Below are 576716 nucleotides of genomic sequence, written 5' to 3' on the forward strand. Positions count from 1 at the left end.
CATGTGAGCTGGTGAATGGGTGGCCAATTCTAGGCCACTTTACTTCCCATGGAGGAAGATTCCTATTATGAAGGGACTCCAGGCAGAGTTTCAGCCTTTGCTGCTCCTTCCCCGATTATCCTGTATGTCAGTTTCCCACGGACGCTGAAATGAAGTCCCACACTTGGGGAGGCTTACAACAGCAGGAATGGACCTTCTCACAGTTCTGGGGGCCAGAAGTCTGAGATCCAGGGGTCAGCAGGGCCACGCCCCATCTGGAGGCTCGAGGAGAGCATCTTCCTTGCCTCTTGCGGCTTCCAGTGCCTCCAGGCGCTCCTTGGCTTGTGGCTGCATCACTCCAATCTCTGCCTCAATCTTCACGTGGTCTTCTCCTCTGTGTGTCTCTGTCTCTAAATCTCTCTCTCCTGTAAGGACACCAGTCATTGAATGAAGGGTCCCGAATCTCATAGGACCTTATCTTAACTTGATGACATCTGCAAAGACCCTGTTTCTAAATAAGGTCACGCTCACAGGTACTGAGAGTTAGGACTTCAACATTCTTTTGGGGAGGGGGTCAACATTCCACCCACAACAGCCTGCCTGAGTTACCATATAGAATAACCCACCGGCAGTTGCATCCCTTCCCTGTGCACCAGAGCTGTGTTTGGTCTGGTGTGTCTATTTGGGCTCCTTTGAGTTAGGGGGAATCTCTGCTCAGCTATTTCTGCCCCAATAAAGGGCCAGCTGTTGGAAGTCGGCTTGTCTATAGCTTCCCCGATACACTGTTGATAGCAGGATGGATTCTTACAGAACAGTAATGGTGGGTGATGCCATTCTGCTCACAAATGCTGGATGCATTCAGGGAACGGGGGCTGAGATTCCACCCAAAGCCACTCCTCCACTGCAGGTGACAAGTTTGAACAGCACGTTCTCCGCCCCGGAGTACAAGCAGGCACTCTGCCTTGGAACAGGTTGACAGTGGTCCTACCAATTCTGGGGCTCCCACACGGAGGAATTTTCATGGTACCTGGATCTGTAAGCAAACACAAAAGGGGATTTCTAACTGAAAGCAGGCCAGGCCCACCAGCCTGTCTCATTCTGCTGCTTTGTTTATCTCCGTGACGCTTATCACCATGTTCTGTAGTCACTTGTTTATTTATCATGTTGTGAAGATTTACAATGACTTTACTGCCTATGCACCTGCATCGCTTCCTGTGGTTGCTGTAACAAATCACAGTGCCTGAAAACAGCACTTAATCAGGACCTAAAACAGCACTTTGAAAATTTAAGACATATTATCTGACAGTTCTAGGGCCAAGTCCAAAGCAGGTCTTACTGGGTCTCAGTAAAATCCAGGTGTTAGCCAGGTTGCATCCCTTTTTGGAGGCAGAATCTGTGTTCATCATCTTCTTCTTCTTCTTTTTGTTTAATTGAAGTACAGTCAGTTACAATGTGTCAATTTCTGGCACACAGCACAATGTCTCAGTCATGCATATACATACATACATTCCTTTTTATATTCTTTTTCATTATAGGTCACTACAAGATATTGATATAGTTCCCTGTGCTCTACAGAAGAAATTTGGTTTTTATCTATTTTATATATAGTAGTGAATAATCGCAACTCTCGAGCTCCTTCTCGCCCCCTTCCCCCCAGTAAGAATCTGTGTTCTTGTCTTTTCCAGCTTCAAGGGGCTGCCTGCAGGTCTTGGCTTGTGGCCCCTTTCCATCTTCAAAGCCAGAAATTGCATCGCTCTGACTTTTTTTTTTTCTGCTCTGACTTTTGCTTCCATCATTTTGTCTTTCCCTTTCCGAGTGACACTGCTGCTTCCCTTTTTGACCGTCTTGGCACCCCTGTTACTACCTCGGCCCTCTCTGGATAATACAATGTAGTCTCCTTATTTGAAAGTCAGCTGATCAGCAACTTTCATTTCCTCTGCAACCTTAGTTCCCGGAAGTGGGTATGAGCATCTTCGGGGGGCCAGTATTCCACCTACCACAGCCTCATCCCTCAGGAGTGAACCCAGGACCTCGTGCATGCTAAGCATGTGCTCTATCACTGAGCTCGACCCGCCCCCTTCCCCATTTAACTATTGTGCTGCTTATTCATATCTCATAGGTGTGGAAGGGCCACTCCAGGTGTTCTGTCACTGGAGGCAGAGGTTCCAGGGCTGTGCAACTTCCCGATTCCAGAGCCTGCTGCTGGACTTGAAAGACGCAGCTCTCCTGGTGGGTTAATTCTCTGAGTTGTTCTTCGGGGCCCCATCTACCACCTGCTTCTCTAGCGCTTCTGAAGGTTTTGTAAGCACATAAATCTGATATTACATCTATTTCTGCTCTAAATAACGAGACTGGGTCCTACATCTGTAAGTGGATCCTGCCTGAGACAGGCAGGAACTCCCACACCCACAGTTGGACGTGGGATGATGAACAGCCACCCTGGGCCGTGGAGGTTGTAAGGGCTCCCCCTGGTGTCTGAACCCAGGTATGCCGCAGAGAGGCAGGACGGTGTCAGGGAGCATGTTTACAAAGTGGTTTGGTTCCTGAAGACAGAGTGGACCGGTGGTGAGAGTAGGAGGATGAGTCAATGGAGGGAAGGCAAGAGAGTGGGGTCGAGAAACCTTAAGTGGATGAGTGACCACGGGCGTGCAGGTTAGCAAGCTGACTTAGTAGGAATGGAATGTGAGGCCAGGCAGTGTCATGGGCACCTGGACAAAGCATCCCTCTGGACTAGGCCGACTTGGGTTTTGGCGAGAGGCCTGGTGACATTTGCTCTGGGCTTCATATGGAATATTGATGCAAAGTTGTTTTTGTCTTTCCCAGTTTCCCCAGGAGCTGGCAGGTGGTGGTGGAGTGACCATAGTGGAGTTGGGGGCTGGCAGCCCTCTTTCAGAGACACACAGCTTGGAAATTCCCAGAAGCCCGCAATCATGGGCTGAAGAGCGCCAAGCCCTCCCCAGACCCTGGAAGAATTCGCAGGGCTCTACCTGCGGGTTCAAGGATGCGGAGAATGAATTCCGAAGGAAAATACTCAAACCCACCCACACCAACCAGGAGCTGATGTAACAGGTCAGAACACCCGAGGGCAGGTGGACTTGACTGTTCCCCTGATGGGAAAGCCCAGGAGTTTTGTCACCTTCTGATGGCCCCAGACCAGACACCTCAGTTGTGTTTGCAGCAGAACTCAAATAACCCTAGGTGTGAGAGGGAAGATGCCTCCAGTTAGAGTGTATCAATGATTGGTGAAGGTAACACTCTAGTGAGTTGTTGGGGCCACCGTGAGATTTCCATAGTGTTAATGTTGATGAAACATGTTATGGTGCAAGTTTGAAAAAAAAAAGAAGTTATAGCTTTTGACAAAGCTCACTTTCTCCCCATCAGAAAATTGGTACCTAAGGCAGGATTTATTGAATTAGATGCAATGACCGAATACACCTGATTTACTAGGGATCCATGCTAAACATTCTGATTCCTGGGCTTAACCCAGACTTAATGAGTTGGAGTCGCTGGGGATGCGCATTTATAGGCGTCTCAGATGATTCTGATTCACACTCAAGTCTGGAAGTCACTGGTCTTGGGCGTTCATCAGAATAATATAATTACGGATCTTTTCATACCTGTCTCAAGATGTTTTCCAAGGGATCTGAGGAATGATGGAGTAAGCCTGGGCAGTCATGACAGACTGTTTTCCTCCAGGGTCTCTGCTGGGTCAGCTGTCTGGACAGGAAGCACACCCGTTCCTACACACACCCATCCACAAGCTTGAAAGAGCACTAGCACATCCTACGCCATCACAGATCTTAAAGGAAGTACATACGCTTGTATTTATATCCCACCTTATTCCAATGGGATTGAAGATGTTTGGTTCATCGCAGTAGATTATATAAACTTCACTTAAAAATAAAAACTCTAATCTACTTTTCTTTCTTTCTTTTTTCCCCCTAATACCTTCATTTTGGAGTTCTAGCCTCCAGAATTCTGAGAGAATAAATTTCTATTTTTTTTAACTGCAGTCAAATACACATGACATAATACTTACAATTTTAACCATGGGTAAGTATACCCTCCATTGACATTAAGTGTAACAATGTTGTGTAACCATCACCACGATCTGGACCTAAAACTTTTTCATCATCCCCAACATACACTCTGTATCCATTAGATGTAAATCTCTCTCTGGTTCTTCCCCTAGCTCCTGATAACCTCTATTCTCCTTTCTGTCCTGTTAATTTGACTATTCAATGTATCTTATATAAGTGGAATCCTACAATATTTCCAGATGAAGCAATCAGGTAGGATTCCCTCTTCCTCCGCCTTCCCTTCTATTCAGGTCCTCAGTGGATTGGGTGATGTCCAACCACATTGGGAAGGGCCATCTGCTCAACTGAGTCCACAGATTCAGATGCTAATCTCACTTGAGATACCCACTCACAGACATACCCAGAAATAACATTAATCTGGGCACCCTATGGCCAGTCAACCCACACATAAGATTAACCATCACAAGGACTCAAATTCTCCATCACTTTTGATTCCGCCTTCTTTCTCGGCCTTCTCCTTCAATCCATTGCTCCAACCTGCCAATCCTCCCTTTGTCAGATTCTCTCTTATCCAGGGCATTTATTCTTTAACTCTGTACAAGGTCACAACAGGTGATCCAGATGCTGGAGGACAATGCGCTCTTGGGGGCCGGCGTTCACTCACCACATGACAGAGGAGAGGGGCTGTTTGTAAGCCCTCTGCAGGACAGGATCACTTCCCTCTTGAGATCTGTGTAACCTTGGGGCTTCGGAATTTAAGAGAAAGCAGTGGTTTAATCTGTAATATTTAAAACAGCTGAAAAAAGAAGACCGTGACCTGTATGGAGTCTAGGGGGAAAAAAGGGGGAAGCTGTCAGGAAGGGGCAGGCACAAGCGTCTCGGCACCCCAGGCTGTGCAGTCAGTGCTGTGTCAAACCGTGATAAATGCCTCTCTGTGCTCTGGTCCGTGTTCACCAAGCAACCTGCTGATCCCTAGTCGCCCCCTCACCTTCCGCCAAGCACCTGGATGGCAGAAGAACGGTGCCTTGGATGCTAGCCCAGAGTGTCCCAGGATGCTGCTGAGAAAGTCCATAGCTGAGACGGTTATTAGATGTAAAACGGTACTCCGAGGGCTGGAGAGCAGATGTGATCCCGCCCACCATGGACAAAGCTCGCTGATGTGAACCCAAAGGCATCAGCCACCTGTCTGCTCGGGCACAGTGTTGCCCTCATGGTGATAATGCTCTTGGTGCACAGACTGCATTCGGTCCTGATCCCTCACAATATCCAAGGGTTTCCAAGCCTTGGCCTGAACCAGAGTTGAATCCAAAGAGCTGAGCTTGGTATTAAAGCCACAGAATCAACGATCTGTCTCAGCTGCAAGTCCTGGGAGTCCCAGGTGGTCGCTAGAGCCACTGGCTTTGGGTCTTTGCCTGCCTTCACCCCCTCAGCGTCCTCTTTCCCAGCCTGCTCGCCTTGCCCGTGAGCGCAGCTTCCTCGGCAACCCAGAGGGCTCCTCAAACCCGCTGCCCCCGAGGTTGGTCCTCAGCTGGGAGGGAGCCCATGGGATGGGGCCTGCCTGGCGGCGGGGGCCAGGGCTGCCCATCACCTGTGATGTGAGAGAAGGACATGGTTGGCTGCCTTTGGAAACAAAAAGGTGCAATGACATCCCTACCGTACTTCAGACAGCGCGGGCTCCTCAGACCCATTCTGGGCCGAGATCTGCAGCGTGAGGGCTGAAGGCCATCGTGAGTGGAGGAGTTTCAGAAAAACAGCAGCAATGGAAGATGAAGGCCTGGAAGGGCAGGTGGGGTGGACACAGGAAGCCCGAGGCTGAGGGCTGAGGGTTTTACTCTGCAGGCAGAGAGGAGCCGTAGGTACAGGAGCCCCCGCAGTGTGAGGAACAGGGGTTATCTGACTCAGTGTGTCTTACTGTTTTCCTTAGCTTGTTTTTTTCGTTTAATATGATCTCCTGGAAGTCATTCCCTAGTAGTGTAGGAGTCCTCATTCATTTCTACGTTGTGTGCCTGTGCCTCAGTTTATTCAACCAGTTTCTAACTTACTCAACCAGTCCCCTATTCATGGGCATTTGGGTTGTTTCCAGCCTTTTGCTCTTAAAAACGATGCTTCTGGGAACGGCCTTGTACGTACATCTCCTTTGCATTTTGTCAGCGTGTCTTTGGGAAAGAAAGAAGTGAGATTGCCGGGTGAAAGGGCAAATGCACATATAAATTTGTTTGACGGTGTCAAATCCTCCTCTGCAGAATTAGACTGTCTGAATCCCACGTTTTTGTGTTTATCTTTCTTACGCTGTTAGGCCAGGAGCTCTATGTGTAACTTATTGTAAAATGTCCCCTCCGCCGAGGTAGAAAAACAAAACAGCTCGTCTTCCCTCTTCCCCCTACACTCACCCGCCCCGTGTCTCCCTGACTTTCACACAGAACATTTCACTTCTGACAGTTCCCGTCACCAAATGTACGGGTGACCAGGCCCGCACCAAGCACTTCCACGACACCACCTGAGGGTCCTTCAATTTTACTCAGTCCTGACACTATCTACGGGAGAGTGTCGGATCCCGCAAGTTAAGGGTTCGGTCCCACAAGACTGCCCTCCCCGCCGCCCGTCCCCGCAGCTTCAGATGCTGCCGGCCAGTCTGGGCTGCCACCTGTGCTTCTGACCTGCAGGCTGTGAATCGGAGGTTCCCATGACCCCTTTCCCAGGTTCAATTAGCTTGTTAGAGCAGCTCACAGAACTCAGACCAGTTGACTTACGCACTGGTTTATTATAAAGGACACAGATGAGCATCCAGATGGAAGAGATGCGTGAGGCAAGGAAGTTAAGGAGGGGCACAGAGACTCCGTGTCCTCTCCTGGCTCCTCCACCCGCTCGCCGACCCCGAAGCTCTCTGAGCCCCGTACTACGAGGATTTTATGGAGGCTTCGTCCTGTGGGCATGATTAACCATTAACTCTGTTTTCAGCTTTTCTCCCTTCTGAAGAGAATAGGGAGTGGGGCTGAAAATTCCGAGCTTCTAACCATGGCTTGTTCTGTGTGGTGACCAGCCTCCATCCAGGGGCCCATCCAGAGCTGCCTCATCAGAACAAAAGACACTCCTGTCACCCCGGAAATGACAAGGTTTCAGGAGCTCTGAGGCAGGGACCAGGGGCAGAGACCGGTATGTGTATGTGTATATATATATTTTTTCTATTATCTCACATCCACTTAAGAAAAAATTTACATTGACAGACTAAGCTTTTAGTTCCCATTACAGGTTTTATTCAATGTGTCTGTGAAACAGAGTCTTTATCAGGCATGACAACAAGCCAATTTGGCTACTTACCGATTAGGTACTGATAAAGGTGCCCTCATGCTGTATTTCCAGTATTAATGGCTGGCTGTTTCAGCATCACTAAAACTATCACACTTTGAAATTATTTACATGAAGAAAGTTCATGCTGTCCACAGGAGTAAGGATGCCGGTGCTACCATGTCCCCTGATGGCATCACACGTCCCTCAGGGCCCACAGGGCAGGGAAACCCCGTCCTGCACCGGACGTTGAATTTCCTTCTGCATCCAGTCCCCTCTTTCATCACTCCCACTGGTCCAGCCAGGACTCTGGATCCTCTTTGCCTCATATCACCTCCAAAGAGAGCGGGCCAGGGGCAGCCCCTGGAAACGCAGGAAGGGCTTCAATTTCATTTACCTGGGCATGGTGGACAGATGCCAGCCTGTCTGATACAGGTAAGTGCGTCATAAATTCCGTGGGTTGACCTCCCCAAATGGGGGAGTTGGGGCCCCATGATCTGGGGCTTTTGGTAGCAAGTCAAGGCTTCAAATCTCTCTGGCAGTTGATCACCTGCCAAAAACCCCTTTACAGGTGAATGTGTCCTGAAAGGAGGGCTTACATACCTCAGATACCTGATCTGCCTTTCTAATGAGCCAGCAGCCTCTGTAAAGGGACGGGGCAGCAGTGGAAAGAAACAAGAACCTTGACCTCTCAGAGCTTATGGATACCGCGGAGGGGTCAGGTGACCACTTCATTCAAAAGCTTCCCTGTAGAATAAATGCATTTCACAGGTCAGTTCTGGAACAAAACAAGAGGCACTGAAACCAGACCACTGTTGGCTTCAGGAAAGATTGAAGAGAAGGTCGAGCCCTTTTAAAGAAATAGGATGCACACTGGCTGTGTAAATTTCACAGGAAGGGGATAGCAGCCAGCATGGCATTTGAATAAAGATGCCACCACCGATGTATTAAGAAGAAAGGGCATCAGAAAACTCCAACATTTACAAATAAAGTTCAGACGGGATAGAAATCTGAATTTCTAACATCTTAAACAAATTGCATATTATTTTTGAATTGGTAAAATAAAGTTTAATATCGAACATTTAAAATATAATAAATCGAATGTATAGGAATCAATAGTCAAAGGATAAAAAGTATTCAGAAAAATGACTCACTCCCACCTTCACTCCCTCCCCTAGTAACTATATATTGTTCTTTTTCCTGCGTTGAGATGCCAGCCGGCCCTGATGGGCAGTACCCGCCGCCTTTCTGGGAATGTGGGAAAGGAAAGAAGAGAAGGGCTTGGTGAACAGACACTCCTTCCCATCTCTGCCCTGGAGGTGGCACCTTTAATCTAGACTCTTCCACCTGGGAGGGCAGCGGGGCCCCCTCACCTGCAGTGCAGGGCAGAGCCTCCAGGCAAAGCAGAGGGAGGCCCTAGGACTTGCTGGAGACACACCGTGGCAGATACAGATAAAAATCTACATCTTCTGCCCAACTGCTTCCGGTCCACACTTGCTGAACAAGGTCCTAAGGGAAGAAGTTCAATTTAAGGAAGTTAGAAACCTTTGGTCTAAAAAAAAATTTAAACCATCTGAACAAATAGAGCAATGCCCCAAATCCAACCGTCCCCAAGTCACCCCATTCCAGACAAATAGTTGATGGTCAAAGCCAACAGTTTTTGACTGAGCCCCCCAATTAGCACATAAAAAATTTTTAAGCCTGGACTCTCAATATTTTAATTTATGTAAATATATTCATTAACTATGTTAATCACATATTTACCTATTTGTTTTATGCATAATTTTATTAGTTACAGAACGTTACACTACGAAATATACGTATGAGGCAGGTATTAAGAATGTTAATACTGAAAAATGTGTCCATATGTGCTTGTAAGTTACTTTCTTCATCCCTGGAGTATAGACATCCTACTCCCATGGGGACCCGGGAGGTGGAGGTGCAGGCTCCCAGGCTGACGGCTCACCTGCTCAGACGTGCCTTCATCTTGTGCTCCAGATGTACAGGGAGTGGGGGGAAGGGAGTGACATCTCCTGACGGTCTATAATGGGTCAGTGCTCTGTCAACTCATTTTAACCTAGACCCAGAGATTAGCGTCTCACAGGTCTGGGCACCTGAGGCTCCCAGGTGGGTGCCCTGCCTTGAAGCCACCACAGCCTGGGGCAGGGTGTGACCCTGATGCAGACCTCCTCCAGGGAGTCAGGAAGCTGAGGCCAGGACTTGGAGTCCAGCTCAAGGGCATGCTAATTTATCTCCTTTTGTTTATTTTTCTGCTTGGAATTTCTTGAAAGCCTTGTTTTACTTCTTTTGCTTTTTGAATGTAGCCAGTTGGAGAGCAGTGTTCCTCCTCCTTTGTCCCCAGGGAATTTATTGTGCATTGTTCACAAATTGCTTTGTTTGGGTCATCTGTTCAGCCCGGTCCTTCGTTCTTTGGAATGGTGGGCTGTCTTGTGCCTTGGGGGATGTTAGGCAGCCTCCCTGGTCTCTGCTCATCAGATCCCAGTGGTCCTCCTCCAAGCTGTGACAACCAAAGATGTCTCTGGATTTGGCCAAATGTACCCTTGGTGGGTGGGGGTGGGAACTGCCCTCAGTGGAGAAGTACTGGTGGAAAGTCAGAGCCCACGGTTGGGTGCTCCCTATCGGACACCCCTACCCCATTACTCTTTGATGTGAAGCCCGGTGCAGCTGTCAGAGTCCTACCCTTCAAGGCTGGAGCCACCACTTCCCAGGAAGCAGTTGTATTAAATCTGCAGAGTGATGGCCAGGGCCCTACCCTGGACCACTGCCACGTCCTCCTAACCCGCCTCCTGCCAGTGCTCTCTTCAGATGCACATCAGTTCACATCACCCCTCGGCGGAGCCTCAGTGTTCTTCGGATAAAGCCCGGACTTTCTGATGGGCTCATGGGGTCCTTCTACACTCAGGCTTTGCAGCCCCCCGGGACTCCCCAGCCTGCCTCCCTGTGCCCATCCACACTTTGGTCCAGCCTCTCTGAGATGACTTTTTTTCCTGGCATACTTCTTGCTCTGGAATTTTCTCATGCTCTTTCCTCTGCCTGAACACAATCTTTCACGTTTTTTGTTGTTTATTTATTATTATTACTATTACCAGCTAAACGTTTATTCTTTTTTCGGGTGGACCTTAGACCTGACCACACCTCACTCTATACTTATCCAGCCCCACGTCAGGGTCGAGCATCTCTCCTATGTGTCCCTAGCAGGCAGCTCTCTCCTAAGGGAACAGTCACTGTCCCTGTGTTGTCATTGCTTGGCTGATTGTCTGAGATCTCCCAGGAGTGTGGCTCCATTAGGGCAAAGGTTATGTGGCCTTGTCACCAATGTGTCCCCAGCTCCAGCTCAGTGATTGGCATACCACAGGTCCTAGGGCGTATCTGTTCAATACACGCACACACTGTACGGTGCCTGGCACCAAGTGCATGCTTCCCAAATATTAGGAAGGGTTAAGTTCACAGATTCCGGAGCCAGGCTGTCTAGGTGCATCGCTGGGCTGTGCTGCTTTCCAGCTGGGTGCCCTTGGGTGAATTACTTCCCCTCCCTAGTCCAGTCTCTTTGTCTTTTGCGTAGGATGGTAATAACAGTATTTACCTTAAAATTATAAGCTCCATGTATGAGTTCGTATATGCTATATGCTTAAAACAGTGCCTGGCAGACAGTCAGCACTAAATGAGAGTTTGTTGTTAGTTTCTGAACACTTAGTAGGACTCACCCACATGGAAGAGATAAGCGTTTTGATTTGAGGGAGACGGTAGGTGACTGGGATGACGATGGAGAGAGAGGCAAGGTGGGTTCCAGAGTCCTCGCATCAGTAAAAGAGGAAACCAGGAGCCTGGAATTCTCAGGAATAACATTAGGATCTCAGAGAGGTTCAGAAGGGCTGGGAGGATTCCAGAAACTCACTTACTTTATAAGAATTTATGGTCCATTAATTTTGGGTCCAGGAAAGGAGAATGAAACTGCTTCTCCCTTCTCTTCTCCCCCGGACTCACATGTGGAAGATTCTCTGGACACCTAATCACCATTTATCACAAAAAGCACATCTCAGGTTCCTCCCTTCTGGCTTGTCAACACAGTCATTAGAAAAGAGGGGGCTGCCAGTTATACAAAACCACAGCGGTTTCTTCTAACCAAGCATTTGGTTGAAGTGGAAAATTTAAATCTGTCTCAGGGGGGATTTCTAACTCTCCATATTTGTCTGAACTCTTTTTAAAAAAATTGAAACAGAGTTTAAAGTACAATATTACAAAACCTGAATTCTTCATCTGCGTTTTCAGTTTTGCATTCACCGGTCTGGAGCCATAGAGAAATAACATGGTGTGGTGTCAAGTCTGAGTTTTAGTGTTGAGAGGGGAAATGACTTCAAACTTCTGAACAAGGTTATCATAACTAAAGGAGAAGCCCAGAATAGGAACATTTTCTTGATTCTGGATCCTGTGTGCATCAGCTCACACTGACCTTTACTGATTATTTGAGCTCATGCAGTTGGGAATACAGTGGAAACAGCCAGACTGTTTGGAAGCTGTTGTGTTAATTTGGTTGTTGAAACAATGACATCATGCAGGCCGGTGGGCAGGCAGACAGCAAATATTTGCCTGACACCTGTACTAGGTACCTGGGACAAGGCGAGGGTGACGGTGGCCTTTTGTAGGGTCACCTGAGCTGTCTGAGAGACTCGGATTGGACCACTGGCTCTCTGGAGTTATTTGATACCCTGAATCTCAGTCTGTTCATCTTTAAAATGGGCTTCGTAATTTCAGCTGCCCCATAGAGCTCTGTAAGAGTGGAATGAGAATGCCCATGTGCAGTTTAGCACCTTAATGTATCAGCGATTAAAGTTGCTGCCTCTGTTTTGTTCCTGAGCAGATGGAAGCATGTATCAGGGGAGAGGACTGATTAGCAAAAGCCGCCTAAGGAACGTGTTTGATTTTGGAACAATAGCTCTCTCAGGGTACAGGCAGATTGGGTAGGGAGTGAAACAAAGATGGCTAAATTGCTTTGTATAAGAGATTAACAGGGATTTGGGGGTTGAGCGGGAGTAAGCAAAGAGCGAGAATTCGGGACGAGGTGGAGAGAGAGTGCGGGAGCCCCAGCATAATTCTTTCACTTTCAAAAACGTCCAAGTTTGGGCTATAAATTATGTCCTAATTAGGCCAGCTTCCTCTGTGAAGTGGTATGTTGGAAAAACCAAGCAAAAGACGCTGGGCTCTCCTGGGAGATGAGGAGGAGAGGGGGGAGAAGCAGGTAGAGATGGGGTGGGGGTGGGGCAGGCACAGGCGCTCAGAGCCAAAGGGAACCACGTGAGACAGGGTGGAGGTGGTGGGAGGTGCTGGGCTGCCCTTGTGCTCAGGATGGGGCTTCCGGACCCCAATCTCCTTGGGGAGAGTTGGAAGACAGGGGATACTCATAAAACTAGCATACAAGTTGTATTTACAGCACTTCTAGGTAAATTAACATATACTGAAATACAAAAATTCCATCAGCCCTGGAAAATCTCCTGTGCCCTTTATTGGCAATTCCTGACCCCACTCCCTGCCTCTAGCCAACTACTAATCTATTTTCTGTCTGTTTTTGGCTTGGAAATAGTGTTGTATAAATGAAATCATGTAGCCTTTTTAGTCTGGCTTCTTCCAATTTTCATTCTGCATTTGAGATTCACCCATGTTGTTGCACATTTCAATAGCTTATGCCTTTTTATTACTGGAAAGTGTTGCATTATTCTTCATCCATTCCCCGGTTCAAGGACATTTAGATTGTTTTCATTATCTGTATAATGTTGACAAATCAGTACCCCTGTGTAACTCACACCCCTCTTGCTGAGAAGCCAAGAATAGGAACATTTTAAGACAGACATACAGGTTTCATTTAAAATACAACTGCAAAACAAATTCTAGTTCAAGTGTTCTTAATCGTTTCTGAACTATGGATATCTTTGCTAGTCCAGTGAACTCTTCTTTGAATGTTTTTAATGTGTAAAATAAAATGCAGAGGATTAGAAAAGAAAGCCAATTACACTGAGATACAGTTATCAAATATTAAGAAGAAATGTGTGATTAACAAGAACTATAAGAGGCAATGAAGTAATATATGTATTTCTTTATGAACACATCAAATAAGATCCAGAGGCAGACCTAATAACTACTGAAATTTTGGCGTAGTAAGGAGCACATGTGACACTTTGAGGTAAGTCACGTCTGGAATGAGATATAAAAATATTTGTGATTTTAACTGGGGACATAGTCACAGATATAATTATTACTATTTCCCCCTAATTCATAATCGAAAGAAATTATAAATTTCAATTTGAGTTTCGTGAAATTCATAATTGAAAGAACTGGTAAATTTCAATTTGAGTTTCGTGAATACAAAAATAGGAATTTTCCCAAGGAACCTGCTGAATTCTATGCATGTATCCTTTGAGGACTTTGATTTTGGCGCCTGGTTATAATTAGATCATCCGGCTCATTTTGTTGCTATTACATTTAAAAGAGGGGTGGGTAACGCTTTTTTTGCCGACTCCTATGTCCACACAGAAAACAGAGCCCCGGCTTTTTCTCTGCTGACTCACAGCTGTTGATTAGTGTGTAACCTGCCTATTTCAAGCAGCTATGTGATCCCTGGTCCTTTCTGTGACTTCAGAAACTGCTCAGCTTACTTACCGCAGTCTAACAATGATGCCTTCAAATCCCATGACAGAAACGTGAACAAAGCCGCCGAAGTCCTCGGGGAGGTGAAACATTGAACTTTATCTCAATCTGGAAGAGCTGCCACCTGAATTTATAGCCGTGTGCATACACTTAGAGTAAAAGCAGGGGGGGAAAAGGCAAGAAAATTTAGCCAGGGGTAGAAAAACACAACCCGTATTTTGTGGGCTCTGAGTTTCTATTGAAACATGAGCCAGTCTGACTCTGGGAAAATTCAACTTCCTGGTTTGAAGACAGGCTTATAAAACAGCTTTCAAGTTTTACATATATCAAATGCTTCTGCGCTGCCCTAACAGGATTTCTTTTTCTGATGTAATGAATATAAGTGCACCAGAGACATACAGACCAGTAACGCCTTAAAAACCAATTAGGTTTATAAGGAGAAATAAATATATATATAAGAAAATCTCCAGGGTCGGGGGTCTAGCTCAGCAGCAGAGCATGCGCTTGGTTTGCATGAGGTCCTGGGTTCAATCCGCAGTGCCTCCGCTGAGGGAGGAAAAAAAGATCTCCAGAGAAGTTTGCTTTGAAGTCTATCTTTTTCTCACTGCAAAGAATCTAGGGCTTCCCCTCTTGCTCCCATGTGCCTAAACTTCTTTTTGATCTACCAAGTTCTTCATTCACTCCTTCACTACAAAAACCCATATAGTCCAAATATACCTTATTACATTGTCTGGGCAAAGGTCCCACCTAGGTTAACGTCAGAGAACTGTCAAAGATTCTTTACCTGAAACATAGCTTTCTCACTTGATCTTGAATACCTTCAATATTTTAATCGGTGCAAAGCCTTTATTGCTCAGCTAGAGATAGGACTTACTGGGCAAATACTCCTTTGGGATGGTAACTCACTGGCCCAAGTTCACATACAGGTATACATGTTTGGAAGAGCAGTCTTTTCAAACTTGGAAAAGCATGAGACATTCCTGCACAATCTATGGAACAGACTCCAGGGCCCCAAGTCTGACCCACTGGGAAAATCCCTTCTGGAGACGGGGCCTGGGGGTCTTTCTTCCTGACCTACATCTCCGTCATTCTGATGCATAGCTGGGGTTGGACACCGCTGCCTTAGAGGACTGAAGGGCTGATGAATGTGCCTTATCTTTGTGTGTCCACAGTTCATGGTTCTGTTCACAGAGATGTCTTGTTTAGTCCTGAATAACCTTGCAAGAGCTGGGCAGGGATCACTTCCCAATAGAACAGGTTGGGAAACCAAGGACTGAAGGTGTTAAGAGACACGTCCAAAGGCATCCAGATACCAAGTGCAAGGAAAAGGGGGAAAGAAGGATTGGGTCTGCCCTTGGCTTGTTTTGAAATTTTGTTTAAAGTCCATCCTATATAATAATGAATGTCATGAGTGTCACGTGGGAAATCAAGGACTTAAATATGAAAGCTTAAAAGGCTGGCTTTCATTTTCCAATGTCGTCGGGAGCCTTCCAGAGGGGAGCCACGCTGGATGTTAAGGGTGTGTTTCTTTTATTTTTCTTGGTGAGAGATGCTGTCTATGAATCAGCAGAGGAAGGGCTGGTCAATTATCTTGGATTCACTGAAAAGACAGGTGCAGGCAGGCTGCCCTGGGTTACTGGGGAAGGGTAGAATTGGTTTGCTTTTGTCCTGAGGATTAAAGAAGAAGTTAGCCCACCCTAGGGGAGGCAGGGTGGTGCAGTGGTGCTGAACTGTGCCCCAAGCTCAGGCTCTCCGGGGGCTGGCTCGGGTCCCAGGACAGGGCTGGGAGTGAAACCAGCCACATGGGGACTTGCTGAGAGCTGAGATGTGGGAACTCCCCCTGAGGAATTTGGAGTTTAAGACCAGGGGTGTCTCCCTTCCAAGCTTTAGCCCCTGGGGCTCTGTGGGGACTGAGATCAGGCCTCCCTGCAGAGGGGAGAAGGGCCTCTGGCTTGAGCATCAGGACTGAATGGAGGTGGGAAAAGCCAGAAAAGTTTCTCACCCCTTTGGCATGAGGAAACTTCTGTGGTCCTTGGGCAGATCAAGTGAAGGGGAGAGGCCCAGGAGGAAGCTATCTGACTTCCTTTTAATGAGGCAAAAGGGTCTGTGGAAAGAAAAATGAGGTGGCTGCATTTCAATCTTGACTTTAGAGACAGCTCACAAGTGAGGTTCCTAGCTCACCTCCACCTGGGCCGGAATGACAGAGGAACTTTGCTAGTTAAGACGTATTTGATGGCTGGCTGACTGAGCAGGACATTTGCTCTCTAAGAAAAAGCACTGGCTGTGCAAACAGTCCTAACACATCCAGTCAACTTGGATGGCCAGTCAAGTCCATTCGGTAGAACAGCATCCATTTGCACGACTATCGAGAGCCTCCAGGACGCTGGCGCTGTTCTAGGTGCTGACGAGACACCAGTGAACAAGGGGCAGGCTCCCTGCCCTCCTGGAGCTCCCTGTCTTGGGGGAGGCAGAAAACCAACACACAGAACAGAGCTGAGTAAGAGGATGGAGAAGGCGGAGTGGATGTTTTGCGCAGAACAACCAGGGGAGGTGGCCTTGAGGAGGTGACTTCAGCAAGGACCTAAAAGAAATCAGAATGTGGCCCATGTGGAGACAGGGGTAGAGAGTTTCAGGCTGGGGACTGGGTTTAGATTTGATGTGGAACAGTGATAGGGGACAGTGAGACCGGACACAGAGATCAGAGAGGGAGTGGGAGGTGACCCCAAGTTCCATAGACCTTCAGGGCTGCTAGAAGATCTTGGATTTAGTTCTCAGTATATGGTGAAGTCATTGGAGGGATTTGAGGGGAGTGGGGTTATCCAGCTAATATTTTTAAAGGATGGCCCAAGTTGCCACGGTTGAGAACCCACTTGAGGGACAAGTGTGGAGTCATGGAGAAGGGTTAGGATGCTACTGCAGTGGTCCAGGTGGGAGACGGAGGCAGCCTGGACCACCATGTGATAAAGGTGAATCCAATTCATTCTTTAGCTGACTTACAGACAATACATTTCCATGGGGTTCATAAAACTAACAATCTTTGTTAACCCAAAAACACTGACTGTGAGAACTTTTCAAATAATAATAGTTCAGTGGTAATGTTCAAGGGTCATCACTCTGTGCCAGGCATCCTTCTAAGCACAGTTGATTCTTGTTATTCATGTTGGTGCTATCAAGTTGCTGTGAACACTGAGTTAGCAAATACTGAACCATTGGTCCTAAGAGAAATACAGGGTCTCTGATCACGACTTTTTCATTAACATATAACTTTGTTTTATGTGTGTTTCTGTCTAAAGACATATTATTTAATATATATTGTTGATCCACTTACATTGGTCTCATGACCAACAGCACTGAAACAGCTCCTGCCTGGAGGAAACTTGTTTCACACATGTGTTTTCTCCAGCACATCTGTAGCCTTCTTGCACGTAGGAACACCAGACGGCATTTCAGCACTACACTCGGGGGCCATTTTAAACAGTGAAATCAACAAAAAGCGCAAAACACTTGACATGGGACAGACTGTGAAAAGGAAACTTGTTTGCAGCAGAAGAGCTGAAGGAAGAAGGCAGAGCACAGCCTCATTAAACCTCAGGTGAGAACCTGCGCATTGGGCGACCCAAATTAATTTTTTTTACTGCTCTATGCCTGTCTGCGAATGACCACAAAAGCCCCATTGGAGTATTGATTTGGGGGTTACAAATACAGTGTAAATGGCGTTGCAAATGTATACAAATAAAAAGATTTTTATCAAGTATTTGAATCCTCAAATAGTGAGGATAGACTATACCTTACACCCATGGACTTATAACATCCCTGCTAGGGCGGAAGAGGAGTTCATGGCACAGAGTGGGGGAAGTAATTTGCCCCAAGTTGTATAGCTAGCAAGAAGGAAGTCACATTACACATAGGTATCAGTGCTCCCCAGAACTCCACCTGTTGCTCCTGACACGTTAAGAGTGAGCGTCACCACAGAGACCTCCACATCCCTTGGGGTTTTTCAGATTCCCCTGCTAAGAACACCTCTGGCATTGGGATCTTTCCAGAACCCCTTTTGATTGTTTTTAGGGCTGCCTGAGAAAGGCACCAGTGTTTCCTGTACGAAACAGATATTTAGGAAATTGCATTTTCTAAACCCTTATGTATCAATGGATGCCTAGGGCCATGAATGCTGGCTTTCTGTCAAGTGTTGAGGGATTAATATTTTAGACAAATGTCCTGTGTTATAGCAGAGTGAGGTCAATTCCAGTATTCCAGCAGTACAAAATAGGACCAGCCGTTACCTGAAGCAAATTAATAACATTTCTTGGTCATTGTGCAGCAATTTCATAGCCTACAAAACACTTTACATATTATCTCTTTCAATGTTCAGAAGAATCCAGTGCAGCTGGTGTATCACCCATGGCCAGGAAGCAGCAGAATTAGGACTGAGCCTGGATTTCTAGATACAAATCTCATAATTTCTGCATTATCCTAAAAAGCTTCTCATCTGGACTCTTTAGTAAAATGCAGATGATTTAAGGGGTGACAGTTCTCCCTAACACAACATACCGTCCCCCGCCCCATCTACTGTTCCAAGCTTCTGGAGGAGTCAACATATGGGATTAAGGCATTTTCTATGGAAAAGCCTGTAGTTAGTGAGCTGGAGGGAGGCTGGGCTTCCTCTAACACAATGCTTGACATTGCGGGCTGGTTCACTCTTTATGTGGGGGCTGTCCTGGGCTTTGGAGGAGATTTAGAAGCATCCCTGGCCTCTGCCCACTGGAAGCCAGCAGCTGCTCCAATCATGACAACCAAAAAACGTCGCCAAACGTCCCACGAGGGACAGACCTGTCTTCAGTTGAAAACCACCTTTCAAACACAAGACCACAGATCTGTTCCATCAAGTCAGCATACATCACCTTAGATTTCAGGGTTCTAGAGGAGATCAGAAACTTGAAGTTTCAAACAGCAAAAGAAGGTCAAGTTTCTAAAACATGTAAGAGAGCAAAAACAGGAGATTGTATAGTTTTAGAAAAATACAAAAATGCAAAGAAGAACTTTGCAGATAGAGTTGGAAGATTTTGAACTGGCTTCCGGTCTTTAGTTCTGGTGGGTTGTTACCCTGCTCCTGGTGTCAGAAGTGAAGGTGATGTGAGAATAAGAGCCTTGAAATACAATCTTCAGGACCCAGAAGCCAGCTTGGCATGAGGGTTCCATATCCTTCCCCCCCTGCCCTTCTCCCTGGGCTGACCACGTTCTGGCTGAGGTGGTCACAACGCCTCCCAGATTACGGGCTCTCCAGAAAGGCTTCAGCAAGTGGTTTGTAATAAACATTTGGAGGCTTTCACCCCTGCCTCTCCCCTCCCACCCTCCTTAGTCTCTCCCTCCTTCTCTTCTCTATTTTTAAAATCTCTTCTATCATCCAACAAGTATTTGTTCAAAATCTAGTTTGTTTTGAGGACAGGGCAAAATCATGTGGAAAGAAAACAGAAGAGACTCTCTCCAGCTCGATGAGTTCACCATATAATTCACCGTCTAAACTAGGACACTTTCAAGAGTGACAGGATGCACTTATGATTATGACTGCCATGGGACGAAGTGTCGCCCTGGCTCTCTGTGGATCTCCTTTCTGTCAAGATGTGACAGCTCTGTCCTCCGGGACAATGCAAACAACGAGGTCGTCATGTTAACAATAGCCAGCACTGTGCTGAGTGTGATACACACATTCTCTGATTTAAAACCCACAATGACAATGATTCTGTGATAACGCCCACTGCTCTAGATGGAAAACTTAAAATGATACAGTTAACATGTGATTAAAGTGGGATTTAAATCAGGGAGAGTGACCAGAGGAACCACCCGTTTGACATGGCATTATTCGTGTCAGTTTGTGTAATGTTTTCATTGGCTTCAAGATGCTCTGTCCATGCTGCAATCTGGCCTCCTCGCTGAAGCTATTCTGCAGCAATATTCTTCTTCTAACTGAAATAGACCTTTACAGGTAACTAAGCAAAGCCAGGTTTGGGGCCAGTCTTAGGTGAGGAGGAAGCACTGCTTGAAGAGAAACTGGTGCCAGGAGGACTTCTGTTTGGCCCTAAGTGTAGCCTGTGATCTGAGTGTTCTAGATAAATCATCATCCCAAGGGGTCTTCTGAAAGCAGCAGAGACCTGCTAGAGAAGGAAAGAGTCTCTGTGCAAATGAATCTGTTTGTTCTGGGAAAACAGCAAAGAGAACCAACCTTTCAATCATTTATTTTTAAGCCCTTGAGGTCTTCTTTGTAACCCCCTAGTTACCCTGCTTCATGCTTCCTCATAATATATGGTAGGAAAACCCTAAAATTACTAAAAACTACATAATTTTTGCCTCTTCCCTCCCATCCCTGAATTTGTCACCTCTGATTAACCCTCCTTGGTATTTAAACAGCTAATCTGGTGCTGGCTGACGAGTCAACACTGTGCAAATCTTGAAGTGACTTCACAGCGACTTTCAGATCTCTATTTATTTGATATTTCCTTTGTGTTCTTTATATGAACTGACCAACCTTTGCTAATAATTAAAAGTATTCACCAAAGTCAGTAGATAAGAATTTCTGTGAACAGAGTGTCTTGTGACATTAGCTTGTCCTTCAAAGTATAAAACCAACTGAGAAAAGTATTTTTGGAAGCTGGTTCAGGTTGATACATACGTATGTGAAAGCATGCATGTATTCCTCCATCAGCCTGTATTTATTGAGTGCCTACTATGTGCCTGGTTCTGTTCTAGGCAGCGATAAGCAAAAAATCCTTGCTTCACGGAACCACCATCCTAGCGGATAATAAGTAAGTAATATTTATTGTACGTCAGATGGAGATAACTGATATGGAGAAAAATAAAGCAAAGGATGACTGAGAGTAGAAGCCGTGTTTTACAGCAGAGTGCCTTGGTGGGAATGTAGTTTGGTGCTGCCATTATGGAAAACACTATGGAGTTTCCTTAAAAAACTAAAAAAAGACTTACCATATGATCGAGCAATCCCATCCTGGGCATATATCTGAGGAAACTCTAATTCAAAAGGATTCATGCAACCAATGTTCATAGCAGCACTATTTACAATAGCCAAGACATTAAAAATCTAAATGTTCATCAGCAGATGACTGGATAAAGAAGTTCTGGGTGTGTGTGTGTGTGTGTGTGTGTGTGTGTGTGTATATATAAAATATAAAATATATAAATATATATAATATATATAAAATATATAATATATATAATATATATAATATATATAAATATATACATAATTATATATAATATATAAATATATATATAATATAAATAAAAATAAATATATATATAAAAATACTACTCAGCCATAAAAAAGAATAAAATAAAGCCCTTTGCAACAACATGGATGGTCCTGGAGATCGTCATACTAAGTGAAGTAAGCCAGAAAGAGAAAGAAAAATACCATATGATGTCACTCATATGTGGAATCTAAAAAAATGACTCAAATGAACTTATTTACAAAACAGAAACAAACTCACAGTCGCAGGAAACAAAGTTATGGTAACCAGGAAGGGGATGGAGGTGGAAAGGGATAACTTAGGAGTTTGAGATTTGCAGATACTAACTACTATATATAAAATAGATAAATAACAAGTTTCTACTGTACAGCACAGGGAACTTTATCCAATATCTTGTAGTAACTCATAATGAAAAAGAATATGAAAAGGAATATATGCATGTATGACTGAAGCATTATGCTGTACACTGGAAAGTAACATAACATTGTAAACTGACTATACTCCAATAAAATGAAAAAAAAATTGAGCGGTTATCCATGTTCATTGCAGTCTTATTCACAATGGTCAAGATTTGGTAACAACCTGAATGTTCTTTGATGGATGAGTGGATAAAGCAAATATGGTAGATACATACAACAGAATATTATTCAGTCTTAAAAAAAGAAGGAAATCCTGCCATTTGTGACAACATGGATGAGCCGGGAGGGCGTTATTTTAAGTGAGATAAGCCAGACAAAGAAAGACCAAGACTGCATGATCTCACGAATACATGTAATCTAAAATAGTCAAACTCAGAAACACAGAGCAGAATGGTAGTTATCAGGGGCTGGGGTGGGGGGCAGGGGAAATGGGGAGGTATTGGTCAAGGGTACCAAGTTTCAGTTATGCAAGATGAATAAGTTCTGGAGATCTAACATATAACATGACTATGATTAACAACACTGCTTATCGCTAAGAGGATTAAATTAAAAATAAATAAATTAATAATATTGCTTGAGTTAAAATTTATGGAATATTCCTACTTGCATAAGTCTGTGTCTTAATTTGGTTCTTTGCAAAAGCAGAGTGTTGGAGACAGTTGGTTTTTTATTAAGAACAAACATATATATGTAACTGATCTCAGATGTTTCCGAGCAGCGCAAATAAACCTGTAGCCCTTTGATGAGTCACAGGACCACAATCCCGTGTGTATATTCTGAAAGCCAAAAATCTCTGAACTGCAAGCGTTTTGGGGAACTCATCTGAAAGCAAAACCAGACTGAACAGAACTCATTTGGTGGTGACCTTGAACTGGGATTCTGAAACTATGTTTTTTATATATTCCACCTAAGATGAATGTTCATCTGTGTCTCTGCCGAAATATTAATGTGTTCAGTCACAGGGTGGTGTGCATTGCTCTGTAATTGACACTATAAAGACTCAGTCATCTTTATGAGAATTCTGTTTTCTGAAACATCTGGCCTCACTGGGTTTGCATAAGGGTCTCTAATCCCGTACTGTGCTTGCTGTTTGGAGATGAACGTGCTGGCTTCCCCTTTCCTCAAGAAATAAGGCTGATGGCTGTTTTCTTGCTGTGGGAACACATCAGAATTCCTCTTCTAAGTGACTGGAGATTCTGCAGAGCAAGATTTGTGTCTGACATGGTTTGTCTAGCTCACGTGTGTGAGTGCCGTATTTTGAGTAGATGCTGTTTTGTGGTGACGAAGCTTCTGGTTTGTTCCTTTCCAAATAAGGCACCACCTTGGAGAAAGGTGGTATGAAGCTGAGTGACTCTGGGCTCCTGTCCTTCACTCATCAGTAATGGGCAATGGGAATTAGAAGGAGACATCCTGGTGATTGGCCAAATGTGTGATTCCACGCCTGTTGATCTTTTAGTGATAACAGAAAAATCTGTGGACATGATAGACTAATGAGTCTCAGGGCAGTATTAAAGCCTTTAAGAGCCTAACAAGTTAAATCAGTCTTGGTTTGGGATCCCTGCTTGCATTTAGACTATGCCACCCTGGGCAACCAGTTCCTCACTGTCACCCACATGATCCAGCTTGATTCCACAACACACTTACTACATAAGTTTCACCATAAGTTCTTTCTTTCTTTCTTTTTCTTTTTCTTTTCTTTTCTTTTCTTTTTTCTTTTTTTTTTGAGAGAGAAATGTGTCTGGTCTGTGATCCGGAGAGATTCCTAATCCAGTGAATTCCAGAGCTCTCCTCCTTCAAATTTTTCACTTTCATCTCCCCACCTTCAGCTCCCCAAGCCTCTAAAACACAACTCTAAGGGAAAAAAAAAAAAAAAAGCTTTGAGCATGAGTTTAGAAAATCTAGGAGAACCAGAAAGAGAAACAGATTCTCAGCATCTTCAGGGACCAGGGAGATGATGGATCTAACCTCTGAGTGCAGAACTCCTAGAATTTGTCATGGAGAGAGGAGAGCCAGTCCCTCATGCATAACAAAGCCCTTCTCTGGTCCAAGCAGATCACCTGGCTCCTCTTGGTTCTATGCTGGGGCTTCTGCAACTTCTCAGAAGGGCCCTGCAGAAATTCGAAGGAGAGGTGTGGCCTCCCATTCTTTCTTCCAGGATTTACCATCCCTGCTTTTGCACGTTTAGGCGGTACAGGGGCATCTTGCAGTTGGGCACCTGTTGAGCTTAACGCTTGACTTCTGGGAAAGTAGGGAAATAGGTGTTTGGGTGTCCGGGTATGTGTTTGGGGGTGATTTTAATGGCTCTAAAACTTGAAGTTGTTCCATAAAACACCCAAGCGGCCAGTAGAATCAGGATCTTTTCACTAAAATCCACAAGGGCCACAGGAACGGCCGTCATTGGCTAGGATTTCAGGCCACCCAAATAAGGGGAAAGGCGGGGGATGCAAACCCCGCCCAAGCCCCCAGGGGATGAAGTTGGCACCTGGGACTTCGGGTCAGCTCGTGGATCGTGGAGCAGGCACTTCAGGGAGTGTAGGAGCTAAGTGGCCCTCCCCAGCCACACGCTGCACCTCCGCGGGTGCATTTCCAGGGAACCAAGGTCAGAATTAGGGTCCAGGTGGTAAGCAGACGCGGAACCAGGGAGAAGCACGAGAAGTGGAGGAAGACCTCAGAGAGCTTAAACTCAGGGTAAGGGCGCCGCGTCTTGGGGCGAGAGGACTTCGCCCCGCGCGACCAGCTCACCGCCCCGGCGCCGCCAGAGCCCGGAGCAGCGGTCCTCTCGGAGGGGGCGCAGTGGTCCCCGGCACCGCGCCCTTCGCCCAGCGCCACCTGCCTCCTCAGCAGCGTCAAGGAAGGATCTCTGGTCAAAGACAGGGCTCTGCGGCCATGGCCGAGGCCGGGGAGCCGGAGAGGGGCGCTCCGGGTCCCCAGAGCCCGGCCGAGGAGCCGGCGCTGCAGGATGAGAGACGGGGCGAGCCGGGGGCCGCCGGCCCGGAGGTGCAGGGGGAGGAGGCGAGCGACGGCGCGGCGGAGGCGCCGAGGGGAGAGGGGGCGGATGCAGCCGCGACCGCCGCGGTGACGGAAGGAGAAGGCCCGGGGCCAGACGGAGGGCGCGCGGGCGAGGTGGCGCCGGGCGCGGGCGGTGACCCGGGGGCCGAGCCGCCGGGCGCCAGGGGAGCGCAAGGCGAGGCCGAGGCGGAGGGAGTCGCCCGGGAGGGAGAGCAGCAGGCGAGCGGCGCGGAGCAGGTGGAAGAGGCGAGCTCAGGGCGCGGCGCGCAGGGCGAGGCCCCCGGGGAGGCTCAGGGGGCGCCGGGGGACACTGCGGCCCCCGAGGCGAAGGGAGAGGCGGAGCGCGGGCCCGAGGAGCCCGGGGCGGTGGGGGACAGCACCGACGCCGAGGGGCCGGCGGGGGACAGCATGGAGGTCGGGGGGCGGGCAGAAGGGGCACACGGGGCCGAGGGTGAGCCCCCGGACGGAGGGGACGGCAGCCCCCAACCCCAGGCCGAGGCGTCCGAGGCCACGGCGGCGGAAAGCGCGGAGTGCAGCCCTGGGGAGCTTGCGGGGGAGCCTCGGGGTGCAGCGACGGGCGCCCCGGAGCAGGCGGGGGCCCAGGAGGGAGCGGAGTCGGAGGAAACGGCCCCCGCGGACGCGAGGGCAAACGCCGGTGAGGACGCGGACCAGGGTGGGGCCCGGGAGGAGACGGAGGAGGCCGAGGGAGAGAGGCGGGAGCCGGGTCCAGAGGGGCCAGGCGAGGAGTCCACTGCCGGGGGCGAGGAGGAGCCCGCCGACCGCAGCGCGGATGCGGAGGTGGCCCCGCCGACGGGGGCGGCGGAGCCCGAGGCCGAGCTGAGCAACCACCTGGCGGAGGAGGGGCGCGCCGAGCGCGGCGAGGAGCCGGCGCGGGTGAACGGCCGCCGGGAGGACGGCGAGGCGTCTGACGAGGGGGCCCCGGGGCAGGAGCACGACATCACCCTCTTCGTGAAGGTAAGTCTCGCTTCCCCCAACTCCCGTGCCTAGTCTTGGTCTTCTCAGATCCTGTCCTAAACGGACACGCGGGATCACACTCTAGGCGTCCTGATTGTCACCAAGCGCTTCTGTCCGCGGGAGGGAGGCGGGGCAGCCTGGTTTCAAAAGGAATGTTACGAGGAAGAATTGAGGGTTTGGAAGCAAAAAGGTTGGGGTGGGAAGTGGGGTCCGGCATCCCACTGTCCTTTGTCCTGAAAATCCTAACTGGCTCTTCTAGTCAGGAGGTTGTTAAAGAACTTAAAAAAAGAAAAAAAAAAAAAGCAACAAACTCTATTGATGTTCAAAGCAATTTCTGCCAAAAGAAATGCTAATACTTGAAGTGAAAAAATGCAAACAGGTAGGTTGTAATGTGAGACAGTATCCTGGACTCAAATCTCAGAGGCCCAGAGCTGGCCAACATTTTCAGCTCCAAAGAGGTTTTCCATTTTGGAAGAATCGATAAGGCAGGTTTGGGAGGAAAATGGAAGTTCATTTCACTACCATAATATTTATTGAACATTTGAACCTTTATTTTGGAAGACTACAAGAAGCTGATGACAAACATCACCTGCTTTTATGTCATATGTTCAGCCTTCAAAGATTCAGAGAACAAAGGTTCTGTTAAAGATTCTGTAGAGACACAAGTGAGGAAGTTCTGAGTTGAAACAAGCATTCCTAGGAGGCATCACAAGTAAGGAACAAGGTCCAGGGGCAGCTCACAGGAGAATCTTTGTTGAGAAAGCCCTTCCCAGAGACCTTTGGCCAGATTGGGAGAGCAGCAGATAATAAGGTCAAGAATGTGCATTGTAAGTTGAATCATAATCCATCCAAAATACTTTCAGGCTTATGGAGGCCAGTTATGGCCTAAACCTCCTTGACAGAAATGTAAGCAAATTTTAATAAGAAACAAAACAAAACAAAAAACCCCCTAAAACCCCAAAGTGATTAACATTAGAATTTCAGGAATTCTTTGGGTGGCAAGAAAGTTTGGGAAGAAAGGGTATGTGTTCCCTCACTAGTGAGAAGATGCCCTTCTGAGCACTTTTGAAGATGCTGAGACAATTTAAGATGATGTATTGGGACATAACCTGAGGGCACAACCCCCAGGAGGCTCACCGGGAGCCGAAAGTCTTCAGGAATTTGGAGGAGGGGGAAATCTGAACACTGTGCTGCTGTGTGTGCCCCACATCTGCTCCTTGGTTTAAGAAATTTCCCCTTTCTCCAGTGGCCTGGCTACAGGATTCTAGCCTCTTGTTACAGCTTGGAAACACAGCTACCTAACTAGTCTCTCTGCACCTATCCTCTGCTCTCTCCAATCTAGTCCCTTCGTAATAGCCAGTGAGCTAGGAAATAAAAGATCGTTTGATTTCCTGGTATTAAACCCTTCAGTTGTTTATTGCAGAATTTCAGATAAATCCACACTCCTTAGCCAGGTCACAAGACTCTGCATGATGTGGTTCTTGTCTCCTTGGAATTGCCTGGGTGCCCCCCGCCTTTGTCACCAGTGGTACCGCTTTGCCAGCGGTATTAAACAAATACCAGTCTTTGAGAGAACCACATTCTTTTCTGCCTTGAGATTTTGCATGTTCTGTACTTGAATCGAGTTTCTTCCCCTTCGTCCCTCTCCCTGTCCCCTGTCTAGTTATCTGCTATGTGTCCAAGATCCAGCATGGCTATCGTCTCCTCTGGGGAGATTTTTCTAGCCTGAATTTGGGTTGGGTGCCCCTCTGTTGAAGCTCCACTCACACATGGCACTGCCCTCTGCGTGCTGCCTCTGGTGTGGAGCACAAGTCGGGGACACAATGGTTTGAGTGGGTGGCTGCCTCTAGGAGGCAGTATATCGTAGTGGTCAATAGCACAGATTTTAGAGCCAGTGGGTCTGGGACCAGATCCTGGCTCTGCTGCTTTCTTGCTGTGTGACATGGGGCAAGTTACTTAACCTTTCTTTGCCTTAGCTGCTTATGTATAAAACGGGAACAATAATAGCACCAACTCCACGAGGTGGTTGAGGGGATTCGGGGTGGAGACTGTATAAAGCACTTAGAACAGTAAGTGACTTGAAGCAAGCCTGGTGTAAGTGTAAATTACTGTTACTCCTGCTCAGCTTTGATGAACTTTGATTGATTCTGCACAGGAATAATCCCTTTCCCATTCCATCCCTGCCATTTTAGTTTAATTTTTTTAGGGCAGATCCTCTAGGCACCCAATTGCCTCCATTCTCCAGGGAAAAGGATGCTATCAAAAGTAGAAGCATGTTGTTTTCTCAGATTCTGCTCTGAGGAGTTTGGGAGGCAAAGGCAAGGGCCACACCGCGGACGGCTTGTCCAGACTCTCTGTCTCTGACGATTGGTTGGGTGCTCAGTTGTTCTCTTCCTTTCCTTAAGGAAACAAACGGATCTCCAAACAGTGAGATTGGTTTTCAAACAACTACTTTATACAGCTCCTGAGGGGCACTTAGAATTGCTCAGGCATCCCACTTTCTTCTTAGTTTTCTAATCAAAAGATCCCAAAGCAAAAATCAAGCAAAAGTCCTATAGACTCTTTTATCTTTTGAGTTTGTAATATTTGATTTAAAAATCCTTAAATTAGTTCAGAATAGGATTTCTTTGCCGGACTTAACCTTTTCGAGGCTCCTTCTTTGGGCTCTATTTTGTCTGGCCTCAGCGTTCCACAGTGAGCATCTGACCTCCTGGTTTTGTAAACATGTCAGGTGTGTCATGGTGGGTTTTCCTTTCTTTTTTAAAAAGTGTTTTCTTTCTTTTGTTTTAAACCTTTTTTTTTTATTGAAGCACAGTCAGTTTACAATGTTGTGTCAGTTTCTGGTGTACAGCATAATGCTCCGGTCATGCATGTGCATACATATATTCCTTTTCATATTCTTTTTCATTGTAGGTTACTACAAGTTGTTGAATATAGTTCCCTGTGCTATAGTGAAGAAGCCTGTTGTTTATCTATTTTACATGTAGTAGTTAGTATCTGCAAATCTGGAACTTCCAATTTATCCCTTCCCACCCTCTTTCCCCCGGTAACCATAACTTTGTTTTCTATGTCTGTGAGACTGTTTCTGTTTTGTAAATAAGTTCATTTTCATATTTTTTTTAGAGTCCACATATAAGTGATATCATATGGCATTTTTCTTTCTCTTTCTGGCTTACTTCACTTAGAATGATAATCTCCAGGTCCATCTATGTTGCTGCAAAGGGCATTATTTCATTTTTTATGGCTGAGTAGTATTCCATTATATATATATATATAGTGGGGTTTCGATGCCATGGCTGGAGTGTAGAACTCACGGAACTATTCTTTACAGAGCGTGCTGCGATGCTGCTCTAGACATTCTCCTAGCCTTCAGGACAGCCTGGTAAAAACTGTTTTACACTAATTAGCTCACACTTTATTTGGGAACTTTTAACTTTTACATTTCTTCCTATTTAAAAAAATAAATATCTAGGTTAAAAATATACCAGAAAATAATGACATAGGATCCAGTAAAATGTAACAATAAAATCTGCTTCTAATTTAAGCCACCTGGTGGTTTATATTCCCCACCTTTGTGAGAACTGTCATTTTATTAATTTGTCATTTTGTTTCATTCTGTACCTATGTAAGAATGTATGCTTAGATGTGAAAGAGCCAGGAACATATAGGACAGGCCACAGGAAGGCCTCCCTGAATTCTTGTATGGGAAATTAACTGCCTATCATTGCTAATTTTTAGTTTTGTTTTCTCCAAGTGTTAATTATTTGTCATCAAATTATAGGGTAACCCTGCAATGTATTTAGTAAGAAAGACTTTTTTCTTCTCTACTCATGAAAATGGAGGATAATGACATAATAACACACCATCATAATGCCAACAAACGGCAGATGAGATGCTAATACTGTAAATAAGGGTGTTAGCGACTGTGGGGATTTAGTCGCTAAGGAAATCTGGCTTACAGGTTCGGTTCTGGCACTCGGAGGAACGGCCTAGCAGGCGGGACCGTCTGAGATAGGATTTCCTGGCAAATTTCACACGACTTTAAGAAACCTTAGGTAGGTGGAGGATATAGCTTAGTGGCAGAGCGAATGCTTGGTATGCACGAGGTCCTGGGTTCAATCCCCAGTGCCTCCATTAAGGGTGGGGGTGGGGTAAAATTAAAAAAAAAAAACAAACCTGAAGGTGACCAGTGAATTATCTTGGGCCGGAGCTTAAGAATTTCTTAAATTATGTTTTGGACTCCATACATTTAACCACTGATACACAGCTACCGCTGAGCTCGAAAACTTACATTTGCCATCACATTTAGATTCTCCATGGAGGTAAAACTGAGGATGGAGCAGAACTTGAGAAACACACGGCCTTTGAGTAAGCATTGTCACCCAGAGATACATCCCCCAAATAAGTAAGCCAGCAAATCCAGCCTCCAGAGCTTTGTCACACCCCGTGGGTCACCATGGGGTGGACGTGGGGCGGGGATCTGTCAGGCCCAGGGTCGGATGGGCTCCTGGGGGATCAGCAGGCTGAAGCGCTCCAAGTATCTTCTGTCGGGAGCCAGCAGGCTGAGACCGCTTCTGTGGGGTCTGGTCTCCCAAGAGCTTGAAGGGGAGATGTTATTTGCGTAACTCAGTGTGGACTATGGATTCAGAAGAGAAATAAGCAAAAAGGCACTTATGCAACTTTGATTTTTCACCCCCAGTGACATTTTTTTATACCAAATAACGCTCCCCGACACTAGATGAGTGCTCTTTGCTTTCCCAACTTTGCCCGCTCAGTGCATCCCCTAGCGTCTTGAATCTGGGAGGTGAAAAAGGACGTCCACTGTCAGTAAACTCACATCTCTTTTAGTACACATGAGGCTGAGTTTACTTTTATGTATTTAAAAACCGTTAGTATCGATTTTTCTATGACCTGGCTTATTATGTCCTTTGCTCATTTTTCAAATTGCCCTTTGGTCTTGTTCTTCCTGATTTTTATATTAAAGAAATTAGATGTCTGTCTGTCACAGGAGTTGTATAAATTTGTATGGGACTCTTTTGACTACTTGGAGTCATTTACCCTTTTAGACTTGGTGATTTCTGGTCATGGATGCTTGGGAAAGCAGAGCACAGGCCGTGCTAGCACTCTTAGAAACTTCAGCTTCATTTCCTGGAATCTTTAAATGCTCTGTTTTACTTTTTATTCTCTTAACTTCTTAAGTCCTGAGGGATTAGGTATTTCAAGTCTTGCCTTCCGCCCTTTCTTTTTAATTAGAAGGCTTACATTTTATCAGGCACACATCCTCTCAGGATCAAACTCTTTCTTGCATTGTTAGAATTCCTGTTCAAAACTAAGTTTAAAGTTTATAGACAGCAGCATTATTTCACACCCACACTGCTCCACCTGAAAATGTAAGATGGATCACTCTGATCGTGGCTTGCCATCGACCGAAATGCATTTGATTCCCACAAATAAAAACCACTGTGGAAAGAAATCATCTGTGATGAAGATCGCTTCATCAAAGTGTTGTTTCAGAGGCTGTGTCTCCTGGTTCTTTTTGGGATCCCATCTGCTGAAAGAATTGACTAAAATGTACAGATGTTGATGACAAATCCTATTGGTAGAGGCCCAGTGAATTGCGGAAGCCTACCTGTAGCTCATGTTTAATGGGAGGGAGGATGGAAATACGCAAATATCCAAAGATAGTTTGGAAAGATAATTTTGAAGCTTCGGAGAGGGTAGCTCTATAGAGAAACAGAGACTGTGCTGATTTACACTTACTCAGTCTGGGAGGGAAAGTCTAGTCTTACATGTGCGTGCCAGAAATCATCAGATTAAAAAAGTTCTCCATTTTTACCAGTTTTATGAATTCTACCCCAACTCACTCTTTCCCCTTCCTTCTGTACTTGGTCATCCACCTGAACGCTGCTTCTTGATATGGGGAGAAGTAAAAGCTGCTTTCCAGCCTTTCAATCTACCAGGTGGTGTTTTGGACCCACTTAGACTACTCACTGTGAATGCTTCTGAGAACCCACCACACAATAGACACTGTGTGTGGGGCGGGGGGATCAGCAGTGACAAGCAGCGAGGAACACAGCCCCTGCCTTTCCGGAACCTTCAGCCTTAGAGAATGATCCAGAAGGAAACACTTACAATGCTGCATGAGGAAGGGGAGCTCAGGGGGTGGCTGGGACACGTGGGAAGAGCAGGATGGCAGGCTGGACAGTGACAGCCAGAAGGAGAGACTTGGCCTCTAGGTCTCCGACAGCGAGGGCCCTGCCCTTCTCCTGTGCTCCCCTCTGTGTGGAAGACTGTGCTGCGCACAGTGGGTGGATGAATGAAGGGGGACAATATACAAGCACGGCTACCATCTCGCGTGGAAAGAACTGGGTGGTCAGTTTTAATGGTATATTTTGCAGAGTGTAAATTTTATAATCCCATAAATTATTTCCATCTAAGCCAGCAATGCCTCAACTGTCAGATTGCATTTACAGACATCAACTTTTGACTGAGCCCCATAATTGAACAACTATTAAAGTACAAGGCATGTCAAAAATCATTTTTTAACCTCTTATTTCTATGGTGGGAGACTATGGTAAGGAAAATAGTTGAAGACCAAAATGGAGGAGTGACACAGGCCACTCAGTGGTGTTCAGCTGGTGAATGGGCTGGGCCCAGGGGTCCAAGACAGCTTCACACACTTGTCTAGTGTCTTGGCAGGATGGCTGCGGGGCTGAGCTCAGCTGGGATTGTCAAATGGAGCACCTGCAGGTCATCCTTCCAGCCTGGTGTCCTCAGGGTGGTCAGTCAACAAGGCAGAAGTTACACAGCCTTTTATACTGAAAACCGCACAGCATCGCCCCCGCCATATTCTACTACTTACCAAGTATCACAAAGGTCAGTCCAGGTTCGGAGGGAGGAGTCAGACCCACTTCCCAGTGAGAGGAAGGTCGAAGAGTTTGCAGCCATAACCCACCATACTCTCTGCTTTCAGGGTGCGCTGAAATGCTCAAATCATTCATGTATAGATCTGTGTCTTTACTAACTTGAACTGGTTTAAGAAAATTTTAGCAGTGCCGAAAGCAATGGAGTTATTTTTTTTTATATTCCGTGATAAGTAGATCAATGTATCAGCAGTACTTATACAGCAAACCTCAATTTCATATGATTCCCGTAGAATTCTCCTAACTCTAGTACACCAGCAAAGAGGGTCTCTCCAGACCTGATCTGGGCTGCTTCATATGCCCTTTTTGCAGTCACCTCTTTGTCATCTCTAAGAGGAAACCATTTATTCTTACAAAGGAGAAGCAATATGTGCTGATTAAGTAGATACTAGACTCAGTGCCCCGTTTTCGTTTTGGAATGTGCAAGTTTAGAGTCACCCTGGAGAAAGCAAGAGTTGGGTCCACTTTTTTAAATCTGGGGGATTCTGCCTTCCGGCCAGTGAGACTGTCCCCTGGTCAGAGTGGCCAGCTGCTGGCAGAGGACACCCGCACACATTCTGCCCAAACTTTATGTTCGCGTTTTTCTAACCTTCCTGGGGGCTAGGATGCAGCTGTCTGGTGGGAAGATGCTCATGCACCCAGCCATCCCCCACGAGACCCCCTGCCCACCTCCAGCCACGGTGAGCTGAGGATGAGGAGTCAGGGCAGGGAGGCCACTGTTCTCTTCCCTGCATGGGGGCACACGAGGGGTTCTGCGGGGCCCTCAGGACAATGGCCACAGGCACGTCCAAGACAGCCAGCACATCTCAGCTGTCCTGTGCTTTAAAGGTTGCCCAGAATAAGGGTGTTGTTGGAGATCCAGAGACACCAGGCTTTCCCTGTGAATGAGGAAGATTGACACTTTTTTGTTGCCTTTGGTGTCAGGGCCTTGGACACGGTGAGTTTGAAGAATCTTGCAAAGACTTTCTCTCTCTCCAAGGCTGTTCCTTTTGTTTGAACTCCATCCAGGCGGGATGCCTTCAACTCTGTTCCCATAAGTGGTCAGACAGGATGAAGTTTGGGGTTGCACTCAGTGGCTTTTTTGGGTCATTTAGCTCTCTGAACAGAGAATTCCATGCTTAGGAACACTCGGAGGTATTGACACGTGAGAGAGGGAGGGGGGCGTTTTTTGTTAATTGCCGTTTTAATGTTTACATTATGACTATTTGCATCTTGAAAAGCAGCGATTAGACTGTCTGTCACTCTCCAGAGAGTGAGGGTTGCTGTAATAAGTACGTGCAGATACACAGCTCTGCTCGCCACTGGACAACATTAGAAAAACAGACAAGAACGATCGCTTTCGGCACTGCCAAAATTTTCTTAAACCAGCTCAAGTTAGTAAAGACACAGATTCACTTGTGTGTGGAATCTGAAGAAAAGGAAAAAAAGAACACGAATGAAATTATTTACAGAACAGAGATAGGCTCACAGACATAGAAAACGGACTTACGGTTACCGGGTTGGGGGCAAAGGTGGGCAGAGATAAATCGCAAGTTCTGGATTTGTAGATGCTAACTGCTAGATGTAAAATAGATAAACAACAAGGTCCTACCGTAGAGCACAGGGAACTACATTCAATACCTTGTAATAACCTATCATGAAAAAGAGTTTGAAAAGGAAAATATATACGTATAACTGAATCACTGTGCTGTATACCAGAAATTAACACAACATTGTAAATCAACCATACTTCAATTGAGAAAAATTTAAAAATAAAAGTTAATAAAAATAAAGACACAAATAAATGATTTGAGCATTTTGGCACCCCCTGAAAGCAGAGGGTATGGTGGGTTATGGCTGCAAACTCTTCGACCTTCCTCTCAGTGGGAAGTGGGTCTGACTCCTCCCTCCGAACCTGGACTGACCTTTGTGATACTTGGTAACCAGTAGAATATGGCGGGGGCGATGCTGTGCGGTTTTCAGTATAAAAGGCTGTGTAACTTCTGCCTTGTTGACTGACCACCCTGAGGACACCAGGCTGGAAGGACGGCCTGCAGGTGCTCCATTTGACAATCCCAGCTGAGCTCAGCCCCGCAGCCATCCTGCCAAGACACTACACAAGTGTGTGAAGCTGTCTTGGACCCCTGGGCCCAGCCCATTCACCAGCTGAGCACCACTGAGTGAGCTTGTCAGTGTCACATGGAGCAGAAGGATCATCTAGTGAAGCCTTTTCCAAACTCCTGATTTACAAAGTCATAAGATAGAATGAAACAGACCATTCAGGCTGCTAAATTTGGGGTGACTTGTTCTCGGGAGACAGGTAACCGGGACACGTGGTTTATGGCTCTTCTAAGCTGGTGAAATCTAGGTGGGCGAGAAGATGGCCAAGGGGAGAGGTGCAGAGTGGGTTAAAGCGGTTCCAAGGGGGAGTGGAGGGGTGCAGTGCAGATGAAAAGAGGGCACGCGACCCCTTCTTCCGTTTGGTGGACCTGTTTTTCCCTTTGGAGTCCGTATAAGAAATGGAATCCTCTCAGTCGTTCAAGAACGTAAACCACCGGTATAGAAAAGCAGGCTGCGTTATTAAGCTGGCTTTCCAGAACAAGATGTTCCTTTGTTGTAATAATTCCTTGTGAGAATTTTACACGGAAATAAGCTTTTCGTTTCTATGGAAAAGCTTCAGTTGGTATCAGGCCATATTATTAAATACGGATTAAAAATAGCCCTGGAGTTTTTAAAGCATAATTCCTATAGGAGGCTAAATGGCGAGTTTCCATTTTGTTCATCCACGTACTTCTTCTGACTTGATTCCACCCAGTGAGACAACAGACATCAGCGTAACTAAGCCGTGGGCCAGAATTTAAAGCTAAGAGCAGTTGGGTTCAGTGATGAAGCTACGTGGGTCACGGGCAGTCAGCCACCTAATCCAGCTAATAATACACTGATTGTTACACGACAGTTAAAAAGAATGAATACTGTACATACTTGGGAACGTATTTTGGATTCGTAGGCTTTTTGAAAAGTTCAGATCTATGTTTCAAAGTTGCAAGATCTAAAATGTATTTCTCAGGATCTAAGTGTAGTGATGGATGAAATTGTCCCTAAGCTCTAAGGTTATGGAGGAGGGAGAAGCATATTTCAAGATAGAGCATAATCCCCTCTGCGGCCTGGACCCGGGACCCTAATGAACACATTTTACCGATAAAGTGCAGACAGTGAGCATAGCTTTCCGCCCCACTGGGAGGAAAATGGCCTGAACCACTGGTTGGGTGTGGAGACAAAGTCCATCTAGAAAATTCTATCAACTGTGCGGGCATTTACTTCTTTAAGAAAAAAATACTCAATTTTTCTTTTTTAAAAATAGGCCTTGCTGCCCTTAGGATACCTTTTTCCTTTACAGACTTCCAGGAAGTGCGATGTGTGATGTTTGTGTCATAGGATGCGCTAGTGTAATGACAATAAACAAAACCAACAAAGATATGAAAACGAGGCCCACGCGGGGGTTCGGTTCTTATTCCTCAAGGAGCCTTACTTCTGGCACCAAGTTTTGTTGATTGTGGCGACCTCGTTGGCTCGTTTGCCCCACTAGAGGGCGGAAGAGGGGAGAGAAGGGAACGCAGGCCCAGCTGGGTGGTTTCCTGACCAGTTGGCATTCCCTGTCCTTGCAGAAAAGTTAAAGAAACCAGGAGGATTTACACTGTAGTCGCACAATGGTACGGCTGGAGCCACTGGCCTTTTTACCTGCAAGCAAACTGGTACAGCCTAACCCTTGGCCGTTACCCTGGGACCATAGTGGGTGGGAGTACGGGAGTCCAGCTTTCTGTTCCCCTGCCCATGGACTTTTCCCTCCCAACCACTCCCCTGCACCCCACATGGCTCCATCCTGCCCTAACCAAGGGGTGGGGATAAGACCAGTGTGGATTCCAACTTCGCTGGCACAGACCGTAGAGGAAGAAGGGAGAAGACACTGTTGGCTGAGAAAAGCTTGGGCAGAGGGTGCCCGGAGAAAGATCATCGGACCCCAGTAAGTGGCATCTCATGACCGTGATTCCCTTCAGTCTCTATGGGAGACTCACAAGTAGAATTCAAGAATTCGAGCTGAGATACCAATTTCTGCTGGCGACCATGTCAGAATCTCCCCAGAGAAAGAAACTTCCTTGCATTTCAGAAATTGTGAAATTAGTTAAGAATTGAGCACACGAGGGACTGGGACTCTCGTCACATTTCTACTGGTTTTTCTCTCTGTCACCCGCTTAAAGGGTTCATATATGCTCATGGAACACTGCTCCGCTAATTTTGTGGTTGATCGAACATTTGTACAAAAGTTATTCCTTTTCCTAAGCTCCATACTTATTTTTTTTTAATTCTCTGATTTTCTTGCTTTTGAAGCTTAAGGCCAACTTTTCCGATGTTACACACAATGTGATTTTATGTACTTCTGCCCCTCCTCTCCCATCCACCATGTGTTCTCTCTCCTCTCCTGGTTCTTCAATGAGAGTCCAGAAATAATTTATACATTTTCAATTGTTATTTTTCTATCACGAGCAAAACATGCACAAGTCAGCTGAGCTGCTGATCTCAAACCGAGATGCGTTAGTAAAGGCGTTACTGTTCAGGTCCCAATTATGTTTGGGACCCAGTTGTTGCAGGGCCCAGGACCCAGGAAGACCAGGCTCTCTTTGGATAGTTTTTCCATGGGGTCTAAAGGGAGTCATAGGTATGGAGACCACGGCGTTCTAGTCTTTCCAGGACTTTCCCCATTTTAAAACTCAGAATCCTAGGTAACAGGGAACCTGAGTCCCAGGCAAATTGGGAAGGTTTCGCCTTCTACAGGGCCTGAAAACTAAATGTAACGTTTTCCGCCAGACCCTAATGAGGGATGGGTGTGAAAAGGGAAGGTGATAAGTCGGAAAATGCATCTCAAGACCACTAGGGGGAGCCAACAACCTCTTGAAGCCGTTAAGTGGCTTGCCGCTTTTAAGTCCTTTTGAGAAGAGAGGTTCTGAAAACCCGGTAAGGAACCAAGATTAGAAAGAAAAAAATGTCATGGGTGGACCCCTCATCCTCTTGAGAGGATGGTCTGTGATTGTGCCCTGTTCGATTTCTGGCCAGATGGCTCCTCACATCAGTCTTACCAAATTGAAACACTGAGGGAAAAAATATAGCCCACGAGTCAAGTAGAAAGCTATGTTCCAGACTTGTCTGCCAGAGGCTGTGGCCCCAGAGGTGATGTGGAGGAGCAAGTGGGCCTCCCCATAATTCGAGCCTAAAAGGTTATTGTGGTTCCCAAGTCTGCGTAGAGGAGCAGTGGTCTTGACTTGGCTCTGGTGGGCTCAGTACAGAGCTTCCTCAGGTGACAGCCATGCTTGGTGTCCATGACCAATCCCTGACAAATGAGGAGAGGCTCATGAGGGAAGTTTCTAGGAATAAGCTAAGGCTGCCTGCTCCAGCGTTTGTCCCTCTATGTGACTGATGTGAACCATAAGAAAAGGTCTGGGACTCCTGTATGGAAATCATCAACTGTATTAGCTTCCTGTTGCTGCTGTAACAAATGACCCCACACTTGGTGGTTTAAAACAACTCACATTTAGTATTTTACAGTTCCATCAGTCAGAAGTTGGACACAGGTCTCACTGGGCTAAAATTAAGGCAGCAGCGGGCCTCCATTTCTTTCTGGAGGCTCTGGGGGAGGATCCACGCTGTGGCCTTTTCCAGATTCTACAGGGCACCTGCATTCCTTGGTTCATGGCCCCCTTCCTCCATCTTCAGTCAAGCCTTCCCTGACCACAGAGGGGAAAGGTCCTCGCTCCTCAGGATATCCGCATGTGATCAGACTGGGCCCACCTGGCAATCCGGGATCGTCTCCCCATCTCAAAGCCATCACCTTGATCCCATCTGCAAAGTCCTCTTTTGCCATGGAAGGTAACGTACTCACAGGTGCTGAGTATTAAGATGTGGACATCTTTGAGGCACCGTGGTTCTGCCTACTTACCAGTAAATAGTCTTCACAAAGAGCTTGTTCTTTCACATTCTGCCCTTGTCACCCCAGGCCATGGCTAGAATGAGTTGTGGTCAAGCATCAACCTACTTGGAAAGTTAATTGGTGGTTATTTTCTTGGCTGCTTCTGAGATTGCCCCATGGTCCTTAACCAGTGCCTTCTCAGGCTCTGAAATGAGAAGGGCAAGTCGAAAACATCCTTTTTCTACAGCAGGCAATGGTCTTGCTTCCTCTCAACATTCTTTGGATGCTCTATAAAAAGCTATTTAGGGCCAAGGTCAGGCATTTGGTTCTACCTGCCTTGAAAAAAATCCCTGACCCAAACTCTTTTGGCCCTGTGACATAGAACATGGTACCCGGGCTGTGAGGAAGGAGATGAGAGCAGATTCGACAGGATCTTTCAAGGAGTACTTTGGCCCCGCCTCTCCTGCTGGAAGAAGGGGTGGGCTGTCCTCACAGCGTTGCAGGGCTCACCAGATTTTGCAGGTGATGCCACCCCTGTGTGGCTGTGTGTGTCTGGGGAGGGGGCGCTCCGCTGTTAATCGGGTAGAAGGACCATTTGTACTCCAAGTGTGCGGATGGGAGATGCGATGTCAAACTCATCGTCACCCTGACTTCTGGCAAAAGTTTCCTAGAGAGGGAACAGAATATGGAGCACACAGCCAGAGGCCCCTTCCACCCAGCCCACTTGGCCACCACCGTTGTCCCCCAGGGCTGTAAAATGTCCCAACCACTATACAGGGCACTTTGTGCTTTCACTTGCTTCTGATACGTGTTCTCTTATTATTCTGGATTCTTGCAAGCCGCCTCCAGTCCTTGCTGAAAGGAGGTGGGGGTAAAACAAACAAGCAGACAACCCCGCTAATGCCCTTTACTCTGAGGAAAGGCTCTGCTGGAGCTGGAGCCTCTCCATTTGCACATGGGCCAGTGTCCAGAGTGGGATGAAGACGATGGACTGTAGCTGACTTCTCAGTTCAAAGCCTGCTGTGTGACCTTGGGCAGGTTACTTGACCTCTCTGTCTTAGTTTTCTCACCTGTAAATGGAGATAGTAATAGTATCTACATCTGATAAGGTTGCTGTCAGGATGTATTGATTTAATATAAGTAGAGTGTTTAGAGCTTTGACTGGTAAAGGGTAAATGCTGTGTGTTAATTGCTACCATCGACATCATCATCATTATTTCACAACATAGCCGTTTGGTTCATAAGGATGTTTGTAAAAGACAGATCTGGAATCTGTGAACTTGTTGAGGTCTTGGGTGAACTCTTTGGAAAAGATGCATCTACTTACGTGTCTTCTTTTTAGAATAAGAGGTAGGAGCTGAGTTCTAATGTGACACTTCCTAATCATCCTGCTCTTTCCACCTTTAAATTCCCCAGAGGAGGCCGACACTCAAGCGTGCCAGGATTTCTCCCAGCTGCTGACTTAGAGGACACCTGGAAGATACTCCCATTTCACTAGGACAGAAATTCTTGCTTTTCTTTTTGATCCAAAGGGTAACATGGAGGCTCAAAGATAAATAGTGGCCTTTGTTGAGATCGAGTTAAGATTTTAGGATGAGCAGTTCGTGGTTTCCAGCCCATTCGTGTGGTGCCCTTTGGTCTGGAGTTTCCGTCACACCCAGAGATGAGCTCTTCTGGGATGGGTTTTTTCTCCTGAACTGTACCACCAATTTTTTTTTAAATTTTCATTATTTTATTTCTGAGATCTCAGTGATATTCTACCCCCTCAACGGATGGTTATGACTGTTAATCTTAATAAATCATTATGCAAATATGTCTTTCTGCATTACAGTAAAAAAAATCAGTTCTTTATTGACGGTACTCAAGTAAGGTAGATAATCTTATAAGAAAAACAAAACAAAACAGAAACAATCTCCAAATCAAGCAAGAATAACAAAAAGAATTTAAGGTTTTCATCCTCTACCTTAAGAGGAAGATGAAGGTACTTAGTCCACCTCCCCTTTTGCTGGTGTTCAGCTCTTGGGCCCCCCTTAGTTTTCTGAACCAAGCACCACTAATGGGACATAGGAAGTTGAAACACATCAAAGTGTGGGCAGATGAGTATCAGCTTCCCTATGTGGGTATGTTTTGATTTCATTTCAATTTACTTATTTTCTCATTTGCCTGGAGTTTCAGAGGCTAACCCTGAGAGTGCAAAAGCTCTTGACTGAAATGCTTAATGACTGTCCAATGGCTACGGTTTAACATGGGCTGGTACCCAACCTCCATGGTGTCTGTGATGAAGGACTTTTTATCTATTAATTGCATTTAAATGTTTTTAGTTTTCATTTTTTTTATTTTAAGCATGTTTTATTGAGGCATAATTAACCTACGTTAGCTTCAGGTGTGCAACATACTGATTCGATATTGGTATGTATTTTGAAATGATCACACCAGTAAGTGTCGTTAACATCCATCACTACACACAGTTCCATTTTTTCTTTCTTGTGGTGAGAACTTTTAAGATCTTAGCAACTTTCAAATATGCGATATAGCATTATTAAGTATAGTTGCCATGCTGTATGTTACTTTCCAATGACTTATTTATTTTGTAACTGAAAGTTTGTACCCTCTGACCCCCTTCACCCATTTTGCCTCCCCACCTCTGGCAACCACCAATAATCTGTTCTCTGCATCTATGAGCTTAGTTTTTTGGTTTATTTTTGTTGATTTCACATATAAGTGAGATCATATATTAGTCTTTTTCTGCCCTCAAAGGCCCTGAAAGCCCACCCATTTTATCACTGATGGCACAATTTCAATCTTTTTAAATAAGTGAATAATAGTCTATTGTGTATCTATACACATTTTCTTTATCCACTCATCCATCATTGGACACTTGGTTGTTTCCATATCTTGGCTATTAAAAATAATGCTGCAATGAATGTGGGGGTGCATATATCTTTTCAAGGTGGTGTTTTTGTGTCTGTCACACCCAGAGATGGGCAATTCTGGGGACATTTGCTACCTGAACTGCACCATCGATTTTAACTTCTTCTCTTTTCTGAAGGTGGCCTGAGAGTCAGGAGGGGAAAGGCTGTTCCTGCATGAGCTGGCTCTGAGTAATTTGGGGAGTTTTTTAGGCTTGTCTTAAATTCCCGCCTTACTCTTTGTTCATCTGTTCTGCCTCCTGGGGAGCTGATATTTCCATCTCCTTAGCATTCAAGAGATCGGCTACCTAACCTGATCATTCAGGTAGGTTAATTCACTGATGTTCTGGTTAAGGAGGAGCAAAGTCTCATTTCTAGGTTACCTATGAGGATGTTAATAATGTTTTTGATCCTCTCAAAAAATGAAGCTCTCAGTGGGGCAGACAATAAGGTGACCAGCCGTCCCAGCTTGCCTGAGACTTAGTGGCCTGATGAGGGGTTTCCATCTTTAAAATCAGCACAGACCCAGGCAAACGAGGTCACCCAGTGATTGTCCTTTTGTGTGGGTGGAGGCATGAGTCCCAGAACAGGCAGGCTGGGGAGAGGACGGGAGCAGGTTAGGTGAGGTCCCCGATGCTCTCTGTAGGGATGAGGCAGGGTTTCCCTGTCTTTAAAGGAACTCCCTGTGTTGAGGAGTTTCCTAGAACCTTAGAGGACAGTGGCCATTTGCTCCACTATGTGAGTTTTCCTGGAGTGACTTACGTGGGCCTGGCTGTGGGCAGTGGAAGATGCCAGGGAGAGAGAAGAAGATGAACCTGTCCCCGGCACAGTGAGGGGACAGTTAATCACCAGCTTACAGAACGCTGACAGGGTCTGCCCTGAAGGAATGTGCCAACAGGAGATAATTAGTAAACGATCTAGTGCTAAACAGGCAAAGCCAACTCCATTGTCAGCGGACTTCAGAAACGGTGGAAGACAGTGCTGCCCAGACAGTCACAGAAAAGGATGTAGAGTTGGAGGAACTTGCTGACCAGACCTGAGGAGGAGTGAGAGAGTAGCAGAGTGGACAAGAGGGACTTCAGGAAGGTGACGTGGGATAATTGAGGACCCAGCATTTGGCCTGAGAAAGGACAGCATTTAAGGGGAGTACGTGGCTTGACTGGCTGGCATGTATTAGAAAGTGGAGAGGAAGGGAGGGAGGAGGGGAGAGAGAAGACGGAAGGGAGAGAGGAAGGGAAGGGGGAGGATCCAGGAGGGGGACGAAAGAAGAGGGGGCTGCAACAGATTACTGAATGTTTCTGTGTGTCTGGCATGGTTCTGTGTGTTTTCTGCAGAACAGCTAATTAATGCTCACCCAGCACTACTGACCTTAAGTTGTGAATGAGCAAGAGCTACACTGGAACTTTAGGTACTTTGCCCTGGTCACACTGCTTGTGAGCAATGCAATTAGAATTTGCACCTGAGTAACATTCCAGCAGCATGAGCTAAGGACACTGGCATTTTATCTGGGTTAAGCTTGTCTAGGATATGGGGAAGATCAGAGGGGCTAGAAATCCCAGGCAAAGAGATCAGCAGTAGGCTGCAGCAGGAATCCAGGTGGGAGGCTCTGCGACCCAGGTGAGAGGGGATTACAAAGGCAGAAATCTGTGCTGGAGGTCAGAAGAAGGGTAGGAGAGTCTGGTTTCCATCTCAAGGACCTGGAAGGAAGCTGGGACTGTAGATTGAATCCAGTTTCCAAGAATAGGAGAGATCTTTCTTTGCCTAATTCTGTTTGGGTCTTTGGGCAACTTACGTGGTCTCTCCGAGCCCCAGTTTCCGCATCTGTAAAATGGGAATAGTAATAGGACATCTTACAGGCATTTGAAAAGATTGAATCCAATCATGTCCATAAATAGTTCACAACTATACTTGAAATCAGAGCAGGTCTTCAAGGAGTGTTTGTTTTTAAAAATCACATTCAAAATTGCTGGTCTGGGAGGACATTTTCTTCACAAAACATTCCTGTTTGACAAGGAAGAGGTGGGCTAGCTTGTCCCCCCCCCCCCCCACCTGGCTGTCATAGTGTGGATCCGAGCACTTCCAGCCTGTTGAATGTCAAGTTCTGATGGGAGGAGGGGATTACCTTCTCTCATTGCTCGGAGCTCACTCTCCCCCAGGTGATGGTGGACACAGCAGTGGCCACCTGCTCGGGCCCCCTTGGTGCCGACTCCAAAAGTCAGAAAGGAGATCAGCCTCTCAGCTTGTACAGGCAGAGGGCTTTGGTGTGATTTTCTTAAAAAGTAAGCAGCTCCCCTGGGCTCATCAGCCCTGCCATCGGTCAGGGGTGGTCAGGGGTGCCCAGCCCCCTAGAAGGTGTTTCCTCTGGACGGTTCCCCGCAAGGTTGATGTAACTCCCAGACACGATGCCAGGCCTGGGCCCTGCCGTTTCTGCCTCCTGGCTGGGGATCTGTTTGCTTTTGCAATTAAGCAAACGACTTCAGTTACTAATTTTCACTTGAAATAGATGGAAGAGGCGTTAGGTTGTGGAAAAGTAAAAAAAAATCATCGCTTCTTTAAGGCTGTACAGTTTGGCATGAAAATGATGCTAATTGAACCTTGTTAAGAAGTCCCCTAAGTTCCCTAATTGTCTGTTCTGAGGTGCCTGGGTCTGCAGGGGTAATGATGATGACGCTGATGATGGTAATGCCAGTAATAGCCGCCTTTACGGGGTGCCCGCGAGACTCGAGCTTCTCTCACGGCGATGCTGCGAGGCGTAGGGATTTTTATCTCCGGTTTTTAATGGAGAAACCGAGACTCGGGGAGAACAAATGAACTGCCCAAGGCCGCTTGATTAAGTAAGTGGTGGGGCCCGAGTTTACCCGGGTTCTCCCTGGCTCCTCACGCCTTCCCCCGACCCTGTTGACTCTGAGAGACCTCCTGGCGTTCAAAATGGAAACGTCAGCGTGTCCGGCAAATGGAAGGAATTGTACACTTTTTTTTTTTTACTTATAGATTATTCAAAATCAGGAAGTCTCAGATTGATTTGAATATTGCATTTTAAGTCAAACTGCTGGTCCCAGAGGCTTGGGGGAGACTTAGCTGCCCAGGTCGTGGGCCCTATGTGCTCTCTCCTCCCGCCTCCCCGCTCCCTCCCCTCCCCCCCCTCTCTCCCCCTCCCCACCTCTCCTCCTTCTCCCTACCCCCTCTCCCTCTAGTCCACCTTCTCTCCTCTTCCCACCAGTTAGAGGTGGTCACTCTCCTTGGGTGATCTCTCAGTAGTGACGATTTCGGAGCTTCTCAAAGGGAAAAGTTCATGGGCATTGCCCCAGAAAAGAAAGAGCAGGGAGGGGCAGTGAGGCATGTTCTGAAGTGGACCAGGCCCCCAGGCACCCGGAGCAATTGGAGTCAGGCCCTTAGTCGTTTTCTGAGTGTTTACTGTGTGCCAGGAGGTCTGCCGGGGCCTGCCGGAGCCGCCTGGACAGAGGAAGAGGGGTCCCTGACTCCCGACATGGGCGTGTCCAGGGTTAGGGAGATCCTGGCTCTCCTGCCTGCTTCCACGCAGGAGCAAGAGAAGACCCGGGAGGAGTGCCCCCCACCCCGTCCCACAGGCCTTCTCCCTGGGCTGGGGCAGTGTCCCCGGCACTGATTAAATAGGGCGGACACAGTGGGTTCAGGCTGGGGGGTGCGGTGCACTGTCACTGCACCCACATTTCTCTTTACAAGCACCAGCCATTCCAGTGCCCCGTGTGCACAGTGATAACCCTCTGTCCTCCTGGGGCCAGGTTTATAGCTCCCGTTCCACGAGAGGTGCTCACCACACCTTAGCGTTAGCTATTAAGTGGTGCGTGTGCGGCAGGGGAGCCAGGCCTCCGTGGACCAGTCCAGGGATGACAGCCGGACCGGGAGGGCTGACTACTTGGCCTGAAGGCTGGATCTTTGTGCTTGACGTTCGCTTGCAGGGCCCCAAAGCACACGGTGCCATTCTGCCGTCTGCAAAGGTCGCGGGAGGAATTGCAGGAAATTTGTAAATGGACTTGTGGCAGGGAGTCGGCCCCCATCTGTCTGGCTGCAGTGGTTTCTGTCTGGCTGTGCTGTGTCCAGCCTTTCACTGGGCCACCTGCCTGCAGAGGGAGGTCCTGGCTGGCCTTTGGACCGTGTTGTTCTTCTTGGAGGAGACCTGATCCTAGTGGCTGCCATGGCCTCCCACATCAAAGTCTATCTTCTGACTCTCACCTCTGGTTAGCTACTGTTTTCATTCAGCCTAAAGTCCCTCCAGAACATTGGAAACACAATGGCCTTTCATCCCTCAACTGATTTTCTCCTGATCCCTGTGATGGAGCCAAATTAGCTGTTTGCCCCCAGGTCCCTCCTGATTTTCTACAAGGAATTCCCTGCACATGAGGTCAACCTCCAACTTCCAGTTGGCAGAAAAGGGACAAGGAGAATGTGACCCATTTATTGCCTCTTCCTTCATCTTCCCTCTACACTTCAAATTGTTTTTCACGACATTTGGGCAGAGTAGGAGAAAATGCTTACTTCGCAGGATGTGTTTACCATTTAGGCCCTCATAGAATTTTCTAGAAAGAAGGAAGAGGCAAGAAGGTGAAGAATCAAGGTGGTGGGGACATGCCCTGTTCTGGTGGGAAGGAGAGGGTATGGGGTGCTAAGGAGCCACCATGAATATCTCCAGGGGGTCATCAACCCACTGTCAGGTCTGGCAGGGTGGGGATGTCCCTCAAAGGCAGTAATGAGCAGGAGCCACTTTAGTGGAAGGTGGGGTACCCCTGACATGGAACTCCAGCCCAGCATCAGAAAGGTTGTTCCCCAGAAGCAAAAAGCACCCAAAAGAAATTAAAAAAAAATGTTCCCCACAAATTCTAAATGGAGTAAGTGTGGGAGGAATGGGTGGGAGAGGCTCTGGTTTGAAAGGGCTGTGGGGCAGCGGACCTGCTGACCTTTCAGTGACGTGTGGACCTTTACAGTTCGGCCCCGGGGCCTCTGTGAGGGGGAGGCGGGCCCAGGCCAGGACCCGGCAGAGCCACCACGGTCACAGATGCCACAGCCGGTCTCAGGGGCGAATGGAATTTCTCAGAACTTGTCAGAGACATCAGTGTTTTTCTTTTGAGAATTACCGTCGTAGGTGCTCAGAAAAGTTGAATTTGAAAGGCGGATGTACACATCTGGGTTATCCAAGTGCCCGGGTCTTCGCTGGAAACAGAAGACACTCTCAAACTGCCTAATTTGATTTTATCAGAAATGTGAACGTACAAAAAATTTCCCCCGTAGGCTGAGAGCTCTGCTGAGACGTTTTAACCAGAGTGTAATTAGCTGGAGAGAATTATCAACATCGGAAAATAAAACTGCATACGATAAAACGTCCCAATTATGGCCACGGTGTCAGTTATTCACCGCTAACGTGAGTGTTTATCCCATCATCTCGTCTGGTTAATGAAGGCGCCCAGGACCAGACTCTCCTAGGATTGCCCAATCGTGGGCCGTGGAGATGGCTGGATCCTTGCCTTTATTCTTGCTGGCACATCCGAGCACCGAAGCACATTAAAGTCATAAAATTAGGCAGCAAGGCGTCCCAGTCACTCCCACCATGTTCCCGACACCCCCTCATTTACAACAGACCGAGACAGAAAAAAAAAAATGATTTTCTTTTAGAGCAATTTAAGATGAGGCAACACTGGATATGTAAATCCTGTTTTATTGGCGGTCATAGCAGCTGGCTAATTCTTCTAAAATGCCTCACAGCCTTCAGTCCAGCAGCCGCGCCGGTTTGGAACAATTCTGTTTTAAGGCCATATGGTCGGGGGAGATGTCCAGGCTCAGCTTGCGTCACTGTCTTCTGAGCTGTGGGTGCCGTGGCCGTGCAGACCATTGTCCCCTCATGAAGTCCCAGCCCCACGCGAAGTCCCAGTTGCAGTGCTGACGAGGAGTCTGTTAAGAAAGTTAAGATTTTACAGAGTTGGATGACAAAGGCCATTTTTATATTTTAAAGTATGCATTGCTCTTACCCACTTCCCTCTTTTTATTTCCCCTAAAGAAGTGGCTGCCAGGACTCAGGAAATGGTGAGAACAATTTTAAGGGAAAACACCAGCTTGAGTTTGAGATCATTAAAGAGACAGAGCTATGACACAAATGAACTTATTTACACGACAGAAACAGACTCACAGACATAGAAAACCAACTTATGGTTCCCAGGGGGGAAAGGGGATGGGAAGGGATAAATTGAGAGTTTGAAATTTGCAGGTACTAACTACTGTATACAAAATAGATAAACAACAAGGTCGCACTGTATAGCACAGGAACTGTATTCAGTATCTTGTAGTAACTTATGATGAAAAAGAATATGAAAATGCCTATCTGTATGTATATGTATGACTGAAACATTATGTTGTACACCAGAAATTGACACAACGCTGTAAACTGATTATACTTCAGTTAAAAAAAATGCTAAGGAAAAAAAAAAAAGAGAGAGAGAGAGAGACAGAGACAGAGCAAAGCAGGGAGACTGCAGAGTAACTTCTCCAGATGCCAGGGCAGAAGGCGGCGGGTCCCAGCGCAGGGGGCTAGGTGAGTTTCATCAAGACACCCAGAGATGACGGAGAATGCCCAGGCTTCCTGGGGATCTCACTGGCTTCGGAATGAGTTACAAGAGGATTCCCAGGGATGGAGACAGAAGGGAGAGAGAGAAAGAAACAATTGCCCTACTCTGCGGAACTTTCCTCAGACTTCACTGAGCTTAGCATAACTACTATAAAAATAAGAGGTTTAAAAGCTGTGGAACAAGTCAGGACTGGCCAAAATATGTGCCCTGGTGTCCCTGTGCTTTCATCCACCCCCCCACCACTCCCCCGGCCAATCTGGTATGACTCTGCCCAAACCTGCTGTGGTTAGGAAAGCACCATGATTTAGGAGGGAGCCCCAGCCACCAGCCGCTGGGGGTTTTATGAAGCTCAGCTCTGCCCTGCTTCTTGCTCCAGAATGGAGCCAGGAGGAGACAGGGGAGCCTTCAAAGTGGCCACGAGGCAAGGAGACCCCTGGGTGGTCTCAGGTGGCCAAGATGCCATCTGCAGGGGAGCTGTATGTCTACTTGGATGCTTGGGTCCTATCTGCCCACCTCCCCACCCCTCAGGCTCCAGCAACTCCACAGACGCCAGCTAGGGGGGTTCTCAGCCCCTCCCTCTATGAGGTGGACCTGCATGTAAATGCTGGAGGCGGAAAGGGAGAGCTGGAGGGGCTGGAGTGGGTGAAGCAGGTGCCCAGCGCTTAGGGGACTCTGAAGTCAGTTTCCTGAGTCTTGGTGCCTCTTTCTGTGTATTAAGTCACCCATTATCTTTACACTTATGTGGTTGAATTTATTGACTAGAAGGCCTTGCAAGTCTTCTTATCAGCAGATCATCCAACTGTGGGGTTAGACAGTTCTGTCTGACATATTAATAATAACACAAGTGCCAGCCTTCACTCTTGTCCCAGGTAGGGCTAAGATGGTGCTTCCCCCAGTGAGGTCCAGACCACCAGCATCACATCACCCTGGGGGAGCTTGTTAATAATTCAGATCCCTGGGCCCCCTGTAAGACGCACTGAATCAGACTGTATTTTTTTAATTAATATTTTTTTGGGTTTTTTTGGAGTATTGAAGTAAAACACCCAAGAAAGAGCCTTTATTAAGACTTTGTCAATTGAGTATACCCACCATGCAGCCACCACCCAGATCAAGCTATGGAACATTTCCACCACCCAGAAGTCTCTCTCCCCTCCTTCCCGACAATGCCTGTCTTCCAGCGGTAACTGCTCATCTGACTCCCTGTCTTTGAACTTCACCTACATTGAATTATGCAGGACTCTTTTGAGTCTGGTTTCTTTCTCTCAACCTTATACATGTGAGATTCATTGTGGTAGTAGCTAATTTTTTTCCATTGGGGTGTGGTGTCTGACCATGTGAATAAACTACAATTTATTCATTTCTACTCTTGGTGTCTGAGTTGTTTCCAGGTTTTGGCCATAACACTAAAGCTGCTAAGAACATTCATATAAGTGGCTTTTATGCCTATAAGCACTCATTTCTGTTGGGAGAGGAATTGCTGTGTCATAGTGTCCATGCATCTTTAGCTTGGATAGATAACTACCAAACAGTTTTCCAGAGCAGTTGTAGCAGTTTGCACTCCCACCAGCAATGGATGGGAATTCAGTTGCTCAGTGTTCCTGTCCACACTTGATATTGTCAGATCTTTTCGTTTTAGCCATTCTGGTAGATGTGCAGTGGAATGTATTTTTGGTCTGTAACTTGCGATGCCCTGCTGGCTAATGACCTGAGAACTTTTTCATGTGCATTTTAGTCATTTGGATTTCATATTTTGTGAAGAGGCTGATCAAGTCTTTTTCTTTTTTAATTTTTCTTGAAGTATAGTCAGTTTACAATGTTGTGTCAGTTTCTGGTGTGCAGCATAATGTTTCAGTCATATATATACATACATATATTCCTTTTCATATTCTTTTCCATTATAGGTTTCTATGAGATATTGAATATTGTTCCCTGTGCTGTGCAGTACAGACTTGTTGTTTATCTATTTTATATATAGTACTTAGTATCTGCAAATCTTGAACTCACAATTTATCATTTCCCACCCCCTTTTATCCCCTCGTAACCAAATTTTGTTTTTTGTCTATGGGTCTGTTTCTGTTTGAAATGAAATATGTTCATTTGTATCTTTTTTTGTAAGATCCCATATATGAGTGATATATGATATTTTTCTTTCTGTTTCTGACTTACTTCACTTAGAATGATGACCTTCAGGTACACCCATGTTACTGCAAATGATATTATTTTATTCTTTTTCATAGCCGAGTAGTATTCTATTGTATAAATATACCACAGCTTCTTTATCCAGTCATTTGTCAACGGACATTTAGGTTGTTTCCATGTCTTGGCTATTGTGAATAGTGCCGCTGTGAACACTGGGGTACATGTCAAGTCTTTTTAACGTTGGGTTTCGGGTCTCTTGCTCTTATCCTATTCATTTTGTTATTAACCACCTCTCCAGATGACTTAAGAACACTAGCACCAGAGAATCACCTCTGAAGTTCTCCTTAAATTGTCCAATTTTCTGGAGGCATTTTTTTTCCTTTCTTCAATTCCCAAACCAGCAGCTCACTTCCTGCCTTGTGTCCTCCTGTTACTCAGGTTGTAGATACAGTACTTTCCTCTCCACTTTCTTTGAACAACAAGTGGCAGAAATGGACTTCCTGGATTAAATATTTAGGCTGTGTTTCTGTCATTGGAGTCTGCCTGAGTCTCCTGGTCTTTCCTGCAGCATTTTATTAGCATTGTAACCTTGACAGAGATGTGTCGGGGTAGAGAAGGATGGGAAGAGAAGGAAGAGTTCCAGAACTCCCCAGGAGGGCAAAGCCTCCCCTCCCCTCTCTTCTCCAACACCCGCCTATCTCTCCCCAGAGCCCACAGGAAGAAGGGTGTCTGTTCTGCGTGTTTCTATGCCTGTGTCTGGGGAACGTGCATGTGGATGTCAGCCGCTCGGGTCATCAGGGAGGCATTGTCTCCTATCCTTCCATCCTTGATGTCACCTGTGCAACAATCTACTTCTAAGTACAAGTGCTCCCCATACAATGAGGGGACCTCAAAGGTTCACAGTGTCCAGGGGTCTTAGAACTCATATAATCCAACCCTCATTCTGTAGATGGGAATAGTGGAGAATATTGGGGATGGATGGCGTCTTGATGGGAGAATCTGCTGGTCTGTTTTTATGCATGATCGTCCTAGAGGTGTGTTTCTTCTGAAGTGGATCAAGAGATGGAGGGAGGGAGAGAGCCTGTCTTTCTTTTTCTGCTTTTAGTCACAAAGGGAATTCCCTCCGGCAGTTCTTTCCCTCTGTGAACAGCTATTCAGAGGCCCAGCATGGCAGGAAGTGGTGAGGTGGTGGGAAGGAAGATAGAAGACGCTCAGTGAGTGTGTGTGTGTCCTCCACCCGGTCCTCCACCCACTCCCCTGCCACCTCCCACATGGCGGAGAGGCTGGTGAAAGGGCCTCAGAAGGCCACCTTCTGTACCCTCACCATTAACACAGACTCATGATGATTTTGTGTGCGTGCATGCAAAGTCCAGCATTTATAACTGTGAGACTGGCTCCGATGAAGATTTCTTTTTCTATTTGTAGGCTGGTTATGATGGGGAGAGTATTGGAAATTGCCCATTTTCTCAGCGTCTCTTTATGATTCTCTGGCTAAAGGGTGTCATATTTAATGTGACAACAGTGGACCTGAAAAGGTAAGACAAGGTTTCTGCATTATTGAAATAGTCATACCTGATTCCCTGTGTACACACACACACACAACCAGACACACACAGACACACACAGACACAGATACACAGATGCACACACACACTCCTAGGACCCATGTGTCTTCGGTCAGAACCGTCAGTTGAAGCTGGAGAAGCGTGGGCCACACTGATCCCAGGATGGAGTCAGATGTCATCCAGAAGGAGTAGGAGTTGGGGGCACCATGAGGAGCCTGCTCTCCCAGTTCCCGGTCAGCTGTGAGCCTCTCAGAAGCCCGTCTGAGTGCCACGCCTGGCTGATAACACTGGGGAGAGTTAACTTCTTCACCTTTCTATCCAGAAAAGGGCTACACTCTCACTGCCAGTAGGGCGTTCTGTAGACCCACAATCACCTGTGAAATTCTCAAGGGTGATTTCTGTTCAGCTGGGGAGGACACGGTTAAGCTTTAGAAACCATCCAGACACTGGTGGCCGCCTGCCCACCAACGCCGCCCTTCCCTCCCACCCAGGAAACCCGCAGACCTGCAGAACCTGGCTCCCGGCACCAACCCGCCTTTCGTGACTTTTGATGGTGAAGTCAAGACGGATGTGAATAAGATCGAGGAGTTTTTGGAGGAGAAGCTCGCTCCCCCAAGGTGGGCCTCATTGGAACCCGTGTTCACAGCTGGGTCACCCCTGCTCACGGCCCATTCTAAAGCTCTTGGCTCCGGGGGTTGGGTTTTCTGTGCTCTGCACCTGCAGTTTGGTGATCAGGGTCTGATGGCCGGAAATGAAGAGGAAGTGGGCAGATGTCACGTGGGGGGCCGTTTCTGAAGGAAGGTCAGGAGCGCGATGGCAGGCAGCAGCATCGCGGGGTGCTGGTTCCCTTCCAGGCCATCACCTTCATTTCAGGAGAGAGGGAACCAGGTGAGGCCCTGCATCCCGGGATGAGAATAGTCCACTTGTGCTTTCCCCTGACTGTGCTGCTCCAAACTTTGAAGACGGAAAGATTAGGAAAACACTCAAGGGGAAGTTTCCATTTTTGTGTCCTCTCAGAGGAAGGCACCCCCCCAACCCCCACGGTATTCTCTTAACTCAAACAGTGCTCATCTGTGATACTCTCATTTTGAATTTTTCAAGGTACCCTAAGCTGGGGACCCAATACCCTGAATCCAACTCTGCAGGAAATGATGTATTTGCCAAATTCTCGGCGTTTATAAAAAACACCAAGAAGGATGCAAACGAGAGTGAGTCCCTCCCATCTTCCTGTCTTCTGTTTTCTACGCAGATCTCCACTCTGACTCCGGTGTGGCTTCTTAGAAGATCCTAGGAATTCTGACCCATTCACAGCGGGGAGGGACCTGTGTCTAGAAATAAGCAAAAAGCGCCTCCAACATGGAGTCTGCATGTGGGTTATAAGAGATTGAGTGCTGCTTTTGGAGGTTGGGGGCTCAGAAAGCGACATTTTTGGGGGAAAATAATCACCACCAGGAGTTCCTAGTTGCACCAGGGAACTGTTTGAATGAAGCTTCTGCCAGTGCTTACTTGATTACATGCTTTCCATAAAGATTTTTGAATAAAATTGAATGAGTTCTAGAAGCAGCAGTGTTGTGTAGGCAGCAGAATTACTTTCCGGGAGAAGTGAGTCCTTTATTCAGATCTTGTAACTCTCCCCTCTCCTTCCCAACTCTCCGGCGCTCCCTGGCCCCGTCTCAAGAAAGAAGGGCAAATTCCTTCTTTGATACTGAGAGAAAAATGGCGCTAACTCACGCTTGTCTTAGCCATTTCTTTGTCTTTCTGTTTCAGTTTATGAAAGGAACCTGTTAAAGGCCCTGAAGAAGCTGGATAATTACTTAAATAGCCCTCTGCCCGATGAAATTGATGCTTACAGCACCGAGGAAGTCGCTGTTTCTGGCAGGAAGTTCCTGGACGGGGACGAACTCACGCTGGCCGACTGTAACCTCTTACCCAAGCTCCACATTATTAAGGTCTGTCATTCCTCCTACCTCGGGTGCTGAATATGTGAATGGGGCTTTGTTTCATTTTGTTTGGACTTGTGTTTTGGCCAGACAGCTTAACAATCTAAAATGCGGACTCTCGAATGAAAACTGTCTAGCTGGTTTCTGTTGGAAGCAGCCAAGTCCCAAGTGTCAGATCCAGGCAAGATATTCTCGGGTGTTCTTCAGAGGTTCTCAAGAAGTGTCTACGAACTTGGCTGACATCCCTCCATCCTCCCGCCTTCTCTTTTCAAGTCTTCCCCCGCAGCCTGAAGAAAAGCGGTGTGAAAGCAGCTTGAGGGGGTCCGTGGGTTATACCTGGCAGTTCCCACTCAGGCTTGGAGATGGTGCATGGAATCTGAGAGTATGTGAACCCAGCCACTTGTTGGTGATGGCAGGGTAGGGGTAGCGATGTCTAGGGGCGAGAGGTGTGTCTTCTTGGCTCTTAGCATCGACCCCCTACAGCTGGGGAGCAGCTGACAGCTCCTTGGCTGGCCTTCTGCCAGACGTGGCATCCTGTCTTCCCAGATGGTTGAACATGAACTAGGAGTCCCCAGGGTTAGGGCTGATGAGACTCTCTAGACCAGTGGTTCTCTAACATTAATAGCTGTAAGAATTGCTTGGGGAGATTTTTACAAGTGTGAATCCCTCGATCCAGCCCCTGACCTACTAAATCAGAACTTCTGGAGGTGATCTTGAGATTCTGAGGCATGTGGCCCCACACATGGACTCCTTAGTTTCAGCTGCTCCCAGTTGTGCCCCAGCCCCTTTCTTACTTACAGGTGCTAATTGTCATTATCATGATCGCAAGGACTACTGCCATGTCCTTTGCCTTCAGTAGCCCCAGGAAGAAGCCCAACTCTTGTTCTGGGGCATCTTTTATTTTTAATTCTTAAAAAAATTTAAAAAAATTTTTGAGAGGCTGGGAGGTAATTAGGTGCTTTCATTTATTTAATGGAGGCACTGGGGAGTGAACCCAGGACTTCATGCATGCTAAGCACACACTCTACCAACTGAACTATACCCACCCCCTGGGGGTATCTTTATTTTTCAGATCCTACCAGGTCCAGAGCTAGGTCCTGGATATAAGGATAAGGGAGATGAGAGAGAAGACACAGGGAAATACGAGTCAAGGACCCTGTGTTCTAATAAGACATTTAATTGGTGTTTAGAAATTTACTAGTTAGGTTTGTACAATCTGTGACACTGATGTCGTGGGGGCTGCTAGCCCCCTGGTCACTCTGAGTCTTTCCCTTGCTTTTTTTTTCCTTCCCTACTCCATCCCAATCCTTGCCCCATTTATCTTCTCTCTTCTCTGTTGTACTCAAGGGGTACCAACTTACAATTCAAGCTTTCAACATGTTGCTGATCCTGCAAATGAACATTCTTTTCAATAATTCTGCCCAGACATCTAAAATTTAATGAAAGCGTCTCACCCTCTCGAGCCTTCTACCTTGGTGATTACCAAAATTGGACATTAGGGAGTTGCTTTCCAACAAACATTTATGAAGTTGTGTTTTGTTTAGTCCCTTTACTGAATGTATTCTAAACATTGCTAGGACTAGTGTAGTATCACAGAAGCACATGGAGGTTAGGGAAGGCAAGAAAAATACATACATATATACATACAGCATTAAATGCTACTTGTTTAGCCCCTATAAAAAAGACTATTTAAAATTTCAATAGAACTTCAGAGTAAAATAAAGCAGTTCATGGCTCCAATATAAGGCCTAACAGCAAAATCTTCAAAGCCATTTAGCACTCAAAATACTAAACAGCTTAATAATTTCCAGAAATGGAATACTTCTGAAAGGAAATGAGAATTAAAGGAATTTATGGTAAAAAGATGAGAGAATAGAAGAATTTATGATTTATTTCCCTTCCGGAAACCCAGAAAAAAAATTATGAAAAATAGAGCATTAACTCTACCTTTTATAAAACTATGAAAGGATGGATCATCAACTCAAAGACAAAGAAACATCCAGTGTGAGGATGTCCTCTGTGAGGACACAGCCTACGTGTGTTTCTCTGTATCTTTAGCAAGGTTCAGACGTCTCTAGAAGTAAATAACAAGAGTCCTGAAATGTCCAACTTGCTCGTTTGGGCCATGGGAGAGGTAGATCTCTGTGGAGACAGAGCCGAAGGAGGGACCATTCAGAAGTACCACCTTTACGTTCTGCCATCATCTCCTGACTCAGAGGAAGAGGGAGGGCAGGTGGAGTAGAGGAGAAATGAGTGGCGTTCTGCTTCGTGACTGCTGAGCAGAGAAAAGGAACAAGCCTTGAACCAGTCAAAAGAGAGACTGTAAACTACCTGAGCTTTGTTTCTAGCCATGGTGACCTCCTGTCCAATCTGTGAGCCTCAGAGTGGAGGATGCCCTCACCCTGACCCTCACCCTGGCCCCAGCGCTAACTAGCGTGTCTCTGGGCAGGGTATTGAGCAGGTGTTTGAGAGTAAATATCCAAGTTGGTCGACCAGCTGTCTTGTCTCATTCCCTTGGGCCTCTGTACTGTTTTTAAGTGAATGGTAGGTCCCATAGATCCACCCATTAAATGATCATTAATAACATGAAAGAATCCAGGTGGGGCCTCTATGTGGATAGAAATGATCAAAAAGAAGAGGGGAGAAAGCTTAAAGAGAAGGAACAAAAGAGGAAAAGGCAGTATCTGATATAAATACTGCTCCAGTAAATGAAAGAACATTCCAGACAGACACTTATCTATGGCCTCAAAGAAATGAAAGAGAACATGAATCTTTGGAGAAAAAGCTCAAAGACAAGTCACAAGATGTCAGAAAATATAATGTCACAAGGAAGATGAAAATTAAGATGGCAGAACTAAAAAAACCTTAAAGACAAAATAATTTCGGAAAGAACAGTTACATTAGAAGTAACAAGAAGTGGAAAAAGACATTGCAGAAATTCATCAGGAGTTTGGAGGACGGGCCTGAGAAAATCATCCCAAATCAAATGGAGAAGAAGCAAGAGGCAAAGGTGAGTAGAGGGGTCTCATATGTACATAATCAGGAACAAGAGAACAGGAAAGAAAAAAGAGAAAAAAAGAAGGCTCAGAGGGAAATCATTTTGAGCTAAAGGATGAACTTAAATGCTATGATTGGAAGAATATTGCCCAGCACAATCAATGACATCATTGGTAAATTACTGAACTTTGAGGATTAAAAAAAAAAAAAAGAACCTTTGGGTGACCAGATGATGATGATGATGATTAGTAATAATAATAAAAGGTGAACCACCTACACAAGGAAGAGATTCAGACTGGTTTCATACGTCTCTGACCGCATTAAAAACCAGAAAACAGTGGTTTAATAGTTACAGAGAATTACAGGAAAGGATGGGTGATGGAAGAATTTTACGTCCAAGGAAACTGTTGTTTTCTACCTAGGCTTCTGGTCTCAATGAAATAAACACTCCTGAGCCATTTTTTAAAAATAAAATTGCTATATGATGAAATCATAAAACATGCTAATAAAAGAAGAATCCAGGAACAGAGAAGGTGTGTGGTATAAAAGGACTGGTGGTAAACAGAGAACCCATTTAAATCTATAACCAAAAATAAGAGTAAACAGCCTTGGGAATTATAGCTACAAGACCAAATCAGAATACAGTAAACTCGGATGTTTTATGCCATTGGAAGGGGGATCCGGGAGCAGAAATGGAAAAAAGTGTAGGTGTACTAATTTCTTTATTTGTCAGGGTTTCAGAGGTGAGTAGAGATCATCGAAAGTTGATAAATCAGGAAATAAAGACTTTTTACTACTTAAAAAAGTTACAAGGGAGGAGGGTATAGCTCAGTGGTAGAGCACATACTTAGTATGCACAAGGTCCTGGGTTCAATCCCCAGTACCTCCATTTAAATAAATAAATAAACCTAATTACCCACCCCCCTCCAAAAAAAAAGGAAGAAGAAATTTAAAAGTTACATAGGAAACCGTGGGAAGAGTTAAAAAGGACCATAAACCTAAACTACCAGAAAGGGAAACATACACAAATTCAAAAATAATTCACAGAAAGTTGGAAAGCAAAGTACTACATTCATAAAATGTGACACAAAAACAAATTTAGATCTGTGAGAGGCATATATGTAACAAATTTACTCAGAAATGTTAAAATTAAAAGATGGGCAAAGTTAAACCAGGCAAATGCAAACAAGAGGAAAGCAGAATTCTTTACTTTATTGTTTCATTTTATTTTTTTCCCCTTTTTAAATTGAAGCATAGTTGATTTTCAATGTTGTGCTAGTTTTAGGTGTCCAATAAAGTGATCCAGTTATATATGTATTATTTTTATTCAGATTATTTTTCATTATAGGTTATTACAAGATACTGAATATAGTTCCGTGTGCTACATAGTAAATCCTTGTTGTTTATCTATTTTATGTATAGGAGTCTGTATCAGTTCATCCCATACTCCTAATTTATCCCTTCCTCTTTTTCCCCTTTGGTAACCATAAGTTTGTTTTCTATGCCTGTGAGTCTGTTTCTGTTTTGTACATAGATTCATTTATATTATTTTTTAGATTCCACATAAAAGTGATAGACAATATTTGTAGAAAAGCAGACTTCTTAACATTAGTATTAGTAAGATTGAATTCAAGCAAAAGATGTTAAACAATTTAGGAAGCTTTCTGGAAGGTTTATGGTCCTGTTTGGCTGCATCAATGGCTTCTGGCCTCCAAAAATCAGAGAAATCAGTCACAAAGATCTTCTGTTTGGTGATAAATCCCATGTTCACGTCATTCAGCACCCCAGGAACTGATGTGATGGGAGGTAACAAAGCAGAACTGGCCTTTGTAGCCCTGGGTCCCAGATGTGGGACGAATCATGTCCCCCCAAATTCGTATATTGAAGTCCTGACCGTTGGCACCTCAGAACGTGATCTTGTTTGGAAATAGGATCTTTGCAGATGTAATTAGCTAAGATGAGGTCATGTTGGAGTAGGCTGGGCCCCCTAGTGTAGCATGACTGGTGTCCTTATAAAAGGGAAATTTGGACACAGAGACACCAACCCAGGGAAGACGCCAGGTGAGGACTGGAGTTGCACTCCCACAAGCCAGCAGCCAGGAGAGACCCAGGACAGCTGCTTCCCCAGAGCCCTCCGAGGGAGCATGGCCCTGCTGACACCTTGATCTTGGACTTCTGGCCTCTGGGACTGTGAGAGAATAAATTTCTGTTGTTCTAAGGCACCCAAGGTTGCAGTACTTTGTCAAGGCAACCCCAGGAAACTGACACCATCTCCAACAGTATACGCCCTCTTTTGTGACGGATTCCCCAAGGGACCATCTCACAATGTTGTGTTTTCATGGTGTTCACTCTCAGCTGCCCTGTCCACTGTTTCCATGAGGGTAAGGATATTTTTTGTTTTCCCTGAATCTGTCCTCTGCCCACGCACGGTACATCCACAATAAAATGATCCTCTCCGGGACACAATGGTGGAAATCTGCAGGAATAACATCCACAGATATTTGGGATTCCAGGAGGTGAGGCTCAGCTAATAGGAAAAAGAGAAGGCACTTCGCAATGATCCTGGCACAGCTGAAACCGAAGATCTGTCATGAATCTTTAGGCGCCAGATAGTACAGCAGCAGAACACAGGAGAGAAGACCACCGGAAACCCGAAGAGAAATCCACTGGCGTTCAGGGCAATTTCATGCCAGTGGCTCCTGAGGGTCGTCTGTGATAGATCACTGGGCACGACTGCACAGAGCCACTCTTTCGAGTCCCTTGCTCAGTACGCCTCACGCCAACTCAAAGTGCAATTCGGGGCAGCTGGATGGCTGTCGGAGGACAAGGAAACTTGAGAAATAGAACACAACACATGCCTCAAAAGAATGGATTGTCTGATCTAATTGCCTACGTTAGCGGGTTTTCCCTTTCTGACTATTTCCTCTTCATTTTCAGATCGTGGCCAAGAGATACAGAGATTTTGAATTTCCTTCTGAAATGACTGGCATCTGGAGGTACTTGAACAATGCATATGCCAGGGATGAGTTCACAAACACGTGTCCAGCCGACCAGGAAATTGAACATGCATATTCAGATGTTGCGAAAAGGATGAAGTGAAGCCGGGGTGTTTTCTGTCTTATTCCTCAGTTGTGTGAGCTAGGCTATGAAAAGAGCTTGTCCTTCGTGTTTCCCTTCCAATAACCATCCTATGCAAAATAATGCCCATATTTTAACAACACCTGTATCATAGCATGATCCCCTCAACACCAAGTGACACATAGCCTTAGAACTGTCAACCCACCTGTGTATCTGAATGATACCTGTATCTGCTGTTATACACACCAGTCATCCAGTTTATGTTCGTTTATGTCTTTGACACTCACTGAGCTTGTATCTGTCATATTTAGGGCAGGTGTTTTGCAGGTTTTAAGTTTCAAAGCAAGTAAGGCTTAGGTTCTGTTTCTCCTTTATTTTTAAAACATGTCTCTCTGACAGTTTTCGTAATCAAGTGTAGCCTATTTTTCTGCTCTAAATAGTAGTTGGATTTGTTGCAGAATGAAAATACTGTTTTTGTAATTACAAAATGATACACACTCATTTTAATTCTTTAAAACCATGTCAGAGGGTATGAAAAAGAAAGAAAGCACTCACTTAACAATCTCACGACACTTAGATGACTGCTGACAACTTATGATGAACGTCGTCCAAATCTTCAGACTCTTGGCCTCACACACACAATCACACCACACACAATTTTACACCTCTGGGGTATTGTTTTACTTTATTTTAAAGGACTGGTGAGGGGACCCTTTGGTAATGACTTCGTGATCACAGAGCTGGAGAGGACACTTGTGGTCAGGTTTCACGGGGGTGGAGAACTATAGAGTCCACAGACCCACAGGGACAGGCAGGGACCAGCGGGGATCAGAAGCTGTGGAGGTTTTCCCCACCCCCCACCTTGTTCTGTCTTCATGATGCCACCACCCCTGGTGCCAGGGAAGGCACGGAGGAGAGTGTCCATCTATGTCTCTCCTTCCGGCTTCCTTTTGTGCAATCTTCTCCTGCTCCCCTACCCCTCACGGAGACCATGCCTCAGGAGGACTCTTAAAATCAGTCGAATGTTGGAGGGTCTCCCTGCCCTGTGTTGAAATGTGAATCAAGCACACCTTGATTCCTTCCGACAGCCATGCTCTCTAAGACTTAGCACTGCACCCCTTTGGCCATGATGTCGTGTAGGGCTCACCCAGTTCCTGCTGCTCTATCATGTCATTTCAAGGTCAAGCCAGGAAAATCCAGGGAGATTAAATTCGTGGTGACTACTCTTGGGCAGTTCTGGGAAAAAGTCAAGTTGGGGAGGAAGTGGAAACTATTGACTCAAAAGAGTGTTCTGGTGCGTCTGTGGCTTCCTCTCCACCATCCCTGGAGTCAGCATCTCAGCAGCCGCTGTGTGTGGGCTGGAGCTGGCCTCCAACTCAAGGCACAGAGGGCGGAACGGGAGGATGTTTCCATCTTCATCAGGACCCGCAGGTTTGAGCATCATCTACCAGGCTGTGTCCCTTTGACATGTGCACACCTTCCGGAAAACCCTCCTGTCCAGTTGGCTGCAGCATATGGTCAACGTTACACGCTCGTTAGAAAAAAGAAAAAGTATACATCTGTTCCTTGGGAGATGCGTTTGGAAGAGAGTAAAATGTGTTAACAGTTACTGTTCTGGGACTGAGTGAAAAATGTAAGAGAAACAAGCTCCTTGGTACAACGGCCACTTTCTCTCCCCTCTTACAGGATGCCAGGCTGTGCGCTTTATTAGCATGTATTTTTGGAGGTAGCATATGTCACTATTACTCATGTTTCACATCTGTTTAGGAGTCAGGTTTTTTAGATGAGTTTTCTGATGTCACATTTAAACTTGGTAAATGAATTGGCTACCTGATGGTACTAGCTCAAACTTTGTAGTTTTAGATGTTAAAGTGATCTATGTAAACTCCGTGTGCCTTAATAAAATAAACAAATTATAAAAATGTTTACGTGCAACCAATATCTTTAATTTTTCTTCTTCTTCTTTTTTTTTTTTACTTTGCATTCCCCACTGAGATTTAAAGAAATAAAATGTATGAAAATTGGCTTCCTTTAAAACGGTGAGAGCAACTTTGAGGCGGATATGATTAGTATTTGAATTAGAGATAATCTGTATTTGAATTGTGAACCACAAAGACATTTTAATGGAAACTTAAAGAGGTCTGAAAGAACACATGTGCCCTGACCTTGTTCAGGGGGCTGAAATAGGGGCCCTGCAGACCGTCCCATTTTTAAATGTAGTTGTAGGAAAGTGGGCTGGTTCCTGGCAGCCTTCCCCTCCCAGAGCACCCCCACCACTCTGCACCCTCTTCACTGGCCTCTAAAAAGTTACTTATATGTGAGAAGGTGAGAAATATTCCAGAGCTGTTAAGCTGGCTTTCAGTCTTTATTACAGTGTGGTTTTTGAAACAGAATGCATTTGTTCTTCCAAACATACCGCGCAGAAAGCAAATACGGACAAGCCATAAGAAGCCTTCCTTTGAGGCTGATTGTGGGAAAGTTTTCTGAGTGAGGGAATTCCATTCCGACTTCTGGTTGCCCAAGGGGCCAGACAATTAGGGAAAAATAACTTTACTCCTAAACATAGAATCTCCAAATGTAGGCTGAAAAAGAATATATGAGCGTCGTGAAGTTATACTTTCTGGACATGGTCCAGCAAACAGGGGCGGAATGGTAGAATTCAGCCCAGGAAAGGACTTTCAGAGATCAGATGTCTCCATAGATCATCTGTGATCTCGGAGACCAGCCCCAGGAATTGGATGTTTGCCCCAGCCCTCCGCCTCCAGACAGACACAAATGCACACACTACACACATGCACACATCACACACATTCACACATACACAACACAGTCACAAGCACTCTTTCACACAGGTACACACCCATTCGCATCCACAAAGACATACACATATGCAATACACTCATGCACCCGTGTACCTACATATGTGTGAACGTGCACACACACACACACACACCCCCTGCAGGGTGAGGTCCGGTCTCCCTTTCATCCCTGCTTTAATCACTGACCAGAAACATCCTGCGCCTCAGTCCCCACTTCCATGGCTCATAATTAAGCTTCGGAAAAAGTTTTAAAGAATCGTTTTGTTTTTTTTTTTTAAATAAGAAAAACTCCAATCTTTCTTTTATATTACAGCTGAGAGAACCAAAGTGTGCACCATCCTAAGAACATGAGAGCCACAAACTCTTGGGGACATGAAAGGACTAAGTCAGGGGGTGTTTGTTCACAGTGTAAAATGACTTCCCTTTCCACACAGTGGTTTAATTCTGAATTCTTCAGTATGGCCAGTTTCCTGTCACACGTTTGATTTTGGGTTTAATATGTGACCGCATTTCAGGGTGTCGGAAGACCAGGCGCATGTGGTGTCCCCCTGGCCCCCAGAACAGTAAGAATACATTTCTGTCTGTTGTTCAAGCCACCCCCTTTGTGGTGTTTTGTGACTGCCGCCACAGGAAACTTACCTACGTGGTGAGGTTCGGGTCTCGGAATGGCTGAGTCACCTTGTCATTGCTTAGCAATAAGCCACTCTAGAGCTGACCGCACAGCTCAAGAGAGGCGAGCTGGCTGGCAGGAGAGTCGGTGTCATGCTTCCAGCTGAGCAGGGACCGCCAGGTGCAGACTGCGCCCTGGTCTATTTGAGAGAGCTGACCATTTAACCAACAGGCACCGCCTGTGGTCATTTGCGCTAGAGGAAAGGTGACAAGACAGGAAACAGTTGAAAGCCCTGAGTTTTGGTCCTGCCCCTGTTGCTTCTGGATGGGAGGGGGGCGGTCTTTGGGAAGGACAGCTAACCTCCCAGGGCCTCCGTTCCCTCATCTGCCAAACTCAGGGATTGGATGATATAATCTTCCGTGTCCTTTCCAACTATTAAATTGTAAACCCTGAGCCAATGAGGCAGTTAAGTACCAGTAATAATGCTTGGGAACAGGCTCCCAGGCCAGATCAGCATCATGTTCCCCACAGCCCAAGTCTGGGTTTTGAGTTCAGACCCGTCTAGCTACCTGCTTTAAGGATTTTTGTGGATGTTTTGTATTCTGGTGGAGCCACTCTTCAAATTTAGGATATCGATGCATTCTGACTAAATTAGCCATAGCTAATCATCCCATCCTGTAATACGAAGGAAGGATGAGTCCCCCACAATGGGACCTTTTCTCAGAACACATTCTGCATGGTCAACAGACCTCCACCAACCCAAGCAGCCAGGTGCAGAGGTCGTGGGAGCCTTTCCCGGCACCCCCGCCCCCTCCATGTGGTAGTCTGCTTTGCCCATGTGTCAAACAAGCCCGGACTTTGAACGTTCACCTTGACAGGGAAAAGTGGGAACAGGACACATGGATAAGGAGAAATGAAAACTTGGGCACATTTTCTCTCTGCAGGTCCCAGGATGATGGAGAGTCGTCCTTGATACCCATGGAGGGGTTGGTTCCAGGACCCCTGCAGATACCAAAACCCTGGATGCTCTAGTCCCTTCTGTAAAACTGGCCTCACAGAGCCAGCCTTCCATGTCCAAGGGTTCAACATCTGTGGACTCAGCCAACCAGGAACTGAACCTCCAGATCCAGAGGGCCAACTGTATCAGTTTTCTCTGCTGCTTAACAAATGACCACGATCTTAGGGGCTTAACTCATTTATCATCTCACTGTTTCCTTGGGTCAGGAGTCCAGGCACGGCACAGCTGGGTTCTTTGCTCAGGGTCTCACAGGCTGAACTCAAGATGTCGGTGAGACTGTGATTCTCCTCTGAGGCTCAGGGTTCACTTCTAAGCTGATTGATTGTTGTCAGAATTCAGTTCCTTGCGGTTATAAGACTGAGGCCCGCTGCCACGTGGCTCTCTCTTTAAGGTTTGCTTCTTCAAGGCCAACAGAGGAATGTTCCTGCTGCTTTAAATCTCTGACTTCCATCCCAGTCCCTCTTTTAAGGGACTCATCTGATTAGGGCAGGCCCACCCAGGATACTCTCCTTTGGGATTAAAGTCAAGTGATGAAGTCAGGCCCATGTGGACAGGATAACGTCCCTAATTAAAGTCCATTGACCAAGGACTCTCGTGAGAAATGCAAAATGCCATCACCTTTGCCATATAATGTAACCCAATCACAGGGGTGGTATTCCATCATATCTGAGGTCCTGTCCCCCCTCAAGGTTGGGGGGTTATCTAGGGTGTGTACACCAGAGTCTAGGGATCTTGGGGGCCATCCTCAGATCCTCCTGTCACAGGTGAGTTTGGGGGCCTGTGTTGGCCATTCTGAAGGAGCCCATGGGCTGAGGTCAGCAGAGATGGTGTTACCGCACCCTAGCAGCAAGTGTTTGCTGCCTCTGTTCTTGGCAAACTGCCCTGAGACACTTTTGTTTCTAATCATGAGGCTCCAACACCCGGGGAGCAAAAAGGTATGGCATTTCCGTGAAGTCCTCTGACTTGGTTCCCAGCTTCCCCTGACAAAGCAGGAGTTTGTTGACCTTCAGTCCTGGCACCAAACGTACCTATTTACTGAGGCTTTTGCCAAAGGGTGGGGAGATAGGGTGGAGCAGAAGGAAGGATTCTTTTGCAGCTGGTCAATGCAGTGCTTTGTTGTGACTGCTCCACGTCGCACAGGTGGCCAAGTGTCCCACGTACAAGGCAGGCCGATTCCCACCCCCTCGCCTTCTCTGCCGTCACTCAAAAGCCAGGTGTAAAGATTAAAAATAAGGGGGGAAAAAGGTCACCATTTCTCCTGTGGTAGGAAAAGCTATCTTTAGAAAGAAACAGAGTCTGAGAGAAGCTACAGTTTAGAAAAACGAAAGACATGAATCCTTCTCTGTCCTCTTTGAGTTTCATTCTGTGTTATTTGTCAGTGCTCGCTGGATGGTTTCATGTCTTTATTTTTTTTTTAAATAGCACATTGTTTAGCTGAACCTTTTGTTATTTATATCAAATTTCTGTCTCTACGTCTTGAAAGCTCAGGCAACAGCAACAGTCACAACAGAAAAATCAATAATAACCACCATCACTGAGAACTTATTCTGTGTCTAAGGTGCCTTTAATTCTCCTATAATTCTCACAATGACCAGTTTTAAAAAGAGATGTAAGACCCTGAGTGCTAGTTAACATTGTTGTGGGCGGGGGGTGCACACAGGTGCTTACTTCCCTTACTTTCCACATTTTGGGGGGGTGTGATTATATTTAAGCTAATTCTTTAGCATATCAGACCAAAGAATGTGGGCCTTTGTGGATAAAAGCAAAGCACTTACTATTTTTTTTTAATTTCTTAAGATGTAGCAAGCCAATGCCCACTCAAATTCAGGAGTGCAGGTATGAGAATAGACTAATTATTTTTGTTTTTGATTAATTGTCCTCCAGGACAGGCCGTCTTTCAAGTGGCAAGGGTTGTGGGGGAAATGGATTTGCTGTCTCGCACTTGGGAGTCGTGGGCCCATGGACCTTAAGCCACAGAAAAGTGAGATCTCCATCCAAATAGAAATGCTGACGTGGGGAATGGAGGCAAAAATGAAACTCTGGGCTTGTGCGCACACAGAAGCCGAGCGAGGCCTCCTCGCCCAGTGGAAGGCCACCAGACCAGAGCTAAGGGGCCAGAACCCTGGTCCAGACCTCAGGCTTCTCGTTGCCTAGAGAGGAATTTGGTGTGTAATCACCAGGTGCTTTTAGCAGTAAAATACTCTAGTTCTCTACAACACACAATCCGCAGGTGACCTGGGACGCGACTTTCTCACTTTCATAGGCCGCCACCTCCACATACATCATCACGGTCTCACACTGGGAAGCGCCGGAAGGCAGCAGCTCTCAGGGTTGGGTGGGTTAGTTTGTGCACCCCAGGAGATCAGCTCCTTGTGAGTGACATTAAATAACATAGCATTGCTATTTAAAAAAAAAATTAAATCACATTAAAAATGTGAGGGTGTTGTTATTTTACTATTCTTACTCTCTTGTTTTTATGTTCTGGGAACAAAATAATTCTTTTTAAGAAAGATTAAACTCAATCAAGGCATGCTGATTTGGTTCTCAGCAGCTATCTGACTCAGCAATGTTGAATGAGATAAAAGCAGTTTCCCTGGTAAGAAATGAACATACAGTTTCAACCACAGTGCGTCTTCGCAGATGAAACGATTTCCACCTTTATTAGTAAGCATGTTTTCTGAGGGCTCTGGCTTCCCCAAGAATGTGGTCTTCAGGGGAAGCGTGTGCTGACCTTGCCCTCAGGACCAGAACCCAGAAATGCTCTCCATGAGCCCAGGAGGGATCTGCCCTCACTCTGTAATCACTTCCGGAGACGATCAATCATTAGAAATGGAAGTGGCTGCAATGGAGGGGGTGTGACTCCCCCCCACCGCAGGAGATCTTGACAAAGGAAGCATCTCATCTCTCACAGACATCTTAGGGTGGCTCTGTCTGGCAATGGAGAACAGATTAGATCACTAGTCAAAGTATTTGAAATTTCAGTGATATTACTTTCCTATTAGAGAGGTTCTATTTTGTATTTCTGAGAAATCTAAAGATCCATTTCCATTTTTTTGAGGTTTTTTTTTTTTAATGGTACTGGGGGTTAAACCCAGGACCTTGTGCATGCTGAGCACTCACTCCACCACTGAGCTACTCCCCAACCTCTGTTCATTTTTCAAAGAGGAGACGTTTCTGAAATGTGATGGCACTCACAGGTAAGATTTGGAGTGCGACTTTGTGGGACCACCATTTTAACAAACCAATGCAGGGGTCTTTAGCCCTGGAAATCAGCCACAGAAGCCCTGTGATGTTTGCCTGGTGGTTTGGGGCTGGGTAGCACTGTAGCGATTTGATACCCTGAGAAATTCGGTCCTTACCCCCCAGGATCACAGGAAGCCCTCCCAGTTTGCTCTGAGGAGGCTGGTGGGTCCTGGTCTTCTCGCACACTGTATAACAACTAAGAAAGGAAGTTTGTCTCTAGAACCCAGAACCTGGTTAATGGTTAATACCTGAAGCTCATTTTTGTAGAATCAAGCAGTAACAGGACAAAGGCAACTCCTAACTACCCTGCGTTCCCCTCCCTTCCTTTCTGTCTGAGGCCTTCTGGGCTATGGTTGGTACAGATACGTGCGTGTATGTCAAGATCACACAGATGTGGTTTCAGATCCAGATCTTCAGAAGGGCTGTAGAGGGGGAGGTTGGAGTGGATGAGAGTCAAGGGCCAGGGGGAGACTTTAGAATAGTGGGAACAGTGAGATTACTCAATACTTGGGTTTTTAATCAAGGGATCTTAGGAAAGAACAATATATCCTTTGTTGGGCAGAAAATACAAATGCATAACAGAAGCCAGCAGAGATTTAATAAACGATTAATAGGGCACTTTCAGAAACCTTGTCGCAATGACTGTCTTTGAGGTGGGAAGCCCCATGGAAAAGAGGGCAGGACCCCCAGGCAGGGCCACTACTTTCCTGCCAGCACCATCCAGTTCCCTGGCCCAGCAGCATTATCTCACTTTTTGCCTCTTAAAACGGCTTGCTTCTAGGAAAGCAGAACTTACCCTAAGATTCTATTGTTTCCCTGAGCTAACTCCTGATTGGTCCATTTGTAACACTTCATTTGCTTAAAGCCCACTACCGATTGGTCTATTTCTATCACTTCTGATTGGTTCATTTCTATCACTTCTGATTGGTCCATTTCTATCACATCTGATTGGTCCATTTCTAAAAAGCTCATTCCTGATTAGTCAACTTTGTTAAACCTTACTTGCATATGATGTTGCAAAGTCTAGACTGGAAGCCTATAAAAGCCTGTGTAAACCTACAAACAGGGTCCAGAGCTTGGAGTGTTAATTCCTCTGGGCCTGATGGTGTAATAAACCTGAGTTCTCCAACCCTCCAAGTGTCTCTAGTCAGGATCCAGGTTGCTGTCACAACTGAGCTGTAACACACTTTGCTGCAACATCTTAACCCCGTAGAGATGAACGTCAGTGTTGGGGTCAGTGTCGGTCTCCTCCAGCAGGATGATCTTAAGTTGCCCCAGGAGTCAACACAGGAAGATATGGGTTAATTTGGACAATTAACCATCACAAGCAGTAGGCCCTAGTATTTAATGTTTTCAATGAACTTTTAAGATAATAAAAAGATTATTCAGGGACATAGCATTTCCCCATTTTTTTAAGCCAAATTAACATTTCCCCATTTTTAAAATGCTTTCAGAAGTGACTCAATTAACCTGGGTGAGGAGTATAAGTGTGACCAGTAAGGGTACTGAGACTCCCAAATAGTGGTAGATATTTCTTGAAGACCCTTCCCACGCCTACCTCTTCCACTCCCCATCAGCATATCCTCAGCCTGCTGTTTCTTTCCACACCGGTCCCTCTACCTTCTTTAACTGGTCTTAAGATAACTAGACAAAGAGCTGTTTGGACTTAGGCAAGTCATTTAATTTTGCTGAGTCACGGTTTGCTCCTCTGGGAAAGACCTTTCCTTCCCAGATCCTGGAACTGTTATGAGAAAGTAGAGGAAAATGCACAAAAACAGGAAAAGCGAGGTCAAAGCAGGGATTGATATGCTTTCTTCCTGGTTATTGGGTGAGGCCTCAAGACGCAGAGCAGCCTCAGGCAGGGAGCTGGGACGGAAATCAAGCCACTTCACTGGCGGAGAGGCCTTGAACAAGCCACTTTTCCTCCCCAAGGCCAAAAAAAGGAGCACACTTGTCCTTTTCAGACTATAAGAGGAAATGGAAATAAAATCATTTTGACTTTGTCTAAAACACAGTGTTGAGAGCTACATGACTCCAAAACATTATAAATGTGAACTGCCTACCTCCGATCCAGGTGCTCTTTGTCCCTGAAGAATCTCCTTAAGGAGACCTCTTGACCTGGGATCCTGCGAAAAGTTCCCCTCTGGGTTCAGGTCACTCTGAAGCCCTCACCAAGCCCAGGGCACCCACGTCCAGTCTGATTCACTTCCTTTAGCTGAGAAGGCATGTGAAGAGCCTTGCAAGGCATCAACCCTTTTTCTGCCTTCCCACTTACACATGTTTCCATTTGGTCATCTAGATTGTGAGCCACCGTTCAGCACGACCACACATCCTTAGAGAAGTCAGTCACCACAAAGCAGGTGGGATTACGTGAGATATTTCATAGGACAGCACTTTGAAAACTGCAAGGTGCTGCACAGACGTTCATTATGTTGATAGCTATCTGGTTAACCACTAACTTTTAAAATTACTTTAACCAAGAAATTTTTTAAAGAGCCAGAGGCGAGATGAACAGTGTCTAATAGAAAATGTTAAAGACAGAATATCAACCACCTTACTTTTAACTTGGTCACTTATGGTTGAGAAGCGACACACTGCATTCACCTCCCAGGGCTGGTTTTGCAAAGATGAGCTTTTCAAAAAGTGTGTGTCAGGAGCTCCAGGCCTGAAGGATGTTGACTTTACTTATGAGGCAATAGTGCTGGCTCTTCAATGGCCAGTGTCCCAAGAATGGCTGAGGCTAAGTCTTGGAGACTGGCAGGGTTGGAGGACAGGCAGTTGCTGAAACTCTGGAAATTCTGACTCAACACAAATGTGACAAATAGATCATGCATGAAATGCATTAAGTGTCAGTGTCAATCACGTCAAAGTTTTCTAAATTTTTACACCATCATCTCCTGAAGATAGCCACAGGGAAGACAGCTTTTCATCATTTGAACTACATCTCTGTAGGTCACTATTCCATACTTGCCCTTCCCTTTGAGGATATGAAACCAAACTTGGTAATTCTTCCCCTTTGAAGACACCCAAGGACTGATACCTTTTTACACACTCAGTCATGGGTGGAAATCCCAGTTTTGAGAGAGACCCCCTAATTGGTGATGCCTAAATCCAAATAGATACCACTTATCTGGAAACGTTTTGATCCATCCTAAAGACAGAGAAGAGCCAGTTGGCTATGACATCTGATCATCCTCTCTCAGGTCATTGACCATTGAGTCAACTTTGGGTTCTGTGGAATTTGCCACTCCTGCTTCCTACGAAAAACCCAGCATCCTCCAGGGCCTGGAGCCCACAGAGAGCAACCAAATTGCAGATCAGGCTCTAACGCCATGAAAGAATCTGCGTTGGCTTCAGAGCTTGCTCATGCCTCTGTCAGGTTCATAAGTCTCTGTCCTGCCTAGTTTTAGTTTCCTCCTCTTTTAGCCTTTCAGTGGAACCCAGCATCACTTGGAGTTGAACTCCTGTGGGGCCAAGATTTGATAAGCAATCATTGCTTTCACTAGTGCCTTTACTGACTAAAATTTCATGAGGATTATAGCATTGCAGATGACACAAGGAAAGGTACTTTATACTTTTTGTACTCAGATAACCTTAGAGCTAAAAGTAATATTGGCACTCATACAAGGAACATTTCAAATGAGGAATCCCAGAGTCCCTTGGCTACCTACAGCAGAGCTGGGATCAGTATCCAAACCTCTTGATTTGTAGCTGAGGATCATGAACCAAGGCAGTGTTTCTCAACTGTGGTCCTTCAGATCAGTAGCATCAGCATCACTGGGAACTTGCTGGGAACACACATTCTTGGGTCCCACCCTGGTCCTACTGAGTCAGAAGTTCTGGAGTCTGTATTTTAGCAAGCTCCTTAGGGATTTATGGTGCTTGCTCAAGTTTGAGAAGCACTGTACTATGTATGGTATGTAACTCAAACATTTTTGGGGTCAATTTAATGTTTTTCGTTATTTGTGGACAAGTAGAGTGATGAGCAGTGATTTCCATCACACTTTCTTTTATTCATTTATGCCTTCATTCTTGAGTGTCCACTTCCACATTTGGTGCCATGTGAATCAGAAAGACATAGATCTTTCTTCCTTCATGTAGCAGATGGGAACATGGCATAGATAAAAGGAACATTTATATTGAGATGTAAGGCAGAATATGATTAAATCCTTAAATGTTACAGACATCAAGGGCAGTATAAGTTTGGGAACAATTTGGGCTGCAAAGGTGAGGTTGGGAGTGTCGAAAGGGAGACAGAATTAGCAGTCAGATGAGGGCTTGGTGAGCTCTAGAAACAGCAACAGTGACCTGAGACTGGTCAGGTTAGGGCAAACAGCTCGTGCTGGGAAGTTACAAGACTGAATTTCTCCATTCCTTGAGGACCCTAAGGTGCTGGTCTCAATGACAGAGGGGAATGGATGGTTGGCTGTAGGTCCATTGCTCAGTGATGAACTCTGAAACCTTCTGTCCAGGAGGACAAGATGAAATATTTTCAGACTTCACCACAGTACAAGCCTCAAGCAATCTGGCATGATTCAGGCAACTGGGAAACTGTGCAGCCTCGCATGTCCCTTGAGCAGACTTCCTGGGCTTTTTTTTTTTTTTTCAAAGAGCCTTGGGCTGATTCTGAACTTGGAAAAGCATCCAGCAAACAGCAAATGGACACAAAAGGTTGAAATATGAATTCATGCCTCATCAAGGCTTGTCTTTTCTTCTGTGTGTGAAGTGGGATTAAAATGGGATTGGCTTCTTCGATCATTTGCATTTTCAAATCGCAACTGTAAATTCTCTATAATCCATTTCTATTACCTGGATCACTCTGTATATCTGCATATCTGCATGCAAATAAAATTGCTATTCATAATGATCCCCACTAGATCTCCAAAGACCTGGATTGTCCAAGAAAATTATCTAGTTGAGTATCCAGCTTCAGGGCATTTATTGTGTTTTAATTTTTGAAACATAATTATCCATTTGTGATCTATAGGATAAATCTAGTTGTCAGAATTTTCTTATTAATCAGAAATAATTATTTTGTTATCAACCAAATTTATTTATCACAGTTACAACTACTCTTATTTTTGAAAATAACACTAGTTAACATTAATGTCGTACAGGCTCAGGCATTGTGCTGCTGTTTTAAATTCATTATTTTTTCTCATACACACGATTGTCCCACGAAGTAAGCATTACTGTCTTCATCTTACAAGTGGGCAAACTAAGCCAGAGAGAGGATACATGGTATCTTCAACATCCTGCAACAAGTTGTGAACTTTGCGTCACACACACCTCTGCTTCACACCGCTCAGATCCTTGTGGGAGAGAATACTGCATGTTGGAAAGAGGTCAGGATTTCAAGCTATGATCTGAATTGAGTTTTGACAGGTGGAGAAACTTGGGGAAGCCACTTTTAAACCCTTAGAGTACTGCTTGCCTATTCAATGACACGAAAAGAATCCCTTCCTCATAAGTTGGTTGTAAAGAACAAATGAGATAATAGGTGGGGAAATTCTGGTCTACAAACTATCTCCCCTTTCCCTTGCCAACCATATCCAGAAATTAGGTTTCTTAGTAGGTCATGGATGTCAGTGCAGCCACAGGATCCCCTGATCCAACTCCCTTATCCCAGCTCAAATGGGCTGATTCTGTTCCGAAGTTGTCAGTCTATTTGGTTCATCATAATCGTCTGTCTGGCCAGGTGACCTGGTAAGGAGTCAGTTTACCACCAGCTTGCACATGGAGCTTTTTGGAGAGCCAGGAATGCTGACACAGACTTGGACCCGCTCAGCGCTCTGACAGATGGATGGCATGGGTGGCGGCATCCCTGAAAATAAAGATGTCCTGTCTGTGGGCCTGTGTGTTTAGTTACCTAGGCACTTCTCCACTCTGGGGATGTCACATTTTCCTTTGCTTCTCCCAGGAGCCCCTGCAGCTGGTGGTTTAGGGCCCCGGGTTACACGTAGACCTTTACATCCCTACTTTATCCCGTGCCTGGTAACCTTCTAACTGACCCCCCGACTTTCCTTTCATCCACTGCTGCTCTTCACTCACTGGATTTTAGCTCTTGATGAATTAATGAAACAGGGGTTCTTGTGAGCTTATGTCTCCTAAGTGTTCATGAAAAAGCTTTACACCTGGAGCAGAAGTAAATAGAATGAGTGGAGCTTTGGAAATATTTCTTGAATTAAAAAATGATAAAAAATGATCCCCAAATGAAGGCTTGTGAAACTAGAAAGGTAGCTGTTGTGATAGAGGTTTTTTTTTTTTTTTAAATTGTAGTAAAATAAACATAACATAAAATTTACTGTGACATTTAGTACATTCACAATGTTGTGCAACCATCACCATGATCTATTCTAGAACATTTTCATCACCCCCAAAGGAGACTCGGTACCCACTGAACAGTCATATCTGTCTCTCCCTCCTCCCAGCCCCTGGAAACCACTAGCCTACTTTTTATTTCTAGGAATTTGTCCATTTTGGATATTTTCATACAAGACAAACGAGTCTGTTAATTTAAAATTTTCAACATGCTGTACATTCAAAATATAAAAGTCTAAAATATCTTCCTTTCTTGTATCTCAGGCTCCAGGAGCCCCCATCTCTCCCTGACCTTCTTCTACATCTTTGTAGATTCTTAGGTATTCTTCTAGAATACGTGTATCCCTTACTACACAAAAGGTAACATACTCTGTGCAACATTCTGTACCTTGTTTTTCAGTCACTTAACAAAACGTCCTGGAACTTTGTACATCAGTCCCCAAAGGGCGCTTGTTCCTTTTAAAAGCAGCATAGTTGTTTGTTGTTCAGAGGTTCCACGCTTTATTTAACTAATCTGTTCTTGATGGACTTTTGGATTGATTTTCAATTGTTTGCCATCACCTACGAAGCTGCAATGAATCATCTTGTACACATTGTCGTCTCCAAAGTGTCTCCAAAACACAAATTCTCAGAAGATACATGGCTGGGCTAGAGGGCGTGTGGATTTATAGTTAGCCATCGCCCAATTGCCCTGTGTAGGGGTTATACTGATTTACACTCTCCCTGGCAACACAGGAGAGCCCCATAGGCCTCACCATCATGTGTCACCAAACTTCTATATGCTCTCATTCTCAGTGAAATTTTCATTTGAATGTCTAGTCATATTTATAAGAAATTATAAAAATGCACTTGGTACCTCCCTGTTGCCTATTTGTCATCTCCAGTGAGGCTCCCCCAGGGTAGCATCTTACCCAAACCTGCAAACCCTTCCCCTACCTGGAAAGAACCCCTTGTGTGAGGTCTCTGCTTCCGTGGTCCACTGGTCATATGAGACCGTCTTCATGACAAAGTGATTTGATATTTTCTGTATAGACTTCTTCCATTTCCAGTCTAAGTGTACTGCTCACATGCTCAGCTGTGAGGTCCAGCCCATCCCATCACTGCTCTCTCACTACTGATTGCTCCCTACAAGTCAGCTGCTCTCCTGAGTGCCAAGACAGGGCTCCAGGAGTTTATTTAAAGGCATGATGAGAACACTCATTATGGAGATGGAAGCTGTGTGGGACGCAGAGCAGAGCTCTGTTGAAAGGGCACCTTCTTGGCTCTTGTCCATCCTAGTAGAGTGAGGGAAGGTGGCCAGGGGCCCCAGGTTTAATCCTTGGGGGCCACGTGATGGTGACTGGCAAGAATCACAGCACTCATACCCTTTGATTTTTCCTTAAAAATACTTTAAAGGTATCTAGGAAAAGTGACTTTCAAGTTGTTTCAGTCTCTGAAGAATCTTATTTCTCCTTAATTGGGAGCCAAAAAGTCCACTGAGAACTTGTGGCTTTCACAGTTCATGGCCTCTGAGTGAACACCTCTCTGCTTGGGTGGAGGAAGCAGATGACATTTACTTCCTACTGTCTTTCCCATTTCCTCCTTGATGTGCAGAGCTGTTCTCTGCCTTCCTGAGCACAAGCCGGCAGGGGCTGGAGAGTGTGCAGGTCCTGCTCGGCAGCCATGTTTACATCCCATCACCCAGAGGGACAGCTGAAGGGGCAGTGGCATCTCATCACTTGGAAGATCAGCTGAAAGGGTAGTTTGCCTCCATCTCTCCTTTCAAATGCAGGGAAATAAATTCAGCCCAAGTAAAAGGCTCAGGAGGCTGCATTCCCCGGTGGAGGCTGCCTTCCTTCCCACCACATAAGCCACATGGAATACTTCCTGCCATGTTTCTCAGGATGCTAAATGCGTGAGTGTTGAACCAGGAGCCAGTTAGAGGCTTTATCCCACGTGACTGTGAGGTGTGGATACCTCTGCTCCCTGCGTCTGCTGTCACCTAAGTCCTCTAACCCCCATTCCCCATCGTTTTCTCTCCCTCTTCTCCCCCAAAACCAATACCCCAACCTCACTCTGCCATCCTCCCAAAGGTAACCTCAGTATCTGGTTCTCAGTGCAGGCCTTGGGAGCCGATTACAGAGGGTTAGGTGCTGGCTTAGTCATTGACCGTCCAGGAGCACTTTAACCTTTCTGCAATTAGTGTCTTTATCTGCAAAATGGGTTGACAATATCACCCTCCAACAGCAATGGCTAAAGATTGAAGGAGGCATTTAGAGAGTGCCCGACCCCCTAGAAGGCAAGGTGGTAGCTGTAAAAGTGCATCCCTCATGGCTGATGGTGACTGCAGGGCTGCCCTTGGGGTCCACTGGGGAGTTTTCACGGAGTCACACGCCCTGGGCAGCGATCAAGTGTGACCATGACACTAAGATAGGTGGGTCCTGAGAGATGTGGATTCCTCTGACAGACAGCTTTGGTTTCAGGATTTCCTTGGGTCTGGCTGGAGCTTTCTTAGAACTGCGCTGGAGGGAGAGACATAACCTCCACAGCATCCTTCCTGCCCTCTCCCTTCACAGAGTAAGACCAGCATGCGGTCTCATGGCTCTCCCCCTCATTCTGGCTCCTTCCCCTTCTCCTCTACAGGTGTGCTCTCCACCCGCCCCCCCTCCACCTGCCGAATCTCTTATGTTGTCTAATCCCATCTTAGTGTCTGCTTCTTGGAGACCTCAAACTAACACAGCACTCATTTCCCTCTCCTCCTTGCTAAATATATCTCCCAAAGGCCATGCTTAAGCATTCTAATCTGGAAATCATTCGAAGGGATAATGATATATGTTACTTATTTTAAAATTATTTTATCTCAACGTGGTGAAGATTCCTGTAAGTACCTCTGAGACTGTGAATCATGGGACTTTTTCAAGCATCAACATTTTGGGGGAGCTGTTTCTAATGCAGAAAAAAGTCTCAAGATCTTCCCTTGTTGATCAAGGCTAGGCATTTCAAAATGTGTGCCTTTTTCCTACATGAGGATAAGGGAACGGTGTTACCATCTCTTCAAGTGCTGTGTTCTCCAAAGCCAGTGACTTTCTCCACCGGGAGGGTTAGAGGGGATGGGAACACCTCTGGGTGTATGCACAGAGGGGCCTCCAGTCTCCTTATGGTCTCAGTAGGCAGTATTCCTTTCATCTATTTGATCAGATTCGTCTAGGAACTTTAGATCCTTGGAGCCAGTATTGGTGATGGAGCCTCCAATCCTTATTCCTTTTGCCCCACCAATCAGCCCAGGGATCCAGGGCAGCTCAGAGATATGAGATCATAAAAATATGGAATGATAGAGCATGGAGAGGACTTAGACATCGTTAAATTGACCCACTTCACTTAACGGTGAGGAAGAAGGTCTAGGGTACAACAGGAGTGAATTCACACTTGACTTCAAACCATCCATCCATCCACATGCCAATCCATCCATTCATCCATTAGTCCACTAACCCCTCTACTAATCCATTCATCCACCATCTATCCATCTATCCATCCACCCACTTATCAGGGATAGGCCCTGAGAACACAGAGAAGATTAAAATATGGTCTCTACCTATGTAGGGTTTCCCAGTCCAACAACCCCTAGATTCCATTCCTTAAAAGGGTCCAATTCAACCTTGTCCCTGAAATAGCTCCACCTATCATGCATCATTTAGCTTCTTGCAGTGGAAGCCTTTCAAATTCCATTAGCAACACTTTGGCTGTAGGTATGTAGGTCATGAAGAGCAAGGTCAGCAATACACTTGCTTCCAGAGGAAGGCACCCCTGTGTCCAGGGTCTGGGAGGCAGGTACCCCCAGACTTGGCAGACTCTCCCATTCTTTCAAAAAAATGAGCCTTCTCAAACCTCTGCTTCTCCCCACTTTCCTCCTGTCTTTCCCCCTACATTGTCCTGGTAACCCACCTTTCTCCATCCTGCTCCCTTCAAGTGCATTAGTTTTGGAGCCATCCAGAGATGGAGACCTTTTACAGTCCTGCTTGTCTAATTGCCCTTCACGTTAGAGACCTTTTCCCTCTTTGGGCAAACTCATTACTTCTGTTATCACTGTTTGCATAGAAGGGGCTCTGATGTGGTGGGGCTCAGGAACAGGGGGAGGATGGCAGGCACTTGAGCCTTTACCAAGGGTGCACTGCCTGCCTCCTGGCCAGGGATCCAGAATACCAATTCAAAAGGAACAACTTTTGGGAAGAAGACTTAAATAGACATTTCTCTAAAGAAGACATGTTGATGGCCAACAAGTACATGAAAAGATACTCAACATTGCTAATTATTAGAGAAATGCAAATCAAATTCACAATGAGATATCTCCTCACACCTGTCAGAATGGCCATCATCAAAAGTCTACAAATACTAAATGCTGGAGAAGGTATGGAGAAAAGGGAACTCTCCTACACTGTTAGTGGGGATGTAAATTGGTGAAGCCACTATGGAAAACAGTATAGAAGTTCCTTAAAAAACTAAAAATAAAGCTACCATAGGATCCAGCATTCCCACTCTTGGGCATGTATCTGGAAAGCACAAAAACTCTAATTCGAAAAGATACTTGCACCCCTGTATTCACAATAGCACTATTTACAATAATCAAACATGGAAACAGCCTAAGTGTCCATCAATAGATGATTGGTTTAAGAAGGTGTGCTGTGTATATACAATGGAATATTACTCAGCCATAAAAAGAATGAAATATTGACATTAGCAGCAACACAGATGGACCTAGACAATATCATACTAAGTGAGGTAAATCAGACAGAGAAAAACACATATTATATGATATCACTTATATATGGTATCTAAAAAACACACAAATGAGTCTTCATACAAAACAGAAACAGACTCACAAACATAGAAAGCAAACTTATGGTTACCAAAGGGGAAAGCAGTCAAGGGGAGGGATAAATTAGGAGTATGGGATAAAAGGATACACACTACTATACATAAAATAGATAAGCAATAAGAATTTACTTATAGCACAGGGAACAGGATTCAATATCTTGTAATAACCTGTAATGGAAAATAAGCTGATATGTATATGTATGTATAACTGAATCATTTTGCTGTATACCTGAAATGAACACAATATTGTCAGTTAATTATATTTCAAGAAAAAAGTCAAAAAGAACAAGTTTTAAACAGGCTACTGATGCCAGTATCTGGAATAAGAGAAGGATGAGAAAGGGAGTAAATAGTGAAGCATCAGAGAGAAGCCATGTACTGGTCCAACCGTGGTGGTGGAGGGTGGCTGGAGCATCTTGTCAAGGACGTCCCTCTGCTGCCTCCACCAGCAGAGTGGCGAGTCACACAGCAACCTCCCCCTACCAGGCTCATGGGTCCCAGTGTCATCTGGGGAAAGAGGCCAGACTTTGAGTAACTGGTCACCAGGCCACCAGCTGAGCCATCTTGAAGAGGCCACAAAAGTCTCTGAATGTCAGGACCTTCACCCGCAAAATAGGGATCAATAAAAACTCCTGTCCCGGCCCAGAGCTGGGATGCTGCAGTGCACAGGGAGGTTTGCAGCTGGTGCGTGCGTCACCAGTGAAGGTAGCATGTCGTGATCTCACGGAGCAACGAGCACCACCATCCTCAGGTATCAGAATACAGTCGGCACTCCCCTGGTTGGGTGGTGGTCTCTGGGGGATGAACTGGTTTCAGAACAGTGAGGCTTAACCCTTCTTCAAGCTTAAGCCCCCTTGAAAAGCTCTCCCCCAAAATATGCACACACACTCGAACACCATGAGCCCCCTGAAAGTGTCTCCAAGGACCCTGGGTAAGAAGCTGTTCCTTAGGGGCAGGAGAGAAGGAGCATCCATGGAAACTTCCCAGGGAGGGTCATGTGGGATTCGGCCCCTAAGTCGAGCTGGTGCCTCAGGGTCCTGCCCACCCTAAGCTGCAGGGCCCTGACCTTTCAAGATTTGGGGGTCAGCTCTGATTTCAAGTCTGTAGCAGTCCCAGTCTGCAGTTGAAAGGTGAAAAGAACCTTGGAACCAGGAGCTGATGACTGCACGGAGTTTTGTTTGGAACAGAGAAGAGGGATGAAGGTGAATCCTTTTGTGTTTGCTGATTGTGGTCCAGCGCCCACTGTGTATGGACATGAGGACATGGCTCCACAGTTGAACTGACCATATTTCACCTCTTTCTTTTTCACTCATGCAGTCACACAGCTCCCCGAATCTCCTGCTGAGAGACATCTAGCCCTTCCCCTGGAATCTGAGAACCTGAATGATTATATCTAAGTTGCAGATAATGATGAAAGAAGGCAAGGAGCCCAGGTTGGAACTCTGGGTCCCAGAGGCGGAGCATGCAGTCAGTTTGCTTCTCTTAAAATCATCACCACTCTCCTTTGCCATTCGGTTGGGACAGGATGTTGGCGGGGGGACATGCTGGGGACAGGGTGAGAGCTGGGAAGGCTGGGTCCACCCCTTAGCTTTGTGACCTCAGACAAGAGCTTTCCCCTGCCTGGGGCCCAGCTTGCTCCACTTTAAGGTAGGAGCGAACCTGCTGATCATCGGATAACAGTCATCACATGCTTCGAGGACAACTCCAACAGCATCGGAGCACTGAAGGCTTCCTCTATAGCTGTAAAGCAGCACCACCAGGACAGACAGATGCCAAGATGATGCTGCCTACCCTGCACCTCCCGCCCCTCCCACACAGCCCTCTGGGGAAGAGACGCTGTGCCCTCTGGTACATTTCCAGCAGACGTATGCCAAGCAGGGTCACGGCTCCCACCAATGTTCCTGTGCCAGTGGCCTGTTTCCAGCAGTGGGCATGCCCCACGTGAGCCCACAGACCTGGGGCAGACTCGGGAGTCTGCACTGACTTAGGACTGGGGCTGGGAGCCAGGCAGAGCAGCCGGCTGCAGTCCTGAGAGCCCCGATTCCCCCTTGCAGGACCCTGGAGACGTCTACAGCTGCCCTGCCCCCCCCCCACCGTTTTCCCTCTTAGTCCTCCAGCCTCCAAAAAAATGGCAATTCCTGTTGTCATCCATTGTCTGCTGAGACATCTCAGCAAGTCACTTCCTCTCCAGGAGTTTCAGTTTTCTAATTTGAAAAGTGAAGGCCCCAATCACACGGACTTCACAGAGTAGCTATGTCCACTACAGAAGGCCGTTTTTGAGAAAGTGACTCATTAAGAGCTTTACGGACATTCATTATTTTTATGACTATGGACCATTGTTAAGGCAACTCCCCAGGAAGGGGAGCAAATGGTGAACGTGGATTCCAGAGTGCCACGCTGGGGAAGGAGGCGGACCGCGCTTCCCTGCGGGTTCGTGCCTGGAAGCCAGTCTCAGCCCACTGCCCAGCGTCGCAGCCCGGGACCAGCCCTCGGGACCGACACACAGTCGGCACCTGGTGGACACCAGGGCAGGTCCACCATCTTCCGCAAGCCACGTGTCCTCTCTCGTGTAGTTCTGTCCACGCCCGCGGAGGTGTTCTATGTGAATCTCCACCTTCTGGGGAAGAAACGGGAAAGGAACTTGTGCCAGTGATACAGCTGGTAGTGGTACAGTAAGAACCAGAGCCCCAGCTGCTGGTCCTTGCCCAGCTCTGAGCCACCACCTGTCGGATCTATCGGACACTGGAAGTAGCTCAGGGAAAAGTGCACGGGGCCTGCCCTGCTGGCTTGTTCCCCGGAGAGAACACCCAGTGTCGCCTGCCACCCCCTACATCCCTGTGGCTTCCGGAAGGGACACACTGAGGGCTCCTGCTCACCATCCCCTGCACGCTGTGCCTCAGGCAGCAGGTACATCCACCCTCAGCAATTCCCCCGGGGTCCCGTGGCTGAGCCTTCCACCTGGGAGGTCCTGGGTGGCCTTCTAGTTCGGGGAGTCTGGGACAAGCTAGTCACCAGCTGTCTTAGTGTGCTAGCACGACAGTAACACAGGGCCACAAAGGAGGTGGCTGAGCACAACAGAAGTTCATTCTCTCACAGTTCCGGAGGCTTGAGTCTGAAATCAAGAAGTGGGCAGGCTGGTGAGGGAGAATCTGCTCCAGGTCTCTCTCCCCACTTCCGGTGATGGTCAGTAACCCTTGGTGTTTCTTGGTCACGGTAGCATCACTGTCATCTCTGCCTTCGTCTTCACATGGCCTTCTCCCTGTGTCTCTGACTGTTAACATGGCATTTTTAAAATAAGGGCACAAGACATGTTGGGTTAGGAGCCCTCCCTGCTTGACCTCATCTTAACTAATGATGTCGGCAATAACCCTACTTGCAAATAAGGTCACATCTGAGGTTCTGGGGGTGAGGACTGCAACATAGCTTCTTTTTCGGGGGAGGACACAATTCAACTCACAACATCAGTTTGGAGTAAAAATAGCTGAGTGGGTGAGTAACTTGCATCTTGTCTAAATCTCCCTGGACTGGGCCAGTTTGCAGTGTTGTTGCAAAGTCACTCTGGCCTCAAATATCCAGAAGGGGCTGGAGAAGGAGCAGCAGATGGGGAACTGAGGGGCGTGACCTGTGTCACCTGGGGAGCTGCAACCTGACAGGTGAGGCTTTCTCTGAGGATGGTCATTGGGCCTCTTACATCAGGACCACTTTGGGGAGTCATGGTGGTGGGGGTGGAGCTTTGTTAAAAACATAGGTGAGAATAAGGAATCTGTTTTTCTTAGCAGGTGTCATGGGTTAAATTGTGTTCCTCAAAAAACAAAAACAAAAACGACGAAGACCTATTCCCTGGCACCTCTGAATGTGACCCTATTTGGAAATTGGTTGTTGTAATTGGTTAAGATGAGGTCATGCTAGGGTAAGATGGGCCCTAACCTGGTGTGACTGGGTTCCCTACGAGAAGAGGAGAGGAGACACAAAGACACTCACAGAGACGATGGCTGTGTAGAAGCCAAGAGATGCAGGGAGAAGGCCACGTGACGACAGAGGCAGAGACTGGAGTGATGTAGCTACAAGCCAAGGGGCACCATGGAGTGCCAGCCACTCCCAGAAGACAGGAAGAGGCAAGGACGGATTCTACCCACACAGAGTCTCAGAGGAAACCAGCCCTACTGACACTTTGATCGTGGACCTCTGGCCTCCAGGACGGTAAGAAAACACATTTCTGCTATCGTGAGCCATGAAGTTTGTGTTACTTCCTGACTGCTGTTCCTTAGGGGATGAATGCAGAAGGCACCCACTTCCCAGGTGGCTCCTGTGCCCAAATAAGGGAAAATCATTGAGCCGAAGAATGTCTTGCATCTCCCAGGCCGGACGCTGTGCGGCTGCGATGGGTGCTCTTAGGTCTGTTCCTGACACCAGGGCTCTCCAGAAGAGGGGAAAAGCCAAGGAGAAGCTTCTGAGGAAGGTGTTCATAACCTCGTCCCCACTCTGCAGACGGGAAGTGAGGGAATTTGCCTGAAGGGTCACGGCTGGTGAGCCCCAACTACGGCTTCCTACTTGGGTCTGGGACGCTCAGTTCTCCGCTGTGCCTGTCACTTCCAGGCCTGCTGTCGTCTCTCGGTCTGATCTGGACAATTCAGCAAACGCCACGAGCACTGACCACTGCGGTGGGTCCCCAAGAGGCAGAAGCGGACCTCACCACCACTGGCTCGCGCCGCGGTGCCTCCTGGCCCGCCTTTCGGGCACCTGGCTCTGCTGTCACCTTCAAACGCCCAACAAGTGACACATTCCCCAAACCTCGCTCTCCTTCTGAAGCCCTGAGGAGATGTAAGAAGCGGCCCCGGGAGAGACGCCCGCATCTATCCTGCTGCGGATGCGGACCACTCCAGGCCGGCGGCTCGCCCAGTGCAGCCGGGGAAACGGCCGGTTCTGACGTGCCCGAGTCCTCGAGGAGCTGGAGAGGCTGCGGACTCTGCATATGTCCCCAGAAGTGCTCCAGACTCATCTTCCTGTGGGAGGGGTCAGTGGCTGTGAGTCACACAGGGGGCGCTCGGGGGGCGATCTTGGCATCTATCAGGTCATGCTCCGGCTGACCAGCTGCGGATGACTGACAGCTCCAGGGCCGTGGTCCTCTGCCTGCCGCCCTCCCCTGGTCCATTCAGGGGCTTTAACTATCTGCAGAACTTTGTGTCAACCTCAGGTGTGTTTCTCTTCTCTGCTAGCCAATTTGATTTTTCTCTGGACCTGACCTCCCTCCAGGAAAACTGTGACAATTAGTGCATGTCAGTGAGCACAGGCCAGAGCTCTCCCCAAAAGCACTGCTTCAAAAGCTCTCGGGTTCACTGCTTCCTCTTTTAGGGCTCAGTAAAGCCAGGCCCCTGCTGCAGCCCCCAGTAGCTTCCCTTCCACTTCACAAGAGCTCACAAGCTCCAGGCTTTCAGATCTTTTATATAGATGGGCTAATGCAGTCCTGCAACTATTGAGTTAAGCTTCCCACTTTACAGATGCACAAAACAAAGAGGCACAGAGATGTTAAGTAACTTATTCAAGGTCACACAGCTAGTGATTTTCAAAAACTGGACTCTGAACCAGGTGATATTGTGAGCTCATAATCAAAATTTCACATGGCAGCTTGAATGCCTGAGATGTGTGAGTATAAATGTGGGGAGACAGATGACAGAGAGAGAGAAAACAGACAGCTAACAGAGAGGTAGGTAGGTAGATGACAGATGACATGGGTAAATGACAGATAATACAGACAGACTGATGGAAAGAAAGATAGAAATGTAGATAACTGGATGGATGGATGGACAGATACTCCATAGGCATAAAAGGCTGGTAACTCCCACAGGAGACAGATATAATTTGCTGTTATTACATGTTTTTTTCTAATCAATCTTTGAAAATTCCACCCCACACAGGCACCCAGCCTCATGATGTCCATCTTCCACAGGCCAAAATAAACGCTCAGAAGAATCAAGTTCCTCACGCAGAGGCTGCATGCTGACCTACCCACAAGAGCCCCCATGCTGGGGCTTCCTGTGGCCCTGAGTCTGGGGCTGGCGTGGGCAGCGGGGCCTTGAGCTTCCCCTTAGAAGTGAGCCCGAGGCAGGGAGACAAGAACAGCTCTCAAGATGCTACCTCGAGTCCTCAGGACACTGGACATTGGGGATGAGACCTCCCCCCAGGAGCCTGTGGGCTACAGCCAAACACACTGTCCATCTCTGAAGGGCACGTGGGGACCTGGAGCCTCTCTGGGGCCAAATCCCCACTTGCCCACCCTGGGGCCTTCAGCCCAGGAGGGTGTCCAGGTGGGTGAGGGGCTGGGCAGGGGGGCCTCGTCCTGGGAGGCTGGTCTGGGGCCAGACCCACGGGCTCAGTGGCATCCCCCCCATCTAGGGTGAGAGCTCAGCTAAGTCACCTAACCTTGTGAACCTCAGTTTCCTCACCTGTAAAAGGAGGACCTTACCAGTAACCAGGAGGTCACAGAGTGGTTATGGGGTAAAGGATTTCCTATCTTAAAGGCGCTGGTCGGCATCACTCACCAAGGGGTGGAAGCTGACCTTTGGCCCCGTATGACAATGGCTTGGCCATGGCAGCTGCTGCTGCTACATCAGGCCCTGGATTTGTCTTGGCTTGATTTGTTTCCATTTTCAATTTAAAATTACGTTTGGATAGACTTCAGCCTGCCTGGGTCTGCTCCCTGGGCCATGGCCAGTGGCTCTGAGTAACTGCAGACAGGGTGGGGTCACCGGGATGGGTTACTGGATTTTTCACCCCGCTGTGGTTTCGGGCAGCCTGCTCCGTGACGGGCAGCTATGTTGTCTGAAGCCTGGACTTTCCGGGAGAGCATTTGGGTCACTTGGGGAGTTGGTTGGAAAGGCTTGCTCTTGGACAGCGTCAGACCTGTGCCGGGAGCTGCCTTCTTTTGACCTATAGCCCCTCGGCCAGTCAAAGTCTGGGTGACACTCAGCTCCGACAGCTGTTGCTTCATTGTGACGCCACTGGGATTGCTGTTTCCATCCAGAAGGCTTTGTCTGTTTCCTGGTAATCATCTCTATGCTTCTCTGGCCATAACCCCCTTCTCCAGCCCCTCAACAAGTCACCCACCTGAGCTCTGGGGGATGCAGAGAAGGGGAGCCCCAGCCAGCCATGTCCCTGCCTTAATCACAGGTCCTGTTGACCCCCAACCCCGAGATCCCTTCCACTGGTGGGAATTCAGTCACCTGGCTGCTCTCCAACTGTCCCAGAGGATGCTGACCAGGACCTGTCCCTCCATGGCCTCAGGAACCACTGCAGGTTGTCCCCAGCCCAATACCTAGGACATCAGGCAGACTGAACATGAAAAATTCTCTGAATCTAGCAGCACTATTTACGATAGCCAAGACATGGGAGCAACTTAGATGTCCATTGACAGATGACTGGATAAGGAGGTTGTGGGGTATATATGCCCCACTGCATTGGGGTATATATGCCCCACTGCATATAATATATATATATATATTATACACACACACACAATGGAATACTACTCAGCCATAAAAAGGGTAAATAATGCCATTTACATCAACATGGATGGACCTGGAGACTGTCATACTAACTGAAGTAAGCCAGACGAAGATGTCACTTCTAGGTGGAATCTAGAATTATGACACAAATGAAAATATTTATAAAACAGAAACAGACTCACAGACATAGAAAGCAAACTTATGGTTACCAGTCGGGGAAGGGGTGGGGAAGGATAAATGGGGAGTTTGGGATTTGCAGATACTAATTACTATGTATGAAACAGATAAACAACAAAGTCCCACTGTACAGCACAGTGAACTATATTCAATACCTTGTAATAGCCTAGAATGAAAAGGAATATGAAAAGGAATATATATGTACAACTGAATCACTATTCTGTACACCAAAAATTAACACAACTTTGTAAGTCAACTATACTTCAAAAAAAAAATTAAAAAAAAAACAGAAAAGAAAATTCTGCGAATCTAATACTTGAATGAAGAGAGTTTAGCTTGGGGCACACACTTTGTGCATTCCTCTGTGTGTGTGTGTGTCCAGGGAGGGGGAGCTTTTTATTTATTAAAATAATTTTATCTAGGGCAAGAAGTCCCTAGATATATCAGCCCAGAGCCCTAAATCATGAGAGGCCAGACAGCCTTCAAAACATACAGAGACCAAAGACTGGTCTTCTAGTGGACTGAGCTGCCAGCAACCCTCTGAGATGACTGGGTTATGATCGGGGCCCTTTGCTGAGCACCTTCTGAGGCTTTAAACCATGCTGGGCTGTTGGCATCAGATGCAAACTCTGCAAAAAGTCACCAGACAATTGATCCCATTGGCAGCAAGCCTAGAATTATAATCACTTCTTGACTTCTTCAAAACCTTCTTGCTTTGGGTTTTCCAAATCGAAAATAAGTATCAAGGCAATTACCTTCCCTTAGTCCTCTGATGTGTGGAGCAGGTTCTCAGCCATCAATTCAAGATCCCTCTCGTTTCATTGGGAAGGTGCTGGCCCATGGAACTTGTTAACCCAGTATTAACACAGTCTGTATAGATTTTGAATTAAAAAGGGGAGGAGTTATTGTGCTCTGGGTTAATATTTTCCCATCTTGAAAAAGTCTTGGGCATGCCAGATACGCCTAAGAAGAAAACGGCTGTTTTCTTCCCATTACTGGGTGTACAGTGTTCCATTCGCTTGCTATCCCCAGTGCATCCTCAAGGGGGCAGCAAACCACAACGTCTGGCGGCGTTTCCAGGGCAGCCCCTGATCCCGCAGAGCTGATGAGGAACTTGCAGGGGAGATGGACACTGGATTGCTGGTTGCCTTCTCAGGCGTCTCTCTGGGCTCGACAGAAAAGCACGTCTCCTGGAGGGAAACCCAGAGCTTCCCCTAGTCTCATTTTTCGAGAGCTGCGAACATGACCAGACCTATTAATTACTTAATTGAGGTTCTGGGCTTTGAAGATGAAAAAGCTGTGTAAGTGGCAAGTTCTGCTGTCTTCAGTCTGAGGAGCTCTTTATCAGGGCCCTTCTGAGTGTCTCTGTCAAGTTACCAGAAAAGGTCACTCTGGTGACATTCTCCGGTGACACAGACAACCCACCCCACCCCTGTGGGTCAAGGAAGTGTCTCCTCGGTGAAGCCACTTAACAAATACTTCCTTGAGCTCAAGCCACACCGAACTGCCCACAGAGTCCCAGAAAAGGACTTAGTCACACTTGGCGTGTGTCCCCGTGGTGGCTGAGAAGCTGCAGGGTGGGGGTGGGGGGATGCTGGCTCATGAATGACTCTGCGAGGCTGAGACAAACTGGCACGGGAGCCCTGGTGGCTTTGTGGCCCTGCCCTGGCCATCACCCAGGGGAAGGGGCGGGGGAGGGTGGGTGGTAAGAAGAGGAGGAGGGGGTTGCCTGCACAGGTGGAACAGAGTCACAGGTAAGAGTGGAAACGCTCGAACGTGGAGCTGACGCTTAGTTTACTTTCACAATTGACATTCTCTCACGTGAGTCTCTGGAAGGCTCCGTGAAGTCGAGGATGTTGGAGGAGAGGTGCTGGCACGAAGTGAGCCCCTGGGGGCAGAGCCTCTTCCTTGAACGCCCTGGTGTCCCCCTTCCTCCTGTCCACCCTCCCTCCAATTAGATGGAAATGCTGTTGTGGTTCGAAAGGCAAAATCCTAAAGGCAACTATCCCCAAATTATGACCTCAGCTAAGACGGGAGCCTTTGTGGGGACAGAATTAAAAATTAATTCCTATAAAGCGGAGCGTTTGACACACTCTGCTGCTCTTAGTAATTCTTGTAGAGGTTGTAAGTAGTGCTCCTTTGCGTCTAGATCGAAGGGCAAGAGAAAATGCTGAAGAAACTTAAAAAGTCCAGACTCACTGCGAAGGGGGTCCGGGGAGAGAGCCCCAGCTCCAGTGTGAGGTCCTTCCCTGCGCTGGGCTTCAGGCGTAAACCATCGCACACCTGAACTCACACGTTCAGCCGCGGTGGTCTACCATCTCGTGGATTTTCAGCTGGACCACTAATTGTCAAGGTTACTGGCAGGAGTTGTGGAGACTTCCTTTACAATCATTTTTGGAATGATGATTTCATCCCATGACGTGGCTGATTCTGTCTAAAGGAGGGTTGTGTGCTCATCATATTTCTCATTATGAAGAGAGTGAAGAACAGAGGTGACCAAGCTTGCCGGCGTCATTGGGCAGTGAGCGGCTGAGACCCCCTTGGTGGTCATCTGTGAGTCCTCAGCTCTGTCGGCGACCCGGCACCCTCGCCTCCTCCCTGCCAGCGCCCTCAGCTCCTGCCAGACCGCGCTGCGTGCTGTCCCCTGCCCCTGGCTTGGGTTCGGGGCTCTAGCTCAGCCCTGCGAAGAGTAGGGCTAAATGGCCATTGGAGACAAGGCTGTAATTAATCTTTCCCAAATCATCTTCCTCTCATGCCCAAGACACCTGTTTTCCCGCTTTTGTGAAGTGATTCCCGAACTAACGGTGAAAGACGTCTCTGCTCTGTTCATCCCAAGCAGTTCGTGCCCAACACAGGTAAGTAGGTCATTTGACCCTCACGTTGTTTTTATGAATAACAATCATACCCACCAGAGATGTCATGATGATAAAAGCTGGAAATGTGAATTATTAAAATGTGGTAGTTAAAAGTTAAACATTTTTGAAACTAGAAGTTTAAAAATCCAAAAAAGAAATTAAGATGGAACACAGAACAGTAGGAGTTTTGGAAAAATAAGGTTCTTGGGAGCAAAACACACATATATACACTCGCATAGAATCACACACACACACAGGCGCACGCGTGCGCGCGCACACACACACACACCCCTCCTTGTCCTGGGACCTGCAGGGTCTGGGGTGCTGCCTGGGACTGGTCATCAGACAACCCCAGCTCTGACCAGGGTACCGGCCACTGACTCCTTTGCAGCTGTGGAATCCTCCTCTGTCTCCAGTTTCCTAGACCCTGTGTGGCAGGTTTTCTTCCTCTCAGTGGGGCTGGTGGCCACTCAGCCCATCCCTGCCGTCACCCCTCCAATCACAGCCTCCCCACGGGCCCCTCCTCTATTCTGATCTCCTCCTCCTTTGCCCCTCCCTACCGGACCCTCTCCCCTAAAACCAATCCCCCAAATCACTGCTGGATTCATCTTGAAACACTAGTGTCAACGTGTCATTACTCCAAAGCCCACAGTAAAGAAATGCATTTTAGAGTGTGACCCCCACATATGTAAGTATGTGCACATATACATGCTTGTATGTATCTGTGTACACACACCCACAAGTAAAAAACTCAAGGCAAGATTCATGAAATGTGGATTTCCTATGTGACATCCTCACTGGCATCTTTCATTCCATTCCATTCCATTCTGTTTTATTCTATTACTTTCCATTTTATTTGATTCCATTTCATTAAAACTAGTGCCACTGGAGCCCCAATACCTTTACTTAATGACTCCTCAGTGGGTTGTCTCCACATTTTGACTCAAAGGGAGAGTTTAAAAATTTTAGCCTTGTTTTTAAGGCTTTTCCCAACCCACCAGCTCCAGGCTCCCCACTCCTGCCACCCTGCCCACCCGTCATCCTTCCAGCTCTTTTTTTTTCAGAACTCTGTGTAGGAACTCCCAGTTTTGTTTCCCCAAACTGGCTCACTCTCAGTGGGTCCTGAGTGCTCTTTTCTGCCTGCCCTGGCGCAAGCCCCTCTCTTCTTCATCCTGCTGGTCCTGTGGACCCAGTTCAGTGCCTGCCTCCTTCCCAAAATGCTCCTGACGAGGAAGCCTCTGTCTTGTTTTCTGCCCTGTACATCTGGCAGCTAGATCAAGAGGGGCTCTGTTTTTCCTAATGTTTAATTCAGGAACAACCCACCACATCTAGGTTTGTTCCCCAATTCAAACCATCAACAAATTCTTGGCCAGGAGCAGGATGCTTAGCACTTTAGTGAGTTCCTGGTGGCCCAGAACACCCACCCCTCCTTCCCCAGAGGCCTTACCCTCAGGCTGCCAGTGCTAGTGGTGAGGAAATCAGAATGTTTTGGTAACAAGTTGGAACCAGAAACCAATTTTCCTGCTGAGGTAAACAGCGGTATATAGGCAGGTGCACCTGAAAAGGTGTTTTGAGAGCTGTGCTTATATCTGCTTTTATGAGTGAACCAAACCACCTGCCCTCCACTCAGAGCATCATTTTTACAGGAAAGTAAGTGCATTACATCACGTACATGTTCTAAACCATTGAACTACAAACAGCTTTTGGAATCGTGCCTGTCCTTGGGTGGAGCACCTCCTTTACCTGTCTCACCACCTTGCCATGTGAGTGCGTCTTACTTCCCTAACTCAATGCTAAGCTTAGAGCACAGAGCTGTGTCCCCAGCCTCTCTCCATTTGCTCCCGGGCTGAGCAGGGTGCCGTCTCTCCCAGTAACTACTTGTCAATGACACCTCATCCTCCCGGCCTCCTCGGAGCCACAGTGACCTCAGCTCTGTCTTCATCTTGGTTTGTCCCCGAGTAAGTGGGTCCCCTCTGTCGTTTGGAAAATCTTAAGGTATTCTTAATAGAAAAGCAAGGAAAACAAGAGATGAGGGAAGAAAACACGGGAGGAGAAGAAAGGAAGAGGGATGGAAAAGGGGTGAGAAAAGGGCGAGAGATAAGGAAGACATAGACATGAAGAGAGGAAGAAAGATGACAAAAGGGGGAAGGGGGAGAAGAATGGAAGGAAAATGAAAAGGGTGAAAGAAAGAGAGGAGAACAGAAAAATAAAAAGAGGAGAAAATGGAAAAGTAAAAGGGAAATAAAAAAAAAGTTTTACTCATTTGGCCTGAAATTGTCTCCCTGCAGAAAAGGGCTGAGGACCAGACTAGGCGAAGACAAGGGAGTGAGAACCATGACTCAGGATTCACATCCTGGACAGAAAGAGACCAAGGGGTACAGAGTTTCACTTCTACATGATGGAAAGAATCATGGGGATGGGTGGTGGTGATGGTGGCACAGCATTATGCGTGCATTTACACCTTTGGGCTGTACACCTCCAAGTGGCTAAGATGGTCACTTTTGTGTTATCTGTATTTTACTGCAATAAAAAACAATTAAAAAACCCTATAGACCCCTATTTGATCAAGCTCCCATTCAATGAACAACTAGGAGTTTGCACTGGGTATAGATACTAAATTTCACTGCATACTTTTAAAGTATAAAATAAATCATTTCCAAGCTAGATATCCAATAGAATTATTTAAAATAATTAAGAAAAGTGCTCCAGGGGTGAGGAGTGCCTGAGAAGGGAAATGAGGGAAATTTATGGGGTTTTGGTAAATGTTTGGTGTCTTGAGGAGGGGTTAGGTTACAGCCATGCATGCACAGACACAAGATCACAACTGGACATTTAAGGCTTGTACATTTCCTTGCATGTAAATTTCACATCAAAAGAAAAATACTTTGAATAAATATTTAACTTGAAAAGTTGAGAGCTAGGGCAGGTGTTTCTGATGGGTTAGGAGCTACAGTGACCTAACAGAGTCAACAGCTTTTTACCGACCTAGCTGAGCTGGTGAGGACAGAGCACTCACGCCCCATGGCTTCAGGGTGCAGGGGACCCCTAGGGCCTGGCCCAAGTCCCAGCCTCCTCAGTGTGTGGCAACCGCTTGCAGCTGATGGGGCATCTTCCCCTCAAATTCCCAAGAGCTGTGGCCCCACCCATTTTTGAAAAAGGAGGAGGTAGATGGCAAGGCCATGGAAGGCTCCGGAGGCTCTCAAGTCCCTGAGTGCCGTAGGGTGTGGCCCTGAGCTTCTACACGAGGGACCAGTGCATGCGCCTCATGACACATCAGGCTCTAAAAAGTAAAGTGAAGCATACAAAATCAGATGCAAAGGTCCACTGGAAGGCCTTTGTGCCCACCCCTTAAACTGGCCTGTTTGTGGCATGGACAATGGGATTTTGGAGGATAAGATGAAATTAACCCTCTGTGCTCCAGTTCCAAACAAATGTGTGTGTGTGTGTGTGTGTGTGTGTGTGTATACATGACTAGAATATTATGCTGTACACCAGAAATTGACACATTGTAACTGACTATACTTCAATTAAAAACAACAAATAAAATAAAATAAAATAGAAAAGAGATTATCCTGGATTATTTGGATGACCTGGTATAATCACAGGGTCCTTGACTAGGGAGACGGAAGACTCAGAAGCATCATTGCAAGAAAGATTCCACCTGCCATTGTTAGATTTAGGTTGGAGAAAGGAGCCATGAGCCACGGAATGTGGGGGCCTCTAGAAGCTGGAAAAGGCAAGAAAACAGATTCTCCCTTAGAATCTCCAGAAAGGAATGCAGCCCTACTGGTACCTTGACTTGAGCCCAGTGAGACCCGTTTCAGACTTCTGACCTCCAGAACTGTAAGAGAATACATGTGTGTTGTTTTTAAGCCTCTAAGTCTGTGGTAATTTGTTACAGCAGCCTTAAGAACCAACTAGAGACATAAATCCCTTGAAAATCTATTTAAAAGACTTAAAACTCTTTCATACACGTGTAATAAAGACCTCATTTTCAGGCAACCTCTCTTACAGGTGTGTTTGAAAATACTGACCCTGATAATTCTGTCCAACAAGCTGACCGTTATGGTTTTTTTAAATAGCTATTTGCTATTTAATTCCACTGAAGGGTTCTCATTATTTTACAATTAGCTGGGATTGTGTTTGTGTGTATGTATCACCCCAAAACCCGCATGACCCAGAAAACTTGAAGTGGCCTGAGCTCCGGAGAGTGTGGAAGCCGGTGGTCATCCGGAGAGCTGGACGTGCAGGGACCTCAGTTGTTTAACTGTACTTGCTGCCTTTCTATGTCAATAAAGCCTTAATTTTTCCATATGTAGAACTGGAGCCTCTGGGATTACACATCTTTGGCTCAGAGAAAGCTTTGACTCTAGTAGCACGTTAGCACCACCTGGAAACTTCTAGACATTCTGACAGTCAGGCCACATGTCTGTTGGAATCTGTGGAAGTGCCAATAGGTATGGGTACTCTGCGCAACTCCCCAGGTTAAGCTGGTGCGGTTCTGGTGCAGCCAAGGTTAAGATCAAATTATTTCATGAGACAGAAGAGCAGATCCCAGGACCCCCTGGGGACATCGAGTGGGCCTGCCTCCTGCAGACCGGCTGCACAGCAAAGTGAAGGGTGTGGGCTGATTCAAGTCTCCCTGGAAAAGGGGTACAGATGTGGGTCTTACGTGGTGTACCAAGTAATAATTAAGCCAGTAATAATGTTTGCAATAAAACCAAGATGCCTTGGAAAGCAGTTCCAACAACTGCCTCACCTCTATCAGCATCAAACCATGATGGTCTTCAGTTCTCTATCCTTTGCATAGGGTTTGGAGTTGATGGAACCTGTGCAAAGGCAGGGATCACAGAGGTCCGTAGAGGTTCAAGCTGGGTTGACAACTACCAGGTGGGTCAGCCTCATTTGGCCTTGGTTGCTGCCCCAGCTTCCTTGGTGACAGGGGCCCCACTTGTCTCCTCACTTCTCTGCTTCATAATGTGGTGGGAGACAGGGGATCAAAGTCCTCAATGGAGAACAAGTCTTCAAGCACTCAGACATCTGTGGAATGAATGAACAAATAAATGTGGGAATGGAATTTCTGTCAGGGTTGTTCTCCCAAACCATCCTCTTTGCCCACAGGGGATAAAAGGAAAAATTGAGTCCAGGGGCGGTTCTTCCTTCTAGAGTAATTGTCAAAAGAAAGCTAGCTGTAAAATTCGACTTTGCTTATTTAAATAACCAGGAACCTCATAACCCTGAGCAAATGGAAAGTTGGAAACTTCTCTCTGTAAAGATCTCTAGGGACCAGGAGCTTTAAAAGAACTGTAATTTCTCATGCACCAGTCAAAGATAAAGCAGTAATATCATTAATTTGGATTGTGTAAATTTGGAATCTGCAGTAATTTAGATTTGTCCAACTAAGTCTTCTTGAAAAAAAATGTTCAAAGTAATTTGCTCCCTTATGGAAAAAACCTGTACTCACCAGCCAAACTTTTGACTGAGTCCAAAGTGGAAGCTTAGGGTCAAATCTCAGACTGACACTTTATTAGCTCAGTGATGTCGGAAAAGCAGCAGACTCTGTGGATCACTTCCATAGAATGAATAATAACCCCCAGTCTGTTGTGAGTGTAAATGTGATGAAACAATATGGCAAACTGTGGAGCGCGGTGTAACTTGTTTAGGGTCTTTCTTATCATCCACGCCTAGCTGTTCCTGGGTAGCTTTCTTCAACTCAAGAGATATTAGGTTCCTTCATGTGGCTTCAACTTCTAGGCTTAGCAATTGTTTACAAAAATGTTTATCATTCAATTGTATGAATTTGTAGGTCCCCCTTTCTTTATCGCATAGACACATAGTGTGTCTTTAAAATGTGTTTAATCATCAAAATCGGGGGGGGGGGAGGGTTTAGTTCAGTGGTAGAGCGCATGCTTAGCATGTGTGAGGTCCTGAGTTCAATCCCCAGTTCCTCCATTAAGAAAATAATTAAATAAATAAACCTAACCACACCCCCTTCCCCAAATAAAAAGCAACAACAAAAAATGTGTTTAATCATCAAACTCACCAATGGGACACAGACACACACAGATACATATGTATGTTCATGTATGTATATGTATGTGTAAGTATGTATGTGTGTATCTAGGTTTATGTGTGTATGTATGTGTAAGTGTGTATATGTGCACACACGTATATACATATATTGTCATGATATACAGGAATATATATAAATCTATACAATACATATAAATACATAGTACATGGTATATATGTGTATATGCATATGCATAGATGTAAAGATACATGTATGTGTGCACAATACACATTCATATGTATATATAATATACAAAATGTATATCTATACTGTATACGAATATGGATTGTATATATATGAATGTGTATGTACACATATATGTGTGTATATTGTGTGTATATGTATATGCATGTGTATATGTATATGTGTGTACACACAATCCTACCTCCTGATTTTGTAAATTCTTGGAGGGTAGCTCAGGAATCTGTTTTTTTTTTTTAAGTTCCACATTAATTCTGATTATCAGCAGTTTCAGTAATGACCCCCATCCGTCTGTCAGGTATCTGGGTCACCACGTTGGTCCTCTCTGCCATTTTTCCATGTGGCTCCTTGGGTACCAGGGGGGCTATGCTGCCCGCAGAGGGTCAGGACCCTGCAGTGCCCCCTCTCGCTGGCCCTCCAGGGCCACCCTCTGAGCTTCCTCAAGGTTGGCCTTGTCGCGGGGGGAGATTTCTTTCTCCCAGGAGGCTTGACGTCTGAATCAGACTCAGCATTCCAGGCCAAAATGACCATGGAGGGCGATGGAAGGTCTGACGCGGAGGAGTAGCAATCAAAGTCTTACCAAGGTCTGCCAGTGCCAGGGTAGGGGTGGGAGGAGGGACAGACTGTGGGGGCACGAGAATGGAGGCAGGAGAGGCTGTTTCAGCACCTTGGCAGGATACCTTGGTGGAGAGCAGAGGTCTGCTAACTGCAGCCCGAGGGCCAAATCTGGTCCGCCTCTGTTTTTTTGTGCGTCCCATGAGTAAGCCTGGCAATTGTTCTCACTTGACTTGATGGTACAGGACACGAGAGCTTTGAACCCCAATGAAGGGACATGTTCTACCCTTCAAAAAAAGAATTCCATTCTTCTCACTGGTTGACCTGTACTTTTAGAATTCTGTTCAATTATTAATATAGGTATATTTAAAATTTCATCAATAAAACCATGTGGAACTCTGTTTTCTCTCTTGTTACATGAGTCCCTGCATAATAGCCTCAATTTTGCCTCTTTGTCCACAATATCCAAAATCTTTATTGTCTAGCTTTCTATAGTAAAAGTTTGCTGAGCCCTGGTGCAGGTGTTGGTAGTGAGGTGGAGAAAATTGGTAGATTCAGATACATTTTGGAGGGAGAGCTTTAATGTTGGCAGAACAGAGACTCTGAGGTGGGGGTTGGGTGGGCCATGGGGCTGTCTGATCCCTGAGACCCTTCCGAAGACAGTGAGGAGTCAGTGGGCCACCAGCCTGTGGGATCAAGAGGCCATCATCATGGCCACAAAGCAGCCCTGCCCCCTGACCTCTCTGGGCTGGATCTTTGGGGTTCCTGGGTACCCGGGCTGAGCTCTGGGTCTCAAGTGTGCAGACAGCATTGCTGACCAGGATAAGCAGTGCCTGAATGGGTCCTGAGTGCCTCGAAGAACAGCCCATAAACGACAACCTATCAATCGATCAGTTATTATCACTATCAAGTTATCAGCACCCCTTCCCTTTCCATATGACCAACAGGCTGGTTCACAGTTGGCACTGAGAAGGAGCAGCTTAGAAATTTAATCAAGTTCAGGTAACAGGTAAGGACTGGTTCTCCAGAAAGGGGAAAAACACAACAAATATTTTGGATTCAACTGCGTGTGCCCTATCTTGCTGTAGCTTGCAGGCTCTTTGGAGGCTCTCAGACGGCTCTTAATTAATTGCTGGAGCCAAGTGGGGCAATCTGGTGAGAGCTGTTGCTTTTGCTCATCTGATCCAGCCGGGCTTGGGGAGAGGCGGGGCTGGCCTTGGACTCTGGGGATGAGTGGGGTGTGGGAGGAGCTGGCCCCAGGTGGTTGGGGCAAATCTCCAGTGGCCAACTTGCTGGTCAAGGAAACAAACAGACAGACCATCCCTTCTAGGCTTAGTTCCCTGGCTTGGAAATGAGGGACCTGGAGTCGAGTCCCAGCTCTGCCACTAAGTATCCCTGAGATCAAGAGCCAGTCAACCCCCTTGAGCTTCAGTGCCTCATCCACGGGGTGACAAGCTTGTAGGATGGTTGTGGTAACAACACACCCATGTAACACAGGCCCAGGGTCTGGCCCCGTAAGGCTGCTGGTCAGCTGGGCATGCCCGCAGCTAGAAGCAGTGCTGCCCCTGGGGGCGGGGAGAGGGCAAGAGATCTAGGGTGGGCTCGTCTCCCAGAGGCACCAAGGAGAGGAGTCTGGGGTGGGAGGCTGCAGGTGCCAAAAACCATCTGCAGCCTCACAGGCAGCTCCTGGGGAACCTGGCAGAGCTGGGCCTGGCAAAGTGGGGCCTGGATGTGGAGGTCCCTGCCTACCTGGTCTAGGCTCCCACGAGGTACAAGAGGACATTTCCTTGCCACGGTCCTCAGCGGAGCCCCATTTTGCTTTCACTGCCCCTGACCTGGCCTGTGCCTGCACTGAGGGCAGGGATTCCTTGCATCCGCTCCTGCAGAGGGTCATGGACGCAGCCTCCTGGATACTCAGAGTGGGCGGGGCCTTGGGATGGGCACAGGCACCCTGACAGCTGTCACTCCTTCCTGACCCCAACGCTTAGGAATCCGTGCTGCTCTCGCTCTTCTCTTTGTCTGGGACATCTTCTCCCGTCACCCCTCTCCTGCAGGACGTCCTCCAGGATCACACCAGAGAAGGACAGCCATTCTCTGGGCCCAAGAGCTCCCTGGAGTCATCTCTGGCTTGGTCCCTGCCATGAGCTGTTTGCCCTTGCCCTTGTCTTGCTGCCTCATTCAAGCAGTCTGCAGGGCTCCCCAGGGCACCGTCTGCATCTTGCATGGCTTTGAGTCTCCAGGATGGGAATCACATCCCAATAAATGTTTGCTGAACCAAACTAATTCCTTTCTTTATAGTGTAAGAGTTGAAGTCACAAGAGGGCTGGTGACCTGCCTAAAGTCATGTGTTCATCAGCAAATCAACCCATGCTTCTCAGGCATAGCCTAGCTTCTCACCACATTCTTATTGGATTGGCAAATGTCATATTCATGGCTCAAGAGTTCATCTCAATGAGCATCTCAATGTGGAGGATACAGGTAGAGCAGGTAGCAATTTTGACAAGCCTCAGACTCAGGTGTGCAGAAATGCAACTTAATTTTTTCTTATTTTTCAATAGATCACACGGTCATAGTACATATAAGCAAAAAACATTAAAAAGCTGTAACTTAAGATGTCTTTTTTTCTATTTTATCGGTTTCTTGTGAATCCTTTAAAAATGTGAATAGTCTTATTCCTCCCTTTTTATATAAAATATAGCATATTGTTTGCACCTTGCTTTCTTCATTTCTTTTCCATTTCATTATGGAGAGCACTTCATTATTTCAGAGCTATAGAATATTCTATTATTGATTTAAACTGTCTTTTGTTGATGGACACTTGGCTGTTTTCAATTTTTTCTTCGTTATAAACAAAACTGCAGTGAATGACTGTGTACATATGTCAATTTGCACCAGTGAAGGTTGGTCAATAAGAGAAATTCCTAGAAGTGGAATCACTGGAATAGAGGGGAAATGCTTTCATGAGTTTTATAGATATTTCTAAACTATCCCCCACAGGGTTGTGGCAATTCAGACTCACACCAGCCATGGAGAGAGTGCCTATTGGCCACAACTCCACCAACAAAGCATTAAGTTGGTCTTTGTTGGGAGTCCCCTTTCTACCTAGTGACAGTAAAAGTGCATGGACTGAACTGTGTTCCCCCAAGTTTCTATGTTGAAGTGCTACCCTCCATGTGACTGCACTTAGAGATAGAACTTTAGGAGGTAATTAAGGTTAAGTGAAGTCATAAGGTTGGGGCCCTGATCCAATAGGATTGGTGACCTTATAAGAAGAGAAGGAGAGACCACTCTTTCCTGACATGTGCACAAAGAGGTTATGGGAGGACAAGGTGGCCACCCATGAGTCAGGAAGACAGCCCTCCCCAGAAACTGAACCCTGATGGACCTCGATCTGGGACTTCCAGCCTCCAGGACTATGAGAAATACATGTCTGCTGTTTAAGCCTCCCGGTCTGTGGTATTTCACATTGGCAGCCCACACAGACAAGTGAAGGCAAAAAATCTTAGTTACTTCATGGTTACTTCATTCATTTTGATGTTTTTCTTCATTGCTTTGGGATCATGCTTGTTGCATTTAGGAGTTTCTGCTTTCCCTTTCCTTTCAGGGCAGCATCTGCCTAAAATCACTGCATCTTGTCTCTAACTTTCTCTTTCCTCCTTGGCTTCCACTGTGAGGTCTGCGGTCCCAACATGGTTGCCTCCAGGCAACCAGCACATGATATGTCCTTATCCGCCTCCTTCCTTTTCTTCTTTTGGATCTTAGGTATGCAAGATTGGATTAATCATAACCCTTGGTTCATGCCATACTATCATTATGGCCCACTTTTATTGTTGGTTATTTCTAATAACGATTAAAATAATTAGCCATTTTATGAGATGTTTGTGGTCCCAGCAAAGTCTCTAGTCATCGGACCATGGCTCTGTTTCCTTCTTGTCCTGACTTTGAGGGCTTGTGCACACTGCTCTGATGCTCTCTGAGCATGCTGAGTGCTATCTCAGGCCCTCCATTCTAGCCCTGCTGCCTTTCTTTTCTGCTTTTGAGGGTGGGGGTTGGGGAGTGACTCTGAGGTTCTTGGCTCAGCTGTCTTGGTAAACGTCTAACAAATGGCTCTGATGTGGGAGGAGGGGTGCAGGGGGGACCAAACCTGTAGTGTTTTCTGTTTTCAGGGGGTGTCTAAACTCCCACCTTGATCAACTTCAAGCTACTAACCTCAATCGGTTCACAAATTCCTGAAAATGTAACAATTGGCTGCTGAAATGAGTGGGTTCCAGTCTCACTGCTGGAATAGGGCACAGGGGTGCTCCCTAGACACCCACAACTGTCTCCTTTTCAGTTTTTACGCCCAGGCTTGGGCAGCCCCTCTTGAATCTCCAGGGGAGGGGTCATCCAGCTCTTGCCTGTGCTCTTTTCCGCCCATTATGCTTGACTTAGGCTTGACATTCTTTGGGGATTACCTTAGAAATTTCTACTCTGACCCCGGTACTCTGTGTGACCCCTCTCATTAGTTTCCAAGGGACAGGCAGAGAGAGCTGTGGGGAGAACAAGGCAACAAGGGGGAGAGTGCACCCACCCTGGAAGGGATCTTGATCTATCTGGTCTCAGTTGTCTTTTTGGTTGACATATTGTTGATGTGCAATAAAGATCTGTGGAATTAATACATATCCAAAAATCTTCTATTGCCACTCAAAGAAGTAGAAGACATAGTCTTTGCCACCATGGAACTTACAGCTGGAATAGGATATGGAACAAACAAAGTGGATGAAGATGTGGGATGGAAAGTTTCAAATTATGGTCCAAACCATGGGTTTTGGTGATTGTCTGGAGGACGGAGAAATTGTCCTGGACCACGATGCTCAAAGGGTGCTCCATGGAGAAGGTGGAATTTGTACTGAGCCTTGAAGGATGCTGTTTCTGGAACAAGCCCAATAACTAACTGAAAGCACATAATGCAACTTCGACAGTATGTCATGGTGTCTCACGGGAAGCCAGAAGAACTCTTCCTGCTTGGCCAAGAGACAGGTACACCATCACCAGAAAGTAGATGGGATGGGTGCACTCTCTTGAGCTCCTCCAAGCAATGGCCCAAGTTTGAGAAGAGTTACATTGAGTCAGGACCTGCAAGTATGTGGTGCAAGCTCCTTACTCTCTGAGAGCTCCCAGTCTGATCAGGAAGATCTAACGCACTCAGTTGACAGGTGCACATACAATGCTAGAGAAAACAGCTTTCCTTATTGTCCACTTCAGCATGCGTTGGAGATTTAGGAAGTGGAGGTCAGTGGGGAGACCATTATGCGGAGCCTCCCCAGATGGCCCCCATAGATACCCACTCCCCACAGCCTGGACTCAATCCACCACAGGTGCTCAACTTCTATATTCTTTATCTCAGAGCCTGAGGGCAACGTCTACCTGGCGGTGCAAATGAGAACACTTAGCAGTAGCCCCAGCTTGCTGCAAGGCTTGGAGTAAGCCCTCAGTCCATATTCCATTTCATTCACTCCTTCATTTAATCATTCATTAATTCATTCAGTAAACAAGACCTTACACTGTGGGGAGGCAGTAGAGTGTCTGGACCAACAGCATGGGCTCTGGAGAGAGATTACTTGGATTGGAATCCTGGCTCTGCCACTTACTAGCTGTGTGATTGTCAGTGAACTACTTAGCTTAAGGCTCAGCTGCTTTTATCTGTAATGTGAAAATAACAGTACGCCTCTCATCTGGTCATTTTAAAAGATTAAATGAGATAATCCACGGGGGGTGCTTCTGAAGGGTTAGACATGGAGTTAGTACTCAGTGCATGTTTGCTATTTATTCTAACAATTGCTAGAGGCACACAGTTGTCCTTGTATTGAGGAGTAGGGATGAATATGACGTTGCCCTTGCACCAGAGATGTTCTGTTGCCTCTTCTCTGGAGAGGGCACATCCCCCTTACTGAAATGTGTGTGAGCTCCTTTTAATTAAGTCACCTATGGAAAGTAGTGTCTACTGGGTAGACTTGAGCCTTGAAGGGAAAATGTGAGCCCTGTTTGTCCCTTCACTGTAGATCCCTGCATGGAAGGCTTCTATATGAATCCTTCCCAATGCAGGAAAGGGAGCCTCAATTCCTACCTCAAATGCCCTCAGGACCTTGGGCTACCCCAATCCATGGCAGGGTTCAGATGATTTTGTGCCCCAGCAGGTACCCCCAGCCTCACTCCCAACAGTAGGATGCCAAGAGATGCCGTCTCAAAATATCCACCACTTGCCAAAGGGAAGGGAAGCACACAAAGAGAGAGAAGTCATTGTGAAGCCCAGGACTAGCCAGGAGGGAGTCTATTATTCAACCACAGGCTGTGTGCAGAGGCAGGGAGGACAATGCCGCACAAACCACAGAACAGCCCACATGGAGCAAAGGTGAGCAGCAATGACTGCAGCATCATTCCACACAGACTTACTCAACTGTGAGGTTGGAGATGGCTGCGCCACATGAGTGTTTTTAGCCACAGAATCCAGCTGAGGTGGCTACTAACCCAAAACATACTGATACCTGTGGGGAGAGATGGAGGCATCTGACCAGTCTCCAAGGGGCGGATGGCTTGGTAGGAAACTGAGTGTGAAGAGTAAAGTCTGAGAAGACAAATAGAGAATGATGTCCAAGGGCTTTGAGATTAAGTAAGCACCTCGGGTCTAATTTTCTTCATGACTTATACAAAGGTCAACTTCATGGCTACTGAGAAGGCTCCCTGTCTCCAACCTCACATCTTCCTCACCTGCTTTCTGACCAAGCCTCCTGTGATTCCAAAGGATACTTGAAATGCATATCCCACCATAGCAGGAAAAAATAAAACCATAGTGATTCCTAATCACAGTAGCATGGAAATCACTGGCCAGGGGGCTTTTCCTGAGAGTAGGCTGGGATAAGAAGACATCATTAGAAAGATGAAAAGAATACTGCCCAACCCAGAAGCCTCAGTGGGTGAGGGAGGCAGTGAGAGGAGACAGACAAGAACACAGAGAAAGAGGCTGGAGTGTTTAAAGACAAACCTTGTTTCCTTTGCCCCCAAATTAATTTGATTCCCTCCCTCCCTCCCTCCCTTCCTTTCTCCCTTCCTTCCTTCCTTCCCTGATGTTTTTGAGACTCACTACGTTTTTGTTTTTGTTTTTGTTTTTTTGCACCAGGCATATAAAAATGAACAATACACAGACCCTGTCCTCTCTGAGTTCCCAATAGCAAACTAAGGGTATACTAGCAAATCACAATGAAATGTGACTATGCACTACAGTAAGATTAAATATAAAAACAATGGGAGAAAAGAGGAGGGAGTGATTGCATCTGCCTGGGGTTAGCCCTCTATTTGCACAGGTTGATCCTGAAGGATCTATATGAAGGTGGCATGTCTCACTCTTGCCTTCAGCTGGGATAAAATCTGAAACAGCCTCTCCCTTCAGAGGAAAAGGAAGGTTGGTAGTGGTAGTGGAGGGGGGGTAGATTTGTCTGAATTTGGGGAGCCTAGGTGGGTTTTAGGTTTAGATTTTAAGACTAGCTTGTGCCTGACTAACTAATGACTTTGAATATGTTAGTTTATCTGCAAGGGTCTCTGCTGGATTAGATAAACTCTGGTGTCCCTCTATGCTTTATTCCACAATTGTTTGAAGGGCTTATGGGCTGATCTCCATGGGGCAAATGACTCACTTCCTTTATGATCTGGTGGCTAGGAGGGAAGGGTAGAACCAACCTAAATGAGCATCGGTTGCTTTCCAGTACCGTGCTAGGCAATTTTCCATGTCATCTAACTTACTCTTCCCCTAAATCCCTTTGAGAGGCATATTTTTAGTTCCATTTTGTAGATTAGGAAAGCGATGCTTAGAACAATGAAATACCATGTCCAAGTTTACACAGTCAATTTGTGACAGGATATGGATTGCCCACCTCGCCCTACCCCTGCCCCAGATTCGATCTTTCTTCAAAATCTCTGCACCATCCACCATTCCACACAGGATGATCTGGCTTTTAAAAGCAACGGGAACACGGAATCTACATAGCCATATTTATATATTTCATTAAATAAGTTTTGTCAAATTAGACTCCAAGGGGAAAATGTGGCCAATCCTGGATTGCTCTGTTGTTATTAGATGACTTGGTATCGTGTTAGTAGCTGATAGTATCATCTTGGAGAAATCACTGAACTTCTTGATATTTTAGTTTCTCTACCTGTACTGGGGTTAATAATAATGTCTTACTACATACCTTGTACTACCTCTGATGACGGAGAGGAAGAGCATGTGAGGTAAGGTATAAATGCATGGTTTTTGATTATAAAGTGCTATGTAGTTTTGATTTGGTCGAACTTGGTTTACTAGGTCTTGGGTGCTCGAAATGTCAGCTTTTAGTTCTGATATTCAAATTCATTTAGTTCTTTTTTTTATATTGAAGCATACATAGGTACAGAAAAGTACACAAATCGTAAGTTGTGAATTAGCTTGATAAATAATTACAAAGTGAAACACTGCTATGTAACTACCCACATCAGAGATCAAACATTATCAGTACAAGATGCCCCTCTCCTGCCCTCTCGCAATCACCGTGCCCTTCTTCCTTCCTAGAGCTAGTCACTCTTGACCTAACCCTAGGTTCATTTTGCCTATTTTTGAACTTTATGTAGCTGGAATCATACACCATGTATTTTTTTGTTTGTTTAGCTTCTTAACTCAGTCTTATGTTTGTGAGAAAGATCTTGCCGCTGAAGCATTTGCTTTTTAATTTTCACTACTGCATACTATACTATTGCATAAATAGACCACACTTTATACTAATCTAATAGATTGATTGATTATTGAATTATAAACCAATTTGAATTCTCGCAACAAACCCAACTTGATCTGATGTATTATCCTTTTTAAAATACTGAATTCAATTTGATACTATTTGTTCAACGTTTTCATCTCTGTGCTTATGAGTGAAATTGGCTTTTCCTTTTCCTTTTTTCATAATGTTCCTGTCAGACTTTGGTATCAAGGTTATTCCAAGTTCATAAAATGAGGTGCGAAATGTCTTTTCCTTTTTCCTCTGAAAAAGTTTGTGTACAATATGTGCTATTAATCTTAAACAATTTATAACTCCCTTCTGCACAAACTTTTTACCAATGAAAGATACGGGCTTGGAGTTTTGTTCATGGGAAGGTTTTAAATCATGGATCCAATTAGTTAAATAAGCATGAGATTTATTTAGATTTTCTGTTTCTTCCTGTGTCAGTTTTAGTAGGCTGTATTTTTCCAAGAATTTTTTCATCCATTTACATGTTCACATTTATTGGCATAGACTTGTTCCTAATGTCTTTTACCTACTTAATAACTGTAGTATATTTTCTTATAGGATAAACTCTTTTACTACAAAATGTCATTATCATTATGAAGTGCTCCTCTTTATCTAGCAGTGCCTCTTGGCTTCAAAGCAATGTTGTTTGATGTTAATTTGGCTACAAACATTTCCTTTTGGTTAGTGTTTGCATGGTGGTATATTTATTTCTATCCTTTTATTTTAAATCTTTCTGTACACTTATAACTGATGTGTGCCTCATATAAGTAGCATATTTTTCTATGCAGTCTGTTATTCTTTGTCATTTAATTGAAATATTTAGTCTTTATATTTAGGAGCTTCTGATATATGTAGTTTTAAGTCTGCTTTTTTTTTTTTAAACATTTTGTTTCCTGTTTGTCTCATCTTCTATGACTCTTCTCTCATTTTTTTTTTCATGGTATTAAAATGTGTCCATGGTTTCTTTGATACTTCATCTTTCAAGAGGTGGAATTGGTCACATTTCCTGGAAGGTGACCTAGACTTAACAGTTCACTTTCTACCGAATAAAATAAGGCATAAAGGACAGTGAGTGATTTTGAGAACTAAATAGTAAAAGGGATGAAGCAGCCCCGTTCTGGGGATACTCAACCAACCACTCATATGTGGCAAAGAACCTCCCGCCAGCAGCTTGGGAGTGAGTCATCTAGAAAGTAGGTTCTTCACTCTAAGTCAAGACTTCATACGCCTCAGCTCATGCTGACTTCTTCGTGGTCACCTCATGAGAGGCTCTGAGTTACAGCCACCTGGTTGTGCTGCTTCCAAATTCCTCACCCACAGAAACTGTGGAACATCAAATATTTTATTGTCTTAGGCTGCAATTTCTTTAACTGCAATGTTTCTTTAGCTGCTAAGTTTCTTACTTTATTTGGAGTAATTATTTCTTATTATCCTTTTACTCTGTTAGACGTTTATTGGTTATGCACTCTTTTACTCTTTTTTCTCTGGTTTGTTTTACACCTGTCTCAGCTTAGGGAGAGATGCTATCAGCTGGAAATGCCCGGAGGCACTCACCAGGGCACACACCGAGCCCCCTGCAGACAACTTCCCTTCCAGAGCCAGTGCTGTAGCTGAACCAGCCCTTACTGTGATTACAAGATGCCCTCAACAATAATCATTTGGAAACTGAGAAAAGAGACAAGGCTTATTCCTCACAAGTATTGGAGGGTTTATGGCACGCCTGGGGCCATCTAGTGAGGTGGTTGGTTGCAGGGGAGATGGAGCAAGGAGGCCTGGGGTTCTGCTTTTATTGAGATCTTTGCATGTTCCCTCTTTATTGATGAATTTAAAACCTAAGAGTGAGAATTAAAGCATAGGAAGGGGAAAAAATAGCCTAAATAGTCAGTTATCTAAGTCAACCAGGGATCTCTAAAAACAAAGAGAACTTCGGGGTGGGAAAGCCTGGCTCTTTATCTAGTGCTGTGGCTGGTAGATTATTTTATTGGAGATAACTGTCTTTGAAGTAGATGCCTCAGTAGGCAAAAGCTTAAGTTAGGTCCATGAATTGCGATTAAAAAAACCCCAACTGTCAGGCACTTATATTACATGGTTACTCTAGATCCCAACATGAATCTTGGACATTGAAATCTACTGTAAGTTAGTATTTTTTATCACTCATGGATGATGCAAGGTCCATGGGACACCTTGACTTTCTTTCTGGTTTTAGTGTTATTATCAGAACATATTTTAATTTTCTCTATATTTGTTAAACCTCAAAGACATTATTAGTGCTTTATACCCATGCATTTTACCATTTCCATTGCTCTTCATCCCATTGTATGCTTCCATGTGGACTCATTTTTCTTCTACCCAAAGATCTGTGTTTGTACTTGTTCTGTAATGTAGTCCTATTTGGTGACAAATTTTCTGTTTTTATCTGAAACTGTCTTTATTCTATCACTTAAAAATACATTTTGACTGAGTAAAGAGCTCCAAGCTTGTAGTTATTCTCTTTCATCATGTGGAAGACACTGCTCCATTACTTCCTAGCCTCTACTTTTTCTATTTAAGGTATCTGTCAGTCTTGTGATCGTTTGTTTGAAGGTAATACATCTTTTTTTCTCTCTATGGATGATTTTAAGAGTTTTTTCCCTTTGCTTTCAGTTTTCAATAATTTTACTGTGATGTACCTCCTAGGTGTACTTTTCTTAGTATTTATGCTGCATGTCTTTTTTGTAATATTTTTAAATCTGTGGCTTGATGCCATTTGTCATGGAAATTTCTTAGATGTCATGTCTTTAAATACTGTATTTACCTGTTTTCTTTATCTTCTCCTAGAATTTTGATTACATGTGTATTAGACCTTTCACCATGCACCTTATGTCTCTTATGTTCTGTTTCATACATACTTTTTTTTTTAAACTCTGTATTTCAGTCTGAGAATTGCTTTTGACCTATCTTCCAGTTTACTAATCCTTTCTTCAGGTGTCTCTCATTTGCTATTAAATTCATTGGTTAGGTTCTTAATTCTTAATTTTCATTCAAGTACTTTTCCATTGTAGAATGTTCACTTTTTCTTTTGCTGAGGATCAACACATAGCCATTTACATTTCTTGCATTTAGTAATCACATATATTTTGAGGTCCATATCTGCTAACTCCTGTGGGACTATTTCTTTTATCTGTGGTCTCTCTTGGCTTTCAGTTATTTGTTCATGTCTTTTGGTGCATCAAGTAATTGCCAATTGAACACTAAGCATTGTGTATAAAAACATTTTGAGATAATTTAATGCTGTGTATGCTTTTAGTATAGTGGTTCTTTAAGTCCCTGCTACCTTGGTTTGATATCTTCAAATACACACACACACACACACACACTTTGAAGTTTTTTATTCTTTATCCATGAGAATGTTGATTTCCAACACACTGGTCCACCTTTGCTGGAGGAAGAAATCTTTCAAAATCAGTATTTCACATACTGAATGCATTAATCTTCTAACTTCAGAATAGGTATCCAGGTATACTTCTGAGAACCAGGTCTGTGAAATCCTAAATTACATTTATAATTTCAGGAAATGCATCAATTAAAACTCAAAGTTTCTGGCATTTGTTTATCCACCAGTTTTATGCTTCTGCTTATTCGTCCCACAGTCAATTTAGTCCATGTAAGAAATACTTCAACAGTCCCAAAGTTCAGATTTGAACTCAGTGTTGAATGTCAAGATGTTGCCAAGAAGACACCAGGTAAACATGTAGGGACCATGACTATTGAGCAATGAGACCTGGCTCTCAGGCTCTGCATGACTTTGAAGCCATTCTTTACACTTCAAGTTCTGGCAACACCTATCAAAATGGTGTTTTGTAAGCTCTTATCTTTTTCCTGACATTGTGATGGTTTCTCTTGTCAATGTGACCAGCCAATTTTGAATCAGAGTTATGGCATCTTCAGAATGATACACATGGAGACTCAGACCTGCACCCTTTAAAACTCAGCTCCATTAAAGGGAGGCGCTGGGCCTTTTAACATGTTGGAAATAGCGTTGAATCCTCCATTAAAGTCACTTCTTTACACAAACTGTAGGACTCGGTGTTAAGATGGGAAGAGCCTAATGGACATTCTGAAAGAACTACCCGTTAAATGGTAAAGTATAGAATGTTTTAAAGTGACAAGCCCAAGAGCTGAAAATGACTCTTTGATCTTTAAAAGGCTCATAAACAGGGCAGTGCACTTGCAGGCCTTTATTTATGTATTCAAACACTGGGAGAAAATCCAAGCAGAGTCTTAGGACTGCAGGAGTTTGCAGGTTAGACGAAAAGAGGCCAGGGGAGGGAAATTACATCAAACTTTTTACAGCACCAAGCAAGCTTTCTTCCTTCCTTGTTAACCAATGAATTGAAATCTTGCTAAGGGCTTGTTTTTTTAAGTGGAGCTTGAACCAATCATTACACAGACATGAGGTATTTATGAAGAAAGAAAGAGACAGTTGGAACCAAAAGAAAGAATGTTTTGTTTCCAAATTAAATTTGTGGTTGTTGCCACCTTCTTTTACTTTGATGAAGGGTCTCCAACAATCTCCTACCTCTCAGTGCCACCCACATGTATGTACGCCTTCTTTGGTATTGAAATCATTAATCACATCTGGAGAGTTAATCTGTGGACAACACGCCTATTTCCTCTGCTTCATGGAGCAAATAGAGAGGGCTCATAAGTAACTCCAGGGCCATTGGCAGGGCTTTGAGGATGCTGCTTGTCAGGAGACATTCAAAAGAAGTCAGATAACTATGTAACTTACACTCATGGCTACTTTCAGTCTCAACAGCACATTGGTGTTTTCTCTTCCCCTGACCCAGATGATCCATCCGTGAGAAGAAATAGATTCCCCTCACCTTGCAGAGACGAATCACAGGCACTCCCACAGGAATGGGAGATCTGATTTGTGGTTCCAACAGCAGTCATATACTCTTTTACCTGTTTCCCATGGTGACCACAGGTATGTATTTGTCATATGACAGTTTGGATTTTGGAATCCATTGGGACCTCAGACTGGAGCACACTCTGTTGATCCAAAAGTGAATCTTGATCTCATTTGGTGTCTACTTGAACCAAATTTTATAAAAAATAATAAAACAAATATGCATATTCACCACCTAAGCCAAGAAACAGAACATAACTACATCCCAGAATCTCCTAAGTGTCCCTCCGCTCACTCACCAAATGTAACTAGGTATCTTGAATTTTGTGTTACTCATTCTCCAATTTTCTTATAAGACCTCTGTATGAGTGTCTAAAAAATAATTATTGAGTTTTGCCTGCTTTTGAATCTTTTATAAAAAGACTTATGCCCTATATATTCTTTTGTTTTTCCCCTATAATTTATCCTGTTACATGCAACGGTAGTGCCTGCATTTCCATATCCAAATACTATTCCATTGCAAGAATAAAACACAACTTATTCTTCTGTTCTTTTGCAGTGCACATTTGGGTCGTTTCTAGTTTTTGCTACCAGAGTCAGTGCTGCTGTTAGCATTTGTGCACATCTCCTGGTACACAGGAAGAGAATTTATGGAGTATTTTTCTAGTCGTAGAAATGTTGGAACTTTGGGTAAGTTGGTGTTCAGGTTTTTGAGAGTAAAGAAAAATTAGTTTCCAAAGTGGTTAAACTAATTTATACTCCCGACTGTGAACTGTGAGCATTGTAGTCACTTCTCAGCCCCTTCGATATGTTCTGTTCTCTTCCTTTTTGTTTTTTGGCCAAACATATATCTTGCTCAAAATGGTTAAATGGACATTCTTATCTATACCTTGTCTGAGTGGAAGCTGGGGCTTGAGGGTTTCAAGTCATTTGAGCACAGATTCTGGAAATGTGTTACGTGGAAGAAGGCAATCATATCACCCAAAGTCAGTCCACAGAAAGCCTGCCTAATGATCAATCATCTCATGGCCAGTTCTCTTCAAATTCACCTCTTTGAAAGTTTTGCATCGGTTTGGAAGCTTTTAATGAAACAAAGCAACATAACTGAATAAAACTAAATTAAAAAATAAAAACCAATATTGTTTAACATTTGAGAAAATGATCTTTATAAAAAATGGCTAAAAAGTCCCTCATTTAAAATCCACAGACCTGTGGCCAATTAATCTTTGATAAAGGAGGCAAGAATATACAGTGGAGAAAAGACAGTCTCTTCAGCAAATGGTGTTGGGAAAATTGGACAGCAGCATGTAAATCAATGAAGTTAGAACACTCCCTCACTCCATACACAAAAATAAACTCAAAATGGCTTAAAGGTTTAAATATAAGACAAGACACAATAAATCTCCTAGAAGAAAACATAGGCAAAATATTCTCTGACATAAATCTTAGCAATGTTGTCCTAGGGCAGTCTACCCAGGCAATGGAAATAAGAGCAAAAATTAACAAATGGGACCTAATTAAACTCATAAGCTTCTGCAGAGCAAAGGAAACCAGAAGCAAAACAAAATGACAACCTATGGAATGGGAGAAAATATTTGCAAATGATGTGACCAACAAAGGCTTAATTTCCAGAATATATAAACAGTTCAAACAATCTAATACCAAAAAAACAAACAACCCAATCCAAAAATGGGCAGAAGACCTAAACAAGCATTTCTCCAATGAAGACATAGTAATGGCCAATAGATATATGAATATCACTAATAAAGAAATGCAAATCTCTCTGCACAGAGAAATACAAATCAAAACTACAATGAGGTATCACCTCACACCAGTCAGAATGGCCACCATTCAAAAGTCCACAAACAATAAATGCTGGAGAGGGTGTGGAGAAAAGGGAACCCTCCGACACTGCTGGTGGGAACGTAGTTTGGTGCAACCATTATCAAAAACAGTATGGAGATTCTTCAAAAAACTGAAAATAGACTTACCATATGATCTAGTAGTCCCACTTCTGGGTATGTATCTGGAGGGAACTCTAATGCAAAAAGATACATGCACTCCAATGTTCACAGCAGCATTACATACAATAGCTAAGACATGGAATCAAGCTAAATGTTCATCGACAGATGACTGGATAAAGATGTTGTGGTATATTTATACAATGGAATACTACTCTGCCATAAAAAAGAATAAAATAATACCATTTGCAGCAACATGGATGGACCTAGAGATTGTCATTCTAAGTGAAGTAAGCCAGAAAGAGAAAGAAAAATACCATATGATATCACTCCTATGTGGAACCTATAAAAAAAAAAAGGACACTATGAACTCATCAACAAAACAGAAACAGACTCTCAGACTTAGTAAACAATTTTATGGTTACCAGGGAAAGAGGGTGGGAGGGGATAAATTTGGGAGTTTGAAATTTACAAATGTTAGCAACTATATGTAAAAATAGATTTTTAAAAAGTCCCTCATTTATTCACAAGGAAAAAAAGAACACACATTTTTTAAAATTATGCATAAAATGCTGCAAATTTGATGACTGCTTGCCAAAGATTAAAAAAAAGTTAAAATTGCCCTTAGACAAATTTAACAGTTTAAAAACTAGGATGGCAAGTGATGATGGGAAATGGAAAAGAATGCAAAAACCTTTGAGGCTAGATTGAATTTTAAGGTAAAAACTACCAGGCAAATGGATTACAGGCACAGTGACTTCTGGTGAGCGGACCTGGGCATTCGGAGTGGTCACAAACCTCAGGGCAGAGTTATGGATGGACTGTCTGTGAGGACACCCAGCTGTTCATCATGGTAGGTTCTGAAGCTACCCTGCTACTCCCTCTGACTTCCTCATGACTTTGTGTCCCTGAACACCCTGAAAGGCCCTTAATAACCTGGAAGGAACCAGAGTTTGGGAGAAGAGAAAGCATTTCTTCCTGTGATCAGTGCTTCTGCAGGATGTGACCCTGCAGAAACCACCGTTTGTGTGTCAGTTAGGATTAAGTTTGTCCGCAACGACAGAAAACCCTCTAGATGAGTGGCTTAAATGAGAGATAAATGTTTAGTGTTCTTTCATGTAGATGAATCCAGGCGCAGGCAGCCCAGGGAGGGGATGAGAGCTCCACAAAGGCATTGGACTAGGCTCATTCCAACGCCATCTGCCCTTCTTGGGATGTGGCTCGCTCCCTCTAATCATCACCTCCTCATTCTAGGCAGCAGGGCTGGGGAAGGGATGTAGAGGAAGGGGCGAGGTATGCACACCAGCTTTCCTTTAGGGAGGTTTTCTGGGAGCTGCCACGTCCCACCTCAATTTAGATAACATTGACCAGAAATTTGTCATGTGGGACACCAAGCTGCAAGGGAGGCTGGGAGATGGTGGTTTTTTTCCCAGGCAGTCCCATGTCCAAGGGAATCCATTACTAAGGCAACCATAAAATGCTGTGCAGTGCAATCATTAAAAAAGATGAAGGAGATCTAAGTGGGCTGATGTGGAAGGGGGCTCACTGTATATTAAGTGAAAGAGCCATGCAATATGTACCATATGGTACCTTTTTGCATGGGTGTAGATGAAATGTGGCATAGACTATGGGTATAGAAAAAGTCTGGACTGATGAACACAAAACAGTGAATAGTAATGGAAAAGCATGGATTGGGCGAAGTGGGAGGCATTTTAACTTTTTGGTATTGTTTATATTTTTAATAATGTGCAGTATCACTTTGTGTATGTATTTAACATTTATTGAGCATATGTTGTGTGCCAAGCAGTTTTTAAAGTGTTGGATATGTGTTAACTTATTTAAATTTCATAATTTAAAGCAGTATTATCTCTATTTTATGGGTGAGATACATCAGGCCACTAGTTTGGCTTGTTCCCTCATGCGAGACTGAGCTGGAGCTCAAACCCAGGCAGTCTGGCTTCTGAGTACGTGCTTTTAGAGGCTCCACGAGGCTCCCTTTCTGAACGTATATGACTAATCCTTCCACCCATTTCCTGCCTCTGCTCATTAGCCGTTACTTCCTACATCAGTCATTTCTTTTGATCCCGCTTGCTTTGGTTCCTGACATTCATTGTGGTGATCTTGCAGATCATTTAAGACCATGAGGTGGCAGTGGGGAGAACTGGAAAGGAGATTTAGGTGGGGTCCATGTCTGGGAGGTACTGTGGATAACACCGCCTTGAGACTGAAATACTACTGCTCCTTTGCACAGGGGTGGCGGTCAGGAAAGACCTTATAAACACCTCCCCATCACTACTCAAGGCTGACTCTGTAATTTACAGAAATGGAGGCAGGTAAGGGGGGCTGGCCTCAGGTTGAACGTACCCCCTTTCCACCTTGTGTCTGCAGATCCTAAGCAATTTTGTTTTTCTTTTTTCTTTTTTAAAAAACAGGCATTAAAGATGCTTCAGTGTTCCTCCATACCCAAAGAAGCGACCCCGGGAGCCTGGGCTGGACCGAGGCCACGATGCCGTCAGGAGCAGGAGGCACTGGGAGGCGGAGGCGCAGACTGCAGCTTGCAGGCTGCGAGCCCGAGAGCGGCTGCCTGTTGAAGGCATTTTCCTGTCTGTCGCAGGGGGCTTCACTCGGCTTCCCAGCCCTCCATCTCAGAGAAAGACAAACCAATATGATACTGTGTACGTACTTGCCAAACTGTTTATTTGCCATTCGCTACTTATAATATTGGGTTTACAGAAGAAACTGTGGTACAAAGAAAGTAAGGCTCCAATGGCTCCTGGGCAGCAGCAGTCCAGCTGCCCTGCACAGGCTGGGCGCAGTGGGCGCTCCCTGCAGGTGCTCCCGGCGGGGGGCGGCCACGCCGGCTACGTGCAGTGGACCGTGCACGATGGGTGTCTGCTCTCCTGCGCTAGCTAGAAACACCTTGGAGAGGGGCTTCTTGGGTGTTCTCTCATAATGTATCTGGTTTAAAACTTGACATTGACAGTTCCCTTGCAGAAAGTGTTCACTATGGCTGTCAGTACCAGGGAGAAAGAAACCACACACAAACTTCCAGGGTGCTTTGTGAACAGGTCCAGTAACTGCTACACACACAGACACGAGGTGGGGCCTAGCCAAGCAGGACTGCATTTCCCGTGGTTACTTTTCAATAGATGTGTTATACTGTCATTTCAATTTGGACGTTTATTGGTTTTTTTCCATTGATTTTTATACATCCAGAATAGCACAAATAACCAACAGTTCTTTTTTTTTTTGCATATTCATTTCCCCAGAACAAAAAGTGAACTTCCTTAAAAAAAACTGGAACCATGCTATTAGCTCTTTACAAAAGTGAATAAAAAGTAGCTCATTTTTAAGTCTAAAATAAACAAAGTAGAAAGAAGCATTTTTTGTCTATGATATTTAGCAAACATAAGAACAAGTTCTTAGAAACACACAAAAAAATTGAAAAAAATTATTACAGGTATTAACAATATTTTATAATGAAGCTTAAAATCTATTTACATACATAAATACAATTAACTTTGTTGATGCAACTCTTCTGGAAGGAAAAAAAAATGCCAAATGATCAGCCTCATCAATACTGATCTGGCTAAAAGGGAGGGGAAAACTCCAAACAAACAGACAAACAGAAAACCCCAAAAAACTGTATACTGCAAGTAAACAAAAAGGCATTTTGTTCAGATGTAAAAAATGTTTTCTGAGATTATTGTTAAACCGATAAAAGACCCCAAACATGTCATCCCCCTCAGAAAACAAAAACCTCCAAAAATAAAAATCACCAGGACGGAATGTCCCAAGGAAACAGGTATTTCAAGACAGAAATCTGCAATCCTAAATTGCAGGACATTTGAGCAAAACCATTCATTTCCTTTCTAATCAGAGCATTTCTGTTTATCTGCCTAGAAATCCTAGGTAGCAGAAGGGCTGTCTGTTAACTCACTGATTATAATTTGCCCAGGAAGACTTCTATTGCTGCACTTGGAAAGCAAGCAGATCCAAAATGGCTGGCAAAATTCTGCAGGAAGAAACCCATACGCGGGAGAAAGGCTGACTCACTAAGTTCCTTTATGTAAAGGGAGGAACAGTGCAGCTCCTCCTGTTCCTTGCCTGGTGTTGGGGTGGGGGTGGGGTGTGCTGTCTCCTTACACAAAGCTGAAGAATGGAGGAGGGGAGAGGTGAGCTTTGGAGGAGGAAGGGGAAGAGAGAAAGAGGGAGATATTAGGGGTCAGAGAGGAAGAGAAATGTATTTTTAGAGAAAATAACTGAAATCTGTGTCTATGTTGAAATTATAAATAAGGGCATGAACAAGCAGTAGAGATGGCTTATTTAATCTTTCTTCTTCTGGACCAATGTTCTCATATACATCCAGTTATTCCATTATTGGCTTAAGGATGTACTTGATAAAAGGACCACTTAATTTACCTGAAGGCAATAGAATAGAATTCCTTAGGAAAAAAACACATTAAGTATGAGACCTATCTCCAAAACTACTAGAGTTTGACTTTTTTTTTTTTTTTTGGTAAAGATTAAATACTGTATATGCCGGTAAGGGTCTGCGAAACTCTGGATGGCCAAACCCGTAGGGTCTGCAACAAAATGACAAGCCCTCCTCAGACATGCTTTGAGAGTGAAGATTCAGTGTGAGAGATGATCTGATTTCCCTCGGGCATTTGGCTGAATTTGACTTGGGATAGCCTCAGGTACCAGAATTGAACTCAAAAATACACATTTTTTTCCCCTTCATTTTTTTTTTAACCAACATTTTGTCATGTTAGATAAGGCAACGTGCTGAAAAGAACATTTACGTTCAATTTGCGGTCAATGGGCTAATGGTCCTTTTCAGATGTAAAAAAAATTTAAATTTAGTGCCATTTAAGGGTAATTTTGCTGTAAAAAGGTAATATAGAATAAAATATGAAATTGAATTGTGGAGAGAGAATTATGTCTGAAATGAAAATAAATATATTCTGAGTTTCTCCAAGATCTGCTTTAGCTCTTTTCTAGGTAAGAACAACCTGACTGCCAACACAAATTGCTTTACTCTAACTCTTACCAAAGTGCTACTGCATCTGTGTAAAACAAATAATCAATATATATATATATAAGAAAACTCAAAAACAAGTTGTTTTAAATAAGACCAGCTGTTTTGCTGCCTGCAGCCGAAGATTTTTCTAATTTGAATCCTTAAATTTATAAAATAAAAATCAAACACTGTTCTGAAGTCCTGCTTTCAAATACTCTTTAGAGTTGACCTGAAATCGTTTCAACTAATTTAAGAGGTACATTAAATAACAACCAGATCATTTTGAGCACACATGTCACAATCAGCAGTTAGTATTTATGAGCTATACAACAACTGCATTCAGACCAAATCCTCCAATAAAAATAGTGCCATAAAATTTACAGTGACATTGGATATGTTTGAATTGTAGCCATAGGCAGCACTGACTCGAACCCTTCCCGTCACGCAGAGGCACGGGTAAAAGTGCACACACCCTGTAGGGTAGGGTCTCAGTCTGGTGAGAGTCACGCAAAGTTAGGCGGTGAACGAGCAGCGTGGGATGGGGCCTGCACAGGTGGGACGATGCTCTCCCATGTGACTCGACTGAGGCACACAGAGGGGATTTGGCTTGTTCAGGCCTGCTTCTGGGCCCACCCTATGAAAACTGAGTTGGAGACTTCAGCGGTCAAAGGCATGCAGTCTAGTCGTTTCCGCTCCCAGCCTTGGGGGGCAGCCACAAGTTTTGTTTTGCATCAATGCACAGGTAATGCATCAAAGAGGAGTATTTTCTTGGAAATAAAACGTCTGAACTCTGGATTCAGACGATCTCCTTCCCACCCCAGAACTGAGCAGTTAAGGAACTCCTAAATTCATTCATTTGGTTCCCATGTGGATACTGCTCCTCCACATAGCTAACTTTGGATTCCTTCTGTTACAAAGCATGTCTGACATTATCAACAGGCCATGGAGTGAGCAAACCCCTAGGCAAAAAATAAATCCTCTCCAGAGGTGCAATCATTGGCATTTGCCCGAAACCTCTGGAACCAGATCTGACCTCCTCTGTTTGAAGGCAGGGAGTCAGATATGAGACCCTTTGTTGAGCTTGGCAGAAAATTCCATACTTCAGATCTTTGGAGTGACCCTCAGTATCTAAAAAGCCTACTGAAAACATTGCTGCATTAGCTACCAACTCGTTTGATTAATATTAAAGGGAGTTTAATGTAAACAATATTTAGATAACTGAGTGATCACATTACCCATCCTTTTTTTCCCAACCTTCTTCAATGTGATACAATGAACTTTGGCTACTATCAAAAACAAAACAAAAAATGTAGTACTTGATATTTTTCTTCTTAATATAAGTACATTTAAATAATAAAAAAAGTATCAACACGTTTAAGTGTCTAAACACCAAGATACATAAATATCTAGGGACTCCTTGTGGGAATACAGTAGTTGAAAATGACCCAAAGCTGTAGCTGTTTCTCAAACAAAACAAAACCCTACACAAAAGTCCAAAAGAAAAGTTAAATAAAACTTAGAGAAAAAGGAATCATATTTCTTTCATTTGTCAAAGCAAGAAAGAAGCAAGCTCAAATTTATATATATATATATATATATTATATATATATATATATATATAAATAAAAACCACCCCAAATGCAAATACGCATTTTGCAATTTATAAGGTGCTGGAAAAGAAAATTAAAAATATGAATTAGATGCTAAACAGGATGAGTTGCATTCCTCCCCTCAAAAAAAAAAACCCACAAAAATTCCATACTCTTTGGAATAAACAACTTGGTTAAAAAGTGAAGTCAAGGGTATAAAATCTTTCTTTTATTCACAGCATTGCTAAATCAGAAGCATTCACAGTTTCCCTCTGGGAATCTTCCTGTTTGCCTTACAGCGTGTCCACATGGTGGTGAGGCGGACACTCTCAAGTTGCGCCAGGTTTGACAGATCTGAGATGGGCCCGCAGCGGCTGCGCGAAGCCGCACGACTTGAGAAGCGCAGGCGGCCCGAGGCCGCGGCTCGGAGCCAGAGCGCGGATCACAGTTCGTGGGGGCGCGCGCTCCAGGCCGGCCGGCGGTCGGACCCACGCGGGCCCCTCTGGAGCACCCGCCGGGTCCGGAAGGAGGCGCTTCCGGGTCGACGTCCGGCCAGCGGGCCAGGTGAGCGAGCAGCCGGCGGGCGCATGCGCAGCCTCAGTAGGGCCGCCACACGGCCTCCTCGAGTCGCGCGGCGGGCGCCATGTTGGTGGGGGAGTTGCTGTGGCTGCCCTCGGCCTCCACTACGTCGCTCTGGTTCGGGAGGCTGGGGTTGAGCAGCGCCGAGCCGGTGGAGGCGTTGGTGCAGGGCGGAAGGATGCGCGGCGGCGAGCGCTCGCCGCCCACCATGGAGAACTGGTAGGAGCCGGCCGACGCGCCGTAGTACAGGTGGTAGGACGGCGAGCTGGCCTGGAATGGGCCGCCCTGCGCCTGCGATGAGCCGGGGTAGGGCGGCGGCAGGTACGTGTGGTAGCGCGTGGCCGAGCTCATGGCCGACATGCCGATGCCAATGCCCGACGTGACGGGCGTCGGGGAGTAGGTGAAGGCGCCGGGGTAGTGCATGCGGGGGTCTGAGATGGAGGGCAGCGCGGGGAACTGCCGCGGGTCGCCGAAGGCCGTCAGGTCCGACGCGGCTGCGGGCGGGTGAGAAAATACGGTGAGACGGGGATTGGGGAGGCCACGCCCTCTCCCCCGCCACCCCGCCCACGGCAGGATTGCCCAGAATGCTGCTGCCCGGGAGCTGGCGTGATGACGCGGTAATAGAAGACGGGAGTGAATGACCTCATGTGATGTAATGTGGCATATGAGGCAATGTCCTGTAACGCAGGCTTGACGTAACCTACGATGTAGTTGTAACATTGGTGTAACTCTGAGACTGGCAAACCCACCTGCTACCAATTTTTGTGTGGCCTACAAGCTAAGAATGAGTTTTACTTTAACAAATGGTTGAAAAAAAAAATCGAAAGACTATTTCTTGGTGTGAAAATTATATACGATTTAAATTTCAGTGCCCGTGCATGAAGTTTTGTTGGAAGGAGCCTCACTTGTGTTTCAACGTTATTATCTGTGGCTGCTTTTGAGTCACTGGTGCAGAGTTGAGTGGTCACAGCAAAGACTGTAGGGCCAAGCCATATAATATTTAGTATCTGGCCCTTTGCAGAAAAAAGTTTGTGGACTCTCTATATAATCAATTACTAATATATATATTAATATAAGTCTGATCAACAATGTAATATAATAATAAATAACATAAAATAATATAACCTTAGAAGAATTATTAATATAATGGATGCATCAATAGATTAATGTTAATAGGGTATTATACATAATATTGTCATAACAATATTAATATATAGTAACATTATAATGCATTATACATAATATTTAGGTTGAGTCATACATAGGAAATTGCCGGTTCTATAGGCCTGACAGTTAAAAATTGGCAGTTTCCTGTGACTGAACCTAATGCATGCCGTAGTAGTGATTGTAAGTGGGTGTCATTGAACACCACATCACTTTTTCTCCCCCACATCTACCTTCAGACTAGTTCCACATTTTTAGAAACAGTACAGCTTCAATTCATGTGATATTCTCTGGTACGTGTGGCCCTGGCTTGTTAACAGGAACGGCTGCAGGACTGTGATTTATGTGCTCCATTTCTGCACATGAAGTTTCACCAGGTATGGCAAAGGTGGTCTGCAAAACTCATTTTGTTAGGATTATGCATGTACATTTCACAGCCGGGCTTTGGCTGTCCTTCATTGCATCTTTCTGCATTTTTCTTAACCGCAGGCTGTCCTTGGGTACTATTAGGGGTTGGGGGTGCCAGGAAGGGTTTCTGTGTCTTGTAGATCAGAGTTTCCCAGCAGTGGCACTGTTGACATTTGGGGCCAGGTTTGTTGCGGCGGTGGGGGGCTGTCCTGTGCACTGTAGGACGTTTGGCAGCATCCTTTGTCTCTGCCCATCAGATGTCAGTAGTGCCCCCACTGCCCCCATTGTGACCACCAGCAATGTCTCCAGACCTTCCAAATGTCCTGAGAGTAGGGGTGAGGGGGCCAAAGCGCCCCCTGCTGAGAGCCACCCCTGTGGATGTAGCATGGTATCCGGGGTAGTTTCTGTTCCTCAGAATTATTAAGTGAGCGGGCCAGGACTGTAGGCTGCCAGGACTGTCGGCAAACCCAGAAGACAGCAGCAAAACAGAGCAGAGGCAAGAATTAAATGTTTTAAAATTTATAAGCTCTCAAATCAACATGCAAAATAAAATAACTCCAAGCTCAGGATGGCATGTGGCCTGTGTCCTGTTGTATTTAGGCCCAGAGAGAAACTTGACAGAGCCGAACGCTTCCTCTGAAAGGAAAGCTACCGGGGTGGATTAATCTGTTTTTGGAAGGCATCGGCTGTTGATCAACTTCCTCATATTTCAAGCCTATTATTCCAGCAGGGAGAGCTAGTGTTCTTGTTCTTTCTCTATCCCCCCTCTCTTCTCTCCCTCTCCTTCCCCAGCCCTCCCTCCCTCCATGTGAACTCCTCTGTCAATTTGGGGTGCATGGGATGGGGGGTTATATACTCCTCATCAGAGAGGTAATTAAAGTTTATAGAAACAACCGAAGTCTGTAACAAAGCTCTCCACTAACGAGGAAACCAGGAGTCTGACTTTGAAACAGACACTCCTGTTAATCTTTTCAAAGCAAGTCAGACACGTGGGCAGGGAAAAGCTGTGAGCTGACAGTGGCTCTGGGGCTGCCCTTCCACGGCCACTCTCCAGCTCATCCTGCAGCCGGGCCGCGCCTCATTCCACAGGGTTTGTCTCTGCCCTCTGGGGCCATCTGTGAGCAAGCCCTGTGTCACTTGTTTTTGCTCCCACAGAGGGCTGTGACATGCCTGAGGCTTCACAGGAAGCTTTACTCTATTATCCCAGTTAGGTGTCTGTAGTCCAGGGAGAAGCCGAGGCAGGAGGAAAAGCGTTAGGCAGATACAGTCACTTTGTTGTCCTCTGACGTGATACTCCTGTCACAAATAAGTGACTCCACCCAGTATTCTCTTGCTTCATTTTCCCTAAGACAAAAAGGTGAATGCGCTGGAAAATGAACGAAAGGTCATGTCATTTCATGACGGTGTCTGGACACGCTCTGCCCGTCTGTTCCAGCTACAGCGTGGTAGCCTGGTGATGGCAGCCAGTTACTGGAATCCCGAGTGAGCCTGCCTGTCATGGACGTAAGTAATGGAATGAAGTTACGGTCTCAGCTGGCAGGGGAAATAGTTCTTTGACTTGTGGGCAGAATATCTGCGTGATCGTGGATGCTCCCTGTACTGCTGCTTCTGTCTGCATGGTACCAGGGTCACACCACAGGAGACCAGCCATCTGGTCAAATTATGCTTTCTACACATGTTCTGATAATGAAATAACTTCGCCCCACTAGATAGGCTCAGATTCAAATGACCTAGTCAAATACTTGTTTTCATTTTTACGTCCAGTCGACACCCCTCCCAGGCCCCACCGGTCGTGCACAGTTCAGCCACCGGCCGGAGCTGCTTGGTCCTTCAGCTGGCCTGGTGCCCCCTTATCCAATAGCAGTGAAGGCAGAGGTGGGGACCCCTGATAGTCACAGGGAGCTTTTAAAGAGTAGGAAGTCTGGGGATTAGGTGGTTCAGGTATTTTAGTTGGAAATGGTGCCCCACCGATGGGGCTAAATATTTGCCGTGACAGCTCAGGTCTCCATTCTGCAGCCTGACAGGGATGAAAGCAGCCCCACTCCGGGCCCCTCCCTCTGCCCCCAAAGGATTAAACAGCCTGAGCAGATAATGGCTGCCTTAAAAGGATCTTTTGCATGACTCAGATTAATGCATGCTGTCTGTTGCCCAGGTTGGCAGCTAAACATTATTTAAAAAAAAAAAAAAAGAGGGGGAAGAAAGAAAGAAAAGAAAACCTTCAGATGACAGCTCTTTTCAGACAAGGTGTGGAGTCTGTCTGCAAAGGAAAGGGAGAGAGACTGAGGACAGGTCCCTCCTGCAGAAGGAAGCCCAGGTGGGGAGAGGGCAGGGAGGGGGCAGCACACGGGCTGCGGGGCGGGATTGAAGGAGAAGCAGGCTCAGAGCTCTGGCGGGCTCTCAGAACTGGCGGCTGGTGTCACCACCACTTTTCTTTTAAGTATCCCAACCCCCTCTTGCCCCCAGGCGGCTGACAACACGTTTCAGGCCTGGCTCCAGGCTTGATTTCTCAGGGAGCTCTGCCCAGGTGAAGAGCAGTCTCCCGTGTTCTCTGCCACTGGTGAGAGCTGCTCTGGAATTTCCCCGGGTCCTCCCCCAAGACAGCTCAGGTCGTGCCTGGGTGCTGAAATGGGATGTGGTTTTTATCTCCTTCGCACACTGCTGCTGTAAAACACCCTTCCCTCACTCCTGGGCTAACTGAAGTCCGGGCTGTTCAGAAGCATAACCGTGAGACAGGACTTGGGAGTGCACTCATTCCTCATTCTTTTTGAAAAAGAAGTCACCCTTCCATCTGATTGGTCAGTTGGAGCAGCTGGCCCCTAGGGTGTTTGGACGATAAGGAGCCAATGATCTTGAGTGCTGACACAGTCAAAAGACTTACGTCATAAATTCTAAGGGACAGACCCACAGTAGGGACATTTCCAAGGAAAACAGTAATTGCTTCAGATGCAGACCGTCGCCAGTGGGCAGAGCAGTGCCACCAAGAAGAGGAATCAGTAGATGCTGACAAGTGCCTCTGGAATCAGACCAGTCCTGAGGGAACAGAGCTTCTAAGACCACAAGCTGAACTGACTTCGTAATTCCTATGGTAGTCCCTTAACTCCGCAGCCTAGCACGTGCTGTGAAATTCTTGGCATTAATGGCTGAAAATAATGTGGAAATGGGGCAATTAAGTTGGCTTTCCTATTTGAGTACAGGGCCCAAGAGTATTTGAAGGCAGTTCCCACCTGGGGGGCAGTGATGGCCCTTAGGACGTTTGGCAATGTCTGATGGTGTTTGGTTGTCATGACCAGGTTGGGGGATGCTACTAGCATCTAGAGGCCAGAGACGCTGATGAAGACCCTCCAGTGCACAGGACTGTCTCCCACAACAAAGAATTATCTGGCCCCAAATGTCAGTGGTCCTGTTGTTGAGAAGCTGAGAGGTATTCTGTGAAGAAGCTAGAGCATGTGGTGAAATCTCAGGTAATCACAGTCGTCCGCAAAAACACATCACACAGCACTGAAAATGGCAGACACGACAACTTTGCCCCTTTGCCTGCCCCTGATCTGCTTTGCTATAATCTGATCCCGAGAGCTGAAAAGCAAAAACAGCTGCCCTCCCCCCAACACACAAGAAGTGTGTTCACAGGCTTCCTAATGCTGAAGTTCTCTGAAGTATTTTCACAGTTTGGTCCAGCTCCAATTTCAAAGCCCCAAACAAGGAGTTGCTTCTTTTGCTTTCAACAAAGGAATTTTTCTCTGTAACTCCGATTTCCCTGCCCATGAGCAAAGGTAGGTGCCAATCCCAGAGGTCTCATAGGTTAAATGACTAATATTTAATGAGCTCATATTAACAGCAGTTATGCCAACCACGACACCTGAGCTTTCCACGCTGTTCCTCTGACCTGGGAGAAGCAGCTCGTAGTTGGAAGAGTCCCATTGGGGTAGATGTGCTTTGCGTTCCACGTGTACCCCAGTGCACAGTTCGCGTGACCTGTGAAAGCTCACCAGCCCAGGATGGACCCGCCCCCTCTGAGATCTAGAGGCTGACTGCTTTGGTCTTTATGTTGTTGACCCTTCGGCTGCCACTCTCGCCTGCCAAATATGAGTGTCCCCCAAATGCCCAAGGAATCCACTTTTCCCGAGCCTCTTCTACCTCCACATCCATAATCTCTGCCTCTGAGTATCATGGAAAATCAGCACATGGGACTTAAGAGACAGACAACCTCATCTTTAAACCGTATTGATTCCCCTTAAAAATGACTGCCACCCCCTTCCTGCATCTCTAGTCTTGAGAACCTGCCACTGCAGCTGGACTTCAAAGACGGCGTTTTCAAGCAGCTTACTTGAGAGTCGACTGGAAAGCTCTGCGGAGAGGGTTGTCATGCCGCTGGCGCGTCCAGGCGAGATGGGCGTTGCCGGGTGCACAGAGGGAGAGGCGATCGACCCCAGGTACTGGTAGGACTGATCATAGGACCACGGAGGGGATGGCTGGATCTGCCTGGTATCTGCAGAGAGTCAGGGAGGTCAGTTGTACATAGAATGGGACAGGATTTTTAAAAATAAAGTCCTTTAATAAAAAAACTAGTTACCTTCATTCTGTTTGCCAGTGTGTAATAAGTCTACTTAAGTCGAAGGGTTAGCTTTTGTTTGATGATTTCCCCCCAAATCGATGCTGAAATACAGTTTATGTTTGATTCGTGTACATGTTCCTCTGGTAACTGCTCCTTCCAGAGCTTTTATTTGCTCACGCTCATAGCGATGAGAGGAGCTGACTGCTTTCCCGGTGGACGTGCTAATGTTCAGACTGTTGACCCACAGCCTGTACTGACTGCCCAGTTTCAGCTTTACCAGCGATTACAGTTACTGTTATCAGGTGATCGCCTATCTCTGTGCACGCTAAGTCAAAAAGAACACAGGGGTTTTGGTATTTCTTTTGTACCTTTGGCAAAAATATTCCATGGCTTTTAAATGTTTTCTGTTCAGGTGAACTCTCTCTCAAGGATAACTGAAAAGGTCTGGCTGGGAAACTGGCCATGAGGCCGGATGACTAGTTCACAAACCCGACAGTGCAGGGCTGGCTCTGTCAGCCCAGACTAACAGAAGTGTCTTGCATTTTTTTCAAGACCTCAAGTCTGCAACTTTTAAAGGGCAGAATGTTAGGCCCGTATTTTATAGGTTGCCGTTAAAAGAGGCCTGGGATAGAGAAGAGACAAAAATCGGACTTTAGAAGATTAGGTAAAAAGGATTTTGTAAATTTGACTCCAGTATTCATGAGAATCTTAATTTTTAAAAGCATCATACTGTTTGCCGATGAAAAGGAGGAGGAGAAAAATCCTCTCTATTCTTAGGCAAAATGTGTAAGAAAATTTAAATTGAACACTGTCCCACCACAAGATAGCGTTACATTTATTTCTGTCTTAGGATTAAACATTAGTTTTCTCTTTGTGTCCCACCTTTGGGGACAAAGGTCACAGCAAACTACACTAACTCCCAAGGGTCTTCATAGCTCGGGCTTCATGATGCTCGGAGTAAATACAGAAAGAGCACAGTTCCCTAGGGAAATGCCAGGTTGGAGTTTCGTGTGTGTCTTGACATAAAGAAATGAGTTACTCCTACTCGTTATACAGCGTCCACATCTGCTCCCTCTGAGGGCTTTTCACTTCCAGCAGTTAAGTTCTGCCTCATCTTTCATCCCTTTGGCCACAGCGGATGACGGAATCAGGCATTTGGAACCCAAGTCTTCCTTCCGGCTTCTCTCCTGACAGCCCTCTCCCCCTTTCTCTCATACTTGCCTGTTTCTTTCTTCCCTTTAAAATAACTGACTTTTGAATTTTGAAAAACCTGGAGAATCTCTGAAATCTAATAGTAAAGAAAGGTCTTCATTTCGTTCTGAATTTTAGAGAACTTGAGGGGATAGCAAGGAATAAAGAGCTGGCCATTCTAGAAAATAAGTGTTCAACTACACCTGGAGACCCCCGCCTGATCTCACAGCTAACAGTGTCTCCAGTAACTGAGAGCAAGTCGCAATAGCAGGTTGTTCTGTATTCTCATATTTGCTACAAGTATTTCACTTCCAAGTGAAAATAAAATTATATATTCAGATATTTTCTCTTAAGTCACGCATGTGTCCTGGATAGGCATATTTACTAAGTGAATCTATAGTACTCAAATATTTTAATCATTTAAAAGGCGAACAAAAGAGCTTTTATAATTGTCGTAAAGCCCTCTAGGTGTGAATTGCGGTACAGTAATTCATGCCTTGCTGTGCAGACAGCCCAGCACCCCTAACCCCACGTCTAAAACCACAGTAAGCATAAAGTATTAGGCCGTGATTCATGCTGTGTCATGTTTTACTGGAGTGAAAAAAGTTGTGCTAGTCTTTTCTAAACTCATAATTAAACTGTGCAAACGTTGCATAATGTTTCACAGCCTTTTAAAAATATGCTTTGGTAAAAGGATCTTTATGATTAAAGTCCAGGTTCTGTGATTTTTTTTTTAAAGCAGGGTTTTAAATTCAACATCTTACTTCACACCACAACTCAGCCTTTCAGTGCTCGAGGGGGGACAGCACTAAAAACCCAGCGGCCCTGCTCTGATCAGTTTCCACATCGGTGACCACAGTGAGGTGTGCTTGGCTTCACTGGCAGCGGTGGGCCAGAAGGTGGTGATGGCGAGCTTCTCATGTTGGGGTTTTGGGTGTTTTCTTCTAATACGTGGATTTTTCATTAACAACAAAACATAAAACAAAAAACTAAGGGCCAGCAGTATGGTGTATGCTGAGTTTACTATTAAATTACCATGCTTGCCCTGACGGGGCCAGCGTGAACACATGAAGGCGTGTGTGCCGGGGGCCTCCTGCGCACTGGACTGAGAGGCCAGAGAAGTGGCCTCTGGCCTGTCTGTGTGATGACCCTGGATGACTTGCTTATACTTTCTCATTCTCGTGTCTGAAAGGAGATGATCTCTGAGCCCCTTACATGGGTGACAGTGCAGGGTCCTAATTCAAATATATCCCCAAAGGTATTTCTCTGCTTAACTTTGCTGTTAAACAGAGTTAGTTGGGGGAGAACGAGTGGGAGGCAGGGGCTGGAGAGTGGTAGTAATACATACGTGTAGTCTGGGAAGAGGAAGCAGGGCAGGGGCAAGACGGGGGCTACTGAGAAAGCAAGCCGTGGTCTGAGGCAGAGAACCACTGCCAGTCGTTCTTCAGAGCAGAGCTGCTTGTTCTTGAAGGGGCTGCCTCTGATAGGTCCATCCTCCACGGAGAACTAGTTTACTGAAAATCACCATGTGCCAGGCACGTGCTAGTTTATGAATAAGCCCAATATGGCCCCTGCCCCACTGGAACTTAGAGTCTGATGCTAACAAAGATCTCAGGACTATCTGATGATTGGAAAGGCTTTTTCCTGTCGCAGTCATCATTGTGCTGAGAGTTACCTTCATTCATTCACTCTTAGGCTCAGGAAACTGTTCACTTTCTCATTCATTCATGTTGCCAATGAACACTTGATTTTTGCTTTTGCCACTGTTTTGGAGACTCAGTAGTGAAAGGGTTATGATCCTTGCCTTTGGGGAATTACAGCTGGTGAGGGACATGTGGACTGTATCCAGGTGAATAGTTGGATTACCTGCCTAATCCAGACTTGCAAACAGCTCTTCCTGTGTTAGAGATGAGAACCCTAGTGGTATTTATTGCATGCTGTATTCTGCCTCTGAGAGGAGCAGACTGGGGAAAGCACCTAATTTTAAATGATAGATTTTGGTTTAAATTCTGCCCTCACCATAAATAGCTATATGACGTTGAGCAAGTCAGTTATTGACTCTGATACGTAGTTTTCCTACTGCAAAGGGTAATAATGAGGGGTAAGTGAGATAAGCTACATGTAAAGAAAGTATCACAGTTTTCAACCATATTAAACGCTCAATAAGTATTACTCATTTTTATTATATTACTGAAATGGAAAAGAAGTCCATGGCAAGGTACTTAATCTAGTGTTTATTGGTAGGGCCACACACACCTGCTCCAGGATGAGACTCAGGTAATACTGTGCTGTTCACTGAAAAAAGGCCTGATACCCAGAGTCCTCAGCTCTTGGGAGGAACTGGACTCAGAAGATTAAGTGGTAAAGGGGCAGGAAAACTGGAGATTTGAGGTGCAGGTGGAGAAGGCACGGATCCAGTCTCAACCAGTTCATGTTTCCATTTAAAAAACTCCTGGACTAGAAAATTTAAATTTGAACCTGTTTGCATCCTGTCTTTTCCAGGGTACATAACTTTTTTTTCTTTCTTTTTTTAATGGAAGTAATGGATTGAACCCAGACCTTGTGCATGCTAAGCATGCACTCTACCACTGAACTGTACCCTCCCCGCCAATACAGAGTGTTTTGATGTAGCTGTTCTACTAAGGCCATTTTGTGATGGGTTATTTTTGGCATTTTGATCCATCAAGTAATGGATAAGACAGAGCCCCCCCCCCCATCTTGAGCCCCACTCCTTTCCATTTGAAGTGAAGTCAAAGAGGGGGGTTTAGGGGCAAGGGGGCATTGAGGCTAGTGATGAGCTCAGAGGATTCCATGGCATTTATCACTTGATAAGAGAGTAGAGTGCTTTTACCTTTTGATGCAGCAATATCAAAATGTCTCCAAAGTAAAAACAAAACAAAACAAAACAAAAAAAAAACCTTATCAAATAATTCAAGTCAAAATGTTGTGCTGCTTCCAGTTTCAGCTCCAAAATGTCAAGAGCTTAGGAGTCATCACTCCTCTCTTTACAACAAGGAAAAAAAAAAAAACTGATAATCCACAAGTTTTCTTGGATCTGTTAGAGAATTGAGGTTGCAGGGCAAATTGCCACCCAGAAATCTTGAGAGGCTGGTGAATATGGAAAATTGTGCTGAGGTGCGCTTACTGGGAACAGAAGCCACTGGAGCCGTAAACCGGTAGCAACACTTCAGTGGTAACTTTGGCAAATTGTTGGAGGCTGAGTATAGGCTAGTGTGACAGTAAGAAACTCCTGGGGGCTGAAGCTGTGTCTGTAGGTATGGGGGCGGGGTGGGGCCACTCTCCTTGGGTTTTCATTTAGGAGCTCCTCCAGGTCCTCGTGGGATCCAGTATAAACCCAGTGGGTTACAGCTGAAGGAGCTGCAAGACAGACCATTTAAGGAAGGGGTCTTAGGAAAGCCCGAGACAGAAACGGAGACAAGAACAAGGACGTTAGAGGAATTTGAGGCCTCTGGCACATACAGCTACAGCAAGCACTAAACCCAGCCCACCGCCTAGCTAGACGAATGTAAAATCTCACACCAAAGGCTGATTCACCTCAGTTCCTATTACCTGACGCATCATACCCGGTTTCCAAGTCAGAAACAAGGCATGAGAGAAGGCAAGAAAAAAACAGTCTGAAGAGACAAAACAAGCAACAGGACCAGACTCAGATATGATGTAGATTTTGGAGTTACTAGACAGGGAGTCTAACTGGTTAGCATGTTAAGGGCTGTGATGGAAAAAGAAGACAGTGTGCAAGAACAGATGGGTAATGTCAGTCGGGAGGTAGAGACTCTAAGACTCAAAAGGAAAGTCTAGAAATAAAAACACTAACAGAAATGAGAAATGAGAAATGCCTCTGATGAGCCCACCAACAGACCAGACATGGCTGAGGAAAGAATCGGCAAGCTTGCAAATACGTCAGTAGAAACCTCCAAAACTATCAGGTAAAGAGGAAAAAAAAAAAGGAAAACAAAAATCAGAACATCTACACACTTTGGGACAATTTTAAAAGGTGTAATATATGTGTAGTAGAAATACCAGAAGGAAAAGGAAGGGAAAACAGAGTGGAAGAACTATTTGAAGTATTAATGGCTGAGAACTTGCCAAAATTAATGACGGACATCAAACCACAGATCCAGGAATCTCAGGGCACACCAAGCAAGATAAATACCAAATATTCTACACCAAGGCATATTCATATTGAAACTGCAGAAAACCTGAAGACAAAGGGAACATCTTGGAAGAAACCAGAAAGGAAAGGTAGGAGGAGACACTTTACCCAGAAAGAAACAAGGATAAGAATGACCAGACTACTCTTCAGAAACCATGCAAGGAAAACTTGAGTATGGGAAACATTTAAAGTGTTGAAAGAAAAAAGCTACCAACCTAGGAGTCTGTATTCAGCAAAATTATCCTTCAAAGGTGAAGAAGAAATAAAGCCATTCTTTGACAAACAAAAACTGAACTAATTTATCCAACAGACCTGCCCTGCAGGAAATGTTTAAAAAAAAATTCTTTAGAGGAAAGGAAAATAATATAGGTCAGAAACTTGGATCTGCATAAAGAAAAGAAGAGCATCATAGAAAGAATAAGTGAAGGTGAAATAAAGTCCTACTTTTCCTATTCTTAATTGATCCAAAAGATAACTGTGTTTAGAGTGATAAAAGTAATGTATCGGGTAGTTGTTAAGATATGGATTAAGTGAGATGAGCTGAGAGTAGTGACAAATGGCGGGGGAGAAGTGATCTCGTTATCTGACCATGACTTACATTCCTTACACATGTATTTTGCAAACTCCAGGACAACACAGAAAACATTTTTTTTTAAGTATAGTTGATACGCTAAGAGAGGAGATAAAGTGGAATAGAATTATATAAAATGCTCAGTTAAAACCCGAGAAGGCAGAAAAAAAGGAGAGAAAAAAAGAACAACTACATCAATAATCACTTTAAATTTGAATAATCTAATAAATGCACCAACTAAAAGACAGAGATTGTCAGAGTGAATTAAAAACAAGACTCAACTATATGTTGTCTACAAGGAACCTACTTTAAAGACAAAGACTCAGGTTAAAAGTAAAGGGATAAAGACCGGGCTAACACTAGTCAAAAGAAAGCCAGAGTAGCTGTATTAATTTTATACAAAACGGACTTGAGAAGAAGGAGAAATATCAAAGATAACAAGGGAATTACATGATGAAAAAGGAGTTAGTGCTCTAAGACGTAACAGTCCTTAATATGTGTGCATCTACCAGCAGTGTCAAAAAACCGGCACAGATAGGACTGCAGGGAGAAAGAGAAAAATACTCTGTTACAGCTGAAGACTTCACAGCCCTCTTTCAGTAACTGATACATCAATAAGGCAGAGAATTAGGGCATCACTGATCTGAACTGTACCACCAGCCAACTTGATTTCATGAACATCTTTGGAAAATTGCATCCAACAGCAGCAGAGTACACATTCTCAGGCTCACAGGGAACATTCACCAAGACCATCAAACGCACCATAACAAGTTTAAAAGAGCAGAAATCATACCAAGTATATTCTCAGGCCACAATTGTTTAAATTAAACAATCAATAACAGGAAGATAGCTGGAAAATCCCTAAATATTTGAAGCTTCAACAACACATTTTTAAATAACCCATAGGTCAAATAAGAAGTCCCCGGAGATATTAAAATGTATTCTGAACTGAATGAAAATCCAACATCACAATTTGTGGGATGGGGCAAAAGCAGTGCTCAGAGGGAAATTTATAGCATCTAGTGCGTATGTTAGAAATGAACTATCCAGAATTAATAAGCTTCCACCTTAGGAAACTAGAGAACAAAAGAGCAAAATAAACCTAAAGCAAGCAGAAGAAAAGAAATAATAAAAATTAGAGTAGAAATCAAAGAAATGGAATACAACAGAGTGGCAGAAAATGAACAAAACCAAAAGCTGTTCTTTGAGAAATTTAAAACACCCGACTTTGTCCTCATGTTCCTGCCAGGCTGTGGGAGAGGATGGCCAGAGATGCCTCCTGAGTCTCCTCGGAGCATGTACCTCTCTGGGCTGTTTAACCCCCACCCTTAGAACCTGGGTCCCCAGCAGCACACACGTGCGGGGACACCTTCCCTCCCCCAGGGCCAGGAGAAGGTTGCCGTGGCTGTGTCACTGCTTGTTAGAGTTAGAATGCCCTTTCTTCGGCTGTTTGGCTGACACCTTTAAAGACCTGGCCTTTCATTCACCTTCCAGAGCCATTTAAAAACAAAGACCAGACAGTTCTGTATGCTGTGGGGCCCCAGGGTCTATTTTGAAAAGAGCCAAACCTATGTGGTGAACATATAAACCGTCGGAACCGCTCTGGTTTGTTCCCTAGAGGATTTCCACCCCCCCTTTCAGCTTGGAAGACAGCAGGGCAGTTCCCAGGGTGCCCTCCAAGTTCACCTCAGTCATGGGCAGCTGGTGTAATGCCCTCTTGGATGCCTCAGAACACACAACAGGATGTGACTCAGGACTCAGAGATGTGAGTCAGTCTCCAGGGCGATGTGTCAGGGCGAGCCCCGGGGGTGGCTGCATCTCCCTGTCTGGGACCCCAGAGAAAATGATCTGGGCTCCCCTGTAAACAAAAGGGGTGCCCCCAGATGCTTTGTGCCAACTTCAGAACCTCATGATGGCAGCTTTCACGGCCCCAGGGCCCGGGTGATTCTCTGCGAGGAAAGAGGCACCTCCCTGAAAGTGCCACTGTCCTTCTGAGGTGCCGGTTCCTCCGGCCTGTGCGGTCCAAGCGCAGCGGCACAGCAGACACCGGGTTAGGCTGTGTTGCTCTCAGTGAAATCCCCCAATAACACGAGTCAGCTCCCACCCGCTCCGGCTCCTGGAAAAAGAGCAGTTGGGAAAGAGCTCCAGTAGTTGCCAACCGTTTGTCTCCACTGGCTGCAGACATCTTGGTTATCATGTACAGCTAAGATGCGTTCGCGGTCCCAGCAGTTACTTTGAAGGGAAGCACCCGGCCCCACGCTGGGGACTGTATGTTTTAAAGGCCCTTGAGGTTTTGAGGGATCCCAGCCTCAGAGCTGACTGGTGGGCCTTGCTGGTGGCAGGATGCCTGCAGGAGGGCAGAAGGGAGCTGGCTGTATGGCCATGTCCCTACCACTCACCTGGGGGACCCGTACCCTGGGCCCGGCGTGCGGAGGCCTCCTGCCTTTGCGGTTGGGGCACTGGGGACCTGGAATGCTGGTTCCTAACCTCAGAGCCGCCCCCAACCCTGGTGGCTCGCCACAGCCCTCTCCCTCTCAAACCTCTGTTCCCTCATCTCTAAAAATGGGGGTAACCAGACTCACCTGCCTCACAGGTGTGAGAGTTAATTAATGTTTGTGGAGCAGCTTTGAGAGCCACAGATGAAAGGCGCTCTATAAATGCAAAGAGCCATTCCTCATTAGAGCTGCCAGACAGTTCCCAGGGGAAACTGGCCAACCCTGGCCACGAGGCCTCTCCCTTCAGCCAGATCAGTCTGAGCCGCGTCTGGAAAAAGGCTCTGGACTCAGGCACGGTTGTCTCTAAGGCAGGGTCTGGGGATAAGTTACTGGCTTCTAGAAAAGACGGTGGGGGGGGTTGATAACACCTCTGATTCTCTGCCAGCACTGCCTCCCCCCGAGTCAGAGGGAGGGTGGCCTTCAGTTTATATGGGATGGAAGGATCGTGGCTCCAAGGGAAAGGAAAGCACCCTGGTCTCTGATCTGTCCCCCGTTGCAGACAGGTTCTTTCCATGGACTTTGTTAATCGGTTGCAGACATCTTACCCATAAAGACTTTCTGCACCCACACTTTCTGAACCTCTGCCCTCCGTACACATTTTCCAGGCCTGAACCGACTCTACGGACAGGCTGGATAAATTCCTGTAAGGCCAAGCCCCATGCGGCATGTTCAAGTTATTCCACGACCTTCCTACTTATTTCTGCCCATGCCTCCATTTCTGTCTCCTCCAACAAAAATCTGAAAACATGGAGGGTAAAGGTGGCTCTCTGCCAGCTACTCACTCTCCAGCACCCTTGCCCTCTGCTAGTTCTTGAAAGGATGAGCCAGAGACATCCTGTCGAGGGCTGGGAAGTCTCAGGCAGCTTCTAGCTTGGGACTGAGCCCCCGACATGGAAATAAAGACACTCACAGGAGCCAAATTACTGACACCTCACAGCAGGGACTGTAAGCAGGGGAGGCACAGCATCCCTCAGGCCCGCCTATGGCTGAAGCAGCGGGATTTTATGAAGGGACATTCCACCGAGGGCAGGATGTGCTATAGAGAGGACTGCGGAGTTTGAGCACCTTTGTTCTGTGGCCCAGGGCGTGAGCCTGTCAGAGCCAAGCCAAGGGCCAGACTGGCCATGGAAGGCCATGCGCTGATGCGGGGAGCCCAGCCGTACTTCCCAGAGAGGCGGCAGCCACCCCTCTGACTGAATAGATAGTCACAGCCATCCCCAGGCAGATCATGTTAAGTAACGTGGCCAAGGCTTTGCCAGGGTCCTTGAAACGCCTCAGGGTGGCAGCAGGCAAGAGAAAAAGGATGGTGTCATTGGGACCTCGGGGGCCATAAGATACCGACCCTGCCCTTGAGCTTTCAGAATTGGAGAACACGCTTAAGGCTGGCTCAGAAGGGGATCTGGTCCGCAGCAGGTGCCTGAGGCGCCATTGTGCAGCCTGGCTTCCTCAGAGGTCACCCCATCCAGCTCTGTGCTAAGCTTTTTACTTCAGCACTTCTGTGGTTTTATAAAAAGTTAGAACCATTGGACAAACTGTATTTTATGATGATTATTATTTTGAGATTTTTTTAAACTTGTTTTAAAGTCATATTGCATCTCCATTCGACCATACTTCCTTGCTCCAGGCTCTAGGCTCCACACAGAGTATAGAGCGGCTTGCAGCCCGCCCAGGCAGCCTCTGTTGTCTTGTGCTCCCATGTGACCTGGGCCCTAATGCATCCTTACTGGATTTTATGCCAGACACTCTCATTTTAAGTAGCAAACTCTGAAGCATGGCGTTCTAATAAAACCAGAAGAAGAACTCATATCCATGGGGAAAAGACAGTGTAATACAGGACGGTCTAGGGAGTGCTGGAAGAGGAAGACGCCTGACTACCCTTTGGTTTGTGTTGGCTCCAAACATTTCCAGATTTTGGGAACCTTGTCCCTGAACTGTCCCTTGGGGAGAAAGGGCTTGGACAAGGGCCCAGCCAGGTTGGAGAGTCTGAGAGATTAGGACTGAGTTCCCGGCTCGCCCCTCACTCAGTCCCCTCGGGGACTGAGTTTCCGCACCTCTGAGGTTGGGGGCGGGGGGTTATGGCGAGGATGAAATGGGATCCTGACCCCATCTTTACTAGTGCAGTACCTGGCTCCCAGGAGGCAAGTCTTCTCTCCCCTGTCCCTTCAGACAAAGATCCTGGGTCCAGAGAGGACCCGCTGGGTGCCACCCAGGCCCGACAGCGCTCCACGTGAGGGGGAAGGAGAGGCGCAGCCCTGCTGAGCCTCCAGGACCAGACACGAGACCTTCCTTGGCCAGCCAGAGGTCTGAGGTGCAAGATGCCGCAGCCCCTCACCAGGGAGAACATGTTTCACCACCAGTGTGGCATCATTACAGCCGCACTATTCACAGACCTCGAAAATGAAATATAAGCCCTTCCTCCCACTGAGCACCAGCCTCCCTCAGAGGGAGCGCTACGGCCACACTGCAGAAGCCACCCACTGGACACAGCACAGAAATCCGACAGCTGAGTCCTGCGGATTGGGGACACGTGGTCCTTCACGTTCGGAGCTGGGACGCAGGTTCAATGGCAAGTGCTCTTTCTTTAAGAGCTTCCGTTCTACGCTCCCAGCTTAAAGAACACCCTGACCAGGGAAGTGGAGTAGCTGGGGCGCCTCTCCACACGTGCTCGCTGGCCAAGGCAGCGGCTGCCTCAGCATTCTCCTGTGCTGCCTGTGCTACCTGTCCCCGCTGCCCTGTCCCAGCTTTCCTTTCCTGCCCCCCACACTCACTTTCGTTTCCCACACATCAGGCCAGGCTCCTGGAATCCCCAGCAGCAGGACCAGGCGGACAGTCCCCTTGAGGGATCACCCATCTGCATCCCTCTAGCATCCTTTCAACCGAAGTAGGAAAACCCAGCACGTGCTGTGTGGGAGCAGCCAGCATTGTACGGTTCCTGGCCGTCCCTTTGCCTCCAACACTCTGAATATCCACGAAGCTCTGGGGACCTCTCTGGATGCACAGAACAGTGAATGTCTCCCTCTTAAAGGGCACTGCTGTCCCAGCTGGCCCCTGACCCTCCTCTCCTCCCACTCTGCTATTCTCCAAGTAATGACAGATCAGGGCAGCCTGTTCTCTTCACATCAGGAGGGGCCTTACCCTCCATGCCGGAGACAGAAGACAGTGCGATTCACGGGTTCACCAGCTTTTCTGTTGGTGGCCTTGGGGACAGCAGGACTGGTAGCCTTGAGCTCAACATCGTGCTTCATGCCTAAAACAGGACGCCCCACAGATCCACCATCTCTGCTCCACTTGTGAACGCAAAAGTTTGAAGGAGTAGTGTTTACTATACAACTTAAATGCAAGTCTCCTCCGTACGTAAAGAGCCCCCAAGAAATGGCTCCCTTATGCTTCTCTTTGTTTTTTGAAAATTGCCAACTACTCGGATATTAGCCATCCAAGTGGCAGAGAAGGGGGAGAGGTCAAACTGCCTGTCCCTCGGTGGCAGGTTCCCGTGCTAGAATAAGCAGGTGTCTCTGGCCTGTGAGCTGGGAGGATGGCTGTCAGTTTCCTCTGTGGACGCAGACAGCTCCCTCTTTGCCGCCTGCCTCTCCCGCAGTCTCCCCCGCCTCCCCGTGAGGTCCTCGCAAGAGGAATTTGCTCACCCAAGTCTGCAGCTCACCCCAAAGAACTGACCTTGATGTGAACTAATTGGGGCTGCGCTGGATTAATAGCAGGTTGCTGAGGTGGAGCTTTGCTGCATCAAGGAGGCCTTTGAAGATAAGGGCTGCGTGCGCTTTCATAAGCTCATCCCTGGTGCTCGGAACAAAGGACACAGACTAATAAAGTCAGATTCATCTAGGCGCAATCTCCGCTTGCAGAGGAATATCACCCCAAACTCTGATGCAGAAAGGCAAATGGGAATCTGCCGGAATTCTTTTCAACTCCAACACAGATCTCAATTTAAAAACTGACGCGCGTGCACACACAAAAACTCTTGGTAATAAGCAGACCTCTGATGATCTAAAGATCCACAGCTTCATTTATTGACTTAGAGAAAGTAAATGGCATTTCAAATACAACCTTCATACTTTTAACAGATGAGGTCACCCTGAGAAAGACGATACTGTGAGCCCAGCAGTGGGAAACCTCCCTCCAGAGAACCGCTTTGATTTACAAGGTCAAGGAAGGCTTTAGCAGAGAAGTGATAGGTTTTTAGTGACTTGGACTAAAATGAAGATTTAAAAAAAAATTAAAAGCCAAGTTTGAGGGAGCAGACAACTCGAAACTCTTGCTCAACAAAAGGGATGACCCTTGGCGAACAGGGACCCTCAAGGGCTCCAGAAGTCAGGGGTCAGCAGTGAGTTACTGCTGGGGAGAGAGGCCCAAGCAGGTGCCATCATGCAGAAGGCGACATCCTGTGTGGACCGACTGAACCCTTGTGAATTTCCCAGGTGGGTCTCTACAGGGGCAGAGTCTCCTCCAGGGGACACTGGGCAACACCTGAGATGTGGTGGCTGTCACCCCTCCTACCCTATGGGGTGAGGGGGCCCTACCGGCTTCTTGTGGGTGGAGGCCAGGGGTGCTGTTAAACGTCCCACAGTGCACAGGATGGCCCCCAAATGCCAGTGGTGCCTTAGGAAACCCAGCCCAGGGTAGGCCTGCACCACCACGATTTCAAACCTGGATGACAAAGCCAGATGATGTGACTTCCAGAGGTGCCCCCAGACTCAGAGAAATTTAACGTGGCACTGTCCCCTGGGCCAAGTACAGACGAAACAGCAGTGTGAGGAGATGGGCTGTGGTGGGCACCTTCTGGAGCCTTTCTGGGAACCCAGGGGTGGCTGGAGGCCATCCGTCTGCCGTCAGAACGCTGTCCCCACGCCAGGGCTGGGGACGGCTGCGGTCTCACGGCCTCACGGCCTGGCACCCCGACTTGGAGCTGGCGTACCAAGCCCTGGGTGAGCCGCAGTTGTAAATGGCCAACAAGATCACTCCTGAGCTGACCGTCAGCTTTGCCACCTGGGAAGGGACAGGCTAGCACTTGTCTCCCGAGCCACCCGGCCATGAGTCACCTGTAACTAGATAATGATGCAAATCGCTGTCAACATTTCTAAGGTTTCATTCCAATATCCCGTGGCATGATGGAGCAGAAAGCAGCCTCAGAGCCTCTCTGCACCAGCCCCACCTCGGACAGAGCCCCTCTGTTGCCCGCGGCAGGTCCGTGACAGGGCAGAGACAGGCCTTCTGGTTGTCTGTAGAATGCTGTCTTTACTATATGCCGATTGACATCATTTACTCCCCTCCCCCAACCCAGTTACCATATACTGACAAAACGAAGAAACTGGTCTCAACTTCCAAAAAAAAAAAAGTAATCTCCATGCACAGGGCCCTTTGGATGCTGGGGAGGGGCACCTGTTCCTGTTCACAGCTCTGGGATTCTGAGCTTTGTGGGGCCGGCGGGGAGGTCCTCACTTCACTTATGTCTCCTTTCCATCCTGAAACTGAGCCCCAGCAACCCCAGATAACAAATCAAAGTTGGTAACTGTTGCTGTGAATTCATGAATAACACGAATCGAAATTAGGGAGGGAGGGTACCATTCCCCGCTCCCCGGTCTCTGGCTGTGTTTCGGGGGTGGTCATGGGAGGCAGGCTTCCAGAAAAGAGGCAGCAAGGATCACACTGCCCCTAGCTCTGCCATCTCTTCTAAGAACCTCGAACTGCCGAGTGGCTGCCACCAACGTGCTGATTTTAAACCCTTTTATGGAAAGCACCATTCCCTCTCCTGCTCACATCACTTAAAATAATGAGTTAGCTGCACTTGTATTAGTCTGTCTTTCAAGTGGATTAAATTCATGGGCTCGTTCCCCTGCAGTCTCGCAAGCTTTGGCCTGGCTGTCTGAACCTCCAGATTAGACAGACGAGCACATGCCAGACGGCAGTGAAACGCAATTACCTAGGCAAACTTTTGAAGGATTTGAGCCCTGGGGCACAGGCTGTTTACAACAGACTAAAAGCACCGTTTGTACTGAGCAAGACCAGTTGCCTCTGTCTTTTTGAGTTCTGGATCCTGCCTGCCACTGGACTCCAGGCAGGATTTCTAGGGGCCTGATAACATCAGGCTTCTGTCCGCACCTCGGCACCTCAGGGTCTTTACTGTTTTCCAACAAGAAAATGCAAGTACCAACAAAAGCCTATTATAACATCTCCCTTTGTGCTCACTGACTCGCTCTCATTGGTTTATTTTCTTGTATTGTGTACCACCCCGAGAAAAGGCAGCGAGAAGCCGTCCTACAGCTAGCAGCTTGGCTCTGGACCGTCTTGGAAACAAACAAGCTTTCCAATAAACAGGAACTTCCTGTCATCTTTTAAAAAAAATAGCAAACCAGCCTCAACAACACGTCTGAAGCACTTTCCCCTTGATTGGACCGAGGGACTGAGGGAGAGAAGATGAAGAAAGTGAGGGGGAGGGCTGGTAGGAGGGGCGGCCAATGGCCCTCCCTCTGCTGGTCCACGTTGCGTTCTTTCTTTCAGACAGAGACCAGAGGGGCCCACACAGACAGGGTGGGGCGGTCCTTCATCCAGCAGCTGAAGACGCAAACTGGACGACAAGAAGGGGTCCGGGGGAAAGGGGGTTACCTTGGCTTCCATAGTCCTATCAGGCACGTGGTGACGCTGTCACGGCAGTGGTGAAATGTTTCAGTGTTTGGGGGACCTGAGGCCTGTCAGTGGGTCAGTCTGGGCAAAAGACTGTGACTAGGGCTGGGGAGGCAGATAGGGCTGGCAGGAGAAAGAATGAAACTGAAAGGATGGATGTGAGAAGTGCTGGAACCCAGAGGCAGGCTTGGAAGGAGGCAATCCAGGGACACCTGGGCACGGGAGGAGGGGCAGAACGCAGATACGGAGGAGCGGGTGGGGCAAGTGGTGTCACAAAGAGGTAGTGGACGAACAACATGGTCTTTGGGGTTCAAATCTATAAGTATACGTGTAAACCTGGGTTCAGGTATTTGAATGACAGCCTCAGGTGAGCTGTCTGAGAAGCCAGGCTGATGGGAAGGAAGACACAAGAAAGTCTGGCCTGGGGAGAGGGACAGCAAAGGCGAAGGGGTCGCTGGCTTTTCACAGAGGCTGTAGAAGGTAATGAGGTCAGAAAATCAAGAATCGTAGGGGCTTCTCATTTTCCTCTTTGTCACAAAAGGGGAGGGAAAGGGCCTGGGGAGGGGTAGATGTGTTCTCACCTGGGCAGGCCCATTTGGGCTCCGTCCCCAAGGTTCCCAGCTGGGCTTGGGAAGCAGAGAAAGCGAGAAGCTAAAGCCCCGAGTTGGTGCTCTGGGAGGAAGGAAGTCATTTGGGGCAGGAAATTTTAAACTTGGGATGAAAACCTACAAATCCTGAAAGCAGGGAAAATGCTTCCAATGACTCCCACAGACCCCTAACCCTGAAGATCTGGGCCAGGGTCGTGGGGTCTGGAGATATGGGACAGAGAGTTCCTGCCCGCCTGGAACTTCTAGAACTTGTCATTCTCAGCACCAGGATTCCACACGGGGAGGAAAGGGGCAGGTGGGTGGGGGTTCCATGTTGACTGTCAGAGAACCATCTCACAGGTGGGTTTCAAAGTTTTGATGATCTCCAAGCACAGAGGGAAATCTCATGGCTTCGATCCCAGGAGCCCATGACGGTGAGAGAAGCAGCGAACTTGCATCCCCTCTGGTAACAATGGAAGGTAGCGGATGGGGAGGGGAGAAGGCAAAGTGAGAGATCCTGACAGGTGGGTCTGGAGGAGAGAAGCGGGTCAGTTTGGTTCTTGCTGGGGATGAAGATGTCCTGAAGGAGATGAGGCAGGGTTGGGGAAGTTGGGGGTGAGGGGTAGGGGCTTTCTGGGTGAGCCACCAGCATGGGCAGGGCTGGCCACAGGTGTTTGGAGGCCAGGAGAGGCGGCAGGTAAGACGGCAGCTCCCAGCCCTGGTGCTCCAGCCTCCCTTGAGGCTGCTTGCCTTCTGGTCATTTCAGAGCACAGTTGGGCTCAGGGAGGAATGGAGCGTCTCACAGCCCAGAGAGAGGCAGGGCCTCGGGTAGAGGAGGAGCTATGAGGTCAATGGGGCAGGCATCTTTTGTTTCTGGACCAGGCCCTCTGTGGCCATCAGATGTGGCAGCATCTTTGGCCACGTTCCTCCGCAGGGGACATGTTTAGACAGAATGGGCTTAAGGAGCTGCAGGGATGGGGTGAAGAGCCTGGCAACGCCATCCTGGCCTCCCTGAAGGCCAGACTCTCAGCAGCGATGCCACCTCCCACTGAACAGGGTCTTCACATGTGTTGTCAAGGTCACACTGAAGGTGACAGAGAAGGGAATCAAACCGAGGTTGGAGGGGAGCCAGAAGTCCCCAGGTTTTCTACCACTCGTTGCTGTTTATACACCTCACTGCTGCCTCCAAAAAGTTGTGCTTTTGTCCTGCCGGGGATGTTGGCTGATATTTACATAGAGATACCAGGGAGGCTGAGTTAAAAGGGATTTACACTAAGAAAACACTGTGGCTTACGTAGTTGTTTGTAGGTGAGAAGAATGAGGGCTGCCCCTTTCTTGTCGGAGAACAGGCAGAACGGAGTGACCACTGGTGCCCAGACGCCTCCCAGCTCAGCTAAGAGCCTTGCCTGTTGAGAAGGGGGCTGGGAGGGGTTGGGCTACCTGAGCCCCCAAGATGTGACAGCTTCACTGGCACCTGATCACCAGGTGCTCCTATGTGGGCTCCCCGCTAGGAAGTCTTGTAGAATGGGGTGGTTTTTATGACTCTGGGAAACCCCTTTTTGAACTATCCTATGGATCACCACATCGTGTGCCCCTATAAGAAGAAAGTCATTTCAGGATGGCTTTGACTGAATAATGAGCATTCAGAACCCTTGGCCTCAACGAGGACCAACCTGGAGAAGAGGTCCTGCCCAGTGTCTGCCTGGAGTCAGGGTCTCTGCAGGCCTGTGTGCCAGTGGCCAGCCCTGTCCTCTCTGTTGATGACAAGGGACAGGAGAGCTGAACTGGGACAGGAAGTTAGCGAGCTTGTCAGTGGAGAATACAGAGCTAAGGACAGTTCCCTTCTGCTTTCTGCTGCAGCCACTGACCTGCGAAAGGAAGGAAAAACCAGGAAGAGAAAACTCCATTGGTGTGGAAAGAGCTCAAGCATCAGCCCTGGTGGGGGCTACACCCCTACCTCTGCGCCCTGCTTCTCCACCGCCTGGCTCAGCCTGGTGATGACTGAATTTAGTCTCCAACAGGCCTCAAGCTCCCTGTTTTGCAGAAGTAAATTCCCCTTCATAAGAAGGCTACTGTTGGAATTGTTTATTTGTTTTTTTGATTCCCCAAAATAAGGAAAGGTTTTTAAAATGGGGGAGGGGGTGAAGAGGGGGGAAGAAGAGGGCAAGGGAGGCGGTGACCCCAGCATGTCCCAGGCTCGCCTTGGCTTCTCCCGGCCCCCAGGCTCCCCCCACTCCCAGTTCTGAATGTGAAAACTAAGCAGCCTGTGCCGCCTGGACTGGGATGTGTCTAACAAGGCCCTCATTGTCTCAGACAGGTGTGAGATTGGACTTGATTCCAGGCCAGCACCTCCAGTCCTGGAGCCAGCTCTGTGAGCCGAAAACATGCACCAACCCTCCAGTAATACCACTGCAGCCAGCCAGGGTTTCAACAATTTTAGGCTTAACACACACAACATAAATCAGAGGAGGATGGACCAGCCGACCGGCAGTTTCTTGGGCGGATGCCTGCAGACTGTCTGCAGATCAGACCCTGCCTGTTTGGGTTACTTGAGACTTTTTTTTTTTGGTAATATAAAGATGAGAAACTGGGTGGAGCAGCGCGCAGAGGCACACGGGTGTTTGCCCTATCTTGTTCCAACGGCCCCTTTTCCTCATAAGTGCTCTTTTGAAGGGACTGCTCGGGCAGCTTCGCTCTGCTCTGCCACATGCTAGGAGTGTGTTCAAGAGAAGCTGAGCGCTCCAGGACGGGCGCTGTCTGTGTGACCTTCAACAAGTCACTGAACCTCTCTGGGCTTCCAGGGGGCAGTCATCTCATTCTGGTCTAGCTATCTATGATTCACCCACCTCCAGTGATCAGAAGTTCAAAGTCACTGTAAAAACTGCCTAAGTCAGGAAATGATAACTCTTGGGAGAAAATTTGCAGTCCCACTGAATGCTATGTTTCTGCATGGATCTGTTTCTTAGAGCAAGAAAAGGCCACCTCACAGCCTTCCCCTTCACTGCCCACCCCACCACCTGTTCCTTAGGAATGTCTGATCCTCAAAGCCTGGCCCTCCAGCCCCTGAGAGGGTGGTTAGGACACACCGAGAGCCATGCGCTATGGGTGGCGAGGACAGAGATGACAGCTCTGCCCTATTCGTTAATTTCTCCAGGAGACTGTGAATTACGGTGCATTTAGGAGAGGTGACTACCGAGTCACAGAGTCTCAGCCAAGGAAGGGAGGCCAGAAGCCACCCATCAGTGCAGTGCCTCCAAGAGAAGGGCATTTTGTCTCTGCTCCTGGGAGTCCTGTGACAGTCCTGGGGTGGCTCTGGCCTGGCCATTCATGCCCTTGACCCTGAACTCACCGACACGTCTGGCCTGAAACCCTTGCTCTCACTACTGTGCACCGCCCAGGGGTAAATGGCATGGATGTGGCAGTGGAGACCTGGGACGGGGGAACTGTCACTCAGCAGGAGCCCCTCGCCCACCCAGGCCTGGCCTCCCAGAGGTGCCCACCACGTCCCCACAGCTGCGGCTCCAGCCCCGGTCTGTCACACTCCACACGTTTGCTGGCCTGCTTCTGGCCCCACAGCCCAGGCCGCAAGCCGGCTTCCAAGGCCCAGGCTTGTGGGCGGAATCGGCACAGGGAGCTATTTACTTAAAATCACACAGGAAGGTGAAACACGGTTCAAAGAAATCCTTTTGTAGATGGTTCCTTGAAAATGCCAGAGGCTGACCATTCACATTCTCTGAATGTGTCTGATTCATACAAGTAAGGGGACAGGTCAGGGGTCACCCCTGGTTGCTGCCTGCGTGGGCCCTGTGGTCAGGGAGTGTCCTGTCAGCCTCCCTGCAGCTGTCCCCTGTCTCCGGAGCAGGGCTGGGGATGCCTGGTGGGCTGAGGGGGACAGAGGGCAGGCTTTAGATCGGCCTTCTATCCTATCCTTGTCTTTGAAAAGAACCCCTACTCCTTCAGTATGCAATTCGACATAAAAAAGATGGAGGCACAAAGAATCAGGTGACACAGAATCCAGCCGTGGGGATCCATCGAGAAAGACAGCGGAAGCGGAGCAGGATCGCAGTCCTAATGCGCATTCGGTACTGACAGCAGAGGCTACGTGCTGCGGCCACACCCTCCGAGGCAGAGGCACCGCAGGCCAATGGGATGGGCACTGGACCAGGAGTCCCAGGACTTGGAGTTCAGGTCATCGAAGTGGGCTAATCACAGATGCTCCCTGGGCCTCCGGTGTCTCATGAGTGAAATAAAGGGCCTCGAGAATGATGTTTAAGGCCCCTTTCAACTGGGACCGTTTTCTACTCCCATCTGACCTAGTGGAGCAGCAGTTATGTGTTCTCCTGTGAGAGTTTACCTGGGGAAACCGAACTTGAATGAAGACCACGCTGAAATCACCTCCGCCCTGCCCACCCCAGGGCTGCCATCACTCTCGGGAAGTAGGGCTGCTGAAGGTCATTCTCAACTTCGTAAGTCTGGTGGCCGTGTGGCTCATAGGGAGGACGGACGTGCAGCGCCCTGCTGATGCACTGCCAAGATCACAGTGACAGCAATAATAATAGCCAAGAATAACACTGACCATTTATTGAGTGTTTAGAGTGTACTGGGCTCTATGCTAAACACTTGACAACAATAAATCTCAGTCCTGGTGACGAGGCCGTGAGGTGAGGGGAGTAAATACCCACAGTGCTGACGGCACACCAGGCATCCAGGGCTTTGGGCGCATTAACTCATTTAATCCTCATGATTCCCTGGTGAGTTAGGGACCACCATCACTGTGCCCATTTTACAGATGGGGAACAGTGACACAGAGGACTTAAGTAATGCTTGCAAGGTCACATGATTGGGAAGTGGCCAACCTGGGATCTGAATTGCCATTACCTACATCCACATGGATCTTAGCATTAATTTATGGATCTAGATTCTGCTTTTCTCATAAAGTGCATTCTAGGGGCCCCCATGTTTTTTCTGAGTCCTTTCTGATGAAGGTGGGAGGAACAGCTCTATCCTGACTGACAGAATGGATGGACAGAAGAACTGGCACTCTGTTTTGGTATCTGCAGGCCACTGTGCGCTCCCGCAAATGACAGGGAGAAAGTTTGAAAAATAAGGGAAATTCCTTATAGATCCTCTGAGGCATCTCCCCCAACCGCCCTCCCCCAAGGCGTGAAGGAATCAAATGAGGAAATCGGGAAGAGATTCTGGAATAAGAATAACAAGATTTTCTCTCCCTTCCACCTGAATTGGCCATCCGTAATTTTGCACAAATTCAATTTTAAAGTCATGCTTTGTAATTTGTGGAAAAATCACATTAAACAGATCCACGTCTGGGCAATGACTTCTCTCATTTAGCAACATATGGTGGCTCAGAAAGCCCGATCACACAGCAAACATATTACCGAAAAAAAAAAAAAAAGAGCCTTTTAATCAGGGAGCAGAGTAGGGGGCTCTGGGACATCCCTACTGGCCTCCTGAGAACGTTAGGCAGACCTTTAATCCCCGAGAGCCATGCTGTCTATCCAGAATTACAGCCTATTAGACTCAGGACCACCTTGTTAATGGCTTACATGAGGACGGACTGGGGCTCACGTGGCTGCCGGACCTGAGCGGGCACAGCAGGCGGGACCCTCAGGACCATGCCCCACGCCTCACGGGTGGCTAGTGTTGGGGAATAAATGAACCACCAATATCAGTCACTCTAGAAACGTGAGTCATAATTATTTTGTTACTGCCTTTGGTGAATGTGTCAGCCTGGGAGTGTCCTCATCCTCCTGCTGTGGCGATGGTTCCAATAAAAACCCCGATACCGACCCAATCACCGACACAGGCTGCTGTTTCAAACCTGGGGGCTAAAGAACTGCACCTCTCAAAAGCTTCTGCACTCGCCCCTAAGATACCAGCCCTTTTGGAAGACCACCAGAAGCACGGCTTAAAACTCAGGCAGTCACAGTGGTTCCACATAGCGGGCAATTTACAACAAGGCACGGATGAGGATTAACAGACCCCGAGAGGAACGATCTAAATAAACCACTTAACGGGCAGAAGTGCCCAGTCGAGCCCTTGAGCTTGTGCTGACTTTTACAGATATTTTAATAACTTTATCATTATATAATCTGCCATCTGATACGTACAGAGAGAGGCACTAATGGAGCGTGAGTGGCCACAACGGTGCAACAGCCCCAGGAGACTTAATAAGACAATCACGTTCGCTTCCTTGTATGACCTACAACTCCAAAAAGTGCAATCACTAGTCAGATTATGTCTTCCTCTTTACTCCGAGCTGTTCTTTTAAACCTGCCTCCATCCCTGCCCAAGCAAGTGTATGTGTGTAGCCCTTTCAAAGATGCAAGGAGCAGTCAGCACTGCATATGCTCTCTGGGTCTTGAGCTGGCCCTGGAATGACTCAGGTGGGGCCCTTAAAGCTGTAGGGTGAAGAGGATGTCTTCCGCAGCGGGAACTAGCAAGTTATGGATCCGGGAGACTTCACTGCCCCGACTGAGTGAGCTGCCGACACCCAGAGCAGTGCTGACTCACCCAGGCTCCTTGGAGACCTGACTCACATGCCTTCCCTAGGGATGCTCTGCATTTTACAACATCTGTGTGGTCACACCCAAATGCTGCAGCTGAAGGACCATAGCGTATCCTCCTTTGTGCTCCCAGAAGAGCTGAGCTCACCACTGCAGTGGCTCAAATCTTATTAACCAGACCTGATGACATTGACTTATGGAGGTCCTTCAGTGAAAGGACCAAGATGGTGTGCAGAAACAAGTACTATTTCTGTCCGTGACAGCGTATGTCTGAAAGCTCATGTTTCATGAGCTGTTAAGTGACATAAGATGCTTGGGTCAGAGTGTCCCACCGCCGCCTCCTCCCTTTTGTCCACATTCCCTCCAGGTGGGAAAGCAGGGTGGCAGGGGAGGGGGGTTCCATCTGAAGAAGGAGAATCGCCTTTACAAAACAAACAGTTAACTCTTGCTACTGATTACAGTTGGAAGATGCTTTTCACAATCTTGAAATGATACACCCTATGCTTGACTGTTGGGTGGTGTGAGATCATCGGGGGCGCCAGGAGTGTGGCACCTGAGCCTTGTCTGGGGGAAATGATTGTCTTTTCTACCCACGACTCATTCAGGGGCTTGGTGATGTGGTTCTGATTTCCCTTGAAAAATGCTTCTCTCTTTGAAACAGTAAGCGGTATATTCCATGCCATCTGGGGGAGCCTAAAGTAGCTAACACTCAATCTGAAGACTTCCCATGGCCTGATAATCAAAACCCAACTGGGTTAGAAGTGATACATTCCCTTTTCTCCCCCTACCAATCACCAGGAGTGCCCAAAGAAACATGATTGGCCAATGTTTGTTTTTAGGGTGAGTTCTCTACTATTTTTTTCTTATTATTATTTTGTTTTATTTACAGGCTGGTAACTGAATCTCCAGTATCAAAACATAAAATGTTCTGCCAGAAAGAGATTATGGAAGAAAAGTCTATGGGCAGAAACTGGGTTTGTCAGTGAAGATTTTATTTACAGGAGTTTTGCAATCCAGCTCTTTAATCTCCATAACAATTGGGCTGTTCTGCCCCTTTGAAGGCAATTGTTCAATAATAAGAAAGCTCAAGTGGGGCTAAGGCTGTGCAAGTAAAATGTGAAAACAGGATACAAATATACACGGACGTGGCTCTTGACAGTTGAGGCCAGAAAACCTCCTGCCTTTGTACATTTTCCCTTAAAAGTAGAGTTCTGGTGCTTTGCCGGCCGGAGGGAAGCAGGGAAAGGCAGAAGTAATTACAGTTCCCCAGCATTATTTAAATCATACACGTTGAATTTTAAAGAGCACTAAAATAACTAAATTACCGCAGGCCTGCATTTCTGTTCCATGATATGAGGAAAAACAATGCAAATGAGGAACCCCAGCTCGGTCTGGAGAACGACGGCTGAAGAAAAACACTACGAGGAGCTGTCTCATCAGAACCTTTTTTTCCCCGTATCACAGTCTATTGTTCGCTCCGCTCTTGGTACAGACATTGGCAAACTTTGATACTACTTTATGGCCGCAGTCAAGTCTCTTTTTTAAATATCCGAATGTGAGAGGCTATCTTTGGGTGATCTGTAAATTGGAGATTATGAGAGGTGCAAAGCGACTAGCCTTTCGCAATGGGTTTCTGGTCAACAGGGCCTCGCAATAAAGCCATTTAAAAAAGGCAGCTTGCTCAAAACAACAGTGCTCTGCCGAGTTCCAGGTGGTCACATTCTTGAGTCCATCCCAACTGGCTGGCTGTGGTCTCCGTGTCATCTTCTGTTCTATGCAGACTCCCAGCCATGATGGCATGAGCTTTTGAGGTACCCAGGCCTCCTCTCTCCTGCTCTTTCTCTCTCCCGTGACACAGGGAGGACCCCCTTTCTCTATCACTTTTGGGCCCTGGGTTCCATCGGCATAGGTGCTCCAGAAAACACTGAGAAATATCTGATCTCATCTAGAAAAAAAATCATACATCCTCCTGGCTGCGAAGTAAAAGTACCATGAGACTGAGTTCCAGCAAATGACGGCCTGAAATGATAGTAGCTGGAAGTTGTGATTCAGGTTTTCAGGCATAAGACACAGAGTTCATATCTACCTGCCCATCGTATCTGTTCTGGGGAAATGGACCACGGAAAGTTACCTCTGGACTCAGCGGATGCCCCCTGTCCTTTCAACCTGGGTGTAAAGGGTGTAATGGTGGCCCTCCAAAAGGTAACGTCCATGTTCCAACCCTTGGAACTGTGAACGTGACCTGATTTGGAAAAAGGGTTTTTGCAGGTGTGATTAAGTGAAGGGTCTCGAGATAATATCACCCTAGTTTATCTGAGTGGGGTTTAAATCCAATGACGAGTGTCGTTATAAGGGCCAGAGGAGGAGGTGACACAGAGAAGAAGGCCACATGAAGATGGAGCAGAGATTGGAGTGATGCAGCCCCAAGCCAAGGGAGACTAGGAGCCACCAAAGGTTGGAAGAGGCAAGAAGGGACCCTTCCCTAGGATCTTGGGAGGGAGAGTGGCATGTTGATTTTGGTTCCTTGCCTCAAGAACTGTGAAGGAATAAATTTCTGTGGTTTTATGCCAGCAGGCTTGTGCTAATTTGTTATAGCAGCCACAGGACACTCATACACTTTGGTGCTGCTGATCTTCGCTACCAACAGTTACTCAGTGTTATGTTACCCACTCTAACGCCCACAGCCTCACATTTCACAATGGTTCTAGGATCTCCAAGTAGAATTATTTTTCCTATTTTGCAGATGGGGAAACCGAGGCTTTAAGAGGTTAAGTCACTTGCCAAAATGTCCTATAGTAATACACAGTGGAGGACAGTTTTGGGCCAGGGTGGTTTGTCTGTTGAGCCCTCATTCTTAGCCCGGAGGTTCTGCTATCTTTCTTAGCCATTAGATTTTCAGCTTAACCCTCCTGCTGTTTTACCATCAATACCAAATAAGTGCTCCAACCTCTGCTTTGTTAAAAACTTAACTCTTCTGAACAAAACATTTGTGTGTGTGTGTGTGTGTGTGTGTGTGTGAGTGAATGTGTGCTGGCCCATAGATTACAAGAATAAGGGAACATTTCAGAATCTATCCAGTTCACAGGAGGAATATTTTATCATTATGATCAAGCCCTGAAATGAACCTTTATTCATCTAATTAGGAAAGATGTCCACAAGGCATTAACAACATGCTCTGGAAAACATGGTCTGATCACCTTGAACGACATCCATGAAAACATTTGGTCTGAAAATGCAGTCCCGCTAAAATGTGGTTTATGATTACTAGAGTGCTGACAGCTCACCAGGTTGGCGGCTCCTTTGAAGGGCTGGTTTATTAAGGACTTAGCTGAGAGGTGCTTGTAAATACATCTCAGGCATCCGAGCAGTGCTGTTCAAGGGAGTTCTGTGTTGGTGACTGTGCCGTCCCTGAATAGAGCGCAGAGGAAAAGTAAGGCGGGCCTCCACTCTGAGCACCGCTTGGAATGCTGGGCAGTGCGGGTGGGAAGCTCGGGCAGCGACACCGAGCAGCGACACCGAGCAGCCACATCAGGCTCAAGCAACAAAGGCCACGGGCAGACTGGGAAGCAAAGGCCTGGGGGCCCTTTTTTAAAGGAAAAAATGAAGACTGAGCTTTCTCCCCATCCTTTATCCCCAGTTTTGAAATGTCTGCGATGCAATTCATTAGGGTGAGCTTTTCAGACTTTACTGAAATTTCTAGCTCATCAGCCAAGAACATAGGAAACAGTAACTGAGGTCTCAGCTCCTGCCTTGAGAGCGTCAGCAGCCCTGTTAGCTGGCAGGCTGTCTGCCTGCTTGTGGGAAGGGGCGGGAGGCAGCCTCGTGCTGGTCAGCCTGCCCACACCCAGTGCCCGAGAGCGCTTCATGCTGCCTTCATTCCATTGCTTTCGCTTTCTTCCTTCTCTCCCTCCCTCCCTCTCTGCCTGCCTGCCTGCCTTCCTACCTTCATTTATTTTTATTTGTTCATGGGAACACCTGATTCAGGCCTGTTTTCTGTGTCAGATTCTGATACTGTAGACCTTGAAAGGCTCTCAAACCCTACTACGCCCAGATAAGAGTTATTTTCAGATCACTCCCGTTTCACGTTTACAGCGTCTCTTACAAGTTGGTTTCTAAAGCACCCTGAGTATTTTGCTTTGTGTAACCATTAAGTGACCACTTGTAGATTTACAGAGGAGATGTCTGGTGTTTGACTGACTGTAGCCTCTACCTCCAAGGTAATCCAACAGCTCCCTCCCCCACTTCGTTTCTGAACTTCTAGACTTGCTAGAAGAGAGAGGAAGCAGAGAGAGAGACAGAAAGAGAAAAGGGGAGGAATAGATGCTATGCATTTTCACATTTGACTCCCAAGGCTGGAAAGGGGATTTATCTGTCCTTCTACAGAGAAGTGAAAACATGTTTTTTTTTTTCTTCCTTTTGTCAATCCAACTGATAAAGTAACCTCGTACAGCCGAGAAACAAAGTCGATTCATTACCTCAAAAAGCTACACAGACAATAGTTCCGGGAAACAGCCTTTCCAGAGTAACTTGTAGGATAAATCACTATCAAACAAAATCATTTGGAACACTAAAACTCAGATGACTTAAGAGGTCAGGACCCCTCCAGCTACATGGAAGTCTGAAAGCCAGGCACCCAGGCTCCTGAAGGTTGATCAGATGTTTCCGGGGTTTGGAGGTTAAGAAGGCTCTGGTCCCAGTGCACCCCACAGAAGAGACTTACTTGCAGGACAGCCGCGCAGTTGCCCCAGGAAAATAAACAAGAGGGGCTGGGAAGCCCGCTCCCTGCCCACGCAGCCTTCCTTCACTCAAGCTTAGAGAGTCATCATTCTGAGTTAACTTTTCTTTTCTCCTCATCTTTAAAGACAAATGTACGTGTCTCCAAAGGAGAGAATTTATTCAAGTGCCCACCACAGTGTCTGGCCTGAAAGTTACTATATTATCAACATCTAATGATAATAGATCACAGTCAATGCAGGACCCCTGAGTGAGTGACCAGCCCAGCACTACGTCCGTCTCCCCTTTGGCGAGTGGGATCCTTCTTGAAGCTGGGTCAGCCCTGTGGCTAACAGATCCCTAACCCAAGAGCGGGAGCCCTGGAAAACCTGCCACCCACCACTTTTCTGGCTGTAGAGCCAGAAAAGCCTGCATTTGAGTCCAAGTTTGTTGCTTCCAGTCTTGAAGATGCTGGGCAATTGTCCACTTCTGAGGTTTGGGTTCCCCGTCTATAAACCAGCCCACAGGATTGTATGTAGAATACAATGTCTGTGAAAGGTCTGACTTGGGCCAAATATCATAACTGGTCCAATTAAAGAGTTAAACCTTACGCCTCGATGTTGACGGCAACACATACAGGAACAAGACTTGGCCTCTTAGTTTCTCTGGTTTTGACAGTTTTCTGCACCAGCAGATATCACCCCATCTCCGTTTTCCCAGAAAGGAGAGAGTTACGCAGCTTAAATGTGGTTCATCGTTTTTGGTAAATCAGGAGTCAAATTCTTAAAATTACTTGTTTGGGTTGCCTGAAGCCACCTCTGAGGGGAGGTGTGGTTTAATGGGCAGCAGCGCCCTGTCTGTCTAGACTCTGTCCTGCTCCATCTTTTAAAAGGACATGTGTCCTTTTTTTTTTTTCCATGAGTGTACAAGAATTTTGAAACTCGGCTGTAGAAGTTCATGATGATGTCCTGACTTGCATAAACGTGTAGCCATGACAAAATGGCTTTCTATTCAGTTTTAAGACCTGGTAAAATAGGAAGTTGAAATTAACCTCAGCCCTTTTATAGCTGAAACCTCAACAAATAAACAGTGGTTTGGTGGCATGGCAACCTGGCCCCCTTTTCCATCTGTACCCTGCTTCAGATCATTTGAGATGTCTATTTTGAGTGATTCTCAAGCACATCTGATTCTAGATAAATAGAGGGGTTACTCTATATCCGTGATTTTGTACTGACAGAGTTAAAGGGTCAGGCGTGACCCTGCCGATGGAGTCCTAGCGAGACAGGGCGTAGCAGCCTATCAACGCGCGATCTCTCTGAGGCCCCAAATGCTGACAGTTCCGCAGAACTAAAAACATCCATGCATCCATACAGCACCGCTGTAAAACTGCTCTGACTACTCTGGGGATATTTTTCTTCCAATTACTGCTGCCATTTCAAAGAGAGCCATAAACACGTGCTGAATTTTTATATAAAAGCATCTTCTTAAATATAATATAGAAGCTCTGGCGCTAAGCTGGGAAAATAACCATTTTCCTACCAGCGAAGAACAAAATGAAGGTTCTGGCTGAAAGAGACTTTACTGTTATCCCTGTTAACTTTCTAATTTCAGGGAAAAAAATCCCAAGGGTCTACTCAAACCAAGACGAGGGTAAAAAACTATTTTCTTAAGGAAAAAAAGAAAGAAAGAAGGAAAAGTAGTTTTACATGAAAATATCCCAGATACTGATTGTTTAAAACTTGTTCCTGTAATTTTACAAGTCCTGAACAGCAAATCGTATTTCAGAAAGAAAGAACATCCACAAAATAGTTAACACATTCTTTCAAATAAGAGCTAAGCCTCCGGGGCGCTCTAAAAGCAAGTTATTATTACTTAGAATTAGATGTTGCAGAAGTAAAAAGTTTTTAAAAGGAACAAGAAAGGGGGTTAAACCTGATACTTTGCTAAGCGCACAGTATTCCAAAGAGCTGAGGAATGCCCGTCCATAGCAGTGCCCCCGCCCGGGAGCTGCTGACGGCTGAGGACAAGAATTCAACACCTCCATACTCCCCCCAATCCCAACCCCGCCGTTTTCTCGTTTTCTTTTTGGTAAAGACAGTGTATCTGATCAGGAGGGAAATCAGATCTGATTCACTCCTCAGCAAAACTGAAAGCAAGCCGATTTAATGGTGACGATTTCAACTTGCCCCTCCCTGTGTGGCTGAATTTTCCACTGCCTTTGAAAATGCTGAAAATGTTTGGTCCTGATACCAGGAGAAAAAGACAAGTCCCTGTATCGACCCAGTAGTGTAAATGGTCAGTTACGCCATGAGAAAATCAGAAAACAGAAGTCTCCCCTTGGATGGTACAAATGGAGGCCTGAAGATGACATAAATGAGTCTAAATGGCCCTCAACACAAGATCCGGCCATCTCCTGGAGAATATTATTCTATTTAGAAGAAAAGTATCATTTCCCCCCCACCCCCCACCAGCCCAGCTCTCTCACTTAATGTGCCATGTGATCTAATTTCTCATACACACTTGTGGTTTGGAATTTTTAAAAATCAATATGCAGATGTTGAATAAGTATGCATAACGAAGCACCAGGAAACCAATGATTTCATGGGACCTCTTCTTAAAGACACCTAAGATGAGACCATAGGTGAGATGCAGACCCCAAAATCAAGCTTTAGGTTTCTGCTTGTCCACAAAAGGGCGACTCTACAGCTAGGCCACCTGGCAGCTGTGTGCACAGTATCTTTTGGGGAGGATTTCTTTGGAAAGTTTCCACTCAAATAAAAGAACCTCCCCTAGAAACATGAGAAAGAGTGGCGTGGGCCGTGGGCTCCAAGGAAGAGAGTGGGCCTGCCTTTCGAGAGCCCCACATGTGCTGACCCCAAAAGAGAGCTACTGGCCTGGGAACGCTCGAGGATTTAGGATGCTTGCACATCTCACAACCCAACGCGAACAAAGAAAACGCTCGGGGTAGCTCGTTTCTGCTGTCCCAGCAGGGCAAGGAGCACTTCCCTCGCTGGCCACCTGCCCTTTCCCCCAGATGTGTTCCTTATCTTTTCCTTTGAGTTAAACAAGGCTTCTCCTTTGAGAAAGGAATCTTACTGTGACCCTGTCATACACAGCTGTGTCCTGCACGGCACCGAGGAAACGGCTGCATTTCGGAAATTTGAAATGGTATCACAGAGCAAATAATCACTGACGTCAGTGCTTTCCACAGTGTAAATGAACTCTGTGTATTATCTAATTTGGCACAGTGGGTTTTATGCAATTACTGTATTTTACAGTGTTTTTGCAATTGCCAGTTAGCCCCATGGTTGGGGGGTGGGCAACCTGCATTCTTTATTGAATGCAAATTTATTTGCTGCAGTTAATACCTTTGATGTGATGGCATCCAGACACTCCCTACTATTTCTTTATATTAAAAAAAAAGTATTAAATACAACCCCCCCAAATAATTTGTAGACAGTAAAAACTGGAAACATCCTGACCTTCGCCTTGCTTGATGTATGTGTGTGTGTGTTCAAGCCAAGCAAGTGAGAAAATAGCACAACCAAAACTAACTCTTAAAAAATTCCAGATATTATCTACGTAGTGATTTCTATCTGTCCGTATCCTCTCAGTATCCTGTGCAGCAGTGCCTCTCAATCTGGGGATCTTGCTACAAAGCAAATCTGACTCAGTAAGTGAGTAGGCCTGGGGCGGGCCGGAGACCCTGCTGTCAACCAGCTCCCAAGCTGCTGGTCCAGGGACCACCCTTTTTGAGTTTGGAGAAGCCACAATGGGTCTGGGTGGGTTCTGCCCAAGGGTGAGGCGGGAAGTGGGCTCCATCCAGGTACTTACCCTGCATCTGACTCTGAGGCTGAGGGTTAAAGGCAGTGGAGTGGTTCAAGGAGGCCCGAGGGTTGGGTGTGGGGGCTGGGTGGTGTGGGCTGACCCTCATGGCCGTGCGCCGCAGCTGCTCCAACTCACTGAGCCGCTCGGAAAAGGACAAGCTCCCGGGCTTGGTCTGATCATCTAGTTTCTGACGATGTCCTAGTGTGGGGAGGGAGGTGGGGAGGGGAGGGGGAGGCAAGGAAGGAGGGAGGGAAGAGATCAGAAAATGTATTGTGGATTTTCTAAAATTCGGGCTTTCTCGTCTTCCCCCTCCCTCTCCCCTCACCCGCAATGAGGATCTGCTGGAGATTTATACATTTGGCGGCTCCCGCTGGGAATTTGGGCCATTGTCTCCACAGCAGACTGGGGCGGGGCCCCTTTGGTCACACTGGCCACTGGGTACTCCCTGGTCTGGGCCCCGGCACCCACCCCAACCCTCTGCCCCCATCTCCACTGGGCGAACGCAGTGGGCACACAGGGCTTGGTGGCGGTGGTGACAGCGGGAGGGACAGAGAGCACATTAATTGTTGGCACTTGGCCACATGCTGTGGCCTAAGCTATGGCGGCTAGGAAAGGAGCCTGGCCGCTGGCATCAGCACAGCTGCCCCTGACCACACACTCAACCACTGGCAGGTTTCAGAGGCAGCAAAGCGGGCCCCGGAGCTTAGCAGGCGTGCCCCTGCCAGCAGGAAGTGAGGTGTGGCTGCAAACCCACAGCCCCGGGGAGGTCAGATTTCCTGGTAATTGCAGGGCACAGGCAGCCCCTCGGCCCCTCTCCCTCTCCTCTCCTAGCACACTTGGCGTGGGCATTCTTTCTTCCCTGAAGCCGACTTCCCCAGATGCGGCCCCCACCCCCAACAAAGGGGTGCAGCCTCAGCCTTGTCCAGTCCAAGATTCCCAGCAGGCTGGGCCCGCTGGAGCCCAGAGGGAGCTGCCAGGAGACTGGACAAGCTTCCCCAGGAGGCTAAGGAGTCCGAGGTGGGGAGGGGGGGCCCCTTGGCATCTCTACGGACAGTAAGTGTCTTCGCCTCAGTCCTCATCAAACTCGCTGTCCCCAGGATGCAGCGAGCAGAGGTCATTCACCCGGGAAGGGCCTCCTGTTTCCTCCCTTAATCCTTCATCAAAATGTCTTTAAACCAGAGACTCAGGCCTGTCCAGCCGAGCTGAGGCTCTGATGTGCTGATGTAGCCTTGGAGATGTGTTTGCGGTGGGGGAGGATCGAACGAGTCATTCCTCTTTTAAGAGAGGACTGCCCTCCTGCTCCCGCCTCACCCCCGTGGTTCCAAGGGAGTCACTGACCAATTTCACAACCCCCCACGATTGTCAAGTGGCCTCAAAACAAGACTGGAGAAGCAGCCTCCTTGCTGTGACACTCAAGTGCCCTTTCACACTCCAGACCCACTCCTCAGTGACAAAGAGGATTGCCCGGGGTGGGAGTGGGGGTGGGAGCAGTGCATTTTAGCCCAGCTCCCAATCGCTACAATTATACAAATTAAATTTTATAACTTGTGTTACGGTTCCAAATCTCCGTGGCTTGCCGTCTCTTCCTGCTGCCGGGCCCCTTGGCACAGCTGCCACTGTCTCAAATTCCAGACCAGAAAAAGGACCCACTCTACTGCAGTGATTTTATCATGAACAAGACCTGCTTGGCTCTGAAACGAGGAAAAGTACTTAAGCATAATATTTGTGTAGTTCAAATGCAACGCTCTCTCTTTTCATGTGTCACCGAGGCAAATCTGGACCCTGATTCAGCCCTGCAGCTCACAGCACCGGTCTGAACACAGGCAGCCTGAGTCATACGGGCCCTGCACACGTGTGAGAGGCCTCTTACCGGCTGAGTATTTTTAAGCACTGGCCTTATGGGCGAAAGGCCATGGGGCCAGGTCCTGGAACAACCTCTGTCATCCCTTTCCCTCAGAAGTACGAAAACATCTTTTTCTAGAACATTCTATTTCTGTCCGTCATGGAGTCATTCGGTGTCTCTGGATGGAGCTTGCCTTGACTCCTCCCTCCTCTTATCTCTCTGACCTGTTCTCGGCTTCCTGATGGTCAGGCTGAAAAAATCTGAAGTTTTCTTGTAGAAAAGCCAACAATTCCAACTCAAAAGCCACCCCAAGCGTAGTAATCCAGCCCCGTCGGTGCCTACCACGACTTAGCGCCTGGCATTAGGAGTCCAGAAGGAGAGGAGAAGGCAGGGAAAGTGAGTCAGGGAAGTTCTACCACCTCAGAAAGAATGCCAGTGGGCGAAATCAGGGTGCGGAGGCTTCTGGCAGGTTTTGTACCCATTTCAAGACTTCACATTCCTTGGGCACCCGGTGGCATTTTTTAAGAACACTGTGTCAAGGACAGTGGGTGATCCCGGGGAATGATGTGTACCAGATCATTCTGAACACATGGCATTCGGTGTTTTGGAGTCCACAGCCAGCCTTTGAAGAGGGGCCTTCAGTTGTGTCTGCCTCAGCCACCAAGCTTGGGGACCACGTGCCACCGAGTAACCAAACAGGAATAAGTCATTTCAGGTAAGCCATTATGTGGCCAGGCATAATGTGAGGGTTATTTTTTTATTAGACCCTCTGATTGCCTTATGCTTAAAAAAAAATAGTTTCAACATGTGAGCAATTTCTGCACCAGCTGACACCTGCCAAAATCGTAGTCATTTACAGAGATTAACTGATGACTGTCTGCTTGAGCAGGAATGTTTGGGCATAGCTCTCCGAGAAAACAATTCTTCACTCTAAGCTATTTCCTAAGCCCCGAGAGTCGCAGGGCTGAGTATAATGCCGGAGGAGGGGGTGAGAGTTCATTCCACACCCTCCCCATGTGTGATCCTGGGACTCAGTAAGAGTGTTATGGCCCTAACAGGGAACCTTGAGCCCCTTCCTCACAGCGAGTGCTCGAGAGAGTCCTAACACCAAGGCATGAGGGGGAAATAAAAAGCATTATTATATTAAAGGTGTGGTTCTGATGCATTTATAAGTTAGATCAAAGGAAGACCTAAGTCTTTTTTTCTGAAACCGTCAGATTTCACGTGCCAAAGAGCAATATTCTGTGTGAAATATAGAAGCTTCCGATACAAACTTTCAAGCCAGGGAAAATGAGTGCTTTATGTCTTCAGTTTCCTGTATCTGTGCAATTAAAATGTCAATTTGCCCCCTGAATTTTAAATACAAGAGTATGGAAAAAGTCTACAATCAAATTCACTTTTCTTCTTTCTTACTGAGCACTGGGCTTTCGAGGGCAACAGGGAATTCAACCCTGGATCAACCCTCTGGTGGAATGATGTGACGTGGCCTCAGACATACCCACGCGGGCTGCCCAGCCTTTTGAACATGCTGGCCGTCAACAGTGAATGCTTCCACGGCGCTCCTGAAAACAGTGGCTGCCTCAAGGCTTCATACTAGGATGACTTACTGACTCTTCAGCAAAGTTTAAAAGGATCCTAAATTATGCTTCTCTGTTACTAGTTTCACATTTAAATTTTTTTTAATTTATTTTTTGTTTTTTTGAGGGGGAGGTGATTAGGTTTTCTTATTTATTTACCTTTTTGAGAGGAGGCACTGGGGATTGAACCCAGGACCTTGTGTGTGCTAAGCACACGCTCTACCACTTGAGCTCTACCTTCCCTCCCTGTTTTCACATTTTTGAAAAAGTCCTTGATTAGAATTTCATATATACACACAACTACACAAAGCCAAAGGAAAACAAAAAGAATAAAAATAAACGAATCCCATCTGCTAAATTTTATTCTTCATTCCAAAGATATACATCCTAAAATCTTCCAGAATGGGTACCCACAGGGCCTCCCCGAACATTAGGGTTTTGTGGTGGATAATGAGACCAGCTTTCAGTTCTCTGCTGTAAAAACTAGACTGAGTAGGTATGCAAGTCTCGTTGACAACTCAAGTGTCCTTTTCAAGAAACCATTGTTGATCTGTGGCTGTTAGTAACTGAAATACAATACCGAGTCTCCATATGTCCCGACAGATCCATCCTAAATCAAAAATATCATAAGCTCAAAATGCATTTAAAACACCTAACCTACGGAACATTCTAGCTCAGCCTCATCTACCTTAAATGTTCTCAGAACACTTACGTTAGCCTACAGTTGGGTAAAATCATTGAACACAAAGCCGATTTTATAATCAAATGTTGACTATCTCAGGGAATGTGTTGAATACCGCACTGAAAGTGAAAGGCAGAGCGGTGGGCACAGGACGTGTACCAGCTGCTGACCCCTGAGATAGCGTGGCATCCCGCACGCATCATGTCCCGTATCCCTGGTCCACGAAAAGAACAAAATTCAAAATTTGAAGTATGGTTTCTACTGAATATATGTCGCTTTCACACCATCTTAAAGTCAAAAGATTTTAAGTCGAACCATCCTAAATCGGGGACTGTCTGTACATGATCTTCTAGCAGAGAAAACAGGTGAGGCTAAGGTATCACCTTTTTGTGGAAAGTTCTGAGTAGAGAGAATAATTTTCCTATAGTCAACACATTAGCGTGTGTTTCTGATATGGGTTTACTAGTTTTCTTGATAGCGCCTCAGCAGAAAAGTTAGAAAAGTTGTATACTCAAATCACTGCCATGACGAGCAGTTGAGAAAAATCTATGCAAAACGGTAAGACCAAAAAGGTATCTGTCTATTTATATGTGTGTACAGCTCTGTGTCTGTCTATCACACTGTGGTTCCTCTAAAAGGATGTATGTTTTTCAAAAGATGTTTGCCAGTCTGACACTAATGACATGGATTTAGATATAAAAACATTGATATGTCTTTCCTTGATTTGCTATTCTTTAGGACTGTGGAAAAGAAACAGATGTGTGTAGAGAACAGCTCATTTTTCCTGACATAAGACTCTAACCTTTGGGTTCCAGGGTCATTAAAGTCATTAGGACTTTAAAACAACGATATTGAACATGAATGTGGTCCTTCCTCAAAGCACCTTGCAGGTGGTGAAATAAACCTTCTAACTGCAAACCTCTCCTTCCACTGGCCAATCGCATGTTGGGAAATACTTTCCTGTACTATATATATTGTGTATAGATTATAAACGCTCTATAATGTGATATAAATATATGCTATATATGTTAATATATCATGGATTTAGAGTAGATATTATCGTCCAATGTTACAGAAATGTGGGTAGCCTAACTTTCTCCCCAGTCTCCTCCCATATGGTTAAGCTGCATGACGGCACAAGGTTGGAGTACTTCCGAACTGGAGAAGAGCCAGAGAAATTACCCTCATGTTTTAACCGATGTGTGGGGAATGCAGCTCAGAGAAGTGATGTCAGTTACCCAAGCTCACACAGCCAGCCAGAAAAAGAGGGCAGGTCTGAAAGCACACCTACTCCCTGAGCCTACCCCCTCCCACCTCCTGCTTCCTGCCCCTAGAAATGCCAACGTCTGCGAATCCTACGTGGACACAGAGGACAGGCGTGCAGCGTTACTAGCTGTTGATCACAGGGACACTGAGCACTTGCATGGCTTGCCCTGCCTGCCTTTGCAACCCCACTTCTGTTTCTGGCTCGTCTTTAGAACAGAAGCGAGCCAGAACCGCGGTGTGACCCCTGGCAGAGCTGTGTCTCACACACCCGCACGGGCATCAGAATCTCCTGGACCTTCTGGCTTGGTGGGGCTGGGGTGAGGCCAGAGAGTTCAGAGTAAGATGCAGGTGATGCTGATGCAGCTGGTCGGGCCGGATGCTGAGGGTGGGCGTGTGAGCGCTGGGCACCCCTCCCCACTGCGCATGCGCTTGCAACTCGCTTCCCATCGGCTGTGGGCTGGAAGTTAAAGCACCAAAAATACCAGAACTGTGTTCAGACCGAGTGTCCATGCACACTGAGTGATGGCCTTGTTTCGGTGATAACTGCTTTGCAGTCTTCCTCTTCATTTTGAAATGCTTCAATGTACTATACGGAGTGGCTGAAAACGCCAAAACTCTGCCTGCAGAGAGGCGGGTTGGGACCCTCTCTCTCCCGCCATCACTGAGGTGAGTCCCTGTCGCAATAATCAGGCTGGTCTGAAAGGTGAACCGAGAATTCTCAAGTGGGACGGGCCTTCTGCCCTGCCAACTAAGGCAAGGCTTCGGGGAACAGCAGAAGAGGGAACCTACTAGTCGGTTCCAGAGATGCGGCACTCAAGACCTCTGAGCCCCGACACGGGTGGGGTGCCAACGCCAACGCTATTATCCTCCCCTCCCCTAGAGAAACAGCGTGGCACCCGGGGAGTGGGGCTGCCAGTCTGGAGGTTACTAACGCTCCATCCCCAATCTGCTTTTCCACCCAACTCTCCTGCGGACAAAAGCAAGTCTCTTCATCACTGAGCCTCCTTATCTGGAAGCCCGGAATTAAAGGACTAAGACGGATTACTCTGAGGGGCTCTAAAAGCATTCACAGCACTTACTCTGCAGCGAGTCTATTCAACCGGTTCTTGTCGGGCGACTAAGCAGGGGCTTTCTGGAACAACTTCGGATGACGTGAGGACCTTCAGGGTTTGGTTTGGTTTGGTTTGGTTTGGTTTGGTTTCGTTTTTTGTTTGTTTGCTTGCTTTTGTTTCTGGCAGAGACCTGGCCTTTGGGAGCCAGCCTCAAGTCCAGCTATCAGATTGGTCTTCAGGGCTCGATCCTGAATCTGGGATTCTACCCAGCCCACCCTCCTCTCTGCGTGCTGGTGGCTGGCAGCCTGGCACAAGGCAGCCTGGGAACTCACTCTCCCTCTGCCTCCTACTGCTTCATCCCTGGTCTTTTGATTAGTTGTTAGTGACCTTGGACATCAGTTTGCGCAGATCGTTTCCTGTCTCTCCTCCAGCCTTCACTGAGCCTTTCCTGGTACCCACTGGCTGGGACGCCCCATTCTGGTCTTGCCCTTTCCCTGTTACCACCCGAAGGCTGCATCCAGAGGCAGCAGGCCAGTAAACACACCTTAAAACCTGCTGGTGAGTTGTCAAGGGCTGCCGCGGGGAAGAAACCCACTCCGCTGAATCTTAATCCAGCATCCTATTTCCTGGTTTCTCATATTGGTTAGAAAATAATGATACTTTCTGACCCCCTGTCTACCACTTCCTATCAGCGGTGAGAGGAATGCAAGGCTAAGTTTAATGCTCATTACCCGACCTGTGCAACTGTCCAGCCCCCCTCACCCACGCCCCCGTGCAGGGCTTCTGCTCCCCTTGCTCATGCTGCTTCTGAATCGCACTGAGCTAGTAGGAAAATCCACTAGGATGCCACCACTTCCTAGGCGACGAGTTTCTACATCCTTAGGGATTCTGCAGACATGATGCTTTACCCTAGGAGAATCACCAACAGGGATAGTGATCGATGCCTTTGGTTGAGAAGAGCTTTGGTTCTCTTGCAGGTGGCAACAGGGAACTGAGTCTGCCTGTGCTTGGGGCTTCCCTCTCCTGGGTCTTCACGGCCGTGTGGTTGGTCCCTCACACGGTATAAAGCATGTGATTTTAGAGGTCAGGCTGGCATTTTTGCGAAGCCTGCATTCTAAGGTGAATGCCCCCTGCCTGAAACCAGAAAGCAGACAGTCTGAATTCCCTACTTTGCTCCAGCCACACCAGCCACCTTGCTATTGTTCCCAGGTGCCTGCCTCAGGGCCTTTGCACTTGCTGTTTCCTCTGCCCAGAACATTCATTCCCCAGATACTGGTGGACCAGATCTCTCCTATTTTTCAAGTCTTTGCTTAACTTTCATCTTCTCCCTGAGGAGTTCCTGAACACCCTAGTTTAAGTTGCAAACCCTCTCCAGCATGGTCAATCCCTCGCGTTTACTTTTGGTTTTCTCCATAGCACTGACTAATGCTCCTTTCTGTCTGCCTGTGCCCACTGGGCTACTGTAGAGGGCTCAAAAAAACTACTTGGTGGGGAAACATATATTTGAATATGGAGAGTTTCGTGGAAAGTTATCCCATTAAAAGTTAAATAGTCTGTAAAAACTTGTCTCCTCTATTTTTTCTTTTATTATGCTAAAACACAAAAAAGAATGGACGAAAGGCCTTTTATGTGGGGCTGAGTGTAGCACCTTCACAGAAGCAAAGCACCGCTACAGTTGCCTTGTGTTTTCGGAGAACACACACACCCACACACCCACACAGGAAGTGTCCCATGTCCCTCAACACTTGGGCTAAAATGTAGCTGCTATTGCAAAGCATGAAGGGAGAAGTGTAGAAAGCTACAGAGAAGTGGGAAGGGGAGCCAGCTGGGGCCACAGGCTTTAGGCCAAAGGGCCACACGGGGCCCGCCCCCTCCATCCCTCCCTGACCCATCCCCTCAGAATTCACGGGGCGAAGCAAACAGAAACAAAAGCGAGTTCCCTTAAGTTCCAGGCTCGCAGTTCCAGGCGGTGGAACTTTGAGCTCATTTGCATGAGCTTTTTGAGACCTGGGCTTCCCTAACAGCAGAGCAGTCAGAGTCTGTAGTCATCGGTCGCCATGGGTTACCTCCGGTTTCTGTCTGGTGACTAGGGAGGTAATTGCAGCTTAGGACAGAGATCCGCCTGCTGTCTTCTGTCCTTGACCGGAGGTAGCCCTCTGTGGGGGCGGCGGAGGCAACCTCCGTGGAGGGGTGCAGACAGCTCACAACTTTAAGATTCCTTCTCCCCTGGCAGCTTGTAATTCCAAGTACTGTCAGCTCTTCCTCAGTGAAGGGACTGTCTCGAGGACACCCCATTAGAGAGGAATCAGAAAGAACTCCACAGTGGTAACTGCTGGTGATATGGGCTCATTTAGCCGGGCAGCTCCTGCCCCTAGGACAGCTCTGTGAATGGGAGGTGACTCTGGAAAGGTGCGGGTGGTGAGGAACTGCTCCCTGCAGCTTGGAACTGGCTTTGGAGTCCAGGCCCTCAGCAGGGCCGGGCCCGGGAGGACAGGCGGTCCCTGCGGGGAAGGAGAGCTCCATCCCAGGCGACCGTGGGCTCCACCTGCTTCTTCATGCTGGCCGGGCATCCTCGTTCTCTACCCAGGCCTTCTGACCTCTGGGCGGGCCTCCCCTCCCCCGGCACTGGCACACACCACACCGAAATGTCAGAGGCCCCAAGCCTGTTCAGACAGGGCTGTGGTAAACCGAAGGCCCTCGGGGTGGTGCCCCTGTCAATGCTGGGTGAATGAATGAATGAGTGAATAAACGCCCGTTCTTGGGCTGGACTTCTGGGACACACATCCAACAGCGTGTAGGATGGTCTCTATTCCTCTGTGTGTTCAAAAAAGGTTAAGGAAAATTCCCTTCCGTTCCTAAAAGCCCTCTTGTTGGGCTCTCCCAGCAGCAGGGGCGGGGGCAGGTGGGGAGGGCTGCAGGGGGCGGGGTGGGCAGCATCTGATTCCCACCTCCTGTCATGTCACAAATGCCAGCTGAATTCTGGGCTGGCCTCGTGGAAGCAGGAGACCAAGGGGACAGCCAAAGTCCTAACCAAAGCCCTTTAATAGATGGCCGAGCAGGCCCTGGCTGGTGCACCAGGACAGTGACCCCTGGCCACTCACAGCTCCTGGTCACTGGCTAGTGAAAAGCCAGTCACGACCAGCAGCTGTGTTTAACAGGCATCTCTACCTCACACCATCCAGAGAAAAAGCTGGCAGGTTGTGTGGGGGATGCTGGCCTCACTCAGGCTGACTTTTGTCCACTGTTGCCAACACACAGCTGAGAAGGAACATTTGGGGGTGTTCCCTCCCCCATCAGTTACTTGAGTGGGCAGTGGCTTTTTGCCTGGGACATCCATGGCACAGTGATGAAAAACGCTGGTTCCACTGCTTGCCAGCTAATGTTGGGAGGGAAAGTTCTATTTATTCTATGACCCTGGTGACCACACCTAAGCCAGTTAGAGAGTGAAGGACAAAAAGGCTGTCAATACGTCCCTCCAAAACCCGGGCACCATTCTCCCGTCCAAATCTTTTCTGGGTTTGAAAACAACAGGCGCTCCCCCCTCCCTGCCTCTCCCCTGGGATCTGGAAGGCTGGCCTGGTGGGACCTGCTGCCCAGCTCCAGTCTGCTAGGAGGGCAACTGGAGAACTGCCTTTTGCACCAACGTTTTGAACTTTCCCTCCTTTGAACTCCATAAACAGCCCCTCTTCTGTAGGAACACGCGGGTGTGTGAACGCATCCCCTCCCCTCAGTGAGAGCGCCCTCAGGAACCGCAGGTTACACAGAGGGGCCCCCCCACTCCCTTCCCAGTCCCTCCCCCACCCCCACTTAACCACTTCTGCTTCCTTCACTTTCTTCGCAGCTGCAGCAGGGAGCTATAGTAAAGCTACTGCATAGGATTTTGAAAGCAGGGCCTCTGAGCGCTTTCCCAACTCCATACAGGCCGGGTATTCTCTACCGTGTTTTCTTTGGCTGCAGGTTGGTAACACAGAATGAGTCAAACAGTATTAACTTTCAATAGGGAAGTGGTGTGGTCAACCAAAGCTGTTTGCGGCTAGATTGGGAAGATAGGTAGGGCAGGTAATGAAGAACAGCCCATAATACTGCAAGGAGGCAAGGGAGGGAGGCAGCCTGGCTCAGGGACATCCAACAATTAAGTCAACAGGACTCAAACTATCTTTTTTCAGTTGGCTGAGGAGTGAACACCGAGGTCTCCGACCGGCCAGCGTCAGGAAGTTGGCCATGTTGGGACTCTGTGGCTTACACAATTGAGCACTTTGTGGGTATAAGGATGGCTGACTTTTTTTTCTTTTTCTTTTTCTTTTTTTTTTCTTTTTCACTTTCTTATTTCTTTTTAAATGATGCCAAAGTCATGGGAAATCTAGTTAGGATGATTTCCTCTCCTTATGGCATGTTGCTCTGGGTGCACCTTTATTTCCTTCATTTTCCTGCTTGGGGTGTGAGTAGCTACACCCTGCCCCTCTTCCTTCACTGGACCCTCACCCATCTTCTGGATCCGGGATCTGTCTCCCCAGGCTGGCAGGCCGGTGACAAGACCCAGCTCTCCTTCTCCGGGTGAGATGATGTGCAGAGGGTGTGATCCCTGCTACAGACACAGTGTCTTACTTTTAGAAACTGATAAGGATCTGAAACCATCAAATCCTCTCTCTTGTTCTGCAGATGAGGAAACTGAGGCTCAGAGAGAGATTCAGGCTGCTGACATCTGCAGAGCCAGCAGAGGCCAGGATGTTGGAGTCCCAGGCCAGTGGCTGCCACTCCCTTGCCAGGGGCTCAGAATTCCTTTTACAGCTCAACGGAGCAGCTCCGAGAACAGCCCAGCCCTCGAGACTCAAATTTCAGTAGTTTCTAGTTCTTTCTCCTTGTGCTGGGCTACATATTTATTTTGAGACCAGCTGAATCACCCAAGGAATAGAACGAGTTTCTCCTCCCAGCCTGCCTCCAGCAGTGTGTCCGTGAATGAATGGGGCACAAGTTCCTGAGGGCCCTGCAAGGTTCTCACCTCGGAGCAGCTGCAGGTTTTGGCTCCACCTGGGAAACTGGCACAAAGGCTCCAGGTTGTAATATTTCACCTCCCTGGAAGCTAATCCAGAAATCTAGGCAAGCAGCATATATAAAAAGCCACAGGTGGAAAAAAAAGGAAAGGAATAAGGACTCCGCCACTGTAATCTCTGCAACTTTTCCAAGTCTTTCACCGAAAGAAAATGACGTAGCAGAGATGGAGAGGGAAAACACTTTGCTTTTGGAAGAGAATTAGATTTTAAAATAAAACTCAGCTCTCTTAACCATCGAGGTTGCTCTTTTTTTTTGTTTCCAAGATGCCTAAAGGGTGTGTAATAGTAGGCAAAGAAAATATTAAGATAGTCTAATGGCAAAAGGTAAAGTTTCTAAAAGTCTGGATTCACAGCGGGGTTGATTTAAATGCCTCTATTTTTTCTCTAGTTTTCTTCTCCTCCATCCTGGAAGACAGGATGAGAGGAAATGTACCTTCAAGAAACCAGTAATTATTTAAGATTCCTGAGATTTTTGCATAATACACACAACAATACATTTTTCTATTATTATTTTTCTATTATCTAATTACATATCTATATATTTCTATCATCTGATACACTGTTTACAAGGCACCTTCATAGCTATTATCTCAGTTCATCCAAAGCAACCCTATGCCTGGGAGCTCATGTAATTATCCCTATCATATAGATGACTCAATGGAAGCTTCTAAATGCTAAGAGTCTTAGCAGCTCACACAGCAAGCACGGGGGCTTCCGGTCAGTTAAGAAAAGAGTACAATTTGATAGTCTTTGGGAAAGACCACCTCTTCCCAAGGAAGCAGGGGATTATGGTGAACTTGGTTTTGTCCCAATGAGGAGTACATTGGTGACGTTGGTTCAGTAATTCAGTATTTGTGGTTAGTAATAGGTAGAGTGGAAGGAAAAAGAGGGAAAAGTCCTTACTGTTTTATATCATGAGAGCCCAATCTGCCAGAATTAAAAAACAAAAACAAAAACAAAAACAAAAAAAACCTTGGCAATGACAAATATTTGGCCCGCACTTGGGCAGAATTCTAGTTGCTTCCTCTGTTAAGGGCTGTGGGATGAAGGGAGGGGATCCACCTGTGTCCAGGGCATGTGGTTTCATAATGACAGCTAATATTTAAGGATCACCGCTGCGCCAGGCACCGTGCTGTCATCCTATGTGCTACTTTATTCAATTGGCACAAGAATCCCCAAGCTAGGGACATCACTTTCGTGGTGTTACACCTGAGGAGGCAGAGCTTGGGGAAGCTGACCTGGTCACGGGGGAGAGGTGAGGGTGAATCAGGCAGTCAGCTCTCTAGCCAGGCTGCCAACCACCACTCCAGTCTGCCTGTCAGGCTGTCTCATTCAATCCTCGCATTCCCCAGCAAGGCAGATGTCACAAGCCCATTCTACAGATGGGGAAACTGACGCACAGCTAGTAAGTATTGGGGATCAGACCTGAGGCCAGGTCGGTCCAGCTCCAAACTCCTCCCTTACTCCTCACTCCACACAGAGGCTCAGGGCTCTCTGTTTCATTTCTGAGGCAGGACTGTGTATGCAGTGCCAGAGAATGAAAAGCTGTGACTCTGCGTATTTCTCCTTAGCTCTTTAAAGCAAGTGAATTTGAAATATCATAAAACCACTTCAGAGGTAAGTAATAATAAGGTGATACTAGGAAGAAATCCAAAAAGGGCCATAAATGTATATAGTTCCTAAGAGCTTAGTTAATTTCAAATATTTACTTTTGATCTCAAATGACCAGAAAGCTGACTTCTAAGCCATGGTGAACAAAAAACAAAAACAAACAAATGGAATCTCAAATGTTTGAAAGAAAGTTCAATAACAATCTGATTTTAGTCAATACTTGCTTTAATGGAACCTGAGTGTATGCAAATCATGGCAGAACCAAAGTGATGTATTGCCATTAACTTACTTTATTGGGGTCTAGGGAGTTGGCAGATTAATTCAACTGTGTTCCTTTAAAAAGGCAAATGGAAAAGAATTTTGCTTTGGGGTACCTAAATTTTTTTTTTCTTTTTTACTTTGGCTTTCATCTACAAACGTATAGCCAGATTATTTGGCAACTGGCTACTGGGAATTTTCCCAGTGACAGTGCATAACCTGCACAAAGAACTCACTCTAAATGTACTACGTGTAACTCACAGGGTGTAAAAGGTATTTCACATCCAGTCAGTTTTTGTGATGTGTCTGATAACATAGCTCTAATGCTCAGTAACAGGTTATACCTAATTTACCCCTTTCTTATTGCCAACTTTTCATAGCAAAAAAGCAAACCTTTAAAACAAATTGTTTATAAAGGAAAAGAACATGGAAAGGATGGAGAACACAGAAATCGCAAGCTAGCTCAACAGACTTAAAACACAGACCTAGTGCAAGGGGGTAGTTTTATTTAATTTACTTAAATTGAACATCTTTGTTTGTTTGTTTTGGTATTGGAGTTCTATCAGACCCACTGGACCCAATTCTTACTAATGCCTCTCCTAGCTGCATGGCTTACAGGAAAAAAGCCAAGCCTTTGTGAAAACTCAAGAAGAGTCTTTATGAAAAAAAAAAAAGAAGAGTCTTTCTGAAAAATGAAAAATGTAAAGTGGTTAATGAATGAAAAAAACTGTAAGTCCACCCCAGTGCCTAGAAGCAGATGCGTTACAATGCTCTGGGCCAACTGCAATCCACCTGCAAGCTGTGCGCCCACCCCGGCTCCAGGAGAGCTGCGCGCACAGCGATGGGGTCCACCTGCTCGTGCAGCTCCCACGCCATGGCTTAGGTGCTTCCCAAAGTGCAACCAGATTGCAGCCTGGACCTAAGCGGAGCCGCTCCCCAACCATCCCAGGTCAGAGGCTGCTCCACCGGGTCAGAAGGTGCGCGGGCAGCAAACCGAGGCACGGCGCATGCCCAGAAGAGTCTTCGATGTGCAAAGTGGGTGCACCGTATCTTTGAAATGTGCCACTGAATGTCTTTGGGGAAATGAAGGAAAGCCCTACCAAACACAACCCCCCAGCCCCCCAGAAAAAATGCCAGGGCAAGAAAGAAAAAAGGAAAGAAGAAGAAACTCAGGGAGTGGCTGAGTTTGCAGGCTTCCTATGCCTGCAAAGCTTGGCTGTAACCGGTCCAGGCACCACCCGTCCCCGGGGTGAGCTGCATTCGTCTGGTGGGAGAATTCAGACCCCAAAAGACTCTGGCACATTTCATGTCAGTTTTCTAGAACACTGTGGAAGAGCCTCTTCTAAGCTGTGTCGTGCATATATCATAAAGCATCCACATGTTAGACCTCAAATACCCACTTCTGATGTTACTCAGACAGGATTCTTCTCCTTGAGTTTTACACAAAGTTCAACCTTTGGGGCAAACCCATTTAGCCATGAGGGATTTAGGAACAGTGCCCATTTTGTTTTAAGGGTCCATAAAAATGCCAGAAAAGATATTTCACTGTGTCTAAATACAAAAGGAAAACCAAAAAAAAAAAAATCAAAATTTATAAATGTTTAATTATATGTCTAAAAAAATGAAACATTATGGCAACTTCATGAATTTTTAAGCTTAGGAATCACAAATCTTTTTTGTTTAGAGTTTTCTCATTTCCAAAGGGTTCCAAGACTAAAGGCAAGTAATTGCTCCATCTGCTGAACACCGACTGTGTGCCAGGCATTGGTTCAAAATGTTCTACCAAGGCTGTTGCATTCAGGCTCCCTGCTCCAAGAGGTTAGCACAGCCACTGTCCCTGTTTTATCGAGGCTCAGCCAGGCCAGCAACCCCTCCCCTCCACCCCCGCAAGGTACGGTTACCCACACAGTCAGCAACTGCCAAAACAGGGATTCAGCCCGATGGTGATCACTATGTTGATGGCAGGGAATTCAGGGCCACAGGAAATTAAGTGAGTTACTCACAGCCAGATAATTTCAACACCAAATGATAAAAGCCATTTCACAAACTTACAGCAAAAATATACCTGACAAAGGACTGGGTGTACATGGATTTGTCTGATGTGATGGACGGTGCTGCCCTGGAAGGAGGTCCGGGGGGTCAGCCTCTAAGGGGCGCTGTTTGTGGGAAGCCTATGGCTCTGTTTTTCTGATGATATTTTGTTACCCATTCAGTGGGAACTAATTTAGAGATTATCTCGTGCCATCGCCTGGTTGGACAGAAGGGGAAAGTGAGGAGAAAGTACTTAAGATAATTGCCCAAGTTCACACCCACTGGCCTGGTGGCGCCAGCATGAAACCCAGGTCCCCCAGGTCAGGATCCAGAAACCTTTTTACATGTTAGAAGATTAAGAAACAGAAGTCCAAATGCAGACAGGATTTTTTTTTTCTTTTAGCACCTCACATACTAAATTCTAACAAGGACTGTGATATGTTAGCTTAGATCTTGATTTCACTGGTGTGGCATTTAAATAGTGATGTGGGCTTGCCATGGTCCAGATGGAAAGAGATACTCAAGGTTACGGTTTAAGTTTCATTACATATTTCTTCTCTCCCCTCTACCGCCTAGGTTAGACTGAGAAAGTACCCAGATCACTTCTTTGGGTTCTCATTGGTACCTGGGAGGAACTTTTTTCTCTTCTTTTCTGTAGCAATACAAATGCCATCTAAAAATCTCAGTGACTTCTCTATAAGAAAGAGCTAGTTACTAAGAGGTTGCAGGCCTACCTGGGTCTGAGTTACCAAGGTGAGTGATCAGTGCTTCTCAGGGCAGAAGCTCACTCCCTCCAGGATCCTCTTACATCCCCATTTGTCCAAGGGACCCTTTCAGACCTTAGCCTGATTAAGTCCACTGAAAACTCAAGGGTCAAGGAAATCTTTATGTATACAGAATTCTTCTTGGTCTAGTTTGATGCTACTAAGCATAATAAACAGAAAGACATCCTAATATCCACTGGAAACATTTAGGCAGGATTATTATTGCTTTCAAAACTGCTTTTGCCAAGTCATCAGATAGCTGGGGAGCTTATCACAGGAGCAACTACAGGACCAGTGGCAGTTACCCCAGAAAGTCCGTCTTAGCACTGAATTGCCTTTCACAATGGGGAGAAGGGATATGCGTAAGTAGAACATTCTACCTGTTGGGCCTTCTGTCTCCTAGTTTGCATTTGGGTGAGAGGGAAGAAAGAATTATTTCCTTTTCTTTTGGGGAATAACAATTTCATCTAGAAAGAAGTCCCAATCCGACATCTGAGGAATCCAAGGAAAGAGAGATTAAGCAGATCATCGGTCATTATTTGGAGTAACTGCCTGAAGCACTTTCCAGCGAACAAAGTGACTGTAGATTGAAAACTACAATCCTGAGATCACGGATCTGGACAACCGTCTGGCATTCCACTAACCAGTCAAGAGCAAAGAAGGACACAGATTTGCATCCTTCTAGTGGGCTGTGCACTGTGCACGTGGTCCCTCTAGGAAGCTCTTTGCTGAAGAGGGAACGGGACTTGGACCATCCACCTAGTGGTCACTGTTGTCACGTTACTCATTTTTCCTGTGTGCCTGCATTGGATGGGGAGGTTTCCATTGTGCACCATCCCTGTTTCAGGTCCCTGTTGATGCCAGGCCCATGAGGAGACCTGGAGACAGATATGGGACCAGAAGTCAGCCTGTGTGATGGTGTGTCTAGTCTGCTTCACGGCAGCCCTGCCCCATGGAAAATGCTGATCCCATCCCATCGGTACAAAAATGACAACTACCAAGGCTGTGAGGCTCTGCTTTCTGGAAGAAAACTGTATTTGAACCAGAATTTTATTGATAAACTCTCCTAATAAAAATTTCTGAACAGAAATTTCAGCACAATAAACTCAAGTAGCTACTGGTGTAGTTTTTAAAAACAGACTCTGGCATGGGTAGATTGCCACGTCTGGACCGCCTCATTTCAGTTCTGGCTTTGCTAACTGTGTGACCTTGGCCAAAGGACCGGATTTCTCTTTGTGTCAATTTTCTTACCGAATCTTGCAAAGATGATGTCAATTAACGTATGTGAAGCATCTTGAACAGTGCTAGGCAAACAATTAGCGCTAAATGTTAGGTATTATTATTATTATTAGGTGTTTTGATTATTAAGAGAAAATAACATTTGAAAAAAGAACTGTATATTAGTTAATCACCAGAGCAATGGGTAAACATTTCTGTCCATCCCATACGTTTCTGGATAAATTTGATTTCAAATACTTTTAGGTCTGTTATCATCCTAAGTCTACAGGCATCTTTCATCCATTCCTCTTTTTCACTTGAAACATGCTCGCCATAAACAAAGACCCTGTTTCCTCTCTCTCTATATATACATATATATTATAGATCTGCTATTTACTTTCAAAATCATAGAAGAAAGTTCTATTTGTATGACATAGTCTCAACAAAGTCCTTAACAAAGCAAGTGAGTGATGGGGAGTTAAGTGCCTCAGTTGACCTATTTTTAACTATAACTCCCCATGGTTAGCAGGCAAGAAGGCTAGTGCCCCAGAAAGCAGCATGTTCCAAATATTTTAAGCAGCGGCTCCACCTGGCTATCCGTCACTGTGAAACTCAAGAGTGTGGGTACAGCGGTTACTAACCAGAGGGCAGAAAGTTGTCCCAGAAATGGCCAATATTGGTTTTATGAACCTTTTCAATTTTTAATTGGGTTACTCAGTGTTCCAGATGTAACAGACACCTGGCCAGCCAGGTGAGGGCTCATGACATCAGAATGACTGCCCAGTCCCCACCCCACTGGGACAACTTCCCCGACCTCACCACCAGGTCAGTTAGGGTCCCCACTACTGGCTCTCTTCAACTCCTCTTAGCAAAATATCTGCCTCCATGGCCGAGTTGATTCACACATTCAAATTATTTAGTGAAATGTCTGCAGAGAATACGCTTTGGTATCTCAGCATTATCATATTACAGACACATGGGCTGAGAGCCAGAGTTTTCCATTAGATCCCCTGAAATAGTTTTTTAAAAATGCATAAAAACAACCCTCAAACATCCTTTTCTTGAAAAATCCCTGCACTCTGTCTTTCATGCTTAACGAGAAGACTGTCTCTTAACACACTGACAAGCTTATCTCCCCCTATAAACTGAAAACAGACCCCCACTGCTGCTTGCAGGAACTGATCCCAGTCAAAAATACCTTCTGATGCTGTTCTTCCTCCATAATCAATTGTATTTTCAACACTTAATAATTTCTCCCTTGGTCTGAGATGTAAAAAAAAACATCCCACGGAATAGGGGAAAAATAAGTTTTCACTCATGAAGTGGCAGGGCAGTTACTGTAAAGGGGTAGGTAACCAACCAAAATGAAAAACGTTTTCAGTTCTCTTTGGAATACACTTTTTGCTACAATTTCACCACTGAAAACCAGGAAATTGGTTGGGAAACATCGAGTTATGCCATCGGCCTGGCCAGCAGACTCGCTGTGGCATGTTCCTTAATTCTTTGTCCTTTTCTTAATGACCTGCCTGGCAGGTGGAATGAGATAAGTCCTCCTGCTGGTTTTTACACAAATGCTTTAAGGTGAAGGCTCCTGCCTGCAATCAGGCACTGCCATTGGCCCTTTCGAGACAATCTTAGAGCTGAGACAAACATGAGAAGTCACAGAAGCCAACACCTCATTTCAAACAAGAGGCTACGGAGGCTAGGTCAGGGAGTTTAGAACAGATGATGTGTGGATGGTATGGAGTGGATGGAGAGGTGACTGCATGGACAGACAGACGGACAGATGGATAAGAGTACAGGGTTAGGCATCAGGAGCTCCTCATTTTAATTTTGGCCCAATCACCAACTATTTCTTTCCAACCTAGGCAGATCATTTCATTTCTCTGAGACTGCTTTCCCTTCTGGATGAGGCAATTAGGCTAGAAGGCTCCCTCAGGTCCCTTCCAGCTCTCCTAGTCTTTAATTTCAGGAAACAAGAAAACTTTTCAAAACTGTTCAACTTGGCGATGCTGGGACGATTTTGCCAGAATCACCCAGAATTCACAGCACTGTAATCATGATAGGAGGGACCTGGGAGGTGTTATGAATCCACAGGGTTGACACTGGGCATACGGATTTACTTGCAATGACTACTCTTAAAATTGCATTAGAAAGAATTTTTCACAATAGTCAAGACATGGAAGCAGCCAAAATATCTATCTACAGATGATGAATAAAGAAATTGTGATACACACACATACATATATGCACACTGGAATATTACTCAGACATAAAAAAGAAATCCTGCCATTTATCATTCGCAACAACACGGATGGACCTTGAGGGCTTTATGCTAAATGAAATAAGCCAACAGGGAAAGACAAATACCAAATGATCTCACTTATACGTGGAATCTTAAAAAAAACAAAAAAACAAAAGAAACCCCAAACTCACAGAAATAGAAAGTAGGTTGGTGGTTGCCAGGGGTTAGGGGTGGGGGAAATGAGTCAAAAGGGTACAAACTTCCAGTTATAAGACGAAAAAGTTCTGGGGACGTAACGTACAGCATGGACTATGGTTAGCAATACTGTATTATATATTTGAAAATTCTTAATAGCGTAGATCTTAAAAGTTCTCAGCACACCAAACAAATTGTCACTATATAATGTGATGCATGTGTTAACTAATCTTACTGAAGTCTTCATTTCACAGCATAGACATGTATCAAATCATCATGTTGCAATCCTTAAACTGACACAATGTTACATGTCAATTATATCTCAATCAAACTGGGGGTGGAAATTCTCTTAACTTTCTCTTAAAAAAAAAGTGACTGTAAGCAGAGTTTTATCAAAAAGAAGCTGTTCCCACCTTGAATCAAGACATTCAAGTTATAAGAAGGAAACAGCACACACAGGAAAAGGCCTGCCTTGCTTTGTAGAGGGAAAAGGCAGGGTTACCTACTCACCCTGGGAGACTGTGTGCATTTGACTTTGTTCTCGAAGTCTCTTGTGAAATCAAGACTGTCCTCCTGGGCCTCTAACGTCTCTTTATAGCATATTTATATGTATTTCATTTAATTTAATTTGATTATCAATTTAATTTTCCCCTAGACCCCAAATTCCATTTGGCAGGAAAGACTCTGTAAAAATGGGGTGCCTCTTCGGAGTGAACCCCTTCTGTCTGCTCAAATGGCTCTTTTCAATAATGATGCTTTTCTTAAGTTGTAAAACAGCAGGAAGCAGAGTCAACAATATACACAGGCAGGCCATCACAACTGCACATTCTTCCTGCTGACTGCCGGTTCTTAAAAGTCTGAGCAGCCGCCATTTGTTTCCCGAAGCTCACCCACCTCGTTAGTACTTTGAATGTTACAGGAAATACTGGCAGTGGGGCCCAAACTGCCCTTTTTTATGCATGAAAGACTAGCAGAAGAGGAAGGACTCCCGAGGGGTCACGTGGTGCAAGCGGCTTCCTCCAGGCAGGAAGTCCCAGAACTGTCCCAGAGATGGCTCTTGCTCCTATTTTTCTTTTTTAAAAGTTTTAAAAATTGAGGTATAGTTGATATACAAAATGATGTAAGTTTCAGGTGTGCAACATAGTGATTCGTAATTTTTAAAGGTTCGATTCCATTTATAGTTATTATAAAATACTGGCTATCTTCCCTGTGTTGTGCTGTATAATCTTTGTATCTTATTTATTTCATACATCGTAGTTTGGACCTCATCATCCCCTACCCCTGTCTTGCCCCTCCCCATCTCCCTGCTTCTGTTTTTAAAGATAGAGATTCTACAGCCTCCTGAGTGAGGCTTTCTCAAAGTTTAATTAGTGTCAAGGTCAATTTCCTCACACCTCACGGCTGCCTGTCCCTTCCCCCGTGCCTGCTATAATCTGAGCCTGCGTCCTCTTTGGTCCTCTGTCAGTGCCAAGGCACCTGCATGGCATCTTTTATGTTGAATACAGGGACATTAGGAATCTTCAGTTTCCCATTCCTCCTTTGGAAACCTCCAAAGTTGGGTTTGGTTGTAACTGTGTGATTCTGAGCCTGTGGTTTGCTTGGAATTGGAATCAGGGGATGCTACCAAGTCCCAGAGTTTCCTGAGTCTGGGCATGGCCAGAACGTCTCCTGGGGCTTTCAGAGAAAAAGCTGTGAGGGGGAAATGAGGTCAGAAATTATGGGAGTCACGGAGCAGGTGAACGGCACCAAAGAAGTGGTGAATGAAACACACGTCCTGGAGGGCTGTCCCAGGTGGGTGTGGTGGTTCTCTGCGGAGCTCTGCCCACTCCGGGGGACTGGGAAAGCTGAGGCAGCACCCAGGATGGTTCTGTACGTGATCAAGGGGCTAAGAGGCTGCGGCCAGGACAGTAGGAAAGACTGCTGGAAGCTGCGGTGCTCACAGGATGACCTGTAGAGGGCCACGACCCAGAGCTGCCCCTAGAGCCCCCCTCAGCACCACCCTGATGGGAGGGTCCCCTGGAGGACTGGCCCCGGGGGGAACAGCAGCCAGAGAGGCTCTATGGGGAATTGCTAGCATTTCTGGGGTTCATTCTCTTTCAGTATTATCCCCATTTTACAGATAAGGAAACTGAGGATCAGAAAGGCTCCATATTTCCCCAATGGCTGAATTGCTTGAACCAGAACACTACCTGTTTGCCCCAGAACCCAAATTCTTAACCACTTCATTTCAAGACCTGACATCCTTGCATCTCCGTTTCCTGGCAGAGTAGCAGGCCCTAGTTTTGAAACTGCCCCCCTTTCTCCTTGAGAAGAGAGAACCTTAATTTTCCACCAGGGGCCTGATCGGGCTAAGGGGCATGCAGGTGCTGAGAGGGGGCTCCAGTCAGCTCCACAGATCGGGAGCAGTAACCAGCCTCCATCCCGGGGAAGGGTGTGGTTCTGGAAAAGAGTGTTACTCTGGTGTTTACTCAAAGATAGTCATTAAGTCACCGTGAAGACATTTTTCTGCAGACTAAACAACCCCACTCCTTTTTTAAAAAAGCTTTCCTCACAGGAGCTCTTTTTTTGGTACCTTCTTTCTATATTTACTGGTTTTCCCCAGGCGCTCTTCTCCCCTCCCGTTCTCTATTTTAAACAATCCTGTAATAAGATTTTGATCTGTGCCACAGAAAGAAAAGGGTCATTTTCACAGTTTTCATCTTTGGCCTTAACGGATTAATAAAAGGCCAGCATGGATGATAGTCAGCCCCTTTGTGGTCCACTCTGACCCTCCAGACTTTTTTGGCCACTTCTGCACCCGGCCAGTCTTCCACTGTACTTTACCACATACTTGGTCTTTAGTCCCACGCCGCCCCGAAATGATCCTAACATGCACTTGAGTCAGCTTGATTTCCTTCTGCCTTCTAAGAGGATACTTCAAGAAAAGAGCCTAGTGCTCAGAGACAACCTTTGAGGAGTGAGAATGTCAAAAATAAAATTCTTTTTCCCTTCAGGGGCCTGACTTTCCCCTCTGGCAGAGCTTTTAGCCACATGTGAGTGATGCCTATCGAACGCAAGGATTCTGAGACATTGTCCCTGGTGCCGGAGTGTACCAGCCCGGAGAGGGTGCTAGCCCCGAGGGGGGCCCACTTACTTCGAGGTTCTCGGGGTCCATCCACTGTAATTTTGATGGCTCTGTGGTAGGTGGCGACTTGCGGTGGGTTTGTGAAGACGGTGATGGTCAACGTGAAGCTCTTCCCTGTTGGAACACAAAAGAGAGCAAAGATGAGTGAGGCAGGGGCCTGAATCTGTCTGCTGGGTAATTCAGAATGAATTCTTGCTTTCCAGCCCTCAAACTGAAAAGGTGGCAGTCCTTCAGTACATGTCACTGGTTTTTCCAATGTTCTCTTGAGTTTGGTTTTGCTTCAGTTCTGGAATGTACACCTGCGTTGCTTTTTTAGATGTGCCACTTCCCATAGGCAGGTGGCTTTCGTTTGGTCCCTAATAAAACAGGATCAGGAGAGATTCAGATTTGTTTTCTTTCAGGTCAAGACCCCAGGAGCATAGGAGCAGATGGACAGCTCTCCAGTCCTCCCCGCCATGTCCACCCTTTTCATAAGCTCAGGGCAAAAAGAGTGAAAAAGAAAATTTCCATCCTTCCTCTCTAACGTTGTACCTCCAAGGATTAGGAAAGATAGAATTCCTAAGGTTGGGGATAGGCTAAATTACAATTATTCTCTCTGTATTTTAAAAATACTAATTGTTGGTTGATTTTAAATATCATTTTGAAATGCCAGATGTCATTCTAAGCAGTCATGGGACTGGCCAGATAACATTTACAGTCAATAAATGGACTTGATGATATGCAACTAACAGGCTGAGATTCAGTTACAATTGTTAGCATACATATGTATATGGATTGCCAGCTAAGCATTTTATACATACTTAGGAAATGTGGGCATGTCTTCATCGCCTATGTCTAATGCAATGCTTTTAATAACTTTTAAAGGTTGTTTTACAAATATACAATTTATAATAAAAGTATTAGTATATAAACATATTATTATTTAAAAGCATTGCTTCCTGGCTAGGTGGTGCAGAGAATGTACTCTGGGTTTGAATTCTGTCTAGCCGACCTCTGGCAAGTCACCAGCCATCTCTGTGCCTCAGTGTCCTTACCTGGAAGATGGGTACATATAACATTTCCTACCTGACAGAATTTAGGGAGAGGCTAAATGAGTTAATATGAGTAAAACCATTAAAAGAGTATCTTGGTTCACTGCAGTCAAAGGTATGCATGTGTGTGCATGTGTGGAAAGAAGACAGACAGACACAGCTCTTCCTGCAAGACAGTTAGAAGATTTGGCTTCCTGTACAAATATCTGACCTCTCCAGATTTCAGATTCCTTGTCTGAAAAATGAGGGGGTTCCTGGGCTACATACAATGTCACTTTTAACTCTGGTTTTTACCTTCTGAGATAAAATCCCGGTGCCCAACTCCACATGTAGGCGTGCACCTGCCCCATATGTCCTCTGCTGCCTGCAACATCAGCATTTCAGAGATTCCCTGAAAACACTGTATTTCCTTCCTAGGGCTGCTGTAACAAATTACCACAAACTGGGTGGCTTAAAACAACTGAAATTTATTGTCTCAGAGTTCTGGAGGCCAGAAGTCCAAGATGGAGGTGTTGACAAGGCCACATTCCCTCCAGGGAAGAACCCCATGTGGCCTTGCCCCAGCTTCCGGTGGTTACTAGCAAGTCTTGGCACTCTTCGACTTGTGGCAACATCACTCCAGTCTCTGCCTCCTTCCCTCTGTGTCCTCTGTCTCCGAATCGCCCTCTCCTTACAAGGATAACAGTCGTCGGATTTAGGGCTCACCCTCTTCTAGTAGGACTTTACCTTGATTAAATCTGCAAAGCCCCTATTTTTGAATAAGGTCACATTCTGAGGTTACTCATTGATGTGACTTTTTAACCATGAGACTACCCAGGGATATGAAAGAGGACTATTCAACCCAGTACAAACACCAAATGTCATAAAGAGTTCTGGTCTTAGCACTACAAGTGACAACTGCTCTCCAGGCCCCTGTGGGTTTTACCCACTGAAATGGTCCCAATTCTGTGGCGGCCCTCCTACAACCATCCTATGCTTGATTTCCTAAATGACAACAAAGAATCACTGTCTTCAAAATGTTGGCATTTTTAGGCCTGTGTAGAACTGACAACTTAACACCTTCCCATATGCTATTTCATTTGGTCCTTGAAACACTCTCATGAAATAAACAAGATAGATTTTCTTGTCCTTGGTTAGTAGGCAGCAAAGCTGAAGCTCAGAGAGGGTGAGCGGTTTGTCCAAAGTCACACAGCTCGGGTACATAGAAAACCTAGATCTCTCAGCTTTGTGCTTCACATTATTGTCATGAAGTCCTAAATCTCTGCCTGCCAACTCAGTGGCACCAGCACCAGGAATCCAGACTCACGGTACCTTTTCTGTGCTCTGCCACTGCCCCCCAAAGTGAGAATAGTCCTGGTGAGGCTCATGTACCCAAACTGTCCGCAACAGCTAATTATAAGCCTGGGTTACAGTTCAAAAGCAGTTTCTTACTAAGCTGAATGTGGGCTCCTGGCACTTAATGCCACCCTCTGGTTAACCACAGACTGGCCTGAATTGGGAATGAAATTCAACCAAAGTGAATATTTGTGAAATCGTTGCTTGTAATTACAATTCTATTATTTTCTGTGCAGTCGAGAAGTGTCTGTCCAGCAAAAACAGCTAGGTGGGGCATTTTGGCCACAGTCACGTGGCTCACGAAGGTGGAGGTATTCCGGGTCACCTCCCGCACAATGAGCTCTTGTTTACTGCTTTGAGCAGCAGGACATCTGCTTATTACCTCATAGACAGAGGCAATAAGTGATGACATTTTGCTCACAGGTGTGTGTGCCATTTTCCACTTCAGGAAAACTCTGCCTGCCACTTCCCTGTATTCTTCCGAGCAGACCTGGCGCGGGTGTGCATACCTGGGGACGGTCAGCCAGTGGGCACAGCAGACCCTCGGAGCCCCGCCCCCTGCGCCCCGCCCCCGCCCCGCCCGCGCCCCGCCCCTGCTCTTCCCTGCCCAGACACAGCCCTCCTCTGCCAGCACCTGCAGGCGTGGTAGCTGCACCCAGAGCACACGTGTGATTAGCCAAATTCCCTCATTAAAATGACCTATGGGCCTGGTATTTTAAGTGTGTGGGTGTGGAGAATAAAAGGCTGACTCTCAAGTGTTTTTCTCAGCAGGCTGTAGCCAGACTAGTACCAAGGCAACAGGAGAGCAAAGGAGGACCTATGGGCTAAATCACCACCACCCCGACATCGGCAATTCTGGATCAAACGCAGGGCTGGGAGGTGGTGGCGCTGCCGCAGAGAGAACTGATGTTTACATTTGCAGCCTGAGTGGGTCCTTGCCCAGAGAGGCTAGAAGGCTCCCAGCAGCCCTGGATTTGGCCCCTTTGGAGACAAGCAGTGGCCTTGGCCAGCACACAGGTGGCCCTGGCTGTGCGGCTGAAAGGCTGTAGCTCTGGGCTCCCAAGGCGGGGGCAAGCTGCAGGGTCACCGGTGCCCTGCGGGGGGATTCACAGTGGAAGAAGCTAAGGAAAGGGCACCCTTGAGAACTTCCTTCTCCGGCTCTCAGGAACTTCACCTAAACAGCACCCTGAGTTTTGGCTGATGGTCGGGTCCAGGAGGAGTACTATGTAGAAGCACCAACACTAGGACTGAATAAGAAGGAGGAAAGAAACAATGAAGGAATGAAGGCGTCTCTTGACTTAAGACCGGAAGCAGCAAAAGACAAGAACTTGATTGTACAATCCCGTGTTAGTGCAGACGCGCGGGGTGCTAGTTAACAGCATGGACCCTCAAGTCAACCTGCCTGGGTTCAAATCCCAGCTCTGCCACTTGTAAGCTGTGTGACCTGAGGCAAGTTACTTAACATCTCTGGGCCCTCAGCTTCTTCACCTGTGAAACAGAAGCGATAACTGTCTTTCCATCTCACAGTGTTGTTAGGCAAGTTAAATGAAAGAATGCATCAGCTAACATCAGTTTAATTATCATGAAAGATGTGATAAACACGATTCCACAAAGACCAGAGTGGTGGGCAGTCTGTGAGGAAGGGAGGGTTGGTGGCAAACGGGCGGTGAGGTCTGACGGTGGGAGCGGAGGTGAGCCTTGGTGTCCCGCAGGTGGTGCCAATGGAGCACCCCCAGGCTCATCCTCTCTTCTCTAGAATTCCAGCACTCCGAGAGTGCAGAGGGCAGCAGGCCGGCAGTGGCCTGGAACTTAGAGCTCCATCAGGGAAACTGCACAGTTCAACTTGAACTTCAAGTTCAAGTTCACTCCTGTCCCGCCAGCTGGCGACCTTTGTAAGCACAATTGCAACTGGCTGATCCACTTGATAAACAAGCCAGGCCAAATGCTGCCCTCCCCGCTCCCTCCACCCCCACCCCCTGCATGTGTCGTCCCCCTCGACGCCAGTGTGTTCATCCAAATGCCAGTGCAGAAGACTAGCTGCTTTATTTAGTTGGGCAGAAGGTCACGGGGCCAGTCTTCCTGGACATTTGCTGCCACAACACACTCTCCAAGGCGAGGCAGTGACAGCAGCCCCAAGTCTGTGCTTTCTGAGGCCTCATGTTTACGGGGGTACCGGGGCTGGTGAACTCTGGCAGCCCAGCCGGCTGTGGTCTCATAAAGCCGCGGCTGGACCCTGCAGTTCCGCAAGGGCCCGGGGCACACACCCCACTTCCTCACCACATCTGGGAAGTGGTGAAACCTCAGGATTGCTGCAAACGGGTGCACTGCTTCCCCAGGGCAAGGGTGGGGAGAGGAAAGGAAGGTGAAAAGGAGACTGGAGATCATTTCACACCCCCGAGCAGAATAACATCTTCAGAATAAGTGCCCCATCACATCACGACAACGTCATGGCCATGGGTGTCTGAGGGGCAGTCTCTCCTCCTTCCATCCTCCTATGCCTGTCCCTCCCCAGGTTTGGTTCATGGGTAGCCAAGCCGCCGGCACTGGCTCCTTAGCCACTGGGCTCTGTTTTGGTCATTCTCCTTGGTGAACATTTGGACCCGTGAGTCATCTTCTCCTTTTTGGGCCAGTTTCGGTGGGATGTGAAACTTGCCCTTTGTCACGCAAGGGAAGGCTTGTCTGCTGCTGGGGGGTCACACAGCTTAGGAAATGCAATTGTGATATTTTTCACTCATTGGTGCATCTTTGTGGGGAAACCGGTTCTGCTCACACACTTTAAACAGGAAAAGTCAAAGAAGAAATAAGACACAGCTTTTGAAAACCAAGAAAGCCAGGGAAGGCTCAAGTTTTGCTCTCTGCAAGTTCTGGAAATCCCAAAAGATTGTGAGATGTTGCAGGAAGACCTCTTCTCTTACCACATAGTCCGTGCTGGGTCTAATTTTGATCGCAGGTAACTAAGAATTAAAATTAACAAACCCTCAGATTCCAGGAGAAATCTGAATTTGCAGTATTTTGCACAAAGTATTTCTAATTTATGTTGCTCACTTTTCCACTGAAACAACCTCGTGGCCAAAATGCATGCTTTTGTTCTTCATCCATTTTCTGACCCAAACACCATGATTTTTCACAGCAGGGCTGTATAATTCTTTTTTTTTTTAATTGAAGTATGGGAAGTTTACAATGTGTCAGTTATTTCTGGTGTACAGCATATTGTTCAGTCATACATATACATACATATATTCGTTTTCATATTCTTTTTCATTATAGGTTACTACAAGATATTGAATACAGTTCCCTGTGCCATGCAGAGGAAACTTGTTTATCTGTTTTACATATACTAGTTAATATTTGCAAATCTTGAACTCCCAATTTATCCATTCTCCCTCCTTTTCCCCGGTAACCATAAGATTGTTTACTATGTCTGTGAGTCTGTTTCTGTTTTGAAGATAAGTTCATTAGTGTCTTTTTTTTTTTAGATTTCACGTATGAGTGATATCATATGGTATTTTTCTTTCTATTTCTGGCTTACTTCCCTTAGAATGATGATCTCCAGGTCCACCCATGTTGTTGAAAATGGCATTATTTTATTCTTTTTTATGGCTGAGTAGTATTCCACTGTATAAACATACCACAACTTCTTTATCCAGTCATCTGCTGATGGACGTTTAGGTTGTTTTCATGTCTTGGCTATTGTATATAGTGCTCCTACGAACATTGTGTGCATTATCTTTTTGAATTAGAGTTCCCTCCAGATATATGCCCAGGAGTGGGATTGCTGAATCATGTGCTAAGTTGCTGTATAATTTTTTATTTGGAGATTTCCAAATAGGGTCCAGATTCTTCAAGCTGTGCAGAATTTCCCAGTTTCTCTGAATTGAACCAAAGTGAAGATGTCAGTGTGTGACCACTCGTGTGCAAAGTGCCCGTGTTTACAGACACCCTTGTCTGATTGCACCTGCGTCCACACAGGCAAAATGCAGGTGAAAGGCCCCAGCTACTGGCATGAGGACAACCCCCTGAAGCTGATCAAAAGTCAGATGCTTACAATACAGAACTGAGTTTGCCATAAAAAAAACAGCATGCAATGGGTATGATGGAGTGTTTGAAAAGTACAAGTTTTACTTAGAGAAAACCAAACCAAACAAAACAAAAAAACATGCCAAGCATTTTCTCTGGAGCTGTTCTATAAAAATGAGTTGTTTGAGGACAGGGACAGTGCTTTATTAATCTTTGCATCTTCTGTTTCAAGGCAATAAAAAAAAGTTTGATAAATGGATCAATGAATTATCCTGTAAACTTTCAGCTTGACAGCTGGTTCTTTATGATGTCTGATTTCACTTGGAAAGCTCTGTTCTCCTTTTTGGCAGCACGGGCGTGAGCTCAGCCTTGCTATAGGAAAGGATGGGTAAGCCTTTCTCTTCATGGAGAGTGTTAACTGAACCCCAAGGAACCACGTCGCGTGCATGGAATTTCACGCTTTCTTTCCCAGATGTCAGGGTCCCTTTCTGATCTTCCTTTTTCCTTTTGGTATCTGAGTTCCTGAGTGTCTCGAATAAGAAACCAAGTTTTCATCCTTTTAGCCCAAACACCTCCAATACCCTGAATTCACAGCCTCTTTATGTCAAGGCCACACCTGCTGCCCGGTACTTCCATCCTGAGAGCCCTCTGACTGGCGCACCCAAATTCCCTAGTTTCCACCCATCAGGCTAAATGCCACCCAGGACAGGTGACCAAAGTGACCTCCTGGGGCTGGCCTAGTCCTAGCCCTGACCTGCTTGGGCTCACAGCCCAAGGCCACGTGGTGCTGCGGCAGAGAGGCCTGAGCAGTAGGCATTTCGATGGGAAGACAGCGTCAAGGTCCTCATGTCTGCCCAGCAGCCTTTTTACTCCGGTAGCGCTGCCACAGGAAGCGGAGAGGGCAGGTCGGGGCGGAGGCCCAGCGGGAAGAGGGCAGCTCCAGGCAAAGCTGCAGGGTGTGGGAGGCAGGGCCTGGTGGGAGCTGATTTCTAGACACCACGACATTTACCAAACAGGGTGGTGTTTGCAAACTAGGTATACGGTGAACCCTCCGTGTCCACGGGTCCAGCATCCCTGAATTCAGCCAACCTCAGATCCAGTCTCTAAGCTCCAAGCACCCTCCAAAAGCCCCGTCTCCCCCTCCATTTGCAACCCTAGCATCTTCCTACATTTGCATCTGGTGATACCAGTTCCCTGCTTAAACCTGCTGGCGCTCCCCCATTTCACTGGGACTAGATCACATTCCCAGCATGGGTGTCAAAGCCCTTACAAGCTCTCTGTTGGCAGGCTAGGTGTTCCTCCCCACCCTGTTTTCTCTCCTTGGACCCCCTTCCCGATGCCTTCACCTGGACAGCCTCCTGGTCACCCTAAAATGTCTCAACTGAGCTGACAGGTTGTCCAGAAAGACCCCTAAAATGTTATGTACCTGGCGGTGCTTTTGCTCCTGTCACACTTGTCCTTTCACCACGGCCACTCAGAACAGCGACGCCTGCTTAACTGTGGGCCCCTCACTGCCCCAGCAGGCTGTGGCTTCTCTTGGGCTGGCATTTGTTTATCTCCAATGCTAGCCCAGTGCCTGGTATATAGCAGGTGCACAATGCATGTCTGATGAATGAATGAATGACATACCCTCATGAAATGCCCTCTGGGTTGGCGGACAGTTCTAATAAAGTAGCAATGGGCACTATATTTCCCTGATTGAACAGGGTCCAAAGCCTGTGAGAAAGACTCACCAATTAAAACAGAGAACACAAAGTGCATCACAGGGTCTGTGTCTGGCAAATTATTATTCATGTATTTCATGAATTCATGTCCGGGATCATTATAATTCATGCATTTATGAGTATTTATAAAATTCCTGCTGTGTCTCAGACACTCTCATTTTACAAGGTTCCTAGGAGGATAAAGGCATATAAATTCCTCGTCATTCCTAACTTTCTGACTTGGTGGGATATGGGCTAACTCCTGCTCTCTCTCTTCCCTCGTCCCTCAGCAATTGTCCTGTAGAAGGAAGAACAATGCCTAGGTAAGTCGGAGCCCTTCTTCCTAAGCCCTGCTACACAAGCATCATCTCATTCTAATCGTCCTGAAAACCTTTCAAGATGCACATGCACATTGTCATACCCATTGTACAGATGGGGAGACTGAGGCCAGCACCTCTGAGTCCTGCAAGCCCGCCTGCTTTTCATCCTTTGTCACACGACCTTCCAAAGACCCACAAAATTGTCACCAAGAGATGTGCATGTTTCTGTGCTGTGACTGTGAGTCAGAGGAATATGAGATGGGGTACAGTGGTTTCCGTGGACTCTAGAGCCCATGGATTAGGGCAGAAGGCAAGATACCTCTCCAACCAACAGCCAGATTAATCAATTCCCCGTTGCTATGTGGCCAGAAAAGAAAAACACACACGAGTGTTCACTTGCAGTTTCTGGAAATGCTGAGATACAACTTTAAAATGTCTTCCAGGGGAAGAGCCAGGGTGTCCTGAAGTGAGGTCCAAGGCGAGCTGCCGCAGCGCTACTATAAAACTGCCCTACACTTGGGTGGAGTCAGCAATTACAACGCAGGAAGAATGTGATGCTGCGGGGTGCCAGCCAGGGGACAGGACAAAGGGATTATTCTGCTTCATTGTTAAAATGCAGTGTTTATTGTTAAAATACGATTGGGAATTAAAGGGGCATGTATGAATCATAAATATTTGCATGCCATTAAACGTCTGGACAAAAGAGTTGGAAGGGCTAAGTTGGGAGAACTTCTTTTCCCATGAAAAACAGTGCCTCGAATTACAGTACATATTTAATTTCGCCTCTTCCATCGCTGATCTAAAATCACAGTGCCCACTACGCATAACCCTTTCGTGACCTGACAGCTAGCTCTACGGCCCCGACGAATAAGGATAAGGGTTGATGTTCTCCCCCAGAAAAGTCGTGCATTTAGACGAACAAAAAAGCAGGTCCCGGTTGCACCGTCTGTTACGCAATCAGAGTTGCCATTAGCTATTCTGCTGAGTTAGTGCCACAGCAACAGATCTTACCGTGAAAAGTAATAACCACCAAAGTCTGTCTTATTTCAGATAATCCTTGCTGCATTCTGCTGCCTTCAGCCCAAGGTTGAACTGGGCTCAGACAGATCAAGTAACTTGCCTAGGACACACAGCTCTGAGCCAGTGTCCTCAACCAGCGTTCACTCCCACCCCCCCACCCCCCACCTCCCGTCCCATTTGGCAAAGTCAGCAGGCATTTCTTGTTGTCAGGACCCGTGACCTGGAGGCGGAGTGCTCCCGGCTACGGGGCAGAGGCCAGAGGTGCTGCTAACCATCCAACAATGCAGGGGACAGTCCCCACAACAAAGAACCATCAGCGCTAAATGTCAGCGCACCCAGGGTGAGGCGCTGTCTTCCCGGCGGAGAGCCCACTCAAGTCCGCGTGCTAAGCACTGGGCTCTCCTGCCTGGAGCAAAAGGAATCCTGGGCTCTTTACTCATCCGGAGAGAGTTAATGCGTCCCTGCTCCGTATCAGGCACTGGTCTAGTTACAGATGATGTCACACAGTGCTTTGCTAGTTAAGGGCAGGATCTCCTGGGTTTTGAAAATTCTTGGAAGGCCACCTCCGGGGGGCTTCCAGGCTCATCTTCGTTCTTTCCCCAGTGCTTGTCTCACCTGCTCAAGCCGCAGCCATTCCTGAGCCCTTTCCCCAGCGGCCTTCACTCCCTGGCATGTCTAGGTCCCCGAGCAGCCCAGCTCAGATCCCACCCAGGAACACCCGTGTGGGTAGTTAACTCTTCCTAGTCTCAAACAATCAGACCCACAGCTGATCTTCACGCCGAATCTGGGAGCTGGTTGCTTTACTGAGGGGAGCTTACAGGAAGCAGAGGGGCAGGAGAGTTCAGAGTGAGGGTCCACAAACACATAGCCAGAGTAGGCAGTCACAAAAAGACGTATTCAAGAAATTCCACCTGCAGCGGACACTGTCTTGCTGCAGTGAGAACACTTAGAGGGCTCTTTTTTCAGACTGCTTTCAAGCCATTTTTCCCTAAATCTCCATGTGGAAAATAGATGATGGCAGACCAGCAAGTCGGGGCCGGTGGGAGACAGCTTGGGAAGAATCCAGCCTCTGTCTGCCTGTGGTCCCTGCAAACCTAGCATGTTGGCCGGACAACCAGGCTCTCCAGGGCTGCAAATCAAATCGGGCTTGCATCCCGTCCCTGCCCCTTCCTTGCATTTCCCCCAGGCATGCAAACTGAGTCCTTTTTGGTTTCTGCAAGGTGTCGGTCAGCCATGCATACCAGGACCTTGCTTTTAGCACTTTTTAGTTCAGAAAACGAAGTCATTGTCCTCTCACATCAATTCCAGTTCCTGGATTGGTGAATCTGTGGCCCCAGACTGAGACCTGGGGGTGGGGGTGGCACTCAGCAAAGAGAAGCCAGCAGAGCTCCCGAATTGTTTCTGCCGGTCCCTGTGGACCTGCACGCCTGTGACACTCCTGAGGGAGTGGCTGTAAGGGGGAGTCCTCCAGGAAGAGCTTTTCCTGCCGGGAGAGGCTGACCCCACCTCAGCCTCTCCTTCCGGACACCACACATCCCCAACCTGGGAGATTCGGAGGTGGTGTGATTCGATGCACACAGAACACGGGTATATTTTCATATTTAAAAAAATTTTGATATTCAGTGATGCTTTCTAATTTTATATTTTTTATTCTGTGTAAACTTTTCAACCTAAGTTTTTCACAAATTTTGTAGAGAGGCAGAAACTGGTAGGGAAGAGAGGTAAAGGAGACATTTTACAACTTACCATGAATGAGTGAGGGGCCAGCCTGGGGGTGTCTTGGCAGGACTGACATTTTGCACGGGTGGGGCTGCCCTGTGCCCTGTGGGATGTTTACCAGCACCCCTGCTCTCTACGCACTAGGTACTAGGAGCACCCCCCAACCCCAGTGGTGACAACCAAAAATGTCTACCGACAGTGCCAGACGTCCTCTGGGGATCCAACCACCCCAGATGGGGACCTCAGAGGAAGACCACCATCAACACTGATAAGCAGATAATAGATAAGATAGGATGGTGAGGGTGGAATATCTGGAAAGACCCAGCGCTGTAGGTGCTGGACACCATTTAAAGAGGCCAAAGCTGTATTATGATTGGCGTTTAGACTCTTCCTCATTGATTATAGACAGATAGATAGGCAAGCAGACAGTGACTGTACTCCATACAATGGTTTCAAATAGAATGAAGAATAAAACATCTGTAAAAACCCAAAACCAATGCCTGGAGCAAACTGGAGTGTTTCTACCTCCAAACAGGCCCATCCCTCCTTGCCCTCCTTGCCGCGTCTGCTGAGATGTGATAAGCCTACAGATCACCAGCTGTGTTCAAACGCCCCTGTTCCTGTGCCTTGCCTTTGTTTGAGCCAAGGAAAGTCTCCTTTGTTTGCATAAGGTGACTCAGTTAAGGCCACATACCACCCTTAAGGGGTGCCGGCCAGCCCTCCCATTCACCAGACCCAGGAGTGTCCTTGGACCAGGAGGCTGGGGGAGGGTGCAGTCCAGCAGATGGCGCGGCCCCTACATTCTTAATGACGCTCTTAAAACTTAAGGTAAAAGCAAGGACTAATCTATGCTGAAAAATCAACAGGAAATTTACTTACATCTTTGAGAAAAATACAGTTTAAGTGGCTTCTACCTACGTGAATGCTTCCTCACCAAGGAAATCAGAGGAAACGCATTTTGAATCCTGCAGCACGATGGCCAGGAGGCTCTCGGAGGAGGTTGTTAGGATCATTTTACGACTTATGGGTCCTCAACTACCTGAAACCCTTGTTGGGAGGAAGTTCAGTGACACAAAATGGAGCTCCTACATGGGGCACCCCAGAGAGCCTCACAGAGAGTGGAAAGGGCTGGAATCCCAAATCAGCGCCAGCAGCGGGGATGCAGGGAAAGCTCCATTCTTAACATGGACTGAAGTACATCTCTGTGAATTCAGAACTCACATCAGAACCAGTGACGCAGGGCAGGCATTGCCTGAACTCCACTAATGCGTGTTTATAAATATAAAACTCTTGAAGAGCGGCAGTTCCTCCCCTGCACCCTGAGAGTGAGCTGATTAAAACTGGCACCTCTGAAAGTATTCACCAGCAGCTCGTTAGATCCACACTGCTCACTTGTTAATTTCTATTAATTATTTTATTTGGGCTTCAGATGAGATGTTATTAGCATGGATTTAGTCCTCCGAGACAATTTGGTCCAGGAAATCTTCTCAATGGAAATACGGACACACACACGCACACGCACACACACACCTCTCTGACGGAAAGTCCAAGAGATCCTTCAAAACCACGTAACCTCTCCATACTGACGGTACATAGTTATTCACAAACATCCCCTCTCTGATCTCAACGTGTTTTATAATCACCAACAGAAAGAAAACAGTCATCAGACAGTATGCCATCTCTCTTTCAACAAGTCATTTTTCTTTAAAAATAAAGACGAGAACTAGAATATGTTCTTCCATAACCAGTCTTCTCCACCCTCTCTTGCCCCTCGCCAACCAGCACAAAAAAGAAAATACAAAACTGATTTATTAGAACCAGAGCAGCAGTGCAGCCGTTGGCCGGATCACTGTTTATGTCTATAATGCTTGCTGCTGAAACAGGAAGCTCTAAAAATCACTCAACCATTATTTCTCTCGGAGGCGCTTTCTGATTGATAGTCCTCTGTCCCCACCAAAAAGAACTGCCTCAACCCAAGGCAAGCCGGTTGGTAAGGAAGGGGTTTTGGGTTGCGGGGGTGGGGATGGGGGCAATGGGTGGAAGGAAGTCCAGCTTCTGCCCATCGACTCTTAAATATCATTCACACAAATAACCTCAATTTTAAAAAGCTGTCCGACACCATCAGTGATGCCTGGCACTTCATAAAATCAGCAAGAAAACCATGAAGGGATAAACTGTGAGACTGCGTGTTCCAGGCACAAGAAAGTTTTCAAGAAAGCTCTTCCCCTTGGGCTCTGCCATGTCCCCAGGCGGGACAGGGACTGCTGGGTGGTGGTTGGGGGTGGGGAGAAATTTGCTTTGTGAAAGCATTGTTCCTCTTTTATTGGTAAACGCGAAACAGAATGAGAGAGCTGATCTCTAGAGATGAATTCTACATCAGATCACGAATACCAGCCTTCGACCTGCCATCGAAAGAGATTATTTGCTAGGGCTGCGGAGGCTGGGTGTATAAGAGGCTGGGTCTTTTTCCAGCCATATTTACCCATATCGAAGTCTGAAACAGATTTCAGTAAATATATTCTTTTAAAGTGTAGATCAACAGCAACCCCTGAAAAGGGGGAAAATGGGAGAGTTGCTGTTAATACAACTCATATCTTTTCTTTGTATTTTCTACACAAGATCTGACTGCCAGCTCACTATCCATGTCATCCATGAAACAACACGGGGGTTGTCAAATGCACTTTCCTTCCCTTACTCTACGAGTCTGTGATAAAACAGAGAATGACTTGCATCCTATGAAAATATTGTGAGTCATTCAGAGCATTGCTCAGTAATAACCACTCCATAAGGACATGTCTCTCTTTGTTTGGAATTTCAGGACACTCGATCCTTTTCTAAATGTACCTTTTCTTCCACCACAATCTTTCACTCCTCTGAAAGGCCATCTCTCGATACCGCTCCCCAAATAATATAAAATACCTTAAGAATGAAAATGCCTTAAGTAACAAACATTACACAAATAAGCAATAACCCAGATTGGGACAGGGTAAATATTATGTCTGGGAACACGTCCACAGCAAGAACGTAATGAAGGAATTTCATTTTATAAAAGCATGGGGAAGGGTACAAATATTTTGAAAGTAGGCAAGATTAAAGTTGCCAGGGAGGTCAACATAAACACAAATTCCACCAAGAAATTAAACCCAGTCCTAAGAGATGGGAGAACACGCGGCCTCACTCGGCTGCTTGTGGAATTTGCACTGCAGGTCTGCAGCCAGGGGGCCAGGCAGTCACTAGAGAAGAGGATGCCCCTTGGATGACAAAACAGGCCCTTTTCCCTTGCAAGGGACTATATGCGCACCCACCTGATGGCCTTCCGAAGGTCTGGACCAGCAGTTTGAATGGAACCTACTTTCTTAATTACACAAACCAGGTCCTGGCTATCATAAAAGCAGGTGTAACCAAAACAGCATAGGGCACAAGAATGTCTTCCTCACTTGTCCATTTATTTACTCATTTTCTAGTGATCTATAATGTGCAGCACAGCTCTAGGCTGGCCCTCCATGGTCAAAGCAAAGTTCCAGCGTCACAGATTCTTGGCTTGGGGGTCCATGGAGTCCCCAAGAGGTCCATAAATGAACTTCAGCAGCCCTGGAAACTGAAATTGTACAAGAATCTGTGTTGAAGGGCACATGGGTGTTTTTTTTTCCTTTGGGGGAAGGTTTCCAAGGGTTTTCAGAATTATTTATGATGTTCTCAAAAGATTAAAAATCATAATCTTAGAAAAATAAGGAGGAAATTTGCCGTGGATTCTTTCCCCCCATTTACGATGTGGTAGATGATACGGTCTGGGAGATTTCCTCTTTGGTTCTAAAATGAATTAACTAAAGCCGTATTCCCTGATTGATCGATTCCTTTCCAACTGATTAAGTACTCCAGTAGGGACGGAAGCACTCACAGATTTCACTGCTACAACTTCTTCAACGTCTCTCAGCTGCAGCCACGAAACACTTTCTTGTAACTGCAAGTGTCAGTAGCACCTGCCTCAGCTGCGGATGGAAGCTGATGTCAACTGCTGCCAATTAACGTCACCAAAGAGAATTCCTCTAGAGCCTGAGCTTTGATTTTCTGGGGGTCAGGGAGACTCCCAGAACGTGTTTATGTGTGAATTGTTCCGAACGACAACCAGCGTGCTCAGCATCACCTCTCCTCTCCTGGGAATTGCTATCTCTCCCTCCATTGTAAAGGACTGGTGGATTTATATGGAGATACTGAATCAAAGGGAGAAAATTCCAAGGGCGAGATACCCCTGAAGGAGAGATTTCAGTTGTCAGGGAGAGAAGGAGGGAAGGGAAGAAAAGGAAGGAGGAAGGCTCAGACTGCTGAAGTCTTCACCGGTATTTTTTAGGGGCCAGTGTTGTCAGCCAGGCCGTAAAAGCCGGATGGGCAGGTTTTCCCAGTTGCAGGCTGAACCCGAGGTTAGGAGCTGTGGTCCTGGACAGGAGCCAGCAGCCAGACAGATCGGTTTTGTAGAACAGAGAAAAACCCTTCCATGTTCAACCCCTGGCAGTTTCTATAAGGTTTACAATCCCCAGGGATTGGCAGCAGGGAAAAGAAAAGGGGGTTTCTTTTTCTCCCCTTTATTTGGAACCAAGCACCAGGTCCCCTGGAGAATCCTTCAGACCAGTGGCTTTGGACAGAACGCAAAATTGGCACTGAGACGTTCAGATGAGCCAGTAGCCAGGACCTCCTCGGTCCCCGTGTGGTGTGTTGATGCCAATGACATATTCTCAGACACGTTTTCAAAAACAGAAAACAAAATAGTGGATAGTCTTAAAATCACTTAATAAAACGTTATGAAACTTTTAAAAGACACGATTCAGTGAGGAAGATTAAGGCTAATTGTTAAAATGAGTGGGCATCACCTGCTCATGTCTTCATAATAGAAAGCAAACTGAAAAAACACAAACAAAAAACCCCAAACCCGGCAGTCTTTGATGTTGACACTTACACTTGAAAGAGTAAAATCAAGTTGTATTTTATGACTAGGGGGAGAAATAGACAGAGTCAAACTGGGCTTTTTGACAGCTCATTTTGTCTTGTAACACTAACCAAAAAAAAAAAAAAATTCACTCAAGACCAGCAGTATCACGATAACTGTAACTGGGTCCAACATGCACTTCGAGCTCCTCTCCTTCGGATTGCTTATTGTCACGTGTGGGAAGCAGAGCCCGTTCAAAACAGATACTGTCCATCTATGGAGAGTTGCAATTAATTTTTTCATCCCAGGTTATCAAAAGACAGCCTGGCCTTGGTTACAGCTATTTCACTCTTGGGGTTTTATGCAAACTCAAGGGCATACTGGCACGAATCAGGCAGCCAAATGCAAACAATCCACACCTTGGGGAAACAGTTCACTGCTACCCAAGTAAACACAAGCTCCTCTTAGTCACCCACTCAAAACAGAAATGGCCAGTGAGGGACGAGAGACCAGCCCTCGACGCCAGCAAAGCAAGCATGCTGCTTTCAAAATCGCATTCTTTATCATCACCAACCTCCTGGGCATGGCCAGGCCACTGCTGCACTCCTTACGGGAAAATGTCGCTGGCTTGGGCCATTAAAGAATTTCCAAAACTTTCATGACCGAAACTTGCCCCGTAGACCCACATAGATGCCTCCTATGATAATACTGCTTTCTCTGGAAATGCCACCAAATGACACTCGTTCTGCTCCTAAGAGGAGCAATCCACAGGAAGTGAGCTGCTATGATTACTGGGCTGGGAGGCACGGACCAGGAGGTCGGGCCTTTGTTTTTTATTGGCTTCTCACCCACTCTGCCAGCTGCTCATCTGAAGCCTTCAAGATGTTTTCTAAACACACATCTCTGAACCATAATGTGAATTCCATTTAGTGAAAGGTGGAGACTTTTAATATAACAAGTGAACCCATATAATGACTTATGCTTTTATACCTTATAGCATCATTCATGCTTTCAATAAGTGGGTATAATTTTCTTTGCATTACCCTATTATTAACATAGTGCTATGAACATATATTTTTAATCACGTTACAAGTATTTAAATTTTCTCCACCTATTGATTCTACTCAGAAAAGCCCCAGACAGCTAGGATAGCACAAAAACAATAGCCAAAAACAGCAACATGCCTTTACCCACTTTCCTCTTTGACTAATTGAATTCCCCAAGAACACAGATTTTCTTGTATTTTTGAATGCCTTATAAAGAGTAATGATTACTCTTATGATTAAACGTCCATTGATTGTACTTTAATTTTTTCAATACAAGAGTCATCTACTGCTATTTAGGTACTTGCTACGTCTTTTTATTATACTCAAAATAACTTTTATTTTTAAGCTTATTCAATACTATATTACAAAAATGAGATTTTCCAAGCAAACTCCCCTACCTCCTTCAATTAAATTTCCAGTAGTTACTGCTATTTATAAAATATGACTTAGGTTCTTACAATACATACAAAATGTAATATTTGAAAATAACTGGAAACCAGAGGAGATTACAAGCCAAGATCCCTTTTTCTGCTCTAATATTGTGATAATGGGCGTGGAAAAATAAAACTGCACTGATGAAACAGTTCCTCTGGATAACCTGGTCTTTAATATTATTAGTACCTAAAATATTAACTGGGCCCAGCCCCTCCCTGCAAATAATAAAAAGACATCCAAATTTTATATAATAGGAAGGTCACATTGCCATCAAATTCACCAAACTAGAATGGTACTATTTCTTCATATTTTATCATTAAAAAAATGCTCACTTGAAATATGCTTCAGTAACTATATACCATATATCCTTCAAAATTATTGGAAGTGATCATCTGAAACTCTGTCACTTGTCATGGATAGCACATAGATCCTTAAGTTAAAGGCTTCCAGTAAAAAGATTTCTGAAAATTATTAAAGAGAGAACCCCAGATGCATACTCCTAGTTTCCATGATGGTAAGTTTTATATTTTTACATTTTAGTAAAGATCTGAGAGGTTTCCTTGAAATTCATAATCCATGTTTTATATGCTCCAAATCGGTCTTAAATAAGACCAGTTCAATAATAGAAAGCTATCACGTAAAGTGAGATTCTGTTAAAAATGTTAAATTGAAATAAATATTTTTTAAAAGTTTGATGTAGCAATAATAACAGGAAGAAATGACTGTATTTCTAGGAAATCCCATCATAGAAACTTCTAGATGTTTTGACATCTGCCTTGGTTGCCATGTAAATATTCTGTGCTTCAGTTCAGTTTTGACAGATACATACCTCTTCCACTCCGACCGACAAACCTGAGGTCATTGAATCTTGCAACTTGGTTTTTCATGGCTGCTGTTGCATTTCTCAGTTCGGCTGAGTAGTTTTCATCATTGCCTGCCATCACAGTGACCAGAGTGCCATCTGGAACGTCCCCCAGAGCCACCACCTAAACACCAGTCAAGGGACAGATGCAGACACCAGGCAGGTTAGAAACTTTCATGCCATTTGCGTAGTCATTATTCTAAAACTCAATATATATGACATGATGCTTTTGAGTTTTCAAAGGAACAGCAGTCGTAAGTTAAACAAAACAACAGCCAAGTTATTAATGGGAAGATTCACTTTAAATTCCACTATGCAAAACTAAATATAAATGTTCAAGTCATAAAACATTCACCTCATGAAGCTGTGTAAGGTCACAGGGCACAGTTGGAATAAGATGCATAACAAGAACTTTGAAAAGCTCTGCCTTCTCATGAATATGATCATCTCTTCCTAATTCTGCATATTTGAGAAACAGAACATCTTGTTTTTTGGAAGTTTGTAACCTAACCCATCTTTTACTCATCCAGACATCCACTGACAGGCCGAACAGGGCCAACTTTATCTTTTCAGGGTTTAAACTTATTTCTGCTAAAATGAAATTCGATTGCCACCACTGAACTGTTGAAGATTCTTGAATGATTTAAACTGCCCCTCTGCCGTCAGTTCATCCTTGATGCCTTCTTCTACTTTCTTTTATTATCTTAATTTTCACTAGCAGTGAATTCTGGTATGCAAGGAAAAAAGAAAAACAGAAATATACCCTTTGCTTAACACTAATTACGAAGTCAACAGACCTCAGAGAAGAGGGGTGCTCATTTTTGTGTCCTCCTCTGAATTCAGGAGTGGAACTCCATAGCATTTTTATATCTGTGAGTCACAGGGTTGTGTTAACTAGGACCAGATAGATGACAAGGTGTCTGTTCTCCAAGCCCAGATGACCTTGAAGAAGAATTCCTTCAATGGAACTGAACAGGAATAGATTTCCTATCAGGGCTATTCAAGTAAACTAGTAAAAAAAAATATTTTTGATACTTAGGTAATAAAAAAGAACAGCCATTTCAAGGTAAAGTGCTCTAAAGTGCATGGCACAAAGGTGCTTCGTACTGTAGGATCCCACTTCTTGGTCATTTGACCTTTCCAAAAACTATTTTCTTGGTCTAAAAATTTATCATTAGCTATACTTCCATTGTTTCTATTTTGTACAAGTGGTCACAGAATTTCAAATCAAAATGCCCTCAAGTTGTATTTGTTCCTATCACTTCCGACTTCCCTTCTGGTACTCTCTCAGTAGTGAAATGTGTGCTAATCATTCCAATTATACAAGTTTTTTTTTTTAAGTTTGCTTTTTGAGTTGTGATAATAAAGCATTCTACAGTGATTATTCCTGCCACTGTTTCCCACCTCCTCATTTTTACCTAATAATTACTACATTTTGGGGGTGGTGGTAATACCTATATTTCAGTCCTCTTTTCCTGTCTGTAAACAAGGCTGCCACAGACTCCCTTGTATGAGAGCAAAGCCATGTTTCTCTAAATTCCCATCTTCACTGCCTGCTTAATCATTACCCTTTCTCCTTGTCATCCAGATGATCATCTATTGTTTTTATTCCCTATGAGCTTCAGCTCTTGGATTCAAAGAAATAGGACGGGGAAAACGAACCCATAAGGGTGGCCCTACTTCCGACCCCAAGACTGCATCAGGGGAATCAATTCTCACAGCAATAGGCAGGCAAGTTCCTCATCTAATTTTATCCAACTTGCACTTTTATCTTTCTTTCTAATCCTTTCCATCCAAATGTTGTACATCTTTTCTATAAAGGAGATTTACAAACAAAGCTGTTTAGTCCCCAGGCACCCTCTAATTAGGTATTTAGATCCATTAGAAGTATGTGTGTTGCTGTTTAATTAAGAGCAGTAATATGGCAATTCCCTTTTGTTTCAAAAACATAATTGAAATAAATCTCCTTGATCAGTTATTTAATGATTGTTACCATTTTTTTTCTATTTCCATAAAAAGTACTTGCTTTATTCTGCTCTTTTCAGTCTCTTAAAAATCCCCCTCCTCTTTTTTTCCACTGATTTCACTTCCCTCTGTAAAATTAACTCACAATGTTGAAATGTCCTCCTTGAACACATATTTTTACTTCCTCATCCTCATCTCCCTGTGATGACCTGGCGTCTCTATTTTAATTCAACATTCAGTAAGTGTACAGGGACTGAATCAACTGCATGGTTTTCCAGCTGAATAACTCATTGTGGGAACAGAATCTGTAAATAGGTTAAAATAAATAAATCTTGTTTTATAACTACCAAAATGTATTCTAAATCACCTTCCTCCTACTGGCTCCACTCATAGTGGTCCATGCCTGTGCCTCGTTCATCTTTCCAAAACTACCCTCATCAGTAATATGGCAAATTCATGAGACCGTCATCAAACAGAAATAAATATAGAGTAAAATGATCGTGGTGGCTAAATAAGAAAGGCTTGTTGATGTTGGAATTTAAGACTAAAAAAAAAATTAGGCCTTTAACTCCTTCTTTTCCCTTTTTAAAAAAATGCAGCAGGAATCAAAGCTATTTTGGGGCTCAAAGATCATTTACTCGGCCTTTTATTGATCTCAGAGGGATTTCTTTTAATGGTAGAGGGAAGGGGGAAATACTAAATCCAGGGAAATTATATTAATAAAATATATCATCTAATTATTAGCAAGCATTCTTAGACTAGGAAAAACTTTTTTTAAATTTAAAACTAACATCTCTGCTAATTTGATACAGATTTTATCATTGATAGGCAATATAAAGAGAATTAAAAAAAATCTAACTTCAAACAGAAAAAAGCAAAGGGAGTAATGAAAAAGCTATAAACAATAGGTAAAGAAACACAAACATTTACATTTTAACACAGACCAAACAGACAAGAAGGGACTTGCTGGCCAAAGGATCTCTCTCTCTCTCTCTCTTTTTTTTTTACTTCTCTGTTTTTAAAGTATCAGGAAGTTGGGCAAAATATCAACCCTCCTCTATGTTACAGAACCCTCATACTGCTCTTGGTTAGCGTATTCACAGTTCAAACTGGCATTTTAAACCAACTCTAATTAGGCTGAAATTACAGTCACAATTCATTTATTTCAAATCCCTTAATTTTCCAGTGTTTTAAAGAAAGCTGTGGAGTGGAACTTAGAATTCAGCTGAGATGACATTTAATGCATAGCTCGGCACCACGATCTTGCCGACAGTAATGCTACTTCTTTCTTTCTTTCTTAAGAAAATAATATTAGTATCAGCGTCCAAGGCCTCTGAACTTGCTGAAGGCATGTTTATGCCTTCGGACTCTGATGTACCAGGGCCTAAATAAACTTTAATATTACAGTATTACAAAATATATCCTAAGTCATCCAAACAGCTTTTTTGACTGCTTCTGTAAATAATAGGTAACAAGTAGCAAATTGAAGATTTTTTTCAGTAGTCAAATATGGATTCCTCCATAAGCTAAAAGATAAAAGATGTTTCATGGGAGAAGGACGGACGCCTTTTGGGGTCCAGAATAAGCAATTAGGATGATTAAAGAAAACTCCTAACTTTAAATCTCCCTTTAGTTTCAAAGATTAAGGCAGGGGGTTTACACGTAGAATTTCAGAAGACTCCTAAAGAATCATTTCAATTCTCTTCATCAATATCTGATGACTTTCTCATTAGCTTGCTCCTCATTCCAGGGAAGATAATCATTCTTTACTGATTAACTTCTGAAAGAGATTGTCTGAGACTTATTTAAAATCCAAATTTTCAAGTAAAAATTTCTATAGAAACTGCTTGAGAGGTGGTTGGTGAGGGATGAGTACAGAGTGGAGTCAGGAACGCACAGAGAATCCAGCCGATACAGACACTTGAGTCAAGTTTAGCTTGCTTTATCCTCATCTCTGCGCTGGTTCCCTGCCGGGAAATTTTCTCTGCTCCTTCTGTTATTCCAGGGGCAGGGCTCCTTTAGAATGAGCCCCCTCTTGTTGGGATGGGAGTGGTGACAGATTATTAACTGAGTGATCTGATTTCCCCTGCTGTCCTTGCCTCTGCCCTAAATGTTCTCAAGACCCCCTTAAACTTTTTTTCAAGATCTCTACACCTTGATCTTTAACCTAGAAGCTATCACTCAGTAAGACAGATATTTTTTTCAAAAAAAGTAAATTGTCAAAAGTCATTTTTAAAAGGACACCTCTATCATTAAGATTGCCCCTAAAAGGAAATCCCCGATGGCTCATGAAAGCAACTTATATGACTTTTTTCATTCTTTTAGAAGGAGATAGACTTTCATGTGGTGGCTTGACAAATGCTATCGCTTTAACTCCTGAAGATTCTTTATTAATCACTCAGTGTTTGCGGTGTGGGTTCCCTAGCAGAGGACAGATTCAGAAGAGACTCCTATTTACCCCAAAGGAAGCCACGGATCCCTGAGAACTCACTTCCTCTGTGTGTCTGAGCACCCGGTTCTAAAGGACCCTTAGGTGGACTATCAGCCGTCTCCTCCCCTCTGCGCTTATCTCAGAGTGACCCCGGGCCCATCCCTGTCAGGTCCCAGGACCGAGGGAGAGCTGAGGAGGTCTGCCCGCTGAGTCTGTTTATGTAAAGGGATTAGGGTGATTTAAAATTGAAATGGACTCCCAACCCAAATCTACAGAGCAGGAGGAAGGGCCAGGAAAGAGTCCAGCGGCTGTTCAATCTTATCTTTATTTCCATCCCCCCCTCCAAAACTCTTGCTTTCAGAAAACCGAGCAAGTCTACAGACGGCCAATTACACATTTTTGGTTGTTTTAGAAAGCATAATCTAAGTTTGGAAGGTGTGTGGAGCTTAAAAATAAAGAACTTCAACACTACTTTTTTAAAAAAAGTGAACATCATGCATTGTAACCAGCTCAAGATCCAGCCCAGGCTCCAGCCCAGGCTCGGAACCATAAAAAGTTTATGTTACATTCATCTCCCCTTAAAAGGAACAACGTTTAACCGGATTTTTTTTTTGTGAATAAAAAGAGTAGCTGATCTTTACAGCTCCCCGACCCCACCTGCCTGCCTTAGCCCTTTAAATGAAGAGGAAATGACTGTACTGATTGTATTAAAAAGTTGCCCCTTCTTAAACCCACTCAAGATAGAAGAACTGAATCCCCGCTGCCAATGTCTACTGTCTGCTGCCAGGGTGGTGGGGTGGCTGTTTAAAAAACGCCCGGGGTTGTTTATATATCCCCGTTGAAGGCCAAGGTTTTTAAAGACAGCTCAAATCTAGGGGAAGATTAGGGGTGAAAAGTGCCTGGGAGAGCTGCTCAGTTGAAATCTCCCAGTCCATGCCGCCCCCTCCTCAAACATCAAAGCGGGCAGATTGGACCCTCGGCTCTCGGAAGGCACAGCCTTGCCTCCTTTCGCCGCCCCGGGCTTAATCTAGGTGAACCGGCGGGCGATAACGTTCAGGAGAGTTCCAGGAAAAGAAACAGGATTCGCTACTTGCGGCTTCTGGCAGGAGCAGGCTAGAAGCTCGAGAGAACTTCAGAAAACTTTTGCAAACTCAAACTACACCCGCCGTGGACTTTGGACTTGATAATTCCTAAAGGGCAGTTACAGATGGGGTGGAAGTGGGAAGCCCTGACAGTTTTCCTTGTCAGTTTATTTTCACTGACCCGAAGGTATAAAAGTATCTTTTATTTCCTGACGCCTCCCTCAGATGGTTTGGGTGTCAAGCCAGAGGTGGGAAGGGAAGCATGGCAGGAGACGGGCTTGTTCCTACTGGGTTGTAACTTTTCCTACTTTGGTTCAAAGCTGCCAGGGAGAGCCAACCGGCCCTCAGCGGACGTCTTTAGGGGGGCAACCTGATTATTTTCAGCCATCCCGGGAGACAACCGCGGCGGGGCTGAGTTGGGCCCCCTGAGGGTCGCCACGGCAACGCAGCATCCTGTCTCCTAAGCGCAGAGGGATGGACCACGGGCCTCAGCGCCAGCCCCTTTCTGGAACCCGGCCCCGCCTGCCTGGCCGCTGCCCTCCCCGATCGCCCCGGCCTCGACCGGCCTCTGCCCGTCCTCCCGCCACCCGCTCCGTCCGGGCCGAGTACCTTGAAAGCGATGGGCAGGGTCTTGTTGCAGCGCCAGTGCGTGGGCAGCACAGAGCAGAGGAAGTTGGGGCTGTCGGTGCGCACCAGCTCGCCCGGGTGGTCGGCCAGCACCTCCACCATGCTGCGGTCGCCGCTCCTCAGCTTGCCGGCCAGGGCGGCGCCGGCGTCCGGGGCGCCCAGCGGCAGCGCCTCGCTCATCTTGCCCGGGCTCAGCGCGGTGGAAGGCGGCGTGAAGCGGCGGCTCGTGCTGGCATCTACGGGGATACGCATCACAACAAGCCGATTGAGTTAGGGCCCTGCAAACAGCTCCTACCAGACGGCGACAGGGGCGCGGATCTTCAGCAAGCAGCTCCCGGGATACCAACATACAAGTTCAGGGGCCTTTATTGCTGCGGGGTGGTTGGGGGGAGGAAGGGGATGGAAAGTTCTAGTTCGGGCCTAAGTGCCTCAGACCCGGGCAGGGCTTTTAGCAACCGACCGCTTAGTGCTTTGAAAAGTGGGCGACCAGAATCCAAAGTCAAGTGCCAAGGGAGACTATCTTCTTCTGGATCTTGCTTTGAGAGTTTTAAGTTCAGTCTTTGGTTGTTAAAAAAAGTTCCCGGAGGCAAAATTCCCATATACTTCCTAAAATATTTAGGCAGCGAGCAAAAGGACCGGCAAACACATAATTTGGAAGTTCCAGTAGTTAATTGCCTTGTCAGTTTTTTTCCAGATGAGTTTTGTCTGAAGTCTCAACAACACAAAATACACGAGTATCTTCCAAATACAGCGCCACTTTTTATCATGCAAAACTGGCTTCGGTCCTCAAAAGCAAGAACTGAGACTTCCAAAGGTCTTGTTTCTAATGTATGCGCATATATATATATATGTGTGTGTGTGTATATATATATGCACATACATATGCTCTACTTCATAAAATATTTACAATACAATCTGTAGAGAATTTAAACAACAGAAACCCATTAATGTTAGCTGCAGGATTTTTTTTTTAAGTAGCCTTGAAAATCAGCTTCAGTAGTTGGAGAAGGGCTGGGCTAGAAGCACTTGTCATGTTCTCTCAAATTCTGGCAAAATGCTCAGTTCATAAAATCCAGCTTTTCAAAAAGAAGCTAATCTTAAAAAAAAAAAAGTCCAAGTCGATGACACTCAGAGTTCAGCTCTCCACATCTGAGAACTCGGGCTTGGGGATGTTGGTTAAGTTTGTGGCTGATCCTGTGGTTTGGTGGGAGTTGAGAAGCAGCCGAGTCACACGCACGCAGGCACGCACTCTTCGGAAGCCAGCCGCTGTCTACATCGACTGGGTGAGTCAGCCCCGACTTGGGCAGTAGCAAGACGATCTTCCTCCAACGTCGCCTCAGCGCCGCCGGTTAACCGCCCGGACGCGCTAATACCCACGATCACCGCGTAACCGCAGCAGGTGGAGCGGGCCTTGCGAGGAGGCTCCGCAGCGCAGATCGAAACAGACCGGGCGGCTCGAGTTACACAAGCACGCATAACACTGCCACGCACACGCAACTTCACCACACGCACTTTCTCCAGCAGTTGTCAAAGGAAACAGCCGGGGAAAAGTTCACAGCCAGGAAAGAAGTTGAACAATCCGGCCAATAAACCAGTTCATTCAGAAGAAAGAAAGAAACAAACAAAATCGAAGCTCCAACGCAGATTAAGGAGAAACAGCAAAGACTGACTTTCTTCTGGCGTTCCCAGGAGCCCCGGGAAGAGGTGCCTGCCGGCGCGAGGCCGGGCAGCGTGGTGCCCTGGCTGGGTCCGGCCGCGGGGCGCCCGTCCCGCCTGCGCCCGCTGGCTCTATGAATGAGAGTGCCTGGAAATGAACGTGCTTTTACTGTAAGCCCGGCCCGAGGAATTCCTCAGCTCGTTTGCATAGGGGCGGCCGCCGGCCAATCACAGGCCTTTCCGGTATCAGCCAGGGCGCGGCTCGCGGCCGCGGGCTCCTGGAATTGGCCTGCGCGCCCCCGCCGCCGCCGCGCGCTACTGTACGCAGCCGGGGTGGAGAGTCTACCGCCGCCGCAGCCACCGGCGCTCCCCGCGCATCCGCATCCACGCACATCCACGCACACGCTCACATGCTCTCCCGGGGCCCCACCCCGGTGCGAACCGCTGCCCTGCGGCTTTGCAGACATGCAGTGTTGCTCCGCCGCGGACTCAGGACTGCAGGGCGCGCCCGCGGTCCCGAGACCCAAGAAGTGGAGAAGAGGAGGCCGGCCAGCCGGGGGTGGACTCAGGCCGCGCGCTACGCCCAGAGCCGCCTGGGTCCGGAGACCTGCCGGGAGAGCCATGGAGATGCGGCGGCCGCCGCGAGGCTCCTGGGGCCGGGCGCCCGGGCGGCCCCAGGCCCTGCGCGGCTGCCCACGGCCGAGCCTGTTTCCCCTGCGTGGGTGCGATTCGACCGCGAGGGGGTGGGAGGGCCGAGGGCGCGGCCACAGAGCCGCTCAGTGCGCCCCCACGGCCGGGTGGGCAACTGCGGTGAAGTGGCGCTGATTCATTTAGTGAGGGCAGACGGTTGTCGGTCTCCACAACATGGTTTTTGTTTTTAGTTTTCTCTCTTGGTTTGTTTTCTTTAATTGGTGTTTTTCGCCGTGGCTGGGCTGCGGCTTAATTACGCAGCGCGCCTCACTCAGGCGGAGTGAGTTTAGCGGCAAGCAGAGGAGTTTCGTAGTCAGAAAAGACCCCCGAAGAACTAGCGACTGGAAAGAAAGTTGAAAGCATCCGTTCCACTCGCTTCCATCCTCGGAGCGTCGGCTTCCCCGCTAGGCCCAGGCCGCCCGCGCCCTGCACCCACCTCTGGCTCCCCGGAAACGGCCCCGGCTCCTCTCCCCGCCCCCGCGCGCCGGCCGCGGGGGTTGCGGAACCCACCCCGGCTCCGCGCTCGGGCGGGAACTTCCCCCTGCTCTCGTCCCCGCGGCGCCGCGGGCATTTTCGCGGAGCTTAGAGGGGCCCCGCCTCCGCCTAGCCGCGGGGCTTCCCACCTACGCACGGAGCCCACCGGGCCCCTCCCCGGGGAAGGGCGCTCACCCACTACCTCTCGCTCGGCGCCCTCAACTTCGACTCCCAGGGGCAGAGGGTCCCTTGCCCCCCCCCCCGGGCCCTTCCCCCTCCCCGCCTCTGTTCCCCTGCAGACTAGCCGCTGGGATGCTAGGCTGCCACAGCCGCTCCAGACTCTGCTCGGGTTCCGTCGCTGGAGTCTGACGGAGGCGGGGGCCTTGGCGGACCAGCCGCGGAGGCCTTTCCGGGTGCCCTGGCGGCTTCCCTTGCCCCAGACCCAGAGGTCCAGGCTGGCTGCGCGGAGCGGCCGGGAGGCGCGGCGGATCGCACGTTCCCGGCGGACGCCAGGGGGCAGCAGCCGCCCTCGCTCTCCTCCCGCGGCGTCCGGGAACGCCCCCGACGGCGCGGGGCTCTACCGGCCTTGTGGCCCTCGGGTCTCTTTTGTAAGAACTTCAGTAGAAGAAACGACAGGAAACTGCCACCCGAACCAGCCTGCGCGGCCGCGTCCCACCCCTACTATTCAGGCTGTCCCGACCGGCGCGCGTCTGGGTCTCTTCCCGAACTCGCTTTACCCGGACACCGCCGTCGCCCTCCGCAGGCAGTCGGTGCTGCAGGCGTCCCGGGCGCCATCGCCGGGCCTGTGGCCAAGGCTCCCTCCAGCCTGCACCGCTTTTCCCCAGATGGGCCGGTCCCCTCCTCTCTCTCCGGAAAACCCGGGACACTCGGAAACTCCCAGCATCCAGCTGCATTAAAAAAAGATGGGTCTAGGGGTCTCAGAAAACTTTGTTTTTTTCTTTAAAAGTGATTTTGAAGAAGCCCTAGTTCAGGTGTAAAGACCCGAGACGTCCTCTGTCCACCTTGGCCGAGCAATTCCAAATACTGCGCAGTCACCAAACCTCCTCGTCTGCCGCCCTCCTGCCCAGGGTCACCGTCTCTCCGCACAGGGCGCGACGCTGCCCGCTCTAGAGGAGAGTTCGGGCCGAGCGAAACCTTCCTGCTTCGGTTCAAGTGCATTTCCCTAAGAGCGGACCAAACGCTCCTGGGGGCCGCCTCCAAGCGCATCCCCAGAGGACCCCCCCAACAAAGGCGGGGGGGCGGGACTCGGGAGTGTGGCGGAGGCAAAAATGGGTTCTGACAAGGGGTACAGCGGTCCGAGTAAAACGTAATCGGCCGCTCAGGAAGGTCAGAGAAGGCTCCTCTGGGGCTTCGGCCAGCCCTTTGCCTGAAACCCTAAACCCTGCAAGGGGCTGCGGGGAGCAGCCCGCGCAGCCGTCTCCCGGCCGAGATCAAGTTTCCTTAGTAAGAGAAGAGGTACAGAGATAGATGCAGCAAGTTGAGCCTTTCAAGGGCAGCACCGTGGGCGCTGCTCAGCTAAGAGTCTCAAGCAGTAAATCCTGAGTTCCAGCTCCGACAGGGACGATCATAGCAAGGAAAACTTTTGCTTATTTATTCTGAACCTGGCCGCCCGGCATTTGGGGATCCCGGGACCTTCCCTGCGCCGGCTATAACGTGTTGTGCGGTGCACATTTGAATACCAGAAACAAACAAAAACACTTCCTCATCTTATCGCGGAAGTAAAATGAATGGAAAGCAGGGAGCATGGGGCTCAACTAAGGGGTACTAGGAACCCCTTAGTCTGGAGGGCTTTTTATGGAGCTTATAGAATTCAGTAACGTCATGTAAGAGATGAATTCATTTCCACCCAGAGCCCTCATTTAAGCGGCAATATAGAATTTCCCTTCCTCTGCCTCTGAAAGGAAAGGAAACATTCCTACATGTACTCCTAGTGTTCCCTTGGAATTATACTAAATTTTACTTTTGTCATAATAAAATACAAAAAATGCAATGAAGCAATATGTTGAGCGGACGCTGTCTGACAGATTCGATTCATCCAAATTTGCTGCATGGGGGATATTTCAAAAAGACTCAGAATAGGAATGAAATGTAACGTTTTTACAGTGAATTTAAAAAGTAGCATTTGGAAGAAAAACAGAACAATTTCACTGGAAAACAATAACAGCTTATTGACATTTTTTCTACAACTTTCGATAAATATAGAACTATGGAGAGGGTCCCAGAAAATATCTAAGTATTTTACATTTTTACTGTTTTGAAACTATGTCAAAAATAAAATAGGAATCTCAACCATTTTCTTAAAATCCCCCTCCGTAATATATTTCTAAAAATGTCATATTTCTAAAATAATTATTTCTATTTTCAGTGAACATTTTAATGAAAATAAAAATTAGAGAATGCATTTTGCTAGTGGTTCTGGACCAAAGTGCTGTGGTTGGTACTAATATCACAGGGAAAGAGAACAATTTTGATGAAGAATAACATGTTAATGTATGTACAAATAACAAATAACCAGCAATGCACACCGGCCACTTTTCAACATTGAAATTTAATTAAACATTCCTCCACCCTCAGTGGCTTTGAGATTATTTCACTTTGGTAACCTAATTACTCTGGGGATGAGATTCCTTAGTTCGTCCACCACCTCCTTCCTTCATGTGAATGATTTCATGAGATGCTTTGGCTGATGTGTGACTATTTCACTGTAATTTCATAAGTAAGTTGTGCAGTTCACAAGTAGCAAACTGAGAAAAATTTTAAATTCATCTTTTTAAAATTAGGGATGCTTAGCAAACATTTTAGTAGTCTCATAAAAATTTTGCATTAGCACTGCTATAGCAAAAGTAATAAACTAGGTTATAATACATAGAAGCCAAGCTCTGTTTTTTTCAGTCATATAGAGTCATTTAATAACAGCAGAATGCACCTGTGGTAAACGCTGTAGAACCAAGGGTATCATTTAAGGTTTCATTGGAATGTTTTATATGTTTGACATTTACAATAGGGAAAACAGCTTTTAAGTATTTTTGAATCAGCAAAAAAAAAAAGCCTTGATTATTGGTTAATTTATATTGTTATTTATAGTGATACATAGATAAAATGTCATATATATGCATATGTGAATGTGCATATTTTATTAAAAATGTAATTTGGAATCTAACATACTGTGAACGTCTCTAGATGAATTCATTCCATGCATACATTCTGGAAGAGTAGAAAATAGGAAAATAAAAATAATTGTATGAATGTACTGACAGCAAACACCACATTTACTGTAGTTGATTAATTATAATTGCAAGAAATGCAAGTATAAAATTAAATCCCCCCCCCTTTTTTGTAGCTTGTTGCCTCTCACAGTTTTTAGCACTGCAGATTTTTATAGTATATTGTCCAGCTCTGGCACAAAAATAGCTTAAAACAGTAAATCATCATATAAAAAATGAACTGTTACATATGCATATGGTATTATGTACCCTCAACCAATGTTCTCCATTGCTAGTTAATACTGAATCTTTATCTTTCATCGAATCACCTCTTTTAAGCTCTAGAGGTGATGCAAATGTGATTTATTTAGTGAACATTAAAAATACATTTGGAGAGTGTAGGGATGGATTCAAGGTGAAATTCAAACCAAACCCTAATTTAATACAAAAACATGAAAACATCCGTAATACAGTAGAAGCTAAGTGCAAAAAGTAAGAATATGAATAGTTTTTAAAGTGATAAAAATAATTTGGAATACAGTTTCTTAAAGAAACAAATTAGTAGATAAACATTATGATCATTTACTTCCAAAGATAGGACATTTTAGAAATATTCCCTCCTTGTTTGATTTCCTTTCTTTCCCTTTGCGAGGAAGGCAGATTATTTATATTGAAAGCTTTCATTCTCAAAATAACAGATGATATCAATCAATGAAAATAGTTGTCATATGATAATTTCCAATATGAATCCCTTACTATATACTGCTGCACGTGCAGTTGTAGGTAAAGTTACAGGTAAATCCACTAAGCAAAGTCGTATGAAGCTGTTTCTCTTTCCCTTGAATATGTACCCGTAATGCTCTGAATCTGAAATTATTCCATCAGCCTTGTATACTGATAATGGTCAGCACTGAATGATTAACAGGAAGGAATTAGCACTTTTCAAAGCCTTAGGACTTGAGCATTTCAGATCCTGCAAACCTAGAGCCTCCAACTCCACTGCACAATATTAGTATAATATAGCTTAAATGAAACCCTTAAAACTAAGAAAGGAGGTAATTATTTCAGATTTCCAGACACTGTTTAAATAGGCAGGAGAACAAGATTTTCAGCTCCCTGGTCTTAAATTTTTGCCAAAGCAAAAAGGGCAACTAACATAATAATGAGTTCTGAAGGATGGCCTGCGATGAAAAATGAAGGAAATTAAATATGTATAGTCTCAAAGGAGCATCCTAAAAACAAATAAACAAAAAAAAAACAAGATTGTGGTTTACAAGTTGATAAAGTGACTCCATAAAGATTAAAAAAAAAACAAAACAAAACAGAGCAGATAAAGACTCATTTGCACTCTTTATGAATGATAAGGCAAAATAAATAAATAAATGTACCCTGAAGTTAGTAAGTTTAGTTTTAATAGGTATGAGGGGGTGAGGGAATCCATAACAGTAAGATTGACCAGACAGCTGAGTTTATACTAAAGAGACCCAACAGAAACAACCGCCCTGGAAATCCTTTCTCGAGACCCCAAAAAGCCTTTCCATGTCTGAGACCGAGAAATAGGAGAAGCAGAGTGGAAGGGCACGTGTTTTGTCTACACACCTAATATTTCAGTGACTCTGAGAAAAAAGCCAAGATTTTTTTTTTAACCTAAAAATGAAAGGCAGAAGTGAGTGGATTTGGAAAGGTGTGCGCGTGGTCTGTTGAAAGCGTTCTTAGTCTGTCCTGTGTCAGTAGCTTCGAGGACATAGCACATAACATTAGGGGGAGGAGCGGGTGGGTCTCTGGAGGTGAAGTTACACCTGTAGAGATTTGAAATGATTTGCCCAAGGAGGTGTTAAAGGTACTAGTCCCTGAACTGTAGGAGAGGAGAGGCCAACATGCTTTTAGATACTTTGCCCAAAAATTCCTCCTTTTTTTTTTTTTTTTCTCAGATCAGGAACCTCACACTTGGAGAAGTTAAGAAACCTACCCAGGGTTGTTCATTCTTGATCTCTATGCATACACACACACACACATGCACACACACAGGTTCTACACACATAATGAGCTCTGTTTCTTTTTGACCACAACTATGTATTTTCATGGCTGTCCTTTGTCACCTTCTGAAAAATTGAACTCTGATCTCATCTTTCACTTTTATCCTCCCCTGTCTCAAGGTCTCTGTCAGAAAATAGCCCTGAAATTCTTCACCCTGCAAATCTCGAATATTTAGGATTCATATCCTGTGGTTATTTCTGGCCATCTCCGAAGTTTGAGGAGCAGGGCCAGCCCGTTTGGGCAATAAGAACAAGGGAGTATCATGGCCACTGAGGGACAGATGTGCAGGGTCCAGGGAGGGGGTGGGACAAGGCACAGGGGTCTACACCACCTGGTGGGCTCTGGAAAGACTTCTTTCCTAGTAGAGATGACATTTGATTTGACCCTTAGAAGTGGTGTAGATTGGCACCAGGCGGTTGGGAGGGCAGGAGGCAGGGCTTGGGGTTAGGGGACGGGGGTGGGGGGGTCCACTCCAGGCAAAAGGGTCAGCATGAGAAAGGCATGGATGAAGGGATGACCCGCATGTCGGTTCCAGCACAGTCCCAGGTTGCCGGGATGAGGGTGGCGGCTCGCAAATGACACAAGGCCAGTGGACGTGAACACAGACGTGTCAGAGGCATCTGACAAAACCTGAAGAAATCGGAACTTCAACATGAGGATTTCAGAGCCTTGAAATCTGAGAAATAACACAATGAATACATATTTTAGGACACTCCATCTGTCCGAGCTGGAGAAGTGAGTGGAAGGCAAAGAGGCAGAGCTGGAGGGCTGCTGCCCGGCCAGGCACGGACTCATGAGCCTTAAGGTGGAAATAATGGAGCCGAAAAGGGGGACTGAGGGGAGGGAGGGGGAGGAGTTAGCCCCATGCCCGGCCCAGGTGCCAGTAGTAGCAGAAAGACCAGGAGAGGGTGGGTTTGGAGGTAGACGGTGTCAGGAATGAGCTTGGGGTGTACAGGACAGAATTATAGGTGCTGGTGGAAAAAAACCAGGAGGAACGAGTGTTGTGTAAGCTGCTGGGTTTGTGGTAATTTGCTAGTTTGGTAGCAACAGAAAGCTAGCAGACCAAGCAGGACTTCCTCTCCTCTTACTGTTTTGGGGAGACACTGTCTATGTGCTAATAAGTACGTCTCTCCATTTCTGGGGTTAAGTGGTAGGAAGCCACACACCTAAGTCACTGTTCTCAAAAGTCCTATCAGCGATGAAGCCGATTTTTTGATCTCTGTCTGCTCAATTTCTCCATCTCCCTCACAGTTGGTTCTGAATCACTGGGGAGAAAGGGTGTCTTTTAATGACCCCCCCGTTAAGGCAATTGTTTAATTGTTTCATTCTCTTCTGATTCACCCTTACCTCCACACAAACACAAAAACACTAGATTTTGAACACCTGGCCAGTGAGGCTCCCCCTCTTCAACTCCTAGACAAAACGGCATCAACAATGTGTCTGAAGTCCCCGGGGATCTGGCTAAGTGCAGATTCTGATTCAGTAGGTTTGGGGTGGGGCTGGGGGTCCAGCGTTTCCCACAAGCTCCCCACGATGCTGCTGCTGCTGGTTCAAGGACCCCACTTTGAACTGGGAAGGCCAGCTGCTTAGTATCCAGTGAAAATTGTGCCCAGCCCACATAAGACCGCAGGGTCTGAAAGGGTTTTATAAATAACATTGCAAAATGCAAATTGACATGCAAGCTATCTCTGATTGGACTTTTAAAACTATTGTGATGGACTGATTATTTGTGCCCAACCCCATACTCGTATGCTGAAGCCCTAAGCCCTAATGTGCTGGCATTAGGAGGTGAGGCCTTTAGGAGGTCATTGGGTTGAGATGAGGTCATGTGGGTGGGGTTCTCATGATGGAATTAGCGCCCTTGTAAGAAAAGACTGGAGCCTTTTTTTTCCCCCCTCTCTTGCCTTGTCATGTGAGCACACAGCAAGAAGGCAGCCAACTACAAGCCAGGAAGAGGACTCTCACCAGACCCTAACCATGCTGGCATCCTGATCATGGACTTCCAGCTGCCAGAACTGTGAGAAATGTCTGTTATGTAAGCTACTAGCCTATGGTATTTTGTTAGCAGCCTGAGTTGTAAGACACCCATGGTAACAGAAGATCCTTTCTATCAGCGCATCGTCTGTCAGCCCTCACACTACGGGCTTTCCATGCATTATTCCACTTAACCCTCCAGCAGCAAACAGTCCATAATTATTCCCTTCACTTTACAGATGAAGAAACTGAGATTCAGTAATTGGCCCAATCTGAACCCAAGCAGTTTGTACCTGGAGTGCCCAGTCATAACCAGCAAGCTAAAACACCTTGCAAGATGGTTCATATTATGCTATTATCAGTCAGATTTCTTTACCAGTTCTTGACAAGTTGCCTTTAAACCATGTGGACATTCTTTCTAATTCTAGAGCAGCGCTGTCCACTAGAAATGTAATATGCACCATATATGTAATATAAATTTTTCTAGAAGCCACATTAAAATGGCAAAGAGAAATGGGTGAAATTTATTTTAATACTATAGTTTATTTAACTCAGTATATTCGAAACATTTTCATTTCAACACATAATCAATATAAACACTGTTAATGAGCTATTTGACATTCTTTTTCCTTTTTTTAGTAAGTTTTCAAATTCCTCTGTGCATTTTATGTTCAGAGTGCATCTCAGTTCAGTCTAGCCACGTTTCAAGTCCTCCTGTGTCACCTGTGGCTGGTGGCTGCTGTGTTAGACAGTGCAGCTCAAGGGCAACCACTCAAAACACAGTTCACGCTGAAGAGCAACTTTGCTACTATTCTGCTTGTGCTCAAGTGAGTCCTGTTTTTAACTTGCTATTAGTGAAGGCCATTAAGTAATGCATCTTTCTTGACTCATATTTTCCCTGCAAGCTGAAGCAAAGTTCAGAGTTTTATTACGGCATCACTGATTGACTTGGAGTCATAAGGACACACATACCCAGCGAAAACAACTAAATTGCAAAGGCCTGCTGACCACTGTCATTGCCACAGATGCATTGGCACCACCACGGATGAGCCAGAAGTCCACCTCATGCATAGTTCATTTCCACTTAACCTTTACCAGCTGCCCGTGTTGCAGCCTGTACAAGATGCTTTGGTTCCTTTGAGCTCTGGAAGAATACTATCAAAGCATCTTCTGACCCCTTCTTTTCCAACAAACTTGTTTTCTATGAAATTTCATATAGACGACACAGATTAGAACAGTAAGTTTATTTTTACCCAGTCATGATTTTCCAACAGAATTGCAGATTGGTTGAGTGATACCCATTCCCAAATAGCAACTCCTATAAACAGGTTTATTTTGAAATATAGCAGATAGGTTTCTCCAAAAGACCACTCAACATGTCAATTTGCTAGCAATCTTCCAGTTAAAATAATGAGTTCAAATCAACGGTGAGCAGCTCCTGGCCTAAGTCATGGAGCGGGCCCACCTCTCTTTCTTCCACTCCAGTCCTCAGAAAAAACAACAAAGAAGAAATAGGCGGCCCGGTCTGTAACAGAAACCATAGGCCCTACCTCACCACATTGGTTCCCCAGGGGCTGCTGGGAATCTTCAAAGGTCCAAGCATCTCTTTAGGGCAAGCATCCCTGGTTTCTGCTCCTTCATCTTGTGGGGTGGATATACAGGTCAAGGGGCGGATGTGTGGACCCTCGAAGGGGCCTGGATCTTCCCCACAATCTCTGTGGCTCCATTAGCCATAAACAGATGGCATGTTTTAAGTAAGAGGCTGAGAAACCACTTGCTGTGCATGAAACTAGTCTCCTCTCTGAGTGATACCCTGTCCAAGCGCCATGGGAAAGTACCCAAGTGTCATGGGGCGTCTCAGTGTCTACTGCACTTGAGGAACAAGGAAGTGCATTTACACACTTCGCCATGGTTTTGAGTCCCCTAATTGGGGAAAGTCACAACAGTAAAGTGTTCTGACAGATGATAGAAGTGGAGTCTATTAAAAACATTGCTTTTATACTGGGAGGAATAAGTTAAGAATTTGGGATTGGCATATACACACTACTGTAAGTAAAAATAGATAAATAACAAGGACCTGCTGTATGGCACAGGGTACTATGCTCAATATCTTGTAATAACCTACAATGGAAAAGAATCTGAAAAAGAATATATATATGTGTGTGTGTGTATATATATATATATATGTGTATATATATATTTATATATAATAATTCAATCACTTTGCTGTACACCTGAAACTAACACAACATTGTAAATCAGCTATATTTAAATTTTGAAAAGGAAAACATTGCTTTTAAAGTCTGCTTTACTGTAGGCATTTTAATTAGCATATTTAAAACCATTTCCACCACTGTGAATTTGAAACAAAACTCGTTTTCTAAGTTGAGGAAAAAATAAACGAATGAATGTCTGAATGAATACCCAGGGCTCTCGTTCCTCATTTCCCACATGTCCTTCCACAGTGAACCCTCCTCCCCAAAGCGAGCACTTGATTTTATTCTTTGTGTTTATAATTTATCTTTATTCTCTCACTGAGACAATTATGAAATAGGAAAATATAACTCTTTTCCTTGTACAATATTCATGTTCAAAGATAACTCGGTGAGTCAGTTTCACTGTTTCTTGAACTGCTAGACAGGGGAGGAGGGTTGGGATTAACTGTAGGTCAGTTTGACAAAATGAATGGGTGATCCTTTGTGAGCTGGTGGGATGGTGAGTGGGCCCAAGTTAAATGTTAAATGTGGACCATGCTGGGTAACAGGACTGGCAATGGAAACTCCCTGAAACTGGTTGAAATATCTGATTTCTAGGTAGGCAACTCACTCTTGGATGCTTGGAGTAAAGACATGAATGAAAAAAAGGAATCTCTCTCTCCAAATGATGGAATGGTGGATATATATTCTCCCCAAGCGATGGAATAGAATGATGGCTGAGTGATCATTCACTTGATCCCAATAGCAAAGGTTAAGTTTTCAAGTTGCTGGGGACACGACTGAATGGATGACTGGATTCACGCATGCAGTCAACACAAACCCATATGTTTGAATGCAGTAAGACTCAGCTGATCTTATAACAATAGAGGAGCCCTAGGAAGGATGCCTCAGTTTGTTACTTGCCAGGTGGCCTAGGGCCAGTCTCTTACTTTGTGCCAGTCTCAGTTTCTTCACCTACAAAATGGGAGCCTTGAACAAGCAGGCTTTCCAGCTCCATGAACGTTTATATATACCTGCCACTTGAAAGTGTGAGAAACTGTCCTGATCTGGTGCTGACCCAGGTCAGCATATGGCTCAAGTGAAGTTAGATTTTGAGTGAGGAGGAGAAAGGAAAGAAAAAAGGGAACAGAGGATCAACTCAAGACAACACATTTCAAGGACGTTACCAATTTACATAGGATTCCTCAACTGCACATAGTTAATTCTATCCCCTGAAGCAGGCCCAAGGAGCTGTGATGTAAGCACACACACACAAATAACTTAGAGATTTTGCATCTTCTAGAAAATAACAGAACTGCATTGCTCTTCTGTTCTATAATTTATGTGAAATTGAGATTAGAGAGAAACACGTATTACTCATTAATGTTACCTATAAGTTATTACTAACTAGAATTGTTTAAAAATATTAAAACAGCCTTCTCACTAATTCTGTTTTCTCCGTGTCAACCCAATTAGTGAGGCTGCATTATGTAATGTATTATAAAATAATAATTTAAAAAATAATATGGATGCACAGTAAGGTTTAATTCCTTTAGAATAACCAGCTACGAGGCTCTTCATCATCATTATTACAGCTGTTAGTACATCAGATTGGTGCTTTTCTACTGAAATAAGAAATTGTCTGTCTGTGATCCCATATAGACTATAGAGAAATTTCCCCAAGTATAGCAGAACCTTCCAGAAAGAGAATGTAGAGGCTTGAGATAAATCTTGGGTACTGACTCGCCCATCTGTCCTGGACATGGGAAGTCTACTGAAGAGTCAAGAGTAAGAAGTGTAGTTATCTGTGAAGGAGCTGCCAAAACATCTATATCGATCAATTAAATAATAAATCGCCAAGTGTTAGTCTTAGAGAGTTTTTCCAGGCACTCAGACAAGGCGACAAATCCTTTAGTATTAATCCTGCGATCCTCAGATTCGGAAAACAGAATGTTCTATGGAATAATGGGCTAAGATTATCACTGCCCTGCTTTCTGTGAGGTCATGGAATTATATTCCACAAAAGTTTTAAAATTTTCACTTGTAGTATGAAATAAAAAAGAGCTAAAAAAGTCAGCAACAGTGGAGGTAGTCATTCTATGTAGCAACATTTTCTAAGTTTCATAAAAATCCTAAGATCTGCATTGCAATGTTTACATATTTTCAGATTACGTTAATAAGATGATGTAATTGACGTGCTGGTAATAATCACATTTTTATGGATAAAACACCATACGCTGAGGTGGGATATTAATTTTTGTGGAGACTTCTTGTGAAACATCATTGGCTCAAACAAGTAATGATTGAGTCAGATTTAAAATTTTTGACAGGATGGTCTTGGACTTGCTTAGAAAAATGCTACAATTTAAATCTATTTAAAAAATTATGAACAAATTTTGCTACCTCTTTTGAATGAATAATGGTGATAATTCTATAGAGTTCACCTCTTCTTCAAAGGTAGAGGGGAAGAGTGAAATAATTTTTAACAAAATTAAGCAAAAACATCTGAAAAATAGATATTATCTGTTCACTAATTGCCAATGTATACTTTCATGTACCATGAAAGCAACATACAGAGATGGTCCAAAATGTATTAAAAATGATTAAGCACACAGACAAAACTTGAAGACTTTTTGTCACATGATTTTGCAAAGTTGGTAGTTTTTTAAAACAGCAAGGGCAAAGGACAGATGACTGTCCAAACAGGACAACAAATAAACTGCGGCATGAACTCTAGTCCATTTCTAATCAAACCACTGATCTTACGTTCACTGAAATTTAGTGATGACAAAGGACTCCCGTAGTCCTTGTTTCTCTAGCCCGCTTAACAATTCCAATGCCCATAAGGATATCCATCCTGAGGAGAATTTCAAAAGCATCATTGGGAAATACAGCACTCTCGGGGAAGTTTTGAAAAAGGGCTTGCAGCAAGTACTTATATAAATGTGAATTTTAAGAATCTTAAAAACACATTCCATTGTAAGAAGTTCTGTCATTGTCAAGGTCTCCATTTAGGGAGCATCTCACTCTTTTGGAGAAAAAAATCCCAGATCAAGTCTATTTCCTCACCACTTCTGACATAGGAACGATGTATTTAGCCAAGAACTCTTTTTGCTGAAGACACCAAATAATAAAATGAACATCTAAGGATGAAAGAAGAAAACTATCAAGTATACTGGGGTCGGGAGGCTCCACTTTTTGTCTGTAAGCATCACATTGAGTTGTCAGACTGGCTCCAGGTTCAGTCGAATGAAGGACAGTGTCCAGAAACTGCCTAGTGAGCTCTGTCTAGGAGACCCGGGCACACAGACCCCTTCTCTTGATTTACACATAGTTCTGGGGATCATTAGTTAACCCTGGCAAATCGAACAAGGGCATCAAGGGAGGAGCAAGATGGAGATTTTTTTTCCCCCTCACTAACCAAGCCCACGAGAGAATTCATTTCTCCTCTTTTTGCCGCAGGCATATATAGGCTAGCAATTCTCATTTCGTTACTGAAATGACTTTCCCCCATCCTTCCCAATTAGAGTGGAAATGGATTAAGACATCAGGTTAACCCCTTGCTGACCAGGGATGAGAAGGAAATAAAGTTACATGGAAGTTTTATTTTCACTTTTGTAAATGATTTATTTTTCTGATTATGATAAACGAAGGTTTGATTCATCAGACTCTCCTCCCCTCCCCCCAAGACATTCCTTTAGTGAAAATGTGATACTGCTTTAAGGGAAAGCAGCAAAACAAACAAACCAAAACCCAAAACTTCTTCAATGAATGTTACTCTAACTTGTCACCTTATATTTAAAAATGTGTTGGAATTCTTACTAGTAAAATTAGATACAAATTCAGATACAAACCAAGGCAATAAAGGCACACTCTTTCTCCATATTATAGAGAATGGATACAGTAAAAATGAACTATTTTCTTGGTTTTTCCTAAGCTTGAAATGTCTGGAGCTAAACAAGAAAAGTGTGGTTAAATATCTAGAAACTTTAGGGTCACTTGAAACTTATCAAGTAGCTCCCTGCTCCCTGGATCTAAGGATAAAAACGTCTATAGAACAATGTCTTCTCTGTATTGATCTTTAAGACCTGGACATGTTGAAATCCAAAGGAAGTTTATCTCGAATAATCCCTCAGTAGCAGCCTGTGAAAGGAGACTCTTTTCTCTGCTGGTCTGTTTGTTTCGCTTTGAACAGAAGGGAAGAGGCACTTCTGACTTGCGTTACAAATCAGCATTCCTGAAAAACGCAGAACTCCCCTTGGGGACAAAATTTTTGGATCTTTAGAAGTAACTATAATTCTTTTCTATTTTTAAAGAGAAAACTAATATATAAGTGTATATACTGACTTTGCAGGTGAAGGAAATAGTTGATCATTTCAGGAACAGCCTGGCTAGCGTAACAGCAGCTCATGATGGCATTGATTTTGACTGTGCTGGGTTTTACCAGGTTTAGGTCTTGGCGGGGAGGGTAGGGGTCATCTACCTGAAGACAAAAGACTAGGTCACTTGACGTCTGGGGATCCATCAAGTGTTCCTTGTCTCTGAGAACAGGGAGAGCTGTGGTACTAATTCATTAAAACTGAGAGCTTTATGTCTGCTAATAGGGTTATGATGACTGAGCAAATTTCAGTGGACAAATAAGGATGGTCTCCAGCATTCATTCAGAGCCTGAGCTGCTCTGAGCCCCAGGCACTATGGCAAGGGCTCTCCATGCATTATCTCATTTAATCCTCTCCATAATCCTATTAAGTTTGGAACAATTATCCCCAAAGCTTAAAGAGGTTAAAGAACTTGCCCTTGGCCACATAGAGATGGAGCAGTGAAAGTCAGAAATTGACCAGCTGCACGGAGAAATCAATCTTTGAATTATGTGTATTTTTTTTTATAATTGAAGTATAGTTGATTGACAATGCTGTGTTAATTTCTGGTGTACAGCATAGTGATTCAGTTGTGTGTGTGTGTGTGTGTGTGTGTGTGTATGTATATTCCTTTTCATTACAGGCTATTACAAGGTATTGAATACAGTTCCCTGTGCTCTACAGTAGGACCTCGTTGTTGATCTATTTTATATGTAGGGTGGTTGTTTTTAAAAACAGTGCTCTTCATCATATTTCCCATGCAAGAAGTTTCACAGACAGCGACTTTCCAGAAGGACCACCTTTGCTGCTGCCTGGCAGCCCACCTCCAGTTCGAGGGGTTGTGTAGGCAGGTCCACTCTAGGGACATGACACAAGGAACTGAGCTGCTGCAGAAGCACTGAACCCAGATAGATGGATAAATATTTCAGCGACTTTTCCAGAATGGTACTTAAGGAATAGAGCTCATCTCAATTTGGGTTTGAGCCCAGGGCCTTATGGTTTAAATATAAAATGCATTAAAGCCCTTTATTTAGAGAGCCTTATGCCATTTTTAGGGCACAGACCCATTCTCCTTCTGACTTTATTGGGAGGTGTTTTGTTTTTGTCATTAGTATTCATTATTTATTAGGACTTGATGGTGTATTCATAGCCAGGAGGGTCATGAACCGCCTACAGTGGGAAGGCTTGACCCTAAGGACAGCCTTGGGGGGCTCTTTACAGAGCGAGAAAACCATGACCGGAGAACCGTGCTCAGCATTCGGCAGTGCGTCGGAACTCAAGAGAGGTACATCTTGACTTCTGACTTAGAAAACAGCAGAAGGACCCTGCCGTGTGCAAAGTTTCCGAGCAGTGATTTCTACATCATAGATTGTGACCCATGAGTTGGTTGCAAATTAAAAAGAATGATTATTATTATTATACAGATAAAAGAAAGAGAAGAAAAAGAAATAGAAGGAAATAAATGGAAAACGGAGTACTTCACAAGTAGTAAGAGCAAGTATTGCTTCCTGAAGCCCTTTTTTTTTCTGACTGATAGAGCAGTCTCCTGAGTCATGCATGCAATTTGCTTCCTACTGTTGCTTGCTCTTCAAAAAAGTTTGAAAGCCTCTGGCCTAAAATATCCTTTTTACTTGGAATTTATTTTGTTAGGTGACTTGGTGGGTGAGCCTCTGTGATGCTCTGCAGGTCCCCTAACCTTTCTGTGCCTCTGTTTCCTCACTGGCCAGGTCTCAAGCCCTGCCATTGTCAAAAGGTTACATCAAGAAGACCAAGTTCAACCATCACTGCTGAAGCACTTTGAAAAGCCAAACACGGTCATCAAAAGTAAAGGATTATTATAAATCAAAACAGAGTGAAACCGCTCTGAAGGCCCCAGTTCTGTGGAAAGGCATTCGATCATTTTGAGAGGCAAGAAGCATCTGAGCAGACATTTTTGCACAATCCATTTATTTTATATAGAGAAAGGGAGTTTCCAAAAAGATGAGTGTTTTTTTCGCCCCAGGTCCCACCATAGTAGCCAATCTGAGACCCCATGAGTCATTAATTAGGGTCCTTTTCCCAAACCTGTCACTGTTTCAACAGCCATGTTGTTACTTCTTTAAATAAAAAAAAAAAAGGGGGGGCTGGCCTTGTGAAATTTTATTTACAGAAAATTTACAGCTTACAAAAAACTAAATTGATTTCTTCCCTTTCAAAGTGGTTTCCTGATTGCAGTCACAGAAACTCCAGCCCCGAAGAAATTGCAGGGACTGAGTAATAAATCTCCAAGGAGAGGTACCAAGAATCCTTTGAAAATCTCGAGAAATAACGCAGTAAGAGGCAAAGCGTGAATATGACTAACCTCCTACCTGAAATGTCTATCGGGAAAGGATTTTTTCAATTCTATTGGAAAGGAAGAAGGGAGAGTGTCTCTCTCCTCTCTTTGATAGTCTAAACTGAAAGTAAGGGGACAACCAAAAAATGTCACCCAAAATGTCCCATTTATCTCTCCAGAGGGGAAAACGTGGTGTGAAAACAGAGACACGGATAATACGGCGAGGTCGTTGCTCAATGTGATGTTGTAACATTGCTTTAACTGTCACCGAGGGCCGGGATGCCAAATATTGCTTCAACTCCTCTGCAAGGTGTTTCCTGGGCTTTGCAGACAGGGTGGTTCAGGCAGTGCAATCTCTATTCTTGTAGGGGCCAGATAAAGCCTTCTGCTCTGGGCCACTATCTCTCAGTGCTGACGCTGTAGATAACACAGTTTCCCACCCGCTGCCCAAACCCTGCTTTCCCAATTTGTAAGTCTTTATTGCTTAAAGTCTTGTGTGTGTGTTTTATCAGACACCTTTTATCATCCTTCTGCAAATGCCCTTTGTCAAAGTCAGCCTTTGAACTTCGTTTGCATTATACATCGAATGTGACCAATGACCCAGGACATGTAAAAGGCTTATCTTCTAATTCTAAAGAAAGAGGAACCAAGTCACTGGTCTTTCTGCTATAATAGACGGGGTCTGCATGTGTATGTGTGTGTGTGTGTGTGTGCGTGCGTGTGTGTGCGCAAGCTTGCACATGCACTCCTGGGCGTGCATGGTGGGGGACAGGAGATATAATCTTATTATTTATCTTTAAGGCAAAAGATTTCTGTATGCAAATAGTTTATGCCTTTGGTTTTCACACAAATTTAACCTGAATCCTGGGGCAGGGCAAAAATGCGAACAGCCAGTTTGTCTTGGGTTGTACTAGAGGCCACTGCGGGTAGCGCTGACTTTGGGGTCCTGGTCACAAGACATCCCTGCGTAAAAGAGAATACCCTGTGTTCTCTTTTTTGTGCGGGTGCTCAGATCACAGTCAGGGACTTAGTAAGACTCTTGCTCTCCTATCAGCTGATGTGGGCACTCTTTGGAAATGAGTGCCCATCCTTGCAGGAGGAATTCGTCATGCTTATATTATATCTCGTTTATGTGGCAAGCAGATGGAATCCATTTGGATCACATCAGATAGGTTTATAACTCCACTCCTCCCTTCTCATTTTTTGCATGTCTCATGTCAGACCCAGCCCTGCAACTGTGAAAATCAACTAGAAAAGGAGAGATGGAGACAGATGATGGTGACATTACTTCCTTCTCTGGGCACAGAGGCAGCTTCTTAATGCAGCTCATATGCTGCCCCCAACACAGAGGAAGGCTGAACTTTCACACGGACCACATTACACTTCTTATAAAAAAAAATAAAAGAAAAGAAATAAAAATAGATGATGTGCTGTTTGGTGTCCTCCATGTCTACAGAAGGAGGCTCAAAGGGTAGTGAGCTCTGATGCGCAGGAGGGCTCGCCGTGGGTCCCTGGCTCCAGCCCGGCCATCCTTCACTACAGGGAAGGTGACTTCTATCATCATTGGAAAGTATGGAGGAACAGAGACCTCTCTGAGATATTCGCACTTGCTCTTTCCAGTTCTGGGTCCTCTCACCAAATTTCAATTCACATCTTGCCTTTCTCTTTTTCTTCCTCTTCCTCTTGGAAATCCTTACCTGCCCAGTTGGGCGTGGGCCACCCTGCAGTGTTTTATGATGTAAAGGACACACACTGACCAGTGTTGACATTGAAACAAGCCAACAGATGCAGTTTTAAACAAATCAAGATGTACAGAAACTAGCCCTGAAATCAGCTTCCATCAACCAGCTCCTGTGCTTGCTGGGTTCCTGGCTTAGCTGTCTCCTCCCCAGGGGCTCACGGACTTCCCTCACCCTCTGTCTGCCATCCTGAAAAACCAAAGCTGGCGTCTGGGGGCCTGAGTCATGCCTCCTGGCTCCCCGGTGTCTGGCAAGAGAGCAAAGAGTTCTGCTTCTCTTGCTCCCCGCATCTCCTCCTGGCTGGAGGCTCGAGGCTCTCTCAGGTCTGAGTTTTCTCCTTTTTGTGATTTCCTGATCAAATCATCAGTGACGGAGATAATTTCCAAAATGTATTTGTTGGTTTTTTCCTGGTGGGGAACTCATTTGGGCTTCTGGGAGCTAAGAACAAATGAACTGCCTTTCTGAAGTCAAGAGCTGCGTAATGAAAGCGAGATGCAGGGCAGAAGGCTCCACTGCCCCTCGCCCTCTACGTGACGGCAAAACTCCCCCTGCCGCACGGGAGCCCGGCACCGGGCGGCGCCCCCGGCATGCTGGGCAGAGCCCCGCCGCCGCCCTCACCCTCGGAGTGGCCGGCGTCCCCCCCTGGCCGGCCCCGGGCACTATGGGTGGGCTTGCGGGTGAACCGCACACCCCTCAGCACGCCCGATGTGCCTCTGGGCACGTTGGTTAAATAGTGAGTGACACTTCAATGCAAGACCTGGGAGGAGGGCACAGAAAGCCCTTCTTGGAGTTTCCTGGGGGCAGTAGGAGCTCTCAGACTTGAGGGGAGGGAATGCTTCCCTCTTTGGGCTCATAAGCCTGCTCGTGGTGGGCAGGACCCAGGGGATAAAGAGTAAATGCTCCATAAATGTTTGCTGGACAAAAATTGGTAGAAATCAGCATGAAAAATACACTCATGGGGATGATGTAGGGAGTAAAGTTGACATTAACAATAGCAGCAACCAGTGTCTGTGAAACGGGACGCGGAGGACCAGATGTCGAGCAGACAGACAGCAACCCTGGGAGGGGATGTTGGTCTTGATCAGAGGCTTGAGGCACAGAGAGATGGGGGAATCTGCCAGGGCCAAGTACCCGATGGTCATGTTTGAAGCCATGCTCCCACAGGGGAGGGGCTGTGGCCTGCTTGGTGCTGGAGTTTGTGATGCGGACAAAGGGTGGCAGCCTCTCCAGCCAGCCCTGCTGGAATGTCCTAGCCAGAGACCCACGTAAATCAGATCACGTCTCTCGTCTACCAGACTCTGTGAGGGCTTCCCAGGGCACAGAGACTTTCAGAGCACTCAGGATTCAAGGCCTTGGGCCACCCTGCCCAGCTGCCTCTCTGACCTCTCAGAGCATCTGTATCTGCCAGCTTGCTCTGCCTCAGCCTCCCTTCCGTTTCTCAGATCCACCAAGCTCTTCTTATATCTTTTCACAGGCCTGGACCACTTGCCCTCCCGCGGCCCCCATCCCATGGTTTTTCCTATGGCTGCCCAAATGTCATCTGACAGAGTAACGGCGAGCGTCACCCCACTTCCTAACCTGGCACCGTCACTTGTATCACATGACATACACACGCTGATTTGTTTTCATCGGTGCATTTGTCTTGTTTGGTTTCTGTGTTCACTTATTTATTGTCTGCCTCCACCCTCCAAGTGACAGGCGCAGTGCACGTAGGGAGAAAGAGACTTTATCCAGTCCATTGCCAGAGAGCGCCCAGCATCAAAAACAAGTGCTTGGAATTGAGCTGATTCTCATTAAGTTCCTTTCATGAATGAATGAGTGAATGAATGAATGAATGAATGAATGAATGAGGAGGAACCATAGCAGCCACCTCCTCTCCAGCCTGCTGCGCCCTGAGCCAGCCCAGATCTCAGGGCGAGGGGCTAACTGCTTGCAGGTGCTGTGCGGTGAGGACACATCTCCCTTTATGACTTGCGCTTTCAATCTCTGGCTCTCAGTCCAGAAGCCCAGACTCTGGGTGCCCAGAGGGCTTTGGAAGCTGACACGGTCAACATCCTAAGGAACCAGTCCGATGGCATCTGAGTTTCAGACGCAGTGATCACCACAACCGGCCAGCAGTTGGAGGAGGGCGCTTCCTAACGTGAGCTGCTTACGCTTTGGTTATGCAAATGTATGGTTTTTCTTGCTCTGTTGGTAAACATTTCTGGTTAAATCAGACTCAGTGGTAGAGTGTGTGCTTAGCGTGCACAAGGTCCTGGGTTCGCTCTCCAGGCCCTCCGTTAAAAAATAAATAAAACAGTTACCTCCTCCCCCCCAAAATGTAATAAAGTTAAAAAAAAAAAGGGCATCTCTGAGATTTTCAGGGGGTGAGAAGGGACAGCCTGGGATTTCAAAATTTGTCGATACTGACAGGCATTTGCAGAATAGATAAGATTATACTGTACAGCACAGGGAAATATATACAAGATCTTGTGGTAGCTCACAGTGAAAAAAAAAGTGACAACAAATGTATGTATGTTCAAGTATAACTGAAAAATTGCGCTCTACACTGGAATTTGACACAACATTATAAAATGACTATAACTCAATAACAAAAATGTTTAAAAAAAAAAGAAAAGCAAAGAGACACAAGCAAAGGAGACTCCTCTGTATGACCCCCAGTCCCTGTGTCCCAGCTCAGGCACTCATCTTGCAACCGCAGACCACTGGGTTCCCTGGTTTCCTTGTCTTTGGAGCGCAGGCTAAGTCAGGATGGGAGGGGATTTGCTCTCTGTTTGGGGAATCCACGTCCGATGCATGTCTGAAACTGCAGGGCAGCCTTAGCGCTGTTCCCAGATACATAGGACGTGTCTGGATGAGCGTGACTGCATCTGAGCTAAACATTCTGAATCGATACCAACCCAGGGGGCTCCACTGGCCCCGGCTGGAGCCAGCTTAGAACTGCAGGAGCAGGAGGGAGTGGTGGGCCTCAAGGGAGCTTTTCTCTGGGATGAGCAGGGCTCCAGGAAAGGAAGAAATCTGTAGGGCTCCACACAGGCCTGCCCGTCCGCCAAGGACTAGGGCTGAGCAGATGCAGGTGGATGTTCTGCTGCCTTGTCTGAAGACACAGGGGTGCACAGTGGAAAACTCAGAGACGGGCAGTGCCCTGGGGCAGTGTGTAGCAGCATCAGCAAATTCCTCCTTCTGCCAGGCTCCCTGCCACTTAAGCCTCATCACTTTCTCTTTCTCGCTCTCTCTCTCTCTCTTTTTGCCCCTTCAACTTTGTACTATTTTCATTTAGGATTCAGGACAGACTAATGCATATTTGGAACCACCCTGTGACACAGGGCTTTGGTTTGGGGCAGGGGTGGGGACCCTCACCTTGTATTTTTTAATAATTCACATGGCAGCTTTGTAGGGGTACTCTTAACTGCTTCTTAAAAGTAATTAATTGATTTTCTGACATCTCAGTTAACAGTGTATTCCACTGACACAAAGTTGTGTTTAGGTTCTTGATTGGGCCGGAGGTTGGCATGGATTAAATTCAACCCAGAGTTTAGCTTCGGAGACTCTAAAAATATGCCTCTATAAAAGGAAAGGCTTTTTACATGGAGTGTTGTCTCAAAATCTAAACCATATGTCCTTTCCGGGCCTGCCAGTGGGGTAAAATATACATTCATGTGTGTGTAGCTGCTTAGACGTCGAACATTCAAGAGGCAAGAAGTAACCTACTGTTACTCGGTACGCTCAAGGCTCTGGATGAACACTTGCCCGGACTCTGCCAAGGGAATTCTCTCCCAGTTGGTGTATCACAGGGGGAACTCCTTTGAAACACGCAGAAGGCAGACGAGCTCTGCCCTTGGAGTGGTCATCCGTCTCCTGGCTGAGTTTGCAGGCTCCCTTGTGCTGCCCGTGATGGAGGAATTATCCACAGGGACGAGTCCCATCAACCACGCAGGCTTGATTAATGGGGACACTGGGACACAGACTAGTTAAGTGGCTTGCCCTGGGTCACGCAGTGAGTCAGTGAAGTGCTGGAAACAAGGACTTCTGACATCTTGGCCTCTGCAGGGATTCGTGTGACCCGTGTCTTCAATGAGGATGGCAGAATATTAAAAGCTTGACACCTGCCAGAAAGTCGTAGGGTGCATCTGAGCACCGGCTGTGCCCATGACGTGAAACTCCTTAGAGGACACTTCCAGGGAACCTGGGCTTCTTCTCCATCCCTGAAGCTGCTGCCACGTGCAGGGCCCCAGGCAGGCACGGCTCCTGGTCTCTCTCTTCCCCTCACTGGGTGGGGTGGTGGGTCGGGGAGAAGGTGGTGGTAGCTCTGGGAACCTAGTCCCCTCCCTGTCTCCTCAGGGGACTGGGGGCTGCAGGAGGCAACCATTCAGGCCAGTGTCTTCTTGTAGTGTGTTTTTCAGGCTCAGCACTGGTTCATGGGGCCTGAGATGGAGGAAGTCCATTGAATTTTGAGTGCAGTGTTGGGGGCCTATTGTTGCCACATGTCTAAGCTTCATTCTGCAATCTGGCTTTGAGCAGCAGTAGAGCTGGCCTTTGGCCTTGCGTACGGCCCCCCCCTTCTTGTCTGTCACGTAACTGATTTAGGAAGGCTGCCATTTATTGGATGTGCTTCCATCTTCAGCCTCCACAGAGATCTGAGCATAATGCCGGGACACGTGGTAACAGGAGAGCAAACCCACTTAAATTTGACTTACGCAGAGCTGAGCCTGGCTTCCTGGTGTTGTTACTTCCCTTGGGCTGGCTCATGAATCTGTTTCCTGAATTATAGAACGGGGACAATTCTTCCTTTATAGCTCCGTTATGAGGATCAGATGAAATATCCTATAAGACAAATGTTCGGCTGTGCTGAGCCTATCTGCTCCCCAATCAATGGGACTTGAGCTGTTTTCTATTGTGAAATACCAGAAGAGGAACGTCTAAAAGTATTTTAAAACCTTGAAACATTTCCATATCATGGTATTTTACTTTTTATTAATCTGAGAACATCTTAAGTTCTGATTGAGTCTTACAAGGAAGAAAATTTAATAGAAGAATAAAGGACCATGAGGGAAGAAGAGAGTGGACCTTTTAAGAGGAGAGAGATGGGTAAGAAACGCCTCACAGGTCAAGTTAAACTCATCGCCGGTCAGGTCCTGCTGAGAACGGTCCTGGTACTTGACATTCCTTTGGTAATTATTCGATTTATTCCTTCCTCCTTGCTAAGCCCATCCCAAGTGGATGTAAAAACTCATATTCATTTCACCTGCTTTGATCACATAGAATGGTGGTTGTGGTGAGCCACAAAGGAGAAAAGCATTTCAAAATCAGCGAAGAAGCATTATATGCATATGCAAAAGGTTCGTCCTGATAGTCACATGACACTCTGTTTTGATGGTGTCTATTACCATGTTTGTTACTCCTTGGCAAAGTGCAAGGTGTTGTCAGACTAGAGAAATAAGAGTGAGAGATCCATCATGTTTGGATGACTCATTTCAGAATTATCTTCAAATTTTAACACTTGCAAATTCCATTTTTTCCTAGGTCAACGTTATTTTGCTGACACGGAGAGCAAAAATTAACATTATAAACATATGAAAAATGTATCCTCAGGGGCCTGAAGTGTTGAACATCAGTAGCCTCTTCACATCCTTAGTCCTGGGATGTGAAAAGCTTTTACCATGAGATGTAAGTTGTCTTCTTTGTTCTTTAAGTACAGTAACAGCAGATCCAAGCAGATTCAATAATGCATATTCTGAAAATTATTCAGGTTCAAGAGTAGAAGAGTTTTTTGTAGGTGGTGTGGGAAAGGGACATCAATTATTTACCGTGGCTCTAGAGATGGAGGAAAGTCTCGAGATTTTGCTGAAGTCACTGATTGATTTTCTGACACATCAAGTGAAATGAAACTTCAGTGGCCTGTTGGTATTACACGACAGACACACCATCCCCTGTTTAATACAAAGCTGCATTTCTGGGACTAGAAGTTTGTGTCTCAGGGTAGGGCAAAGGTGGGGATTTCTGCTACTTTAGAATTAATACAACATATAGCGTTCTTGAAGCAATCAACCAACTATGAATTCCATAATCAATTAACGTAATGCAAGTACTTCCCATGTGCAAAGACCTGGCCTGAGCAGTCTCAGGGAGTAAGAGCTTCTGAAGGCGTGGCCCCAAGCCTCACCCAACGCACAGTCTAGAAGGAGTGGCTGTTTGGTCACCAAATACTGACAGCTTGATGTGGAAAATAATGAATGTGACAGTGGAGGTATAAACCAACAGTCACAGGAGCACAGGAAAGGGAAGAAATGAGCTCCTTCTGGAAGGGCTGGGGACACTTTGAGGAAGAGATGGGGAGGGCATTGAGTCTGGAGGGAGCGCAGGGCTTGGGAGGAGAATTTAAGATAGCTCATACGACATGAGTACGGGAAGAAAGAAGCCCAAGGGATGTGATGGGTGTTGGGCCGCGCACACTGGGCTGGGGAAGAGACAGCCGAGGAGATACATGTGGCTGCAGGGAGGCCAGCCCTAGTAAGGGGCCATATCTGATGGCACTTATCATGGGCCAGAGTCCCGCATGTGTATGGTCTGGTTTTATGCTCACCACAACCTTTTGAAAAAAGGCACCATCAATACAATAGCAGGTTTATAGAAAGTGACCAATACCCAAGACCACCCAGACAGTAAGTGGCAGAGCCAGGACCTGGACTCAAGACTGTCGACGGCCAAGCCCCAGCCTGGGATGCATGCTGTTTCCTGTACAACGCGAAGCCCCATAACCATGTCTATCACTAAGGGGTTTGAAGAGAAACATTCTGAGTCCAATTCCAAAGCATGTATGGAGGGTTTCCCCTGCACATGCTCTGACACCAGCTGGGCGTCCTAAGAGTCAATCCATTCTCGCCCTACCTCCCTGGAGACAGTGTCAGATCCCACTGGTCAAGGGCTCAATCCTACCAGACCGGCCCCTCCCTCCCACACTTCAGATGCCAAATGCAAGTCCAGGTTGTCATCTGTGCTTCTGACTGACCAGCTAGAGACTGGAGGTTCCAACACCCCCCTTCTTGGGCTTGGCTAATTTGCTAGAATTACTCACAGAATTCAGAGAATACTTTACTTATTAGAGCACTGGTTTAATGATAAAAGGATGTAACTTGGAAACAGCTAGACAGAAGAGATGCTTAGGGTAAAGTATAGGGAAAGGGCACAGAGCCTCCCTGCCCTTGTTTAGCACACTGGCACGCCACTCTCCTCACTGCTGTGTGTTACCAACCCAGAAGCTCTCCCAACCTGTCTTTCAGGGTTTTATGGAGGCTTCACTACATAGGCATGACTGATTAAATCATCGGCCATTGGGAAGCGAACTCAATCTCCAGCCCTTTTCCCCTCCCCAGAGGCTAGGGGTGAGACTGACAGTTCCAAACCTCGAAGCGCACCATGGATTCTCCTGGCAACAGCCCCCACACTTAGGTGCAGTCTCAAAGTCACCTTATTAATATAACAAGAGACACGTTTGTCACTCTCATCATAGGAAATTCCAATGGTTTTAGGAGCTCTGGGTCAGAAACAGGGACAAAGGCCAAATATATTATTTCTTCTTATAAACCATAGTAGCACAGACTTTTCCCCAAGGGCAGTTGGACATTATAGGGGCATCACAGCCCTAAGCACAGCAATGCTTCAGGGAGAGCGTCAGGAGTCACTGAGAAGGATGAGTTTGAGGGTCAGGATTGGAAGCCCACAGCCCAGTCAGGAGCTAGGACATTGGTCTTGGTGAGGGGGCTGTGGCAGCCGTGGGAAGAGAGAAGGCAAATGGAGAAAAGAGGATGGAATAGAAGACTGAGAACTTTGGAACAAGATGTTGAGATGGGGCTAGGGCACAGGTAAAGAGGTCCAGGTCTTTAGTCTTGATGACGAGGAGACTGAAAGAACCCACATTACGAATCACTCAGTAGCTTTCAGCTGAACTCAAAGAAGTAGAATTCTATGTTAGCATTCTACCTTCTCATCCTAAATGCCTGAGTATTTGATTCTCAGGCAGAAAACTATGTTGAACAGAGTCTTAATGCTAACTCAAATCAAGGATGCCTCTACACCAGGTGAGAAATGTCATGAAATGATGGCATCCCCGATATTTCTTTCTTTCCAGAAATACCTCAAAGAAGACAGATAGATAAAAAGGTGGGCAGACCAAAGAAATGAGAGAGACAATCTGGTATGTTTAAGCCCTCATGTAAGTGCTGAAATGAATGAGGAGCTTGGCAGCTACAAAAGACAAGTCAATTACTACCACTAGAACTTGGAATTGATTCATAAGATGGCTCAACAGGACCCCAGACCATAAACAGAAGAACATGAGATGGTTATAAGTTCTTGGCCTTTGCCCAAGTTACGATGCTATGGCAAGGTCAGGCTGATCTGAGAATCATAGTCAATCTGAGTGTTTCCCTTGTGGATGCCCAGGGGATGGAAAATATGGGAGATGGGATGCTGACCTGTCACCTTGAAAACCTCTTGGGGACATTTCCCAACATAGGTCTAAGACAACTGTCCTCTGGCCGATGAGTTGAAAAAGTCTGTCCGATCACCAGGATTGCCAGATTAACATTTCCACTCAGTGACGTGGTTATCCCCAGCTGCCAGGGATACGTGGAAAGATCTATGTTTATCAGATTATTTTTAAAATTTTTGCTTTTTTAATATACTGTGCTCTCTTATAGATGCCTTGATTTTATTCTTTTTGGGGAAGAAATATCATGGCTTTATAATCAAGAGGGCAGTACTATAAGTTTTTCACAAATGTAATAAATTACATAAAATAAAATGCATAAAAATACATGTAAAATAACAAGATGTATTTTGAGATATACTGTAATATTTAATATATGCCAGATGCTGTTGCGATATACTAATTCACTGTAAACTAATACATCAATTGCTTTCACATCAGTGCTATGAGGTAGGTGTTATTGCTGTCATCTGTATATTTATGAGGAAACTGAGGCACAGAGCTACTGAGTAACTTGCCTAAGGTCACACAGCTAGCAGAGCTGGGATTTGAACCTAGACACTCTGGCTTCAGAGCACATGTTCTTACTCAGTGTCCTAAACTGCCTGTATCTGATTCCAAAACTTCATCTTTGACATGGATTTGCAAGTACAGTTTTTGAAAAGTGATGACCATGGAGAGAAGAGGTTTCTGAGAGAAGGAAACTCTGATCTAGTAACTGGTGAGAACTCAGCCAGCTAAACTCATTTACGACTGAATTTAACATCTGCACCCTTTTGCTGGAAACCAGGTAAGGGACCTCCCCAGTTCTTTTGAAATCTTGACCTACTGATCTACTACACTATTTGACCAGTTTTGCAAGGAGGCCCCCCCAACCCCTCTGTACATGGTTTCACCAGCAGCCTGACCTTTCCTTTGCTTCAGTGGGTCTGGTGGGCTGCCCTCAGCCCTGTGGGGCTTGCTCTCCACCCTGTATCTGCAGGTGCCCAGCAGAGCCTGACGCTTCTGGGGAAAGTAACGATTGACCAAATTAGCATGGAGATAAAAATACTTCTGTCTTCCTCGGGGTGATCTCCTTATAGAACTGAAACAAAATTAGATCCAGGAAGTAGCAGATATTTTGGAAACTGACACTTGATAATTGAATATTATTAGATTGAGGTTTTTTTCCCTAAACAAGTTTTGTAGACGTTTAGGAAAGACTATTTCAGGTGAACATTTTTAGAAGTGAATCAAATTTTTAAGACAACGGTCACATCCTTGTCTGTATTAGGGCTATATTTTTGAAACATACTTGAGAACTAGATTTAAGCATTCATTCATCCAACACATCATGAAGAGCTGGTGCTCCTGACCAGGCACTGTTTTCGGAACCTGGATGAGAACCCTGAATGAAACAGCAAATACTTCTTCTCATGGGAAGCTGAACTTCTAGATTCAGCTGGAGACATCTGAATGGATTCAAGTCCCGTGTTTGACACGTGGACCAAGCAAATGACCACCTTCAAAGTCAAAAATGCTCTTCACTTTTCCATCCTTGGCTTCACGCTATTGGGCCAGTTTGGGAGATTGCCAGCTACTTCTTCCCAATCTTTTTTACATCTCTTTTTTAGCATCTCAGCACATTTTTATGGCCTCACCCCCTACCCTTCCATAACTGTCTGTTACTTTTCCAGAGAATGACCCATTTTCTAATTCCATAACCAAAGTCTTCCCTCAGCTGCCAGGCCTCACTTCCCTCCTCCCAAAGCAACTTATGGCCAAGGCGTCATGAATGGTGACCATCTCGTTTCTGTCCAAAAAGTTGAAGCAAAAATGAAAACACAGAAGGCTCCTGGTATCACCCACAAGACAATAACTCCCCAAACAGAAACACACCAAGACATTTTCCAATTTCAGACCAAACAGAACAGTCAGTGAAAAGTCTACATGAGCATCCCCTCCTTTGTTGCTGGTTGACGTCACACACAGTTCCATTCCTGGGGACACTGGGAAACATCTTTCGAAGTGAACCGCGGGAGGTCTTAACTCTTTGCAGAGTGAAGACACTATCTAGTTCCTCACCTAAACCTAGAATTAAAAACCTGGGTTCTGAGGCTGTCCCTAGTCCCTCTGTGATGCTGGGGTGGGTTGGTGCAGTTACAGACGTGTCCACACGGGCAAATCACACACACGGTAAAGAAGCCTTTTGTATAAATACCAAGAGCTACTTAAACATTCTTTTCTCTTTTTAAATTGTGGTAAACTATACATAACATGCAACTTACCATTTTAACCATTTTAAGTGTACAATTCTGTGGGATTAAGTACGGTGAAGCTGTTGTATAGCCATCCATCTCTAGAAATTTTTTGTCTTCCCAGACTGAAACTCTGTACCCGTTAAACCCTAACTTTCCACCCCTCCATCCTCCCAGCCCCTGGCAACCACCATTCTGTGTTCTGTCTCTACGAATTTAAGTGGGTGCCTCATATAAGTGGGGTGCTGCAACATATGTCCTTTTGTGACGAACTTATTTCCCCCAGCATAATGCCTTTAAAGTTCATCCACGTCGTAGCACGAGTCAGAATGTCTTTCCCTTTTAAGGCTGAATAATATCATATTGCATGGTTAGATCGCATTTTGTTTACCTATTCAGTGGTCGATGAACACTTGGGTTCTTTCCACCTCTTGGCTATTGTGACTAATGTCGCTATGAATATGAGTGTAGACATGTAATATTCTTATTCACTCTCCTGACAGATTTTTAAAAAGGTGACAGACTCAACTATGACCACACCCTTTCAAAAAATTAAGTTGACCTTTTTTGGTCCATCTGTGACTGAAAAAAGTTCAGCTTATTTTTTCTTGAATACTTTTTACCCTTTAGATAGACTGATTCATTTGTTAGGCAAATGCCTGTTGTGTATAAGCACCATGCGAGAACTTGGGAATTCCAGTAGGTACTGGGAGTGGTTCCTGCTTTCATTTTTTTAATTTTTATTGAAGCGTAGTTGATTTACAATATTAGTTTCAGGTGTACAGCAAAGTGACTCAGTTATACATATACATACATATGTATATTTTCTTTCCAGATTCTTTTCCATTGTATATTATTACAATAAACTGAATATAGTTCCCTGTGCTATACAGTAGGTCCCTGTTGTTTATCTATTTTATATACAGTAAGGTATGTCTGTTAATCCCCAACCCCTAATTTATCCTTTCCGCCCTTTCCCCTTTGGTAACCATAGTTTGTTTTCTATGTCCGGTTCCTGCTTTTAAAGAAGACAGAGCTGTAAGTGAGGGGTTAGGCTGGTGCTCTGTGTGTCTTCAGCAAGGTGTGCACTGGCTAGAAAGGAGGGGAGTGCAATTGTGTTCCGTTTGCCCTGGATGGTCAGGGGAGGTTGTGAGTGGTGGTGATACTAGATCTAAAGGAGGAGCCCATGAGATGTGCTGTCCCTGGGCCAGGTACTTGGCAAGTATTGTTTGGCGCAATTCTCTCAATAGTTCTATGAGGTGGGTGCTTTATTGCTCCTATATTACAGATAAAGGATCCAGGCTTAGAGAGATTAAGTAACTGGCCCAAGGTCACACACCTTTACAGCTCTAAACCACTCTGCTATAAGGTCTTCCATACAGGAGGTGACACTGTAACGTGGGTGGGGGGAGGGGGGTGAAGGGCATCCCAGGAAGAGGAAACAGTGAGCTGGATGCATGGACTAATGAAGAAGCATGGAGGAATTAGAGAACAAAAAAAGCATCCTTTCCAAGTAAATTAAAAAGCAATTGTCTGCTGGTACACTCAGTGTTTAGGCTTGGAGAGGAGCCCTTTGTCTCCACATCTCTCCCTCAGAATCCTGAGTAGGATGGCACCTGTGGCATCTGGAGACACCAGACAGCAGGAAACCACAGGACATTTTCTGTCCAGTCTGGGTCTCTGCTGCTTGGAAGCTTCTGGTATAAATAGATGGAAAACATCAAAATAATTTTTACTGAATAAATCTGTATCCACCATTGATTGACTGCTTGTTCTAAGCCAGGAACTATTCTCAATCCTTCTTATGTATTAGCATTCTAACTCTTCACAGCCACCCTTAAATGTAGGTTCTAAGATCTTTCTATTTTATACAAGAAAATAAATCCCAGGAAAGATAAGCAACCTGTTTCTGGTAACACAGCTAGGAATGGGCAGGGCCAGCATTTAAAGTACACAGAGGTCCAGAACATTGCAGATGGTCATCGCCAATGTCCTGCTCATGTGTCCAATTCTAAAGGTCAACGTTCTTTCCCTAGCGGGATGCAGTGAGGTTCTGGAACCACCCTCTCTGAGACCACTGACCCCTGGCCATTAGGACAGGTGGCCGTACAGCTCAGGGTGCCCAGAAAGTAAAGTGAAGATCCACACCCAGGGGCTGCTGATTCCCTTCCATCCAGTGCAGCAGCGAAGAAGGAATACCTATATTTAAATCGCCCTCTTTAAGAGGCAGGCTGTCCCTGTCTGATAGCTTGCTGGTTTCCATTTCTTTCCAGTTCACAGCTGGACTCATAAAGAAACTAAGGGGTGCTGAGCTGGGTCCTGTTTGCCCCAAATGGTGGTTGTGTTTATTTTCAAGTCCTGATGTCATGGAAACCTGTGGCACATTTCTAGAGTCAGAACGTGATCTCAAACACAATTCTAATTAAAATCGTTACTAAAAAACCACACACGAAAAACTCCAACCCCCTCCCACCTAATTGTTCACTTTATAAAACCTAGAAGTCTTATGGGAATTCAGAGTACTCACGTGCAGAACAGACTCATGGCCATCCCCCATACCCACTGTGCTGCCCACAGCCCCCATTTCTGTGAACTGCAGTTCTGTCACCTGTCATTCAAGGGAGAAATCTCAATTCTTTCGTTCCCAACACTGCAGTCCTGTCAGTGTCACCTCCTCATGGTTGGTTCATGTTTGTTTCCTCCTTCCTGCCCGCCACGTTCCTTCCCCTGCCCAGTTATCTCTAGAGTTTGCTTAGGATATTCCCTACATCTGGCCTTGACCCCAGCTTTCTACGTTCCATGCTGCTGTTGAACCATGTCTTTTACATTCAAATTGGAGCACAGAAATGCATTTCCCTTCTGGAAAACTGTCTATAGTCGCCATCATCTGAGGCTCTGCTCAGTGGGCCTCTGTCCATGTCTCCTGCCTTCCTCCTCTTAAATCTAATGCTCTGATTGTATTGACTCTTTTGTGTTTTCCCAGCATGTCAGGCCATTTCACAAGTCAGGGCCTTCACTCACACAGGGAACCCATCCTCCTCCCCATGGTGTGTTTGGCCCCTTCCTTTGTGGTGACTCACTTCACAACAGCTCAGTCATCAGCCCATCTACAGGCCCTAGCCCTTTGCTAGGCTGAAATTAGCCTCCTCCCATCATTTTCTGTCTACAAACAATTCAGTTCAACTAAATTTCAGTAAACCTTTGATGACTATTGGCGGTGCCGGCTCCGTGCTAAGTGCTGGGGATACAGAGACAAGAGGGACAAAGTTCCTGTCCTTAAGGCCACCAGGCTATTGGTCAATATCTACAAGGTAGTGCAGAGTGGGTGGTGACTGCTCTCCAGGGGTCCAGGATGCCTAGTGTTATGATGTCATGGTCGAGCTTGTGGGAGGATGAATAGGAAACTGTTCGTGGGTAGTGGTGATGGTGGAAACTGATGAAAAGATATTCTAGTTAAAATGAGCAACCTGTGAACAGGGGCGATGGTGCAAAAGAAGGTGTCTGAGGGGCTCCCGTGTGGTTTAGCATTGCCGAGCAAGTCTCCTGGGTCCTGAGACCAAAGAGGAGGGCAAGAATCAGTTGGAGAAGTACCTCATTTATTGTGCTAAAACTTTAAATTTTGTTTCTTTCCCTGGAATGTCCACTTCTTCCTCCATCCACCTTTCCCACCAAGAGCCACCTGAGTGCAATAAAATCCATAAACTCTAAATTATCTCATCCTTCTGAAGTAATTCTGTGAATTTCCATTAGCACTGGCGGTTTGAGTCATATACCTGAAAAGTTAATTATCCTGATCTTGTATTGTTCTCTAATTGGATCATGTGAGTTTTTTGCTTCCTTGGTGCTATGGATTGAATATGTTGACATTCTAACCCCCAGTATACCCATGAATGTGACCTTTCTTGGAAATAGGTCATTGTGCCTATATTGAAGTTAAGAAGTAGGTCATTAGTATGGGCCCCAGTTCAATATGACTACTGTCCTCGTAAGAAGAGGAGATGCCATAGGAAGATGCAGACACACAAGACGCTGCGTGATGTCAGAGGCAGAGATCAGAGACGGAAGCCAAGGAACATCAAGAATTGCTGGTCACCACCAGAAGCTGGGAAGAAGCGTGGAAGGGTTCTCCCCTGCAGGTTTCAGAGGAAGTGTGGCCCTGCTGACACCTTGATTTTGGACTTCTGGCCACTTGAACCGTGAGACAGTAAATTTCTGTTATTTTAAGACATGCTGTTCATGGTACTTTGTTAAGGCAGCCCAGGAAACTAATATATCCAACTAGACTGTAAGTTCCTTGGAGGCTGAAAATAGATGGGATATTTTAGCATCATGACAGCACAGCTCAGAAAGGTGTTCGAGAAACCTTTTTTGACCGATGGTAGAGTAAGGGCTTAGAGTGGGGATGGGGTTTATAATGGTCGGAAAAGTGTAGAGTCATCTGTGTTCCCCACACGCCAACGCTGTAGCTGGCTTTCCCTGCATCTCATTTTTCCCTGGAAGAGCTGGGCTCCTCCCCATAAACTTACCCTCTTCCATGGTCATGAAAAGCAAAAGTAAGGGTAGACCTTGCACACAGTTATGAACAGAAGTTATCTCTAGAGGGTGAAACTCTGAGTGATTTTCTAGTTTGTTGGTTTTTTAATGAACATATATTTCTTTCATAATAAAAGGTACTTTTTTTTTAAAAAAGGCAAATGTCTCACGTGCCCAATATGAAAAGACAGCACAACATATTTATTCTTGACTGATTAAATCTGTCAGCATTTTGATCCACAGCAAACACAGACTTGGGTTTTTCTAAAGCTCTTTGGGGCTTCTCATAAAGCAGGCTTTGGAACCAACGTTTTGAGCAGATCAGGTTAAGGTATGTGGAACAGTCGCTCCAAGTGGGATTTGATATAATGCAGTAAGAACTGAAGATTTAATAGGGGATTTCTGCCCTAAGCAGAGGAAGAACCAGGTAGATGTTTAGCATTCCTCATACGGAGCCTTTCGCCTTTACTGTTGGGCAGACAGATAAAACTGATGTTCTCCGAAGACATGGGCACTTTGCGTAGGAAAATCAAAGCTATGCAGCACAAAGCCACAGGGACAGTGAGAGACGCAGGTACTGTCTGTAAGGGTTGGCCCGGCAGTGTAGAAGTTACCTCTAGAGTAACAGAAATGAACTCTAGAGGCAACCTCTGTTAACAACTGTGTGCACGGTCTACCCTAAGTTTTGCTTTTCAGGATTACAGAAGAGCGTCATCTCCCCCCTTCCCCGCCTCCCATCTTTATCTCCAGACGTCCTGGACTTTCCCTTTGGCTCAAGTGCTGTCGTGGGATGAACTGTTGGAATGAGGTGCTTAGCGCTGAGGCACCAGTTGTCTGCTCAGCCAGGAGTGGACAAAAAAAAGGGTGAATTCAAGCATTTCGGAAAACCGGACTCCAACTTTGTAAGAGCAGGGAGAAAATTCACGAAGAAAACCAGCTCATTAAAGAACGGAGTTTACAGGATGCCAACCCAGGGAAAGAACTTCAGCATGGGGCAGCATCACTAAAGAATTCATAAAAACAGGCTGGCCTTAAGCTTTCCTTTCGCTTGCCACATGCCTGTGTGACATAGAACACCAGACACTAAGCCACGTGTGTGGTTTATTTGGGTAGAAATTGTAGGGTAACCTGACACTCAACTGTTAATTGGTTTTCCATTTGCTGACTATTACCCAAGAGGCAATTCCTTTTCCAGAGATGATGCTTTGTTTAGGGTAGAAGTCAGTGGTTCCTCTTCTCTTCTGTACGTTGGGTGGATGGGGCAACTCATTTCTCGTAAGGATTTTCCTTTGACTATAGCTGACTTGCTTGTATATTTGGACTCTGAATTCAGTAAGTTTCTCTTGCATTGAATTTGCCACTTATTTTTGGCACTGACAGTAATTTGCACGCGGTTCTTGTGGTGTCATACACTGGGTATTTTAGAGCCTGTTAAGGGTGATGTTAGAGTGGGTTAAACACAGTGCCTGCCATATAGCAGATACTTGAGCCATGTTGTCTAAAAAGTTTGCTCTGGGGACACAATCGAACTGCTTGTTGCACTGATGATAGTCAGGGGGTTGAATCCATCCAGTTAATGGATTATCTAGTCTGCTAGCTCTGGCCATGTCTCTTCTAGAACAGTTACCCTCATCTTTCACCAGGCATTAATAACTATCTGGAGAGCTTTCTAAGAGTCATGAAGCCAAGGCTACTTCCCAAACAAAATCAAATAAGAATCCCTTGGGGTGGGACCTAGTCATTGAGATTTTTGAAAAACTCGCCAAGAGATTCCAATAAACAGACCAGTTTGAGAACTACTTACTAACTGTAGACCTACACTATCCAGAAGTAGTTAGTAGTCTCATGTAGTAATTTATATTTAAATGAAAGTCATTTGAAATGAATTTCTCAGTTGCAATAGCCAATTTCCAAGTGGTCATTAGCCACACGTGGTTCGTAGCTACCATGAGGGACAGTGTACATTATAGAACTTGCCCATCCTTGCAAAAGGTTCCACTGGGCAGTGTTACTCTCGAGTCTAGAGTTTTAGGTTTATGTCTAGTTCTTCCATCTGAATGAAGAATGCATGACCACTCTGTCAATAGAATTTTAAGTAAAATATTCTTGTGCGTTGTCATAATTTTTCTATCTTGATACCCATCTCTGAAAGGGTCAAATTATAGTTAGATGGCTAATTAAAATAACTCAAACATTTCTGACCAAAAGTCCATCTTTCTTGGGAGATGGATGTATAGGCATGTCTTTCTTGAACCATGGTTGTGGTTGCCAAGCCCCTCAGAAGTGGTGGTCCTACCAGAATGCACCGATGGGTTCTGGGTTCAGAAAGGTCCCTACAGCCTTGCAAGTTTATTTCTTTAGCTCTCTTTGGAGTTTCACTTTGTGAATAAAATCCTCTTTAGAGTGGTCTAGTCTCTGCCCCAAATCCTCAAATCTGTGAGGAAGCATCTAGGCACGTGGATGAGGAATGTTTAATTCTTTCGTCCACTAAGGAAATTGCCATCAAAAAACAGAAGGTTAGAGGCAGATATCCTCTCAAGCTTAGTAATGTAAATTATTAAATGCTGTCCTTATTTGGAAAAATCAGATCTATAAGTTAGAGCTTTCAACAAGCTCCTGAATTCATCATCATGTCTTTATTTAGGGGTTTGATTATAAAACATTCTTATAGCAACACTGTAGAATGACACAAAGTGGGATCCAGCAGTCTACTTGGAAATAGCATAGTTTTGATCATTTGGCTCCATTTAAACTAATAGAAATAGACATTCCTTGGAATGTCTTTTGTTGGGAGGGGGATGAGAGATGGCAGAGAAGGAGGGCATCCAGGGGGGTGCTGACCTCTCTGCTTTTATCGAAGGCAGATGCTCTAATTTTTGACTTTTTATGGGGCTGAGCACTGAGCTTCGTGTCTCCCAAGGCACCCAGATCAACCCTTCTCTGGAAAGACATTTCAGCTGAGCAGCATGACCACCAAGGGAGAGACTGGTGCTTCTTTTGATAAAATGCCGATGAGGACAATTTTAAAGATACTCAATATGTGGTTCATCTAAGAAAAGCAAATGGCATGAGCAGAAACATTGGTTCTTCAAGAGAGAAAACTAAGAACCACCTTGAGACCCCTCAGAAGGGTCCAACTTTAATAATTTTTACTTAAGTCACTTTTCTGCTGTCCTTTTTTATGTCCTTCACCAAACACACACACACACACACAGACACACACACACACAAGCACATATGTAGGAGACTCCTCACAATGGATGTTTAGAGCTCTGAGTGGTGCTATCTATGTATTCTTTGAACTATCGTCTTGGAAAACATCTAATATTTGAGTATTCCTACGTAGACTGTAGCAGATACAAAGAAGTATAAAGCGCAATCCTTTGTTCTTTAAAGACAGACAATGCCCCATATCTAGAGGTAGTTACTCTATTCTAAAGTCATAACCATTCCTTTCTTGAATTTTAGAAAGAAGATGACAGTTTTTCTCCCAGAAACTCTCATGGCTGGATCTGCCAGATGATTCTGATTTATGAACCTCCGAGCTCACCAGGAAGTCCCAGCGGCAGTGAACAAAGCTGGCTGGGAATTGGGAAGAGAAGCTTCATCTGTCACTCACTTTTCTCTTGGGTTGGGACCAGGTGGGTTTTGTTGTCTAGTAGCAGGGGTGTCTAGTTTAGCTCTGAGGTTTTCTGTGTGATGCTAGGAGCCCAGAATCCTGATGAATGTATAAAAGGAATTTTGAAATGGTTTGGGATAGTTGTTCTTATACACCTATGCCCTAGAGGTGACTCACTCTTTTAAAATGCCTCCAATAATATTATTATTTTTCTAAGTGTCTGGAAGGTAGAGCCTTTGTTTGCTAGGGATTATTTACATTTGAAAACAGGTTAATCAACATGTCTTTTTTAAAACAACTAACAGTAGCAATCAAAGAGTCAGAACCCAAGTTAGAGTCTGCTTCTTCTTTTCTGACAAGAAGACTAGAGGAGGGATGGCTGAATAAGGATCGTCTGGGGTCCCAACTCTGATTGATTGCTACTGGCTGAAGGATTCTGAGACCACGACTGATCAGGCATAGGAGGAGGGAGTGCTGTGATCAACTATTGATGTCTGCAGTAGGCAAGGGGGAAAGCTGTGGCCATATACATGTCAGATGTTTCCAGTCTCTGGATTAAGGAATTAGACACTTGAAGAAGATGGTGGGAGATAAGGCAGTATAGGAAGATAAGGTTCATGTTGAAATTTGTACTTCATTCCCGAGGCAGTGGAGAGTCATGGAAGAGTTTTGAACATGATAGAAATATGATCAGATTTAAGCTTTTAGGAAACCACCTTGGCAGATCTGTAAGAGGAATCAAAGTGGGACAGGGTAACTAATGGACGAGAAGTCCAAATAAAAAGACACAAGAAAAGGGCAGATGTAAGAAGCATGAGAACCGCCCAGGTGCCAATGATACCCATGGGATTTCCATTTCGGATGATTGACTTACAGAGGTTTGTTCTTTTTATCTATTCCCAAATAGAATGCCTTGTATGCCACAGACACCATAAAAATGCTTAATGAATAATATATATGAGGAAGTGAATGAAGGTCATGGGAGGAGCTAGCTTTGAGGAAAAGAGGACAATTTTTATTCTAGACATTCTAAGTTTTCAGTGTTGGTAGAGTCTCTGTGGAAAAGATGTCCCTGGGCCGGATTAGTTACCCAGGACTCTCTAACCACAATGCCATTGAAAGATTGTAGGTCCCTCCTTCTGAAAAACTACTCTCAACACATGACTTTCCCTACAGCTGGGCCAAGATGCTCCTTCAGGAAACCATGCCGGAGGTCTTTACCCATTTAACACAATGACCATTTATTGAGGACTCAATTACATATTACTGTGATAGAATGTGTCATGAAAGTTTCACAATGACCTAATATTGGGGAGAGTTGAGTTCCCCATTCTGCAGAAGCAGGGACCAAGCCTTGGAGAGGTTAAACCACCCACCAAAGTCCACATAGATCATTACCAACTCAAGAAGCAGAGCTGAGATTTAGACCTGAGTCTCTCTCCCTCCAAATTTTACTCTTGTTCCATTTTCCCCCACTGCCTCTCACTACCAGATGATATATTCTAGAAAATGCTCATTCTTAGCCTTTGATTTCATGTTAACCGATCATGTCCAGTGGACCTTGCATCACCCCCACCCCCATTTTCTATCCTTTCCTACTTACCCACCAACTGGCCTCATCCCTGCTTCTCTGGCCAGTTCACCACTCTTTCCTGTCCTCCACCCCCATCTGTGCCCTGATTGCACCTGCACCCTCTTTTATATTCTCACTTTCTACTCCTAGTTTTCTCATGGGTACACAGGCATCTATGGGCATAATGATCACACATATGTGATGCAGTCTAAGATAATTTGTGCAAGAAAATGTGGGACAAATATAGGTGCACTTGTGGTATGTATTCAAGCAAAGCTGCTGGCTTGAAGCAGGGATTGGAAAGGTGTATGCACAAGACATTAACTGTTTTATCTTGGGAGACTGTTGGTTGGGGCCATCTTGATGGTGAAATTGTTTAGAGCTAAACACCTCTTCTCCAACCTACAGGCCACTTGCCTTCTACAGACCTCCCAGCGCATAGGTGCCGTGAGATGTCTGCTTGGTACATGCCACAAATAGCCCTGCAGGTAGGAGTCAGTGTTTTGAAATACGTACGTAACTAGGTCAGAGTACACCCAGTGCTCTGATACTGCTGACACTTCTGTTTTCATTGACTCTAACACTTGCAGTCACTAATAATAAACCTGATGTGTGACATTTTTATGAGTGTTATCCATCCTTTACCAAATTTTGATATGCTTTTTTAAAAATGACTCCTAGCAAGTTGGAGTCATTAAGATTTATTACCAGAAAAGGAAGCAAATTCCATTGTCTTACTACGTTCAACGTATATGGAGGTGAAAGTAGAAAGTGGTCAAGACCTATGTTCCTTTTTAAAGAAAAAGTTCCTGTGTCTTGCCCTCATCTTTGGTTTGCCTGGGCATGCAATACACTGCCAAAGGGAGCTTACCCAAGGGAGAGAGAATCCATCAGTTCAACCTGGCCTTGACCTTCACATTGTCCCAACTTGCTACATGTATGCTAGTCCAGCTTGCTTTATCTTGTCAGATGTTGGAAAGCTTGGCCTTGGAATCACTGAAGAGTTAAGATGTGAATCATGGGCTAACTCAGGTGCTGGTGCATTAGGGCACATGGAAGCCAAGTTTGAGAAGCAGAAATGGAGGGTGCAGGGCCATCTTTGTGGCTGTTGGCTCTGCAGGTGCAGCTGCGACAGTGGAGGGTGTGATGGACTTCCGGAAGGAGGCTGTGTGGGTGTGAATCAGGGAAGGAGGGTGAAGACAAGGGTGGGAGCCGTGCTGAAGAATGGGCACATGACCCCAGGGTTCCACAGAGATCTCACCAGTCAAGACTTTCCACCGCCCACCCGGAAATAGCAGTCATCTCCTTTCATTTCCCCCTCTTTTCTTTTTTTTTCTTTCTGATTTTTCTTTATTCATTTTCTCTCTCTCTCTTTCCTTCAGTACCTTTTTTTTCCCGGTTTGATTTTGTCTTCATTTAACATTTGGTGATTTAAAATATGATCTCTTTACACCTAATGAATTCTTAACCTAATGACATTTTATAGAGGGAAATTAATAAAAAGGATTAGAGAGGAAACCAAAATATACTTCTATAATTAAAATAACCTGTTCCTCATATGTTCACTGATTCTAGTTGATGGCTTTTGAGAAACAGAAAGAGAACCCAGAAATGCCCTCCCCCCCCCCCCCCCCGCTGTGGGCTCTCCTGCTACACCACGGGTTTCCTTTGCAGAGTCCCATCAGGGGTGAATTCTAATTAGGATGGAGTTGGACTTAAATCTGGGACTTAAACCCAACTCCTATATTCAACATTACAGGACCTTGAGGTAAGTGCATAGTTTCTTAGTTCCACATTTGCTACTCAGACAATATCTTCACAAACATACATGTTGTGGAAGTTTAGGGAAGATACATAAAATAGTGGGTAAATGTGCCTTTGAGCATTTGCAACAGCACTCTGGATTCGGAGATTTTTTACTGGCAGGAATAATAAGATAGGTACTAATGATGATCATCAAGTTGAACTAATCCCTCAGTGAGCAAGTTTGAAGTATTTTGTAAGCTGGCTAAGGTAAGGTTTCTTAACTTTGGAACTACTGACACTTCAGGATGGATAACTCTTTGCTGTGGAGAGCCGCCCTGTGCGATGCAGGATGTAGAGCAGCATCCCTGGACTCTGTCCACCAGATGCCAGGAGCACCCCCGACCAATGATATAATGATCAAAAACATCTCCAGATGTTGCCAGGTGTTCTCTGCTGAGCGATATCACCCCAGTTGAGAAACACTGGGCTACAAGATGCCCAGTACAGCTAGAAGCTGTCTCTCTCACATTAATGTTTTGAATACAAGTCAGAAAGCAAACATAACAGATACCCCTATAAACAGCAAAGCAGGCTGACGCAGTTGGTGTACACAGAAGTGTGTTTGCCAGTGTTTACACAGCACACATAGCTCTACTCAGCTCCAGCCAGCGATACACAGAATTCAGCTTACTCTCAGTCCACACTTAGAGGAGACTAACACGAGGGGGAGAAAAGCCAGGAGGCTTCCCTTCCAGAAGCCCCATCCTGTATCCGAATGCATATGTGAGCACCGGCTGTGGATTGATTTACAACCCGAACACTATTTGTCCACATACATCAAATAAAATCTGAGACTTACAGACACTAGCTGACGTGTTCATTTCCCCCCTTCAATTCATTTGTGATAACCGTCGAGAATTCAGCCTCTCTGTTGTTGTTTTTTTAACAATAGCATTCTGTCATTTCCAGACAATGTTTCAAATTAGTATAAAACTTAGCTAAATTTAGCTTTTATAGAAGAAAGAATAAAACATAACTAACTGTTTAAAGAAGAAAACAGAAACCACATGAAGGCATGAGACTTGCTGGCGAGAAATCTAACAGTAGTGTTTGGTAGCTAACCCCTCTCCTGTGTAGCAGATGTTCGTGAATCTAAATAGAAACAGGATAGGCATCTGCGGAGAAGGCGTTGGTGATAGAAAGCTGGTAACTGCGTACACGTAGGAGTCGGGTGCAAGGGCGGTATTTCGTCTCTGATTGCCCAGAGGTGGGTTTGCAAAGACACTGGAGTGGACGGAGGAAGAAGTTGCGGTGTGGCCAGAAATATCAACAGATAGCAGGGACCTGGCCAACGGGCTGCTGAGTGAGCACAGCTTGCTTGCTTATAATTGCCGGCCCAGGAAGAGCAAGCTCGCTGTTGCAAGACTCCGGAGGCATCAGTCCTACCTCCTGCAATTTCCATGTAAATACTTGCAAGTTGAGAAGAGCTGTTTTTTTTCTCTTCCTCTCCAGACTACTATTTAGGGCCGTTTAGTGGGAAAAGGGGTTAATTTGATTTAAAAGCTAAAAACGATTCTCTGTGGGGCTTCAGAAAAAAAGCATTAAAAAAATTCTCCGTAGAACAGAGAGAGACAAAGGAGACTATTGTCCCCCTGACCTAGGCGTGCCATTTCTCTTTCCTCCGTGCACAGACAGAGGGCTTGGCCCTAAGCAAGAAAGATTATGCACAGATGGGCCTAATCTTTGTCACCTAATAAAGATTCATTAAATCAAAGGCCAGGTTATCATTTATTCTGCTGGACTGACTAATGCAACACTCCCTCTTTAACGCAGCCTTTTCTTAACACTCCAACAATTACAGTTATTATTATTGTTGTTGTTACTGTAATACTTTTAAGACACAGATGGACCTGGGAGACCGCCACTGTGACACTGTGGCTGTGAGCCAAAAAAACTACAATAATCTATTGTTGAGGGCTGGAATGCCCTGGGTGACTCACAGAGGCTTGGGGGTAATGTGTCTGAAATGATCCCAATGACTTAATCGACTAGCTCAGCTTTCATTCCTCAGTCTCCACCTTTTCTCTCCTTTGAAACAAATACATAAATGAAATGAATACTGAATAAATTATGGATCAATTATAAATCAGTGAATAACACCTGAAATAAATTAATCATGAATGACGTAACTAGTAAGCACCTTGGAAGGTGACCTCATTAACCGTCACTTTTTATTTGAGGTCACTCTAAACAGTCCAGGAGTGGTTTTCTTCAGCTGGAAAAACAAATCTAAAAAATTGGACCCTAAAATGTTTTGAGGCTCAATGTGCAGGTTTGGGGTGCACTTTTTAATGTCATACCTCATCCTGTGCCCATTTGTATCAGATACGATTTTTCTCTCCAGCAGTTTCATGCCAATTACATGTCCAGGGGAACTAAAGTTGTTATATTTTTCTTTTTTCACTGAAGAATAATCGCGTTCAAAACCAAAAGTAAGTGAATTCTCTCAGAACTTAATTTGTAGCTGAATGATTCAGTCTCTAATTTAGGAGCAAACTGGTTTTGATTAGAATGAGAATCGGAATGATTGTTTATCTCTTAAGCTTGGGTCCGTTCTCTCAGTCTGACGTCTTGCTCCGGGTCCTGCAGACAAATTTTGTTTCCTACCTCCTCTCAGTTTTTTCCTGCTCTGAATTTGCTCTTCTTCCCCCACCCCCCCACCCCAGAACTCAATGCTTTTCTATATGTGGGGATCCTTCTGACCTGCCAAACGCCACATCTGCCAAAGTGCTGACACACATTGTTTAAAAACAAGGATGGTTTCAACCAATGGTGCTGGAACTACTGGACATCCACATGCAAAAAAAAGACTTAGACATAGACCTTACATCCGTCACAAAAATGAACTCAGAATAAATCATAGAACAAAATGTGAAAATAAAAAAACTGTAGCACTCCTAGAAGAAATGTAGTAGAAACCCAGATGACTTTGGGTGTGATCACAACATTTACATACAACACCAGGGGCATGATCCACAAAAGAAATGACTGGTATGCTGGACTTCATTAAAATGAAAAACCTGTGCTCTGTGAATGACGATATCGAGAGAATGAGAAGACAAGCCACAAAGTGGGAGAAAATATTTGTGAAAGCCACGTCTGATAAAAGACTATTATTACCTGAAATATACAAAGAACTCTTAAAACTCAACAATAAGAAAACAAATAATCCAATTAAAAAACGGGCCAAAGACCTTCATAGATGTCTCACCAAAGAAGATGTACAGATGGCAAATAAGGACGTGAAAACATGCTGCACATCATACATCATCAGGGAAATGTAAATTGGAACAACAGTGAGACGTCACTACGCCCCTGTTAGAGTGGCCAAAATATAAAACACTGACACCACCAAACGCTGAAGACGATGTGGAGCAACAGGAGCTCTCATTTATTGCTGGTGGGAATGCAAAATGGTACAGCCAACCGTGGAAGACAGTTTGGAAGTTATTTCACAAAACTAAACATACTCTTAACATATGATCCAGCAATCTTCCTCCTTGGTATTTACCCAAAGGAGTTGAAAACTTAAGTCCACACAAAAACCTGCACACGAATGTTTCTTGTAGCTTTATTCATAATTGCTAAAACTTGAAAGCAACCAAGATGTCCTTCAGTAGGTGAATGGATAAACACCAGACAATTGACTGCTATTCAGTATTAAAAAGAAATGAGCCATCAAGCTACAATCAGATGCGAAGGAATCTTAAAGACACAGTACTAAGTGAAAGAAGCCAGTCTCAACAGGCACTGTACTACAAGGCATTCTGGAAAAGACAAAACCATGGACAGAGTGAAAAGATCGGTGGTTGCCAGGGCTGAGGATAGAAAATAGGGATTGAATAGGCAGAACACAGGGGATTTTTAGGGCAGTGGAAATGTTTGTGTGATACCATAATGGGTGCATCTCATTATACATTTGTCCAAACCCATAGGATGTACAAACACCGAGGTGAATCTAAATGTAAACTACGGACTTTGGGTGATAATGTGTTACTGTAGGCTCATCAGTTGTAACAAATGTACCTGGCTGGTGGAGGATGTTCATTACGGAGGCTATGCATAGGTAGGGGCAGAGAGTATATGGGAAATCTCTGTACCCCATCCCCTCATTTTGCTGTGAACCTAAAACTGCTCTAAAAAATAAAGTCTTACTTTAAAAAGTTAATAATAATAATAAAAGGTTGGAAAAGGTGGCCTTTCGGTAAAATCACTGTAACAAATGCCATTCTCTTTTTTCTCAACACTTTTTTTTTTGTGCTTGATATTATTTGTAATAATCCTTTATTATGTCTTTGCCTGTATTTAGAGGAGCAAAAGGGAATAACCTTCTGATAATAATTTTTTGTCAAATAGGCTCCTGAGAATATTCTGATGATAAAGTATCGCCTTGGTTTTGTTACTTATCTGGCTAAGTGTTGGGACCAAAGGGATTTATGTATTCTACTGGCAAAAATAATTCCAAAGAAAACGTATATGTATCACTATTTTCTAGACTCAGTTCAGATAAAGGCAAATTTCATATCTTAAAAGTTTTCTTCAGAAAAGTTTTATAGATGAAATTTATAAACAAGATGGATGACTGATCAATAAGCCTACTATGCTTACATTTGATATTTAAAAAAATGATTAATGTAATTAATGGGTATCTTCTGTATTAGAGATTTCTAATGGATTTTTCATTAAAAAATTTATCCCAGGGGGAAAATTTCCAGAAATATAATTTAATATTTTGCTAGGTGCAATAGATACATTTTGTCATTCTAACAGCCATCTCCTAGACAGCCACAAAAGATGAACAAAATATTATTACTTCACAGCGGAAATGACCACATCTGTTGGATTGCCAGTTGTCAGTAGCATCAGTTTGTTTCTATGCTGTCCCTCAGTGGATTTATCTGTTGCTAAAATGGACTTTGAATTCTTCCATTGGTGAAGAACGCAGTGATCATGTGTGACATACAGCAGGATATGGCACGTGTGATAAAAGAGATTTCATTCTGGCCAGCCGGATTACACCTGTCATGTCGGCATGAGAGGAGACACAGCAATGCCCTAGTCTCAGTCTTGAGTACCCTCAATATTGCCCTTGGGGCCCTGGGTCCAGCCTGCCAGGAAGGTAGAGAATTTAAGCACCAGGAATCATTCTCCCAAGACAGGGGCTGCTAGAGACTGCTTAAAACCTTCCACCCAGGGAGTCTGAACACATCTGCAAAAGCAGGAGCCTGTGGAAGCAGAATTGCCCATGTTGGGGGGGGGGTGGGGGGATGCTAGACCCGCACCAGCTTCTGCACAGGTGGTTTGGAAAACTCGGGAGCATTTCAAGTTCTGTGATCTTTGCATCACTTTGTTTCCAGGTTTAGTTTTTTTTTTTTCCTTCCTCTCAGACAAGATCTTTCAGGTTAGCTTAGCAACTGTGCAGTATGCAACCACGTGTGGCTCTCCCCTGCATATTTCCTTTTGTTTGTCATTTAAAAGGGGAATCAACAGCCACCACCCATTTATTGATCTGCCGCAAAGAGACAGGGATGTTTCAGCCTTATAACTTTTCTAAATTCTTTTCAGAGTTAAAAGAAAAAAAAGTGTTAGCTTCTTCTGGTCCATAGTCAACCCCTCCTGATTTTGCTTTGCAAGTCTAATGGGTGGCATGAGATGAGAAATAATTCCAGAAAGTGGCTCCTGAGAATCTCATGGAAGCTGCCAATGGAGTAGAAACATTAATGACTTAATGAGGCAAATTAATAATGGCGGTGCCCACATAAGCCACGGTCCAGAATTCTTGGGCCATAAGTAAAGTGTGGCTTGTGGTATGTCAAGTGGGAAGTACTCATCAGTTCTTTAGTGTCCCAACTAGATGGTTTCTGTTAGTCATCAAAACCTAGAATTTCTCAACCCAAGTTCTAAACACACAGAAAATAATACATAGCATGTAAAAGGAATAATTACCCTCATGATTTTCCCTACACCCTCTCCAGCATTTATTGTTTGATAATAATCAGTAATTTGGTGAAGAAAGTGTGGAGGTTCCTTAAAAAATCAAAAATAGAGTTATCATATGATCCAACAATCCTACTCCTAAGCGTATATCTGGAGAAAACTCTAATTCAAAAATACACATGCACCCCAATTTTCATAGCAGCACTATTAATGATAGCCAAGACATGGAAACAACCCAAATATCCATCGACAGATGAATGGATAAAGAAGTTGTGGTACATATACCTATACATATACACAATGGAATATTACTCAGCCATAAAAAAGAATGAAATCATGCCATTTGCAGCAAAATGGATGGACCTAGAGATGATCATACTAGGTGAAGTCAGTCAGGCAGAGAAAGACAAATATCATATGATATCACTTATATGTGGAAACTAAAAAAATGATACAAATTTAATTTCCAAACTAAAAACAGACTCACAGACATAGGAAACCAACTACGGTTACCAAAGGGGAAAGTTGGGGAAGGATAAATTAGAAGTTTGGGATTAACAGATACACATTAGCATATATAAAAATAAACCACAAGGGCCTGCAGTATAGTACAGGAAACTATATTCAATTTCTTGTGATAACATATAATGGAAAAGAATCTGAAAATATGTATGTATATGTGAGTATACATATAACTGAATTGCTTTATTGTACACCCGAAACTAAAATTGTAGATCAATCACACTGCAATAAAAATAAAATTTAAATTTAAAAAATTACCCTTATGATTTTTAAACTCATTTCTTTGATAGCACACTGCCCATGTTGCTATATAGACAAATGCAGGAGAATATAATCATATACATAAATATGTTCTAATGCTGAGATAGATGAAAAAGAACAGTTTGCATCCAATTTGTCCCTAAGTCCTGGATCACAGTTGAGGGAAGAGATGAGGTCGACTACATTCAGTTTTGTTTTGGGAACAAGAGCTTATGAGCGCTTCAGACGTCTCACCATTTGTCAACCCCACTTAGCTTTCAACTATTCTCCTTTTCAAATGAAGCAAGATGATGCTACACTTACAGCTTTCACAGGGAAGTGTCGGAACTTTCTGGTGCTTTAAAGAGTGATAATTAGTAGGTGTCTCTTCCACTGGGCTTGGAAGCCTTTGATTTGTGCTTCTGGCTCCTCCGAAATATATTTGCCCTCTTCAACTCAAAATCAAATAAATGCAAACATAGCTTTCCTTCCTCATGGGAGCAATGACCCAGCACTATTCACCTGCAGTACAGAGAGCTGGAGATGCCTGATCCCGCCCTGGAGGGATGACTGTGGCTACTAGTGCCCAGGACACGCCAAGGGATGGTCCTTCCTCGGATCTCTCTAATCTAAAGATCTTGGCTGAGGATTAGTCTGTCCTTTTCTCTAACCTTAATCACCTGATCAACGTATAAACAACCAAAATGTCCTTCTGACAAGCCTTCATCCAGAGTCCGGACAATTCCTATCTTCACTCTGGTGTCCAGGAGTCAACGTGGTTCCCTTTAGCCTCTGTGCCTCCATTAGGTTCCAAACCAGAGGGAAAAGTTGCTAAGGACACATTATTCTGCCTCTGAGGGAGGCAGGTCTGTTCACAGGACATGCGTCTAAACAAATATGGCAAGAGAGAAAGATCACTGAGCTGGGAGTTGAGACTTACTTTCTCCTCTTGGCTCTGCCACTAACCAGGAGTGAGATGTGGGGCACTTTCCTCTTTGGGACTCAGTTTCTGCATCTTTAAAACAAAGGCTATCCAATGACTTCCATGAACTGGAACTGTGGACCATCTACCACTAACCCTTTCTCTTTCAGTGCAGTCCTATGCAATGCATTATTTTGCACCCTCATGTGTTTTAGAATAAGAGAATCTACTCTTTGAGGGAGAAGGCTGAGGGTGACTGTGGAGGGTGCCTTTCGTGGGAGAAGAAGGAGCTGGTGGTTTCCTGCTTGATGTTGACCATATTCTAAGACACGAGTACTGAGTCTCCTTTCCCCTCATCCTGGAATTTCAGCCTCTCTGTTCCTGCAGCAACTCCTGGAACTTCTCCCAAATATCCTATATAAGTAACTATCTGCTCTTCTACATGGGTTCAGATTCATGCTCAGTTCAACACATCCTGAGTGAAGTATCTGACTTCACTACATAGAGAAGTCTGAAAATGAGACACAAAGACCTACCCAAACACAAGTCCAAAGAGACATGCTTTATTTACTTTGTGAGTCTTCACATAATCTACCAATCAGTCTTTCAAAACTCCTGTCTTTTCATGTATGACATGTTAAGACTCTTACTAAAGCACTCTCTTAAATGTCAGCTCATATACTCTGCAGAAAATGTTTTACCTCTATCCACCCACATTCTTTTTGAAGGTCACTTTACTAAAGCCAGCTATCTGAAAGATGAAGGTATAAAATCTAATTTCTTAATGGTACGGAGAGCTAATCATAGTTTCATTGTTTGATGTTTAGCTGTTGATGCTGATTTGATGATTCCTTTTTTTTTCTTTTTTTTTATTTGAAGTTCAGTGGATTATTTAATGAGAGACACATGCAGCAAGTTAAAGCTTGCAAGCCTACTTCATCTTGGTAAGCAGAAAACTCCTTAAATCGGGGATTTTCTTTCACAGGGCACTTTGAATCATGAAAAATATAGTCTGATTCTTCAAGGAAAATTAGAAAACAATGAAGAAAAAGTAGCTTCAAATTTTATGAGCTCCCCTACCCTGTGTGCCTGCAATCCAATCCAGGACTGAATTAATGAGATTCAATGAGTGGGACAGAGATGCTATGGTAGTGAGATGTGAAACCATTCCCTTGAGGCACCCACCTATGTGGGGATGGGCCTCTGGGTTCTGGGGGATGGAACACGGAAGCAGGTCCCAGCGGTTCAATGATCAGGTTAGGTGATCTTCCATAGGTTATTTACATTGTAGTTTTCCAAGATTTATGTAAGACTGCATCATCTTTGATCTTGGTCTAATGCACTCAAGTAAAAATTACACGCTCATTTACTTATACATTGATGATGTGTCTGGTAAGACTGTATACTAGCATAATTGTGCAGATACATTCACGGTATGTTGGCCCACTGTGCAGGTTGCATAGTCACTTGACAATCATTCACCAGACACCTCCAGGAGCTTCCTTCACTGCACTCCAGATTCAGGTAAGTGTCCATTATTGCTCTTAGAGCGATACTTGATTGTGCTTAATTGATATTTCCATTAGTCTGATGAATACAAATGGCATTAAATGCCAAGATTGGCCACAAATTGAGTACAAGGCATTCTTTGCATCCACATGGGAGGGTGAGAAGGTTTTAAGGCAGAGTGGTGAGGACAATTAGCAGGGTTAATGGACCCTTTCCAGCAATGAGATGACACCAGATGCCCCTCTGTTGCCTGCATACAGAGTACACTTAAGTCTGCATTTATCTGGAGAGCGCATCGCACTGGTTTCAGACCCCACTGATCAGTGGCACGACTTTGTGTTGCTGCAGTAAAACAGTGGGACAGAAAGTGGGCTGGAAGCCTTGGGTCAGGTTTTGATGGTCACATCAAGGGTGATCCCTGAAGATCCTCAGAGCTATCACGACTGCCCCCTGCGCTGAGCTCAGAGCCCCCAAGTAAGCCTGGTCAGCTTTCAACTCCCTTTTCTCAGCCTGTGTTGGCACACTGCACGTCTCCAAGTAATTGGGACATACGGGAGGCACAAATGGAAAAGGTCCACAGGGGACCATCAATCATGTCATCAAGATCAGTTTCTGAAGAAAACAACCGCAAATGTTCAAGTGAAAATAGACTAATTTCACTCTGACTGTTCTACTGTTCTTGGTTTTATGACCCTGTTTTTCACATTGGGTGGAAAAATACAAACAACTGCCCAGGAACTAAAAACAGAAAAGAATCTGTTTTGAGGAAGACTCTCCCCCTTAACTTCCCTGCTGCACTGACCAGGTGTACCCCATGCGGGACCTGAGGGCCAGCCTAGCACACAATACTTAACCTGTGGATCTTGAAGCATAAAATGCATCTTTAATGTCTTCTTGGCAAAGCACTTCACATGAATCACCAGTTTTCCAGTTGTTACACCAAAGAGAGAGAAGGGGACCAACGAATCCAAATCTGTTCTACTTAATACAAAAGAGAGGAATGATGATAGAAAGCACACTGGTTATGGGGAGAGAACATGGACCCGGGTCCCAGTGTTGGTTCACATCTTAGACCCCGTGAGCTTCCATATGTTTCTCATGTTGATGCTTCCGCTCCCCTCTAAGCAGTCTCAGAGACTGACAAGATTGTGCCTTCGGGCTTGTTCTAATGAACTCAAATAAAAACGACATATTGACTTACTTGTACACTGACACCTGGGTCTGGTAAAACTTCTAACCCTCCCCAATCCATTGTATACAAATGTGATTGAGCCAAATATTTTCACCTCTAGTCACTAGGTAAGGGTGGCGGTGGTAGATGCTGGTGGTAGATCTGCCTGAACGGAGCGTTTGTTTATAGAATACTTTCTATTTCCCCCAAATATTTTCTTTTTTCCCTTTTGTAATCAAGTAGGAAAGGAGACATATTTCGTGTGTTCACTACAGCCTCCAGCAATTTTCTTCTTTGAGATTCTCAACCTTCCTGAACGAAGAGAGTTTCTCTGAATTACATAGTGAGCAGGGGGAAATTGTGTAGACTAAGATCATGGAATACTTCCTCTTGTCTTGAGCAGTTCTTCTGAGAGTTTGGCAGGGAGAGTGTTCTTCTGGACTGGGTAACATTTGGGTGCACAAGCATGTCAATGCATGAAATACATGGTTAAATATTGCATTGCTTCGGGTGCTTGAACTAATATGACTGTTTCTTCTAACGTAAAGGTCATTTGGCTAACTTGGATCCTCCCAGTTTGGGTGACCAATATGGAGGGAGGAGAAAGGCTGTCATCTCCTTTCAGGTTAGAAGGTGCATGTTGCACTGGGGATGTTAGAACTGGGCAGAACTGAGTCTGTAATTATGTGACTACAGAATATACTGGCCACCACAGTCTTGTGGCTGTAAGTCAACAGAATTATTTTATTCTCAACAATATCAGTGGCTAAGTGCACTTTGAGAATAAATCTATATCTCTTATATCTTCTCTGGCTAACGTTCATTAATCAGCTAATGGCTAACTGTATTTACAATGTAATAGATAGTTTCAGTGTTACCACTGCCACTCTCAAATGAATTGTTTGTTTAACAGATGGCTTCTGACTTATTTGGGAATGGTTAGAACATCAAAGCCTGGCTTACAAAGCTTGGCAAAGGCAGTGTATTTGAGTGTAATCTTTTGTTTCCAATGTTACTTCTAAATTATCTTGTTGATACTTAAGATTGATGATGAGTAAGACTAAATAAATCACTTAATTGAGAACAGGCATGCCAATATTGATATTCTCAAGACATGTAATTTGCCAAAAAATATTTGTTGAGTATCAGCTACATGCCAGCCATACATGGTGAGCATTTATTGATCACTCATGGACATTAGGTATAATATATGTATAATCTATATTTCAAGTAGCCCCCAAAATCCTAATTAGATAAAGTTCAGGAAAAAAAGCATTCTGGAGTGTTTTTTTTTTTTTTCTTTCTTTTTCAAGAAAACTGCTCACGGACCTAGGCAGGTCCAGTTCTCTGTGATTAGAAACAGGCTCAGGCTTGCCCAGTGGGTGTGTCAGCCACCTTCCCTTGACCTCACTACCTACATCCTTTGAGAGTGCATTTTCCTGACTCTACTTCTCTGCCAGGTCCCCTACAAAAGTGCTCTCACCTTCCACCTCCACATTCTCACCATCTCCTCACTTCCCAGCCCAGCAACCTGTTTTTTACTCCCACTGCTCTCCTGAAATTGCTTTCTCAAATGTCACCAGTGTCAACAGTTGCTGATTCAATTCTTCCCTTCTAGACTTCCCTGCAACGCCCTTGACAACACCCTCTACCCTTGGTATATCCTTGACACCACAGCAGCCAGGACTCTTTACTCCTCTGACAGTTCCCTCACACTCCTTTGCTCTTGCCCCCAATGGAAGAATTCTTTAAGGCTTGCTTTTCTCTCTGTGTGCACCCTTTCCTGAGCTTCAGCTATTGTATAGATGGAAGTGACTATCAAATCTCTTCCTCCAGACTTGCCTTCTTAAACTCCAGTCCTCTCTCTACTTGTTAGCTAGACATCTCATCTCTTGATGAGCTTTGGAACGCAATGTATCCCAAAAGAAACTCACTGACTCCTTCTTCCTAATGATCTTCTCTTCCAGACTTTCTGGTTTGGACATGGCACTCTGTTTTCCCAGCCGCCCATGTAATCATAGATGTGGGTTCTCCCTCTCTGCTGGTTGCCCAATTCTGTCAGTCCTACTCTCACAATGTCTAGCGCTATGTCTCACCTCTTGGCTTGTCCTGCCACCGCCTCCATCCAGTCCCTCATGGATTCCGTCTATGAACTGGTCTCCCGAACTCCAGTCCCTTCCTGCTCTCCAATGTCTTCATGTCCCATGAGGTCTCTAGGCTAATCTTTCCAAAGAAATTATATCACTGTGATATTTCTTTCTTCAAAAATGCTTTATTGTGTTCTGACCCCCTAAATTCATTTTCTTGGCTCTTCCTCAAATAGATAACCCTGTCCGTCAAACCCAGGGGACTTGGAGATGGGTCCAAATCACATGTGACATTCGTCTCTCTGCCCCTTCGTCTCTGTTCTTCCAGCTGCTCGGAACCCCCTCCTTCTCACATTTCTGCCCTTGTCATCCTTCCAGTCCCAGTTCCATCATCATGTTCCCCACAAAGCCTCCTCCCTTTGGCGATGCTCTGAAAATTGGAATAAAGTGCTGCACTTTTCCATAGCTTGGCACGATTAATGCACTGCAGATACAAAGGTGGCTGCTGGTGTCATGTCACACAGAAACATGTGACTGACCGGTCAGCGTAGGAAGTGGCTGAGGAGAGCAGAGGTTTATTTAGCAAGGGGTCCAGCCCTGAAAGCTGGTTATATAAGAGTCCTTCTGGCCAGGGTCACCTGGTGGTGGGCAGACATGGGTGGCAGTCAGAAACGAGTTTGGCCGGTGACCTCCCAGCTGTCCCCAGACTCTCCCAGTCATCTCAGAGGCATTGATGAGCCCCAACAGGACTCTACAGTGTGGGCGTCACACGTCTCCTGAGCTCCAGAGAGGAGACAAGCTCTTCTGTTTCAGGCCTGGCCACACGCACTACTCTGGCTGCTCTCTCAGTCTGTAAGCAGTGAGCTCTCCCCTCCCTGGCCAAGCCGGCGCATCCTCTAGGGACCACTGGCTTAACAAGGGCCTCTTCCATGCTCTTCCTTGGACCCAGGCTCTCCTCTGACCACACACGGTGCCTTGCGAGTACCTCAATTAGCCCACTTAACTACACTCTCTTATTTTCCATGTGTCGTCTTGTCAAATAGAATGTGAGATTTTTGAATGGGAGCCTGAATTTTATTCTTTGTGATAACACCTAACATATTATTTTGCCCACAGCTGGGATTTAATAAATGTTAGTTGGAAAAACATTGCAGGGTAAAGTTGCAGATTCTTTGGGCCACCATCACGCTCAGATATGTTGACAGGTGTCCTATGTAAACATGTATCTATTTGTCAACCTACCGCTCAGATTGATGACTTTTTATAGGGCTTCTAGGTAGGGCAGCTTTTATTGTTTCTTTTTTGTTTGTTTGTTTTATTTTGTTTTTCTTTTAATGGAGACACTGAGGATTGAACTTAGGACCTCGTGCACGCCAAGCACGCACTCTACCACTGAGCTCTACCCACCCCCGCAACCCCAGGGGCAGCTTTTAGAATAAAGATACTCGCCTGCATGCACATTCTCAATTTAATGGCTGAATAATCTTAAACTTTTCAGTATAAATACAAGTGAATATGCTGAAACTTCACTGATTTCCTGAAAGTGGAAATTATTATCGTTGTAAGTCAGTTTCGTGTCTTATTTTTGTCTATTTTTCCCCCTGGTGGGTTTATACAGGGATCCTACAGACATCAGGAATCCGCTGCTGTTTCTCTGGTGGTAGGAGCACCTTCCATGGAAGCCCTGTATATTGTGGTAAATGATGCACGGCTCCTTAATTTCCTCCATGGCAGTTTTTAGCTTCCTCCCTCAGGGGCCTGTCCACTGTGTGAAGGGACCAACAGTTGTGCTGCACATAAACTCACTCTTGGGCTCTAGCCTTTCCCAGAAGCCTTTGCTCTGGAGTCTTTATAAAAAGTTCTTGTGGAGCATGTGGCTCTTGGCTCATGTTCGGAAGGTAAGTGTCTCTGTGGACATTTCGCCTCTTCTACCAACCGACATCGAAGGCCTCGACTGCAGTGTGCAGTCAGTCCCTCCCCTCCTGGGGGTTTTCTTTTGCTGCTCCTTCTCCCTCTGGTCGTCAGCCTCATCCCCTCCCTCCCACCCAGAAGTCAATTGAAAAAAATCCTTTCATGGTTTCGCTTTCGAAATGAGGCTGGTATTTTATCTTTAGAGGTAGACTGCTTATCTGTTTTAAAATTCACTTCTTCATATACATTAAAAAGGGGGCCATAAGCAAAACCAGGACAGCAAGGCCTCTTTCACAATGGCCCCAGACGGGGCTGATATGACCTCACTTTCCCTCACGAGGCCAGGCCAGGGCCTCGTGCAAGAGAATCAAGCCCCCCGCACTCCACCTCAACCGAGAGGGACTTGCGTTTCGTTCATGTGAACTCACCCTCCCAGTGTTTCCTGCCACAAGAATTGTTCTAAAAGGCTCTGGGAGGCGGATTTCTCAGAGGAGGCCCCACAGGCTCTGCTTAAGTGACCCAGGGCCCAGACTTGAAGTGATGGGGCCGCGGGTCTCAGACTTTCACTCTGGGCTGTGAGGTGGCGCAGGGGACTGAGGTGGCCTCGTGGACACAGTGATGAGCCCTCTAATTTCCCCATTGCCAAGGACCGGCTCCCTGGGCAGCTGGAACCCAGAGCAGGCCCCAGGCCACAAGGGACTACGCAGAGTTTCCTACCTGAGGATGTTCATTTATTTATACATTACTTCTCTGCGCCCTCCCTCCCTTCCCCCAGGCAACACAATGGGGCTTTTCTGGAGATCTGGAAGACAGGGGTGAACAAATATTTGTGAGGTTGTAGTTCTGTTTGACCTAAAAGTGGAGACGTGAACTGAACAACACACAGAGAGCCTTTCTTTTCAACAACCAATATCAGGATAACAATTAGTCTGAATATTCCCATGAGCTGACTTTTGGGGTTCACCTGGGAGGGTTTTACTAATGGTCAGATTTAAAAATAGTCACCTCCGTCTTCTTGAATTCATGCTCTCCAGCTGCAGAACTGTAACGTGAATTTCCCTAAAGCAAGTCACGTGTGTTTTTTAAAATATATTTTCCATAATGAAAAGAGAGATGGAACCTTCATCCCAGTGAAGCTGGGTGGAAAACTTTGGCTGGGAACTGGTAAAGGTGACATTTAAACAATGTACCCAGCCAAGAGGGAGGGTCTAGCTCACTGGTAGAGCATATGTGCTTGGCATGCATGAGATCCTGGGTTTAATCCCCAGTATCTCCACTGAAAAAAAAGTGTAAACAGCCAATGCACTGAGGAATGAGAAATTTGTTCCCCGGGCTGGCCTCCCCAGGTGTGATTGCCCATTAGCGCAAAGCCAGGAAGACAGCCCAGTTCTGGAGACAACCACAGGGGAGGCAAAACATCCACAAGCATTGGGAGAAAACGCCAATAAGTCCTGTTCTGGGAGTCTGTCTGTCACAGCCCGCCATGGAATGGGGAAGGGGCATCTCAGGGTTGTCACCCACTTTGTCTAGCTAACCAATCACTAATATTTATTGGTCACATCCTTTCTGGTAAGTATCAAGCTGGGCCCTGAGGGCACAAAGATGAATAAAATATGAGGCCCTCCGCTCCTTCAAGGAGCTTATAGCTCTTCCAGGGAAACCGAGTCCAGGTCCCTCTGAATGCACCGGACCCCAGTGAATGACACTGGCATTGGCATCTTGTGCTCAGGGCTACAGAATCCCTGCTCTCCTGGCCTTAGAGGATCCCAGAATTTGATAACACTAAGGGACCTTAGCGATCTTGTAGCAAACTGAGGTAAAATTAAATGATTGTTATAGTTGCTTATAAACTGCCCAGAGCATTATTAAACATTATTTTCTGGTCTCAGCCTCTCAGTCTAGGAAGGAGAAAGAGTGGCGTGAAGTTAAGTGATTGTCCAGGGTCTTAGAATTGCCTCATTACACCTGTAGTTTAAAATTCACCACTCTTTTTATTTTTTTTGGTATTCAAAACTAATCTTATTTTTAAAACTATGCTGTGAATAACAGAAATTAGACATAGATGCATAGAAATTATAGGAAGGAAATTGCACTGAGGAAATACTGAAATGCAATTATGTTCTACAAAAAAATATTCAAGTACTTGTAAGTATGAGCTTCAGTAATAATTAATTATGCATATGATTATATGATGATTTAGTAGCATTTTCTAGAGCATCTGTAGTAGGCAGAGTCCTAAGACAGCCCCTCAAGATTTCCCACCCTATTCTCCACAGGTGTCCCTCTTTGCGCTAACTTCCAGCATGGGGTATGGGGGGCGCTAACATCCTGTAGAATCCTAGAAAATACAATTAAAGTTCTGTTTATAAATCCTTTATTGCCATTTAATAAATGATTACAGAACTACCCGCTGCTTCGCTCTGCAATAGCTCACTATGAAGTTGGCTGCAAAAGACCTTAGAAACAATTTGTCAACAGCCTCCGGAAAGCAGCGGCAAGGTATTTGTGTTTTATGGTGTTGCCAAGTGTTCGGCACCTCCTCGCAGTTGGGCATTCTTTAACTCATCTCACCAAAGGGACTTTACACAGGTGGCTCAGATGTTTTGAAGACACCCTGTAGTGAATTCTCCAGGTCAGCTAGGAGAGGGACACCAGTCCCACAAAGTGGCCCTGTCACTTAACCCGAGAAGTGCTGTGGAATTTCTTTTGTGTCTTGCTAACGAACTGTAATTTTTTTTTGAACAGGAGAATTTCTGTTAAAAAAATGTGGATCTGGCTTAGCATCAGGCTAGTTGCCTGAGACTCCCAACCTGGGGTCACTTAGGTGCTTCTGAGTCATTTGAATCTGGCATGGACCAGAGATTCCCTGTTCTGAAGGGATGAGTGCATGGTGAGTTTGTAACTGCTTGATGGCATCTAAGCTTTTTGTTTATAATTATCTCATTATTATGTAGTCCTCACCACACTGGAAGGTTAAAAAACAATGTCCTCATTTTACAGAAAAAAGAACTGAGCTCTGAGAGGTTTAACATGTCCTAAGGCTGTAGTAGGTCTTTATCCTCAAATCCATCCTGTTCTGTTTTCTGAGAATCCTCGATGCTGGTGTTAGCAGGTATTTCTCATATGCTCTATTGCTTCATTTGTTCCTAATTAGTTATAGCCTCATACCATGAAGAAGGTCTTTTTATCCCCATTTTTCAGACAAGAGGCTCAATAGAGTGATGCAATTTGACGGATCACACAGGCTGTAACTGATCACGCTGGGCTCAGTCCCAGGAGTCTCTACTCAAGAGCGTGTGATCTTCCTGCCATAACCCAGCTATTCTTCCAACGGAGGTATAAGGCCACTGCTATTTTCACTTTTAAGTCTGAAAAGCACCAAGCACTGACTCGAGGCAGTGTTAAAGCTATAATGGCTCATTCATGGAGCCTCTGTTTTTGGCAGTTTAAAAAATGCATGCTTTGTAGCATTATTCTTCTGCCCAACTGAACATAATTTAGTCCAACAAGCTTTGACAAGTGCCTGCTTTCTACAACATCTGTGTGGTACCCAATATCTATTCCCCTTCCTTCTTTAGAAAGAGTCCCAGCTTTGTTGAAGGCAGAGATGTGTTTAGGTAAAAAAAAAAATGCCATGTCTCATCTTTTTTTGGCAGAGAAGCAGCCATGTGACTACATTCTGACATTCTAGATGTCCAGGAACCTCTTTAAAGGGCACTTTCACCCTCCCTTTCTCCCTCTGACTGGAGTGTGGGTTTGATGTCTGGAGTTCTGGTTGCCATTCTGGATCATGAGGCATCCTTGAGAATGGAAGCCAAGTGTTAAGCAAGATGGAGAAGAAAGACATAAGAAACCTAGATCCCTGATGACATGATGGGGCTGCCAGGTCTGCCTTCAACTACTTATATAGGAATTACCTGGTGAAAGACATCAACTTTTATCTTGTGTAAGCCACTCCTTCCTCTAGTCTCTAAAAGCAATTTCTAACCGATGCAGTATAGGAGAGCTGAATAAAACACGTTTATTGGCCTCTAGGAAAGACAAATCCACAACTCACTAGAGTATGTTATGAATACGATTTGATCTAATAAAAGCATAAACCCGGTAGGGGAACATCTCAGAGAAAGAGGAAATTAATTCTGCTAACAGGAGGGTATCTGGAAATGCTCTTGCCCCTTGGATGGAGTAAGATAAGAGAAGAGCAAATTCATTAAGTAAAAGCCTGGAGAATGAGAAGTCAAGTTTAAGTGATGGCAAATTTGTTGTAACAAATGGCATTCATATTTCAGAAATAATTTTATTGACGTTTTCAGCAAAGCATTGACCATCCATTGTGAACCTTGTTCTTGCACCCCAATGTAAACCAAATAGCAAGTTCTTGTGTGTTATTTGGGATATGGTCTATTGGCTCATTCAAGTCCCTTATGTCAAACATTTACCACTAAAGAGGCAACATTTTAAGCTATAGAAAAGCTAGTTCTCCTGTATACATTTGGCTATAATTAAGTAAAAAAAGAATTTTTAAAATAAGATTCAGTTCACATTTTTAGGGCTGCGTTAAATAGCTGTCTTTGAGGTGGGAGGAGAAAATGAGAGAGGACATGCCATTTATATAAGATCCATTCTGGGATGATGTTTGGGGCTAGATGTTTGTGTTCCCCCAAACTCATATGCTGAAGTCCTAACCCCCAATGTGTAAGTATTAGGAGGTGGAGCCTTTGGAAGGTAATAGGGTTAGATGAGCTCATGAGGGTGGGGTCCTCATGGTAGGATTAGTGCCCTGGTAAGAATAGACCAGAGAGCTTGCTCTTTCTCTCTTCCCGTGACATGAAGACACAGCAAGAAGGCAGCTGTCTGCAAGCTAGGAGGAGAGTCTCCACCAGAGCCCGACCATGCTGGCATCCTGATCTTGAACTTCTCAGCCTCCAGAACTGTAAGAAACAAGTGTCTGTCCTTTAAACCCCCAGTCTAGGGTATTTTGTCATAGCAGCCCGGTCTGACTAAGACAGATGCTTTTTACACTTTGCTATCTGTGGAGGGGTAATTTGCTAACAGTTTCATTGCAGGAGTCATGCTAGAGGTGAGCCTGAAAGGCAAGAGACACAAGGAGCAGAAAGCAGAAGGATGGAGGAACAAGACTCCAGTCTTCAGCAGTTAATGCAACTAGGGGAGCTTCAGGAGATCGGGCAGGTCTCAGATCACTCATGCGGGTGTTCACTAAATGTCAATGTGATCCTACTCCTTCCTCAGCCTCCCGTGTGGTTAGACTGCGGCTAACAGGCTGAACTGTGGCCAATGTGGTGCAGATGGACATGACCCTTCCGTGTTGGGACCCAACAGTGTCCTAGGTGACCATCCAGCCCTCTCTTTCCCCACTGTGGTGACATGGTGACAATGGATCTTATATTCCAGATGGCACAGCTACCAGGTGGAAGCAGCCTGGAGCCCTTAGTCACTGGCTGGAGGAGATCCTTGTAGATGAGGTACCCTTACACCATCAGTCTTTTCAAGAGAAACAAATAGGCCTTGGCTGTGTGAAGACATCAGAACTTGGGAACTATTTGTAACGTCAGCTAGAGTTAGGCACCCTGACCCTGACATTTTCCCTTGGCAGGCAAGTCAGTGTCAGTCCTTCATAAAATAAGCAGAAGTTGGTGCACCTTTGATGAGGAGCACAGAATCTGGAGTTGGCGTAATACAGGCTTGGTCTGATTCCTGAGTAAGCTTGGGCAAGTCTCGTCCCCTCTTCAAGTCCCCCACTTTTTTACCTATAAAGTGGCAATAATAGTTGTATCTACTTCCTAGGGCAACCTTTTGCCAAATGCAGTTGCCCAGACCTCCTGCATCGGAAATACCCTACTGCTGGTAAATTGCAAACCATCGGATACACCTCCAGACCCGGCTAAACCCAAATATTCACAGAGCCGGGGGAGGCTTGGAAGTCTGGGTTTTTAATAAGCTCTGCAGGTGATTCCTACACGGGCTACAGTTTGAGAATGAGCGGTCTCGGGGTTGCGAGGATCAGCTGAGCTCTCAGGAACACAGCGCCGAACAGCACCTGGCGCGTGGTAAGGACGCAGTGAATGGGAGCAATTACTCTTGTAATCAGCAGACCCTTTGGTAAGAGTCTAATTTACGCAGCAAAGCTGGGCAAGCCCATGAAGGGGAAAGAAGGAGAAGGCTTTGCCCTTTCTCAGGCTTGTCACTCTGGCCTCCGAGGAAGCTGGGAGGGCAGGCATACGGAACGTAACCTGATTTGACTTAAGTGGAGGGCTGAGGCAAATGGCTGTCATGTGGCGCATATTCAGAAACAAAAACAACCTGCAAACAGATGAAGGAGAAGGTCATCTTCCTATCAGCCAAATCCCTAAAGACTTCCAGGCTTTACGGAGGTGAATTTTTTAAGCCTTGATGGAGACGCGTTAATGAGCACATACAAATGTGGTTGGAGGGTGACCACCATGCCTGAAGCTCTGCTGGAAAACTATTGACAGCTATATTGCATATTCCTGTCGCGGTCAGGCCATGGAATGCCTTTCTCTAATCAAGTAATTGCATTAAGGAGCTACTGGGAACACTCGCTCGCTTTTCCAGAGGAGGCAAGAAGTCAGCTGTACTCCAACCAGGGTAACTGTCAGGAGGAGTTTGGCTCAAATTTCTTTTAGTTCAAATAACATTTTTCCCCTCATGCATATGCAAGCAAAAGTAGAAAAATAAAGTCAACTAACAGTCGAAACAAAACAGCACATTTGTGATAAATCCTCGTATGTTTGTGAAGTGAAATTCAACAGAAGAGGTATTTTTTTCTCCCTTTTTTTTTTTTTTTGGAGGGGAGATGACAGGTGGTTTTGGACACAGTATTAAGCCCTAAAGTGAGCAGGTACAGAGGTGGGGTGACAGGATCTTTAATGGCTTAAGGTGCCAGACCTTAACTATAGGGAGAGTCATTGTACGTCTTCCTGCAACCCAAGCAGAGAGAGATTTTCTAGTTAGGATGGTTTCCATTGGCAGCATTTTCCTGAAAATACAAAGTCAAAAATTTTCTCATCTGAAAAGTCAACTGGGGGAAAATCACAAACTCATAGAATAGTCATGTAAGTGGGTAGAAAAGTATTCAGTTTTTGGTGAAGTTGATGCCAGACAACTTCAAGTCCTTGGGTTTTCTAAAGACCCTTTTACATCGACAACTTCGTAAACATATAGCCACTGAGTGAAAACGTGGTTGGCAGGCCATGTCGTCTACGCAGTGTCAGATTCCTGGGCGCTCCTGCTTGCCACCCGCTTGCCGACCGTGAATGTTGTTTTTACAACACACGCTAGACACAGCTTTGTGAGTTTGTGTTCTCACGCCAGGATGGGTAACAACCTCACTCGTGGTCTGTGGTTCCAAGATGCCAGGACACTGAACGAGGTGGGTCCAAGTTGCTAGAACCTTTGGCCTCACTGTCCCAAATTTCTCCTTATTCTCTCCCAACTACACAGTACCGTGCAGGGTATATTACTGCATCGAATATCTCAACCCTCACAGCTTACAAAATTACTTCCAAAAAACTTGCTCTTTTTCCTCAGCTTTGAAGTTGCCCACCAGGCTTGCTGTGAAGAATGAGCTTAAAAATGAACGATGTCCCCGTGGCAGGACAGCAGGTTGCAGAGCACAGCCTGGGCCACCAGGACAGGTCCCCATACTGTTCTTGTTTGAAAAGACGGTGTTTTGGAAGAGCCTGCTGGGGAAGGTGACACTGGAAAGAAGCTGGCACCGTGCATCTGGGCTTTGGGACATTATGCTCATCCAGGTGTCCTCCTCAGAGCTTCACAGCATCCAGGTGCCAAACAGGGAATAAAAATGCTTACTTGACCAACTCAGGTGTTATGAGGGTTTGCTCATATTTGCTGACTGCTTTGAAGATGAAAAGTATTATGGGGCACTAAGCATGATAATTATCAATTATAAATGCTCACACACCTCCCTGGAAAATTAGGGATAAATGGGCAGGAAATATAAGTGTGACAAGAAGCCAGGAGCCAGGGTGGCTTGTGAAATAGGAAGAGTTCAGCACACACTGTGTCCTTACCTGGAGCAAGCCAGGAGCTCACTTGTCTTTGGAAAATCAACGCTTCCTTGAGCTAAAGTCACAATGCTGGAGAGCCGGGGAAGATGGGAGGGAGGCTCCCTTAAAGACCTGTCTTCTTAAGCACCCGTGGGGTCCTGGGCTCTGCGTCCCTGTGTACCTCTTGCATCTCTGAAGCATGATGCCACTCCCTGGGTACCATTAAAGGAATGCTCTGTTTAGCATCTGACCTGGGCTTTCTTGACATCCTTTTTCTATAATAGGATGATGGATTGAAGACCTTTGAGCCATTCACATAGTCAACATTCTAGAATAATCACCATATTCATGCCTTTGCTTGTAATAAGGAAGAATAAATAACTCTGTATTGGATTTGTTTCTTTTACTTTAACCTTTGCATTCTATTGCTTTTGCTACAAGTTAATCACTAAAGGGATTTTGCTTATAAACTTGAATTATACATAATGGCCCATCTCTGGGAACCCTGCCTTCCAGGTAGTGAATGTTAAGCTAAAATACCTTTGTTTAGCTCACAGGAAACATCTTGACCAGCCTACCTGGGACTGCAGGACTGCAGGAAGGAAGAAATCAACACATTACCTCTGGAAACTGACTGGAACCAGGAAATGTTTAACTTTACTCCCTTCCCTTTTAGTATAAAAGAAGCCTGAATTCTAACTCAGGCAAGATGGTTCTTTGGGACACTAGTCTACCACCTTCTCAGTCTGCTGGCTTTCTGAATAAGTCACTATTCCTTGCCCCAATAACACGTCTCTGGATCTATCAGCCTATCATGTAGTGAGCAGTATGAATCTGAACTCGGTAACACTATGGCCATTTGATCATGTTTGTAAAGTTGAGCTCTCTTGTCTCAGAAATATTTGCCCCTTTCTGGATCATCTAAAGTCATCAGGCTGATGATGTCTCTGGCTAATGGCACATGTAGCATAGACAGTTGACTCTGTGGCTTCATCTAAGGGGTGCTGGGCAGGATGTCTGTACCAATATTTAACCCTCTTGCCTGTTGTGGTGCCAGTGGTTCCAGTATGATAAATGCTATGTGAATGTTTATTGATAAACATAAGAAAATTAAACTGTAGATTCACTGAACTAAACTATAGAAAACTAAACTATAGATTCCTTAGGCAGCTAGAGAGGGACAAAGAAGGCTGAAGGCTGGTGAGCCAGCCATGAATGCGTGATCAAAATAAGACCAGACAGAGAAGATAAAAATACCTTCCCTCTGTCCTTGTCCTCCTCGTCCCCCTCCTCCTTCTTCTCTTACAATATCTCTAAAGTTTATTTTTCCCAGTGTTATTGACATATAATCGACATATAACATTGTATAAGTCTAAAGCATACAACATAATGATATGACTTATGTCTATATTCTGAAACAATTACTACAATAAGTTTAATTAACAACCATCACTTCACATATTATACGTTTTTTCCTTCTGATAAGAATCTTTAAGCTCTACTCTTTTAGTGACTTTCAAATATACAAGACAGTATGGTTAGCTACAGTCATCAGGGGTACATTACCCCCCCAGAACTTATTTATCCTCTAACCGGAAGCTTGTACCTTTTGACCACCTTCACCCAGTTCCCCTTCTGAAAAGAAGACAAGTGTTTAGGAAAGCAAAGGAGGTGAAGTGTCCAGGTGTGAATGAGTGGTAGGGGTGGGGGGTTAACTTCTTGAGGAAGCTGAGAACCCAAGAGAAAGTGAGTTCAGCTTAGAGCTGGAGGCAGAAGCAGAGAAGAAACGTCAAAAGAAGTGAGTGACTCAAGGCTTCAGGCACTTAGATAAGCCAAGGCTTCCTGGGAAAGGCTGTTCCGGGCCAGAGGCCCATCAGCCCTGAGCAGACAGCAGTGACTGCAGAGGGGACGCTTGTGCGGAGTGGGCCGCCTACTAATACGTGCAAGGGGGCTACCTGGAACTAGAGGTTCCAGGTGGGCGCAGAGCCAGGCCGGCAGGTGAGGTTAAGCACAGAGGGGTCGGTGGACACACTGGTGGGCGCTGGACAGCATGCATAAGGAGGTCAACAAGCAGGGGGATATAGCGCAAAATAGACCAGGAAGCAGGCCCCAAACCCTGGGCAAAGATACGGAAGGGCAGGGGTCAGCAGCAGATCCAGGTATGGGGTCCAGGAGAGAAGCTTGGGACAAAGTCAGGGACCTCCAGGGGGCAGAGCTATTCTGTGTGTGAGAGATTAAACCAAGTGTTCACCAAACCGACTTCCTGTTCTTTCTGGATCCACGACCAGAGAAGTGATCCAGCCTCTCTGGTGGTTAGACACTGACTGAGACCGAGTGGGGTGTGAGCAGAAGTGGAGGGCCTCATTCCAGGGCTGGCTCCAAAGCCTCTCCTGCACAACCCTCCATATGCACCCTCCTGCCAGCTGGGGGCCAATGAGCACTGCAACCTCAGAAGATGGTGGGGCTACATGGTGGAGATCCTGGGTCACTGAAGCTGATCAGGAACTTACTGTGATAAATGACTTAATTTGTAAACTCCTTTGTTATAGTAGCTGGTGGTCTCCAAACCACTAAACCGAGGCTCCCACAGATAGAGTCAGTCTAAGGTTAAGATCTAAAACATCCTAAGACCCTCTCAACCTTGAGAATCAATGGAGAGCCCAAGGACAAAAGTCTTTGGCCATGACCCTGCAAGGTGGCTGAGTTCTACGAGAGTTAATTTTTTGTTGACTGTGTGTAATTTTGAACTCTAAGAATCCCTTATGTGGTTGATCATGACCAGCTGAACAGACACGTCTGTGAACTTTGGAGAAGGTGGTGAAGTGGCACTGAGTAAAGTATGGACAAAGGGTGATGGGTGAGGGAACATGAGAAGAGGAGGGAAAGTGGGAGAGCTGCCCTGCAAGTTTCCTTTAGGATTTAGGAAGCATAGCCCTTCTGGATTAGCAGACAACTGCAAAGGAAAAATACTCTTGTGGTATAAGAGGCCATGGCAGCCATAAGAAAGATTTTAACCAAACTAATGAATTTTAAGAAACAATGATAGATATCCCATGTTCATGGATTGGAAGAATTAATAGTGTTAAAATGTCCATACTACCCAAAGCAGTATATAAATTTAATGCAATCCCTCTCTACCAAAATACCTGTGACATTTTTCAGACAACTAGAACAAATAATCCTAAAGTTTGTATGGAACCACAAAAGACTTGAATAACCAAAGCAATCTTGACAAAAAGGAACAAAGCCAGAGGTCTCATGCTTCTTAATTTGAGACTGTGCTACAAAGCTGCAGTACTCAAGACAGCATGGTATTGGCACAAAAACAGACACATAGATCAATGGAACAGAATAGAGAGCCCAGAAATAAACCCATGCACTATGGCCAATTAATCTACAACAAAGGAGGCAAGAATATACAATGGAGATGAGACAGTCTCTTCAACAAGTGGTGCTGGGAAGACTGGACAGCGGCACATAAAAGAATGAAATTAGAACATTCTCCAACACCATACACAAAATTAAACTCAAAATAATTTAAAGACCTAAATGTAAGACTGGAAACCATAAAACTCCTGAAAGAGAACATAGGCAGAACACTCTTTGACATAAATTGTAGCAATTTTTTTTTTTTGGATCTGTCTCCTAAGGCAAAGTAAACAAAACCAAAAATAAACAAATGGGACCTAATTGAATTTAAAAGCTTTTGCACAGCAGAGGAAACTACTGACAAAATGAAAAGACAACCTACTGAATGAGAAAAAATGTTTGCCAATGATATGACCTATAAGGGGTTAATATCTGAAATATAGAAAGAGCTTATACAAGTCAATAGTAATTTCAAAAAAAAACCAACCTGATTAAAAAATGAGCAGAAGACCTGAAAAGACCTTTTTACAAAGAAGACACACAGATGGCCAATAGGTGCATGAAAAGATGCTTAACGTTGCTAATTATCAGAGAAATGCAAATCAAAACCACAGTAAGATATCACCTCATACCTGTCAGAATGGCTATCATCAACAACAGCACAAATAATGAATGTTGGCGAGGATGTGGAGAAAAACGAACTCTAGCACATTGTTGGTGGGGATGTAAATTGGTGCAGCCACTGTGGAAAACAGTATGGAAGTTCCTCAAAAAACTAAAAATAGAATTACCATATGATCTAGCAATTCCATTCCTGGGTATATATCTGAAGAAAACAAAAAGACTAAATCAAAAAGATACATGAACCCCAATGTTCATAGCAGCATTATTTACACTAGCCAAAATATGGAAGCAACTTAAGCGTCCATCAACAGACGAGTGGATACAGAAGATGTGGTATATATATATATATATGTATATATATATATATATATACACACAATGGAATATTACTTACTCATAAAAAGAATAAAATTTTGCCATTTGCAACAACATGGATGGACCTGGAGGGTATTACGCTTTAGTAAAATAAGTCAGACAGAGAAAGACAAATACTATACGTTATCACTAACATGTTGAATCTAAAAAAAAAAATAAACAAAAGAATGTAACAGAACAGAAAGAGACTCACAGATACAGAGAACAAAGTAGTGGTGACCACTGGGGTGAGGGAAGGGGGGAGGAGGAAGATAGGGGTAGAGGATTAAGAATTACAAACTACTATGCATAAAATAAATAACCTACAAGGATATAGTGTACAGCATGGGGAATAGAGCCAACATTTTATAATAACTGCAAATGGAATATAATCTGTAAAAATATGGAATCACTATGTTGTACACCTGAAACTAATATAATATTGTAAATCAACTAGAATAAAAAAATTTTTATAAAGTAAAAAAATGAAACAAGGATATTCATGTTTCCTCCATGTTTTCACAGACCACTTGAGAGAATGATAAATTGTGATATATGAAGAAAAAACTAGGTAATATTTCTGCAACAGACTTTGAAATTAAGCTATCCTGAAACTCTGACTGGAACTTCCCTTGGCAACTACACCAGCAGGACAGAGGTGAATGATTTCAAGGTGAGAAACGGCAGCTCCTCTATTTTATTTTACTCATAAAAGTGTGTGACCCTACATCACCTGCTATTTCGGTCTTTAAGGTGAACGATGATTTTTGTCGTGATGCACAGAAGATATTCTTTCCCAAGTAAGCCTTCCATGAGAAATGAGGCTGGGGGTGGGTGGACAGGCATGTTTGGTCTTTTCTCTGCAAATTATGTTTCTGAATCAATGTCCCTGTCTAAGCAGGGGTCTTTTTTGTGTTTCCAAGCTCTTGCTCAGTTTAATGGAGGTTCTATTTATGTGTTTTATTAATTTATAGATTTTTGATGTCTGAGAAGTTCATTGCACTTTCTGCTCTCACTAAACATTTTTAAACATTTAGAAAGGAGAGGCTGTGTTTTGCCAAAGGCAAAGAGCTGAGCATCCTCTCTGACTTAGGAGCTTGCTTAGGGCTCAAAACAGGATGTTCTGTTTGACCAAAAGAAATTTCTTTCTCTGCTTTTAATTCTCTGATTAGCTCTTCCTTTTTGATGGGATTTGAGAGAAGTATTATCAGGCAGCCAGTAAAGGAAGGGCTAACAGAAATTTGCACGAATGAAAATAGTTTTTCCCCCTCTATTCCTTACAAAGTGTTAAAATCTCTCTGTTGCTCTATTGTCGCTGCTGTTATGTTTGTTTCTTGACTGCTCCACTCTGGCACTTTCAGGCGATGCTTGAGTGCAAAAAATTAAGCCAAAGGATCTTGACCAAGTGGCCCAAATCCAGATTTAAGCACCATGGAACTTTCCACATCCTCAGCCTCAGAGAATGTGTATACATTCTCACTGAAACCATTTTACAAAGTGTGATGAACTAGAGATGGTCAACATGGAGTTTCTTCTGAGAAGCAAATGAGTAAACTTGCCCACAGTTGTCACTTTCTCAACAATCTTAGAGAGCATTCCATGATGATAACATTTGAATACAGGTTCCTGTACTTTGGCAGTCAAAACTTGCGCCTGCCCTGTTGGTCCCCAGGAAGGCCCACAGCAAACAGGGGAAAATTATATTGACACCAGCACTTGGCTCTCAATATTTTTGAAAAGCTCCCTAGGCAATTCTACTATGTGGTCAAGGTTGAAACTCTGGGTTACAGAGCATTTGATGTCCTTCAGGGCAGAGCCGTGTCTCATGGCGTTGGTATCTTGGGCATCTGGCCTAGTAGATAGAATTTCCGGAATGCTCACTAAACACCTACACAGAAGAAACACCGTCGCCAACATCCCTGCACTGTGGCATGTCCTCGGCTTTCCAGGACAACAGTGGCCTTTCAAAGCCCCGGCAGGAGGAGGCATTGGTGTAAGACCCGGGGAGCCGCTGGCCCGGAACAGAGCGTGGTCTCTCCCTCTGGCATGGCTGCAGACTTCCCTGGGCCTCAGTGTCCTCAAGTATGTGAGTTGGCTGCACTCAGATGGTCTCTCAGGCCCTCTGCACTATTAAAATTCCATCATGCCATTTGCTAAAATGCCAGGCCCATCAGTGAAGAGAGGGGTGGAAGAAAAGCTTGAAATGGGGGAACTTGACCACAAGGATGGCCTCTGATTTTTTTTCCCACATGAGGTGCAGTTCTAGCTCTAGAACACCCTTGAGAAGTATTTGAGTGAAGCAGCTCAAGGCCAGACAAGATGCGGGTTTTGATGGTGGGTCAGTGAGACACTATCTCACACAGCTGTTTATCATAATGAGAGAACAGGGAGACCCAGAGCACATGGCTGTCATGGACAGTGGGCTCCTCAGTGAGGGAGGCTTCTGAGGGACAAGCTTGGCCACAAGGAGTGCTGAGCCTGGCACACTGCGCAGTGCCCTCGGTCTCCGAGTATTCTAGGAGCCTGCTCTCTTCAAGTTCAAATAAATAAAGCTTAGTTGATTTACAATAGCCAAAACATGAAAGCAATCTAAGTGTCCACTGACAGATGAATGGATACAGAAGATGTGGTATACACACATACACACAAATGTACACACTGGAATATTACTCAGCCATAAAAAGGATGAAATAATGCCATTTGCAACAACATGGATGGACCTAGAGATGATCATACTAAGTGAAGAAAGTCATAGAAAGACAAATATCATATGATATCACTTATATGTGGAATCTAAAAAATGATACAAATGAACTTATTTACAAAACAGAAACAGACTCACAGACACAGAAGATTAACGGTTACAAAAGGGGAGAGGAGGGGAAGAGATAAGTTAAGAGTACAGAATTTGCAGATACTCACTATAATAAATAAAATAGATAAACAGCAAGGGCCTACTGTATAGCACAGGGAGCTATATTCAATATCTTGTAATAATCTATAACAAAAAAGAATATGAATAACTGAATCACTTTGCTGTGCACCTGAAACTAACACAACGTTGTAACTCAACTCTACTTCAGTAAAATAAACAAAGCTCAGCTGCGTAGACGGAAGGCTGTGGCTGCCGTTCATTCATTGCCTCCATGGCCTGCCCGGGGCTCACAGTGCCGACGAGAAAGTCCACGCAGGTGGACTCGTGCCGACCTGGGGGAACACAGGGAAGGACCCGCGGACTCAGCCAGGGGAGCCGGGATGTGATGCCACCGTGAGCACCGTGGGGGAGGTGAGGCCCCACGTGGGGGGCGGAGCCTCACGGCCTACAAGGGCGTTTTAGCTTTAATCCCGGATTCCAGACGCCCCTCTCGACCCGGGTGCCTGTCCCTCATGCGAGGGCTGGAGAAACACACAGCTGACGTGGGGGAGGTGACAAACCAGCCCCGCAGGTGGTGCGGCCTCAGAAGTCAGCAAAGAGGAAGGAAAAGTAGCGTGATGCCAAGGCAAGTGGAAGAGGACACTGCTTTCTGATCAGGCATCTGCCGCAAACCAGCTTTGCCATCAGGTGAGTTAGCTCGCTCGCGCTCTCTCCCTCTCCCTCTCCCTCTCCCTCTCCCTCTCCCTCTCCCTCTCCCTCTCCCTCTCCCTCTCCCTCTCCCTCTCCCTCTCCTTCTCTCTCTCTCTCTCTCTCTCTCTCTCTCTCTCTCTCTCTCTCTCTCTCTCTCTCTCTCTCTCTCTCTCTCTCTCTCTCTCTCTCTCTCGGCCTCAGGTGCCTCATCTATGAATCGAATGCAAAACGTCTAGAATCTCTTGTGGCATCTCCAGAGGGCGCGATGGGTGGATAGAACAGAGCCGACATCCAGATTGATCTGAGCACGCATGCACACACACGGATACACACTCACAGACAGGCAGCTCACACATATAGCTGCATGCACAAGCAACATCTGCACGCCTAGACTCGTGCACACACACACACATGCACTCCTTTCTATGTCCTTCCACACATGCACACACCACCCCTCATGCACACAAACACATCCATGCACACAGATCTCAGTCTATATTCCACGTTTCATCTCCAAATTTTCAGAAAGTGATAACTGAGCAGCCAGGAAATGAAAATAAAAATCCCCTGGAATGTTTTTATGTGCTTCTGATGGTCTTGCTACCTCTGGTTTAGCCCCCTCTCCACTGCAGGGAACCAGATACTCTGGTTTTTATGTAGGTATGACTTTAGGGAAATGAGGCAAAAAGAGCTAAAGCAAAGAAATCTATAAGACAGGAAAAGCAAAAAGTCCTTCTACCCCCACCCATGGGGCAGGAGTGGGGGGAGGAAGGCTGTTTGGAGTGTTCTTTGAGAATATTTGTATAAAGAACTGTATGTTCCTGTTTACTTTCTGTGGAGCCCCATTTCCTCCCGAGAATTCCTGGTGGTCATACTCACCAGCGATGGGGCTCTTCAGATGGAAATCTGAGACACAGAAAACGCACACATGCCCTAGGACAGGGGCGTCCTCAGGTCTGAGTCTCCCCTCTGAGAGGTGGGGCATCTGGAAGTGACGTGTCGACCTTGCTCCCCATCACACCTGACCTGACCCCAGAGCTGCAGAGAGAAGCTGAGGGTCATCTCTGGGGGTCACACCTGGAGACACCTGTGTATCTGGTGGGTAGTGGTTCAGGAAAGCCATGCAGAAGCAGAGCACCCCCGCTCCTGCACACCAAGGAAGGGATGGACCAGTCATGACCCTGGGAGCCTTACTGGAACGGTCCCCTCTGAGGCAATTCCGATGTCCTTGGGAGAAAGGCAAGTTCTAAGGTCTCACACTTGGTTCCAAAGTCCTTTCCCTTTTCTTACCCAGTGTCACTGGCACATGTATGCAAATTGATAGAGCCCTGTTTTACAAATAAGTTACCTGAGAGTGGTTAACCTGCCCGACACGACACAGCCAGGAAGCAGGAGGATTTAAACTCAGATTTGCATCTTCTAAACCCAAATCTACTCCTCTTACCATTGATTCATGGATAATAAATAATAATAAAAATAAATAATAATAATAAGCTAACATTTTAAAAGTGACTGAGTATGTAGCATCATTTTGAGTGCACTGGATGGACCAGCTTACTTAATCCTTACAGTCCTGTGAGGTGGGTACTTTTAGAATCGCCAGCTGGATGAGGGAGTCAAGCCCTACAGGGTCAAGAAACTTGCCCAGGGCCACCTGTCATTGAACGGAGAAGTGGATGCCTTGGTCTAACCACTTTGTTAGCCAGAGGAAGCCCTGGGGTCAGTGGGTTTTAAGGGTTCCCCAACCCTCCAGCCGGGTTCCAATGTGCAGCATCTCATGACTTTCCCCCTATCCTGTGGTCCATAGAGGTCTTCATCCACCAATCAATGACAACCCACTTTCTCCCCAAGGATCTGATCATTGATCCAATTATGGGTTTGCTGCAAATGGAAATTAACGTCATTTGCCCTTCTATTTATTTTTGCTTTTCCCGCTGAAATGGCTATTATGGTTACATGCACCATACAAGAATTGTAGTAATGTTGTCTCTAAATTAATTTCCACCTAAGAGTTTTCGATTTTCACTTTTCATGGTGATGGAGGCTACCAACAAGGAAACAGCAATTACGGTAAATGGTTCTCATCACTGAAGCCGGCTGATGAGATGCAGAGGGGACGGGACAGGAGCCTGAGAGTAAGTGCATGTCTAAAAAACATATATTTAGACAATTATCTAGTTTCTTCAGTAACTGGGAAAAAAAAATCTTTGGGCTGTAATTCAAAGTCACAGATGTGTTTTCTAACATTATGTTTTGTTTTTCGGCTGAGCTTTGAGTTGGATGGAGGGGATAATGGGTGAAGTCCTCTTACCTGGCCACTGTGAGCGCATCACTCTCCTAAACGTGTCAGCATTAGCGGGGGAGGCTGAGTCCACCCAAAAGCCTCTGGACTCGGGGGCCCTTGTGATGCTGTGGACTCACCCTTTTGTAGGCATGCCCAAGGCATGCAAGAGTCATTTCTGGTGTTGCGCTGAACAGGTCTAATTTAGTGTTTTACACAAAAGGATTCTCCTGCCTCATGGTGGTATAAAGTGAGTGACACACAGTCATGTTAAGTAAAATGCTGAGGCGTGATGTCAGTGTAACAGCACGGTGACTAACTGATCCCAGTACTGGGATCCTCGGAGACCCCCGGCAGCATCCTAAATGTTTGACTGAAGGGCTGCTATTGGGAGGCTGCCGGAACCAGGCTGCACTCTCCTAGGGCTGCGGGCATTTGTTTCCAAGGCAGCTTCCATCAAAGACAATTGCAATTCACCGTGTCACATAATTGCCTGATCCAGAGAAACAGCTTCTTTTTTACTTCAGATCAGAATCAGCTTGGAGGCCTCCTGAATGCAGCTGCTAATTCTGGCCAAGCTAGAGCGTCAGGGATCAGTGGAAGGCTCCCTGCCCCGAAGCCCTTTCTCTCCAGAGCCTGGACGTCTGGGAACAATACTGATCAGCCTTTCTGGGCTGCTGAATTTCCGTCCCCAGCCCTACACCCTGCATCCTTCTGCAACCTTCCTGGATCCACACAGTCCTCAGGAGGCAGGCTGCAGAGACGTCACTCAGATCTAGGACTGTGTCCTGGTCTGGCTGTTGTGTCTGAGCAGGTGGGTTGGTTCTAAGCTCTTGGCAGGGCCTGGAGATCCTTCCAGAGCAACGCAACCGTCCATGGGGAACTTTAGGTCTGAGAGGCAGGATAGGACCATCAGAAGGGATGCTGGGAACTTTAAGAAATGGAGGTTGTAGTTCAAAGGACCCTTTGGCATGACTCTCCGAAGGGTCCAAATCTGGACCCTCTGAAAGCAGTGACTCGTGGAGTCATTAGCAGAGAGGCCCCCAGTGGAAGGGGGAGGCTGTGCCGCCGTTGGCAAGAGTGATGCCCTTCATCCTCACAGGGGCCAGATCCATTCTTGAGCTCACCTGCTCTCAGGTGGCCTCCCTGTGGCTCCGTTTTCAACTCAAGGATAAAAACTGTCTAGAATGTTCTTTCATGCTTAGTCCAGCTGACAGTACTGGTATGGGGGTGCATAGGAGGGCAGCCACGTGACTTGCTCCCAGGCCCCCAGGTAGTCTTCAGGGAGAAAGTTTCTGGAACATTCTAACACTGCTGCAGGGCGTCCATGGAGCATGTACCACAGGGAGAGGGTGGCCTGACCTGGGGGAAAACTTTATGGACTGAAGGTAAGAAGCTGCCCTTCGTGATCTGAAAAAGGTAACACCGACAGAAAGCTCTGTCACTTCTGTGCTTTGTCCCCTCCTGAGTGAGTGCTAAATCCGTGTGTATTAGGAAGCGGCCATATTTCGGTTTCCATCCAGCTAAAAGAATTTAGCAACCACACAGGCAATTCTGCACTAGGTCTTAGAGTGGTGAAATCAAGAACAAAAAGTTCTCTCTCCCTGTTTAGAAACTCCTGAGCAGAGAGGTCTAAGTCAGACCTTTCATATCACGGTTTCCTTCTGTCTGAAGAGGAAGGTTACTTTTCATTTATCTCTTGTGCCCTTTGAAGTACAAGCCTCTGTCTGCTTAATGCCCTAAACCAGAGAGAAGATGGTGAATTCCTTTTACATTAAACAACTCCAAGTCTGGAAGAGCAGTAATATTTCTAAACAAGTAAACCCAGCCATGACTTTGGCTTTTGCAAAGCTCGAGATGGTTATCCAGGACTGTGGCTAACGGAACAAAAATCTAAGGTGCATCTAGCAAGGAGCTGATGGAGGTGCCTGGAAACCCTCTGAAGGGTCGTCCAGCCATAAACCCACCTCCTCTTTGAATCCATTCTATCCACAAGGCAGTCTACCTCCTTCAGGTGCTGAGAAAAAAAAGTGAAAGGGAGTCGGGAGAAAGAGGGGGCAAAAAAGGGGGAGAAAAGATGAAACAAGGAGAAATAGCAGAAGGAAATGAAAAGAACTTTACTGCTCAGTTCCTTCTGCTGCCTGACCCAATTATCAGATTTTGCATATAAGTTTAAGATAGTAGATCAAACAGCAAGAGGCACTTTGTACTTCTGCCAGGAGACCATATGATATCTCTCAGTGACTCTCCTGCACGCCAGGAATACGGAACCATGCCTCTCAGCCGGGTCTGCACATGGTGTGATGTGCAAAAAAATAGCAAAATTCATAAGTGACTACACTCATGGATGATGTCCAGAATTTACGGTACTTTATCAGTTCAAGGAAAACAAAACAAAACAAAAGGCAAAGCACGATCTAATTATAACTCTCCACAAATAAGTCAAAAGTAGAATGAGAACTGAAAGAAAAACAAAAGGAGTGTGTCACGCTTACTCTGCAAAACTGATCATCTTCAGGCTTGTTTTTATGAGATGCAGAACGTTTTACAAGGTATGGGTCATATCTGTTCTGGGTATTTGGTCGTGGCATGCGATGGCCACGTGTATCCTCCATGAACACAGAGGCCTGGATGGCAGACGTGAACTTCTTTGAGCCGTTATGGCTGCCTCCTGAGAGAATTAGACAAAGAACATCCTTTGCTGTGTATGGAGATGGTTTACGTGGGCTGTGCATGCTATTTAAGTGGTTTTCATGCCTTTGGACCAGGATTTGTCTTTGTGCAGCTAAATGAATAGATGCATTGGGAAGGGCACTTCTCCCTTTTCAGAATCACGGTAAGTACTGAGAAATCATGATTCCACTCCAGGACCGGGAGTTTGCGGGGAGATGCGGCAGAAGGATGTTCTAATCTGCACAGTAGCAAGTTGGGAAGCACTAGGGGTGAGCTGCCCTCCATGGATGGCGGTGGAAGTAGCATCACTCACTACTCCAAGTTAACGTTCAGCTAATACTTTTCAGAGATTCTTCAAATTCAGCCCTTTCTCTGGGAAAAGACAACTGATGGAGCATGGAAATAATTAACATTGCTTTGTTCTGATGCTGGGTGGCTGGGTGTTTAGAGACTGACCTCAGAAGTCACCTCCTCTGGGAGCCTTTCCAGCCCCCACTGTCCTTCACCCTGGAGGAAAAGCTCACTCTTCCAACTATGTCTTTACACTGGGTTCCTCATTTGTCAGAGGTCCTGTTGGGCTCTGCTCCAGCTATTCATTTGTGGGTTTTATTTTTTACATCTCTGAACTCATTCAGTCCTTGCAATGAGGTTGGCACCATGATCACGCCCATTTACAGACTGTTCTAGACCCCACCACACACTGGTGGACAATGTGGGCTCATGTATCAAGATGTGAACAGTTGGCCAACCTGGGTGAAGAGTATGCAGAAGTCCTTTGTACTACTCTTGCAACTTTCCTGTACATTCAACTCATTTCAAAATAAAAAGTTAAAAAATGTCTCAGGGGTTAGATAATTCTGGACTTCAGTACCAGCTCCATCGCTTACCAGCTGTGTGTAAACTAAGGATTTTTCATAGATAAGCCCACTCAATCTTCATCATCCTGTAAGGTGAGCTAGGTATTATGTATTTATTCCAATCCTACCCATGAGGAAACTGAGGCTCAGGAGGGACTGAAGAACTTGTCCAAAAAGCTGGCACTCATGTATACCACACTGGTTATCCACAGTCTGAACTGACTTATTAACATAGTTTTAAGCTCCCTGGAGCTCTGAAGAAAAGAAATACAATGTGGGGTCAATTTTTTTCCAGCAAAGAACATTTTGTGGAACACATAGTAGCTTCCAACCAAGACTCCGAACTGAAGAGATGCAACATGTAGCTTGAAATTCCTTAACTTCTCTTGATTAATTTCTAGATAATAGATCAATAAGGAGACTCTAGGAAAGGCTAAACTTTTGGAACTTTGTTAACTTTATCCTTTCCTCTTAATCATTACAGCTTAAAGAATGATAACTCTTTTGTCTTATCTTAAGATAAAAGATATCCTATTATCTTGATGGCTCTAATCACCTTCCAGGCACACATTTAAAATTTTTGTTACCCTTTCTTCCTTCCACCCACTGTCCAGCCCTCTCTCCACCATTCAACCATCATCCACCCATCAATCTATGCATCTGTCCATCAGTCCATCCATCCACCAACCCCATCCATCCATCCATCCACTTATCCATCCATCCTTCCATCGTCCATTAGGTATTGTGCACACTATGAGCAAGGTCTTTGTTAGAGGGAAGGTGCATGTCTTGCCTTCACTGAGTTGAAGAAGGAGATGCATGCATCAACACACATAAAGAAGGAGGCAAACTCCAGCAGTTCAGAGGAGAGAGAAATGGTTCTTCTATGAGGCTCATGAATTGCAACAATCAAACCTCAAGGACCACATATTTCACAGAACAAGCATAACAACATGGTGTGTGGTTCACCAGCTCCTTATGAAGGATTTCTGTGGCCTGCCTGGATGGAACAGAACATTGCACTGATGTCTCCACTGGAAGAACGCTTTCTGGGACGATTTTAATGACCCTTTGTTGGGTTGTAACTGATCACTTAGAGGTTATAATTTTCTAAATATATCTCAGAAGAATTTCTCCTAAACAAAATAACAGGCCAACATTTAAGTTGATGTGGCATTTTTATATTCACTACTCAGATCTTTACCTAGTTTATTCCATGTATATGGCACCTGGATAAGCTCATTTTTCACTAGAGAAACTGGAAATCTCATTGCCCATTGCTGCAACTTCCAAGTGATTGATGAAATATTGAACTAGAGAGCCCAACAATGACCTCTGGGGCCTGAAATGAATAGTTTTCATCTAGAGGTCCCTTTGGTCCCTGCCTCTATACCAATATTTTATAGTAAACTATCTTCCAATTCCATGGTGATTAAAGAAACAGAAGTTTTAACTCAGTTCTGGGGCCCATTTATTTACTCACTTATTGTCCACCTAAAGAAGTTTATAATATGCATTGCCCTAAAAAGCAAACACATGAAAATAGCCCAAAGCACACCTGTGTTCCCCTAAGTTGCAGGCAAACGCAATGTTTATTTTGTGATGGGTGAAATGAGTTATGTGTTTCCATCACTAGAGACATTTTCTATTCGACACAATTCCATTGTGAATCCTATCACAAATAAATATCACACTTGATTGATCTCTTATGCAAATCAGGTGTTTCTATATTTCGTTTGGTATTTACTACAGACTATCCTATGGTGGATAAGTGAGGTATGACTTTTTACTTAAAGGAAAAAGTGGTTTGGGATTTTGCACTGATCAGCTCTGCAGGCTGATGGGAAGGCCCATTCAGTTGGTGCTGTGTGACCTTGGCTACAGTCATTATTTGCTGGGCCCGTTCTCTTAGATGTCTGTGTCACCCAGTTGCATGTGTGGGACGTGCGGGTCGAAGCTCCTGTTACTTCCTTTAACCTCTTCTTCCTCAGCATCTTGCTCTGGGGGTATCACTGACCTACCACCTTTACGTTAGTGGCTCACAAGTCTACATCTTCAGCCCAGAACTCTTTCCCTGAACTTCTATACCTAACTTTCCAGAGGCACTTGAGAGCTCTATTTGTATATTTCATGGGACCCTCCAAACCAGTATATCCAAAACCAAGTGCATCACTTGGATGGCTTCCCTGTCTCATTGAATGTTGCCATGTTATGTCTCTTTCCTCTTAGATCTATCTCCCAGAGAGTAGCTTGCTTTCAGTCCTGCATTCTTATGCCTAAAGAAAGGAGGCAGATGTGGGGATCTTTAATTCCTGCCCCTTAACTCCTTAGAAGATATCCCCACCACGGTTCTTGTGATGTTGTATTGCAATGAGTAGTGCATTTGATCGTCTCCTTTGCTGTACAATAATCATGCCAAAGGTATATTATTGACTGTGCTTTTTTTCCCTTGGATCCAGTGTGGTCATGTGTGGGAATTTTTTGTATGTGAATTTTACAGTATTACACAGATACAAGCTCTTTCTAACAAGTCATTTATTTTCTCTTATTGTTACTCTTTTAAATTTTGCATTTATTGATGTAAAAATCCTTTATTACAGATCCAATCTATTCTTCAGTGTATTCATCATTATAATCCTCTTATAAATCGCAAGTGCTAGCTTGATTTACAGAGAGAACAATGGTGGCTTCCTTTAATGTCATGGAGAACACAGCCTGGAGTTCTTTCATATAAGACCTTATTTCCAAATGTCATCTCCCACCTGGGCAAATGGCTCATCTGACACTGTTAGCTTCTAAGTAGGATTTTAAGCCCCTTTTCAAGAGGGGAAAACTGAGCAGTTCCATTCCTCTGTATACTCATAGAAGCCACTCTGCATTTATTATCCCAGTATTTCTAATGAATGTGGTGTTTTGGCCTGGATTACCCAAGGAGTTGCTTCAAACCCTCTCTTTGCCTCCTTATGTAGATAAAACTTTAGACCATCCCACCTCTTTTTTGATTCACTTTTCAAAATTGTTCTTCTCTGTGTTTATAAAAGCTAAGCACAAAGAGATGAGCAAATTGATTGTATTTCTTATTGATATGCCTGATGGTTGTCATCTTAATGATCACGTGGGCAAGACTGTGCAAAACCTGGACCTTCAGAGGACAGAACGAAGAGTCACCTCCATGCAGGTGTCTCGGGCTGCTGATGACACAGAGTCTGTACCAGCTGAAGGCTCGCCCGCACTCTGCCAAGGAACTCTTCTGAAACTAGGGCAAGCTTTGCATGAAACCCCATTTTCAAACCGAAACCATGAAAAAAAATGGTGGTTCAGTGTGGTTTTTACTCAAAACCAGGTGATGCTTTGTGGTTCAGCCACGTTTTGACTCGAAGCCAGAGAGAGCTCTCTGTGTTTGGCTGGATCTTGTTTTATGTTTCATGTTCCATTTGGTTTTGTTTCCCAAATCTGAAATCTGGGGTTCAGATGAGGGGTGCAAAATGAATCAAACAAAGGTGGCATGAGATCTGGTGCAGATAAAGACAGTGCTAGGTTTATAAGGGCCACGCCACTCTCCAGGGTTACTGTCTGCTCCTGTTTTGTTTCAACATTTCTTCTGGAAAGTATCTTCTGCACACTAAATAGTTCCCTGGGATTTTCTTTAAAGGAGCAGAATTCTTAACACTATACAAAAAAGGCAAAGCCTATCTTGCTCTTGTATTTTCTAATCAGTCCATTAATAAATCTGTTTCTTCAGGTCAGCCATTAAAATATTTGGAGAAAACATTTTAAGCAACAGGCTGTGACATCATGTATGCATGTCCTGCTTTAAACTTCTGCTCTGTGTTGGGTACTTTAACTGGTTAAATTCTCACAATGTATCACAGTATTTTACAGACGAGGAAACTAGGGTCAGAGAGATTGGATAAACTGCCCATATACCAAAGGGGAAGGCAAGCAAGTGTAACAGTAGGCAGACCTGGCCAAGAAGTGGGAGGGGCAAATGTTGCACCCAGGTCTTCCTCTAGGTCTTCCTATTGTATCATGTTGCTTAGAAATAGCCCAAAGGTCTGTCCTCCAAGAGCCTTTAACTTGAAGAAAGATCCAAAATATATACCTAAAACCATAGCATGTAGTGGAAAACACTGTGTCATAAGAGTTGTCCAGATGGCAAATGTCTGAGTTCAGAGGAGAGGAGAGCTCACTTCCATACACCATATCATATGTCAATTGTATCTCAATAAATCTAGAAAAATTCTTGGTGAAGACAGGGACATTTTGGACCCCAAAGAATAGTTGGGTGAAAGGGAAGGATAGTTATGGGGGGGAAACAGGGTGGGTAAACTCACAGAAATCAGAGGTTTTGTGGTTGAAGTATGGGTTATAAAGGAGAGCTGAGGAAAATAACTTTGGATGGAAAGGTTGGAACTAAATCTCAGAGGGTCTTGGTTTTACAACCAATGACTTTTATTCCACCTGCAGAGGAAGGTCATTGAATATCTTTGAGTTGATAATTCACAAATTCAGGGCAAAAGACAGGCAAAAGCCTATGATTTAACTCTGAAAATTACTTGGGTCTCACTGGAAATTGAGATGAGGATGAAATAATTCAATAATTGGGCTTTAAAAAAAACCACTGAAGGAAAATTCATCATCCATATACTGTTTGAGATCAACAGTGAGATACACTTGAAATTACAGAATAATATCAAGCTCTTGTTTGCACTTTGAAGTTAGAATTTATTAGCATGTATTTAGAAGGAAAACACTCTCAACTGCCTATTTTTCCAAACTGAAAAATTGCTCCAAACTTATGGGCTCTTTCTTCTTCCCCCATTATTATCCCATCCTCCATCCTGCCAGAGACAAAAGAAATTAAATTTAAATTCTCCCTAATGAGAGATACAAAACACTAAAGGATAAGATTTGGTCAAGTAGGATTGAGTTTTGGAGGGTCACAAACCATTGTGATATCAAAAATTTTATTCACCCCCTGAGAACCAATTTCTGTCCCCTTGGGTTCCATATTGCTCCCATTGGGAAGCCATGATGTAGACCCAAGCTTGCTTTGGCGTGCCGTTTCCATAAACACAATGGAAGCACAAATGTCTGGTGAAGTCCGTATTACAGAAGGGAGGAGAGAAACAGTCTCCAAGCCTGTTAGGCTGACAGTTGTCAGAGATGCCACCTGAGGGGTTAACTGTAAAGATCAGAGGGAGAATGCAGAGAACGGTCAGGGAGGGCAATCTTACTGGAGCATCAGGTCAGTAACATGTTGGTTGATTCTACTTCCCTTTTGCTGCCAGGTCTTCCTATAAAATAACTTTTATTTTTTTCTACCAAGCATTCTGCCAGGTGATGGCAGTGGGGAAGTCAAGAAAATGCTGTAAGTCCCGCAAAACACAGCATGAAAGTGTCACCAATGTAATATCCTCCTGAAGCTCTGCAATGATACTGGCTCTCCTTCCTACCTCAAGCATAGGACAGGAAGCCCAGTTTTATTGTGCTGTTGTTTGTACTTTCACAGGAAGAGAAAGTATTGTCAAACTGGAGGTTCTATTTTGTTTTACTAGAATAACAAGATGTCCCTGGGAGAACATTACTTTATTGGAAGATTTTTTTCTTTCTTTAAACTCGTCTGCCACAGCTTCACATATTTCGTAGCTGTGTGTTTCCTGGTTAAATAGCATTACACTTTTCAACATTTGCTGCTCACTTTGTGGGCCAGATCAGGGCTAGGAAATGGCAGTATTTAAGAACAGCTGTAGAGGGTTCTTAAGGGATGGTTTGATGTTTCTGCTGGTTCTGCTGATAAAGTGGGGGCTGCTTTATTATTTAAACCTTCCGCATGCTTGAAGCCTGCTTTTTCTGATGCTGAAGCATGTCTTCCTAAGCCACGTGGACTCAAAAAGGAGTTTTTAGGTGGGCACGGGGTCTCTCCGGCCAGAGTTCTCTGACAAAAACACCATTATTCATCCGAGGCTAGGTGAGCTCCTCGGATCTTTTTGGAGACAGATGTTCTCCCATGAGTTGGAAAGAGCCAAGCGCCATCGTGGTTTCCACCCTCTCTAGCAGGTTCTGAGCCCTGAAGCCTCCAGCCATGCACGGCTAACTGCGAGCCGCGGAGGCTCAACGATGCTGTCTATATTCCCACGCCCAAGTTCTAGAGTATCATCTGGGACCTGCACAGTTCATGGAATGAGAGAAAGATTCTTTCCAGGTTTGGCTTTGCTCTTTAACTTTATATGCTGTAAACCTTAATTTTTTCCTGTAAGTCACAGTCTTTATGGCCAATGCATTTTTTTTTTTTTGGCATAGGTTGGCAACTCAGGGGTCAATGCAATCACTCTCTATCATCATCATCAAACAATATTGGGAAAAATCTTTCTGTGGGTGCTTTACCAGATGCTCTACAAGGAGAATTGTATAGGCAGGTACATGGTTGGGAGGGGCTATGACCTTATTCAGGCAGATCTTGACAAACAAATGCTAACATGAAAACCACAGGGCTGCTGTTCAGCCAGTCTGTCAGGGGGTGGCCCGATATACATATGACATCTTCTTGCTGCCTTCCTTTCTGACTGGCTGTTAGTGCTGCTGTACCTGCTGCTCCACGTTTTGATGATCTTCCCTGAAAACATACATCTTTTCTGCTAAGTCTCCGTGCTGTCTGCTTTGAAGCCACCTCTGTTTTTAAATGTCTTCGGTAGCACCCGGATGATGTTCACGGTCATAGAAAAATATCAACCTGGAAAAATTGGGCTAAGTCTTTCTCTCCTTGGTCCAAAAGCAATGTAATACAGAGCACAGGACAGGACCAAGAGTCAGAAGAGCTGGCTCTGCATGGCGGGGCGGGGGGTGGAGTCACCAGACTCTAGAACCAGGCGGCCTGGCTCCCAGCACAGCCCTGCTGTCCACTGGTGCAGGTGTGGGACAAGCTGCTTGCTGTGAGATGGAGTAATAATAACACCTACCCCCCAGGTTGTTGTCAGGATTAAATGAGTCAGTGCACAGAAAGGATTTAGGAGAGTGCCTGACTTGACATAAATGCCTCGTAAAGATCTGCTGTTACTACGTTGACCCTGGCTTTGTTACTGAGGGGCAGGTCTTGAACCCCTGTGGGTCTCTGCCTCTTCATAAGCACATGGGAGCTAAGTTCTCTGAAACCATTTCATCTTGTTAGTTTCTTTCTAAATGAGGCATCTTGCAAACACCTAGGGGTAAGTCATGGAATGGAGGGGCTCACAGAACGTCATCAAAACAGCCTACTTTTCAGCTTGTATGGAGATGCTATAACTAAGAACTACACCGGGACAATGGGCATAAGCCAAGCTAGGTGATCACCGCATAAAGAGCAGGCAATGTTGGGAGCCAAACACAGACGGGGTCCAGGAACTCTGCTTTGAAGATATGAAAGGTGGGTATTGTTTCAGGTTGCCAGGGTGGCATTTAAATAGCACACAATTGTGGAAACAACCTAAATGTCCATCGACAGATGACTGGATAAAGAAGTTGTGCTATATTATACAATGGAATACTACTCAGCCATAAAAATGATAAAATAATGCCATTTGCAGCAACATGGATGGCCCTGGAGAATGTCATTCTAAGTGAAGGAAGCCAGAAAGAGAAAGAAAAATATCATGTGATATTACTCATATATGGAATCTAAAAAAAAAAGACAAATGAACTTATATATAAAACAGAAACAGATTCACAGACATAGAATCCAGACCTGTGGATGCCAAGGGGGAGGTGAGTGGGAACGGATAAATTGGGAGTTCGAGATTTGCAGATACTGACTGGTGTATACAAAGTAGATAAACAAGTTTTTACTATATAGCACAGGGAACTATATCCAATATCTTGTCATAGCTTACAGTGAAAAAGAATATGAAAATGAATACATGTATATTCAGGTATGACTGAAGAATTGTGCAGTACACCAGGAACTGACACAACATTGTAAACTAACTATACCTCAATAAGAAAAAAATTTAAAAGAAAATAGCAGACAATTGAAACAACAATTTCCAAAAAGATTGGTACTGTTTGGCCTCACACTTCTTTCAATGTCCTTCTTCCTTTATTTCCATCTCACAGGCAGAATAAGGACCAACATCACTCAAGAAAGACTTGGACTAAAAATCAGTCATGCTGATTTTTATTTCTGCTGTGTTTTCTCTTCTAAAGCTACCTCCATGATCCCGGGAGAAACAGTTTTCCCCATTACTGATGGAAAGTTAAGTCTTCTCATAAGGAGGATTTCCCTTCCAGAAATTCAAAACGAGAAAAAGTTTCAGACAATGTGATTTTGTGCCAGGGAACAGCCCTTTCCAAAGCTTTGAATGGAATGGAATAATTTGTTTTTCACGGTTTATAGGTAGCAGATAAAACCTACATGGAAAAATGGACAGGGAGAAATGGAAAATAAGACACAGAATTTGGAATCGTAAGCTTAAAAAGCAATTTGTTTTATTTCAACTGTGCCCAGAAATAACTTGAGGTTAACAAGTGAGTATTTCTGCTGGAAGGATCAGCTACAATTAGGTCATCAACTTAGAGAAGACGTAGGCGGAAATTTAAACACCAAGCCTATCATTATAAAGGTACTTTATCAGCAGAACTGTCAGCTATGAATCGTTGACTTAAAATGATTAAGAGACTAAAATACCAAAGAGGAAGATGAAGAGTTTGTAGAAAGACCCTGTTGAGATGCACAGCAGATGAGGGTCTGAATATGAGAAAGTTGCTTTACTAACTTTCCTTTGGGAATGGGTTTTGACATCCTTGACTTCTACGTCAATCTGATGTGAAAATCCATAGATACTTGCTTCCTCTCGACATCCCTGTTCTGGCCACACAAACCCGGGCCACGCATTTAATTCTGGTGGTGACAAAATGACAAATCTGCTGTTTAGGATAACGGAGACACAGTAATACTCCTCTGATTTCCCACAGAAAATTAGATGTGAAAAACTGTAACAGAACTATTTAAACTTCCCATTAACAATAAGCAATAAACCAATAAAAATATGGAAACTTTGGACCCTGGCACCAAGAACAGATTCTGCATGGATTGTCTTAGCTCACCAAAGAATGGATTGATCTTTTTTCCTCCTGGAAGTATATTTAACTTAATACCTACCACAGCATTACTGATGGGTTTAATAATAAGCAGACTTTACAAATATTTGGACCCACAGGAGCCATGGAATTCAGAAGAATATTATTTCCTGCTATATTGATAACTGATTTTGCATGGTGAATTTTACCTGGTTGTGCATTTGATCCATTTAGTTTGATCATTTAGATGTTCCAAACTATCCAGTGATGAACTGTTTTAGTTTTAAGTTTTCTATTCACCATAACAGTAGGGCTTTAAGTTTCACAATGGCTGCGTCTGCTTCCTTAGCAGTGAACATGTCCTGAGACCTGTTTTTCGGGTATTTGTAGGCCATTGCTATCAGCGCAGTGGGAGCCCCCATTTCAAATTTCTCTTGTTTACATGGGGCTGATGTTTGAACAGAAACCTGAAACAATGGGTCTTAGAACAGCTGCTAAACACGCAGCTGCATAGGGAAGCTGAAGTGTGCGAGGCTGACGGTCAGCTGGGCACATTCATTAGGACGTGCGGGGGCTGAGGGCTGCACTTGGACCGAAGGGGCTTCCTTTTGTCCACGTTCACTGAGTGCCTGGTTCCATTCCTTTGTCACAAGTACATTAGTGCTTATCTCCTCAAATCGTTGTAACTACACATTGCTGCCCCACCTCCCACTGAGAATTGAAAGTCTCTTTTGCCACATATAAGGTGTAGAGAACTCTTTTAGAGACACTTTTAAATCCAATCTACCCAATGGAAATACCACTGATACCAGATGTTAAGTAAAATGAGTTTACTGTTGATGAAAGTGTAGCTCTTATGAGGGTCCCAGGGTCAGTGCAAGGTTCAGTTATCAAGTTAGAAGATGCTAGTGTGTGTGTGTGTGTGTGTGTGTGTGTGTGTGAGAGAGAGAGAGAGAGAGAGATTAAGTTGGGAAAGCTATTATGCACTAGACTCTTAGCCTTGTCAATTTTTCCTTCTTTATGATAAAAAAAAATCTAGCCTCATGAAAACTCTATGATAATATTATCTATTTTGTTTTAAAATAGGAAATGAACTCAGAGACGTGAAGCCATTCCTCAAGATTTCACAGCCAACAGGTGGCAGAACCAAGATTTGAAGCCAGATTTGCACGCTCCAAAGTCTACTTCATTAAGCTGTTTCCCAGGTGATTTTTCAGGAACATTCCGAGCACCTTAGTTCTATGTCCTCTGTGGCTTTTCCCCACACCCAACAGAAGGCACTAAATGTGCAGGTTGTCAACCAGCAAGTGCTCAAAGTTGAATTTTTGGAAGATTAAGGTTTTACTGGACATCCCAAATCATGCCCCAAACATCTGTCTTGTCTTTCAGTATGACTTCTAGGAAGGTTAAGCGTTAGACGTTCTGGTGGTGACACGAATCACAGGAAGCACTAAGCTAAAAGACAAAATGAGTCATTCTTTTGAGAAACAATGGCTTTTATTTCTCTAAAACTCTTGGTAGACTTTTAAAAATTGGGATAAAATAAAAGCCAGCTAAATTTAATATTATGACAACTACTAACAAATACTAAAATAAATTTACTAGTACAACTACCACTAAATCACTCACTTTTTGATATGTTACCAACATGTGGGACTCTTTGCTTATCAGAACATCTCATAGCGTGCCACGTGCCTTCTGGGTGTAAAGTAAATGCCAATTACATTAAATATAATGGTGCGCAGTCTTCTTACTGTCTTGTCTCATGCACACAATCTCTTTTCTGTTCTGGACCCACAATACACCTGAGTTTTGGATAGCCAGGGATGGGTTTTTAGAAATATTATGGAGGCAGAGTGAATAGAACTTAGCCATGGCTGGGTGTGGAGGTGAAAGATGAGGGCATCCAAGTCATGTATGAAATTTGAGCCCTGTTGATTAAGGGCTCGCTGCCAGAAATAGGGAAGTTGGAAAGTCTGAGAAGATGATACACAGGTTAGAATAAAAACATTGGGTCCAAGTGGTTTTGTGATTCCAACAGTACTTAGAAGACTTAGAGTGAAAGTAGAGAAAGTGTGTCATGGGGTTTCTACAGGGGAGGCAGCTTATCACAGATATTCTGTGTGAGTAAATAGCCGAGGGGAGTGACTCAGAACCCGGCCGAAAGGTGGAAGGGATTTCATGTGAATAATGGGTTGAAAGCCCTTTGTTGCCCCATAGTCCAATCATAGGGTCTTGCAAGAGGATTGATGGGAATGGGAGTTACTGGTGTTGGTCAGACCTCCAGGGAATGACAGAGTATAGTGTCAGGCCCATTGTAGGGGATGATGATGATCAAGGTGCTGACTGGCTTGAGAGCAGAGGTGGCTGGCGACATCTGGGGTCACCATGAAGGTGGCAACTGCTGTAGGGGTGAGGAAGGTAGATGGGAAGAAATGGAGGCTGTGGATGGAGGAACATTCTGGAATGTAAGCTCTTGGAAATGGTACCATTTTTGCTCTAAAATCTAATAGCCCTTGGTGAGCATGGAAAGTCCAAGGCCAACTTTTTCTCAACCCCCATCATGATTCCCTGCTCCAAAAGCTGGTGGGGGTGGAGGGGGCGGTCCTTGGGATTCCTTAGGGGAATTCCTTCCATGTTCCTGAGTGAGTCTATCTTCCTTTCTCTCATATGGGCAGAGACTATTATGTATGGGGTAAACACGTGTCTTATTCAATCATATGGTATTAACCTTTATTATATTATTACTGTCATTTTACTGCAATCAACATTTCCTTCCCCAGTGATGGGGCATTGAGTGTAACAAATAGTTTTTGAGAACTGTGTCTTCTGGTCTATCAGGATAGAACTCTTTGGCCAGATTCTGCAGACCAGGTGCCGCTTGCCTTCCACCTTCAAGATTTCCCCCCATGAACATCCAATGCTCTTTCTGTCAGACCATGCCTGTCGTGTGCCCCAGGCTGGCACCTTTTGTTTTCTCAGACATGAAAGTTGAAAGGTCAGGATTCAACACTAGGCACCAAGGTTCCAGTCTGTGGAAGAGGCTCCAAAATCAAGGATGACTAGCACTGTAAGCTGGGGCTGGGAGTGACATGTGAAAGACAGAGAGCCATGTTCCCTGTTGTGTCCCTCAATAGTCATGCCCACCCAGAACCTCAGAATATGATTTTGTTTGGAAATAAGATCTTTGTGGATGTGATTAAAGTTAAGATGAGGTCACACCAGACGATGATGGGCTCTTAACTTAATGACGGGGTCCTTGTAAGAAGAGGACAGCTCGCAGTTACAGGGAATACAGATACAGAGAATGCAGGGAAAAGACAGAGACAGAGAGCAGGGTGATGCAGCTACAATTTACAGAGCATCGGGGCACTGGGAGCCACCAGAGGCAAGGAAGGACCCTTTCCTAGAGCCTCAGGAGGGAACACAGCTCTGCCGACACCTTGACTTTGGATTTCTAGCTTCTAGAACTCAGAAACAACACATTTCTGTTGTTTTAAACCACTGCGTGTGTGGTAATCTGCTCCAGCAGACTAAGACACTAAAACTTCCCCTAACCCTGATGGCTTCCTTGTCACTGCCCCTTTGGGAAACTCCTCCCTGGAGCCAGTCCCCATGTAACTAACACGACTGGGAGTCTAAGGACACCTGGCCCCAGAAGGCTTCATGCCCAGGTATGTGTATGTCTTTGGACGGCCCTTGTCATGACAACGTTCTGATGGACATCTCTGGTCCTTTGAACTCCAGCCGATGGCTGAAGCAGGAACACTGTTTTAACTACACTGATAGTTTCTAAACTCCCCACTGTGTGGTTTCCAGGTCAGGCCGGCAGGCTTTGTTCTATGAATCATGGCCAAAAGATTCAATTAAATCTCACTTCGCCTGCCTTGTGGCCGGGGTTTGGGTGACTTAGCGAGAACAGGGGCATTTAGCAAGTGACTGAGGAAAGCCAGACGCGGGAGGGGAGCCGAGTGCTGACATGAGGCAGGGAGCTCAGAGATTAGGGGGCTCGAGGCGGCGGTGACGAATGAAGTCACCGGGAGCTCAGCTTCTTGGCTGGAAAAGCAGCTGTTGAGTTCTGACATACGATTTTTTGGACCCGAAAGAGAAAGTGAGGGGGCTTTGTGAAATCACTTAAAAGAGGGTCCACGTTAAGGGGACATGAGAGGTATTAGCACCACCGCCGTCCTTTCCCCACAGGAATGAGAAAGAGTCACAAATGTAAGTCTGGTCGTGATCTTTATGGGGGGAGGCTTCCTTTGAAGTCTGACATCACTAGAAAGAAATCCTCATAAAACCAAAAAAAAAAAAAAGTGTCTCTTTCTGGCTAGGAGCGCACCAAGCACTGAGGAATACAGGGATGAAAACCGGTTACAGCTCTGCAGAAACAGGAGTCGGGAACCAGAAGGTACTCAGGGAGAGAAAAGAAAAGGACAAGATTTCTTGAAGGGCGTGGAGGATGCTGCCTTCCCAGGGAGGCTCGCTCCAGCCGGGAGGAGTCCTGGGTGATGCCAGGAGAGCCAGGCAGAGGAACAGCACCCCCCAAACACCACCCAGGTGAGCCAGTCACAGAGACCCAGAATCAATCTCTTATTTCCAGATGAAGCAATTCCTGGCTACCCAGTATCACCTTACAGGATTATGTGGAACTCAGAAGGAACATGGTATGTGAATTCCCTCTGTAAATTTCCAAGCATCCTCTCAATACAGACAAATAAGAATGGGCACCCAATCAGGCTGGGCCCAGGATGCCCTGGACGCACTATTTACCTGCACCACTTCAGGTGCCGGCTAAGCCAGGGGCTGAGGAACATCACAGAAGCACAGCTCTAGCAGTCCCAGTGAGTCAGGACTGGTCCTTCTCTCGTTGCATCGGCAGTGCATTTGTGACACAGTCAGCAGGAAACACAGTGGAGAGAGAGACAGAGAAGGAGAGAGAGACAGAGAAGGAGAGAGAGAGAGGGAGAGAGAGAGAGAGAGAGACCGGTGTTGCTTCCTTTTCCAGGGCATCAGGAGAGTAGTCCCCTTCAGCACCACCTTCCCAGGAGCTGTTCCTTTCTGGCATGAGCCCAGATGAGCCAGGGTAGTGCAGCTCCCAGGGAAGGGGATGGAAAGAGGATGGCAAGTCCCGGCTGCCCGTAGGGCCTGAAATGGATCGAGTAGTGTCCCCTCAAATTCCTGCCCGCTCAGAGCCTCAGAGCATGATCTTCTTTGGATATAGGTTCTTTCCAGAAGGTGAGGATGTATTGGCTTAAAGTGGACTCTAAATCCAATGACTGGTATGCTTATAAGAAGAGAAAACAGAATCACACAGAGGGAAGAAGGAGGACCACGATGGTGGAGACAGAGATCGAAGCGGTGGAGCCGGAAGCCAGGGGACGCCAGTGACTGGCAACCAACAGAAGATAGAAGGAAGCCAAGAAGAAATCTCCCCTGAAGCTTTCAGAGGGAGGGTGGCTCTGCCCTAAGTTCAGACTTCTGGCATCTGGAACTCAGAGAAAAACTTCTGTTGTTTCCAGCCATCTGATCTATGGCCATTTGTTATGGCAGACACCGAAAAATAATAAAGTACCTCTCAGAAAGAGAAGGGAAGGGTTTCTCTGGTGGCTGGGCCATCCCCGCCCTTTCCCGGGACAGGGGAGAGGGCCAGTGGGGCTGTGTTCCTGGAGCGTTCTGCCTGCGGATGGGGTTCCCCGACTGCTCACACACTGGGCCTGTTCTTTGCACAGGCTGCAGCACAAGGCAGAGCCTGGGCACATTCCTGGCCACTGGACTGTGGGAAGGCTGGAGGCAGCCACCTGGGGCTTCCATCTTTCTCTCTTTTTTTTTTTTTTTTAAAAAAAAAAAAACAGGGCCCATAGTGAACATGAGCCAGGCACTGATGTAGGCCCTGGGGAGGCAACAGACAGTGAAACTGACCACGTCTCTGTGCCCACGAAATTCACATTCTTGGGGAGACAGGCTATGAATCAAATAATAAACAAATAAGTGATGATTTTAGTGAGTAACAAGGAATACGAAGAAACATTCCTCTCTCTCACAAAATTAAACATTATAAATAAAAACAAAGAAACAAAAAACCCAAATGGTGATATCTTTGCCTGTGTTAACCATCACACATTCACACAAATGCTTGCATGGTGGTCCAGGCATGACCCTGCTAGCTCAGACTCAGGCAGTCTTTGGGCTGGCCCGCTAAGACTTACGCAGGCCAGCCCAGAGTGTGGCCAGAGGGGCCCATCCAAGCCTCGCTTCTCCATTGCGGGGCCAGCAATAAAAGGGATGACTAGGCAGGCAGCCTGCCCAGACCTGGCAGCAGGGACTGTGTCCCCCGGGCCGGTTCCCCAGGGCAAGCTGGCAGCAAGGCCGGCAGTTCCCCGAAAGGGCCACTCTCTTGCCTGCCAGGAAGAGAGTCTGGGGGGCCTTTGGGGAGACAAGCCTCCTGTCTGCAGACGCTGCCCGCTGGGGGTGCCTCTCAGGTGGCCGCTTTGAGAAAGACACATGGAGTCAATTTTAGGAGCTTTTAAACCTCCCAGGAAGAACAAAAGGCAAACTTTCCAAATCTAATGAACTTGATAATGAACATGAACAAGGATAATTTTAGATGCAAGCACAGTCACTTAACTACTGAATAAGAATAAGAGGAAATACAAGGTGGCATCAGTGATGGGCTAATAGAAACCATTATTTTAAAACAAAACTATTTTGAAGAGAGGAGCAATTCCAGGGGCAAACAAAACTTCTCCCGGGCTCCTGTGCTCCTCAGTGACTTTCCACTCGATTTGCCTTCCCAGGTCAAACACCATTCATATGCGCCAAGACAGGGTTGGAGGAAAACACTGCCCTGTTTGCCTCTTCCTAGACACACACACAAACACACACACACACACATAAGTGACTGAGGAATGCTAGAGGGGAAAAACCTGGAATAAATGCAATGGTCTAATTTCTTCCATATCACTCATTGAAATTCCCCACTCACTAATTTTCCCAAAAGTTGATTTTCTCATGTACTTTGAAATCAGGCAAGTGAGTTTGGGGAAAGTCATATTTCCTCTGAGGTGGCTGTTAGCCTGTCTCGAGAGCCCTTTCAGCAGCAGAAGAGAGCTCCCCTTGAGAAAAGAAAGGCTGTGATTCTAACTGAAGAAATACGGAGTTCCTTTTGACCATCATTGGATCACTTAATGGTTCCCAAGAAATCAGGAGCAATCAGGTTTTCTTAACCACTGACATTCAAATTTTTCTTAACCACTGACATTCAAATTTTTCTTAAACAATTAAAAATACAGCCAATATTTCATAATAACTTTAAATGGAGTGTAATCTACCAAAATACTGAATCACTATATCGTACACCTGAAAGTAATACAATATTGTAAATCAACTATACTTCAACTTAAAAAACAAAAAATAACCCTTGAAGAAATTTTTATAAACTTAGAGGAAGGATAAGATAATTACCCAAGATGTCAACTATCTAAATGAAATGATCCATTTTCTTTTTCTACTGGTGAGGATGTAATGAAAGCTTTTGGGTTTTAAACCCATGCCCATACACATCAACTTTGTTTTGCTTGTAGAGAAATTGCTCAATAGACATAGGTTGACCTAAAAAAATCGGCATTGGCAGTTTTTGTATCTATAGGAGATTATGGATGTTAACTACTCTTACTGTGGGAAACATTTCACAATATACGAAAATCATGATGCTGTACACCTCAGACTTACACAGTCCGTCAATTACGTTTCAATAAAAGTGGAGGGGGGAGAATGGAAGAAAAAAAAATTGGTATTCACTTCCAGCCTAAATATTGACTGGGAACCTCTGTTCTCATCCACCCTCAGAGAACTCAGCCAAATTCTGGGGCGGTTAGCTTGGTTTCCTGGCTGGAATTGCGACATCATTGCGACGGAGAGACTTGTAGCTCCAGACAAGCCCGTGAACAGGGTGTCAGGAAGTCCGGGAAAGCGTGAGTCAGCTGAGCACTGGCACCCCTGGCACGGGGGCCCCAGAGGAGACTTGACCGGTAGCCGAAGTCAACAAAGGGTGCAAAGCGGGCCGTGTGGCCTGGGGGAGGTGAGGGGCAGGCGGCTGGCTCTCGAGCAGGGCCGGGGAGGGCCCGCCAGCATGTCCCTGTGAACCCCACACACCAAGCTCCACCCTTCCCAGCAGAGACGGTCCAACACTTTCAGCTCTGACCACAAAGGGTGGAATTTAATGACCTGGGAACTAATTTCTCGTTGGTTTTGGTCAACTAAAAATGATAGGATGAGTAATGCATGAAAATCATCTTTTTTTCCTAATTGGAAAAAAAAAAGTATTACAATTCTCTTGGAGGCTTGATGTCTTTGGAATAAAGACTGTAACTTTCTGGGAGATAATTTGAGAGTGAACTGTGTAAATGCTCTAACTTACTCATTGTCTTGTATTGACATGGGACGTGCTTTATAGCAAAGGCCATTTGGGAACTAAAGGTCTCGGTTCTGCCTCTGCCCCGCTCTCAGCATGTAGGCGTAGGTATGCGCGTGTAGCTGTCTCGGTGAACTTGGTTTCTTCTATCCGTCACTCCTACCTTCTGGACCACCCCTGCCCCATCTTCAGCATAGACTTGCTCTTTAGAATTTTGAGCATGGAGAATTATTTGAAGCTCCTGGTCTGTTTTTTTAACACCTTAAACCTGATAGGTCCACAGCCCGCCACTGCGTGTGGAGAATGATGGCGTTCCTGGGGTCTGGTCCTGGACCAGGCTCCATCTGTGCTTCCATCGTTCAGCCCACTTGTGGACCTCAAATATAACAACTCTGCTGAAGAGGGGATGAGGAGGGAGTTAAACTGTGGGGAAAGTGAGAAAAGCCCCTGATCTGGTGCAGGAGAGGAGGTGGACAGGAGGGAGGCCCAGGGGAGGCTCTGCCCGGGGCCTGCAGTCAGAGGCTGGGGAGGGGAGGGTCCTGCTGGAGGGGCCTGAGCGGTGGAGGTGCCCTCCCCAGTGCCTGTCACCCACGCCTCTGGCCCTTGGCTCCTCCTTCTCAGACCCCAAAGATGAATCTATTAAGCTAGCCCATCACACACATCTAGAAATTTCTGGGTGCTTCAGGGAACTCAAAGACGGAAACTTTGGCCTAAAAGCAGACTTCTCGGAACAATGTTGGCACTTAAATAACACTTAGCTTGAAAAAGAATACCAAACTCCTCCTCTCTTTCTCTCTTCCCCCACTTGACTTCATAACCCATCTCCGCTCTCTTAAGATTCTAGGTGGAAAAAAGTTCGTTTCACAAAGATTCTCTTTACAGAAGGCGTTGCTGTCAATTGTCGAGAAACACAGGCGTTTCTGCATTACAGATTTCACTTGAGCTTAGCGCCTTTCTTTACATTATGAGGCCAGTAGGTTAAAAACAAAAACAGAAGGAAAAAAAATAGAACAAAAAAATAAGATTTTAGATCTTGAGCAATAGAGCATAGATACTATCAAAATATTTTGCAAAATTACAGAAGCATTGCCACATTTTCCATAGGGTTAACTGTTGAGACGAAAAAACTAATTTGGAACTTATGATTTCTTTAAAAAAAAAAATTCCCTTAACTCAACCGAGGACATTTACTTGGGAGAAGAAAATGACTAACTTGTAGTTTCCACAATGAGAAACATATTCCCATGGCTTCTGGCCACTTTCTGTCATTACGTGATGGGCTTAAATTGCATTCATTTATAATGAGTTAAAAATATGAATGAAATCTTTAAATTAGTCAAAATAACGTCATGGTTTAAACATCCTCCCCTGCAAAGAAAGAGAGGATATTGGGTGACAATTGACATGATTGTTTCTGAGTATCGATCCCAAACCTGACAGCCCATATTTATTTTCAAACCCAGTGCCACAACTTCACAATTTAAAATAAAAAACAAAAAACAAAAAAAGCCAGCAGTCGTGTATTGCTGCAGTGAGATAGGGCAGCGTAATGGCTTTGAGCGTGTCTCTTCCTGCAGTGTATCTGGCCTTGAGTCCACAGAACCCCCGCCAACATCAAAGGAAGCTGTCAGAGATGGTGTGTAGAACACCAGATAGCCCTGGGAAGGGGGGTCCCATCCTCTGCCAAGAGGAATTGCTAAAATTAGACGGTGAGGTCGTCTCGGCGCTGGAAAGGATCTTCCTCATCATCTGCTTCATCGATGATAGAACCCATCAAAACTTCCAGACCTTCAAAGAGAAGGGCTTATGCAACCAGCAGGAATGCCTTTCTGTTTGGAGATTCTTCCCTCTGTCTATCTTAAACTCCTCATGCTGATATTCAAATCAATTTCCTCCTGCCTTGGGGGCTCAGTGCAGATGGGGTGGGGCAGCCAGCCAGACCCAGTATTTTCCTCTGGGCATTCTAAGATGGTTTTTTAGAATCTGAAACCATCATTTGGCCTTCCCTTTCATCTGGGATGCTGTTGTACTATCATCATTGTGGTCTTCTAGGTGCATTTGGGGTGCACGTGCAAAGGGGATTCTGAAATGAGGGTGGAGGGGGCAGGGCCAGCCTCATACCTGGGCAGAGTGAGCGAGTGAGTGGTCACCTGCCCAGTGGCATCTTTGTCTCCCCCTTCTTTCCCTCTCCACCCGCCCTACCTGGCCCCGGTGACAGTATCTGAACATCTGGCACTCGAGATTTATGCTTTGGGATGAGCGCTGCCCCTCCTTCTATGTTTCTCTTTGAAACTTTGAGCCTATCAGGAAAGGGTTAAGACTCTTAAAATGAATATCTCTGCTGCCCTGATTTCCTCTCTAAAAAATATTTAGGGAAGCAAGATGGGCTGGGAGAGGGGATGGGGAGGAGAAAAAAGGGGCTCAGGGAAAGGAGACTTGAGTGGGGGCCACGGAGATCAGCCTGGTTTCCCTGAGAACGTCCTTTGTGGCTTCCTTGGGAGGACCACACAATGTCCAGAGGCCGCTGTGTGACTGGCAGAGATAACGGTGGCAGTTCCTGACAACATTTGCTCCGTCCCTCCTCCCCCCTCCCCCCTCTGTCTCCCTCCCCAGAGGATCTTGCTCTGGCTTTGGGCACCATGAACCTCAACTTTGCAGAGCGAGGAGGGAGCCAGACCCTCGTGGGTCCAAGCCTCATCTTATCTTGTCAACATCTTTTTTCCCAAATGAACCACAAACCTTCTTATCCCACCAAATACCCACCCATGAAGCACAATCAGGGAATCTGTTCCAAAGCAAAATCCTTCTCTTTGAAGGAGCCAGCCTTTACCGCTCTGCCCCACAAATGGGCGATTTAATAGACTTGACCTGAGGCAAGGATATGGTGGTAAGTAGGTCTATTAGTTTGAATCGGTGACTTGCGGTGGCTGTCACAGCATTGGAGGCCTTGAATTCAGGCCTGTGGGTGAGCAGGGCACAAACAGCTGGGCCGAGCGGCCCTTAATCTCCTGCCAGCTGGACCCTGAGATGGAGCTCGGAGGCTGGAGTGCTCAGGCTGCTCTTGGCACAGTTTCCAGAAACGACTCTGGTGGCAACGTGGGGCTGTGGCTCTGGGCCTGCCCCAGAATAACACACTGTCAGCATATGTTAACAGGCTGCCTTTTCGCCAAAGATCACAAATGCATTCCATTTAGTGTCTGTTTTGCAAGTGTTACTATCTGTGTTTTATGGGCAACAAAACCAAGATACAGCGAGGCCTTTGAGCCCTGCCCTGTGAATGTGAGTGGTGAGGGGCTGACCGGGGAGACCTGGGCTTCCTGAGTCTCGGGCTGTTGCAAAAACAGCTTCCTCCCAACCTTTCCAAACTCCTTCCAGAATGGCTTTTCTGGCTGGCAGATCTCAGAGCCTGGTGGGAGTTAAAAGGAACACGTGTGTTCCAAACTCCCTGGAAGAGAGTGTCGTATTAAAAACACACACAATTCAACATGTGGGGACTTAGATGAAAGGGGTCGGCTGCTTCAGTTCTGGGTTTGGTGGCTGCACGTGGTTAGGCCTTCACCCCATGGGAAGTACGTGGAAATGAGCAGTTCTGGCTCTTCTCCCCTCCTGGGTCTTTTCTCCCGAGAAGCATAAGGCCATGCCGATCCTGATGGTTCTCCTTTTAGAGATGCGGCCATCTTGCAAGACTCAGTTTTCTTGGGAACTCACCACTGACATCATTCAGCAGAAGGAGGAACCTACTAGACTAAACTAAGTGAAAATTTCCAAATGGCTTTGTTCTATTTCAGCCTCCTTTTTCCAGGTGGAGCTTCCTCTCTGTCGGGTGAAATGAAATAAGCTTTTCCCTGAAGATGTCAGAGCCACCCTTAATGATATTTGACTCTTATACAAACAATTCGTGTATTGAAATCCAAAGGAAGGCAAATGATTTCCAGAATTAGAGCTTGAAATACAAGATACCGAAACATCTCGAAACATTAGGCTGAAAGATACCTAGCAGAGCTGGACCTCAGGGTAGAACCGGAATGAATTTCAAAAGAGGAAACTCAACTGATTCTTTTTTAAATCTATAAGGAAAGATGATCCCATGATTTTCATTGGAAACTAATGTTTAACAACCAACCAGTAAACATTCGCCATATACCTACTGTGTGTAAGTTCCTGTGAGGGCGCAAAGAGAGTTATTTTGTGCATGCTCCCATGGTTGAGTGGCTCTTGCTCTTTGCACTTGTATAATTAGCAATAACTACCCTCAATATTTGGGAATTCTTTGTTATCTCTCTCAACTGCCTCTCACATCTCTTCTGGAGGGGTCTTCTGGAGTGGCCCCCTGACTTGAGTTCTGTTCTGGGGGAGCCAGATATTGGGGTGACTCTTAATGACAGCCTTGCACATCCAGGACACATTGAGTTATCAGGGTGCTTCTGGGCCACCTCTTCCAGTGCCAAGAAGAGCTGGAGATAAGGTAGCAGAAAGCAAAAGGCAGCCTCCAGTTTGCCTAAGTCTAAAGTCTTGGTTTTTCCTTCCAAATCTGTCCCTCCCAGAGTCCTCCCTGCCTCCATGGCTAGCACCGTTTCCAATTGCTTACAGGAAAGAACATTTGATTCTTTCAGGCCTCTTTTCCTCTTGCTCATCTCCTCCATCTAACCTGTCATCAGTCTTGTTTTTAACCTTTAAAACAGCCACTTTACTTTATTGTTCCCACAAGTTACTTGCCTCTGTTTGCAATATTCTCTTGTTGACTTAAAATTTTTTAAGATAAAATATTTAAAAATAAAAAGCTTTATTGAGATACAATTCACATACAGTTTACCTACATAAAGTGTAAAATTCAATGTTTTCTGGTACATTGCATTACTAATTTTTTAAAGTAGTAAAGTACATAGAATATTCAATTTCCCATTTTAACCATTCTTAAACATATGATTCAGTGGTGGCATAAATTATATTCACAATGGTTGTTGTGTGCCCACAATCACTTACCACCAAAATTGCTTCACCATCTGCAAACACTCTGTAAACTAGGAATAGAAAGAAGGGAACTTCTTCAACATGATAAAGATCATATGTGAGAAAGCCACAGCTAATATCATACTCAATGGTGGAAAAACTGAAAGTCTACTTTTGCCATTTCGATGTAACACAGTATTGGAAATTCTAGCCAGAGCAATTAGGCAAGAAAAAGAAATACAGTCACCCAAATTGGAAAGGAAGACATAAAATTACCTCTGCTCATAGAAGACATGATCTTATATGTAGAAAGCCCTAAAGAATCCACAAAGAAACCCATTAAACTTAATAACTGGTTTCAGTAAAGTTGCAGGATAGAAAATCAATGCATGAGATAGTTGTATTTTTACACCCTTGCAATGAACAATCCAAAAAGGAAATTAAAAATCAATCTCATTTACAACAACATCAAAAAGAACAAAATACTTAGGAGTAAATTTAACCAAGGAGGCAAAAGACTTGTATACTGAAAACTACAAAACATTACTCAAAGAAGTTAAGGGAGATCTAGATAAGTGGAAAGACATTCCATGTTTATGGGCTAGAAGACTTAATAATGTTAAAGTGATGATATCGCCCAAGGCAATCTAGAAATTCAACACAATCCCTATCAAAATCCCACTGGTGTTTTTTTTTTACAGAAATAGAAAACCCATCCTAAAATCCGAATTGGCTTTCTCACTTGCTGTTCCCTCTGCCTGACATGCTGTGGCACTGGAGGTCTGCCAGGCTTCCTGTCTTGTCTCCTTCAGGTGAGAAAGTCACCACCTTGGTCACATGTCACTTGTCATTTCCTTATCATAGCCTTCCCTCACCACCCTTGTACTTCCAACTGCCTCTTACTTGCCTTGTTTTTCTTCATTGCTCTTAATGTATTTTACTTATTTATTACCCGATATATTTGAAATCACTTCCCAGTCTGGAAAAGTCATCAGGCTATCTTAATCCATCTTAATCTTCCATGGCAAAGGACCTGAGCTAGTGGAGATCCAGTTATGACTATATTTGAGATGCCAAGGACTTGACTTATTTATTTTTTGACTTCCCTGTCTGCGTATAAATTTTCTGAGGTCAGGGATTTTTGCCTATTTGTTCATTGCTATATTCCCAGCACCTAGAACAAGTCAGGCACATAGTGGGCACTAAAGATAGATATTTGTTGAGTGCAGGAATGAATGTAAAACATACGAGAACAACAAATACATTTGAGTCTATTATTTTTGTAGTGAAACAAGACCAAGTTCTCCTTAACAGAACTCAGCATTATAGTGAAACACATTGGTGAAAGAACAACACAGCTTCATTAAACATCCAGGAAGTGGTGAGTTCAAATATATCCTCCTATTTTGAAAGTCATGTTCATGTTGGGCTGTTTTCCAATCATCAACTTCCTTTCCAATGTACTGCTCCCCGAATCCCAATATATTTGAAATCACTTCCCAGTCTGAAAAAGTCATCAGGCTATCTTAATCCATCTTAATCTTCCATGGCAAAGGACCTGAGCGAGTGGAGATGCAGTTATGACTGTACGTGGGATGCCAAGGACTTGACTTTGGCTGGGTGAGAGCAAATCTCGATATCAAGGGAGCAAGCAGACAGCTGGTCGGAAAATAACGGGTGTGCAGGCGAGTGAGTAAAAGAGAGGAACAGTAACGGGAGACTCCCACGAGTGGGAGACTTCGTATGTGTAGACACAACTACACACCAAACAAATTTACGATTTCACATACTTAACTCATGATTTTCACTTTGATGATGATGAGTGAACAAGAAGAAGAAAAGCTGTCTGTAAAAAGAGATGACTCATCAATGTCTTATTTTAAATCGGTTCTGGGAGCCTTCTGAATTACCTCACTGACCCCATGAATCCATGAAATTTCCAGAAGACCAGCACAAAGGCACAGCTTCAGCCGGAGGGTCCACGCATCATCATGGCCCCTCTTTTTCCATTCTCAGGGGGTGGCTTCTATCCTTAGAAGGAGGAGCCTGCTGCCTCCTCGAGATCAGAAATAAACACTTCCTACCCTCAGACTGAAAAGGGCCAGTGTGTCTGCAGTGAGGGCTGCCGCCCCAGCCAATGGAACAGTATCTCTGAAACACTCATGAAGTAAAGTCAGTGAAAGTAGAACAAATACTCTCTAGAATTTTTCTTTCAAATACGCTTTTGGTAGAGCACAGGTATGGACCTTTCAACTTTGTTGCATCTATTTATTCAGCATATTTTCAAAATAATCCATTTATGCTCATTAATCCCACCCATATAAGATTTCTTTAAAGTGGAAAACCTTTTTCATTACCCTTGGCTATTGAGAAAATGAAGGTGTGAGAAAGCTATGGTAGCTGCCTTCAGAAAATGGTAGAACTCAAGAAAGAGTAACTTAAAAATACAAAGCTGTGATGTTGTTCATCCTGGCCCTGCCAGCCATTGTCTGCTTGTAGAAACTCAGGCCAAGGGACTGATGTGACACCAGACACACCCATGATGGTGACACTCTACAGAAGGTGGAGCATCTCTGGCTGCATCCGAAGTTTGTTGTAGCAAATGACTCTAGAGAACAAGAGGCCTAAAAACCATAACTAGGACAGTCCTTGTACGTGGAATAATGAAGCCCTCCATGGCTTTGCAGTGGGAACTCTTGCTACAGCGTTTGAGTTGCAGACTTAGCATCACAGCAAATCCCAGAGGACCCTGAATGAAATCTGCCCTCTCCTTATGCTGCAGAGAGAACAGCAAGGTGAATACAGGGTGCAGCTAAGGGTGTGTCACCAGCCAAGTGAGAGCAGCAACCAGGAGTTTTGACCCTGTTCTTGTCACCCTGTCCATGGTAGAATGAACCATTGAATTTTCCCAAATGGACCAAGGATTACTGGAAATGGGGCCTTAACCTGACCTCACCCCACCTCCAATCCAGCCTGTTGCTTCTGCACCTGAGGATTTCATCCGGTGATGGGAGCATGCCCAGGAGGAAATGGGAACACTCAGCTTTCTGGCTCACAAAAGAGGCAGCTCAAAGTCCAGCCCCCGCTGGCTGTCTGTGTCCCAGACCGTCTTGTGATCCCAGGCCCAGCTCTCACTCAGTGCTGGATCAAAAACCAGGCCTCCAAGGACACATCTTTGCCATCACCAAGGGAGTTTGATTTGGCCCTTTCTAAGACAGGATGAAGAAATTCTTATTTTTGGTGTAAATGTCCAGGCCTCAAAATTTTAAGACCATCTCATTCCTGCTTTTTTCCCATCTGCCCTATAAACCTTGAAACCTGCTGCTACTGCCCAGTTGTTGAAAGAGAAGTCCTGGGTAGATTTTATTGATCTGTACAGGGGTAGAAATCATGTTCTTTATTAAGGTAGGACTTCTTTCTTATGCCAACATGCTCACCCCATTTGACAGAGTGATGGGGAAACAGGAGAGACAGAGATGACAGGAGAGGTGGGGGGAGACAGAGAGAGAGAGAGAGAGAGAGAGAGAGAGAGAGAGACTATATTTTACTTTTTAAAGACCCACCCCTCCACCCCCTAGCTGTCTACAGTCTATAAACACCATTAGGATTCTATGTGACTCAGTCATATCCCAGGAAATCATCTCTTTTGCCATCCAGATCACTGCAGTTTCAACTCTAGACTTGAGTCAAATTGGAGTCAGATTAGATAAATGCCTGGCACCCCCAGGCCCCACCAATTATTTAATTAAATATCTACTCTGAAACGCCACATTATAGATTCTGTCTATTTTGAAGCCCAGGAACTGTCTGTTTGCCAAACATCCTGCACTACTTAACACAAGGTATCCACAGTCCCACCCTCGTCTCGGGCACCTATCTCCACGCCCGTAAAGGACACTGATTTTCTTGCTCCCCCTTAACTTCCTTCTTGAAGCTCCGCCCCCGGGGAGTGGGGCTCTAAGTACACCTGCAGCGCTCGCCAGCTGGGCACTATTTCCCAGCACTGAAGTTGTCGCCCAAGAGGCAGAACCTGGCATTTGGCTGCAGCTGGGCCCTCTTGCCCACCTCACATCTTTTAAGCTCCCTTTGAATTTCCTGCCAATGCCCGGAGTGGAGGGTGGCGCTACTTTGTGATTTTCCTGCTGCACCGGCAGGGCTGCTGCATGGCCTTGACACGTTGAAAGTTATTTCCTGCTCCCCTGGAACGCCTGGCAGCTGGCACCCCCACCCCAGCTGGAATGCCCAGGGTTGTATTCTACTGGGTCGGCATCTTCACAGCTGGGAAGAGCCTCCTGGAATCTCTGACAGTGAGTAAGTTTCTCACATCATCTTTGGCAGGCGGATCCCAATCTGAAGTCATCCTTGAAGACAAGACCGACAACAAGCCTGATCAATTACTACCACACGTTCTTCAAGGGTCGAGGAGATAAAATGTCACTCTGCAGCCTTGTGCTGGATGTCATCATCGGATGCACTGGATCCGAGAGGGGCTCCAAGGAGGGAGATGAAGACCCCACACACTGAAGACTAGAGAATTACAAATTCAAGGTCCTCAATGTTCCTACAGAAAATTTGCCTCCAGTAGGCAAACTGAACTCAGTATCTTTCCCAGAAAGCATGACGGGAAGGACATTCCATCTGGTTAGCAAAATAAAGCCCCATCACTCTCTCTCTCATCCTTCCAAAGCCCTCCATGGAACCCCTTCCTTCGAGCACAGAACAGAATTCTCCATGTGGCTCAGATGTGAGAGCCTGAGAACTAGAGTCAGACAGACTTGGATTTGAGTCTCTGTCCTGCTGGGCGACTGGGCAAGTTAGGTGAGCCCTCTGAACCTCGTGACGATAACAGTGATAGCAATGGCATGGGTGTTGCCTGCGGAGTGCTCAGCCCAGCACTGGGCACACGCATGCTCAGTATGTGTTAGTGACACTGTGATTAAGAACACCTCCTTTCTCAGAGTGGGAAAGAGGTGCATGAAAAAGGTGCCATGTCAGCCAATGCTTTGATCCCAGGGCTCAGCCTGGGACTTTAGAAAGACTGCAGGCAGGGCCTGAATCCACGCTTGGACATAGCCCATGTTCTTTCTCCCCCAGGCTGAAGGCACTGAAATGACAGGGGAGAGGATGAGAGAGGTCTTACGAGGAGACGTGTGTGGGAGACAGCCCTTTCGGATTCTCCAGGACAGTCCCAGTTTACTGCTGCGTCCCTTTCCACTCCTGGCAGTGCCCAGCTAGGAGGACACGTGACATGGTCACTCTGTCTCAGCAGTTTCCAGAGCTGGGCTGTCCAGTGTTGTAGCCACCATCAAGTGTGGCTAATCAGCCCTTGAAGTGCAGCTGGTCTGAACTGAGACGAACTGCAAGTGTAAAATACACACTGGCTTGTAAAGATACAAAAGAGGAAGAGGGATAAATTAGGCATTTGGGATTAACAGATACACACTACTGTATATAAAATAGATAAACAACAAAGACCTACTGTATAGCACAGGGAACTGCACTCAATATCTTGTAATAAACTATAATGGAAAAGAATAAGCATATCTATATGTATGTATAATTGAATCATTTTGCTGCACAACTAAAACATTGCAAATCAACTATACTCCAATAAAATTTTTTTTAAATGTGAATTATCACATCAATAATTTTTATAATAGAGTACATGGTGAAATGATCATATTTGGCTTTATTGGCTGAAGAAATTAAGTCAAATTAATTTCACAGGTTTCTTTTTGCTTATTTGATTGTGGCACTGGAAGATTTACTACGTGGGCTTGTGTTACGTTCCACTGGACAGTGCTGTTCCAGGGCATGAGCCCTGCGAGCAGTACCTGCAGACCTACGCCCTGGATGGCCACTGTGACCCACCAGTGAATTTTCTCTCAGGCTTTGGGGCAAATGCCTTCCCCACAGAACTGTGCCATTATGCCCTTGGCTACCTCCATGCCTACATTCTTGTTTCTAGGCCCGACTCCTTCCCTTTGCACCTTGGCTACATGTCATCGCAGAGATGCTCAAAAGGGACCCAGACGCAGCAAGTCCGAAACATACTCCATCATGTCCCACATTCCACCCTGGATCTTGCTTCAGGGCTTTTTGCTTGGGTTGACTACTCTTTCCATCTTCAGACTCCAGACCTTCCCATCAATTCTCACCAGCTCTGACTCCTTCCCTCCAGAGAGCGAATCAATTGCCAATCTCCGGGGTCACTTCTCTGTCACACCTCTTCCCTATTCTTGCTACCACCATCCTTGTCAGGCACTTGTATTCTTCAACCATAAGTAGTATTATTCATAAAAATGTAATACATACAATAATATTGTTTCAACAGTTTCCAAAACTGATTGCCCAGCCTTGGTCAACACCACCCCCGTAAACATTCTCTAAGCGATATCGGCAAGTTTGTTCTACAATCCAGAACTATTTCATGCCAAGACTTATAAATTGTTCTAGACCCTCCGTTGTGTCTGAGCTCTTCATCCTAACATTCAAATCCCTGGAGAACCCAATCCCACTTTATGGATCCAGCTTAATTCTGTTATTTTCCCCACCTCTCCTGCCTACCCTCACCCTCTCACCACTAGGCGATGCTAATTTACATGAACATGACTGGTGCCATTTTCAAAGACCTCTAAGCCTTTGATTGGCTTTGCTTCTTGCCACCAATGTCACCTTCACTGTCTCATCTGCTTTGGCGAGTTCACTGTAACCCAAGGGTGCACTTAAAATCCACATTCTCCAAAAGCTTCCCCAGCTCCTCTTCCTGCCAGAATTGATCTTTCCTCCCATGTTCAACACTAATGGCACTTTCATCATGGCGCCATGATAGCACATTCAAGTTGGCTCTGTGTCAGCATCATGTTTATGAGCATTGCACTTCCCAACTAGAGGGAGACATCGTTAATATTTAGGTTCTCATCTTGTGGCCTCCTTCCCCCATGACAATTATCCTCGATTTCCAATGGTCATTTAAAAGGTGCTCAGTGCATGAGGGTCAGTTGAATCAGTGATAAATGTGAGCTTAGCATGTTCTTTGGAGGGATGACCGGCCAGGCTGGTCTCAGCTCTGCCCTGGGAGAATTCCTTGAGGACAGATGAGGAGGAGCCAGACCAAGGTGGCATTCAAGAAGAAAAAGGGAAAAATTAGGTTGTGCACATCTTTCTAAGCAGATTTTCTAATTACACTATGTCAAAAATATGTGTTGAATGTATATTTCAAGAATGTTTGATATCATGATCAAACTTTAGTAGCAGTGAGCCCTGGAGGTGCTTCAAATACTATTTATTCCACCATGTATACCTTTTCCTTCATTAGAGATAAGACAGAAGCCTAGAGGTGGACTCAATTCTTCTAATCACACTGATTGTGGAATGATCATTAGAGGCTATAAAAAGGAAGGCCTCTGGAGAAAAAGGAAATTATACTTATTAGGATGTTAAACAGAACCTTGCAGGAGGGTGGGTGTAGCTCAGTGGTAGAGCACATGCTTATCATGCATGAGGTCCTGGATTCAATCCCCAGGACCTCCATTAAAAAAAAAAAAAAAAAAAGAGAGGACCTTTCATGAAAAGAGCCATGGATCCAAAGAGAAAATAAAATAAAGGAAAAAAAAACAACTCAAACTTCCACCACAACCACCTCCCTGGCCCCACAACTGTGATGGAGAGGCTGATGCTTGGCTTTCAGGAGAGCTGGTCGTGTGTGTGTTGAATTACAGGCAATTATCCATGGTCTCCCTATTGGCCCCAAAGAATTTAGAACCACGTCAAAGGGAAATATGATCTATCAGAAGGGAACTCCTACTGCATCTTTTAACCCTGGGCCAACTTCACTGAGTTGATGATGCATTTTATTTTTGATGAGGTATTTTATTCCCATGATGCATTTTATTCTTGAAGTCTCACAAATAGTTGTTGGTGACAGTTGATGTGAGGGTAAATTTCTCCCCCAGATCACGTGTTCTGAAAAATCCAAGGTGGGCCTGTGAAATTGCTGGGTGATTCTGAAGACGGAAATAAATCTCGCTCAAAACATCTTCTCTGCTATCCATCAGTCAATCCACAAGGGGGGAAGCAAAATTTTTGTGTAAATTAACTGCATGTTGTTCACCATGATCTTGGGGGGCAAGACTATGAAGTTTAGTCTGATTCTTCAAAGAAAATGATACTCTGGTCAATGCAATTTTAGTATCAATCACACTTCATTATATTCTTGGGACATGGCACACGTGTATACAAGCATACAAGACACCTGAACGTGCACCGCTGAAAAATCAAGGAGACCGGACAGTTCAAACCTTCCACTGGACCGGCCAGCTGGAGAGCAATGGACACTCTCCCTCTTCATGCAGTGCGACCGGGGCTGATTAGAGTTGGCTCTGGTCAACTCTGTCCCCAGCCCGCATCCACAGTAGGAACACACTGCGCTTCTGACTTGGCTGGAACGAAGCTTATTGAGTAAGAAAATGGAAGCTAAATGCTTCAGGAAGGGCCCTTTCTAGGTTTTTATTTTCCAGGCTGGGTTATAATTTTGACACTAACTAAATGTGAACTGTGGCCAAAGAGCTGACCACTTCTGTGCTTCAGTTTCCTCGTGTGCAAAAAATGAGCACGCAAGCCTGTGCTGCTCCCAAACGTACAAGTCTTACCAGTGGATACCCAAGCCAGGTTAGACACACCACGCCCTGGTGTGACTACTCTAGATGAAAGTCTGCCCTGAGTGCTCACACACAGTTTCATAACGGGATGATGTTGAGAACAAGGCTGATAACCGTGACAACAATCACCGACAGTTGCTTGGTGATATTAAGTTGGAATCTGTTTCACCTCTGGCTTTAGGGCATATGAAAATTATATTGTATGTTCTGGTTTCAAGTTTTGAGTTTTTTTCCCCTGTACATTTAGACCAATAGCAAGGCATGACTGCTCCATAAACTTCAGGAAAATAATTTTTAAAATATACCCAACACCACAGATTTGGGGATTCTGATAACAACTGCTGGGAATTTACTTCTGGTCACTAATCTCCTTTTCATAATCTTTTCCATCTTAATGCTTAACTAAGCAGAGGCCCAAAGTATCAACAATAGGACATTCCTACTGTACTTGTCACAGAAAGGCACGGCCTTTGTTTATGAGAATGTCTTTATCTGATTGTATCTTGGATCTTTTTTTCCATTCCTATTCTCTGGAATATTTCCTGGTAGAGAGTGATGCTCAGTAAAATTTGTTAAATGAATCAACAGATGGATGTATAAGATGGCCAACCACATCACCCTGAGTAGAGCATGCCACACACACCCCCATGCGCGTGTGCGCGCACACACACACACACACACACACACACAGGGTCCTACGCAAGAAACAATCTCAGGCTCTTGTGTAGTTCAGAAATGGTGGAAATACTCCACTTTCTCCGGACTTCCTCCCATGCCCGACCACCGCACATGCGGCCAAAGGACCTGGGCAACTCCTGCTGAAAATCCTTCTCCTCCCCCAGCTCTGAGGCACTGAGGCAGCCACTACTGATATGTAAGTTGTCACTTGGAATAAAACCAATGTCTGAACTAGACTAGACCAGGCTTCTCACTGGCAAAGAATATGTTCACATGTTGAATTGAGGTCAATCCCTCAATGGGTTGAAATGGAAAAGAAAATCTCAGAACAACTGGATATGTGTCAAAGGAAGCACAGGAAGATAGCTGATAAACCATCAGGAACCAGAAATGCCAGATAGGCTTTAGTGCCCATGACAGTCACCGCCTGAGGAAAGACATTTCTACCAAGTGTCAAATGCAATCGATCACAGGCAAGCTTCATCGCTTCCATGGCAAATGGAAGCAGAGGGGCACTTGTTACCACAAGACAAAGAGAAGGCTTGCTAACACCCTTGTGATTTTGTTTCAAAGTACAGTCAAATTTTGGGCACTCTCTCTACTCCAACTAGCTCCTTTCCTTGGCTTTCATGTGGGTAGGGTTGTTGTAATCTCTCTGTTCAAATAAAGGCTGCAGAAAGCCACAAAAGGCGATCTGGACCCTACAGCTTAACGGATTCTGGAAAGCAGCTGGCTTGTAACATGAGTCATTCCAGCCAAGGCTTTCTCTTTTGTATGTTTTTCTCTGACCTAAAGAGTGGGTTATTGGATGTCTTCTGGCAGGTGCTGTGTGATTAAGGAGGTAGCTGGTCAGAAACAAACTCTGAGTTAGCTGCTTTTTTTTTTTTTTAAGAATTTACTAAAGTAAATATGATCGTTAGCTTAATCCCCCGTATCTAACGTGAGGTTCAAATTTAATAGTGAGATTTAAAAATATTGGTTGGCATGTGCACCTATTCTTTGGGTATAAGTCTTTGTGCTTTTCTCCAAGAGTTATATTTTTGTCTTAATGATGAAATTTCCAGGACATTCCTATTTATCAGGATACAAGCATTCCCCAAAGCTCAAATATCCACATTATTTTTCTTTTTCTGCTGTTATGAGAGAGAACCTAGTGGAATATTAATAAACTTACAGAAGGGGGATTTTTAAAGTCATTTTTAGGGGACATTACAAGCTCTGCAGGGATTCTGAACAATTACATCACCTACACCTATAATTCTGCACCGTGATAAATTAGTAGATTTTCATGTAATGACTGTCAGGTTTCTGCATCATTGAAGAAGGATGAACTTAGATGGCATCTGCTTTCAGTGGCGCCAACTCTGTCAATGTACCTAGTACTCAAATGAGTAAGAACTGGCAGTCCACATAGTTTACATCCATATACAGGCTAGGATCTACTTGTATATGTCATCGCCACCATCACATCACTCAAGGTGCCCAAGGGAAAGTGCTTAGGAGGAGAATTTGAAAAGGAAAAGACACACAGTTGGTAAGGAGAGACAAAAGGGGCAAGGTATAGTAGCCTTCTGCATCCATCTGTATAAGACATCAGATTGCTAAAGATCTAAATTCAAACTTCAGCCCCTCCTCACAGAAACTTAGCATCACCTTGGACAAAAATTTAACCTTGAGAAGAGCCATTTATACATCCATACACTGAGATGAGTCATAATGTCAACCCTTTCTCATGGGACAATAAGGAGTAAAGGGGGGATCTTTCTAGTGAAAACTCTATGTCTGCTTTTTGGTAGAATATAAATCAGAGGTCAAGATGCCTTTTTTTTTTTGGTACAGTGCCAGACAGTAAATATTTTAGGCTTTGTGGGTAACGTCTATATTAAAACTATTAAATTCTGGTGTTGTAGCAAGGAAGCGGCCCCAGACAATGTGTCAATAAGTAAGTGCGATCGGGCTGATAAAAATCTATCTACGAGATCAAGTGGTGGCCAGATTTGGTCCACGAGCTATCGTTTGCTGATCCCTGATATAAATAATAGTTCTTGCCATGACTGCATCATGCAAATGTCCACAGTTCAGCACGTTTGCAAGTAGATTATCCCAGTTGTAATATACACATCTACATCCTTCATCTTCATTAAAGCTGTCCTGCCCTTTTCCCACCCACCTGTCTTTGTAAGTCGATAAAATTGAATAGAGGTCTACAGGGGCAGTGAAATATTCACCTTGGTGTTGTAGAGCAGCGAGCCAGGCTGAGGCAATGAACTAGAGAGCTGGCTCTTGGACATTATGAAGTCTTATATGACTAGCTCATAGGTACCTTTAAATATATTTATCAATCTAGGTGAACATCAACTGTTTTGTTCATTATATACATATTCATAGATCCACGAACAGGAAGAAATGGCTATCCAAATAAAAGAGTGACTCTGAGAAGCTGAGATGAGAGGTGAAGTCTATGAGAGGTGAGTTTATTAAAGGCCCTTGTCCCCAGATTGAAGATGGGTTATAATCCAGAAAAGAATAAAACGAAGTGAGGTTAGAGCCCAGGGATGGTAAGGGTTGGGGGAAAACAGCCACCTTCACGCACTGTGGGCTGGAATGTGAATTGGTGGAGCCTTTCCATAGGGCTGTGTGTCAGGATTCAGACTCTTCAAAGTGCTTGTATTCTCTGAACCAACATTTCCACTTTTAGAAATTTATCCTAAGGAATAATCAGAAATGCACCCAAAGATCATGTTCAGAGATATTCAATGCGGCATGAATCACCATAGTGAAACATCGGGGACAGTCTAAATTACCAAAGATTTAAGACTGGTTAAGTAAATTACTGTGTCATGAAAATCCATGCAACAATTAAAATAATATTTTAGAGTAATTTTTAATGGCATGGAAATGCTCACCGTACTTTTTAAGTGATGAGGTCATTTATAAAATAATACTTCAAATGTGATGTCAACTAAAAGTAGGTTTTAAAAGACACCAACGTATTAACAAGGGGCAGGGACAATTACTAGGACTACAGACAATGCAAACTCTTTTATACTTCTCTGATTTTTCAAAATTCCTCCAATTAACTTTTGAAATAAGGGGAAAAAAGTAAACATTATTTAAAAATCAGTATCATGATTTACGAGAGTCTGCTGGATTTTTACTGACTGGATTCTTTTTTAAGGAAAATGGACAACCTCCAGAAGTACCTAAGAGCAGTTCTCACACTGCGTCTGACCCTTCCATCTCCTGCAGCCCCGATTTACCTGGCGGGAAGGTCTACTCAGGTGATGCATGTGAGCCATACCAACTTGATTAGGAGTCAGACAACTTTCCTTCCAGTCCAGGATCAAATCTTAGCCTTGAGCACATGTCATAACTCATAGCCTCAATCTCTACATCTATAAAAAGGAGCTAATCATCTCTGCTAACTTGACCTCCAAAGAGTTAAGGTCAAGCATGACACGTACGTAAACATGAAGAAAAGACATAGAATTAAAAAACAAAAATCATTGTCCTCAAAAGAAAGATAAACAATCATTGTCCCCTACATCAATTGTTATATATTATATATTATATATCTATATAAATTTATATAAATTATATATACACATGTGATATGTATATACATAATATATATCTAGTATAATATATAGCATATATATTATATGTATGTGTGTATATATATAAAAAGTATTGAACTATTTAGGCAGGAAACTGAACTTAAAGATTTTAGAGTTGCAGTGAAGAACAAGGTAGAAAGAAAAGAATTTTTCTGGCCAAGTTTGAGTCAACCGTAGTATCCAATTTGCCAGACTCTTCTGTTCCTGAACTATCTATTTAATGGAGGTTTTACTCTGCCGAGGAAATTGGGAAACCAGAAATCCCGTCTCAGAACCCAAGTTCTCCTGTCCTCACACCCCTCTGCAAAGGTAAAAATGTTGATCTCAATCTCCTGGTCAAATTCCAAGCTAGGTAATTACAACCTGCCTAACATGGCAGGACAGAGAATTTTCCAGGACCAGCAGGAGGGCAAGAGGAGAGACTGTGAAAGCTGACAGAGCCACCCCTGTCGCCAGGCTGCAGGAGGGGCGGGCAGATGGTGGTCAGCCCAGCTCACCAGTCTTTGGAACAGGTCTGGGGGAGCTGGGTCTCAGGTCCAACCCTCCCTCTTTGCACCTCGCTGTTCCTGACCCACTTCCAGCCCTGTCCCTGAGAACTGAGGACTAGTCAGGCTGGTTTCCTCACCATCCTGGTGTTGAAAACCAAGAACTGCAGCATGGACTGCTGGAGAGCCAGTGGAGGGAACCACTTACTGAATACTTTGGAGGGTCCCTGCTTTTGCTAAGAGCAACTCATTTTAGTAAATCAGAGCCTCCCCACAGGTACGGCCAGGGCATCCCTGGGCTCTGCCTTCAGACCACGGATGGGCCCCGGCCCTTCCTGCAGAGGTGAGGGGCCGGACGCTCTCCTGTGAGCTGCAGGGTCCTCAGCGGCTTCTGGGGATCCATCACACCCCTGAGACTCGGCACTGTTGTGGATACTGTGTGCGTGTGTGCATGTGCATGTGTGTGCGTGTGTATGTGTGTGTGTGTGTGTGTGTGTGTGTGTGTGTGGTGTGTGTGTGTCCTCGGCTGCAGGAGCTCAGGACGCCTCTGGTCTGAGCTGGGCCTGCCCACCCACAATTCCCTGAGGACCCCCCTCAGGGTCTGGGTGGCAGAGCTCACACCGCACAACCCCCATGGCGCCCTGTGGGAACTGAGGAAGTGAGGAAAAGAGAGCCTCCACCCCGCCCCAGCTTTGGGGAAGAAGGAGAGAGAACAGCTAATGGCGGAGAGTGGGGAAGGGCAGGGACTCTGCCCACCAGCCCTGCCTCCTCCCAGCGGGGACGCCCCAGCATCCTGAATCCCTCTGTCTGCTTCCCTGTGAAAGGGGACCCTCGGTCTACCTGGCTCAAAGGGCCGCCGTGGGCAGTGAAGGAGTCGTTACACACACAGCACCGAGGAGGCACGTGTCAGGGCGCGCTATTCCTACTGCTGCTATTGTCAGAAGAAAGTCGAGGGAGGCTATTTGGGTGTGGTTTTTGTTTTTTGTTTAGCACGAGAGGCTCTTGGGCGCATTTAGGAGCTGAGAGGAGGGGGGGCCCTGACTGCTGGGCAGTTTCTGCAGTGGGCGGGGGGCTCCCGGGAGGAGGTGCGGTGAGCCAGGTGGGCCTGGAGGATGCAAGCCTGCGGGGCAGGATGCAGGTCTAGCTGCCCGAGGAGGGGGGCGGGTGGGCCGAGGGGGACAGGGAGCAGCTAGAAGAGACGTGAGGGGGAATGAAGGGACTGCCTCGAGGTCAAGTCACATGAGCTTGGACCCCATGACGGTCTGACTTGGCTTCTGGGCTAAAAGTTGAGAAGGTGGTGGTCCTGTCAGCTCCTGGATGGAAGGCGGCCACGGGAGGGGCAAGAGCATTGCTGAGTGACCACAATGAGATATGGGCGGAAGGGACAGATGCATAGACTGGAGCCAAAGTGTCGGCAGGGGGTTGGAAGTTTCTAGAAGCTGATCAGTTCACCCCCAACCCCCACCCCAAGGAAGGGGCTTTGTGAGTAACCAGGGAGGAGGGCTCTGGGAGGCACAGGCATGGGAGGACCACTAAGGACAGAAGCCTAACCTCACGCAGAATGAGGGGATGGGTATGAGTTCTACAGGTGACAATGACAAGCAGACCGACCCAGCTTCCCAAGTTCCAGTCTGTGCCCTGGGGCTGCTTATGAAAATGCAGGGAACACAAAAAACGACCATCCATTAACAGACACACATTATATATAAAAATGATAAACAACAAGAGCCTACTGTACAGCACAGGGGACTATACTCAATTTCTCGTAATAACATATAATGGAAAAGAATCTGAAAAGAATATATATATATATATGTGTGTGTGTGTGTATATATATATATATGTATGTATGTGTATGCATAACTGAATTGCTTTGTTGTACACCTGAAACTAACTTTGTAAATCAACTACACTTCAATAAAAAATAAAATGAAAAAGAACCAATCATCCAAATCTTCCAACGTCTGTCTCCTCCCTGACTTTTGTGAGAGGTGGAACGTAGATCTCAAAAATCAAGCCTCATTCAAGTACCCTCCATCTGACCCTGACCCCCACCGAGTGACCTTCTGTTCTGTTGTCTGCTTCATTCTGGGCAATGGTCCATGTGAGATTAGGGTCTCATTCCTTCATGTCCCTCAAGTTTCCTGCCTGCATGGATTCCCAAACCCACTGACTGATGGGCTCAGACCTGTTTGGACACACGGGCGTCTGAGCGGGTTTTTCCTTCAGGGAAGTCCTGTGCGGGAAGGTATGGACAGAAGATCCCTGTGTGACCAGCCTTGTCAGTCCCACTCAAACTGTTTGAGAGCCTTCTCTCCTGACCTCTCTTTGAGGTGGCTTGGTGTTACACAGGACATCAATGGTAGAAAAGTATTTCTCAATCTTTTAAAAATACATTTTATTATCTGTGAACAGATCCCCATGAATTATGAAAACTTTTAGAAGCCAAGCAACTTCTGAAGAAAGAAGATTTTCTTGCTTGCCTCTCTGAAGATGTTCACCAGAGATTTATTTCCAAATGAGATCACAAAACAGATCTCCTTACATATTATTTATTCAGCTAATCCCCATGTGTGTGTGTCCTGGCGTAGTAATAAAAGGAGGGTTTGTGGTTAAATCAGTTTGAGGAACAGATTAAAATACAAATAGAAAGTTTTCTTTCTTGCAGAACTTCTGAGAGCCCTGTGGCTCTTCCAGAGGGGACTTTGTGGGCAGCAGAAACACATCTGCTTTAAGCATCTCTAGGACCCATGTTCTGGGGACCCCTCTGGAAAGAATTGCTTTGGTGAAGCCCCCTCACCTCCTGGGATGAGGAGGGAAGGTGACTTGGCCAGACCCACAGACAGTGAGTCACAGAACCAAGAAGAAGGCCAAACCACTGTGCTTCCTTTGGCCATAAAGATTTCATCCCTGGGGGAAACATGCACATTTTCAAAGGAATTGCTTTGAATGAGAAAAGTGTCCCCCTGTGTCTATGGAGGCTGGTCTCAACCTGCCCATTTACTGGGGCTACAAGCATGGAGAAGGCAGTGGGATGTTCTGGGGTGCAGCTTCCTTTGGATGGTCTGGGAAGTCTGCCCCAGGGTGGGGGTGAGGACACCCTGGAGGCCCCAGGGAGGGGAGCCCAGCCAGTGAGAAGAGTACAGAAGAGGAGAGAGGAGGGACCCGCTACATCTATTGTACAAGTGGCCTGAGCTCTAGAAGGGAGTGGTCACTGCTCCGTCCTCCTCCAGTCCATGGTGCCTGTATCTCAGGACTCAGATCTTCAGTTACTTCTGCGGTTGGTGTATGATGGGGGCCATCCCATAAACCCCATTCCCACATGTAACCTTATTTTAATAGAAAACTTGACTCAGGTTCCAAACGACTGACTCATCCATTTTCTTTAGGAGAAACTGTTTACACGAAGCAGTGGGCCTCCTGCCACACGTGGTCCAGATTGGCCACTTCACCCAGTAGTCATACCCCACACAGCAGTGTGGCCAGGGCCTTGGAAGACGATGCCACGTTGGATTGCAGATGGAGAGGGACAGGAATATACCCCAGGCCGGTCCTCAGCAAAAATCACCAAATAGAAATTGTTTCTGTTATGCCTAGCATCCCAGTTGCGTCTCCTTCCCACTGAATAACTCTTTTCAGGCTTCCAAAGCTGTGATTAGGTGAGCAATTCTGAAGCCTGAACCACCATGCATCCAGGCTGTACTGTTGTCATCAAATAAAACTCACAACAAAGTGAACCAAAGACACGTGATTTCTGTAATTGCTACTGGGCTGCACGGTGTGAGGTAAAACAGCTCGCGTGTTGGAGTCATAAAGACCCAAGCTTCACTCTCTGTGAATGCTGCGTCATTAAATAGCTCTTGACTTTGGGTGATCTGTTTACCTCTCTGAGCCTTGGTTTCTTCATCTCTAAAATGGGGACAACACCTACCCCACAGGGTTCTTGTGAGGTGAACGGGAGATGATGCAAATGAAACAATCCTCTCATCCAGGGCTTGGAAAACAGTAGGTGCTCAGCAGATGCTCCTTTGCTTCCTCCTGCCTGTATGACCATTAGGCACACCTGGTAGGCAGCTGACTTTGGTCCAGGTAAACCCTGTGATGAGTTTTCTCACACTCGCTTTGAGCACCGATGTTAGATGTCGTACCTGGCACACCGGAACCCCCCCACCCCCCCACAACTGCCACCATCTGTGTATCTCACAGTAGGTGAAACGGGCAAGTTCTCTCCACCAAGGGGACACAGACAGTCTCATCCTATTCAGCCATGAACTCAGCACTTCCTGCCTTTCATATGCTGTTCCCCTTTCCTGGATTACTTTTCCCTGCTCTCCTCTTAATGTTTAAATCCTGAGGCCTCTGTAATGGCTCCAGCCACGTTGTGACCTGCCAGTTCTTTAAACCGCCACACCGTGATGGTGGGTACTGCTCAATCCCGTGCAGGTTTTAGGATGCCACCCAGCTAGTCCACGTGCCTGTGTCTTGTCCCCAGCCATACAGTAGCTGCTGGGGGCAGAAACTACATAGGCCTCTTTTGTGTCTACAGGAGGCCCAATATAATATGGTCAATGTGCAGAGCGAGTTAGCAACGAAAGGATATAAAATGTTAAGGCTTAGGAAATAAAAATGATTTTGCATGTATTTTTAAAAGTCCGAAAGTTCTTTGGAAAAAAAAAAAACACTGGGTAAAACGTTTTAGAGTCACAGTAAGTAAATGAGGTGAAGTTCCTTGAGACCCCTGCCCCTGAAAGATGAGTAAGCTGCCTTTCTCAGCAACCACCCAGGGAACGGGACTGACAGACAACCTGCCAGCGAGCCTCTTGTTAATCATAAACCCAAACCTACAGCAGCCAAGACCATCCTGGGAACAAAGGGACAGTTAATTCTGCTCTTTGCACGTTGACTCCTCGCGAGACTCGTTTACTGCTTTGCTGGTGCACAGTACCAACTTTCTCCTGCACCCAGAATATTCTAGCAGAGGGCTGCTTATCAGTAAGACCTCATTTTCATGGCAAAGCAGGGCACTGTCAGCAGATAATGGGCCATTTGCACAGTCCCGGGCATACCAGGATCCTAGGGTTTCCCAATTTCAGGTTTTTCAAACATGGAAAACATCAGAAGAAGTAATGCCCTCCCCACAAATGATTCCATACTGTATAGATGGCAAAGAAAGAACTGAAAATGGATTATTCCCTAAATCCTTAAAACTTGGAAGTGGTTTTGAACTAGAAAGAACATGGTTTTGTCTCTGTAGAACATTTTTGTCATTTCCTCCTGGACCTTACTCTCCAGAGAGCCTGGAAACACACAGATCTCCTGCGCATGTGCGCGCGCGCGTGTGTGTGTGTGTGTGATCACAGAAGCATCCAGTTACTAGCAGACGTACATCCCGGGCTGCAATGGTGCCTGGAGGAAAACTCAATGATTTAATGGTTGGGTTTCGTTGGTCCTCATTTAGAAAGTGGCCACCAAAGAAAGATTCAGTGTATCCTAATTTCTGATGAATGTTCCTGAGATGCTATGTCAAGTTCTTTGCAGAGGTGAGAACAAGGAGGAGAAAGTTAAAGGCAATGAGATCTGAAAGGGTTTGATTATGCAAAAGAATTTCCATGTTCCCCAGAGAAATGCAGGCCCCTGGTCCCGGTGGCTTTCTTAGTCTCATTGTTGTCTTGAGGACCAGGAAGAGGAAGCTGCAGATGTCACCTGCCACGGCACAGACTTCTTCCTCTTACCCCACGCTGTGTCTCTGTTTTAGAATTAAGCCAAGAAGGATTCTCCATGGGCTTGGCCCAGGTGTAGGTAGAAATCTTAATTCTAAAAAATAAGTGACTAAATTCATGGAGGTTATGGAAGCCTTAACTAATGCCTTTAAATAGTGACAGAAATACAACTTATCTACAGCTTTTACAAGAAGACTTTGCTTCCGTGGAATCTCACAGAAGGTTCTGATCTGAGTCCCTGTCAGTGGCCTTCGAGAAGGGTGGTGGGAAGGCTCCCCCTCCTCTTTCCACCACCCACCCCCAGCCTATCTGTGACTCCTGGGGATGCTTCCCCGGATCTGCGTGGAGGTGGGGAAGGGGTGCACAGACAATCTTGAGGCCCCACGTGATCCCCAGCTTACCTCCACGCTGGCTGGCAGCCGCGCCTCGGAGCTGACTGTGGCGGGGTCTGCAGCACATGTGGCTTTTCTCCAGAGAGAACTCCACACCTGGCTGAGCCCACTGGGCACCTCGGCCTTCAGTGTTGTGCCACGCTGCTTAGGCAAAGTGGAACTAAACCCGGAAGACAGCCTGACTGAGTTGGAACTTGAGACTCTGAGTACCCATCTCCTCCTCAGTTTTCCCATCTGTAAAATGGGGTTAGTAACAGTATCTACAGTGGAAGGATTGCTTGGGGGATTACATGAGTGATCACTCGCAAAGTGCTTAGAACAACGTCTGGCATGTAGCAAGTGCTAGATGAATGTCTGTGAACTAAGCAACAAATGAGATGGTCCTCACTTTCTGGGCAGTGATTTTTTTTCCTCTATTGGGGAAATTTTATTTGTTTCCTATTTGTGAGATAAGCAACTATTACAGAAACTCGAAATAGAGCCACTTAAACAGGGCACTATGACTCTAATGTGTACTTGTGGGTGTGGACATGACAGAAACATGCCCACCCAAACACTACTGCCCTCCCGCTTCAAGCTGAAGCAACTGAAAAATTGACCCTAGAGCCAAACAGAGATGTAAGTATCAGCATTTTGCTTATAGAGATGGGCTGGAGCAGGTAGCTTAGTTCTGAGGTCAGGAGTCCAGCTGGAGTTTCTTCCAGTCCCCTCCTCCCCAGGCATGGACCATGGGAAAGCATCCCTAGGGACTCACAAAGCCTGCTACGGGGCCCTGCATTCCTCATCCCTGCTGAGCTCTAAGATGGGTCATAGTTGGGGAAGGAGCAGGAACTCCGGACGGCAGGCTGCCTGGGGCATCATCCAAGGAAACAGGAGCAGAACATGTATGGATTCCTGGCAGCCTGTTTCCAAGAGCGCCTTGCCCAGTGGCTCCCATCAGATGTGCCTCTCCTCCCCCAGGGGGAGGGGGACCGAGGCAAAAGGATGCTCAGAGCCATTATCTCCATGTTTCCGAGTGCCATTTATGAACCTGGCGAGAGCTCCGGGAACAGGTGAAAATGGTCCCCTAACAGGCATATCAGTGAGAAATACATGTTTTTATTCTTTGACACCAGCAAGCTGAGTATCAAAAGCAGTTTGCTGAGGGACCATCACTCTAATTTGGCCCGATCACCAGTTAGTGGGTAGCTGAGATGGAGTGTGGGCAATAGTAACTCTCCTGAGGGAGCTGCTTGGTGGTCCTGTGGTTCAGGAACTGCACTAGAGAAAGCAGTATGTAAATAAGTTCATTTGTGTGGTTTTTTTAGATTTCTCATATAAGAAACATCATACGGTATTTGTCTTTAAGGGTGGGGGGATAAATTGGGAGTCTGGGATTTGCAGATACAGATTACTATATATAGCAAGATCCTACTGTATAGCACCAGGAACTATATCCAATAACTCGTAATAACCTATAATGAAAAAGAATATGAAAAAAAAGTGTCTGTATAACTGAGTCACCATGCCGTATACCAGAGACTAACACAACACTGTAAAATGACTGTACTTCAATTAAAAAAAAATCAAGAGAAAAAAGAGGAGTGTGGCTTGCCTTTGAACAGGATGAGCGGAGTGGAGGAGTCAGTACTGGGTGTGTGCAATCAAGGGGTGGGGGTGGGGGATGAAGAGGCTGCTTTCTGGCCTTACTTTTGATGGAGCCCATGGTCCATCCTCTCCGACCCCCCCGGGGATAGCCTGAAATGCATCTGATGTCGAAGGAAAGCCGGCAGCTCTTTCCCAGCCCCGAACCAGCAGGTACTGGGGAGGATTTCACAACAGGTCTCCAGGCCAAAAAGCCTGCTAGACATTTCAGCGCTCACTCATCGGTATAGACCCCCCCATCACCGCAGCCCTCGTGATAGTGTTTCCTCCACTTAGAGACACCGGCGCGAATGACCTTGAGAACAGGTCATCGCAAACTCTAGTAAGATAATCAGGCAGTGATGGGTTTCGAGTACTTAGTATATTGGTTGTAAAATAATTTGTTGAGCTCAGAGTTGATATAAATTCCATTTTGAACGCCAGCTGTGTTTAACTGCCAGCGTGCAAAATTCCTGAAAATTAGCAGGCGACTCATAAGATGATACAGGCGTGATAACTTGCTTGAAACCCATCTGCCCTGGCTGTGGGAAGAAGAGGCTTGTCTTCACCCACAAAGCTTGCCCTTCCTTGGCCCTCTGTAAATCTCTCTCCTTCCCCGTTTGGTGAGCGGATCCAGCTGAAGCAGCCTGCTGCCTGGCAAGCAGTGGGGGCTGGCGATGGACGGGTCCCTTTCCCACCGAGGGGCCAAGGGGCCTCCGGCTACACAGGCCCTCCCTGCACTTGGTGCCCCAGCTGAGCAGCCTGGCTTTCTCTCCTGGGCGCACTCCACGTGCAAATGCATCCGGGTCTAAGTGGGACCGAAGCCAGAGTGTGTCGAAAAGGTTGTGGTGTGGTGCGCAGGAAGCGGGTCAGCATCTCCTGGTCCACAGTGTGATGGCTGGGGAGTGTGTGACTGAGGATGCATGGAGAGAACACGGGAACCCCTGAGGGTGTCAGACGTTCCTGTATGTCAGACTGCTTCTTTTGTACATAAAGATCATATAGAGATAAAATCTAAAATATAAATATATTAACTACATACTGATTAGATGTTGATGTGTATTATATTATTATATATTATATTAACATACTAATCTTATATTAATATGTTGAGCTATATTAATTATTATGTTCACAGTAATATATGTTAATATATTTATAATATAGATTATTTCTATTGTATTATAATTATATAACTATATTTTATATGGCAATATATTATACAATTATATATTAAATCAAACATTTTACTATGTATTAAATTATTATATAGTATAGCATTTATATTAAATGTATATAGTTTACATATTGTATATATTTATATTAAATATAAATATGCTAATATATTAAATATAAATAGACATATATATTTAGCTTGGCACAGCAAAAGGCTACATTTCCCAGCTTCCCTTACAGCTAGGTGACCTCTAGGTATTTGTCTGGTCAATGGATTGTGAGCAGGAGTGTTGTGGCAGATTTCAAAGCCTGGTCTTAAAGGGAAAGAGTAGATTTTCCCCTTCCATATTTTCCCTTCTTGCTGGCTGGAATGTGGATGTGATGCTGGGGGATGGAGCAGCCATTGTGAACCATAAGGTAAGAACCATGTGTTATGGAGAAAGAGACTTGTTTCCTTGTCAGTGAAGATCATCTACCAACCTACCCAGACTTCTGCAAGAGAGAGAAGCATAGTTTTATCTTAAGCCCCAATAATTTGGAATCTCTGTTACAGCAGCCAAACCAATACCCTGAGTCAACCCAACGAATTTATCAGCCTGCTATTAATAATCAGAGCATGTCTCGGGTTATAGTTAATCTCTTAGCATTCCCTAAGAGACTTCACAGTATTTCGACTCACTTTCTTCACCTTGTTCATTGAACTTTTTAAACAGTGAGGATCAGTTAGACAGTAAAGTTCCAGCCCAGTGCAAGTAATCTAAAGGTACTACATCACTCCATTAGAGCATAAGGCTGGCTAATTTGGGGGTTTTGTTTTCTTTTTAACTAGGTGTGGCTATAAGTTGAAGTTGACTTTTTAGACCCTATAGAAGAGGTTGCAGCTGACAATATTGCTTCTTTCAACCTAAATACTTTGTAACTTTGCATTCTATTCTGGTGATGCTGAAATTCTCAGCATCCAGCTGTAATTCCTTTTTCAGAGAAGCATGCCCAGGGTGGAGCGTATTCTCTGTAATAACCACAATGTCTGGAACATCAACGATGGATTTGATTTTTCGAAACAGCCAGATATCATTTAAGATGGAGACTAGTGATAAGTAAGTTATCTAATGAAGCCTGGTAATGCTTGTCTGTGTCAAAAGTGAGGTGGATCTAAAAGTCAGGAGATTATTTTACTTATTTAACCAATAAACTGCCCTGAGAGTCATTTCAAAAGAGCAGCTCCAAAAAGGCTTACAACAATAATGGAGCTGTTGGAATGATGGCATATTTTCCCCAGGGGCTTACTTTGAAGGACACTGCAATTAGACATGTGTAAATTCCAGAATATAGAGTTAAAATCAGATCTGTTATTTTCTATTCACAATCTTTGTATTCATTTGTTTATGATAATTTTTAAAGGAGCGAGAAATCCATTTAAGACATTTCAATAATGTCTGCAAAGTAAATAACGAAAGTAATCATGTATCAATTTGGGCAACTGCTCACTAAAGTAAGTTCCTTCTTCAGTGCTTTCAAAGCTCTCCATTGGCCCTTCCTGACCTGAGCAGCAGACCCTCCCACAGTGTATACTAGTCTTAGGAGAATGTTCCCCTCTAGACCCAACTTCACCCTTCCTACGCGGCTCCCACTGGTTTATCGAATCCTCTCCTCTGTCCCTAAGAATTAACCATTCTTTAACTTGAGTTTTCATTCCTTTATTTCACCATACAGCTGAGTTATTTGTTGTTATAAGTCTATACCTAGATTAGTCAAAGTGTATGGGGCTCAACAAGAGAATTTGAGCCAGCAGAATGCTGGCAATACAGCAGGAGGCCATACAGGGGATAAAAGAACAAAAGGCCTTAGAAATGGGAACAGGAGCCTTCTAATAAGAGGCGCGAGGAGTGATTTCCCGTAGGGAATTGCTCAACAGAAGAGTTAGTAAATTTGAAGAAGTTTCTAGGGGAGGAAATGGAAAAATGGCGCGGCTCTCTGGAAATCCTTAAAAATAGGGAGATTCTTATTAACCCCTGGTGGTTAATCGCTGTGAACACAGAAACATGAATAAATGCAGATGGTCTGTTTCTCCGCTGCATTTTTGGAGAAAGAGGAATAATAGAACCAAATTTGCAGCTTCAGGACGAGAGCCTTAGGAAGACTAGTCAGAAGCTCCGGTAACAACCGGTAACGCCCCCTTGGAAGCTGGGTGGCCCCTCCTGCGGAGCTTTCAATCAGCCCCAGTAGGAGCCATTTTCTGTGACTTGAGATGTTGGGGGGGGGGCGCTTGTTCTTTTTACACTCAGAGAAGTCCCTGTTACTGACTTGAAAAACAGTGAGTTTCGTAGCTTGTGCGAACCTATTTTCAGGCTAATTCTCAATTACACCCTTTGCCTTGGAGGGTCAAGTCGTTTGGTTTCCAGCGAATACTGTGGTTGTACCTGTGGTTACCCACTGACTTCTCATCTGCTTGCTTATCTGATAACAGGCGAATGGGGAAAGAGCTTTTAATATCCCCCAAAAGGGGAAGGTTGGTAATTAGTTATTCACCGCATGGAATCAGGCCAGGTCAGCTTACTCCAAGAAAGAAAACAATCTGGATATTGGATTTGGGGGTTCCTCTTACACGAGACTTCGGTCTTCTGCGTCTCATCCGGGTTGCTTTTTCTTTGTCTATGTTTTTGAAAGCCAGGTCAAAGCGTTACATACTGCAGAGGAGAGAGAAACTTCATCCTCTCCTAAATTGTCATTTTCATGACAGCTCGTAAATTTCGTCCCTGTCCGGGATCTGCGTGTATATCCGCCCCGGGAGTCGTTCCTCCATCCCTCGTAAGGGAGCAGCGAGGGGATCCTTTATTAAAAAAAAATGGGTGAAGTAACTGAAAGAGCGACGCAGAGGCAACAGCCAGAAACGGCGGGGACGCGAACGGCGGCGACAGGAAAGGAGGCGGTGGCGCGGGCCCTGGGGCTCGGCGCGCTGCAGCGACGGAACTTCTGCAAAAGCTGCCTGCCTGCGCGTTATCAGCCGCGCGCAGGCCTGTGGTTTTCTCGCTCTCGCAACCCTGCTTTAACTGCCGGTTTATTTTTCGACAAACAGGATGCCTCCATCTGAGGCTGTCAGCATCCCAGGCTCTTTGAGAGAAAAGAGGTAGTGCAGCCCCACCCTAGAGGCAAGGCCGGGGGCTCGCTTTCAAGAGGCTTCCCAGAGAAGCGGCAACCCTGCAGGTGCGGCCGCTGGGAGAACATCAAGAAGGGCGAGGAGGCAGGAGGGAGTGAAACCGGCCGTGCCCACCCCCCCCACCCCGCCCTGCAACTGATTCCGCTGCCGCCGCTCTGCACGCCTCCCCAGGCAGAGCGGCTCCAATCGTGGCGGACAGCTTGGAGATCGAGGACAGTGCTCCCCGAATGTTAATGTGCACGCAGATCACCTGGAGCTCCCGTGAAAATGCAGACTCTAAATCCGCGGATCTGGGACGGGGCCTGAGAGTCTGCTCTTTTACCAAGTTCCCAGTGATGCTGCTGCTGCTGGTCCAAAGACCACGCTTTGAATGGCCAGGTTTGGGGAGATTCCTGTCCAATCATTTTCCATAAATTCTCATCTCCAGTCTCTGTATTGGCTACAAGCCACGTGCCGAGGATCCCGCATTAGAATGAATACGAATGGGTACCTTGCAAATATCTCAGCCCGGCTGTAGTTATTCCCAAGGTTCTGGTTCAACACGAGCCACCTCGCTGATGGAAAAGAAACCTCCTTTTTTTGCTGGAGAGGGAAGGGAACGTTTGAAAGAGCTAAGGGATTTCTTAAGTCCTAGCTGTGAACAATTTAAGGGATTCAGAAGAGTCTAGATTAGATTCTGAGCCAAGAGATGGTGGGGAATGGGTGGGACATAAAACACTTGCCCCAAACTCTCCAACCTGGTCGGGGTCTTTCTTACTGATGAAAATATTTGCATCTCATAGTTGGAATTCAACGAATGTCCGTATTTTTTAGAAGCTGTCTAGTTTTGTGTAGCAGTACCAAATTTGGAGCGCATCTATGAACATCCTAGACCGAGCTTGATCTCAGACTAACTGAGATCAAGGGTCTTTCCTCTAAAGTGCCCGCCACTTTAAAGCACATGTGTTCGAGTCACGTTCAGTTAGCACAAAGTATGATCTGAGAGACTAGACCAGAAAATCATGGTTTGGGCATAAAATTGCAAGAGAAGACTCACAACCTAGAATGTAGGGGTCCTGCTGGAGGCAGTGCTGTCCGACGTAGAAAAGGCTTCTGCATAATTTGCTAAGCCCTGAAATTTCACAAAGCCTCCATTTTGACTTCAGCAAAACCAGTCACAGGCTTCCTGTTAGCGTGTGTTTCTCCAAGTACGACTAAAATCACATGGCTATTAAAATGCAGATTCTCGGGCCCTTGAGCATTGTGTCTCTCACAGGAGTTCAGGCCCAGGAATCTGCATTTTAACAGACACTCCAGGGGATTCTTATATACCGCCTGGTCTGCAAGTTCTGGCCCAGTGTTCTCACCGCAGCATTCAAACATCTGCCTTCCATCTCACTGTTCCCCAGGGAGCCAGGGAGGCCTCTTCATCGCCCTGGAACACTGCCCGACCCAGTCTGACCAGCTGCCTTGTCTCACTCCCTGGGTCTCCTTGGTCTTCCCCAGCCCTGGATAAAATGATTTCTCCTTCCTCTCCAAGCCCTCGTCAGCTCCCTGCTTCACAGTCAGCCATCAGATACGTCCCTGCTCGGTGGCGGCCCTTGCGTTAGGCTGTGCTAGTCAAGTCACATTTTGTTCACTGACTATTTCTGATTCTTTGCTTTGCCTTCCTAGATGATAAGCTTCTTGAGAGACGCTTCATGCCACGTGATCTTTGTATTGCAGACTATTTTCTCACTCTGTGTCACACACACATCAACTGTCCAGTACACTTATCGATGGGTCATTCCTAACGTGTCTCACAGTGTGCAATGAACCTGGCCCCCTAGGTGTTAGGATCAGAAGACACTGGGCAGGGAAATGGGGGTGCTGGTGACATGGTTGAGAATCTGGTTCTACGGTCACTTTAAAAGACACAGAGGAAGTGAGAAAAAGGGAGTGTAGACCCCCAGCTCATCTGTTTGTTGCATAAATTGAGGAAAGCATTGCTTTTTTGTTAACTACAGCTTCCATTCTGCTTGGAATCTAGATTATTAACTCTCTAAACCAAGGGCTTGATGTTCGATTTTCTCTCACATCCCCCCATGATGGACTTCTCGACCTCTCAGGTGTCCTCTCCCCCACCCATCTCTTCTGCTCCTGCTGGCCTCCCTACTCCCTTTCTGCCCAGTTGGTGGTCAGCTCAGTAGCTCAACTCCAAGCTCAAGCTGGAAGAAATTGTGGAGTATTACATGTAGTTTGGCAGATTAATGAATGGTAATATATTCATGATTTAGCTGAAAGCTAGAAACATAATCCCATCTTCATCCTGACATGGCTAGGGTGATTGGCTATGCAACCTTGGCTTTCTTTCTTAACCTTTCTAAGTTTCAAAATTCTTGTTTTGTGTTATTTAAACTCTGAGCCTCCATGTTTTCATCTTCAAAGTCAGCCTGACAATATTAGCTCACCAGGCACTGGGGGGCTAAGTGTTAAATCGTCTGGAGACCTCTTGGAGATCCTGGCACCAAGGTTCTTGCTTCTGAGCGCAGGTGTATTTCCTGGATGAATGTCCTTTAGTGTTCTTGATTATCCTTTGCTTCTTCTGCCTTCTGACGTCTCAACCACATGCCCACGGCTCTTCCTGACCCACCCTGATGCAGTCCTCCAATGCTTAGCTTCTCTCTCTCTCTCTTAGGGACTCAGTAGGGATACCTTCCTTCTTGGATTTCAGACATAGTCCTGTCAGCCATCTGGTCACCCTCCTCACCAGCTCAGTGGTGCCCCCACCTCTGCCCTGAGGACCCCTTCTCCTTATCTTCTCTCTGCAGTCTCTCATCTGGTGCCTCTCAATGCTCCCTCAAGCCTTGACTTTTCATGCTGGGTTCTCTCTGTCTTTTCCTTTTCCTCTGATGCTCAAAGTCCTTACAATAGTCTTCAGGCCATCTGTTTTAAGGTGATATTTCCCTCCTCCCCATAACACAGAGATTAGGATCCATCATTATAATATTAAGATATCTACAACAGATACTGGACCATGAAAGGCCTTGGAGAGCCCAACGTGATCTCTGTGATGGTAATTTCTAACCCCTTCCAGATTCTCCATCTACCCTTTGACAGGTACCTGTTCTGAAGACACACACTATTGTCTCCCTAATTTAGGGAGGCAAGGAGGGATGCACTTTCCAGAAACTAAAACACCAAGAGGGAATAAAAGGCAGAAACAGAAATGCATCTCAACTGCCATCATTCTGGTGGTTAGATTTCTCAACCCCATCACTATTCACATTTGGGGTCTGATGAGTCTTCATTGAGGGGGGGCTGGCCTGTGCATCTTAGTATGTTCAAAGCTTCCCCACCCACTAGGTGCCAATACACCTGTCCTACCTCCCCACCAGTGGTGACCACTAACAATGTCTCTAGACATTGCCAAATGTGCCCCGGGGGCAAAATTACCCCCACACCTCTCAGCCCCTCTCTCTAGTTAAGAACCACCGATTTAAGATATTTGAAGGTGACAGGCATGGAGAAGAAAATGGGGAAAGTAATGAGAAAGGACTACTCTGGCAAGAAGTTCCCTATATATTATCTACGTAAGAGAAAGGAGCCTGAACAAACCCATGAGGAAGGAACCAGGAGATCAAATCTTAAGAAGTGTGACAGTTACAAGGTTAAGAAGACATTGTTTTGGACAGAAGATCCACTAAGGAACATTCTTGAATGGGGCAAAGAATCAGGCCCTGCTCTCACGGAATCACTCTCTCACGCAGACGTGGCTATGGACCCAGGTGGATGCCTCCATGTGACCGAAGTCCAGGCTTGGCCGAGGGGGATTTAGGTGCAGAGGGGCTTTCAGGGAATGGCCAGAAGTGATTCGGAGCACCAGATCCTACAATTATTCAACACATGCCAAAGGTCTTGGAATGGAAGGGGAACAGAAACACACATATGTAACATCGCCTGCCCAAAATTTCCCTGAAGAGAATTCTCCCCTAGAGTGAGGGATACAGAGAAAGGGTGGTGGGTACAATGGGCTAGACATCCAGCAGGACTGTCTGTGCGCACACTCAGCCCCCCCAGACTTCATCGAGATAGGCAAGATCTAAAACTACTGTAAGTTATTTGACAATGTTTCTGATTTTCCACTGATATCGTCTTTTGAACAGGAAAAAATAAAAGGTTAGGTTTTCCCATAAAAATGGTCTCTTGGAACAGATAACAGAGGAATACAGAGCATCCTTTCTGTTCTTTGTTTGGTGTCATAGAGGTAATCCAGTGGGACATGGACTGGACCTCACTTTCGGTTCTGTGATTATGACTCTCTTGGGCACAGGCGTTTATCTTCCTGCACAGGTATTCTATTTAAAGCACAAACCAATCAACTCAGGATTAGAAAGAAGCCCGTTGACTATGTAGGTTTCTTACATGCTTTTTCTTGTACTTGCCTAGCTTCCCACGGGGACACCCACAGGACTTCTAGTCTATATCTTTGGACAAAAGTGGAACTAGCTTCATGCGACCTGCTCCCATTTGCTCTAATATCGTCACACACTCCTTCCTATTTCTTAGCTGATCACAGGAGCTAAGGAGGGAACCAGGTACGGGTGGAGGTCCTAGTTGCTTGCTCCCTGCTCTTGTGTGGGTGGAGAGGCTACTGTGGACTCTTCTGCTCATATCCATTGAAGTTTCTACACTTCAGTAGTAAGTTAAAGGCTGATGGAGCTTCATCCTTCTGTCTGTTCACCTGTCCATACATCCATCCATCTATCCATCCATCCATCCATCCAACCATCCATCTATCTAACATTTGTTGAGTGCCTTCACCCTGCCATGTATAGTGAATAAAGAGAAAAAATGAGGAGAGTTTATCTTTCAAAGAACTCAGAGTCTCTGGGAGAATATATTTATAAACAGAAAAGCTTGAATTACATTTTGGTAAGTGCTACAGTAGATATCTGAACTGGGTAAAAAGAGTCAGAACTAGAATGTGGCCTTTTGCATGAGCTCCCAACAGGTATCCTAGAAGACTTGGTCATCAGAGCATCACAGTGGTAACCCCGCTGCTTCAGGGAGCAAACAGAGATGATGTCTATACATGTCTGTAGCAGGGACGTGGGGAGCCTGCTCCTGTTCCCCCATCACCCCATGCAGATACATGTCCTAGCACTTATAACCTGCACAGTGATTTCCCTCCACTCATCAATAGCCCAGTTGGGCAGCTCTAATGATACTGCTACCAAAGAAGTGATGGGAGCAATGGAAATTGTGCACAGGAGTGTGGAGAAGTATCCTCCCAGAGGGATTTGAAAATAGCATGTAGAAAAATGAAATTGAATGGGCTTTGAGATTTCTGAAATTTTGACTAGATCTTCAATGACCTACAGGTCCTTGGATCTATCAGTATCTGGTCTTTTTGATTGTCTCTTTTCTAGATTTTTGAGAGTCTTCATGAAAGATATGCTGATCATCCCTTTATGATACAGTTCCAGTACATCACTTCAAATACAGTTTTAAAAGAGTCAAGGATTCTTTCATCATCAAATCATAGTCCTCCTTCCCTTGATGCCCGTAATTAGAGACTCAGATCACTCATTTTGAATTTTTTCCAAAGGACATGAATGTCCAGGTTACACCCTCTTTGGAAGACCATCTCTTGGGAAGGTGCACAATTTAGTAGTTAAGTGCTCAAGATCCCAAACCAGACTACAGTTGAATTCAGCCCTGCCACTTCCCAGCTGTGTGACCTTAAACAGATCTCTTGGCCACTCTGTGTCCCAGCCACACAAGTGTAAAATGAGGAGGCTAATCATCCCCACTGAATAGGTGACAACGATGACACGAGTCTCTATTTGTTAGGCACTTAAAGCAGGGCCCGGCGCATGGAAAATACTGTGTAATAGTGCTTGTTCAATAAAACTTGACATTCCAACAGTGCTTTCTCATCGCCTCCTGGGGGCTGACTTCTGTCTTCTGAACTTCATTATTGTGAGCATTGAACCAAAGCATCCTGGAGGCATTGTTCCAGGAGTCCCTCATTTTCTCTCCTTTGCCCTAGTTTTTCAGCAGAAAAACTATTAAAGATCGAGTTAACAGGTCTGGCTTCCTGTAGAAAGTAATCTCTGGGTATCGTTCTTCCTTGTTTGCCCCCAGCAGACTGAAATCATGGATACTTTTACTTTCTGCTCTTAACTCCGGGGAGTTTGAATGACTGCCCTGCTTCTAAGGACTGTCAGTTTCCGTGGACAGCTTGACCCGGCATTAGGAGACTGGGCTGGGAAGAGGGGTCAAAGTAGGTGTAGGGGTACAGACATGCTGGAGAGGGTCAATATTTTATATCCTTGGCTCATAAATACATGGGAAGTGACCATAGTGCACTGGCTCCTTGGGGTTCTCTGGAGCAGTGGTTCCCACACAGGGTGATGGTAGCCCTCAGGGGACATTGGGCCATGTCTGCAGGTGGTTCTGGCTGTCACATCTTGGAGAGGTGGTGCCACTGGCATCTAGCAGGTGTGGGCCGGGGATGCAGCTACACATCCTGCAGTGAAGGCACAGGGCCCCTCGACAAAGAAGGGGCCAGTCCCCCACGTCAACCTTGGGGAGGTTAATGGGTGGCAAATTCTCAGCCTGCACGAAGCCTGATGCCTTTCCTAGAGCACCAGAGCACCAGAGATCTCAGGCACCTGCCCCCTAGTTTCATAGGGAGGACACACACAACCCCGAGCAGAGACCCCAAGTCAGCCCCAGGCTCCATCTGTCACACTCCACCATTATCCTGTACATAAGCTGTTTTCTACCAGCAGCCAAACCATCCAATCTGCAAGGATGCATGCAATGCCAGGGTGAGGTCACACGGATGACAAAATTGGGGCTCACTTTTTGGATTTGGTTTGCCATAGTACATAAAGAGGAAAATGCGAGAATCGAGGAGAAGGGGATCCAATGAGAAAGCAAATCAGGTGGAAAGGAGAAAGCCTTTTACAATCAGCAAAGTCAGCTTGAGATTTCTCGTGTGCTGGCCAGCCCCCTAACTCAGTCCTCACGACGGTATACGAGGTGGACACCATCTCATCATCGTCACACTGCACAGATGAGGAAGAGGAGGCCCAGAGAGGGCCAGTGGTCTGCGCGAGGTGACTCAGCAGGAAGCAGACCTGGCATTCACACGCAGACACTCTGCGCCGTCGCAGGACGGGCGCCGACGTTAGAGAACCTGGACTTGCACAGGGCTCTGCCTCCGACACGCTGTGTGGCCCGGGAGGTTTCTTAACCCATCTTTGCTTCGTGCTCCTTTAGCATTTTTATCCAATGAGGATTCAGAGCTGTACTTATCTTGCAAGGTTTTTCATTAAAAGGGATGCTGGAGGAGACACGCCTGACATATTGTCCCCACTGGGCAAATGTTGCATGTTGTTATTTATAAGCAACTTTGTAACTGAATTATCTGACACAAAGACCAGAATCCTTCCCAGCAGTGGTGTGAAGGAGGCGCAGAGTAACCAAGCCAGGTGGTGTGGGGGGCCCCCCTCCCTTCTCACCCGATGTGAACTACTGTTCCAGAACTTCCAGAACCATCATGGGCCCAGGCTCCTGTGAGGCCACGTGCCTCACGGTCCCTCTCTGTTTTTACTCCTTCAGGCTGTGTGATCTTTACAAAAAAAGTGGATGAGAGAGAAGAGGCTGTTTTGAAGCAACTCCCACTGCTTCTGTGTATTGTCTGGACTCCGATCTGACCTGTGGTGGAGGTGAGATCTCTTGCACAAAAGGGTAGGAAGCCTGGGCCTCAGAGAAGGGCCCCTGTGGGAGTGTTAGCGAGGGCCCAGGGCCAGGACTCCCCAGACAGAACCAAGGCCTGAGTGAAGGGCAAGTGGAGCTCACGGAAGGAAGATGGAAGAGGGAGGGAGGAAAGGGGGGCTGGCCCTGGGGTGTATGCAGATGGTGCTAAATAAGCACAAAAAGGGCAGTTTTCTGAGTCACAAGAATTCCCCAACTATAACCTCCCATTTACACCATGGAGTTTTTATTCCCCTGTCAACTGCACACTTTGTGTGAGGAAAACATGTCTTTGGCGGGAACATGGAATCATCTTTCCAAAGGCGCTTTATTAGTTTACTATTATTTTTTATTGCAAAGAATAATTAGCATGAGCGCTTTTTAATTTGTTCCCATTAAGATGTTTGCATAACGACAATTAGAGGCTGGCAGGCACCCGGCTTCTAGGCAGGCAGGGGACTCTTGCTGGCCAGGAGCCGGCTTGGGGGGCTGGGGACTGTCATTAATTATTGCATCCTTTGCCACGTGGAGCCCAAGGAGAAAGGAAAGAAACTTTCTGCAACTCTGTGGTTATTCGCTGTAGAATCATCAGATGAGAAATGCCTTTTATACAAATAAGGTTAAAGAGAGAAAAAGAAAACCTCAAACCCACCTACTTGAAAAAAGGCCTCGTAATGACGTCAGAGGATGGGTGACGTGGACTTCTGAAATTACAGAAGTTTCTGCAGAAGGACTAAGAGCATCTTGGCCAAGTGAGTGGGCCTCTAGCTTTGCAACTCTGGCGTGCGGGGTCCGGCTGGCGGGAGGGAGTCCAGCTACTTTTGCTATCACAGCTGAATCAGCCGTTTCTGGGTGGAATTTTTATCCCAACCACAGGAATAGTGGGATGTGAGTGTCTGCTGGGAGCCTCACTGAAAACACTGGCCGGAGTCAGGGTCCTGACGGGCTGGCCCCCTGGGACTCCATGGCTTCCTGAAGGGTGGGCCCGGGTGCTAGGCCCCTGATTACTGGGCGGATCATTCCATGGGTTCTTCTGTACGTGGGTCCCGGACACGGACCAGGATGGGGCAAGAGAGGCACCCAGGACGTGCAGTTTAAGAAGGTGTTGTCTCTCCTGTTTGTGCAAGTGCAGGATCAGCCTGACATTACCCCAAGAGCAATCGTCTCTTTAAGGTATTTTTCCAGGAAGTGCCTTGTTGAATCAAACTAGTCCTTCCCCAGATAGACTGCCCGACTGCTAAGTGCACAACTAGCTGGTTGGGAAGAAAGACTTAATAATGGTCTCCCCCAGCCTCCACCCCCAGCCAGCAGCTCACCATCATCTTGGGAACAGGTGAGTCTGATTTCCACTTAAGTCTGTGCACTGCCGGTTTAGAGAAGCATCCGCTGTGGGCAACCCCGGAACCACCAGAATGTCTCCCTTGGGGTGAAGCTCTGATGGGGAGGGGCTGTGAGGATTAAACTAGTGGGCAGGGGAGGCGTTGACACTGACAGTGGGGACCTACCGACCACATGCGTCCAGAGGCAGGCAAGCGGGCCGGGACGGCGGACTTGACAGTGGACAGTGGCCCTGGTTTGAGGCCACCTGAGGTTCAGCCCCCCACAGTGCCACCTGCTTTCCAGAGGCCTCGGCAGGTACCTGACTCCACAAAGCTCAGCTTTCTTGAGTGTCAGACTGAGAAAATGGCAGCACCCACTGTCCTCCCTGCAGGCAGGCGGTAGGCTCTGCAGGGCGAACCCCTTCAGTCAGACCTGGCTCCCCCCTCCCCTAGCAGCCTAACTTCAGGCAGGTTACCTAATCTCTGCACGGCCTGCTCCCCTCAATAAAATAGGATTAGAAAAGAGAGTAGCTACTCCTGGGTTTGTGCGAAAGATTTAATGAGGTCATGCAAGAAAGTGCTTGGCAGTGTCAGTACGGGGCGCTTGACACATGCTCAGTATATGCTAGCTGTCACTGCGATCAGCTTTAAAAATTCACAACTCAGCTGTCGGCCGAGGCGCACTCAGACCACGTCTGCACTGCTGCGTAGTGAGGGGTAGACCCAGTTCTGCATCCTGCCCTGGGCTGGCTCCTGGCTCAGCTACGGGGCCGTGTGCTGGGCTCAGCGGGGCTCACTGCCCTGCCCACTCTGCTCTATACACCTTCAGTGGAATTTTCCAGTTGCCGTTACTTACTGACTTCCTCTATGTGTCCCTTGCTTCCTATGTATTATTTCTAATCCTTTCGACAGCCATCCAAAGTAGGGATTATTGCATCCACTTTCCAGAGCCCCTTGCCCTAAAGATGGAATAGAAACCGACCTCCTGGCTCCAAAGCACTGGGCTCCCCACTCCCCCGCTGGCTGATCAGGCCCATCCTTCCCCTTGGCCTCCCCATCACAGACGGCTCCCGGGGAAGGACCTGGTGCTCAAGAACACACGCCTTCTTCCGGAGCGGAGTTTACACTTCAGCACCCATGGGAGCGTCCCGGTGAAGGGCTCAGGTCCCTGCTGACGGCAGCTGAGCCCCCAGTGAGCAAGACATGAAATGTGCAGGCCTGGGGACTTCCTGATTTAAACGGAGGTATTCATGAAGAGGAAGGAAAAACACATCGCAGCTTGCCTTTTTAGCTTTTATCTTGTTTTAATTTCTAATTTTGGCACGTGTTTTACACTGTACATACTGATTGCATCACAACAGCAGCACAGGCACGAAAACGATAAATGTATAACTCGGCCTAGGTTTGGGGGCATGTGCAGTGAGTTTTCCTTCTATTTGGCACGATCACAGGAATTTGGAAATTACTGTCTTTTTTTTTTCTCAAGAAAAACAATTGACAGTATTTATTGCCATTGAGAAAATTTGAGCTTTCAAGTGAAAATTTGAATTTTGTAGAACTTGTGTCTGCGACTGGGAGCTTAGCAGCAGGCTGGTATTTCAACACGTTTGCTGAGGAGATTGGCGGTGATGTTAACGAAGATGATTTCCTAATATTCTGTACTGAAATGTATTGACATTTGGAAGATCTGCACAACTCAGTAAACCAGTATTTGGAAATTATGTCGTGCTGTTCAGCAGTTCCTGGTCCACCTAGAGGAGGAAGCTTTATTGAATTGAGTGCATCAGGGGACGAGGTCGCAGGGGAATCTCTAAGGCATGTGAATTGAATACTGGTGTGTGTGTGAGACAGAGACAGAGACAGAGACAGAGAGAAACAGAGAGAGAGAGAGAGAGAGGTCTTTACTTCCCCTGATGGAGGCCACTTCTGAGTGTAAGAGCTTTGAATCCGAGAGCTATGAGGACATATATCCTGGATGGGAATTGCAGCCGGGTTCCAATTTGGTCCAAAGACATTGCTCCCCCACTTCCCAGGGTTTCCCTTGGGAGCTGGAGGCTGGCAGTCTCGTGGGGCCATCCCTGCATCCTCTCATGAATATGCCCACTTGCTGCTCTGCTGGTCGTTCCAGATTTGGTTTTCATCAAAACCAACGTGGTGAACCATAAAATTGCCTAAGGAGGGCAGTGGGCATGTGGTGGGTGCTTTGCTAATGCAGTGCTGGGGTTCTGGGTAAAAGAGGACACCCAAACCCGGGGTGGGAAGGAGCGTCCAACCTGTGTCGGTGCTCACAGCTCTCAGGGAGCTGCCCCCTCCTAACGCAGGCCCCCAGAAGTTCTCTAGGGCTGGGAGCTCCTAGAAACCGTCTGCTTGATGTTTCCACGCTGAGAAAGGGATTTAGCCTATAAAGAGCGTGGGGTTTGGCCCATGTAAAGTCATTAAGGCGGATTACAAGAGGTGTCTGCTAATTATTTAAACTCCCAGTGGAATCAGCCACCCAAGTCCAGTGTCTGCGAAACTCTAGGGTTAGGAACAGAGCTGGCCCAGTGTCTGGTTGTGACTGGTATCAACCAGCGCTGGGACCTTGGCAAGGGAATCTGCCCTGAGACAGAGAGGTGTTTAAGATCACTCCAGCCAAAAAAAGAAAAAAATATATACATATATATGTGTGTGTGTGTGTGTGTGTGTGTGTATATACATATATAGAGAGAGTTATATATAGTCGTATGTTTATATAGTTTCAGATGCCGCCTGCAACCATATAGAGCTATATATAGAAAACACACACAGGTAACTTAGAAAGCATCACGTGAGACAATGTCTCCTAGCTCATCGGTGTCACAGTTCATTTGCTATTTAAACAGATTCATCCACCTCTAGGATACAATTATCTCTTTGGTTTGAACGCAGTCTAGAGGGAAGCATGTAGGAGGCATAAGTTTTTTCTTTTAATGTGAAGCAGTGAGGTGGGATGATTGGCAGTTGAACAGAATTTCCACTGTTGGCATCTGTACCTCTTTATGTGACCCCACCTTCTTCCCAGTCCTCATATTTGTTTAAGGTTGTTTAGAAATTGTTCCTCTCTTCTAAGACTGGGAGGCATAGCCATTCTGATCTGTATGAACAGTGGATTCCAAAGTAATAAAATAGCGGTATTAGATTCTTTCCATATTCATCCACGCCTAGAACATTTCATTACCCCCCCCCCCCCGGTCTTGCCACGTTATTCAAGCTGGGCTGCGAAGGGCAGAGACAAGAGAGAAAATTCCTGAAGGGTCTGGCTACTTTTTCCCTTTCTCCTAATTCCTTCAGACCCTGGCGTGGATTTTTTTACGTAGATGCAGTTTTGGATTTTACAAATTGTATACTTTCAAAGTGGGTTAATATCAAGTTCAGCTGCGACTGTTAGCGAGGTGGATGGAGCTGCACAGATGTAGTCTGCAGATGGTGTGGAGCGAGGGGCTTGGTGCACGAAGTTCAAAGTGCAAACAGAAGCTGTGTAATAAAGCAGCAAACTGTGGTTGGCGTTGAAACTGCTCCTGGAAAAAATGGCCCCCCAACGAATGTATTTTAGTTACATTCTCTTTTGCACATTTTGAGGCTGTAGTAAAAAATAAACATCAAAGGCTATATGTGTTAAAAACTTTTTGTGTGTAGAAAATGGAAATTGTTCCTCCACTGAGCAATGAGAGAGCTCTTCTGACAATGTGCTTAGCCTCCCTGAAAAAACTCCCCCATGACAGCCTGTGACCACCGAACAGTGTGCAGTGTGCTCAGGGTTCTGACTTTTTATTTTTTTAATGAAGCATAGTTGGTTGGCAATGTTGTTTTAGTTTCAGGTGTACAGCAAAGTGATTCAGTTATATACGTATATGTATATTTTCAAATTCTTTTCCTCTATAGGTTATTACAAGATAGAATATCATTCCCTGTGCTATACAATAGAAACTTGTTGTTTACCTCTTTTATATATAGTTATGTGTATCTGTTAATCCCCCGGTTCTGACTTTTGTTTGTCCTTTTAAAAATATCCCTGTCTGGAAACCAGACTACTGCAATATTTTCTAGCTCTTTCTTTAGGATCTACCACCATTAAAAAAAAAAACCTGAACATTTTCGGAAGAACTTAGGTGCCGAGCAAGACCAATGTAGCTCTCAAGGAGAAGAGGAGACAGGCTTGCTCTGTGGTGCTCCCAGGCTATACTTGATTTATCGCTCATATCTTATCATTTCATTCCCCATCAGAGATCAGAAAGGGTTCATCTTAGGAGTCCTAGTCTTCTAAGAGGATGTCCAAGAGACCAAGAATCAAAGCCAGATGGCCGCCAAGGCAAGTAAGCAGATTTGCAAAATGTCAGAGTCACATATTTCTCCCAAAGGACATGGTTTCAAGACCCAGTTGAATCCTTAACTTTGCGTCGCTTTAGCACAGGCCCCACAAGTTTATGCAAAGGAGCATCAGTCTTGACACCAGCGGAGCTGTTGAATGAGCCCAAGTAGCCAACTGAGATTTCTATTTGGGGTGAATTTTTACGGGGGGGGGGCCTCAGATGTCTGGCGGATCCCACTGTTTGAAATGAAAATCTGAAAATCTATCTGAAAATAGACACATAAGGACCATGGGCTGGGAAGGCAGCATTGTTCAAAATGTGAACAATTCTCTAAATGAACAATGATCTTGGAGCAAAACAAAATGAAAGATTTACACTATTTCCTATTTCAAGGAAAATTTGAAAAAAAGACTTCTTTTTTTTTCCTAAAGAAGGCATTGACTTGCAGGGAGGTAGATTTGTATCCAGACTCAGGAAGTAGACAGGGCCAGCAATTAACGAAGCAAAAATACTCTGTAACTTGTGGAAATTCATGGTATGAATAAGTGCTCTATCTCCCAGATAGAGGGATATTATCTGGCTGTCATATTTCAGTCAAAGGTAAAAAATGTCTTTAGGTAAATTCATGGAGGGTGACTTAAAAAAATTTTCCCTCAAGAATTTCTGTAGAAAAGAATTCTCTTACAAAAAGAATAAAGGATGTAGGGTGTTGGGCCAGGGGTTTTGAGAATTCAAAAAAGGGAGGGAGAGAAAAAAGGCAACTCTTTCCAGTTACTGATGGATACATCAACCTGGGGGCCAGGTGTGCTGGCTCTTAACAAGTAACACTCCCATCCATACAAGGCTGGCTGTTTTTCTTTTCCAACGGTGTGTGAGTTAAGTGTGCTTCTGGGTTTTGACCCTGAAAATAGGTGTGACCTTGACTCCCCTTTAACCAGCTCCCTGCTTGTTTTGCCTTCAGTAAATCAGGAATAAATAGCACCCTCCCCCACTCCCCAGCATCCACCTGCAACTTCCAAGAAGGACTGAAGGAAGAACTCAGAGTTCCCCTGTGTATATTTTCAAAGCACTGCTGACGTGGAAGACATACGAGACGAGACATCACTGGGAAAAACCAGGATATCTGCCTGGGACCAGTCTTCGCTAGCATGACATCCATTCCCAGCCACCTTCTCTCTGTTTCCTTCCCCTTTGCTGGCTGGCAGCCAGAGGGGGAGTAAAGGAGGAGTTTGTAGAGAAGGGCATCCTTTCCTGAATAAAAAAGATGGAGCACCACAAGCTGACGGGTTTGAAGTCCACCTTCTCCTTTCTGCCTGGACAGATCTGAGATGCAGGCCAACTCACAGTGCGGCCAGCACACAGGAGCATCCTGGCCACACTGTACTGGCCCTGGACCACTCACTCTGAAACTCCCTACTGTATGCACCAGACCGATGCCTGGCTGCTTGAGCTGCTGTAGTCAGATTTCCCTTCAGGTGCAGCCAAACAAAGCTCCCACTGGTAAACCCTAGCAGGAGCTTTTTGCTCTTCATCTCATGGTAAGAAAACACATCATTTCAGTCGCCTGTTGGATGCAAGGTTTATTTTTCCTCTGAGTTCTTTCTGTCCCTTCTCTGGCATCACTCAATGTCATCAGGAGAGCAGAGGGGAAGCAGAAGAAAGATTTGGGGAGAGAGAGAGATTCAGGTAGCTAAGAGAGGATGAGAGGATGTCCCTCCAGCAGGGAGGGATGTCTGGACCATCCAGAGGAGTGTTCCCCTTACTTTGCCAGCATGCCAAATATTACATGAAGTTTTAAACTGTGTTGTGTGCAGGAATCACCGCGAGTTCTCTGAAAGCACCTCCTAATTATGTTCACAGTCTGCAAAGCTCTTAAAGGAAATGCTCCCTTCCTATCACTCTGGGACATCATACTTTTTTGGGGAAAAATAGGCCAAGACAGACACATCACTTGAGGTGCACTTTATTCAGCAAACAGGCTGATGCAGAGGACTGGTGGCCCCAAGGGGAAAGGATGGGGAAGCTCAAAGGAATACAAGCTTCAGAAAAAGTGTTTTGTAGGTTTTAAGATCTGTTCTGGCACCAACACGGCTTCTGGAGAGTTCTTTGAAGAATGGGAGTTAAAGAAAAGTTGTTTTTAAGATAATATGGGAAAATGCTGGCCATGTGTGAAATGGTAGAATCACTATTCCCCACCAGAAAATAAAATAATTTAAAAAAATAGTTTCTTCAGACTAAGACAATTTTTGATGCATTTTACTGTACCTCTCTCTCACACATTCAAAGATTTCGAACAGGAACTCTGTCATTAAGAGGCAAGCACATCTAGAACATTATTACTCCCTTTTGCAGAACTCAAACGAGACACAGAGACATCTCATGACTCATCTAGGTCACTAGGAAGTTACCTGAGAAACTGAAAATTTGCTTGAGTTTCCTGTGCAGCCTCCACTCCCGCCCCCAGCAGGACAAGCAGCTAAGATAGATGCCTTCCGTCCTGGGTTTGGACAAATGCGTGGTCAGAGCATCATCAGAAGCACAGAGCCAGGGATCCTGTGGGGGTCCCCTGGGAGACACGGCTTTTTCATTAAGAAGGGCCTTCAGGAGAATAAGGCAACCCCAGGGCTCTCAAGGAGGAGACAGTCCTGCCAAGATTCCTGGGACAGATGTCCTGACTAGTCTCGATATTGAAAAGATAAACTTGCTGAGTTACATCAAGGGTCCTTGCTCTCCCTCTGTCCTCTTTATGGGTACTTACAAATGAAGCAAGGGTGACGTGGAGTTGAAGAGGTGGGCTGATTTACTACCACCTCCCACAGCCCACTGGGGCCCCACCACCCCACCTTTGCCCAGGCTGGACTCCCCACTTAGACCCCCCTTCCCTCTCCTCTTGGTTCCCACCCTCCACACCATCTCCTCCCCAACCCTGGGTCTCTGTCTCCAAGGAGTGTTTCCCACATCCCTCAGGGTATCGGGACCTCTCCTTTCTGAGACTGGACAGCTTGGACTCAGTGTGCTGTTAGAAAACTGGACATCAATAGCCACAGCTGACATTAACTGCCCGTTTTCCATGACTGCACTAAGCACTTTACATGGTTGTTTAATTCATCCCTCTCAGCTGCCTTCACAACGGGTACCGCTACCACCCTCGTTTTATAGATGAGGAAACTGAGGCTCAAGAGAGAAGCTGCTTTGTGCTATTTGGCCAAAGCCAGAAAAACGGAAAAGAAAGAACACGGCAACACTGTACTAAGTCGGTGTGTTCAGCATCCTGCCCCTTTGCTTTTCTGGTTGTGGCTGTTCTTACAAACTCCTGGGCTCTGTCCCCGGGACCGGCGCCCCTCAAGCCCTTCTCTATTCAATTCTGCATGTGCAGTGGCCACGGAGCCTCCCTTTGCCCCCAACATCACTTGTTTCTCAGTCAAGGGGCAGGTCTTTTCAGGGTGCACATTTCAGATCGACTTCAAGAGAAGAGAGAAATCTCCTGGCCACGAACTTGCTTCCAAAAGCTTGGCAATGACTTCTTGCCATTTAGATCCTGGCTCAGTGGCTGTTTCTGAAGTTGCTTCTGTTCCTGGCGACTCACTATGAGCAGGTGCAGGGCCTCCTGCGGCCTGTGCCCCACCCCCACTGATGGAGTGTGTCGTGGGAGGGAGTTACAGGGATGGTCCCCGCCCTTGACTGGAAAAGCAGAACCAAGGAGATGGCATCTTTAGGGGATGGGTTTTGCTCTTTTCAAGCTTCAACATTTCAAAATTGCCTTGTCATTTTTAAAAGGTTTCTTAGCATGCAAAGGGACTTAACAGGCAAATGGGATGATTTTGAGTTTAGATAGATTTTAGCACATTTTTTTTTCTTAGTTTCAAAATGTGTGGCAGTTTCAGAATACAGAACTCCATCTCACATGAAGGAGCTGGGCACTGATTCTTCCACATCCAGGAGAGCACTTAGGAAAAGTCCAGGTCCTTTGTGGGTCAAAGAGAGTCAGGCTTGCTAAGACGATCTGTTATGAATTGAATCATGTGCTCCCCAAATTCATATACTGAAATCCTAACTTGTAGTATTTCAGAATGTGACAGTGTTGGGAGACTGGGTCTTTACAGAGATGAATAAGATTAAATGAGATCATTAGGGTGAGCCCTAATCCAGTCTGACTGGTTTCCTTATAAGAAGGGGACACTGGGATACAGACATGTACAAAGGGAGGACCACATGAAGAAACAGGGAGAGGACAGCCACCTACTAGCCAAAAAAAAAAAAAAATAATAAATAAAAAAACGAAACGCTCCACCAGGATTTGCAATGAGATTTCTGGCCTCCAGAATCATGAGACAATACATCCTGTTGTTTAAGCCACTCAGTCTGCGGTCCTTTGTTAGGGCCGCAAAATAATACAGAACTCACACTGGGTCTGGTCCCTAGTGGAGTCGATGGCTCTCTGTGATCTTAAATCTTTAGCAGAGCCAGAAATGTCTTCCTAAATCGTTCTCTGAAAAAAGTGGCAAACTGAGGCTCCCAGAGAAGCATGCTTCACGCACTCAGCCTCGGATGCCGCGATGCCCTTTCAAAGATGCCTCGCGAAGACGGCGGCAAGTCAGCCTCGCTGAGATTTTTACCTGTGGTTCTAGGAACTCGGAGGCGCATTAGCAGTCAGGCTTCGCACAGACCACTAAGCCACTTCTAAGAACAAGGCTACCTGCGGCGCCCTGCAGACATGTGCACGCGCGCTTCCTCTTCAGGCCGCCTGCAGCTCCCAGGGCGCGCACGCTGGACCTGGCCGGGGAACCTGAGCTCGGGTTCTGCAAGGACTTGGCGCTGTGAAGCCTGTGCGACCATTCCAGGGAATTTCAATCATACCTCATCTTCTTGCACGTGAAGCGAGAGCCTGGTGCGGTGGGGTGGCAAAGAGCGGCGTTCTCTGTGGTAGACCACATTTGTTTTGCATGCCAGGCTCTCAGACTCTCGCTTGCCTGTCGCTCAGAAGGAACGACGCTTTGCTTGGTCCCCCACCTCTCTTTCTCCTCAATTTCCACTTGGGTATCTTGCTAAAAAATGAGTTACGGGTTTCCTCCAGTGAGAATTGCCCGCACTGACAGAGTACCATCCCAGGAGGAAAACAAGGTCCCCCTCCCCGCTGCTGCGCCCCCTGTGCCCCTCCTCCGCCCCCAGCTTGCGGGGTGGGGGGGGCGCAGCTGCCGAGGGAACGCATGCTGTAAACTACAGGCAGTGAGAAAAGACCCCAGTGCTGAGCATCGCTGACAGCCGGGCTGCGGAACCTGGGGTACCAACTCTGAGAACACTTTGTAAGAGAGAAGGGTGACTTCCAGCATCACGCCCTAAGGCAGTGTCCACACAGTACCAAAGGCCAGGATGTTTGGCCACCTGTCCAGCTCCAAGAAGTGGTACGGACAGCTAACCCAGACAGTTCAAACCCTCAGACTGACCAATCACCATGATAAAATTAGCCCTGAAATGGCCAAGATGTCCCTTTGAGTCTCTGAAATTAAATCTCAATATTATATTCTTGAGTTAGAGATTATGAAAGGCCCCAAGTTCCTTTTACTGAGAGGAAGGAGTGAAAAGACCTTCTTCTGTGAGCCCTTATGAGTCCTGGTTGGAGTCCTAGGGTGCTCTCCACTCTGCCCCCTTGAAAACTCACTGTTCATAACCTGGGGCAGGTCGGTGCCAGTCCAGGGGACACGGGGGCTGTGGGGCTGGGGCCGGGGCCAGGCTCCTCTTTCCCGGCATCTGTGCGGGTCACCGGGTCCCCTCACTATCTTTGCTGTCCCACCAGAAAGGACAGAAGGCAGGCCAGCACCACACACTGAAATCCCAACCATGATCCAGTGGAATGTTGAAAAATTTCCTGGATCTGCCTTCCTGAGTTGATAAAATAGGAAATAATCATTGTCTGGAGGACGCATTGAAAGCAGAGGAAAGGCAGGAAGATCATTTTTTTTCTGTTATTCTACAGATATTGCTTCCTTTGCTTGTTAGTGGCCCAGAGGAAATGCAGCGGGAGGCTCACAGCTTCTCAGCAGCGGCCGCGTTTCTGTCGCAGGAGCCCCGGCCGCGAGGATGTGTGACTCATACCCACCGCATGATTCAACTTCACTAAAATTTCCTCAGCTGCCAGTAAAGAAGCACTTGAAAACCCTTTAATTTGAAGCTTTGAATCGGTTAATGACTTGCTTTCTTGCCCTTCTCCTGAAATCTTCCCCCTCCCCTTCCCAACATACACACACACACACACACACGCGCGCGCGCAGCTTGCCAAGTGTTTAAATTTCAGAGACCCGGAAACATCAAGGCTCCGTGCATCCACAATAGCCTTTGTTGTGACAGAGTGGCTGGCAGGCCTCCGCGTTCCTTGGCGCACTTGGCCGTGTGGATACATAATGAGTCACAGATACTACTTGGGTGCATGCACAAGTTCGAGTTTGTCGCCAGAAAATTAATTGTTCCCCCGTCTCATCCATCCCGCTTTATCCCAGCTCTGCCAAACCATCAAGCCACACTGTGCAGGCCCTGGTCAGGGTGCTTGCCCGACACATGGTAATGCCGCTGTGACATCTCCCGGTTATGATTTTTGTTGGTTAAAGCACGGCCCCATTTTGCCACCAAGGAGACCCAGAACGCACATGCACACACAGGTACGCACACACTCAGAGGTCAACGACAGCTTTGTATATTTCAAGAGGCTGATTGCAAAAATGCAGACAGGTACTCCACACGAGCTGCCCCTATTAGGGAACATGTGATCGGGTCACTTCAGCTGCCGCAAACGCTTAGTTTAGGAAACATCTTCGTTGCTCTTGGCGAAATGGACCTCTGTGCTCTGCTTTTTTTCCTCTCTTGAAAGATGCTGGCTGCCTCTCTGCACTGAGGCAGCAAGGAATTACCCAGCATTGCCCCATCCAGGGGCTTTCAACCTAGACAAGTATGCCCGGCTACCGTGCTCTCTGCCTTTTGGAGACAGCTGACTTGTTACTTTGTCCCTGCTGTCCCCGCCGGGGCTGGTCCCGTGCGGCTTGGGGAGCCTACCTCCACCTCCGCCCCACACTGGCACCGGCCCTCCTGGCCAGCTCTGCCTTTTCCCCGCTGTTGCCCGGAGGGGGGAAGGCTGGCGTGCGGGCCACACAGCACGCCGGGTGCAGGACAGCTCAGTCACAGTCATTCCGGGCAAGGGGCAACGGAAGAAACCCCAGAGAGCTTCATGCAAGCTATATCACCTCAAGGACTTTAATCAGGGCCAGCCCAACTTACTTGCACTTGACAAAGTTCTCACACGCCGACTGAACACTTCCACAGCTCAACTAAGTATTTATTAAAACATTTCTGAAGAGCGACCGCCTGATGAATAAGTAATCCAATAGCCTTGTAATCATACGCCTGAGTTTGAATTCCTCCCACAAAACAGACAGGGGATCGGCCGGGGCTGTCTGCACCAAGTTACAACAGGCTGTCATTTCATTCTCTGCAAAGCTGAGCAAAAGTAGATATTAAAAGCCCAGAGTGTACTCACCTCTCATGAAGCACTGTGGGTATGAAGGAAATGACTCAAATATGCTGTCTGAAGCCATAGCTTCCTCCTGAAAAGGCACCCTCTTCTGAAGGCGGGGGGTTCAATGATTTCTTTTACCTTAAGAGCAAAAACCCAGAAAGGTCACCATTTTAACCCATCTAACCTCACCCCCAACCATGGTTCCCTACATCTCCTTTTTTACCCCCCTCCTCGACACCTCTGGGGCTCCCCAAGCCCTATGAAAAAAAATGTACCTTTGCGAAGATAAATATTCAAATTGTTAAAGATTAAAAAAAAAAAAGCGGCGTCTTGGCTGTGGGTTGGTGATGTTCAGCGCTCTGCGAAACCCTGTGGTTTGCAGTCAGTGTGATTCGTCCTGCGTGCTGACCACTATGCCGGGCTCAGACTTCTGACACTGCCAGGCTACCCAACTTGTGGTTCTGTGGTTGTTTATGAGGCCCAAAGAAGTTTTCACACAACCCAAATTACAAATTTAACTGTTCCCCTTTCCTCCGCCCATCTTCATTGGTTCCTGCCAATCACGTGACTCCAGTGATGTCAATTTCTTTTTCTTTTTTTTTTCCCTCTAACTTTCTGAGCAATGCCCTTCCTTCCCTCCACCTGCCCTCCCCCAAGGCTGTGCAAGAAAATAGCTGAGGAGACTTTGCAAGAGCGGGACTGGAGAAAAGGTGACTCAGTCTCTTATTATATCCATGGGCTTTGCTGATTTGGTACAACTTAAGTCCTGCTGTTGTTATTTGTGGTTTTAGGGATGCCTGACGATTTTGATAAAAATTTCATTGCTGCTTATTCAATAGTAATTCAAACCCTGGCATCAGGCGGCTGCTCAGACAGGATGTGGAACCCATCGTTTAAGACACTGGGCATGGGCTCCGGAGCATTCAGCCCTTGGTAAAGACCATCCCAGCAGTGAAACTATAAAAGGAAAAGCAAAACAAAAGGAAATGCTTTGACGAGAGTCTGACCCCTGAAAGGGTCTAGCAACTTGCTGGTATTTTAAAGCCTGAGAAAAGGAAAGCATCATTTTAATTTTGTGACCAAAAGCCCATTTTAATAAAACCCAAATGATGTGGTTTTGTTCCTCCTAACATCTTCTCAATAAAGAGATAAATTCATGTACCCTCTCTCTCTCACACACACACGTTGAAATGAGGAAGCTAAAGGAAAACAAAGAAAAGAGAGATTCTGTCTTTGGGCTCAAAGATACCTTGCAACTGTTAACTTTTTATTTTCACCCGGGAAAGATCCTGTATCCCTTTTGTCTAGTTCAATTCACATCAACGGGCTAATTCACACCTGCAGGTAAAACTCTGCCCGGCACTACTGGAAATGCACTTTGAATGCGTTAAGAAGACGTCATTATAGGCTATTACAAGGTACTGAATGTACTTCCCTGTGCTATTCAGTAGGACCTTGTTGCTTATCTATTTTACATATAGCAGTTAGTACAATGAAAAAGAATATGAAAATGAACATATACATGTATAGGGAAAAATGAACCACTCTGCTGTACGTCAGAAATTAACACAACATTGTATATCAACTATACTTCAATTAAAAAAACAGAAGACGACTTCATTACAGGTAGAGGGACCAGAGGGGACGCTTCTCCCCTTCCCATGGGGTTGACTCAGGAGAATTATGTAGCTGATCCTCTACCTTAGGAAAAAGACATGCCTACTTGGGAGTGCGAAAAATGGGCTAGCTCTGCATGTGGGCTAGCACATGGAGCACGCATACTTATTTAATTTTCCTGTCTATAGGTTTTACCTGCTAACAAACAAAGTAGTGTTCATTTTGGAGTTCGAAAATAAACACTCTCTTTCCCCCTTAATTACTTTATTTCTTTTGCTGCCCTCTATGTACATTCTCCACAGCCCTCTGTACAGTTTCAATGCACACATTCAAGACACTGTGAAAGGGGGTGGGAAGGGACAAATTGGGAGTTCGAGGTTTACAGATACTAACTACTGTATATAAAAAATAAACACCAAGTTTCTACTGTACAGCACAGGGAAGTATACTTCAGTATCTTATAGTAAGCTATAATGAAAAAGAATCTGAAAACACATGCATGTATGTGTATGACTGAAGCATGATACTGTACACCAGAAACTGACACAACATTGTAAACTGACTATACTTTAATTAAAAAAAATGTTTGTTCGAGGAAAGAAAATGACACCATCAATGCTCCCAAGGAAAATGCTTTTTGGGGAAAGTTCTGAATATTTTATTACAGACTATTCAACAAATTGTAATTTTGAAGAGAGGACCAAATGAATTTGTTTTATTTAAGTAAAAAAAAAAATCATTCGAAAAGAAAAAAAGAGAGACACACTGTGTAAGACGAGCAGTTTTCAAATGCCAAGCCTGGATTCCAAGCTGTGTCCATGACACTGTGACAGCCAGCAAAGGCACTTTGTAAAGTCGGTGCTATCAGGGCACCCCCTCGGGCTTTGCCTCACACACCAGTGATAACATGTTCACGGGCAGTGGAGCGGGGCTTCTGAAAAGAATAGGCATGATTTTTACTTACTCCTGTTTTGACTAAAGCAGGAATTGAAACTCAAGAGCCGGCTTTCTCCCAGACTTGTGTGAAGTTAGCCTGCCAAATGTTGACACCTTATTAATATTTAAGAGAATAATAATGTGTGTATTTCTTGTATGAAGTTTATGAAGCTCTCAATGTAGCGCGTGTTGCAGAGACCTCTCGGTGCAAATCCCTTGTTAAGATAATTAACAGGATGTTGCTGCGCTCCCTGATAAAGTCAAGTCTGGTTAAGCCCTGTATCAAGACCTATTTTCTCTCTTCTGTACTTAATACTCCCTGCAAGGCTCTTTGGAGCTCTGTGCTGTAACAGGCTGCTGCCACTTCAGAGTCAACACAGATTTAATAATGACTGCGAAATTCAAGTGGTGATGCAGCTAAATCCCTTGGATATTTCATGTTAGAAACTCCCCAGATGCTTTTAGCCTTCGGTGTCCAGATGCTTGAGGGGAGGGTCAGGGTGTGTCAGCTCAAAGGCCCAAATTCTTGGCTTTTCTCTGCGGGCCTAGCTGGAGTGGAATATGCATCTTTCCCAGTGGGGTCTTCCTGGCACAGGTCAAGATGACGGTAAGGCATATGTTTGCTGAGGTCTCGCGGTGTTTTGTAATCATCTGTAACCATGGGCGCTGGGGTTTCAGCGGGGCACCAGGGGGCAGAGTCCGAAGGCCTGCATGCTGGCCCTGGGCTGCCTTACCCTGGGTGGTTTGCCACAAGAGCCCCAGCAGAACTTCCCAGCTTGGTGAGGCAACAGTTGGAGTTCTTCTGGGCATCTTCCAAGTCCTGCCAATAATAAAGACTCAGCCGGCCGCTGATGAACTTGGCCTTACCACTTCCTTTGGGGCCCAAGACGAAAGGACACGTGTGTCATCCGTGAACCACCCAGAGAGATCTTCAACCCTATCTCAGCTAGAACTGCGCAGGATTCTTTGTCTGTGCGCTGACCCACCCCCCGTGCCTCCTTCCTACAAGTGACTCAGACTCTGGGCTGCGCGCTTGGGAATCGTAACCCAGGCGGTGGCAGCGACTGTGTCTTTGCCAAGTAATTGGGTGGCGGTTCTCATCCTCACTCACGTTGGCTCCAGCTTCTATTAGGGGGCAGATATGCTCAGGTGTCACTTTTAATGGCTCTGTAAAAATACCAGCAAAGGCGGCAAGATGCGTATTTGTGTAACCCCGTAATTAACATACAGACTTCTGTGTGTAGTCCAGTCCAGTCCACGAGGTTTTTCATGACATGATTACCACACACACACTGTCTCTGAACGTGTTTATTGTTAAAAAGATTCTCTGGCCAGAAAATGGAGGCAGAGGAGGTCCCCCTAAACTGTAGATCGTCTAAAATTCCAGGAAGACAAGGCTGCTAAATTCTCTCTCCATAACACACATTTCCATTATTTTCTAAATCTTTGTGGTCCAACAGAGGTGCTATCCAGAAACTTCCATGCCATGCCGGCAATGACTTCAATGATGATTTTTAAACTGGGACACAGACGTCAGAGCTTCATGGAATGAATATAATCTGCTCTTGGCAGATCCAGAGTTTTAAAATAACCAGGGAGCTCGGCAGGCCCAAATGTGAAAGGTTTTCTGTCCTGGACTTTCATGATGGTGTCCACAGTCGGGCACATCTGTCTGAGGTGCCAAACCCTCACTTCTCTGGATGAAAGGATGATTCACATTTAAGATACTATTTTATAGTCAGGCAAGAATTTTGGTATTTATTTCTTAAACTTCCCTAGATAAAGATGTATAGTTCAATGGGGAAATAGGATTTCACACACACACACACAAAAGGCATTGAAACCAGCCCATCAAATAAAACCTGTCTCGTGGTATAAAAAGCTGTTTAATGATCATTGTTTCAGATGTAACAGTTTAAACTGCGTTGCTGCGCCAAGATCGGCCTGTGTGCCAGCAGCGTGGACGTCACACGAGGAACTTGAACTTGTTAGGAATCAGAATCTCGGGCTCCACCTGGGCCTACAAGATCAACCAGGTGATTCTTACATACAGTGAAGTTTGAGAAGCGTTGGTTGGAGGGAAGTGGCGTGTATGTAGGAATTTGGTAAAGAAAGCATTTGATCATTTTTCTCCATTCTTTGACATCGCTTTTTTCCTTCGAACTTTCTGAAAGCTCTGACTTCTCTACCTTATTACCTTGGAACGATTTTATAAGCTCTGGGTGTTGCTAGACAGCAGAAACTCCCAAGAGGCGTGGCTCATGTCCTCCAAGAGCACCCTTGGATTGTCATTCAGACCTTTCGACTCAAGTGCTGGGTTTGGCTCGTGTTTATATAGGAGTCCCCGTGAGCTCCCTCTGCCAAGCTGCTGGCCACTCACATGCAAACAGAAGGCTTTTTCCTCCAGGGGCATCAAACTCTCAGTTTTCACCTCGTTTGCAGTTTGGAAACACAGTCATCCTGTGAGTTCTTCCAGACGCCTAGTGCGTGTTCATGTGGCAGCGCGGCAGGTGGCCTCAGGAGTCCCAGAGTGGGCTCGCCCTCCCCTCACTGGTTACCTGCCACGGCTCTCTAGCCACAGGCTTGCTGATGTCACTCCCTGTGATCTGGTCCCCAGGAGAAGGGACCCAGCCTGACACTGTACCCTCTTGTAACAGCCAAGCCTTCCCGAGTCCAGAGGCCCCGTTGACACAGACACCCGGCAGTATGGCTACTTCTTTCAGATGCATCTGGATCCTCTCAGACCTGCCTCGGGCCAACAATCTTGTTTGGAATAGTTTCTTCTTACAGCATTTTGGCCCTTCTGCTTCTGGTGCCATTTGAAACCGGGAGGATAAAGCTGAAAAACTTAAACAAACCCTCTTTGAATGTTAGAAATGTTCAGTATTCGAGGTTTGGTCAAATGATGGAAAACATTTCGAGTTGGTACTGAACTTGCCAGTTCCTCCAAACCTTGAGGTTAATTTTAGCACGAGATCCAGGCAGGGAAAGCTAAGGGAAATGAGGAAACCAAAATTACTCTGAGTTAGAGAAGCCAGAATTCTGACATTGGTTAGAGGGCATGGAATTCAATAATGCAGTTTGTGCAGCAAAGAACAATGTGGATCCCCGGTCGGAACAAAGCTCCCGGCTTCAGGAACTTCGGACTTTTATTGTCGTTGCCACCCGTTTTCCTTGTGGTAGGCAAATTAACAAACTTCCACATGACTCTTTAGAAACTGAAACATAATAGTACCTTTTTCACTGGGGTGCTGGGAGCATCAGTAATTTTTGGACTATGCAAAGTGGTTTTGAATGGAACAAGAAGGAGACTTGTGGTTGACATTTCAATATGGAAAAATGCAACATGTGGATTTAAATACTTGCACTTGCCAGGTGTCACCAAGACATGGCATGAGGACCCTAAATGAGAGGTCTGGGTAGGGAGGACTTGAAAATGTCCTCCACAGTTGACGCTGGAGAAGTCCTCAGTGTTTATCCCTTAATTACTGAATCGAATGTTCTTTTGGAATAAAATCATTCAGCCCTACAGATGCATGCTGCGAATTCTTACAGAACCACAGCATGTCAAAATGTAAAAGTATCAACTCTGCTGAGAGGACAGAATATCACTCTTCAGATCTGCGGTGGGTGTTTTCATTTCCTCCTTCTTAAATTCCCTCCCTAACTGCTGCCAGTTTGGACACTGGCTGGATTTCTGGGAGGAGAGCAGAAGAAAGACCTTGTTCATGTTCTGTTCTGATTTCATCTTCTTCTCAAGTCTTTAGTTTATTCAAAGCAGAAAAAAGAAACCAAGGTGTCACCTTATACCGCCCCAGCTGCTTGGCTGCCTCAGCCTCTGGGCTGCCTGTGTGTGACCAGTCACCCAACATCCCCGCTGGGACCCGGGGTCTCTGGAGATACATATGCATATGGAGATTTTATTGAAGACAGTTTCCTACATAATACTTCTATCTGAGATAATATTCTTTGCAGGATAAGGAGGTTTCGAGGACTGGCAAGCATTAGTGGAACTAAAGGACTACTGAGAGGTAAAATGGAAGAGCATTCATTTGGGTTTCCATCATCAGAGGGCAATCAATGATCTTTGCTTGCAGGACACATTAGAGCTTTAATGGCCTTTGATTATTACAGAGGTCCTATCCTTAGTTTGTTTCTCTGTGCTTTTTCGGATGTGACCAATGCTTGTTGACATTTCTCAAATTTATATTGAAAATGGAGACTCAAGACATTAGATTTTGCCTGCATGGACCACTTGGTGTGAACTGGGACTCCAGGACTTACTGAAATGCAGAGCAGTTGTTCAACGGACGTTAAGAGGTTTCAGAAAATCAATCTAATGAATGTTGAAAGGCTTGGAATTTTACCCAAATCATCTGGGACTCTCAAAAAAATATTGAGGTCCTTGAGAACATTGTTCCTTATGTCTACATTAATATCATTGCCAACGAAAAGACTTTCAGAGAATATACACTTTGCCAAATTTTGCAGGCGAACTTTAACCTTTTCCTGCTGTGCCTTTGTCTTTGTTAAGGAATCCATCACTGCCCTTCTGACTGGTCTTTTTAAATGACAACATTTCCATGACATGATGGGCCTCCTTTCTCTCTGTCCCCTACCTTGGACATGGCCACAGCCATGAACGTATGTATGTGTGTGTGTATGTATTTAGCTTTATCCTCACTCAAAAATTCAGGTCTCTCCATCTATGTGAGCTATTTCCAACTGTATGAATTTACATATGGGTCCCACCCGCCCCCATCACCCTGCTCAGGCTCATGATTTTTCTGCTTCTCTGCCTCCAGTGAGCGGCACATCTCTCAAGGATGTCCTATATCACAGCAAAATTTGGTAAAGTGCATGTTCCCTGAAAGTTTTTTCACAGACAATTATATTAATGTAGGCATAAGGACCAATATCCTGTATTTCATAGCAGTGTTGCTTTCCTTTAATTCTTGTTATCACAACATGGATTCACTCATCTTAATCTTTGGCAGAATTCTCCAATTCCTCCTTTATCCTCTTCATTCTTTGTCTCTTCCAGTCTTGTCTCTGGGCTTCCCCAAAGATCGGGAACACTCCACTCTCCCTGAGTAACCTGCAACTCAGTTACTTCACTGAGTATTTCCCAACCTCAGGCGAGGTCGACTTGGTTGTGTTCAGAAGAAGGTTTACAATCCTATGAACCATTCACATAAGAAATGAAATGAATAACAAATATCAAAATGACAGGTCTGGCCAGGGCTGAGACTGAGGAGAGTGGAGTGAGGCTCCTAGGATGCAATATGTAAGGAAGCACTGACTCTGGTGGTGCATGACCCTTAGAGTGAGCGCCTCCTTACATTTTGCACTCTAGGGGCCTCTCCGTCTCACCCTAGCTCAGACCCTGGGCTCACAAAACTGATCAGAGACCATGGGCTGGGCAGAGGGTGGCGTCTGAGTCCGTGAGAAATTGTGTGACTGAGAAGTCTGTAAGCACAGAATAGTGGAGTCCTGAGCTGGACCTTGGCAGATATGCATTTCGTTTTGTTTCACTGGACACGTACATTTTTGACAGATAAAAGGACAGATGGGGCAGAGCTCTGAGGCCAAAGGCAGATCAGAAATAAACTCATCTGCTTGGGAGATAGTAAGCAGCCCAGGCTGGCAGGAAGAGAAGAGTCGACGATGGGGATCAGAGAAGGACCCATTTAGAAAGAAAAAGCTTGTGCCAAGTACAGGAGGACCTCAAAGGCCAGGATAAGGAATTTGCTTTTGTTCTTTACATGGTGGGGAGCCATCAAAAGCTTTAGACCAGGAAAGTGATGGGATGGAATTGGAGATTTCAGCAAATTGATCTGGCAGTGGTACCTCTGGTTATTTGGTTCATCTGCTAACTCTTGAGAGCAGGGTCTTGGCTATGGTTGGTCATTATTGTGCCTCCAGCATCTATCACTGTGCTTGGGGTGTAGAAACTTTCTGAATGAATGAATGAGTGGACTGATGGACAGACAGATGGATAGATGGATAGATGAGGCTGTATTAAGACAGGAGGTGGGGGAATCAGGCTGGGACACTTCAGCTACAGGGTAGCAAGCATCTTGACTAAGGCTATGGGTAGTGTGGATGCAGGGCAACAGGACTGTGCTAGGCCGGCTGCATTAACAGCCTCAGTTTTCATTCCTCCTATAACCGCACATTTTGCCCTGTAACTGTGGTCTACTCCCATTCTGACCCTGAGCTCAGCCTTATGATTTGCTTTGGCCAATGGGACAATAACCAACTTGATGGAAGCAGAGGCTTAGGAAAATGCTTGCATCCTTGAATGTACCTAGGCAGGTGCACTGGAGGGTGAGATACATGGAAGACTGTCATTGTCCCAGTTGAGGCCACCCTACATTAGCCAGTAGCCAGCTGACCCTCAGACACTTAACAAGCCTAACCCAGAAGAACTGACCAGCCAGACCCAACCATGACCAGCAGAATTGCCCAGATTTCCCATAAATGTGTTAGCAGTAACACACAGTGGTTGTTAGAAACCATAGTTTAGGGGGTGGTTTGTAAAATTTCATTAGTGTGGCAGTGGTTTTTGTTGTGGAAGAGGCAGCTGCACTGAGCTGCTGGCTGAGATAACAAGCAGAATCATTAATTTTCAAAGTGAAAGAAAATAGAAAAGCTGAAGATGGGGAATCCATACAGGAAGGGAGTGGAAGGAGGCAGGAGTCCATGGAAGGGTGGTGAGAGAAGTAAAACAGAGAAATAGGAAGCTTGGTGTAAGCCAAGGGAGGAAGAGCTTTCAAAGGATGGGTGGGAAATAGAGTTAGATGCTAAAAAGAGAGAGATCAGAAAAGCAAAAAACAATGAAAGGTCAATAGATTTCACAAGAAGGAGCCACTTGAGATCTTTTCCCTCTTCAGACTAAACAGAAAAGTGACGTCCAATTTTGCTGGTCTGCAGACAAGCAGCTCCTCCTTTGCTCGAATAAAAAGCTTACATAAAATTAATTATTACATGTTTATGTTTGTCCAAGTGTATCTAAGTTGGTTATACCACTGAAGTGTACACTTTTGAATGGTTAAAATGATAAATATGTATATTTTACCACAATAAAGAAAAATCAATTGGTTTTTATGATTGGATCCAGTGAGCTCTTTGTGTCCGAAATAGCTGACTATATCCATGGTGGGACTCTTGTGTGTCGGTTCACAAAGCTTCAGGGTGGGTAGCAGTGGGATTTATTCATTTATGATTGTTTATCTCCCTTAGCAATGCTGGGTTAGCCGGTTTAAAATAAATACATCCCAGATTTATACAGACATACCTCACTGTACTGTGCTTCCACTGAGTGCACTTATTAGATATTTCAGTTTTGCACAAACTGAAAGTTTGAGGCAACTCTGTGTCCAGCAAGTCTAAAAAGGCACCATTTTTCCAACAGCATTTGCTCACTTTGTGTCTCTGTGTCACGTTTCAGTGATTCTCACCATCTTTCAAACCTATTATTACGTTCGTTATGGTGATCTGTGATCGGTGATCTTTGATGTTACTCTTGCAAAACCTTTACGACTCTCTGAAGGCTCAGATGCTCGTTAGCATTTTTTAGCAATAAAGTATTTTTAGTTAGGGTATGTACATTGTTTTTTTAGGCATAGAGCTGTTTTACACTTAACAGATTACCGTATAGGGTAAGCATTACTTTTAAATACATATTAGGAAAACAAAAAATTCAGGTGACTCACTTTATTGTGACTTTTAATTTATTGCCGTGGTCTGGAACTGAAGCCGCAGCATCTCTGCGGTCTGCCTGCAAGGTTACTGCCTTTAGGTGATTGGGTCAGTGCTGTGTATCTTATGGCTTGAGACTCTGGAGAAGTTCCATTTAATTCTATGTGCAACACAATTAATATAGTACTTATTATTGGATAGGCACTGACTGAATCTTTATTTTTTCTCTGATAATTGGAAGAAATCAGAAGACTACCCAGAAAAATGATTCTTCAGGAAGTTTCTGACTTTGGCTGCACCTTACATGGTATTCTATATTTTTTCCCTGCTTATAGAAGAATCTAGAGTTCTATCTTAAATTGAGAAAAATAAAATTTAAGATTTTTTTCTGGAATATGTTATTTGTAATAAGTTAGCTTGTAATTTTGCTTCAAAAACTATATAGACCCACACCTTCTTATACACACATACACATACATCCACACACACTTGAATCTGAAATACTGATTTCACTTTATGATCTGCACTCCCTTGGCACCAATGTGTGAGCAAGCCCAAACACTATCTTTCAGTGTTCCCTGTTCCCTTAGTTAGCAGACCACACAAAGGGCAGATGGAGGGTAGGAAACTGACTTAACGACAAGTCAATGATTAATCGTTTGGGTGCAGCATCTTAATATGCAGTGATTATCTTGTTTGATGCCTGAACGATAAATATGTTGCCACTTGTGATTAATCCCATACAATACTTATCTTTTCCTTGGATCTACTCAAAGGTTCACCCAACAGCCTTGTAGGCTTCTAGCTCTCAGGTCAAACAGATGGATCCATGGAAACATGCTGACTAAATTGTTTTATTCTTTTTGAATTGGCATGCCTCCCAGTGCACCCTTTTCAGAGATGCCAATGGAAACTGACAATAAAAGATAGAGGTATGACTCCATGTTGACGATTATGTTTCCTGTGCTGTGCGGTCCCTGGACTACCTAGGACCTAGTTATTAAGGTGGTGAGAAGGAGGTGATGAATTCCTTCAGATTCAGAACGCTTCACCTATTAAAATACACATTTTTTAAAGCCAAGATTTCCATCATTATTCATATCCCTCACCCAACAAATAAATGGTTCTCATTCTCTCTTTAAGGATGAACTGAAAACATTTGGAACAATTAAGTGATTTCACTATATTTCAAGCCCTAACCTTATTGGAGTAACATATTTTTGGCTTATCATTTACTTTCAAGTTCAAGTTTATCTCTACCGAGGACACGCTTCCATGATGAAATGAGGGGACGGTTGCCAGTTTTAGCAAAACAAAACAAAAAAGGATACATTGTTATCTTTGAATTTTAGAGAAAAAAAATGAGTGAGTATTTAAGGTCTCAAATATTGCATGGGACATACTTATAATAAAGAATTACTCACTGTTTAACTGACATTCAAATTTAACTGAGTGTCCTGTATTTTATCTGGCAGTCCTCGTCGACGGCCAAGATGTAAGATGTGGATATGAATACATATCACCTAAGAAGGAGGCAGCTTTGGAGTAAATTTACACGTACAGGAGAAGATAATAGAGCACTCCGGGAGACTTCAATCACGGTAGGCTGGAGTGGATTTTCATTTCCCTCTTCTTGCAACCCATTCAATGGCCAGGAGGAACGTTTAATACCAGGCTCACCTTGCTAGTGGTTTGTCCAACAGCAGAGAAACAATGGCCAAAGAGATCATTTACCTTGTTTTTTCCATGCTGGACTCACCTGCTTTCTTGTCCAGGAGGACTCGCCTTGGCATTGTTCATCTGCGCTCCTTTTCCAAAGGAGAGCCCGGGCGTGCTAATTGCTGGGTAGCGGCTCCGCTACAGGGAGGTGGACGACAGCTGGGAGCTGGGCACGTCCTGCAAGGAGAGGCGTGGGTTTCCATTGCAGACAGCGGCATAATCTTGAACCCTTACATCTGCACTAACTTTTGTTTTTGGTCTCAAGCAATTGGCTAGAGCTGAAAACATAAACACCCCCGTGTGCTGGCCCTTATCATTTTCCTTTTATGTTGGCTTAGGAAATACACCTGAGAGACCAAAGGCACACAATGAACCCAGCAATTACCAACCACTGCGGGAAGGCGGCAAACGTGTAAACAGCAAAACAGCCGAGGATGGGGCGTCCAACCGTCCTCGTGGCACTGGGGGCCCTTTCAGCGGCCAGGTTCAGTGACTCCGAGTCTAGGACTCCCTCCCGCTTCTGTCCTGGGACAGTGGACTCCAGTGCTGCCAAAGATGGGGAACTTAGGAAGGTTCTCTCCTGATTGCTTTTGAGTAAACAAGTGGTACAGACCGTGCAAGATGTGGGGACAACTATTTAATAGGGGAAAGAGGCGGGGCTTAATTAGCTTATCTTCTAGGAAACACATCATGGCACAACGGTTCGAAGGAAAAATGGATCTCTTTTTACCCCTGCAGGTATGGTTTTGACAGAAAAATCACAAAGGGACATTAGAAAGTGGAGGGTGAGAGGTGAGGGTGGGGAGAGACACTTGAAAACATCATCTTCTATTTCATGGCTTAGGGACTAAACTTTCCATCCATTCAAGAAGCATTTATTCAACACATTCTGGGTGCCAGGTACTGTTTGAGTGAGCTGAATAGACAAAAATGCCTGTCCCATTTAAGTTCTGGAGAAAGGCAGTCTAGAATAGAGATTATAGATGTGAACTTCGGACAGACGCTGTCTGACTGCTTTGGAGAAGAAGATAATGTTATTTTTTGTTTGTTTGTTTGTTTGTTTTATTTGCTCCTGATGTTTTCCTTCCAAAAAATCCAGGTGATAAACACTGCAAACATATTTCTGATTTACATTAGTGTCTGGCCAGAACTTTCTGGATAATGTGCTCAATCTTCTACTTTTTTTCCCCCATTACTTGCACTTGGGAAATTATGCACAGTGGGGTCCAGGAGTAGGGGAGTGGAATTCCTTAAACTTGAGCACATTTGCACTTTTTCTAGGCTCCTGCATGTATCACATATCTTATTAATTGTCAAATGACTCTGCATTTATAAGTTCTAAAATCTTTTAATGAGTCTAAACTCTAAAACAAATTAACTTAACATTTCATATAAATAATGGGCAAATGGAGTTTGCATCCCAACCAAAGTAAGGAGCTAGACTAAAAAGATATAAAATAATACAAGTAACAAGAAATATTTTTTTCTTCCCTGATGACCATTTTTTCACTTGGAAAGTCCTCATTTTATGGATAGAAAAGGAAAAGAATGATCTTATTTATTTCAATTGTCAAATTAATCATCTTTGATAACTTAAAAGTACTCCCTTTTAAAAAAAATTAAAATGAAAAAATTACAGGAAAACACTTGATTTGTTTTTGACATTACATGATAATATGACATGTGACATGTGACATCTTGATTCATTAAGCGTTTACTAATTATACTAGTGGTTGACCCCCCTGTTAAGTGCTTTACACTCATTTAATTCTCACAACCCCATATTTATCCCCATTTTACAGATGAGAAAACTGAGGCATAAAAAGACTAAGTAATTTCCAAGGCCACACAGGTAGAAAGTGAGGGAACCAGCGTTTCAAACCTAGGTAGTCTGGCTCCAAATTCTGCACAAGTCATCACTACAAAATACTGCTGAGTATTCCATGCTGTTACCTTACTCTTCGTTTTTATACCAAATTCAAGAATCATCTAAGATTTTAAAAAAAGGAGATTTGTTTCAACAGAAATTCTAATTTCACATACTTTGTGCACCAGCACTGGGATCCTTTGCTTGAGGTTAGTAGAAATATTTTCTCTAAATTTTGGAGGTTTGTTAGGAGGTAGTTCCCAAAATTTTATTGCTTTTCTTGTCTCCACAATATGCATTATTTATAAGATGTTCAGTTATACTACAGAGGGGTCATATATTCTGTTTGGAGATTTAAATAGCGTTTTTGAAGGATAATATAAATTGACCATGCCTGGGCCTGCATATATCCGTGTCTTTATAAAATGTAGGATGCATGTAGGTCATTTAAGATTTTGTGCAAGAAGGGAAGGGGATGATTTAGCAGTTAACTAGATCGTCTGTGAAGTAATTCAAAATGACCATTAAATCTTTCCTTCTTCCAAATATCTTGGGTACTTTTTAACCACTCACGCAATGACTACCGTGCCCCACCCTAGATGACAGAGTTTAATGCCCACATCTTCTCTTTCCTGACAGACTGTGATGTTTGGAGGGCAAAGGGCATGTCCTCATCATGGCTAGAACTGAGAAAGTGGTAGGCGCCCATCCCCTTTTGTTGACCAATGTGTCAGTTACCTATGGCCACAATCGCACAGAATTAAAAACATCCACCAATCTGAGTGCATTTGCCAGTGAACACTTGTTACTGCTCTTGGGTCCAGGTTCACTCACTCACGCGTCTTCTGTCAGCTGCAGGTTGGTTCGGCAGCTCTACTGGGCTGGGCTGGGCTCTCTTACTTGTTGGGAGCTGGCTAATCTAGGACAGCCTCAGCTGGGATACTGGCCTGTCTTCCGTGTGGTCTCCATCCTCCCGACACCAGCCCAGGAAGGTTCTCATGGAGGTAGAGTGACAGAGAGTGAGCAAAAACACAGATAGCCTCTACAGGTCTAAGCTTGAAACTGACGAGTTGTCAATTTTGCTGCATTCTATTGGCCAAAGCGAGTGACCTGGCCAAGCCCCATTCAAGGGATAGGAAAGTAGACTGCATCTCTTTATTGTATTGTTTTTTTAACTTGATGTACGTAGTCAAGTTACAGTGTTGTGTTAATTTCTGGTATACAGCATAGTGATTCATATATATATATATATGTATATATATATATATATATACACACACACACATATATATAAAAACACACACACACACACACACACATATATATTCTTCATTATAGGCTATTACAAGGTATTGATATAGTTCCCGGTGCCATACAGTAGGACCTTTTTTTTAAAAAAAATCTATTTTATATATAATAGTTAGTATCCATAAATCCCAAACTCCCAATTTATCCCCCTCTACCCCCTTTCCCCTCTGGTGACCATAAGTTTGTTTTCTATGTCTGTGAGTCTGTCTCGGTTTTATAAATAAGTTCATTTGTATCATTTTTTTAGATTCCATGTGTAAGTGCTATCATATGGTATTTTCCTTTCTCTTTCTGGCTTAATTCGCTTAGTATGACAATCACCAGTTCCATCCATGTTGCTGCAAATGGCATTATTTTATTCTTCTTTATATCTGAGTAGTATTCCATTGTGTATGGATATACCACAACTTCTTTATCCTAGACTGCATCTCTTGATGGGAAGAACTGCAAGTCAGATTATAAAGGACAAGTGTACAAGGAGGGGTGAAGAACTGTGGCTATTTTTGAAATCAATCTGCCACAACTAGAATGAATAAAAATGAACCAGAATGCTGTCATGAAGTGGGAAGAGAGGAAAGGGTGAAGCAGCTGGTTCAAGGTCTGGGGCGTGAACATGTCATGTCATCTCATGTTCTTGATCCTCAATGTTGTTATGAAAATCCAATGGAATAATCTACCCTGGATTGTCTCGTAAATTATAAATCTCAGTGTATGTATGATTCATCGTTCCTGTTATTTCATTTGAGGTTAGAAAGCCTTCCTGCAATTCTAAATCAAATTGACAGATTCTGAATAGTACATACAAAGATTGTATAAATCCCTGCAAGCAATGTTTTTCTTACTTTACTCCAAGACTGGATCTGAGGCATCCTGAGAATCAGGGAAGGTCCTACCTGGTGTACAAGGCGTCATGGGAGCTCACCTGAAATTCAGGAAAGTCTTAAGTATGCTGCTGTAACCCTCACCTTCTGGAAGTGCAGAATTTCCTCCTGCCCCGGGTGGCTCCCTCACCAAAGGAGGGTGGCACCCAGAACCCTCAACTTCTCCATTTGTTTCTGCTTGAAGGATTAATAAGCTCTCAAAAAAAAAAAAAATACAGTCACAACTTCTTCTCTTCCAGACTTTGTGATGTCACAGCCTGATGGGGCCTTCTCTCTTTATTGCTGTGTGGGATGATTTTTATGGCCCCTCCTGAAGTGAGAAGTTATCTTTGATAATATTGAAAACAGTGTACTTTGGAGTACAGTCATCCTTTCATATCCACAGGTGACTGGTTCCAGGAGCCCCCATGGACAACCAAATCCACAGATGCTCAAGCTCCTTATGAAACGGGCTGATTCAGTGCATACAATTGGCCCTCTGTATGCGCGGATGTGAAATTCGAGGGTAAAGATTCAGAGGGCTGGGCAATTGTATTTGAATGGAAGGATTTCCCCATTTTGTGACACCCCCTATGATGAAACTGGAGATGCATTTTGCATAAATGATTCATTGGGAGTCACTTACGTACCCCAGGGATCTGGCCCTGCTTATGAGCCAAGTACAAATGCAAATATTTAACACATTGCAAGAAATGACATTTAGGGGAAAGAGGACCCAAACTGATTGCATATGTGTATGGCACAGCCCGCATTGTTCGTCTACGCTTTTAGATCTCTGAGTCAGCAACCAAGGCCCCTGGGGGGGCCCACGGGCTTTGATGGTGACTGAGAGCATGTGGAACCCCAAATTAAAAGGCCGTGCTGGGAAGAGAGAGAGAAATTAGAGAGAATTTGTTAGCTCCGGATTTCATTCTCCAAAAGATTTATCACTGCATATATAAATCCTAACCCCAAATTACCTTCAGTGGCATTGCACATTGTGTGTAGACCAGGGGGACAGGCAAACCCACAACACGTTTTCTTCCTCCTCCTTCTTGGCATTGACGAAACCCACACACTGTATGAGGTTCCACCTGCCAGTCATTTAAAACCAAACCCAAGGCAAGGGCTGCAGGCGTTCTGCACCTACGATCGTCCATTCCTTTGAAACGGCGCTGCTTCTTTCACTGGGCTGCCTTAAGCCAGACGAGGGGGAATAAAAAGGCTGGTTTTTACCGTCCTGACACACAAGCCACTTACCTCTTCCCGGCTCCACGTCCCTCTCCTGTCTGGGCAGCGGGGCTGCAGTTCAGAAGGTGGCCTTGGAGAAACCGGTCTCTCTCTTGACTTACTTTGAGCGCCATCGTGCCGTCGGGGTGAGCTGTCCGGGGGCCGCGCGGCGGGGGCTCCGGGGCGCGGAACCCGAGAGCAGGGCGATCTGGTCAACAGCAGCAGCGATGCCGTGGAGGAAAGACAGCACTGTCCTTTTCTCATTAAGTGTATTTATAAACATACTGAACATGAAACATTTTTCCTTTCTTCCCAGTGATGGATGATTATACGTCTATGAAGTGTTTTCATTTATTTGGCGCCAGGGTAATCAGAATCAGTTGAAACTGTCCCACTGAAGGGAAAGAAAACAAGTAGGCGTGGGGCGGCCGGTGCTCTCCCCCACGCTCTTTCGGGGGGTAGCTGGCAGAAGGGCTCGCCTCGCAGAGGAATACGCTCTTCCACTGGTAATTACTCCCAGCCCTGCTCACGGCTGCGGTCCACGGAGGCTGCAGCTCGGCAGGACGTTCAAAGCCATCGCCTCCACCCCGGGAGCCGTGTGGGAGCGCGGGCCTGCCCGTGCGTGACTCTGTTTAGGCTGAGAAAGAGCTGGTCCCCGGAAACCTTGGTGAATGAAAACTCTCGCGCTTTCATGTCTGCCCTGGCCCGTGTTCTGGGTCAGTCGTTCTGATCTCCAACATCCTGTTTAAACTGGTGTTTTCCACTACACCCAGACAAAACGATTTCTATTATAAGCTCATAATGATTGTGCAAAGACAGGCCATGGAGATTAGGTAAGGAAACAGGGTGGACCGGCTGGTGAGGAAAATACAGAAAGCAGATGCCTGATTCCTTCTTTGGATGGGGTTCCTTGGCCGGCTACAGGACTCAGACCTTTGTTTTACAAAACCAGTGTTGGTTTGGAAAGGCCAGTGTTTTGGTGAGCTTATCCGGCTTAAACCGCGGAACGGTTTTGCTCACTTCTTGTTATCTCTCTGCCTGATGGTTTGTCATACAGACCAGTTTAGAAGCATGAGGGTTAAGACCCTCCGTGAGTAAAAAAAAAAAAAAATTTCATTGATCTCTAGTCATCACCCTTCAAGGAAGCAATTTGAATAGTACAGCAAGGAAAGGACTCTCACTTCTCGAATGGATATGAGTATTTTTTTAAGTGAATTGAGAGAATCTTTTTATAACTGTTTTATTATTAAAACCGGCAGAGTCCTGAGTGATGCTTTCAAATCAGGCTCAGAAAGGAATGAGTCTTACCTCCTGGCTCCAAGTCAACAAGATGCAAAAGGGCTTGGAGAAAGTCCTTTCAGAACTTACTTATATCTAGTTTTAAGAAAATCATAATTGGAGTCATAGTGCAGAAACCACTGTCCTAGAACACACACTGTGTTTATTCTAGCCGTTAGCTATTGAAAATTAGTGACCTATCCTAAGGCTCTAAAAATGCTGACATTGGAGCTCCTGAACTCTTCATGTTAGGGAGGATAATTGCTTGATGTGCTTCACCTACAAGGAAGCAAAGATTTCCCTTTTGTACTGTGCCAGGGCATGAAATTAGCGTAGGAAGTATGAAATCTGAATGCAAATTAGCAAATCAAAAATTTCTTTGTCTGATATGGACTCAGACATCTTTTCTGTAGAGAGCAAGGGGCAAAAGTGATCACCGAACAACCAACAGCCCTTCCTGTTATTTTTGCAAAGGCCCATGTTTAGCTGTGAACTTTGGAGGTGCCCCATTTCTAAAACTAAGCGAATGTAAATCTCAAATAACACAGTGTATTATTGAAGATATTTAAAATTGCTTCTGGAATGCTGGGGCAGTTTGAAAATCACAAATAGAGGTGTGGCAGGTTTCCATGTTTCATAGTCTTTTTCCATAATTAAAAATTAACCACTATGATGAAAAAATGTACTGGTAATACTTATAAAAGAAGGTGTGAGGAGGAGACTCTCTGGCCCAAAAAGAGATGGTTTGAATAATGCTTGGGGTGGTGGTCGTCATTTCAAATGTTTATGTCTTCAATTACTTGATGTGAGATCTGTTACTTCACTATGAGAGGAACTGATTAATTCAGTAACTGGTAGCAACCTACTTCCTCCCAGAGAGTTAAGATGACATCACCCCAAAGGTCCGAGGTGGTATGCTAATACAATTTCAAAATAGCCAATCACATCCTTCATCACTCCAGCCCCACGACCTCAGCCTTCAGGAAGAGTTAGGGTGAGCAAAACCAGGGGCATCCAGCCAACTCTTATACAAATCCCTGCGATGTCTCTATCTCTGGATGAATAGATCATGTTAAGCATTTCTGTGGCAGAAATGGATCCTTTAGACAGCATAACTTTGGTGTCTTTTTAGGTAATATTTTTTTGCAAAGACAGAGCCGACTGATTTATTTTTGAATGAGCATTTTCTATTTTATAGGTGTCTTTTCCATTTTACTTAGAATCTTATGTGAAGTATGAACAAATTCTCAAATGTTTAATATGAACTGAGAGGAGACAGTCCATTAATCAGAGTTCCGTGAACTGGTTTTGTTTGCCAGCAGGTTATGTAGTATTTCAGAAAGGCAACCAGCCGCCCCTCCCACTTGGTTAGTTTCCAACAGGTCCCTCCACATCCACCTGGAGTTTCTTCCAGGTTCAACCAAAGATATGCGCTTCCTCTCATTCACCATCAATCATTCTTACTGTAGAATATTCAATTTCTTTAAATAGCCACGAAGCCACACACAGTCATTTATATTCAGGATAGGCTCTATAACTTGCAAAGCCCAGTGCAAAGTGAAAATGTGGGTCCCTTGTTCAAACTTACTAAGAATTTCAAGATGGTAGCAACAGAGCATGAAACCAAGAGCGAGATCCTTCTGAGAGGAGGGTCTGTAAGACTGTGTAGGTCACATAACCGAGACGCCAGCCCTGACTGCGTTAGTAATCACACTCACACACGTCTCCTTACAAGTGCGCTGCAAAGAATATACGTAGAGCAACTGAACTTTTACTTTGTGCTAACACTTTCTTTTCAGCCCAACACCAATTACCCATAACTCAGACATAATACGTTTGCAGTGAAAACTCTGATCTCTTATTTAAGATTTCTAGCACTTTTATACGTATTTTCCCCTTTGATCTTAAGAAGTTCTTTTTTAAGTGCTTTAAAAAATTTTTTTTGATTTATAATGTTGTATTAGTTTCTGATACACAGCATAGTGATTCAGTTATACATACACATATACTTCTTTTTTATTACAGGTTACTACATGCCCCAGTTTGCCAGTATGCAGACAGGCGAAGCCACTTACCCAAGGTTCATTCAATATCTTTTTCTGCTTGTAAGTGTACTTTATCAAATATTTGAAAACTATGGGGAGAAAGAAAATATTTATCACCCATAAAGTACCACCAATTAGAGATAACCGCTATTAAAGTTTCAATATCTATCCTCTAAGTCTATTTTTCTATAATTTTTTTAAAAGGAAGCAACATTTTATTTTATTTTTTTTTAATGGAGGTACTGGGGATTGAACTCAGGACCTTGTGTATGCAAAGCAAGAGCTCTACCACTGAACTATAACCTCCACTCAAGTTTTTCTGTAATTTTTAATGTAATAATTTTTATAGGTTCTTGTATATTTTCCTATCTAAATAGGGATAGTATCATACAGCCTGCTTAATAAACTTTTTGACTCAGTAATATGACCCAGGCCTTCCTCACATTATTAAACATTCTTATGAAGAATTATTTTTAATGGCTACATAGTATTCCATCATGGTTGGTAATGAATCCATTTAGGAATAAATGAGAAATGATGGAAAAGATGACATTATTAGTGCTAATTCCTTTTCAAGTTATAATTAATTTACTTCTTACAACTGCCTTATAATCTAGATATTATTATCCCCATTTCACAGCTAAATAAGCTGAGACCACAAGGGTTTAAATAATTAGCTACAAGTCACACATTTATCAGAGCAAAGCTGGAATTTGGACCCAGGTCTGCTTGAAGGCAAAGCTTATATTCAATTCATCCTGCACTGACAGTGACACATAATTTGATATTTTATTCTGAAGAAAGAGCCCTGGGTTAGCACATCAGTTAGAGCCCTGGAGATGTTCAAGGTGTGACGTTTCTCTGTTACTGGAAAAAGGTACAAAGGAGAGTCCACGGAACCAAGAGATACTGACAAATCCTCATCAGGAACAACCTCTGGGCCAAAGAACTGTCATTCCAGAAGTTATTTCCTGGTTGTTGGGGATTCTTTTGGTCACAGATAGTCTCATTTACACATTAGGAAAATGTAGCAAAGATGGCTATAAGTTCATGAAGAACAACTGTAGGGATGGAGGGTGGATTGCCTTCCATTTTTAAGGAAGTAGCATTTGGGATGAGTCCCTAAGCCATGTGTCTGCTGCACTGTGTGTTTACCCTCTAAGTGAAATCTCAGGACAATTTCAGAAAAAAGAAAATGTTCCTAAAAGTTCTCAGAAGAGATCACTTGAAAGTGACCTCCGTGGTGAACTATTTTTTTGCCCTGCTCGCTCGCCCCATCTCGGCCCCCCGCCCTGGCTTAGTCAGCTAGTTTCTCACTGACGTCCTCAGTTCCAGGAGCTCAGTCCCAGAGGGGAATGGAAAAGATTCCTGGCAAATACATTAGATCAAATGAGTTTTATGATGAGTAAGAATAGCCTACCACCCCCTCATCTTAACTACATTAGATCCCCCAGTAGGGAAGACAATCAACGGGGAATGATTCCCATAGCTCGGGCAACAAAGTGGCTTAAATTTATTCTCCTCCCAGGTCTGGAGGCCAGAAGTCTGCAAACAAGCTGTTGACAGGGCCATATTCCCCCTGTCAGCTCTAGGGGAGGGTCTTTCTTGCCTCTTTCAGCCTCTGGCGGCTCCAGGTGTCCCTCGGCTCATGGCTGCTCTACTCGAGTCTCAGCCTCCATCGAATGTGACCTTCTCCTCGTCTGTGTCTTTAGCTCTTCGAACTCTTTTAAGGATGCTTGTCATTGGGACTGGGTGGTTGAAGGATCCCAGCGTGATATGATAATGGTCAAAGTTAGGGCAATGATGGGGGTGAACAGCACAAAGCATTTACATGAGAGCAGATTCATCAAGATGGTATTTGTTCCATTTGCAGAGCGCTGTTGGGGCCTGAGTGGGTCATCAGGCAGAAGTTCATTTTCAAAGGTATCATCTCATGTGAGGATGGAATATGACAGTCTTACAAGTAGTTTATCATCTCTGATTATCTTTCTACCAGTCTTTCCTTCCATCCATAATTCTTGTGATTAGAATTAGATAGTGATCTTCCTTTCTCAAATGTTTGATGTCTAATTCAGAGTGAAGTGGTTCTTTTTTTTTTTTAAGCATGTCATGAGAATTAATGTATCGCTGAAACAGAAAAGAGGTGGATGATCATGTAAATGTGAAATGCTCTACATCCTTAAATCTGTCCAGGACACCCTCAGCAGAACCCCTCCCTACTCCCACCACCCCTCCCCAGATGCTGAAATCTTCCAGCTTACCTCTCTTTGGCAGCCCCTTGCCTTTCATTGAGAAGATGAAAATTGGAGTGAATTGTAATTGAATGTTATTCAACCTTTCCATATTAAAGTGAACATGAGATCAAATTGTCGGTTTTCCCAAACTTTATGTCATTTTGTATTAGATTACTTTCCTCATGCCAGGACGGAGAGCTCATGTGAACCCAAAGGAGAAGGAATCTTCAAATTTTGCCAAGTCTATAATGTGGAGGGGGAAAAATCTAGGTGAGGTGCATTTGAATGTGAGTGAAACCCCAGCTCTGTCTTGGCAGCGGGATGAAATGAACTCAACACGCACTTGGCATTTGGGTTACTGATGTCCTGAACTACACCTCCCGAGTGGTTCAAATTCTACCAAACCAGAAACACATTTTGCCAGATGCTTCCCCTGCTCATTTCCAATGTGTGTGCTTGTGTGCAGTGGAATCCACATGTTTCTTATCCATTTACACTTAAATCACCAAGATGTTACTCAGGGAAGCCATTGTGATTTGCAGCTCTTTTCTCAGTCTTTTTTTTTTTTTTCGTTTGAAAAAGGAAAATCATATTTTGCAAAGTGTAGACTTGACACCACAAATTTGTACAATGAAGAAACACGTGTGTCTGCTGTTTTCTTTATTTTCTCTTCCAAGCTCCAAAGGGGGCATTTCCAACTTGCAAACACATGATTTCCAGAAGCTTCCATGCCAACTGCACGGGCCTGAGTCTCCATCTTTTTTTAACTCCTATAGTCTCCAATTTGGGAGAAGAGTGATTATGTGTGTGTGTGTGTGTGTGTGTGTGTGTGGTTGGGGGCAGGGCAGGGAGGGAGGAGATGAAGAGAATGATTTAGAAAGAAAAGGAAGGAAGATACAAAGAGAGGATAGAAGGGAAGAATTTAAAATTTTGGAATATATGGGAAATCGACATATTCAGAGGTGAAGGAAGAGAAAATATACACAACAGGAACAGGTTAAAGCAGCCACCTACTTAATCATCCACCTGTTAGAAAGATGTCCATCTAGTGCCTTCAATGTACCAGACTGTGACAAAATTAGGAAGGGTGCAAGTTCTCTGTCACCTTTCCTTCAAGAGCCAGGCCCATGTCTTCCCTACTTGTATGGTGGCCCATGGCTACTTTGACTAATGCAGCTTGGTGGAAGTGATGCTATGCTGGCTCTGGCCTTAACCTTTAAGAAGACTAGCACCATCTGCCTTGGCCTCTAGAACTTGGCCACCAAGCTGAGTCCATGAGTAGGCCCAGTTGACAGCCCCAGCTGTGCACTCCCAGATGACTGTCAGCATCAGCTGCCAGCCTTGTAAGTGTGCCATCTTGGATGTCCAACCCATTCAAGCCTTCAGACATAAAGAGTACATTAATATTTCATCAGCTTCTTCTTGGGAGCCAGAAAGTTGATTTTCTACAAAAACTTTTGTCAACATTAGTGGTCAAAACTATTTGCTTATACTATGATGATTTTAAGATGAATCTTTAAACATTTCATGCTGTCATTGGCATGCAGAAATTATGTACATTTTTACAGATTATGAATCTTTTCCTTTTAATGGCTTCATGTCCAAATAACAGTCATTGCCTTCCTAGAAGCCTTTCTCAATGGTACCACAGTAACCCTAGTCAAGAGAGCTTTGCCAGTTTCTATGAGTGTGACATTTATATCCAATATCCAGCTACTACCTGTTGAGCTATTTATCTATCTATGAACTATCTATCTGTCTCCCTACCCATGCATCTCAAATCTCAAATTTCAAGTATATCTCATATATACATAATATACACATATGCATATTAATACTTTATATTTTAATTTCATAGTTTCTTGAGTGGATGAATGAATTCAGTTATTTTAGCTTTTGATTTATTTTTCTGGAAACCAGTGTTTCTTTGTCCTGCAGATTCATTTTCTTTGACTTTGATGTAAGTCTGGAAGGAATACTTGAGTAACTTCTGAAATATTGACATCTATCATTTACATTGTTTCCCATAGTTCTTTTTCCCCACTGTTTTTGAAGGAAAATAATAATGATAGCTGCCTTTTTTGAATATGAGTTCCAGAAACTATGCTGAGATAACATGTGTTCTCTCATTTAATTCTCATAACAACCCCTAAGATCGGTATTATTTTTCCCATTTACTTCTCAGGAGGCAGAGACTTAGAGAAATTCAGAAACTTGCTTAAGGTCACACAAATAGTGATAAAATGAGAATTTGAATCCATATTTATCTGATTCCAAATCAATGAGATCATAATATCCTGCCTTCCTGTCTTCTTATATACACTGACTCATTCAAAGGGATTAATTTAGTCATTTATCCAGTCATTTCATTTCAAAAATTTCTCAGACATTTTCTGTATTGAATACTTTAGTTAAACCATACAAGGTAAAAGGCCAGTGGAAATAAATAGGACATTCTTCACATTCATAAGGAGATTGCAGGGCAAGAATTTGAGTCTGGTTTAATTGCATCAGTGAAATGGGACTGTAGATATTTTTTACTTCCCTTAATGTATCAATCAATACAGGCTGGGTTGTGCTGCTGTAACAAACAGCTCCATAATCTCAGTGGTTTAAAACCAGGTTAATTTCTCACTCAGGCTCTTCCTTCCCTGAGGCTGGGGTAGGGGATCTTTTCCGTGTTGTCATGGTCTTCACTCTGGGACACAGTACTAACTGAAACACTTACGGTCATTGTGGCAGAAGAAAAAGAGAGCTCTGTAGGGTCTCAGTGAGACAAGGGATTGCTTCAGCCAGAAAGAGACACATTTACTTATACTCACCACACACTGGCCAGAGCTAGTCATACCCCACTGCAGGGGAGCCAGCACAGGCAGTCTTCCAGAAGGGGGAATTGTCCAGAAGCAGGAAGAATAAGAATATTTGGAAACCAGCACTAATGACTACCACATTTACAGTAATATAAGAATTCATAGTCTAATATATGGAAGGACTGTAAAAACAGAAGACATTTTATGCCTGATATGTGTCAGTGCTTTATCAGCATCGTGGAATTCTATTGAGAAATTTGGTAATTTTAAGATTTTCTTCAAATCTCTTCTTCCAGGCTATCCTAAAGGGGAAAGAAAAAAAATTAATGAAAAAGTTACTACGAGCCTTTTATTCTTTATTCTTTGTTTTTCTCCCAATCTTTAGGATAGGGCTCCAATTAGTAGCTCTGAAAGACTAGCTTAAGACAGACATACTGTAGTTAAGAACCAAGAAACACTAGATAGAATCAGCCCCTGTATGTGCACATGCTCGTGCACACACACACACACGTACACAGGCACAGAATCTGAGTGAAGAGTTACTAAAATGAACTAGATCTGAGGATCTGATATCTTGAATAGCAAGGTCACTCATTGAGGAGAACCTGGCATTCAATACACAGTGAATGACGGCTTAGTTATCTGGAAAATTTATCAGCAGAGAACATCCAAACTAAAGCAGAGAGACTATAAACTGTAAGTGCTTTGTGATAAGCTAAAATGAACATAAATAAATGAAAATAAACACAAAACAATTTATAATTTTCAGAGATTAGAAGACTCAATATCGCAAAAATGACAATTTCCCCAAAACTGAACTTTTGATTTGATAGAATCAAATGAAAATCACAACAAATTTGTATTTGTGTGTGTGAAACTTGACAAAGTGATATTAAAATGTACATAGTGATGCAAAAGGTCAAGATGAACTAAGTTTTACCTTCAAAGAGAACAAAATTGGTGGAGTCATATGACCAGATTTCTAGATTTATTATAAAGCTGCAGTTATTGAGATGATATGTGTCAGTGTAAATGTATACAATCTGAATGAGGACAACCTCTTTTGGAAAAATAGATGAAAAGCAAAAAAGGAAAAAAAAGAAAAAAAAGAAAGCATGAACAAACACACTCAGTGGGAAAAGGTCAGTTTTTGAGTATTCATAAGAATATCCACATTGAAAAAAATTAATTTCAATCCCTACCTCACTCCATACACATACATTATCTGTAGGTAGTTTGTAGGTCTGAATGTGAAAGGTTAAATGTTGAAGCTTCTAGAGGATAATATAATATAAGATTATTATCTTTCTGATCTAGGCAAAGACTTAACAAAGACACAAAAGGCATTAACCATTAAGAAAACTATTGGATGGCATTAAAATTAAGAATTTCTGCCTCACATGACATCATTAAGTGGATGAAAGCACATGTAGCCCAGTAAGAAAAAATATTTGTAATATATTTGAGAATGGATCTTCGACAGATCAAGGGGGAAAAAAAAAAAAGACAGACGACCAAGTAGAAAAATGGGGCAAAAGACTTGAACAAATGCTTCATAAAAGAAACTCTGATTGACCAAAAAGCACTTGCAGAGAGGATCGACCTCAACTAAGTCAAGAAAATGCAAATCAAAATAACAAACAGACCAGGACTCTCGCCCACCAGAGTGACTAAAACCAAGCAAGCAAATAAGCAAAGTGACAAGACTGTTACAGAAGATGAGGAGTTACTGGAAGTCTTTTTTCCCACCCTGCTAGTGGAAGTGTAAATTGCTACCATTTTGAAAAAACGTTTGGGAGTAATTACAAAAGTTAAGCGTAGGTCTACCCTTTGACTGGAAATTTTACTTTTGGTTTATATGTAGTGAACTTGCAGATATGTGCAGCAAATGCCCTGTAGAAGAATATTCTTAGCGGCTCTATTTTTAGCAGTCTCAAATGCCCATCAGTGGTAGAATGAATAAGCTGTGTAGTCATGCAATGAGATGTCCCACAGCAATGAAAATGAACACATGAATTACTACTCTATACACATGGATGAATCTCACAACGTGAATATTGAAATAAAGACCCAGATGCAATCAAAAGTTCTATGATTCCATTTATATAAAGTTCAACAAAAGGCAAACTTACTTCATACTGAGGGCAGGCAGATGGTTGGAATATCTGGGGAGTATAAGTAGGAGGCGGTTGGGAGGGACACAAGGGGAGTTTTGAGGTGCTGATCATTTTCCATTTCCTGATTTGTACAGCGGCTACATAGGTTTGTTCATTTGGGGAAAATGCAACAAGCTTTACGGTTATAATCTGAACGTGTGCCATACTTCAGTAAAAATATTCATTTAAAAAACATGAAAAACTCGAAAGGACAAATATATCTAGTTACTGAAATACATCATTCTTGTCAAAGAAGCCTTACAATGCTGGATACTGGGTGTGGATTCAATTTTAATATGGTTGTAATTGAATCCTTTTGCAGAGTAGAAAAGTACCAGATGCTTATTTAAATGTCTTCTGTGATGCAGTGAATAACATGTCAGAAGTAATGTGGTAAGCTGTAAAATAAGGAAAAATATTTGTGATTCTTTTGCATTTGTATTTTGATTTGACTCTTTGTTGGGTATAAATACAGAAACTAGAAAAGATAAATTTGGGTACTTTAAAGGAAAACGTTTGTTGAAACAATGGAATCAATTTATTGAAATGTTTTCTGATTGTGTATTTCTGTACTTTGTTAACTAATAACAGTAGTCATGACAACAATAACAATTAAATACTAATTCTTTACAATTCTATAACATATTAGTGCTCAGAACACATGACCTCAGTTTAATTTTGCCCCTCTTTATTAAAAAAAAAAAGAGAGACAATCCAGTGTTGATTCATTCCTGTAATAACTTTGTAAAGTAGGACGGGAAAGACTGACTCTACCTCTGCTTAGAGAGAACACTGTGATGAGAGAGGGGACCTACTTGTCCTGGATCACACATCTAGTGAAGTATAGACCCAGGGGTAGGATGCATGTGTTGTGACATTGATTGATGCTGGTGTTTTCCCACTGAGTTCATATTTTCTTCCTCCCTACCTTGATTTGGGTTTAGAAAGCTTAGGAATCATCAGTTTCAGGTCAGAACTGGTAGATATAGAACAGTGATAAAAAGGAAGCTGTGTAATAGTACAATGTCGAGCTGAGATGGCTGGAGACCTGGTTTAAGGCAAGACTGGGCTCCAATTTCCAGAACCAAACCATAAGTCAAGAAGTTGAAAGATGACAGTCATTGTACCATAGTTGTTACTGATTTAAAAAAATAATATGAAGAAAATGTAGAACAAGATACTGAAAAATGCAGTCTTCAGACAACACATCTGTTTCTTAAAAGGTTCCACTCTCTTACAAAACCAAAACTTGTCATCTTCTAACGTCTCTCTGCTTCCCTTCTCGTCCTGTTTCTCTGGGAAAGTACTTGCAGAACTGCATTGGGAACATTCTGCATTTCCTGTGGAGCAGGGGGATGAGAAGGATCCTGTGAAAGAAATTTCAACTCTGCATCAGAATCCAAGACAGCCAGCAAAGACCTGGCAGACTTGCACCTGTCTCACCCTGGTGGCTCCTCTCAAACAGCTGTGACTGCACAGAGGTGAACTCCTAACGCCAATCTCTCCAGAGCTCTCTCTGAGCCCTCTGCCTACCCTTTAAATGGGATAGGAAGTGACATGACAGTAAGTCACATATCCCCCTTGCATCCATTGACTTGATGACTACAAGATGAACTGCTGGGATGCTCTGGGTTCATTGCCGAGCGTCACTGAGTTCATTCTCTATGGGTGCAAAAAATATTGTGACCAACTGAAACTCTCTTCCCTTCCCTTCCTCTCCCATGGTTCCTTCCTCTCTCTAATTTTCTGGTTCTCATTGCCACTCATTTGCTCCAGAGACTAGAACTGACCTTTCATCTGGCTCTGTCACCTTCCATTTTCCCATGAGTTCCCATCTCGGGGTTGGGATCCTTCCCTAGAACTCAGCAGGGTCTTTCCTTCCTCCACATTCTTGAGAGTTCCTGTTCTCTCTGCACTTCTTTGATGAGCCTGGGATGTGAGGGCTGCATGCACACCCATGCAGGTCATTGTTGGGTTCTTGCTATGAGACCTTCCATGGGAATCCTCTTTGCCAGAGTCACACAGCTTGTATTGTGATGGCAGAAAACAGAAAGAAATTAATGGTGGCTCAGAAATATGGTCATTTTGTTATCTTCTATCAAGTTGGGAGGTAGATGGTTTTATTTATGATGTAGTAGATGGTTTGTGTTCTCAAGGACCCAGGCTCTTTCTATTCTCCCTTCTCTGGGATCCTTGGCCAGTTGGCTTTTTGTCTTCAGACTTGTCACCTCATGGTCATAGGATGGCTGACACAGATCCAGATGACACACTGTTGTTCCAGCTAGCCAAGCAGGAAGGAAGTGACTGATACAAAAGACATTCTCCTCAAGACGCTGTCTTTTGATTCAGAGCATGAAGGTCCTCCAGTATCCTTCCCTTTGTGTCTCAAGGTGGAGAATTAAGGCCTCCCCATCTGTCTCTGATCACTGGTGAAAGGGACTAGGATTTCCATAACTGGTTCAGGTCAATGATGATCCATGCTAAATTCAGAAAGGGCCTCACTTCCTGGGGATGAAGGCACTTCTGTTCATCAAATTGAAACAAAATTGGGAGGAAACAACCACTGGATAAACATGGGTCCATGAGGACCCAGTCTGAAGTTGGGCTTTGCACCCAGATGTATCCTCTAGAGGGTGGGCTCAGCTCTCAGTCTTCTCCTCGGCCATGACCACTGCCCACCATGAGTACAAAATAAGCATGAAATGCATGCATGCATCATGCATGAATGAACGAACACATGAACAAGAAAATGAAGGAATGAGTGAATGATAGTGTGCATGCCTTTCTCCTTATTCATGGCAGACTTACCAGAATCTTGCTCTTTATCCTGGAATTTGTCTCTATGAAGAGGCTACTTTGAGTTCCATTGTCACAACTGGCCATGCACTTTATCACTCCCCTTTCTCTATTATTAATCCTAAATTCTTTGGCTTCCAGGAAGTTTGTGTCTATCATGTTCCCTTTTCCTAAGCAAGTTTCTCCTCATCAAACCCTTTCCCTTGCTTCACTGCTCTTTCCCCTTGGAAGTGTTCTCCTAGCTGGCCTTCCCAACGCTAATTTAATGTTTCTTATTTTTTAAGTCATGTGTTTTGAGGTCTACCTCAAATATTTTAAAACTCACCATCTTTAGATGTACAATTTAATGAGTTTTGCTAAACTGCTGTGAAATCACCACCACAAACTAGATGTAGAACATTCTCATCAGACTCAAGTCTTCTTTTGCTCCCTTTCCACCAGCCCTTTCCTGATACCCCAGCCCTTAGAAACCACTAGTCTGATCTCTGTTCCCATAGTTTTGCCTTTTCCATAATGTCATATAAATTTACAAATCCAGCAAATAGCCTTTGATTCTAGCTCTTTTCACCTTGTTTAATGCTTGTGAGATGCATCTATGCTGTTGCAAGAATTGGTAGTTTTTTGGTGTCTTTTATTGTTGAGTAGTATTCCTTTGTATGGACATACCACAATTTGTTTATCCATTCACTAGCTGATGGACATTTATATTGTTTCCTGTTCTTGGCTGCTATGAATAATGATACTAGGAACATTCATGAACAATTCTTTGTGTTGACAAATGTTTTCATATCTCTTAATAACTCGTAGTTATGCTGGGTCATTTGGTAAGTTTACATCTGCTTTTTAAGGAAATGCCAGACTGTTTGCAAACTGGATATTCCATTTTACATTCCTACCCCAAAAGATGAGGATTCCAGTTTCTCCACATCCTTGCTGACATTTCTGTTTGCCTGTCTTTTTTATCATATGCATCCTAGTGGAGGTGACATGGTATTTCATTGTGGTTTGTTTTGCATTTCTCTAATGATGTTGAGCATTTTTTTACATCCTTCTTAGTCATTTGTATAACCACTTTGGTGAAATGTCTATTCAAATCCTTGCCCAATTTTAACCTGAGTTGTCTTCTTATTATGAGTTGTATAGGTTCCTATATATTTTGAATACAAGTCTTTTATCAGATATATAATTTGCAAATATATTCTCAATTCTGTTATGGCATGTCTTTCTGTTTTCATCATATTATCTTTCTGAGCATGAAAGTTTTCAGTTTTGCTTGGAGGAGAGGATTGGGGCTGGAGAGGATTGGGGCTGGAGAATGCAGGGTATTTCTTGCTCTCTCTTCATGTCTATGGCAATTCTCTCAGGGGCTGCATCTCCCCTGTGATTCCTGCCCCCAGCTCTGGTAACCCCACTGCTTCCCTTTCCTCCTCCAACCTATGGCTTCTTTTTGCTCATCTCTGGGCAGCCCCAGCTTCCCTTTGGATGTTCACCACTTTCAACACCTTGGTCATTAAGTCCCCATATAAAAACTACCCAGCTGGGGGCTCTGTTTTTCTCACTGCATCCTGACTGAAATGACATCATTGCCAGGCATAGCATCTTAAGACATTTGTAGTGCCTCCCTATTGCTATGTTCATATTGTCTAAATTCTTTTATTGACTCCACAGGCTCTTAATAATATGCCTCTAGATAGACTGAGGTATCACTACTTTGCACACCTACTGTGACCACAGATAGCCCTACCTTGAGTGCAGTGCATTTCCCACTGTTATTTGACTACATACTCATTTTCCTCTTCTAGACAGTGTTGGTCCCATGAGAGCAGAGGCCATATTTTAGGTGTGTTTTTTATTCCCAGATAGCAGCTCCATGCCCAGCACATGTGATTTGGATCACACAGTGGAAGTCTACTGCTCACCAGAGGGGATGTTTGGTGATAGCAACATAAGAAATGCCAAGGTCTGCCCAGTGGAGAAAGGTCAGTTTGAGACGAGGTCTCAAGCAGCCAGTGGTTCTTTCAAAAGGAGGAGGTTAGAATGGTCGTTCATCATCAGAGCCCAGGGGATCCTAGTGTTGGCAGAAGCATCACAAAGAGCTACAATGCTCCAAGCTGTCTAGCATTTGGTACAGATGCAGTGAGATTTGGAACTTCTTTGCTATTCTTGCTTTATCTAGAGTCTTCCCCCATTTCCCCCACTCACCTCTACATACACACACACTTGCTCTCTCTTCTCTGCCTAGAAAATGATACTTACTCCTGAAAATTCAAACTTAATTTTTCTCTAGGAAGCTTTCTGTAGCCCAACCAAGCAGGATTAGTGATTCCTCCTTCTGGGCTCCTGTAGGAATGTGGACACGTTCCTTATAAGTACTTAGCATATTGAATGGCATCAGTTGCTTGTGTGTCTGTCTCCATCACTGGACAGATGGTCAGTTTTGTTAGGGATGGGACCACATTATGTAATGTTTCATCTTCAGACCCAGCCAGCAGCCAGGCATCAAGGACTCAACATACTTGTTGAGTCAATAAATGTAATCCCTTTCAGTTTGATACACTTTTCACATAGAGATGCTATGGTGAAAAAAAAATGCCATGCATATCAACTTGGTTCTGTACTGATTATTGTTTAATTTCTATGAAAGTGTGAGGTGAACTGGGTCATAGGAGCTCATTTCCACTTTTGGACCAAGGAAATAATTTCCCAACCATATGCAGCTTGTTCTACTATTTCCATTAGCCATATGAACCTTCTCAACCCTTACACAAGTACATGTTACAATTATCGTCCTCCAAATTTTATTTTGAGATAATCCTTTTTTTCTAGAGCTCTTACAGTCATCCAAATGCTTTAATTTAGAACTTCTATATTTCAGAAAACTCTTCCCCATAGTTACATTCAAAATAAGTCTGAATAATGTTATCAGACTTTTCTCTCTTACTTAGTCTTACCTGACTGCTTCCTTTGGGTCGTTGCTACCCAGTGAATGCCCACTGAGCGTTCTTTAAGTTCAACTAAACCTTTAGACTCACAAGTTATCACAGGATACCCTTGACATCCTTTACTAAGAGGATGTGGGATGGGAGTCATGGTTCGCCAACAAATCAACGTCCAATACTCTTTTTAGTAGGGGTTCTTGCAACAGTTGTCTACACGGCTGAATCCACATTGGACACATATGGAGTCTGCTCTAGCTTCAAAGCCTCATATACCCAAAGTGCACCAGCCTGTCTGTAATGACTGCCGGAGATTTGGCTTCCAGGCTCCCCTTAAGCCATGTCTAATTGTAAGAATTACTATGCTCAGGGAAGCCCCCGAACAGGGTGCTCTAATTGGGTTCATTGATAGTTTCTCTCAGTCCAGATGTGAGCCACATCAGGGTCGTTTTCACTGTGACAAATGTTGCCTAGGGACAGAGTTGACATTTTAATTTTATCAAGTATCAGGAGAAGGAAGCTAATCAAAGGTTAAATTCTTACATAGAAGGCAAGACAGATTGGTTGATTAACCTCTTGGCCATAGTCTGTATAGCATAAAAGCCAAGTTCCTTAGTATTCAAGGGCACCCATGGCCACAGAGGAGGGGACCTTTCCAGGTTTATTCACCTTCCCCCTCAAATCTTAAGCCTCAGTCACATCTTATGTCTCATCGTTTTCTGGAAACACACTGCACATTCATATTGTCTAAACTTCTTACCCCAAAGGTTTCCCCACTTGTAAATACACTTCCTGTGTCCATTTTCACCTATTCTCTTTTCCAATTCCTGTTCCCCTACAAAGGTGTAGACCAGACCCCTTCCAGCAAATGTGTCCCAGACATGACCCCCTAGGCAGATGCAGTCATTCTCATCTCTCTCCCTGCAGCAATTTATTCACATCATTATTTAAAATGAAAAAAGACAGAAAGCGAGAGGCAGGTGTTGCCACCAGGAATTTCAGTGAACTCCACCTGCATCTTCAGCCAGACTGGCAGCCCCCTGTGCACAGGGCAGCCTTCATCTTCGAGTTCCTGGACCTCGCAAAGAGCAGGCGTGCTGTGGGTGCTCCAGGAATATTGCAGGGAGTTTCATGAAATCACAATCATTCAAATAAGAGGTACAGAAAATTTATGAACCATTTTAAAGGGGAAAAAGCTCGAGTTCACAGTGTTTTGTAAAGGTTTATAGTGATCGTAAGCAGTTCTTACGTGTTTAACTTATGGCCATATTTGCACTTCTTCAGTGAATTGTCATCACAGTCCCATGGGATCAGCGTTATTATTGTCTTCATTCAACTGACAAGGAAACAGGTTTGGAGGTATCAAGGGATGTGATCATGATCACAAATCTATAAGGCAGAGCTGGGATTCGAACCCAGGCAGGCTGGCTGCAGAGGCTGACTCACACCTCTGAGCTCCACCACCTCTCTCACACCTTGAAGGATGCCAACGGGCGAGCCCAGGGCCGTGAGGATGGGTCATTCTGATTTTCTGGAAAGGTCAATGAGTGTAGGCTGCTCACTCAGCTCCCCTCCTTCCCAGGGTCCATGCAGAACAATTTCAAGGGCATCTTTGAATTTCACCATGTATGGCCCACTGGAACAATGGGTAACTTGAGTAAAATAATCCATTTACTGTCTTATTTGGGACCTCTGTAGACTTTATTTTGATGATATTGGTAAAAATACACTGTAACATTCTGACTTTTGGCTTCAAAACTATTTTGGCAATTTGGGTCATTGTGATGGGAGTTTGATGTTCTTAGGCAGCAGAGTGATAAGTGATTTCATGTCCTAAAAAGCAAGAAAGGATTGAGACTCACAGGCCAGGGGTATATTCTTTCTAGTATTAATATTTGCATTATTGGCTTTCTGTCTTTAAAAATTACTATGTTAAGATAAATATCCCCTGAATACATATCTACCTGTGGCCCGTTTGCATGGTATAGAAGCCGTGACATCCATCACCTAAGTATTTGTCCAACAATCTCCAGGCAAGGACAGGAAAGTGTGGTATTTTATCCTTCACCTTTGATGTTTTAAATCATGTGTTGTGTTTTATATCCACCAGGTACATTAAAATAAAAATATTTTCAGTGACCCCTTGGACTATTTTGTCCAGTTCAACCAGGGGCATGAATGAGTTCTCTCCCTGAGCCTTTCTCAAGGGTACCCACACAGGGCGGTTAGAATCCATCCTATTGTTGAGAGTCTCTCAGCAGATTCTATTTTTCCCTCTGAGACAGATGCGGTTTAACTTTACTGGAGAGGTTAATTTGAGTTAGATGCTTAGGAGGCAGGGAAGGGAAGAGTCTGTATCCATTCATTGGCTCATTCATCCAGGTGCTGGTCCAGCCCCTTCTGTCAAGCTTTTGCTGCGAATGGGCTGTGATAGCACCTCTTTCATTGGGTCGGTCTTGGGCTCCAGTGCTATTTTCTCACTGGCCTCAAACCCAGCTCTAGATCTAAGGAAACGCATTTCCCAACACTTCGGACAGTTGCATCCTGAGTGTAGAGAAAGCAAGAACACCATCAATCAGGCTGAAAGTAGGACTCCGAAATATTGTCTTCTCTGACTCCAGTTAAAAATGATCAACTCCAGGGTTATGAACACTGAGAGCCTCTGGTGGGACGGCCTATTACCACAGAGCTTTTAGGCCTGGGAAGAAACGGCTTTTCCTGAAGGCAGGCAGCAAATGGAAACTCTTCTGTAATTCTTAGATGACTCTGCGTTTTGGGGATAAGGATTGGACCCTTGAGGAGTTGTTTAGGCTACATGCATTAGCCTATCTGTAGTTTCTGTCTGTCTGTCTGTCTGTCTCTCTCTCTCTCTCTCTATCATCCATCTTATTTGAGATAATTCCTAACATGCATGTAGCTGAGGCAGAGTTAACCTTCTGGTGTATTTTAAAAAACCTGGGAGTCATCGTGACTTTTGGTCTTGGAGGACGCTGGTTTATGCTGGCACCAATAGTGATCATTTCACCATGAAGAGAGGAAAAGGGTGAGGACTTACATGCATTTCATCTTCATGACACTCAGTTTCATCACTCAGAGCTAGTCACCGCGCCCACGATGGTCCTATTGAGTAAACTGTTTTTTACAGAGAATTTGTATTTTGGGCTTAGTTGCAGGTTAAACTATGATATACAAAGGTGTAAAGAGAAATCAGATGACCACTGGGGTAGTTTTCCATCAGACAGATTGCTCTGGCTGCAAATAAATCTCTCTTATATATAGGAATGTAAAAATTTAACTCTATAACGTGATATTAAGAAAAAAATGTAGTCAATATGTTTGGGTTAAATTAAATAGAAAGATGTCCTTGTTACACTTTTTCTAGTTTTCTTATTGTATTATTATAAAGCAAAAAGGTCGAGCGTCACAAATATTACCTAATTGGCATAGCCTCCTTTCCCGGGGGCTGTCAAAGAGCTTCATTCAGGGATTAAATCATTCGACCCTACAGGACTCACATGAGGGAAATATTTATTTAGGCCCTGAATCCTTACAGGTCTCAAAGCAGAAGAGCAATGGTGATGTAAATGATGTCCTCCTTTCCCACGTTCTAAAAGAGCACCATATACACACATCGTAGGCCGAGCACACAAAGAATGAAAGCACAGATCCCTGGGTGGTCGATGGCTTACGTTAGAGTTTACAGGAAATCTGTTATTGACTGGTACGTACCTCAGTTTTGTTGCGTGGAGTTTTACATAGACTCTGAGAGTTGAAGTGGAACTGAACATTCACCCGGCCCTCTAGCTTTGCTAAACCAGAGAAAGATGCTTGTGATTCTTTGGTCAGAGTTCAGTGAGTTCACCTCCTATCACAGACATTTCATCTCAGTATTGACTCATAGATGCTTCCAGTTAAGTCCAATGCCCAAGTAGTCCTTACAAATTCCATTAAGCCACAACTCCCCATCTTGCTTTATGGCCTCTCAAAGCTTTATTCTTAATACTCCCACCCTTAGTTTCCTAACGTACCTCTAGGCCTTTGGTTCCTCCGTTTTCTTTCCATCCATCAGGATCCCCCGACTTGACTTCCCTCCTTCTCTAGACCAGGCTCCTTGGTTTACAGGACGTGTTAGTTTTCACCGGTAATCCCCTCTTCTCTTCATCCTTTTGTCATCCAGACCCGGCAAAATGCCAGCTGTGGACCCCATCCAGCATTGACCTCCTCTGGTCCCAAGACTGGAAGGCTGAGCACAGCTGGAGGAAATCACTAAGATTCTTCAACCAGTTACACCAGGAAGCTCACGTGGCTATTCCAGGCCTCCACCTCCTTTCTCCATACCTTTACCCCACTACCTTCCTGAACCACAGGGGATGGCCTGGCCTCTGAGGACAACCAACCCCTAAACTTCATGCCTCGAAGGCCCAGAGGAATGTATCATGTGCACAGATCCACCTTTAATTCCAGCTCCTCGTTTCAGCTCTGAAGCCAATCCGATCAGCTGTGCTCTGGATTGCACTTGCTCCCACTTCCTCGAGACCTTGTGATCTCAACCATCTCCCCTCTTGGCTGTATCCTTACATCTCCTTCTCTTCTAGGTCCTTCTCCTTAGTGTAGAAGCAAGCTTAAGGCGTTCCTCTGTGTAAGAGCAAACATAGCAATATATAAATTTTTAATTTCCATTCAATTCTTTTCTTGATATCTTCAATGCCATTAATTTTCACTTCCCTCACTCCAGACATACTTTCAGGACATGCCTTGGATCTTGCTATAACCTGGAATTCTTCTTTCTATGAACACTTGTGCCCGATTATCCCTCTCTCTGCCCACGAGATTGAATTATTCTTGCCCTCACACTTCCGCACGCCTACTGTTTTTGCTCTTTTATCTCTGGGTGGCTCTGTTGGCTCTTAATCTTTTGCTATTCTCACTTTTAGCACTAAGTAGCCTAAGTTTCATGACCTCACTCTTCAGTCCCTCCTGTGTGTACATCTTCCATTCCTAGGTGTTCTTATTCTTCCGTCACACTTACTTGGCAAGCCTTGTCCCTGCGTCCACACAACCACCTAGCTTTCCTGCTCCTGGACCACTGGTGGAATGTCGACATCATGTAGATTGTGGTCCTACACATCTGTAGCCTCCAGCTTGAGCTGGGGTGTTAACTCTGCCCAATTCTCTTTCTACAAGTCCCACGATAGCTCTTTCTCTCATTAGCCTGATGAAAAGGAACTGCTACTTCTCTCCAGTCCTCAACAACCCCTGGGACTATCTCCCTTCTCCCTCTTAGAGCACGCCGTGTCTTCTTAAGTCTCTAAGAAATAAAGACTGCGTGAACCAACACCTTCATATTCTGCCTCAGACACTGATTATAGGTGGATCTGTTTTCAGAGCCCTGAAATTGCCATGGGGAAGCTGACATCCCCCTCTCACAGTTAGTGTCCTCACATGGTCTTCAACTCCTGTCCCCTATCTTCTTCCCCCAGGGTCTTTCCTTATCAATCGCCTCCTCACTATCTTTAATTTCCAGTGACTTTCGTTCTACTTTCCCTTTCCTTTAAACATATAGTTCTGTTTAAGTATCCACCCGCCCCATGTATAAACAGACAAAAATTTAAAATAAGAACAGAGCACACAATTCATCCTTGATCTTATGTTTTCCTATACTGTCCACCTTCCTTTTTTACTCCCATAATAGGCAAGTTTTTGGGAATAACGGCCTCCTCTGCCTCATCTCATAGACCTTCTAGGGACCTTGTTTCTGTCCCACCACTCCACCAAAACCATCCTTAAATCACTGGACCTTCTTATCAGCATGCACGATCGTTTTGTAACACTCAGCCTCTGTCAGGACTTTGTGGTTGGAAATTCTCTCCAGCCCAGGTTGCTACAATTGTCACCTCCAGGCTCTCCCTCTTTTTCTGAGCATTTCTTCTCACTCTCCTCTGCAGGTTCCTCCTCCTCTGCTGTCCCTTAAAGCATCAGTGTTTCCCAATCCAGAGCCCCTGGGAGCATTCTTCAAAAACTCCGTTCTTCTTCTTGGTGAAGAATGAATTCTTCATTCTCCAATGAAGCCCTTAACACTACGGCAACTGACCATCCACATGCATAATTTAGGTATTTGTACACTTTCTTTTTCTGGTCTGTGAGCTCCTGGTGAGCAGAGGGGTGGCCTGTGCCTGGTAGTGGCTTTTTACACAGAAGACGGTAAATACTTGTTTAATTGAGTCAAGTTGAGTTGTTCGCCTTCGTCTCTGTTGTCTGTTTACATTAAGTCCCAGCTGCGCTTGCAGAAGGTCCATCTTGTCCTTGTTCTTTCTCTTGTCTCTCCTTTTAGGCCTGAGCATATTTTTCAAACTCCTTCAAAGCACAAGGCTTCTGATGCTATTTCGCACTCTCGTTTATATTCATCTTTCTTCTTCTTCTTCTTCTTTTTTTTTTGTACAAGTGTTTTTTTTACATCTGACTTTACAAAGATTTCCTGTTTGGCCACCTCTTTAGCTACTTCCCCATTTTCTTCCCAGTCAGGATTGTGCTATTAATAAAAGCTCCCTGTTCCTTTCAAAGCAACCCAGGATTTCATCAAGTCTTAGAATCCCTCTGGTCTTTGCTCTCAACTTTTAGGTCTCTGCCGTCTCAAAACCAGGCCATCTGTCTGACGATATCCAGTTCACCCAGCGTTGGCTGTCACAGGCTCTGGAGTAACCTGTTTTTTTTTTTTTTTTTTTTTCCAGGGCCCTGTGGCCACTTCCTTGTTGGTTAGAATAGATCCAGAGAAGCGGCTCTGCATCGCTTCCTCTTTTGGCAAGTCAATTTCTAGCAGATGTCCCTACGGCTCCCCGCACCCAGCCCCCTTCCTCTGCCATCACCCAGCTCCTCTCCCTGCATCTGTGCCTGCTGTTTGATCCTTGCCTGGAAAACATCATGGCTTCCGCCATCTGGATGGGTGGTCTCGGCATATTCCCGTGTTGCCTCTTTCCTTTAATCTTCCACCAAACTCCCTCCTGCACAATCACATCACCCCGGTCCCGTGTTTCACTTCAGGTGCACAGGGCTGACTGCCTTAGCTACTGAACCTGCTTCTCTTAAACAGACACTTCCTAGACTGTGGTGTCTTCAGCCAGTCAAGAGCCTGCTTCTTTACCTCCCAGCCATGGCAAGTAGTGGTGCTTATCTTCCCATGGCAAAATCCATTTTACTGTTTTGTTAATTCAGTTGTACGCCTGCAATATGATATGTGGACATAAACACTGATTCTAGGCTTCTTGCAACTTGTTCTAGACTGAGTGACTTGGTACCACCTGGTAGTGTTATTTTCTGTGTTCCCACATAAATATTCCCAGTAATTGTTGGATTTCACCCTTTTTGCAGAACAAATCTTTGATTATTTTTCTTCTTTTTTTTAAAAAAAATTCAAATTTCAAATTTCAGATTTTCCATTCCATCTTTTTACGGAACAAACTTGTTGGTTATTGTTATTCTTATTTGAAATTTTGAGGGCTTATCATGGTGAGATGCAATTTCTAGTCAAGAATTCGTATTTCAGCACAATAATTTCTAATGTGGAAAACCAAATTCTGTTCCGACAGCCGCTGTAGTGGTTGTGGTACTGGCGGCTGCAGCAGGAGCAGCTACCATTCAGTCAACAAGCATTTGTTAAGTACCTACTATGTGCCAAGCAGCATGCTATCAATTGAGGAGAAAACTGTGAGAACTTCTCAAACTGTCCCTGGCCTCATGGACCCTGCCATCTGGTGAGGGGTATAAATATTAATTAAATATTCACTCAAATAAAAATTAACCATGCGATACATGCATGGCTGAGACTACTGGTCACCCACCACCTTCCAAATTCTCTCTTGGCCTTCGGTGGTAGAACTCCTGGGTTAGCTGGACTCGTGGCTGTCCACGCAGAGACGCAGAGACACAGAGACTACATTCTCCTTCTAGCAGAGAGAGAGAGTCTTCTATCTGATAGGCCCTTATGGATTATACCCTGAGTGCTAACTACTCTTCTAGTCTCTTCCACGTAGACTCATTCTGTTCTCCCCTGAACCCTTTTCGGGTACAGACTACTGTTAGCCTCCTTCTATAGTTCTATATTCAGTTTAAGGTCACATATCTCTTAAGAGAAGAAGTTGGCTATAATGCAGTATCTTGTAATAATTGTAAATGGAGTGTTATCTTTAAAAAACTCTATGAAAATTTTAAAAAAGAGAAAGAGAGAATAAGTTGGGATAGAAATTCAGTCAGTCTGGCTTCAGAGTTGATGCTCTTAATCACACATTAGGCTTCCTGTATAAATATCTTTGCTGTATTTCTGTGTACACATGATCTTTGCATGTGGACGCAAAGCTGAAAGTGTGTGTCTGTGGATATGTCTGTGTGTGTCTGTGTCTGTGTGTCAATGTGTGTGTCTGTGTGTGTGTACAAAGGTCTGTCGTTTCACTCAGATCGGCAACAGTCCTTTGACTTCATACTGCACATCCGGTCCCTCCTCCTCACCCTGTGGGATCAACTCAGTAGACTATGGACATCACTGGATCAAAGGTATAGATGATTCTGGGGAAACTAACTTCAGCCACAGGCTATTTGGGTTACTGTGACTATTCAGATTATACACAATCCCAGGAGTCAAAGGACCTTGACAACTTGTCTCGTATCTCCAACTGCTCCTGCAAATAGGGGTCTCATCCTATTTAGATATCTGAGGACACACAAAAATCTAAATACAAACCTAACTGTGGTAATTTTAGAAAGACATGTTTTTCTTACTGCTGTTCAGTGAAACACATGATTCTTCTGAGCATAAATACAGGGGAGGAGAAGTTCTTTTCTACTACCTGGCCCTCAATGGGCGGTCAGCCCTGCTGAGCCGGACTTCGGTACAGACTGCAGCGGGGTAACTGCTGGAAGATAAATGGAAGCACATGGCAAGTGCCAGATAAGACCTCGGCAGCCCGAAATAACGTGGACAACAAGGCTCTTCTAAGCGGTCTTCTGAGAAACAGCACTGTTATCATCAGGATTGTTCACACTTAGTAACAACTTTCCTTGGATAGGGCTTTCAACATGTTTGTTCTTTAAACCCTGGATTATCTACCAGAGAAGAAATCCTTCCCAAGGCCAGCCAGCGGTGGTTATGTGACTTGTGGCCCTCAGAGCAGCTTCCAGCTGTTGTCAGCACAGCAGGAAGCAGCCTGTGTCTAGATAACCACTCCGTGGAGCCAGCCCAGCCCTGCCCAGCAGGCCGGGTGAGGGCCATTGGCCAAAGCTTTTGGAGAAACCTACAGCAAGCCTTTCAGAGGTGGGTTAGGTCTTGTGGGACGTTGTGGGGAGAAGTTAGGCTGTACAAACTGTCAGGTACAAACTAAATAACACACAAGGTGGTAACGTACAGCACAGAGAACAGAGCCAATCTTTCATAATAACTTTAAATGGAGTATAATCTATAATGGTACTGAATCACTGTGGTGCACCCCTGAAACTAACTTAATATTATAAATCAACTATACTGTGATAAAAAGCTAAAAAAATTAAGTAGATACAGGACATGCAGTTTGCCTCTTTTCCATTTTCTGTCTCTCCCTTTTAAAGTGTCCATACACAAATGGCCCCTCCACTATCCAGAAGGGGCCTGAAAGTTCTATGAGATATTCTAATTCTAGTTTATTGGGCTCCGAATTTGAACCACATGGCGTATTCCACCATGTAGCTTTAGCTCGGCAAAGGCAGGCCTCATCACAATTTCTCTGTGACTCTCCAAGTTGCCCACGTGCCCATTACAGTCAGTATTTTTTTTTTTTTTAATAAGCGTTAAAGTGAATGGAAGAAGCTAAGTCCCTCCACTCCTTGTCATCCCGGATAAAGGTTTGAGGGCAATCCACAGACATCCTGGAGACATTTATAGAGCTATTTTGAGGGACTAAATGTAAATATCAAGCATGGAGAGAGAGACAAAGTCTGAGCTAAATCTTCCATTTTGATAATCAGGAAAGGATGTGGAGAAGTGTCAGGGCTTTTCAGTCTCTGGACCACATTTTCTTACTTCCGTTTGATTCTTCACTTATTAATTCATTCACAGGCTTTGGAGTCAGGCAGGCCAGGGCGAAGCCACCCACTACACACGTGATGCGTACGGTCGGGCAAGTGTCTGGTGTTGCTAAGCCTCAGTGTCCTATGCCATGTGAAACTAACCCATTCAGTCTCAGATCTCAGAAATGCTGAGGCGTGTGAGCGAAGAAAATCTCGTAACCGTGTGGATAAAAGCAAACATGCTCCGACTTTATAAACCAACAATAGTAATAACAATGCATCATGACACAGAGAACACTGTGGAATTAATCAGTGTCTTAATTTGCCAGGGCTGCCCTAGCAAAATTGGTGGCTTGAAATAACAGGAGTGTGCTCTCTTACAGTTCTGGGGCTCGGAAGTCTGAAAACAAGGATTCAGGGGGCCATGCTCCCTCTGAAGGCTCTAGGAGAGGGTCCTTTCTTACCTCTTCCTAACGTCTGGGGATTGACAGCACTCCTTGGCATTCCTTGGCTTGTAGCTACATCACTCCAATTTCTGCCTGTGTCATCACATGGCCTTCTTCCCTGTGTGTCTCTTCTCTGCACCTGTATGCCCAAATCTCCCTCTCCTTTCTCTTTATAAAGACACCAGTCCTTGGGTTTAGACCCTCTCCGATCCAGTATGACCTCATTTTAACTTGATTATCTGCAAAGACTTGTTTCCAAACAAGGTCACCTCAGAGGTACTGAGGTCAGAAATTGAATATATTTTTTGAGGTGCACAATTCAGTTCACCATAATCAGGGATCAAAACATTTTTCTCAGAAGTCCCCAGCAGGCATTTCTCCACATCTTGTGGCCAGTTCTGAGTCACAGATTCATCCCTCAGCCAAGGGTGTACATTTCATTTGTGGATGTCAAGAGCTTTCTGGTTGGTACCTAACAAAAATCAGAACTGAAATAATAAGGGAGCAGAGAAGTCAGGGATGCTTTCCAAACGAGCCCCAGGGTCTGTTACCCAGGGAGACGTATTGGGAAGCTATTATATATATATATGTGTGTGTGTGTGTGTGTGTATTATATATTATATATATGTATACATAAATAAAATACATATACATGAGACAAGGAAACTAAAAAAGAAGGCATAATATATGAGCAAGGTATGCAGAGACAGACTCAGTACATCCTGGAAATTACAATTACAAGCACAAGAGAAACCATGGGCAAGGATGAGAGCCACCCAGACCCTCGGAAACAAGGGGCTGTGATGAACTTGACATTATATGCGTGAGTTGAGGGTGATGTGGAAAAGGTGAGTAATATATAGAGAGAGATGTAGGCGCAAATGAAGCCATAGTTCTTTCTTTTTCATTTGTAACCTCAATCTGCAGCCCCACGCACCTACTCACCTACTCATCAGCCCAAAGGGGAAAGCATGTTTCCAGCTTCAACCAATCCCCGCTGAGAGCAGCTCTCCAAGAAAATACCCAGTACGTGTCACAGGGAACGGAAGGCTTCTGGATGACACAGTTGCTTTTGTTTGGAGGATGAATATCAAGAGTGCCTGAGAAATGATGGTGGGAACTGCTCCACCCTCGCCTTGCCCGCATTTGGACATAGTGTTTTAACAATCCCCAAGGCTCCATCTGCATCTGCATCCTGGGGCAGAGATGTCCACACTGGATTTTTCTGTGAGTCACTGACTTGGTTGGTCTCCAGCTGGAAGGTGTAAAGGACGATGTTAGAAGCTGAGATCATCCCTTTGATTCTGGTAACCTGGTTGGAGATTCTCCACCCTTGGAATCCAGCATGTTCATTTCCAGAAATTGGTAAGGTTGGTAAATTAGTACCTAATCTATTTCATTCTCAAATCCCCATCATGACAGCTTACATCAAGTTCAAGGAAAAATTTCCCAAGTCTCCTTGTTTAAAACATGCTGTAGGTTTTCCATATTAGCATTGAGAAAAGGTCTATCTCCATTTCCTTCACGTTTTTTGACTTCTGATTCTCACTCCATAATTTTCAGCCACACTAAACTTTCTACAGAGTTTTCCTGGAGTCTGGACCTGTAGGAAACAATGCAGAGTAACCCTAGTCATTTTACTGGCCATGCTCATATCAGGAATTATCTCGTTGACTCAGAGCCTTGGTAGACTTAGCTCCTTGTTTAGTAGGACATAAAAGAACACAGAGCCAATTAGCCCCATCTTTCAGGCAAAAAAGCCCAAGGGACAAAGGAGTCTGAAGACTTGACTGGGTTCCCCAACAGTGGGAGTCCAGTCTAGGGGAAAAGTTACTCATCCTTCCACCTTCTCATATGAAGAGGCAGCCTTTAGCTTTCTTGTGGGTGGACACAAGCATTGAGGAAGATAATTCGAAAGTGTTAAATGATTTAAAATGCACATATATTGAACTGAATTGAGTTCTGGAAAGCACTGAACACCGTATCTGCTACATAGAAGACGATCTATAAAATTTAACCTCCTGCCTCCCAATCTTGACCTAAGTGTGGATTTTTTAAATTCATATTTAGATGTAGCACTTCAATACACTCAAGTTTAAACACAATAATCTGACACTATGTTTTCTGATCTGAGCCAGAAATGGCTTTCTCCTTATAGCTGGGCTGCGGTGAAACCTTCCTTTGCCCTCTCTGAGCGTTGGCAGTTGGTGTGCGAGGACAGGTGTCAGCTCAGCCCTCTTACCTTCATTCACTGAGAAGACTCTGAATCTGTGTTTAAAACTGTTGTGTACTTGTGTGCACGAGGAAATAAAAGTGAACTGAATTGCGAGGAACTGAGTTAATAATTCGTTTCCTCATCAAGGGAGACTGATTCCTGCATTTGCTACAGCTTTCCTTGGGGTCCCTGGTGGGGCACCCGCACCTCTGTCCTCTCTCCCCAGTGACTGAAGGTTATTCTGCTATAGGACCACTAGGCTTCTTTTCAGTTCCAGAGATTGCGATGGGCTGAATTGTGTCCCCTCAAAACTCATACACTGAAGTCCTAGTACCTCAGAATGTGATCTGAAGACAGGGTTCTTTACAGAGGTAATCAAGGTAAAATGAAGTCATTAGGGTGGGTCCCAATTCAATATGGCTCCTGTCCTTATGAAAAGAGGATATTTAGACACAGAGACGTGCATGGAGGGAAAGTCATGAGAAGATACAGGGAGAAAACGTTCATCTGCAAACCAAGGAGATTGCACTCAGGGAGGACCAACCCTGTTGACAACACCTTCATCTTGGGCATCCAGCCTTCAGAACCGTGAGACGCTACATCTCTCACTATTTCAGCCACCCAGTCAGTGGCACTTTGTTCTGGCCTCCTTAGCAAATTCATACAGAGTTCGGTGATTCCACTCTGTTTAACTATGTCGTTGCAAATTTAATATTAAGGGATAACTTTTTTGTAAATGTTTGCATGTCTTGATCTTGTTGAATGCTGACAACAGTGTGAGACAGGCTCCTTTTCCTAGTTTCAGGGAGGTTAGACACCACTCCAATTTAAAGGCGAGGAAAGTTAGGCTCACGCGGACCTTCATGGGCCACCCAGGGCAGTGGGACGTATCCGGGTCACGGACACATGGTCTGCTTCCGAGATTCACGCTCTATCTTCTACTTCCTGCTGCCTTGTGAAGGATCATAAGGGCTTAGGTGATCATTATAATCAGCAAAGGCATGCTGAAAACAACAGAGATCACAGATACTAAGTAGCTGTCCTGGGAACTTACATGAACACTCTGAGCAAAGACGGTTAGGGCTGAGGGTATGGGCACCGTGCGTGAACAGAGGAAATACGCCAGGAATGCTTTCCTTATTGGTGTGTCTCATTTGCTTGCTTCTTTGGCTCAATTTGGCTGAAAAGATGATCGTTGCTGCCAAAAACCGCAAGATGAAGGAAGGCATAGCTCTCTAAGGAAGAAAAAACCTGAGTAAAATACCCCTAATTGGTTCCAAACTGTTAAAGGCGCAGCTCAAGGGAGCACCCTTTAATGCATGAAGACAAGCGTTCACTGCCCTCGCGATGGGGAGACAGTGGCACACACACTGCTTGGAAGGGTTGTGGGTTGATAGAATCTTCTGGAAGGCAATTTAGCAGCTTGTCTCAAAAACCTCCAGTCCCTGACCCCATAATTCTACTTCTAGGCATTTAACCTGCCAACGCAGTTCTGTCAAAGACGGGGGAAGTGTGTGTATAAGAATGTTCTCAGCAGCTCAGGTAACCAGCTCAGGGGGCAGGAGAGGAATGTGCAGGGGGGATGGAGAGCTGGTCTCAGGGGTCACTGGGCAGCCCGGCAGCTACCACTGAGGGCTGCAGACCTGGGATTGATTCTCATGCAATCATGGTGACGGTTAGTGTGATAAGTGTATGTCTAATAATATGCAAAGATGTCCATGATACTGGTTAAATAAACATTTAAAAAATATTATGCAAAAAGTGTATATGGTCTGACCCTTTATACATGTATGTGTACGTACATGTGCCTGCACACCAATGAGGGGCGGTGGGACTCGAATGATGTACCAAATGCTAACTATGGTTATCTTTAGGTCATGGACTCGTGGAAGATATGATCTTCCCTTTTGCTTTGCTTACACATCATTTTGGAAATTCCTACGGCATGCATTTATTCATTTAGTAATAAAAAGCATTTTAATAAAGATTTAATAGGTTAAGGTCTATATTATTATCTTGGTCATTATTTTTATTTTTGTGTGTCATCCAGCTCTCTGGAGTCTCTTGATGATTAAATCTAGCACTGATATTTGCTAAGAACACCAAGCACTCTGAACCTGACCTTTTGTTCTTTCTTTCTTTCGTGAAGTTTACCTTCACCCAAGTTCAGGTGAAATGAACGTCATTTGTCTCAGGTTCCTGGAAGCTTGGCCAATTGTATCAAGCACATTCTGCCATGTCTAGAGAGAGCCAATGGCTAGTAGCGTGACTGAAACGTGATTTCACTTCTCATGCACTCTTTGTTCACAGTCTTGGCACCATGTGCCTTGTCCGTACTCATCAGAGTTCTCCACAGAAATAGGACCTTTATTATAAGGAAATGGCTGATGTGACAATGGAGGTTAGGTCCCAAGATATGCGACTGGCAAGCTGGGGACTCAGGAGAGCTGGTGGTGGAGTTCAAGTCGGAAAGCTGGCAAGCTTGCAACCCAAGAAGATCTGATTTTTCAGTTTGAGTCTGAAGGCGGAGCAAGACCAGTGGCCCCGCTATACAGTCCGGCAGCAGTCAGCTCAGATGTTCAATTGGTTGCGTCTTAATCCGTTAAAGCTGCTGTAACAGAATACCGTGGACTGAGTGACTTAAACAACAGACATGAATTTCTTACAGTTCTGGAGGCTGGGGAGTCCAAGGTCAAGGCACTGGCAGGTCTGGTGAGGACCTGCTTCCTGGCTCACAGACAGTCCTCTTCTCGCCGTGTCCTCACACGGTGAAAGGGACACCTTGGGTCTCTTTGACAAGGGCACAAATCCCATCCGGGAGGCTCCAGTCTCCTGACCTAGTCACCCTCAAAGGGCTCACCTTCTAATATCACATTGAGGGCTAGGATTTCAACATATGGATTCTGGAGGGGAACACAAACACTCAGTTTACGGCCGACTGGATGCGAGCCACCCAGGTGAGGGAGAGCAGTCTGCTTGACTCAGTCTCCCCAGTGCTCGTCTCACCCAGAAACATTCCCCCAGACACACCTGGAACGGCATTTGGCCAAATGGCTGGGCATCTCAGGAGGCATAAAATTAGCCGTCACATGGTCCAGCATACAAATGTGTCCCAACAGGTACAAACCCCTGAGCCCAAACCTCCCAAGGTGCTGCCCCCACATGTCCTGAGGAGTCTGGCAGCCCCCACGAGCTGGTTACTCTCTGGGGGTCACCCCACAGCGGGGACTGCAAGAGGCCTCGACCATGCAGGAGACCATGACTTAGGTTTTGAAATACCCTTGTAGATACTTGTTCTGAATTAAACTGTGTACAGCAGCTGCGCTCTGTCAGAGCAAAATTATTCAAATTACAACATCGATGATTTACATTTTCCTCTGACCTTTATGAAGTACTTTATCAGTCATTTTGTGGTTTTGTGAGGTGGGCACACAAAAGCGAGCTGTTGCCTCCATCAGGTTGGCTGCCCCCTATGGGTGTTCTGCTCAGATTCACGTTTTTTGAAGCTGGAGGGTGGGGTCATTTACCTGTTCTTCCCCGGGTGCTCCGCCCTGACATTTTTGGCACCAAGAAGTTAACGCCAAGCCACAGAGCTGGTTGTTTGTTCCTGAATTCATGCTCCTCTCATAGCTCAAGAAGGATGGTGGCTCTTTCAAGGCAGAACCGGGACCAGGGATGACACCTGCACACAGAGGCTGGGAGAAGTGCGTGTGCTTTGGAATCGGACTCCAGAGATGCCAGTAGATGGGAGAGACCCGGCGTCCAAGGGGTCCAACAGTCCTGTCGACTCTGAAACTGGGTAGCCCCGGTTTTCCAGTCTGGGGGCAGACTGCTATGTGCGGGATCAAATGGGGCTCAGGACTGGAGTGTGAGGCCGTGGTCACCAGCGTCACATGTTCATGGACAGTGGGATCCAAGATGGAGGATGGGGCAGAGAAGGGCGGTGCAGCAGGCAGGGGAAGGGCTCAAATGCGTCACGGCAGGAACTGAGGTTTAAATCTAGCCCAGAGGTTTTCAACTGTGGATTATTTTGCAATGTCTGGAGACACTTAGAGGTGTCACAATGGAGAGAGGGGGCTGATGGCATCTTTCAGGCAGAGATCAGGCTGCTAACATCCTACATGCCCAAGACGAACTGTTTGGATCCCAAAGTCAGCAATGTATACACATATATGTGCACACACACACGTGCCACACAGATGAGGAGTGTGGGGCCTTGTCCCCTTACAGACTGGGACAGCAAAGGCTGGGGGAAGAGAGCTTAGAGGGGAGGAAGAGAGTTGAGAAGGGGAGGAGAGCTGGGACTCGGGGCAGAACCGCAGCTTGGGGGCCACACTGAGGGCTGCAGGCTCGGTCTGACTTGCAGGAAGGGCGCTGATTGGCAGAGCCCACTGCCGACAGCGAGGTAATCAAAGCTGGGTCGGAGGGTGCTTCTTACCAAGATCCACCAAACTTGAAGGAGAAAACCAACCTGGGGGGAGTTCTTCCTGCTCAGGGAGGAATGACGCAAGGTTTGGGGCCACACTGAAATGTGGGATATCGTCAGGGGACTCATTTAAAAAGCCCGGAGAGGGCACACGTGGAAACTCCCTATGAAGTACGTTACAGAGGCTTCTCTTTTCCCTCCACCTGCCCTCCTGGGGCATAGGGTCTCTTGGATCAGAACAAACCATGGTGATAAAGAGCATGCGCTCTCCAGCTAGTCTGCCTGAGCGTTAGCATCCTGCCTCTACTTCTTGCTGGCTGTGTGACTTAGGGCAATCTACTTAACCTCTCTGTGCCTCAGTTTCCTCATCTGTAAAGTGGGCACAATAAAATAGCACTTACAGAAATACTGAGAGTTAAATGAGTCATCTGTAAAGCTGAGGGCTCTCTGTGACAATTGTTTCCCTTAGCGTCTCGAAATAGATAATCTTTTATTTTCCATCTTCCAAAATTCAGCCCCTCAGGAAACTGAAATTGAATTGAGAAAAAAAAAAGTAAGTTCTTGGCCTCTGCTGTTCTTTTTCACCACTACCATATCCCAGGGGCTGTGAGCGTTGGGGTCAGTCACATCTTTTTTGCAGGGACTGACATGAAGAGGAGACTCTGGGTGGGATGTTTCATGGGCAAAGCAGCTTTGGAGTGACATGGAGAGCATATTTCCCCTCAAGGATATAAAAAGAACTGCTGAAATTATTTTTTATTTTATTTTATTGAACATTTTTAACATGTAACATTGTGTAAATCTAAGATGTGCAACACATTCATTTGATACATTTATACATTGTAATATGATGTCATTGTAGCAGTATTTAGCACCTCTATCACATGGAATAATTACAGTACAATACTGTTGTCTACATTCATTATATTGTGCACTGGATCTCCACATCCTATTTACTATTCATGACAAGTACCTATACCCTTAAACAATATTTTGCTCCTAAAGCATTCTGAAAAGTGCAAGCCAGAGCAGAGAGGTACAGTAGAGGGGACGTGAACTGCGTCAACACAGTGGAAAGATGCTGACTAGGGTACAGGGCAGTTTATCAAAATAGCCACAGAGCACATCTCTGTACAGAAGTGCTGCTAAATTCTAAAACCAGAAAATGAAAAAAAAAAAAGAGAAAATGAAACACACTGAGATTTATTTTTAAAATTTCTGCTAAAGGATAAACATGCACAGGGGACAGTTTTCATTAAGCAGCCTTTAATATGCATAGAAGTATTTACACATTTCACCAACCCTCTGACTAATGGCGTGTCAGTATAAGAAAACTTTTGTTTTTCTTTGCTGGATTTTTTTTTTCCTATGAGCTTTTCTGTTGTGATTCTGCTCTTTAGAAAGGGACAGGACAAATTTGGTTGACCAAGTTGGACACTGGACCCTTGACTGCACGTGATGAATGTACGACTGGTCCTGATTTGATTACGCTTGGTTACCTAGAGAGTGAATATCATATTAAGAAATGGTATAGAGTTAAACAGATGATTTAAGAGAGCTGCTATGAGATTCATAGCACTCAGGACACTTGTGAGTATTAGGGGCTTTGTTGGCAAGTGACAGCTCTGGGCGTGAAATAACAAATGGGCCCAACAGATCCCTCATCCCTATGGTCTTGGCAAGGACGTTTTCAATCGGAAAGTTTTTAGGCTGTAACGGATACGCACAAGGAAAGTCATGGCCCCGGTTTTTCCTGTGTGATTTACATCACAATGCTCTGTGGGAGCTGTAGTCAACCTTTGCCGCCCACATGGCCTCACTTTAAGGGGAGTTGAGAGCCACTGAATTTATGTCCTTGTTCGAGCCTCCACCACCAATTAGTGTCAGAGGCAAGCCTTGATCATGTGACTACCGGTTCTCACGTCTGGGCTCCTTCCCCCACGCTGAGTGGGTGCCTTCCTGCAGAGACATCTGCTCTGAAGCATTCGTGCCTCAGGAGTGACGTGGCATGTTTCAGCATCAATTATATGCTGAAAATGGGCATCCATTGTCATCTTGCACTTGGTACAAACAAGTCTTCTTTTCCCACTTCACTTTAACTCGAACCTTGTGTAATGTTTCCAAATGCTTGAAGAATGAGTCAAACGGTACCATGAAGGCAACAGTGAGTGGTGAGGTAGTATGTACACTTATTTCCAGAAAGCCTAAGGTGTTAGTTCACAAAAAATATTGACTTTCATGCCCTGGGGTAGAGTCCACCCATATTTTGATTGACTTCAGTTTAAATGAACAACTGTTTCTTGAGCACATTCTGTGCCGTCTCCTGTCTCAGTCCACGCTGACCTCCAACATCACTAACCCCAAATGGGAGCTTCACTTCCCAGTTTGCTCTTGGGGAGGAGGACAAAAATTCGTTCTCCGGTCCATGTTTACAGCTAGACGCAAGCAGAGCCCACGAACTCACTTTCTTCCCGACCATCTTTCCTAATCCCAGCTTGGCCGTCAATTGGCCACATGATTAATTGCAAGGAACGTATCTCTGTGGTTTTTACAAGCCCTCAAAGTTTTAAGAATTAGTCAATTATTTCTACTTTTGACCCTCACCATGAGTGGGAACACAGCCTAAATCTTGCCTTCAGGGAGCTAATAGAAAAGAAGAATGAAAAAATATTGGCACATCTGAAAAGGCAGAAGAATGAGTCAAATGGTACTATTAAAGCAACAGTGAGTGGTGAAGTAGTGTGTGCTCTTATTTCCAGAAAGCATTAGGTGCTAGTTCATAGAAAATATTGACTTTCATGCTCTGGGACAGAGTCCCCCCATGTTTTGATTAACTTCGGTTCAAATGAACAACTGTTTCTTGAGCACATTCTGTGCCGTCTCCTGTCTCCCAATTAGCAATTAGCTGCCTATCACTAGCTCAGTGGTGACCTAGCATGTGCCTAGATTCCCTATATTATCCATACTAGATGTATTTTCTTTCTCAATTTCCTTTCTTAACACTTATTTAAATCTTTTCTATGAAGAAAGAAACATGTGAGGGCACTGAATGCCACTTAGCTGTACGCTCAAACATGGCTAAAATGGTAAATCTTAGGTTATGTGTATTTCACCGCAATAAAAAAGAAATCAATGATTTCAGAAAGGAAAAAAAAAATGATATTTTTTAAAACAACAAACAGAATTTTAGCTGCAGATATGGAATGGCCTTAAGATGAAAGATGGTTGAGCCTAAAGTGCTGTGGATCCAAGCTCCTCAGCCCTCAATAGCCAGGGTTGCTTTAGGGTTGGTTACCTCTGAAACCAATTCTAAATCTTAAAACTCCTTATCTATGCCCTTCGGTTATATGAGTAACCTACTGACGCATCTCATTAAACTAAGGAGGTATTCCCCTGGAAAGTGAGGTCCTGTGCCAAGGAATTCAGTTGCTCCGTTGCCCTTTGTTGCTATTGATGTGTGAACGTGACACAGACCTATCCTGCCATCCAGAATGTTAAACAAAAACAAATAACTTCCATGAAAAAAAGCTCCTTTTCTGTCTGGTCTTCCCTTGGGAGCAAAGCATTGCTTTTCTTAAGTGGGATGAATTTTTGCACTTCATTACATGCCCTGATCTTTTCATCGCGTTAGCCTTTAAGGCAATAACATAATCTTAGATCATCCAGATTAATGATTACAATAAAACCGTGGGTATAAATCTTAAGAGGGCTGTGAAAATGAACAGCTGCAGATGCTAAAGTCTGATTTCTGAAATTTCAGAAAGATTTATTGCTGTTGATGGTGATCTTATGTTTTTTGTTTTTTGGGTTTTGGTTTTTTTTTTTTTTTTGGTTTAATTAAACCAAACTTAATCTTTTGGTATATTTCTTTCCTAGAGATGTATCAAACTTCCAGTCTAGTTGTTGAACTGGTCTTCAGGGAGTAATTCACCCCCTGGACGAAATGTTCAACCCAAATTCGTCTGGTGTGATTTAAGTTTAGTCTTGACATTTTCATGGGAATCCTCACAGCACAAGGAGGAAGCACTGTTTACATGAAGAAGATTATTCCTGTGCTGGAAGCTGCTCAGTTCATCTCCCTGACCCTTGCTGGTCCAGGAAAAACGTCTCCTTGGCCTACCCACCGGCAGGAGTGGGGGACTCAGACCTTCAGACTTCCCAGGAAAACAGGGCAGGGCACCGAAATGATGCTGCTTCCATGCGCACACTGGCCAAGGACTTCCAAACTCTTCTTGAACCTGGCTCATGACCTCCGCTAGTGTTCCTTAACAACATGTGGGAGAAAGAGACCTGGAAGAAGTTGGAGCTTTGCTGATTCTTCTGCACAGGGTAGCAGCACGTGGTTCTACCAGGAGGTTGGGTCAGATGGTTCTGGAACATTCTATGGTTCCACAAGTACAAGACACAAAATGTACAACTATTCTATCCTCTTTTTTGAGGTTAAATTTTAAGGTGATTATGTGAAAGAACCTAGAAACATCTTCTGGCTTAGAGATATCAGTGTCTTCACCCTCAGGATATCAGATACCTGGATGTCCACATGATAAAATCCAAATGATTGCCTGATTTTCTCATTTTTCACCCCCTTGCATCACAGGCCCAGCGAGACACTAGAGATTATGTCATGGGTGCCTGGGTGGGAAGGAGACGGAAGGTGGGCCAGAGTGTGGGCAGAGCCCATGCAAACTGGACAGCTCATCGAGTCTAGTTTTTCTTGCATTGCCCATTCTCAAGTTACTCTCATTCAAGGGGGTCAGCTGTTCATGGCTCTGGCCAAGATCAGAGGCTTGGCCTCAGGAAGAGGTTGCAGGCGGCAATAGGTCAGGGTATGAAGGGCCACAGGCCGTCCTTCCATGGGAAGTGGACGAGCCCCACGTCTGCCTTAGCATGTAATCTACACCAGTCCTTTTCCAAGCTCAGTGGCTTAAGATAGACCAATCTGCCAAATACTACCCCAGAGGAAATACATATCCAAAGCTACATTACCCAGAAAGTAGGCAGAAGTTGGTAAAGCATAAAAGGAAATCACTTCCTTAGTGGAAAACTAAACCCAGAACTGCCCAGTTAGACTCTACACCAAGAATCTTCTTTCAGGGAGATTTGGCTCCTGCCATTTTGCAACTCCTTGCCTTGGGGTTGGTGAGGGGAAATTTCCTGATTGTTTCTGCCATGTCTGGGTCCCTGTTGACCCAAGAGGCTTCTGGTACCCTACTGAACTATTTTGAAGTATCTGAGATAAGTTTGCAACATTCAAAGCGGCTTTCCTAAAGGCCATGAGACAAGATGAGAAAAGTGGAAACAGAACATCACCAATGATGAAAATGTGAGTGACGAGACTGGCCCTGCTGCAGGCCCAGCCCCTGTGCGTGGAACCCGGTGTGACTCCAGCCTGCCTGCTGGTTTCCCAGCTGCTCACAGTCCACCTGCTGTGTCCTTACACTGCAACAGGAGGGAGGGGTTCAGCCCTACGGCTGCCTAGACACCATACAAGTAAGAGAGATGGCACTGTCTCCCACTTCCTTGGGAACTGCCTTCTGTCTGCTTCCATGCCGCCCTCTGGGGATTGAAGCCAGAAAGTGGCCTTTCTGCCCAGAGGAGGCTCCGCCTTCTACCCGCAGGAATGCAGGCTAACCTACGCATCAAGAAGAAAATCGTGATTCCGTACGACTACCCCAAACCCACGCAATCACTGTGTACCAGGTAGACCAGCCGGCTCCCTTACTTAGCTTCAAAGAGATACTTAATTCTCTAATCTTTTTCATTGCTTTAAAGTCTTCCCTCCACAGATACTGTCTTCTTCTTCCAGAACTCCTATTCTTTGCATTGGGTCTTCCACTGTATCACTTAGGAAGGGGAGGTCTGGGAACCTTCCATGGTGGTGGCGGCCGTGGTGGCTGGAGCGCTACCGCAAGAGGCAGGACCCGTAGCTCTCGCTGACTGAGAGAGGTCAGTTGACCAAACTCCTGGTCTGTCCAAGACTGATGGGTGCCCCAGGACAGGGGTCACCCAGGCAGAAAGTGCTTCTGGAGAGGCCGTCAGGCCCCGCTCCTCACTCACAGACAGCACCCCTCCAAACTCCACTCACGCCCCACGCCAGCTGCCCAGGACCACACAGACGTCATCTTCAGCTCTTCGATTCCTTACACAAGTTTCAACCTTTTTTCATTGTCGTTTCAGCCTTGCACTGCAATGTGTTTATTCTGCGTTAGAGTTGGTTGGCATCGGCTTCCAACAGATCCTTGAGAGCAAGCCCTCTGAGGTCAGAGCTCATCCCCGCGTCCCTCCTAGTCCCTGGTCTAACTAGCCTTTCCCTCCCAACCTCCCCCTTCAAAGTTGTGCATGTGAAAGAGATGTGATTTGGATGGGGAGAGAACGGGGAGGCGGGTCGGTCCTTAGTGAAGTCTCCTGAAGAGACAGAAAGGGGGGCGGCTCTCCGTGGGAAATAATGAAAGGCCATCAGCTTCCAGCTTAGACGTGACCCTCTCCAGTCCCTGCAGCCACCTTCTCTCTTAAGTCCCTCCTTCACCGTCGTCTGCAGGGCCTCCTGTTGTTTTCCAGATTGGTTCTCCTCCCTCGTGAATAACTCAGAGCCCTTTCCTCTCCCTGATCCCTGAATACCCCACAAAGTTCAGGAATCCAGAAGGTCAAGGTTCTAAACTGTGTGTGTGTGTGTGTGTGTGTGTGTGTTGGGGGAGGGATGTGTACAGAGCCTCTTGAAGGCAGGAATCTATGAATATTTTTACCTTTATCATAATAATATGAGTATTATAAATATTACACGCTTTTTAAACCTTTATGGTATTGGGTTATTTCTCCGTCACATGGATGGGTGGCTCTGGAAGGAGTTAGTTGTGGGTCAAGTGCATTTTACAATGAGAACCCCCAGCAGAGGGACCCTCTGACCCCCATGAGGGCTGAGAGCAAACTAGGGGATGGAAAATGGAGCCACTTCCCTAGCAGTAGAAGTGAAGGTGTCCAAAGGAGGGCATTGGGACGTGCGTGGTCGTGTACGTGTGCGCGTGTGCTGTGAGCGGGCACTCGGCAATCCAGGCCAATACGGTGAAAAATGAAGAACTTGGATTTGGACGTTGGATGGCTGGCTCGTTGCACCAGCCCTGGGCCTTTTAGGAAATTGCTTAAACTTATTTCAAAGCTACAGTTTTCTCATCTGTCCTTCATAGAGTTCTTGGAAGGACTAAACACACCAACACACAGAAAACACTTAGCACCAAGCCTGGTGTATGGTAAACACTCAATAAACATCAGCTATTACTACTATTAGGGCTGACCTCAACTAGAGATGAGAGGCATCTAAGGCCTCAATAAATTCTCAGGCGAGGGGACCATGAGGAGCTGGGGCTGTGCTGGCTTGAATTTTTGAAACTGTCTTAACATATTTGAAATTTATACTGAAATCCAACGTGCTGAGGTCCCCTGACAAAAACTGAAAAAAAAATAGTGGAAGCATATGGTGGTCTGAATCTTAAAGAAGAATGACTTCGATTATAGAAACAGGCTGTTGGAGAAACACGCCTTTTCAGCCCCGTCAGTCACAAACCTTTTCCAAATGTTGACATTACGCCTGATATTAATATACTATAAAGGATCCGTGGAAAAGTGGAAAAACACAAATGCGCCATGCAAAGCTCGAGCCGGGCGAATGCCCCTGATGGATGAGAAGCCACAGTTCACAGCTAGCTTGTGTGAGCAGCCGGGGTTGCAGTGGTTGGTGTCAGAAGCTTGCAACAATTAGTCGCCATCTAAGGATGGGGCCAAATCTGGACTTTTGTAAATTAGAGGAAGCATTTTCTCATCCAGTTTCTGATTATGATTTTATTTTCTTTTACTCCATTATCAAGGACTATTTTTCCTTTTGGATTCCTTCTTGGTTTGGGAGATAAATTCCTACTTAAAATAAAGGCCCATTTTTTTACGCTCAAGCTTGGAGGAGTTATTCAGGCAGAGGAAAACCTTTGAAGTGAAGAGAAACTGCGCTATCAAGCCAGAATACGAAACAAAATCAGAAAGGGGCCCCTAATGCATTATGGAATACAACGCAGAATCTGCCCGAAGGTGATGCTAATTTCTGCTCTTGTCAATGAAAACCAGACGCCAGGATGACTTGCTCTGTATTCATATGAACCCTCAGGCCTCTGAGTTGCCACATGGTGATACAGGAAAGCTAGTGGATCTGGTAGGCAAGGGGGGAGCCGAGTGATGGGACCAGGGCTGGCTTCTCTATTTTCTTTGGCATAGCTGATGGAAAAGTCAGAGAAAATGAATTTCAAATGATGGGTCAAAACTCAAGATCTGAAACACATTTCTTCCATCCTGTAGGTCTCCTGCATCCATGGAAATGCTTTTGATAACTTTAATTCCGTTGTCAGTTGCAGGTATGCTGTTGTAGCACTCTAGTTGAAAAAATCTTTTCATTTCAGCCACTTACCATGCCATGAATCTTTTCCGATCCCATAAAATCGTGGGGAAAAAAGGTTCAAATTGGCTATAAATGATTACATGAATTTCCTGTTTTCTTTCCATTTCTTTTCTCTTTTGCTTTTGAAAATTGTTCCTTTTTTCGGGCGAAGGGGCATATTCTGCATTAAAAATGTGGGGGTGGGGGACAGAAGAGCTAGATGGAGGCAGCAGCTGGGTTGGGGGCATCGCTCAGGCAACTTTTTTCCTTCACTCTGTCATTTTTGCCCACATTGTGAAAATATTTCAAATGTTCAGCAAATGTTTGCGTGTGAAATGAAAAATGTGGAAATAACAAAATACCGTTTGGTGGTGAATTTTAAGAAATTAGACAGATGCATGAAAACACTAATGGGACAAAGAGAGGCAACAGTGTCCTTAAGACTCTCTGAACTTTCCGAAGAGGGAGGAGGAGAATGTCAGAGCAGGAAAGATGTCACAGTCTTCTGAAGGAGTGCTTCCTGCTGCTTCTTTCAGTTAACTTGGTTACAGAAGGGAGGGTCACATGCATTGTATTTTGGAGTAAAACAAAATCATAAGGAAGAAAGGAATATCCCCCCCACCCCCGCCGCCGCCCACCACCAACTTGAACCGAGGGAGGACTCTCGTCTTCCCTGCATCTCTGGCACTGGAAGCGCTGCAGAGAATCGCAGGCTCTGACCTCGATGGGGGGAGGGGTCTCCTAGCCCCGTGTCCCGCTGTCCCACACCCCACCCTTGTCACTCTGGCCTTTCTTACTCCTCCTGGGCTCAACTCATCTTCTTCCTAAATGCATCGGGCTCATGAGCACTGGGCGTCAGAAGGATCCAGCCGCACAAAGGATGCACCTGTGAGAAGGCTCAGAGCCGGGTCCTCTCCAAGCACCCGCTGGAGCCCACGAGGGGCTGGGGTCGCCCTCTTTCTCCCCATCCTGGGGGTCCACGTGGAGGAGAGCTTGCTCCCTGAGTAGAGGAGGCTGAGATGTCTCCCTGGGGTAAGGTTAGATGGAAAAAAGGAGGTCTGTGTATAATTTAGGGGGTAGTGAAGAATTTAAACTTGCGCAAGGAGAGGTCTGGCCTTTGCCCTTGGTTTCTGAGAGGCAATCGCTAAGCCCTTGGAATGTCAGGCCTGATAGGGGTGTCTGTGTTTGCCTCCAGGCCTTGGACCAGCCAGAGAATAACAGTGTGATTCAGTTTGGGGACTGTGAGCCACAGCAGCACACTTCTACAGGGTAGGGGCTCTGGGTCCCCTGGTACCAGCTCTGCCACTCAACCCCACCGGTGTGCTGGAGCCCCAGGGAAGACTCCGGGCCCCTGTCAGGCTCAGGTGAGCGTCCCCCAGCACTCCTGGGAGGACGGTGCTGTCCTGCACGCTGTCCTGAGCGCCGGGACAGGGCGCCTGGAGACGGACACTGGGTCTGCTGCTCTCCTGGAGCCCACCCTGCGCTTCTCCTTCCTTGGCTGATTTTAATCTGTGCTCTTTTCCTTTAACAAACGTAGCTACGAGGATAACAGCTTGCAGTAAGCGCTGGGTGTCCTTCTAGTGAGTTCTAGAAACCGAGGGTGCTTTCAGAACACCCTGAACCTGTACCTGGTGTCAGAAGTGAAGGCGATGGTCTTCCAGTGTCCGTCTAACTCTGCAACTGGTGGTGGGGCCTCACCTGGGGTCTTCTTCCTAAGTCCCTAACTCACCGTCTCAAGGGTCTGCTCGGTGAGCCTTCTAGAACCTTCTCATGTCTGTACTTCCTAACAGCCACTTACTTTTATTCCTACCTCTTGGCTGTACTTTAATCCACTCACAGTATTTGTATTTGAGTCACTTACATGCAAACTAGCCATTACTTCTTGTGTTCAGCTGATAAAAGTGATCCTGTTAAGGCTTACGTATCTAGGTGAAATGAAAATTGTTACTTTTTTGAAGACTTCAAAAGCCTCTGTTTCCCAGTCCGCAGACTTGGCATGATGTTCTGATTCTCTGGGAATGGTGAAAGCCATCCATCCGAGCTTCCTGGGGCTGCCTCAACGAAGTGTCACAAACCAGGCTGACAACAACAGACATTCATTGTCTTCCACTTCTGGAGGCTGGAAATTTGAGTTTATAGGATCGGCAGGGCTGGGCTCCCTCTGAAATGGGTAGGGAAATCCTTCCTCACCTCTTCCGGCTTCTGGTGGTTTCCTGGGAGCCCTCAGCATTCCTTGGCTTGTAGCTTCATCACCTGGATCCTCCATCATCACACGGGTTTCTCCCTGTGTCTCTGTCTCTTCCCGTGGAGTCCTTTCTGTAAGTCCTGTTGGATTAGGGGCCCGTCCTGCTCCAGGGTGACCTTGCCTGAGCTAACTCCATCTGCAACAACCCCATCTCCAAACAAGGTCACGTTCCAAGGTACTGGCAGTCAGGCACTAAAAACATCTTTTCTAAAGGGACATGATTCAATCCCTGACACCATCCTTTTCCCTTTTCTGAAAACTAAAGCTAAGGATGGGAGCTCCTAGAGCCTTGGTTCCATCACCTGTGAAATGGGAAGTGTCACACCACTACCTCCCGGCCTAGGAAGGGATCGAAAGAGATGGAAGCACCCTCACGCCCAGCACACTCATCCATGGACGTGCGTGGTAGCTCAGACTTCTGACAAATGAGATAGCTCACGGTCCCTGCCAGCAGGGACGCCAAGGCATATATTTCCTAGTGCGTTTACATTCATTAAAACCTGAGGTGTGCAACGGCTCTCGCCTCACCTGTTCTTTCTCGTCCCGCAGCCACCAGGTGCTTGGGGAGCAAAGAGGAGCACAAACCAAGGGGGCATTGTTTCCCAAGGAAGCTCATCCATCAACGCCGGCTGAACAGCCAGCACGCGGAGACAGTCGCTGGCTACACCTTGCCTCTCTCTGGGTCTTGACCTCGCGCTTATCTGAGAGCCTTTTGTTCAGGCTCATAGTTAGTCAGTGACTCAGTAGCCCACAAGCATCACCCGGGAGCCAGACGAGACCAGCAAGCTCGGAGGACCACCTGTTCCAAGTCATTTCCTGTGTGGGCGGCAACTTCACACGGCTGAAAATATGAGTTACGGTAAAAATGGCTTCAGCCCTGGCACACTGAGTTGTTGAAACTAGATGGAATCTCGCCCGATTATATTCTGGCCAGACACATTTCATTATCGTCCTTTGCATATATATTAAAAACTCTTACCCCTTTATAAACCAAGGTTCTCAAGGGGAGACAACACACCCTTGCTATAAGGGAGAAGACACACCCGTGTTGTATCTCCCGGGTCGGCTCCGCAGGCAGAGGATGCCCTGGGAGGGATGGTAATTAAGGTGGCGTGTTTGTTCCTGTGGGTACCATTACAGATGGGGGTTCAAGGACATTAACAGTCAATTTTAAGCTACACGTTGCACTAAACTGGAGTTTTGGAAACATTAATCAAATCTTCTGTTCACAGTACCCTTAAATTGGCCGATGGAGTGGAAAAAAAAAAAAAAGCCCAGCTCAAACAGTTATTTATGTCATGTAGACAAAACACTGGGCTGGCTGACTGATTATTTCCACTCTACAGTGAGCCATCGCTACCATTTTCACTCTGAGTTTAACTGCCGCATTTTTCCATGAATGTAACTGTTCCCTCATGAAGAAGATTCATTTTTAACCTTATTTCCCTCATCCTCTGTCTTTCTGATCTTCTTGTAGATCGGCAAGTTCTTGGGTCATGATTAAACTTTAAAAGTAATTTCTTCTTTTTTTTTCTGATTATAAAAGCTGTACGTGGTCACTGTAGAAAATTTCAAAATGTCGATGTGGAGGGAGGGAAGAAAAATGAACGAGAGGCCCACAACCCAGGAAAAACTAGCATGAACTGTGTTGAAACAGTCTTTTTGCATTTGGATGGTTTTAGTATGTATTTCTTAGTACGCGATGAGTAGTATATTAGTATTTGTTACAAATAATACTATGATGATCATATTGCAGGTTCAGTTTTAATATTAATATATATTTTAATAATGCTGTTGTTCTGTCTTAGTTTTCAAACTTTCATTGCTTTTCCCGTCAGCAAAGAGGGCAGTTTTACCTTGGGTTGCAAATTTACATTCATTTATATATGAATGCGTATGAGTGGATGAAAATGCAAATTCATTTCATTCATAAAAATAAAATCATAACAGACTACACAGGAATTACAACAGGACGCAGGGCCAGGTGTTGACTAGAGGTGAGATGCTCGTCCCAATCACGACTGTTCAAGCTTTGAAAATAAAACAACTCATTTTTAAACACTAAATCAACACCATCCCATTCAACTGACTCGTCCATTGTCACCAGAAACCAGCCACCGAGACCCAGTGAACTGAGGGTTCCCTAGTGAAGATCGAGGGAGCTGCTCCGTGTTGTGTGCTTATTACGTATGTGAGGTCAGGCTGGAAGCCCAGGTGTTTCAGCTCCACACATAGTTTGTTTAGGTATAAGTCTGTTTCGAGTTTTGCTTATACTGAAAAATGCTTTGTTGTTTATCTGAAAATCAAAGTTACCTTGAGGTCTCGTATTTCATCCAGGAAACCTATGGAGAAAGCTGGGGGTTTTACCAGTTTCTGTCTACTGGTTGCGCTGGGCCACGTGTGCTGTTAAATGTTTTGACCATCACCCACTGCAAACACCAAGCCACTTTGTCATTCCAGAAGCCTACATATTTCTGACCAAACGAGACCATCTAGAAAAAAAAAATATTCTTAAGTTCATGGGGCTGGAAGGCAATGTGATTACAGCAGAAAGAAAAGGGATTTAAGAACCTGATGACTTGAGTCAAGGCTTAGCTGTGTGACCTTGTGCTAGTTACTTAACCTCTCTGAGCCTTGATTTATTGATCTTCAAAATGGGGTCAGTAATAACCTACTTCCCAGGGTTTTAGTGATGACGAATGAGGCAATGCATGTTATCACCCAGCAGATCCTCAACTAAAAAGGCGATCCCTTATCTACAATGTATAATTTAGTCAAAACAACTAGGAACACAGACTACTCCAGCCTCCAGTCCTTACCTCCTGTGTACCCCAGCGACAAGTATTCAAGCGCGCATCACACGCACATTTTGCAAGGTACAAGTAGAGGCGGGAATGATAAAAGGATACTGTGCCCAGGAAAACATGAATTTCTCTGAGTAAAGGGTGCGGATCTCAAGTACAAACTCTCCTTTTTGCTTTTAAGAGTGACCCACCCTGTCGGCCTCACTCAGCAATGAGCCTTGCATTTTCACTGGGGTCACTCATTCACACCCTCAGGTGTTTATTTATTCAAAACATCCCCATGACAGACACCGTGCCAGGCTTCAGGGGTATGAAACATACGTTGTACTGTTCCTGTCCTCTCGCAGCCCACGGTCCGGCGGGGTAGACGGGCATGAAGCAGATCATCAGGCAGAGAATTATTTTAGTGCGAGTCCTGCTTGGCGAAGCCGGGGCGGAAGCGGCGAGCGCGGCATTTAGAGCTGCGCTGCAGCACCTACGCGCCCTTTCCTCCTGCTCGCAGCCAGGTCACTGCGCCGTTGACGCAACACTGAGAAAAATTAATGGGTAACAGGAGTCTGGGAATATAAAAAGCGGGATAAAGGGGTTCCTTCCTTTTTACTGTTGTTTCTGCCTGTTTATATAAAAAGGTCCTTTCAACAGTGACAGAGCTTTAAAGTGTAATATGAAAAATAGTACTTTGTACTCATTACAGTTCGGTGCCTTTCATCTGCGTCTCTCCCGAGCCCTGCAGACGTTACCTCACCGGCTTTCGGAGCCCTCCTCAGAGGAAGGGCCAGAGACACGCTTGCCCCCATTTCATAGATGAAGAGACTGAGGCAGGAGGAGGTGAGAGTGGTGTTGGGTTAGGGCCAGGGTACCTGAGTCCTCTCTCTGGTTTTGCCATTCAATAGCAGGCTGAATTTGTATACCTTCCTCAGTCTTTTTAAGGATTTAAAGTGGAAAATCCCCAATGTCTTAAAACAGTTTTAATAATCTGTGATGGTGTCAAAGAAGCAGACCAGTGTCAGAATGCTCATCACCAGGATATAATTCAAGTCTTCACTGATAACTTCAGCTTCGGAATAACAGGGCAGCAAGAAGATCATCCAGGGAGACCATCAGACTAATGGAATGTTATTAAAATACAAATTGTGGAAAAGCTTGCGAATGACATAGATTCTCAGGACCCAGCACAGAGTTAGTATATTCCAGATCCTCAGGTCAGAGGCTTGGTAAGCCATTAAAGAAATCATCAGGCAAGTTTGAGAAACTCAACATCCATCCATCCAGATCCATGGTCTCAGGCTTGGCTGCACATTGGAATCACCAAGGAGCTTAGAAAACTGGGGATGCCTGAATCCGCCCTAGAGATTTCTAATTTTCATGCTTTGCGATGTGTCCTGAGTGTCCAGGGTGTTAATCACTCCCCAGGTGATCACTGTGGGCAGCCGAGGTTGAAAACCATTTGTGTAGAGCAAGCTTTGTTGTCACGTGGTGAGATTCAGGGACCTGAGGAGGTTCATCTCACACATGTGAAAACCATGTCCAAAGCCAGCCACTGACTGGGGGCAGTGCGGGGCCAGACTCTGAGTCCCAGCCTTCTGACTCTGCCTCCGGTCACTGCATTATGGGGAGGCCCATACGCCTGAATGTAAGAGCTCTCTTTTAAATATACAGGAAAAGGTTTGTATTACTTTAGCTCAAGAAAAAAATGTCTCACATTTAAATCCATTTGGATCCAATAAAACATCTGACTATTTAGAAATCAAAATTATCTACATGGCCTCTGTCACTACAAACAACAAATGAAGGCAACGAATAGACAAACGTGAAGGGGGAGGATACAGCTCAAGAGGCAGAGTGCATGCTTAGCATGCATGAGATCCTGGGTTCAATCCCCAGTACCTCCTCTAAAAAATGAATAAACAAGTAAATCTAATTTCCCCTTGCCAAAAAGATAATAAATAAATAAGTAGACAAACATTAACTTGGAAAAATGCTTATAATGTAAATGATAAAGAGTTACTTGAAGCATCTTTAGAAATTAATAAGATGAATAATCTAATAAAACAATGATAAAAACTTATGAATAGAAAATTACACAGAAGATTTAAATGACCAATTAAAATGTAAAATTATTTGCTCTCCTTAATAATTAAAGTTATATAAATAAAAACATTAATGAATTATTGATATTCACTTATCAAATTATGAATGATTAAGTGATTGATAAAATCCATTATTGGGGAGGATGGGGCTCCTGGTGGTAAGGTAAATTGGCATAACTTTTTGCTGAGCAATTTGACAATATACCAAAAGCCTTAAAATTTGTGCATGCTCTTTGCTCTGATAATTCTTTAAACAAATTATCCTAAGAGACAAGTGTATTAAGATGTATGTGTAAAGATCTTTTCCATCATTGGATTTTTTTTTATGATATCAAATATTTGGCAATAATCCAACATCTGTCAGTAGACAATTGGTGAAATAAACTTTGTTTTGGTAGATCCACACCTTGGCATACTGTGAAACTATTAAAAATTATACTGCAGACTTACATGTACTGATATAAAAATGTTTCATGTATATAGAGTGAATAAAGGTACCAAACTATACATCACACGTGCTCATTCTTTCACATGCCTGAGTATGTATGCATTGGCAACAGAAACCTAAGTTTGGGGCTCAGTCCTGGGGACTGAGAGATTTCCCGGGATACAGAAATTTTCATTTTAATCCTGGGACAGCCCTGAACAAACCGGGAGGACTGATCACCTGGTTTGCCACTGCACAGCTGTGTGATTCAGACGTGTTTTTCCGTCCTTGTGGCACATACTCTTTTCTTAAAATAATGCAGCGGAAATAATAAAGTTAGTATAGTTTCTTCTATATAGTATGATAGTAAACTTTCCTCTTCAGCATTTCTTCAGAGTACCTACGCATCATATTAACAATATAAAAAAACAGCAACGCCATCTCTATTAGAAATCATCCCATGAGTCAACTGGGGTCTATTTCCAGTACCAAGGAAACGGTACTTAATTGTAAAGAGGTGTTTCCATAGAATGTCGACCACAGACATTTGCTACAGAACAAGAACTGAAACTTAGAGATGCAAGAACAGGGGGGACCACAGATGACATCTCCCTGTACCAGCACAATATCTTAGACCAGACAAGATAAATGAATAAACAAACACTTACTCCTTGTGTTATGAAAATAGCAGCAAGCTTCCTGTATAGATTCAGTGCGTGGTAGATTTGCGTCTAGAATGATTTAATTATTTCCTCCCCCAGATAAGCTTATGAACAATTTTCAAAGTGAGTACATTTCATTTGGAAACATTCACCTTGAAAATTTCAATGTTGATAACTTTTACATTGCTTTAATTAGGCTAAATAGTGATGCCTTTCAAAGAATTTTGTTGATGATATTAATTTACCAAAAGAAGAGTCCCGTGGACAAGGGAAGCAGTCTAGAGGGCCCTTAGGAGGAAGTTTCCCAGAAAAAGCTTAGATTTACAACAAGACTAAAATTTCGTTGGTTTGGTTAGCATTGGTGATGGACAAGAAGTTGCCACGTGCCCCAAGGCATGAACCATAGCCTGAAAGGTGGGCAGAAATAAAACACTCTTCTTAGAAATGTTGGAATTGTACATTTTGGCTTGCGTGAAATGAAAGTCTCATTCTGGTGCCTTTAACACAATCTAAAGTCTTGATTTCCTCCAGAGCAAGCGTCCCTGCCAATTTCTCACCTGTCCTGTAGCAGCTGCAGAAGTTGGCAGAGTCTGAAGAAAGCAAGAGAAACCAGAGGCTGTGCCCAGTGCAGACCTGGCTGCCATCTCTCCAACAGAACCCCAGGCCACGCCTTAAACCCTCCCCTGAACACTGGACGCATTTTTTAAAGTTACAGCTTTTGAAATTTCCTTCCTAACTTCTTATTCTTTATGCTCTGTTCTCCATTTTGGGAAACAGCAAAGACAGTGCTAAAATCACTGACAGTTCTGCCCTTGAAAACCCCTTAACTGACATAGAATACAAACTGGTGGTTGCCAAGGGGGCGGGGGGTGGGAAGGGTAGACTGGGATTTCAAAATGTAGAATAGATATCCTGTGTGGCACAGGGAAATATACACAAGATCTTATGGTAGCTCACAGCGGAAAAAAAAATGTGACAATGAACATATATATGTTCATGTATAACTGAAAAATTGTGCTCTACACTGGAATTTGACACATTGTAAAATTATTATAAATAAATAAAAAATGTAAAAAAAAAGAAAACCCCTTAACTTCCTTCTGTGTCTGGAAATTACACCTGGAATACAAAAGCATCCTTCGCTGCCCTTTGATGAGAAAGTCTGATGAAAGTGCCTGGTTTGATTCACTGGCCAGGATTCCTGACAAGTTTTCACATGTATAGCCCTATTGCAATTTTACAATTTTTTTTTTTCTGGGAAGGGTGATATTTAGCCATACTATTAAGCAGTGAATTTCTCCTTACCTAAGTATATTTCTCCAAATTTATTTTAGTTAAGCATAAAGGGTTTGCAAAATTTCCCTCTCCGGATTTACAGTCCTCTCCCCCGCTGGCAGGGTGCCTGGGGCGGCTGAAGCCTCGGATCCCCGGCGGGGTGGCCGGAAGTGCAGCTGTCCCCGGGCTAACGGGCAGCTCCAGACTCTTCCTGTCTGAAATACACTTTTAACCCAGAAAGATGAAAATACAAATTGCATTTCTGAATATGGACAATTAAAGGCACTATGTGTATTTTCTCTGGATGCTTTGGAAAATTACATGCTAGTCCAAATGTCCCTCCTTTAAGCATTGCTATGGAATTATAATGATTTGGGAACAAAGTACTGAATAGAATGCTTATTGAAAACTTAGAACTCACTTTACCATTTTACCACCTTACTGTGTTCAAATATAGCTATGTCTAAAAAATTACAAAAATGAACCAACCCTCTGGTTCTTTCTAAACCAAATCTTTTAAATAGCAAAATCGATTAAACCTGACATAAATCGTGGTCTTTGTTCTGCCGCCAACTGGTTACAGTGGACAATGGACCTCAAGGGTCACTTTTCTAACAGTGTATGTGTTTATGAGTGACTTGATTTCTTTCTTTTGCTTCTGTTTTTTTATTCTTTTCTTATATTTCTTCCCTCCTTTCTTATTTTTGACAGTTGGTTAGTCTGAGTGGGCTGCCACAATAAAAGATCACAGACTGGGTGGCCAAAGCAATAGAAACTTATTTCTCACAGCTCTGGAGGCTAGAAAGTCCAAGATCAAGGTGCCAGTTGATCTGGTTCCTGGTGAGACACTTTTCTTGGCTGGCAGAGCTGCCTTCTGATCTTGTCCTCATGTGGCAGAGAGAGACAGAGACAGAGAGACAGAGACAGAGACAGAGGAGAGAGCACTCTGGTGTCTCCTACAAGGCCACTAATCCTCTGGGATCAGGACTGCACCCTTATGACCCCACAACTTTGATTACCTCCTTTTGGGCCCTATCTTTAAATTACAGTCACCATGGGGGTTAGGGCTTCAACATGAGATTTAGGGGAGGACATGACTCAGTTCATCGTAACAACTGATTAAGTGAAAATAGACTGGTTTGGGAGAGCTGGTAGAGTCTGAATGTTTCTCACTTTTTCAATGGAAAGTTTTGTACAAAGCCTTCATATAACAGACGTAAAAGACCGTCATAGAATGGGTAAAGGCTGAGACATCTACACTCCCTTCTGAGCTGCATCCCTTTCTGGTTGTGCAACCATGAACACATGGGGTAAGATTTTACGACATTTTGCTTTGTGGGAATGATCGTATTTATCTCAGATAATTGTTGACAAGTTTAACCGGGGATTTGCACATCAAATGCTTGGTGGGGGAGCCAGCACAGAGTCAGCCCTCACTTTCGGCCACTACTATCAACATCATCACCGTCATCATTAACACTCCCAGGCGAGTTAACCAAACATTAAAAGCATTTTCACTTGCCAATGGTTGTATCAACCCCCCAAACTGACATAGGCAATAAATTAGCCCAGAAGCACAAATTCAGATACTTTTCTTTGCCCAAAGAGAATCTGAAAGAATCCTATTGATTGGTTGCGGCATTTCATTTCATTTTCCAGAGAAAAGCTGTCTAGACTCCCAACCTCAACTCTGTTCCCCCAGGAAGGTCTTTGTCCGCTGAACAGAAGATACTTTTTTTAGTAGCTTGCTTTCTTTTCCATCATAATGGTGACTCTGCGGTGGTTTTCAGGAACCTCACCATAGAACCAGCGCCAGAAGTGTCTCCAAGATGAACCAAAACTCACTGCAGAGGAGCTGGAAAAAAAAAGTCACAAATGAAGTTTCAACTCAATTCACTAAGTTTTTCTCAAAATGTTCAACATTGGTAATGCTTGAAAACACTTTAGCCAAAACCACTTCAAACCCACAACCCATAATATTTTCATGATTAACCTTAGAGAGAGGAAAAATATTACCAGAATTATGTCACATTCCCACCACCAAACTTTTGGTCTTTTTCCCCGTTGAGGTGGGCAAGGGTGGAGGGTGCAAGAGATGGAGAGAGAAGGCCCTTTGTCTGGAGCTTTTAATTGCTGAGGGGTTTTACCAAAGAAGCAATTCCTTTCACAAGCGCCATGTCTCACCTTGAGCTCTTACCCACTAGGGACATAGTTGATCAATGATGTAATTCTCCAGTGACTTAAGGATAGTGATTCTTTTATTCTCACAGAAGGTTTGCAGAAAAATTAAAAGAAGCCTGCAGTCATTTATTTTAATCTCTCAAGATTGTTTATTGTTTCTACAAGTCAAGACAGCCCCATCTTGGGAAGGAATATTCCAAAGGAAAAGTCGATAAAATGATCGCATTGTTAGACAGGTGGGGTTTTTGCAAAACAGACTCTTTGTTGTTGATGGTCTTTTAAGGCAACATTTTATACTTTATCTCGTGGTCTTTCTGAAAACCATGGAGGGTTATTTGCTGTAAAGAACAATAATATTAATTAACCTTTAGGGACATTGACATTTTTGAGAAGTCAGTAGCTATCTACAAATGATTAACCTAGATAAAAGATTACTGAAAATATTCATTTCCCATGCGCCTTCCTTCCCTAGCATTGCCGTGAAGCATTTTGGCATTTGTGCCATGCATAAAATGAGGAGCAATATATACACTTAATATGGTTTCTTTGAATATTATAAGCTTCTCCCTCCCAATAAAATTAATCGCTTTTCTGTGTGTAATGGAAACTGCAAAACAATTTTTCCCCCTTTGGGTTATAAAAATATCCTGAGATTGTCAGCTTTAGTTTCTCAAGCTCTTTGATCTACTGTAAATATGAGAGGTGCAGGACCCCAGACTGGGTGGGTGGCCTCTACCCTACTGTGTGAGAAAAAAAGCTATTAATTTTCCACCTTAGTTTTTGTTATACCCATGAGTTTTTTATTTAGAGGAAAATTTAATGCACAGTTGGTACCTTTACAGTTAACTCACCCAAGTGTTACTTGTTTAAGAGGTATTTGGTGCCCAATATACCCTGTGTTTTTATTTTATTTTATTTTAAATAAGGCTTGTTTAAGCTCTCTTCCTAGAAAAAGGATATTGCCTTTTGCCAAGGACACATTATCTTCAATATCCAGCATTTCAGCCTATTTCCTGCAAGTTAAATTTTCCACATCTTAAATTAAGTCCGTCCTCCAAACTACAAATCAGTAAGGTTAGGCAAGACCTTTCTACCCAGTTGCTCCCTCTCTCTTGCTGAGGAAGTTTACAGGTCTCCCTCATTTGGTGGGAAAACCAATCTTTAAGCACTAATGGAAGAATGTCAAGGTCTTCAAAGTCTCCCTCTGTTTAGATAAACACCTTCCAACTTCAAATCTGTGCTAAACCACTATAATGTTTATCATATTTCAAATTGATAAAAAATACCTTACAAGGCAAATTGCTTGTGAGTCCAAGTTTAAAAAAATCCAGGCATGATGGTAAAACATCAGAGGAAAAGAACTCAATGAATTGAAAAAAGTCCTAAAGGGAGAGAAGTTCACCTGTTATCACAGATGTGAATAAATGACAAGAGTTAATTTTCCCAAATACAAGATCAGCTCTTGAATCTATAGAGGAGAACACGAATTTAAGCATGGCCCCAGCGTCAGTATCCAGCACATTTCTGAAGATGAATATGAAGGTAGTTCTGGAGGGAATGTGCCTGAGAGAGTAAATGTTTTCCTGGCTGTGGTTCCTTCAGCTAAAATTACTTTGCTACATTTGCTTGTGCCGGGAAGAAAGTTTCATACTCTCCCAAACAATATGACTCCAGGGGGATGTTTGGTCAGGAAGAAGTCAGTCATGTAAGATTCTGTGCAATGATGCTCTTCCATTCTTGTCGCTAAATTCTACCATTCCAAGTGTCTCTACACTTGCGACAGACTAATCAGCACTCAGATGGAGCTTATACATTGATACGGGAAAATGGGGCACAAGAGGATGGTCGTGTCCCAGGTCTTGGGCAAGTCCCTGGGACACACCCCACCAGGTGAGGGTCCCTGGCTTCTTGCAGGAAAGAATTCAAGAGTGAGCCATAGCTAAGTAAAGGTAGATCTATTCAAAGAGATACACACTCCACAGAGTACAGGCAGTCTCATAAGGCAAGAGAGGGCCACCAAGAGGTGTGCGGTTGTTAGCTTTTATGGACTCAGTAATTTCATATGCTAATAAGTGAGAGAATTATTCCAACTACTTTGGGGAAGGATCTGGGAGTCCAAGGCATTGGGCCATCACCCACTTTTTTGGCCTTTTATGGTCAGCCTTTAAATTGCCATGGCACCTGTGGGAGGGCCATATAGCAGCTATTGTATTACAATGAGCGTATAATGAAGGTCAAGGTCTACTGGGAGTTGAATCTTCTGCCATTTTGGTGCTAATTGTGTCATTCTTTTAATGGTTGTTCCCTGCCCCCGCCCCTCCTGTGTCACTAGTTCCTGGATGTTCTCCTGGGCCTCGCACAGGGAAACTCTGCAGCAGGTAAGGACTGGTGTGAAAGGCTTCCTTGAGCTACACTGGCTGGCTCTGTGGGATCATTTGAGAAAACATGGGCTACAGAGATCAATTAGGCCTCTTTGTATCCAGTACTTTTTTTTTTTTAAGATATTTCAAGAGTTCTTATGGGATTCTACAAGCCTCAGATTGTTAATGTCTGCTCTTGGACTTCATGAAATATTCCTGCCCCCTCCAGAAACATTCTCCACCACTGCAGAAAGCTGTTGAATTCTTATTAGGTTCATTCCAAACTTGGTGACCTTTAAGCCAACCCCCAAAGATGAGAGAAGATAAAGAAGAAAACTAGAAAACGTCACTTGTAGACACAGTCAATGCATTCATTTCTTGTTTTTGAAGTAATCCACTCTTGAGCTAAGAGTTTAGAAATTCTATTCAGACATTAGAAATTCTATTTAGACATTCTTTCAACAGTAAGTATATGAATGATTTCCATGGAACCCACTCTGTAGTCCATACTTAGTGGGATACTGTGATAGTTGCTGCAGGCAAAGTCAAGAAAAATTTGATTTTTGTATAACAAACTTCTGATTAAATACTCAGTGGATTCTATTTATCAACCATGACCTTCAGCTGACCTGTTGTTCCAAACTAGTCAGGAAGCAAGAAGGACTGGTCTTAGGAGAAACAAGCTCTATTCTATGTAACTCTGAACCAGACTGAAAGAAATCTGCCACTAATTCTCTTACCATTTTTAGACAGTTTTCTGTCTTACCTGAAAAAAAAAAAAAAGACAATAGAAAATGGCACCTTTTAAGGATATGATAGAAAGGACATTGGATTAAGTAAAAATGTTCTTACTGGGTAGAATCCTCAAGGACATTGTGCTTAGTGAAAAACGTACATGCTGTTTGATTCCACTTATACAATATTTTTGAAAGGACAGAATTACAAAGATGGAGAATAGATTGGGGGTTGCCAGGGAACAAGGATGGTGGGTACCATGATGAAAGGACAGCATGAGGGAGTTCCCTTGTGGTGATAAAACAGTTCCATATCGTGGTTCCATACACTACATAACATTGTGTAGAGTTACACACACATGAATGCTTGTTACAAAATGATGAAAAATAAAGCATGTTTTAAAATGTTATTACATACCTGTCCCAAAGTGCCTTCTTGACCAATCCCATGTTCTTCATGTGTACTACTGCAATAAAAATAAAAGAAGAAATAATCCAAAAAAAAAAAAAAGTGGTGAAAGAATGACAGTTGTTACATGGGGTGGGATGAGTCACAACAAAACCATCAAACAGAGTTCTTCCCTCGTAACTTCACTTTGCATAAACGTGAATACAATGGCTCCTTGTTCAACACCACTTTGAACTTACAAGGCAAAGTTCTGAGACACAGCCTTTTGAAATCTAAGCCTTTTGTAAGTTGAGATGCCATGGGACATTTGTTCTACGGGCTGCTTCACAAAAACAAAGCCATCTGTAGTAAAATAAGTTTGGAAATATTGAAATTAAAAAGTTTTCCCCTGGATCTCTTTTCATAACAATAATTTAGAAAGCCGTACTTTTGAAAAACTTGACTCCAAACTTCTACTTCTTGAAATAATAGACTAGGTGATGCAGATGATTTGAACCAAGTCTCTGCTGAAGAGAAGGAGGAAGATCACACACACACCTCCCATCTAATTGAAGTAACTGAAGTCTTTGGAGAGTTGTCAGCGCAGTGAAGATTGACAAGGCCAGGATCCAGGAGAAGATAGAAATACACAGAGATGGTCCCAGCATTTGGGATCATTTTAATTCTAAAGGTGAATGGGATTCTGGAAAAGGGAGCTAAGAACTTGAAAAGATATGCAGAGCTTTTTCCAACTTCACACAGTGAGTCGGAGAAAAAAAAAAAATCAGAGCTCAGGGCCCCCACGAGGAAGGGCTTGGAAAACCTCTCATGTCTCATGCTTTGGGTTGAGACAACCAAGTTCTACATCCTCGGAGCCAGCGTGAGTGGAAGCAGCACAGCCCTGGGGGAACAAAACCTGCCTTAGGATCATCTCAGTCCTTGACATTGACCCTACAATGCTGGGGCTCATTTACAAAAGTAAATCATCTCTTTAGGAAGTTACGATCTTAAATATATTTTATAATTTGTTACATACAGCAGGTAGCTCATCAAAAATATTGAGACCTAGGAGAGAATAAGAAAAAATAATAGAGACAGACCCTGAAGGACTCCAGATTAGAGTTACCAACAACAGAAATTAAAATACAGTGTAAATCATCAAAGAGATACAAGAAAAGATGAAGAATTTTGAAAAACAATTGGGAACTGTCAGGATAACTGAAGGGAAATTTTAGAATTGAAAAGTGCAATAACTGAAATTAGAAACAGTGGAAAGAGTGAAGCATATTAAAGAATAAGAGAGAATCAGTGAATTAAAAGATAATCAGTGATTAAAATACCCAGAAAAGTCATATAAAGAAAAAAGAATGAAAACCACAGAAGAAAGGGTAAGAGACAAAGGGAACACCATGAGATTTATCATACAGGTAATGAAGCCCCTTCCAGAAGAATAAAAGAAAGAAAATGGGATGGACACAAAGGTAGTGGTCTACAAATTTCCAAACTGGTAGAGGTTCAAGAAGCAGAATCAATCCAGAGAAAATCACACCTGAGGAAATGGCTGAAAATCAATGACAATGAGAAGAAATCTTAAAAGTGACCAGAAAAAGAAAGACACATTGACTTCAAAGGAACAACTGATGGTTGTCACCCCCAAAAATAAAATAAATTAAAATAATGAAATAAAATAATGAAATTTAAAAGAAAATATAATTATTAAATAAATAAAATGTAAACTAAAATAAACAATAAAATAACAAATTTTAAAATATACATAAAAAATAAAGTAAAATTAATAAAATAAAATGTAAAATGAAATATAGAATAAAATAAATAATAGGAGCCAGAATGTAATAAAAGAAAATTTTCAAAATGCTTTAAGTTAATTTCCAACCTAGAATTCTATATTGGGTGAAAGATATTCTTCAAGAATGAAGGCAAATTAAGGCCGTTTTCATAAAAACAAACAACAGAGAGAATTAGTCACTGGTAAGCTTGCACTTACTAGCACAATATTAAAGGGCAGGAAATATAAAAATCATTCTTCAGGAGGAAGGAAAGTGATCCCAGATGGGGGCTTGGAGCTGCAGGAAGGACTGAAGAAGAAGAAAAGGCGTTTATGTCTGCAAATTGACATGAATGTTGACTGTACAAATCTAAGATACTAATATTTGAATAGATATGAAATATGTATGCAATTCGAATAAATGACAATAGCAAATGAGTTGCAGGGGAGGTGGAAGCAGTTCCTGCATTGTCTGAATGAGGTGAATTCAACTGGTGAGCCAAGCAGGTGGGCAGCGATCTCTAAGCCAGCTGTGAAAAAACGGTGACCCCCATGCTCACAGACGGGGAGCAGGACAAGGTGTGAATACACCATAAAACCAAAATCATGCAAGGGCAGAGGAAAAAGGAATACAGAAACAGGACAAGTAGAAAGCAAATAATAGGATGGCAAACTCTGCCTCAAGTTTATCAGTGTCATTTAATCTTCATGGCATCCCTATGTGGTAAGTATTATTATTTATTAAGTAAGTTTTTCAGGCTATTTAATAGTATTTACCAACATCAACTTCTGGGCCCCACTTTTCATATAAGGAAATTTCAGCACAGAGGGGTTGGTTAACTGGCCCAGGGTCACCCAGCAAGAAGGGGCAGAGCTGGGGTTTGAAACCATGCATGTAACTCCAAGCCTGTGTTTTTAACCATATTGTGCTGTATACCCTGCCCCTCAAGTGTTGGCACTGAGAAAGTTCCAGACTTGTTTGGCAGGAAAGAAAATCAATGGTTTGAGACTTCAAGAATTTCCCCTGGACTAGGTAAAGAAGCCATCAATATATTCAAGTTTAAGAAACCATATTGAGAGCAGCTTGATTGCCACTTAAATTAAGAGCCTTAAGAATTATCATTCTTTGATGCAGGATTTGCACTTCTAGGAAACCATCCCAAAGAAAAAGTGAGTGCAGGAAAAAATAGTTGGATGGATATGTTCATGGGAGCCTTGTCTGTAATAGAGAAAAGATGAAATAGCGAGAAGGTGTTGGTAATGAGAACACATTTAATTGATAAGTTAATATGTGGCCATTAAAAGAATACTGATAAATAAAAGCATATATCCATATATATTTATTTTTATTATATTTTATTTTTTAATTTATTTTTTATTTCGTATGGACATAACATTTATTTTTATTATAGACATACATTTGTTTTTATCATATACATATAAATTGTATATATATACACACACAATTTATATGTATAAAATTAAAAGCTATTATATTAAGAAATGGAGAAAGGAAACAAGATAGCATATGCTAAAATCATCACAAGCCTATGCAATCCCCCTTTCCCATTCTCCTTGACAAAAATCCCCACAGGGAAGGAAAAAAGCTAATACAGTCTTGAAGAGAATATGATAAAATATTAGTTGTATGTATATTTGAGTTGTAGGATTTGATATATATTTGTTCCTCTTTTTGTATTTTCTATTTCTCCTTGGGGCAGACAGTAGGATTCATATGTAAGTTCATTAACACAAAATATAGTTGTTTGAAATGGCGAAACCTCTTATCTGATGAGGAGGGTGCTTGGCTCTCCTGAGTGCATTTGGTCAAGGACCCATTAACCAACGTGGGCCGAGTTCCTGAGGGGACACAGCCTTGTTCTCCTCCGTGCGAAAACCAACAGTGAATACCAAGTCATTTGGACAGAGTCATCTCGCTCCCTTTGCCTTTGGTGCAGAAGGAACCGAACGTAAGGCTACCTGGCTTCTGGCTGGTGATGCGCAAGAGAGCCAGCGGCTCTAAGGAAAGTCAGCCTCTGAACAAGCCTCGCTGATGGCGTGAGAAGAGAGGAGGGACACACTGGAGGAGAACAAATAATAAAACCACCCATATGAGTCCACTGCGCTCTTTGCAACTTTGACATCTGTAAGTTCATCAATCCCTGCACCTGTGATCATTAATTCAGGAAATAATACTGAGTGTTTGCGACGCGGAAGTACTAGGCTAGGGGCCTGGGGGCTAAAATAGTTTGCAGAAGAAATCTAGTTTTTGTCTCCACGACCAATCATCATGGAAAAGGACGCTTCACTCTCTCTCTCTCTCTTTTATAACCAAAGTCAGTCCTGCAGTTTCCTTGTCTATTGTGCACATGATATTGTTCAGATGTTTGGTTATCCTGAGAATCAAAGAGCCTGCTGGCTCTTTACTCTGTCCCTTTAAAGGTGGTTCCTCAAAGGGAAGTCATCCAGGAAGGCGCGGAGGAGCGGTAGTCTGTCTTTATCTCAGATGTCCTATTCTTGGGCTGAATAGACCCCGAGGGACCCACAGGGAGGATTCTTATGAGCTTGTTTAGGACAAAAACACATCTTTATTTTTCCTAACCTCTAACTCAAATGTAGAATTTTCTTCCATCACAAAAATAGAGAACAGGTATTAGAAGAACATTCGATGTCCTCACCAGTAGAAACCACAGATATTTTTAAACCATGTTTCAGTTGTTACAAACGCATCACAGTATTGCGTCTGCTCATCACCACCCTGAGTTACATCATTCAGCCTGGCGATAGGTCTTGTTATTTCATGAGTTAATAAAGAAGCATGACTGTTCCTACTTACAACTTTTTAAAAAACGATTTTGATAACTATTTTGAAATTAATTAGGATTCTCCAGAGAAGCAGAATCAATAGTAAGTATATGTATGTATATATAATATATTTATTTTTATATGTGATATATAAAAAGTATATAATTTGTGTATATTTATATAATGTTGTATATGAATATTATATATTATATAAAGAGATTTATTATAGAAATATTGATGGTAAGGAATTGGCTGATGCAATTATGGAGGCTGACAAGTCCTGAGACCTCCAGGAGGCCCGGGTGAAGTCCATTTTCCCTTTGGTGGCTCAGAATCGGTCACCCCAGCCAGCACAGTCACTCCCTTCTTGGCCTGTTCATTCAGAAGCACGAGGAACCCAAAGTAGCCGAGTGACTGTCTTAACTTCCAGCTCAATGGACTCGTTGTGTCTCCTGGTGGAAGCACTCTGCCCTTTGGAACTGAGACCTCTGGGCCAACAGAGCTTAAGGTCATGGGAACAGGAAGCAAAAGTTTTGCTAGTGGGTCACTGAGGGTCATGGTGGGTGGTGCCTCTCCCCTTCCACCCTTGATTCCTGGGCCCGTGAATCTGGGCTATGGGAGAAACAGCACCGTGTACTGAACGTTGATTCAGGGTATATACGGCCTTCTGGAGAGCCTTGCCCCAGTCCTGCAAAGTATTGGTACCTAGCTGGCACTGTAAATGTGTCTTCAAATGGCCATTCCATACCGCTCAGCCATAAAAAAAATGAAATACTGCCATTTGTAGCAACATGAATGGACCCAGAGATGATCATACTAAGTGAAATAAGTCAGACAGAGAAAGACAAATACCACACAGTATTACTTACATGTGGAATCTGAAAAGAGGACACAAGTGAATTTATTTACAAAATAGAAATAGACTTACAGACGTGGAAAATAAACTTATGGTCACCAAAGGGGAAAGGTGGGGGAGGGATAAATTAGGTCTTCGGGATTAGCAGGTCCAAACTACTATATATAAAATACATAAACAACAGGGTCCTACTGTACAGCAAAGGGAACTATTCAATAGCTTGTAATAACCCATAATGAAAATCATATAAATGTATGTGTAACTGAATCACGATGCTGTACACCAGAAACTAACCTAACATTGTGAATCAACTATACTTCAATTAAAAAAAACATTTCTGAGTCAAGTTCAAACAGTAGCTTAGACCAGTTTGTGGCTAAAAGTATTAAAAAGAATTTAGAATTTAACGTCAAAAAAGGCCATTCCACCTTTCTGTCAAGCCAGTTGCTTCAGGATGGTGGGGACTATCATTAGAATTCCAGTAAATTCCATGAGCATGGGCCCATGACTGCAGTTCATTAGCTGTGAATTGAGAGCCTTTGTCAAAAGCCATGCTGTGTGGAATCCCATGACAGCAGACAAGGCATTCTATATGTCCATGGATGGTGGTTTTGGCTAAAGCACTGCGTGTAGTGTAGGCAAGTCCATATTCAGAGTGTCTATCCAGGAAGAACAAAGTGGTAACCCTCTGTGAAGTAGGATCAGATGTAATCAACCTGCCACCAGCTAGCTGGTGGTCATCCCTCGTAACGGGGCCATGCTGGGGGCTCTGTGTTGGCCTCTGCTGCCGGCAGACGGAGCACTCAGAGTGGCCGTGGCCATGTTGGCCTTGGTGAGTGGAAATCCATGTTACTGCGCCTGTGAATAACCTCCAGCCTTGTCCCCATGGCCACTTTGTCCATGAGCCCTTTGGGTGATGATGCGAGTGACTGGGAGAGGTGCTGACTGGTACCCACAGAACAGGTCAGCCTGCCACATGATTATCAAAATGCTTCTTTGCTGAGATATCCTTTTGGTGAGCATTCACACTGGGTGCAAATAGCTTCACTTTTTTTTTTTTAACCCAACCTGAGGGATCTATCCATATACCCTTTCCCCAAATTTCCTCATCACCAATTTTCCAATCATGCTCCTTCCAAGTCCCTGACTCACCTGCCTAACAATTGGCCACGGCCCATGAAGCAGTGTATAATCACACAGCTGGCCGCTTCCCTCCCAGGCCAAGTGCAGCCCAGTGTGTTGCTCGGAGTTTCACCATTGGAAGGGCCGCCCTTCTCTCTTGTCCTTCAGGAATGTCCCCTAAGGCTGCAGCGCCACAGCTGTCCACTTGCAAGTCATGTCTGCATGTCAAGTGGACCCATATGTAAACCAGGCCCAAGACTTTCCCCCTCCTGTCAACTAATGGCAGGGAATCCCTCCTGAGTCCTAGGTGCGGGCTGGGAGAGAGGAAGCAGGGTAGCAGGAGTGGGGACCACGGGCATGTGGATCACTCTTTGGTGGAACATATTTATGCCTTCAGAGCCTGCTCAGGCCTGATGGCATAGGTCCCACTTCTATCTGGTGATGGTGTTGCCCTGCACGCCCAGCTTTATAGCTGGCTGGATCAGAAGACACCTCATTTGTGACCGCAGCTCGGGTCACACGGTAACTTGGTGGTCCACAGTTAAGCATTCAGTGTCTGCTAAGAGCCAGTAGTGGGTCAAGAGCTGTTTCTCAGAAGGAGAGCAGTCTTCTGCCCAAGATGGTAGGACTTTGCTCCAAAAGCCTGAGGGCCTGCACTGTGACTCACTCACGCGGGCCTGCTAGCCGCCCACACAGCACCCTGATCGCCCGTGGACCCGTCCGGCCCCATCGCATGTGCTGGCTCACAGGGTCCCAGTGGCACAACAACGTACAGGGCAGCCTGGACCTGCTGCAGCGCCTTCCGCTCTGGGCCCCACTCAAAACCAGCAGACTTTCAAGTCATTCAGTAAACAGGCTGGAGCAGCACCCAAGTCCTCAGGAGGTTGCCTTCAAAATCCAAAGAGGCCCCACTAGACATTGTGCCTCCTTTTTGGTTGTAGGAGGGGCCGATGCAACAACTTGCCCTTCACCTCAGAAGGAGTATGTCAATGTGACTCGCATCACTAGACACCGAGAAATTTCACTGAGGTCGGAGGCCCCTGAATTTGGGTTGGGTTTACTTCCCACCCACTGACGAGCAAATGTCTTACCAGTAAGTCTAGAGTAGTCACGACTTCTTGCTTATTAGGTCCAATCAGCATAATATCATTGATGTAATGACCAGTATAATAAATACCTTATGGAAGAGAAATGCAGTCTAGGTCCCTGCAGGCTGAACTGTGACACCGGGCAGGCGAGTTGATGTACCCCTGAAGTAGGATGGTGCAATTGTATTGCTGGCGTTGCCAGCTGAAGGCAAACGCTTTCTGGTGGTCTTTGCTAATACATGTTTCAAGAAAAAAGCGTTTATGAGACTGACAGCTGCATACCAGGTACCGGGTTGTGTGTTAGTTTGCTCAAGCAATGAAACCACACCTGGCATTGAAGCTGCATTGGCATCACCACCTGGTTAAGCTGACAATAATCCATTGTCACCCTCCAAGATCCATCTGTCTTTGGCACAGGCCAAATGAGCAAGTGGAATGGGACTGTTACGGGACCCACCATTCCTGTGTCTTTCAAGTCCTTGATGGTGACATTAATCTCTGCCATCCCTCCAGGAATCCGTTGTTGGTTATTCTGAGATAAAAGAGCCCATTGGCTATTAAGGTCCCTCTAGAGGTCGCTTCTCAAGGGTTGTTTCTCCAAGAAGGAGTAGAGGGAAAGTAGTGTCTCTGTATTTCAGGAATTCTCCCATGGTTAGCATTTTTGTGAACTGGCTTAAGACAAAACACATCTTTATTTTTACTAATCTCTAACTCAAATGTAGTATTTTCTTGAATCATGAAAATAGACAACCTACGGAAGTCATATCAGGAGCACGTATGACTGTCTCACCAATAGGAATCACAGATATTTTCAAACCGTGTTACAGTTGTTACAAATATATCAAAATATTGTGAATGCTCATCACTACCTTGAAATGAAGGTCATTCATCTCAGCAATAGATCTTCCTCTTTAATGAGTTAATGAAGAAGCATATTGGCTACTATTTACAATTAGTTTAAAAAACTCTTTTGAAAACTGTTTTTCAATATAACAGCATTTGCTAGAGTGAAGCCTTGGTACAATACAGGGTGTCTGGTGTCCCTGGTCACCATTGTAGCTTCTGTATTTTCTGTTTGGCTAGAAAATCTATAATAGCCTTCCATGACACGGATAATACTATTTTTATTTTTGTTTTTCCTCTTACTCAGCTAGTTCCCAACTTATTTTGGAATGAAGCATAAGATTTCTATGAAAATGTATACTTTCTTATTTCGACTCCCCCAGTTGATCCGTTGAATCTAGTTCTATTGAAAAAATTATACCCTCTGTCATTGCATTCCAATTGTGAACCTTACTACAACCTCAGTTTTAGGAACAGCAGAACGAGGAAGAGCTTTCCATCAGAGGTAATGACAGAAGATATTCACTCATTGTTCCTTCATTTGACTAGTATTTTTCAGAGCCCATATTGGGTATCAGGAGTAATACCAGGTTATGTAGGGCTCCAAGGATGGGAACAATGTGGTTACAATGGTAAAGGAGATTAATCGAGCAGGAGAGATGGGCATGCAAAAGGCTTTGGGGATGCAGAACATGGAGCAGAAGATTCTGTCTGGCACAGGAGAAGACGGCTTTGGGAGTGAAGGAACATTTAAACTCAGTCTGGAAGAATGAGTATGGTTTGCAAAGTAGAGAAGGAACAAAGGAGAAGGCCTGGCTACAGAGGAATGGGGTTGATGGTGGAGCCATTACAATCAGAAGAAATAAAAAAGGCAAAGGAATGTGTGTTTCAGGGACCATAACTGGTGTCTGGAACAAAAATTGTCTGGGTGGGAAGACGGGAGAAGGTGCTGCTGGGAAGGTAGCAGGCTTTGGAGACTGGCCTTAGGATTTCTCAACCAGTCATTGAAAGCTGGTAATAACTTTTAAGCAAGGAAATAGCATGATCAGAACACACATTAAAAAAAAGTCATAAAAAGAAAAAGAAAGTTGATTCAGGAGATGACGTACTGAAGGCAGACAGCAATGTCAAAAAGATCCCGTGAGCCATCTGAAACTGAAGAAAAAGAGAAAAGAAAGGAGTCAGAGGTGCCTTTCAAAGATCTTGCTTAGGTGAGAGGCTTGGTGCTGACATTCTTAACTGGGGAAAGGTCAAGTTAGGGGCAGAAAGTACAGGTCTGGAGCTCATGAGAGCTCTTGAGTCTGGGAAAAGAAATGCATGAGTCATCTGCAGGGAAGTGATAGTTAAAGTCCTGGGAACAAACGAGCCTTCCTAGGAGAGTGTCTAGACTTGAGATGTGAAGAGCTTTGAGGACAAAACCCCGGGGAGCAGTAACGTGTGAGAGTGGAGCCAAGAGAGATGAGTCAGGGAGCCAAAGCCAAGGAGCAGAGTCCGGGGGGCCTTTGGAGAATCAGGAAGCACCATATGAGGCAAACTCTGGGTGGAGAGAATTTCAGTAGGGATTTCAGAAGTAGCTACAGAGGCTGAGGTCACACATGACTGTCCCGGAGGTAGAGTGACATTAGCTACAGGAAGATGACATCTGGGGGATTGTGTTCCTCTGCTAGGGCTCAGAACCCAACACCGTAGACCCTGGGCGTGGGCGCCGGGACAACAGAAATTTGTTTCTGCACCATTCTGGAGGTGAGGTCCAAGATCAAGGTGTCACCAGGCCAGGTCTCTCCTGATTGCCCTCTCCTTGGCAGGCAGAGGGTCACCCTCGAGCTGTGGCCTCACGTGGCCTGTTCTCCGCACTTGGACACTCCTGGTGCCTCTTCCTCTTCTTATAGAGACATCAGTCCTGTTGGAATAGGCCCCCATTCTCATGACTTCATTTAACCTTAATTACCTCCTTAAATGCCTTACCTCTGGGTACAGTCACACTGGGGGCTAGGCTTCAGCATATGATTTGCAGGAGACACACTTCATCCCGTAATAGGACCTGCAGTGAGAAGTGGTGACATGGAATGGAGTTGAAAAGATCTGGTTAAGGAGTGAAGCTCTTTCTCTGAGAAGATACTGAAAAGGGAAGCGGCATTGCTGGAGAGAATTCATGGATGAGAAGACATGTCACTGACTTCCGGAAGCTTCCCAACCCATGGGAAGATGGCATCTGTGATTTCTCCATGATGGACACAGTGTGAGGAAAGAGTGACCCTCCAGTAGGAAAGCGTGCCACCTGGCTGTTTTCTAGTAGGACTGATGGTTGACGCTCCTTGAAGCTGCAGCGTGGTCGAGCCAGAGAGGGCACACGCGCCTGAGGTGCCATGAGTACAGATCTACTTGGCCGTGTGTGGACCAACCCACAGCCTTAGCCTCGTACCACTGAGCTCTCAGCCACCTAAGGAAGTGTCTTTTTCCTTTCTAATCAGGCCTTTGGTCACTACCCCTGCTGACTCAGCAACATTGGAGTTGGCGCTGGACAGTGAAGGAGGGTCATTTCACACCGTGGTCAGATACCCAGGGACACGCATGAGGATGCGGTGCTCTCACTTCCCAGGCCAGGTCTCCCGTGGAAGCCCGAGTTTCTGCTCCTGCTCCCACCACTTTCCGGGGGGCCGCCTCCAGCCCCCGCAGTCACACTTCCTGCCCACCAGCCAGCATTCCCTTTGGAACGTAAATCACATTGCAGCTCTCCCCTACTCAAAGCCCTCCGGCAGACTTCCATTGCATTTAGAATAAAACCCAAGGTCATTGCCAAGACCTATTTTTGCCATAACCCACGGGAGCGATTTTGCACACATACACCCCTCTCCATACTGGGACATTCGGCGATGTCCACAAACATTTGGAGTAGTCACAGCTCACAGAGGTGCTAATGGCATCTGGTGGGTAAAGGCCAGAGATATGCTAAAGGTCCTACTATGCAGAGGACCGTGACCTCCCTCCCTCCTCCATGGCAAAGAACTCTCCAGCCCCAAATGTCAAGAGTGCAGAGGCTGAAGAGCCACTGCCCCACAGGCGCCCACACTCTGGTGCCGCCTACCCTACCCACCTCTGTCGTATTCCTCCTGGGTCACCCTTCTCCTGGCCAGTCGTGACTTTCTCAGATGCATCATTGCCACCTTACGACATCTGCCTTCACTGCTCCTTCCGAAGGCTTTCTCTAATCCAACGAACTTGCCTCTCTTTCTACATAGCACTTCTGCTCTCCTGCACTTAGAGCACTCACTGGCCTCTTTCCATGTGTCTTCCTTTCTAGGAGGCGACCTCGATGACAGCACAGTCTTTGTCCCATTCACAGCTGAGTATCCAGTCCCCAAAGCAAGGCCGGCACACAGATGGCATTCAATAAACAGCTGCCAAATAGCTAAGGAGGAAATGGAGACCTGCCCTAAGAGGTAGAGAAGGTTCCTGGGGTGCACAACGTGTGATCCCCCTCAACCCTCCTCCAGCGAAAACTCTTCAATTAGATTTTGAAGCTGCCTGACTCCGCATGTGCCCAGCACCCACCCAACATAACGAGGGGCCCCCTACCCAAGGGATGGCAATGGAGCCAAGGGTTAAAAGTCATGGAAGCCAATGGCAGGTGCCTTGGATGCACTTTCTTTGGTGAAACGACCTTCATTTCATTCTCCTTTTATTCTGGACCTCAGGCTTTTACAATAATAGTCTGGGCAGCATGGCCAGCAACCTGCAGCGCTAAATTTAAGTCTAGTTTCCAACACTGTTTGCATCATGCAAACCGCATGTATGTACATGAGTGTGTGCATGTCCATGGGCTTGCCCTCATCTAGGGGCCAAGCTTCTCTTCTAAGGGGCCAACCAGCATGCTGGTCATTGCTTCCATTAGCACATAAATGCAGCTCCAACCAAAGCAAGTCTCTGCAGATTGAGAGTTAAGGAAGGAGAGCCAGCCAGAAACTCTTCGAAAGGTTCTGTGATAAATGTGTTTCCGAAGAGGGAAGGCTGGGGCTTCCATTTAATTCACTGACAGTGGAAACCCTTTCTAGCACTGCGTGAAATATTCTTCTACAAACTAATTTCAGAGCCCACTCATTTTCAAGACCCCCGATTTCCTGTCAACAGCAGTTTTTGCTTTGCTTTTCTTTTTTTTTTTCCTTTCTTTTTCCCCTTCTTTTTTGATGAGAGCTCTCCCCAGGGAAAAAGTAAAAACAGCCTTTCCTGGAAGAGTTCCTGCTGCCCTCATTTACCTTTTGCATAACAAAAGCCCAGACTATAATTCTGAATGGCTGTTTTGTGTAGTTGAACCAGGTGTCCTGCTTGGGGAGACTGAACATTAGAAGTCAAAGAAATGCCAATTTGCTCTGTTTCAAAACACTTTGTTTCAATTGCTGCCAAAGCCTTGGGGCAAAATGCTATAATCTATTTTCAGTTCCAGCTTTTCAGTTGGCCCGGCCTTTTTTTTTTTTTTTAATTTATTAACATGCCCAAGTGACAGTATCACTTATTAACCTTATTGATCTGGGAAGACTTTTATTAACTAGAAAAGATATTCATTATTTGAAATTGGTACTAGTTACTTCTTGGCCAGAGCATATCAAAGTCCCAAAAGATGAAAACATTTATAAATAAATAACAAACATGCTGGTTAAAAATGCACCAGTGGTGTATCTGTTTCTAGATTAAATAATTAGAAACTAGCAAGTCAAATTGAGATAGGTATGGCCACCCAGTTTGAAGAAGGATACTGACATATTTGATAAAAGCATAGTTTCAGTTTAAAGGGTTAGAGAGACGGTAGAGTTTTGTCACATCTGGTGGATCCAGTCCCTCATTCTCTTGGCGAAACTACCCTGGCAGAGAAGGATGTTAAAGAAAAGGCAGCATATGGATTGCTAGCTGCCGGAGAAACAAGAGGCCCCCAGATGAACACACAAGACTCACTCATTCAAAGATTTGCTGAGCATTTACTATGGGCTGGGGATCATTCTAGATGGTAGATTTGCAAGATAATCACAGATATTTCTATTAACATGATATTAAATGCCTGGTTCTCTGAGCTGGGATTTTCCCATAATTCTTAGTCAATGTCTAGACAAGCTTATTTATCATAGATCTGTGCCTTTTCTCTCCAAAGGAGGATGCTAAAGACCTGAGAAGTTTATGCCATGGAAAAAAATGGGACTTTTGGTCAAAGATGTAGAATCAAATTTTGACATGGCAAACTGAGATGAGTAAGGTCCTTGACTCTCAGGGTACTCCTTTATCAAACAACCTGACCTCATCAAGTCTGGGCATCAAATTGGTATCATGGGCAAGTTGAGAGAATGTGTACACACTGCTGGTGGGGATGTGAAGTGGTACTGCTGCTATGGAAAATGATTTGGAAGGTCCTCAGAAAGTTAAAATTTCCCTATGATTCAGCATGCTTACGTATATATCAAAGGAATTAAAAATAGGTATTCAAACAAACGCACGTAAATGCATGTTCATAGCGGTACTATCTACAATAGCCAAAAGGTGGAAACAGCCCAAATGTCCATTACTGGATGAATGGATAAACGAATTGTGATATCTACAGACAATGGACTATTATCCAGCAAAAAAAAAGAATGAAGTACTGGTACATGACACACATGGATCTACCTCAAAAACATTAAGTGAAAGAAGCCAGACACAAAAGGTCACACACTGTATGATTTGATGTATGTGAATACCCAGAATAATTAAATCCACAGAAACGAAAAGCAGATGAGTGGTTGCCGAAGGCTGGGAGGAGGGTGAATGAGAGGAATGCTTAATGGGCACAGAGTTTCCTAATGAGGTGATGAAAATATTTTGAAACTAAATGAAAGTGACGTTTGCACACACTGCGAATATACTAACTGCCACTGAAACGTTCACCTTTAAAGCGGTAAATTTTATGCTTGTGAATTTCAACTTAGTTGAAAACCAAAATCAAAAGCAAAACCTATGAGATGGTGTTTTGAAAATACTCCATACATTTTTTTTTTAATTGACTTACCTGGGGTCACTGAGGACTGGAATTTGTATGGGTAGAATGTCAACAGGAGTATGAAACTTCTAGTGAGTCTTATTTAAGAATTTTTTCTTTGAAGGGATGCCTCCCTAAGATTCCCCTCTTGTCTCATTGGCCAGAATTGGGTCACATGTCTGTTCTTAAACCAATGATGGCAAGAGGTAGGGGTTATGCTTAGACCAATCAGGCCCCCTTGGAGCTGGGGATAGGTCATCTGAGACCATGGCTCTGGGTCTGTGTGTGTATAAATATTGGAAAAGAACCAAGTTTCTCTAGGACAAGGTAGAGGCCCAAGGACGCTGCTTAGACAATCCCCAGTGACGCCCCTGGTGGAAGAACTGGCTTCATGGTCAATACAGAGGAGCCCACACTTGTGCCTAAACATGTGCTTCGGGGAAATGCTGAGTTTCCTCACAGAGTTGAAATATTTTTCAACTCTAAAGGACGATCAAGAAGGAGATTAAAAACTGCTACAAAGTATTGTCCACTGTGTCCATAAAATAAAGTGACTGCTTTAAGAAACCCTCGTGTTCAGAGACAGGGTTCCAGAAGACACCAGAGTGAGAGGTGAGTTAGGGAGGCGGTGGGAGGGAGGTGGCAGGGCCCTTGGAGAGAAGGGCCTGGATGGTGTCCTGGCTCCAAACTCCTAGTATGACTGGACTTACCCTTTATGAAATGAAGCCTCCTCAAGCTTATCTTTAATCTGTGAAATAAAGAAAGTGGTACCTTCCTCACAGAGACCTTGAAAGAATTATACCCAAGGGTGGAAAAAATGCTTCCTAATTTATGGTGGGTGCTGAGAACACTGACCAAATTGCCTGGACAGTCATGCCGGATGGACACCACTTCCACACGGCTTTTCACTTTATAACAAATATTGTTGTGTGATGTATCTTAACATATGAAATTGTTCGAAATACTTCAGGCATCTTGGATGAAAGAATGAGTGAATGAATGAATGAAGCATCAAAATGCCTGAATGTCTTTATATTCCAATTGGAAGCAGAGGTTCTGATTGGCCAGTGAGCTCCCCCAAATCCCTCCCTCCAAGTGGAGGAACAACTGTTGGTTCCCAGGCCTGTCCCATCGGCATACTTCCATCCTTAGAGATCTCCAGCCCACATACTGTAGACCTGGCTTAAAACCATTCTTTACAGTAGTCATTTCTAGACACTTTATCGTCAAGACTGAAACATAATCTGGGGGACTCAGTGCCAAATTGAGGCCCCTTATTTAAAAATTATTAACAATTTCAGGATGGTGACAGGAGAGCATTAACCCAGGTAGGGGGCTTTCTAAACACAAGACCTTGTTTGACCCTGCAGGTCACAGGGCCATGAACCCAGCCCTGCTTCTTACCTACAAGTGGGAAATGCAAATGCCTTAGCACAGTATACCTGGCCCTTCAGAATGTGACCCTCTAGCTCCCGTCTTGGGCTCCCCAGGGTCCCAATTAGCATTTGTCCCAAGGCACTTAAATCACAGGTTTTTAACACCTTGGTCTCTTCCCACAATAAGGTGAGCTCTTGAGTTCAGGGAGTGTGTCTCATCTCTTGCCTGCCTCTGGCTCCGAGACCAGTGTCTGGTCTACAGGTGGTTCCTAAGTGAACATGGGAAAGGCCCCCTCCTGGATCACGGCAACCCTGAACCTCATTCTCTGCTGTGACTTTGGCTGGGAACCTCTGAATCTGATCAGGTTTTGGCTTTGACTCCTGACCTTGCCCCTGGTTGACAGGGCACTTTTCTTGGACTCCTAGTACCAAATTCTTCTCTCTTTCTTTGGGTGTTTAGCCTCAGGCATGGCGCTCACATCCCAACCCTGTCATTCATATTTCCAAAGCAGCATGACCTAGGGTGAAGTTCCTCTAAAGTAGGTCCCGAGACAAGGATTTGGGGAAAATATTTTACTTGCATCGTGAGGGGATGGGAAAGTGAGTAGGCAGAAGGTACAAAGCTAAGAAGAGTTACCTTAAAGAGTAGGCTCCATTATGGGCAAACCGCTCTCAGGCTGCTGGGAATCTTCTGAAAAGCTGTGTTGAAGCTAACTGTAAGAGATCCTACCAGGGAGAAGAAGCTGGGCGATTTACTCCCAATGGCTACCTCGCCTTGTGCGACAGTCACTCTGGGAAATTTTGGCACTTTATCCTGTTTTGCATGTGGCTGTGTATGCCCATGGTCGAAGGATGTTCTTAGCCAGGGGATGCAGGAAGCCATCAGCGTGGCTGCAGGTAGGCTCTAGGATAGGTGTGTGTGTTTTGGAGGAGGGCGGGGATAGGTGGACCACTGATGACATCTGTTACGCAGAGGAATGGCGTGAAACAATGCTTGGCAGAAATATTCTGAGATGAGCACGAACTCCAGCTAGTGCATCAGTGGCAGAAACCACGGCAGCTGGTTTCTTAAGGCTGTGGTGACAAAGTCCCACGTACGTCGTTTCACAGTTTGGGAGGTCGGAAGTCCAAAACCAAGGTGTCAGCAGTGCCGTGCGCTCTCTGAAGTCTCCAGGGAAGGGCCTGTTCCAAGCCTCTCAGCTTGTCCCTTGGCTTATAGACAGCCGGCTTCTCCCTGCACATCTTACACGGTCCTTCCTCCACGTGTGTCTGTGTGTCCGATTTCCCCTTTTATGAGGACACTAGTCACATTGGATTAGGACCCATCCTAATGACCTCATTCTAACTTGATTACCTCTGCAAATACCTTGTCTCCAAATTCAGGTCACGTTCTGTGGTATGTGGGGTGAGGACTTATATATACTTATATATATATATATATTAGGGGGTATAATTTAATCCATGAGATGACCAAATGAAAAGAAACCACCACCAGTGTCCCACTCAGTCCCCTTAAGCGGCCAAATACCTAACAAGAAATTGTGCCCCTGTCCACCCAGGTGGTTTAGAACAGTTCCCCAAAACAACAGCACTGGATTTTTTCACTTCACTCGGTCACATTAAAGAGAAACGTGGGCCAGACACTTCCAGCAGAAAGACAGACATACCACCAAAGTTATATGCACAGCGTGACTTGCAAAATTCGGTCCAAGGGGAAGATTCATTGGAAGCCCTTTTAGGTTAAGAGTGACTATCGTGGGAGGTATGTGGTAAAGTAGGAGAAAATCCACAGGGAAATCTTTATAAAAACTAAAATAATGAAAGGCTTCAAAAATAGGACCTGGAGAAAAAGCTAAAAGGAATTTGATCATTTTGCCTGCAGAAAAAGGCAGATTGAGGTGTGGCTTCTCAGCTCCCCCGCATTTGAAAGGTGGCCAAAGGCACTCCTAGTCCTGCCGAGAAGACAGGGATGGGAAAAAGGCTTAAATTGAAGGGGAGAGATTTGGATTGGATAAACTGAAGAATGTTCTAGAATTTGCCTACATGGTGTCAGCACTCCAGGATTAGCTCACAGACAGAATAGACTTTCCTTTGCACAAAATTACTGATTTGTGCAGATTCCATTTACATACATCATCACATTTGCTTCTCCTCATGCTCCTTTGGCAGGGAGCAGGATAGGTAACATTGTATAAACTGTAAAGTACATGCACATGATTTACACAGGTAGCCTATAAAATGCTTCATTGTTGCCAGTCCAGAGTGTCTCAACCTCAGCACCCTTGACATTTGGGGCCAAATTATTCTCTCTTGGGTGTTTAGCAGCATCTCTGGTCTTTACTCAGTGGGTATAAATAGGACCTATTCTCCCATCTTGACAACCCAAAAGGTCTCCAATCATTATCAAAGGTTCCCTGGGGACAAAATCTCCCTCAGTTGAGAATCACTGATTAGTCTAAGTTCTCCCAACTTTAGTTGAAGTTTTTTTACTATTTTTTTTTTATCCTCTGGGAAGATGAGAAATATTGTTGTTCACTTTTAAATATTTGACAAAGAGACATAGCCACTGGCTTCCAGTCTTTCCAGGACCACTAGGAAATGTCTGTTTTTATAAATAAAGGTTATTTAAATAAAGTTTTATTGGAACACAGTCATGGTCATTCACTTGAGTAACGTCTATGGCTGCTCTTACATGATACAGCAGCAGATTTGAATAGTTGCCTGACTCAGTATGGATCACAAAGTTGAAAACACTATCTGATCCAGAGAAAAAACTTGCTGGCCCCTGTCTAGGGCCCGGAATTACGAAGAACAGGGTCGTTACTGAGCACCTGTTCTGCTGCCTCACTTCTCATTGCTTTAGGTGAGATCGTCTGCTGTGTGCCAAGCACTGTGGTTTGTATATGCTGCCTAATTTCTTCTTAGTAATGACCGTGAAACATATATAATCGCCAGTCCAACAAATAGAAGTTCAGATAAAATAATGAACTTGACAAAATGATATAGTGAGTAGGCAGGTGGATGCAGTGTTCAAATTCCCATTTTCTCAATTTAATGTCATTAAAACTCCGTAAGTATCAGTTTCTTCACCTATTAAAAGCAAATAATTTGTAGCTTGGTGCAGCCACCATGGAAAACAGTATAGAGATTCTTTAAAAATTAAAAATAGAATTACCATATAATCCACAAATCCCACTTCTGGGCGAATATCTGGAGAAAACTCTAATTCAAAAAGATGCATGCACCCCAGTGTCCAGAGCAGCACTACTTACAGAAGCCAAGACATGGAAGCCACCTAAATGTCCATCAGCAGATGACTGGATAAAGAAGTTGTGGTGCATGTACATTCAATGGAATACTAATGAGCCGTGAAAAAGAATGAATAATGCCATTTGCAGCAACATGCATGGACCTAAAGATTAACATACTAAGTGAAGTAAGTCAGAAAGAGAAAGACAAATATCATGCAATATCACTTATATGTGGAATCTAAGAAAAATTATACAAATGAACTTATTTACAAAATAGAGATTCACAGATATAGAAAACAAACTATGATTACCAAAGAGGAAAGAGGTTGGGGGGGATGGATAAATTAAGAGTTTGGGATTAACAGATACACTGTATATAAAATAGATGAACAACAAAATCCTTCTGTATAGCACAGGGAACTACAGTCAGTATTTTATAATAACCTATAACAAAAAGAATATGAAAAAATATATTTATAGAACTGAATCACCATGCTGTACACCAGAAACTGACATAAAATTGTAAATCAAATAAACTTCAATCAAAAAAAAAAAGCAAATAAAGGTACCTACCCGTCTTCAAAGGATAAGCTTCCTTTTGAAATAAAAGTGACAGTAACTCTTCTAATAACAAGATGCCACGTCAGCAGCGAGAATCACAGCAGTAGGTGAGTGTGGTGCTCTGTATTCCAGTGACACTGGCTTTGGGACCAGCAGGGTCACATACATAAATCAGAGCAATGTATCCTTCTACAGCATTTGTGGCTCACCTCAGTAAATGCTTCCTTCTTGATTGCACAGCTCAGTTGGCAACTCCAGGGAAGCAAATAAAACTCAGGAGGCTTGAGAGCAACGACTTGAATAAATCCACTTTGTACAGGGTTCAGAGATCCTGGAGACCACATTAAAGTCTCTCCCTAAATCAACTCAGGATGGGGCTGTCTGGGTGGTGGAGGAACTTGACACGCCCCGAAGACCTGACGCTGCCTTCTCTCCACCCCAGCTGGCGAAGCAACCTGGTGGGTGATAGAGCTGGTGGCGGTTGTGCAGGTGGGCTTCGAACACAATGAACTAGCGGACCATGTGTCCCCCTTTGTCTTGTTTCTCCTCTTCCCTAGATGCCTGGCTCGGTGCACACCTATTACTAGGCGTGTGTGTAGAACAAAATGATTATCGTTAATCATGGAACAGTGCATCACCAGGACCGAGCACAATACCCAGAGCATTTTAAATTCATCATTTCAACCCATCCTTACAACCACCCTCTGTGGTCGGCACTGGAATTAGCCCCATTTTACAGATGAAGAAGGCAAGGCTTGGGAGCTTAAGCCACTTCCCTTGAGTCATGTAAAGACAAAGATTGAAAAGCAGATCTGGTTTCCTAATTATTGCACAGTTCCATCCTCAGTGAAAAATGGGGATCCCAGTTGAGGGTGCCTCGCGTCCAGGGAGCAGGGAGTCCTTCTAGCTTCCCTGAGCCACATGGCTCGGCCCACATATGAGCACCAGGCCTGTGGCCTTGCCAGGCTTGCTTGGACGGGCTGTGGGTGTAGCACGTGCCTCGGATAGTGTAGACCCCCCGGGAATGGGCATGTGTGAGCAATCAGTGTAGTAAAAGAAGGAAATGATTAAGGCCCCTGTGGATAGGCCATGTGGAAGGTATCTGAGCAGCAGAAGAAAGAGGTGTGAAGGCCCCCAGCACCTCAGGCCACAGGCAGCAGCTTGAGCCCACATGGGGGACTCCCCTTCCCTGCCAAAGTGATGGCTGCTGCCGCCTCAGGCGCCTGGGGTCCATCCTGGGTCTGGGTGGGCAGATGTCGGGGGAGCATCCCCTCCTCCCCAGCTCACCCCAGCCACAGCTGCCTTTCTGCTCAGAGGTTCCTTCAGTCGTCAGGACCTCCCAAGAGGCCGACACTCACATCTCTGTTCTCAGTGGGGCTTCCCCTGGGACAAGGATGGAAAAGTGAGTCCTCCAGAGTCACCCTCCAGGGGCAAAGCCAAGTCCAGATACAGTTTCTGGAGTCCCTACACCATTGGCTTTTGTTGTAGATTGAGTTGTGTTCCTTAAAAAGATCGGCTTGAAGTCTTAACCCCCAGTGCCTGTGAATAGGATCTTATCTGGAAATAGGGGTGCTGGGACTGAATTGTGCCCCCCAAGCCATATGTTGAGCAAACCCCCAATGTGGGTATAGGTGTGCAATCAGTGTTTCGGGAATAATTGAAGAGATTTGTCAGCTGCATTGCACAGTGTTTATCTGAAGGGACACTGAGTAATTTAAGTGGTTTTCCCCATGGTGGGGAGGGGAGCAGAGTGGTACAGGTGAGGCTTTTAGTCACTGTCACCAGACAGAACAAACGGGATTCTGGTCTACCAGAATCTCCAAGCTGGAACCTACAAGATTGCAGAAGGAGATGATCTTAGGATCCCAGAAACAGCAAGGCCTAGGTGTGCATCCCCCATGAGAACTTTTAGACTCTTCATGCTAATATGAGGGTTTCCAGAACAAAATTCTCAGCACCACAAAAAGGATCTTTGTGTTGATCTCAGGCCAATATGCAGATTCCCTGATTAGACGTGGATCGCAGTAGACTTGCTGGGTCTACTGATCCAATTAGACTTCGGGAATGAGCCCCAAAGGCTGTTTCCTCAGGGTATCAGAATGGCCTGCCTGCCTCCTTAGACCAACAGGATGGGGCTCCAATCAGGGTGTTGGTTATTCCCAACGTGCCCCGCTACACCTCACAGCTGTTCTCCCTGCTCCTCTACCTGCCCCTGGGGGTGAGCTGTGGGGGGCAGGACTGCATCGCCTGGGCTGCTTTGACCTCTGGAGAAAGACTGCAGGAGGAGGGGAGAGAGAGGTCAAAGTATTTCTCCTTCCCTCTCTCCTTGCCTCATTGTAGTTCCACCAGTGAGGGGGCGATGGCTATAGCTCCTGTTGGATGTTCCCCCTCCTGCAGCTCCACTGCTCAGCACCTCCCCTTGCTCCCTCAGCCTTAGAGGTTGCTAGTCCCTGGGTGCTTCACTGCTCCTTATGAGTTTCCCAAGCTTATCCATCCGTAAATAATTATTTTCATTACATTCTCCCTAATTTCCGTAACTGGCTGCTGGGACATTTTTTTCCTGCTAGAATTCTAATGGCTAAGGTAAGCTCCCAGGTATATTAGCCAATATTTTGTTGTTGTTGTTGAATCATAGTTGATTTACAATGTTGTTAATTTCAGGTATACAGCAAGGTGATTCAATTATACATATACATATATATATTCTTTTTCAGATTCTTTTCCATTATAGGCTATTACAAGATATTGGCTATACTTAGAGTTCCCTGTGCTACACAGTAGGACCTTGTTGTTTATCTGTTTTATATACAGTAATGTGTATCTGTTAATCCCAAATTCCTAATTTATCCCTCCCCCCAACCTCTTTCCTCTTTGGTAATAACAGTTTGTTTTCTATGTTGGTGAGTCTCTTTCTGCTTTATAAATAAGTTCATTTGTATCATTTTTTAGATTCCACATGTAAGTGATATTATACGATATTTGTCTTTGTCTGACTTACTTCACTTACTGTGATCATCTCCAGGTCCATCCATGTTGCTGCAAATGGCATTATTTCATTCCCTTTTATGGCTGAGTAGTATTCCACTGTATATGTATATACCACATCTTCTTTATCCAGTCATCAGTCTATGGACATTTAGTTTATTTCCATGTCTTGGCTATTGTAAATAGTGCTGCTATGAACACTGGGGTAATGTGTCTTTTCAAATTAGTTTTCTCTGGATATGTGCCCAGGAGTGGGATTGTTGGGTCATATGGTAACTCCATTTTTACTTTTTTAAGGAACCTCCACACTGTCCTCCATAGTTAGCCAATATTTTTATCATTTTTATGTTATCCTTGGTCTGTGCTCTGGGAGATGCAGTGAGGGCCTAGAGCCCACATTTACCTGTGAGAAATACAGGGTTAGCCTGGACTCCCAGCTCAGGGGAAAGGAGAGCCATCTGAGAAGTGACAAACAAGGGTGCAAATTGTGCATTTTCCACTGAGACGCCCTTGGAAAAAGGTATGTGACACAGGGAGGGTGCTAATAATGTCTTTATGATTTGCCTCCAAAAAGTTGGAAGCATTCCTTAAGCAGACATAGACAAACTCTTTGAAAAATAAAAAGCATAACACAAAGCAAGGTGTTCTCCAAATTCTCAGGCTTCATCATGGAGGTGGTGCTCAGACAAAAACAGCTATCCTGTAGTTCCCACAGGTAAATGTGGGCCCTAGGTCCTCACCGCATCTCCCAGAGCAGAGACCAAGGATAACATAAAAATGATAAAATATATTGGGTAACTGTGGAGAACAGTGTGGAGGTTCCTTAAAAAAGAACTTGCCTTCTACAACTTTTCTTTGGCAGATTCCTGAAGCAGAAAATCCAACAAAAACTCACTGATTACAATGGAATGTCCCAGCTCATGTTGTAGAAGGTCACTCCACTTCGTGGCATCCTGTGACACACACACAAAATCAGCTTAGTCAGAAGCATGTGCCATCTGACTAAGGGTTGGCCCTGAATTGGGCATTGTGCAGCAGGGCTGTAGCAGGTGGCCCTATCACTCCACAGCACGCCGTGTCGAATGAGCAATGCCCAGTGGTGCCAAGAAACCTCATGAGTGAATACAGAAAAATCCCCAGTGTCAGCCTGATGCAAGTGATCACTTCACACAGTACACGCTCAGTGCCCAATAGCCAGACCATGTCCAAAGCCGCAAAGCAGAAGTTCTACAAGCCAAACTGTCCCCACAGATTGTCAGTCTGAACTTCTCTGAAGTCTGTTCATGCGGCTTTGGAAATCACAGAAAGATGGACGAACCATTAGCCAATGGTGGAAAAAACACTTAGTTAAAGAAAGTACAAATGGAGATAATTCTGATAAGAGGCAAGAGTGAGGTTCCTACTTCTGACTATTTTATACTTTGGGGAGTAATAGATGACTTGTCTCCAAATTCCAACAGTGGCACAGATGTAGAGCCTGAATTAGCGTCTTTTGGAAAATGTCCTTTCATGCTTAAATAAAAGTTAAAAGAACAATAGGTTGCCTCTGGGTGGGTGGGAATTGACTGAGAATGGGCAGGAGAGAACCATGTAGATGCTGGTCTTGTTCTGTATCAGTAAGTATTGCATTATATACCTGTGTGCATTTATCAAAACTTAGAAGGTTGCACATAAGATTAATGCATTTCACGGCACACAACTTTCTTTAAAAATATACGTAAACAAATGTGATGCTCTTGCTAATGAGATGCATAAGGAAATGTTTACAGATAAATACTGATGTCTGCAACTTCCTTTAAAATACATCAGAAATAATATGGACTGATGGATAGAAAGGTGAATAGTTAGACAGATAATAAAGCAAATATAGCAAATTATTGGTTATACAACTAAGCAATGGGTATGGGTATGTTCTGTACAATTCTTTCAATTTTGTGTATGTTTGAAAATCTCAGTTAAAAAAAAAGTTGAAAAAAAAAAAAGAAAAGAAACTGAAAAGAAAAATCCCAGGGCTTCTCACAGAGTTGAGGATATTTTAACACAAGTGGCATCAAGCTGTCAAATTACTATTATTTTTTAAACGAATTGACATCTTTTAATAGCTCATCCTGGGATTGTGAGATTTGGCAGTTTGGCCTGGGCTCAGCTCAGGGGCTTTCCTGGTCTAGGCCAGGTGTGGCCGGGCTGGGCTGGGCTCGCTTATGCATCTGCCCACTCTGTCAACTCAGGTCCACTGAAGCACTGTAATTCTCCTCCACGTGGTCTCTCATCCTATAGCAGGCTGGCTTGGGCTCATTTGCACGGTGGTCTCAAGCCCCCAAGTACAGCAGAGAGAGGCAGTGCCCAATGTAGAAGTGCTGTTAAAGTCTCTGCCTGGGTCACGTTTGCTGTCACCCCTTTGGCCTAAACAAGTCACGTGACTAACCTGTATTCATGGGGGGAGAAGCTGCAAAGTTACACTGAAGCTGTCAAGTTATTAAAGCATTGCTTTTAGAAATGCAGTGTTCCCCATAAGATAAGACACAGGAAACGCAAAGTAAAATCAAATTCCCCTAAACTAAATCTGCCTGAAGAAACTGGTCCCTAAGGAGACGAACAGGGATTTACATGGGAAGATAAAGGAGAGGTGCAAGGTTGCAAGACATGAATGATTTTGTGGAGGGTGTGTATAACTCAGTGGTAGAGAGCACGCTTAGCATGCCCAGCATCCTGGGTTTAATCCCCAGAACCTTCATTTAAAAATAAATAAACAAACCTAATTACCTGTCTCCCCCCACCCCTAAAAAGGAAAAAACAATGCATGATTTTGAAGAGGCTACTTCTAAAAAAGCACTTAAGGGCTGAAGACTGATTCAATCCCTATGCCTGGCAGACCCACTCCACTCCTTTGTCCCCAGCCCACTAACTTCATAGACGTCTCAGATGGCCTAGAGCTCCCTACTAGTGAGCTATGGGCAAATGCTGGAAGCCTGCAAGGTGGGATGGGGAACATGGCAGACTCATACTTTCAGCTACTTAACATGGTTAAAAACCCAAGCCCTTTAGATCTTCAACTTTTGCACAAAATCTATAGTTTGATTTTTTGACAGTTTGACCTCTTGATTTGTTTTTGGAGAGGCAGTCTATAGGATGAGTTTGTTTGTTAACACCTAGCTTTACTGATAGAGGAATACATTGTAGAGGGTACCTTGTGGAAAGCAGGTGTTCCATGGTTCTGCTGCAGTGACCTTGGAATCCTACAGCTGCTCCTCTGCCTACTGGATGGATGGCCTTTAGACAAATGCTTAAACTCTGTGAACCTCAGCTTCCTTATCTGTTCAAAACAATAGCAATAATAACACTTACTTTTAGAGTCATTGTGAGAATCACATGCATTTCATAAGATGTGAGGTCTCCAACAGGTGGTTGTCTGAGACCCAGAAGAAACAAAAACGATGAATAAGAAAGTCTTCATCTGCTGGCCCAGCCTGTCGGACTGGCTAACCATCGGGAAGGAGCAAATGGTCACCACCCCTGTTGGGATGGAGAGTTGCTATTGCGCTCAGAAGACAGCGGAGGAGGCCACTGAAGGGGGAGGGTCAGAAAACTGGCCACAGTGTCTAGAAACTTCCTGGGAATAATCTTGCTGGGGAGAAATATCCCGCAGTTCTGGGGATACGGAGATAAACTTTAAAATGTGAATTAACAATAATCACCACGAGACAGATGGATGAGCAGGGACCCGGAGCCTCCATGAGGAAATGTTCTTTCCCATTAAGCCACTGTTTGTACTACACCAGCTTTGCTTATTAAAGAAATATTTTATATTTCCATCATTATTAATTGCTTCTTATATCTGTAATGCTGGCTAGCAGATGAAATAGAAGAGATGAGGGTGATGGATGGATGTCACTGCTGGGTCAGAGAAGAACATTTCCAGAAAAGCTACAGCCACACTAACACATGCATTTGAGGGGAGGTATGGAGACCAGTCAATCAGGCTGGAATTCCAGTGGAAATGGCCGAGTCTCCAGGAAGGGAGTTTTCCACGTTGAGCATGGAGAGTTGCTTCTAATAACAGGACCCGTTTGGACCCACTTTATTAACTTATTCCATTTACAAAGATGGAATCTTTTAAATGGCATAATAAGTCAGTGTTGCAAGCTGAAGTGACTTCCTTAAGAGGTGGAAAACACGCATTTCACTGTAGCAGTAGCACGTACTAAATAGCGTGTAATGGACAACAAAATCCCCCCTTAACATTTCCTAGGATTTCACGAAGAAAGATGCTGCTAGTGGGAAATTTTGCTTAGTAAGAAATAAGGAAAGCAAACTCCTAGGAAAGCCTACATTCATTATCAAAGCCTGGGGCTGTCAGCTATCCAAAGGGATATCTTGAGTGGTTCAAATCAGTTGATAAGATGACAGTCCTTGGATAATGAGAAATTGCTTGAAAGCAATTTCCCACTAAGACTTGGCATGTTAACTGCAGTTGTACGGTAGAAATATTACAGACTATAAGTTGTCTTTGATAAACCAAGAAGAAGAGAATGCTGTTATCTCCCTCCAAATATAAAAGCCCTTTGATAACGTTCTTGAAGATGCAGGCGGCTCAAATAGTTTATTCTAATATTCCTCTAAGTCACAGGTTGCATTTTTTTGTTTGTTTCGTTTTGTTTTTCCAGTAGTGCCGGGACATTTTTGCCCGTGGTCAAAGACTGTCTGGGGAGTTGGAGAAATTTTATTGGGCTTCCAAACCTTGTAAAACAGAACTAGTTTTCTTACCCCAACCCTGTGTTCCATCTGGGAGGCCGACTTCCAATATTCAGTGGAAATTTTGTCTTGTTCTTCAGCCTCTAAGATCTACGGAAAACTTCTATATATTTTTTATTGAAGTGTTAAAAGGAAATACTTGTCATGTAAGCCTAAAGGAAACTTCAGACTTTTTTTGACCCTCAAAGAAACACAGATGAAATCATGTAACATTCAGACATGGATGAAGAAACACTTTCCAGTACAATTTAGACTTGAAATTTTATTTTTTCTTAATTTATCTTGTGCTTTTGAATCACAAATCTCAAAAAAAAAATGAAACTATTTTTGTACTTAGAAATGAACAAGTGATAATCCTCACTGCAAGAAACTAGATTTATCAGAAAAGTCTACAGAAATGGATTTTTTTCTGTTAGGTCATTGCATGCATCAGGCTTTGTGAGGTTTTATTTAAATAATACATAATCCCTCAAATGTGAGACCCTTCTAAAAACCAAGGTTCACTTTTCACTCATGTTATATGATATTAACACATCTTCCATTCTTACATCCGCATTAAAGGAGCACATTTTCCTGGTAGCTTTGGCTAAGAACTGCAGTCCATGCAAACTTGGACTCTTCCTGCCTCTGTGACTACAGGCTAATTTTTTTCCTTCTCTTTTCTTTTCTTTTTTGCTGCAAATATAATTTTCTTTTCTTTTCTTTTTTTGCTTCACAGTATTATTGAAGCATCATTTCAAAATCTCTTTGTAAGCATCTTCTTAATGATGTATAGTATTTTTCCAGCTTTATTGAGGTATAATTGACAAATAAAAATTGTATATATTTTAGGCATACAACTTGATGATTTGATAAATGCACTGTGAAATGATCACCACAATTCACCTGATTTTTAGGTGCAAAACAGCTATTTTAAAGCCACCCAAGGGCTCTAAGGATCCTAGAAGGAACAGAAATGCATGCATCTCATGTGCAGCTACCAGAGCTAGAATGAACACGTGGCAGGAGGGTGTAAATGTGAGTGTAGAATTTGGCAGAGATTATCCTCCTCACTCAGTCTTTCCACACTCCAGTTATGTGTGACAGCCACATGTGACACCTCTAACTCTGATGTAGTATGATGGACGTACTAGAAATGAGAGTCAGGAAATTGGATAGATCATCCCGGCCAGGATGGTGGTGGTGTCAGTTTCCACTCACACAACATGTAAATAACCAGGAAGTTGAAAGAACCAGACACTTTTTGTTGGGAGCTACAACAGCAACAGCTAATATTAAACACACATTTCACGAACATCCCTTGTGTGCAGTGTTTTGCATGCATTATCTCCTTTGATCCTCCCATCAGCCGGTGAGGGAGCTATTATAACGCTCATTTGTTACAGGTGAGGAAACGAAGGCTTAGGAAGACTAAGTAATTTGAAAAAGATCACACACTTAGTATGTGGTAGAGCCTTGTTTGATCCAAGGCGATCTGATTTTGGAATTCACATTTTTAACCATTATAGAGCCCACTCATAACTGATGTTTTAATCTTGAACCTGGAGGATGACAAGTCAGAAGTGGCTTCTGAATCATAAAAGATTAAATTACGCTGCACGAGGTTTTTATGTTAAATGCATTTTGTTATAGCCTAACTCAATGGTCAACATATTTTTTCTATAAAGGACCAAAGAATAAATATTTTAGACTTTGTGGTCTACAAATAGCCTCTGTTGCATATTTTGTTATTGTTATTACCCTTTAAAAATGTGAAAAAAAATTAATAGCTCAAAACAAGGCATAGGGCAAAGTTTGCCAAGGCCTGGTAGTAACACATCAAAGCCTCGAGACACTGAGTACGAGATACTGAGTATAATCTCTCCGCCAAATAATGTGATTCACCGGAACATCCCATTTACAGCTGTCTTGGAGCAGTAGGAACCTATGAAACTGGAAGGTGAGTTTGGGTGTATACTGTCTACACTCCATGAACTTGTTTTCTTGAGCAACCTCAGTGTGGAGTCAGGCTTATATTAGGATTCCAAATGCCACGTTAGAGCCTGGAGGGACCCTTCTCAGCCCCTATTCTGCTTCTGGAAATGGCACGGGGTGATCTTTTGTAGATGTGCAAGCTGTTGTTCTTGACAATTTCATCTGAAAATACCAGTGAGTTTTATGGAAACTGAAAATCTATTTCCAAGTCTCCTCTTTCTCAAAAGACATCAAAAACCACCACAAAAAATATTGGAGCCCAAATAATTTAGAGAGCAATAACAGAGTCACAGATGGTTCTTTGGAACTTTGGCCTCATGCTGTTGGAAATCACATCAGGAAGGATGAAGGTCAGTATTCCTTCTAACAGGCAGCATGTCTATGGAACTTACTGGGTACGGTTCTAAGCCTTTCACTTAGTAACTTATTTGAATCTCACAGCAGGTCTAGGGGGAAGGTAATCATGTTGCCCCCGCTTTTCAGATGGGGAACCAGGGCACAGAGAGCTGGATGACTCATTTGAGTTTACTTAGCAGGTAAGTGGTCGGTCCAAGATTTAGACCCAGGTAGGCTGACTTACGAGCCCATGATCTCGGCCACTTTATTGCACTGTTTTCCCATGAGCCAGAAAATGGTTAAGCCAATGGGAGAAAAGCTGTGTTTTGAAGGACAGTATTTAATTCATGAATGAAGTGTGTTAAATTCAATTGTTCAACTTCTGACCACTTGGTAATTGGAGAGTACTGGGTTCTAATTCTGCTCCCAACCATCTTGTTGATCATCCCGGCACTGAGAGCTGTGCTCGGCATTTTATCACACAAAGGAAGACAGTTAGTTCTTAACATGACCTTCTCTGTCAATATGTTAAATGTTTTCTAATCAATTTAAGCCCCCTTCCTCCCTGGGGGTCATATGCATGCAGCCTGTGGGGCTCTCTAACCAGACATGGGACCTCAGGGAAAGTTCTTTCTCTGGGCATCAGCCTCATTCATTTATTCTGCAAATATTAACATGCAGCAACTGTGTCTTTTCATCTATATAATAAAAGGTTCAGACTTCGTGACCTCTGAGGCATCTTCCATCAATTATATTTGCATTATTTAATGGCCTCCCGTAGTATTTGGTCACTGAGGGAAGTGTTTCTTTGCTGAAGAATTCCTTTACTCACTAAGGGAAGTCTTTCCTTAACTAAAGATCTAAAAACCTCCTTGACAGTGACAGCTTACAACAAAAAATGTTTTCCCATTAACCGCAGGATAAAAATATCCTTAAAATTAGATCAGCATTCGTAACAATCTGGTATCATAATAACCATGTAACCTCGCTTCACAAGAGAGTCAGCCCTTCAGGAGGAAGAATGACTAAACTTAACTCATTCTTCTTGGAGCACCAAGATTACAATCTCAAGGTATCCTTTAGATGCCGTAATCTGCTTTGAACTTTGGCCCGGTTATTTCCATGAACATCCTCCATTTCTACTGGGGTAGATACTATATAAGACAGAACGTTACAAATCACTTTGTTTAAAGTTACCGAAGAAAAAGAGGGGAAGAGAAACCAGCTTGGAGTCTGCTGTTAATTAAAACCAGCCGATGATGTGCAGCGATTTGTCTGGGGCGCTTCTGACTGGGCCGGTTCCTTGACAGCTGTACATTTTTTCTTGCCTGTATTGTTTGAACTCCGTCCAATGGTACAATCGTTAAATCTTTGATAGCTGTTGTTTAAATATGAGAAAGGCAGTGGGGGGGCTGCTCTTTGTTTTAAGCGAGAGAGGGAGATGAATCTTGTATTTCATTTTAAAAGTGAGGGCTTATTAGATCATTTTTCCCTGGGTTCTGGTAGATTGCCTCTGGTCATTTTCAGGTTGTCTATTGACACTTTTTCACTGCACAAATGTCGAAAGTCTGACTTCCTCTCCTCCTTCCTATGGGATGCTTGCTGGGGTTAGGAGGGAAAAGGGTGGAACACCTGGTCGTACTCAAACGAGACTGGGGTTAAGTTCATTTCCCACTTGAAAGTTCCAGAGGCTGGAATACATTTAAATGTTTGCTAATAGCAGAAGAGACTACCGAAAAAAAAAAAAAAAGTCCAGTGGCTTTGGGAAAGCTGGTCACAAACACACCAAAAAGAATTTTGTTTCATCCTTGAGTTTGACAGACACTCGGTGATTAACCAAAGATAGCGAATCTGTGTATCTCCAAATGCCAAAGCAACTTTAAAAGGGATTATTGTTCACACTTTCTGAAAGACAAATTGACATAAAAATGTATATAAAAGAGTATCTATATGTTTGTCCATACCTTAAACTTTGGGTGTTAAATATTTTATAAGCACAATACCCTTTCTAAATAGCTATTGTGATATATCTCTCCCTATATACGAATAAACAGATATATTGCTTAGATAGATGATAGACAGATAGACAGACTTAGTGTTTCAATTTACCTTTCAGGCCAAATTTCATTGTTAAAGTTCTGTTTCAAGACAGCCTCACCTACTATTAGGAGGGTGTTTGGAGCTTCAGATGAACTTCTTGCCAGCAAAGGTAGCTGTGGCGTTCTGCCAGGATTCCCCTTCTTTCAAGGTCAACCTGCAACTGTGACCTTGTTTCCTCCAAAGAACTAGACAGATTGTCTTTTTTTTTTTGCTGGGACTCTTAGACTCCTGGGGCAAAGTTTTTCAAAGACAGGTGTGAAAATTCTCCTTGCTTATTCAGAAGTGAGTCATTGTCTTCAAGCTGCTGTTCCTTATCTCAACCTGCTAAAGGTCAAATGACGTTCTGGTTCACATAAACATGTTCTGTGCTGAATTTTCAGCCTCATAGGGGGTTCTTTTATTTCATTTGGTGTGGGAGAGCCCCGCAATGTTGTTGAAGTCTTCGTCTGTGTCAGGTGAAACCGACCAGACAACCGTGGAACTGCTGGCCCGTAGGAAGGTAAGTCAGGTTGTCACCTTATTAGAATTACTCTTGGGGTCCAAGCAGAAGGCCAACAGACAGTGAAGAAAATAATCCTGACTGCAAGTAAACGTAACTATCTTAATGCCAGTTGCTTTTGCCAAACATGAGAAGTATCTGACTTTGCTCTGATTATAAATACTTTTTACAACATTTACAATGTCGTGTTAATTTCTGGCATAAATATAAAGCACAGTGATTCCATCATACACATAGCTTTTCTTTTTCATCGTAAGTTTTTACAAGTTATTGAATATAGTTCCCTGTGCTGTATAATAGGTCCCTGTTGTTTATCTATTCTGTATATAGTAGTTAGTATGGATACTTTTTATTTTAATCGACATTTTAATTAAAAATGTTTGAGACTGCTCATTTAGAGTCAGATAGGTATGTGTCCAGGTCTAGTTCATTTAAACTAGAGCCCAGTGTTTGCTTCTTTGCCTTAGAAATTGTGGCTCTGGAAGTCTTAGTACTTATGAAGTTCTCATTTCTGTCAGCTAGGCTGTGCAAGCACGGGGCAGCTAGCAGAGTGGCAAGCCAAGTTGGTTACCCACACTCCACTCTTTCCTCCCCGCACACTCCTACTAGCTCACACACCTCATCTCCACTAGCAGGTCTGAAAATATCTGATATTAGATTTACAGCGAGATCATGAGGGTCAGCTGTAGACTGGGACCTGACAGGAGGTCATGTGTGGGACCTGGGGGAAGGTTTCACTCCCCTAACTACAAAGCACTGCCCTGGGGCCCTGTCCCTCTTTTCTGGTTGCTGCAGTGATCTCTGGAAGAGCCGTATCCATTTTGAAACCAGAGGATGGATGGCACACAGAAAAAGAGAAAGAGCCTGAGTCTGTGATGACTTCAATGAGCCTCCAAACTGACCCTGGACCCATCTATCTCTGAATGTCTTATAATGTGAGCTTAGCAGGTGCCTGAAGCCGTCTTAACTGAAACAGATAGGCTTGGATTTAAAAAAGCGATTCCTTTCACCATCCTCTTGTGCTTGCAGATCCGTAGCAGTTGTCTCAATGTTCACTAACTATGACAGGTCTACGGGACTAAGAGCATCAAGATCAGGCTGCGAGATACGGAAGGCGCAAAGGGAGAGGCCAAGGCAGGAAGCAGTGTTGTAATAAGGACACTAAGCAGCATGCAGAAGAGAGAAATTAGCACACTCTCGCTCCATGGTGGATAATATTTAATTTCAAAGTTAAAACTGCTAAAAGTTTAAGCAGGACCAGGAAAAGGAAAGAGATTCCTGCACTGAATGAGAAACTGGGCTCCGGGACTCTAAGTTTCCTTCAACTTTTAACATTGCCTGATGTTTAGAAACTCAGACAAATCATTAAAGAAATGCTGCCCCTAAAAGCAATCCATTAAGGAATTAAAAATGTCCTCATGCTCTCTGACTTCCAAGGAAGGTTGATCTACAGCTTGAGTTTATGGATAATGGGCTTGAAAGAGAGGGAAGACTAGCAGGAGCGTCAGCTCTCCTAGCACGAGGGTATGTCCGTGGCTGTGAGACTTCTGAGCTCCTGTAAATGGACAGGCAGATAGTAAAGACTCAGACTCGGGTTCACATCCCAGCCTGACCTTCAACAGCTTTGTCAGCAAGGTTACTGAACCCTCTGAGCTTCAGTTCCCTCCTTTAAAAATGGAAAGAATAATAGCATTTGTTTTATGGATTTTTTTTTGGTGATAATTAAATAAAATACTCCAAATAAAGCCAATTTAACCTGCCAAGGACATCATAAATGCAAAAAATGTCAGCCACTGTGATTATTTTTATTATCTCTCACAACTGTATGATATGGTGCTTCTGGAGAAACTGAAGTTATTTCTAAATGGCCCCATATGTTCAACAGAAATCATAATGCCAGCAGGAGAAAAATACCTGTCAGTTACTATACTTCTTACACTAATCGTTGCTTTTCTAGAACAATATCTTTTAAAAATATTTCAGGGAGTAATTTTGAGACGGACACCTGGATAACATCTGAAACTGCTTAGTTGTTTCACATAGGGTTTACAGAATTACTGATTTCTGCATAAAACATGAGGATCTTGAATTATGAATATTGAATCATAGTTTTTCAATGATGGACAGATTAAATATTTCCATGTTTTAACTGCTTCTGGATTATATCTGGTTTCATATCATCACTATTTTAATGGGCTACTTTGTGGCCAAATAGTTTTAACATGTGTTCAATCCTAAATAATGAGTCATTAATCTTATGTGACACCCGATTTTAATATTTATTAAAGTGTTGTTGTTCACAAGTCTTTATGCTATTTATAGTATCTGAGTCTTTTTTTTTCCCAGAATCAAGTTACCTACATATCAAACTGCTTATCTCAAAATCATAACAAGTGGATAAAGTCTCAGGTGAAACTCTATAAAATGCATGTTTTTACTAAAAACCAATCTTCAATATTTATTTGAAATTAATTGGTGAGTTAGGTAAAGGGAGCTTGAAATTCATACTTTAAAAATAAGTAGATTTCATAAATGTAAGCTTGTCTATATCTTGTTGGCTTGAATACAAATATATACTGATTGCTTTTTAAAGTTTCTGACATAATTAGTAAAACTGCTAAAAAGAAAACAACATACCTGTTGTTGGTTAATTTGCAGGATGACGAAGACAATGATAAGCATTTTAAGGGTAAAATGTGACTACAGTTTGGTTGAGTTGTTTATTTCTCTTTGAATATTATACCACTGCCCTGCTGCCCCTAGAGAGAATGCTGATTGTCTTTCAAGAATGCAGGTGTCAGATGGGATTAAATATTCTTTTGACTTCCCACTGAGGCTTCTAAACCATTACTTCAATATCCTCCAAATGCCCGTACTACAAATGAGGCTAATTTCTCCTCACATTATCCTTTTCCACTTCTTTTTATTCTTAGTTGCCTGCCATTTTCTAAGCCAACCCTACACATCCACTGAAGAATCTTACGCCTAAGAAAAAGTTTTGTCTTTACTCAAAATCCACTGATCCACCCTTATCTTCGGTGACTTTGGAGTTCAAGCAGATGGCCCACCTGCCTTCCTTGCTCTCTGTTTCTTAACCTCCACATCGCCAGTGGCCTTTATCTCTACTCCCTTTCAGTCACACTCTCTCAGGATTAAATCCTAGAATCTCTCCATCCTTGAATTCTCAAACAGAAATATTCTACTTTCTGATAAAAAATGTTCAGTTCATCTGGTTTTATCTCTGCTTCTGCATTCTCTGCTCCATAGTCTTACACCATGCCCTTTGATGCCTCACTGTCTTTCAGAATCAGCCTCTCTGATCTCTTTTCCTCCCTTGGAGCCTATCATTAATATCATTACGACCCTCAATTTCTTCACCCTCTAGCCTTCCATAACACTCACTCAACAAAACTACAGTATTGAATCAATGCTTCAAGCCACCTTCTTGGCTCCTGGATCAAGGTGGTGGAGGTGGAGGACTTTTAAAGAACATGCACGATTTCATGCCTCAGATTCTCAACACTACCTGTCAATTCTTTTATTCATTGTTGGGCAACTAATTTTCCAATACTCTTCCGTGTCCATTAAAAACCTCATTACTCTTCTCAAGAACCCTATCTCATACAGACCCCTCAAGCTTGGTAGACCAACTTGCCATTCATAAAAAATTGAGACGAATATGCAGTTTAGTCCACAATCTTATTGCAAATGTATCTCTGTGTACCAACTCTGATACTGATGACCCCATTTCAAACCAGGAGACGTCTCTTTCTTGTTGAAGCCCACAAGCTCTGACTTTGTTGGCATCGCTTTCCTCTACCCTCAAGTCCTTTTCATCTATCATCCTTACTCTCTCCCATATCTTTGAACTCTTCTCAGCTGCATTCTGTTCTTCAGACTACTGATGGGGTCCAGATTTTCCCAATTTGAACATTTCTTCCTGGATTGGGTTTTCATCTAGCCACCAACTTGTTCTGTCTGTTCCATCTTGTCTACACCTCTTCAAAGCAGCATGTATTTCCACTATGCCCTTTCCTCCTTTACCTTCTTTGCTCCTTTCCAATCTGACTTCTATCATCGAACTCTGGTAATAGTTCTCCTGGTGAGTAATCAGTCATCTTTTTATTGAAAATTTTAATAAAAAGTTCAGTCCTTAATTTGCAGGCTTTTTGAGACTCTTAACTTTGCTGATTAGGGAGCAGTAAAGAAAGGACTGGAAAGGTACACCCAAAGCATATGGAGGGCTCTGTGAAGCAAACCAAGGAGGTTAGACTTGTTCACTGAAATTCTGAAGAGGTGCTTCAAATCCACACTTATGAAGCTCTTTACTTCCTGTGTCCAGGCTTTTATATACTCCTGGCTCTCTTTTTTACCCTTTCTAGCTCTTTCTTGGGCCCATTTTCTTCTGCTTATCAATGAAATGTTGTTGCCCAGAGGTTGCTCCTGGGTGATCACATCCATGCTCATTCTTCCCAGTGTCTGATGTAGGACGTGGATTCCCATGGACAACCTTAGCCCTGGTGTCTGTAGAAACGGGCTTCATAATTACTTACACACCTGGCACTGGGAGTGCGAAATGTTCCAAAATTGGGAAAAGGGATGAACTTGGTGTGCACGTGTGTGCAGAACAGAGGTAATATAGCAGACCTGGGACTCAGAAAGGACTTCTTGCAAGGTTGGCCCTTGGCTGAGATCTTGAAATAGGATTTTGGCAGTGTTCTCACCAATCTCTGACTGAGAAGGATACTAACTATTTGTACACACAATGTGATAATGCTGAATACTTGCTTTCATTTTGGGAGTCTGGAATTTTGGTATATGCTGGAGAGTGAGCGTGCTTACATGACCAACCCCAAATAAAAATCCTGGATACTGAGTCTCTAGCAAGCTTCCTTGGTAGACAATAGTTCACGTGTGTTGTCATGATTCGATGCTGGAGGAATTATGCTGGTCTTGTGTGACTCCAATGAGAGAGGACACTCAGAAGCCTGTGCCTGGCTTCCCCTGGACTTTCCTTCATGTGCCTTTTTCCTTTGCTGATTTCTCTTGGTATCTTTTCACTGTAATGAATTGTAGCCATGAGTTTGACTATACACTGAGTCCAGTGAGTTCTGGTAAATCATTGCATCTGGGGATGGTTTTGGGGATTCCTGATACACACATATTCTTATTACATGGAGTTCATTGTCATGTATTTGGAGAAAGAAGTTAGAATGAACAAAAGAGTTGGGTTGAGTGCTAAAGGCAGAAAGATATAGAAAGCAGTGCAGTAAAAATGGAATTAAGAGAAGGATAACCAGGCTCCACGGTGATGAAACCCTAGGCAGGTGTCCTTCAACTGCATTAAGTCTTTTTTGCTGTTTTGTGACTTTCTGGTTATACCCATTCTTTATAGGTAGCCCCCAAAATTTAGGCACTTTAAAATACATTTCTGAAAACTGACAAGTCTCTATCTTCTTAAAATGGCTTTTCCATATTTACAACCATAGCAATCCCCAAAATACAACATAACTATCTTTAAGATATCTTAAGATTACTACATTATTCCATCATTCATTTATTGATCATCATTTATTGAGCACAGAGGTTTTATTGTGCCCCAGGTACCATGGTGGTCACTGGTGATTCAAAGATGACTAAGACAAATCCTCTCTTGTACTCAAGGAACCCACTTAAGAGAAAAAAGATGTCAAAGTAGAAGTAGGCAAAAGAGCCATGTTCAGATCACAGTTTTGCAATTGCATATAAGTCTTTGGAGCCTTCTGGCCACCCAGAGCCTCATGTGCTCTGCCACAGCCATGCTCTCCCAACAGGTGAACACAGAAAACTGTTAGGTGAGTCAGCATACGGAAAGTGCTGGGGATTCCTGAAATAGCACTGAGTCATTAATCACTGATACCCTGGCTCAGTCCATGAAGCAACTGGAAATGAATAAGCAAAGAAAGTGAACTAATGGTTAGAGGATGGAAATACCCTAGGGGACATTTGTTGAGTCAGTATAAGAACGTGGAAAACTTCAACAGTCATAGATTCAAATGGAATGAAGTAAGAGGAGATGAATGTTTTTCCAACAACTTGATCTCCAATTGAAAATTTCTAGCAGACATCATTCTTCTGGATTCTCTCGGGAACTGGAGAACGGAGGGAAAGAGAGGAATAAAATGTTGTTCTGGCCACAGTGAATTCTAGATTTATGTGGTATGGCAATACATAGTACATAGCCAGTGTTTGATGCTTGATTTGGGGTTGAATTATAAAAGGTATAATATTATGATATAAAGGAAAAGAGAAGTAACACATAAGAAACCAACTGTGAGAAACTGCTGGGGGGAAAAAGGAGCCTTGGAGGTTGTAAATTAATAAACTAAACATATCATAGACTTTTTAAAACTATAAATGGGAATATGTATGCATGATTTATTTAAAAATATTGAGTTTTGGCAAAGTTGATGAGAGAAAGACCAAAGTGACACTCAATGTTGGTAACTGTTGATGAGTAGAACCTCCCACTAAATTTGGAACTTCCCAAATTTCGCATCAGTGAATTTCTGAAGAGTATAACTGGATTTTTCATTGATTCCCACCGCAGAATCATGTGTTCTTTTATTTTTTTTTTTAAACAAAGCGTTTTCATGTTTAGGAACACAGTAAACTTTTTATTTAAAACACAACTTAGAGGGAAGAAAATACTTCTAACCAAACATCATTTTTCAAAACATTAATAATAGCACATACTGGGTCGTAAAATGTTGAATTGGCTTCCGTTTGTTTACACAATTCAGTTAAAGATGTCAGTTTGGAATATTGACCAAGCCCTTTCAGGAAGCTCAAATCCTCTTCATATTCAGTAGAGCAGTTTTTCATTTATCCCACTTTTGTTCACTTATGAGCCTATTTAGACACGTCTCCCTTAAGCACCTGTACTTGTTTCAGCATCCCTGAGGTAGAGATAGGGTTGAACAGCAACAGGACCACAAAACTAGTAACTATTAATTGTGCCCCTCCCCATTCAGGCATCATGCTAAGCTGGATAATCTTATTCCACTTAATTTTCTTAACACAACACCCAATGGGTGGTATTTTATGGGTGAGGGAAGTAAAGGCTGAGATGTTCGTACTCTTCTCACCAGTGGAGAAGGCTCCTTTTCTCTAAACACCAGCTGGTTTCTAAGATGGCCCAGCCACCAGGAGACAGTGCTACACACTGAGCCAGGTCAGCCTAGGCTGGACCACTGCTGGGCCCTTGCCTAGAATTTCATTCTCAGTGTATGGAAGGCCATTGAAGGATCTCATCCAGCCACATCAAACATATCACCTCCTGGGATCCTACCCTTCTTCAGAAAGCAAAAGTAGCTCAGAAACCTGGCCAGGAATTTAGTACAAACCAGGACTTGGCCATGATGGCTTCTTTGTAGATTTACTTATGGAAGCTGTATAGTAAATGTACATTTGGATGGGTCTTCATGCAGGTTTGGCAGTGCAGGGACACCACATCTGCCTCCAAGAGCAACATTTGGAGAAAAATTTTGATGGAGACCCTTTGGGTTTTATTCCTATGTTTCCCTGGTTCTTCAGTTTGCCTTGTGGATACCAATGAATAGGGACTGAATACAGAGCTCATAGCCGAGAAGAAAAGTTTTATGTATGCAAAGTGTACCCTGTTAAAACAAATAATGATAATGTCAAGGGAAATGCTGTCTTTTTATGAAGTTATTTGCTCTTCACAGATACTTGTTGCTGAATTCTTCCCATTCCTGTTAAGTAAGACATTTTCTCAAGTCTCATCACCTTTGTTAGACCACAAGTAATTCAGAAAGCTATAGGTTTAATTATTAATAAGACCTGACCAGCCTGTTTCTTTCCTAATGTTTTCAGTCAATCAGTCATCAACCACTGAGCAGCCCTCGATCCTTCTTGGAATAAGAGCAGTATTTTTTTTCCTTTACTTCATCGACTTATATTTTTTTCCTTTCCCCGTGAATAAAGCTCCTTTGTTCAGGGCAGGCACCTGAGGGAATCTTGACTGTTGGCTTTTCCCTTTGTCTTCCCGAGTCTGTCGTCCAGTTCTGACTGCTGTGCCTTGCAAGCTTCTCACCTGGCCCCCCACTTCTGTCCCCACCATGGGTCTGGTCCTTGTCCAGCCAGCTCAGGTTGTTGGAAGAACTCAACAGTCCATCCTCCACGACGCTGCCGGTCACTCTTTCCAAAAGGAAAACATGACCACATCTTCCCTTGCTTGGAATTCTTCAAGGTTTCTCTGGCCAAAGAATAAGCTCACCTTTTTGCCTGTCAGAGAAAGCTATCCGCTCACCACCTGCATCCATGCAGTTCGACTTATATTCATTGAGTACCTACTGGGTGTCGGGCACCAATCTAGGTGCTGCAGATACAGCAGTGCACAATGTCCATGTTCTCATGGAACTTTCATTCCATCAAGGGAAGACAGACAATAAACAATAAATCACGTATGTGTGTGTATTGGACACACACACATAATTGTACACATATATTTAGAAGGTGGCTTGTATAAAAGGTATAGACAATGGCTTTGAGAAACACAAAGCAGAGCAGGATTCTAGGGGATGCTGGGGAGGGGATTATTTAAACAGGGTGATCCAGGAAAGCCTCCTTGAGGCAGTGACATTGTGACAAGGACGTGAGCTAGTCCTTGCCTCTCTGAGCAGCATCACTCTTACCACCTCCCTGCCTCCCACTTTGTTCCTCAACACCGGACCCTTGGTCGTTCCCCGATCCACCGATTCCTCCAGCCTCTCAGTATTTGAGTGGCCTGTTGTCACCCTAGGACATGTCTGCTCTCCTGCAAAGGCAGCCCAGTTACCCTTATTGTCTCTGCCAATACCCCTCGACCCCCACTGAACTCTCCAGGCAGGCTAAGGAGCCTCATTGTGACATTCAACTCCACCTGGAACAAAGCTAACTGAGTGACTATCATCTTGTACCCTAACTCTTCTCTTTCCCTGTATGTGTCTCTGTCCACATACAGATACAAACATGTGCACACGTACTCTACTACATCTTGTATTTACTGAGTCTTACCATGTACATAGTCTGTATTCCATGTTGCTTTGCATAACAACCTAACAGGGTGATATTATCTCCATTTTACAGGTGAGAAGAGTCATTCGCCCAGTCCCTTTCTACTGATGGAGCTGGACTCAAACTCAGAGTTCTCTGCCCCCAGTGGTCTTGCTCTCCCACACCCTCCCACAGGCTCCTCCCAAGATTAAGCCACCTTAGGGCACATTATTCTGTAACTTTGGATTTTTATATCTATGCACCTAGCACAGTGCCCAGCACAGAGTGAGTGCTCAGTAAATATTTCTCCAACGAATACATCTTAACACTATTCATTCATTCATTTATCATTCACAATGTGCAAAGTTTCCCTGTCCAGTCCCTCCAGTCTCTCCCCGTAGGCTTAACCTTTCAATAATAAGAATAGTAGCATTTTCACAGTACCTGCCCTGGGACAAATACTAAGTGCTAATACCGGTTTCTTTACCACTCACGACCACACAAGGAAGTGGTAGGTTCCACTTTCACGCCCATTTGACAGAGGGAGAAACTGAGGCTCCAAGCAGTTGGGTCCCTTTCCGAAGCTCACACAGCGAGTAAGTGATGGAGTTGAGATTTGAACCCAGGTGACTTGACTCTGGAGCCCCGACTTGCCATCACTGCATCACACTGCCTTCTTTGGCTTTCTAGATTCAGGCTGTGGGTCCAACGAATGACAGATGACATGCAACCATGTGTATGGTCTACTTTCTACATCTGAAACAAGGTATCATCTGTAACATCCACTTTGTATTGACATAGTGGAGAAAGTGACTTTTTAAACCCAATTCTTCCAGTGACTTAGCAATATCCAGGGGAAATCTGGCAGCACCATGCACCATTGGAGACAAGGGGTAATTGAAACATGAAAGGAACAATATCTAAAAAGCAAGTAGATAACTCTGTATGGGAGGAAAAATAAAAATAGGGAATTTTTGTAATTTGTTTTTTTTAAAGCAAGGAAATATTGGGAAACTGCAATTGAAAGAGGATTGATGCTGATACAAAGGAAGCAATCTTATGGATCACAAATGAAATGTGTCTTCTTATCAAATATCTAAAAACCCATAAACCTAGCCTGGAGCCAAGAAGGAATCAAATCAATCATATCAGAATTCTCAGACCTGGAGAATGTGTTACTTTGAGCAAGTGACTACGTTCGAGCTGAAACGTAACATCTGAAAAACGTAAAAGGAAAATGTGATCAGGAAGTCAATCTGCTTTTTATACTGCCCACCACTGTCCCCAGGCTCCTCCAAAAGAAAAGGAATAATTTTTCCCTGCTTCATGAAGGGGACACAATGTTTGGTGATTTCTTTGCCTTAGAAAACTGTTAACCTTATTAAAACTGTACCTCTGACCACAGGGCTGATTCCAGTGTTTACCAAGCACCACTGTTTTATGGAGGATGGTGAGAGACTCTCAGTGAAGAGTTAATTCTGATCAAGGGTCATTTTTATTTTTTATTTTTTTGGTCTTAATCAACATTTGGAAGAAAACCAAATATTTTCTTTTCATGAAAGTTGATGGCTTCAGGTGGGGGATGAGCAGCTGTGGCAGATGGACTTTGGAGATGCAGTGAAATATCCTGTCTTCATATAAATGTTTATGGCAGCAGGAGAACTGAAGAAGAAAAACACAAGCAAAACGTTGCATGACTCACAGGCTGAACTGCTTCTAAATAAAGCATTTCTCAGAGTTTCCCATGAGGTGTTTTGAGTGAACAAGCAGCAGGGTCCCTGCTAGTGTGGTAAGGACATCCTTAAAATACAGAAAGGTGCATCCAACAGTAAGTCAAGAAAAGCACTCTGTCGCATTTGATGTTTAGGAAAATATACACCTGAAGTGAGGACACGGGCTCACATCCACAGAGTCCTGGTCCGTGTGCGGGCAATGGCGTCACCGGTCTTGGCTGGACCGCTTTGTAGGTGATGGGCAGAGGCTGAGCGGGACGCCTCCTGGTGACTCACAGACTTTCCTCTAACAGAGCATCGTGAAGCGATGATAATTAAGTTTAATTTTAGACCTTGTGCACCGATCCTGGGAATGTTTTCAAATTCAGATCTGGCTCCGTTGACTTTGGCACTTGAGGTTTTGAAGGAAAGGTCATAAGTCCTAGACTACCTATGTACTCTTCAGTCCTTTACTTCCAGAAAATTGTGAATTTGGCACTAATTAGGGAAAAATCTTCTCTTGAAACTATCCTGCAAACAGCAGGCACTCCTGGCCTTGACTCAGCTTCAAACAGAAACATCACCACCTTTCTCCACACTCCAGACTTTCTAACTAATTACTCGGTGTCTTTCCCACTTGTGCTAAAATTCTTTCTTTTCCCCTAGTCAAGTCTAAAGGGCTTGAGCTTGTTAGAAACCGAGTTGGAATAATCTCCAGATTCTCGTTGCGGCCTGCCAGTGATGGTCTCACGTGACCTGATAACAAATTGGCAATATTAGTTGAGCTGACACACCCATTTCTAGGTCTCTGGTATGAGCAACAGTGTAGAATTGAAACAGTCATTCCAGCGAATACTTTCTGTCTAGAATGTGTTCAACCCTCTAAATGCTCAGAGGGCACTATTGTTGCATGAAGCTGGCTTGTTCTGGGTTGCCAAATTTAACAAATAAAAATACAGGACACTCAATTAAATCTGAATTTTGGGTGAACACGAATGATGTTTTTGCATCCCTATATCCCATGCCACGTTTCACTGTTCATACTTTACCTGAATGTTAAAAAAAAGTACCTGTTGCTTATTTAAAATTTAAATTTTAACTGAATAAACAATATATTTATCTGGCAACCCTTTGAGAGGTATGAGCTTTTCTGAGGTACTATTTTATCAGAAATACCTTCTGCGAACGCGAGAGGAAATTCATCAAAAACATTGAATATACACGACTGTGGAGAGGACTTTCCCCGCCATTGACACGCACTGTAAAGCTACCCCCGGAAAAGCAAAAGCAACGTGACAATTGAATGAATCCTGTGGTGACCCAACACTTCCACCCAGACAGAGTCCAAACACCCTGCCAGTCACCTGGAGGTTCAGGTTCCAGTATCCTCATTTTTCTTTCCTATGTTTCACTGCCTCCTGTAGGTCTGCTGGTCCTAGGAGTCCAGCATTTTCATGTACATTTGTTTTGGCATTAGCTGAGTTCTGGAGACAAAAGCAAGCCCCTGCTTTTAATTCAGTCCATATGCAGTGAAGCCACACGTTGGCTTCAAGTAAGAACGATGAACAAGCATTTTTGATCACAGAAAGTCCAGAAGAGTCCGGCTCCTAAGAAGGCAATAAATGTCGACTGGCAGTGAGATGGCCCCTATGGTGTGTCAGTCACTTTGCAGCCTTCACTCTGGTTGGTGGCAAAGGGAGAGGGGCCCTGAGAGCTCCCCACCGCCACCAGCCGTCCACCCGCTGGCCCCTCTGTGCAGAGCCGGGCTGCCCTTCCTTTCCGCCCCAGGAGGCTAGCCGGCTGCCGTTTCCGGGCGAGTGGCCCTGGCAGGGACATTTGCTTTAGACAGCCTGCAGCTGGCTGAGTGGGCGTTGCAGACAACACAGACGCCTCCCCCTGTCTCTACTGTTTCAGGCTAGCCCAGGCTCTGGGATCTTTTGATTTATAAAGAGCTGTACGTGCCTGGAGTTAAGATTTTAGGAAGCAAAGCCATGATGTATGAGGCTCAGGCTGTCAATCTCATGGATCCACATACACAAGGTCTGCAAGGTCTTCCTGAGACCTTGGGTTGGTCTCAGGAAGATTCCAAGCAAGCAACACAGAGGGCGTGGGTGCCCAGATGTTTAAACCTGGTCATCGGCAGGGCTGTGAAGCCGCCAGTCTATAGTTCCCCACCTCAGGGCTGCCTCCAACAGTGAGACCTCAGCATGTGACGTTTGCTGGCTGTTTACGTGTCGTAGATGGTCTTACACTTATGACATTTTCAATGGGAGACCATTGAGGGCCAGGAAGGGAATTGCGTTGACTCCTCTGGGCAAAGCCTGAAGTCAATTCTTCTTCTTCTTCTTTTTTCCTTCTAGACGATTGTTCTCATAGGTGCTGAGAATTAACACGTTCTCAGGAGATGAGGGGTGGGGAATTCTACATGCAAGGGTCCGGGAAGTCTTATTTTCTTATCCCAGGCTGCAGATGACTGCCGAATTAGGAGAAACTGTAACTACAGCAGTTCACTGGGGGAGACACGCAAACAAAGTGAACCAGAAAAGAAATAGAAACCCAGGCTTTTCAGTTCCTGTTTATCCTATTTTTAATCTCAACATCTCAGTTGCTCTCTTTCTTGTTTCCCTGGCCTTGCTGGAATTCATACACACACCTGGCTTTCCAGTTGCCTTGGGGACAGAGAGGAGGTGGGGCCCAGCCAGGGGAGGGCTCTGCCGCCTGCCTGGGGGCCGAGGACCAGTGTCCACGGCGGCGTGTGTGACCGGAGAGAGATATGCAGGAAACTAATTTGAAATTGTTGGGAAAACATGAAAGATCATCCCTTCCTGCATCATCTACTGCCAATTCCAGATCAGTGGGAGGAAGGAAGGAGGGGGAAGGGTAATCATGAGATTCTGGACGAATGTTCAGACAGACCAGCGACTGAGGAGATAGGAATGGGGATGTTCTTTGGTCCCCATGCATATCCCCCACCCCTCTCTCTCTCTCATCTCGTCTTTCCTCCCAGTGTCAATGTGAGGCTCCAGTGATCCAGAAGCTAGGAGGGTGGAGCTCAGTGGCAGAGCGTGTGCCTAGCATGCACGAGGTCCTGGGTTCAATCCCCAGTACCTCCATTAAAATAAATAAATACCTAATTACTACCCTCCCCCCCCCCAAAACAAGAAAAAACAGAAGCAAAAAAGATCAAAGGAGTCCTGGCCCTTAGAAACCTTGCAAGGAATGAGAAACATTCACAAAGGCCGCCTCTGTCACTCCGCATAGTGGATGTGGCGGATGCTGGTACTCACGCTGCAACGCACTTGTGAGCATATTTTTTCTTTCCTCTGCTAGTGAAATAACTCACACCATTGTGTGGCTCTGCAACTGAAAAAGAGAAAAGTAAATAAAGCAACCCTGCCCCCATAACATCTTCTGAAATAAAGAGTCACATGGATAAATTGGCACGGAACTCAGTAATAAATTTACTCAGTTCAGCCTTCAGCAGTAAGGGTGCTCACTAGAAATTGCTGCACTGCATAGACTCAAATGATTTGAGTAGAAATGGATACATTTAATAAGAAAGATCCACCTTATAGAGTTATTTCAGAGTTTTGGGGGGGGGTTTGTTGTTCTTCTTCAGTCCCAGAAAATCTTGAAGTGCATCGCTGACGCATAATTAATTTTAAACATCATAACATTCTGAGCCAAGCTGATTTTGATGACACTAAAGAACACCCTGAGCAGTTTAGTGGTTTTCACAACACGACTGATTTTAGAAGGGCAAAAAGATGTTCCCATAGAGTAAAGCTTTGAAACTGCTAGCAGTGTTGTTATTTCCTCCAACATAAGCACCCACAACAGGAAAGCAAACAAACCCACAGGGGACCTCAAATGTGGTTTCTGGAACTCTCTTTCAACCTTGGCTAACTGTTGGGGTCTCCCAAAGGACAGGATTACTTCATGTCAAAGCAGAAATTCTCCTGACTCTGTAAACAGCCCACGGTTCTGGGAAATATGGAAAATGTAACTGAGAAATGAAGTTGTGTTGTATTTGGAATGATTGTCAAGATCGTGAAGTCTTTGTTCTAGGGGACCCACCTCTGCTGTTTTGGGGGGCCTTTGGGGTCCTTCTCTTCCTGGTGGTCACTCTGTCTGTTACTGAGTCCAAGCTTGCCCTGCCCACTGCACGACAGGCCAGTTAAGAGAGATGAGGTGTTGGGGCAGAGAGTGGCGACTTCATTCGGGAAGCCAGCAGACTGAGAAGATGGTGGACTAGTGTCCCAAGAGACCATCTTGCCCCGGTTGGGATGCTAGTTCCTTTTGTAGAGCAAAGAGGGGGAGGTAAGGAGGTGACATAAAAAGCTGATAAATTGTTACAAATATTTTCTGGTTCCAGCCAAACTCCAAAGAGGATGTGTTAATTTCTTCTTTCTACAAGTAGGCCTGATCAGGTTGTTTCCTGTGAGCTAAACAAAGGTATTTTAGCTTAACACTCAGATGTGGGAGGCAGGGTTCTCAGAGACGGGCTGTTATAGACACATCAAGATATAGTGATTAATTGGTAGCAAAAACAATTGGAAACAAAGGTTAAAGTAAAAGAAACAGATCCAAGATGGAGTCAGCTTTGTTCTTCTTCATCACCTATCTCTCTACCTTCTTTCTCAAGAACTCACGTCACCAAATACAAAATAGCAATGATGATATTACTACCAAACTGGAAAGCCCCACTCAATCCTATTCCTTCCTTTGAGCTCAAACTGCACCGTGCATTGTCACAGGGGCAACTGTGTGTTCGTGGCGTATATAAACTTGCAAAGTAAAAGACGAAAGTCACTGAGCGTCTCATTTCCCACTAGTTTTGTGGTAAAAACCAAATAGATATTCTCTTTTCTCCTCCCCACCACATGACTGAGTCTCATTTCATGCTGCAGTATGGTTAAGTGTCAAAACTGCACTCTCGCTGAGAATACTTTATAGTTCAGTGACCACCTAATGAATTTAAAATATTACTCTGATTCCATCCAGACGAACAGACAACATTTAGCATGATACAGTATTCCAACAGAATAAACTCTTGAGTTTTTTGTTTTTCCTCTTCGTGAAATTCATGTTAGGAAGGTGGAGAGATGATTCTCCCACAGAGAAAAGCATGTGATGAAGGCTGTGTCCCAGGATTTTAAACTCCATCTAGCACACTATCCAGACAAAGGCGATTAGGGCTCTTGGCAGACTCACCGGCAATTTGCCTCCATTAGAAGCGAGAGAACTCAAAAGGAAGAAGCTACAGTGTATTCCATCCATTCCTTTGGCAACGGGGATCTTCCCTTGTTTTAAACCAAACAAACATTAACAAGGAAAACCAGCTGCTTTCACAATGAATAAACCCATTACCTCAACTCCTTGTGCATTACTGAGTATTTTTACTTGTCAGATTTTCTGTTTTCTGGAGGCTTGGATATTTTCAGTGTGCTGTCAATGCAGACAAAACAGAGCTGGTTTTAGCAGCAGCAGCAGATGTGGATGAGAACATGGGCCTTCCTGGCCCTCCGGTTCCAAGGTTTGGTGGTAAGTTACCGCCGCTGTCAAAAATAGTAACAACAGGGTCTGGCATCTTGACACAACACTGCCTGGCGCTGGCTAAGCGCTCTGCACGGTAGCCAACAGAGAGGAGGCTGCACGCATGCGCGGGGAAGGGAGGGCGCCCCTGGAGTTTTGGCTCAAACTGTGCATCAGGAGTCAGCCCTGTTGTAGTTTCTACTGCAGCAAAGAAAACTGGTGCCTCTTGACCCAAAGATCCGCCTGACCCTGATGGTCACTATATTTGACCCACTGCGGTTAGTAGCACTGATCGTGCCAAGGGAACAAATGAAGACTACAAAATTCAAAACAAGAGTAAAAGGGACTTTACAAAAGTGCCAGCGTTAAGGCTCCTTCCTCTTCCCATATCCCCTCTTTTCTAGATTAGTGGGTATCATACATGCTCAGCGTCACAGGACTGGGGTTGAGAGTGACACATATGCACCTACAATTAGTCAAAGGCCGCCATGACCCACCAGTCAGACGGCTCGGGTCTATAGGTCCTGGCAGGAGAGCTGTTTGACTGGTAGAGTCAAAGAATGAGCTAATGGGGTCTACAGGAGAGGTTAAACTGTCACAAAACCGCCACTATGATGCATGTTCAGAGCCAGGACCTCCACAATGATTTGCATAGAAGTGAAGGCTATAGATTTAAAAATTTTGTTTGTACACCTAGCCCCTTCTGATAGCTTCCTGCCTCCAGCCTCGGTCCCATCCAGTCTCCATAGAGCCGAGGCTGTGGACTGAGTACAGTATCAGACTATTTCTGCATTGATCTTGGCACAAGCCCTCATTAACTGAGTGACCGTGAGCAAGTTTTGCAAATGCTCTGACCTTTACTCCTCTCGCTTATGGGATGGGGACAACGAAATTGTATCTACGTCTTAGAGTTTATTGTAAATATTTAATGGGATGATGGGATGGAAACACCCTTATCACAATGTCAAGCACATATTCAATACTCAACAGACTGTAGGCATGGCTACTGGATAGCGATCACCATGATCCTCCTTTTCAATGGCTGCCCAGTGCCCATAAGAACACTGTGAAGTCTGACATGGCTGAGAGGCTTTCCATATTGGGGCCCCTGCCTCTCACCAACCTTCTCTCTTAATGCTCTCCCCTCTGAACTCAATGCTCCAGAGGTGTTGAAAATCATTCAGCTCCTCAAAAGTCCAGGGTTCTTTCTGATTCTCAGGCCTCGGGACAGGTGCTCCCTTACCCTGGAACACTCCATCAGTACCTCCCGGCCATTCGAGTATCATCTTAAATGCCCTAGTCACTGCAGGGCTAACTTGGGTCTCCTCTCCCATGCCCCCCAGGGTACCCACTGTTACAGTCACTCACTCAGTGCTGCTGCTTCTCCATGGGACTGGCAGCTCCATGAAATCAGGGGCCATGTTTTGTTCATCTTACTATCCCTAAACCTTAGCAGACTTCTCATCCCATAATAGTGGTTCTGTCAATATTGAATGAATGAAGGAATGAATAAAGTTATAAAATCACCAAGAAGACTGAAAATTATGAATATCCTCATTCTAGGTGGCTCAATTCAGAAGTGAATGCTATGTCTGTGAGTCTGTTTCTGTTTTACAGAAAAGTTCATTTGTCTCTTCGTTTATCTTTTTTTAGATCCCACATATGAGTGCTATCATATGCTATTTTTCTTTCTCTTTCTGGCTGACTTCACTTAGAATGATGATCTCCAGGTCCAGACTGAAACACAATGCTGTATGCCAATAACTGACACATTGCAAACTGACTATACTTCAGTCAATCAATCAATCAGAAGTGAACAGACCTCTGAATAAGATAAGAATAACAAGTAACCAGGGCAGAAGTGAATAGAATATAATCTTTTATTCTCGAAAGGAATGGCTTTTGCTTGAAGAAATGACTAGTTGTCAAAATGTATTCTACATCTTCCATAGCAATAGAAGTCTTGATTTTTAATTGGGCTCACGGTCACTTTAAAAAAAAAAAAACTTCCCCAACATTCCTTGCAGTTAAAAGTGATCAGGCTTTGAATAAGTTCTGACTAATAAAGTATAGGCTAAATGTTACCCTTTTTCATTCATTCTCTACAAAGTCCAGGTTGTAAGTATGTAGTCAAAGCCATCAGACTGCCATCTGCTAACTGTGCTGTATAGCAGACTCTGGTAACTTATCATAAATGACAGTTGGAATGCATTTACTGATGTGTCCTCCCCTCCTCCCTTTTCCTACTGTGACACCTGGAATAAAGATGTGATGACTGGAGCTTTGGCTGCCATACTGGACCTTGAGGAACAAGTCAGTACTTTAGTGCTGGTGAAGCACAAAGCTGGAAGGAGTTTGGGTTTCTGAGTATTTTAGGGACGCAACCACCATATGACCATACTCACCCTAGACTGCTTACTCTCTGACCTTTTCCTTTGCTTAAGCTATTGTTATTATTTGCTCTGTTACTCACAGTTGGGACTCAAAGAAACCCCTTGATTATCAAGAATTGTATTGTAAAAATAATTAGCTCAGTTGGAGGAAAAGGACTTAAAGAATTTCAAAGCTATTTTTATTGAAGAGTCTTTATTATAGAATTTTAATCACAATAATACATTTTGTTGATGCATTTAAAAAATCCTAAACAACTAAACAAGTTATAAAAATTATGAAAAATCAGACCAAAGTCAATGGATTTCTAGATTCAAAACACATACTAGAACGTTACACAACTACCATCAGTAAACAAAAGAATATTATGTCAACTGAGCAGTCACTCCAGAAAGCAGCTGCGTTTTCCAAAGCAGGGAACACAATAGCCTTTTTTTCTTATGTTCATGGTGCTATTTCTCAATCACAAGCCCATGATACCTGGGAACAATATTCAAAGTATTTATCAATCTGTACAGTCTAGATGCTGACCAATCAGAACAGCCAGTATATCCATCCTGGTGCAGGCTGATGTGCTGTCAGCCTGATGACACCAACGCTAACGGGTATGAAAATCGCGTTTCCTAAATAATCGACCGCATTCTGTGTGATCCATGTGTAACACGTAGGAGAAACACCTAGATCGTGTGAAAAATGCCCTGGTCTGTAGACACAGCTCTTCTTTCCTTGTGAGTTTCCTAATGGATTGGTTTAGAAGCAAACATGACTGATAGATCCTCTTGGACGGATTTTTGGAAGGTAATTAACTAGCTCTTTAGAGTATTCTTTTCTTAACCATTGTTTGTCTGTGTTTGCGTGAGTGCTTATGTGCAAGGATGTGTCCCCCACAACACACGCACACGCACACACACACAAACACACACATGCACGCACACACACACACGCAGTGGTGTGATTCCAATCACGAAGGCACTGAATTGGACCCGTGACAGCGGTGCTGCTTTTCATTCCAGGAACAAGAAACATCAGAGCCTCCAACATCCTGGACCTGCTTCTGGCATTCATGTCACAGAGCTCCTGGTGTCTAAAAGACTACTATTTTTGATGTGCAGCTGTTGAGTCGAAACATCTGAGAGTTTCTCTTCTCCAGGCGGGTTTGGGGCAAGATACCAGTAAACGATCATTTGTTTCAGTTCTTATAAGCGCAGGGGACTAATATTAGAGAACGGTTCCTCCCACACACGCTCCTTCTCTTCTGGCTTCTCGCCTAGAGGACCTCAGGCCCTGAGGGACCCCGCAGAGCCGCTCTCGGGCAGCCTTGGGCTTTTATCCTCAGCACCCGTGGGGACCCAGCTGGTTTACAGGGCTGACCAATAGGAGGACGGGAATGTCCAGTGTCGTCCCCACCCCCTGGAGTCCACACTAAGTCCTGGCGGTGGCTGAGCTCGTCTCCGTTAGCTCTCCTTCCTGTGGATTTGGACTCACCGGCCATGATTCACTGACATAGTCATTTGTGTACTTGGAGGCCATTAGTGGAATCCCCTTTCAGCGCAGGGGGATGAGGGTGGTCAAAATATTTAACAACTGACAAGATTTAACCGCTGTTAAGGCTGCAGCATTACCCAGCTGGAAGGGATGCTGGCCACAGAGCTTGCGCAGACTCCTGGGGGCTCAGACGCTGGGGGCTCAGGGACTCAACCGTCTGCCGGTTGGAGTGGGACAAATCTCCACATCTTCACAACAGGCAGGTCTGCTGCAGTGCATTTCACCAGAGAAGCCTCAGCTTCAAGCCTGACAATCATCCTTTTCATCTATCCTTGTGGCATTTCTCAGCCCGGCTCACGTGATGATCCACAATTGGGTACTTCACCCGGGCAGACAGACATCCTTATTTGCCAATATCCAGGTGGCCTTTGCCTATGTCTGGAGAATTATTTAAGATCATTACAAAAATTTAATCAAATTGTTAACGTGTGTGAACGAGAGATTATAGTGACATAAATACCGGTTTATTTCTGATTTGGAGCACACTGAATTTTGTTGGAATCAAAAGGGCAGCATCATATGTTAAAAAGACCCTGATATAATTTCAGGTTATTCCAGTAGAAATGTGACGCTTCGTGCTGCTCATTGGTCAGTCCGCATCTGCCCTCTGGGCTCTTGTTCTGGCCGCTTCACTTGTGGAGGAGATGACGCAAGAGTGTCATACGTACAGACAGGTGAGGGGGCCCAGAAGCAGGTCACGTGGGTGAAGACTGAGTGGTTTTTTCATATGGGTGTCATGAATGACGCCTCCCATTTTGTGTGAGACTTTATTTGGAGGAGGAAATAGACTTATCCTGTGTTGCCTTGAAGGGGTGAAATAGGGGCAGTGAGTAGAAATTAAAGGAGGTAGAATTGAGGTCAACCTAAGGAAGAGTTAGTGGAAGGAAAATGAGCTGTATAGTAATGTAAGTTCAAGGTCATTACAATTCAGTTCAAGAAACATCAAGGCACTTACCATGCCCTGGTTACTGTGTGCGATGTTATAAACATAAAGAAGAATATAAGAATTTCAGTCTATAATGAGATACAGATATGGGAAGAATTAATAAGAAAACATCAGAACATGTGCACCAAGAGATGCTTTTACCAGGTTTCAGAGGAGTGCAGGAAGGAAGTGATTAATTCTTCTGAGGAGATCAAGAAAATGTCTATAAAAGAGTGGACAGATCTAGGTTTTGAAGAATGAATTTCTGTTTGAATAAGACAGACAGACAAGGAATAGAAATGATTCCAGGGTGAGGGAACTGTATACGCAAAGCCTGGGGAAGCCCTTCAAGTTGTGTCTAGAAAATGCCAAGAGTTTTGCAACTGATTATCTCATTAGGGCGCACCGGATGGCATCATCTTGGGATATCCTACATGCACACAATGAGCAAGAATTTCACCTCTTCATTAATTGGGAAGCTTTGCTTATGTTTCTGCATTTGTTTGGTTTTCTTCATTTAATAGATCTGCTCCTCCAGTCACTCTGTATAAAGAAATTAATTTAGCAAAACGTTTTCTGAATTTGTGGAGAGGGAAACATTCAAATGTGAGCAAAATTTAAGTTGGTTTTGGTTTCAGTGTTTTTTTCCCCCCCCAATTTGGCCTTTTTCACTTTGCATGGGAATAAGCTTCTACGCTGATGGTTTTGGAGACTGTGTTGCAGTTTTAGAAAATAGATACAGTATCTCAAACCTTGGTTCTTGGAGGGTAGATTGGGACTCTACAAAGGGCTAATGGTTTGGTGAAAAAGATGGATGATAAATCAGGGGCAATACCAGTCTTAGTTAAGAAAATGGTGATCTGAAGGGTCCCGCACTCAATTCGTTATACAAAAATTTTCAGAATTGCTTCACATCAATTTTTAAATTGTATTTAGTTTACATCCGAGCCTTGAGTTTCCTGGTCCTCTCTTCATTAAACTAGAACCATAGAGTGGGGATGGAAACCCCCATGGACTGAGAATTATGGAGAAGTGAGTTGGCCACGGCAGCTGTGCCAAGATGCAAAACACCACTTCCATCAAGCCTCAGGGACTTAGGAATCCTCTGGATGCTTGTCCACCAGCCCATCTCCTGCCTAGCACAAATCCACCAGGCGCCAGCCTGGGAGCCGGGGAAGGTCAGCTTCGCATCCACTTAGATGTTTGTCATCGCTGGATTTGAAAGGTACCCTCGACAGTCTTGTGCAAAGTAAAAACTTCTAAATGTTTCCAAATCGTAAGCTGAAGACTTCTAAATAGCAAATACATATCCTTAAATGATTACTATTTTATACCCAGTTTAATAGAAACGTCTGCTAAGTTCCCAGCCAGGTGCCACATTATCACTGAGCCAAAAATTTCTCTGCGAAAATAACTTCCTGGATTGGAGTGGTGGTATGTAAAGAGAGAAATCTATTTATGTTTCAGTTCAGTTTCAAACATTTTTGAGAAATGAGCTGAATGGATAGAATTTAAGCAATATGTGCACCTCTGGAAAGATGTGGCAGATGTTAGTTCTTGAATTGGTGGAAATAGAAGTGACAAACGTTCATTTCATGAGTCGGCATATTTAGGATGCTTGGTTTTATGCTGACTTTTTAATATAATCTAGGGAAGAAGTTACTTAACGTGAACACCATTGTCTTATTATTCAAACTTTTAGTTTGAGAAGCTGTTGGCCATCCTTCTACCTCCTGGATGCAGACACTTCATAGAACAGACCCCCAGAAGGGATGCACTGAGTGTGCAGAAGTGCTGGCCACTGGGACAGGTGCTTTATTTGGGTTACCTCCTTTAATCCTGACAACACCCTTGAAGCAATGGTTCTTTGCAGATGAGGGAGGTCCAGAGTGGCTAAGCTGCAGAGTCCCACAGGCCTGAGTTGTTCCTCTGGGTGCATTTCTCATTGCCTCAGCAATGCTCAGTCCTTGGTTCTCATCTACAAGCTTGCCCTACAGTGGACTTACCTGTGTTTTAACTACCCCCTCCTCTTGGATAGCAGGGGTGGATCATGTTCACTGCAGCATCTCCAGGACCCAGCACAGAGCTGGGAGCCCCACTGGGGCTAGACAAATATTTGTTGAAGGAACTGAAGCCATATAAGTAACCAGAGCAGAAAGTGCCTTTGAAGGTCACAGAGAGGTCAGCCTGGACTGGGATGAAAAGGAAAGGATGCCCAGAAGTAGAACTTGCAGCTCACCTGGAAGAATGGGTAGAATTTCAAGCCAGGATGATAGTGTGAAGAGGGTAGGGTCAAGAGGTGGGGGGTGGGGGGTGGGGCAAATGACGTTGCCTTTTTGTCAAGAAAAATGCATAAAATTGAATGAGGAAATTCTTTCATCTTAATGTGTCTCATTTTTTTTCTGCCTTTCTAAAATCAAACATGGTAATTTGGAGAAGTTGAGCTTTCCTTCCTCCCAAATTAAAAATCTAATTTCATTCATCATAATAAATAGAAATCTATTTAGAGTGCATTCATGGGTTTTGGTCACTTAATTGAAGATACATAGTAGATTTTTCAATTGTCTCAGGTACCAATTTGAAAAATACGTTTTCCTTTTCTAATCTGAGTTGACTTAAATTCCCCATTGTTCAAATGATGCAAGCTCCACTTCACTTGTAATTAAGAAACACTTTACTTTTTGGAGAACGTTTAATGTTCTGAGATACTTAATCTGTCGGCTCTTGACGCTACAGTTAGTAGCAAAATTCTAGAGAAGGAGGTTAAATAAAAATATATTAATTTTTGATATAATTTTTTGTTTGTTTTTTAAACTTTTCATGAGCAACGGCAGCCTCTAAGAAAAACTAAGCTTCTTGGTATTCAAAACACTTAAGAGACCAATCTCCTTAGAACGTGAACGTGAACGTGAATGTGAACGTGCAGTCAGATGAAGGCTCCCCAGCATTCAAGCCGTCACATTCTGAGCTGAGCTCTCCTTGCTGGAGGAAAGGTGGGTGGAAAGAGGCTCATGTTACAAGCTGTTTCTCTGAAGGCAATTAACCTGTCTCCACCTTCTTCCCCATACATAGAGCCTTTTGATGCAGTCCTGCCAGGAGCAGGGCACTCAAAAATAAACATTTCCCAGTTCAAAGAGGCAGTCTTATGCTTCCGCTTAAAGTGCGATTGAAAGAGCCATTTGCTTTCTTGTCTCTTTAGACTAGAGAAGCAAAGTTGGAGCCTCCGTGGGTTCACTTTTTCAACAGTAACTTCTTTCCAAAGATGAGCTTGCCAGGGAAAGAGACAGACTTTCTCAAAGCCACTAATGGAAGGTGATCGATGGGTGAGACTATGTGACTCCACCAACTGAAGAGAAGCAAGATATTGTTCTTCACTAGTGAGGACATTAAAGTAGGCTATCGATAAGCCCAGAGTCCTTTAATAGAAAGTGTGGTCATATGTCAGGAAGCATCACAGATCTGCAAGCCGGCAGGGACTCCCATGACAACAGCCCAGCGCAGAGGGTGTCCAGGGCCATCAGTGCTCTCGGGGGCATGTGCACATGCTGGGAAGGGGTGAGTCGGGACACAAGCCTACTCACCTAGACCAATGACGGCACCCGAGAGAGAGAAAGCGAGTGCGCTGATTTCGGATTCACTGACATCTGTGACTCAGACTCTCCCACATACCAGAGGAGGGTGCGAGGTGCTAAAATAAATGACAAAGCAGGAGAGGACGCACACTGACTCAGGGAGAAGAAATGTGGCTGAGCACAGCACGGGGTGGGTTGGAATGTCCGAACCCTAAGCTTGCAGGCGTGTGCCCTTGGAGGGCTGGGAGACTTCGCCTCAACACATTTTGAATTATCCATGGCATTGATGTTTGTGGACACATTTTGGTTCTGCAATAACGAGCAATGGCAATTGTTCACTCATGAGGTATTTAATGAATAACTATCATTTTAGGGCATTGTGCTGGGACTTGTGAAGGCTGCAAAGACATATAAGGACCATCTGTCCTTACGTTATTTAAAGGGTTTATTCATTATTTTCAAAGAGGGTGTGTGTGTGTGTGTGTGTGTATGTATATATATATATATATATGGAATCTCCACACATATATGCATGTATATACATACACACATATATATTCTCCTTCTAAGTTGTAATAATGTTAGTAATAAAGTTTTTAAAAAATTAGCTAGAATTCTAGATTTTGCAAGAGGTTCTCCAGCATCAGTTGTTGACAGAGAAGTCTTGGTCCTTTGTTGTTTAAGAAGACACTGGATTTCACAGAACTAGAACAAATCATAATAAAATTTATATGGAACCATCAAAGACCTAGAATTGCTAAAGCATTACTGAAGAGAAAGAAAGAGGCTGGAGGAATAACTCTCCCAGACTTCAGACAATACTATAGAGCTACAGTCATCAAGACAGCATGGTATTGGTACCAAAACAGACATATAGACCAATGGAACAGAATAGAGAGCCCAGAAATGAACCCACAAACTTTTGGTCAACTAATCTTCGACAAAGGAGGCAAGAATATACAATGGAATAAAGACAGTCTCTTCAGCAAATGGTGTTGGGAAAACTGGACAGCAGCATGTAAAACAATGAAACTAGAACACTCCCTTACACCATACACAAAAATCAACTCAAAATGGATTAAAGACTTAAACATAAGACAAGATACAATAAACCTCCTAGAGGAAAACATAGGCAAAACATTATCTGACATACATTTCAAAAATTTTCTCCTAGAAGAAATAAAAGCAAGAATAAACAAATGGGACCTAATGAAACTTACAAGCTTCTGCAGAGCAAAGGAAACCAGAAATAAAACAAGAAGAAAACCTATGGAATGGGAGAAAATTTTTGCAAGTGAAACCGACAAAGGCTTGATCTCCAAAATATATAAGCAGCTCATACGACTCAATAAGAAAAAAATAAACAACCCAATCCAAAAATGGGCAGAAGACCTAAACAAGCAATTCTCCAAGGAAGACATACAAATGATCAAAAAGCACATGAAAAAATGCTCAATATCACTAATTATCAGAGAAATGCAAATCAAAACTACAATGAGGTATCACCTCACACCAGTCAGAATGGCCATCATTCAAAAATCCAAAAATGACAAATGCTGGAGAGGCTGTGGAGAAAGGGGAACCCTCCTACACTGCTGGTGGGAATGCAGTTTGGTACAGCCACTATGGAAAACAGTGTGGAGATTCCTCAAAAGACTAGGAATAGATTTACCATATGACCCAGGAATCCCACTCCTGGGCTTGTATCCAGAAGGAAATCTACTTCAGGATGACACCTGCACTCCAATGTTCATAGTAGCACTATTTACAATAGCCAAAACATGGAAACAGCCTAAATGTCCATCAACAGGTGACTGGATAAAGAAGAAGTGGTATATTTATACAATGGAATACTACTCAGCCATAAAAACCGACAACATAATGCCATTTGCAGCAACATGGATGCTCCTAGAGAATGTCATTCTAAGTGAAGTAAGCCAGAAAGAGAAAGAAAAATACCATATGAGATCGCTCATATGTGGAATCTAAAGACTCATGGACAGAGAATACAGACTTGTGGTTACCAGAGGGGTAGAGGGTGGGAAGGGATAGACTGGGATTTCAAAATTGTAGAATAGATAAACAAGATTACACTGTATAGCACAGGGAAATATACACAAAATGTTATGATAAATCACAGAGAAAAAAATGTGACAATGAGTGTGTATATGTCCATGAATGACTGAAAAGTTGTGCTGAACACTGGAATTTGACACAACATTGTGAAATGATTATAAATCAATAAAAAATGTCAAAAAAAAAGAAGACACTGGATAACTTTCTAAGCTCCAGAGGAAAACTCTTCCATGGTTAGGGAAGAGCTGTGAAGAAAGAACTGAATCTATACAGTAGCAAAAAAAAGGGGGTTCTGACTCCTTGCTCCGCCCCCATGTAACTATGGATGGGTTTTGTACCCACCGAAGACTCAGTTTCTGAAGACAAAAGCATGAATCTCAAAGCGCTGGGGAAGGGTTACATTTTCTAATGCCTGGCCTGGGGCAGGCACTCAGTAGGTGTCAGCTCCTTCCCCAAGATCTTTTCCCTCTTGTACTTCAACACACTGGCTTTACATAGTACAGGATTTTGTATATTGAAGCTCTAACTGCCAATTAGGAAGGCCTAGGAGAGAGCAGGTAGATTTCTTGGCAATATGGCACCCAGGGTATCCTAAAGTCTGCTCTCTTCAAAACGTGTAAAAATTCTGGACAAAATACTAAATGCCTTTTATGTGCACAGCTCAGGGAGGTGATCAGAGGACAAAAAAAGCTAAGCAGGAGCAGAGAGGTGAGCACTAAAGTTGTCAGCAGCCCAAGTCACCTGGCTATTCCAGGAGGTTAGAGCTTTGGATTTAACTTAGTGATGAGATGATGAGTTAGGTGATTCCACGTAAAGCTAGGGTCTTCGAAGGCCTTTGCCTTTATTGAAAGGATGAAGTATTTTCTCTCACAAAACGTAAATGATCAAGAAAGTTATCTAGTGTCAGACTTGATTCTGGGATGAGGGGGAAGAAATATTCTTTGAGAATTTGTTGCTAGCCTTCGCTTGGCTTTGGGATCCAATTCATAGTACGCAGGTGGTCGGCAAAGCATCAAGCTGAGAATGTGACATTCTGATGCCAGATGGGTGGTGGCCCCAGGCACCTGGCAGGAGTAAATCCAGATCTTCTCAGGGGTAAAATACTCTTAACTTAGGCATCAAAGAAAGTTCCAAAATCAATGAATTAAAAGAAATTATGGAGTCCATATTCCAAAATTGATGAGTTTAAAAAAACTCATACAGTACACAAGTAAACCAGGGACCATGAGCAAGAGTCTACAGAAGCAAACACAGCAGAATGAAGCAAGAGAATGCTAAATATTGAAATTCCTGGATGAAAATATAACATAAATATATTTATTACGTCTAAAATAAGAAAAGAGTGACTTGAAAACATGAAAGGAAAAGGATTATGAAAAATGACCAGTCAGATTTGAAAAAGCAACAAATATATCCTCCAGAAACAAATCCGGAACGAATAAAATTTGCAACCCAGTGCAGGGACTGAAGGCAGATCAGACAAGTTCCATTAGAGAAGTTCCACTGGAGAAGTTCCGTTAGAGAAGTTGAGCAGAGAAATGGAGAAAAACAAGTTAATCTTATGAAATTCTGGTGACTTTAGTGCAGACGAGGAGGTGGGAACAGTGAAAAGGAGGTTGGAAGCGTGTATGTAAAGCGCAAAGGCGTAACACACAGTCAGTGGGTCATTGGAAAGAGATGGTAAACAGAACACAGGAGTATTCCTATCACACTGAAGAGGTGGTGGAGGAGAATTTTCTTGCATTCATGAGACCCACGCATTCCCAGATTTAGGAACTTGGATGAACTGCAAGTAGGATGAAAGAAACCCACCCTGTATTTGTTATATTGAAACGGCCGAACACCAAGGGTAAAGGGAGCAATCTGAAAAGTAGTGGAGAGAGATGATAAAATGACCTAAAAGGAGCCACCGCTAGACAGGAAGCTGATTCTGCAATCAGGCAGTAGAAGCTAAAATGAAGAGCAGTCGCATCTTCAGAGGGCTGGGAGAAAACAGCTCAGCCTAGAACTGTGTACCCAGTGGGAGTGTCTTTTAGCCAAATAAAGATCTTTTCAGGCAAACAGCCGTGAGAGAATCTACTACCAGCAGATCCTCACTGATGGAACTTCTCTAGAGGATACGCTCTAGAAGGAAGAAAAGTGACCCAAGAAAGAAGGTCACAAATGAAGGTCGGATGAGCATGGAAAACACGTGGGTGTCACAAAAAAATGCAGAGCAGATCTTCTCACAGATTCACTCATTCATCTGAGAGCCATTTATAAAAGGTTTAAGTACTCAAAATATATCTTGTCTTAGGACATACCTAGAGGAAATCTGCAAAGAAATCAGGCAGTAATAAACAGTAACTTTCTTCATTAAAAAAATTTTTTTAATTGAAGCACAGTCAGTTACAATGCGTCAATTTCTGGTGTACGGCACAATGTCCCAGTCCAGGGGCACCTAAATACATGAAGCAAATACTAACAGACATAAAATGAGAAACTGATGGGAACACAATCATAGTAGGAGACTTTAACACCCCATTAACATCATCGGACAGACCCTCCAGCCAGAAAATCAAGAAGGCAATGGAGATACTAAATGACACAATAGAACACTTGGACTGGGTTGATATTTTTAGAGCATCACATCCCCCCAAAACAGAATATACATTCTTTTCAAGTGCACATAGAACATTCTCTAGGATAGATCATATACTCGGGCACAAAAGAAGCCTCAACAAATTTAAGAGGATATAAATTATTTCAAGCATCTTTCTCCCTTTTTAAAAAAAATTGTTTTTTATTTGAGTATACTTGATTTACAATGTTAGTTTCAGGTGTACAGCAAAAAGATTCAGTTATACATATACATACATACATATATATATTTTTCCAAATTCTTTTCTGTTACAGCTCATTACAAGATATTGAATATAGTTCCTTGTGCTCTATAATAGGTCCTTGTTGTTTACCTATTTTATATATGGTAATAACACTAACTTTCAATAGTGTTTATCTGCTAATAAGAGAGAAGGCAAAGAGAGTTTCAATGTATTTTTATGTTCCATTTCTGGAACTCTGTAGTGAGTACATGAATGCTTATTTTATACCTTGAATGTAAGTTGTATGCTCACATATTCTTTGGTATGTTTGAAACACTTCTTAATATAAAATATTTAAATATTGTCTCAAAAATCCCCTTTGAAAATTACAGATAATAATAAATTTTGCATAAAAATTTCAAAATTTTTCTTGATCTAATAACACTAGTTTTTGCAAAAGTTGGGAAGATAAGCATGAAGAGGGAAAAGGGGAGAACATGGCAAGTAGAGAATATGGCCCTATCTAGCAGCTCTTGAAATCAATAATTTGATAATAGATAAATGATAGAGGAGAAATTTCACTATTCAGTGATGTCATCTGTCAGATTATTTCATGAGATAGTTTGGTCGTGTGGCCTTTTGTGTTTCCTTCTTTGCAGTGGCTTAGAGGAAGCTCAAATTCCAGTCTGTGCTCAGCTGCTCTGGTTTTCCTGGCAACGGGGGGGCCTACCATCCCTTTTCTCTCCTAAGTTTCCCTCAAAGCATCCCAAAGCTGGGCCCGATTTGAGGCTGGTAGTATTGGGTAGCAAGAGGGAGTCTTGCGGTCAGGTGGGAAGCAAAGCAAAGCAGGATAAAGAGCTCCCTGTACTCCCTCTGTCAAACCACTTCCCAGGCTGCGCCGCCTTGATCTTTCTCTCCCACTAGACTGCGGGCTCCTTGAAGACAGAGTCCCTGTTGCTGTGTGTCTTCACTACGTAGCCTGTGGTTCAGGAACAGTGGTGGGTGCCCACGGCAGGAATTCTGTGAGTACGTATCAAGCGAATGATGCATCATGGACCAGTCAATCTTGGTTATAGATTTCCTTGTAGGGATGTGGCAACACAAGATGTATTTTGAGCATCTGAGCCCTTTATAAATGGTTCTCTGATGAGTGAATTAATCTGTGAGGGTGTCTTTTTGTTTTGTATTAAATTTGTGAGGCTCGTGTGTTTTCTTAGGTCTGTTCCAATCCCACTGCTCAGTGTAGAGGACATGCACTCACAAGCATGTGCATGCTCGTGAACATGTATGCATCTGTGCACACCCACACACACCACATACACATCACACATACCACACCACACACACCACACCACATGCAGCACAACAGACATCATACACCATGTATAACACAACACACACCATATACTGCACACTCATACATAACACACCACATATATCCACACACGCCACACTCACACATGTCCTACATACCACCCCCACACACACCACACACTCATACACACCACAAAAGTCATTTACAAGGAAAAATTCCACAAGGCTTTCATGCCACCATCCGAGAATTCTAAACAGAATATCAAATGAACTATTTTAAATTATTTCACACATGCTACCAGGTCATAAGAGTATGAGGTCATGCAAAATAAAACACTGAAACTGAATTAGCAACAGAGAACAGAGATCTGCCTTGTAGCAGATGGGAGAGCACCCTGCATGCCAGGCAGGACTCAGGTGCTGCGCGGGCGTTCGGGGCATCACTCTAGAAGGTAGAGGGGGCCTGAGTGGGTTCAGAGGGCACTTCTGGAACGGTCTTTCTGTTTACCTGAACCGTCCCCCTCCCCAGCCCTGTGCTCCGCTGGCTGAGTTCCCTGTTTCTGGTGAGAACTCTGACCTAAGTTCCTTTATTTGAGAACTAACCAGAACTACTTGCCACAGTGGATCTATTATGAGCCCCAGGAGTGGGGTGGGGGGCAGAGACTCCACAGCCCGAGACCTACAGGAAGTCTTGCTGCTGTGACCGCCAGTGACAGCAAGCCTGTGGTCTGGCTTCAGAACAGGATGGGTTACTCCCTCTCGTGGAGCTAGTCAGGTGACCCTCTGTCGAGACCCCCATCACCAAGGGAGTTTATCTAACTGCTGGGACATAAGAGTGGTGGAGATGGGCACACTGGTTTCCTAGGATGGGCTGACCCTCTGGATGGGACAGGAATCCTAGAGCTGATTACTACCTGCAAAACGCTCTCCATTTCTGGTTTGTTCCTTAAGTTGCTCAGGATCTGAGGAATGGGGCCAAGCCGCACAACTGCATGGGGTCCAGGAGCAAGGTAGCCTGGGGGCAGTGTGTTCACTTAGATAGACTCTAAGGGTATCCAGGAGAGCCCTTCCGATAGTTTCTGGAAAGATGGGGAGTGGGGCAAGGTAGACCCCCAGGAATAACCAAGAAAGAGGTGGCAATCTTGTAAACCTCCCTCCCCTTCTCACCTGTCTGCCTAAACCAGAGAACCACTCATCCTTCTCAATACTCCTTCAAAACTGTTTTTAGCCTTTATTTGTGTAAGTAAGTGAGGCGGGTGAGAAAGAGAAATGAAAAGTAGAGTCAGCTTTGGCCCAGCCTTCCCCGCGTGTCTGTGATCTTGGGATCATAGACAGCAAGCTCAGAGGGGATGACGGAGCCGCCGGGCAGACCGTTGAGGACTTGGGAGAAAGATGGGAGGTGGGATGGGAGGGATGGACAGGACCACATGGTGGGACTTCCCCAGAAATCTGGCTCCTGCTTCATCAGCCTTTGCGAACGTGCTGTGCTCCACTGAGATCAAATGCTCGGGAACTGGGCAGTTTTCCAACCTGTCCTTAATTGTACTCTTGACAGCATGGTTTTATTATTGGTTTCTAAGTGTTGTGAATGCCAAGAAAATCAGACACCATAAAATGAAGGCTAGATTTTAAAACCAAATATTAACCATACCTTTCATGTGTATGTGTTTCCCAGTAGACAGCACATTTTTAATACCCATTAAGGCATTTCTCTTTGGCACCACTGCATGAGTTATGCAAGGACTTATGCCCACATTGCATATGAAAAAAATCCGAAACTCAGAAAGGTTAAGTGATTTGCCCCAGGTCACCCAGCTAGTCAGTGGAGGAATGGGGACTAGGAATCAGGGCTTCTCCTCACATCAGCAGTTTGGTTCTGGAATGTCTGCTGCATCTGCTGTTGATGAAAACTTGAACCTGTCCTGCTACAAAGGTACAGATAATTCACTCATTGACAATTTTTCCCCAAGTGCTCTCTCCCTTTCTTAATAAAGTAGGTCATTATTCAGATGGGTGGACATCCCCGAAAGTGAACATTTGAGAGATTCTGGATTGTAACATCAAGAAAAATTCTCTTTTGAATACTTCTGAACTATGAGAAAATGCTGTGGATAGAAATTGATTCTGTCATAGTCTCTTGGATACACAATTCAATTTTCTACCTTCTCTGGGGTCAGATCATCCATTAGAGAAGCAAATCAAGTTCTGGAAAAGTCAGCTCAATGTCCAGACTTAGAGAGGGAAAGACTCTATTCAGAAATTAGCATGAAACCTTGACCCAGGAGCCATAAATCCTGCCCCTTCTCGCCAGTGCGGAGTAGGCTGAGTCCTTTGTGATGTTAAACTTCCAAGAATTGAGTGACAACTTATAAGAAATTCTGGCACTGAAGTTCAGGTGTGACCTTCACAAAAGAAACATCTAATTTACAAGCCCAAGACATCCCATTCTCCCTTCTTCATTACCGTTCAGATGAATGAGAGTTCGCCTGATGGGAGGAGTTCATTGCCATCTGGGAGAGCGATAAAGGCACCTCGATGGGCTATGCCTACAGAGGTTTGCACATTGAAAATTATTTGGTTAGTGCCAGGAAGCAAATATTCTTTAAACATGATCCATCTGTGTGATAGTTCCAAAAAAATAATAATAATAAAACATTTTGGTACCCCATTTCACAAAGTAGGGGAAATGTCCTTTCATACACTGTTGCTTGGTGTGAAAACAACTCAGTGTTTTGGAAAGCAAAATTTAGCAATTTCTCAAAAACGTTAAATAGGCCTGTCTTTTGACCCAGCGACCCTTCCTCTAGGAGTTTCTCACAAAGAGATGCTGCTAGATGAGCACAGAGAGGACCACTCAGTGATGCGTATCTTAGCGTTGTTTATAAAAGTAAATAACTAGCCACAACTTGACCATCAGTCGATGGGCTATGGGCTGAATAAATGTTAGTTTCATTATGCCATAGAACACTGCACAGTTCATGGAGATAGGTCCCCATGAACCAATGTGAAGCAGGAAAAGCAAGTAACTGGATGATCTGTGTACTGGGTTTCTTTCTTTTTTTTTTTTTTTGTAAAAAATAAAAATAAGAGAGCATATATATTTGTACAATGTATAACATATATTTAAAAGATTGTATGTGCATAAATAATGGACTGGAAGTAGATATACCAAGTTTTAATAGTTTTCACCTCTTGGAAGAGAGGATAAGGAAAGGATTACTTTCTTTTTCTCTTCCTTCCTTCCTTCCTTCCATCCTTCCTCCCTTCCATCCTTCCTTCCTTCCTTCCTTCCTCTCTTCTGTCCTTCCTTCCTTTTTGTACACGGTCCAGTACTTTAAAGGTTTTTGCATTGAGCAAGTACTACTTTCAGAGCTTAAAATGACAAGAAAAATGTAAGGAAGAAGCAGCCACATGTCCGGGGAGGCTGTTGTTGTACGCTGGGCAGGATGCTGACTATCACACGTGTGTAATCTCGTGGGCTTCTCGCGATGAGTCTATGGGGTAGGCAGTGACGTCATCAGATCGCACAAAGGAGGAAAGCGAGGATCGTACAGACTGAATGACGTGCCGCAGTTTCAACAGTTAGTGAGGGCAGAACGACACCTGACTCAGGGCTCCTGACAAGGAGACCACACTCTTCCCCTTCACTGTGACGCCCCCTTCGGAGAGTGGTCTGTGCCGAAGGTCTACAGAGAGCCGTGGAAGGCTCTGGATGGGGCGCTAGCAGACGCGCGTTTTCTCAGAGGGAGGCGCGCTGGAGCCCTTTCAAGGGGACAGGGTCTCCCCCTGTGCTGAGCGCTGCACCCCAGCTGCTGCGCTGGTGCTGATTCTCCGCACAGGCTCGCAGGGACTGCAGTGACGGCAGAGCTGAAGGACGTGGCCCCCGGCCTTCTCCGGGCTTCCTCTGAGGGAAAGAACAGTCCTTACGCGGAAGCACAAAGGCTCCTTCCCCCCAGCTCCTGAAGAAGGCCGAGGGCAGCTTGCTCTCAGAAGTGCTGTTTTCCTGGGCGAGCTGGGTCAAAGGTGTGGATGGGGAGAGGCTGCCCATTGGGTGCTGGCATCCCTTCTTCTGGGAACGGGGTTTTGGCTTTGCTGCAAGTGGCCACGGGGATCTGGTTACAGCCGGGCTAAGCTGGAATAAAGGCCAAGCCTGGGGTCAAGCAAGGCCTGAGAACTGTCCGGGGACAAACTCACCCTCAGCCCTCAGCCAAGTGGGACAGGTCTTAGGGCCCCTTCCCTCAGCTCTCAGAGGCCACGACAACACCGTCCTGACGACTTCCGGGGACACCGAAGACAAAGGAAGCTTGAGAAGGTGAACACGTGGGAATTCAAAAGTTCTGGTAAGACCACTTCAGGGGCCTGTGCATTGACATGGTGTGTAACCCTGAGATTATGAGCTCTAATTTGTATCCCAAATTCCTTCATCCCAGAAGGGTTTTGTCCATCTGACTACACTTGACAACTCTCCATCTTTTAAGAGCTGACACAGATATGGCTTCCTCCAGGCAGGCTTGTCCATGTCGAGGCCTGACAGGGGCCCTTCTGCTGCCCTGAGGGTCCTATGAGTCACCTCTGCCATCCAGCACCTCCCCTTCCACGGCCATTCTGTTTCTTTTTACATCTCACTCCTCCACTCAGCCATGAGCCAAGGAAACGCGTCAGAATCCCCTCCCCAACACCGAGCTGGCACGGTCAGTAACTGTCACCTGCTTGAACTGAAAGGTAAGACAGCTGTCCTCCACCCAACGAAGAACAGGGTGTGAGCCACCATGTGGGCCCTGGTGTCGGGTCTGTGCCCAGCCAGAGAAGGGGAGAGCCTTCCAGGGGGAGCCTAGGGAGGGTGCAAGGAGCAGCAGCCTGTGAGTGACGTTAGAGGTAAAAGACCTAAAAGGGATTAACAAGCCCCCTCTCACGAAGGATGCACCTCCTGGCAGATTAATCGAACCAAAGACAGACATTTAAGAAGACACACTCCAACATATGGAGAGTCCTCTAGGAAGAGAAATGGCCAAAAAAAAAAAAAAAGTGACCCTCTCAGTTCCCACTCATTCCCCTCAGAGCTGATTGGGCACTTTTGGGCAGTGCACAAACTGCACAACTGGACATGGTGGCCCAAAAAATAATATTCTAATACCATGTGCTGAGTTCCTGCTGGAGCCAGGTTGTAGATCAGCTGTTTTGCCTGTCTTATTTTATCTCCACATCAACTCTGTGAAACATGATATTGTCCTCATTTTAAAGACAAGATAAAGTGAGGCTCAAAGAGGACATTTTCTCAAGGCTGTCTGCTAATAAGGAGAAGCTGGCATCCGATCCCACTGTGCTGGCTCTCGGGACTTGCTTCTAACTGACACTCTACTAGGCTTCAGGAAGGGAAATGTAAGGGGGGCATCGACATCCACACTCTGCCAGAAACTGATGGGTGAGAGGAAACACAGCCGGGGACAGGAAAGGAATCATCTTCAGAAAACGGGAGATTTCAGGCCAGGGTGAGAGGTCATCTGGGACATTTTACAAAACACATTGATGGCGAAAGCCAACAGGCATCTGTTTTAGGAGAAGCAGCACCTGCCTGTGTGGGGGACATGAAGAGTGTGATACAGTAACACCTGTTCTCTTAACGTGCCGTGGCAAAGGCTTCGAGACAGTTGGCTAAGATTACAAGACAGAAGGATGGGCAAGCTGTGGCCTCAGAGAAGCAGGCTGTGGGGCTGAGAAAGAAGGAAAAACAAAGAATTCCGATCGGGCATTAAAGAGTTGCAGTGGCAGCAGCAGAAATGCTGAAACCAATAAAAATACAGTAAGTTTTGTTTGCAAACAAAACAGAAAGGAATGAGTTGGGAGACTACAACTCTAGTAAAAGACAGAGGAGAAGCAGCAGAAAAAAAAGAATGGGAATTTTAGATCTATTTGTTGAAGAAAAGCTACCCCTAAGTATATAAATAAATAGTAGTTGTAAGAATTACAGACCTGTGTTTTGACGGATACTGGGAGAGGCTTACTTACTGGTAGGAGGAGAAGTATAAATACGGTTAGTGTACATATAATATTTTATTTTTCTAAAGTCTGCTAGGAATACATTAAATAATTAGCATAAAGGTAATTAGTATGTTAAGTCTTGGTTTAAATCTAAGAAATAGCTGGATCAATCTCAGTTGACCCCTGAACAACATGGGTTTGAACTGCGTGGGTCCATTTTACGTGAGTATTTTTTCAATATATGGGTCATGGCTACACGATCCATGGCTGGTTAAATCCAGGGATGTGGAGGAACCAGGGGTATGGAATTCTGACTATAAGTTATATGTGGATTAATCTCCCCATTGCTCAAAGGTCAACTGTATTTCGAAAATAATTATTAAACACACTTGAAGTATTAAGCCCTGTGGTAGATACTGGGGCCACCAAGAACAGCTAGACATTAGTTGTGCCTCCAAGGGCCTACACCACAGTTATAAGTAGAAAAAGGTGTGCCAAGGGCAGGCAGTGGGGTACAACCCAGCTTTGGCAGTAACGGGGTGCATATTCCCTAGAGAATTTTAATACAATAATGAAACTGACTAAAAGCCAGTCACTCTAAACAAAGTCAATGATAAAATACTCTTCCTTCTAAGAAAGTCTTTTGCTGGTCTTAGTAGGAGTTTGACAAATTATAGCCCCTGGGTTGAATCCAGCTGGTTGTCTGGTTTTATAAATAAAGTTTTATTGGAACACAGCCATGCTCATTCATTTACATATTATCTATGGCTGCTTTCTTTTGTGCTACAAAGGCAGAGTTAAGTAGTTGTGACAGAGACCAGATGGCTGCAGAGAATAACATATTTACTCTCTGGCTCTTATAGAAAAAGATTTGCCACCACTTGGTCTAAGTTATAAACAATTGCTGCGCTTACCGCTGAGTTTTGATAATATATATGTCAACTTCAATTAGCACATTTTTATTACTCATCCTTTAATAAACATTGTATTCTACAGGGAAATTAATTCTATGACTCCCAGGTACGTAGACTCAGCTACTTGTGTTTGTTTTGAGAGTAAGTTTGTCACTGGTTGGGCTCCATTCTTCACTCCAACCCTTATAATATTCTCCCCTCTAAAGAGTAGGTTCAAAAAACATCATGACAGCTCTCTGACTCTAAAGTAAAAGAAACTGAACTTGAGTTACTCCAATTGTTTTGTTCTCTGTGTCCATTTAGAAAAGTTATTCGCATTTAAAATTTAAAATAGTCAAACAGAGTGCCAGCTGCAAGGGGTAATCATTTTACTTGGAAAGTGCAGATTTTAGTTCCTACACAGACTATTGAATAGAATTTCAACACTATCTTTAAAACTGAAATTAATTTATTTACACATATCATACGGTTTAAAATTAAAGAATGAATCAAGAAAATCATGATAATTATAGATCATTAGATGACTATTACTGAAAATAATTTTGTCCAAAACAAAGAAAGCATGTCAAAGACACTGCACCTCCAAAGTTATGTGACCCTTTAACAGTGACCATGTTATGAGGAAAGTCTGCAGGTCATGAGAAGTGGGTCAGGATAGAGTGTCATGGAGGCTTTGAGGAGGACAGTTTTCCCAATGGAAGAAATCAGTGTTTGTCCTATTTGTAGAAAATGCTTCTGGGTAGCCCTCATTGTGCCTGTGTGGATGTGAGAGCTTGTACGTGGGCTCGTGCACCAGCAAGTGTGAGCATACACAGAGGGCAACTCTCTGCTCTTTGGTGGTAGGTTCTTCAGGACCATCCCCAGGACTGCACCAGTAGAAAGGGGGATGAAAGTCAGAAAGAAAGTCGGAAGGACTTCCTTCCTTCCATAAATGTGTACTGAACACACACCATGTGCTAAGCATTGTGCCAGGTTTGGGAAATACACGCCCTGCCCTCATGGAACTTACAGTGAGTTGGGTGTATCTGTCTGCACATGTGCATCCCAAGCAAAAGGGTTCGTGGGGACTTGTGTGCTTCCTTCCCACAGCAACAGATACCTGGAAAAATCAGACTACTGAATAGATTGGAAGAAAGATGAGGAACACGTTCTCCAGCTACTCCTGCTGGGCCTCCTCATGACTGTTGGTGGCTTCTCATCCCAAAGTCTGATCCCTTGTGTACACCCTTGGCTTGTGAGTCACTGAGGAGTTACAACTGTGACCCTGACTCTAACAAGGAGAGCCATTTGTTTATCCTTTGAAATGTGACCAGCTGGCCCATTAAATTTGCAGCATTAATTCAAAAAGGAAATTAGATTCCAACCAGAGTCATTAATCTTTTAAAAATAGAGCCGCAAGAAGAGAGCATTGGTAATCAGAAGGTAATTTTCTGAGTTAGGAAGTGGTCAAGACACCGGTGTCAAGGCTCCCGTACATCTAAGCTTCCCAAGGCATTTTCTTCAACGACTCAGCCAGGTCAAGGCAATGGCTTTAAGTCTGGGGAAAAGACCACTTCAAAGGGCCATGGCTTCCAAAGCTTCAGCCAAGACCCTTCCTTAGCAACGATGAAGGAAATGACATGCATTGAATCATTACCATCTGGTCATCGATCTTTCTCCCATTCAAACACGTTCTTTACCAAGGCAGGTCTATTTAGGACACGGGTTCATACGGCATTGCTGCTCAGAGTGGCTCAGCGATGGTTAGAAAATGATCCATTTATTTACATTTATACTCTTCTTTTTTAAACTTGTTAATCCTTCTGCAGTCTGTCAGCTCTTAAAAAATGATGATGTTTTTCATTAAAGGAAACTAAGTCTTTCTCAGTAATTTAATCTAAAAGCAAAACCTCCCAGAACTAGTTTATATCCTTTTAATTTAATTCTTTATTGCTTCTGTATTCTACTAAAATTGAAATATCATTTACCCAGGTTTTTTTTGGTGGTGGTGGTTCAAGTCATCTCTCTTATTTTTTTTTTTTGCCATTCAGTTCTAGGTCTTTAAAAAATACACTCCTGTTGTCCAAAGCTTCTAAGAAAAATTTGTTACTGAGCATATGAATAAATATTTGTCTATGTCACCCACCTTTTATTTAAAAAATGAGTAATCAGAAAACCAAGGTGATGTGAGCATTTGCCCTATCATTTGTAGGCACAATTTAACTGGTTTTCAATTGATAATACGGGAGGTGGAGAAGGTCTAGTTTTGTTATACCTTCCCCTAATTACTCAAGAAATGTAACTATTTGTAACATCTGCCACCAGGGAAAGAATAAAGACAGACTAAAGAGGACTTGAAATTAATTGCATGACTTTCAGGTCACAATAAGAAGGAACGGAGTTCTTGGCCAGAACTCAGTGTTGATGAATCAAAGTTTGGTTTGATTTCAATTACTCCCATTGACATGAGGAATTATGCATTTAGTCCTAATAATCAAATCAGAATCAGGAGGCCACTCACATGCAAAGTGACCTCTACAGAGATTTTTAAAAAAATATTTTCTCAACCACTTGACTAGATTCCTTAATACAAAGCAAGAATTTCTTCTAAAAATACCTTCTTTTTCTTTTTGCAAATCAATGGCTATTATTTTCCATCACCAACTATCTCACATGTATATTGTCTATTTCTAATCCCAAACCCATAGCAGGAAACTCCCCATATAGCTTAGGTTGTGCAAGAGATTCTGTGTCTCCAAACATGGGTTGGAATCTTCTGAAATTCGTCAGGAATGTTCTGAGGGTAAGGTACATTTCTGACATTTCTATGCACTGTGGTGGGAGTCATATCCATCCGTTCTGCTCTAGATGGGAAACCCTGATATCTTTGTCTATGGCTGTGCCAGCATTTTTGTTGATATCTTCGTGTGCCAATTAATCTATACTGGTAGGCAAGAAGGAAATAAATCAATGCTGTTTATTTTCTAGAGGAAATCTTCCATCTTTCCAGGCATCTCAATGTGTTCTGACTTTTCTCCTATAAGTGTCATCAGTACACGTACAAATTGTCATACACTAATGCCAGTTATACCAATATGTCACAAACAGAAAATTTTTAAAAAATAGAAAAGCTTTCTTTCTGTTTACTGGAAGCACTGAAATAGAATGAGTACTAAATACTGGCAAATTACTATCCCATGAGGCTTCTAGGTTGAAATGTTCAATCTATTATGTGGATGAGAAATATCATGACGAATGTGCCAAGGAACTTCTATGTCAATGGGAAATTAATTTTGTTATAGAAGAAAAAGTGACTTTTATTTTTAATTTAAAACATCAGAAATGTCAGCAGCCTAAGTGACTGTTGGTTTAACCACATCTTCTCTAAATTGGCAACACAAGGCAATGGCCTAAATTTAGGCACTGCAATTGTGGCTTTGGTTTCAGAACCATCGCACAGTTGTTAGTGACCATACTTGAGCAGAGGAAAAAACTGCTCAGGGTAAGGAAGGAATTTGCAAACTGCCACAGTGGGTTAATTTAAACTAACTTGGATCTCAGTCATGAGAGTCACATATGCCTTCTGGAATTATCTGGCCAAGCTTGTCCTGGTTAGATCAACGAGAAAAGACTGTTCTGGTTTTTTAATTAAAAAGACAGAGAGATGAGAAAAGACATTTAAACATCTAATGCCTGAGCAAATGTCTTCAAGTAAAAAACAAGTTAGCTGGAAACTCAAATTTTGAAGTCTAATTCTTGGGTTCCAATGTCTTTCAACCTACCTACGGAAGCTACGTGCAGTGATTACTTCACAGAGGTTTAGAATCAAGATTTGCGTTTTGTGTCACACCATAATTATGCCATCATGACATGTTACCTCTTTTTGCCTCATTTTTTTACAGTCATAAAATGGGCTCCGTGTTTCCAAGGTGATGTGTGATCAAGGTGGTAGTGACAGTGTTGTTTCCACCCATTCATTCAAACAACCCAGAAATTCCACTCCAAGTCTCTACCCAAGAGTAACTCTTGCACATGTGCATAGGAGGACACAAACAATATTCTTGGCCAAAAAATGTAAACATATTAAAAAGACCTAAATTTCTAACACCAGGAAAATGGATTATGAATGGGACTTAGCTATGTATATCTTCGTGTGTGTGAGGACATGCACTCAAAATACACAATGTAATACAATTTGGGAGCCAAATGTATGTATCAGCATGGATCTATCTCAAAACATAGAGTACTGAATGAAAATAACCATTTGAAGAAGGATACATAGGTGTGGCACCATGTATTTGGAGTTTATACACAAATTTGTACATGTATTTTAGACGTGCATGTAGTAAAGATACAGATAACATGCATGGGAATGAGAAACACCAAATCCAGAGAATGGTTCTTTCCATGAGGCTGGGAGGAGAATGACATCAAGAGATGTAATGACAGGATAATGCTTCATTTCTAATACTTTATTGGGTAATAAGCCCAAGAGTCATTATTATACTATTTGTATTAATTTTACTAACTAATCAATAAGATATATTTCATTATACTATTCTTTATTCCTTTTTTGGACATATGACATATTTACTAGTCTTTCAAAAGTCTAGAAAAAAGAGGTAAATGGGGTAGAGAACTGAGATTCTTTCCAGATAATTTGTAGAGAAAGCAGCCTGTTGTAAAGGTGAGCAGCAGAGATTAACCCAGGTTACCTGTGCAGTTTTGAAGGCAAAGGGAAAGAAGCCAGTGGGAAAAGAGAGATTTACTATTCTGTTGAGAGTGACCATTTACATGGCGGGGCGCCTGGGTAAGATGGAGACAATGGCATTACGGGGTAGATGGAAAGTTTGACTTATCATGAAGAAAGAGCAGCATCTTCTCTAAGCCTGGAGTGGAGTTAAAGACGAAATCAGAGAGGGTGAAATTCTTTGCAGGGGTAACTAGCTAAGGAAACTCACGCTGGATGCTGTTGATTTCATCAAATAAAGACAGTGAAATGACCTGCGGAATCCTTCCCAGGTGCCAAGTCTCACTTTGTTTTCCCTTCTTTTTGCCCTCTCTGTACTTATCCATCCTCTCCACAATCTTCCATCACTACTACTAAATTTCTGAAGGGAGGCACACTGCCTGCTGTCTTTAGTATCTTCAGCATTGACATAGTCATCAGAGCATGTAAAAGATGGTCAAAAAACCTTGGCTAAATGAGTAAAAAGCAAGAGGTAGTATCAAGATTGGGTTTCAAAAGGGGAAAGGCAGAGGGGAGGGTATGTCTCCATGGTAAAATGTATGCTTAGCATGCATGAGGTCCTGGGTTCAATCCCCAGGACTTCCATCAAAATAAATAAATAAACCTAGTTACCTCCCCCAACCAAAAAACAAACAAACAAAAAACAAAAAAAGATGAAAGGCAAACTTCAGCTTCTTTGGAACACATATATAAGCTCTACGGCCCAAAGGAATAAAAGATTAATGGATCACAACCAAGATTGCACCATGCAAGTGCCTGTGACTTTTTTCAGTGATGCACTGAAGTCTAAAAATCAAGAACTGAAAAGCAACCCTGGAAGTGAGCTGGGTTTGTGGTTGACTCGGCAGCTCAAGAGTAGGTCAAAGGAACCTTGAGGCTCTGGTTTGAGCGTGAGAGCAGAGTTGAAATGTCTGACCACAGAACGTCAGCTGGACGGGGCTTAGGAGTATCAAATGGGAAAAACGAAGTTAAGCAAGGAGGGGGAAGAGGCTCCATCTGGGACAAAGAGCATGAACGTCAGAGGTGGTGCCTGTGAATAAAGATGGATATCGGTCAAGTCATCTGATGTCAAGTCTAGAAAAGACAATGGTTCTTCAGCCACTCAGGTTGTCATGGAAGAGGGTGCTGTTGGGGGAGGGGTCTGCAGAGCTGACCAGATGGCAGGGACATTAGAGGGAAAGTGCAGTGAGGATCACAGGCGAGAGGGAAGCATAGAAAAGGTAGATTATTCTTTCTCTCATCCACCGATGATCTTAACTTTCTAGCTATATGATTGGGTTAATGAAAGTATAAAAAATTAGCACTAAGAATAAGTCACTGCATATAGCTGAGACCTATCCAATGAGAACCATGACAAACGGATGCTCTGATACCTTTCTGACAATATGGTCTTCACCACATCATTTTTCTATCCTCAAGCAATGTGCTGACTTCTCCATATTCTCCATATGACTGTCTAAACTTCCACTTGAGAATAGAATTACCTAGTCTAATAAGAAGAATGAAGCAAGAGGGTAAAAAATGATGAAAGCAGACATGCCTATTGTTTCTATAAATATTAATACATAATAAATATTTGGGAATAATAAATTACTGGGTCAACAAATAATGGGGGAAAAAAGTTTTAGCTTATCATTTTGTAATACAATAAACCTGAATTTCCAGGTTTGTTTATCAAAGAAAGAAAACATTAAATAGCAGGAGAGTCTTTAAAAAGCATTGACTCAGATTCTTAATGAGACAAGTGGTTTCCTTATTAAAAGTATATAAAACAACACCAAAATCCAAACCGTATGAGAGGAAGGGAGTGTGAGAACTACTTTGCAAAATCACATTCAGATCTGCCAGGGGGATGTGGCCCTTCCAGCTTCCTGGCTAAAATGGAGCTCATAAAAATATAGTCAATGGGTGGTAAAAACAAAAAAAAAAGTTTGTTGCTTATCTTCAACAGCCTTAAATATAACCTGATATGGAAAACAATATAAATAAGAATGATTAGAAAAAAATATTGGAGCATATGATTCATGGGGAGGGCAAGAGGGGCCAGGAGGTTCTAAACAAGAAATTAATTGTGACACCTGCACCCCAATGTTCATAGCAGCATTATTTGCAATAGCCAAGACATGGAAACAGCCTAAATGTCCATCAACAGGTGACTGGATAAAGAAGATGTGGTATATTTATACAATGGAATACTACTCAGCCATAAAAACTGACAACATAACGCCATTTGCAGCAACATGGATGCTCCTAGAGAATGTCACTCTAAGTGAAGTAAGCCAGAAAGAGAAAGAAACATACCATATGAGATCGCTCATATGTGGAATCTAAAAAACAAAACAAAACAAAACAAAAAAACAAAACAAAAAAACAAAGCATAAATACAAAACAGAAATAGACTTACAGACATAGAATACAAACTTATGGCTGCCAAGGGGGTAGGGGGTGGGAAGAGATAGACGGGATTTCAAAATTGTAGAATAGATAAACAAGATTATACTGTATAGCACAGGGAAATATATACAGGATCTTATGGTAGCTCACAGAGAAAAAAATGTGACTATGAATATATATATGTTAATGTATAACTGAAAAATTGTGCTCTACACTGGAATTTGACACAACATTGTAAAATTATTATGAATCAATAAAAAATGTTAAAAAAAAAAGAAAGAAATTGAAATGTGTGTGAATTTAGTTTGGTCCGTGTAAGATGGTACCAGTTGTTTAGAGATTCCAAAAGATGGTCACATACAGTCAAACTGTTCGATACCTGGGAGAAGGTTAAGTAATTCTTTCCTCCCCACGCAATTCTTTTCCTTTTGCAAAACTAAAAGATATAAATTCTTAAAATGGAGCAGCCCACGCTCTTTCTAATAACATGCTAAGTATCCTCTACTACTAAATAGGAAGAAATAGGGAGAATTTGGGTCTTTAAAATACTGCTTCGCTTTTTCACAGAGTGTGCATCTTTTAGCTATCTGACAGCAATGGCTAGCCTAAAACTGGGCAATCATTTCTCAGAGAGCCCTATTTACCTAATTAAGAGCTTCTCTGTAGTCCCCAGTTACTTAATTGTGTCATTAGCGGCAGTTTTGACATGAAGAGCAACTTGTGTCTGGGGCACCAGCCTGGCCTCGGATAGGAAGCCCAGCAGAGCGGCTCCCAGGGGGGCTGGCAGCAGCCTGCCGCGGTACGGACAGCACAAAATGGAATAATTGGTCCCCAGAGGGGTTGTGTCTTCAGCTGCCAGTTGGGATTGTTTTTTTCCTTGTGATTTGAAAGCCAAGCCTCCGCGATTCCTCTGCGGACCGTTAACTTGTGGCTCTGGTGCGGGGCGGCTCACGGGAGGGGTTGGGTCCCAGCGACTGGTAGCGCTGTCCTCTTTGCCGCCCCGCCATCTATGACAGCCCAGGATCGACAGTCCTGATCAAGGGAATAATGTGGTCAAGCTTCCTGGCAGTCAGACTGATAAAGTGTGCAGTGTACCGTGGAGGTATCCAACTGGGCGGGATCACGGAGGTTAAACTTCAGACTCGGGGTCAAAAGGATGCTCTGCTCTCCCGTAACATAACAGAGCCACGGGCCAGAATTGACCGCGACCATCAGGGAAGTCAGGTGGGAGCCTGCTGCTGCTCCTTCCTTTCTCCGGCAGAAGAAAAAGTGGTGACCAGTGGTGACCAGTGCGACAGGGATGGGGGAGGGGTAACATAGCGGGAGGGGCTAAGAGGTACCAACTACTGCGCATAAAACAAGCTGCAAGGATGTACCGTACGACATGGGGAAGACGGCCAACATTTTACAATAACTATAAGTGGAGAGTGACCTTTAAATATTGTGAATCACTACATTGTACACCAGTACCTTGTAGAATATTGTTCATCAGCTCTACTTCAATCAAAAATAAATAAATAAATAAACAAGCAAACAAACAAACAAACAAATAAAAGCAAACACAAGTGCTGGAAAAGGTTTTCCCAGGAAAAAAATATCAACTACTGCTAGAAAGTGTTTTTTGTTTTTAAGTTTTGAGGGTTTTTTTTTAATTGAGATAGAGTTCACACAAAATAAATTCACCTTTTCCAGTTGTACAATTCAGTGGTTTTAGTATAGTCACAGAATTGTGTGATCACCTCCAACTGCCTAATTCGAGAATGTTTTCATTACCCCCCAAAAGAAACCTTTTACCCATTAGCAGTCACTCCCCATTCCTCCCTGCCCCGAGTGCCCAGCAATGGCTAATCTATTTTCAGACTCTATGGATTTGCCTATTCCAGACAGTTCTAGAAATGTTTGGGGTTTTTTTTTTTTAACATTTTTTATTGATTTGTAATCATTTTACAGTGTTGTGTCAAATTCCAGTGTTCACCACAATTTTTCAGTCATTCATGGACATATACACACTCATTGTCACATTTTTTTCTCTCTGAGTTATCATAACATTTTGTGTATATTTCCCTGTGCTATATAGTGTAATCTTGTTTATTCTCCAATTTTGAAATCCCAGTCTAGAAATGTTGTGGATTCAAGAGGTTTTAGATATCTAATATGGATTAGAGTTGACAAGTATTAAAAGAGTGACATCTAAATTGGAGGGAAAAGGAATTCTCTGGCGCCTATAAAAAGGGCTTCAAAAAAATGACCACAGACGGCACAAAGATGGCGGTGAACACATTGACCTATGTCTCTCTTCCTATTCTTTGGATACTAAGGTGAGTAGAATTTGTCACAGAAACTTAAACTACATTTTCTCAGTTGCAAGCCTTTTTTCTTTGGACTGGCAAAGCGATGATTCATTGAGGAAATAGGTATTCTCATTTGCATTTTGGGTCTCTATTTTGGGGAAGTTTCCTTCAAGACTGTCCCTCTCTGTCTGTAAAAAAGAAAAATCTTCTTTTTTTGGGAAAGTGTCTTGAAAAGAAGAGTATAAACAACAATCTTTTGATAAAATGTTACTTTCTTACAAAGTATAAAGGATTCAAATTTACTTAGATAAGGCAGCTAATTGAAGTGAGCTATTATTTATGTGTAGATAATGCAGCCTGCTGTTGTGTATTCTAGGGCACAAACTTCTTCAGTGTAGGGCCACTGAAATAACTTTAGAATGTATCATTCCACTCCTATTTTCTCAAAATTGAATTATAACTATTGGTCCAGTTTTTCCTTTGAGTTTCTCAGTAGAGCCTTGGGCTCTTAACTCTGGAACATCTGTTGCCTTAATGGCAAGTCAGTGCCAACTTTTTAAGTTTAAGGAGAGCTGTTTGGATTCATCTTATATTATTACCTGAGAGGGAGATGTTTGCTACTAATTAAAGCTGCTTCACTTCATTGCAAGTCTTAATGCTGGGGAGGATCTTAGTCTTGGTTCTCAGAAAGCAGAGCCTGAGACAAGGGTTTGCATGTAGTGTTTGGGGGAGAAAGATCCCAAGAAACAGGAGTGGGAGACTGGACAGAGGGAAATGGGAGGAAGAAATGTCCATCAAAAGGTACATTACTGAGCTAACCCTGACAGTGCAGCTGAGGCAAGATGCTGTCAGGTCATAGCTGTGTGCGGATGGTTGCTGCAATAAATATTTGGAGGAACATGTAGCTGTAAGAGGTGTTACAGTAAAGTGCACCCCAATTTTATACGCATGATGGATACTTAAAGGATCGCCAAGGATGAACCACAGTTCTATGCACATGGAGGCTTTGTGTCTGGGTGGAACTTCAAACGAGAATAGATTTTTTCAGTCAATGCAGCTTTAGACTCTCTCAGCATCCTGGCCACAAAGACAGTAGATGTCTGAAGATTGGTGAAGGGATCTTGGCCAGGAAGGGAGGTTCCCATGGTTGACACACAAAGATGGGGAGCCATAGGTGGCCAGAAGTAGAAGCTGGAATCAAGAAGGAAGAACCTCAGGGCGGAGCAGGCAAGATGCAGGTGGGACCACAGTGGGGAGTCTCTTCTCCTCTTGGCCAGACCACATAAGGAGAGGGTCAGCTTCTCAGTGAGGATGAATTAAAGCCCACCCTTGGGGCACTACGCTCCTCAGAGATAGTGGAAGATATGTAGATCTCATTCTAAAGTTCAAATTCAGTGAAAACACTTTGTTAGTTTCATGAAGGCTAGCACTAAACAATTCTCGGTTGATAAAATAACACCCAACTTAAGTGGGCTATTCCTGATTTTTATGAATAATATTCACCTGGTTTTTCAAACACTGATAGAGGAGGAGTAAATTGGGATGAGCTGTGTGGAGGAGGGCAATTTGACAATAGAAACCCAAGCCTTAAAAATGTATATGTCTACTTTTAAGAACTGATCTTAAGTAGACAAGCAGATATATTCACAAATGTGTGTGTGTAAGGATGACTATTAAAACATAGTTAATAACATTGAAGACAACATAGTTAATAATTAGTAGATAGTTAAAATTCTGATATAGCCAGATAATGGAACACCAGGAAGCTATCAAAAACTATGGTGTAAATACGTGCATATTAACATAGAAAGATGACTACAATGTTGTTAAATAACAAAGCAAGTCAAGCCACAGGATTGCTTTTACTTAAAGTTGTGCATGCCTAGAGATTTATCTAGACATGTATTTACCGAGGGTTTAGCTGCTCATCTCTAAGCACCACTGGTTCAGGAGATTTTTTTCTTCTGTGTATTGTATGTATCATTTGGGATTTTCTAAGTCACACTATTATTTTTGCAATCTGAGAAAACAGTAAAGATATTTTCATTTTGAGGAAAATAGATTCTAGTTCTTGGTTTGGGCACAAACATGTGGGAAGCTCCTACCTTTCCAAATTTAGCCTGGGTGTGCTACTTGCTACAACAACATGCAATAATTAGCTGACTCAGGTGTATTTCCACTCAACAAACACATAAGATTTTGGCTGGGGTGAATTGAAGAAGATTTGCCAAAAATCTAGATCCATGTGAGCAGAAACTAACTTACCAAAAACCTAAGGACAGGTTGCCCTTAACTTTCTGCAGATCGTCAAAGGGCTCACCCAGTGTGCCCAATATATCAATCATCGAACCCCAAAAACTTGTTCTTGGTTTGCTCAGAGTGCCAGTGAGTCATTCACATTGAAAGATTGACATTTGGGACACAGAAAATAAGATCATTATCAAGGGACTGTTCCCCTGAGATTTTCTAAACATCCTTCTTCCTTCTCAAGCCCCTCCCAGGATCTGCTGGGTTCATCTGAGGTTTATCCCTTGCCTTACTCTACTGCACTGGAGACAGGATTCAGTTTATTAATGAATGCATTGATTTAAAATATTTTACGCAATATATCCAACAGCACATAGTTAGAATATGTAAACTATAGATCATATGCTGATAAAGTATATTTTGTCAGTCTATTAATTAGATTAACATGTTAATTAGATTGATCTGCTAGATATTAATAAGCTTGTCAGAACATCACTGCTGTAACATGAATGATTGCCCTACTGGTGGCTTAGAAGCTTATATGCCTTCTGATTCATCAAAAGACAGTGATTTGCTCCTCAAATAATTCAGTGCACTCATTCTCGACTAACTGGAAATGCACATGTGATCTTACAGAAGGTCTGGATTGATGAAATATCCCTGGTCCCCTTGGTGCCGAATAGATTCACTGCGTGTTGTCACCTGTATGTCTACAGGTGGCTTTGTAAGGATTCTCTTTTCAAGTCCATATCCTTTTCCTCTCCAGTTGGGTAAAATCATTCACTGTATTCTCAGTTCTGGAAGCACTCAGACTGTACCTTGGAAACCCCAGTGCCTAGCTCGTGTCTACTCAGGACACAGACATAAAGGACTGAAACCCCTGTTTGTTCACCTCAGGATGAGGCTGGATATCTGAGAGCAGATAATAGATGCTTTTCGGTGACAGGAGTTTAAGAGAGGAACACGAGTGGTTTCTTAACCCAGGACTTTGCCAGTGGGTGGCCTGGCAAGAGAATCAGCTGCCTATGCCCTTTCTGGCTTGCATTTGACCGTGGCCTCTTCCTTCAGGCAAGCAACTCCAAGCTTGGATGGACCAAGGTAGAACTCAGCTGGGCACCTGCAGGGGACTCTGTCTTTGCTTAAATTTTGTTTGCCTTCATTGCTTTTGTTGCCTCCAGAACACAGAGGTTTTGATAAACTGCTTTAGGCTGTTTTAATCTTAGTGATTTTTCTTTTAATTCTAGAAACTTTAAAAAAAAAGCGTTTGATTTTGTCTTTATGTCTTTTATGCAAATTTACTTTTCCTTTGATTTTTAGCAATATTTGAAATGATAGATTTGTAGGCCCCACCTCCAGAGATTCTGATTATTAGGTGAGTCTGGGCTGGGCCCCAGACTTTCTTACTAATTAAAAAAAGCAGCCTGAATGATTCTCTGAGGTAGCTGAGTTTCACAACCACTGACTGTGCCGTTCAGTCTCAAAGAATGGGAAAACCTAGTCTTGGACTTATGTAATTTCCTGGCACTAGGCAATCCTCCTCATCTCTCATTTGCAGTTTCAATATTTATGAAGAACATAAATATGTATCAGCTACCACTTGGCCCTGGAAATAGAGACAATACAATGGGCTGAGAAAAAAGATCAGGCAGAAAGTCAGACTCTGAGGATGATGCCTTGAGTCAATGAGTGTAGTTTTCTTCCCCCAGAAGAACTAGGTTTTCTTAAAATTTTGAAATGATCCTTTGGGAAAGGTAAAGTGAGCATTTTAAATAGGATGTAACTTACTTGCATCTTTTCAGAAGAACGGCTTACACATGCATTAAGCAGTGGAACCATTTTCTTTTGAACAAAAATGTCACCCCGAACTCTGATACATACAACGTCCAAGTAGGGTTTTAAATTGCTCAGCCTGTATTTAGTGGGCCTTGGTTTGAAATTGTTTGGAGGATTCTTCTCCCCCTTCCATTTTTTTTGAAAACAGAGGCAGATATCCCTGTAGGCTCCCTCCTAAGCATCTCTTGCAACCTCCTTCAGATTCAGTGCGTGAGGTTGGGAGATGGAGGAGATGATGCTGGCAGGTGTGACGGGCCTCATCCTGCTCCCTGCCTTGTCATCAGCTTAGACCAACTGACAAGTTCTGCCCCTGGCTGCCCCCAGGCCTTCTACAATGGGTGGATCAATCCAGTTCCGGGGTTCAGGGTTAAGAATCCAATACAGGCAGACAGTATTAAGCTGTTTGTTATAGCAACAAACTTCAGCTTCCTCCCTCAACCCAGCTTTTGCCCATGAGTAATGAGTGATGCTGCACTTCCATCGTCATAGACCTGACTCCTATTTGTGTCTCTTACTCTGCTCAGGAGAAACAAGAATATTTCCTTACCCTCCTTCAATCCTAAGCAACTCTATTTACTACCACAGGGGCAATTTGTGAGAACGATGCGGGCTGCTCTGATAAACAGAATTATAGCTAAGCATTGTCACGGGTAAAAGCAAGGTAGAGCCTCGTGGTCTCTGACATTTGTCAGCTGTTTGATTAAGATTAAGGTTTGGGGAGATTAAGTGAGGAGGAAAACCACTTAATGTCCCCATACCTTGTTCTCCTCATCTGCAGAACAGCACCTTTCAGATAGGATTATTGTAAAGTTTATACAAATTGTTATTTGTGCATGAGCCAAATGTTTACAGCAGTTCCTGGCATGTATTAAATCCCTCATCCGTGTTTGCTGGTAGTATTATTATTTATTTCCTCTTTTTTGGTTGATACTGTTTTATTGCACAATACTGAAAAAAAAAATTGACTCATGACACAGAAATAGCCAGGAAAGATCATTTGTCTCTCCTTCTCCCTTTTTGAAAAAAAAGCAAAAACAGACAATAATCTACTTTCTAGTGTCAGGACCCTTTCCCATCAAACCAAGATGGCTGGAGACCCTTCAGTCTGAGATCAGCCCCAAACCAGTGAACATCACTGAGTAAAGTAATAATAAGTGTGTCAAGATCAACAGGTAACATATCTGAAAACTCATGTTTATTATAGAGTTTTACATGTTTGAAATATTTTTGACATGAAATTGCACTAAATATGAAAATTCTAAAGTACTTTCTTGGAACATGGTTTGAGAACCAGCACTGCACCTGATTAAATCGACCTTTCCTTTCAGAAAGGCACAGCTTAGAAGGATTTATGAAATAGAGTTAGAACCTTAATCAGCATTACCAAACAACTGAAAAAGAGAGCTTATTTTAAGAGCTACAAATTCAAAACTGAAGCTTAAGATTACGCTGTGGAAGATCGGACAAGCCCTTTCTGAGTTATTGCTTCTACTTCTGGTAGCCTTGTTGAGTTCACACAAGTCCGAGGGACTCCATTCATGTCGCTTCGATATAAAGAGTTCCCCCAGAATGGTTGGACAACATGGTTTTCAAGAGTTCTTCCAGTGCCTTCCCTGGGGATCCTGTGGTTATGCTTGGAGATTTGACCAATGTTATCTGTTGTGCAGAACAGTGGCCCCTCAAATATTTCCTCGTCCTAGTCACTTGAATCTATAAATAAGTAAACACGCTATCTTAAAACATGGCAAAAAGGCGCTGTAGCTTTGATTAAGTTAAAGACCAAGAGATGGGGTGAGGGTTCTTGATGATCTGTCTCCATGAGAGAAACAGACTCCTCCTCCTTCCCCATTTACTGAGCAAAGTGTACACACCTAGACATTTGTAAGACATCAATTTAGTTGATTCTCCAGCAATTCTGGGAAGCAGTTGTATTATTATCATCCTCATCTTATTGGTGGGAAAACTGAAACACAGGTAGACAAAGAGCTTGCCAAGGACATGCAGTAATCCATGGTGAAGTCAGAGTACAGTCCCACGCAGCCTGGCTCCTGAGCCCACGGCGTTGAGTGTTACAACACACTGCCTCACGTATTAGTAATATACAAACAGTATCAATGCCAAGGTCATGAGCCAAACAATAGAGATGAGAGAGAGGGCATGTTATGCCACAGAGTGATTTGGGACATTAGAGTGATAATCTCTTGGAGGAGACGGGAAATCCTTGTTGGAATGGGAACATTCTATCTTAATACAAATTAATGATAAAAGCTGACATTTGCTCCTTGCCCATGTATCAGTTACCTATTGCTGCATGACACTCTGAAACTTAATGGCTGGAAATGATAAGTGCTTGTTCATACTCATCAGACTGTGGGTCATCCAGATGGTTCTCCTTCAATGAGCTGGAGTGGCCATCAGTGGTCAAGGGAGATTTCAGCAGAGCTCTGTAGACCTAGGTTGTGATTCTTCAGATGTTGGGGGTCAGCTGGCTACAGGCTGGGCTGCCTCAGTCTCCCTCGTGGACTCCATCCTCCAGCAGGCTAGCCCAAGCTTGTTCACGTGGAGGTGGCAGGGTCCCCTGAGAGGCAGCAGACTGGTATGGCACTGCTTCTGCTGTCTTCAACAGGACAGAGCAAGACACGGGGCATTCAAGGGGATTGAACAGGAAAAGTTTCAAGGGAACACAGAGTCCACCTTTTGATGGGAAAAAACTACAAGGCACAATGTAAAGGAACATGGACACAAGCGGGCAGAAAATTGGAAACATTTTTGTTATCAGTCAACCACAGCAAACACAGGTTTCTTTAGCCCTCATAGCAAATCTCTGATGTGAGTAATATCACTGCACTCCTTTGATAGCTGAGTGAATGTCGGAGCCAGCATTGGCACCGGGGCATTCCTGATGCCTGAATCTGAAGGTAGACAGAGGGACCAGCACGTGTAGCCAAGGCTCACAGGGGAGGAAGAGCAGGGCTGCAAGGGTTCTCTGGTGCTCAGTCTTGCAGCAATACAGTTGCATGCTGTGGAGGGTCAGGAGGCAGGGGAGGAGAGCAGGAGTCCAGATAAATCAGCAGGCAGTGGAACAGAGGGTGGAGATAACCATGAACATTGAAGAGTCTACTGCAACCCAGGAGAGAAATGATGTGACTGAACCCAGGCCATGGCTGGGAACCTTGCCTAGAGGAGAAAAGAACAGAGAGACAGTTAAGAGGTCGCGCAGACAGGATGCAGCCACTGCTGGATGTAGAGGATGAGGGAGAGGGAGGATTTGAGGACCATGAAGAGATGGGAATGCCATTCACAAAACAGGGAGTTCAGGAGGAAACAGGTTTTTGAAGGTTGGGAAGATGGGAGGGTGTAGGCAGGTGGAGACAACTCATTCACCATTTACCCAGTAAATATTTTAGTGCTGTTGTATACAGGTTCTAGGCACTTGAGATACATCAGACACAAAACAAACAAAAATCTGCACTTCCTGGAACTTTTATTTTAGTGAAGAGGGACCAACAATACTTACCAGAAACATAATGAAGAAGCAATTCTTATAGTGTGATGAGACATTACAATTACTATGCATGTGTTACCTTTGGCCACTTTAACAAAAAGGCCACATACAGGACGGCGTATATCAGACATGTATTCTCATGCCATTCTGAAGGCCCCAAGTCCCAAATCAGTATCACTGGGCCAAAATCAAGGTGTCAGCATGGCCATGCTGCCACTGGAGTCTCTGGGGGAGAATTCATTCCTCGTGTTTTCAAGTTTCTGGTGGCTGCCGGCGCTCCTTGGCTTGTAGTTGCATCCCTCCCATCTCCGCCTCCGGGGGCACATCGCCATCTTCTCTTCTGTCTGTATAAAATGTCCCTCTGCTTTCCTTCTCATAAGGATACTTGTGATTACGTTAAGGGCCCAGCTAGATAATCCAGGCTAATCTCTCTGGCTCAAAATCCTTAATTTAGTCCCATCTGCTAAATCTCTTCCAAATGACGTAACACATTCCAATGATTAGGATGCAGATATGTTCCCCCCGCCCCAGCCCCGGGGGAAGGAATATTTCCATTTGCTAAACTATGGCTCAAGGGAAACGCAAAGCAGGATGTGTGGCAGCAGAAGTGCTGGGGGTTGAGAAGGTGATGCTGAGCAATAAAGCAAAGTGGTCCAGAAAGGGCTTACTGTGGAAGTGACATCAGAGGATGCCTGGGGGAAAACGGTCTAGGCAGAGGCAAGTGCGAAGGCAGTGATGGGAGGGCAGCAGTGCGCTGCAGGTGGAGGGAGTAAGGGCAAAGGAGGACCAGCCTGGGCACAGGAGTGACACGAGAAAGCCTGTTTTAGACAGACTTACTTAAGGTGACCAGGGAACCTGGAGGTCCTGGGCCGGATGGGGGAAGGTCTCTATGCATTTGAAGGGGAGGTGTGGTCATGATTTTAGGTGAGATCAACTAGGAAAGATCTATAGAGTGAAAGGAAGAGAAGTTGGGGACAGAACCACATGAAAGACCGGTGTTTAAGGGATAACTGACTTTAACCTCATCTGTCTACAGAAACCTGCATTTTAGAAAGCAACGTACCGGTCTTTTCTCAGACAGCCTTCAGCCTCGGCGAAGTTCTGGTCACGGTTCATGGAAATGGTTCAGCTTCAAAGCTGCAGAGATGCCCAGAGGACTAATTATGCTCTCCTTCCTGAGCCACTTTCCTGATCACCGCTGAGCCATGTCCTCCGTCTGCAATTTTGCCCGCGACCTCCAGGGTGCCTAGCACCCTGGGCTGGCACACTCTACTTGTCGTGCAAGAGTTCCTGAGCCCTCTTCGTCTTAAGAGTCCTGAACTGCTGGGATGGGGAACGATTCTACCACAGGAAACCGGGCTGAGCAATGGTGTTTTCTGCTGGGCCACTTCTCTAAGAAAACCTGCACAAAAAGAGAGAAACACCTGGTCGAAATTCACTTCTTGTCATAATCCACTGTATGACAGTTTGCGAGGGCCAGCTATGCCTTGCCTTACCATTATTACCAAGGTGTCAGAATGACTGTTCAGGTGACAATAAGCCTTATTTGTCTGTTACAGTTAAGTGAAATATTTTATGAAATATTTTCTATTTCTTTCTAAAAGATGTATCTTTGTTTACATTGATTTTATTCTTACACCTGAACTTTTTTTTAACATTTTTATTGATTTATAATCATTTTACAATGTTGTGTCAAATTCCAGTGTTCAGCACAACTTTTCAGTCATTCATGGACATATACACACTCATTGTCACATTTTTTTCTCTGTGATTTATCATAACATTTTGTGTATATTTCCCTGTGCTATACAGTGTAATCTTGTTTATCTATTCTACAATTTTGAAATCCCAGTCTATCCCTTCCCACCCTCTACCCCCTGGTAACCACAAGTCTGTATTCTCTGTCCATGAGTCTTTAGATTCCACATATGAGCGATCTCATATGGTATTTTTCTTTCTCTTTCTGGCTTACTTCACTTAGAATGACATTCTCTAGGAGCATCCATGTTGCTGCAAATGGCGTTATGGTGTCAGTTTTTATGGCTGAGTAGTATTCCATTGTATAAATATACCACTTCTTCTTTATCCAGTCACCTGTTGATGGACATTTAGGCTTTTTCCATGTTTTGGCTATTGTAAATAGTGCTGCTATGAACATTGGAGTGCAGGTGTCATCCTGAAGTAGATTTCCTTCTGGATACAAGCCCAGGAGTGGGATTCCTGGGTCATATGGTAAGTCTATTCCTAGTCTTTTGAGGAATCTCCACACTGTTTTCCATAGTGGCTGTACCAAACTGCATTCCCACCAGCAGTGTAGGAGGGTTCCCCTTTCTCCACAGCCTCTCCAGCATTTGTCATTTTTGGATTTTTGAATGACGGCCATTCTGACTGGTGTGAGGTGATACCTCATTGTAGTTTTGATTTGCATTTCTCTGATAATTAGTGATATTGAGCATTTTTTCATGTGCTTTTTGATCATTTGTATGTCTTCCTTGGAGAATTGCTTGTTTAGGTCTTCTGCCCATTTTTGGATTGGGTTGTTTATTTTTTTCTTATTGAGTCGTATGAGCTGCTTATATATTTTGGAGATCAAGCCTTTGTCGGTTTCACTTGCAAAAATTTTCTCCCATTCCATAGGTTTTCTTCTTGTTTTATTTCTGGTTTCCTTTGCTCTGCAGAAGCTTGTAAGTTTCATTAGGTCCCATTTGTTTATTCTTGCTTTTATTTCTTCTAGGAGAAAATTTTTGAAATGTATGTCAGATAATGTTTTGCCTATGTTTTCCTCTAGGAGGTTTATTGTATCTTGTCTTATGTTTAAGTCTTTAATCCATTTTGAGTTGATTTTTGTATATGGTGTAAGGGTGTGTTCTAGCTTCATTGTTTTACATGCTGCTGTCCAGTTTTCCCAACACCATTTGCTGAAGAGACTGTCTTTATTCCATTGTATATTCTTGCCTCCTTTGTCGAAGATGAGTTGACCAAAGGTTTGTGGGTTCATTTCTGGGCTCTCTATTCTGTTCCATTGGTCCATATGTCTGTTTTGGTACCAATACCATGCTGTCTTGATGACTGTAGCTCTATAGTATTGTCTGAAGTCTGGGAGAGTTATTCCTCCAGCCTCTTTCTTTCTCTTCAGTAATGCTTTAGCAATTCTAGGTCTTTGATGGTTCTATATAAATTTTATTATGATTTGTTCTAGTTCTGTGAAATATGTCCTGGGTAATTGGATAGGGATTGCATTAAATCTGTAGATTGCCTTGGGCAGTGTGACCATTTTAACAATATTGATTCTTCCAATCCAGGAGCATGGAATATCTTTCCATTTTTTAAAGTCTTCTTTAATTTCCTTCATCAATAGTTTATGGTTTTCTGTGTATAATTATTTCACCTCCTTGGTTAGATTTATTCCCAGATATTTTATTACTTTGGGTGCTATTTTAAAGGGGATTGTTTCTTTACTTTCTTTTTCTGTTGATTTATCGTTAGTGTAAAGAAATGCAACTGACTTTTGAACATTAATTTTGTAACCTGCTACCTTGCTGAATTCTTCAATCAGCTCTAGTAGCTTTTGTGTGGACCTTTTAGGGTTTTCTATATATAGTAACATGTCATCAGCATATAATGACACTTTTACCTCTTCTTTTCCAATTTGGATCCCTTTTATTTCTTTCTCTTGCCTGATTGCTGTGGCTAGGACTTCCAGGACTATGTTGAATAGGAGTGGTGATAGTGGGCATCCTTGTCTTGTCCCAGATTTTAGTGGGAAGCTTTTGAGTTTTTCACCGTTGAGAACTATGCTGGCTGTAGGTTTGTCATATATAGCTTTTATTATGTTGAGATAAGTTCCCTTTATACCCACTTTGGCGAGAGTTTTTATCATAAATGGGTGTTGAATTTTATCAAATGCTTTTTCTGCATCGATTGAGATGATCACGTGGTTTTTGTCCTTTCTCTTGTTGATGTGATGTATTACATTGATTGATTTGCGTATGTTGAACCAGCCTTGTGTCCCTGGGATGAACCCCACTTGGTCATGATGTATAATCTTTTTTATGTGTTGTTGGATTCTATTTGCTAAAATTTTGGTGAGGATTTTGGCGTCTATGTTCATCAGTGATATTGGCCTATAATTCTCTTTTTTTGTAGTGTCTTTGCCTGGTTTTGGTATCAGGGTGATGGTGGCTTCATAGAAAGAGTTTGGGAGTATTCCCTCCTTTTCAATCGTCTGGAAGAGTTTGAGAAGGACTGGTATGAGTTCTTCTTTGTATGTTTGGTAGAATTCCCCGGTGAAGCCGTCCGGTCCTGGACTTTTATTTGTAGGGAGGTTTTTAATTGCTATTTCTATTTCCTTTCTAGTGATCGGGTTGTTCAAGTGTTCAGTTTCTTCTTGATTCAGTTTTGGTGGACAGTATGTTTCCAGAAACTTGTCCATCTCCTCTAGGTTATCCAGTTTGGTTCCATAGAGTTTTTCATAATATTCTCGTATGATATTCTGTATTTCTATTTTGTTTGTTGTAATTTCTCCATTTTCCTTTCTTATTTTGCTAATTTGTGCTCTCTCTTTTTTCTTCTTTGTGAGTTTGGCCAGAGGTTTGTCGATTTTATTTACTTTTTCAAAAAACCAGCTTTTGGTTTGGTTGATTTTTTCTATGGTCTTGTTAATCTCTATTGTATTTAATTCCTCTCTGATCTTTATTATTTCCTTCCTTCTGCTGCTTTTTGGGGCTTTTTGTTGTTCTTTTTCTAATTGATTCAGGTGGTGGGTTAACTTGTTTATTTGAGATTGTTCTTCTTTTTTGAGGAAGGCCTGTATCGCTATAAACTTCCCTCTTAGCACTGCCTTTGCTGTGTCCCATAGGTTTTGAGTGGTTGTGCTTTACACCTGAACTTTACATAGGATGATACACATAACTTGAATAGTGAATCTGAGAGAATAAAATGTTTATACTAGAGTGAGATTTTAGTCCACTGCTGATTGTGTTAAATTCTGGTCCAGTATTCATGAACAAAAATGGAGAGTGATGTTTGGCTTATTACAGAACTCACGCCCTCCCGTTAGCTTTGGGACGCTCTATGGATTATTTGATATGAGTGTGATAACCATCCCCTGCTTCTTACGTTGCCCCAAACCCTGTATCTCACTGCTGCTACCAAATTCACAGTGGATTGGAGCTGTCTTTTGGCAGATTAAGTTCTAATATTAAGTCAGGTACCATAGGCAAATCAAATGCATTTAACCAACCTGATATAGCTGTAAGATGCCATAACCAATAGGAAGACAGCTACTCTGCACTACATCGAGGCTTCGGCTGTATTATGAAGAACTGGAACCATCCTTGCAAAGTGGCTCAACCAGTTGGCTAATTAGGCTCAGAACCATCAGTTCAGCGTCAGTCATGCCGAAACAAAAAGTCATCGTATTGGGCTGACAATTTTCAGCATGGGATGGAGACTGAAGCTAACCTTGGTCAATCACTCAAATCATCATACTAATGAGTGTATGATTTATAGCTGATTTCAGATTTATGTAAGCATATGCAGCCTCTTCTTGGCCACTTTTATGACTGAGATGGCCACTTGAAAACTTTTGCCATTACAAAATTCCAGACCAAGATAACTTTTCTCATGTTTTGTGAGGTGGAGTTCCCAGCTATGTACCCATACAAGAGTGTTGGTCAAGATTATGGTCTGTTCACAGCCCTACATCCCAACTTTTCTCAAAGCACCACTATGGTCCACTTCTAAATAAAAGAGACAGGTATGCGTTCTACGATGCAGGTCAGGCTTCCAGCAAAGCGTAGCCCTTGGTCTGCGTGCTGGTGGGTCACCTTAAGCAGTGGCTCCCAATCTTGCTGCTCCCTAGAATCATCTCAGAGTCTTTTTAGATAACAAGGCTATCCTTTGCCCCAGACCAGTTGACTGACTCTCAGGGACCGAGGGAGAGGGCAGGATTTGACCCCCAGCTGACTCTGAAGCATGAGAGAGTTAACTATTAACGTACAGCATATGGAGCCTCTTTTCAATCAATTTCATATCCAGGGTTTCAACCATAATTCGACCATGATCCAAGGCTTTTCAAATGTTGACTTTAACTATCCTACAGTGAAGAAAGACTATCTAATAATGATGATGAACTGGTTATGATGGAAGCCGCCATTTACAGTCACTGAACTGGGCGCTGTGTGCTTTTTCACTTACTCCTCGTGGCAGCCCAATGAGGAAGTTGCATTCGTTGGCTTTTCATGTGGGTTAAGAATCTGGGGTTTAGCAAGGCAACTTGCTTAAGGGCATACAGTCAGTAAGTAACGGAACTAAGATGCAAGTGCGTGTGTGTCTGATTCCAAAGTCACAGGTCAAGGAGCGTGAGATAAAGGGGTTGAGGGCTGTGGTGCTGTATGGGGTGGGGGAGGGGCCCTAGCCCAATTCTGGCTTCTCAGAGGAAGTAAGTCTAAGCTGTAACCTGGAGGATGAGACAAAGCCAGACTGGGGAGGCCAGAGAGGGACACTGAGGGATGGCGAGAGCTGCTAGAAAGCAGGGAAAGTCAGGAGGAGAGTGTTGCAGGTGAGGGCAGCGGGTGGGGAGTACGTAGATGAAGGTCTGGAGGTGAGAGAGAATATGCTGATGGTCCAGGTGAGGACGAACCTGAGATGCCCCCAACCGGCTCAGGCAGAAAAAGCAAAGTGTCAAGGTGAACATTGTAGGGGATCCACGAAAAAGAGGCCACTTTGAGTCTATATATTCTAAGTTCATATGCGTTCAATCATAGGAAAAAGACGTGTGATAATTCAGCAGTGATAGGAGAGAAGCTTATTACAGACTGTGTGTGAGAAAGAAGGCTCTGTTTTCAAGCCATGCAGTGTGTTTACCGTCTAAGATGACTGCCACCATCTAGTCGAGAAGTGGATTTGACATTACCTACGGGAGCCCTTTCATTTAGTTACAGAATCTAAGCTTCAGAGAGGGTCCAGGGCTTGCCCAGCACTGTCTAAAAGGCCCCAGGTTGGCCCCGGGACACGGGGTGGTTGACTACAGAGCACAATTCTTTTTCATTCTGCCCTCCTTGGAGGTAAGTCATCAGAGAGAATGAAAATCATTTTTGCATAATTTAAAAGACAGAAAATAATGAAGAAAAGGCAGAGCTGACTGCTTCTTGCAAGAGCCACCACCCCCGGACTCGGGCAGCTCTTACACCAGCGCCGCTCACCTGGGCATCCAAAGCAGCCACTGCATAAACACAAGTTCACGGACATGCCTGTGTAAGCATCCCTGTGGGCGGAGGTCTGTCACAATGCCATGAATGTTTCCATAGCCTTCAAAGGGTCTCTGGTTCCCAAAGAGGTTTTATGATGGAAAAGTCCTTTTATTAAAAAATCTAAAAGGCACAGCATTTTTCCCCTAAGCTTACATACTCAGTCTTGTTGGATAGTTTTCCTTAATAGCATATTTGATACAAAGTTTTCTAGTGTAAAGCTAGCCTACTTCTGTAAACATGAAACAGTCTGGGGACAGTATGTTCAGGCTTTGTTATCATCAGTGACATTGGCTCATGCTTAATTAACACAACCTGCTGCACAGAATTCTAAGACCCCCAAGATTAGTTTATTTACTCTCAAAATGACACTGTGACACGAGCATTATTATCATTCTCATGCTACAAGGAAGAAAACTCAGCCACAAAAAGATTAAGTTAGTTGCCCTAGGTTAGTGGTTCTCAAAGTGTGGTCACTAGACCAGCAGCGCCAGCATTGCCTAGGAACTTACTAAAAATGCAGACCATTGGGCCCCACTCTGGACCTACTGAATCAGAAACTCCTTGTTTTCATAAGACCCTCAGTTACGGACATAGAAAACAAAACTTATGGTTACCAGGGGGAACAGGGGATGGGAAGGGATAAATTGAGAGTTTGAGATTTGCAGATACTAACGACTACATATAAAATATATAAACAACAAGTTTATACTGTATAGCACAGGGAACTTTATTCGATATCTTATAGTAACCTGTAATGGAAAAGAATATGAAAAGGAATATATGTATGTATATGTATGACTGAAACATTATGCTGTACACCAGAAATTGACACACTGTATGTGAGTATACTTCAATTAAAAAAATTAATAAGACCCTCAGGTGATTTGGATGCCCCGAGTCACCCAGTTGAACCATAGCCCTCCACTTAGAAAATGAAGCCAGCATTTAAATACAGACAGCGTTGCCCCAGATCACAGCTGGTAAATGACAGAACCGAGACTGGAGCCAGGGTGCCAACTGCTGCTGTACCTTCTCTGGATTAAGCAGTGTTGATAATGAACAGCCTAACTAGGTTATCTAAGTCCTAACCACCACTGGAGCTTAATTTTATGATGCTCATTGATGCATAGACTTTGGAACAACAACTCCGCCCAGCGGTCCCCAGTGCTTTGTCCTGCACCACGTATAGCATTCTTGGCGTGGGGGTCCAAACCCTGGGGATTTCCAGATTTGAGCCACCTGACCCTAGATAATTTATACTAGGCTTGAAGACAGGTAGTTAGGCAAGCTCTAACTCCAATCGTGTCTGGTTAAAAAATAGTAATAATAATTAGCAGGTCAGATTGCCTTTGTAAAAATTAACTTTTTTCCTTACATTTCACAAAGGCAGCCAGAGCCTCTTTTTAAGTGCTTTCCTGGCACAGTTGAGGCACGGTGCTGAAAGATGAAGCAGATATTTGGTAAAATTGGTGACTCTAGATACTGAAGTTCACCACAGTAGCTAGAAAGACCTTGTTCACATTAAAAATGTGAAGTAGACCACATACACTCAGAAACGACCCTTCAAGTTGCCTTCAGCCTTGATTTAACCTCTTTGACCTTTTCCCTCCCAACTCCTTTATGAGGTCTTGAGAAAGAACATTAGAGTAGCAAGGCCACATTTTGTGAATAAGGACAGTTTCCCAAATAATGACTTGAAATCAGGTTAGATTATTCCCCCCTTTCAGTTAAAGAGTTGGATAATTTCACTATCTTCTCGCATTGGAAAGGAGAACTCTTCCAGCATGTTCTAAACATCTCACAAGTCAGTTCACAAGTGGCTTAATATTCTGATTGCGTATGAGACAAAATGTGATGGTGAGTGCAGGGCATTCTTGAGACAGCAAATGCTGGGAGGGAGATGTGTGTCACGGAGTCTGAATTGCTTCATACCTCGAGATTAGCTGGCCCTCCAGATCAGGGAGTGGTACCCATTATTTATTTTTTTTATTTTTATTTTTTGGCTTGTATTAGTAAGTCCTATTAACTCCAGTTCGAACTTTCATTCCTCCCTGGCTTTCGTAAGGAGTGTTACCAGGACAGTGACACAATGCGCTGCTTGTTTGCATTACCAAACACCAGAAGTGCCATGAAGAAAGGGGCTGCTGTAAAGTGAATTCACTTGATACACACGTGATGAATGCCCAGCTGATTTCCACGGAGGAGATTCTGGTCTCATTTTGCGTGGAAAAAAAGGTAATAAAACAAGAAAAAAGGAGCTGAAGGACTCTAAGTTCAGCTTTTTAAACAATTTAAATAAACATACAGATATCCTGTTATAAACATCCCCTAGATCAGAGTCATTTTTTTGCCTTTGGTATTTGTGTATGTGTAGTGCCAGCACATGTGTGTTTGTATCCATCTATCTATTATCTGTCTATCCAACTATCATCTTTCTATCAAGAGATAAGCCTTTCTACACATTAATATGGAACTGGGACTTCTCAACCATGTGGTAACTCCAAAAAAAGACCTAGTCAGTGGCTACTAATCCATCGTGATGAACAGTATCATTCAATTTGCCCTCAGTAGGATTAAAACAGGTACTATTTGATGCTAAATTACTCACCTCAAATTAAATATCTTAAAAGACATATATCAAATAGGAGCCTTTAAAAATGTGCCTGAAGAAAAAGTAAAGCTATGCACAGAAGAGTTACAAGGTAAAAACTTCAGTCTATTTTCTTATCTTTCTCTCTGTCTCCCCATAGATATAAAATATTATAAAATTATATATGATATGTTATATATATGCGTCATGTGTATGTATAATACATATATTTCATAGATGTATAGAGAGAAATAGAACTGTTTTTTTTAAAGATTAAAATAATATGTCTTCATATATGTGTATATATCTGGAGCAATTCATTCTCGCCGGTGACAAGCAACGCCATTCTCCATTTAGCGATCATCATCGTAAGATGATAAAGTTAGTGGTCAGAATTGGATCTAAAAGATCAACAGGCTGGAAGGAGAGAAAACAGACACCCTTGGGAGAACGCTGAAGAGTTTCTCACATTTAACCAGTCTTTCTTCTTCGGCCATCCCATTTCAGGTGAAAGCGAAGGAGAGATGAGAAAGGAAGACACCAGGATGGAGACTAATAACAGGACAGAAGCCACAGAAGCAAAGCGCTACATTCTTCTGAGGCACCTGTTTCTGTCACTGAAGCCATGCTCATCCCTCTCGACCCCATCGATACTCTGATGCCCTGTTTCATTTTCATTTTTCCTGTGGTGGCATTTTCGCTTGGCATTTTCGCTTTGATACCACGTGAAGAAAGGAGTTCAGCCCAGGTCGACACAAACTTATTCCTACAACTGTCTCCGCTCTCCCATCCCCTCCCTGCCACCTGCCTTCTAATGGCTCCACTAATCTGGATTTAAATCACGCTAAAATCCTATCTCCTCTTCTACTTGCTCGAAATGACTAATCTGCTCTTTCACCAAGAAGAGATGACACTCCTTGCCATCCTTCCAGTTCCTGTGGTCAAAATTAATTAATTCAACCAATATTTATTAAGCATTACCATGAGGTAGGCAGTGGGCAAGCAACGAAACTCTCCCACCCACAGTCCTCCATAAAAATACAGTGAGCAACTATTCTCCTTTGAAATTAGAATACGTATTCGCCAAGGAGCTGAGCTGAAAAAAATTGTTTAATGCATGTAAAACTATGCACCTGAAAATTGTTCAGTCCATTAAAGTACCTAGAAAGCTACACGGGTTGATAGTGATTTATTTTACCAAACTCTATTTAATGGAAAGATTCTATTCCTGGGAAACAAAATTAATTCATTTTTAATTCTGTCTTCAGCCTGGTCTGAAAATATCAGAACCAGCTTTTGGGTCCAATCATGAAAAGGAACTTGACTGTGTGAACTCAAATCACCAAATCAGACTTTTCTACCAAATAAGTGGAAACAAGATTTCATCTCAGTGAGGAAACCATGATCTCATGCCAGAATTTAAGAGAAATAAAGTTTAGTTCTAATGACCATTAATATCAGTAATCATTATTCCTTATCTGTTAAATTTCTACCTATAAAGAACAAACCTAATATATTTGCCTTAACAGTGTTTTTAAAAAATAATTTGGGAAAAAAAATAGGTCTTGTGTCAAGGAGGTATTATTTCAGGTAATCATGTTTTTTTCTCCAAACAGGTCTTTATTATTCTTTTGTATCATATTTTATAATGCAGCAACACACAGCAGCTTCAACCATATTTTTATACATTCCCTTCTGTGTTAAGGAAAATGTTGTAGAAGTTCACAAAATATAAGCATGCTCTATTTTTCTTTTTTTTTTTTTTTGGTTTGGATGACTTTGCTTTGTTTTTACTGTTGCTCACTGTTGCTCAGTTGAGTAAATTTAAAACTATCATAATATTTTGTAGAAAAGTACTCCTAGATGAATGAAACCTTTCTGAAATCCCCCAAATCTTACATCGGCCGAATTAGACTTACTGGCATGAACAGTACTCAGCTTCCTGCTCCTGACCCATAATTTTATATGTGAAAGTCATCGTCAAAGCTTGCAAGACAAGTTGCGTTGAGCGTTTCCAGATACCAACCCTCCCCTCGGTGAATTCAAACAGCCGACAGCTGCTCAGCCTGTTCTTCCCATCACTGCTCATGATTGCGTTAGAAAAAAATTCACCTTTAAAAAAAAATTTGTGAAAACTGAGAACACCAAGAGCAACCAGTGGCAACTAAGAGGCTCTGGGCTGTTATCAGCCTGAGCGAGTTTTCTTGGGCTCTTGCCCAGCAGGACTAAATTCTCTTTACAGCAAGGCATGGTTTCAGCTGACCTGCTGTGAAATGTCCCAAGTGAGTCACTGCCGTTAACTCCATCAGCGCCATTTGCTGTCCACTTGGACATTTCTGAACAGCTGCTGGGCTCCAGTGCCAACTTCTAACTGGAAATATGGCTGGTCTGACTCAGTTTCAGAAGGGGAAAAGGTGGGGTGGGAGGAGAGGGACGGAGAGAGGGAAGAGAGAAAACACACATGCCTCCTCTCAAAGAAAACTGCCAGCTATGTTTTTTTTTTTTCCTATTGATTATGGTGCAAACACATTTTGAAGAAGTGACAATACTAAACCCAATCTGTCATATTCTGTCCATTTTGCCTCTTATTATTTTACTCCTGAAGTTGGGCTGGGATTTTATATTGAAATCACGTGTTGATGTGGAAATTTGCAGCCCATTAGATGTCACCCATTTCCACTTTATTTTAAAAAAACATAATCATCTTATTTTCCAAACATGAAAGTGAATATTTCCTTTACTCTAAAAATATTTTTCATAAAATTGAAAATCCATTTTGAATCAATCAACAACTTTTTTGGAGCATTTGCTAGAACAGGCTTCTGGACTAGACATTAACGAGGATTCTGAGAAATATCAGACATGATCCTTGGATTCAAGAATTTGTAATAAAATGAAGAGAAAAGGCCTGTTTAAATAGATGGTCCAGGAACAATATGAGGGCGTGTGCATAAAAGTGCCAAATGCCTGGTACAGCTACCAGGGGCTGCAAGAACTCAGAGAAGGGCACTGGGCTGGTGGTTTTAAATCTGGAATGATGGTAACTGATACTAACAACTGAAATTAGCTTGACTTTATAAACATGGGCTGTGGGTCATAGCTGGGCATACAGCCTAAGTGTCTAAGTTAAAGGCTGAAATATGCCCACGTGACCTCAGCATTTCATTTCAGGGGAAGTCTGTGATTTATATGTACATTGTTGTGTGCATAAGCACTTGTATACACTTTCCAAAACCTCTTATATTACCAGAGTCATCAAGAAGAGGACTGTGTACTTGTTCTCTTGGGAGCATTTGTCTCCCATCTTGTGGGCAGTGATAAAATAGCAATCCAGGTTCCTAGGGCTTATCAAGAGTTAGAAAATAGATCAATAGGATAAAGAGGTTTCTTTCATTTTGAAAGCTCCCCCTACCCTACTATTTTTATTTCTTGAAAGATTTCAGAGGAGCCTACAGACAGGATGGTTCTTACCTCCTTTTATGATGAAGATGATGTAACCGCAGACTTACAGATTTCTTTCAACACAATTCAACACACAAATATTTTCTCTGAGTGGTAAACAGAAACCTTATTCCATGTTCACTGAGTGCTTTGAGTTAATTTACCTCTCACCATGTTATTCACTCCAATTCATTATAGATTTGAGTCACAGAGAGCTTATTCTCCAACTGCTAAGATAATCCTTGGTTACTGAATGAGTGAATATATGTAATTAATCTCCAAGTCATTGATTCATATTTTACCAGAAACTCATATAAAAAAAAATAGGCGTGGAGTTTTAATCCTGAGGAGGCCTGCAAATATTAGAAAGTAATAAATACAAAAGAATGCTTTGATTTAGGGCCCTAAAACCACCTAGCAGTTTTTCCTGTAATTTCTCAATTCATACCTAAGGCTACTAGAATAAGAACAAAATATCAGTTTTCCCAAGATGTCAAAAAATCTCACTTATAATTTTCAAAATCCCATGTATTCAGAACTGGTGTACGCAAGTTTGTCTCTGACCTTATCTACGGACTGGATGGGAACAAAAGGGCTTTTCTCCAGATGGAGGACCAAGCCAGAAGGGCAGTCACTCTGAAGGGAACTAGGACTTGCACAGAGAATTGAGATTACAAGTCAATTCATGAGTAATCTGGCTTTAACACTATGGCGTAGTGGTAAATAGGCAGAAATAGGCAGAGAAAGGGAAATAAGGAAGACAGATTATATGGAAAAATGGATGACAATTGAGTAATTTATCATATATGGGTGAGGGGATGTTGAGAAGAAATTCCAAAGGGAAGCTAAAAATTGAGCTGGGTTCTCAGAATGCCTTTGTTAGCTGGCTTTGGGCAGATAGTGAGACAGAATCCTAGCCAACAAGAGCAGTATTCATCCAATAAACATTTACGGAAATGCCTATTGTAAGCCACGCATTCCTCTGAAGAGTGGAGAGCTTACTGTGAACCAAACCAAGTCTTTGGCCTCATGACCCTTCCAATGTGGGAGACATGTAATAATAAAAAGCATAAATAAAATACAGATCTGTATTATAATGTTAAGTAGACATTATAAAATAATGTCTGTAACGCAATATGATAAATCTATCATGTAATTATAAAATATAACGTCAAATGGCTAAAGAGATGAATAACACATGGTAAGATGATGTTAACTGCAAGTATGTGGCAGTGTGAAAATGCAGGTGATCATAGAGCAGCAAGATTTGATGGTCCTAAGAGCACAGTGTGCTTGGTGGGAGTCGGGGGTAGGAAAGGAGTGAGAAAATAACTATAGAGAAGGCAAAATGTTTGGATTTCAAGTCTCATATGACCTTACAAGTCCTGCCAAGAAATTTGAGTTTTCTTCTATAGGCAAATATAGGAGCCATGGAAGAATTCTTAAGTAGGCAGTGATATGATATGATCTGTTTTTATATAGATCACTTCCATGAAAGTGCAGAAAGTAGATGTGGGGTAAACAACTCCAGAGGTAGGGGGTCTCAGTTAGGAAGCTAGTTGTTTATGTACTACCAGTTTAGTTGAGAAGATTAAATGTAGGTTACAGTGTATCTGGTGGTCTGAGCTCTAGAGAGAAGGAATCCTAGACCAGATGACCACTGTGAACAGTTAGCCCAGTTGTGGTCAATTTGCCTAGCAGGCCTGAATTGAGAGATTTATCCCAACTTCACATTCTGTTCATCTGGGATTTTTGCTTCTGGTAATAACAAAGTAGTTTCTGTCATACAAACTGTATCACAGTTAACAAATATTAATTCTGGACAAAATATAAATATATCAATTACTAAAGACATTGGAAAGACACCAAAGGAAGGCAGAGACTGAGAGGCAATGGGTATTTGGAAGAAGGAAATGGCACTGATATGTCTTCTGCTTCTTACAGTGTTTTGCTTTGTTTTTGCCAGACGGGAGGTCCCAGTCAGGCAATTAAGACTTGGATAAGAAGCAGTAGTTTTACAGGCTTGAAGAACCAGCAGGTGCATTTCAGGGAGATCAAACAAGAGACAGCCAGACAATTATATGCAAGATTTTATGTATAAATTCTGTCTATATCTCTGAATGATCTTTTGAATATGCATGCACAGGGCAGAGTCCAAGTAGTTCAGCTGAGTCTAAAGGAAGAAAACATAGATTTCAGCTGCTGTTCACCACAGGGATAACAAACCTGGAATTCGGTTCTGACCAAATTAACTGCCTGCTCAAAGCAGAAGAATGAATACTTTTTGGAGGAATATAACAGAATCCAGTGTCTATAAAGTATATTTTTCCACAATGTCCAGTTATTACTAGACATACAAAGCAAACTTAATAAACATACAAAGAAAGAAGAAATCATAACACAAACCTAAGAGAAAAGACTTAATGGAATTTGACCTCAAGATAGCCCAGACATTGGAATTAGCAGACAAAGATTTTAAAGTAAATATTTTACTACAATCCAAAATATAAAGAAAATATATGCGTAATAAATGGGAAAAAAAGCAAAATAGAAACTGTAAATAATAGCAAAGCAAACTTGAAAACTACAATACCTGAAGTAAAAAATTGACTGGATGGGGTTAACAACTAGGAGACGAGACAAGAAAAAGCCAGTGAAATTGAAGATAGATCAATACAGTTATAGTCTGAAGAAGAGGGAGGAAAAAGATTTGCCTGTGGGACACAATCAAAAGTCCTAACACATATGTAATTTGAATCCTAGAAAGAGAAAGGAGGGAGAACAGGCTATAAGAAATATTTGAAGTAGTAATACCTGAAAATTTCTCAAATTTGCTGAGACAATTATAAATTCAAGAAGCTCAGCAAACTCAGTGAAGAGCCAGAGAAAATCACAGTGAGGCCCATCATGGTTAATGTAAAGGAAACCAAAGATGACAAAAAAGTTCTCAAAGCAGTCAGAGAAAAATGATGCATTAGATACAGTGAAACCACAGTATAAATGACTGCTAAGTTCTCATCAGAAACTGTGGAAGACAGAGGCAATGGACCAATACTGTTGAAATGACTTTAGAAAAAAAGAAACTTTCAAGTTAGAAGCCTGTATCTAATGAAAATAATATTTAAGAATGAAGACAGAATAAAGCCATGTTCAATTAAATAAAAATTAAGGATATATTGCCAACAATCTGCACTACAAACTATGCTTTAAGGAGTTACTCAGACTGATGGGAATTGATACAAAGTTTCTCTTCAGAAAGGCATGAAGAACACTAGAAATAGTAAATACGTGGGTAAATTAAAAAGACTAAAGGAAAAATGACAACCTTGTACTATGAGATTTGTAAAGCATGTAAGTAATGATATTTACAGCAACTATAGCATAAGGATAGGATAAATGAACCTATATAATTGCAAAGTTTGTGTATTTCACATGAAGTGACATATTAACTGTATGCAGAATGTGAAAATTTAATAATATGTACAGTAGTCCTTAGAGCAACAACTAAAAAGGAATGCAAAGTGGTGTAGCTACAAAGTCATTACAGACGGTTCCTGCCTGTAGGATGCTTCATCTTGATTTTGCAACTTTAGGATGTAGCGAAAGCAATGTACATTCAGTAGAAACCACACTAAGAATTTTGATCTCTTCCTAGGCTAACTATATGTGGTGTGATACTCTCTTGTGATTCTGGGCAGTGGCAGCGAGCCACAGCTCCCAGTCAGCCACATGATCACAAGGGTAAACAACCAGTATACTCACCCACACACAACCATTCTGTTTTTCACGTTCAGTATGGTACTTAATAAATTACATGAGATAATCTACACTTGATTATAAAGTAGGCTTTGCATTAGATTATTTTGCCCAACTGTAGGCTAGCATATGTGTTCTGAGCACATTTAAGATAGGCTAGTTAGTCTAAGCTGTGATCTTTGATAGGTTAGGTGTATTAAATGCATTTTTGGCTTAATGATATTTTCATCTTATGATGGGTTTATCAGGATGTAACCCCATTGAAATTCAAGGAAGATCTGTAGATAAATTAAAATCAATTATATATATATATATATATATATATATATAGTTACGCCAAAATAAAACAGGCATAAAGCTTTAACTTCCTGTTCTATATACACTTCCTCGTGATTATGTTCGCTTTCATTGATTGAACTGCCACTTATAAGATGATTTATAAAACAACAAACACAAACATCTATCACCAGCCAAAATCTTTCTCCTAAGATCCAGACAATATGTCTGAGTCAGAGGTAAAAATGGGAAGTCAGTCAGCTAGGTACAGCTATTTTTTTAAAAATTCAACGTGTTTGGAAACTGGGGTTTTTTATCTTAACAATCTAAATTTCAAAATCTTCTTGGAGAAAAGTGAAAGTCTGAAATACAGATCCTGAATTCCTACAACAGCATAAGCTGCATGGTGACTCTGTTCTTTAGGCTGGACATTTACTGCTTCCTATATCCTGCATGACCATTGAATGAAAAAGCAGGTGAATGAATTATATTATTAAACCTGTTGATACGAACAGTATAAATTTTATAATGCAGTCTGTAATGCATTAGCTTTTTTGTCAACCCAGTCACATTAACCTGAACGGAACTGTCATTCAACCAAGTCCCTTTTCCCAAAAAAGTTCAGTTTAAGTAGATCTCTCCATTTTGTATCTTTGTGGTTCATTTTCTGAATATCAATGCTGGCTTTCTTTGTTTTCCCTGGTAGATTTCACCTCATTGGTTTTAGCGCATCACCATGGCCAGTTGAGATATTCCAGAATCCAGATTGTACCATCTACCAGACTAACTTCCCTTCTCAATTCTATGTCATGTAGAAATCTAACATTATGCCGTCTGCACTTTTCAGTTTAAGTGGAACCAGTCTTTGGTGACAACTATGATGTGTAACTAGAGTCATTTTGAAATAATTCAACCTAGGAACAAGTCCTTGCAGATGATGTCCTTTCCTTCCCTGAAGCCAAATCAATGTCTAAAGGCATGATTTTATGATTAGTATTTTTATTAATGTTTGCTTGTTGGCCCTGGTAAGTCTTTCCCCTGATAAATTGTTCAGTGTCAGGAACACAAGGAATTTGAATTGACAGTGGCAGAAAGAGAAGCACAGGCAGAACACGAGGGAGCAGTTGAGGTGCGGGTTGGTTCTGGTTAATGCTCGGAATTAGGTGGCCTCCGTGGGACTGTCTGCTCCAAAGTTTCATTGCTTTTTGCCCCTGGGAATGTGAGAATCTGGGAATGGTTTTGCAAATGTTTTCATACCCCTCCTGTCTTCTTCATCATACAGAGAAGCATTCTTTTAGCTCCCTCTTCTTTTTACTGGCACTCACTGAAAGGAAAAAATGCAAGAATTAATATACATCTGGGAAACAAAGATTGCCACATACATATTCAGATTGTTAAACAATATCTGGGAAAATGAACAACTTCGGTTTATATGTGTAAAGGTCTTGAATCTATGCCCTTTTGTGATGAGTAACATACTGCTTCTCAGCTGTGCCTCAGGTTCTGAAATGAGGAAGAAAATTCTTCATAATTTAGGGAAAAATTAAGATAACTCAAACTAATAATAGATCTATCACCTTGAGTCAGGGATTATCTCCTGCAATCAACAGAAGAGAGAAGAGCCAACCATCCTTCATCTTCAGTTGGTCCAGAAAGCTCTATAGGTTAATGTATAGCATCCCTGGAAGAGGGGTGGTGTCCTAGCTTATGTAAGAGAAGCAAAAAGAAACTGGTTTAGAGGTTTTAGAAATCATGTCTTTGATGTCTAGGAAAATCATCCCAAACAATCAAAGCATTATATAGTCTTTTTATTGAGATATAAAATCTACCACAGAAACCAGCCACTAAAACTCAAGGGTGCACCAATCTCTGTGGAGATCTTTTAGGAAGAATATAATCAAGTGTAAGATATAACAATAAAACAGCGTGGGTGTAACCCTTCTCATCTTCAAAGTACTTTACAAGCTTTATCTAGTAAATGCTCACAACTCATCACTGAGATGGCAGGTGGTACTGTTCACCTCAGTCTACAGATGATAACCCCAGGAAAGGGGGGTGGGCCACCCCAGGACGCACAGTGGGCATCAGAGCTGACACAACCTTGGGAGCCCAGAGAGCCTCACTGTGACCAGAAAGAGACTTATGCTTTCTAAAAGCCCCAGTGCCCCAAGTTCTGGTCCGAAGGCCAGGAGACTAGAGACTCAGAAGAGTTGATGATGCAGTTGAAGTGTGAAGGCAGCCTCCTTAAGAATTTCTGCTTGCTCAGAGAAGCTGCTCTATTATTCTAGTTCAGCCTTCAACTGATTGCATGAGGCCCACCCACATTTTCGAGCACTATCTGCTTTTTTCTTCACCAATTTAAATGCTAATCTCATTCAAAAACACACTTCAAGTTGACATATAAAATTAACTTTCACAGTCACTATCATAGAATTGTTAATGGATTCAAAAAGAGTAACTTCAGTTTTTTGAGTAAGTTGATATCACTCATGACCAGTTGCTTCTTCAGAATATAAATCAAATAATGCCTTTTCATAGCGAGAAAGATGGATTATGACCAAAATTATTTTTGGTTTCACTACTGTGGGTTATGATAAGGAATAGGAATTGTGATACAAAATATGAGATATCTGTATTAATCTGTGGCAGATTTGGGGGAAGCTATGAGCCTGCTTGATGTCTTTGGGCAAATATGTCCTTTGATGAATGTTCGCAAATGATGAGTATGTTGAATTTTATTCTTCAACCATAGTACATGCGGTCTGGTTTTGTGTGGCCTGTGTATTCCACCATATCATATATGTCAAATATGACCTTAGACTGTGTTGTAGTCCAGACCTGGTTACATTCTAATGAGGATGCAATTTAATGATGCAGCATTTATGTCAGAAAAAAAAAAGTTGATTATACTAACAGGCCAAATATAATAAACTAGCAGAAATAAAATGGAATCTGTCTCCTTAAAGTTAGGTAGGAATTTGCCCTACTTTTAAATATATTCTGGACAGATAAGCTATCTTTCTGAGGAATCCACTGTAGGGTCTTCAAGCAAAACACCAAGAAATTATTCTTTGTGTCACAGCAAAATCCCTTAAGTAAAATTTAAGTAAAGTCATCATTTGATTCTGTTCTGAATGCAAAGAAACATTATGCATTTTCTTCTATTTATTCCAACACTGTGAGTTTTAAGAACAGGAAGGATATCAGACATTTGTGGCTGAGACTTAGAGTAGACTATTTTCTCCATCGGACATAAACAAAATGACTTTATGTCCTGACGAGCAGACCAGAAAGCCAGACAACTTTAAGCTCACCTAAAAGTGGTCCTCACAGCTTCCCATATCCCTGGCATCTTTCAGCCTCTTGACCTTCACAATAAAAATCAGAAGACAAAATCAATCTGCCCTCTCGCAACCATTGCTAGCAGATGGGTGTGAAGAAAGGGCAGAGCTCTGCCAGTCGGTGCCAAACCAGTCTTGGGGATCATAAGGTCAGCCCACACCCCATCAAAACCACCACTACCAAAAATAATAACAACAGTACCTCCCATATGTGTCGTGCTTTGATTTTTATTAGGATTAACTCACACACCCTTACTTAAAACTCTCTCGCACACTTCCGTGCCAATAAAATGAAACAAAGCAAAGCACACACACAGTGCGAAGTGTTCATTATACACATTTTAGAAATAAGGGCTAAAGGAAAAGGGGGATTTAGTAATTTGCCCACAGTCACATCGCAAGCAAGTGGCAGAGCTGGACTGGAAATGAGATCTTCTTCCACATCTAACCATCTTCCCAGATTCCACAGCACCCAGGAGATGAGTGGGATGGCCCTGCACCTCCCATCCCTCCTACTCATACCCCCTCATCCCTCAAAGCTGCAATTCAGTCCATTTCCCCTGACCACCCGCAGATGGAACTAGTCTTCAGAAAAGAAACACATCATTTGATGGGTTGCTCTTTCTCCGACACATCCTGAAAGGCTGTGCCACAAACACGGAGGCAGAGTAACCCACTCCCTTCCCACTCATCATACCTGGATCCAAACCCTCTCATCTCTTCCCTTCTACCCACAGAGCTCGGAGTCCCAAGAAATAAGTAATGCACTTGGGTCCCTCTTTTGTCTCATCTACACATAGCCATGTATCTCTGGCATCTCATGCTTATTTAGTTCAATGATCATCTTTTTTTTTTCTGTTTTTGCTTTGTTTTTCTGCTGTTTCTGTATAATTTCAGGTTATTTTTAAAAATTTCAAGACCCTCCGTGGAAAACTGAAGATGTATTCATATTTAACATGTAATAATACGGCCTGAGTGTATTAGACAAAGCAGATGTCAAAATTGGCCAGTTCTTCTTTTTCACCCTGTTCCTACTCTTCACCTTGTTGAAGGTCACTTTCTTTGTCTCTGAGCCCTTCTAAATGGCTAAAGATACTTCCAGTTCTAAACCCCGTCCTTCACATTGACCAAACGTCCCACTCAAGCAGCAGAAGACATATCAAAAGTTCATATATTTTCAAAGGCCAAAGAGGATCATACTCATGTTTTTTCTCTTTTAAACATACTCAGTATGGCCACCGTTTTCTCTAGTAGTCTTCAATTTTGACTTAAAAACATGTTTCCTTCTTGGGCTGAAAACCACACTGAAATATCTAGACAACTTTCCCGGCTCAGTCTCTGCCTAATGCCCTACCTAATCACTACGATGGATTGAGGACCTAAGTCAATACCCCCAATTCATACTGAGTACACACCCTTCCAGCTCCCCAAACCAGTTAGGCATTACGGAGAGAGTTTTGCCATACAAATATTTTCCCAGTTGTTCTGTCTTAGCCACACCCACAAAACAAAGGAAAATATTCTAGAGCCTTCCAGGTGGTCAGACACAACTCTGCTTCCCGCCTCTCCTGGGCCAGGCACACATTTGGCCCGAAGCTGTTTTGTTGCTTTGTGCACATGGAAGCCACTCAACTGCTTTTACACCTTATTTTAATGTCTTTATTATTTCAAAGGGATCTCTGTTCTTATTGACAATAATTACCCAACAAGTTCAAAGGCTCTCCCGATTATGAAACTTCTTCTAAGGACTAGCCGATTAATCCAGCTTGTTATTAAATTAGATCTATATTCTTGACCTGTTTTAATGAAGATTTTATTATTGCTTTCCTAATAAGCTTAATTATCAAATAAAATCACATTAATATTTTTCTAATCACTTTTATCTCTAATAAGAGGCTACATGCTCACTCACTATTTGGTGAGTACTTATTGTCTCCTCTAATCTGGTCCTAAATTATCTTCTCAACCCCCTGTTTAATTCCTTGATTTTCCTACCACCCACCCCTACCTCCAGCACATACTCAGACCCTTCGGTCCAACCAAATAGCTTGATACTTTGATGTTTGGAAATGACATGTACATCTATCAGCCTCCTTTCCTTTACTCTATGAGCAATGATGGTTTTCGCTGAAACGACTTCACTGACACCTTCCTTTCTCTATATTCTTCCCATCCCATCTCTCCCAGGTCACCACGCTCACTCTGTTCTCGGGTCCCAAAAAGCACAATGGCCTCTCCCACTCATACAGCACTTAGCACATGGTAGTCTGTACTGTTAATTCAAGCTTAGTGTTTACCTCTAGGTTCCGACTGCACCGCGAGATGATAAACTTCAAGAAAGTGAGATTTGCCCTTAGACATCACTGTGGCCTCACGATTTGACAAAATAGGAGGACTGGACCTGGAGTCTAAAGAACTGGTGGGTGGTAAGTGGCTGAAGATGTCCTTTATCAGTTCTGTGCTCTTGCCTTATTCAGTTACCTTCTTTTTGACCTCAGTTTCTCATTCATAAATTGGAGAAAACACTTTTCCGTCTACCTGGCAGAAAGCCTGAAGGCCATCCTTGACTCTCCACTACCTCTCACTCCCAAGCCCAGCCCTGCCAGCTTCCTCACTACAACTCGTCTGGGATAAAGCCACTTCCCATCACCTCTCATACTCCCACCTTGGCCTGAGCCTCCACCGTATCTCACCTGGTTCACTGCAATGGCTTCCTAACGCATCTCCCCGCTTCCATCCTCCCCTGCTGCTTCCTACAGTCTCTTCCCAAGTGATCTTTTAAAGCTGATGCCAGAGAGCGTTCCTGCTCTGCTTAGAACTCACCAGTGCCCTAGTGTCTCACTTGGAATGGAATGCAGAGTCCCCACCAAGGCTGCTCTCAGCCCACCCCCTCTGCTCTGCTCCAGCTGTTGCCTCCTTCCTGCTCCTGGAATCTGCCAAGCACGCTCCCACTGCAGGGCTCAGCACTGTCTCTCCCTCTGCCTGGCATGGCCCTCCTCACGAAGCTGCAGGAATCCGTTCCTCACTTCCTTAGTTCTCTCTGTGCCTTGAGGCCACTCTCAGAGCAGACTTCTGAATGGCCCTACCTTTAAGAGCACCTTCATCCACGCACTCTTTCTTTAGTCTCTTACTTTGATTTACTTCTCTTCAGAGCTCTTATCACTGACGGCATGCATTTATGTGTTTATGTATGTAGCGTCTGTCTGTCCTCTGGAGAACGTCAGCCTCTAGGGAGCAGATGCCTTGTTTTGTTCACTGCTACATCCCCAGCACCTTGATGAGCACCTGGAACATAGTAGGTGCTCATTGAATATCCACTGAGTAACTGAACAAATGAAGAAGTATAAGTGTGTCTACTTGACACCCTAAAGTTTGAGTCCATAGCTCCCCACCCGCTGTCCGTTAAAACCCAGTGGGGAATTTTAGAGACTACTGGTGTCCAGACCACACCCTGGGCCATTTAAACCAGAATTTCTTGGAGTGGAGCCCAGGTACTGGTACTTTTCAAACACTCCCTAGGCATGCCCGATGTATAAACAAGATTGAAAACCACTGTTCCGGAGCATATAAAATAGTGTTTGTGTTCTAATGGTCTTTGTGTTCCTGGCTAGCGCCTCACTAGCTAAGCACCTTGTACATTTCAATTACTTAATAAAAACTTCTTGGGCAGTGATTTAAGAAATGCCACTCTTAGTGCCTGGAATAGTTCGTGCTCTGGGAAAATCTCAGTACTATTTTGCTTGGTTGAATTTAGATCTGTATCTTGTTTAGAAAAAGATGCCTGGAGAGAGGAACCACATGAATTGAGTAGTTACCCCCTACAACATACTCTCCCAGTTACTAAAGCTACAAATCCCATTTAATATTTATGTAATCAGGATTAAATTTTTGATACGGTCAACCAAAGTATTTTTGTTTTAATTCTTTGCAAATTGTTTTGCCCGGTGGTTCCCACAGATTGAATTGGAGACTTTTATTACCTTAGGTGAAGGCAGATACTGCCTAAAACAAAGGCAATTTGTTCAGCTTGGTGGAGCAAATTTAGATTTGTCAAACTCAAATGAGACAACAGGCTTGAAAGCTAGGTTTGTGTAGAGAGAAAAGAATTTGATAAATACCCAAAGTGTCCCTTTAACCAAAATGAGAAAACTTGTCCTAATGACCAGAAAGTCCTCGAACTTTTTGGTCTCAGGACCCCTTGTGCTATTATAAATTATTGCTACACCCAAAGAGTTGCTGTTTCTCTGTGTCAGGTCTATCAATAGTTAACAGATTTGTAAATTACAATTAAGAAGGTTTTTCATCTGTCGATGGACATTTAGTCCATTAAGCCAGAAAGAAAGAAAAATATCTTATGATATCACTTACATATGAAATCTGAAAAAAAACAGAAAAACCAAGGACATAAAAGAACTTATTATTTACAAGCCAGAAACAAACTCACAGACATAGAAAACAAACTTATGGTTACTAGAGAGAAAGGAGGTGGGGAGGGGTAAATTGGGAGTTGAAGATTTGCAGATACACACTACTATATATAGATGAACAGCAAGGCCCTACTGTGCAGCACCGGGAACTATATTCAATACCTTGCAATAGCCTATAATGTAAAAGAATATGAAAAGGAATATCTATGTATAAATGAATCATTATGTTGTACACTAGAAATTAATACAACATTGTAAATCAACTATACAGTTGTATTTTCATTTCTACTTCTATTTCAATCCACTGTTTTGGTTGAAGGATATGAAAAAAAATCCAGCTTCACACACATATAGCTGAGAAAGACAAAAATGTATTAATAACCATCTCAGGTTATTGTGAAATTCTTCTTTGATACTGCACCAGAACCTTGCAAGTGGCAGTTTCTTAAACTTTAGTTGCAGCGTGGAATCTGAAACTGTATCAATTAATTTTCATTCTCTGTTATATTAAAAATCAATTGATTTATTTTGTACTTTGAGATCTTTATTCATGTATGCTTTTGCAGCATCATGCATTGGTTGTTTGGAAAATGTTCAGTCACTAAATTATGAAGATCTTTCAAATATTGACATATTTTTAAAAATCACAGTCACTAATAATACCATCCATTGCATCAGAAATGTCTCTAAGTATTGGGAAGGCAGTTCGCAGTGGTGGATGCAAGATTTCTAAAATTTTAATTCTCACTTGAAAGCTCAGATTTTATCATTGGCAACTTCTCAATGGTTCTTGAATTGAGAGGCTCATTTTGTTCACTTTTGAGAAAGTGTCTTCCAAATATGCAAATCAGAATAGCCATAGTTCGTCTGTCAATTATTCTTTCAAGTAACAGTGGTGTTCCAAGAAAAAAGAGACTCATTCAGAATCCTCCCGATTTGCCGCTGCTCCTTTAGACCATTGCTGTGGTCCAGTTAAGTAGCAGGAGTGCTTTATGCGCGCTTCCTTTCTTGTTACATAAAATATTAAAAACGTGTGTACTCAAGGGTTGAGATTTAATAGCATTCATAATTTTTATTGCTTCATCAAGGACATTCTTTAATTAAATTGACTTTTTTTAGTGTGAGTGGTTGGTGGTGACGAACACAATGAATGCTAGTGTTGTTTGGAGCCATTGACTTGATCTTTCCTAAAGTGCTAGCAGTTTTACCCATGACTGTTTTTACAATATTAGTGAAAATGTCAATATGTATATTTCAAAGGCAAATAGTGTCTTGGTATTTATTAAAATAGTGTTATGTTTCATGGACCCCCTGAAAGGATCTCAGAGCCCTCAGGAGTCCACATATCACATTTTGTCATATTCAGAAAGATGTGATGTAAAAGAAGCTTCATTCCCTCTACCTTTGGGGAAGGAAGGAAGGCCTTCTGGTCCTATCCATGTGGAACAAAGAGGAGAGAGGAAATAAGTGGCAGGTGAACCCATCTCCTCCAACTTCGCAGGATGGAGACATACGGCAGGGGCATGGTATTTAAAACAACCGGGAAACTTGAGGGTAATTCCCCAAGGGAGCAGCCTTGTTTCTGCTTCCCAGGGCGTATCCCAGAAAAACATCAAACACGGGACCAACGTGGTGCTGCCCAAATGTGATTAAAAATGGGTCATGCATAACATCACACCTAATGGTGAAAGATTGAGTGTTTTTTCTCTAGGACTGGGAACAAGGATGCTTCCAGCAAGGATGACTGCTCTCACCACTCTTATGCAACATAATACTAGAAGTTTTAGCCACTGCAATAAGGCAAGAACATTTTTAAAAGGCACGCAGAGTGGAAAGGAAGAAATAAAACTGTTCTTATTTGCAAATGACGTGAATGTCTACATAGGAAAATAATCTACAAAAGGAAAAACTCCTAAGATCACGAAGAGAATTAAGTGAGGCTGACAGATACATTATTGACATATACAAATTACATTTTCTGAATTCTAAAAATGGGCTTGTGGGAACTGATGTTAAAAACACAAGTGCCGTTTTCAATCATGTCAAAGAAAATGAAATATTTAGGCATAAACTTGACAAAACACATGTAAGATCTGCATGCTGAAAATTACAAAATGCTGATAAAAGAAATCAAACAAAATCTAAATTAACGGAGAGACATAACGTGTCCAGGGATTGGGAGATGCAACATGGTGAAGATGTCAATTCTTCTTAAATTAATCTGCAGATTTAATGTAATCTCTACCAAATCCAGCAAGTTTTTTTTGCAGATAAAGACAAGTTTATTCTAAGATTTATATGAAAAAGCATGGGGAGGAATGAGTACTTGATGGTAAGGTTTGCTGCAGTAATCAAGGCAGTGTGGGATGAAGTCAGTGAGGATCGATGTAACAGAATAGAAAACCTAGAAATAAACTCACATACATACGTCCAAAAGTTTTCCATAGGAGGTGAATTTCAACTGTAATAAAATATGCACACAAGAATTAACAACATAGTACACTACACCAAGTATAATTCTGATCCTGAGTGATTTTTAAAAATTGAAATAAAATTCACATACCAAAATATTCACCCTTTTAAAGTATACAATTCAGTGTTTTTTAGTATTTTCATGGAGTTGTGCATCTGGCACCGCTATCTAATTCCAAAGCATTTCCATCACCCTCAAAAGTAATTCCATATCCATTAGCAGTCACCCCTCCCCCGTTTCCTTTTGCTGTTGACCCCTCTCAACCACTAATTTACTTTCTCTCTACAGATTTACCTACTCTGAGCATTTCATATAAATGGAATCATATGATACGTGGTTTTCTCTCTCAGGCTCCCTTCACAGACCAGAGAGAACCCCAGAAGCAGCCCCAGGACCCAAAGTGACTCCATCACCCACTTCTTCCACCTTGATGCCTGGACAATGTCCAATAAGAATTTTGATGAGTCTGGGGAGAAATCCCAAATTGAACTCAAATCCTCAAAAGACTGACGACTTGTTCAGAAGTGACTGAGTTAATCTGAGAGAGCATATTTTAAACCAGAAGGGGCTAAGATACTCAGGCTGACCAGTCTGAGTTTTCTTCTTCCCCTTTCACAGGGGAATAGGGAAGCTCCCAAACATAATGAGATCAGTTATGGAAAATAAGGAACATTCTATTTTTCTGAAAATCTGAGTCATAGCATTTAAGCTCCAGTCTTCTCAGCTCCTAACAATTCCAGTTTCAGGATGAAGAAACTGAGGCTCAGAAATGTTCAGTGATTCCCCAATGTCACATGCAAATTCAAGTCTGCTTGCCTCCAAATCCTGCAGTCTTTCGGAGCAAAAGTCAGTTCCTTGTTAGTGAGATTAATATGAAAGTTAGATGCTTTTCATAAACTCTTACTAGGCAGGGTCATATACTAGACCATCACACCCAAATCAAGGTCTTCAATGTTTGTGGACCTATGAAACAAAATAAGATAAAATAAAATTTTTGGAAACTCCTTAAATATAAGCTCCCAAATCTTTTTCCTGCTCAAAACTTAAAAAATACATGTTTTAAAAAATTTAAAATAATTACAGAATTTCTTCTATATCTATCTTACAGATAATATTTTAAAAGTTGTGATCAGTTATCAATTAGAACACCATCTATGTGCTGCTTAACAGCCAGCTAGTGTTAAATGAGCATCTAGTAACAGCAAGTTGCAGTTGTATAGCACAGGGAAAAATATTCAATACCTTGTGATAGCCTATAATAAAAAAGAATATGAAAAGGAATACATATGAACAAATGAATCACTCTGCTGTAAACCAGAAATTAACACAACATTGTAAATCGACTACCCTTCAATAAAAAAGAAAATATATATGTGTATGTATATATAGAACTGAATCTCTTTGCTGTACACCTGAAACTAACATTGTAAGTCAATTACACTTCAAAAAAATTTAAATGAAGAAATAAAATAAAATAGTATCTGTTAGGAGCCAGGCCCTGGGCTGAGCACTTTCCATGTATCTTATCTTCACAACCACCCTTGATGGGGGGTGAGTAATGGAACCTAAAACATACCATGAGTCAGTGACAGCCTGACTTTCGTCTCTCCTCCTGGCCCCCAAAGTCCACGCTCTTAACCGATGCACCATTCTGCCAACAGAACATTGAATCTTACAAAGTTCCGGTCTTAAGATTGTTAGGGCTGAAAGAAGGATCAGAATGGAAAACAAGGAGTCACCTCGGGTGGCAGATGTCATTGACTAAACAGCTCAGTCTCTTTTATTTTAAATGGAAATGAGCAAAATCAGAATAAAATTTATTCTTAAATACATTTGTGTGATAATTCAAAAGATGTGTATTATAATTTATTATGAAATCCCTAAACCCAGAAGTAAATGAGAGAGAGAGAAACTACATGTGTATGCAGATAAGCATGCATGTTAATACAGGGGTTTCCTCAAAACACTGACATTCTGTTTTGAAAGGATAATTTTTGTGATTAATTGCCCTTAGGGGAATTTTAGTTACTAATCTTTCTGTACGTGGATTATTAGTGAAACTTCAAGCCATAATTCAGGGGGTATTTGAATTGATACTGTAATTAAGCATAAGTGACACAGGGTGTTATAGATTGAATGGTTGAATTGCGTCCCCTCCAAAAGATATATTGGTGCTCCTGGTACCTGGGAACGTGAACTTATTTGGAAATAGGGTCTTCATGGATGTAACGAAGTTAAGAGGAGGTCTTTGGGGTGGTCCTTTGTTCAAATATGAACAGTGTTCCCATAAAAGAGGAAAATGTGGACACAGACACACAGAGAAAACGCTATGTGATGACAGAGGCAGAGACTGGACGGATATGGCTGCAAGATAAAGACCATCAAGGAATGTCATCACGGAAGCTGGACGAGGCAGGAAGGGTTTTACCCAGAGTCCCAGAGGGAGCCCAGCCCTGCTGACAATTTGGTTTTGGACCTCTGGTCTCCAGAACTGTGAGCAAATACATTTCGCTTGTTTTAAGCCACCTGGTTTGTGGTATTTTGTTATGATGGCCTCAGGAAATGAATACCCAGGGTTTGGGGCAGGAAAGGGAAGATGTAGTTTGAAGAAAAGGATGCTCATGTACTGCAGGAAAGGGGAAGAGAAATAAGAATGACATGAGAAAGGGGTGACGTGTTCTGGAAAAAGAGGAAGTCTTGACGCACCTACTTTCTTGTTTTGATTTTTCTTAGAATTCAAAATACTCAGAAAAAAGTTCATGTAAATGGGGTATCAGATACAATCAAAGAAAACCACCCATAAATCTTGCTGTTCAGATATATAAGTTTTCATCAAAATGGATGGTATAATTCACAAAATGGAACTAATTACTAAAAAGTATCACATAATGTGAACGTGTGTGTGTGTGCGCGCGTGCGCACGTGTGTGTAGGGCCGTGCATTGAGCCTCGTTAAGACAGAACTTGTTTTAAGGATTTCCTTATTGGGTTTGTTCCCACTCCGAGTCTCACACACTGATGGTGCCACCCTTGATTCAGGTGTCAGTAAAACAGCCCACGGAGTTCTTTAACTTGAACATTTCTGATGATCACAGAAGAACCGGGTCATTATTACTAGACGCGCCACAAGAGGAAGCGTGTTTTACGCACCACATGGATTTGCATGAAGTGCTCTATGTGGGACATGGGACGAGTTCTGGGATGAGTCACCATTTTGTCGCCAGCAAGGAGTGGGAGAGGCGCTTTCCCAGGGAGACCCACAGAGCCATCCTGGGGGAGGGTGGTCTGGGGGTCTGCTGTTCCACACGCTTTGTCCTCAGGCTGGATGGTTGTTCTGTGTTCCTCTCAGGATCCTCATATCTGGCCTTGCCTTTGCTTCCATCCAAGCTCAGAGACTCTCCTTCCTTCTTCCCAGGAATGACCAGATGCCTGCACCTGCAGCAGACTTGGTCCGCACGCCCTCTGAGGCTGGGGTTCTGCTTTGCCAGCTGTGTCAACGCAAGGACTATTTTTGTATTCCCATACTGCAGAGACAGTCTTTTCCACTGATGCTATAAACTATGGCCAGATTCTGCCTTCAGTCTCTTCTTTCTATGGTTCGGTGCACACCCTTTGGAAGTAACCTGATGTCAAGTTCTAGCCACAACTTCAGTAGCTATTTGATGCACACTGCATTTCTTAACCCCAAAGGAAGTCTTCTCACCTGTCAAATGGACGTGTTAATATCTCAGAACTTCAATAAGAATGAGGCAATTTTTTAAAAGTTGGTTTCTTTTGTTAGGAATAAGAGACTTATTTACCGTAGCATTTGTAGAAGGATGGGGGTGGTGGAGCTACACCCAGAGAAACGAGGGCACATTTCAAAATGGAAGTTACATCCCAGGACCTTCGCAGAATGAGTACCGTGAGGTTTGCCCCAATCCCCTTTCAGATGACGCAGGTTCGCATCGTCACAATGGGATGATCACACTTGTCCTCCCCTGCTTGTGGTCCTCCTTTCCTCTCTCCCTCTCTCAGCATACACCCCGGCTGAGCACATCCAGCCCCAAGGTGAACTTCCCATTTTAATGGTGATGCTCTCTGCTGAGCTCCAGGCTAATGCATCCAACTCCTCCTCTACTTGGAGCACAGACGTCGCAAAATTAAAATGCCCAAAGTGGCTTTATTGATTCTGCCTAACCCTCACCCCTGACTCTCCTTCGTCTTCCACATTTCAGAAAAGGGTGCCATGGACCACCCAGCCAATCCAGCCAGAGCCATCATCCCAAGATCAGTTGCCAGAAAGTTCTGTTGATGCCAGGTCAAGATTCCAGCACAAATCTGCCACTTCCCCTCCCCCTCCCCAAGACACTTGTCTCCCACCACTAGTCTCTTTATTTTTCCCATCCACGTTGCACCCTGCAGCCAGAAGGATAGCTTCTCAAATTGTAAATGAGCTCATTTCACTTTCCCACTTAAAACCCTCTGGTGGTTTCCCAGTGTACTTAGGGAAAAACCTAAACTGCTTCCTGCAGCTTCCAAGGCTCCAAATGGCCCCCTCCCTGCCTGCTTCTTCGCTTCATCTCAGGCCACTTCTTGCACATTAATTTTGAGTCGCACCTCATGCTTGGGGCATTCCTGCCCCAGGGCCTTTGCATTTGCAGTGCCCTCTGCCTGGATGGCTCTCCCACTTGATCTTCCTGTGGCAAGTTCCTTCGAATCCCACAGGTCTCAGCGAAAACAGCACCTCCACAGAGAGCCTTGCAGAGCACTCTGCTAAAAGCAGGTCATTGTTCTGCAGCGTCCCTCCATTTCAGCGCTACTATTGTTTCTTCAGAAAGCAGTTTGTGTTTATTTTTATCTGCTTGCTTTTGCATTGCAGTATACTAAAGTGCACTGATTTTAAGTGTACAGCTCGATGAATTTTTACATCTCTGTATCTGTGTCACTATCACCCGTATCAAGAAACAGAACACGACTAGAACCCCAGATTTCCCTCCATCCTTCCCACGTCAGTCTCCACAGAGCCTTCCTCCTCTGTGTCTAGAGATAAGCACTGCCCTGACTTCTCTCAACCTTTGATTAGTTTTGCATGTTCTTGACCTTCATAGAAATATAATCATGCATAAGGTACTCTGTTGTAGGTGACTTCTTTCACTCAACAGAATGTTGTAAGATTCACCCGGCACTTGTGTCTAAAAGAATTTCTTCCTTTTTCTTGTGACGGCTTGATATTCCATTGTGTGGTTATAGCACAGTTCATTTATTTGTTCTACTTTGGGTGGACATTTAGGCTGTTTCCAGTGTATGGCTATTACGAATAAAACTGTACGTGCCTTTTGGTGGACGTAAGATCTCATCACTCTTGTTGAGTCTATACCTAGTTACGGAACTGCTAGGCATACGTTTTGCCTTCCCAGATTATAGCAATAGTTTTATTTTTATTTTGGATTTTGATTTCTGTCTTTCCTAGTAGAATTCTGCTCTGTGAGGGCGAAGACCTGTCTGTCTTGCCTACTTTTAAACTCCTAACACCCAACACGTTGCCTAGTGCATTTTTAAGTGCTCTGTTAATATTTGCTGAACTAACAGGTATTGGATTCTGTTTCTTCAGTTTCTGATTCCTCATTTTGCTTATATGTTTTGGAAGCATGAGCTCTCATCAGTGCCATATTCTCTTTGTGATCCTCAGAAAGTCCAGGGACAATCTGAGGAAGCAGTCACCTTTTCCAGTTCGGCCCCAAAGTAGTGTGAGAAGACACTCACCGGGCCACTGGGCTTGTGACCACCCTGAGCCAGTCGAGTGTGGCTGAGGGTCAGAGTCACATGGTCAACTGTGCCCACCTCTGTGGAGGACTGTGTAGGATCGAGCCTGTAGCAGGAGTTCTGACATTTGTCCTGATCAGCATATGCGTGTATTGACCCAGTGCCTGATATATTGTTGATATTTAGCAAAAACACTACTATTACATGTTACCTTTATTACTACAACTACTATTGATACCATATTTCATAACTGACTCTCCCCAAGTTACACCATCTAACAAGCCTTAAGGAGGCAACCTCAGTTTGGGCACTTCAGTCTCAATTTCTGTATGCCCAGGGTGGTATGGAATGTGTGGATTATAAAATACAAAATTCTTAATAAAAGGACACAACTCCTTTATGCAGTAAACAATGCATTATTTAAAAGATACCTACATTCTAATTTCCTTTAGGAAAGGGGTAGTGGAGTCACTCATGTTAAAAGTCATCATTTTGGCAAGGATTTTTGCATCTATGTTCATCAGTGATATTGTCTGTAATTCTCTTTTTTGGTAGTGTCCTGGTTTTGGTATCAGGGTGATGGTGGCTTCATAGAATGAGTTTGGGAGTATTCCCTCCTTTCAATCTTCTGGAATAATTTGAGAAGGACTGGTATGAGTTCTTCTTTGTATATTTGGTAGAATTCCCCGGTGAAGCCATCCGATCCTGGACTTTTATTTGTAGGAAGGTTTTTTTTATTGCTGATTTGATTTCATTTCTAGTGATCAGTTTGTTCAAGTGGTCAATTTCTTCTTGATTCAGTCTTGGCGGACTGTATGTTTCCAGAGACTTGTCTGTCTCTTCTAGGTTATCCATTTTGGTTCCATATAGTTTTCCATAATATTCTTTTATGATATTCTGTATTTCTATGTTATTTGTTGTAATTTCTCCATTTTTTTCTTATTTTGCTTATTTGTGCTCTCTCTTTTCTTCTTTGTGAGCTTGGCCAGAGGTTTGTAGATTTTATTTACTCTTTGAAAAAACCAGCTTTTGGTTTGATTGATTTTTCTATTGTTTTTTTAATCTCTATTTTATTTATTTCTTCCCTGATCTTTATTATTTCCTTCCTTCTGCTGACTTTTGGATGTTTTTGCTCTTCTTTTTCTGATTCTTTTAGCTGGTGGCTTAGATTGTTTATTTGAGATTGTTCTTTTTTGAGGAGGGCCTGTATCGCTATAAACTTCACTCTTAGCACTGCCTTTGCTGCATTCCATAAATTTTGTGTGGTTGTGTTTTCATTTTTGTCACAAAGTATTTTTTAATTTCAACTTTGATTTCATCATTAACCCATTGGTTTCTTAGCAGCATGGAAACAGCCTAAATGTCCATTGACAGATGACTGGATAAAGAAGATGTGGTATATTTATACAATGGAATACTATTCAGCCATAAAAATGACAACATAATGCCATTTGCAGCAACATGGATGTCTCTGGAGAATATCATTCTAGGTGAAGTAAGCCAGAAAAAGAAAGAAAAATACCATATGAGATCATTCATATGTGGAATTTAAAACAGACTCATAGACATAGAATACAAACTTATGGTTGCCAGTGGGGAGGTGGGTGGGAATGGACTCAGAGTTTGAAATTTGCAGATACTGACAGGCATATATAGAATAGATAAACAGGATTGTATTGTATAGCACAGGGAAATATATACAAGATCTTGTGGTAGCTCACAGTGAAAAAGAATGTGACAATTAATATACATATGTTCATGTATAACTGAAAAATTGTGCTCTACACTGGAAATTGACAGAACATTGTAAACTGACTCTAACTCAATAAAGAATTAATTAATTTTAAAAAGTCATCATTTTATACATGAATACTCATCTCTAAGGAGAGATTCTTAGAGTGGTCCCCATGATCCCTGCCTTATGGTATTCACACCCTGGTTTGATGTCCTCTTCTCGAGTGTGGGCAGGACCTGTGACTTGCTGCTACCCAATGGACTATGCTAAAGATGGCAAGAGACATGACATTGGGATTGTGTATGTGATTACATGATTACATAAGACTGTATCATCCATCTTCTAAAGTCTCTCCATCCCTTACTGGTTTTGAAGAAGTAAAGAACCATGTTGGGGAACCCCACATAGCAAGGATCTAGGGTCAGTCTCTAGAAGCTGAAGGCAGTCTATAATCTGCAAGGGCCTCCAGCTGACACCCTCAATGAAATAATCTCTTGAGTTCTACAACCACAACAAATTGAATTCTGCCATTAACTACGTAAGCTTGGAACTGGATCCTTCCCCAGTCAAGTCCCAGATGAGACCACAGCCCCAGTCAACACTTTCACAGCAGCCTTTGAGACCTTGAAGCAGATGACCTAATCTCCTGACCCACAGAAACTGTGATGAGAAACGTGTGTTGTTTTAAGCCATTAAGTTTGTTGTAATATTGTTCCACAGCAACAGATTGCTAATACATCATCCATTTTGTCATTTGTTTAACTAGAATCTATTAAGAGCTTACTGCCTAACATGATTCTGGGCATGGACAGAGGATATTATTTAGTTATCATTCAACCCAAATATGACCAGCTTGAAAGCCATCTATAGTCTATATTCAGTTGTTTCAGGGACACCAAAACACTGACACAGAGACAATCTAAGATGGCACAGCACTGGTATCATTTATATCATTTAATTTTTTTCCATAAAGTTTCCCATTAAACAAGATTAAATATTCATGGCAAAACAAGTTTATTTGGTTGTATCTATTGCACTTGAATAAATTATCATATTTTAATAAAAATTACTGATGCCTCAGAGTTTCTGAAAGAAGTTTAAAAAATGTTACATCTCAGAAGGAAAAGCATAAGGACGAACCAGGCTGTAAACATATACAACAACAGTAAGACCCCATCAAGTCTGGGGTCAATGTCATAGTCAGTCTTCCAGGTAGCTGGGTTGGGAAGATAAGAAATATGACTATCTTAAGCTATGACCTATTCTAGATATGATTATTAAGTTAATGGTTCTGGTTATATGCATTGTATACTGTAGTTAAATTATTCCATATTTCTACAGTTAAATAATTGGAGCTGTCTTGGCTTTTAGCAACTATGAAATTTGTGGTTAAATTATGTTGTCTAGTTTTGTTTTAACAGCTATGTGTGCATATGTATTTGTAGGTGATTTTCACACAAGTTATAGGTCATTGTAACTAAGCCACAGAAATCTATGAATCTAGCCTGCATAGGGAATCATATACGTCACTCCCACTTCTGCTTTAAATCTTGTCCTATAAGTCATAACCACCAGTAGGAACTTGAAACTGTTTCCAAGGCTTGTAAACAGAGAGTAAATCTTTAGCATTCATTTTTTGGAGATACAATTGTCATGATAGCAATTGTAGAATAAAAATCTCCTCCTTTATAGAAAGTATAAAATGTTAATTCTCCTGTTTAAAAATATAATGTTGATGTTTTTGTCCATTCATAAGAACAAATTTTTCTAGGAAACTGATAAGTACCATTGCATTATTTTGAACTTTATTACTTTTCCAAATCCCAAGCTTTATATCAGATTTTAAATTATTAATATATATTGTTCTTATGTACTTTTGTGGTATGCTTCTGAGGTTTTATTTACATGAAAGTATAGTTTCTCATAAAAACAAATAAAAACATACAAAAAAACTTCTATCATATAAGAGAAAGCAGTTTAATGAAACTAGTATGTCAGTGGGCATGTAGTGAGGTCACAAGGACTTCACAACCAAAGATTGGCATTTTGACTTTGGGTCTATTATAACCAAAGTACTGTTTAATCTTTAATTATAGCTATTAAATAGATGCTCTACTGTCCTTCAATTAAAACATAAGATGATATTATGTGAATTCATAATCTATCCTGACTGTTTCTGTGTTTTTATTTCTCTTGATAGGGTTTATTAAAGTTGTTCAAAAGACAAGAGAAGTTATTTCCCCAAGATTATTTAATGTTGATGAAGAGTCAGTCACATACTCTGCTGGTGAAAACATAAACTGAAATTAATCTCTTTGATAAATAATTTAATAATAATTATTAAGAGCAGAAAACATTTGATCCTCTGACTCAGTCGTTTCTCTTCCAGGAATTTATAATATAAGATCAATCGGAGATATACCTAAAGATGTATGTACAAAATTGTCCATCATGGAGTATTTTATTTTCTTATAAAAATAGAAGTTGAATAATATTCCATTGTGTATATGCACTGCCTCTTTTTTATCCATTCATCCATTGATGGGGATTTGGGTTGTTTCCATGTCTTGTCTATTGTGAATAATAATGTGTTAGACATATTTTTAATTTTTTGAGGACATTCCATATTATTTTCCATAGTGGTTAAACCAATTTACACCCCCACCAACAATGTATAAATGTTCTCTTTTCACCACCTCACCAGCACCTGTTTTCTCTTGTCTTCTTGATGAAAGCTATTCTAACAGGTGTGAGATGATATCTTATTGTGGTTTTGATTTGCATTTCCCTGATGATTAATGATGTTGAACATCTTTTCATGTTGGCCATTTCAATGTCTTCTTTGGAGAAATGTCTACTTAGTTCTTTTTCCAGCATAAGAAAGGAAGCTATCCTCCCATTTCTGACAACATGGATGGACCTCGATGCTGAACAAGGAAAGTCAGACAAAAACAAGAACTGTAGGATACCAATACACGGAATCTAAAAAAGTTAAATCTATAAAAAAGGGCAAAATGATTGTTACCAGGGGATGGGAGGATAAAAATGATGATATTCAAGGGTACAAACTTGTAATGGGTAGCAAATAATCCATAGAGATCTAATGTGCAATATAATGAATATAGACAATAATATTGTACTGTAATTATGTAATGTGATATCACTATATCTGCAATCATAATACAATATATAAATGTATCAAAGTAACACACTATACCTCAGACTTACACAATGCTACATGTCAAATTTACTCAATTTTTCAAAATTGCCAATTGAAAAAAAAATAGAAGTTGGCAATATAGGGATATATCTATTATAGAAAATACTTAAATAAATTGTAGAATCTCCATATGACAGAAAATTTATGCAAGTATTAAAGCCAGATTTTAAAAAATTATATAATGATATAAAACATTTTGATGTCAAAAAATAAAGCAGAATCCAAAGCTTTATTATTAAAATAGGTACCTATGGAAGAAATATGGAAAGGAAATACAGCAGTGTGTTAATACTGTTTGTTTCTGATTGGAAAGCTCATGGTAATTAAAAACGATGGATATCTATTTTTACCTCCTATCCAGTTTGTACCCCAGCTCTTTAGTAAACCTAAAAAGTCACCTTAGTCCAGCTGTGGATTCACTGTGAAGAATTACGAGTATAGACAGTGTCTGCATCCAGGACAAATTAATGAGGGTAGAACAGCCTTCTCTGAGCTACACTCTTCTCAGACACCATTGTGTTGTTGGTAGAATAATTTCAAGAGCAGAGAGTAGTTTTGGAGTTGAAGAAGTAGTTTATAACAACATGTCACAGGTGACAACCGAGAAAATATAAGCCCCTTGGGGGGCGTTAGAAATACTGGGGAAAGATATAGGATTCATTTCCATCTTGTGACGTGGAAGTGCTATTGAATCTCACCTGTATGTTGAAGGAAAGAGTTATCTCTGCAGTTTGGAAAGCTTACGGAGCGTTGGGCCACCTAGAACATATGCCCAAGACTGGCAGTCGTCAGAGCTGTCCATTCATATTTCTGGTTCTCTTCCTTCAGGGCACATGGCAGGATTACAACCTGTGACATCAGGAATGGCCATGTGACTAGCTTTGGCTAATGAAATATGAGAAATAGCTTGTTCTGGTCACAAGCATGTTTTCTTCCTCCTGTCAAGATGACAAATCTCAGTCCAGACAGTAGAGACTTATTCAGCCTGGAGCGTTGAGTGGGGACACCATGGAGAAGAGCTTCTTAGTCAACTAAGATCAATATGGATTCTGAGTGCAAACGAACCATTGTTGTCTTAAGCCACTGAGATTTAATTTTATTGTTGTTGTTACTGCAGCATAATCTGGCACATCCTGACTGATCCTTTAAATCAAATATTTCACTCACACTCTTAGAAGTCCTTTAGAAGAATTAATTGTTAAAAATTGATTTCAAAGTTAAGAAATGTTTTCCATTTTGAATCACAGTCTAATAAAAATGGGAATTAATAAGGTTTTGTAGTATCTCAGCAAATGAAAATTGACTTTCCTAATTTTTTTAAGTTCTTCAACTAATAGAAAGCTTTAAAATAATGTGCCTATCAAATAATGATACCATATTTATTGAAAGGAGAATTTTTCTTTTCATCAATATATCAAAGAAATCTGTTTATCAGAGGTCATTGAGGAAATTACTGATTGTGGGGCTGGAAAAGGCAAAGTACAAGCCTGGAGCACCTTGAAGTACCAAAAGGGAAGGAAGTATTTACATACATACATATACACATGTGTGAAAGATAGTGGCATGTCAAAGGGACAAGGTGAAAACCTGAAAGCTTCCAAGGGCTACATCCGATAGAATATGAGCACCAAAATAAATAATATATTATTGGATTATAACCCAAAGTTATCCATGAGCCCGTACTGATGTAAATAAATGATTCAATAAAGACATAGATAAATGAAGGAGAAGGACCTAATTTTTCTTTCAGAAAAATTTTAAGTAATATATGTACATGCCTCTCCTTCCAGGAGGTGGGGCTCAGTTGACCACCCCTCCCTCCAACTTAAAAGGTAGGTTAGGCTTAGAAACTCACTTCCAAAGAATAGAGGATGGAAAGGGGAAATACCATCCTTACAATGGAGAAACCTAAGAAACACTACTTTAGCCACGTGATGAAGGTTAAAATCACCCATGACGTCATGCAGATATCATGTGCCTCTAATTGAATGGGACAAGAGGAGCACTTGACTTCTGTGCCATTCTTTCCAAAATTCTAGAACTCCATGAAGAAAGCAACAGACAAACCCAGATCGGGAGTCATTCTACAGGGTACTTGGCCAGTACTCCATAAGACTCAAGGTCATGAAAAACAAGGAAAGTCTGAGAAACTGTCACAGAGAGGAGGAGGCTGGGGAGACATGACAACTGAATGCAGTGGATGCCCTGGATCCGATCTTGGAACAAAGAGAAGATATTCATGAAAGAACCAGTGAGATCCAAATAAGATCTGGAGGTCAGTTGACAGTAATAAACCAATGTTGGTTTCTTTGTTGTGACAAAAAAAAATGCCATAGTCACATAAGATGTTAATGACTGGGAAGAATGGGTGAAGATACGGTATGCAGGAACACTCTGAGCTTTCAGACTTTGGCAAAATCTAAAATTATTCCAAGTATGAAAGTTTATTTAAGAAAGAATCTTTTAATCTCATTCAACTTCCGTATTTATTGTACCATCATATAAACCAGGCATTACTCCTTTCATTTCTTTGTGTGACCAACTTGTCACCAGAATGGCACCATTGGGCTTTGCGCCCTGCCACCTGTTCAGCAAAAGTATGAATGTGTGTACTTAACGCACAATGATTGCACATAAATGCTTGCATTCAAATTACAGAATCAATTGTAAAGCTATATTATAATGACTTTGAAGAGATGTAATCTGTAATTGGTGCACTGATGTCCGTTGAACCTAATTATATGTGAATACAAAACAATTAAGACAAAAGTCACATGACTTTCTGTGGCCCGGACAGGATACTCTAGCTTTCCCATTTACCTGGTACACAAGCTGGCCTGCCTAATAAGTAGACTCCTCAGTGGGCAAAGGGATTTAGAATTCTGTGTAAAACCGGAAATGGAGGATAAAACAAAGCGCTCAAAAGCAACTTGGAGATGAAGAAAACCTACAGCCTCGCAAGTTTCAGTTGCAAATTAAAATTTCCTCTCTTCCACCTAATTTTGAAGAGCATCAAAATTATACCTAAATTTTATTTAGATACCTACTAACTCCTTATTTATATATTATTCTGTTTATCTCTCTATACTGAATACAGTGTTTGGTACCTGAAAGATTAATAGCACAATAAATAAGTAGTAATTTTAAAATTTAAAAATAATTTTAAATGGTGATTATTTTTATGACTGTAAACACTAGTGGCCAAATGAATACTTGAGATGATAGTTTTTTCCTGTCCTCCAAATATGAGAGCTTTCTGTGTTTTACTCTTAAAACTTCAAATTTAGCATTACAATAAAATTAATAAATTTGAACTGTAATACAGTTACGGAAAAACAGATAAAAGTTACATATCTTTATCATTAATGACATTTAGCTCTCAATCAGATTTTCAAACCCATCCCATTGCTCAAGGTTCCTCTCCAGTGGAATTGCTTTCATTACAACTTGTCTGATTTTTTTCCCATCCCCATCCAAGAGGAAAACTCTTCTTTATGGTTTATTTACACTTGACTTTTATTTATTTTGTGGCATGGTCTCCTTCTACATGGCCATGTTGCTGTACGCACATGACTCCACTTCCAGACTAGACATTTCTTGACATTCAAGTTCACTTTTTATTGTTCTGGCTGGCTTAGCTCAGGCTGTGAGAACATCAGAGTTTCTTTGATATGACAGAGAACCATTTTTTCCCATAGAATTATCTACGAATTTGAACTCATAGTGCTAATTATTAAGATTCGAGGAGAATTATTTGATTTTGTAACACCAAGCTTCACCATTGTATAAGCCTTTTCTTTTCTTTTTCTTTTTTCTTTCTTTCTTTTTTTTTTTTTGGAAATGTGAATATAATTAAAATTCCTACTTCTAAAACTATCCTGAGTAGCAGTGAAGACGCTGGAAGAACATAAGACCCAGGAACAAACTGATAGTTAAGTGGTTCTTTCCCAGATCTGAGTAGGAATTTAGAGATGTGAGGGAGGATGGAGAGGAGAGGGGAGCAGAGTGGGAAGGAGGGAGAACATGGAGGGCAGGATGTAGCTCAGTGGAAGAGTATGTGCTTAGCATTCATGAGGTCCTGAGTTCGATCCCCACCACCTCCATCAAAAAGAGAATTGAATAAATAGACCTAATTACCTTCCCCCAAAAAATGCTTTAAAAAAAGGGAGAAATGGTGACAAACATCCCCAAACACTTGAAGGACTTTTATGAACAAGATTTCACATTTAATTTGAAGTATTTAGTGTGGGATACAAAGTACCCTTCAACCTCTCCCACAGTTATGTCTGTTGTACACAAGGGTGTTATATTTCCAGGTTTTCTTTCTGCAGGTGTTGGAGAAGTGTGTTGTGTGTGAGAGAGAGAAAGCACCTGGATGTGTATCTGAAAGAGAAGTGTGAGCGTATGTGCCCGTATGTACATGTGTGTGAGAAAGAGAATGAATGTGTGTCCGAGAGAAAGCCAGAGATGGGGAGAGATGAGCTATTTGTGTGTGGGGGGGGGGTGAGAGTGTGCATGAGAGGGAACATTTGTTAGAAAAGGAAATGTGGTGAGTGTGTGTGTCCATCTGTGTGTGTGTGTGAAAGAGCGAGAGAGGAGTGTATGTGTGTGACAACGCGCACTGGGGGCTCCTAGGGGTTACATCATCGGTCTGGCTCCAAGGAGCCCAGGGGAACACACATGGAGAGACGGGGGCATAACCTAGAACTGTGTCAGCAGGCACAGCAGGTGAGAAGGCCCCAGAACACACACTGTGCCTTGACTGCCTGTTCATGGGCCCCCAACCCCACACACCTTCACTCCTTTCAAACCATAAGAGTTTGACAGACTTGCGAATGAATCTGTTCTCCTTCCCACAAGTCACAAAAAGGGCATTTGAACTAAACTCTGGATCTTCAGTGACTTAGGGATTCCAGCTGTCATCAGAGTTGATCATAAAGATCAATCTAGACACAGCTTTCCCATCCAACAAAATGACCATCTGTGCCTGGACAGGATCCTCTACACCAAGCAAAGGTGCTGTTTGAACGTGGGGACGGGCATCCTCACATGTGCATATAGTTTGGGTTTTCTCAGGGTTTTACACACCAGACCCCAGGGGCTAAAAGGAATGGCTCCACTAGTGGGCACGCCTGGCACTCTGCTGGCTAATACCACTGTCTCACAAAGCTCTTCAGTTGCTTAAAAACACCCAGTGAAATGGCAATCCAACAACTCAAGTTGTTCAACTCAACCAGACAACTCAAGCCATCAAGTGCCTCCGGTGTAGCCTGTGAGAGGATCTGGACCCTAACTGGTACGCACCCTCTTCCGAAGTGCTTTTGTTACTCTCAGGGGCACTGAGTCTCCTTAAAGAGCCCAAAGGAGGTGAGAGGTTCCCGTTACAGTAGAGCGGTTGAGAGGTTGAGCTTCGGTATAAAACAGACCTACCTGCCACCGATTTTTAACGTTAGAACCTTCTGATGTTAATCCAGCCAAGCTTCCAGATCTTCTAGAACGTGGAATTAACAGCACTACCTCGTTAAGGCTATTGTAGGGCACTCGTGAGATAATATACGTAATAGGCTCCAGATGCTATTTTAAGACAATTATAACAATATTGGTTATAATTATTAGCATCAGCTACAAGTAAGAGCGCTCTGGGGGGTACTGTAACCACTTCACAGCAGACACCTGTCCCCCAGGCAAAACCGTAGTGCCATTCACTTGTGATTTGTGTGTTTTTCCCTGATGCGTCTGGGTGGAGCTAATGGACAGGGCCAGTGGGAGTTTTCAGATACGTCTCTCAGAGGTAAAACCCACACCACCAGCCTCCTGTCCTTGTTCTGATCGCCCTCACCTCATCCGAACTGATCGGCGACAAAAACACTTCGGGTTTGGTTGATGAAATGGAAACTTTGGGGGTTGCTGTTGACTTCTTAGTGTAGCTATTTGCCCTTGCTTGTTAGCACCGATAAGGCGACATAAATATAATCAGATAGTAGATTGGGAGAGAGTGAAAGACAATGGAACCCAAGTTTAAAGCAAAATGAGATGCCCTGTGCTGATACTGGGGCTCCGGGCCAGTGTCTGGCAGCCTGACAGTAAAGGCTTAAAAGAAAGGAAGAAAGAAAAACAGAGCCTGAGCCATTTACCACACAGTAATTGGACACAAGGAAACTTAGCACTGGCACCTGGCCTTTGAGGTAATTATCCTTCTCCCAGGAGCATAATAGCCCCATTGTTCGCCTAGTGAGTGGAGCAGGCGTGCAATCAGAAAGGGAGAGAAGTCAGACCCGGAGCATGAAAAGAAGGCAAGGGTGGGCCTTTGATGTGCTTCCAGGCCAGGGCTGGGGACCTGGGCTGCGAGAAATCAGCATGTCAGCAATCTTTGTCTTCTCACCTGTGGAGACACTTCTACCATTGCAAATCCTCGCCTTTATCTGCACGGAGCCCATTAAATCAAGTCGGCACAGCTGTCATCAGCCGGGGCTCCAAACGAAAGCACACGCTTGGGTTTGACTTTATCGACATGCCTCCCGATCGGGAGCGAGGTCAGGTAACTCTGGGCCGGGATGATGCGGGTGGATCCGGCAGTGGGGTGATGTTTCTTGCCACGGCTCATTAGACGTTTCCCAGACAAGCCCTTTTGGCACAATGAAACCGCACTGAAGTTCAAGAACACTTCTGGATGTAGACGTTGCCAAGGACTCTGGGTTCAAAAACCCGACTTCCAACAAGCAGTGACATTCATTTATTCATTCATCCCACAAATGTTATAGTGAACCCCGCAGGCACAGGACTTGAACGTTTTATTAGCAAATGTCAACTATTATCAGATGTAAATAACTGGACCCCATTCTCCCGGTGCCTTTAATTTCAGGTCTCTGATTCATCAATCCAAATGTGTCAATCATGTCTAGAACATGTCTACTTTAAGATTTCTATCTATACAACTGATTATAATTCTTCACTTGTTGGTTTAAGGCCACAACCCTTTAATAAGAAATTTGCCATTTAAAAAATTGTAGAAACAATTGTATTATAAGGAATGAGCCATTAACCTTTAACCACTGGCCATTTCCTTGCTGTCCTCTTCACCCACCCTTTCTCCTTATGCCACCCAGAAATCTATTAAATGGAATCTTCCTCAATCAGCAAGACCCCGCTGGTCCCTTGAGCCCTGTCAGATCCACTGCCTTCCTGTTTCTTCAGCTTCTGTAACCATGGAGATTTTTTGCCTTGCTACTATTGGCCAAAACTTGCTCTAGCAATACTGGGGCTAATGTATTTAGTCGACACAGCACATTCTGTCCTTCCACATACTTTTGATTCTCTGTACTTTTTTAACTTTACAAAGTAAACGTGCATTATTTTAAAAACTCAGTTCTAGTCAAGTTAAATAGAAACTGATAGAAAGAAAATATGGTGAAGAAAGCCTCCAGTTCCGTTAACAATGTATATGTTTGGGCATGTAGTATCAAGCCATAAAACTCTACGTCCAGTATCTGTTTCTGTGAGCCTCAGTTTCCTTATTTGAAAATGGCAGCAGTCAGGACCTACCTCTCACGCCTCTTGTGGATATGAGATACCATAAACGCGTCTATGGCAGGGGTCTGCCATGAGGTCTGTTTCTAGCCTCCTGCTTCCTCTCCCTTTCACATCTCTCATGACTTTTAGATAAATGGCCATGAATGCAGGAGGAAACACAGTACCAATCTTGAAGGTAACATTATTTGAATCCAATTTAAAAAATTGGATCATGTGGAAGACAGCTGCTGAATTGGCACTTGGTGATCTCTGCCTTCTGGTAATCACGTACTTCTGTAATTCTCTCCCCTGAGGGTGCGCTGGACCTAGGGACTTGCTTGTAGTGACTGGAACACAGCCAAAGTGATGGGTGTTCACTCAGAGATTAGGTTACAAAAAGGCTGCGGCTTCCATCTTGCGCTCCCTCTCTTGTGAGATCTGAGGGGAGCCAGCCACTGGCTTATGAGCTGCGAGATGGAGAAGTAGCTGAGGGAGGCCTGTGCTAACTGTGTGAGCGAGCTTGTAAGAGCACCCTTCCCTCGCTGAGCCTTCGGATGACTGCAGCCCCGGCTGGCACCTTGATTGCAGCCTTGTGGGAAACCTTGAGCCAAAGGCACCCAACTGAGCTGCTCTCACATTCTACTTACAGAAACTTTGAGATAATAAACATCATTGTTTTAAGACACTCAGTTTTGTGTAATTTGTTGTGTGGCAATAGATAACTAATGCAGACCAATATATTTTCAGGTACTCATTCTCTGCTATTTTTACTTTAACCCTTCCAAGTTAAATGACCAGCCTTCACACTTCTTGTTAAATGCACACATACGCTTTCAAAACAAGTTTGTTGTTCTCTTCCTAATTTCCTGCTACCCTTATGTTCCATGGAGGCCTAGCTAAGTGCTACATGCTGATAAGGGAGATGATGTTTTTTTTCTTCCCCACAAACACCCCACAGTCATCCTCAATCCACCCTCTAATAGAACCCATGTCTCAAAAACTGCCCTTTCCCTAAAGGTTATGCTGTGTGTTAGTGACCAAACAGGGAGGCCACATCCTCAGGCTGCAATGGCTTCTGGGAGATGCCACGTAAGGTAAGAAGGGATGTGCCACTGAATGACCAAAGCTGAAGGCACAGTGTCCCAAGAGGCATGGAAAACGGCAGCAAACTGTGGGACAGGAGCAGCTGGCGAATTGCTTCGCCAACTGAAACGTGTGCCAAAGCCCACTGATATTTTTAAATCTCTCCAGTGTCTCAACTGGAAGGAAAAAAAGGAACAATGTGGTTGTGAAAGAGCTATCGTCTGGACTGTCCAATATTTTATTCTTATGCGAATTAAGAATGCTAATTATAAACAGTTACATAAAATGAGGTCAAACTACAACAAATTCCAATGAGTGGTTTGGGTTTTGTTGAATTAAAAACAGTAAAAATACACATTTAGCCCAATTCATTGCCACATTTAAATCGTACAGTAACAATATGTGTTGATGTCACAAGAGGCAAAATTGCCAATTATTTATTCATCATGTAACCAAGCTAAGTAAAAAGTAAATTTTTAGTTCAAATCTTTCGGTTAACTGTTCTACAGTACCTACACAATAATATATAGAACCCCAAATCTTGCTAATTTGGTTGTGGTTGTCACTTTGGACTGTAAGAATGAATATTTCCTTACCATGCTCTCTTGGTAACAGCCACCCAGGGAGATTCTGAGAACACATCCTCCCCCAATTTTCTCATAACTTGTGGCTTTTTTCTTTTTCTTTTTTTAATTTCCATGTCTGAGCAGAGGACAGAATTGGGATGTAAGAGAAAAATGATCTGCAGGAAAATATTTCTCATAACTATTCTTAACAATGTCATTACATTTAATTGACCAGCAAAAAGAAAATAAGAATTTTTTTTTGTCTTCACCAAAGAGAGAAAAATGAGGAGTAAATAATGTCTCTACTTCCTTGCTGAACTTGGAAAACAGAATTAGACTGAAAAAGTCAAGACTCCTCTACCGAATGGAGCCCGAGTCTAATGAAGAAAGAGTGAAAGCAGCGACAGCTGGGTGGCTAAGGAGAGGAACAGAAAGCAGCCCTGGGGTGAGCGAAGTGGAGTAAATCACCAGCAAATATTAACCCATCAGCCAAAGTATGTCTCCTTTTCGATCAGCTTCCTGATACTATTTGGGGTATTGAAATAGTCCCCTTCTGGGGACTGGGGACAAGCTGACTTGTCCTAGGACTGTCCATTTTCAAAAACCTGGACCTTGAAACTTGACCATGGCTAATTGATGTTCACAACTGATGTCTCATCAAAGTGTGGAGAGATGAAAACAACCTAATGTCCATCGACAGATGACTGGATAACGAAGCTGTGGTATATTTATACAATGGAATACTACTCAGCCATAAAAAAGAATAGAATAATGCCATTTGCAGCAACATGCATGGACCTGGAGATTGTCATTCGAAGTGAAGTAAGCCAGAAAGAGAAAGAAAAATACCATATGGTATCACTTATATGTGGAATCTTAAAAAAAAAGAAAAAAGAGGACACTAATGAACTTATCTACAAAACAGAAACAGACTTGCAGACATAGTAAACAAACTTATGGTTACTGGGGGGGAAAGGGGATGGGAAGGGATAAATTGGGAGTTTGAGATTTGCAAATTTTATATATAGTAGAATATAGAATAGATACATAGAATATATATATATATATATATATATAAGAATATAGAATAGAATATAAAATAGATAAACAAGTTTCTACTGTGTAGCACAGGGAGCTATATTCAATATCTTACAGTAACCTATAATGAAAAAGAATATGAAAACGAATATATGTATGTATATGTCTGACTGAAATAGTATGTTGTACACCAGAAATTGACACATCATAGACTGACTATGCTTCAATTAAAAAAAAAGTGTGGAGGGAGATGGAATCTCAATTTTTCCACTACTTTGCCCATGAGCAAGTAGGTTCTCAATAAATGCTTGTGGGATGAATGAATAAATTTGGTGAATCCAGAAGATTTTTCATTCCAGCTGCAGAAGTGATTTCTACTCAAGAAGCATAAAAAAGTCTATAGGAAGGTGAATACAGTCTCTTTCAGATTTTAGATTGTTGGTGGTCCCCTCTGTGTGACTCCTTGTGAGTCAGTCCCCAGGATAAGCTCAGGCACTTGGTCAGGTGATGAGACAAATCCTGCTATTTCTTTTCTACAATTTCTTTCCTCACCCAAAACTCAGCTTCTTTCTGGGATTTCCTGTTTTCCTAACCTTTTGTCCCCCAACGTTGTTTAACTATCCTACACATATAAAAAATGCACACAGCCTCAAAAATTGTGTGTGTGTGTGTGTTTGTGGAAGGTTTTACATGCCTGTGTGTCTATTCACAGGAACATTGTTGTGGGGAAAGCTCTAGAAGAAGATTCTGGAAAATTACAATTTGACAAGCTGGAAAAGCATTGAGAAACCCAGTTTTAACATCTTTCCAGTCACTGACATAAAAAAAAACGCACACTGTATGCAAATGAAGCTTAGCATTCAAATCATTTAAAAATCTTTCTACATATAATTAAGAAGGGTGATTTCATCAGACATATTTCTTAAATCAACATGCAACAGGTCTGAAGTGAGGTCAGCCCATTTAGCAATGGACACGTGGAAATGCTAGGGATGAGGCGAGAAGTGTAGAGGACTCAGTATATGTTCAATTTCTATTCCTGTGCTGCAGCTGTGTGTAGCTTTCCTGGGTCATGCTTCTCAACTTCTCCAGGAGCGAAATTAGGGGTGGAGATGTGGAAAAAGAATTTAGAGTTGGTTCTCAAGTCTCCAAGGTGATTACTTCCTCTCCCTTCATGACAAATTCATCATTCTGCTCTAAAATGAAAAGCAGGGATAGGCTATGTATTGGGAATAAGGTGAACAGGACAGGTTTTACAGGAAAAATCTTTGTGGGGCATTTTATCAGAAAACATAGGTATTGAGTCAATAAACCTTTTAAAAGCATATATTTGGCATGTTTATCACTAAACATTAAATATATTACAACATCACTTATATGTGGAATCTTAAAAAAGAAAAAATACAAATGAACTTATTTACAAAACAGAAACAGAGTCACAGACATAGGAAACAAACTTATGGGTACCAGAGGGGAAGAGGGTGGGAAGGGATGAATTGGGAGTTTGAGATTTGCAGGTATTAACCACTATATAGAAAATGGATAAACAACAAGATCATACTGCATAGCACAGGGAACCATATTCAATATCTTGTAGTAACTTATGGTGAAAAAGAATTTGAAAATGAATATATGTATGTTTATGTATGACTGAAACATTATGCTGTACACCAGAAATTGACACACTGCTGTAAACTGACTATACTTCAATACAAAAATATATATAAAAATATTATATTGCAATCTAAAAACCTATAATAACTTAAGCACTGGATGACAAATTATTATATCTAAATCATAACATATAATCAAAAAGATGATTTTGAGAGAATGCATCTGTATGTGCACTCACATACTTGGGTGTATGTGTGTAAATATAAATAATATACACTATACATGTGTAATTTTTATTTTTTAAATTATTTTTAGGTGGAGGAGGTAATTAGGTTTATTTAGTTAGTTAGTTAGTTAACTTATTCTTATAGAGGTGCCAGGGTTTGAACCCAAGACCACATGCATGCTAGGCACACACTCTACCACTGAACTATACCCTCCCCCCGTAATTTTTATACCCAAAGAGCTCTGGCTATATCTATATCTGCATTTGCAACTACATCTTTATCTACATCTGTGTCCACATCCCTCGTTCTCTCATCTGTGGTCGGTCCCCTGACAGCCTCCATATACCATCACGTTTAGTTTTGTTGTACCACTGCTCCCCTTTAAAAAATATTTGTCTTGTTCCCTCAGTGGCTCAGCCCTTGAAGGCAGGAACTGAGATTTTTTTTTTCCACTCGAGTTCCCAGCACCTGGAATCTAGTAAGGATGGATTAAGTGTTTAGAAAAGAAACAAGGGTTGATTCCAGATATATCCATGATCACAAATTTATTTCATCTAAGATCCAGAATTTTGAAGGATGGCCTCATGGCACAAAATTTTAAACTGTTTGCACTAAGAATAATACACTATATAGCTCCACCTGATTTTTTTTTAATTCACAAGGAAAACACTTTCCTTTCCATTAGCAAGTCCTTATTATCTTAGTAATCTACTGTGATAGCCTTTCTCCAGTTATCTGCTGCTGTGCAGTAAACTACCCCATAGTTGGACAGCTTAAACCAACGATTTCATTTTCTCCACAGTTTTGAGGAGGTCTGGACTGGATGACCATCTTGGCTTTATGGGGTTGCTGTGGGGTGACTGGGGCTGAAGAAGCCACTCCCAGGAGGGCCTCTGCACTCACACATCCAGCTGCTTGGTCCCCCTCTCTCTCCCTCTCTCTTTGTGACAACCCATCTTCCAGAGCCTCTCCTGGTGGCTTGGGTTTCTCCCAGCACGCATGGCAGCCTCAGTCTCTGCCCACTGGGGCTTATGTATGGTGACTCAGGGTTCTGAGAGCAGGTTCTCTGAGAGCGCAGAGCAGAAGCTGCAGGATTGCTGTAACCTCACCTCGCACGGGAAGTACATTGTGCTGTTTTCCCCCTACCCTTTTGGCCAAACAAATCACAGAGCCCACCCAGATTTGAGGGTTGGGGGCATAACGCTCTCCACAGGAGACAGGTTGGAGAATTTCTGGCCATCTTTAGCCTGCCACAAGACTCACAAACAAGGGGTCTCTTTTGGAAGAGTGTTCTCTTTAAAAACACGAGAGGGTGCTTTGTGAACCAGGGTCAGGCACATCACAGTTTGCCCCATATGCTTTTGTGGATCAACTGAGTTAATCAATCATTTGATTGATTCATCAATTCATAATTCAAAATTAATAGATGGATTCATAATTAAGAGATGAATTAATGAAGGAAGTACCAATAATGTTTTCAGTGCTGTGGTATGACTGTTATTAATAGTCTTTATTTTATATGGGCAAATAGATTTAATCATGCCAATATAAATATTATGTCCTGTAAACTTAATGTAATTCCCCTTCTGGGAGGAAAAGGGCAGCAATGTGAACATATTTAACTGTGGCCAAAACTTTTCATGCTATACACATGGAGTTTGTGTTGAAAATGTGAATAGTGGTTACTTTTTATGGAGTATGTTTTTGTTTAAGTATTCGCCCCATAGTACAGCTTTTATAAATTTGAAACTGGTGGAGATCATTAATTTGAAGACTAGACCAACCAAAATCTGGTTACAACCAAAATCAGAATAAAATTAAAGGATGGATGAACGGTTGTCTCCATCAAACTAATCTCCAAATACTGGATGAAATCCTCAAAGCTTTTTACAAATCATTTCTTCCCCTAGATTCTTATTTTCACTTATCATTAAAAAATGTATGCATTTATGACTCATTTTCACTTTACTTAGCAAAATGCTGTTTCATAGCAAGTTACTTGATATTCATTCAACTTCTGAGTATCTCAACTCCATTTTCATTAAAAACAGGAAGTTGACTTTTGCCAAGAATAAATGAACTTGAACACAAAGTTTTAAGTATGGCTTAAAGAATGGAATCCTCCATCTTCAGGCTCATTCTTATGTTGGCAAGACCTTTCTCCTGACCAGACTATGAAATAATAATGATATCCTTTAGCAATTTAAGCTTTGGGTTCCAAAACACCTGAATCTGTTACTACATTTCACTTAACAACAGGATCTTATTTTTATCTTTAGCAAATATCCTGGGACATGTTTAAGTACCAGCAACAGACTGGTACATTACTGATTTTAAATTTGGAATGATGAGCAAATCAATATTTCAGAGTATAACAGGAACAGATTCTATGAAATGAATACAAATCAGATATTGCATTGGCCAACTTCCAACAGAGACAGAAAAAATTGAGAAAGCTAAGTGAAGTGAAATACTAAATGGTGTAATAAAACTTTTGAGATATAAGATTGAAAAATTTGAGGCTTACCAACTTGAAACATAAGAGAGAAACCTAATTTTAGCACATTAATATAGAGTGCTCTTTCGTCACCCATTTTTTTGAAATGAATAACAGCAAATAGCAACTTGTAGATGTTTGCAGGACAAGATCTAGGACCTGTAGTTCTAGCAGATCCAAGGGTATGTGAGTGGTTTGTGAGTACTAACCAAGCACCATCTGGATGCTGGAAGATGATTTTCCAAAGTGGATACTTATATCTTCACCTGAAACTTTCAAACAGACTTCTTTAGTCTCATCCATTAAGGCAGCCACCATTTTTATTTTCTCATTTTACTTAATGCAAAGTCAATTTCAAGGAAATGCAATTGTACAACCAGTTATTAGCTCTATTGAAGACCAGGTCTAAACTAGCAACACTTATACATATGTGCTTCAAATAATCTCATTCTAGAATTGTTATTTACTTAAATTATAGTGTTTGAAAAATGTATAGTTTAAATTTTGCTTCAGAAGGTGAAAAATATTTTGGGCCAGGAAACAGTATGTTTGAAAAATACACACGTGTCTGTAAACCTAATTTTACATTCCTCCCATAGTTACTCTAGACCTAGAATAGAGAAAGGAATTCAGACCCTAAGAGGAGCAGTCCAGTTGTGTGTGTGCAGTTTCTAATCCAGATAAGCTCTTCCAGGTAAATTTAAGCAACTGAAATCCAGTTCATTGTACAGTTGTTGATTCTTTCACTAAGTATTAATATGTGTTTACCGTGTGCCAAAAGGTAGTGTTAGATGCTTTTGGCAGAGACCGATATTGCTCCTGGAACACCAAAACGCCTCCATATTTCCCAGGAGTCTCCCCTTTCACTTGGAAGTCAAGCAAAAGGGAAATGAGCCTTGTGCTCTGGAGCACTGAAGATTCCATCTGTCTCCTTCATCCCTAATTTCTCTGCCAGGGAAACTCAGAAGCTGCCTTGCTTTTCTATTGCTGCTGTGACACATTACCACGAATTGGCATCTTAAACAATTCAAACTTATTATCTTACAGTTCTGAAGGTCAGAAGTCCAACAGGAGTCTCACTGAGCAAGGCTGAGTTCCTTCTGGAGATCCCTGAGGAGAATCTGTTTCCCTGAGTTTTCCAGCTTCTAAAGGACACCTGCATCCCTTGGCTCATGGCCCCTTCCTCCATCTTCAAAGCCAAGCTGTGGTGGGTCAAGTGCTTTTCACAACACATCTCTCTGACTCATGCCCTGTAGTCACACCTCTCTCTGACTCAGTTGGGAAATGCTATGTTTAAGGATTCTGTGATTAGATTGGGCCCATCCAGATAATCCAGGATAATTCTCATCTCAATGCCTGTGAACTTAATTACATCTACCAAGTTCATTTTGTCATGTAAGATACCATGCACAGGTTCTGGGAATTCAAGCACGAACGTTTTTGGGGGCCCTAATTCTGGCACCACAAAGTCACGTAGGGAGCTGCTGGTATGCGAGTTGAAAGGAGCCTGGATCTCTGAGTCAGCAAATGAAGAAGAGACATTAATGACCCAGGTTGAACTTGGAGTAACAGGAGGTGAATATTTTTGTTAAGCCAGTGGGATTTGGGTGCTTTTCCATGTGGCTACTAGAATTAATCAAACTAACTACCATGGTGATGGTTAACAATTTGTGATTTTGTTCAGTTTCTTTTTTTTTTAAGCTACATGGGCTGGATTTTCCATTCCAACAAATATAATTCATACACGTTGATAGTAAAATATTCTCCAAAGATAATTTGGATCTTCAACATTTAACAGAGACCCTAAAACAATAAATACTGAATGGAACTGAACAAAAAATAAAAATAAGCAAACACCCAACAAAAACAATGAGAAATCTTGACAACTGAGATACTCTGATCCATTCTGAGCAATTATTCATGTGAAGAGAATTATCTTGTTCAAAGACTATTGCTCCATCCTGGGTTAGGATAAGGCCAGGGTTTCTCTGGAAGTCTGCCCCTCCTGCCCAGCTCACTCCCAAGCTGACCAGTCCATGGAAGGAGCTACAGAAAACTAAGGCTCCTGGTCCAAGTCTCTGGCCAACCGTTGGGACGTGAGACATATGGACCACAGAGAAACATGCTGAGAGCAGTTCACCCATCAGCAAATAGCATGGATTTTGGAAACAGATCATTCTGGGTACCAATCAGAGCTCAGCCAATTCTTAGATGTGTGGTTTGGGCAAGTCACTCTATGAGCCTCTGTCTACTTAGCTATCAAACAAGATACCCAACCTATCTTGGGATGTTGATGTGAAGATTCCATGGGACACAGCTGACCTAGTACAGGTCTAGGCATCTAGTAGGGCTTTGTCCTTATCATTCAGAATTGATAAAAAATCTTGAGTGATATGGTTAATTCAATGTCAACTTGGCTGGGCCACAGGGTGCCCAGATATGTGGTCAAACATAATTCTAGGTGTTTCTGTGAGGGTATTCTGGATGAGATAATCATTTAAATCAGTGAATTTTTAGTAAGCAGCTTGCCCTTTTCATGTGGGTGAGCCTCATCCAATCAGTTGAAGAATGGAAGAGAACAAAAACCATTTCCCCTGCACAAGAGAGAATTCTCCAACAGACTGCCTCCAGAGTTCATTTTGCACCCTTGGCTCTTCCTGGTTCTACAGCAAACTTTCTTGGGACTTGATCCAAAACTTTGGTTCTCCAGCCTCGCAGGCCTACCCTGATTTTTGGACTCTCCAGCCTCCATAACTGCATGAGCCAATTTCTTATAATATATCCTTTTTTATGTATACACACATCCAACTGGTTCTGTTTCTCTGGAAAAACCTGACTAATACACTGAGAGTAAGTTAAAGATGAGCTTAGTTTAACATTCTATCCTGGTAAACTGGCAAAGCTGTCACTAGATCTGAAAGATAATTGATAATATTTTAATTATTCTGGGCGACAATTGTTTTCAGGAAATATTGATTATGAGTCTTCATTTAACCACCATGGTCAGACTTAGAAGAATCCCAAGATCCATGAAATAACCATGAAGAAGCTTTATTTTTTAAGAGACCTGTATTAAAGGTAAGAGGAAAAAAAATTGCAGTCACTTAATAAGGTGACACAAGTACTTAGATAGCACTTAATAAATATAATAAAAATTATTTGTAAAGCTGAAGGCCTATGAGCTTTCAATGTATGGGATAAAGTATTTTAAACGTGAATAATCGGTGAACATCAAGCTAAGTTTCATTTATCTTCTAATTTACATTTTTACTGTCCATATTCTCAGGTCATGCTAGGTGAAAGCTGGAAATATCTACTGCCTCATTTGGAAAGAAACAAGCCATCTAAACAGAAGCCTGCAGAGACCCTTTGTATGCAACACAGAGCTATAAATATTCGTTTCAAGTGCAGATCACTCAGAGTGCTCTCAGAGTGATACATTGCAAATAATTTCAAGTTATGTAATAGCACAAACGGGCCAATAACTGAGACTAAGTCACCATTCACCATGTGCAGTGGACAGGCTGAGAGTGACTGCACCGGACAGAAGAAACCATTAAACTGTGTCAACTCAGACTAGTATAAAGCATCCAAATGGCCTGTTCTGCTTGTTAATGACCATGAGAGTATGCTCTTTAAATATATATACATAAACCTTCCATTTTAAAATGGTTTTAGACTTATCAAAAAGTTGCCAGAAAGTGCAGAGAGTTTCCGTATAGCCGTCATCTGTTTCCTGCTGTAGTTAACGTCAGGAGTAGCCATGATTCATTTGTTCCAACCCAACTTTAACACATTTGCTATGAACTGAATTCTACATTTTCTTTGGATTTCTCTTAGTGTTCCCCTTAAACTGTCTTTCTGTCCCGGGCTCCCACCCCACATGCCATTTGTTCATCCTCTCCTCTTAGTCTTTCCTGCTCTGTTACTTTCTCAGCCATTCCTAGTTGTTCATGACCTTGATGGTTTTGAGGAACACTGGTCAAGGGTTTTGTAGAGCTTCCTTCTATTTGGTCCACCTAATGTTTCTTTCATGGTTAGACTGAGGTTATGGGTCTTGAGCGGAATATCACAGATGAGGTGCCCTCGTTCACATGTCTGATGGTTGGTTTTGGCGGTCAGCTAGTCCCCCCTCTCCACACGGTCCCTCATTCTCAGGGAGGCTAGTATGGGCTTCTTGCCCCCAATACATAGTTTACTTTCAAGTTTGGGTACTGTTCAGTGATGGCAGCCTTGGTCTCTGGATTCTGACCACCAGTCACTTAAAGTCTTTTGCTTTGGGGCAAGTAGTTTTTGTGCTTTAAACCTTTGTTATGAGATATAAGTAGGGTTAAAAATGACTTAATACAGTGCCTGGCAAATGGAAAGTCTCAAAAACTATCAGCTAATACAATTATTATTACCACTGTTATTGTTGTAAGAATTATCATTAAATCTAAAATATTTGTTGTTCTTTCTCCTACGTAGTTAGGTGGGACCATGTGACTGAGTTCTGGCTGAAAGAATGCGGACAGAAGTGATACAAGCTATCTATAGGGCTGACCCTTTAAAACTTCTCCATGACCCTTCACAATGCTCTCCTTCTTGTTCTACCAGCTGGACACTGAAATCCTGACAAGGACCAGGAGATCCTAAAAGATGGTGACTCACAAGCTGGAAGGGGACTGGGTCCTGTTGTGACCATGTGGAAGGCCACTCACTGAGCATCCACACCTGTTGTGTGAGCAAGAAATACATTGTTACTATGTTAAATCCCTGAGATGGTGGGGAGGGGAAACTCAAAGGAAATTTTCTTGGTTATTTTTTTTTCCTGAAAGGACAGAAACTCACTTGAATTATCAAAGATTCAGGCAGTAGAACTGGAAGTATATGGAAGTATCTCACAGATCCCAGGAGGAGTTATGGCCAGGCTTTGTTGTGAAGAGTCAGAAACATGAACTATACAGCTAACTACACACGTTACTCCTACCATCTCTCTGGTGGTGTTTAGAATCTTATATCTGGTCCTTTCTGATGCTCTTCATTCATTTCTTGATTCTTACAGATTTGCTTTCTCTGCTTCTCCTGGCACTTAGTCCAGAGCCACCACCTCAGGTAACCCTAGAGACCGTCAGAGAAGATGATGGTTCAGGCTGGGCCAATCAGCTGTGGCTAAGGGGTGGAGCCACTTCACACAACGCTGGTCCATTTTCATAGAGGGGAGAAACACTCAAAGGTGTCCTTAGGAACATTAGTGAGATTAGACACACTCATTTAACTCACTGGAAGAAGTGTTGGTGCAACCTACCCTTTACATTTTATTTTATGACTCCCTTATTTTTACAACGTGCCCCTCAAATTTTTTTTTGAAGTGTCTATTTAATGGAAGAATAGTCTCTTTGGTTATCTACCATAATGAAGACTATACTGGACATTTTTATCCTTGGGAATTTAATCTTAGTTATGAAGACATAGTAATTCTAAGCTGATGTGGCAAAATTTATTTCTATACTATCTCTCATCAACTTTTAGTTGCGTGCTGTGCAACTGACTCAGGCACAAGGCATTCTGTTTGATTGAAGTGTTGGCAATTTCCTGCTGGCCTTGACTCTTAGATGAGAACATTTTGTAAGACATTCATCTCATTACTTCTAGGTAATACGACTCATGCAGAGTGTTTGCAACGTGGTGATGTTGTCTTAATGCTGAACTATGCTGAGTTTTAAGCTTCGGCACGCGGGCATCCCCTGGGCTTACTTTCAAGCTCCCCAGTTGAATTACTTTATACTTTCACTCTCAGTTGGAATCTCCTCCAACTCCCTGGCTGAATTGCTTTGCCACATTTGGGGCCAATCAGCAGAAGCTGTTTATCTCTCAGAAGAGTATGAGCTGTTGTTTCCCATCACACTTAGCTCTCCCTTTCAGTGACATCAACTAACTGTCATTTTCATTAAGTAATTTCCGTGGCATTCCTGGTGCCAGATAACCAAGGATGAGATCAAGGATAAAAAGGCTGCAATGAAATTGTTCATATAAAATTTGACAGCCTCTCCTTAGCTTCTCACAAGTGGGGATGTCAGAGGCAACACCAGAGAGGGGGGAAAGCCACACTGATGAGGGAGAGAGATTCCAAGGGCATTTCTCTAGATATACCTCTCTGATATGTAGAAAGGGACAAGGTGGGGGAGTTGACATTGAGTGAAAAAGAATACGAAAGTGGCATCTCTTAAAAACGACTGAGGGTCTCTGCCTTCTCTTAGATCGAAGCCATCGGTATGCAAGGCAGATGTGAAATGAAACCAGGAAACTAAGACACAGCCCAGGAGGGCAGGGCTTTCAGAAGGTCGAAAGTCACTGGCCATGACTGAGAGCCGTAGACCCTTCACATGCCCCCAAAACCAGTGAGAAATCTGCACTGGGAGGGTTCCGCCACTTCAGCAATTGGGGGGCAGATGAAAGACAGCCGAGAGCCTGGGGACCTAGTGGTTTAGGAAATCCCAGCTACCACACTTCCATTTGGAGGAGGTCCGTGGGGTGTCATTTGCTGTTTTCAGCTGCTTTCCTGGTAACTTGTGGTACAGAGTGCGAGAGAAGGGGAGCCCTGGGCCAGGCCTTTTATAGCCTTCAGGTAGTCCCAGGGGGCCGAGAGGGGCAAGCTTGCTGGCAAACTAGCCACAATGCCCATTTGTTAGTGCTTCCCATGACTGGGGACTTTACCAAGAGGTGCACATCCTCACCAGAGCCCCAGGATGGAGACGTTATCATTGCTGCTTTACAGATGAGGAAACAGAGGCTCAAAGAGACTGGGGGCTCAGCAAAGCTGGGTGTGTATCCTGTCCTGTGTGACTTCAGAGTTTTCCCATAACCACAGAAGTCTACAGCTCTCAGATTGTTTGGGAGCATTCAAGAAGTTTCCCTCAACTCTCATCCTATAAGAGATGGCAGCATGGTGCAAGACTCAACAGCCATTGGTTTGTCTGCTGCTTTTACTTTAGCTTTGCCACTTTGTGGAGGAGCTGACTTTGGATGGGATGTTGGGTCAGGGGCTTATTGCTGGGCCATAACAGCCTGTCTCAGAGAAGCACAGCTAGGGTTGGAGCAGGGGCATTGTGAACAGCACTTCTGCACATGGGCGTATAAGAAAAATCAGAGCTGGTCCAGCTTGTGTATGCACCCCTTCCAGAGCCCAGAGGTGCAGTGCATCCCAGGAGTGAGAATGGCTCAGTAAGGCTGCAGATGTGGCAGCACGAAGCAGTCCTGGGGGTCTCGGGCTTTAGACCCAGGGCTCTGCTCTGAGACCCTGTGCCTGGGATGCAGTTAGGGACGGATGCTCAGTGTACAGAATTGGCGAAGGGCTGATGGGTCGAAAGAAGCAAGGACATCAAAAAGGGCAGTGCTGCTGCAGGGCCTTGGGAACGCCAGTTTTCAGAATGGACTGGTTCCTGCTGCCCACCCCCCCACATTTTGAAATTTAGCAGAACCAACAATATTGGCAACCATCTGCTGCTGACTTCCTAGGAGGACATTTGGTTATCTTATCAACCCAGATGACTCAGAGGCGCCTACGTCAAAGGGAGGGGGGGAGATGTAGATGAGATGGAATCTGGGGTGTCTCCCAGTCTGGGATGATGACAGGACACATGGTAATACAGCCTACTGCTCAGCTTACTAAGTGAGCCCCCGTGCTCCAAATGCATCTTGACTGCCGCAGCCCCAGGACTGTAGGTGACCCTCTTCCCCTTGATCGATTCCTCCTCACCCTGGGATTATCCCTGTAGTTCTCAGCCTCCTTAACCTCTCTGTGCAATGCTCTTGGTCTCTGGTCACTTCATGACACAAGACACTATAGAAGATGTCCCTCTGTGTCTTTGGTGGTCTGGACCACTCCTGTCCTGTTCTTCCTTCAGTTACTGGAGTTTGTGGAACAAGTGTTGTTACAGAAAACCCATTCCTGCTTTCCTCCAAGTTCATGGGCTTTAAGAAACAAATTCTAGCAGGGCTAAGAGCCTGCAAGAATATTTAATAGGTGATTCCAAGCAAGTAATTAACAAGTCTTACTATAAAATTGTCTTTGAGGGACATCAGTTGTGCCACACAGCAGAAACCCTTGTGGAAATCCAGCCAGTGCCTGCAGGCTGCCAAGGGCACTGCACCAAGTGTGAAGGCCACACTGCACAGCATCACTGCTGGGGAGGCCTGTCCGATGGGAATGGGCTCATGGCTGGTGTGCCTCCCGGCAGGAGTGAGGCTCACCCATGCCTTGAGGGTTGCTGAGACTCGTGTGAACTGTGCCCTGCAGACACTCCAACCCTTGGCCAGTAGTCATGACACTCGTGAGCCCTCCGAAGTGGAGGAGGGGTGTGCTCTGGAGTGAAAGCCTGGAGCGCCTGGCCTCCTGAAGGAATACACAGTGGGGCAAGTGGGAATTTGCTCAGGGCACAAACCAACCTGTGTCCCCACCACCCCACGCAGGGTGTAAATGCAGGACAGTAAGCAGAAGAGGCACAAAGGTCTAACTCTAAGGCCTGGGGCAGACAGGGCTTCCACGTGACTCTCGGTTCCTGCGTCATGTACCAGTGGTCCAGCTGGGGACTCAGAGAGGCCGCCACGTTAAGGCGATGGCATCCTACGGGTGAGATGCTCCCAGGCAAGGTCCTGATGGTGGTGGGGCTGAAGAAGGGGGTCTGCAGTGCAGGGAAATCCAGGGGTTTCCAGGAAAGGTCGCTGAATCTTGTTCATGCCTGGACCCTGGTTATGGGCTTTGTGGGCCATGGAAGTCAGCAACTGGTGTCAGTAGGCATCTCGTGACCGGGCAGGATAAGGACATCTCCAAGGAGTCAAGAGGATCCAGAGAAGAGGAGAAGGACCTATATCCAGATGTGAGGCCCTCACCCCACTGCTACTGGGACAACAGGTAGGCTATCCTGTGGGCTATTTCCTATAGGCTGTGTCCAGCACCACCTTAGAAAGGAAAGCTCAGTTGGCTGGAGGGGATCAGGGGAGGCGTTAGAAGATAAACCTTGAAAGAATTAGCATTTGCCCAAAGAGGTGGCATTAATCCAAAGCAAGACTATTACTTATGCTATCTGTGAGGCTAATGAGACTTAGCGATGAGACTCAGTAAGACTAAGACTTCTACTGCTTTTGCAGTGAAAGACACTGAGGTCCATCTAATCAGGAAGTGGTGGTGGTCTTCTTGAACGATGCTGTCCAGTACAGCAGCCCCTGGCTGCATGTGGCAAGTAGATTTAAATTAACTAACACTAAAAGTTAAAGATCCAGTTCCTCAGTCCCACCAGTCACATTTCAAGGGCTCAAGAGCCACACAGAGCTAATGGCTACCATATTGGACAGAGCAGGTGTAAACCACGTCCAGCATCTCAGGACGTTCTGCTGGACAATGCTTCTCTGAGATGTAAGCCCCAGGATACTGGGCTCTTCCCCGTCTTATTACTGACTGTGACCTCGGGCATCTAGAGTGAGCCCAGCACATAAATGAATAGGCTCAAGATTTTCCCTGAAGTAGAGCTCTCCAAAATATGGTCCTAGTCAACCTCCCCAGGCCTTGTTCCTCATTATTCATTTATTCATTACACACCCTGAATGTGTCCTCTGAAGCGCCCAGTGCTCTGAAAGATGCTGAGGACAAAAGCAAGGCAGAGTCCCTGCCCTTGCAGAGCTCACTTTCCAACAGGGAAGACGGCGAACAAACAAACAAGTAGAAGCCCCAGTAGTTACAGCAGGTGAGAAGCCCTGTGAAGGAAACGCGCACGGCAGAAAAGGTGGAAGCAGCTGCCTCACGTTTCTCTGGTTTCTCCAAGGAGGTGGCATTCCAGCTACGACCAGAAGCTCCCTGCATCTGTATCCTCAGAATCTGCCCCATTGGTGGTAGATAAGAGCGCCACTAAGTAGTTGTCGGCTATCTAGATGAGAAGGAACCAGGTACTCAAAGGGGCGGACGCAAGCCATTCCTGGCAAATGGAGTCTGAAACCCTTAATGGGGATGTGAGCTTGTGCAAAGAGCAGAAAGAAGACCACAGAGACTGGACCAGAATCAGCAGGTGGGGGAGAGATGCGAGTTGGGGTTTTAAGAAGTTTCTGGGCCTCTTTGAGGACCTGGGGCATGGAGATGCGGACACACCTTCTGGGTGTCAGTCCAATTGGACTTTTCCCAAGGCCGTTCAGACCACTCTCCTTGCTCTGCTCCCCGTCACCACCCCCAGCTGCCATTCTCACCTTGGGATGCTCTTCTCTTATATTTTTGCTTTTGAAATTCCTCCTATCCTTCAAGACCTTGGATGTGTCCCTGCCCATTGGTGACTTTCCCCTTTATTGCCGGGGAACATGACAGCACTGACTACCTGCATCATTTGCATGTGCAGTGTTCAGCAAGCTGGATCGTTTTCTGAGTTTGGTCTTCCCTCTGTTTCAAGAACCACTGGATGCTGTGGGTGCCTCTTAAACATCTTCCTGTCCCCTAGTCCAGGGGTAGCACCCGGTCCAGCATCTTAGATAGAAGTGCTCAACATTATCTGTTGAAGGAACAAATGATCAACTGTATCTGTCTTTGCTGATTTACATCTTTCTTTTTGATTAACATCTTCTTATTTGCATAATCCCACTTCCTTGAATATCATTTCCTAACCAACTCTATGGAGAGAATACAAAACTATTCTTTTAAACATAGTATGTGTCCCGGGTGGGCAGCACTTGGCAGCAACAATGGTCTGAAATCTCCAAAGGCTTGGTAAGAGCCGTGGGGAAGCACGAACTGTGTTCAATTAACTCCTGTTACTGAAAGTAAATGGAGGTGCTTAAGCCAACCGTCACGCATTCGCAATCGCTGCTGTGACTAGGCTGCGAACGCCTTAAACACACTTTATTCATCTCAACACAGGCAGGGCAGTGGGCACTTGGCACCCAGTAGGCTCTCTGGACACGCTGGTCAAAGGCACAAATAACCCCATGAGTCCTGAGCCGTCTGATGGGCTCACTGGGAAGGGACAAGTCCCGTGGTGGCAGCTCGCTCTGAAGTCCGGGAGTCCCCAGAGAGGGAGACCACACCATCCTTGTGAAGGTGGTCCGGCATTTTTACTGCCCACCCTGGTCCAATTTAGATGTGAAAAGAGGATGGCCAATCGGTGAAAATGTAATAATAAATACAATCAAATGTTTTCCATCTTACTCGTCACCTGCCACCACATAAGTCATATCATTCTGTCTTTACTGCCTTCCTTCATCCTGCCCCAGAGCCCTCATTCTGCCAGTCAGGGAGCCTCATGAAGGGCTGCTTCCCTTGCTCACGGGTGAGGGCAGGGTGAGGGAGCTTTGGGTTATTCCTCCTCTTCCTTCTTTCCTTTCTCTCTTGAAGGGTTTTTCTAAAATGCATTTCATTTGCAAATATTAGCATTATGTCTATTTTTGCATTAGCTTGCAGTGTCTTCATTGGTGGTGTCTTCCAGCCCATTAGTCAGAGTCTTAATTCATTAGTGAAAATAAGAGGGTCTCTATGGTGGGGAGCAGGAAAGGAGGTTCCGTGAGTGGGATGCTGTGGTCCAGGCCCTCCATGAGGATTCTCCTGTTTCAAGCAGGCCAGAAAGAACTGCTTCCCTCCTCCTCTTTTCCTTATGGTGATGGGAGGGGGGGGTTCCTCTTTTTCTGCAACCGTTTACTTAGGCAGGCATCAATAATTCAGGGCACTGGCTCCCTTTCTGAAAGCCCAGGTGAGGGCAGAGGGCCTAGCCCAGGCCAGCAGCTCATCAGCTCTCTGCCTGCAAGAGTCCATGGAGATCGCT

General features: G+C 44.2%; 2 protein-coding genes, 5 long non-coding RNA genes and 2 other non-coding genes across 16 annotated transcripts; 7 read left to right on the forward strand and 2 right to left on the reverse strand.

Moving 5' to 3' along the window:
* Positions 1-24140: 24140 nt before the first annotated feature.
* On the forward strand, positions 24141-61626 carry CLIC6 (chloride intracellular channel 6). 2 transcript variants are annotated; one of them, XM_031688329.2, is made up of 6 exons: positions 24141-25626; positions 51554-51663; positions 52185-52310; positions 52795-52901; positions 53461-53642; positions 59568-61626. In XM_031688329.2, exons 1-6 carry the CDS (start codon positions 24529-24531, stop codon positions 59727-59729), a joined length of 1785 nt encoding a protein of 594 aa, XP_031544189.2. In that variant the 5' UTR covers positions 24141-24528; the 3' UTR covers positions 59730-61626. The 2 variants fall into 2 exon arrangements, with proteins under 2 accessions (XP_031544189.2, XP_072824982.1); XM_072968881.1 differs by having other exon boundaries at positions 51626-51663.
* TRNAT-GGU (transfer RNA threonine (anticodon GGU)) lies at positions 29688-29760 on the forward strand. The gene has a single exon. It is a non-coding gene; the product is annotated as a tRNA-Thr (tRNA).
* A 22021-nt stretch (positions 61627-83647) lies between the features above and the next one.
* Positions 83648-91650, forward strand: LOC140701090 (uncharacterized). Of its 2 annotated transcripts, none has more exons than XR_012079935.1 (6): positions 83648-83764; positions 84486-84875; positions 88399-89104; positions 90751-90867; positions 90959-91062; positions 91393-91650. It is a non-coding gene; the product is annotated as an uncharacterized lncRNA (long non-coding RNA). The 2 variants fall into 2 exon arrangements; XR_012079946.1 differs by having other exon boundaries at positions 89011-89104.
* Positions 91651-92876: 1226 nt separating this feature from the next.
* LOC140698624 (uncharacterized) lies at positions 92877-115172 on the forward strand. Its single transcript, XR_012076398.1, has 4 exons — positions 92877-92947; positions 109555-109694; positions 110176-110306; positions 114010-115172. It is a non-coding gene; the product is annotated as an uncharacterized lncRNA (long non-coding RNA).
* Positions 115173-118396: 3224 nt separating this feature from the next.
* Positions 118397-351213, reverse strand: RUNX1 (RUNX family transcription factor 1). Of its 4 annotated transcripts, XM_072968882.1 has the most exons (8): positions 351100-351209; positions 350846-350962; positions 203022-203275; positions 196902-197058; positions 178535-178639; positions 155615-155806; positions 124665-124826; positions 118397-119262 (listed from the first exon to the last, which is right to left on the reverse strand). In XM_072968882.1, the coding sequence occupies exons 2-8, from the start codon at positions 350901-350903 to the stop codon at positions 118787-118789; spliced, it is 1404 nt and encodes a 467-aa protein (XP_072824983.1). In that variant the 5' UTR covers positions 350904-350962; positions 351100-351209; the 3' UTR covers positions 118397-118786. The 4 variants fall into 4 exon arrangements, with proteins under 4 accessions (XP_072824983.1, XP_072824986.1, XP_072824985.1 ...); XM_072968885.1 differs by lacking the exon at positions 155615-155806 and having other exon boundaries at positions 351100-351213; XM_072968884.1 differs by lacking the exons at positions 350846-350962; positions 351100-351209 and adding an exon at positions 206597-206930.
* LOC140698620 (uncharacterized) lies at positions 118856-143478 on the forward strand. Of its 2 annotated transcripts, XR_012076395.1 has the most exons (4): positions 118856-119089; positions 121690-121843; positions 142404-142589; positions 142857-143478. It is a non-coding gene; the product is annotated as an uncharacterized lncRNA (long non-coding RNA). The 2 variants fall into 2 exon arrangements; XR_012076394.1 differs by lacking the exon at positions 142857-143478 and having other exon boundaries at positions 142404-142615.
* On the forward strand, positions 311898-311970 carry TRNAD-AUC (transfer RNA aspartic acid (anticodon AUC)). Its single transcript has one exon. It is a non-coding gene; the product is annotated as a tRNA-Asp (tRNA).
* A 179243-nt stretch (positions 351214-530456) lies between the features above and the next one.
* LOC140698650 (uncharacterized) lies at positions 530457-541349 on the reverse strand. 2 transcript variants are annotated; one of them, XR_012076448.1, is made up of 4 exons: positions 541286-541349; positions 540526-540672; positions 535941-536094; positions 530457-530792 (listed from the first exon to the last, which is right to left on the reverse strand). It is a non-coding gene; the product is annotated as an uncharacterized lncRNA (long non-coding RNA). The 2 variants fall into 2 exon arrangements; XR_012076450.1 differs by having other exon boundaries at positions 535896-536094.
* Positions 541350-552481: 11132 nt separating this feature from the next.
* On the forward strand, positions 552482-568542 carry LOC140698655 (uncharacterized). Its single transcript, XR_012076453.1, has 4 exons — positions 552482-552683; positions 565990-566149; positions 567909-568020; positions 568229-568542. It is a non-coding gene; the product is annotated as an uncharacterized lncRNA (long non-coding RNA).
* Positions 568543-576716: the final 8174 nt, after the last annotated feature.

This window comes from Vicugna pacos, chromosome 1, assembly GCF_048564905.1.
Source record: "Vicugna pacos chromosome 1, VicPac4, whole genome shotgun sequence".
Taxonomy (NCBI): domain Eukaryota; kingdom Metazoa; phylum Chordata; class Mammalia; order Artiodactyla; family Camelidae; genus Vicugna; species Vicugna pacos.

What these genes read in the sequence shown, in the direction of transcription:
- CLIC6 (XM_031688329.2), top strand. Translation starts at nt 24,529, where the DNA reads ATGGCCGAGGCCGGGGAGCCGGAGAGGGGCGCTCCGGGTCCCCAGAGC. An exon ending in CAAGAAGGATGCAAACGAGA is followed by an intron (nt 52,902 to 53,460) that starts GTGAGTCCCTCC and finishes TTTCTGTTTCAG; the next exon opens with TTTATGAAAGGAACCTGTTA. An exon ending in CCAAGCTCCACATTATTAAG is followed by an intron (nt 53,643 to 59,567) that starts GTCTGTCATTCC and finishes CTTCATTTTCAG; the next exon opens with ATCGTGGCCAAGAGATACAG.
- RUNX1 (XM_072968882.1), bottom strand. Translation starts at nt 350,903, where the DNA reads ATGGCTTCAGACAGCATATTTGAGTCATTTCCTTCATACCCACAGTGC. An exon ending in TGTCGGTCGGAGTGGAAGAG is followed by an intron (nt 178,640 to 196,901) that starts GTATGTATCTGT and finishes GTGTTCCAACAG; the next exon opens with GGAAGAGCTTCACGTTGACC. An exon ending in GCTTTCCAGTCGACTCTCAA is followed by an intron (nt 119,263 to 124,664) that starts GTAAGCTGCTTG and finishes ACCCGCCCGCAG; the next exon opens with CCGCGTCGGACCTGACGGCC.